Source organism: Panthera pardus, unplaced genomic scaffold, assembly GCF_024362965.1.
Source record: "Panthera pardus isolate Hobbes unplaced genomic scaffold, ASM2436296v1 HiC_scaffold_8, whole genome shotgun sequence".
Taxonomy (NCBI): domain Eukaryota; kingdom Metazoa; phylum Chordata; class Mammalia; order Carnivora; family Felidae; genus Panthera; species Panthera pardus.
In genome coordinates this window covers 9035112-9536032 of record NW_026527013.1, presented here as the reverse complement: position 1 = coordinate 9536032, position 500921 = coordinate 9035112, and the positions used below count along the sequence as shown (strand labels likewise).

Here is a 500921-nt window from a genome sequence, read left to right as displayed (position 1 = left end):
GATGATGACCTGAGCCGAAGTCGATGGCTCAACTGACTGGGTCACCCAGACACGCCTAAAGATTTTGTTTTATTTTCAATGTTTATTTTGAGAGCGCGCGCGCCCTCACATGCACAAGTGTGGGAGGGGCAGAGAGAGAATCCCAAGCAGGCTCCCAGCTGTCCAGAGCAGAGCCCGACTTGGAGCTCGATCCCACGTACCCCGAGATCGTGACCTGAGCCAAAGCCAAGAGTCGACTGAGCACCGACCCCCCCCCCCCCCCCCCCCCAGGCCACCTGGATTAATGCCCTTATGAAAGAGCCCCGGGAGAGCTCTCGCCCCTTCCAGCATGGGGGGAAAAGCGAGGAGATGGTGTCTCTGAGCTAAGAGGCAAGCAGGCCCCACCAGACGCCGCATCTGCTGGTGCCTCCAGAACCGTGAACAATAACTCTCCGTGGCTTACAAGCCCCCGGTCCGTGGTCTTCTGTCGTGGCAGCCCAAACGGACGAAGATGGCCTGAACCGGGCGCGAGCAGACAGGGGCTGCTGGCCGGAGTAGTCTTCAGAGGGGCTGGGCACGGAGCCGCTCTCGTTCCACCCCCTGCCCTGGATCTGCCATGACAGCCCCATCTGCTGAACGTGACACCCACGCTCCATCTGGCCTCCCGTCCCTGCCCGGAATAGCAGCCCGAGCCCCTCTGCGCTCCACCCAACGTGCCCACCACATCGGGCCCTGCGAGCTTTCCAGAGCTCTACCCACCACCCCCCCCCCAGCCTCCCACGCGGTCTGCGCAGACCCAGCCCTCCCCCCCTCCGCTGCCCTGCTCCAGCCCTTAAACGTAAAGAAGGCCTCGCCCTGCCCAGCTTATTCTCCGAGACTGCATTTCTCCTGTAAAAAAAAAAAAAAAAAAAAAAAAAAAAAAAAAAAAAAAAAAGAAGATCTGGGGGATACGCAGCCCGCTGCGGACAGTGGTTCCTTCCAGCGGGGGCTGGGAAGGCACGCCACAGAGGGCTGTGTAGACTTTGGTATTTTACTGAATTCTCCAAAATTCATGACTGCTTCTGCCATGTGGAAACAGTTTTTAAAGGCATCCAGATGACTTCTTCTCAAAAAAAAAAAAAAAAAAAAAAAAAGCTTCCGGAGCCCCACATGTCCCCGTGGGATCAAAGACTATATTATAATAATCGATCAACTGGACAACCAAATGAGACTCAGAGCCCCCCCCCCCCAAAAAAAAAAAAAACAAAGTCTGGGCCTTGTTAAGGTCCGCATCTCCAATCTCCAGCCCCAGCTCCTGGCCCCCAAGAAGGCCCAGGGGAGCCTTTGGTCGAGCTGAGGTTGCGCGGGCGGGACGCGGGCAGGTACACCAGATAGGCAGCGCCACCTAGAGGCCCGGTCGGCGAACGGCCAGGGCGTGGCGGGGTAGACCCCTCAGGGAATCTGCGGGGAGAGGCACTGAGCTGGGGGTGCAGCCAGGAGTAGAGGCACTGGGGTGGGAGTGAGGGGCACAACAGTACCCCTACTCCCGGCTCCGGAGACAGAAGCTGGACCAGCAGGGACAATACGGATGTAAATGCCCGGCCGCTCTATGGAAAAGACTTTCTACTTGGAACAGAGAGGTAGATGGCTCAGGAAAGACCTATAGCGTTTGGGGGCCGGAGAGGCTGCTGGCGCTGGAGGCCCTGTGAGCCTCCTCCTTCTCAGGAAGAGCCCTGGGGAGGCGGGAGGGCTGCAGAGGAGCTCAGGGAGCACCGTGCGGGGAGGGGCTGGCTAAGAGGAGGAGACGGGGAAGGTATTTGCAGGTCAGAAAACTAAGGGTCAGAAAGGTTCAATCCCTTGTCCAAGATCTCGCCCGAAGTCACATGGGGGGCGGGGGGAGGGGAACCTTAAAAGTGCACCCAGCTGGTTTCCCTCCAGTCAGCCCTGTGGCCTCCCAGAGGGTGAGGACACGCCCTTCCTGGCTGGCACTTGTCGTGCCCCCTTTCCCAGTACGCTTGTCCCCTCTCATCCTAAACCTCTCCCAAGTGCTGCCTCCCTGCGGCCAGGACCACTGGGGGTGCAAACCACTAAGCCACCAACCCGGAACAACAGTCTCCAGGTCTTTGAAGTTCAGGTGGCCAAAAGCCCAAGGTGGGTCAAGGTATTGCACCAGTCTCTATCTGCCACACCTCCCCCACCGGCAGGGACAGCGCGGTCCCTGCCACCTCGGGAACACAAGACAATCAAAAGTCCCCCGGTGGATGGACAGTTTCTTCTCCCTACCTCAGCCCCCCCCCCCCCCCCCCCCCCCCCACTACAGCTCCTCCCTGCCCTGCTCTGGGTCAGCAGGGTCCTGGGGTTTTTCACCTGCTGAGCAGAGGATGCAGATGTGACCGGATTTCCCTGAAGGCACAGTGGTCTAGGCCGGGCCATCCAGCAGCAGTCTGAAAACAGCCACATTGCAATTTTCTAGTTGCCACATTGAAAAAAGTAAAAAAGAACAGGTGATTTTTTTTTTCAGGTTTTTCAAGTTGAGGTGAAACTCACATAACTGAAAATTAACCATTTAAAGGGTTCAATTCTGGGGCGCCTGGGTGGCTCAGTCCGGTTGTGTGCGACTTTGGCTTAGGTCCTGATCCCATGGTCCGTGAGTTCGAGCCCCACATCAGGCTCGCTGCTGTCACTGCAGAGGCTGCTTCGGATCCTCTGTCCCCCTCTCTCTCTGCCCTGCCCCCCCCTCAAAAATAAATAAACATTTATTATTTTTTTAATTTTTTTTAACGTTTATTTATTTTTGAGACAGAGAGAGACAGAGCATGAACAGGGGAGGGGCAGAGAGAGAGGGAGACACAGAATCTGAAACGGGCTCCAGGCTCCGAGCTGTCAGCACAGAGCCCGACGCGGGGCTCGAACTCACAGACCGTGAGATCGTGACCTGAGCCGAAGTCGGACGCTTAACCCACCGAGCCACCCAGGCGCCCCAATAAATAAACATTTAAATGCAAAAAATAAATAGCTAAAAATAAAGTATTCAGGGGCGCCTGGGTGGCTCAGAAGGTTGGGCTGCTGACTTCGGCTCAGGTCACGATCTCGCGGTCAGTGAGTTTGAGCCCTGCGTCGGGCTCTGTGCTGACCGCTCAGAGCCTGGAGCCTGCTTCCGATTCTGTGTCTCCCTCTCTCTCTGACCCTCCCCCGTTCATGCTCTGTCTCTCTCTGTCTCAAAAATAAATAAACGTTAAAAAAAAATAAAAAAAATAAAGTGTTCAATTCCATGGCACCTAGTACACCCCAGTCTTATGCAGCTATCACCTCTGATTTCAGAATAAACCCCGTCCCCATGAGCAGTCACTGCCCATTTCTCCCTCTCTCAGCGTCTCGCAACCCCTAATCTGCTTTCTTTGTTATTTTTATAACATTTTTTATTTATTTTTGAGAGACAGAGCACGAGCGGGGAAGAGGTAGAGAGAGAGGGGGAAACACAGAATCCGAAGCAGGCTCCAGGCTCCGAGCTGCCCGCACAGAGCCCGACGCGGGGCTCGAACCCACGAACCTCGAGGTCATGACCTGAGCCCATGTCGGACGCTTCACCGACTGAGCCACCCAGGCGCCCCTCCTGGGGTCATTCTTGAGCTCTGTTGTGCCACCACTGTCCAGGAGGGTCCGGGGCAGGATGCCGGATGCCCCCGCCTGTGGGCTCGGCGCTGGGGTAAGCAGGTGATGCCCGCACAGCTAGGGTGGGACAGGCTGTCCTCCAATCCCTGTTCTGTCACCTCTGGCTACCTGTTCCACTGCTCTGCCTCACCCACACAGGCACGTGTCCTGCTGTGAATGTCCTATGTTGCTGTAACCCGCACTCATATGTTGATGCCCTAACCCCCAAGGTGATGGTATGATGAGAGGGCCTCTGGGAGGTGTTTAGGCCACAAAGGAGAGCCCTCCTGAACGGGAACCGTGCTGTTGCGAAGGAGACCCCGGGAGCCCTCCCTCGGCCCTTCCGCCAGGTCGGGTACGATGAGCAGTTGCCGTCTGTGAACCGGGGAGAGCCCTCTCACCGTCTGCTCCACCTGCTGGTGCCTTGATCTTGGACTCCCAGCCCCCAGAACCGTGAGAAACAAATGTCTCTCGCCCTTCCGTCCCTCGGACGGTTGTTAGAGCGGCCGGCGCTGACTGAGATATGTCCCCACCCGGGACCTCAGCCTTCCAATCAATAACATAGGAGCGAAATAGGAAGGATGTGTGTGCGTGAAGGTCGATGATGCTGTAGAGCAAGGGGGCGCAGGGGGCTTGGGCATCCGGCAGGAGACGCCGGCCGCAGAGGCCAGTGCTTAAGACCCGGGAGCCATTGCTGGCCTGTGGGTTCCCCTGAGTCGGCGGGTCATGCACTGGGCTTGTCCCCTGGTGCAGAGCCCGGGCAGGGCTGGGAGAAAGAAGGCAGCCGGGGCGAGGGAGACCTCGGGTCAACAGGGACCCAGCCGGGGGCTGTTACAGGGTTGCTTCTTGGGGCGGTGTTCCCAGCTTTCTCGGGGCAGACCCGCCGGGCCTGGGGGGGCCACGCCAGGCCTTCCTCTGACTCATCCATCCTGGTGAGGACCCCGCAGTGGAGGCGGAGAAAGCAGCCTTTAAATATAGCTCAGCACCATCTGATGCTCCGGGACTGATGGAAGGAAGCCAGTGGCCGCCCCTGACCCAGCCAGCCTCCCTCCGCGCTAGGTTCAGACCTCCTCCCCGCCCCGCCCCTCCCCCAGACCCCCACCCCCGCCTCCCTGCCTCCCCGCCCCTTCCCTCAAGGGCTCAGACGTTTAGGCTTTCTGTAAATGTGAGATATAAAAAGAACCGGGGGGTGGGGGGGTGGGGGGGTGGGAGGGCGGGCGCAGGGGTGGGGAATGGCCACTGGCTGGCGGAGAGATACCGCCCCCATAGGGCCCTGAGCAGTGACACGGCGACAAGCTGGCATTTAGCGTCAGGCAGAAGGAGGCCAGCCAGCTGGGGGAAAGCCAAGTCTGACTTTATCCAGGCCCCTCTCCTTGGCCCACACCGGGCCCTGGAAATGGCAAATTGTGGGGCGCCTGGGTGGCTCAGGCGGTTGAGCGTCCCGCTTGGGCTCCGGTCATGATCTCACAGTTCCGTGAGTTCAAGCCCCACTTGGCGCTTGCTGCTGTCAGGGCAAAGCCTGCTTTGGATCCTCTCTCTCTCTCTCTCTCTCTCTCTCTCTCTGCCCCTCCCAGGTTCGTGCTCTCTCTCTCTCTCTTGCTCTCTCAAAAATAAAAAAAATTTAAATCTTGTTATAAAAAGAAAGAAAGAAGTTGCAAATGGTGCGGATGCCCTGAGCCAAGGCGAGTCAAACCTGCCCCAGGAACTTACCTCACTGAGGACACAAGGACATCCTGCTCCTGGCTGCGGGTCCCACAGGGCTCCAGCCCCGGACTGGCCCCCACGCATGGGGTGGCCCGGGATACAACAGCACCAGCCACCTCCCCCCTCAGTCCGCCCCCGCTCCCCCCCCCCCCCGACGGCTGACCACTCCCTGCTTTCTGCCAGCCCTTCTCCTATATGTTGAACACCAGCTGTGTGTCGGGCACAGGTCCAGGAGCAGTGAGGGCATGCCCAGTAGTAAGACGGGCACTGTCCATATCTCATGGGCTCACGGTCAGATGGAGGAGGCACAAAGCACATCAAGAGAAAAACACCAACAAACCCAAAGAGAAAGCATGGAGATAACGACTGTTGGGAGGAAGCCGGCCTTCCTCAGAAAGGGAAGGGGAAGTGTCCATGAGACGGAGAAGGAGCACACTGAGAGGACCAGGATGCAACGTGCATCCTCCTCGGGACTATTGGGTCTTTATCCTGAGGGCAGTAGGGAGCCACTGAAGGCTCAGGAGGACTGGCATGCTCGGACTTCCACTGACTTACGGACAGAGAGTGGATCGGGTGATTACCAGAGGGTGGGGAGGGAGTGGGGGACTCGCGTTTAACGGGGACAGAGTTTCAGTTTGGGAAGATGAAAAGGTGCTGGGGATGGATGGTGGGGAGGGCTGCGTGACAAGGTGAATATACGCAAAGCCACTGAACTTTCACTTGAGAATGGTTCAAATGGTAAATCTCACGTGTCTTTTATGACAATTTTAAAAAGTCGGGGCGCCTGGGTGGCTGAGTCGGTGAAGCGTCCGACTTCGGCTCAGGTCATGATCTCACAGTTCGTGGGTTCGAGCCCCGCGTCGGGCCCCGGGCTGACAGCTCGGAGCCTGGAGCCTGCTTCGGATTCCGTGTCTCCCTCTCGCTCTGCCCCTCCCCTGCTCGCGCTCTGTCTCTCTGTCTCTCAAAAATAAATAAACATTAAAAATAAATAAACTTTTAAAAAAAGAACATTTTTTCCCTCTGAATTTATTATCCAGTTTGTCTTTTTTTTAAAAAAAAAAACAGGCAAAAAGGTTTAGTTTTATTTTAGTTTAGCTTTTTTAGGCACAAAGTTTTGCTACATCATACAACGTGGATGAATCTCAAAACCACGCTAACTGAAAGAAGCCAGGCACAAAACGTGGTGGTGAACGTACTAAATGCCAGGCAATCATCCACTTTAAAATGGCTAATTTAGGGGCGCCTGGGTGGCTCAGTCGGTTGAGCAGCCGACTTCGGCTCAGGTCATGATCTCACAGTCCGTGAGTTCGAGCCCCGCCTCGGGCTCTGTGCTGACAGCTCGGAGCCTGGAGCCTGTTTCCGATTCTGTGCCTCCTTCTCTCTCTGACCCTCCCCTGTTCATGCTCTGTCTCTGTCTCAAAAATAAATAAACATTAAAAAAATAAAATAAAATGGCTAATTTAGGGGCGCCTGGCTAACTCAGGCTGTGACAGCGTGAGACTCTTGATCTCAGGGTCGCGAGTTCAAGCCTCATGTTGGGTGCAGAGCTCACATACAAACATACAGACACACAGGTTGATTTAATGTTACATGTGTTTTGCCAAAAGAAAGAAAAAGAAAGGAAAGAAGGAAGGAAAGGAAAGAAGTGGAAGGGAAGGGAGGGAGGGAGGGAGGGAGTGGGGAGGGCAGGCAAACCCACTGACCGCGACGGACGTGTCTCTAGACCCAAGGCAGTGACAGCGAATAGCACCCAGCGAGGGAGGTGACAGCAGGTGACGGCAGGGAAAGGCTGTGGAAAAGGGAAAACACTGGGACAGCAGAGGGGACGTGGCGGCTGGTTAGATGGGCCGTGGCTCTTGGGGTGGTTCTGTTGGGGCTGGAACCCTCACCGCGTGTCCCGGCTGTGCCCGCCCCCCGCCTGCCCCGTCCCCTTGTTCAATCCCACTCCACTTTGAAGGCCCAGATGTCCCCCCACCGCCTGAGGACCGTCCTAGCCTCCCCTTCCCGGCATGATTATCGGTCCCTGTGTGTCCCCGAGCCACCCACGCAAACGCCACCCACCTGTGCACTGAGGCAACATCCCCAGAAGCCCTGAGTCAGAGGCGGGTTGACGCTCGGTTCTCAGGCCCTGTAGAGCAGGGGTCTGCAAACTTCTCGGGGGGCAGGGGGAAGGCCAGACAGGAAGTATTTTTTCTTTTCGGCTTCAAGGGGCTAGGCAGTCAGTCTCCGTTGCAATGATTCAACTCTGCCACTTCGAATAAAGGCCGCCACAGCCGACAGGGAAATGAGCGGGCGCAGCTGTGTGTCGATAAAACTTTATCTGCGGACACGGAGTTAGTCCACGGAAATACATTTGCCGGGGGACACCGTGTGGATTCGAGGAGTCCGAAGTGTGAATCTGACGCATTTAGCTGTTGGAATACGATTGCCATCGGAACGATAACTAGCACCTGTATTGCATCGTGGAATTATCATCTCCTGGTCGGAGTTGCACGATCAAGAGTTCTGGTCTCTCAGCAAATCTGATGGTTATGATATTGTGTATATCCACTCTACCCTGCGTTAGCTCTTCAGGACTTCTTTTCTACTCGTTGCCAGGTTGTACCCTTAAACAACATCTGTCCTATCCCTCCAACCCCCTTGGATACTGAAATCTGAACTGCATATAATTTTCACATCGTGGTGGGTTGTCTTTTTTTTTTTTTTCCCCCAACCATTTAAAAACGAAAAGGCCATTCTCGACTCGCAGGCTGTGCAGAAACAGGCAGCAGGCTGCATTTAGCAAATGAGGGCTGCGGATGGTTCCAACGCCACCTCTTGCCCCACATCTGCTCCTTCTAATACCATAGCAGGGAGTCTGGAAGGATGATCCGGGGCTTTAAAAAGATAGCATCATGAAGATAATAGAGGGGCGCCTGGGGTGGCTCAGTCGGCGAAGCATCCGACTTCCGCTCAGGTCATGATCTCGTGGTTCGTGAGTTCGAGCCCCGCGATGGGCTCTGTGCTGACAGCTCAGAGCCTGGAGCCTGCTTCAGATGCTGTGTCTCCCTCTCTCTCTGTTCCTCCCCCACTCGCACTCCGGCGCGCGCTCTCTCTCTCTCAAAAATAAATGAAGATTAAAAATTTTTTAAAAGATAACATAGACTCACATTGCTATAAGCAAAAGGTCCCGTGGTACAGAGTCCTTCTGTCTCCCATCCTGCACCCATAGCTTCATGGGGGTTCCTTAGGATCAGAGAACATTCAGGCTCCGGCTACAGATGGTTCGGCACGAGGCGCGGGCAGCCGCTGGAAGCAGGGAGCGGCAGTACCTCTGTCCCTTCCCAGGACACCCTGGAAGGACAGTTGCAAAGGGCAATCCTGCCAGCCTCCCGGCGGGCAGAGCTTCAAACAGGGCACCTGGCTGTTCATTTCCGTTGGAGGGAGAAATAGCCGATGTGCAATCATATGCCGGTTCGTGGGCTGCAGCCAGAAGGTCAATGACTTGAAAGGAAAATGACTGGAAAACTGGTGACGGGGTCGCCTGGGAAGGTGTGTGGACCCACCTCTCTGAGTGGACAAGGGAGAGTGAAGGTACTTGCGCCCCCTGATGGTCTAAATAAGTATATCCCCGCCCCCAGACTCACACCTGGAAATCCTAACCCCCAAAGTAATGATATTAGAATGGGGGTTGGGGGGCCCATGGGTGGCACGCTAAGCATCTGGCTTCAGCTCAGGTTGTGATTTCGTGGGGTTTTTTTTGTTGTTGTTTTTTGAATTTTTTTTTTGTTACATTTATTTATTTTTGAGAGACAGAGACAGAGCATGAGCGGGGGAGGGGCAGAGAGAGAGGGAGACACAGAATCTGAGGCAGGCTCCAGGCTCTGAGCCATCAGCACAGAGCCTGATGCAGGGCTTGAACTCACCAACTGTGAGATGGTGACCTGAGCCAAAGTCGGATGCTCCACGGGCTGAACCACCCAGGTGCCCCAACACTACTTTTTTTTTAATTAATTAATTAATTTATTTATTATTTATGTTACATTTTTTTAAATGTTTACTTTTGAGAGAGAGAGAGAGAGAGTGCGAACAGGGGAGGGGCAGAGAGAGACACAGAATCCGAAGCAGGCTCCAGGCTCTGAGCCATCAGCACAGAGCCCGATGCGGGACTCGAACTCACAAGCCGTGAGATCATGACCTGAGCCGAAGTCGGACGCTTCACCGACTGAGCCACCCGGGCACCCCATCCGCAGGGGAGGATTTTAATAAGCAAGTGAATAGGAGGACCCATTCTGTGGACACCAACAGGCCTCTTTCTCCAGACACCCCTGTCATCATTCCAGGCCCCCCTGCCCCCACCCTGCCCCATCTCCCCTCCCGCCTGGGTGACCCGTTAGCCACATGCTCTATGCTGTGGCTCCGCTCTCCCCACCATCCACCTACCTCGGTTTCTGAGGACCTCCAAGGGGGCCGGCACCCGCGATACACCCCCCCCACACACACACACAGGCCGAAGGCCAGGCCACCTCCACTTGTGCAGACAGGTCTGGGAGGAGGGAAGCCTCAGGCTCCTGCAGGAGCAGGGCCTAGCACGGGGCAGGCTCCTTCCCCTTACTCCTGCGCAGCACTGCCTCCCACCACACACCCCTGTAAATCCTTTCATTTGAAGCCAGAGCAGAAGCGTGAAACACTTCCAGCTTGCTGACTTCCTTCTGTTTTTTTAATTGTGATAAAATTCAGAGAACATGAAATTAACCCTTAGCCACTGCAAAGCGTATGATTCAGCGGCACGTGGGACTTTCACAATGTTGTGCAACCATTGCCACTATCTAGTTCTAGAATATGCCCACCGCCCCGCCTCTGAGCCCCCTGCCTCGCCAAGGAATAATCTGGACCCCTTAAGCAGTCACTCCCCGGGGTGCCTGGGTGAGTCAGCCCACTGAGCACTGACTCTTGGTTTCTGCTCAGGTCCTGATCTCAGGGTTCTTGAGTTCGAGCCCCGTGTCCAGTTCTGCGCTGATAGCTCGGGGCCTACTTGGGATTCTCCCTCTCCCTCCCTCTCTCTCTGCCCTCCCCCACTGGCGTGCGTGCTCTCTCTCAAAATAAACAAAAAACTTAAAAAAAAAAAAAAGGCAGTCACTCCCCATTTCCCCCTCCCGGGCCCCTGGCAACCACTAATCCACTTTCTGTCTCTATTTGCCTGTATTGAATATTTCATGTAAATGACGTCACAATAGTGGCCTCTTGTGGTTGGCTTTGAACATAATGTGTTTGAACATAATGTGTTTGAACATAAAGGTTCATCCACGTGGGAGTATGTATCAGAACTTCATTCCTTTTTATGGCCAAATAATAGTCCATAGTATGGAGGGACCACATTTGTTTATTCATTCTTTTTTTTTTTTTTTTAAAGATTTTATTTTAGGGCCACCTGGGTGGTTCAGTAGGTTAAGTGTCTGACTCTTGATTCCAGCTCAGGTCATGATCTCAAGGTTTGTTAGTTCGAGCCCCACATCCCACTCGCTGCTGTCACCGCAGAGCCCTCTTCGGATCCTCTGTCCCCCTCCCTCTGCCCCTCCCCTGCTTGCGCGCTCAAAAATAAATAAACATTAAAAACACAACAGTACAGCAAGGACATGACAACGGAGAGCTAGCTCAGCAAATGTGGGTGGAATAAATGAATGAATCAACGTTTTGAGGAACCTTTCCTCCGCAGCACTGCCGTTTTGGGTGACTGAGAAGCTGTCTGGCTAAGGTGAGAGCCTCAAATGCCCTAGCTGGGGGGGTAGGGGGATGCAAAGGCAGAGGAGCCCCGCGAAACAGAGGGAGGGGTATAGACTCCTTCCTGAACTCCTAGTGGTTTTCTGGAAAGGTCCCAGAGGTAATGCCCAGCTCTAAGGGACAGAGGAAGAGGCTGCCAGGGTTCTCCAAGACAACCCAGGAGGTGAGGTCAGCCTGTAGACCGGAGGCAGCACCCCCAGCAAGGATGGGCCCGCTGTCCCACAGGGCTCACCGCCCCCCTGGCCACCTGCTCCCAGCCCGCCGACAAGTGCCAGGGAGGGGAGGGCGGAGGAAGGAGAGACACAGGAAACAGACAGGATCGGACAAGCCCCTCGACAAGACAAGCTCTTGGAAAGGATCAAGGAACCATGTACAGGCGCCCAGCCTGGCCCTGCATCTGCCAGCTCAGTGTGGCGGTGAGGAGGATGGCAGGTCACCTCAGTCTCTGTCACCGGCCGGGGACGGCCTCTCTCTTGTCTTCCTCCCCTGTCCCGGCCCCCCACATCTGTCACCTTCCAAATCCCCAGGGCAAACTGCCCAGAGACGCCGTCCCGAACCCTCAGACACGTCACTCGGTCACGGCCACAGTCGGAAGCCACACACGCCACCACCCTCCTGAGCAGCAGCCACTGAGGGCCGGGCCTCCACCGGTGGAGACACACGGGAGTCCCTGAAGGCCCCTGTAGACTCCCAGGAACCCCCGCTGCCCGGGAGAAACAGGCTGCAAGAGACCAGATGAGGGCCGTTTACTGCAACAAACAGAGACCTCTCCCTTCCTGGCGGGGGGTGGGGAGCAGAACATTCTAGTGTGCCCCTGACACAGGCTCTCCCTGACCGCCTTCCCAAATCAGCCACCACTCTCCCCAGTCCCCTACAACTCTCTCCCTCTCTCACAACCCTATTGTATTTCTTCGGAGTGTTTATCTCTATCTGACTTCACAGTGTCTGTGGCCACTCAACCCCGCTTGGCCCCCACCCCGATAGGAAACAAGGTCTCCACAAACCATAAGAGACTCTTTAAATTAAAAAAAAATTTAGTGTTTATTATTTATTTTTGAGAAAGAGAGAGAGAGAGAGAGGGACAAGGCATGAGTGGGAGAGGGGCAGAGAGAGAGAGGGAGAATCCAAAGCAGGCTTCAGGCTCCGAGCTGTCAGCACAGAGCCCGACGCGGGGCTCGAACTCACAGACTCTGAGATCATGACCTGAGCCAAAGTCGGATGCTCAACCGACTGAGCCACCCAGGCGCCCCGGGATTGGCAAACTTCTGCAAAGAGCCAGATAGGAAACGTGCTCGGCTTTGCGGGTCTCTGTGGCAACAACCGTGCTCTGCCCTCCCACCCACGGTGGTGGCCACCATCAAAAAACCCCAAACGGGCGTCGGTGGGGAATGTGGAGAAATCGGAGCCCCTGCACACTGTTGCCACCAACATAAAACGGTGTGGGTACCCTGGAAAACAGCATGCTGGTTCCCCCCAAAATTAAAAATAGAATCACCATATGACCCGGCAATGGCACTTCTGGGTCGACGCCCCCAAAGAATTGAAAGCAGGGTCTTCAAGAGATATTTGTAGGGGCGCCTGGTGGCTCAGTCAGTTAAGCATCCGACTACGGCTCGGGTTCCTGAGTTCGAGCCCCGCGTCGGGCTCTGTGCTGACAGCTCGGAGCCCGGAGCCTGCTTCGGATTCTGTGTCTCTCTGTGTCTCCCTCCATCTCTCCCCGTCCCCGGCTCATGCTCTGTCTCTCTCTCTCTCTCTCTCTCAAAAATAAAAAGATTTTAAAAAAAGAAGAAGAAGAAAAACAATCGCAGACAATATGGACGTGACTGCCGAAACTGTAATTTCCTATGATTCTGTGTCTCATGGAATACTCATTTTCTCTTGCTTTCATCTGTTTAATCATGTAAAAACCATTCTGAACCAGAAGGCCGTGAGGAGGACGGGCGGATGTGGCCCGCGGGCTGTGGTTTCGAGACCCCGGTCCAGTCTGCCGGCCCTGCGTGTTGTGCCTCTGGACTGGCAGGGGCTGGGGTCGTGCACTTGCTGCACGAATGCACGAATAATGGCACAGCTGGCCAGCAAGCAAACCCCAGAACCTTCGCTTCTGTCCTGAGCACCTTCGGGAAAGCCAATTAACCTCTCTGGGCCTTGGGTTTTCAGCTGTAAACGATCTAGGCTGGCACCCGCGCTGGGTGTGCCTCCACTCACCGGGCCTCCTCTGGTTCCTCCCACTCCTTCTCCAGCTCCGGGGCAGGGGTGGGGGAGGGCGGTTGGGAAACCAGGAAGCTCTAAGAGAGAAGATAGGAGCCTCCCACCCTGGCTCAGAGCCGGGACCTCACTCCTTGTGTGTGTGCACCCCTCCCCAGCCCAGGCCGACGCTGAGGTCTGCTGGGTACCACACACACAGTCTCTCGTCCAGGCCTAAATATATTCCAACCTCAGGGACATTCCACACCCCATGCTCATTTCCGCCTTTCTGCCCAGCACGGTGTCAAGAACCAAAATCCAAGTGGAAGGTTGGGGGCCATGGAGGAAGAGGAGGAGGGAGGGAGCCAGTGTGATCAGTCTGAGATGTGGCTTCAAGGGTCCTGGTGGTGATGGGGATGCTGGGAAAGCTGAGAATGAGGGGGCCTCCGCCCCTCCCTTCCAGCCTGCACAGTGCTTCCCTCCTCTGCTCGCAGCTTCGTGAGTCACCATTCCGGCATTCGCTGGCACAGAGCCAGGGCTGGGTGGGATGTCAGGGCGGCAGGCGGGCGGGCGGGGAGACCTACTTTAGCCTTGGTTTCTCCCCCACGCCCACAAGGGCCTTGGGTCTCAGAGCACACACCCCACACCTACTCAGTACATCCAGAGGCCAGGTTGGGGCTTCCCACGTCTGCTGCCCTGGGAACCAGGAAGGAAGGGCTGCCTGTCGCCACCCACCTGGGGCACTGCCCAAGTCCAGCCACCAGGGGCTGGGGAGGCCAGCACCCCTGTCTCCAGGTGGAGCGGAGGTGGCCTAGAAAGGGCGCCCTGCTGGCCCCTCCCCAAGATGCCAGAACCTGCCAATCACCTCCGTGCCCAGGACTCCAGCCAAGGCCCCAAGTTTGACTCCACATCTGTATTTGGGAAAAGACACACACACACACACACACACACACACACACAGTGGGGAGAGGCAGGGCAGTGGAAGGCAGGCGGCGAGCCTACGCCTCACCCACTCCACCCCAACATTCAGCCACGCTGGGGGACGTTTTTTCGGCTGCCACAACTACAGGAAGAGGCACTTGTGGCACCTAGTGGGTGGAGGCCACCGCTGATGCTCGACACCCTCCGATGCACGAGGCAGCCCCACCGCAGAGAGCCATCCGGCCGCAAAAAGTCCAGAAACGCCAGCCATGTGCCCAGGTTCGAATCCAGGCTACAGCACTTTTCAGCTGTAAAGACCATATGCAAGAGGAAGGCTATCTAACCCCGTGGTGCCTCAGTTTCCTCCACGGGAAACAAGGAGAACGTCATAAGTCAGGCAGTGAGGACTCTGGGAGTGGAGCACTTTAAGTACTAAGCAGTAGCTTCTATGGTTGTTGTCATTCTCCTTTTTTTTCTTTTTTTCCTTTAAAAGTAATCTCTAGGGGCGCCTGGGTGGCTCAGTCGGTTGAGCGTCCGACTTCGGCTCAGGTCACGATCTCGCGGTCCGCGGGTTTGAGCCCCGCGTCGGGCTCTGGGCTGATGGCTCAGAGCCTGGAGCCTGCTTCCGATTCTGTGTTTCCCTCTCTCTCTGCCCCTTCCCCGTTCATGCTGTGTCTCTCTCTGTCTCAAGAATAAATAAACGTTAAAAAAAAAAAAAAAATTTTAAAGTAATCTCTATCCCCGGCGCGGCGCTCGAACTCACGGCCCCGAGATCAAGAATCCTATGCCGTACTGACTGAGCCAGCCAGGCAATCCCGCTGTCATTCTTAAGACGTCAGGCTTCGGGGCGCCTGGGTGGCTCAGTCGGTTAAGCGGCCGACTTCGGCTCAGGTCATGATCTCGCGGTCCGTGAGTTCGAGCCCCGCGTCAGGCTCTGTGCTGACGGCTCGGAGCCTGGAGCCTGTTTCAGATTCTGTGTCTCCCTCTCTCTGACCCTCCCCCATTCATGCTCTGTCTCTCTCTGTCTCAAAAATAAATAAACGTTAAAAAAAAAAAAAAAAAAGACCTCAGGCTTCAAGTCCCACAGACTTGAATTCGAATTTGACATTTGTCGTGGGGCACCTGGCTGGCTCAGTGGGGAGAGCATGAGCCTCTTGATCTCGGGGTCGTGAGTTCAAGTCCCATGTTGGGCACAGAGCTTACTAAAAAACAGGTAAACAAACCACACACACACACACACACACAGACACTAAAACAAAAAAACCCTGACACCTCTCAGCTGGATTTGGATAAGTGCTGTCACTGCCTGTCTCCGGAGTCACTAGGGGCAACAGATGAGCTACTGGGCACACAGCCTTAATGTGCGTTGGGGACACAGGGGTGCTGAGTAAACTCTTGCTGAGCTCAGGAGGGCCTGAGCCTGGAAGGGGCAGGAGGGGACATAAGACCATCTGGCTTCTGGGTTCCACGGATGCCATGGCAACGGGACAGGATGGGCTCAGGTGCAAGAGAGTTGGAGGCGAAGGTTTCAGGGAGGATTCACGCTGGCCACAAGCGCCAAGCGGGAAGCATATGGCCCCGTGCGTGCGTGAGGCCAGGCCAACCTGGAGTGTGGCTGCCAGGAGCCTTCTAGCTGAGGAACTTTCCCCAGCTTTCTAGAACATACAGGCCAGCTGCAAGGAGGGGAAGTCACTGAGAGCAGGGAACAGGCACACTAGGGTAATCTAGGACAATCGGGGACAGAGAATTTCTCCGGAGCCGCGTGTGTGTGCGTGAGCGAGCGTGTGGGTAACCCACTGGGCCTAGACTCAGCGCACGGTGTCGAGGGGACTGAGCCCGCTCTCCCCGGCCGACCAGAAACCCGGGTCCAAGCTCGGGACATGGCCCTGGGGGAGGCTCCTCGCTCTGGCCTTCCCAGCCTTCAGGGATAGGGCTGGCTTGAGTCACAGCGGAACTGCTGGGAGACTGTGCATGTGTGTGCCCACACCCCCCCCATGGTGAACAGACAGTCGTGAGAGAGAGGGGCAAGCCTAAGGAGAGAGGAGGGAGGCACAGGGAAATACGATGATGCCCGGAAGCAGCCATTGATGCATAGCGTCCCCAAGGGCCCTGCACATGGCAGCCGGGGCTCCACAGAGGCCAGGGACGCAAAGCAAAGCAGGAGAGGGGAAGACATCCCCCCCCACCCCGCACCCCCTATCCCGGCTGAAAGGAAAGCTTCGGTGGTCCCAGTGCGGGCCCCGTTCCCACGGCCCGCTTCTCTGTTTTCTTCAGAACCGGCCTCACACCCACCCCTCTCAGAAGGGAATGCCTTGTCCCAAGCCACATGTGGCCCCTTTGAAAATTCCCGTGACTGTTTATAAGGCAGTGTCCGTGGGGATTTGGAGGGTAGCTGGGGAATACATGGAACTCAGTGCGGCAGGCTCCAGCCGCCGCTCCGATTCAGAGCCTGAGCGGGAAAGGGTCTCGAGACTACCCCCCCCCCACCACCCCGCCTCTACCCCCCCCTACCCCTGAGGAGTCTGAAAGTTGCCGCCTGCAGGGACTCGGCAGTGGGTTAACTGCAGGCCTGCTTTGCCTTCCCCGGTGGGGTGGCGGTGGCTAGAAGCCAGGACAAGGTTCATTCCGGAAGGGCGGGCCACAGAAGGGAGGGGAGGAGAGGGGAAGGGGGCCTCAGGTGGATGCTGGCTGGCGGTAGGCTGGCCTGGGCCCGAACCCCAGCTGCTGGGCCTCTAACAGCACCCCCCCCCCCCCCCCCCCCCCCCGCCTGCCCTCCGGTCTGAAAGGCAAAGCAGTGAGCCACTTCCTGTCCCAGACACCAGCAAGGGGGCCTGCCAGCAGCCTTTGCAGTCTAGAAGTTTGGTTTTGCTCAGTAAATAATGATTACAAAAAAAAAAAAAAAAAAAAAGAACAAAACAAAACAAAACACCCCAACCCCCAAACCAACTTGATCCTCCTCAAGCCCTTGGGTTGAACGTGCACACATTGGCCCTTGGGGAGGTTTTTGCTGTCAGAAAGGGGAGGAAAAAATGATACAGTCACCCAGCAAGTGGGTGTGAAAAAGCTGAAGAGGGCATTTGGTGGGCCAACCTGGGGGGCGGCGGGCCAAGGATGCAAGGAGAGAGAGAAAAGGCCGCCCAGTGGTGGCAGGGAGACCTGGGGCCCCGTGGCCCTCGCCCCGCCCCACCCCACCCCACCCCAGCTCTCTTTCCTTATCAGTGAATGGAAGATAAGCCACTGGGTATATACAAGCAAAAGTCCACTGGGGTGGACAAGGGCCTCTACGTGACCCCTGCCCCCCACCCCATCCCCCCCAATCCAGGAGAGAAAGAGAAACAATGCACTTTGTTTTACCAGACACACGTTTGCTCTAGGCCTTAATTCCCTCATCTGTAAAATGAGGCCAGTGAAAGTGTCTACTTTAATTTTTTTTGTTTCTTTTGAGAGAGAGCGAGCGAGACAGCAGAGAGCCCTGCTAGCGCACAAGTGGGGGAGGGGCAGGGAGCAGGAGAGAGAGGATCCCAAGCAGGCTCCACACCATCAGTGCAGAGACTGACATGAGGCTCGAACCCACGAACTGCGAGATCATGACCTGAGCGGAGATCAAGCGTCGGATGCTTCCCAGACGGACTGGGCCGCCCGGGTGCCCCAGGCCTACTTGAGCTCTGATTTAGGCTTGCAGTGATGGGTAACTGAGAATGTGGGAGGGCCAGGCACAGCACCTGGCTGGGTGGGAGGCATCACTGTGTGCAGTCTCTTCTTAGAACAGGGCATGTTATCTGGCCTGTAACTACCCAAAAGCCTCCGGGGCCGGATGCTGGGGCTCCAGGGACCCTCAGAAGCTCCTGGAGCCTCACAGACTCTCCTGAGGGTGAATCTCTCTGGCTAGCTCTGTAAACAGAAGAGACTTCGCATGAATTCTCAAGGAACACAACAGCTAATTCCCCAGCGAATCTTCCCGGAGCTCCAAGAGACAGCAAAAGGTTTCCCAGACCCCCAGCTCAGGTCGCTCGGGCCCATTAGGATCACGCTGTGCTCCTCTCAGGCCCTTGGAAGAACTTCCCAAGCAGGGAAACTGAGGCCCGGACCAGGGAGCCAACTGGCTGGGGGGTCGTGACCTCCGGCTCATCTGGCAGGGCAGCAAGACCTTGGATTCACCTGGGTCCCTCGGCCGGGCCAAGCCCATCCCCCAGAGATCCTGGGATGTCTCAGCCCTCAGCACAGCGGATTCTCCCAGGCTAGCTATGCCCCGTCCCCCACCCCCGGGGGGGGGGGGGGGCACAACCCTCAGCTCACCAGAGAGCAGAGAACCAGGCTCTATCACTCCACTGAGGACCGCAAGGGGTGCATTCGCCTTGCCCTTTCTGATCATTTGTGAAAACAAGACCTGGGACGGGAGAGAAAGAGCTGCACGTTCCCTAGGTCCGTGGACAAACCCCCTCCAGCTCCCTTTCCACAGGCCAGGCCCCTGAGATGCTCCCCCAAGCTGCACCCCGAGGGAAGGGTTAACAGGAAGCGCCTGGCCGTCCAGCAGCTACAGAAGCCCATTGTTCTGTCAGTCCCCTCCCCCTCGTCCAGGATGACCCTCTGGGGAGCCCCTTCAAAAGGGCCGGACTGGTGTCTCCAGGCTGCTGGCCAGCCAGTCGGGAGAGTGAGCACAGGAAAAGGAAACCCGCCGGGCGCGGGCTGGGGCACAGCTGTCACCGCCACATCCCCCGGGGGCTTTCCGAGGAAGGGGCGGGGGTGCTCAGCCTTGCCTGCCCCCGAGTGGGCAGCCCTCCCTGCGGTCCCCATCTGGAAGCCAGAAAGCTTTGATCTCGAGCCTTTAGGTACAACTGAAGCTCCTGCCTCCCTCCACCCCGCTTCCCCCTCCCGCCCCCGCTCCTCCCCCCCCCCCCCATCTCTGGTTCAGAAAGTTTCACACCCCGCCCCTCCTCCATCGGATTTCAGATCTTCTCTTCTCCAGGTCCCGTCAGCTTTTTCTGATTAGCAGCCTCGGGTGGGGGGGTGGAGGAAGCGGGTGCTTTGGTAGGGCGTCCTGGGTTTGAGGGGCGCTAGGAGGAGGAGGGCTGTTAGCAATTCCCTGGGAGACCCTGGGGGCGGGCAGGGCGAGGACGAGCAGCTGGCCACCAGATGTGGGTGGACAGACGGAGGAGGAAATTAATTGGTGCCAGTCGGTGGCGGGCGAGGAAAGGCAGGTCCCCAGGGGGCCAGGGGAGCCGCCCAGGTGCGGGAGGGAGCTGAAGGAGTGAGGGGGGCAGTGAATGTTTAGGTTATTATTATTTTTAATGTTTATTTAATTTTGAGAGCGAGAGGAACAGAGCACAAGCGGGAAGGGGCAGAGAGAGGGAGACACAGAATCCGAAGCAGGCTCCAGGCTCCGAGTTGTCAGCTCAGAGCCCGACGCGGGGCTCGAGCCCACGAACAGTGGGATCATGACCCGAGCCGAAGTGGGACGCTTGACCGACCGAGCCGCCCGGGCGCCCCTGTTGAGGTTATTTCTTCACTGAGAGCCAACAACGTGCTGGGGGAGAGGGGGTCGATCTTGGACGGATTGGGTATGTAGGTGGAGGGCCTTAGGCCTTGGGCTCAGCTCTCCTGGACACCAATTTCGAGGTGGGCGGAATACACCTCCAGGCTGAGCCTGGGGGAACAGAACAGGTGCCCTAGTGAGACCCATTGTGGACACAGGTGGGAAGGTGTGTGGACCCCCCCTGAGCACACGTGTGTGGATCCGAGCGCCACGAGACACTGCTGCGGGGGCTCTGGTTCCCCGTGGACACCGGTGTGGGGTTCTGGGCTCCTCTGGGCACGTGGGGAGCTTCAGCAGCCTGCACGACAGCGGTGGGTAGCATGAACCCCAAGCTCTGGCAGCCCCCTTTCCCTCCCGCTCCTTCCGCGATTTACCTGATTCGATCAGGCCCCCAGCCCCACACGCCCCGGCGCGGCCTCCGCCTTCCGGCCCGGCCCCTAAGTCCCACTCCCGCATCCGCGGGGCGTGCTTTGGGGGGGGGGGGGGCGCCCCGCGCGGAGAGCCTGGGCGGAATCCGGTCCGGAAGAGACCGGTTTGGGGGGCGAGGGGCGTGGCCCAAGTCACTGACTACGCTGGGAGTTCTTGGAAGTCGCTCGGTGCGGCGCGCAGGGGCGGGACCCGGGGGAAGAGCGCGAGACGAGGTGAACTCGTCTATCCCGCCCCCGTCTGTGATTGACACCCGATCGCTCCGCCCCGCGTTGTGGTAGTTACTGACCTCGACCTCCCCGCCTAGGACTCACATTTCCTGGCGGAGCTCGAGGCCCCGCCCCGCCTGGCCTAGGCCTGCGCCTGCCCGGCTCGGACGCGCGGACCTCGCCCCAGGTTCCTGGAACCGGGCAAACCGGTCCGGGTGCTGTTTCTGTGGCTCAGCCCTTTCCCGGGTTTGCGGAGGCTTTAGCGGGGCGCCTGTCCCTTAGGTCCTGCCGAGAGGAGAGTGGAGGGGATCTTGGATGGCCGACACGACTAGAGCCGTCCCTTACTTGCTCTCCTGCAGGGCGATCCTCTCTGGCGTCAGTTTCCCATCCGTAAAAGGTGGAGTTAAAAGGACCAGTCTCAAAGGAGAGGGTGCAAATGAATCATTCATTCACAAAAACCACTTAGTAAGCACCTGCTAGACTCGTCTCTGGCCTCGAAAGGAGGCCCCAGGCCAGAAGAGGAGACAAACCCAGAAACGAATATAAAATTGCTTTGTGATGTTACAGGGAAAAAAAAAAAAAAAAAAAAAAAAAAAAGCTCCTAATCTGAGCGTCCGTAAACAAAGGTCGTGGACCAAAATGGGGGGCATTTGTAGCTTTGTCTGTCTTCCAGAGGCAGAATTTTCCTAACTCTGGAACGGTGGCCAAACTGATTCAATGCTATTTAAATAAGAGGACGAATCCCTTTGTTTCTCTCTTTTCAGCTTTTAGACTTTCCCTAGTCTTCTGACTGAAGATAGGCCCTTTCCTGTCTCCTGTGGTAATAACATGTGTCGTTAACCGTGGCTAATCTCTGTGCCTAAGAAAGCTGTCTGGACCCTCATACTGGCTACTGTTTCAGCAGAATCTTATGACATTGTTTTGTTTTCACTGTAGCTTGTATTAAAGGTTACCTTCTAAGTGTGGTCCGTGATTAACAAGTGACTTACGTTCAGAAAAATTTTTAGATAAATAATAGTACAGTTGTTTTGCAGATATGACAAAAATCCTGGCCATCAACGGTCTGAAATTTGGTAAATTCTATGCTAAGAGTCATGGGCAGCCACTGATGAAATGCGACAATAACTACTAAGCACTTAGCACTTGCCTCCCCCAGACAACCTCATCGACTCTTCCAGGCCTGGGTTGGGCATTCCCGGAAGGGACATTTGAACACAGATGCGAACTAGAACATTAATTTACCCTTTCAGACAGTGAGTAGTGTTTGAAGGAAGGCTGAGAAGAGGGGTAAAGGGGCTGGGAGGCAGAGTGGGGAGCGACTTTAGATCAGATGGCCAAAGAAGGCCTCTCCCAGGAGGTGACAGTCCAGCAGAGATCTGAACGAAGTGAGAATGGATGTCTGGGAGAGGAGCATTGCAAACGGAAGCAACAGCAAGTGCAAAGGCCCCGGACTGGGACATGCCTGGCCTGTTCTCCAAGCAGAAAAGAGGCCACGGTGGATGAAGCAGAGGAGAAGCTGGAGAGTGACATTATCCAACTTGCATTTTTAGAAGATCTGTGTGGCTGCGGGGTAGGATAGATTGTGGGGGCGAGAGCAGGGGGGAAGCCACTGCCCCTGATCCAGGTGAGAGGTAACAGCAGCCCACACCAACATCGGAGCCAGGAGGTGGAGAAAGTGGAGTGGGATGAGAGGTCAAGTTGACAGCACCTGTGACTGGGTACCATGGGCGGGAAGGAGAAAAAGGGATCCAAGGAGGATTCCTCCGTTGGGAGGCCAGGGAGACATGGGGAGGGGCCTTGGACAGAAAGCCTGGGGGTGGGGGAGGGGGTCCAGGATGGAGAGCAAAATTTGGGAGCCGGCATAGATGAGCCGGCATAGATGAGCCGGCATGGATGAGACCACCTACAAAGGGGTGAGTGTAGACAGCAAGAGGCCCAGGGCCTGAGGTGGGAGGAAACCAGAAGTGTGGAGGCCTGGGAGGAGGCAAGAGTCAACCCGGTCAAATCCCTAGGATGGAACCAAACTCTGGAGCTGAGCGGGGACGCTGACCCTCATGCACACGGAGCTGTGGGAGGCAGGAACTATGTCTCCAGCTCTCTGGGATGAGCACGGCATCCGCACACACATTCCCACACCAAATGCCTGTGTTGCTGTATGCGCCTTTAAATGGACGGCACTGTTACCATTCTGAGTTCTACCAATAATAAAATAACACCGCTTCCGGTGTGCCAGGCGTCCCACCAGGCCCTTTATATGTATTATCTCACCTAATCTTCGCAACGGACCCCCAGAGGTAGGGGCTATTGTTGCCCACAGTGTACAGCCAGGGAAACGGAGGCCCAGAGAGGTGAAGTGACTCGCTCGAAGCTGCACAGCAAGCAAGTAAGACCCGGTGGTCTGGCTCCAGGATCTGTGTTCCCACCCCCACAAGGTCTGCCGCCGGCCCTTGTCACTCAGCGGCATGGTTCTGAGCCATTGGTGTCGCCAGAGAGTGTAGATCTGTCCCCACTCAGGCCATTTATTCTCCGGGGAGGCATGGATAGTCCGAATTCTACCAGACCGGTTAGATGGGATGGGCAGGTAGGTTGTTTCCAATTTGTACAGTGGACGACACTGTAATGAACAGCCTTCTGGAGCCTCCTGCTGCAGGCCTGAGGTTCCCCGGGGGGACCCTACTGGTCAAGGGACTTGTGACACTTTTAGTTTTCACAACTATTGTCCCATGAATTACTCCCCCAGAGGGCCTAGCCCAATGATCCAATGCCATGTAACGGCGTGAAAACCCAGGTTATTGTGACGAATATTCAATGTTGCCTTTTCGGAAGGGTGGAATGGGGTCTTGGGAAGGGGGATATATTAAAGGGATGGGGGGGGGGGCTTCTCCTGTCTCCCACTTCATCATCTCCAGCCCCCGGCCCGGAAACCCCCAGGAGGTGGGGCGGAGATCAGCCTGACCGCTTCCCGGAGAGGAAGGAAGGGCCAGGAGGTTCCTGCGACAGGATGCGCACTGAGGGCCCCCTCCCCAGCCGCCGGGGACTTCCCGGGGCAGGCCAGGTTCTCAGGGGAGCTGCTCCCACGCGAACGCACTGAACTGCCGCTGGGGTGTGGGGCTCCAGTCTCCCCCCCCCCCCGCCCCCCACGTCCCACTGGGGAGTTACGGGTCAGGACCCCGAGTGGGTGGCGCTTAAGTCTCCCGTGTTTCCCCAGGAAAGAATCAGGTGGCCGCGGAGGCGAGCTGGGCTAGATTCCCCTGGGGGAACCCAGAGGGAGGCGGGGAGCGGGGTGGGTGGACGAGGCTGGAGGGGAGCCGGAGGCGGGAGTTCTGGGGCGGGTCCACCCTCCATCTCACCCTCCTCCTTCCACCCTACGGCCTCGGGGTCAGGTCCCCCGGGGTCGCGGGAAGCTGGCAGGGCCGGAGCCAGCCGTCTGGAGGCGGGGCGGCTGCTTTCCCGGCGCCTCCCGCCGCCCTCACTGCCCGCACCTGCGGCTCCTTTGTCCTCCTAACAGCCACCCCGCCACCCGCCCTGGGGCGACGCCTCGCAGCCCCTCTCCTAAATCAGCACTGGATACATTATGAGCGTTTTCTCCTCTGGGGTGACTAAAATGGAGCTGGGATGGAGCCAGAGCAAATAACTAGGGCTCTCAGGGGGGTGTTTCTACATCTACAGCCACCTTTCGGGGAAGCTGTTTAGAGGCCCACTTCACAGATGGGGAGACTGAGGCTGGGAAGCTCCCCTCCCAGCCTGAGTCACAAAATGGTACCGCCAGAGATAAGAAGGGTATAAAGGGCGCCCCAAAGCGCACTTCAGCTCCCCCGCAAGCTGAGGGACCCCCGCCAAAGCTGATTCAGTTGGTCAAGTGGGGTGGGGGGAGCCTCCGAAGGAGGCGTGGCCTTCCCAATTCTGTTTGGGGCGCTGGACCCATCGGTAATCCCCCTCAAAGGTCTGAACTCGTCAAGCCCTCTCCGCGCCCCCCCCCCGCCCCCGCCTGCCCCGAGTTGCAGGATTTCGACGGAACCACCGAATGTGGGGGAGCTGAAGGAGTCAGAGGACCAGAGCACCCAGCACGGAAACGCTCTGGCAAAGAAAAGGGGGCCCAGCCCCATCCCGCCCACTCTACCCACGTGATAGCCGGTCAGACCGGTTTCTGGGGCCCCAGCAAGCCGCCGCCAGCTCCTGACCCCTTAACCCTGCCCCTCCCCCATCAGGGAAGAAAACCAGACGGGCAGCACAGACTTTATTCAAATGGTCTTTATTTTCCTATCTGGCGTTTCTAGCAAAAAGCCAGATAGATGAAATTAAACAGAATCCACCACAGTAAAGGTAAACAGACCTCAGCACGCCCTGGCAAGAATCTTCCCCTTCCCAAACTGGCCCAGTCTCACCAGCAACTAGTCCCAGCGCAGCCTTACAAGCGCTCTAAACACCCCCACCCGATTTTGTGATTCAGACCAGGATCGTCTGGGTTGTGTCTGTGTGTCTGAGGGACGGTCACGCCGGAGACTGGGAACGTATTACCACCTCTAACGCACCAGATGAGGAAAATTTTAACCTGAAATTGAATCGGGCCCCCACCTTGCCCCCGCTATACAGCCGAAGGCGCAGGGGCGCGGGGCACAAACCCGCAGCGCGCGGGGCGAGGTGACTCAGGACGCCCTCCTCCCATTCCCCAGGGCGGTCCACACCCCAGACCCTCCTCCCAGGCCCCACACCCACGCAAGGCAACAGGAAGCTCCCCACGTCTGCCCCATGACGCAACGATGACCGCTTGCACAAGTATGTCACTGGTGGGGGAAGGGAGCGCCTGCCTGGAATTCTGAGGTTGGAAATGCAAACACCAACTATTGAAAAACCTTGAAAGGGCAGTACAGCTCCCAATAAAAAATAAAGTCCGACCCTGAGGAGTTTTAAAGAACCTAGCCTCCCTGCTCCCAGTCCCAGAAGGAGAGGGAAAGGTCCACGTCCCAGTCCGTTAAGACAGCACCTGTGGGCGCAGCAGGTCTCGGCGGAAGGCGCTCGCGCTCCCCGCTCAGGCTCCTCGGCGCCGCCGCTGCGCGCAGGCGGCGACGGCTCCCCGGGGGCAGAGTCCCTCTTCAGGCCTCTCAGCAGCCCGGGCGGCAGCTCCTCTCCACGGTTTCAGCGGGCGCTCCCCCGGGGGCGGGCCTCGCCTCGGGTGTGCGCACTCCGGCCGACGGTTCGGCCCGCGCTCTGGGCTCCCGTAGCGCCGCTCGGGGACCCTCAGAAGGCCACCACGGCCCGCACGAGCACGTTCAGCATGCTGTCCGCAGGGCGGCAGGCAGGCTTCGCCTCGCACGCCGGCGGCGCCGTCGGGGGGGCGGCGGGGCTGCAGTTCAGGAGGCCAGAGAAGCGCCTCTGTAGGACGCGCGCCAGGTTGGGGAAGGCGCCCTCCGCTTGAGCGGGAGGTGGCTGCAGGCGATCAGGGACCTCCGAAGAGGCCCCTGCCTCCTCCTCTTCTTCTTCTAGACGGGCTTTCTTGCTTGGGACCAGTCCGACGTCCCCGCCGTCACTCAGGCTGCTGCTCCGCCGCTTGCGGCTGACTTTAGTGGGGCGCGGGGCACAGGGAGCTGGGGTCTCCGCGGCTCCCGGCGCCTCCCGCGTGTCCATGGGCTCCGGGGAAGGCTGCTCACCGTCGGGGGGCGCTGCCTCGGCTACAGCTTCCGCTTCCCGCAACTGGTGCAGGCGAGGATCGGAGGAGCGGACGGGCGGCAAGGGCACCTCGGGCTCGTGGGCTTCCACCTTGGCCGAGAGGTAGAGCTCTCGCGCGCTGCGCATGACCAGCGACAGCTGCAGACTCCGGTGCAGCCGCAGGCCACCGCGCTGCATGCGCGAATGGTACATCTTCCACACCGACAGGGTCATGATGCGTTGAGCCTCCTTCTGCACCTCCATGGCGGCTAGACGGCGGGGGCGAGGACGGCGGGGGCTCCCTGACTGGGCAGGACAGGTAGCAGGTGCACTCCGGGCTACGCGCTCGTTCACGCTTCTCCCCTCGCGCCAACCCACGCCGGGACACTGCTAGGACGCTCTGCCCCGGCGCCCGCCACCCGGACCCTTTTGTACCCGGGGTGAAGTCACGGAGACGCCCCGCCCAATCCGAGAGCCGCATCCGGGCTTCCCAACGCACCACGGCGAGAGACTCCTTAAAGCGACAGGGTAGAATTTACCGAGGCGGGAGAAGGGAAGGAGTCGGGGCGTGGGGGAGCATTCCCCAGTCCACGCAGAGCTCTCGGGGTGGTCTCCTTTCCCAGGGCCCTCAATGAGCAGACGCGCGGGCCCAGAAGAGCAGGGCGGCGGATGGGGGATCAGAGTCCACCCACGTGCTTGCGTTTGAAGCCCCAGTGGCTTGTAGGCAGCGAGTTTCCCTTCGCACCGGGGAAGACCGGGGTTCGAACCGGTATATCCCCCGTGGGCACAGTTCCTAGCAGCTACTAGGTGTCTAGTTAATATTTTTTGAATCAGTAACCGATTCGTATTTCTTGAATCAGTAACCGTGCTAACACTTACGAAAGCACTTACTACCCGTCAGGCGCTGTTAAGGGTTTTCCTTTACTAAATGCCTCACCTCCACTCCGCGGAGGGTACCGCTGTACCTGATTTCTTCCGCTGGGGAAATCGAGACAGAGTGACTCGTCCAATATTTGCTAAACGAATAAACGGCCACTGCAGTGAAAGGGGACACTGGGGCCTCCAGCTCTTGCGTCTTTCTAGCGTAAGCCAGCCCTCCTCACTCCTCTGTAGGCAGTAAGCAGGCGGGCAGCGGGGGCTGGCTCCTAGGCATAGCTGCCCACTCCACGGGCATTGGATGTCTGCAGACACGAACGCAGCCCTGGGTGTCATTCCTGCGCTCCACACCGAACACCCCCCGCCCCTTTCCTCTACTCGAGCTCCACGGGTGGGCTGGGTGCTCGCAGGACGCAGGACCCGGGCAACAGGACAGTCCGGGTGAACACGTGGCTGCGCCCCTTAGACAACACGGCCCTGCTCCGCCCCTGCGCCCCAGGAAGCGTGCTTGGGGTAGGAGCTGTAAACTGAGCAAGGCAGAGATAGAGCGGATAGATAGAAAACATCGGCCCCACCCTCCGCTACGCCCTATTGCTCCAGTTCCTCCAAAACAAGATGCAAAATTGTTCCTATAGCTCCATTCATTCGTGGCAAGGGCCCTTTAAGGGAAGGCTCGTCTCCCTCCCCCCTTGCCGCGCCGAAGGGAGAGCGGAGTCTTCCGGCCACTGGAAGCGCCAGACTTCCACGACTAAATTTGGGTATAATGACGTAGGGCAGGCGCGCGAGCCGCTTCCGGCTGCCCATATAAGGACAGGGGCCGGGATCTCCGCTCTGAGCTGAGGCAGCCTCCTTCCGGGCGGGCGGGGGCGGTGCCTGGCCTCCGAACACGCCCCCTTCCCTTCCCTCCCCCGCTCCCAGCCGCTAAGGATGGCTGTAGTCCCGGGCTTCCGGACCAGAGTTTAGCGGGGCGGGCGGGAAAGGAGGGGAAGGCTTCGCTTCCTTCCCTCCGGCGGCCGAGAAGGCGTGACGCCTCTCCGGGAAGCCCCCCGCCGGCAGGTAGGGGCGATCTCTGGACTTCCACTGACGCCATCTCCCAGAGACCCTCCCCAGAGACCTTGCTAACACGAGGGGCGATTCGCTGAGGACCCATTCGTCCCTGTTCCCCCATAGAGACCCACACAATTATTTCTCCCTACAAGGTTCTCTCCCAGGTGTTCCTTCTCCCCCCCACCCCCCAAATCATGCACCCTTGGAGAACCCCACGCCCCGCCTTCCCACCCCCTGCACCTAAGGACTCAACAATTTTATCTTCTTGACCCCTCCAAAAACTGTCCCTAGTCATCGATCCTGCCACACACTAGGGCGACCCGCTGAGGACGCCCCCATCTCCCCCAGGACCCCCACGGCGAATCCACAATGATATTCCCAGCCCAGGCTCTGTCTGAGAGACTCCGAAACACTGGGGCACACAGGCTCTCCAAGAACTTCAGACATCCTGCCCAGACTTCCCCAGAGACAGACTAGGACCCCACTCTGGTGATGGCTCCCCCCGCCCCTCCAAAAAAGAGTGCTTTTCCGGAGACCTTGTCACACAGATCGCCTCTGTCACACAGGGATCCACTCTATGAGTCTCCAGACATTCCTGGCCCCTCCCCAGACGGAGACCCCACACACCGAGAACTTTCTTGTATACAGAAGCCACCACCACGCCCCCTTTTCCCGACTCCTAGCCTCGCACGCAGAAAGATCCCACACCCCAGAAGCATCTCTGGGGCTCCCACTCACAACCACCCCGCCCCAGGGCGATCTTGGGGCGCCCTCCTCCGTAGAACAAAAGAGGAGGGGCAGTCCAGCAAGACTCTCCACCGGAGAATGCCCGCACCTCACTCCACCTCCTGCGGTAAAGTGGGGAGGACTACCTCTCCCCCCACCCCTTCCCAACTCTGGGCTGGGACGATCTCCGAGTACAGGATCAAGGTGTAGGCTCAGGAAGTCTGTTAAGAGCGTCTTCAAATTGGGGGCGCCTGGGTGGCTCAGTCGGTTAAACATAAGACTTCTGCTGGGGTCACGACCTGGGGTTCGTGGGCTCGAGACCCGCGTTGAGCTGTCTGCTGTCAGCGTGGAGCCCGCTTGGGATCCTCTGTCCCCGCTATCTCTCTCTGCTCCTCCCCGGCGCTTGCTCTCTGTCTCAAGAATAAACAAACATTAAAAAAAAAAAAAAAAAAGAGAGAGAGAGAGAGAGAGGTTCTACCAATCGAATGATCCCCTTCCCTAGTCATAATCTCTGATTTGAAGAAGGTTATTATTATTCACATTGCCCAAAAGGGAAACTGAGGTTGCTGCGGCAACAATGCGAAGGGCTAGCCCTCCAACCGAGAGATTAGGAGCTCCGACCCCCAACCCAGCCAGACTTAACTGGGACTCTGCTGGGGGCGGGCGCGGCGAGCTACGGGGACGCGAAGCTGTTTCTGCCCACAATAAAGATGGCCACGAGGAGGGCGGAAGCGCGGGCCTCCGAGGCCTCTCTTTCTACCCTGGCGTCCCGGTTCTCGATGGTGATGCGGCTCACGTGACGGGGGCGGGGGAGGCGGCGCTTTCCCTTCTTGCTGGGAGGGAACCCGCTACCGAAGCCGAGAGGGGAGGGGGGTTTGGCCTCGGGCGGGGTTTGTGTGACATGTCTCTCGAGGACCCATTTTTTGTTGTCCGAGGGTGAGTGACAGCAATGGGGGAGAGAAGAGGGTGCTCGGTCCCCCCGCCAACTAATGCCCGCGTGTCCGGCAGAGCGTGCTAGGCAGTTTGGGCACGGCCGTCGGGGTGCGCGGGTCAGGGAAGACCCGTGGCCGAGTGGGATGGGTGCGCAGGGGGTTATCAGGATATCCTGGGCCCTGACTCGTTTGGGGGCGCAGTGGCCGGCGGGAGGACCGCCTGCCCCCAGCCGTGACCGCTGTGTGTGCCCCTGCCCGGCAGCGAGGTGCAGAAGGCGGTGAACACGGCCCGCGGGCTGTACCAGCGCTGGTGCGAGCTCCTGCAAGAGGACGCGGCGGTCGGACGCGAGGAGCTGGACTGGACGACCAATGAACTGCGGAATGGCCTGCGCAGCATCGAGTGGGACCTCGAGGACCTGGAGGAGACCATCGATATCCTGGGGGGTTGCAAGGCGTCCTGGGAGAGCCCACTGTTGTGGCAGGGGGCAACTGGACACCTGGGTGGAGTGGAGGGCTTGAGGCAGAGGAGGGGGGTCATGTCTGGCTTTGGCCTTGACCCTTGACTCGCGACTTACGCATAGTGGAAGCCAACCCGGGAAAGTTCAAGCTCCCAGCCGGAGACCTGCAGGAGAGAAAGGTGTTCGTGGAGCGGATGCGGGAGGCAGTCCAGGTGAGGAGAGTGTTCGGTGGCGCGAGTGTGGGGAGGTTGGAGTATCTTTACTCTCTGATGGCGTCCTCACCCCCCAGGATATGAAGGACCATATGGTCAGCCCGGCAGCCATAGCCTTTATGGAGAGGAATAAGAGAGAGGTAAGGCATCCGGACCCAGCACCCTCACCCACCCGAGCCCAAGCCTGACCCCTCTGTGTGTGTTCACTTGTCTCCCTTGCACGTACAGTCTGTCTCTTCTGTGCCAGTGCCCATCTCCTCTGAGCAGTTGGTTCCTGGCTGTCTACCTGCCCGCTCTTTCTGGGTGTAGAATCCTTTCTGCCTCCTAGTGCGGGTCTGTATCCCACCCCCTCTCTTTTTTTTTCTTTTTGCTTGTTGCGTCACTGTTTCCAGGATGTATGCCTGCCTTTTTTTCTGTGTCTGTACCTGGCCCTTCTGAGCCTGTGAACTTGGCCTCTGAGTAGATCCCCATCTGCAGTCGGCTTGCATACCATTTCCCTTCGTGGGTGTGCCTGCCCTGTGTGTGCCTGCGGATGCCTTTTGTGCGCACTCCCCCGGCTGCCTCTGTTGGTACTTTTTTTCTTCTGTGTGTCCATCCAGCCTGTCTCCAACCCGTCATGGGATGCCCATGTGGGATCGGGGAGGGTGTAGGGCCGAGACCTGCACGAGCTTGGGGTCGTATAGCAGTGCCCACGGGCTTTCCAGGTGTGCTGCCTTGAGGGTCAAAGTCCAAATTCTTAAATACATCTCTTTATATGATGAGTCCATCATGGATTCGGGCAATCCGCATTCCAGCCCCAGGAACTCCCCGTTTTACAGAGGAGGAAACTGAGGCACAGGGAGGTCAATTGATAGGACCTTGGGGTCACCTTGTTAGCAAGCGGTGGGCTTGGGGAACCCAGGCTATCCCATTCCTAAGACTACCTTCCTGAGCAACAGCCATCTAGATTTGCCACCGGTCTGTGTCTGGCTTTGCTGTGAGTGGCCCTCTCTCCCTGAACCTGTGGTCTGTGCCCCCATAGATGCTGACAGGCAAGCCAGCCGCCCCACAGTCATCCAGCGACCTGCTGGACGCCAGCATGGCCGCAGCCACCTCTCGTTACATTGAGGAGCAGCAGGCCACACAGCAGGTCCGTGCGGGTAGTCGGGGATCCTGGGCCGGAGGGGCCTCCGGGCAGCTCAGGGCCCCCCGCTGACGGCAGTTCCCACTCCTCCAATCTGCAGCTGATCATGGACCAACAGAATCAACAGCTGGAAATGGTGTCCGGGAGCATCCGGGTTCTGAAGCACATGTCTGGCCGTGTTGGGGAGGAGCTGGATGAGCAGGGCGTGTGAGGCCAGGATCCTGGGGGTGGGCCGGGTGCCCTCAGCTGGCCGCGCTGGTGTGCCCAGAACTTTTGGAGGCTAACGCCATCTCGGTATCAACAGCATGCTGGATGCCTTTGCTCACGAGATGGACCACACCCAGTCCCGGATGGATGGGGTCCTCAGGAAGATGGCCAAAGTATCCCACATGACGAACGGTAAGCCCCCTTGGGGAGGCAGCTCAGGGGTGGTGGGTGGGGGGCGGAGGTGGTACCTGGTCCCCCCACCCCCCCGTGACCTCTGACCCTTTTGCCCCCAGATCGCCGGCAGTGGTGTGCCATCGTCGTGCTGCTGGGGGTGCTTCTTCTGGTTCTCATCCTGCTCTTCTCCCTCTGACGCCGGCCCTCCCCAGGGCGCCGGTCCCTCTAGCTGTGGGAGCTGGCAGGGTCCTGCCCCCTGGGAGAAGGGGCTCCTTCCTGGAGAGCTGTCTCGAGGTTCTCATCCGGAGCCAGTGGGACCCTCGGGGCCCTGGGCCAGAGCCCCTGCCACTGGTCCTGTTTCAAGTGTGCTTAGGAGGTGGCAGAGGTAGGGGAACCTCAGACCCGCCCCTCCCCATTTCTACTCTGGTGCCCCAAAGCCGTTTGCTCCTGTGCCTTCCGCGCGTGCCAACTTGGAAATAAAAATCCCAGCCTTTTTTTTTTTTTTTTTAAATACACGTCTATGCCTTACTGTGTGTTGTGGCTCGTTAACTCGTGCCCGTCCCCTAAATGGGACTCCCATTGCGAGCCCCTTGCTTGCACATGCTGGGGCCCGGGTGTGTACCTACGTGCACAGGCACGCGCCTAGTAGGGGTACCAGTGGTCAGGATTTGGTGCAGAAGAGACTAGTCCAGTTTATTTCTTGGTTTCACGGCGGATGAGGCTGAAAAACCCCAAGCCTGATTCTTCCTTGAGCGTTTGAAGTTTAGTCTAAACGTCTTCTGCTCGTCCTCGGCCCACCGGAGGCAACCGCCTCAGCAGTGGAGCTGAGCAAGCCACTTCTGAGGCGCCCGAGTACCGCCGGGCTCCAATGTACACCTGGTCACTGACAAGGCCGTGTTTGTAAATTCCAGGGCTTTGCCAGAGCTTGCCCGAGTGATTCCTGTGAGCCAGGAAAACTCCTAAGTGCCGCGAACCTTAGATTGCCATCTCAGATGTTTCCATTCCGCGCGGGACGCAGTCCCGCATCAGAACCTCACGTCTTAGTGGCTCATTTACACATCGCAAAGTGCTGCCTGTTACAAGGGTGTTGTTCCGTTAGGCCGATTTGTCAAAGCTTGAAAAGAACCCGTGTTCAATGTGCCGATTCCCTTCTTCATGCAAACCCACTAGAGGTTTGGGTTCTCTTGATCGCTCTGTTCCAAGTCTTCCTGAGGTTAAAAGGTGCACTTCTGGGAGGGGGTGGTGTTCGCACGTACCTGGGTTTGCCCACATGTTAAGGCAGACGAGACTTCCTGTTACCCAAGGTGACTGGATCAGTCACCTCTGGATTTTTGGTGGTGGTGTTGCTGGCTGTCAGAACCCTACTTTCTGGCAGCCGAGGCTGGGGCTGGTCTTCCTCAAGTACGACCGAGCCTCCCTGGGAACTGAGATCCCACCCGATCACCTCTCCAGGACGTCTGTCTGGATGCTCTTGCTAGTTACAAGGGCGGCCAGACCTGTCCCGGGCAGGGATGAAACTTCCTTTTCCACCCCAAGGCGAACACTTTCTGATTTGATGGGCTCCCTAACCTCAGCGAATAACCTTCCTACACTACTAGAGACATTTCTGAATCGGGGAGACCTTAGCACACATCTGCGTCTTTCCCATCTGGTTCGAGAGAACATCTTGGCTTCATAGCCTCAGAACCTGTGGCTCTTCAAGGTATCTTAAAGGATGCCCACCGAACGGGACTTACCGTCTCAACTTCTGTGTTCCTTCTGATGCGTGCGTGGGCCCAACGGCTCAGATGCCGTGAAGGGTGTGGGTGTGTTCAGGATGTGTATCTGGGGCTGGGGGTGGCAAACAGACCACAGAAGGGGAGGGAGCCAGCGGCTCTGTCATGCAGCCAACTCAACAGAGGCCCTTCTTGGAGGCGATCCTGTAGGACACTGATGTAGGACCTACAGCTCATGCGTGTGTAGGAACAGCCCTGCCCTAGGGGGGATGTATATATATCCCAGTGTCTATATACTAGGGTAGCCAGAAGGGGGTTTTAAGCGGAAGCTACTTAAGTATGCTCCATACCCACTGTGGGGCTTGAACTCAGGACCTTGAGATCCAGAGTCCCACGCTCTACCGACTGAGCCAGGCCAGGCACCCCGCCGTAAGTGGAACCTATTGGCCGCTTGGCTTGGAGCCTGTTTCCCAGTGGCAGGGGCTCTGGCCCAGGGCCCCCCTCGGGACCCCCCCTCACAGTGGCATTCTGAGGTGTGATGTTTGGACTGGCTGTCCTGAGCACACGGTGCCCTAGTGTGCAGCGACCGTCCCTTCCTGGGCCCGGCGCCCCCAGAGAGCAGCATGCGGCAGGGCTGTTACAAAGGCGTTTAGTTTATTTTCCTCAGTGTCACTGATATTCTCATGGTTCACATTTCCCAGTGCGGCTCCTCTCCTTACAGTAGTTAATGTGCAATCTCACTTACGGGCCCGGGGAGTGGGGGGTCGGCCCAGGGCGGGGAGGGCGTTGGCACTTCACACGGACAGGGCGGGCGGTCTGTCCTGCGTGAAAGAGGCGGGTGAGTGGGCGGCCGGGGGAGGCGGAGGGGGGGGCCCACAGTCTTTTTTTTTTTTTTTTTTGCGTTGGTTGGTGATTCTCCATTCGTGCTCCTCCCTGGGCTGCCCGGGGTGGGGGGGACCATGCAGCTCAGAGCAGGGCAGGGCAGGGGAGGGAGAGAAGGAAAAGCAGCAGGCCGCCCAGGAGGTGGGGAGGGCAGGGCGGGAGGGGCGCAGGGGTGGCTCCTGGGGTAAGGCACAACCCTGTCTTTGGCTCTCCTGGTGAGGAGTTTCCTCCCCGGCACCCCTGCCCAGCCCCCCCCCCCCCCAACACGGTCCCGGGAGCCAGGGGCACCTCCTGGGGTCCCTGAAACGAGGGGCTCTGCCACCCAACCCAGTGCTGCAGGGGCTTGGAGGAGGGACAGGGGCAAGCCCCACCCGAGGACAAGGCAGGGAGGGGCTGGGCAGGGGCCTGTCCAGGACAAAGGGGTGGGGAGGGAGAAGACCCCAGTCCCAGAGAGCTGGCCCCCGCTAAGGCCTGGAAGGAGGGGAGCGCCTGGGGACTCCTTCCTTGTGGGGTCTGGCTGGAGCCCCAGCCCGCCCCTTGGCCTCGGCCGGCCCGGCAGCTTGCCAAGTGACCAGGATATTGTGCTTTGGGATAGATGCTGGGGTGGGATGTCAAAGCCAGGACAAGGGCGTGGGGGAGGTGCGACTAAGGTGCTTGTGCTTTAGCTGGGGCGTCGACTCCCCCCATACACTGGGCCGGCTGAGGGCTAAGGTGCAGGGGCCAGGCCAGGCAAGTGGGATGCCAGGACCCCAGCCAGACCAGACGCCCCCCCACCCCCACAAAAAGATGTCAGGAGGGGACCCCTTCACAGACTGGTGGGGGCTGCTGGAGGGGGTGGGGGAGACCTCTGAGTCAGATTCCAAGGGTTGGGGCTGACCCCCACCCCACCTCCCACAATCCCCCTGCCTCTGGAGAGGCTGCCGGAAGCAGTGGGCTGGTCAGATTGGGGAGAATGCGGCGAGAGGCAGTGGGGACAGGGCTAGAGGGAAAGGTGAAATTGTAAAGGACACCCAGTGTGGGGGGACAGGGAGTAAAAAAAAGAACCCTCCACAGAGTTCACATGTAAAACTCAAAAAAACACAACCCCCTCGCACTGGGCGAGGACAGAAAGAGGAATGGTTAGAGAAAATTCTGCAAACTGCTAACAATGGAAGTGGGCCCTGCCTTGTCCCCAGAAGCTGGGCTCAGCCAAGAGGCCAAGGCCAGGCCCCCCCCCCCCCCCCTTCAAATGGAGCCCCGCTGGGGAACAGAGGAGCAAGGGGGGAGCTGGTCAGACCCACAGGAGCCTGAGCAGAGGCCTGGCCGGGTCCCCACCTCAGAAATGCGCACCCACACTCCACACTCACGCACGCACGCATTCAGCCTGCCCCCATCCCCCACCCCGTCCTGCCTGCCGCATCCCCCGGGGACTGAAGGGGACATCAGACAGTCCCGTTGGTTTGAAAAATAAAAGGAATCTTATACTTCAATATTTCATTAGCTAAAAAAATGCTTTAAAAAGTATGTACAGGGGGTGGGGGCAGCGTGGGATGTGGGGGGGGGGGGAGGGCAGCAGCCCCCCAGCCTGCTCCCCTGGCTGCTAGCCCTGGCCCTACTGCCTCGCATATCCATTTGTTTAAAAGCAAAACTTCTACACACACACACACACACACACACACACACACACACACACACTTCTGTGAGCCCAGGAAACCTCTCGTTCTATTCGCAGAGACCCTCAGTCTTTCCCCAAGAGCCTCCCACTCGGGACCTGCCCCACTCAGGCCCCAGGGGAAAAGTGGGGGCAACAGAGGTGGGCACAGGGTGGGGAGAGAGAGGGGCGCCGGGCCCGCCACTGCCCACCACCTTAGATCAGTTGTGAAGTTTCTCTGAGCCTCAGTTTCCTCAGCTGTGAAACGGGCAGTCCCCTCAGCCTCGCCTACCCCAGCCCCCAGGCGCAGGGACAGACGAGGGAGACAGGAAGGCGCTTTTGGAAACATGGAAGCACTGGGAGGTGGTGGCAGGAGGGGTCCTGAGAACCCTGGGGCCCCTGCAAGTCCCAAGAGGTTGCAGCAAGGAGCCCAGGGCCTGGGGAGGGAGCCTTCCTGAGCCCCCCAGGCCGGCCCCTCCCCGCCTGGCCTGGTGAGTGGGGAGACCACTGCTAGGGGTTAGGAGAGGGGGAGCAGGAGCCCCCCTGACGGCGCCCGAGTGTGCTAGGGAAGGCAGTGCAGAGCTCGCACCGGCCGCTGCCCTCTCCCAGCCCGCTCGGATTGGGGTCAGAGAGTGGGACGGGGAGGCAGAGGGGCTGGGAGCATGCAGCGCCCCCCGCGGGTCCTGGGGAGGGACAGACAGTAGCTCGTGACCAAGATGGTAGGTGGGTGTGATGGGGGGGAGGGGGGCGGGGGGGGGGGGGGAGGGAGTGTGACGGCCCCGCGGGGAGGGTCCGGTGGTAGTTACTGGAGGGCCTCGGCCGAGGGGCCGGCCTCGCCGTCGTGGCTGGCCGTCTCGAAGCTGTGCTCCACGCCCATCATGTCCGGCTCGATCTTGCCCGTGTCGCTGATGAAGGTGGTGTAGGCATCGCCCTCCGCCATGAGCACCTTGAGCTTGGGAATCCAGCTTTTCCGCACGACGCGGCGGGCGTTGGTGCACATGTCGGCTGCGATGGCGTTCATCTCACTCTCCTTGAAGTTGGGAGCAAAGTTCTGGCAGTAGTCTGCGAGGGCACAGACAGAGCGGGGCTCAGGCAGAGTGCGGCCCCGGCCGCTCACACCGCCAGCAGCCACGCGGCCACGCTGCTCCTTGCTTCCCAAACACACGCCCAGGGCAGCCCCGAACCCCCCCCAGAGGCGGCGGAACGGAGGAACTCGCGAGCCACGACGTCAGTCGACCCCATGCCTGACTGGGCTCGGCCGTGTGTGGGGTTTGAGAGGACGGCCCGGGGCCCTTGAAAAGTCTGGGTCATTTGCCAGAATTTAGGAACTGCGAGATTCCACACGAAGACCCGGACTTCTCTCCCGACAGCTGGCTGGGGCCTGGCTGCTGCACCGCTCCCAGGACTCCCCGAGGACCCCTCCCCCCGCACTCCCACCCCCACAGCGGACACAGGCTGACCTTCAGTGCCCCCCGCCCCTCACTACGGGGAAATCTCTATCCAGTCACAGCCTTCTTCCCCACAGGCCTAGATCGAGCCTCAGAATCTTGACCCCGACCCCCACCCATCCGTCAGGGCCAACGCGGAAGAGGACCATCCGCCTGCCCCGGGCCCCGCCCCTCCAGAGACTCACACTTGACAGCGTGAAGGACGCGACTGTCCAGCGGTTTGCGGCTGGGGTTGTTGGAGGAAGAGCGGATGCCGGTGCCACAGCTGTTGGCCAGCGTGTTCCTGGGGTGGAGGGCACGGAGGAGGGGAGTCAGGCCGCCCGTGGCAGGGGGTATGGGGCGGCCCCCCTCCCCTCCAGCCGGGCTCTGCGAGGGCCTCACCGGTCAAAGAAGGAGGCCAGGAGGCGCCGCAGCAGGACCTTGTGCCGCGTGCCCGCGCTGACGTGGCAGTTCATGAGCTGTGCCCTCGTGATGTACACATTGGTGCCTGGAGTGGGGAGCAGGAGGGTGGCCGGGGGGCCCCAAACTGCCACGTTCCCCACTTGGCCGGGCCCCGGCCTGGGCCCGGCCAAGACGCTCCCTGACAACTCGCCCCGGCGTGGCCTCGTCAGCGGTCAGGCGAGGACAGATGGTGGTGCCGCTGTGCGCGGGGCACCTAGAACATGCCGGGCCCTGCTTGCACACGGGGGGCTTTTGCCCACACAACCACCTGGGCATCAAAAAGAACAGGCAGTGGAAGCTCACGCCAAGGCACCCTGCCTCCAAGAGCCGAGATGCTTGGCCACCGTATCAGGTAACCCCCAAACCACCCTAAGAAGCCGCTCATCCACCCGCGTGGCCAACAGTGCCGACCCACGATTATACCAGCCTCTGGGGCAGAAGCCTGGAGGCCGGCCTTTGGGACGAATCAACACCAAGGGGTGTCAGCTGCCCCAAGACACGGCCAGCGGTGGCGGCGGGGCTGGAGTCAGATCCCAAGTGTGGCTCCTAAACAGCGGGCCAGGGGCGCTGGCTCAGAGGGCGGATGTGGGCGAGGAAAGGGGGGTTCTGGGGAGGAAGTGACGCTGGCCCACCTGTCACCAGCTCCAGCTTCTCGGAGGGGTCCCCCTCGTCGTAGAGCTTGGGGTGGCAGCGGTTGCCGATCTGGTTGATGAGCTCGGCCGGGAGAGACGCCAGGTCTTGCCGCACCCGGATGCGATTCCGAGACTCGGGGGCCACCTGCTCAGGGAGGGCCTCCACCTTCTCGGCTTCGGGGGGGGGGCAGAGAGCAGCACGTGTCGGGCACGGGGTGGGGGCGGGACTGGGGGCGGGGACTGGGGCGGGAGGGCAGGGCAGGCACCTCACCTGTCTGGCCGACGTTCATCATGCTGTACATGGTGTACATGTTGCAGATCTGCCGGTACTGCTCGTCCGTGCCCTCCTCGCCCGCATCCTCCTCCTCATCCTCCTCGTTGTGGTAGGAGCCGGGGCTGTCGCTGGTATAGGCACTCGAGGTGCCTGGGCTGGTCCGCTCTGACGTGCTGGGCCCGCTCACCACGCCCCCTGCCGCCGCCGCCGCCGCCGCCGCGGCTGCCGCCCCCCCAGCCGGTTGCCCGGTGCCGGCCCCCGCCGCCGCCGCCGCCGCCACGGCCACCCCGGCGGGCTGTGCCGCCGCCACCACCGGGGCCTGCTGGGGCGGCCGGTTGGCAGCCAGGTCTGGCGTGGAGAACTTGGCCATCTTGCGGCTGCCGTTGCCACCGCCACTGCCGCCGCTGTCCCACAGCCGCTTGGCCACGGGCGTGCACTGCACGGAGTCCGACTCCTGCTGCTCCGTCTTGACGCGGGACACGAGGGGCAGCGGGGTGCCACAGGCCGGCCAGCTCGACGTCTGGGCCACGGGGCTCTGGGGCTCGGACGATGGGGCCTCCTCGGCGTGCAGGCCCTGGGAGTCGCAGCTGGGGGAGCTCACCTTGAGGAAGAACTCGGTGCCCTTCTCCATGATCTCCTGGATCTGCAGGAAGCCGGCCGTGTACATGAGCAGGAACTGGTCCCCCACGTTCATGCTCAGCCGGCCTGTGTAGCAGAAGCTGAGGATCCGCTGGAAGGACTGGGGCTGCACGGCAGCCGGCAGCTCCACCACCGCGCTCCGGCTGCTGTTGAACAGGTCCCGGAAGTAGGAGCTGCTGGCGGCCAGCACGGCCCGGTGGGCCTTAAAGGCGTGGCCCTTGACCACCACGGACACGTCACAGTACAGGCCCTGCAGCCGCTGCTCGTTCAGACACTCCAGAATGCTGTTGCCGAAGTTCGGGATCTCCATCTGCAGGGTCTGGGCCATGGCGGCAGCTGTGCGGGGGCGGGGGGAGGGGGGGGGGGACAGGGAGAGACAGACGGAGGGACGGGGTCAGGCAGCAGACTCAGCCCCCCTCTCGTGAGCCTCACCTGCTGCAGGGAGGCACGTGGGAGCAGCATCCACAGGGTGGACTCGGCCGCGGTTGTGAGAATCACCGGGAGCCACCCACGCCTTCAGTCCCGGCACAGACTTGCCTCCATGACAGACTTTCAGCCACAGGCCCGGGGTGGGGGGGTGGGGGGGCGTGCTGGCCGTCCCTTGCAGACAGGAGGGCAAACGCACACTTACACGTATGTGCCTGAATTTGAAATGAGCGAACACGGTGAGCGTCTGTGAGCCTTAAGCATCACCAGCACGACACGCACAGACAGGGCAACCCCTAGCGAAGGGCACTGGCGTCAAAACACCAAGAGGCCAGGGCTGTCTGATTTTTCACACTGCGTCCACGGGGCTGAGCACGTGACCCCCAATCACCGTTTGATGAATGAATGAATAACCTACTCAAGAAACCCCGAAAGCGCGCGAGAACATCACTAGTCGTCAGGGTAACTACGCGAGCCCAAACCACAGTGAAACACCATTTCATACCAACGGGGCTGGATGGGATAAAAAAGACAGACAAGTGTTGGCAAGGATGAGATCGGAATCCTCCTACGCTGCTGGTGGGGATGCAAAATGGTGCAGTTGCTATGGAAAAAGTCTGGCAGCTCCTCAAATGATTAAACACGGAGTTACCATATGACCCAGCAATTCCATTCCTTAGAATTATACCCAAGAGAAACAAACACCTAGATCCACAGAAAGTCCTGTGCACCGTTCACAATCGCCAAAGAGGTGGAAACCCAAATGTCCGTCAACTGATGAGTGGATACATAAAACATGGTCCAGTCATACAACGGAATATTATTCAGCCATATAAAGGAACAAACATGGATACAGGCTATGATGTGGGTGAACCTCGAAAACATTACGCTGAATGCAAGAAGGCAGACAAAAGACCTGTGTATTATATGATTTTATGTATGGATGGGTTCTTTCATTTACTTATTTAGCTAAAAGATCAGAAGTAATCTCTACACCCAACGTGGGGCTCGAATCCACAAAACTGAGATCAAGAGTCACGGGCTCTGCTGACTGAGCCAGCCAGGCACTCTTACGTGATCCCATGTATACAGAATCTCCAAAACAGGCAAATTCAGAGCTGGCAAGGTGGGGGGGTTGGTGAGCAGAAGAATGCAGTGTTTCTTCTTGCCGTAATGTAAAACGGTCTAAAATTGTGGTGATGTGTGCACAACTCTGAATAAGCAATTGTGATCTTTGAATAACATAGGTCTGAACTGTGTGGGTCCACTTATACACAGAATTTCTTCAACACGGCTCAGTACCATAAATGTTATTTTCCCTGCCTTATGATTTTATTTTCTTTTAAGTAATCACTACGCCCAAGTAGTGGGGCTCAGACTCATGACCCAGAGATCAAGAGTCGCATGCTCCTCTGACAGAGCCAGCCAGGTGCCCCTTCCTGATGATTTTCTTACTTAACATTTTTTTTTTCTCTAGCTTACTTTATCGTAAGAACACAGTAGGGGCGCCTAGGTGGCTTAGCCAGTTAAGCGTCCAACTTCAGCTCAGGTCATGATCTCCCGTTCATGGGTTTGAGCCCCCGCATCTGGTTCTGTGCTGACAGCTCAGAGCCTGGAGCTTGCTTTGGATTCTGTGTCTCCCTCTCTGCACCTCCCAGACTCACTCTCACTGTCTCTCTCTCAAAAATAAAATAAACGCTAAAAAAAAAAAAAAAAAAAAAGAACATAGTATAGAATACTTATACAAAGTATGTGTTAATGGACTGTTTTCATTATCGGTAAGGCTTCCGGCCAAGAGTAGGCTGTTAAGTTTTTGGGGAGTCAAAGATTATGCATGGGCTTTCGACTCTGCACGCTCCCCCCCCCCCCCGCATCTCAACTCGTTGTTCAAGGGTCACCTGTAGTGAAAACCATGGAGTTGTACACTTTAAATGAACTTCATGGTATGGGTATCTCAATAAAGCTCAAATAAAGAAATAAGAATCCACAGGACCGGTTTCTTCTGGGCAGAAGACATGAGAAACTTGCCACGAACACTCCTGAGTCTTGAATTTTGAACCTGGTGATCGTATTACACCTACTTACAAAAATAGGTAATATTTTAAAAGACGTAAAATGTGTGAAATCGTATCATACACGTCTAACTTGTGAAAATTAACCCCAAAGTGCTAGAGGGGGATAGAAATGCCAATTTAAGAAACTGTGGCCCTTCTCAGGGAGGCCCAGGCACCTCTCAAATGGGAACTTCTGCATCACAGCCGATTCCATCAGTGCACATTCCAGCACATTCCAACCCAGAACTGGTGGGGTGGGATGGGTATGTCCAGTACTCTAAGGGCACTCATAAAAGGGCACTGAAGGACAAGGCGGCTTTATAACTGTACCCATGGTAAAAGTGAGTCCCCTGCAATTCTATGGAATATAGAAGGGAGTGGTCCTGAATGGGCTGGGTGAGTATGAGAAGAGTCCAGCTGGTGAGAAGGAAGAAAGTCGGTGTGCAAAGGCCCTGGGGCAGGTACCAACTAGAGCCCCCAGCTGTTTCCCCTCATTCTCAGATTAGCTCGCCTGCTTCTTTCACATTTTTCATTCACTAGCGAGTCCATTCTGAGCTGCTTCCACGGGCTGAACCCTGGGATACAGTGGAACTGTGGTAACACCAGGTACCAAAAGGACAACAGAAGCAGCCATGCGCCCATGGGTAAGTCCTGGCTCTAGGACCAACTTGTTCCTGAAGGCAGGAACTCCAAATCTCTGCTTCTCCATTTGGAAACAGATGTTGGTTAAGGCCAACCCGATTGTGCAAGCTGCTACCTGTGGTGGACCCTGAGGGAGACACTGGCAGGCCCTGCCCCCCCCACCCCCGGCACCCGGGCCACCAAAGAGCTGACAGTTGGTGACCTACAGGAGTTCTCTGAATCCTCTTAGCAAACCCACGGGGCTGATTTCATACTCCCAATTTTCAGACGGGAAAACTGAGGCCACGGGGGGATGTTACAAACAGTCTCAAGGTCATTGCTGAGTAAACAGTAGGGACAAGATTCAAATCAGGGTCTCTGTGGGCACTGACACTTGTGATTTCCCCTAGCTATGCCCTCTGCTTCCTTGTCCTCATCAAAATCACTGTCACCCCCAGGAAAAACAATTTAAGGCAATCCCGGGGGGAGACAGGGACAGGGACTCCACCGTCAGAAGGCAGCACCTTCCTTCAGGAGTTCAAACTCAATACCACATGGGCTAGGAGCTGGCCCTCTGTGTGTAGATAAGAGAAACTGAGGCACCAAGTGGAGGCAAAGGACGCAGCCCGGAGAGCCCGCTCCAGGGGCCTGGCACCCCCAACCCAATTCCCAAGGCTGCCAAAACGAAGCTACCCCAGGTACTGGGGCCCGAGTGACCAGAGCCAAGGGGGCCAAGGGTGAGGCTAGCTCCCTCAACAGGATCACTAGACCCCCAGTTGGGAAGGCTCTGACGGTAAGGGGAAGGACCAAGGCAGGAGAGGCCTGCGGTGGAGTCCAACCCCAGACCTGGGTTCCATTGCCAGGCCCTCCCCTCTGTGCCTTGGTTTGTTCATCTGCAAAATGGAGACTCACTCATCCAACCCACCCTGACAAACTGCAAGGCGCGAGGGACACAGCCCTAAAGGAGACTGGCTATTTCCACGTGCAGTTGTCTAGCGGGAAGACACCGGGAGGGGCACATTTACCGCTGGGGTGAGTGTGTCAGAGGGGCTGGGCTGACTCTGGGGGTGAGGTGAAGACAGGGGGACAGAGGGGACCAAGTCTCGGGCAGGAAGGAGGTGCAGTCAGAAGACCCCCAGGAGGCCAGCGGCGGCTTGAGGCGGGTGCAGGGGCAACAGGGCTGCTGGGAAAGGGGTGGGACGGGGGGCCCTGGTCTGGTGAGGGCAAGTGTTTCCGCGGGAGCAGTGGGAAGCTTGGAGCACAGGCCCAACAAAAACAGGGAGACGCTGAGGGCTGGGCCAGTGGTGGGGCAGGGGGCAGTGGGGCAGCCACAGACAGGATGGTCAGACTCAGGAGTGAGCAGCTAGGAGGGCGGAGCACCAAGGCGAGAATAAATGGCTCCAGTCTGGGACGTGGCAGCTGCCGGGGGAGGTGCTGCAGGAGAAGTTCTGGGGGGTTCTCCTACTGTGCTGGTGTGCCAGTTGCTGCTAAGGGCACAAGGACCGCCCGCTTCATAGGTGAGGACTGAAGCGCGGCCCTGCCCCTCCCGAGGCGGCTGCACCTGAGGGCCTGACCCCTCACCGGGAACCGGCACCGGATGGCAGCTCAGCTCGGGGGAAAGCTCAGCAACGAGAGTGCTGAGGTCCCTGGGGTGACAGCGGGAACACACACAGGGAGGCGCTCCCAAAGGCGAGAACCAACCTGACACTCAGGCTGGGGTCCCCCAGGCCTTGTGAACCCCAGCCTCACAGCCCAGCACCCAGGGCTTTGACGCCTTAACCATTTGGCGGGGGGAGGCAATTAGTGCCAACGGCTCAACCAGTCAATGCCAGGAACCCCCTCCACGGTGCAGGGGAGGGGGGTGGCAGGGCTTGAGATGCAGAGACCCCGGGTGGCCTTGCTGTCCCTGCAAGGGCAGCGAAAGGCGAGGGCTTGGCTGGTTTTAGAAGCATAGGACAGGTCACCCCCAGGCTCCCCTCCTTCCCTCCCTGGGCAAATGCCCCAATCCAGTCCTCTGGACTCAGAAAGAACGGCTGTCCTGGCTCTCCCTGAAGCCCCTCAGCCACACTAGCCCTGTGAGGGGAGGGACCGTGGAGCACGACGGGCTCCCAGAAAACAGGTCTATAGTACCTGCTGCCTAGGCAGTGGTGATGGAGTCAAGAGTCGGGGGTTTCTAAACCATCCAGCAGTCCTGTCCCCGCCAAGCACACTGCATGGCTCTCCCACCCGCCCCAGGCGTCTGTCCCAGCTGTGCACCCTGCCAGGAGAACCCTTTTCCTCCCACTGCCCACATCTTCCTCTCCCACTGTTACCCCCTGGCTCTGAGAATTCTCCAGACTGGAGAAGATGCCCTTCTTCTGCACACTCTCCCCGGCTCCCACACGCAGCGCCCTAACGCTTACCTCTGAGAAAACTAAATCCCACTCGACTAGAGACTCCTTAAGGGCAGAAGACCTCACAATGTGGCATATTAGCCTGCCCATCTTCTGGGGTCCCCAGACTCCCCTCGAAGGAAGGGGCGGCTCCCAGCCCTATGCAGGGCCAAAGGGACCCTCCCAGCATCGCTAGTGTCGTGGCCCCAAACACGAGCAGGTCTCCCAGTGAGATGCAAGGGCCCAGCACTCCGTTTCCATGACCTCCCAAGTCACTCAACAAATATTTGCCAAGCGCCTGCCTGGGGCGTGAAGTGCCTGGGAGCCCGGGGCAGGCCATGAGCGAGACAAGGCCTGCCTCCAGGGCTCATGGTCCAACAGGGAACGTGGTCTTACATCCAGAGTTCCACAGATCAACGTGCCGCATGTGTGGGCCTCTAACATTACAGCTGACATACTGGAGCGGGGACGGGGGGGGGGGGGGGGCAGATATGACGAGGCGGTGGTGGAATGGGAGCATAGCCCTCAACGTACAGGGAGACCATGCAGAGTCCTGAGAGAGAAGCAGGCACAGTCTTCCAGAAAGTGAAGGTAAATGAAGGCTGGTGCTGGGGCCCAATCCTTGGTTAGTTTCTCTCTTCCCAGGGATTGAACCCAGACCGAGGGCTCTGCTCTGGACCCAACTGTGCCTCCTCGCCCAATTCATGGGTTGAACTCTTGCCCCCCAACACGTCTGTATTTGGAGATACAGTCTTTAGGAGGTAATTAAGATTCAACAAGGGCCTGAGAGTGGGGGCCCTGATCTGCTAGGACCGGTGAGTCTTGGAGAAGGGAGAGATTTCTCTCTCTGTAAGGACACACACCAAGGCCGTGTGGGCACATCTGGTCTTGAACTTCCAGGCTCCAGAAGTGGGAGCCATGTCTGTTGTTTCAGCCACCCCGTCTCCGGCGTGTTGTTAGGGCAAGCTGGCTCAAGACAGGCTTGAGGTAGCGCCCTCTCGCCTACAACTCCCCCGTGGAGCCCCTGTCCTGGGCTTCCTATGGGTGCCAGACGTGTATATGTCCCAAATACCAACTCGACGTGCCTGCGGCCAAACCCCTCCCCACACCCCCAAGTCCGCCGGCCAAAGCTCTCACCAGCTCCAGCCTTCCTTGCTCAGGCCAACACCCTGATCTGACCCCCAAACTCTTTCAAAACCTGTTCTCACCACCTGCTCTTGGGACTTCCTAGAATGCTGTCCCGAGATGGCCACAGCTCGTCACACCTGCCCAGTCACTTATCTCAAACTCCCAAAGACAGAACCTCTCCCAACCCCAATTCCTTCGCTTCTCCTGCTTGATTTTTCCTCCTTGGTGCTTCCTACCATCTAGCTAGCTAGATGCGGCCTTGGCTTTGTGTCAGTTCCACCAGGGCAAGGTGCCTGCCTATCCGGTTTATACTGCAGTGCTCGCTGCCCCCTAGGACCAGACAGGTACACAGTGGGTGCTTAATAGTTGTTTGTGGAATGAAAAATTATTTCCGTTACTTCCAACCTAACTCCCCTTTTTGTTCCACACGAATGTGACCCAAACAGGGTGGGAGCCCCCAGGGCCAGTGTGGAGGGTGCCGCGCAGACCGGTGCCCCCCCTCGGGCAGCCGCACCAGGCGGGTGGCCTGCAGTCAGGGTCCCGCTCTGAGCTCAGTGTCACCGCATTTCGGATTCCCACCAACTGTTCACGCTACTGCTGATCATGCCGGGGTGCGGCAGGCTTGAACTGCAAGCGCTTGGGGGGCAGGGCGATTCCTGGGAGTGGAAACTGGCAGGGATTTGGAAAGGGAAGCTAGGGGTACAGATGTGCGCCATCACCAGGGACGGACCGTCCGTCTTTCCGGCTGACTTTCCAGGGAAGCTGTGAGCTGCCCGATGTAGTGCAAGCCAGTTCAGGGAAACCACCAACCCCAAGTGAAAGGACCAGAGGCCCTTGGAAAGCCCCACAGGACTTCAAGCAGCTCAGCAGGAGGTCAGAGTAAGGTGGGGGGAGGGGATATACCCCCAGGCTGCCAGAGCAGCCTTCCTGGCCCAGAGCCATTCTGACCCTCAGTAGGCGCCAACTGCAAAGCAGCTGAGGCAAACATTTGCTAATGAAGAACAAAGTGTTACCTGACTGTACAGATCTCTACTGCTGGCATTAAAAAAAAAAAAAAAAAAAAAAAAAAAAGGACTTTATTATTATTTTTTTAGTAATCCCTACACCCAACACGGGGCTTGAACTCACAACCCCAAGATGAAGAGTCGCAGGCTTTTCCGACTGAGCCAGCGAGGCACCCCCCCTACTGTTGGCATTTTTAAAGTAGGTGCACATCCCCCCCCCCAAAAAAAGTGGCCATGATATCCACAGTGGGTGACAGGATTGTGACAGGGCATTAGCTGGCAAGTAGCATTTACATTGCCCCTACTGTGCACCTGCACAGGGCAAGGGCTCTGTTACACTTCTCTGGTTTCTGAGGAAGAAACAACTCTTCCCGCCATTTTCCGGGCGTAGAGAGCAAGGCCCAGAATTGCGCCCAGGCCCTCTGGCTCCTGTCCCAGAATCGGAGGTAACAGTGGCTGAGGCTTCCTCACCACGGCTGGCCCATGCCAAGCTCGTCCCCCACGTGGTCCCATCGCTCCCGGAGGCACGCAGGCCACCGTGACTAGACCCATCCCATGGATGGGAAAACTGGGGCTCAGAGAGGCCAGAGCTGGGGCTCTTTATCTTCACTGGGTATGTCTTCTCCACAAATGGGATCTCGGGTGCCCTCTGAGGGCCAGGCTGCGTGCGGTTCCTGCCTCCCCTACGAGAGGCCCTCTCCTTTGCCCAGCCTCCCCCAGCTACTCCCTCCCCTTCCCCGCTGCCACCTCTGGAAAATGAGCAGTCCAGTCCCACGCTGGCCCCAGGGTCTCCCTCTCTCCTCCCACTCTCCCTTCCTCCGCCCGCAGCAGCAGCCCTACCCCCCACCCCAAGCCCACCTTTTGGAGTTACACCCTAATCCCTGTGTGCCTTCAAACTTGAAGGAGGTGGTGGCAGGCACACAAAGGGTCGTGGAGGGAGTGTCACATGCTAAGGCCCTGAGGTGACGCTGGTGTGGCTAAGGCAGGAGGCCTGGAGGGCTGGAGGGCAGGTGGTTCCTGGGAAGGGGCTTGTCGAAAGAAATGGGCTTGGAAGGCGACGCAGGACCTTGGCAGGGCTTACGAATACGAATCTTGTTATTTTACACAAAGCGCAAAGCTTCCTGCTTAGAATTGTGCTTCCTTTCCTCTACACCGCCAGAAAACATCTCCCTGTAGCGGCGCTGACAGCCTGACATCAGTCTGCCCAACTCGAAAAGGGGCTAACAGCAGCAGCCACCTCCCGCGGCCATTTCAAGGACTGAACCAGCAAGCAATGCAGGCAGACTGCTGCTTACCCTGAGTCCGGGACCCGGTAACACCAGCTGTTATTAGCCACGTCCCCTCTGTTCCTCCCCCTAAGCCCCTCGCAGGGCTGTAAGGTCTCTGACAGCAGCGGCCACATCCTACACCCCCAGAACCTTATGCCATTTCACGATTAATCGAGCAGTACTTGCTGAGGGCTCCCTCCCTGCCCCAGTGCCTTCCCAGCATCATCAAACACCCCAGACACCAATCTCTGTGCTCCTCATGGTAACAACACAGCGAGGATGCCCCGACCTTGTGGCCACTGGGACCAGATCACTCTTTGGAGGGGGGGACGGACGCACCACCCCGGACCTCTACGCTCACCAGTGGCCAGTACCAGCCCCAGCTGTGACCACCAAACCTGTCTCCAGACATTTCCCAAACACCCCTTAAGAGGAGGCGGAATCATTCCTCATTGAGAACCACTGCCGCACAGGCATGCCTGCTTGTCCCCACTCATCAGAGGGGGACACAGGAGGTGCCCGAGGTCGCAACCTTCGCCCAGGGTCTCGTGGCTGAGGAGGATGGCGCTGAGGGAACCCGACTCTCCACGAGACCGTGGTTGCTCACCTTCAGCCACCCTCCGCCTAATTCAGAAAAGAGCCACAGTCCTCACAGGGGGCCCTTGGGTCTCGAAGGATGCTGAGACCTTCACCAAAGGAGGCAGCACAGGAGAGATGGGACGACGACCACAGGCAGGCACTGGGCACAGCCTCTAACAGCCAGCCACCAGACCGGATTCGCTTCACTGCAGCTGCAAAGCCGCAGCTCAGAGGGCTCTCCGGGGGGGGACCCAGAGAGCAGAGGCAGGGAGACGGGCCTCCCCCGCACACCCCTGCTAGGCACAACGGGCGCCGAGGGCCTGGGGAAGGAGGAGAGGGATCGGGGTGATGAGGAGCCGGGAGGACCCCAAGAGGGAGCACAGGCTGTTCAAGCAGCGCCGCCTCGTCTTCAAGCCCAGGGGGGCTCGTCATCGCCTCAAACACAGGCTCCCTTCTCCACCAACCTGCTCTGGCGCAGACACTGATGAACTCCGAGTCGACCTGGCCGGACCCACCCCCAACCCTCTTCAAACCCGCGCCTGCAGGCTGACCCCAACGACAGATCCTGCAAGACTGACAAAAACTCAGCTGTCCTCACAGCCTTGCTCGCTGGGGCTCCCCACTGGCTGGCCAGACTTTAAAAGGCCTGGAGGCAGGCCAAGGGGTCTGGACTTTCATCTGGGGGCAGCGGGGAGATCCAGGAGACCCTGCGACCCGGGTGCCTTTCTGTAAATGGCACTAAGGGTCTTCATTTCCACACTGGGGTCACCCCCCTCACTCCTTCCCTCACGAGGACAAGATATTTAGAGTACTTAGCAGGAGGCTGGCACATGCTCAATAAAGGCTTTCAATGTGCTGTCCCCTCTGCCCAGAACATTCGCTCCTCCCCTGCCCCAGCTTCCCTCACCAGGCCGATTTCTTCTTATTCAGGGCTCAGCTCTCCCACAAGCCGTGCCTGACCACCCAATTTGAAATTCTCCACTGTCCCCCCACCCCCCCCCCCCACCGGATCTGTTATTCAAGGCTGTTCCCCCACCCCCACCCCTAGCAGGCAGTCGACACCCTAGTGAAATAAAACTGTCCCAAGGGTCCCCTTACTTGCTGTACTTGCTATTTTGGCCTCCTCTGGCACCCCAGGTCTGTGTGCCCCGAAGTCCGCACAGCAAAGCAGCCTTTGAGCACCTTCTCCTCTAACTCCAGAGGCAGCTCAGAGCCACTGCCCTCCTCTGCCATCCACACACCACGGCCAGCCCCCACCAGTGGCTGGCCCCATTCCAGCCATGTGACCAGAGGTAGCCACCCCCGGCCTCAGTACCCAGCCCTGAGCCCCAGTCTGTGCCACAGCAGCCAGCCACGGCCCAACCAGACAGGGAAAAGGCACCTTTAAGTGGGGCTGCTGGCCCAGTTCCTCCCGCTCCCAGAACCAGGAGGCTAGCCAGGGAGAGGAGGGCAGGGCCCAGGTGGGATGGGTTCGAGGAACTACAGGCCGACTGGGGGAAGGCAGGGAAGGAGGGTGACAGCCCATCATTAAGCCCAGGCCCAGCTGATAACCACTCGACCCAGCAGTTTGTGGCTCTTGCCTCAGGTGTGGAAGATCCCAGAACACACTGGTAACAATTAGCCCAGAGAGAGCAACGAACGCTGTGGACGTCTGACCGGGAACCAAAGAGGGGGAAAAAGACAAACCAGGCAAGCAGAGCACGATGCAGCTCTGGAGCCAGGCTTGTCCTCGAAACCGCCTCCCCGAGCCAGCCCACAGTTCCGTGACCTCTGGGCTCCCAGAAGGGAGTCGGGGGATGAGGTGTGACCAGGCCCCTGAGAAAGACGCTTCCACTGTTCCCGCCCCTGGAACGCCAGGAAAACTCTGTCCGCAAGGGCACGGATCCATTCCTTGGGAGGGCCAAGAGGAAACGCCCGGGCACAGAAGCCCCGCCAGGGAATCCCAACAGCGGAGCTCCTCCAGCCATGCCCCTCAAAAGCCAGCTGGGGAGACTGTGGGTTTGAGCCGAGGGCCCGTCAGTCCCAATCTGCCACTGTCTAGCTGTGCGGCCTGGAGCAAGCCACCCGAAGCCTGAGCTTCCTCCCATCATGGAGAAGGCGGAAGCGGCCGGCAACCAACGAGCTCATCCCAGGGCCTGGCCCCAGAGGGCACCTCACAGGCCAAGAGGCCCAAAGGCCCGGGCCAGGGTGTAGACACCAGACTTGGTGTCATCACGAGCCTCCAAGACACGATGAACAGAGCTGTATACGCTCCCCTCCCGGTCCTTCACCCCTGGGGAGCTGGTGCCTGGGAGGCCATGGTATAAGATGGTGGGTGGCCGCGAGGTCCCATCGCCTGGGCTGGAGCCCCGAGGCTAAGCTCACAAAAAGTGGGGAAAGAATCTAGCACCCCAGGATACTCAGGTAAGGGCAGCTGGGCGGCCTCCCGGCAGATAAACATGCCCAGCTAGGTGTTGCGGACTTTCTCAAGCTCTCCACGCAAACACCCAGCCGGTGGGCCAGCGCTTTGGAAGAGCCAGCAGAGGCTTGCTCCAAGGGTAGGTCGGGGACCCAGAGCCCGAGAGGGACGAGGAAAAGAGGACACAGCCCAGGTCTGGCCCGGAGCGAACACCTGGTGGGGGAAGGGGTGGCATGTGCCTTTGGATCGCACTAGTTTCTCGGGACGCCCCGTGTCTCCACTAGCCGAGCCCAAAGGCGCTGTTCCCCGCCCCCCCCCTTCTCCCGATCTTCTCCCGATCTCCTACAGTAGTTCCTCAACCTACCTGATGGCCCCCGGATCTGGCCTTCCCCCCGCCCCGCGCATCTCTCCAAGCCCTAACCTCATATGACCCCTGCAAACATCTCTGGGATCTCCTATCCGCCCCCACCCGAACTAACTCCGCCCACACCCACCCTGCCCCACTTCCTGGGCTTCTCCTCAGCCGCCCCCAGGCCTGTAACCTGACCCACCCACCTCCTCCGGCGCCCGGACACTACCTGCAGGTCGGCCCCTCCCCGCCCCCCCCCCCCTCCGGGCCCTTTCCCTCCGGCCGCGCCGCTCTCCCTCCTCCCCCCACTCGGCCGGCCCAAAGCCCGACTCCTCCCCCCTCTCCCCCCCCCCCCCCCCCCCGCCCCGGCCTCCCCGGACGCCTCCTCACTTTTCTTCCTCCGGCCTTCCAACTTCCCGGGCCTCCGGCACCTGCCCGGGCCCAGCTCCGAGCCCCCAGTCGCCGAGAGTGAAGCGGGGGGGGATTGGTCTGGGCCCGATCCCGCCACCCCCAAGCCCCACGGCCCGGCCCGGGACTGGACACTCAAGGCCGCTCGTGAGGGCCGGGCCTCTCCGCACTCGCCGGCCCGGGCAGAGTGCAGGCTGCGGACCCGGTTCCTTTTCTGTCGGAGGAGGCCCCCCCGGCCCTCCCCGCTCAGCCCTCAGCCGGCCCTCGGATGCCCTCGGGCCGCCCCGGAGAGAGGAGGCCGGAACCGGGCCTGGGGCGGGCCGCCTCACCTGCGCCGTGGCCGCGCTCCGGGGGCTCCCAGCGGGCTCCGCAGCGGCGGCTGGGGCCGGGCCTGGGCCCGGGGCGCGCCCCCCTGCGCCGGGGCCTCGGCCTCCGCCTCCGCGGCCTCCGCGGCCTCCGCCTCAGCAGCAGCGGCAGCCGCGGCGGCCATTCATTGTGGGCCAGGCCGCCCCAGCCGAGCGCCGAGCGAGCGCAAGCCGCGCCGCCGCCGCAACCCGGCCGGGGAGGAGCGGCCGCGGCCCCGCCCCCTGCCCGCCTCCGGCCCCGCCCCCGAGACGAGGCCAGCTGAGCGCCGAGCGCGCCCCTTCTCACCTCGGTTTTCTCCCTTCGCCCCTCAGGGTCCCCCGCCTGTTCCTTGATCTGCCGGAGAATTCGACTCCCGACCCTGCCACTTCCTAGTTCCGCGACCTTGGACAAGTCTCTTCGCCTTTTCGATCATTCGTTTCCTGTAAAACGAAAACAACAATGACTTCTATTTATTGTGCCTGGCACTGTTTTAGGCACTTAATGGGCATTATCTCGTTTAAACGCCACAGTAACATTTTTAAGTAGAAATGACTACACACTTATACACCCTTCATAGAAAGAGAGGCACACAGAAATGAAAAATACCTGCTGAAGATTACCAGCAAGTACGTGATGGAGGGTGCCAGGATTCAAACCCAGAATCAAGAATCGACGATGAAATTAATGCTTTCATGGTTATGCCACACCTGATTCTGTTCTAAGCATTTAACCTGCACTAAGTCGTTTAAAACTCACCACAACACAATAACGAACGTTAAAAAGTTATGTCCATTTTGCAAATGGGCAAACTTAAGCATAGATGGGGACAAGAACAAGTAGCAAGGCTAGCTGGGACTGGAATCCAGGCAGTGCAGGCCACTATGCTCCCCTCCCGTCCTACACAGTTAGAACCTCCTGAGAACTTACTACGTAAGAGGGGATGCTTTGCACACTTTCCAGGCATTCTGTCCCTTAATTTTTGCTCTATATTGGAAGTTAGCATTCCTATTTAACAAGTAAGGAAAGTGAAGCCCAGAGAGTTTAAGTAACTTGCCAAGACCATGTGATAGGACTGGGATTCAAACTCAGTAAATCTGATTTCAGAGCCTTAATCATTCCTGCAGAGTGCCCTGAAATAATGTGCTTACAGCACTCAGTGCACAGAAGCCGATCAGTAGATGTTGAATTTCTCCGCTTACCGCCCCTTTTCTGAGCCTCACCTTCCTCATCCGTGAAATGGGGCGAGTGATGCGTCCCTTCCCAGGGGAGCCGACGTGATTAAGGCTATCCACACTACACTTTCCGAGCTTTCCGCCGTACATTTTGATCCCGGCCACCCACTGTAGGTAGCATCACTGACTGGCTAAATTCTATCATGTGACCTGCCCTCCCACTGTGCCAACATGGCGACGCCCAGGTCCTAATCCGGGAAACGTGCATCCAGGCTAATACTGTCCTGGGCGCGGGGCGCGAAGGTGAGAAGGACGCGGGCGACGCGGGGAGGGATCCGGGCCAGTGTCGGGCCCGCTAGAGGGCTTCTGGCCTCTGGCTTCTCAGGGGCCGGTACTCCGAAGATGGGGTGTAGTGTCAGCTTACCGAGGCCGCAGGGTCTTAATCTTTACTGATGTATACGTCACCTGGCCCGGGGACGCAGCTCCCTGATGCTCTTCCTGTGCCCTCCCCCGCCCCCCCAAACCAGGCTTGGCAGGGAGAGGCTCCCGCGGATGCCCCGTGCGAGAATCGGTCTGTGGCTGAGTCTAACTCTCCGCTCCACGCGCAGTCTCTGTAGAGCCGGGTTTATGGAGGGGCAGCCGCAAGGGCCGCCGAATCCAGCCGGCATGGAGAACGGCACCGAGCCCTGCGGAGAAGAGCGAGCATCCGAGGCTCAGGAGACGACGGTCACCGAGGGGGCCGCCAAGATAGCCTTCCCCAGCGCCAACGAAGTCTTCTACAACCCGGTGCAAGAGTTCAACCGGGACCTGACGTGAGCAGGGGTGTGGGGTCAGCTTGGCAGAGGGCAGTGCATCTGCAAGGTTGAGGGAGTGTGAGCTAACCAACCCCCCGTCTCTCCCGCAGATGTGCCGTGATCACCGAGTTTGCTCGCATTCAGCTTGGGGCCAAAGGAATCCAGAGTGAGTTGAGGTCCAGTCTCCCTGTGGGCCGGGGTCACGCAGAGCTCTCTCCCTGCCCTGCCCCGCCCCCTTTCCCTTAAAGTTCTAAAAGGCTCCAGGCACCTTGCAGGCCCTGGGTTCATTTCCTTCAGGCTTTCCCCACGGGGTTTGAGGAAGATTTTTCTCCCATGAATCTTCTGTATACGGAGGAATAGGGGGAGGTCTCTCAGAGGGAGCTTTGAGACCCCTGACTTGTGCTTCTGGGTGGCTGCAGTCAAGGTGCCAGGTGAGAAGGACGTGCAAAAGGTGGTCGTGGACTTGTCAGAGCAAGAGGAGGAAAAGGCTGAACTGAAAAAGGGTGCAAACCTGGCCCCGGGAGACCAACCTCGAACGGCCGCCGTTGGGGAGATCTGCGAGGTGGGGCCTGGACAGAGGAGGTGGCGGCCCCGGAGTCCTCCAGTAATGGAGGAAGGAAGGCTCCTGAGGCCGGAGAGCTATAGGAAGTGGGTGGTGGGGGCTCCTCGGGGCCCAGCAGAGGACAGGTATCCACGTGAGTGGGGCTCCCCGATTACTCCAACAGGAAGGCCTTCGAGTGCTAGAGGGTCTGGCAGCCTCGGGCCTACGTTCCATTCGCTTTGCACGAGAGGTGCCTGGACTCCAGTCTGTAGTTGCCAACGATGCCTCTGCCCGAGCCGTGGATCTCATGTGCCGTAATGTGCAGCTCAACGCTGTGGCCCACCTGGTACATCCCAGGCAGGCCGATGCCAGGTAGGTTTGGGGCAGCCGAGCCTGATGGCTGGAACGTGCATGCCAGAGCAAGGCTGCCTGGGCTCAAGTCCTAAGTCCGTCGTATTCTTGCTCTTTGGCCTTGGGAGAGTGCCTTAGCCTCTCTGAGCCCCCGTTTTCTTGTCTATAAAATGAGAATGTTAGTATTACAGGAGTTGCTCTGTTGATTAAGTGAGAGATGATGCTTAGCCAGAAATAAGTCCCATTATGGTTTCCATTTTATTTTCATTTATTTCTTTTCTTATTCTAGAAACAGTGCATGAGCAGGGGAGAGGGACAGAGGGAAGGAGAGAGAGAATCTCAAACAGGCTCCATGCTAAGGGTGGAGTAGGGCTCCATCCCATGACCTCCAGGACCGTGGCCCAAGCTGGTCACAGGTCACTGAGTGGTCCACCAGCTGAGCCACCCAGATTCCCCTATGGTTTCCATTTTACTTTTATTTTTTTTAATTAATCAATTTTTTAATTCACATCCAAGTTAGTTAGCATATAGTGCAATAATGTTTGCAGGAATAGATTTTGTGATTTATCCCGTGTGTATAACACCCAGTGCTCATCCCAACAAGTGTCCTCCTTAATGTCCCTTACCCATTTAGCCCACCCCCCCCACAACCCCTCCAGCCACCCTCAGTTCCTCGTATTTAAGAGTCTCTTGTGTTTTGTCCCCCCTCCTTGTTTTTATATCATCTTTGCTTCCTTTCCCCTCTGTTCATCTGTTTTATATCTTAAAGTCCTCATATGAGTGAAGTCATAGATTTGTCTTTCTCTGGCTGACCGATTTCGCTTAGCATAATACCCTCTACTTCCAACCATGTAGTCGCAAATGGTAAGATTTCATTCTTGATTGCCGAGTAATACACTATTTTGTGTGTGTGTGTGTGTGTGTGTGTGTGTGTATGTATATATGTGTATATATATATATATATATACACATATATACATATACATATATATGTATATGTATTTGTATATGTATATGTATATGCCACATCTTCTTTATCCATTCACCCATCCACGGACATTTGGGCTCTTTCCATACTTTGGCTATTGTCAGTAGCACTGCTATAAACATTGGGGTGCATGTGCCCCTTTGAAACAGCACACCTGTATCCCGTGGATAAATGCCTAGTAGTGCAATTGCTGGGTCGTAGGATAGTTCTATTTTTAATTTTTTGAGGAACCTCCATACTGTTTTCCAGAGTGGCTGCACCAGTTTGCATTCCGTCCAGCAGGGCAAAAGAGATCCTCTTTCTCTGCATCCTCCTCAACATCTGTTGTTGCCGGAGTTGTTAATGTGAGCCGTTCTGACAGATGTGAGGTGGTATCTCATTGGGGTTTCGATTTGTATTTCCCTGATGGTGAGTGATGTTGAGCATTTCTTCATGTGTCTGTTAGCCAGGATGTCTTCTTTGGAAAAGTGTCTGTTCATGTGTTTTGCCCATTTCTTCACTGGATTATTTGTTTTTTGGGTGTTGAGTTTGATAAGTTCTTTCTAGATTTTGGATACTAACCCTTTGTCTGATACGTCGTTTGCAAATGTCCTCTCCCATTCTGTTGGGTGCCTTTTAGTTTTGCTGATTCCTTCGCTGTGCAGAGGCTTTTAATTTTGATGAGGTCCCAATGGTTCATTTTTGCTTTTGTTTCCCTGCCTCCGGAGACCTGTTGAGTAAGAAGTTGCTGTGGCCGAGGTCAGAGAGGTTTTTGCCTGCTTTCTCCTCGAGGATTTTGATGGCTTCCTGACTTACATTTAGGTGTTTCATCCATTTTGAGTTTCTTTTTGTGTATAGTGTAGGAAAGTGGTCCAGGTTCATTTTTCTGCCTGTTGCTGTCCAGTTTTCCCAGCACTATTCACTGAAGAGACTGTCTTTATTCCTTTGGATATTCTTTGCTGCTTTGTCGAAGATTAGTTGGCCATATGTTTGTGGGTCCATTTCTGGGTTCTCTATTCTGTCCCGTTGATCTGAGTGTCTGTTTTTGAGCCAGTGCCATACTGTCTTGATGATTACAGCTTTGTAATACAGCTTGAAGTCCGGGATTGTGATGCCTCCTGCTTTGGTTTTCTTTTTCAGGATTGCTTTGGCTATTCAGGGTCTTTTCTGGTTCCATACAGATTTTAGGGTTTTTTGTTCTAGCTCTGTGAAGAATGCTGGCGTTATTTTGATAGGCATTGCATTGAATATGTAGATTCCTTTGGGGAGTATCGACATTTTAACATTTGTTCTTCCAACCCAGGAGCAAGGAATCTTTTTCCATTTTTTTGTGTCTTCAGTTTCTTTCATAAGTTTTCTTTAGCTTTCAGCATATAGATTTTTCACCTCTTTGGTTAGGTTCATTCCTAGATACTCTGTGGTTTTTGGTGCAGTTGTAAATGGGATCAATTCTTGATTTCTCTCTCTGTTGCTTCACTATTGGTGTATAGAAATGCAACTGATTTCTGTGCATTGATTTTATATCCTGCGACTTTGCTGAATTCATGGATCAGTCCAGTAGCTTTTTTGTGGAATCTTTTGCGTGTTCCATATAGAGTATCATGTCATCCTGCAAAGAATGAAAGTTTGACTTCTCCTTGCCGATTTGGATGCATTTTATTCCTTTGTGTTGTCTGATTGCTGAGGCTAAGACCTCCAATACTACGTTAAATAGCAGTGGCGAGAGTGGACATCCCTGTCGTGGTCCTGACCTTAGGGGGAAAGCTCTCAGTTTTTCCCCACTGAGGATGATACTAGCTGTGGGTCTTTCATACATGGCTTTTATGATCTCGACGTATGATCCTTCTATCCCTACTTTCTTGAGGGTTTTTATCAAGAAAGGGTCCTGTATTTTGTCAAATGCTTTCTCTGCATCTATTGAGAGGATCACGTGGTTCTTGTCCTTTCTTTTATTGATGTGATGAATCACATTGATTGTTTTGCTATGGTTTCCATTGTAGACTTAACTTCTCAACTTCTGGTACTTTTATTCATTCAAATGAGCCAGCACAAAGCCAGTATCCACAATGTGCCAGGCATCAGTAAACAAAATAGGCAAGATCCCTGACCTTGGGGCATTCACATTCTAATGCTGGGGTCCAGCAAACAGCAGCCTGGGAGGCCCCCTGGGAGGCCAGAGCCTGGGTTGTTGTTTTTTTTGGCCCACCAGCTAAGAATGTTTTTTGCATTTTCTGTTCTTTTCTTGAGAGAGCGCTCGCACTTGCTGGAGAGTGGGGAGAGGGGCAGAGGGAGAGAGAGAATCCCAAACAGGCTGCCTGCTCAGCACAGAGCCCAGTGTGGGGGTTCCATCCCACGACCTTGGGATCATTACCTGAGCCGAAATCAAGAGTTGGACCCTCAACCGGCTGAGGCAGGCATCCCATGTTTTTTGCATTTTTAAAGGGTTTAAAAAAAAAAAAAAAAAGGGCACCATTTGTGGCCCACAAAGCCTAAAATATTTACTGACTTTTTACAGAGCACAAATAAAGAAAAAGTATTTGTTTTCTGGACTGTATTAGAATCTGATAGGAAACAAAGACAGTGACAGCCAGATCAATGAGCAAACTATAGTAAAAGTGGTGAAAAAGTAAAAAGAAAAGTAAAAGAAAAGTAAAAGGTGAAAAGTGCTCTGGGAAAAAACTGGAGGTTGGAGGGGATGGAGGAAGGTGGTGGATGGGTTGTAATTTTATTTATTTTATTTTATTTTATTTCATTTCATTTCATTTCATTTTTTATTAAAAGTGTTTTTCAATGTTTATTTTTGAGAGAGAGACTGAGACAGAGCATGAGCGGGGGAGGGGCAGAGAGAGACAGGGAGAGAGAGAATCCCAAGCAGAGCCCGATTCGGGGCTCGAACTCATGGACTGTGAGATCGAGACCTGAGCCAAAATCAAGAGTCGGATGGTCAACCCACTGAGCCACCCAGGCGCCCCAGGTTGCCATTTTAAATAACAGTTAGGGTTGGCAACTTGGAGAAGACAGCATTTGCATTTCCTCACCTACAAAGGAAATGATAATGATTCCAAATCCGTAGATTTGCCTGGAAGGTTATTTGATTAAATGAGTTAATCTATAAACGGCTTGAAACAGTTGTCAGGCATATGTATGTCACATCACCATTGGCTGTTTATTATTCCTGTTGTTAGACACGAGTACACAGAGGCCCAAGGAAGAAAAGTCACGTGGTTGGTTAGCACATGGCCAGGCCAGGGTCCCAACCTAGCCAGCTGGCCTCCAAATGCAGGCCGAAACCATCACACCCAATGAGAGGACACGTGTAGGGGACAGAGCAGGTCCCTAATGCAGGGGGCTGAGGACCGGGGCCTTCTCGCTCCCAGGATGCTGATGTACCAGCACCAGAGGGCATCGGAGCGGTTTGACGTCATCGACCTGGACCCGTATGGCAGCCCCGCCCCCTTCTTGGACGCAGCCGTGCAGGCCGTGAGTGAAGGAGGTGAGGCCACACTGACCTGGGCACAGAGCAGGGCTCGGGGTTTCCGGAGGATCCTCACTGCTCAGGCCTTCCTTGCAGGTCTGCTGTGCGTCACCTGCACCGACATGGCAGTGCTGGCGGGGAACAGCGGGGAGACCTGTTACAGCAAGTACGGGGCCATGGCCCTCAAGAGCCGGGCCTGCCATGAGATGGTGAGCCGCCCTCCCCCCACCCCTTCCCACCCCGCAGACTTGCTTCGCTTCCTCCAGGCAGCAGGGGCCAGATCCGTCCCAAGATGTCAAAGACAAGCAGGTCTGTAGCCAGAATAGTTCTAGAGCCCGCACTTCCAGTTCTGGTCACTCGGACGGCTGCGGTTTTGCCCAGGGCGGGAGCCAGTGGCCGCATTATTTTTCCTAGTACCCTCGGTTTTAACAACTCGTTCAAAATTGTTATTTAAGACGGTTTCCAGGAGTGGGTTTGGCTTTGGGTTCAAATCCTAGCTTTGCTGGCGCCTTTGGGTGATTCATTTCACCCTTCTGGGCCTCGCGCACGACGGTGAATTGCCGTGGGGATTCGAGAGGGCGGGAGCCGGAAAGGAGGATGGCCTGGCTTCGTTCCGTAAGGGCCCTGTCACCAGGTCAGTCTGGAAAACCGGAACACAGGTCCTTGGAGCCCATCGCATAGCGCGGGGCACGCGGATGGTGCTGCCCTGGATGGCGGGCCTGTGCGCTCCGTAACCACGTAGCACCTCCAGGAGGCCCATAAAGAGACATAGGCTGTTGTGATTCCGTCGATGGGGGAACTGAGGCATTCACTTGGCAGGGGTCACACGGCCAGGACGCTTGGGCCTGGGCTTGCAACACCGGGGAGCCGCCCCTGAGCCTGTGCTTATGAGCACCTGGTGTGGCCCCAGGGTAGCTGGGAGGCGTCCGTGGAGGCAGGGCTGCTGGCTGATGCCCGCCTCCCACCCTCAGGCCCTGAGGATCGTCCTGCACAGCCTGGACCTCCGAGCCAACTGCTACCAGCGCTTTGTGGTGCCACTGCTCAGCGTCAGCGCTGACTTCTACGTGAGAGTTTTTGTCCGCGTCTTCACCGGCCAGGCCAAAGTCAAGGCCTCAGCCAGGTTAGTCTGGGGCAAGCAAGGGAGGCAACGAACAGAGGGGGGCAACAGGGCCTTTTGGGGCACGGGAGGAAACGGGACTCCTAACGGGGAGGAGCTGGGGTGCGGCGGTCAGGCTGGGGAGCTTATGAGCCTTGCCTCCCACCCTCCCCCGCAGCAAGCAGGCACTGGTGTTCCAGTGTGTGGGCTGCGGGACCTTTCACCTCCAGCGCCTTGGCAAAGCGTCCGGAGCCTCTGGCGGCCGGTGAGCACGGGTGAGCCGGGGGAGGAAGGTGAAGGAGGCGGCCTAGGGTCGCCGCCTCCTAACCACCCCTCTCTCCGCAGGGTCAAGTTCTCTGCGGCCTGTGGTCCCCCGATCGGCCCTGAGTGTGAGCACTGTGGGCAGCGACACCAGGTGAGGCAGGGCCGGGGAAACCAGGGGGACGCTGGGGTTCCGGCTCTCTTGACACCTGGCCCTTCGCACCCCCCACCCCCCCCCCCCCCCCCCCCCCGCCACGTGTCTGTAGCTTGGCGGTCCCCTGTGGGCGGAGCCCATCCACGACCTGGACTTCGTGGGGCGCGTGCTGCAGGCTGTGAGCACCAATCCCGGCCGCTTCCACACCTCGGAGCGAATCCAGGGGGTCCTGAGCGTCATCACCGAGGTGGGGGCCCGGGGTGACGGGGAGGGGGCCCCGCCTGTGCCCAGCCATCCTTCCCCCACCCACCCCGCGCCCGTCCCGTCCCCACCGGCAGGAGCTCCCGGACGTGCCTCTCTACTACACGCTGGACCAGCTGAGCAGCACCATCCGCTGCAGCACGCCCAGCCTCCTGCAGCTGCGGTGAGTGCCCAGTCCCGGGCGGGAGGGAGTCTGCGCCCTTCGCCCGCCCTCCGGGGGCCCTCCGGGGGCCCTGGGGCAAGGCCGGCCCCCCTCAAGGCCAGAGTCTTGGGTAAAACAGCTTCCCAACAGGCCTACGCGCAGGTGCTTAGAAGGGAGCGCGGAGGCCTTGAGCCTTGGGGAGGGAGATGGTCTCCCCATCGCGATCACTGGCATTCCCCGGGCCGCGTAGTCACCGTGAGACGTTCAGCTGCGTCATACCCGCACGGATCAGCGCTGGCTTTGGGGTCCCGCCCCCCACCCCCCACCCACGGCCCCTCTTGGTCCCCAGGTCAGCCCTCCTCCATGCCGGCTTCCGGGTCTCACTCTCCCACGCCTGTAAGAATGCCGTGAAGACGGACGCCCCGTCCTCAGCCCTCTGGGACATCATGCGCTGCTGGGTGAGGGCTGGCCTGACCAGATGGGGGTGCGAGGGCGGGACATGGTCAGGCCCAGCGTCCCCTGACCTTTGAACTTTACCTCCCAGGAAAAGGAGTGTCCGGTGAAGCGGGAAAGGCTGTCAGAGGCCAGCCCTGCGTTCCGTATTCTCAGCGTGGAGCCCAGGTACGGGCACTGGTGTGGCTGCCCGCGGGCGTGGGGGGTTCACGTGTGGGCAGGGGACAACGCAGATCCTTCGCTCCACAGACACATGCTCATTCAAGTGAGATCCAGAATCTTCCCGCTTCCCCTCCCCTTCTGCCCCTGCCCTGGTCTGGCCCCATCACTGCCCAGCTGGACCACTGCTGTTGGCTCCCCCCGCCCCGCCTCCGGCCCCCAGCCTCTCCCCACAGCAGCCACAGTACATCGGTGAGGACCGGAGTCAGACCTGTCCACCCTCTGTTTAGAACCCTCTGTGGCTCCCACCTCACTCACTAGAAACCCAAGTTCTGCCTGCAAGCTGTGCGCCATCTCCCTGTCCCCTCCCTCCCCCTTCATCCCCACTCTCCCTACCTCCCTCCCTACTGGGCCTCCGCACTCACACTCCCCAGACCGCAGTGCCCCCTTACGGCCTTTATAAGGGCTGTTCTCTGTGCCTGGAGTGCCCATCCTGGGTCCCCTGAAGGCTCTTCCCTCCCTCCTGCAGGTGTCTCTGACCGCTCTGTCCTGCGCCCCTTCCCCCGCCTCCCCATTCCCTTTGTCCTGCTCTTTTTCTCAAAACTCTCATCCGTGCCCTAACACGATATACTTCACTCACCTCTGATCTGTCCCATCGTCTCCCGCACTGGAACGTCGGCCTTACCAATGGCAGATCTTAGGCTCGCGGTAGGCACTGGATACACGTTCATTAACTGGATGAGAATCCCGACCCGGGCGGACACGGCCTTCCCAAGGCACGTGGAGCTGCACGGGGCTTGGCAGGTGGTCCGTGCGCACCTGCAGGGCACCTGCCCCTCAGCCCCCACTCCCACGTCCCCAGGCTGCAGGCCAGCTTCGCCGTCCGGGATGACGCCAACCCCAGCTCCCGCCAGCGAGGACTCAAGCGTTTCCAGGCTAATCCTGAGGCCAACTGGGGCCCCCGGCCCCGTGCCCGGCCAGGGTGAGTGAGAGCGCGGGTGGCGGTGGGGCCTGTCCGGGGCAGGATGGGGTCCCAGCTACTCCTCTGCCTGCACAGGGGCAAGGCCGCAGGTGAAGCTATGGAGGAGAGACGCAGGCTGCACCAGAATAAGAGAAAGGAGCCAGCTGAGGACCCGGTCCAGCGGGCTGCCCGGCTCAAGACCTTTCCCTGTAAAAGATTCAAGGAGGTGAGGCACCCCCACCACCCCCACACAGCAGCACCCAGGGATCGCCCTCCCTGCAGCAGGGCTGGGAGAACCGGGGCGGGCAGGGCGTGCGAGCGAGCTCCCCGTCTAGGAAAGGGACCCAGCAGAGGCTGCTGAGCACTGAGCCAGGGTTCACACCCACCGTTCTCCCACCAGGGCACCTGTCAACGCGGGGACCAGTGCTGCTACTCCCACAGCCCCCCAGCACCCGAGGACACCGCTGCAGCCGCCTCCCCTGACCATCCCAAGACCTCTTACCAGAACCTGCCTGGGTCTGGCGTTGCCGCTGGTCCGGGTGTAGACTGAGCCAATAAAGATATGTCACCTTTCCGACTGCCATTCGTCTGGGTCGGGAGGCTGCCTGCGGGTCTGTCTGTCCGTCTGCCTTAGGGGCTCTGTCCGTCTCTCCAGCTGCGTGTCTGGAGCCTGCGTTCCTCTGTGCATCTTTTTTTGTTTCACTCCCTGGGGAAGCGCTACGCATCTGGAGGTTTGTTTGTCCCTGCCCGACCGAAGTGCTGTCAGTATTGCCATCTGGAGTGTTCTGTCTGTATGGGGGTGTGGGAGCTGACCGTTGGCCAGCGGGATGGTCTGTCTCGCAGCACGAGGCGCTCAGCCCCCCGCCCCTTTGCTGGCGCCTGCAGTTCCCGAGCCGGCCACGGGGCGGCAGCCGTGCGCTCGTGTTCGTGGGGCCTCCGCCCCCCTGTTGGCGCGCACCCAGACACAGGCGGGCCCTCCAGTCACCCAGCCCCTACCCTGCCTCGCGTCGCCGCCCGGTTTCTCTGGCCGAGCTCCCCACAGGGCCGCGGTGGCGGAAGCCGGACCGGAACCAGGCGCCTTGTGCATCCGCTCCAGGCCAGGTGCTTCCTGCTCCGCGGCCCCTCGGGCGAGCACACTGAGGCACTAGCCGGCCTGCCGCTTCCCCTCCCCTCCGGGACGGAGGGTTAGCAACGTTAACGGAGAGGCTTAGGGCAGAATCCCCACCCCCACGTGGTAGCCGTGGGGCCCCCCCGCAAACACCTTTCCCTTGGCTTCCTCCCCGCCTGTAAAAGGAACCTAGTTTGTTGGGGTGATCCGTTAACTTGGGGGCTCAGAGCTGACCTCGCGCTTCCCTGGGGCAGTGGGATGGTTGGAGGCCGGCTGGCTCGGGGCTTCACCAGACTCCTGGGAGGGTGGTGGTAGTATCCGTGCTGGGCGGCTCCTGCAGGCCCCCAGATACACTGGAGGCAAAGTGTGATGGACGCGGGTGAGGGGGCCCTGGAGAAAAGTATTGTCCCTGCTCCCTAGCTATTCCCAGGGCCCTGCCTTTCGCCTTTCTAGCAGGCTCCAGCCGGGTGCTGAGCACCCCCACCACTGCAAGATGCTTGCCCAACGCCTCTTTATCACCGTCCTCAAAGCGGCCTGTGATGTGGGAGGAGGGCCAGAGACCATCAAGTTGGGGCTGTGTGACCCGGTGGCCTAGAGGATCCACGTGGCCACAGGGCGGGCTGGGGGCACCTATTGTAACGTTCTGCCAGCCCCGGCTCCCTAGGAAGTCCCTCCCAGCCATGGTGCTTCCTCTCACCCTCCTGGGCCTGAAAAGGTGGTGTGGAGAGCAGGCCTGGGGGCCCAGGACACTTGGGCCAGGCAGGACACGCGAGGGCAGACTGTCAGAACTGCCTTCCCTCCAGTGCCCCAGTCCGGGGTGGGGGTGGCGCGAAGCCCGGCAGGCGGTCTGTAAAAAGAGGAACAAAGCAGGGTGAGGAGAGGAGGAGCAGGAGGGGGCCCTGGGTCACGAGGCCGCAGACTGCCGGAAAGGGCTCTCCTCCACCCCCATCAGCGCGGACACTTGAGCAGGGGGTGTTCAAAGCCGGAGGTGAAACCCAAGCGCGATACTGGAGGCTGCTGCTTCCCTGCCTCAGTTTCCCCCTCTGCGTGCATCCGGGTACCTCACTCCCAGCGGCGCGCTGGGTCGGGGTCCTCAGAGACCCTGGGCCACTCCAGTGCCTGGGAGGACGTAAGGTGAGGCCCTGAGGGGTGACGGCCCTGTCCGTCGCCGGCCGGGGGCGGGGCCGTGAGGCCCCGGCTCGGAGCTCCCCGCCCGCCGGTTTCCTCCGGGGTCAGCCCGGCTCCTTATCAGGCGCGGCCAGTCGGCCAGGGCCTTATCTGTGCCGGCCCGGCATCCTCCGGCGCGGCCCGGGGGTGAGAGGGAGGAAACTGGGCCGCCGGGGGCGGGGAGAGGGCGGGCCGGCCAGGAGCAGCTCACTTTCCCTCGAGGGATCCACGCCGCCGTCGCCGGGGCCCTAGCGAGCCCGGGAAGAGGCGCGGCCCGACGTCGCTGCCGGGAGGGGGCGGCAAGCTCCCAGCGGCCCAGAGCGCAGAGGCCGGACCGGATCAGAGCCACGGAGCCTGGCCTGCAGCCGAACCCGCATCCTGGCCCTGCGGGACAGAGCCGGGGCTCTCACCAGGCAGCAGGACCAGCGCCGGGGTAAGAGCGGAGTCCGCCTGAAGGTGGGGTATCCCGGGACCGCCTGTATTCATTCATTCCATCCATCCTTCATTCATTCATTCAACGGGGGGGGGGGGGGGGCGGATGCTCACTAAGTGAGAGCCCAGGGCCTAGGTAGGGAAGACAGGACAGAGGGGCCAGGAGTCCCAGAAGTTGCTGGGACACTCCAAGCCGTGGGGCCAAGAGTGAACAGGGACGGCTGCGCAGGTTGCAGAGGAGTGGATGCTGATGGGGTGGGGAGGGTGGGGGAGGCTGCTGATAGGGCCAGAGAAGGATTGGGACATGACCCTGTCTACTGGGCAGTGGAGTCTGTGTTTGGGATCCTGGGTCAGCATTTTTTATCATCATGTCAGCAGTGGGGTTACAGGGTTAGTAAGGGGGACATTTTCAGTGGGGGCGGGCGTCAACGGAGCGATTAGAGAGGACTTTCAGGGTGTAACAGGGAGGCGTTGGGAAGAGCCTCTCGGGGTCATAGCTGAGGGCCACATGGTCAGCTGGGGGAGGGGTGGGGGGAATCGGCGAAGGGCCAGAGTCAATTACAGAGGGATTCTAAGGTCACACGCTACCGGTGAGGGGTCTTGGGATCAGATCTGAAGGTTACGGGGTCATCCTGGGGGCCGCAGGATCCGTCATGGGTTCCTGGCCTCGCCCCTCGCTCCCGCCTCCAGGTGAGGAGGGATTCTGGAATAAGGGAAATTTGCTCAGGAGCTGGGCAGCTGAGGCCCTCGTGGGTCACAAACAGCTCAGAGAGAGCACTGCCCAGCTCAGCGCTGCCCAGGGGGTCACTGGGTACCTCCTGCCCTCGCATCAGGTCCCCTCCTGTGTCCTGGTGGTATCGGAGCCCGCCTGCTTTTGCCCACCGAACCCCCACCCCCACCCCCACCTTTTCCCTCTCATTTGAGGGCTCTGCTGGGCTGAGGGATGTGCGTGGCATCTGATTCTTCCCTCCCCACTGGCTTCCTTGTCTCCCGCAGGTGAGCACCCCTTCGGGGTCCATGTGCCCTCCCCAGGCCCAGACAGAGGTGGGCCCCACCATGACTGAGAAGGCGGAAGTGGTGTGTGCCCCCAGCCCAGCGCCCGCTCCGCCCCCCAAGCCTGCCTCACCTGGGCCCCCAAAGGTGAAGGAGGTTGGCCACCGAGGCTCCTCACCCCCCAGGCTGCCCCCTGGCGTGCCAGTGATCAGCCTGGGCCACACCAGGCCTCCCGGGGCAACCATGGCCACCACGGAGCTGAGCACCCTGCGGCCCCCCCTGCTGCAACTCTCTACCCTGGGAACTGTCCCGCCCCCCCTGGCCCTGCATTACCACCCTCACCCCTTTCTCAACAGGTCAGTGGCGGGGCGGGGGGGGGGGCTGGGACCTGGGGGGAATTCGGGGCCAGGGTCCTTGCCCACAAAGCGTTAGTGACCCACGACCCCTTACAGCCTCTACATTGGGCCGGCAGGACCTTTTGGCATCTTTCCCAGCAGCCGGCTGAAGCGGAGACCTAGCCACTGCGAGCTGGAGCTGGCCGAGGGTGAGTGCGGGTTCGTGTGTGTGTCGCCATCTCTGCGGGGGCTCGCGTCTTCCACGGGGAGAGCTGTTGCAGGCGCGCCCAGGCACACACAGGATAGCCCACACGGGGGCTCAGTGCTCAGGTTACATTCCTGTGCAAAAACCACAGGCCCGGGGCCAGTCCCACACGACCACAGCCACCCAACAAGCCACGGAGAGTCATGGCAAAACGTACCGCGTGGCATGGGGGCCGCGAAATGACAGCTCCAGGCGAATGCACGGCCACGCAGGGAACAGCCACAGGACGACCACCACAGCAGAGACAGCCACACAACCACAGCCACTCAGGACCATGGCCCCACAAGAGTCAGCCACAGAACCACAGCCACACGACCACAAGCACCCGGCAACGATCATAGGCAACCACAGCCATTTAGATATCCCAGGAATTCAGCCAGCCACCCGAGTCGCGCAGGCCCACGTTCACACCCAGAGAACCTCTCAGACCCGTGTGCACATCCAGCCACGTGCAGGGCCACACTCAGAATGGGGACCGCAAGGACAGCTCTCCAGACTGACAGCCACAGGAAACATTTCCCTAGGGAGTCTCGGCCACTGACATAGAAGTGTGGACAGTCGGGTTCGGAAGGCTTCGGCTGCCTGCAACCTGGGCCGGTGACGGTCCTTGTCTAGGCCGCTGGGGTGAGTAGGGTGGGAGAGGGGCGGCTACCCAGCAGGGGAGCGACCCATGGATCCTACTTGTGGAGCCCTTGCGTGGAAAAAGCCCCAGCCCGCCGCCTGTGTGGAAGTCCCCTCGGAGATTCTGGGCGCTGAAGTGAGGGCCCCAGGGGGCGCCCCCTGGGCCTCCGCGCCAAACCTGCCCCTCGTGTTCCCCAGGGCACCAGCCCCAGAAGGTGGCCCGGCGTGTGTTCACCAACAGCCGGGAGCGCTGGCGGCAGCAGAACGTGAACGGCGCCTTCGCGGAGCTCAGGAAGCTGCTGCCAACGCACCCGCCCGACCGGAAGCTGAGCAAGAACGAGGTGCTCCGCCTGGCCATGAAATACATCGGCTTCCTGGTGCGGCTGCTGCGCGACCAGGCGGCCGCTCTGGCCGCAGGCCCCGCCCCGCCCGGGCCCCGCAGACGGCCAGCGCACCGAGGCCCGAACGACAGCGCCCGCCGCGGGCCGTGTCGCAGGGCCGAATCAGTGATGCGCTCGCAGCCCGCGCCCCCGGCCGGCCCCGACGGCAGCCCCGACGGGGCGGCCCGGCCCATCAAGACGGAACGAGCGGCCGTGAGCCCTGAGGTGCGGTGACCTCCGCGGGCGTGGCCTCGGAGCCGAGGGGCACCGGGAACTCAGCCTGGGGCGGTCGAGAAAGGGGCGGCCGATGCTCTGCGCCTGCTCGGGAGCGAACTCCCCGGAAGAGGGACCAGTGAGGACGTTCCCAACGGGGGAATAGGGCCCGGGGATCTGGAGGGGCGACTGTCGCCCGCGGGGGGCCCTGTAGGCCTTTTTACCACCCACCGCCCGCTGGAAATGACCTTTCCCGCGTCTTCCTCCGGGGGACGAGGTCCGGGAACCAACATGGCAGACAGGTCATCGGACTAAAGTGGTGCCTTTTTTTCCGGGGCTGGGGTCACCGAGAGAGGTGGGGAGGGACAGGGTAGGGGGCTGGGCTTTGCCCTTCTCGCCGGCGCCCCCTCCTGGAGACTCACGGATACGCGCTCCTGGACCGCGTCTGCGGCGCGCCAGGTGCGCCGAGGGAGGCGCAGAATGGACGCCGGGACCCACCCCCCACCGATCCCGAACCGGTCCCGCACGACGGCGTTAGCAAAGGCTCGGGCGCTCTTACTTTTGTTTTTCTTTATTTCTTTATTTCACATACACATTAGCCATTCAATGGAGAAGCCGGAGAGAGTCAGGCAAAGATGGTGTAACAGAAGCGCAGTGACGGGGGCGGGGCGGGGCGGGGCGGGGCGGGGCAGAGAGGGAACAGACGGGCTGGCTGCCTACTTGCATTCCGCTAGGACACTGAAAACCCAGAAAACAAAACAGACAGTAAACTACCCTTGTTTCTTATGTATCTCAGTGCAGAGACGGGGGTGGAGGGCAGAGAGAGGGGGAGACCAGGCTGAAGGAAGAGGAGCGGAGGGACGGGGGACGCTAAGGGGGAAGCACACCAAATCCATTAGTACTATATATAGAGATACTCGTATATACTGCGTTTCTTAGCCTAAGAAGAAACTTGTTTGACGGGACGGGCGGCCTTTGCGGTCCGCGATGCTGGTGCTGGTCGGGCGCACGGATCTCCCGGGAGGGGCCGAAGCGGGGCTGGCCCAGGCTGGCTTGGGGGGGAGGGGGGCGCCCCGAGGGTGGGGGGGTGGGGGGGAGCAGAGGCGGGGCTGGGGTGCCCCTCGGGCTCTCGATTGGGGGACGAAATTTCTCGTGACTTTATTGCTCCTTTATTTTCTCTCATGTGGGGGGGGGGGGGGTCCGTTCAGCACGGTCGGGGTGAGGAAATGGTGGGTCGTCTGAGCCACCCGGCCCCTCTGGGACCCAGAGCGCGGCGTCCGCTCCGCCAGCACGGGGGTGAGAACAAGGCACTAGGTCGGCCGGCCAGCGCGGGGGCGGGTGTGTAAGGCAGTCGACGGGGCTGGTTGCAGGGTGGGGTGGGGCTGTGTGCGGGGCCGTGTGCGTGCGTGCGTGCGGGCGCGGGCCTGGGCGAATCGACCTGTCAGCTTGGCTGGTCCTGTCCTGGAGCTTCGAGCCTTCCTCGTGCTCCCCGGTGGGTGACGGGGCTAGGGGTAGGGGTGGGAGGAATGATGTTGAGTTGGGGGCGCCGGGGAAAAGGGAGGGTAACTACCAACTTGCTGAGCGCGCTCCTGATAATGCTGGTGAGGGTCAAGTTGGCGTCTGGCTCAAAGAAGGGCGCTCGGGGCGGAGAGGGAGAGGGAGAGGGAGAGGGAGGGAGGGGACGTTTGTTCGTTGGCATTGACCTCTGCGGGGGAGGGGCTGGGGACCCCCCCGCCGCGCCCCCGTGCCCGGACGGGGATGGGGCGAGGAGGGGGGCGCTGGGCCCTGGGGAGGGGGCGCCCGGGGAGACCCGCGACCAGAGCAGCCCAGCCGCCGGGCGTATGCCGCTGTCCCGTTCCGTTAAACTCAACAAAGAAGGGATATGCGTGTTCCTAACAAGTGCAGGATATTTAATTGATTCATAAACTTATGTATAATAGTTTGTGGGTTTTTTTTTTAAAACGTACTTTATAATGTAAGAAGCACCAGGGTTTTTATGTTGAATTATCTTAAAAATAATTTTCTCTCGTCCTTTTCCTTTTTGATCTTGTTTTTTTTTTTTTTTTTTTAGTGTCGAGGTGTTTTTTTTTTTTAACTCTAAAATGTGAACGTTTCCTTCAGCCCTCCCACCGAAACCGAGAACGAACGACGAAACAAATAAAAACCCCAGATCATCCTCGTCAACGCAGGAAAACGACTTAAAAAAAAAAAAAAAAAAAAAAAAACTTAAAACGAACAAAAAAAAAAAAAAAAAGGAAAAAACACTCAGCTTTCGTTATCCCCGCGCAGGGCGGGGCGGGCCCAGTTCTTTTAGCGTCCCCAGAGCCGCGAGGACATTACAACAAAAATAGAATTTTTCTTAACAATCTCTTAACATACAAAGATAGGAAAACTCTCTGATGCATTGCACTTGGTTCAATGAAAAAAAAAAAAAGTTCATTTCCCCCATATATATTTTTTGTGGGTTTTTTTCTCTTCTAACACGTCCCCACATCTCCTGTCGCCCTCGTAGCCCCTCGCCTGCCCCTCACAACGACACTTGGGAAAGGAGCGGCCCCCCACCCCCACCCCACCCCTGCCCGCCCGGGCAGCCCCGCCGGGCGCGCTCCCGCCCCGGCCCAGCTGGCCTGCAGCTTCCGACCTCGCCCGGGCGGGCGCCCCGCCGACCCCGGCTCCCGCGGGCCCACCGCGCCCGCGGCCCCGATTGTCTTCGAGGGAAGGGGCGCGTGCGGCCGGGCAGGGGGTCCCTTCCGCTCCCCTCTCAGCTCTGACCCTGTTTAGCCAACCAAACTGAAAAATCATTGCACTTTGACCGCGCGTCACGCCCGGCCCACCCGGCCCCCCCACCCCCCCGCCCTACTCCCCACGCCCCCCACCCCAGGCTCCCGTGGGATCCCCTGTCCCCTGCTTCTCAGTCCCGGTCTTCCCCGAGGGCTGCACGCGGATGGGGGGAGGGCCTTCGCTCAACTTCCAACAAAAGCCACTCCTGGGGCCAGCCGCCTTGTGGCTTCCAGTCGAGGACCGCACCGCACGGCGCGCTGGCCCCTTCTGCCCCAGGTAAGGGCCCTCCTTGCCTCCCCAGCCAGCTCCCTCCCCTCCTTCCCTCCCTCCCTGCTGGGGCCACAGCCTCGCAAACTAGATTCACAATAAATAAAGCCCACAACCCGCCCCTGCGGTGCAATGTTGGGTTGACTGACTTTCAGAGGATCCTGACCTGTGCTTTGTGTTTTCATACAGTTAAGAAAGAGAGAGAGGCACGAGGACTCGAGAAGGGGGCCTAGGAAGGGAGATGCAGGGAGGAGGGAGTAAGGCACAGAAAGACAAGCCAGAGGGGCCAAGTCACACCCTGGAGGGGGGGGGCTGGGCATGCTCTTGCTTCCCTCCCTCCCAGGGGGCTTCTGAAGACCCTCTGGACAGGCCCCCATCCATCCCTTGGGAGGAGGAAGGGGCTGCAGGGAGGGGGAGAGGAGAGCTACTTCCTGTCGTGTGTTACCAAATTGTTCCCAAGTTGCTCAAATGGAGGAGTTCCCAATTGCAACAGCAAAAAACCCAAACGATGAATGCCCCACCCCTAAATAAAGAGTAAAGACATTACAGCTGAAATCCAGAGAGAAGTGGCCAGGAGGCCCATGTGGTGGAGAAAGTGGGGCTGGGGGGGGGGGCGGACAGAGAAAGCTCCAAAACACTTTTGAAAAAGGACAACACCCAACACCCTCCAAAGGAACTGAAAGTCGGCGAGCAGGACGCCTACCTAGCGCAGGTGGCGGCTTAGCCAATGGCAGTGGCGGCTGCCTCGTCCTCCTCGCTCGGCTCCGGGGTCCCCTTTCTGCTCCACTCTCCGGCCCCGGCCACAGCAGGGCTGTCTGTGTGAGGGGCAGGGGCAGGGACCGGTGGGGCGGAGCGAGGGCACCTGCATGCGGGGCTGGGGTGTGGGGGCGACCTAGGGCCCGCCTCCCCTCACTTGTGGCGTGGCAAGAGAGTGATTTTCCTGGCCTGCAGAGAGGAGGGAAGAGGGGGCCTGTCCCAGGCTGGGACAGGCTGTTGTAGCATTCCGACTTTTTCCTGTGGACTGTACAGAGAAGTCTGGGGCCCTGAAACTACCCCCGAAGCTCAGGGTGGAGTGGCAGAACGCCCTCCATTCCAGGAGCAAGAAGCTAGCTCCAGAGGACGCTTCCTGGCCGCCCCGGCGGGAGGGGGGGCCTTCTAGCCCAAAGGTAGGGCAGGGAAACCTGGAAGCCACCGTGCCTCACCTAGTCCAAAGCAGCTGGGGGTGGGGGGGCGGGGAGAAGCCAGAGGCCAAGGCAGTGGGGGTGGGGAGGGGGTTGGGAGAGAGGGAGACAGGCAGGGAGGAGGCAGAGTCTGGAGGGAGAACCCTCTGGATCTGCACCCCGTCATTTGTACAAGCTTGTCCTCTGAGCTCCCTAGTGAAGCTCCCGGACTGAGTTGGGGGTGGGGTTCCCCTAGGAAGGGTGACGGTGGAGGAGAGGCCCTTTCAAACCGTGCTGGTTGCTTTGTTGGGTTGATTTTGTTCCTTCCCCGGAAGGTTGGGGCGGGGTAGGGAGGGGAGAAAGGCAGTTCTGCCGCATCCTTTCTTTCTTTCTGTCCTCTACTTAACAGAGTCCGTTTTGCATGTTTCTTTCTGCTTGGCTGCTGGTGCACAGCTCCACCGAGACCTCTTCTGAGGGCTCTCCGAGAACTGGGCTGCTTCTGGGGGCCTGCAGGGGTCCCCGGGCTGGAGGAGAGAAGGGCTGAGTGGCTGACGACGTCTAATTTTTGCTTTTTCGGTGGGGCTGGGCTGGGGGATTTTTCCACGTCTCAAAATTTCTTCTCCCCCCGTTTGAGGAACCTCTTCTTTACATTTTGTCATTTCTTCTGTCGATCTTATCAGAGGAACCAGGACTGAAACGGGACAAAAAAAAAAAAAAAAAAGAGGCGACATTGAAAAGAGCGGGGGGGGCACCGCTCTTCTTGCCCCCACCTGGCCAGCTGACTGGCAGCCAGTGTCCAAGGTCCCTGGAGGGCCCGGTCCCAGCAGAGCCAAGGACACCGGCACCCCACGAAGAGGTACCTCCCCATTCTGTCGAGACCTCCGATGGGAATCCTGCCGCCCCCAAGAGACCCTGCCCCCGGTGCCAGAGTCCAGCTGGCCTTCCCGTGGGCACTGTGCCCAGCGGGTGGGACCCCCGTGGCTGAAGCTGGCACAGGCACAGACCTGGGATCTGGCCATGTTTCCAATTGTTTAGGTTTTTGTGTGGGTCCTGGAGGGTGGGGAGGATGCCAGGCTGGAGCTTTTGTCCCCAGAGGGGTTTTGGGAGTGGGGTGGGGGGTGGCACAGCTTCTTGCTGAGTTTTCTTTCTGTCTCTTTGGATTAAAAGCAGAAATTCCCGTCTGTACTCCCCAGCCAAGGTCCCACAGGCTGAAAGGCTGGGGAGGGGGCGGGGGATGCCACATGGCTTTAGTCCCTAGCGGGACCAGGCCTGGGGGAGGGGCTCTGGAGCCCACTGTGCCTGATCCTCTATCCTCAGGACACCTGGTGCTGGGGAAGGACCGCAGTCTCCCTGGGGCAGGAGTGGCTTCCCTAAGGGTGCCAGCAGGGGGAGCCACCTTCCCACAAACGAGCCTTGGTGGCTCCTGCTCACAAAACACACCTGACCCGGAGGCCGGGCCGCCCGGCAATGCCCTCCACCAAAGGCTCTGGCCCCACCTTGTGGCCAAGGGCCAGTGGGGGAGGGCTGGAAGGGGGACGTGTTCTCTCTGGCCTACAGTACCTGGGTAATACCCTTGGGGCCAAAAAGGGGTCCCTGAAAATGTATTTCAGGGCCCCTCTGGGGCTCCGGGCCACAGACTCAGATCGGCAGGGGCCAAGCCGGGCTAACAGAGCCTGCACTGGGTGGTGACCCATTCTCCCCTTGCTCCAAGAGAGGGTGGCTGATCTGCCTGAGGCTACACCGCCCACCCGCGTGGCCTAGCCAGGACTCAAATGCGGGGAACGGTTCAGAGTCGATGCTCCTAACTGCTTCATGTGGCATGCTCCCAGGGAGCCCAGGGCCAAGGCTGCCACATTGGAGTGAGGGCTTGGGGGTGGGGGGGTGGGGGTGGGGGCCCGATCGGCCAACTCTTCAAAAGAAGCCAAAAGGCCAGACGGATTTTCATGCGAAAGTTGTCAATGTTTAACAACACTTGTTTCAGACACACGGATCATGCCTGCAGGCCGGGCCTGCCCCGCAGGCTCTGGTTGGGGACCGCAGGTTGTCATCTACTGTGAGATAAACACATGGAGTTTTAGTGTTAGAAGGGGCCTGGAAGACCACCGAGAACCTTCTGTGACGGAAACATCCCCTGTTTGCTCTGTCCAATCTGGTAGCCAGTAGCCACGCGGTGGCTTCTAAGCAACTGACATGGGGCTCGTGTGGCTGAGGGACTGAAAGTTTTCTCTAGTTAGTTATTTCATTTAAACTTCAACCGCCACACGTGGCCAGCGGCTGCCCGGGTAGATGGTGCAGAGGGAAGGCATTTGGAAGCATGGGGCTCTGGGGGTGCCCCAATGACTGGGGTGCTGCTGGCATTTACCGCACGGGCAGAGATGCTCACTGCCTGCGCTGTGCTGGACGGCACGCACGGAGGAGACCGGCCGTCCTGCGGCGGGGCTCCCAGGGGACCTGCCCGAAGTCCAGCCCCATCCGCTGACTGAAGGCGAAAGGGAGGCTCGTGGGACACGTGGCCCTGCGTGGGGGAAACCCAGGCACAAGGCACCCCCTGAGCTGTTGGCGGGGCCTGAGTCGGCAGCTGGCCCCTGGGCTTCCAGTCCCGGCCTGAGAAGGTAGGGGAGCTGTCTGCAGTGAGCCCCTGTCACTGCGGTCTCAGGCCTCGGTGTTCTTTGGAGCCCCCTTCCCAAGGGGAGACCACACCGGAACCCTCACGCCACGGCTGTGCGAGCCGGGTCCTCACCCTTCCTGTGACGGAGGGGGCGGGGGACAACCGGGACACGGAGGGCCTGCTTGGCCCCCGTCTTTGTCGGACCAGGCCCAGACCCCAGGCTGGTCCCCTTGGGGTCCCCTGAGCTGCACAGCAGGGGGACAACCACCAGTGCTCGGACGGGGCGGGGGGGGGGGAGCCCCCCTCCCTCAGAGGAAGACGACTCCAGTTCAAGGCCTGGAGTTAGGGACAAAGGTGTTTCCAGGAAAGCTCCCCAGTGCCTCCTCACGGATCCCAGGAAAGGGGGGGGGGGGTGCATCGGCTGCCAAGCACAAAGTGGTTTTTTCTGCTCACCCTCTCTGCTTCCTGAGCCAGGTCCAAAATTGATTAAAACTAAGTAAAAAGCGCTGCCCAGGGAATGACAAAATTGCTAAAATTCTCTTTTCTTCCCTCATTCTATTGTTCTCTCTCCATCTGGTGCTCCAGAGATCAGCTAAAGTCACTGGTTACTGTGGAAACCGCCCCCCACCGTACCCCCTGCGCCCGCTGCAGTCGCCTGCCTGCCCCCAGGCCCAAGGGCTCTCTCAGCGGCTGGGCCCTGTCCGGCTCCAGTCTCCCCCAGAGCCTCCCCCACCGGCACCCCCAGACACACCTGCCTGCTGGGGCCCGGGGCCCAGGCCCCTTGCAAAACAAGAGGGAGGAAGACCGTTTCCCAGACTTGCCTCAAACTCTGACTTGGCCCCAAAGTCTAAGCAAAGTGCGCAGAGAAAGTGAAGAAGGGAAAGCACACGGAGGCGGAAACAGGGTGAGTGGGGGAGGCCGGGGCCGTGGTCCCCAAGAGTGAGTAAGTAACACAGAGCTATAGGCGGCTGGGGCGGAGGGAGGGAGGGAGGGAGGGAGGGAGGGAGGGAGGGCGAGAGTGCGACGCAGCCCTGCTGCCTGGTGCCGGCCCACAGCCAGGAGGGGAGGCCCGCCTGCTGTCCCTTCCTCTGGCACCCCCTCCCGCCCTCTGCCAGCAGGGCTCTCTCTGCCTCCCTGGCACAGAGCAGCGGAGGGGGCTGGCTCCAGCCCCTGCTCGGAGCCATTGTTTTTCTTCTCAACACCCCCAAGTTCAAGTTCATCTGGGTGTTACATCATGTCTGGTTGCTCCTGGAAACCAGACGGGTCAGACGTGACTCTGGGGAAAGGGGGTGGGAAGCTGGAGGGGGTTGAAGTTCCCCTCCCCTCCCCTCCTTGCCACTAGGGAGCTCTGAAGTTTGAAGTTTGACAAAGTTTTTTGGCTTTTTTTTTTTTTTTTTTTTTGAGGGAGGGAAAGGAAAAGGGAAAAAAAAAAAACAAACAAAACCTCAAACCACACACACAAAACTTCCATCCACCAACTTTCTCTGGACTCAGGCCTCAGAGCAGTAAAGGAGCCTGGGCTGAGGTGGATTTCCTGGGGCTGAGAAAGCCTCCAAGGCCTTGGGCTCACAGGGTGATGTTTTTGTAAACCGTGAAAAAGAGAAAGATATTTGCATGTTCTTTTCCGAGAAGCCCCCGCGCTGTAAAAGCTGCCTCTGCCCGGCTCCTGAGGTGGGTCCTCCCTGCACCCCGGGGCCCTGGGCTCCGTGGGCTATTCCCAGCCTCTTGGGGACAGGCACAGGGAGGAGGGGGCCCACATGCGTGTGTGTGCACAGATGCCTGTACAAAGCCGGATCCAGGAGATTCCAGCAGGAGGGCTGGAGGTTTCCTTGTGAGGACTGGGGACAGACGGAGAGCTGGACTGGAGGCTCCGGCAGCCCAGCCTCCCCTCTAACGGGATTCATGGGGACTTGAGGGAGGGGCCTCCAGGGTGGCAACAGGCCCTGCCCTACCCTGGGTGCCAGAGTCTCTGGGCACGCAGCCCACCGGGACGGCTCTGTCCCTCCTCCACCCCTCGCCCAGCCCACCCAAAGCCAAGGAAGAAAGGAGGGCTGGGGGCCAGGGCTTCCAGCTGGAGCGGGAGGAGAGCAACAGGCAGACGCTGTCCTCTTCCTGACGGGGCCTCGGGCTCCCACCAGGCCTGGCCCAGAGCGCCTCTAGCCTCAGGTCTTTGGCCGCCTTCCCCAGGGCCGGGGCTGTCAGAGCTAATTATCCAATTAGCTGATTAGCCAGAGGACCTGGGGGCTGCCTGGGGAGGCAGGCTCAGCTGGGCGCGCAGAAGCCCGGGCCCTCCAGCCCTGCCCCGGCCCTTTCTCCCGGATTGGCCTCAAGGAACCGGCCTCTTCCCCAGATGCCCCCGCCGCTGCCTGTGCGGCGGTCCCCCCTCCCCTGCCCCTTGCCCACATCCACAGCGTGGGTGGGGCCTCCTACCTGAGACTGCTGTGGGATGTTCAGAAAGTTGCCGTCCCGGGGTCCGATGCTGACAAACCGGTTGGCAGAGGAGGCGCCTGTCGTTGCGAATGCTGTGGGGAGCAGGGAAGAGAGGGAGAGACCCCGTGAGGCCTTGGGGCCTGCCCGGGCACTGCCCTTCGGGGCTGCTGAGAGAGGGAGAGACGGGATTAGACCATGCTGCCAGGGCTTAGGCTGGCAGTGGGAAGGACAGGCCGGAGGGGTCCCATCATCCTCTCACTGACCAGGAGCACACTCCGTCCCCCACCCCTAGCACCCCGCCTCAGCCAGGCGTCCTCTTTCCTGGCCCAGGGCGAGGGAGGGGCCCTGGAGGCTTCAGCCGAGGTCCCACAGACCCTGTTCTGTTCCCTAGCCAGGCACTGAGCAGGACTGAGGACAGCCTTCACTGAAGCAAGGCACCCTTGCTTTCCCACTGACCCTCCCGGGTCCGGAAAGAGGGAGCCTGGGAGGGCGGGAGGGTGGGAGCTCTGGCGGGCCGGCCCCACCCTGCTCAGGGAAGGGCGGCTCAGCCAGGCCACCTCTCCAACCAGGTCAGCTAGGTGGGTGCTGCACCGCTCAACCCCACTGGGCAGTCCCAAGGATGGGGCCGATGGCTCAGGGAATTTGAAGGGGCCCAACAGAGGGCTGCGCGGGGTGGGACAGGGTCAGAGAGAGGAGCCGGCTGCCAGCTCGGGCCCAAAGGTGGCAAGGCTCAGGCCCAGCAGGCGCTCTCGTCCTCTGATGGATGAGCCAGGTCCTGTGGTTCCCAGGGCCTGAGGTGGGCCAAGGCACCAGAGGAGGAGGACGCTGGAGGGCCTGGCAGAACGCTCGGGCTTCGGTGCCCAGGGTTGGTTGTTCTGGAGCCTGAGGGGGCAAATGGGCAGCCAAACGGCCCCGAGCTCTTCTCAGGTTTTCTGGCTGGAGCCCCATGGGAGGGAATGGGTCCTGCACCCCCGGTAGAGAAGATGTCCCCAGAAGGGACAAGGAGTGTCACAGGCTGCCGGGGATCCCCCCCCCCGCCCCCACACACCCTCCCCACCAGACACACTCCAGGGACTGCGTGCTCACCAGATTCTGTCCAGGGTGCCCCCCGCCCCCCTGCAGCCGGGCGCCTCCTCCCCCCACCCTGCCCACCTCCAATGACCATGACCATGACTTCGTGTCTTATGGCGGATGTAGATGGGAAGATGGCATGAAGAGGACGGAAAGGGGAAAAGAACTCAAACCATGAGAAAGAAGGCAACAGAGAGCGCGAGACGGAGAAAAGTGAGATGGGCCGCCCCTCCCACTGCTGACCAGGAAGTCCTGCCAGCCCCCAGGGCGCCCAAAGTGCTGCCCACCCCGCTGCCCGAAGACGGCACGCTGCCCACCCTCCACCTCTCCTGTCCTTCACGCGTCGGGTCTACCTTGGGCCTCTCAACTCAGATTTTCTTTTCCCTTTGACAAAATTTGTCGTTGGTTAAAAGAGAGAGACAGAGAGAGAGAGATGAAGGAAGCCAAGGCCCAGAGCCCGCCCTTGTCCTTGGAACATTCAACCTGGGGAAGGGACAGGGGTGGGAAGGGGGGGAAGGAACAAAAAGAGGAACAACGAGAAACCAAACGTGAGATTGAAGGGGAGGAGGTCAGGGGCTGGCCTGCTGCACCGTCAGAGGCCCACGGGCCCCGAATGGAGGTGAGGGAGCAAGGCCAAAAGGGGATGGTGGTGGCGTCGCCTTGTGGTCACAATTTTTTTTTTTTTTTTTTTTTTTTTTTTGGTGTAGCGGGGCACAACGAAACAACAAAAATCAAAAAACAAAAAAAAAAAACGAAAAATGAAAAAAAAACAGCAATCAGGCATGAAGATGGGATGGCTGCGCCTCCCACCCCCCTCCCACCCTGGCCAGCACCCCTGGCCTGCGTGCCCCACTGTGCTTCCCCTCCCGCCCCCGGGAGGGGCCTGGGCCGGGGGCGGGGGGGGGGGCGCCCCGGCTGGGAGCCGCGGGTGGGCAGGGGGGGGCTTGTGGGGTGCTGGCTGGTGCAACTGAGGCCCAGGAGGCCATGACTGGGGGGGCTCAGCTCTGCTCTTGTCCGGGTGGGAGGCTCCATGGCGCTCTGGGTTGGGGTGCTTTGGCGGTGGGCGGGGCAGGGGTTTTTCTTTTTGCAGTGGAGACTGTTTGGATGGGCCAGGGATGCTGGGCGTTGTGGTTTCGGTTTCATCGTCCACTTACAAGGTGATGGAGGAGTCAAGGCGGCGCCGTCTGGGGCAGTGCTGGTGGATTTGGAATCAGGCATAGGAAGGGGCACAGGTCTGGCCACTGGAGGCGGCGGCGGTAGCAAAAATGACCCCGGGACTTTGCCCTGGCCGCTACCGTTGGGCTGCGAACAACATAAATAGAGTGACGCATGAAGGCACATCACACACAGACACACGCTCCCCTGCGCGGCCACGCCAGCTCGCTCCTGAGAGCGGGCGCTCCCGGTAGAAGATGCAGGATGGGGTCCTCTCCTCCGGGGCACAGGGTGGGTGAGGGTGTGAGGCTTCTATTTGGTCTCTCAGGTGTTTCTCTCTTTTTTTTTTTTTTTTTTTTTGTGTGGTCCTCTTTTGAAGTTGAGGGAGGGACGAAAGGGGGCGTCCGACGAGTGGTCTGTTATTTCTCAGGGAACATGTTTTAGGTACTAAAACATGTCTCCTAGCCATATAAGCAGCTGCGCCTAGAACGCTCACGCTCTTGAAGACCTTCTCCCTCAGCAGGTAAGATGCGCCAGCTCGCCCCCACCCCACACACACTGTCCCCGGAAAACACACGCATGCCTCCCTCTGTGGGCCCCCGGGGTGGGGCCGGCTGACCCAGCCAAGAACTACAGGCCCTCCAGCGTCCATCCCACATCGCGGCCTGGGGAGATGCTGGGCGCTGGGGGGCTCGCCCGTGGCTCTGGCAGCCTGAGGATCCCGGGGTGCCGGCCTCTTCTCTACAGAACGGCCCGAGAGGAAAATCCATCGCTGCTCCGGTTCCCACGAGGCTCTTTGAGAGGACTTCCGTGTCCAGTGCCCTCGGAAGCCTGGGCTGCCCGGTCACCAGGTCCGCTCCTTGTCTTTCTTCCCTCTCTGGTGCCTCAGATTCAAGTTTCCTCCCCAGACCCGGACGTGGCCTTGGGTGCGTCAGCCTCGGGGATTCAGGGGGCGAAGGCACCACAGGGAGGGGCGGAGCACAGCTTCCCTGGAGAGGCCTCCCCGGAGCTCCGGGCGGCGCTCTCAACCACCTCCTACTGCCTGGGCCGGGCCAGACCTCTGGGTCCTGAACGGGCCCCTCTCCCGAGGGGCGATGTTCTGCCACCCAGCCACCCAGGTGTGAGACCTTGGGAGCTTCCTGCGCTCCTTCTTCTGCTGGTGGGCGGGCCCTGTGGAGTCCACTCCCTTGATGTCTCCAGCCAGCCCAACTTCTATCCTCCCTGGTTTCACCCGGACTAGGACAATGAGACTCCCAAGGGGTCTCCCCTATGCCAGCGGTGTACTCGTTAGCCCGGGTCTCGGCCTAGCTCTGTACCAGGCACTTGACTCACGTTCCGTCCAGTCCTCAGACCCAGTAAGGCAGCACTGTTTGCTTGGGGCAGGGACGGTGCGGTGGATTCTGCCCCGGCAGGGGACACTGGCAAGGTCTGGAGACATTCTGGGTAGCAAAGCTTGGGGAGGGGGGTGCTGCTGGCATCTGGGGGCCGGGGCTGCTCCTACACACCCTGCAGCCCACGAGATGGCCCCCAGGATAAAGGCACAACAATCCAATCGTTAATAGTGTCACGGGTGGGAATCCCTGATGCAAGGGGAGCTCCATTCTCCCCCCTTTCACAACCGGGGAAACTGAGGCTCTGTGCAGCTAAGCGGTTTCTCCAAAGTCACCCGGCTGTAACTGGTGAGGCCTGAAACTCACAACCGTGTCTGTCTGATTCTGGGGATCCTATAGATTCTTTCCAGCAGGCTCATCCCAACCCTCTTCTCCAAACCCAAAGGTTCTCGGGTTTCGCCCCTTGCTTTCCACAGCTCTGACTGCGTGTAACACAAAATACAAGCTCCCCAGTTGGGCATTCAAGGCCCATGTGGTGGAGCCCAAATGGGGGGTCTCCACCATTCATGCCCCTACACTCCCTTCCCGCCAAGTACATCCCACTGCTGACCACCTGGGCTTTCCGGAACACAGCCTGAGCAGGAGTTGCACACGTGCTCCCTGCAGAACATCCTGTCTACAACACCCCTTCCCACGCCCTTCAAGGCCTGCCCAGAAAACACCGTCCCCGACGTGGGGCCAGCCAGATACCCTAAGCCACCATCCATCTCTCTCTGCCCCTGTTTTCTTTTTTTTTTTTTAATTTTTTTAATGTTTATTTATTTTTGAGACAGAGAGAGACAGAGCATGAGCGGGGGAGGGGCAGAGAGAGAGGGAGACACAGAATCGGAAGCAGGCTCCAGGCCCTGAGCCATCAGCCCAGAGCCCGACGCGGGGCTCGAACTCACGGACCGCGAGATCGTGACCTGAGCTGAAGTCGGCCGCTTAACCGACTGAGCCACCCTGCCCCTGTTTTCTAAGATGCTCTTGACCTCCACTGGAGCCTTTCAAGTAGGCTGCCTCCCAGGCTCCCCAACAAGCCTGCGGACTACCACCTCTGGCCCATGCGGCACCTGTCAAGTCCCACTGACTGAGTTGAATCCACTCGTCCATCCGGCCGCACTTTAAACCATCAAGCCCCATGGCTGACTCGTGCAGGCCATACCCTTCTGAACTCTGGCTGTTCTACCCACTACCCTTCACCTCTGATGACCGACACCAAGGTCTAACACCATCCCTCCATATGGTTCCCTTGACTTCATCTTTCCTGCGCACTCAGAGGCCCCTGACCAAAGCAAGCCGGGGCTGCTGGTCCCTGTTTGTGTCCTGGGCTGGAGACCCTTTGTGCCAGGTGTCATTTCAGAAACAGGCAAAAGCACAGGCCAGAGGGCAGGGGTCTCCAGCCCTACAGGGGTGAGGCTGAAATGCACACGGCACCTGCCTTTCCCCATTTCTACAGCCTATCTTGTGCCTATCCTCCATCAGGGCAGGAAACAGACAATCCCAACAGATCACAGCCTCACTCCTTCAGGCCAGGCCATCCTGAGCTTGGGCCCCCAAGGAGCTGGGACACGTGGCCTTCCAGGCAGCCCTTGCTCCCATAGGGTGGCCCGTGCCTCCTCCTAGTCCTCAGACCCTGTCTCCCCTCAGGAGGATCTAAATCGTTAATCGCACTCGATAAAGCCAATCCCAGCCCCATATGGCCGGACGTTGAAAACCGCTGATGTACGACGTTTAGTTTCTGGAAGCTACTTCCAAGCAGGCTAGGATGTCTCAGCTCTGATTGGGGTACAAGTTGAGGTTTTAAAATCTCAAGGTCTTGTGATTTTGTGGTGCCTGAAAACCTCAGGAGTTAAAAGCTAGAAGGAACCCGGAGGCTGGGATAGCTCTTCATTCTCCTCTGACAGGTGAAGACGCAGGCCTGGCTGCTCGGGCGCTGCTGGATGAGGCCGAGCTACGACCAGTCTTCCCGCCTCCCAGACTCACGCCATCCCATCAGGCCCTGTGACCTCTCCATCGCGTTTGCTTCGTCGTCTCTTCTCTGCCAGAAAATACAGCGAACCAGGCATCCTCCTTGTGCCCTTTGCGTCTCCTCCGAGCGGTGTCGCCACTTGGCCTTGGCCGTCAGTGATTTGGTGCTTCTCAATTAGGGGCTCGCGCTGTGGTCCGAGGATGAACACAGGGGTGCCTGGAACCCTTCTGCAAACGGTTAACATTTCTGGGTGCGTGTATTTTTCTGCAAAGATGGTCTGTGACTCCCGGTTCTCAAAGAGGTGAGGAACTTACTCCTTCAGGCTTTCGATCAGTGAGTCTCAAAGTGGGGTCACCCGACCAGAAGCAGCATCACTGGGCAACTTGGGGAGAAGTGCGGATTCTCGGCCCCGCCCTGGACCTGCTGAATCAGGATCGGGCGAGGCCCAGGCAGCTGTGTGTTAGTGGGCCCTGGAGGGGACTCTGGAGGTAGCCACGGAACAAGTGCAGCCTGCTACTGCCACTCCCTGTCACCAGGTCAGCTGCAGAGTCTGGGGCCTCCGGCTCTGTCCTCCTCCATGGCCTGGTGACGTCTCTAGCCTCCTCTCAGAAGCTGAGCCCCATGGAGCAGGCTCACTGAAGACAACCCTCCTCCCTACCGCCCCCCCCCCCACCCCGGCTCTTGGCACAACGGGCCACAGGAGGAAATCCAGAGAGACTCCCCAGCCGGGCTAGCCTCTCTGTTTAACCAGGGTGACTGTTGGCCCTCCTGACTGCAGTGTTTTATCCACGGAGCAAGCATCTGCCTTGAGAAGAAAACTTCTGGACCCAGTGAGCCCTTAATCTTGAATGGTCAAGTCAAGGGAGAGGCTCAGGACCCAGCCAGCATCAGGATGCTTAAAGATGGACTGACCCATATTCTTGAAGGTCCTGTGGGTTTAGGCTTGACTCTCCGGGCTAAAATGGTCCTTCGGGTCAGTCTCATTTTGACTCCAAACCCCAGCTGCCTCTGTGGGCGAGAAGGCAGGCGAGGCGGAGCTTCTGGCCTCTCTGATCCATAATCCAGACCCCAGGCCTCTTGGACACCGGGACAGAGGCTGGCGGCTCCCGCAGACTCGGCTGGCATCTCTGAAGGAGGTGTCGTAGCTGTCGGGGGTCATGGCCACTTCTCCCTCCATGCCCCTGAAAGTGGACAGAGCTTGTCCAGAGAGGTGGGTAAGGCTCCGAATGTGCTAAGGAGCTACAGAGCCAGCAAGAGAAGACCTCACAGGGAAAAGGGGAAAAGGGAACAAGGAAAGCAGAAGGAGGGAGAACAGGAGACGGAAGAGGACTGGCTTCCGTTCTGGACAGCGAGAGCGAGGAGGCCGAGCCGTAGCCCTGCCCCAAATCAATACACCAGCACTTAGAAAATGCCCACTCTGCACAGGGCGCCCCGAGGCAGTACCGGGCTGAGTCGCCAAGAGCCTCCCACGGCTCTCCCCGGGCTGCCTCTGGCACGGGCTTCCGAACGCCTTTCCCCACCACGGCCCTTTGAGCATCCCCCCCCTACCCCACCCCACCTGACCTCTCACAGCAGGTTTCCAGCCTGGACCAGTGGCAGGGAGAGGAACTGGGCCTTCTCACAGCGCAGTGTGCTGCTGGGGCTCTAGAACCTTCCCAGAGGTCTAGAGACCACCCGTGTCCCAACCCAGAGTGGTCTCCCAGGGACTAAGGCAGAACCACTGTCCCATTGAAGGGTCACCTGTGGCCCAGCACTGTCTGGAATAAGCCCTTTGCTGAGTGGCCTTTGTTTCTGCTGGTCAGTGACTGGGCCCTAGGGCTTGCCGACGGACAAGGGCAGTGGGGCGGCAGAGCTCCATGGGGGAACCAGTGTCTCTTCCAGGCTGAGGAGCGCAAGGGCTTTGCTCCAGAACAGTGACTGGCCTGGGAAACTCTTGTTAAGAGTTCTGCCAACAGGAGACTCCGAACAGCTCCCGTGGCGGGGGGCCTTTCCTCTACTCAGGCCTTCTCACCAGGAAACAATGATGCCCCTGGGGCCCACTGAAGTCTGGAGACATCCTGGTCATCGGGGCTGGGAGGGGGTGATGCTGCTGGCATTGAGTGGGTAGGGGCCACAGAGGACACAGCTCCACAGAACAGAGAATGAACAGCCCCAAATGCTAACAGTGCCAAGGCTGGGAAGCGTTGGTCTAGAACCTACCAAATCCCTGTAGCCCTGAGGTTTTGAGAGGGGTGTTAGGAGGCAAGGAGCCCAGGTCGGGTCGGATAGATCACGGATGCACTCCTACCCAGGGGAACAGAGACCAAGGGCGGGGCAAGGAGCCCGAGCAAGGTGGGCCCAGCCACTGCCCCGCCCTTCTCTAGACCGTGACCGACAGACCCCGGCATCATACACAGACCCCTACCCCCAGATCCAGGAGATCGAGGCGTCTGGCGTTACTGGCTGTCTGCTGCTCCAGCCCCAGGAGGGCTCCTGGCTTCTGGACCCTCTCCCTGTGAGCCCCGAGACAGACGGACAGATGCAGAGATGAGCTGTGGCGGGGCTCCTGGGGCCCTCGGGACTCACCTGTCCGGTAGCCTGGCCCGAGCCGTCCGAGCACACAAACTGCACAAACTCCTTCAGCGAGTCCTGCCCGTGGTGGTGGTGGTAGCGGATGGTCGGGTGCGTGAAATACGGGCTCGACTGCTGGATGATGGACGTGGAGGGGAAGTGCAGCGCTGATGCTGTGGCCCGAGGGCTCCCTGCGTGTACATGAGCGGGAAGAAAAGGGCATCAGGGCCTAGGAGGCGGGTGGGGGGCCACGGTGGGCGACAGTGGGGGCGGGGGCCGCTGGTCAGACAGAGAGCACTGAGGAGCCAGAGGAAAGGGGAGACTGGGGTGGGAGCAGGGCCAGGACCAGGGCGAGGAGACTGAGAGACTTAAGGCGGCGCCTACTAACTCAGCAACCGGGGTGAGGAACATTTTTTTCAACGTTCTCCGTCTTCTTTATTTACGTAATCTCTGTACCCAACGTGGGGCTTGAACCCATGACCCCAGGATCGAGAGTCGCAGCTCTACTGACTGAGCCAGCCAGGTGCCCCGAGGTAAGTAACGTTTCCTTTTTAACTTGAGAGAGAGCGTGCCTGCTTGTGCAAACACGACTGAGGGAGGTGCAGAGGGAGAGAGAGAATCCTAAGCAGGCCCCAGGCTCAGCGCAGAGCCCGACGCGGGGCTCGATCCCACGACCCTGCGATCACGACCTGAGCGGGAATCACGAGTCGGGAGGCTCAACCGACCGGGCCACCCAGGCGCCCATGAGGTAACTAACATTTCAATGCAATATTTTTTAAAAAGTCAAATTGGCAAACCAGGGCTAGTCAGCCAGCTGCCTGTCTTCGTAAATATTGATTAGAACCAGGGCTGGAGTTAGAGCGACACGAACAAAGCAGGACCGTGCAAGTACAAGGCCAGCCCCGTCTTTTGTTGAGAACGTTGATATCTGTCCGTCGCGTGTGTTTCTCACTGGTTCTAATTTTTAAAAACACGACACTACATTTCATGTGTCTCGATGGCTGGGGTTTCGGCTCCTCGTGACGTCCTGCATCCTGGTGAATGCCGCACTGGCTTCACCCCGGCCCAGGGCCCAGGTGGGAGCCTGGATGAGGGACAGAGGAGGCCAACAGCTCCTGGTCTCTGGGTAGAGACAGGGCCCCTTGCCCGTGTAGGATGAGCCCTGGACACGCATACCCCCCCCACCCCCCCCCCCCCCCCCCCCGCTCCTGCATACAAATGACCGTGCATCTGGCCGAGGCGCCCAGGCCACGTTCTGGAGCGCTCAGCCCCAACCGTCCTCGCACACGCATACATACAACTCCCACCCCAGCGCAGGCCCCGGCTCTTCCCTGAGCCGAGTCCTCCCCCTCCAGTCTGTTTCCAATCAGCTCGCTCTTGCTCTCGGTTTCATTAGGGGGCTGAGGAAACTTGGCTTCTCTCTGGAGTTCATAAAAGCGGAGCCGAGCTGGGCCTGCCGCCCTCCCGCTGCCTGTACAGAGGGCCTGGGGTCCCCGCCCCCACCTTGCGGCCACCACACCCTGCCCCAGTGCAGGCTGCCTCTGGGCTCTCAGCCAGGAGGCCCTGAGGAGGAAGCCGGGAGGGTAAACCTCACTCTTCTCTGCGTCCTACAAAAGGGGCCACAAGACGGCGGGCGGGCGGGCGGACACGGGGCAGGGTCCTCTTTCTGCCAGAAGGTTACCAAGGGGGTGGGGGGCAAATGAGGGAGTGGCTAGGATGAGGACTCAGCTCCCACGACTCCCTGCCTGATTCCATCCCCTCGGGAACTCTGAGGTGTTCCCCCCACCCCCACCGAGCCCCCTCTCCCAAGACTGAAGCGAGACAGCCCCCCACAGCAGTGGGCCTGTTCCTCTCCCTGGAAGACAACCCAGGAGCCAGCCCAGCCCTTCGCTTTCGGAAAAGGGCAGGGAGGGCCTCAGAAGGGAGCCTGGCTTCCCGCAAGTGCTCCTGTCAATCTGTGCCCCCACACCGCCCTGGGCTGGTGCCGGGGACACCGGACCCCGACCCCAGGCTCAGCCAGCGGCCCGGAGAGAAGAGGCAAAAGGGGGACCGAGGGAGGAGTCTGTGCTTCCCCAGCCGCCGCTGGCAGGAGGAAAGAACTGGGCAGGCGCAGGCCCGAGGCCTGGCGAGTCACGCGACAAGTCGCAGAGGGCCTCAGGACGGGCCCGTGCGGCACAGCACACACGTGCGCACACACCCAGGCACACACGCAAGCACACACGCGTGTGAGAAGCTTGGGAACAAGGTGAGGAGGTGCCGCCTGGGACGCAGGGCCCGTTCCTGTGCCCTCTGCCTACTCAGAGGGCCTGGGGCTGTCACTCGGGGTGGCCCTAGCTCCCTCACCTGGCCAGCTGGCCCACCGCCTCCCCCGCTGCCCCCCCTCGGGGCCCGCAGTTCTCACCTGGTCTGACTCCAGCAAGCACAGGCAGCGGGTGGTGAGTGAAAGCCATGCGCGGGGAGCTGCCCTGAGAGGAGAGGGCACTGCAGAAGTCCAGCTTTCCTGACTTCTTTAGAGAAGCCGGGCCTGGGGGGAGGAATCGGCAACACAGGGCAGGTTTAGCTGGGCTGGGGTGAGAGCAAGGGAGGGCGGGAAGCCAGCAGCTAGCTCCTTCTCTTCTCAGGCCCCCTCCCGGCTGCCCCTGCCCCACCACACCCCTTCCTGCCTCCTTTGCCCAATTCCAGCTCCGACTGGCCAGCTACTTCTGAAGGGAGAGGAAAAGGAGAGCCCTTGGGTGTGCTGGGGAGGGGACAAACCCAAGGGCCCATCTTGCTCTCTGCCGAGCGGATAAGTTCAGAGGGCACAGAATGAAGGGTGGGATGTGGCGGGGTGGCGGGGTGGCGGGGGGGGGGAGAAAGGTGTGCAGGAGGAGCCCTAGAGAGCTAGGTTCAGGGTGAAGGAGACCTCAAGGAAGCACGTGCCGGGGTCTACTCTGTGGGGCCCTGCAAGGGGGGAGGCTCTGGTAGGAAGAAGCCACCAGTCCTCAGGAGGGACCGAGGGGGTGATACCACACCCGACAAGAGAGTGGGGAAGGGGCTGGAGGGCCTGGGTGGGCCCTGGGGACAGAGCTGGACAGGAAAGGACTCCCCTGCCAGGGGATCCAGAGGCTGGGCGGCCACAGGGAGGGGACATTCCAAGGCTTTGCTCTGCTCCCGCTGCCAGAGATGGGATGGCATTCAGCGGGAACCAGGGCACAGAGCACACCCCATCAGAGCTCCGCCTGTAGGATCCTGATGATGCCAACCAAGTTCATCTCTGAGCCCAGGGGGGGCACGATGTCCAAATGGTGCTATGACACAGCAGGGCCCCTGGGCCAGGTCCTCCAGGGGAGTCTGTCTCTGGTCCTGGGCTGAGCCTTGAGGCCGTGCCCAGGGCTGGGGGTGAGGGGGTGGGGTGGGGGGGGGGCGGGTAAGATGGTGTGGAGACCTCCAGAGCTGCCACCTTTGAGGCAGAGAATCCGTTTGCATGGGGGGTGAGGGGGCTGCAGTCTTCACTGCAGGAAGGGTGGGGGGAAGGGCGAACTCCCAGCCGCCAGCAGAGGCGTTATCTGGCAGCAGCTGTGTGCCACCTGATAGCTGGCACAGTGAGGGGGTGGGGAGCACCCCCACCAGCTGTGCACAGCTGTCCCCGTGGCCGCACAGCGCCTCCCCAGCTGTTCCCTGTCCTGCAGCTGGGCTGCTTAATTGGCGATTTGTCGCAGCACGGGGAAACAACACAGCGGGGGGAGGGGGGGGGGCGGGCATGGAGGAAAAGAGGGGAAAGCGAGGAGCCAGGGGTGCTGCAGGAGGATGTTGGGGGCCGTGCGCGGCAGGACAGCTAGAAGGAGCAGAAACGGCAGGCACCAGAGCAGACAGCTGAGAAAAGAGAGCAGGAGCCAGGGAGGGGACATCTCCTCGGGAACCAGGTCTGGGCAGAGGGACTTGGGGGCTGAACCCCAGGAAACAGCTGTGGATGTGGCTCTCGAGGCACTTGAGTCCTTGAGGGGGCAGTCCCTTAACTGAGGCCCTGGCTGGGGAGTCTCCAGGGCCTTTTCAACCCCTTCTCTCTTCCCCCGGGGAAGTATCTGGGCTGTGTTGGCCCGGGCACCTGCTTGCCACGAGGGAACCCTGGGGGAGGCACCCAAAGGCCTGCCAGGGAGCTGTCCCACAGGGATGAGCTTCGCAGTGGTTACAGCCCGTACCCTCAGACCCTCCTCCCCTCCTCCCAGGGAGCTGAGAGCGGGAGCCTGTGTCTGGGCAGCGGGAAAGCAGGAGCGCCTCCCCGCCCTTCTGCCTCGCTTTCCCCCAGTTCCTACCCCTGCCCATCCACGTGGCCCATCTCTGTAGATGCACTTCTGGAAAACGCCAGGCAAAGGGACATCGGGTCAGACCCTTCTCTTCCGGCTTCGAGAGCAAAGCCCCAGGCCTGACCACAGCAGACGTGCCCCACGTACAACGCCCACACATGGGTCTCACTCTCTGGCCCCGAGAAACCCACACCTCGAGGACACACACAGGTTGTACCACCCGTGCGTCAGGCAGAAATAGCCTGCAGCCAGTCTCCTCATACATTTATATGTGATGCGCACACACACACACACACACACACACACATACACACACACACACACGGGAATACACATGCACACACTCTCCCTCCTTTCCATCTGGGCTCTCTGGGTCTGCTTATGCCTCCCGTCAAGACTGGAGGTGAAGGTGGGTGGGTTCACCAAGAAAGGGGTGGTTGGAGGCTATTGGGAGGACTGAGCTAGCTTCCTTTAGACCTCTGCCCTTCCCTACCTTTCCTGCTTGATTGGAAAATGATTCTGGTCATTCTTTCCTAGGCTCTGCTCCTCTCTGTGATGCTGGGCCCGTCAGACCAGTGGTTCTCAACTCAGGATGATTCTGGTCTCCTCTCCCCCTATGCCAGAGGATGTTCAGCAATGTCCAGACGTTTCTGGTCATTATACTTTGGGGAGGACGGGGGAGTTGCTACTGGCTGGCGGCTGGAGGCCAGAGCTCTGCTCCGTGCCCTGCAGTGCATGGGATGGCCCCACCACGGAGAATGACGTGGCCCCAAATGTCAACAGTGCCCGGACTGAGAAACTGCTTTAAACCATGAGGACCGCGGGAGCTAGGGCAACCCCTCCAGAGAAACGGCAGGAGATGGAGACCGAGGAGGCTCGAAGTCTGGGGCCTCTGCCTTCCTTCCACCACACCTGTGGGCTCTGCGGCCGAGTTAGCCGCAGCCCAGCTCCTCACCTCCACTCCCTCCTTTGGCCCGGTCTGCCCTCCTCCGGAAGATCAGGAGGTAGCGCCTCCCACGGCAGGGGAAGCAGAGGGAGGCTCGCCAGGTACACCGAGAGGGAAAAAGAGGCGCCAGCCGCCCCGCTCCGGGTTGGCCCTGCAGCACCCATACCTGCATCCACATCGTTGGGCCACCCACTGGACTGGCTGCTGCCAGCTGCTGGGGAGCGGCCTGTGCCAGGATAGAAGACATCATCGACGGGGCTCTCCATCTCGCTGTCATCGATGGACTTGGGGCGCTTGGTGGTGCTGGGGAAGAGGATCAGGCGGGACAAGGCAAGATTGACGTACCGGCACCCGAACTGCTCCCCGGTTCGCGCCCGGTGACCCGCCGGGTGGGGAGCAGGCGCCCTGATGACAGCAGCATTTCCAAGCGCTCGCTACGTGCCTTCCCCTGAGACCAGACGGGCCCTAGAGTCCCTCGGGACCCCGCAGGTCTGCTCCTCCTCCTCGAACCCCTTCTCAGCCCGTGATACCTTCATCCGCAAAACCCCCCTCAACTGCTTCTGTGGTCCCACCTTCTATTTCCCATCAGCCCCCAGGGCCAGGGCAAGTCGAGAGGCACTCGCCAGGGACAAAAATGCCAAGGGGTGCTACGGAATTCAGACATCAGGATACTGTGTTCTTTTATGTTAAGATATCACTAATACGAAAACATTATAACATCGTAGTGCGATACTTTAACAAATAAAAATAAATTCCCAAAACCTCACGATGAACCAAACGTTCAAGCTTTTTAAAAAAGCACAGGGTCCCTTCCTGCCCCCCAACAACTGGCCCTGACAAGGGCCGGATGTGCCCACCTCCCCAAAACCTCTCAGCTCCGTCCTGTCCTCTCATGCCACTTCCCCCGCCCAACTGAGGCCCTCCCCTACTCCAGCCCGCTGGGAGGGCCTCTAACTGGCTGTCAGCCCCGCCCACACGTGCTGCAGCTAGGGGTACTTTCTAGAACACAAATCGCCAGCATCTCCTGCTTGAAACCTAAAACCCTTCAGTGGGTTTTACGTCTAAACACCTTCCGCTGGCCTCCAAAGCCCTCTTTGGGGGTCCCACCCGGACGTCCACCCTTGCCTGGGACAGAGGCTGCTCTACCTGGAGCACCCACCCCGTGCCTGTACCAGCCCCCGTATGTCTGGGCTCATGTCACTTGCCCAAGAGAGAGGCCTTCTCAGATCCCCACGGGGAGTGCCTTGTAGGCAGAGCTGTGCCCCGTTGGGGCTTCTGTCCCCAGCACCAAATGCCCAGCGACAGCACAAAGCAGGAAGCTCAGGGGGCTGGCGGCACGCTGGGCCCGGGGCTGCTCTGGAGTCAACACCCTCAACAAGGGGTGATAGCTGCCTGCAGCCCCCGAGACGGCCTGGGGATCGGAGGGGAGGGCCAGGGTCCTGGGCTCACCTGGTGGAAGGAGGGGAGGTGATGGACCGCCGCCCCAGGGTCACCTGGTTTATGTTGTAGTAGCTGGGACTCTCCAGGTCCGCCAGTGAGAAGTTGGGCCCTGATGCTGTGGCAACAGGAGCTGGGAAAAGGCGAGAAGGGGATGAGGTTTGGACGGTGTGGAAGGCTCAGTGGGGCCTGTTTTGTTGTCATGAGCAGCTCCCCAGAAGCCTCCTCCTGGCTGGGGGGGGGGAGGGGTCTTTGGGGAAGAGCCCTTGGTTATGATTTTGTTTTCCTCCAAAACAGTGGAGATTAGAGATACGGCTCTCTGGGCACCTCTGCTCCACCTAGCCCAGTACCAATGGGCAGAGGGTCCCAGGAAATCCCGTCTGCCCCCTACTAGGACCCCACCAGCTGGGGGGGAGGGGACACATGGGGTCCGAATCCCCCCTCCTTACACCCCCGGTCTGCTGAGCTCAGCCACGGCTGGAAGAAAGAACTCACTTACTCTGTGATACTCTCACCAGCTCCGTCACATTCCAGACCCCGGAAGTCACAAAACAGTCCTGGAAACTTAAGTGCCCTGAAGAGTGGAAAGGACAAGTGAGTGAGCCAGGCAAGGCTCGGAGGGGCTACCTGCCTGTCTCCCCAAAGCTCTCCCCACTCTTGCTGCGACTCGCTTCCTCCCAAGCCTCGTGTTCCAGACACAGGCTGGCCCTCAGGCCCTCACGTCCACACGGGGGACCGAGCATGCTTCAGGGGAGCCCCCACCCCCTTGGACATCAGCTGAAGTTCAGCCGAGGAACAGCTGAGTCGAGGGGAAGAAATGGGGGCAGACAGGAGGCCAGGCTGGCCAGGGTGTAGGAGGGCAGAGGAGGGCGAGGGGGGCAGGGCAGGCCCAAGAGGCCAGGCGTGGGCCAGCGGCAGTTGTGGAGGGGCACTGACCGTTGGGCAGTGGTTTGATGTCCGCATCTCCTTGCTGGTTTGAACTATCTGATTGTCCGGATTCTGCGGGAGACACAAAGGGGAGAGGAGGTCAGGATCGAGGCGCCCCGCCAACGCCAGCCAAGGAGCTGCGCCTTCAGCCCTGCAAACACCTTCACAGCACCCTCTCCTCGGAGGGGCGCAGCCTGGGGAGACCTGGAGAGAGGAGGAAGAAAGCGCTACCGACAGTGGAGCCAGACCATTCTCGGCGGCGGGGCATCCTGGGCACCGCAGGGTGTGTCTGGCAGGAGCCCTGGCCTCCACATTCTAGATTCGAGTAGCCCAGTGTGCCAACCAGAACTGCCCCCGTGCACACTGCCCCGTGCGCCCCGGGGGGGCGAAGTCGCCCTCAAGTGGGCAGCGGTGGCTGAGAACCAGGGCAAGGAGGGTGCCCGTGAAAGAAGCCAGTGACCGCCTCTCTGCACAGCTGGGATGAACCCCAGGGTCCCCCATCCTCCGCTCAGCCCAAGCCCCCAGAGGAGCAGCCCCGTCCTTCTCTCACTTCATTAATTACAGCCATTCCTGTCAGCCTGAACCACCCCCACCTCACCTTTATGCTTACAGGCGGTGCCTGGCAACACAGAGGGGGGAGGCTTGCCCTAACGCTGTCGCCCGCTCTGTGCCAGCCTGTCTGGGCTGTCTCATGCCCCGGTGCCACAGCTGCTCAGAGGGAGCCCCGAGACAAGGGCCCATTGTGCGGTGGGAGCTCACAGAGGGCTGGGGCAGGGTGGAGTGTGTGTGTGAATATTTTGCTGAGCTTGGGAAAGCCCCCCCCACCCCCGCCCCCCCCCACCCCCGCCCCCCCCCCAGGTCCTCAAAGCTTTGTGTGCCAGGGGCACAATGGGGACCTCCAGAATGCCTGCCCAGGCACGACAGCTGGCGAGAGGGTGGCAGAGGGGGGCCAGGGCAGGTTGTGGGGCAGGAGGAAGGCAGGCGTGGGGGTGGCATCAGAAAACCGTGCCCTGGTATTGGCCGGGGCTTTGCCCAGCTCTGGCCCTGCCTCCTGGGTCTCAACCACCGCCCCGAGGTCAGCCTGCTGGCCGGAGAGTCCACCCCTCACTGGCCTCACAGCCAAGCTGTTCACACTGGGGAGTGACCAGCGAGGAAGTTCCCAAAGGGCAAGGTGTGGGCCCAAGAGATTGCAGCAGGGGGCCCTGCGGCCACTCGGGAGGGATAGAGAGTGATGGCCACAGGGGCTGGTAAGAACAGCATCCCTATGGGAGCGAAGGCCCAGCCTTGGCTCAGGCCAAGTTCTCGGCCACCTGCCTCAAGGTGACCAGTGGGAAAGGACAGGCTGCCTATAGGACAGGTTTAGGCCCCACTCCCCCCGATTCTTTACCTGTTCAATTTTTTTTTTTTTCTCTAATTCCAAAAAAGAACAGTAAATCTTGTCACAAATCAAACACCCAGAGAGGTTCACAAGGGAAGTGCTAATGGCGGTCCTTCGCCCCACCCCCCTCCAGTTTGGGGTGCAGCCTTCCACGGTTCCCTTTGTGCTCACCCCTGTGGTGTGCGGAGGGGTGGCGAATCCTATCCCAGGCCGCCTCTTTGCCCGTGGTGCTCTCCGCTCTGGAGAGAATCCACAGGACCTCCCCCCACGCTCCCAGGAGGGCAACCTCTCTGTGCCACGGTGCCTTGTGGGTATGAATTTCGTCCTTCTCTCACCTTGGCCTCTTCCCGGCTACCTAGGTCTGATTCCACCCCCAGCTTGTCCAGGAAGGAGCAGCTGAGGGGCTAAAGTCGTGGACACCCCACGCTAGGCCCTCCCTGGACCCTGAGCCTGCTTCCTCTCTCCTCCATTCAAAACTCAGGAAGGGCACAGCCAGGGGACCAGCATGTGGAGCCCACTGAGGGGCACATACTCTGCTGCCCTGGGGTGCACGCTACCGACCCCACCCATCCTGGGACCAACTCGTTCCCCACCGGCCTTCCGGGGCCGGGTCGGTGGAGCTGCGGGAGACAGGGGAGTCCCCCCAGGGGTGCGGTCCCGGGCCCCCTGAAAATGGCCACGTGGAGACAGAAAGCTGCGCGCATGCGCACACCCAGCCCAAGGACAGAAAGGCTAGAGAGAACCCGACAAAGAGATGGAGATGGGCCAGCGACTAAGGCAGAGACAAATGGGGCTCCAGGAGAGCGCGATAGGCAGGAAATCCTTCTGAACCAGGACACTGCCCCGAAACGTTATTGCTGTTATTACTATTAGCTTGATGTAAAGGAGCAAGCGGGAGCGAGGATCCAGCGCGGGCGAGGCCCGCTGCCACGCGCCTCCAGGCGCTGCTGGCAGCCATTTTAGCCCTTGGCAGCCATCTTACGGCTGGCGGCCCAGCCAGCGTCCCCACAATGCCACCCCCGCCGGCCCCCGGCATGCTCAGCTCGGCTCCAGGACAAAAGGCAGAAACACTGGAAATCTGGACCCAGGCTCGGAGGCTCAGGAGGCAGCCCTGCAGCAGGGGCAGCTTCAGCCAGGGCCCCACCGTCCTGCTCCAGCGGCACCCCCTTCACCCTCGGGGCCAGCACCCAGCAGAAGGAGAAGGGAGGGTTGAGGCAGGGGCCCTGGGGACGCCACGTGCTACTCAAAGGCAGCCGGAGCCCCCATGGGCCATCCCCGGGCCCAGGGGCTCAACTAGGACCCCTGCCCTGGCAGGACAGTAAGGGACACGAGGGGGGCAGGCCCTCGTCCACCCAGTGGGCTTAGGGGTGCGCCCTGGACGGACGGGGGCAGGGGACTGGCAGGAACCCATACAGCAGCCGTGGGGCCCAAACCGGCCACCGGGCCCTGGTGGACAGGCTTCTAGGGAGGGTAAGGAGAACCACCCCCCCCCCCCCCCCCCCCCGCCCCAGGAGTGGGAGCCAGCTGGGCCGGCCTTTGTGGGCTCTTTGGGGAGCCTGGAGGTCGGGGCTTGCTCTAGACAACCCTCTGGGATCAGCCTAGCCCACCGGGGAGCACACCAACCCAGCATCGTGACTCCCTTCCCTGTTGGGCTCCCTGGGGGAGGGGATAACCCCAGGCCTCAGGACAGACAGGAGGAAGGTCCCTTTATGACACCCCTCCCCACGCCCCGCCTCATGGCTGCTCAGCTTTTATCTGGCAGAATGGGGCTTATCAGAGCCACCAGCTGAACAAACATACAAATCCACGGTTAGTGAGAAAAAACCCTCTGCCTGAACTCTTTATCTCCTGTTCACAGGCCCCACGCACTGCCCCCTGCCAACAGCACAGGAGGAGACCTGACTGCTGCGCGGCGGGGGCTCCTGTCTCCGCTGCCCCCCCCCCTTCTCCCCTCGCCCCCGACCCAGAACAGGGTGGCTCTCCCCTGGCAGTCCCTGCCGGGCGGGTTTGCATGGGAGCCCCCCTCCAGTGTCTGCTTTCTCGCCAGGGATAATGGGCCAGCTGGTGGCCTGTGGGCCAGTGGAGGGGCAGGGACAGTGTTGGCTAGCACAAGGCAGACAGGTGCCCAGCTCCATCTTTTATCCTCCCTCCCCCAACCACCCGGCCCACGCCCCCACCCCCCCCCCCCCCCGCCCGCCCCCAGAGGCTGTTACTCTGGTTCCCCGGGCTTCCCGGGCCACATCTCCTGGAAGCCTCTGTGGCCTCGGCTCTCCCCAGCCTGGCTGCCAGAGCAGTGGGGACCCTAGGTACACACCCCCAGTTCAGGGCCACCCTGACCAAGGTCAGCAAAGCAACCCTAACCCCGCTGCCTACCCCTCTCTTCAGAGACAACTGCTGCCTTCACATCCTAGACACCGGAGAGGGGACGCAGCAGCCGGGGGGGGGGGGGGGGGGGGTGGCACCACTACCCGCACTTGGCCTTGACACAGCTCAACCTTCCCCTCTTTCCTGGCGCTGGGACCAAAGAGCACCTTCCCTGGTTTGAAGCTTTCTCACATGAGGCCTATCAAATATAGCCTCCTAGGAACAGTCCAGCCACTGTGTCTGATGCCCTGGGATGCACGCCCTGGGCAGGCAGGCATCAGGGTCCCTGAGCCCGGGGCCAGGTTTGGGGACGGAGAGAATCTCAGAGCCCACAGCTTATTCTTCATGCTGCCGAGGGTCACGCCAGCTCATGTCACCCACAGGAGCATGCTCTGCTGACTGCCCTCTACTTGGGACCTGGGCTTCTCATGTGATCCACACCTTTGAGGGAGAGGCCACCTGCCAGTAGTGCCTTAGGGCTCTGGCCGCTGTGGAGGCTTCCAGAAGGGAGGATTATGCAGAGGCAGGTGACAGATCTGGACTCTTGTCTCAGCATGGCTCCTGGGTCTGGGGCTACTCCCCATTCGTCTGCACACCTGTCATCGGTCACCCCCCTGCATCAATGGCTTGTGGCCTCCTGCAAATACCCGGACCTGGGCCAAGCTCGGCCAACAGTTGGCAGGCAGTGTGGACCCCTCTCTTCCTTAGGTCCCTTCACATCCCCTGGAACAGCCACGAAGCTCCCCCTCCAGCACTGCCTCTCTCAACCCTCCACCAGCCCTTCTCAGCCCTTGAAGCCCCACTACTTTCTTTATGGAGCTCTTCACCTTTCCCTTTGGAATCCCATTTCTGATCTCCTTTTTCTCTGTCTTGGCTCCGACCTCCTCTCTGTCCTTCCTTCTCCTTCATTTTCCCTCTCTCCTGCTCTCTTTCCTCTCCTGACCTTGCCGGTTCTGTGTGTGTGTGTGTGTGTGTGTGTGTGTGTGTGTGTGTGTGTGTGTGTGTGTATCCAAAAGGGACACTTCACTGGAGCTCTGGAGGGGAAGCTCCAGCAGCCAGGAAGAGCCCAGTGTTGCATCCGAACCCCAGTTGACAGCATGTTATATATATATATGTATAGATATTTCCACTCACAGACGGGGAGATATTTACGGCTCCCGCTAGGTGAAGGACGAATTCCTGCTCGCTGCAGGGAACGCTCTGCCTCAGCTCCCACCCGAAACAAACTCTCTCCGCGAAAGGGGCCACATGCAACTTGCTGGCCGGCTGCCTCCACGCACATCACTGACAGAGTGAGTTCTTAGGTGGCCAAGAGGGGCGGAAAGACCCAGCTCAACCACACCCACAACGTGCGTATACTGAGGCAAGCGCAGTCAAACGCGCACGCGCTTGGACACGCAGCCAGCGATTTCCTGCTGCCCCGAAGGGGTAGGAGCAGACGATGCACGCAGAGCCCTGGTCCCACCGGGCACAGCATGTTCAGTGCTAAGCACTGGGCCAGACAGGAAGCCACCTCTAGCTCGGCCGGACCTCTGACCTTTGGGGGCTAGCGAGGACAAACCCCGGAGTGTGCGGTTTGCTTGCCCCTCCCCGGGCTTTCTCCAGGTCTGGGGTTCGGGAAGCAGGCGGGAGCGTGCGCTGTTCTGGGGGTCCTCTGAAGGGCCGATGCAATTCAGGAGCTGATCCTGGCCCTCCCCAGTGTGACACTCCCCTCCCCCTCCCTGGCTCCCCCTCTTCTGCGATTCCGGAGCATCCAGGGCACTGGAAACCCAATCTCAAGGGGAGCCAGAGGCCTGGCCTGCGGCAATCAGAGCCGGAGAATGTAACTATTGTGCCTCTTGAAACCTAAGTCTGAGAATCTGAGACACCCTGAGGAGGGGAGCAGTGGACGGATGGGGGGCTAGGGAGACGGGTCACAGAGGGGTTCTCCCCATCTCTGCAAACAGGAGACCCAGGGACGGAGGAAGTCCTTGAGAGGGCAGGGCAGCCAGAGGGCAAAGAGGGGAGGGGCTCGGCCTGGGCCCGGCCCAGGGGGCTTCTAGGATCTTTCCTTCCTTCTTTCCACTCTGTGCTCCACCCCCAGCTTCATGCCTACACACGGGCCCTGGAGCCATCCTGAGGTTTATCCCTCTTCTGTCACCCCTAGAGCCCCACGTGGCGGGGACAGGGGCATGACCAGGAAGCACAGCCCCGAAGATCTGGGCAGGGGTGTGGCCAGGGGCAGGATAGGCACACACGTCACCCCCTCATTACCTTCCTCTCTCCTTTCCTCACTCCCCCTCTACTCATGGATCTGAAGGGGCTTGAGCCTTTGACCTGAGTCACCTGTGCAGGGGAGGGAGGTGGCGTGCCAGTCACACCTGCGTAGGCTAGACCTGCTCTGGCTGCCCCTGAGGCCTGAGCTCAAGGCCATGAAGGGAGGATGGGGCAGGGACAACAGATCAGGCCGCAGGGAACATCTGGATGGGACACTGCAGTCGCAGGCCCTGGCCCTGGAGGCAAGCACGACCGTTCCCACCTCCACCCACCCTGCCTCCGCCAGTGCCGTCTGTGGTCCTCCCCTGGCGTGAGCTGCTCAGCGTCTCTGCCCCACACCCGACGGGAGAACCTTCCTTGGCATTGCCCCCAGCCCAGGGAGAACTAGAGACGCGACCCGGTCACTGAAGCCCAAGGGAACTGGGTGCCCGACTGCTTATTCCCATGAGAGGACAGACAGCGGCCCATAAAGGAGACAGGAGGAAGGATACACCTTGGTGCAGAGCACAACACCCAGCAGGTGGATGGAGGGGCAGAGGCCAGGTCCATCCGCGAGTTGGGGGCCTCTCCACGCCCAGCCCGGCAGGCAGCCCTGGGGGATGCGGGCGGACCCACGGGCTCCTCCCGGGTCCCCCCTTTGCAGGGGACTCAGCACCGACCTGCAAGACCTCAGACGTCAGTGCTCCATGGCTCTCTCTGAACAAGCCGACCCCGTGCCTTGCAGTAACACCATCTGGGGTGTTCCAGAGGTGCCCAGGGGCCAGCAAATCCCATCAGATCAGAATTCCTGTCAGACAGGGATTGGGGGTGAAGTGGCCACTACTGAAGAAGCCAAAGGAAGGGGTCTTTGGGGAGGGGGGAGGAGGGAGGAGGGAGGAGGGAGGAGGTAGGAGGGAGGAGGGAGGAGGGAGGCGGGAGCACCCCCACCCCGGGCCCTGGCCCACCTTTGCCCAGAGCTTGCCCTTGGCCTATCCAGGGGAGATGTCCTTGGTCTGGACCCCATGTCTGCTCTAAGTGGGGGGGGGGGGGGCCTCACCCCAGCGCAGGGAGGGCAGAGGGGGACAGAGGTGGATAACCAGCGACAGTGGAAACTCCTCTCGAGTTCACATCCATGCTCTAGAATCTACCAGCGCAGTGACCTTGGCCAAGTTCTGAGCTGTTTCTTCCTCTGTTAAATGCAGGTGCTACCCACCACCCAGGGTTCCTGGGCGAGGAAAATGAGAAAACAGGTAAAAGGTGCTTCACCTCCATGAGCTGAAACTGCTCCTCCTTCTCCCACTCTGCTCACAGGCTGCTTCGTGGGGGGGTGTGGCTGGCCCTCAGCTCCCTGCCCTCAGGCGTGCATACTCTTTATGACACCCTGAGCATGCCCTAGATTACTATTTTTCGGTGTCTTGCCCCAGAGAACACAGCCAGTAAGCTGAGGGGCTCCCTCAGGGCCTGGCCCATGACGATCTGCAAAGAGGGGCAGAGAGGTTTGTCTGGAAATGAAAGAGCGGGATGCCTTCTACAGGCGTGTCCCTCCCCAAAGTCAGTGGTCACGGTAAATGGTCTCTGGACGGCCACCACACTGGAAATCCCCTTATCCGGGGGATGCGTAAGGGCAACAGGGAAGGGGGAGAAAATGCTTGTGCCCCGGATTCTGAGGACGCTGGGCCCTAGGCCCTGCCTATGCTAGCCCAGCGGTAAGGGTATAGAGAGCTGAGGACACCAGAAGCATAGGTGCTGCCCCAACGGGTGCCCAGCTGCCTCTCCTGGGAGCGCCGGCTGGTGCCACGGCTCAACCAGCAGCTCGAGCCAACATTTCCAAGAGGGCCTGGGGCCAGGAGTCATGTAATAGTGGGGTCCAGAAGAGTGGCCCCCAGCCCCTAAAGCTTCTGTCCCCTCCTCAGCCTGACAGACAGAAACTGACAGTGGGCCCAGCACACCAAGAAAAGATGGGCCCTGTGGAGGGTGTCCCCCCATCCAGGCTAGGGGCACGCGGAGCTGCTCCCCCACCCCCACCCGCTCTATTTCCAGCGTTGCCCTTTCTGGCCCTGTAAACTGCCCAGGCCTGGCCAGACAACTGCCCCCACCTCCAGCTGCTCTTAGGACTATTAATAGTGTCCCCACCTCCCAGGGTCAGGCATCACCCTCCCCCCATCCCCCAAATACACTTGTCCTTGGTCTAATTATTTGTTAAGGCACAGAGTCCTCTGGGCGCTAATGCCAACCAGGGATGAGAAGTGGGGGGGGGGGGGGCGCAGAAGCTCTGGAGGGACACACCTGGCACAAGTGGGAGTTTGGGGAAAGGAGGGAAGGAATCACTGAGCCCCCGAGCAAGAGAATGACAAGAAGACAACATGAAAACTAAAAGAGAAAGAGGCCAAGACAGCACATCAGAACCAAAGCAAAGTGGTTCAAAACAAGGCTGCCATAGAAAGAAATCAGAGAAGGAGAAGGTTCCAAGAGGGAGGAAAGAGGGAAGAAAGCAGAGAGAGAAAGAGAAAGGAAAGGAGGAAATGACTCCTTTAAAAAAAACAAAACAAAAAAACAGAAGGGGAGAAAACTTTCCTGAAAATACTCAGGAGTGGCTTCCTAAGCACAGTTGTGCTGCAGCCAGCCGTTGGCTGCCGAGGGCACTCATCAGGGTGAGGGCCTGGAGAGCCCCCAGGCCAAGGAGCCTCTCTACCCACACACCCTTGCAACGTGCTGGGGAAGGGAGGGGAAGCAAAGAATGAGAAGAAGGGGCAGAAAGGGAGCAACTGACCAGGAAAAGAAGGTGGCAGAAGTGAGTCCCCACAGAGAGGAAAGACACCCTCAGCCCTGGGCAGGGGAAGCCTCCCACACGTGGAGCTTCCTTACCTATGGAAAGACGGACAGACTGGCCAGGAGACGGCAAGGATGGGGCAACATGAGGGCTCCCTGGCCTCCTTGGGCTCCATGCTACCACTCCCCTCGTGGCCATGAGCACGGTCTTACCCCACCTGCCCCCCCCCTTCCCTAAGGAGAATCCCGGGGGCCTGGGAAGGAGAACCCACCTAAGCGACAGCCGGCCGAGGCCACCTGCCTCCTACCCTCAGGCACTCTAATTTCCTCAGCCCCCTAAGGGGCAGCACCTGACATTCAGGCTAAAGGAGCCTCTTTACCAAGGACTTGCCTTCTGCGGGAAGACAGACTTGGGTTCACGGAAGGGCAACAAACACAAACCTGTGCCACAATCAAAGGTCTAAGTGGAGGACTGCTGCCTGGAGGCTGGAGGCCAAGTAGCCCTTCCTTCAAATCCCATCGACACTGGGAGCCTCTGGCTGGGCCAGGGCTGGAAGAGTGGAAAACTCTGGCTTTGGAGGGCTCAAGAGCCCTAAGGACTTGGCCACCAGGCCTCCCAGGTCCAAGGGTTCCTGCCTGGGAGCACCCCACCAGACCATCATCCCCTTGGGGTCAAGGCCTATCAGTGTTTTGTTCACGACTATATCCACCACACCTGGACGTGCAGTTGGGAGCGGTTGACAAGACTCTAAACAGATCCTTCTAGATCCTTCTTCCAACTGTGGCTACACTGACCACCCGGGGGACAGAAGCACCAGGTGTTTGGCACCTTCCGCGTCCCGACAACATTTTTTCCTGCAGGTCCGTCCTTGACGCTCAATACCCGAGGAATTGACGTGGAAACCCCAGTAGCACTAATTCTCCTGCAAAGCCCAGTTGGGCCCGGAGTGCAGGCCTGGCCACACAGACCCCCGCGCCCGAGGGCTGCACTAACCAGAGGAAGGATGCAGTGTCTCCCTGTGGAGGGCAGGGCAGGGAGACGCTCTCGCCAGCTCGCTCTGCTCCCCACGCCCCAGCCCCAGACCCAGACGCCTTCAGGCAGCCACCATCCAGAGCTGTCCAGATAAGACGTGAAGAATCTGGGCCTCTGACTCAAAATCTCCAGCTTACAGCACTGAAAGCCCAGGCTGGGTTGAATAAGTGGGTAGGCAGGTGGCCTCCTGAGGGGGTGAGACGGCTCTGGGTGCCAGAACGAGCCCCGGGCCTGGAATCCAAATCCTAGACCTGCTGTTATGAGGCACCCGGTGGTCTCCCAGGCCTCCTTTCCCTCCCGGTCCAACCCATGCCAGGCTTGCCTTGGACGGCACAGTGAGCTGTGAGTAGGGATTTTTACAGAGAAGACCCGATGGTTTTATACTCTATAAAGCGTGAGGCACACATAAAGACAGCATAGATGGGGCAAGGAGGTCAGCTTCCAGGGCCCTGTGTCTCAGCTTTGCTGTGATCCTCAACAGCAGCTTGAGGGGCATCTCCCAGAAGCTTGGACCTGCACACAGTACCGAGGCTGGCCACCTGTCAAAGGGCAGCTACGCAGAGTCACAGGGCTGGGATGGTCCGGGCTGCTAGATATCGACCCTCCAGGTTGGCAGGTGCCGAGTTCTCCACTGACAATGCCCTGAAGGGCCGGATGGGGCTTTCCGGAGAGCGGGGCAGCTGGGCCCAGGGGCCGCACCCCGGGGGAGCGGCGCGCTGCATTCCCGGACGCCGTAGCTAGGTGGCGCAGCGAGTTAACACTAGCTGCCCTCCGCCGGCAGCGCCAGGGACCCGGCCGGGGGCGGGGGCGGGGGCGGCGAACCCGCGCGCCGCCCGCGGGAGGCTTCAGGGGCCCGGGTTCCCTCTGCAACACCCACGAGGCCTGAGCAGGAAGGAGGACCCGGCCAGACCTAGGCCGCTCGAACCCAGGGCTGTGCTGCCCGAGGCAGCGGCTCCCGTTGCCGCCGTTGCCGCTGCCAAGCACATCCCGTGATGTAATGTGAGGGCCGAGCTTCCCGTTCTCATTGATTAGGAACAGCTTGCGGTGCGGGGGCCGGATGGAAGGGGGCCGGGGAATGGGCGAGCGAGGAGGAGCGGGAAGGGGGGAGCTGCCAGGTGCATGGCTGTGGGGGTAAACCAGCGAGCCCGGGCCCACCCTGCACGGCGCCAGCGCGCCGCTCGGTCCCTACCTGCCTTCCCCCGGAGCGGGGCTGCTCTGGATGTGGGCGAGTCTGCGGCCGCGTGACCCCAGGACTGTTCCCAACACTCCCACGACGCCCCCACCTTTGGGCAGCACAGACCTGCCCCTGTACTTGATACACGCTTGTACTTGATAAACGCTTGAAGAGGAAGATTTCTGCCTCCCCCCACCCCCGCCCCCGCCTCTCAAAAAGTTAAAAATGGAGACTAAAAGTCAGAGATCAGGCACCAAAAAGAGGGAGAGAAATGGAGAAAAGTCAAGAAGAAGAAGAAGAAGAGGAAGAAAAAAACAACAGCGCTCTCTGCAGTGGCGGCAGCCGTCGGTCAGGCACACCCTCCCAGGCGGGTGTGGAGAAAGGCCCCTTTGTTCGGCAGGGAGGTTAGCCGAGGTGAGGCCCGCTCCCCCCACCCCCCTGACCCTGGGCAGTGCAGATCGCTGCTCAGGGCTCCGGACTGGGTCTGGCCGCTTCCCTGACCCCCCAATCCTTCTCCCACTCCTCCTGTCAGCCAGTGGAGCAGCCTAGCAGTGGGGGGTAGTGGGGGGAGCCCTGCTCCGTACCCCCTGCCTTGTCCAAGTACCTAGGGTCACACGTGTGGGGCTGGGCTGGGCTGGATCCTCCAATGGGCCTTCTGGACGCCTGCACTACCGGCCATTAGCAGTTTGCCCAGGCTGCTCTTAAGCTGTGGGGTTTTGGGGGGAGGGCAGATCTGCATGCAGCAGGCCCCCCCACAAAAGCATGGCCAGGGAGGGTGGCACATGCTAGAAGATGGAGCCCCAGGAGGCACAGGCTGGCTGACTACACCCCTCCCGCCCACAGTGAGGCCCAGGGCGTCCCCTGTACCTACTCTACACATGGGACCTTTCTAATACCCTTGGGCTCTGGGCTCCTGCAGGGCTTCCTCAAAGTGAGGGCTGGGTTCTGGTGCTGGAGTCATCCTCAGATGACAGACAGGGACTGAGGTCACTCCTTGTTTCCCAAGAAGGGGCCAGAGTGGGGTTGTAAAGGGAGGCTGAGAACAGGCCCACCTCCACAGCCTGCCAAAGCACAGGCTTACAGAGGGAGCCTGGCAGCAGTGGGAGGGAAGAGACGTAGAAAAGCATCCCCTTCGCCTTGCACACCCTATGCCCTACCCCACCCCATGGGCTCAGGTTGGGGAAAGGACCTGAGGCACGGTAGTCCTCCCACCCCAGCACTGTGTGCCCTCTGCTGGCAATCCCGCTCTGCCCATTAGGGAGGCCGGGCGTGCGGGCTCCCCGGAGCCCTCAGGCCTGGCAGACAGAGCTGGATGGCTATACAACGGGCCAAGAAGTGCGTCCCATTTCCAACCAGTGACACCCTGTAGCTCCGGACCCTGGCATGGGGCAGCAGGAGACCTGGAACGAGGGACTGGCCTGGACGGGTCTGCTCCAGTCCCCTGGCCTCATGCTAGGGGGTACCTGCTTTTCAGGAGGCCCGACCCCCTGCCAGCAGTATCTGAACGCAAGGCAGGGAGCGGAGAGAAGAGGAGTAAGTAGGGTGTCGCTGACCTGGCCCCTCCCAGGCCCCTGGCTTGAAAAGTGGGGGAAGGAGAGGGGAGAGGAACAGCAGCAGCTGGAATCGCAGGGAGCCTGGACCATCCTGTCCGGAGCTGAAACGGCTGCGAGAAGCTGCAGCTCAGATACACGATGTCCTGCCAAACCCCAGTCCTTTAATTCAATTAAGCGCGGGACAGACTTCCCAGATTTTTCTGTGTGTGTGTGAGTGCCTGTGAAAGTCCTGATGTGTGTGAATCCGGGAGCTGGGAGCATGTGGATGTGTGAATCCTGATGGGGGCAGAGGAAGACAAAAAGGATGCAAATGTCGGGGGAGGAGAGGGGTGGGTGGGGCAGGATGGCTCCAGGAGAGGGTGGGTATCTAAATCTTGCCGGAGGGCCAAACTCCAGGGTTCTCAAAAACCCCACCCCATGGCCCATTCCCTGTGGTGGGGCAAGATTTGAGCATCTCTGGCCTCCACCCACTAGATGCCAGTAGCATCACACCCCCTCAAGGAGTGACAACCAGAAGTGTCCCCGCCATTGGCGAATGTCGCCTCGGGGAAGAATCAGCCTGGTGGGACCCGCCACTCTGGGGCACAAGATGAAAACTGAGACTCTCGTATTTACTACCAGGGCCTTGCCCTACCTCTCCCCCTTTGGGCTTACATCCCAGTGGCTTGACTTCCCAAGTGTCTCAGGTCTGGCTCTTTTTTTTCTGAAATATTCTCCCCACCTTACCCATCTGGCCAGAGGAGTCTGAGGGCAACTCCAGCTCAGCAATGGTCTGATAAGCAGCACGGAGCTAGGAAGTGACTTGCCCCCACCTCCACAGAGGAAGGGAGAGCTGTCATGGTCAAAGTCAGAAGCCAAAGTCATGCCCTGAACCAGACCTGAAGCCTGACCTCTGTATCGCTGGAGTGGGGGGGGGGGGGGCAGCAGAGTCCACAGGAGAGGTGGGGACTTGCCTGGGGACAGACCCCTGGAAAGATACGCTACCCTGCTCAGTCCCTGGAGGTAGGTGGAAGGAAATCAATGCACCACCCTCTCAGCATCCTACCACCCCTCCTGCTTGGGGGCTCCAGAAATGCTGGAGCTGGGTGTCCCCAGCTCAGCCGTAGCAGAGGCCAACTCGCCTCCCCTGTTCCCAGGGTCACCTGTGGCTGTCCTGGCAGGGATGGGGGGAGGGGAGACTTAGTTCCAGCAGCCCTTCTCCCCGGGCCCAGGGAGCTCGCTCGCTTCTCTCCCTAAGCCCTCCTGGAGCCTCGAACAGCCCCCTTCTGGGAGCAGAGCCAAAAAGATGGGAGAAGGATGTTTATAAGCTGCTAAAAGGGAAAAGGAAAAAAGTGGGAGGTGGGGCAGAGAGGCCCAAGCCTCCAGGTAGTGAAGACTGGAGACTCAGGTAGGGAGAGAAGGAGGGAGGCCACCTTCCCCAGTGAGCCAACATCTGGCTAAACTGACAGGTGGTGCCCCCCCCCCGCCCTGCCCTGCTGGACCACAACCAGGCCTAACCATGTACACACGCAGGGGTCTCTCACCCCACGCTGACCTGCCAAGCGACTCTTATCCCACCCCAGAGGATGCTGAGACACTTCTGGTTTTAGCTTGTTTCCTCCGCTCAGCCTGAGAAGGACAGAACCAGGGAAGGGTGCAGGGCCCTGGGGAGCCCAGGCTGGGGGTGTTGTGACAGGAGCCAGGCTCGGCGGGGAGCGAAAGCCGAGTCCCCAGCTCTGGGGCTCGGCACACAGCTAATGGGAGGCTGGCAGCGCAAATTGTTGTTTACTTTTAATTAAGTAAACAATGTCGGCTTTCCGCCTCCTCCCCTGCCATCCCAGCCAGTAATTTGGGGGATGACAATGGGGTTGTTTCCTTCCTCCTGCCTCCTTCCCTCCCTCGAGCACTCCTGCTCACTCCCTGCTCTGCTCAGCCTTCACAACTTGCCAGTGCTGGGTGAGGCCCCACCCAGGGGGTTGGGGGGACAGGAAGGTCCAGGCTGACGGGCAGGCTCTCTGGGGAGCAATCTCACGGTCAGGTTCACCTCAGGTGCCAAGGGCGGCTAAGCACTTGGATGCGGCCCATTCTCTTTCTGCCCCCTCCTCCCCCCCCAATAACCCTCGTCCCTAACCACCAGCTCGAAAATCTAAAAAACAGGTGATCCAGAGTCTGAGCAAAGCAGCGGAGACCAGAGCCCCAGGTGAGGAAAGTATTTTCCCAGGAGTGGGATAGGTCTTCCCCGCAGGTAACCAGAAGGTGGACCTTCTGGTTCACTGGGGCAGGGCAAGGGCACGCCAGAGGCTGGTTCATCTGTGGGGCTGGAGTTCACGGAGCCAACTGGCAGCTGAATTGTAGGTACCAGCTTTCCTCAGAAGCAGGGCTGGCTTCGGGGCCTTGGTTTCTGCTCTTCCTGTAGGTGGTTCTCCTGAAAGGCTGGAGCAGCCGAAGAAAAGCAAGCTGAGCTGGCTTTTCACTGAGTGGGTCCCCTAGCCTGGTGGGGAGGGGGGGGGCGCAGACACAGGGCTCCCCCCCGAGTGCAGGGGCAGCAGGCAGGAGGGGCTGAACCCTAAGTCTTTGGGAGAGGCCGAATTTCAAATTACTCCTGGCGGGATCGATTTGCACCCAGGATCTCTGTGGAGACAAAGCGCTCTTCGCACCCTTTCTCAGTAAACCTGTAAACGGGTCCACCTCTCTGAGGACCTCCGCCCGCAGTGGGGGCTCTGCGAACGTGGTGGAAGGGAGAGGAGGAGAATCTCTCCGTCCCCTCTCCCGCCTCTGCCTCCCAGGGATCAAGCTGTAGGGTCCTGAGCCAAGCCTGGCCCTGGAGCTCACTTGAGTCCCCTCCTCCCCCGAGAGGCCGGAAGACTCTCTCCAAGGTGTTGGGGGGGGGGGGTCTGAGTCTTGTGCAAGCCCCGCTCCTCCCCCTGCGCAGGGCTGCTCCCCCACCTCCTTCCGAAGGGCGGGACTGCGGCAGCAGAGTTGGCTCGGGCTGGATGCAATTTCAGCCGCAGAGCAGGGCTCCCTGGCTGGAAGCAATTTTCTCATTAGGACCCCAGGCCTGCCTGCCCGTTGGTTCTCAGCCCTCACTCCCCTTCTGCGAAACCGCACCCCACAGGCCTCCCCACAGACCACTCACACGCACAGGGAGCCACACGTGTACAAGTCAGAGGGGGCGATCACGGGGTCACCACAGTGGAGCCGGGCGCGGGAGAGAGGTGCTGGCACAAAGCCGTGGCTGGGGAGGCCCTAAGCGGAGGTCGGAGCTCCCCCTCCACCTCCTAGGCGCCCACTTCGGGCTCCCAGACCCAGACAGCTGGCTCCTCCCTGCTGCCCCAGGGAGAGAGGATCGCGGACCCCAGAACCGGCAAGGGAGGCCGGCGGACCTCGAGCCCCGCGGAGCCTCAGGGCCGGCCTCCTCGCCCAGCACTCCCGGGAGCCCCGAGCACTCAGCCGCCTCCGCGGCCCTCCTCGCCCAGCTGGGCCGGCGGCAAGCAGATGGGCTCTCGGGAGGCAGACCCCCTCCCCCAGCCCCGAGGCTGCTCCGAGTGGAGGGTGGTCTCCGGCGAGGGAGGGGAGCCGAGGCCCTGCGAGGGGCGGCTCCTTGCTCCGCAGACACATGTGGTTGGACTTAAAAAGCTATTAGGGAGCGAGGCGCTGGCGGGGAGTGCGGCCGGCCCTCGCACCAGAGAGGGGGAGGGCAGATGCCGAGGCGGTGAGCTCAGCACCTCTCGCCTCCTCCCCGGAGGGGCCCCAGGACTCCTGGAGGACTCGGGGGACCCTCACTCAGCAGGGGAGTGGGGCAAGCCCTGGGGGAGGGCGGGCACGGCTGGGGCCCGGGGCCGATTCTGGGAAGGGCTGCTCTCTGAGGACTCTAGGCCCGGGTCAGAGATCTCTGGGGGCGAGGGAGGTGGTGCTGGGGCTTGGCTGGGGCCCAAGGTCGGGGGGGGGGCCACAGACAGGTCCCCAGCCTTCCTTCAGCTTTCTGGGGGTGACAGCCGGCTATAGGTCGCCTAAAGCGTGTGTGTGTGTTTAGTGGGGCTGGGGGAGGGGGATTATTAGGAGAGCTCGAGAGAAGGAAGGGAAAAGTGGGCCCCACCCATCACGAGGCCAGAAAGAACCCGACGGAAAGTTCCCTAGAGCCGCCAGCTTGTAAAAAGCTTCTTTTCTTTCCAAATTATGAACATTTTTTTTAACAAGGGGGGGGGACCCCAGAGCAGCAATCTAGGACTTCATTAGGACCGTGTGTGACCATGAGTAACTGGTGACTGAAGGTGACAGGGGGTGTATCTGCCGACTTTCCAAAGTGCTCTATTGCTAAAAGCACAGCCGTCTCTCCATTGGGCTCCCTGCCTTCACCCTTCCCAGGTCCCCTTATTCCGAGATCTAGCCCCTGCCCTGGCCCACGTCTAACCCAAAGAGGGCTGCCCAACTCTGTTACAGATTGAGGTAGGTGCCAGGAAGGGCAGGGGGCACAGGGAACAGGACCATGCCTGGTATTGGTGGGCCACTGTTAAGGACCTAGCTCTATCCCACAGGAGGGCAAGGGCTCCCCTAGCGTAAGCCTTGGGTTCTGGGTCTCCCATGGGACTGTAGGAAGTGTCCCACTCAAGGCTCTGGAGACCCTCTGAGCTCCTTAGCCATCCACCGAAGTTACCACCGGCTCCCCAAGCGCCCGGGGTGCAGTGCCGATGCGGGGAGCTTGAGTTACTTGGTACAGCCGCTGTGTGGCAGGCAGGAGCTGGGTGTTTGGGAGACATTTGACCGGTCTGATAGTTCCACGGGGTAGTTATTTCTCCCCATTCGCACAGAAGGGAACATTAAGGCTCAGCCGAACGGACTGAGATCAGTCAGAGCCAGGATGGCTGGAATCTCCGCTTGCCCCTGATAGCTCTGTGGGCCCAGAGGCTGAGCTCCTAGGGCTCTCCCTTCTCGACCCACATCTGTTGACAGGAGGGATGGGAGCTGTGGGAGGACCCTGGGCAGGGCAGCAGAGAGGGGACTGCTCTGAGCCCAGAGGAGTTGGGCCAATGGGGGAGGAGCTGACCACTGAGCTGGGATCTGTGCTCAGGAAACACGCAAAGAATGTGGCTGGCAGCGGGCCAGTGGGCCAGGACCACAAAGAGGCCTTTGTTTTAGGAGGTGTCCAGGGAGTGGATGGACAGAACGGCAGAGGTGGGGGCAGCGCCCCTTATGGGTGCGACCAGGGGAGGACAGTGGTGCCTGCACGGTCCCCCCACACCACCCCCTCATGTCTGTCCCCCCACCCTTCGTTCCAGCAGTGGTGGGTTCTCTTATCAGGCCCCAGAATATGGGGGAGGGAGCCCTTGGGGGCCAGGTTACCTCTCTTCTCAGCTCCTGACCTCACTCACTCAGCTTGGGGGGTTGGTGCTCTGTCCCAAATTCAATCCTACTGAACCCCAGAAGTCACTTCCTTTGCAATGTGATACTGCAGTCCCTAGGAGCCCTGTGGACATTATCCTCTGCTTCTGCCTCCCCACACTGGCGGGGGGGGGGGGGGTTAAGTGAGGCTGGGCACATGTTGGGGATGGCAAAGTGGCCTCTGACCTCCAGGTGGGCTGTCTCAGGTTCCAGAGTCACCCTGTTCCCCTAGTTTCCCTCCTTTCCACCGAGCGGGGGGGAGGCCTTGGAACATGTTCCCCACCCCACCCACCCACACCCCCGCAGTTGCAGGGTTTCTCTGGCCTCTTCTTGGCATCTGGAAAAGTTTGGGAAACTAAAAAAATTTTTTTGAAGAGTTTGTCTATTTCTCCCCAGCCTTGCCAGGGAGCCACAGCCAAGAGGAAGAAGGGAAGGAGGGGTCTGGGGGAGTGGGGGGACAGAATAGAAAGTCACAAGAGAGTAAGAACACCCAGGGAAGGCGGGGAGCACCCAGGGGTGCCCCACTGGCCAGCCTGACCCCCAGCTGGGATTCCCTGGGCCCACCGGCACATCCACAGGCAGTAAGAAAGACCCCTGCAAAATGTCAAGCCCACCCAAGCACACAAGGCCTGTGGTGGCCTCTCCCTGCTGGAGCCCCACCAGCGCTCTGTTCGGCACGTTCCCAGGGGCCATCGCCGGCCGACAAGTGTGTATCTAGTCGAGACGCGTGGGGCAGCCTTGTGCTCTGCCCCCCACAGAAGGAGAGAATGTGTTACGATGGGCGAGCGGGGGCAGTAACAGAAGCTCAAAATGGGGGCAAAGAAGGCAGGCGGACTCCCGGCCTGTGGGGTCTCTTCCACCTGGGTGTCCTTCTTGCTGTGAGCAGGACGAGGCCAAGGTGGGAATACAGACTCTGGGTGTCAGGGGCCATACGGAACAATGCCAGAGGTCAACGTCCGTGTGCCAGCATTCTCCCTCCCCTGGGGTGTGTGGGTGTGTTACACGCACGTGGGGGGTGTGGGAGGCCCCCTGCAGCACGCAGCAGCTGATGCTATGCGGAGATGGCCTACGGTTCCATCAATGGGTAGAGTTAAGGGCACATTCCAAGAAAGGGGACACCGGTGGGGGCACCTGGGTGGCTTAGTCGGTTAAGTGTCCAACTCTTGATTTCAGCTCGGGTCATGATCTCACAGTTCGTGGGATGGAGCCCCGCATCAGGCTCCGCGCTGACAGTGCAGGCCCGCTTGGGATATTCTCTCTCTCTCTCTCTCTCTCTCTCTCTCTCTCTCAAAATAAATAAGCTTAAGAAGAAAGAAAGGGGACACATGTGACACACAACTCTTGAGAGGACCCAGATTGTCTTGTCTAAGTCAGGAGGGGTGGCCCCTCATGCTGACATGGCCCCGAGCAGAGTCAGGGCCAGGGGGTTCTCCCTTGCATGACTCCCAACAAGGGTCCCACCCAGAAGACCCTGCGTTATCTTTTTCTTTCTTTCCTTTCCTTTCCTTTTTTCTTTTCTTGTAAACTCTACCCCTAACGTGGGGCTCAAAGTCATGACCCCAAGATCAAGAGTCTTGTGCGGTGCTGACCGAGCCAGCCGGACGCCTCAACCCCTGCATTATCACCCTTCAGGTGACCCACTCCTGTGCTCTGGGAATACAGTGATTGCTGGAGGGGAGGGTCCGTGCCCCACAGGGATGACTCCCGTCTGAGCTTCCGCACCAAGGTGGCCAGCAGTTTGCCTCCTCAGCCTCCCAAGTGTGGCCTCACCCCTGGGGACAAAGGTGCAGACGGGGGTGGGGGAGTGGGCAGCTGGCAGAGGCTGGGGTGGGGAGGGGGCAGCCCGGAGGGCCAGCAGCACCTGGCAACTAGTTGGAAATGCAGATGCCCCTCAGGGCAGGCCCAGGGATCGGTGTCTAACAAGCCCCCCAGGGGATGCTGATGTAGACTCCTGTGTGTGAGAACTGCAGGCAAAGTGGGAGGATCCTGACCAGGATTGAAAATGAGAGGAGGAGGAGGGAGAGGAGGAGGAGGAGGAGGAGGAGGAGGAGGAGGAGGAGGAGAGGAGGAGGAGGAAGAGGAGGAGGAGGAGGAGGAGGAAGAGGAGGAGGAAGAGGAGGAGGAAGAGGAGGAGGAGGAGGAGGAGGAGGAAGAGGAGGAGAGGAGGAGGAGGAGGAAGAGGAGGAGGAGGAGGAGGAGGAGGAAGAGGAGTAGGAGGAAGAGGAAGAGGAGGAGGAGGAGGAGGAGGAGGAGGAGGAGGAAGAGGAGGAGGAGGAGGAAGAGGAGGAGGAGGAGGAGGAGGAGGAAGAGGAGGAGGAGGAGGAGGGAAGAGGAGGAGGAGGAGGAAGAGGAGGAGGAGGAGGAAGAGGAGGAGGAGGAGGAAGAGGAGGAGGAGGAGGAGGAGGAGGAGGAGGAGGAGGAGGAGGAGGTGGAGGAGGAGAGGAAGAGCCAGAGGGAGAGGGAGAGGAGAGAAGGAGTGCAGATGGGGGAACAGCACAAGGGCAGCACGACCTGGACACGAGGGGGCATTTGGTCCCGATTTCTACAAGGCAGAGTGGAGAGCAAAGGAAAGACCGGAGGAAGTGGTTGGCAGAGAGGAGGGGACCGTGGGCTGGAGGGGGTCTGCAGAGTAAAAGAGAATCCCAGAGAGCAGGAAAGGGGGGAGCAGGAGGGCGGGGTGAAGTGGGGAGGGGGCGGTGCTAAGGAAGCTCCTTTCTGCCAGCCGCACTCCCAGGAGCCACCCTGCCCCCTCCAGGCACCTGCTAAGGAGGCAGCTCAGCGGTTGTGTTTCTTTAACCCCCTGGGGCCTGTTGACACAGATTAGTATCGCTGGTCAGGGGTCAATAGGGAAGGCTCTTGAGGTCAAGACCTGAACAACTGGAGTTGTAATGAGCCACGTGGGGAAGAGGCCCAGGGAGAGGAGAGGGCTGCTGAGGGAGGCGGAGGAGGAGGAGGGCCAGGCAGCGCCTAGGAAGGGCGGCGAGTTGCCAGGAGCGGGGCCGCTGGGCCTCCAGCTTGTCTGGGGAACCTGCCTGTGTGTGGCTGGCTGACTACAGCCTAGACCCCCAGCTAGGAAAGGACAGGGTAGGATTCGGTGGCAGTGGGGGGGTGGGTAGGCCATAGGGAGAAGAGGGTGGCCTCCCCTGCCTGCTGATTGGTGCAGACCCCCTCAGGTGCAGACTGCATTTCCCCTTCTCTTTCCATCCCCCCTACCCTGAGTGAGCGCACCCCTGCTTCTCCGTGGGCCCGCAGTGGGGTGGCCGGCATGGTGCTGTGCCCCCTTGAGCCACCCACCCACCCGGGCCACCTGGCAGAGCCTGAGTGGGGTTGGTGTGGGGGGGCAAGCAGGGTCCTTTACACCTTGTGGGACAGCCTCAGCCCTACCCTCTGTGACGGGGTCTGGGATCCAGGCACAGCATCCATCCAAGCCTGGGGCAGCTGCCTCCTGGCTCCTCTGCTCGCCCCCCTGCCCTGGCCTCGGGAAGGTCCCCAGGGTGCACAGGGCCCTTCAGGCGAGCCCGTGCTCATAGCCAACAACACTGGGCCACGGAGGCCACTCTGGGCCACCTCCAGACCGGCTGGGTCTGGATGGGAGGAAAGAACAACCCTTCTGTGCTTAGAGGAGGAGCGAAGAACAAGCGAGAAAACGGGTCACAGGTGACCTGCTGTTCACCTATTTGGGTTAAAGGGGACTGGGTTCCGTCAGAATCACCTCTGGGGCTCCTGGAATCCCGTCCCATACGCCTCCTTTCATTGCTCCCATGGGGCCATGGAGAAGCGAATGCGAGGACGCTAACACCCTGGGGCCCAGAAGGTGATGGGAGGCATACTGCATGAGTATATTCAATTTGTGCGTCTGCAGGGGCACCCAGGTGGGTTCACCCAGAGGCCTGCCACTTGCCAAGGAAGGCACATACGATGCCTTAACGTTAATCCAACAGGTTTGTTAAGCACCTATTACCTGCCAGATGCCCCTGAATACAGGACCAGAGAAGCTGCCCTGGGAAAATCCCCCCACAGTTTCAAAGCTGGGGGGCATAATGGCTAAAATGCAGGGCCTCCCAAAGGAGGGCTAGGCTCTGGGGGCAAGGAGTGAGGTGGGAGAAGTCTGCACCAAGGGTAGGTGACAGCTGGGCTGGGGCGTAAAAGATAGAGGTGTTTGGACAAAGGGGTAAAGAGGAAGGTAGATGGAGAGAACCGTGAGCAGAAGCCGAGAGGGGAGGATGAGCACAGCATCCTTGAAGCCTGCAGGGAGCTCTGTTTGCAGGAACACAGTGCCAGGGACAGTGAGGGGAGATGATGCTGGAACCACCAGCAGAGGCTAGACTGTGAGAGATCCTGGGTTCCCACCTAAGAAGACGGCAGCTGGTACGACCAGAATGGTATGGCCACCTGCCCAGTCGAAGGTGGTCACAAAACTCTAGAGGAGAGAGCAATTCCCCCCCTCGGTATATACTCGAGAGAATTTAAAAATATATATATGTCCACGTAAATTACTCGTAACACACATGCTCACAGCGGCACTGTCCACAATCGCCCCCAAGTGGAAACACCCCAAATGATCATCAACGGGAGAATGGATTTAAAAGACGTGGGACACCCACAGCGGAATATTATTCGGCCAGAAAAAGGAAGGCAGTCCGGGATTCCACGCTGCCGCGTGGATGAATGACAACAGGGTGTTCAGTGAAAGAAGCCAGGCAGGAAAGGCCACAAAGCGATATGATTCCATGGATGTGAACGGGCACATGCATAGAGACAGTGGCTGTGCCTGCACCATACTGTGAATGCACTAAATGCCACTGAATCATACACATTATTTCTCTTTTTCAAAGGTTTTGTTTTTAAGTAAGCTCTACACTCAGAGGCTCACACAACCCCGAGAGCAAGAGTCGCATGGCCTTCCAACTGAGCCAGCCAGGCCTCCCTAAATCACATACTTCAAAGAGTAGCATGTGGGGGCGCCTGGGTGGCTCGGTCGGCTGAGCGTCCGACTTCAGCTCAGGTCATGGTCTCGTGGTCTGTGGGTTCGAGCCCCGCGTCGGGCTCTGTGCTGACAACTCGGAGCCTGGAGCCTGCTTCGAATTCTGTGTCTCCCTCTCTCTCTCTGCCTGCCCTCCCCTGCTCGTGCTCTGTCTCTCTCTCAATCTCTCTCTCTCAAAAACAAATAAACATTGGGAAAAAAAATAAACCCAATGGACTCCTCTTAAAAAAAAAAAAATAGTGGCATGTGGGGCGCCTGGGTGGCTCAGTCGGTTAAGCGTCCGACTCTTGGTTTCGACTCAGGTCATGATCTCACGGTTCCGTGATTTGAAGCCCTGCGTCGGGCTCTGTGCTGGCAGTGCAGAGCCTACTTGGGATTCTCTCTCTCTCTCTCTCTCTCTCTCTCTCTTCTCCTTCCCGACTCACGTTTTCTCTATGTCTCTCAAAGTAAATAAATAAAACTTAAAAGAAATAATAAAATAGTGGCCTGTTTCCCAATAAAAAACAAATCTGGAAGAGGGAAGCTGAATTTGGAAAACGACGGTGATGGTGAAGAGGCAGGGATGCTTCAGAGCCACCATAGGGGCCACATTAATTTGGTTGCAAGGGCTCACAAGCTTGGGTAGTTGGTGACAACCCAAAGGAGACAGGCATGGAATGGATAAAAAGCGAGGAGCAGGGAGTGTTGTGAGGTCACTATGGATACTGTTTCAACTGGCTGTTGGCCGTGGTTGGGGGAGCTCGAAAGAAGAGTTTGGAGAAATCAGTCCTGAGATGAGCCAGGGAGATCAGAGGTTGGGGGCAGATGTGCATGGAGGGGACAGGCCCCCAGGCTGATGCTCCCTAATGCACGGCCTCCAGCAAGGTTCTTCTGTCCACAGGGTTTCCAGGCATAACTCGGGGTAATCCTTACAACAGTGGGAGGGGACTGTCGTGGGGCTTAGGTGAGATGGGGCTCGGTGACACTGACAGGATCATCAATTACAGGAAGAGGAGAGGAGAGTGGGAGGACCCTGGGGAAATCAACCTTTAGAAGGCAGACAGAGCAAGAGAACCTGGGCGAGGTACCTGGAAAGAAAGGAGCCTGGATGCCGCAGGGCAGGTGGGGGATGGTGTGTGTGTGTGTGTGTGGTGTGTGTGTGTGTGTGTGTGTGTCTGTGTGTGTGTGTGTGTGTGTGTGTGTGTGTGTGTGTGTGTCTGTCTGTCTGTCAACCGGGGTCAAGGGACTAACGGGACCACAGGCAATCGCAGATGGAAAGCCAGACCTGGGAGAACAGGCCAAGCGGCAAGTTCTCGGATCCTTGACCAAGGCACGTGGAAATGGGCAGCAAGCAAGGCTCTCGTCCCCAGAGCCTCCGGAGGCCGAGCTTCCACCCTCCTCGCCCGGAGCAACGCCCTGCCCGTGGTGCTGGGCCCCGGAGCTCAACACGGGGCACCACTCAATGGTTTCTGGCACCGGAGAGGAATTTATTTCCTTGACGAAGCAGCCAAAATCGTTCTGCACCTTTGTTGGCAAGACGGTGTGGTTGGAGCCGACATTTTCTAACAGGGCCGGGGAAGAGCAGCGCAAAATGGATTCAGGGAGGGGTGTCAGCTGAGGAGCAGCTGAAAGGGAGGGTATTCCGCGGTCTGGAAGGCTGATGGCGGGGAACACGGATGTGGCTGAGCTAGCAAAGTCAAGTGCACCGGGGTTTTCAGTGAGTTTACTATGAGCCCAAATCCTGGGATAGGTAAGCCACCTGAAGCTTAAACAGGGGGCCAATCTAAGGCAACAAGAAGCCTTACTCTCTTTATTTTTTTTTATTTTCGAGTAGGCTCCGAGCCCCAACGTGGGACTTGAACTCAGCCCTGAGATCACGAGTTGCGGGCATTACCGACTGAGCCAGCCAGGCGCCCCAAGAAGTCTTACTTTAAAACAAAACCAAACAAGGGGTGCCTGACTGACTCAGTCGGCAGAGCATGCGACGCTTGGTCTTGGGGTCATGAGTTCGAGCCTCACGCTAGGGGTAGAGGTTACTTTTTAAAAGAAAACAATCAATTAATTTCAGAACATTAAAAGCACAGGGAGTGGCTTTGTATTGCCTAGGAGACAGCCTCGTGTCCAGTGAAAAACGGGCCCCCGCCCATGGGTAGAAGACCAACACTGCTCCGAGAATCTGAGGTGACCAGCTGATGCTGGGCGGGAGGAATAGTTCCCTCCATGACCCATCTCTCAGGGGCCTCCGAATCCTAGATACCCAGAGTCACAGGCCCACCGTCCCATTCCAACCTTCCGAACAGCCAGCCCAGAAACACCATAGCACACAACGGCTTCTTTCCTGACAGTCTCCTTGGCCCTCGAAGGGTTTGGGCCTTGGGCCCTCTCCTGATCAGGGCCTGTGATTTAGGCCAAGACAATGTCCCAGAAGGAAGGGAACCAGGACCCTCAGCCGCGATCCCTCTCCTCTCTCCTCCTCCTCTTCTCTTTCTCTCTGCTCCTGACTTTCACAGGCACGGAGACGTGCACAGACACAAAAAGACGCTCTAGTGCACAGGGATCCGTGTAGAATTAATGCCTCACAGCCTATTTACAGACACTTTACCAAACAAAACATCAACTCCCAATGTTTGACAGGAAGCCCCTCCCCTCTTGTCAGGAGCGATTCCTCCTAAAGGGGGTTCCCAGAGACGAGCAGCAAAAACCCCAGGAAGGGGAGAGGGAAGGAAAGGAGCAACCGCGAGACGGGAGAACGTAAAATTATAAGGTTGGAGCTGTCAAGGCAGAAAAAGGGGGGGGGGGGCAGGCAAAGTGACTCCACTATTAAGGACTCGGTGTGAAACACAGAATTCACAACAGCTGAAAAGCTCAGCGCTTTGTCTGCGGAATAACAGAGACTCGGCTGCCTGAGGGCGGAGAGGGCACCAGAAGCCGCTCCGCGCACAGGCCGCTCGCAAGGAGTGCACACACCCTAAGAGGGAGGACCGAGGAGTGCCCACATCCACCTTGCCCAGCACCACGGTCCACTTCCTCGTGTGCCTCCTATTCGACCACCCTGTCATCTCTCCCAAGGAGCACCTTGCGGCGGCGGGGAGGGTGGGGGGGGGGCAAAGTTGGGAGCAAAAAGTGGAAACAGGAGTGGAAAGGGGGCAGCAGCGTCTCTTGTGGACAACAACGAACAGTGAAAGAAGGCTTCCCGCGCCCATCCAGAGAAGGGCAAACTTGGGTTCACTGGTGAGGCCGCTGCCCTGCTCTGCTCCATGCCTCAGAGCAGAAGCCGGGCCAGATGTGCATTCCGGAGAAGCTAGGGTGTGGCTGGTGTCCTCGCAGGATGGCAGCAGGAGGGCGAAAGCCCTTCCCATCCCTGTACACCCTCCTCCCAGCCCTTCCCACCCGGAGGGGCCTGGGAGGCTCCAACCGAGGGAGAATATCTGAGCCCCTCCCTTCCAGATGCCTCAGTGGGCGATGAGGACGTGGGCCGGGGGCAGTGAGAAAGGGCGAGAACCCCAATCTGGGTCTAGCTCTTGCTGCCAGAAAAGGGAGGGAAATGGCTAGGAACGCCCATAGCCTGTGGTCCCCCGACATGGGGTCAGGACACTGGGTGGCTGGCCTGGGCTGCCACCAGGGACAGACTTGCTCAGGTCTCCAGGAAGTCCTCAGGGCCTTCCTCTAGTCTGACTTGCCCGCTGCCATTCCTTTCCTCTGCTGTGTTGAGGGTTCCCCACCGTGACACCTATGACATTGGGGAAGGATCATTCTCTGCTGTGGGGGGCTATACTGTCCACTATAGGACAGTTGGTAGCATCCCTGGCCTCAGCCCACTGTCACCAGTAGTGACAACCAAAAATGCCGAAGTCCCCTGGGGATAGAATCTCTCCCTCTCTTTCTCTCTCTCTTTTTCTCACACACACACACACACACACACAGACACACACACACACACACACACACACGCTGAGAACCTCTATGTAATATGATCACCCGGGTCCTTTTCTAGGAGCATGTCACACACAACTCTGGGCTGGCACACACCAGGTGCTCCTGCGTGTCCACACAAACCAGTGGGGGGCTGGTGGCTGCGGAGCCCCTTCAGAAAGAGCCACTGTCCCATCCTGACAAGTGCCACCATGTCTCCTCCATTCTCGGCCTGCAAAGGCTTGTTCCTTCAGCATGGGGCCCGTGAGGTCAGAGTGGCCGGGGGCCCTCGTCCTGCCCTCCCCGTCCTTAGCCCCGTTGACCTCCTGTGTCACGCCAGAGCCCACAGTGGGAACCCAGCCCCCCCCCCCCCGAGCCCCCCTCCCCCCCCCCGCCCCGGGAAGAGCTGTTGTCCCTGTGCCATATCAAAACATGGGGCTTTTAATAGCAGCTTCCTGTGGGGCTGGACTCCCCCCACCCCTCGCCTCTCACTCAGCCCTGCTCCTGACGGTGGAGCCATAGCGCCCTGTAATTATGGCAATTGTAATCTCTTTTACTAACAGGTAGATTAATAGCAAGGCAGGTTCACAAAGAGCCCCAGAAAGGAGCTGCTCAGGCGCCGAGCAGGCAGGGCAGGCCTGACACTTTGTGGCAAGTGCACACGCTCCCTCCGTGGACGCTCGCTCCAGGCCAAAGGGGCTCAGGGCCTGGAGTCCTCCGGCTGTGCCCCTGGGTGACCTGGGTGCCACTCGCTGGGTGGCGGGGGTGGGAGGGGCAGGTAACCGCACTCTCCTTGGGCTTCTGCGTCCTCATGGGAGCAAAAGCACAGGGCGAACCTGGTGACCCTCCAAGTTGCCTCTTACGTCCCCAGGGTGTGCTTCGCGCTGACATTTACGCACACCCTCCAACCCACACTCACACACAGACGCCCACCTTCTGACACTCAGACACACAAGCACCGCACAGGCACTCACAGGGTAACACTTGCCGAACCCTCGCGGAGGAAAAGAACGGACTAAGTTTCATAAACACGCGTGCCACCCACGGCGGCGTGGCCACGGGCCCTGGAGGCAGGGATGCCACACCACAGCTGCTGCGGCGAGGAGGGAAGAAAGGCCTCCCTGTCCGCGGCTCCCTCCGCCGCCGCTGCACCTCACAGGCCTCCCGCTGGGCCGCAGGGGTCAAGAGGAGGCTCCGACCTTGACCTTGCCGTGCCTGGGGACGGTCCAGTTCCGGGCGAGACGGCGCACCGAGCAGAAGGGTGGGGGACGAGAGTCGCCAGGGGTCTGAGACCCCGCAGCCTCAACGGGCCAGAGAGGGAGAGAGTGACGACACAAGGCCCGGGTTCAAGGCAAACGAACACCCGCGCGTGCACACGCAGAGGCAGGGGCACGGGACAGGTGCCGGTGGGGACGGAGCCTGAGGAGAGCAGCTCACGCACGCGTGCCTAGACACCTGGGGGAGGAGACAATCCTGGCTCCGGGGTAGGGCACGGGGGCTGTGTGGCCCTGGGGGATGCCATCTCTGGGGCATAGGATGCATGTCCGTGTGTGTGTGTGTGTGTGTGTGTGTGTGTGTGTGTGTGTGTTAGTGAAGACAGCGTCCACGGCCCAGAGTGAGGGATTCGCCCTCCCTTAGCCTCCCCTCCAGGCACAGGAGGAATGGACCTCCCCAGGCAGGCCCAGGGTGCTGGCGGCAGACGGCCGGGCTGGCCTCGGGGGTCAGCAGCAGCCGCTTCCTCGGGAGCTCTCGGGGCGCTTGCCGGTGGCCACCGTGGGCCCGCGCCTCCGCCGTGGCGCTGGGGGGCTGCTGCCTTTCAGATGCTGTGTCCAGCACCTGCTCACTGCCAGGCGGTCCCGGGGCTCCCCTGCCAGCTCCCGGCCCGAGGGAAGAGACACTGCCATGCCAGGACCCCGAGGACCTCTCCCCTGCCAGCAGTGCTAGCCCAGAGGTGTCCTGGGGTGATGTCCAAGATTAGCTCTTACAGCGGATGACAGCGCCATGTCTCCTGGGGACACGTGAGCTGACGCAACAGACAGACGTCTATGACAGGGACGGGAGGGTGGGCTCATACAAAGCGCATCCTGGGGGCACCCGGACACGGTAGAGGACACGACTCTTGATCTTGGGGTTGTGACTTCGAGCCCCACACTATGGGGGTGGATTGTATCAATTAAAAAAAAAAAAAGACATCCTCATGTAACATATACAGGATGGGCGTGTAATGTGTGTAAATGATGGTGGTGTCTTTCTGGGGCTCTGGGTGGCATGAACAAAGTCCTCATGTGTCGTCTGTGGGAACCCAACTGCCAGATAGCAATGTAACAATCCACATGAAGAAGAGTCTGTACCCCTCGCCTGGTAATTCAACCGCTAGGAGGTCTTGTCTGAAGTTCATACACAGAGCTGCAAAGTTCGGTGCACCAGGATGTCCACCCCAGCAGGATGTACCCCGTAAAGGCTTCCATCGATGAGGGATTACATCAACTCTGGCCCGCTCAAGTCTCACGCAGCAGTTTAAAAAGCATGTTTGTATTTTTTTAAGTTATCTGTACACCCCACGCGGGGCTTGAACCCACGACCCCGACATCAAAAGTCACATGCTCTTCTGACTGAGCCAACCAGGCACCCCTGTATTTTTTTTTTTAAACAAGCACCAATAATAGGGCACCTGGGTGGCTCAGTCGGTTAAGCATCTGGTTCTTTTTTTAAAAAAAAATTATGTTTTTATTATTTTTTTAAAATTTTTTTAACATTTATTTATTTTTGAGACAGAGAGAGACAGAGCATGAACGGGGGAGGGGCAGAGAGAGAGGGAGACACAGAATCGGAAGCAGGCTCCAGGCTCTGAGCCGTCAGCCCAGAGCCCGACGCGGGGCTCGAACCCACGGACCGCGAGATCGTGACCTGAGCTGAAGTCGGACGCTTAACTGACTGAGCCACCCAGGCGCCCCTGTTTTTATTTATTTTTGAGAGGAGGGGGCAGGCAGAGCATGAGCAGGGGAGGGGCAGAGAGAGAGAGGGAGACAAAAGCTGAAGCAGGCTCCAGGCTGTGAGCACAGAGCCTGATGCAGGGCCCGAACTCATGAACCGTGAGATCATGACCTGAGCCGAAGTCGGACGCTTAGCTGACTGAGCCACCCAGGCACCCCAGCATCCAACTCTTGATCTTGGCTCAGGTCATGATTCCACAGTTCATGAATTCGAGCCCCACATCGGGCTCTGCACTGACAGCGCAGAGCCTGCTTAGAATTCTGTCTCTCCCTTTCTCTGCCCCTCCCCTGCACACACCTGCTCTCTCTCTCTCTCTGTCTCTCTCAAAATAATTCTTAAAAACCCAAGCACCTCTTACATTAATAATAAAAGGTAATTTCTCATTTCCAAAATGAAAAGAGGATAGAATTCATTAGAAATGTTGAAAATGAGGGGAAATGCAGCTAAGAAAAAATGCTAAACCACCAAAAATTAGTTTTTGAAAAATTGTGATACGGTCGAATACACAGAGGTGTTAAAATTTTTAAAGTAGCACCCAAAAGTGTTAGTATCATAAACTCGAGAATTTTTTAAAAATAAAACATGTGCACAAATAGGTACAAAAAATACAACAAAAGCTTAATAGTGGCTATTTAAGCGGCAGAATGTTGATAAAAACGATTAAAAAAATTAAAATTATTTTATTTTTTGAGAGACAGAGACAGACAGAGTGCTAGTTGGGGAGGGGCAGAGAGGGAGGGAGACACAAAATCGGAAGCAGGCTCCAGGCTCCGAGCCGTCACCACAGAGCCCGACGCGGGGCTCGGACCCACGAACCGCGAGATCATGACCTGAGCCGAAGGCGGACGCTTGACCGACCGAGCCACCCAGGCGCCCCAGAATGTTGATAATTGTTGACCCCTCTAGACTTTGTGCTTATGTGGTGTTTTTATGATGAATGTGCACGAGTCTTAGAATCGGGAAAATATCTTTTTTTTAAACCAGCGGATGGATGAGAGACTGTATGTAGGTGACCGCCCCCCGCATCGTAGAAGAACATAACGAGGCAATGGGAAACCACAGCGCTGCGGGTCCGTCGGTGTTCACATGAAACTTGCATGCTCACGTGGACACTAGGCCAAACGACACAGAGCAAGGAGGAGCGTGACACCCCCAAACCACTGCCACACCGCAGCACGCCATACTCCCACCTGCCCCACCCCCGAGATCGGGCAGGGGGCCACTCCTCTAACTAGACAAGGGGGACTCTGGAGGGGAAAGGGGCCTCCTAGAATGTATCGGGCAGGCGCGTGGGGCCTGAGGAAAGAGGCTCAGGGAAAGGAGGAAGCAGCTGGCTGGAGAGTCTTCAGGCGGAGAGGGAAGAGCTGGGAATCACCTCGAAAACGAATGGGACCCACTCTGAGGTCTGAGGCCAGCAAAGGGGCAGCAGTGGCGGAAGAGACGTTGGGATTGGCCCAGAAAGGTGACTGTGCGTGTGCCACTGTGCGAGAGACTGTTCACATTCCTTTAATAATTTATTGTTAAGAACCAAAGCCAGCCACCAGAGCCGGGAGCACAGGTACCAGCTGGGGGACGGCGGTCATCTTCGGCCGGGGAGGCCAAGGCCAGAGGGGTCTTCCCGAAGACAGGGCTAGAACAGCAGCCACGAGTCTGCCTCCACACGAGGGGCCTGGAGGCCAGGGCTTCTGAAGCAAGAGGAGGGGGGCGAGGGGGAGAGCCAAAGGCAAACACTCCGGATGCCTGAGCTCCACGCCAGCGGGAGCGGATGCTCCGGGCCCGCAGCCTCCCAGCCTACGCTGCAGGGCATCTACGAGGTTAGCAGGGGGGGAGAGGATCTGACACGGGAGGAGATCCTGTCACGGGTGAGCTCGGCAGCCCCGCAGGCTGCCTCTGCAGAGGCCACGGGCTCAGGGGACCATGTGCTTGCCGCAAGGCCAGGAGGGGGGGGTCACCCCTTCTGGTCCCGCAGGGCCAGCCAGAGAGACAGAGGGAAGGCCAGAGAGCGCGGGCCGGCCGAACCAGGGTCGGTGGCCCACCCAGAGGGGCCCTCTAACAAAAGGCCAGGGGAAGGAGGGGGCCAGGAAGAGAGCTGCTCTTTCCCTATCTTCTTGATATGTCAATGGCCATAAAGCAAAAAATCATATACATTTTTTGAGAAACCGAACCCCTTTCAACCCACTAACCCACAGCTTCTCACTTGCCTGCCGCTGTCCTTCCAGAAGCTTCTACCACTCCTCATCTGTCAGAATTCTCCCCTCGTGATGGCTACTTAGCACACCGGCCAGTCTCCCCTGCCTTCAGTCCCTTCCTTCATCGGCCCCTTCTCTGATTTGTATGCCATTCGGTGCCTTTGTGTCATCTCAAGGATAGGCAGTCGGCTACTTCCCATCTGAAGGTAATTCAATATTCAAAATGGGTTTGGGGGTTGTACAAAGCTACACACTGGGCAAGAGACCGATGCAAAGGCAGATACAACACAGTCCTAGTTCCAAGATCCTAGCCTAGCGAGAAAAACCTACAAAATGAGCGCAAAGTGTCCCAGGGGAGCAAAATTACCCGGCCACCCGCCGAGCCCGGGTCAAACTTGCATTCAAATGGGGCCTCGCCCAGCTGACTGTTCACTTCTGCCGCAGACTCTCCAGAGGTGCCGGTCTCCTAATGAGACACATCAAGGCAGGACTTGCCACCATGGGATCGCCCAGCCTCTCCCAGAGAGGGTGTGCCAAGGAGGCCAACACATGCCTCTGCCCACAGTCCGCAAACCAGTGAGTGGGGCTCTGGCACACCAGGGGCATCCCTGCGGGCAGAGCGCTTTGTCGGAGAGGAACACAATTCAAGAGACCTTGCCAAGCCAGGCTGGCATCTGAGTAATTATATTAATGAATCTCTGAGTTACAAAATCTAATATTAAATGGTGGCTTCAGAATCATCATCCTCAGTTACTGACCCACGTGGCCGAATACTCCTGGGCAGCAGCACGGCTTGAACAGACCGGGTGTGTGTGTGCGTGCGTGCGTGTGCGTGTGTGTGTGTATGTGTGTGTGTGTGTGTGAGAGAGAGAGAGAGACAGAGACAGAGACAGAGACAGAGAGACAGAGAGACTGCATGTGTTGTTTAATTTAAAAGAAATGTTTGTATTTGAAACTGTGCCCAGAGATCCGTGTGCCGGGCCCGCTTCATAAACCACAATACCATAAATAAGTGAGAGAAATCTGGCCCATCCTCGGGGCAGGGGCCTCTCATTTGGCCATATTCTCGGGCTGGCAATACCCTGAAGATTACTACTCCGTGGAGCAGCGGCCTTTGTGCTCGAAGCCAACGCTGCTCCCCGCAGAGTTCCCCGTGGCGCAGCAGGCAGGGCCTTGCCTACAGACTTGTGGGCCCTGCCTCCCCAGCCCGTGCTCATTAGCTATCTCGATCCCAAGTCCAAACTCAAAAGTTGAGCTCAACACACATAAGGGGCAGCCTGCAGCCCAGCTGATCCTCCTGCTCTGGCCAGCTACCCGGTGCAGACGAGACCACGGAACCACCATATTGGCCATCGTCTGTGGGCCCCCTCCCGGCAGAAACAATGACCTAATTGGCCACACTATGCATGTGATCAGGGCCAGAGGGCGCCAGGCAGGCCACAGCCGGGCAGTAAACGAAACAGGCACGAAACACAGGTGAGAGAGAAAGTGCTATATACTCCCGTGATTACATTTCACGCATGAAGGCAAAATGTTGCCTGCCACCAATGACATCAGGTAAACCAGATTTCTGTGAACCCCACGTGCCAGAACAGGATTCAGAGCTTCCTCATCTGTCCCATTTGCAAAGTGTTCCATTTGAGTGGCAGAGTCCTGCCCTCGTTGCCGGGTCTGGGAGTGGGCTTTTGTGAAAACAAGCTCTTGCCCTGGGACTGGTGCACTCAGGGGACCCCTAGGGCCGGCAGCCACGGTGGCCTGCTCAGGCCTACACGGGAAGAGCTTGCCTGAAAGGCGAGGGAAGCAGGCAGGTTTTGCCTCTCGGGAACTCTTTGGTAGGCAACCAGGGATGGCTACTTAATGGCTTTTCCATTTTTATTATTTTTTAGTAACAAGCAAAAGATCCACACCAGGGCCATGCTGCCTAGCAGGCCTCATGCTCAGCACGGTCTTAGCTGCAAAAGCCTCTGAGCTTCGAGAGGGGGAAGGACCCTCTCAGAAGCCCCAGGATTCCCTAGAAAAAAAGTCTCCGGGCCCCAGAACCCTACACATCACCAATCAAAGCACAAAAAAATAGAGCCGCAAGAAATGCAGAGAGGAGGCGGGGTAAGTAAGGGGCTCTCTGCTAGGCAAGGGAGGTCTTGAGGAGACCCGGAAGCTCTGCTTACCACACCCCCCGCAACACAGGGCTTCTCCGTCTCACCACTAATGACATTTGGAGCCAGACGATTCCTTGTTGAGGGACTATCGACTACCCTGTGCCCTGGCCTCGACTCACTAGATGCCAACATCATCCTCCCCTGGCTGTGACAACCAAAAGTGCCCACGGACATTGCCAAAGGATCCCCGGTTCAACCCCTGGTTGAAAACCATTGTTCTAGGATGACCAGCCGTCCTGGTTTGCAAGGGACAAAAGGATTTCCTGGGACAAGGGACCTTTAGTGCTGAAATCAGAAAACTACCGGTCATACTGTGACAAGTTGGTCACTCATCCTTCCTTCCTCCCAGCCAACCTCAATCCCACCACCTGCCAGCAAACGGATCTCTTCCTCTACCCTCAGGAACTCGAAGAGTAGCTCTTCGCCACCCAGTACGAAACCACTACGTCTCAGACACATAAATAGATTGCATCCCACCCCCTAGCTTCTTCTGGGGCCAAACACTTTCCGTGTCTCCTCTTTCTTCCCGGGCGCCATCTCCCAGTGCCATGACTTCCACAAGGCTCGCTGAGATGAGCTCCAAATTGTTCACATATTTCTTATATTACTAAGGCCAAAATTGGCCTAAAACCTCTGGTAGGGGAAGCGGTCCCGCCCCGTGGAGGATATGACTGGGGTGCAGAGCCCTGGTTTGCCCCTGTTCAACTCCCCTTCAGCGAGTGGCCCCAGAGCCACGAAGAGGTCACCTGGGAGAGGGAAGGATGGAGAGACCATGTGGCTCCCCCGGCTCTCTCGCTAACAGGCAGCAGAGTCAGCACCACCTGCCACACAAGGAGGCGCCCTGAAACCCTCTGAAGAAGAGACGAAAGAAAATGGAGTTTCCTGCCCCGGCGTTTCCTACACCTGCGGGGAGATGGCCTGTCTTACGCCTGCAGCCCTCTGCCCAGGGGATCCCACCCTGGTCAGCCCCAGGCAAAGCACCCCCACCCAGCTTCCTATCCATTTGCCTCCTCCCTTTAAAGGCCTCTCTTTGCTTGGTCCCCCAGGGAGCGTTCTTATTACTATGGAAACAATGATGTCATGTGGCCGGGTGGGGCTGAAAGTCCCTCCCACCACCTCCTAACTGCCTACGTCACCACTCAGAAATTTATAGCCCACTGCTGGGTATTTATAAGGTGCCTCTGGTGTGACCACAGATTCAGTGCAGGGCTGGCAGCTATTTATAGCCAGAGAATATACACTTATTACACACACACACACACACACACACACACACACACCCCGTATTCTGGGCCACGTGTTATATAACTGCCATTATGCAATAACACCCATTATATAATAATTATGCGCTAATGGGGATATAATAAGGACACACTCCTCAAAGGCTGCACTCAGTCAGCCTCCTGCAGGCCACCTCCGGGGATCTCCTGATCTCTCTGCACACTCTGCCCAGTCCAGAAGAGTCACCAGGTGTCACCCTACTCCCAGCTGTCATCTGCAGCTTCCCCTAGACCGGCTGACCCAGCCGCAAAGCTCTCTCCAGATTCCTTCCAGTCTTGTCCCTGCCCCTGGCCTGGAGAGGACACTCTCCTCTCTGCCATACCTTTAAGCCCAACATAAAGAATTATGATGGGATAAATCCTGGAAGGCTGAGGGACATTTCACCCCCTTTCCTTTAAGAAAGGAAAAAGGCAGCAGCCACCACCAACCCTGGAAGGAGACTGGAGGGTCTAGAAAAGCCTCTAGGATGCCAGGCTACTTGAAGAGTCTATCCCACACAGAGGATCACTCTGGCCCTCTAGGAAGGAGCTGGGAAGCTGGCTCCAGAGAGGAGAGGCTGGGGCCAAGCGGGGCACAGCCAAGCAGGCCACTTCTCACCCGCCCCTCCTTCCCTCAGTGCCCCTGCCACACCCCAACCCCCATGGTGGCTGAGCCTTTGGCGGGGGGGGGGGGGGGGTGCTCAGCAGGGGCTGGGCCTCAGGCCCTGACTTCCACCATCGGTGTCATACTGCCAGCAGAAATGCCCACGGCAGGATCCTGGCTGCTCAGATACCAACGTACATCCTGCTGGTCATCATGCTCCCGGAAGGATAAGCAGAAACTGTCACCTGGCGGGGGAGGGGTCAAAGAGAACAGATACCGGCTCTGCACCTGGGGTGATGGGGGACACATTGCTGGAACGGGCAGGGAATGGGAAAAGTTAAGACCACAGTGGCACTCCCTGGACCCGGTTCAATTAGCCCAAACATACCATCTGCTCTTAAAATAGATATCTCCATATTTAAAAGTTATTTGATACGGGAATTAATGAAAAGAAATGAGAAGAACTTACACAGACCTGAGAAGTGAGTTTCCCTCTGGCTCAGGAGGGTTATTTGGGGAGCTTGTCTGTCTCTCTCATTTCTCTATTGTTTGAATTTTTTAGAAAGAGCGTGTTTTACTACTGTAATAAAAAAAAATCAAATACATCATTTCAAAAGAGTAGTGCTGAGGCTCAGGCGACACTTCTGGTCTCTGCATCCCACGCTGCAGAAACAAATGTCTGCTGCTCTCTGGGGTCTGGGATGGGCCTGACGGAGCCGCTGGCTCGCCACATAGGCCTGGGTCAGCTGGAGAGCAGACCCCCTCTTCTAGTCCCCAGATCAGTGGCCTCAGCACATGGAGAGACCATGATGCGAGATATGAGGAGGGATATTCGGTAGGAGACTCTCAGATGGGCTCATGATTCCCAGGAGGGAGAGGAGCCCCCAGATGGCTTCAGCCCAGGGTCCTGCTGCCCAGAAAGGGAAAATGGCATAGGACATATAGGGGAGCAGCCAGGGCTCAGAGGTTCTGTTGCCATGCGACTGAGGGGAGAGGCCAGAGGTGAAGGCGGGCAATGTTCTGCCTGAATCCCTCCGTTTCTTCTACGCCAGAGGCTCTCAGCTGGGGCAATTCTCTCCCCGTGGAAATGTCCTGAGGTATCTCAGTTGTCACACCCGGGGTGGAGCGGTCGCAACTGACATCTAGCAGGTCGAGGCCAGAGATGTTGTTAACCACCCCGCAATGCACAGGACGGTCTCCCCGACACAGAATGATCTGGCCCCAGTGCCGAGAGAGCTGTGGTTGGAAAACTCTGCTCTACAGGAGCTGTTATCAGTGGTTAAGGTTATGTCCCTATCTTACCAGCCACGGAAACAGGAAAATCTCTAGCATGGGCTAGCCGCTCCTATAACCCGACCCCTCCACGTGCTGGGAGAGTTTTTATGTACGCAGATCCAAAGTTTTCAAACTTTAAGAGAGGGGTAAGCGTGAGAGTGTACGTGAAGGAGCATAAAAGACAATGCAGAGCAGATTACTGCAAAACTTCCAGCCATCATCTGGTTAATTGCGACAACTGCATTCATTTTTCTTATTTCAAACTTCAGTTCCAAGCAGACTCCCAGGAAAAGGGCGTGACACAGCAAGGATCAGGGATCCCAAGATCCAGCCGAGCGGCCTGGCCCCAGGCCTGGACTTCCTGCCCGCTCTACCTGCCCTTCCCCACACTCCAGGGAGAGGTGCCAAGAAGCCGGGCTGGCCACAGCAGGGTGGAGGCATCCAGTGGGCCCAACCCGTATCATGCTGCCTCTTGGGTCAGAGGCAGGGGGCCAGCTGGTGGGGAGGCCAGTGTCAAGGACAGGCCAGGTGCCCGATCACTGTCTCCACCCCACGTGCTCAGCAGCTGGGGGAGCCCTTGAGCTGAGCCACAGGCTAGGCTCCAGCCTCACCGTCTCAGCTCCTAGAGAGCAACGGAGACCATGGGGACCCGCACAGCTTTCTCCTCTGAGACTCTGCCAAGGCCAGCCATCCCCATGAAGTTCCAGGAGCAGCAAGGCCCACAGGTGGCAGCTTTGGGGTCCTTCTGCTGGAAACTCATCGTGTGACCTCAGTGCCGTGACATCTCTGTACTTGGGTTCCCTTCTCTGTACAGTGGGGATAATAATACCTGCCCTGCCTATATCACTCCACCATTGTGAGAAAGGGGATCAGCTTCGGGCGGCTGAAAAGGCTCAGCCAGCTGACGAAAACGAGCTAATTCCTCACTGTCCTTTCAAGATGGGGTTCAAACAGGTTATCTTCCGGGAAGACTCCCAGGCCCCCGGGTCTGATTCACTGATCCCCCACCGCACCGATCCCCCCGCTGTGTGTCATCTGAGCACAAACACACACATGCAGCCAGGAGCACAGATTCAAACTCGGAATCGGTGTGAGAATTGGGGTGGTTAACACACAGACAGGACTCGGCACGATGCCTTGGCCACACGGGGCCTTCGGTGGAAAAAATGGAATTAAAGAAGGGGATGGAGAGCAGGGGTGTGCCCCCCCCCCCCGGCATCGACGGGGAACAAGAAGTTGTTGGGAGCCTGAACAAATGGGTAACCCTTCAGTTAGCAACCCCAAAATATTTTTGTACTTCCCAGAGGACCAGAAAATCAGTTATGAGATAGCCATCCGGACACAGGCAAAAACACAGGCACCCAGGGAAGGGGGGGGCGAGGCAGAGTCCAGCCAGACCTCCCCGCCGCAGCCCCTCCGCCTGCTGGGACCCTCTTCTAACGCCAGCCACCCCTCGGCTCAAACATGCTTAAAATGGCGACGGCGGCCTGTGGGGCCGGCGTTTGTCGTGCTGTTTTCCACGGTGCCCTTGGTGCCAAGAAAAACCTATCATCAGAAATGCCATCAGCTATATTTATCTATCTCTCAGCCCCCCAGCCTCCTCCTCCCGTCTGCCAACCAGGCCCTGCGGAGCCCCCTCACCCAGTGGGCACGCTTCCCTGTTGCTGACGCCCGTGACCACCTGCCCAACACTCACTCTCCGGCGCTCCCTTCTGAGCCGCGGCAGTCGGGCCTCCACACAGGCATGACAACCCATGGGCTGCCCCTCTTCTTACTGTATGTTGGGACGCACCCACGTGTGCTTGAAGTAGGCACCCCGACAGGCATCGGTCTGGGTGCCTCTGGTCCCAGACTGCTGGCGAGGGAGGCCGTCCGGCTCCCTTCGGCCTCAGCCCCCTGTCCGTCCGGCTCCCTTCGGCCTCAGCCCCCTGTCCTCAAAGTCCTCCTCGAGCCATGGGCCTTGTGCTCTGGGAGGGGCACCCGCGCTGCAGCGGTCTCACAAACCATCACGGAGAGAGGCAAGAGGTAAGGGGAGGGCCGGGGCGGGGGGGGGGGGGGGGGCGGGGAGGTGAGAGAGCAAGCCTGCGAAGACAGGGGCTTGTCCCAGGCCCCGCCCCACAGGACACCAGGCTGCTGGGTAGACCGGTCACCCCTCTACTTCACGCCCTGACAGACAGTGGGGAGGCCAGTCTGTATGTAAAGGATTTTCAAGGAGTCCGCATGCTAGAAGGGCCCCCGCTCCCTTCCCATCCAACCGAGAGGGAAACAGCAGAATCTGGGACGATAAAGGGAAAACGGCAAAGTCAAGGTTCAGGACCACTCCAATCCTACAGCTGTGACAAAGGCCTCTACAGGGGACGTGGCTACCAGGGGAATGTACTTCGGTCCCCGGCACGTCGGACCTTTCCCTACCCAAGCAGTAGGTTCTAACCTGCCCCTTCCGGCCCTCTGGCCTAGCACAGGCCCGAGGTGAACCGACGACTACATCCTGAGCCCCCCACGCTTCCCCCTCTTGCTTGGTGGGGGCAGCCCCCACTTCCTGCGTCAGCCCAGAAGACCGCCCATCGCCTCGAGCCCCCAACTCAGAAAGGAGTTCCAGGGACCCGACCCCTCTGAGAATGAAGCAACCCAAATAAAAATTTTAAAACCCAGAAGCTCTTTCTCTCCAGCCCCCTCCCCCTCCACTGGCAAATGAAAACAAACAAGAAATCAAAGAGGCCTTTTGTGCGAGCACCGCGCTGACACGGCTGGGGCCTTTGAAAGGACTTCTGAATCGGACACTGAAGGATAAAATAACTGAAGCGTGGCAGCTCCTGAGACAGGGGTGGGGGGTGGGACTGATGGGGCAAAGAGAAAAAGGGGTGGGGAGGGAGCCACCCTCTCCCTTGGGCAGAAAAGGGGATGCTCAGCTGTGTCCTCTCCACACAGCTGCTGCAGACACCAGAACAGAGGGGGACCATGGCACGGCCCTCTGGCCAACCCTTCCTTGGCACCCCAGGTCTCTGCAGCACTAGAAAGCGGCAGAGGTGGGCCCTGCCTCCCTCTTCACGGCCCCTGGTGAAGTCCCAACGGGTCTTCCCTCCCTCCCAGCACGGATCACTGCACACTCAACGCCCACGGGACCGCATCTTCTAGAAGTCACTATGAGGCCCTCACCCAAACCCCGCCAGCCGAATGCGGGAGTCTCTCATTCTTAGAACCGCCTCGCTCACAGTAGGTTCACCAAGCGCGTGTTTCATGAATAAAGGAAATTCGACCACCCTCCAGCAATGCCGAGAAGTAAAGGGAATCCTCAGGAAGTCCTTCCGCGTGTCTGGACCCCGGCCCTCCTGCTGCAGAGCGGCCCCGTTTCCTCTGGGTGGGTGGTGGAGCACAGCTGGTCCCCATGCTCAGGGCGTCCAGGTCCCCTCTGGCTTGTTCACAGCCCACAGCGCTGGTTCAAGCTCAGACGAGGGTGATTCTTTTTTTCCCTTGAGCTATAGCTTCCAACTCAGCCAGCAGAGTGAGCACTCCACCGAGAACCCCTGTGCACCGCAACCAGCGTGGACCCGACTGGTTGAGCAGACAGGCTATGGACAAAGGTGACACGAGCAGATGGTCAGGGGAGTCCTAGAAGGAGACCAAGCCAAAGGACTGTCCCAGGCCTGTAGGCAACAGCTCGCCTGACTGGGCATTTCCCATCGCCTCTTTGGGGTCACATCCCCTTCTTGAGGCTAGCCTGAGCCCCGTCACCCTTCCACCCCACCAAGCAAGGCATCCCGTGTCACATTAACAGAGCACAGGCGGCCCGGGCCGGCTTCACGGGTATGCAACCTGGACAGTCACACGCACCCCGTGCTCGGTCTTAACGCTCTCACTGTCGTCCCGTCGCAATCCCTAATCATTCTGAACTAGGAGCCCGCACTTTTCGTTTCGCACGGGGCCCCACACATTACGTAGCTGGAAGGCCCTGCAAATCCCACAGCGACCACGGGACCTGATCGCGCCTGGAGTTTCTGTGTTCCATACCAAACGCTCCAGTTTAAGAGGGCCTCCAGGAAGTGGTGACCACAATGGCAAGGGCTCGAGGAGCTGCATCCAGTGCGGGAGGCGTGAGGGACAGGCAACGTTTGGCCTGGAGAAAGGACAGCTTCCTGGGGAGAAGGGTGGAAAGGAACCATGAGAGCAGGCTTCAGCATCCGAGAGGCTGCCGTGTCACAGAAAACTCAGCGCTCACCTGAGTTGTCCCCTGACAGAAATGAGACTGACAGGTAAAGGCGACAGGGAGGCAGCCTTGGGCTCATGAGATCCTAACAACAGCAAGGACAGCCAGCAGCGGCGATCCGCGACCTGCCTGCTATGTGCTGGTATCGTCACAGGCTAGCTGCAACCTTCTAACCATTCTCTGGGTTGGACGAACGGAAGAATTTTACAGTGGCCAAAGCTGACCTTTGAACAACAGTGACACCTCCTCCAGGATGTTCTGAAGGGGACCCTGCGTTGGGTTAAAAGATGATCCACACCTCTCGCGAGCCTTACGAATCTGGTTCCTGGGCCCTGCAGTCTACACCAGCCCTGGCACCAGATGGTGCTCCCTCAACGACGCAGACCAGTGGCATTTCTGGGCCTTGAAAAAAGAGGCAGTGGGTGAGGTGGCCCAGAGGCCGCGCTAGGGGCCAGTCCCCCAGGAAGGCGGCCGGCGCTCCTGTGGTCTCTCCCACGCACTGCCACCAGAGCCACCAGATGGGCCGAGGATCCAGCAAAGGCTTAGGGGCATCGCTGGCATCATCTGTATCTTGGCAGGGCTACCATGGCCGAACGATGCCCTGTACCACCATGGAAGGGCCCCGAGGAAGAGTCCTCCCCGGGACCTGAAAACCAGCACTCACTGCAAAGCCCCGAGCTCTGAAGCAGAGAGCAAAACCAGGGAACTCTTACACCGGAGAAGGGTGACTGTGCACTTGAAAAAGTTCACTTAGACAAATCCTTAGGTGCTAATCCATTTCCTGCGACAGGTAAGGTCCGGCCGTCCCAGGACCCGGAGGCGAGGAGGGAGGCAGAATCTCCTTTCAGAGTGTTGCACACACAACCCAGGGGAGCACAGTCTGCAGAGCCCAGATGGAGAAACCCTACAGGACAAATGACCCACTTCCTTCAACAGCAACAACCCAAAAACTGCCAGAAAAGAAACCAAGATGGAGGAGGACCGCCTAGAGGTCGTGAGTCTGAAAGACGTAGCGACCCATCGCAATGCGTGCACCTGATTTTCTTCCTTCCTTTCTTTCTTTTTTTTTTTCTTTTAAGTAAGCTCTACGCCCAGCGTGGGGCTTGAACTCACGACCTGGAGATCAAGAGTCCCACGCTCCACCAACGGAGCCAGCAAGGCGCCCCTGTGTGCACCTGATTCTGGTTTTGATTCCGATCCTGACCCAGACAAACGACACTGGGAGATAATTAGGGAAATGTGAACACTGACTAGCCCGACCATGCTGAAGAAACGGTTGATTATTTTTAGGTATAGTGATAGTGTGGTTGCGTTCTTCAAGACTCCTCATCTTTAGAGACATGCACAGATATATTTACAGATGAAAAGCTACAATGCCTGGGTTTTCTTCTAAACAACCCAGCGTGGGTGGGCAGTGGGGGGTATGGATGAGTGAGTGGAGCCTGACCGTAAGTAAGTCAGCAGCTACCGGCACTGGTGATGGGGGCTCCTTCTACATGTGAATTTCTCCATCGTGAACAAGCCGAGATAAAGAAAAGAAGCACCACCCGAGTATCTGGACTTCACGGGCTTCCACTGGGGCCTGTCAGAGGAATCCGACAGGGAGAAGCTGACATGTCCATTCGGTGAAGCTTTTTATTACTTTCAGACTCTTTTTTCACTTTTAAGCAATCTCTACACTCGTTGTGGGCTCAAATTCACAACCCCAAGATCAAGAGTCACATGCTCTACAGGCTGAGTCAGACGGGCGCCCCAGATTTTTCCATTTTCTAGGACCGAAGCCTAGGTTAGGGCAGGTCCGAAGATACCAGATCACCTTCAGAGCCCTGCAGAAGCAGCTTTGGAGATAGCCCAGCAGCACTTCTGGACCAGCTTGCCACCCTAGCCCCTACTCCTGGTTTATACTAGGAGGAAGGAGCAAGGGGCACCCTGCTGAGTATGTCCAGGGGTGGGGTGGGGGGGGGCAGGGGCAGGAGAAGGCTGTGCTGTCAGATCCATGCTGTTTGGGGGCTCGGCCAGAAGAAGACATTTTCTAGCCAACTGGGGTGGCTTGGGGAGAAGGCTGTGGCTGCACCTCACTATCTTGAGACCATCTACCCAAGGCCCATGCTGCACCGATTCACATGTGAATTAAAGCAATTCCAGCAAGAAATCCTACCTTCGCCGAAACTATCTGGAGTCCAGGGAGCTAGAGTATAGACGAATTCTTTTGAAATATCCCCAGTTCTCCACTCAGCTTTTATCAAGGAACTGGACCTCAGCCGGGACAGAAATGGCCGCGGCCGCATTCGATGGGGCAGGAATTCACTCATATTCCTGGGCAAATGATCTCATTATAGCTGGGGGGCGGGCGGGGATGCCTCCTTTCTCACGACAGACACCTGCCTGGTTAGTCCAGGAGCCAGGAGGCTGGCCAGAAACGGTCTCCTTCCTCACGCACACTTCATCCTACCTTAGCCTCATGCTGGCAGCCGTCAAGAATTTGGCCTAAAATAGGGGCGCCTGGGTGGCTCAGTCGGTTAAGCGGCCGACTTCGGCTCAGGTCATGCTCTCGCGGTCCGTGGGTTCGAGCCCCACGTCGGGCTCTGGGCTGACAGCTCGGAGCCTGGAGCCTGTTTCAGATTCTGCGTCTCCCTCTTTCTCTGACCCTCCCCTGTTCGTGCTCTCTCTCTCTCTCTGTCTCAAAAATAAATAAATGTTAGAAAAAAATTTTAAAAAAGAATTTGGCCTAAAATAAAAGAGTCCAGGGAAACAGCTCGGCTACAGGGATCTAGCTAGAGAGCAGGGTAGGAGGAAGCCAGAGAGAGGTGAGTATTGATTTCCATCTCAGCGGCCCTAGTTCTAACATCAGAAGGTACAGAATCCCCTTGCAGAGGATCTATCTGACAGACACAAACTCAAGGCTCCAAGCCTCCCCCAAGCTCCCTTCAGCACTACCAGGCACACACCCTCCCCACTCCGACTTGCTGTAGAGACAGAGAATGAGAGGATAACTTTAAATTTTGTTTCTTCAGTCTCATTTCCAGAAAGAAAAAGGACGAACAGAGGAGAGGACTGGCAGTTGGTCATTCTTCATGAGGGGTCACGATAGTCACACCGGGCCAAGTGCAAGCCTAGAATGATCCACGGAGGGAGGAATGGCTGTGGGGGCGGTGGGAGGGGGATGTCCACTGCCTCCAACAAACTATCAAAGCCACCTCTCAGAATGAGAGAGAGTGTGAGTAAGGAGAGAGGCCTCAAATACCACCTTTTCATCCCCAGAGTTCGCCAACATAGAAACCCTCAGTGCTAATCCTAGTGGAAGTTACTTTCCCGACGCAATGCTAAAAGTTCCCCAAAATTTCATTTCTGGATTAAGTCATACGACTCCTCCCAACTTCCCAAACAGGCAAGGGAGTGACCACAGCAGAAAAGTGAGTTGCTTTTCTTTTTTATGAATGAACAGGAAGGAAGACACACACACACACACACACACACACACATACACACACACACAAACACACACTTGCGGGAAAGAACACTCACTAGAGTTGAAGTTAAGCCACATTCTGTTACATTTGCATAAAGACAGAAAGAAGGGAAACAAGGGAGAAAAAATACCGGAATAGTGGAAAGGGAAAACACACACACACACACACACACACACACACACACACACACACACACACACAGAAAAAGGTTTGGTAGCCCTCTCATTACAAGTTGGTTGGGCATAATGTAAACACACTTCTGCCTTGCTTAATCACAGAGTGCCGCCCGTTTAGGTTTCAAAGGCGGCAGTAAATTGGGCGTAGCTGAGTGGAGGCTAAAAATTAACCAGCCATCTCTGTTTCAATTTGTAAGAAAACAAAAGCGGAAAGAAATTATAAAAAGGGAAAGGGTGGGGGGAAGGAACGGAGGAAGAGAACTGAACCACCCCGACCCAAAATGCTGGGCAAAACTGGAAAAGCAAAGCGGAGAACTGGAACTGCTTGGAACACAAAAGGAAAAGGGAAATTTACAGAGTTTTTGGATTGTTTGTTCCTTTCAGACCACTGCTGCAACTACGCCACTCCCCGACATGCCTGTGCTGGGGACTGCCTCTCCGCTTCCCAGCAGAGGGGTGGGGGCCGTGGGCATCCATCCTGGGGTCTCCCCACTTCAGCCGGCACACACCTCGGAGGGGAGAGCGGAAGGAATCTCATGCGCCTTTTCACTCTCTGTGAAGTCAAATGACTTTCCTACTCTCCGACAGTCAAATCCCAATCCCAGCCCAAACGGCTCCGGCTCCGGCTCCGGACTGGGCATCTGGGCCCCAGAATCTGCCCACCTCTGCCTTCTCTCCTCTTTTCTATTCATTCTGGCTCATAACCCGGGCTTTTACACGCCCCTCTCTCCACCGAACCGCTGCCCACCCGGCTTGTGCCAAATCCCGCTTTTCCCCAGGACTTGCAGGGAAGCCGCAGGCAAGCCAGCACCTGGCTCCCGGTGCCTCTTCTGACTCATTTTAAATCTGAGCAACGAGTGATTTCTGCATGTGTGCAGTAGTGTTCATCACCAACTCTCACCCTGGTGGATAATTCTGGGGCAGCCTGGCCCCGGTCCTGAGACCTGCAGCGCCTTTGGGGTAAGATGGGTCCTCCAAAGATGGAGACGGACGACAACCCCGCAGGTAACGTGGCAAGGGAGCAAAAGAGGGAGCATAGAGAGCGTGGAGGGAAACGGAAGAAGGGAACAGGGAACATCAGACCCGCTGCAGCCCTGGGCAGGACGGGCGCACTCGTGAGGCCTACTGCCTGCATCCCTCGGAAAGAAGAGGAACCGTACACGAAACAAATGCCAGCGAGTAAAATAAAATGGGGGGGGGGGGCGGAGGGGGGTTGGAAGTGACCTACCTGGAGTGTGGACAAAGTAAGCCAGATAAAGATCTAGTTCTTTGATTGTGACTCCAATGTGATGTGGCTGGACGCAGAGGCCGGGGTTCGAGCACTGGGGCGACTTGTAGAGCCGCTCCCCATCAGTACTTTCCAGGGGGATCCCCTTAAACAAAATCACCATGACCAGGTCCAGCCGCCACACCTTGTCGGCCTGGCGCAGGCAGTCAATCCGCCGGATCTTGCCCTTCTGGTCGGGGTTGGAGAGCACGCAGCAGGGGGGCTTCTTGCCCGTGATGGTCAGCACAAAGTCCTCTCGGAACTCGGGCCGGATGTCTTTGCGCAGCTTGGCCAGCAGCCGGGATGCCCACTTCTGCTTGATCTCGGGCTTCTCGCCCAGCAGCTCGTCCTTCACCGCGCGCTCCTCGTCCTTCGACATCCGCTTCTCGTGCTTCTTGAAGTACTTGCGCTTCCGGGCCTGCAGGTTGAACCAGGTGTAGGAGAAGGCGCGGACGTGAGGCAGCAGCGCCTCGATGAACGGGTGGAACTCATCCTGCAGGCGGCAAGCCGGGAGCATGCGGGGCGAGGGAGGACGGGAGGAGGGGAAGACGGGGTGAGGGGGAAAGAGAAAAGGAGAAAAGAAGCGTTAGAAGGGGGGCACAAGAAAAAATCGCCGCCTCCTCCTCCTCCTCCTCCCCCCCTCCCACGGCAATTTTCGCTCGTGATTGTTCTACGAAAGTGTGGTCTGGAGCCACCGCCAGCCGAGCCAGCCGCTCGCTCCCATCTCAGCCTCAGCAGCCAGACAGAGGCACCCAGAGCCTGAGCACACACCTATTCTCTCTCTCTCTCTCTCTCTCTCTCTCTCCCTCACTCACTCACACACACGCGCGCACAGACAACGTTGCCGTCCACACACACACGCTGCTGGTATCCCCGCCAGGCTCTGTCGCGCCCATGACATCTCCATGGTCTATCGCAGCCGCAAACTCCCGGCAGCTCGCCCCGGTGGCGCGGCGTCCGGGTCTGCGCGGACTCCCGTGGACGCACAGACGAGGCGCGCGGGGGCCGCCTCGTGTCCCGACACCGGTCGATTTTTGGCCACCCCCAAAAAGAGAGAACATGACATCCAGGAGCCAGCGAGGAACCGGATTTGGCTGTCCCCTCCCCACGCTGTTTTCATTCCCTTTTCTCCTGCTCCAATTGGAACATCCACCCCAGCATTTTTTTTTTTTTAATCAGATCTAAATCCTAAATATGTGATTTCAGCTTTGTTACCGACACCGATACTAATGTTAATCACGGTAATAAGGAACAAAACACTTCTTGTTAGCACAAATAAGGTGGTTGCCTCGGCCACATTAGGGTTAAAAGCCTCGTGGGGCGTCCTGCAGCCCCTTCCCCACTGACCCCTTCACCCTCTTTCCCACTCAGGTGACAGAGGGCTGGGCTCTCGCTTTTTGGTTTTTTTTTTTTTTTTTTGGTTTTTTTTTTTTTTGCTTGTTTGCTTGTTTGAAGTTTAAATAATAATTGATTTCTGTTTACAAAAATAAAACTGGAAAAAATTAAATAATTACCATTGATCTGAAGCACCCGGCAAAGCCCAACGCCCGATTCTGAGCTTCTGGACTCAACAGAGTTGTGAGTTGGGGGCGGGTGGGGGGAGGGGGGAGGGGGAGGAGCAGGGGAGGAAGGTAAATGTTTTAAAGGGGGTTATTATTGGTGTTCTGGGGAATAGGGGCCGGGCTTGGGTGGATTCTCAAACCCTTCCCCCTCCTCCCCCCTCCACGCTCCATTGCACAGAAGGGGGAAATTAATATTTTTTTTGAAAAGGAGCAAAAAGAAAGAAAGGTCAGGGATAGCAAGCAGAGAGAGGGAGCGAGCCGGTTGCCACACACGCCAGGTAAACAAAAGCCAACAAAAAAAAATGTTCAATTTCGCCTCCTGTGCATCCTCTTTCAGTTTAAGAAAAAAGAGAGAGAAGGAAAATATGCAAAATTTCAAAATCAAAACCTACCTCCCAATCACCACCCCCAACACACAGCACACCCTACCCCACCCCCCACCCCACTCCACCCCCCCCCCCACCCCGTGCAAAACAAAACAAAAACAAAAACCAGGAGGGGGAAGGCGGCAGCTGAAGAAAAAGGCTTTCGGCTTTGGCAGCGGCACAGGGATGTAAACTTCTGCCGCCTCCCTCCGCCTCTGAGCCTGATCACAGGCAAAGGGGGAGCTCGCAGATTCCCGGGGAAGAGGACGAGTTCGGACCGGCTGCAGACCGTCGCTGGCAGACGCGTGCAAAAGAGAGAGAGGGAGTAAGGGAGGGAGGGAGGAAAGAAGAGAAAGAGGGAGAGAGCGAGGGAGGACGTGGATGGGATGGTGCTGTGTGTGTAAGTGTGTGCGAGTGGTGTGTGTGTGTGTGTGTGTGTGTGTGTGTGTGCGTGCGCGTGTGTGTGTGCTGGTTGGATTTTGGATATATATATATATATATATATTTTTTTTTTTTTGCTTTTCTCTCTCAAACTCCCTCTCTCTCCCTTTCATGCTCAATCCCCATCCATTTGCCTGTGCCAAAGCCAGTAAAAAGGGGGGGAAGGAAGAGAGAGAGAGAGAGAGAGAGGGAGAGAGAGAGAGGGAGAGAGAAGGATCCACCTATTTGGCAATGAGACATCCTCGAGCAGCCAATGGCTGTGTCCAAGGGGAGGAGGGAACCAGGCGAGCCGGGAGGGTGGGGAGAGCCCCCGGCAGTTGGAGACCAAAAACAATTTGCCCAATCGACAAGTTCACGTCTAATGAACAAGCAAAGTCCAGCAGTTATGAATTTTTCATTCCAGGCTCCCACTCGGGTCCATTTGGCAGCAGCCAGCCAGCAAATTCGGAGTGGGGGGGGGGTAGGGCTGGGGGGACTAGGATTGAGGAAGACACGGATTTTTTTTTTCTTTTTTTAAGCCAGAAAAAGAAATAAATAAAGGCCTGGCTCGGGCGGGCGCCCCAGAAGGCCTTGGGGAGAGCAGCTGCGCCTTCTCTGTGTTTTGGTTTCAGTCTCTTTCTCTCAGGCCCTCACACTCTCTTTCTGGTTCTATTTCTTTTTTTATTTATGGAGCGCACAGGGGCGAGTGGAAGTTTTCCTCCCTGGCCAGACCCGCGAGCCTGCGGTGCTATGAATAGAAAGAGAAGAAGAAAGAGAGCTCGGAAAGTGTCCATGCCAGCCGCACTTCCAGGGCAGGGACCTGGCGCCCAGGGTGCGGCCACCCCTTCCTCCCCGGGGCCTGGCTGCCGCCGGCAGGAGCACTCCCAGACGAGGTGCACCCCCACCGCCAGGCCCCCAGCGAGCTCGACCGCCTCCCTCAGCCCACACCCAGCCACGCACGCTCCATTAGCGGTGACGAGGGATGCCAACGCAATGCAGCTCGGCTCGGGGGAAACTGCAACAGTTTATTAAAATAGCCTCCTGTCACAGCACTCCGCTGACAAGCACTACATGCAGCCACAAACACAACAGCCAATCCCAGGGAGAAGTGACAAAGGCAGGAAGATGGACACTGCTTCCGAACAGTCACTGAGTCTTACGATGGTGCCTCCCCCCAACCCCCAGGAGCTTCATTCTTTGCCGTCTCTAGCTCTGCCCCATCCGTCCGTCCACTTGATCCGTGTTTGGGGTTTCTTGGCTGGAGCAGGGACGGCACTCCCCTAGCCCCCAGTTCAGTTCAGGCTAAGGGGCCCGAACCGTACGGAGCAAGGTGCAGGAGCATACAGAAAGAAACCGATGTGAGAGGGGAAAAGCTAAGAGAGGAAACAACAGAGAGGAAAGGGCTCTAGCAGGAAAAGCAGGGCAACTTTGGGGCAACCGAATCACAGAGAAGAGCCCTCCCCGCCCCTCCCACCCCCCCCCCACCCCCCCCCACCCCCGCCCTTCCAAGCCAGGCAGGACCAGGCAGGAAGGTGGGCATGAGAGAGGGAGGCCAGGAGAGCCATCTCCACAGGCCTGTCTCTACTAGGGGCTACTGAGCGGCCTGCCGTAGGCCTTGGAGAAGCTGTAAGGAGGAAACAGTTATGAGAGGACGAGCAGAGGAGTACACAAACAGACATGGAGAGACTGATCCCGCTCAGAACTGTCCCTACAGCTCCCCTCTCCCCAGGCGAGGCTCAGCCCTCAGCTGGCAGCAGAAAAAAGGTCACTGCTCACTCGTGCCCCTTTCTTCCCCATCTGAAACCCTGTGCTCAATGGCCTTTATGCTGGCAGAAAGGTTCCCGGAAGAGCGCCTGGGGTGTGCCAAAACCAAACATACAGCCCTGGGCTGGCGCTGAACCCTGACAATGAGAAAGGTGCTGGCCAGCACCTGGGACCCCAGTCCAGGTCCCCGAACGGCCTGAAGTGAGCCCACAGCTGACCCCAAGAGAAACAGAGGTGAACAAGCAGGAGGCAGGTGTCGTTGCGGACAGGCCTCTTAGTGTAGGGTTCAATAATTAACATCACGTTAATAACCAGCTTCAGTCCAATTAGCCAAAGATGTTACATAAGATACCAAACGCTGCCTTTCCACCTGGAGAGAAGCAATCTTTCTAAAGTCAAGATGGGATGGTAAAAATTACAAGTGAATTTATATTTGGCATACGGGTCTTTTCCTGGTATTTTGATTTATACTGAATATTGGACACCGCACAGAATATGACCAACAGGAGCCTCCTGGAGAATTCTGGCATATCCCGTCTCAGAGACCGCAGGGTTGAGTGGAAGAGATGTGCCGAACACGGCTTGATTCCGAATCCGAATCCGCTGGTACAGCTGGGTGGGTGAGGGGGAGATGGCAGGGGGAAGGATCCACGTGGAAGTTAAGGACATAGGACAAGATCCGTGATTCACTCCTGGATGGATGGAGGGGTCAAAGGTCGATGGCGTGGCAGAGAGACTGGACATAGAAGAGGCCCAGGAGGGCCAGTGGAGCATCTCAGTAGAGCCTCAGGGATCCACACAGGGCCCACTGCGCCCCCTCAATGATCCCTTAACAGAAGCAACAGGCCCTTCCCAGGGGAGTTACACGGAAGGAGAACAATCGCCAATTGTCCTTCTCCTGCCAGTTGCTGTAACCTTGAAGGTGGGCAGAGTGGATCCCCAGGGTGTGCTCTCCCCTCACCCTGTTCCCACAGGAGCCGCTGTCTGCGGTGTGAGGGAGAGTTTATTGGAAGAGTGGCCAGGGGCCAGGGTATTCCTAACTCTTGGAGAGGGAGGGGAGAAGGTCTCTCTCTCTCTCTCTCTCTCTCTCTCTCTCTCTCTCTCTCCTGTGGGCACACACAGAGAAGAATCACTCGGGTTCCATTAGAAACACTTGGTGTGCCCCTACCCCTGCAGCCTCCTCCTCCTGCCTGCCACTGGTGGTGGCTCCAGGCCCTGGCCACGCCCCTCAGGAGCCCCAGACAAAAGGGGACTGTCCCCCTTTTGTTACGAGAGTGGAGGCTCTGTTGGAAGATTACCTGTCCCAGACTCAGCCTCCTTCCCTTCTCCCCTCCCGCCGGGGCTGAGAGCTCAGAGACTGTGCACCCTGCACACGGACAAGAGCCAAGACAAAAAACCCCCAGACAATTCAAGGCTTCTCAGGGCTGAGTCACCCACAAGTACAAGGGTTAAGGGGATGGAGGGAGCAAGGGGACGGGCAGGCCTCTGAGCCACAGAGGGGAGGGGGGAAGAGAATGACAGAAAAAAACAGGGAGGGGGAGAGGAAGCCAGCGGTGCTGGGAAGAGAAGTGAGCAAAAAAAGAAAACTAAAGACAAGAGGGAGGCATAAAGGAAAAGCAGGCAATTTGGGGGGAAAGGTATTTTCTTCACGTAAAAGAAAAATTGAGAAGCCAGAGATAAGACTTTTAAAAATCAACATAAGGGATTTTTCTGCCTTTGCAAGAGGAGGGCCTCTCTTATTCTGGTCAAGTATATAGAATTTGATTTTTTTAAAGCAACAGTTTTCACTGGAACATTTCTGAAATACCCAAGCCAGTTTCAGCCATCACTAGGAAAAATGTGCCTCCAAAAGAAAAAGACTGATTAGACCACAGAAAAAGAGGAAAAGAAAGAGGGAGAAAGAGAGAGAGAGAGAGAGAGAGAGAGAAGAAAGCCAAACCTGGAGAGAGAAAGCCAAGCTGGGCCCAAAACTGCAAAGAGAGAAAGAAAGACAAAGATGGAGGGAGAGAGGACAGGGCTGAAAAGAAAAAAGAAGAAAGAAAAAAAGAAAAAAGAAAAGAAAAAACAGGAGCAAGGACAAAAGACAAGGGCTCTGGGTCAGGGGCCAAAAAGAAAATCCAGCTAAGGAAAATGACCGCTTCCATCGTAAGAAAGTAAAATGTGTGCTTTTCCAGAACGCCACCAAATAAATGAAGCCTTGTGTATTATTTAAGGGAAAATAGGAAAATTCATATAGAACTTCACGCAGTCTTCAAAAGTCTTCAAGGAAACAAAATAATTTTCCTAGCCCAAGACAGGTTTCAAAAGCGGCCTATACCTGCCAATAATGAAACACTGAGAAGGGTAAGAAGTTAGATCTTTAAGGGCAGGGCTGCTGTTTGAACGTTTCTTTATCGTTAAAAATAATCCTATTTGTTCACATCCTGCTTGCTTTAAGACCCAAATTTATTCTCTCAGACCCTGGACACATGCTAACTATGTGTGTGTGTATATATATATATGTATATATATATATACACACACACATATATACACACACACACACACACACACATACTCCATGCTAATTTCGATAACTATACACAGTGAGCGCAAATAACTGACAAAATCCAAGGCCTACATAGGAATAACCAGATATTTCAGTATCCATTTTACTACTATATTATCTGCAGCCTGGGTGAAAAAGGAAGCAGGAAATTTTAAAAAGCCACGAATAGAGCCCTGATTAATCTGCCCAATTCCTGGGATTTTCTAATTCATCCTTGGGCCGAAGCCAAAGAGGCCAACTTCGTATCCCCAACATCTCCCAGCCTGCCCCACAGAAGGAGGGACACAAGAAGGTGCAGGAGAAGGCAGTGTCCCGACTCTGGGGCAGCGATGGAAAAAAAAAAAAAACAAAAAACAAAACAAAACTGTAGGAAGCAGAGGGAAGGGGCCAGGCTGCTTATCCTGGAGGTAGGTGGGGCCTCCCCTCTCCGGGGGGTGGGGGAAGGCGGGAAGGGGCTCTGCAGCCAGAGTAAAATCATCCAAGAATCTGGAAATGCCAAGCATGGAAACCAGAAAATGCACATTGCGAGGAGGCTCAGAGAATTTGGACAAAGCGGGTTTTTGGCTGACTTGGGCCTGTTTTCCTCTGCTCAGGAAAGGCAGGCCCACACGGTTTTTCTAGCGTCCTCACGCTTGCTGAATGGAATCGCCCCACACCCCCATGCTGGGTCTAGGACAGGGCCTGCATCAGAACCAGGCCACTCATTCCTCTCCTATAAAACCGCCTCCCTTTCCCTTCTTTTTCTCCTCCTGTCTACAAACCGGGAACGGTGGCCTGGGACCGGGCCAACAGGCAGCTTCGGTCTGGCTCCCAACGCTACCCTGTTCCAGGCACATCTCCCCTCACCCTCCTGGCACCAAATAAAATAGGGTAGGAAGAGAGGTATTGGGGAGACCGTCTATTCTCTCTAGTGCCTCTGTAAATTCACTTTCATCCTCTGCAGAGAATAGAAAAACAAAAACTCTAGGCTTTAATTCACTATTTAGCTTCAAACTTCCTTGTGTCACTGAACAGAAGTAAAAGCCAGGGAGGCCAGAGCCCAGACCTCCGCCCCGAGCACACAGGGCAGATGACAGACAGGCACCGGCCTCGAGGGGCAAGAGCGGTGCAGAGCCTGAGTCTCACCCACTGAGTACCACTGGAAAGGGTCACCCCATGTGGCCAAGGCGCGCCCCCCCCCCAGGAAGGAAGAACCCCCACAAGCCAGCTTCATAACTTTCTCTGAGAACTGAAAAACTGCCGAAAGGCAAGGGGAAGAAGAGAAACCAGCACGTCAAGATGAGGTCCCTGCGGGGCCACTGTAAAAATACCCAGAGGCCAAGAGAGAAGGCCGGAGCAAAAGGCAAAATGTTGAAAATTCGCCGGAGGCCAACTGTAACTCCCGATCCCAGAAAAGGCTTGCGGAGCGGATCCTCCCGAGGGGATGTCCCCCTCCCTCCCCAAACCAGTCATCCCCGCACCTCCAAGACCCCTCTCGCAGCCTCCCCAGGCCCTCTTCAAGAGCTCCGTGGGCATCCCTTGTGACACCCCTTTGCTTTACCTGGTCTGCTCTCCCTGCCACAGGACAGAAGGGCCAAGGGCAAGAGGAGAGTTTCTCCAAACCCCCGGTGCCCTCGGCCGGTCTGCACTCCTCACACCCTTGGCCCACAGAGAGAGCCTATTTCTTGCAGTTGCTTGCGGCAACAGGCAGTGCCCAGAGCCGGGGGCAGAGAGCAGGGTGGCCAGGATAGGAACGGCCTGGGATTTTGCACTGCTTGAGGGCTCAGGGTAGCTGGGCCGGCCCTGTCTGGGCAAGCGGCTTTCCCGAAATGTACAATTTTAGGAGTTGGAAGGAAGACATTTTTTCAATCCCTCAAAATGTATTGCTCCCCCCCCCCCCCCCCGCCAACTATTTTATTATCGGGATCATTGCCAAGAAAACCCGAGAATCCTCATTCCCCCTGGTGTCTAGGCCCCGCAGGGGCTGGCACGGGGCGGGGGGGGGGGGGGGGGTGCCGGGAGCTCAGGACCTGACCACCCCTCGGCCACAATCCATCCCTCTCCAGCTCCCTTTCTTTCTCCCCCTCTCTCCCCCTCTGTGTCCTCCAGCTCCAACACAAACTGTTTGCACGGGAAGTCTCCCTCTATGACCCGATTCAGCACACACAAGAGAAAACTGTGGGCGACAGACCCAACGTCCTAACGAACTTGAGTTAATTAATGCTAAGGAAGAAAAGAGGCGCCCTCGCTCTGTTGAATCACGGTTCACTAGCCCTTTCAGTTTGCTGTGGGTGGAGGAAAAAAAAAAGAGGCTTTTTGGTTCAAATATTTTTGGGGGGCGAAGGGAAAACAAAAACACCGCAGAAGGGCCGTGGAGGGTGAAGCCGGTAGTACCTGCCCAGAGGAGCAGAGGCGAAGGCAGCCCAGAAAGTCCTCCCTGGAAGCTTCGGGCCTAAACAGTCCCGAGAAGGCCGAGAAGGGGAAAGAAAAGGGAAGGGATGATCAATTGATTGCCAGCCTGCTCAAATAAACTGCTCAAAAAATTATACTGTCAGACTAGAAGATACATGTGTATGTATTTAAAGCCCAAGCCCAAAAACAACTCGATTTGAACAGAGCCGTGAGGATGTTTTAGCAGAGCAGAAAACCGAAATATGGATGGCACGCGTACAAAAATTTAAGTGTACAGAAAAAAGGAGAGGTGGTAATCGGGGGGCAGGGAGAACAGCTGCAATTTTGCTTTCCAGATGTTGACAGCAAAATGTAATTGGCAAGTAACTTCTTCCTTAACCACTTTTCATCCTTGGGTCCTGAGATGTGAAAATCCTACGGCTAAACCTGAGTCTGCAGGCAGTTTCCTGGCACTCGGCACACACGTGGATGGGTCTGGAAGCCTCGTGGGCCACACGCCCGTGAGCTTTTTTATCAGCCCACTAATTTTTACAAGCCCTCCCACCGCTCCTTAGCGGGAGACCTGAGCAAAGCAGGCTGGAGGACGTTCTTATTTAAATCATCATTTATTACAATAATAATAACTATTGTTATTATTATTATTTTGTGAGGTGACGCCTTTTCTTTGGAGGCTGGGTCTTCCTTGCTTTCTTAAAACTAAACTTTTTAATTGAAGTGTGCGGAAAGAGCAGCAGGTCGCACGCTTGCAAGGCTGGTGCGCGATACACGTTCACGAAGTGAACTCACCTGTGTGACACCACCCAGATTAAGAAATCGAACATATTCGGCACGGCGGAACAGGCCTTTAGCGTTTAAGCTATGAAGTTCTCATAGTTTATGTGCCTTAGAAGGAGCTCCTGCCCCACCAGTCGTGTCAAATGTGAGCACCTCTGCACACACGTGTGTTAACAGAGCGGTCTGTACTCCTCCTAGGACCACAAAAAAATGCGTGGTGAAAAGAAGCCCCTCGAATCCTCACTGCTCCAAAGGGGTTTCGCCTCTCTGTCCCTCTTTCTCTCTCTGTGCCTGCCCAGCTCTGATCCCATCAACAGGGCAACCAACTGTGCAGCGGGGTTAGCAGACCAGCAGGGCATGTGTATGGTGGACAAACAGGGCCCACCGAGCTGAAAACCAAACAGCCATGGTGACCAAGGGGGGAGTAAGAGACCCTCCGTTCACCCTGCCTGCAGGCGGGCAGAGACTGGGGGGGAGGCTCGGGTGTGTGTGGGTAAGGGCGGGGGGGGGGGGGGGGGGTAGCTCCGTGGAGTCAGAGATTCCTGAGGGGTAAATGAGCACCTATCCAGGCAGGCTGCCCTCATTCCCTGTCCCCAAGAGTCTAGCAGGGAGAGGAGTGAGGGGGTCCTGGGGCAGAGCTGGCTCGGGAAGGGAGGCCCAAACCTCCTACATCTGCCTCCCCCTTCCCTGGCTCCAGCCCCAGCTGGCTCCCCCCCTCACTTTCACTCGCACTAAATTTACTTTATAATTTTAAAATTAAATTTTAAAAAAAGCAGGAAAGAGAAAGCACTGAAGGCAAAGTACCTCCCACAATATCTCTCCGAGGGGTGGGGGGGTTTTGCTTATGTAAAAAGACAAATGCAAGGGATCGCTGAAAAGTCTAAGCACCAAATAACAAGGAAAATCAAAAGAGAAACACATTTAATGAAAAACACCTGAAGCAAATAAAGAACTCCTTTGCAACGCGAAGGCACTGCCTGTGGTGCCTGTGGGCACAAGTCTCTACCCCCGTTTCTTGTCCACTTTTCCCTTTCCTTTCTCACAGGGAGCTGTGACTTCCCCAAGCACTACGGAAACCCCTCTTCCTTTTGAGCCCATCCACCCCACAACTAAGGGGAAGACCAAGGGCAGCCACTTAGCACCCCACCAGCCTGAAGCAGACCTCTGCAGCCCTAGTGAAGAGCTCTTCCCTCTATTCCCACATCTCCCCCAGGCCGTGCCCGCCACTGGCCCTGTACCCTGTTCCCCTGCCTCAAACCTAGGCCCCGTGGGCGGTAGCACTGTCCTGGGGCTGGACGCCAGGCCCAGCCCAAGTGGGCAGCTCGCTCCCCTACCACGGCTCCTCCGGGCTGCCAAGGCAGGCTCAAGGACCGAATTTTCACTTCCTATTGCATATGGGGCCGAGAAGAAAGAACTGTTCAGCTTAATTTAAAATATGACAAGGGATCTGAGCTCTCTAATCCTGCGATCTTTAGAAATACTTGATTCTTTTGCGGGGGGGGGGGCGCTGGTGGTGGTGGAGCGCAGGGTAGGCATCAAGACTCTGCCTCTGAGACCCCACACCCCCCACCCGGTTTGACTTTCCCACCAGCCCGCCGCCTGGGAAACGCGCCCTCGGCTGGCACAGGGGTACCAGAGCCCGGCTCCTTTCTTCCTTTCTTTCTTTTTTAAATCGCTCTAGCGCAAACCAGGCAGTGGGTCAGGGCCCAGAGGCGGGGGAGGGAAGAGGAGAGGGTTGTCTCTGAAAGAGGGGAAAAAAGGAAAGCGAGGCTCCCAACTCCGGGAGAAGAACGGCCTGCCGCAAGTTTCCCGGCTGGTGCCAGTTTGGGGATTTGCGAATCAGACCGGAGCGGAGGGAAAGGCAGGCGAGAAAAAAAAAAAAAAAAGCCCGCATTAAAACTAACCAGCTCTGCCTAAAAGCACGCTTTTCACCCTTAAATAAGACAATGACGAGGGGAGAGAAGAGACGAGTTATTTCTCACTCTTTAATTATTCCAATGCTTAGCATTATTTAAAAAAAAAAAAAACCACACACATTAGCCAATGATACATTCTAACCCTCAACAAAGCTGGTATTTTTCTCTGATTACAGACTTTGCCGCGGCAAACCCGGGCTCCGACGACAGAGGCAGCGCAGAAGCGCGCTCCTAAATGAGACACAATTTTATTAAAATCATAATAATTCCTTGCATTTCTATAGCGCCTTTTCAGCAGCGGAGATCCCAGGTGCCCCCATGCCCGGTTCTACAAGGGAACTGGCGACCAAAAAGCTCAGTCGTGAGGCAGGCGAGGCTCGCCAGCTCCAGAGTGCCACCGGCATGTATCTTTCTTTCTTTTTTTAACAGCCCGTTTCCATCAGCCTCTGTCTCACGCTTAAAAAAAAAAAAAAAAAGTAATAAAACTCCTTTAAATTAAAAAAATATATTTAAAAAAAAAGGGGAGAGAGAAATATAAAGTGGAGGGGGGCGGGGGGGGGGAGAGCCAAGTGTGGTCTGGGAGCCTGGGGCCCTAGGGTGCTGCTGGGATGGGCCGCCTCTGGGTTCAGGGTGCAGGGTCAGCCGCTGCCCGGGTCACCTCCCCAGGCGCAGCTGGAGTAGGCTGAGTCATCTGCACATGGAAAAGTTAAAGGACCTAACACCACCAAAGCGCATTTAAGTAATTTGGGCGATAAGAAGTCGGGTTAATGACTGGTTTCCGCGGGCCGGCTGGGAGGCCCCCGGGGGCAATTTCTCCGAATGCCAGGGTGCTGCTCGGAGCTCCGGAGGAGCGGCTGGGTGGCTTTATCCGGACACCAGCCTCCTCCAACAGGTTAAGTCGGGCCCACTCGGCGCACACGTTCTTTTCCCACTTTTCCATCCTTTTCCCCCCAGGGCCTGCCCAGGTAGTGCTGCAAAATGGCTGGCAACGGTGGGGGGAAGGGGGCTTAGCACCCCCAATTCAAGAAGTCAGCCAGGAGAGAGAAGGCAGTGTGGCTCAGAGGGGATCTGGAGGAAATTTTTTTAAAGGTTCTTGGAGACTGCGCAACTCCCGCGGCCTGAAGGCAGAGGAGAGGGGAAGGGAAAGCACATTTTCTGCCACTTAGTCACATTTCTTCCCCGTGCTTGCTGGAGGCCAAACGCCCCCAAACCCAGCCAACCCTCGAAACAAACAAAAATCTCCCCTGGTAAATTTCTCCTCCCTCGTTCCCCCCTCCCCCCCAAAAAAAGCGGCCTGGGGAGAAGCGGGGAGGCTCTTCGGAGGCCTGGGGTCCGGAGACAGCGCTGCGCGCACAATGCGGCGCAGAGAAGGGACCCTCTCCAGATTGAGGACCCAAAGTTGCCGTCGGATTCTGGGGGCATTTAGCCCCCAAGGTCCTCCGCGCAACCAAAGAATAACAGGAATTATCAACATCGCATTCATTCCAAAGCCCTCGCGCGCATTATCCCCTGTCGCGTATCCGGACGGGCACGAAAGAGGGAAACTTAGGCAAAGGCGGCCCACAGCCCCACCCGGGGCGTCTGGGGACCCAACCAGCTTACAGGCCAAAACGCCGCCATTTGAGCCCCTTCTGGCGGCGGCCTTTGCCGCTGCAAATGGCAAGGGCCTCCGAACGCGAACCCGGCCGGCCCTCGACGCGGGGCCACTTTTGGGTTGTCGCCACGAGGGGTTAGGCCGCGCCCGGGCGGGAGGGAGCCCGGGCGGCTTGGTGCTGCTGGGGCGGGGAGGGAGCAAGGACACCGAAGGTTCCGGACCTCAGGGCCGCATCGTTCAAAGCCTCGCCTTGTGCCTCCGCTCCTTCACACCTGTTCCCGGTTTCCCCTCACCTGCCCTCGGGGGCAGTGGTCCTCACTCCTCTCTCAACGCCCGGCGCGGCTCCGCCCAAGCGACCCAACCGTCGTGTGCACAGGCGCCTGTTGCACGACGGCTTCCCGCCTTTTCGCCTCCGCGCACGCGCACACCCGACTTTGCTCAAGGCCCGCTCAGGGCCAACGGCCCTCTTGGTGTCCTAGGGCCTGGGCCATTCGCCCCGTCGAGGGGTATGTTGTCCTTTCCCACCCCGTGGTGTGTGGCGCAAGTGACCGTGACTGTCAGCACCCGTGTTCTGCCCGGTGGAAAGAACACTGCCCTCCTCTTGCCCGAGCCGGTGAGGGGGGTGCTCCCCATGACCTCCACCCACCTGTGCCCCACCCCCCTACCCCTTGGGGCGTGAGCTAATTGCAGCGGGTCCGGAATGCCACGCAGAAAAAGAACACCTTGGAGGCGACAATGAAAGGAGCTCGTAGGCGGTGGGCACCTGGCAAGGGGCATAGGCTGGGGCTAGTACGTGGCACGGGTGGCACATTTCTGCCGGGGGTTTGCAAAGGCACACGATTGTGATGCATGGCGCACTGGTGGGGAGGAGGGATATCTTCCAGGCGACGTGGGAGACGGCCTGGTTGGGGCATCAAAGCGCCACAGTGGGGCAGTGGGGCCATCTACGGAGTCCTGAGGCAACCCCACCACCACCTCTACTCAGCAGTGTGCTTCTATTTTAAGATTATCTCCCACTCCTCCGAAATCCACCCACCCTCGCTCCTGAGGTCCGTGGTGCGCACCAGGGAAACTCCCTCGGCCCCAGGCACACCTGAGGGGAAGGCCAGGAGGGCAGCGCAGGGTCTGAGTCGCCCAGCTGGACTCAGGGGGGCAAAGGGAAGTTTCGGCGGAGGAGGGGGCATTAAATGGCCTCTTTGTGGAGAGGAATTGTGGGCCGTCACTCAGGATTAATTTAAGCAGCAACAGCAAACACACACCAAAAAGCAACGTCTGGCCGCCAGCACCCACCCCCCGCGATTGTGTTTCGGGTGGGGGGGGGGAGCGCGGCAGGATTCATTGGTGTGGCCCGGCCTTTAAGAACGTGGGGCGTCCACAGTGGGAAGGGGGAAGGCTGCTGCCGCCTGGCCCCACGTCCCTGCTTGGCGAAGTGGGTTTGCAGGTTTGGGACGAAGCCGAGTGGGGGGGTGGCAAAATCCAAGTAGAAACGTGGAGCAGAAATGGGGGGGGGAGGTTCTATATAAATTATATTTAAAGGTACAAATTTCCAATATAAATATATCACATGCAGGGGCGCCACTGGGTAGCAGTTCTGGGCGCTCACCTTCGCCCCAGGGACATTTGGGGAGGCGGGTGTTCTAAGAGAAATCCGGCTGGCGGCTGGCGGTGGGAATCAGGCCTCCGCTTCCCGGTCTCCTCCCCCAACAACCTGAATGCTGCTTTGGAGCCAGGTGCCCTGGGCGGCCTGGCAGGTGTGCGGCTCACGTGAAACACACGCGTGTGCAGCCTGGGGAGGTGAGTACCTGCGTGGGCCTGGAGCCGCGTGTGTGGGCACCAGCAGCTCCCCTAGGCTCACTGGCCCACCTTGGCCCAGCACACCCATGGGGGCACAGGGCAGTGCCTGTGCTCGCTCGGAGCCAGGTCCGGGCACAAGCAGGAGAATGCATGTGGGGTGTGTGTGTGTGTGTGTGTGTGTGTGTGTGTGTTGGGGGGACCCCATCTGATGTCGGGCAAGGGCATGTTTATGGCCATGTGTGCTCCTGGCAATCTCACTGGGGTGCCAGGCCTGCGTGTGCATATTAACTGGTGGTGCCTGGGATCCCCATGGGGGGAGTGCCAGGCAAGGGTGTGCTCGAGACCCATCTGAGCCTCTGTGCAGGACTGTGCTTAGGTGTGCACACGAGAGCCCGCCTGAGTGCCCTGCTGGGTGGTCAGACGTGGGTATGCGGGTGCCAGGGTGCACCGTCGGGATGCTGTGCAAGGGCGTGCACATGTGCTTTCAAGCCCCCTAGGAGTGGCCACGTGTGCTGGGGCCACCGTTGAGGCCAGCAGAGCCTGAGCAGGCCAGGGGGCAGGGCCAGCTGCCCGGCCAGCCTCGGCGGGAAGTCATTGGAGGCGTGTTGGTTTTGGCCAGGGCAGCTCTAATGGGGGAAGCCCCGGGGAGCGGCAGGGGTGGAACAAAGAAGGGGAAAGTGAGGGAAGGCGGGCAGCAGAGGGGGAGGAGGAATCGCCCTGGAATGCGGAGGGCCTTGGGGAGTCTCTGGGCCCTGGCTAGGGCTGAGGGACTTCACTGGTGCCTACAGCTGCCAGTTCCCCGCTCCCCCGCCCCCACCCCGTGGACAGAGACCCTGGCCCCAGTCAAAGGCTCCTACACACGGAATCCTGCCACCACGGGCCCACAAGGAGCCAAATAGCATTTGGGGTGGAGAGCATGGCTCAAATTTCCTCAGCAGAGGGCAGACAGTTTGAGGCCCCTTCCCCTGTTTCTTGGCTGGACTGCTCAGAACCTCAGTTCTGCCCATCCAGGGAATGGGAAGGGAATTCCCACGGTGGGGGCCAGGAAGGTGAGTACTGGCTGAATAGGAGTGAGTTGAAAGGCAGGGTGACCTGTTTAAGCCTTGCTTGCCCCTGAGGGCCTGACTAATTCCTCCCCCACCCCCATTTCTAGCGCCATGACCTTGGCACTTGACCTTGTGGCCTCTGTTTCCTCATCTGTAAAACAGGTTACTCATAGCCGCCTCAGGTTGAGAGGGTTACAGGAGGTCACGTGCATACACGCGCTCGCTCGCACGCGCTCGCACACACACACATACACACACACACACACACACACACACACACTCCGCCTGCTGCCCAGGCATAATTGCTCTGGAGTTGGTAGCTGTTATTTTTATTGTGAGGAGTCTATGGCTGTGACAAGCTGTGACGCTTGGTGTGATGGCGGGAGGCTGGCTGTGCGTGCGACTGTGCCGCTGTGTGTGTGTGCGTGTGTGTGACAGGTTGTGTGTGAGACTGTGCGTGGACGACAGATTGTGCCGGTGTGCGGCAGTGCCTGTGACAGGCTGTCACTGCGCGACAGACTGCGGGTGGCGGGGTGTTGCGGGTACCGACTGTGAGTGGAGATGAGGCAGTGTGTAGGGCTGGGACTGGGGGACTCCCGAAAACCTACCTCAGTGAGGGTCTGGCTGACAGTGAGAGAGGGAGGCTCTCAGGGACCACAGAGAGTCAGTCCAGTGTCTTCTCGGGCCTTGGCTTTTCTGTTGTGTCCAGTGGACTCCACTTTGCTTGTGAGCCTCGGTAGGTGACGGGTCAGGGGGACCCTACGATAAAGCCTCCCCTTTACCCGCTGTGGTCAACTCGGGTGCCCACCGCTCCCGCCCCCCCCCCAGCTTCTTGCTTGGGTTCAGAGGATCCCGGGAGGGCCATCGGGGATCTCAGGGTGCGCAGGACCCCCCGGTCAGGCTGGCTTCAGTGAGGGACACAGACCCCAAGCCTGTTTCCCACCCTTTCCCTGAGCTCCAGGCCTGGGCAGGGCTGGTGGAGACCAAGAGAAGGAGGGATTTGGGGAAAGCTCAAGAAAAACCAGGGGAGAAATGGAGGGGAGAAATGGAGGGAGAAGGTGAGAAGACCAGACACTTCTTCCCTGGGACCTGGAGAACCCGGGGCTGCTTGAGGTTGGGGCCTCCAGTCGCGGTGGGCACGTATCAGGTTTTGGGGGGTGGTCGGGGCTGCCAAAAATGCCCGCTAACACTTAAAAACGTTGCTTGTACTCTAGGCTCGTATCAGACCCTGATTTTAGGGACTCGCTCCTTATATCAACCCTGCCGGAGGGACGAGAACACACACCACCCCGGCCCACCTCTTCCCTCTACAGCTGGGGAAACTGAGGCCGAGAGAGGGGAAGGGACTTGTCTGAGCACCAGCTCATGCCCAGGAGACCTGAGAATACAGGACTTCAGGTTTCGAGAAACCTCACCGGCTGGAAAACTCCCAGGCCCTGTGGGCTGGGGGCAGCACCCTGTGAACCCCGCCCCCCTCTCGGTGTGTCAGGACGTGTATGTTTTGTGTGCTATATGGGCTGTGGTCCACGGCTGTTGTGCGTGTCGTGTGCAAGACACCGCATGATGGATGCGTCCCTCGGTCGGTGCGGGCCTCTGTGCGTCTGTGTGTCCATTCAGGGCCAGCCCCTGCCACAGAGGGGGGAGAGACATCGAAGCACCCCCCCCCCCCCGAAAGCGTGTCTTTGATACTTGTAGCCTCGGCAGCGAAAAACAAGTTTCCACAGGGCCGCCTTGGGCTGAGGCCAGGCCGTCCTCAAATAACATTTGAAGTTACTTAGCAAACTTTGTTTAGTGCCGAGAGAGGCAGAGAGGCCCGGGCAGCGAGCTTGGGGGGGGGGGGGGGTAGTAAACCGGTTCCTCCAAAGTCCCTTGCCCCTCTGGGGGCATGAGTGCCCAACATGGGGCTGAGTTCCCCTCCCCAAAGTTCCAGGAGGAGGAGCAGGAATCTTGAAGCCCTGGGGGGACCTGGAGGCGGGGGAGGAAGGATCTGGGCACCCCACAGATAAAGCCTTGCCTCTGCCAGTCCAGGCCCTGGACATTGGCAAGAAGGCCCACCCTGATCTCCTGGTGGCCCAGAGGCTGACTCTGGGTCCCTGGGTCTGGTTAGAAATGGGAGGGTCTACGCTTTCTGTGCTGCCCCCTTTCTGCAGCCCAGCTCTGCCAGCCTTGAGGCAGGTTGTACGCGCTGGCTCGGAGCACGTGTCCCCCTCCAGACAGACAGACAGACACACACACACACACACACACACACACACACACACACACATATGCACCCAGAAAGCCCCTGGTGCCCACGCGCCTGGCCCTCCCAAACTCTCATTTCCAGGGTCCCAGCCCCAGGCAGCAGAGAAGGCCTGAGAGCCAGCGATGGCGGGTGTGGAAGTGAGGTTGGTGCCTAGGGGAGGGGGAGGGGGAGGAGATGCCAAAAATGGTGAGCCATTACAGGCAAGCAGGCGAGCAAGGGAGGAAGCGAGCAGGGATGATGGAAGCCAGCCGGGCATCCTCGCCGAGCTCTGGGCTGCAAAGGGGCGGCGAGAAAGGCAGCCCGGGGCCTTCCAGGCAGCAGGCATGGGGGCACAAGCCCCAGGTGGCACGGGACAGGCAGGGGGCCGGGAGGCGCCCAACGCTCCCCCACCCCCACCCCAAGCTTTGAAATGGAGACTGGCAGCAGCAGCCGCTGGGCTCTGCCCGGGCGTGGGGTGGGGGGTGGCGGGCAGGCAGGGCGCCAAACCGAACGCCACCAGGCTGGGCACGGTGGTTGCCGGCCGGCGGCGCTGACCCCACCGGCCCCGGCCCAGGACCCCTCACATCTAGAGCTTTGGGGATGGAGGAAGGCGGCGGCCCAGCGGGGATCAGAGGTCCGGCAGACAAAGCCGGGTCCCCTCGAGCCGTGGGCAGGTCCCCAAGACCCTACAGAGATGGCGCGGCCTGGCATGGCCAAGGTGACGGGCTGGGGTAAAAATAAACTGGGCCCGCCCCGGGGGAGCTAAATCGAGGGGCCCAGGTGGAAGTGCCACTCCGGGCCACCAGCTGCCCCCGCCCCACCCCCAGCTCGGAGCAGCAGGGTCGAGAACACCGGGTGCCCGTCGACGCCCAGTTTCTACGCAGGGGAAACCCCGGCCATCTTGTCTCCTGGTCTTGGGGGGGCAGCCTACGGTGTAGCCACAAGCACGGGGAACGGGTGATCTCAGGCCGCACCGACGACAGGCCGCGCGTTTGGGGCAGACGGCGGGGGCATCCGTGCTAAGCCACATATCCTTGACCTCCAGGCTGTCCCCCCTGAGAGGGAAAAGGGCCTGGGAGGCCACACTTGAGCTGTGGCAGAGCTGCGTGGGGTTGAAGGTCAGCACCGTGCCGCGAGGCCTCCCGGATCACCTCTGCTAAAACCACGGCTGCCCGGAGCTTCCGTGGGCCCTACCTGTGCTTTCCCTCTTAGCACCTGTCACTGTCTCAAGTACCGGGCACTCCCTTGTTTATCAGGTTCACTGTCTGCCCTCCCACTGGGGCCGGCGCCTCTGCTGATTTTGCTCCCTGCTGAGCCCCCGGGGTCTAGAACAGGGCCTGGCACCCAGAGGTACTTGGTAAATATTTGTTGAAGGAATGCAGAGGCCCCCAGCTGCACCCCCAGCACTCAGGCTCCAGCAGGGTGCCCAGCGAGGTGTGGGAGAAGGCATCGTGCCCATTGTCAGGGTACCGAAGGCGAGCCTGGCCAGTGGTGGTGCAGGGGGGTGAGGCAACCAGCCGCTGTCACTCAGAGCCCCGAATGGAGGAAGATCTGAGGGTCAGAGTGGTAAGGAGGCTTCAAGGGCTGATAGCTGGGGCAAGCTTCCAATGGGAGTGTGGGGGTGTACCGGCCCACTCTGAAATTTTGGTAAAGGCCAGAGAATAAGCTGCCGAACGATTCTGTTCCATCAGTGGGACTTAGAGTGGCGGCCACCAGAGAAGAGGCGCAGGCTCTGCCACCTCCTAGCCCTTGACCCTGACGCTGGATAGGTCTCTCGGCTTCTCATCTATAAAATCAAGCGCTTATTTCGCATCAAGCACTATGTGAAAGCACGTTCTACAAGTCAACTCCTCTGATCCTTACCATAACCTGGGAGAGGAAACTAGAGGCCCAGAGAGGTTGAGCGACTCGTCCAAGGTCACACAGCTAGTGAAGAGCAGAGCCGGGATTCAAACCCAGGAAACTGGCTCCGAGTCCCCACTCCCCTGATGATGACTAAATGTCCCAAATGCCTGCCTTATTAGCACCCACATGGGCACAGCTAACCCCTGCCACCCCTGCCTCACGTGGAAGGATTCCACGGGGACAAGCTGGGAAGACACTCAGCACAGGGCGCAACATAATAAGCACACACACGGCACACTTTAGCCAATCACTATGGCTTTTAGGACATGTCATTACAATCCTAGAAAATGCTCTCTCCCTGCACAATTCTGCCAGCCATCTTTCTGGTCTCTTTCTGCGGAGTCAGAAATGAAGAGTCCGTGGCCAGAGGAGTAACGAGACAGCCCCACGGAGGACAAGAGTTTCAGAAATTAGCCTCGCCTCCATCCTGGACTGTCTCGATGGCTTCCAGAAGCGGGACGGTCAGAGCAGGGCCGTGAGGCCGGAGGGCTGGGGGTGCCCCGGGGGCAGGGTAGGCATATGGCTCCCCAAGCTTCTTCCCCAGGCTGCGACAAACCGGCCCAAGGGATTCAGAGTCCCAAATTCCACCAGGAGAGGTCAGGGTGGTTGAATCTGCCGCTCAAAGACAGCCAGAGGGCAGGCAGGCAGAGGGGAGGTCCGAGGAGGCCAGGTGTCATCTCTCAGACACCATTTCCAAGCAGGGCCAGGTGTAAGCCAGGTGTGAATGTCTGTGTGGGCGTGACGCTCAGCCACATGGACCTGGCAATTCGGGACTGTGTACGGCCAGACCGTTTGTGCCCGGGCTTATGTATAGGGGGTGTTGCATCTGCGACAACCTCTGGGTCCTGATGAGCAAGACTGTGTGTGCGGCTGCTGGCAGCAGCCTCCTGTGCGTGTGTGTGCGCGTGTGTGTCGTGGGTGTGAGTTGTGTCCACGTGTGTGTTACTGCGTGCGTCTGACAATACGAGGGCTGGGTGTCTCCATTTCGGCGCTGGTGACATCGGGGCCGGATGGGTGCTTGTGGTGGGGGCGTCCTGGGCGCTGCGGGGTGTTGGGCGGCATCCCTGGCCTCCCCCCACCGGCAGCGGACGCCCCTCCGAGTGCGATGACCAAATGTATTCCCAGACGTTGCCAAGTGTGTGCGTGTGCGTCACGGCATGTCTGAGGGTGTGTTGCTGTGTGCAACACACTGTGTGCACGTGCACGCTGAGCGCATGTGCTCCTGTGTGTCTGGGGGGTGGGGTGGGTGCGGGGATCAGGGCTCTCGCGTGCGTTTCTGGGTGCCTGGCACGTGCACGTGCCTCTCGCCGAGTGTCTGTGGGTCCGTGAGACGCTCCACACCCCTGTGTGTTTGCCAACAAGCAGCGCGTGTGTCTGCGCCGTGTGCCGCGTGGCGCGTCTCCGTGTGACCGTGCGCGGCCGCGGGTCTGCGCCCAAGCGCACGTCCCTGCGTGCGACGCCCACGCCAACGTGTTCGGGTGTGGTGGGCGTCTCTAGGCGTTGGCGTGCTGAAGGCAAGTCCCTTTGTGTGGGGACGCCGGTGTCTGTGCGCTCCCGATTCAGGGAAGGTGTGCTGTGCCTGTGTGTGACGGCGTGATCCTTTGTGCCCGCGTGTGCCGGTGACGGGGTGCGACTTTGTGTGAGATGGGCCCAGGATAAGCCGCCCGAGACGATTTTACGGGAGCCAATATTTCGATGGGATCTCCCGGATGATCTGCCCCCCCACCCCCACCCCCAGGTCCCGACTGCCCCCCGGGGCTGAAAGCCACCTCCTCAGGTCAAGGGGGTAGGGTGGGCCTCTGAGCTGCCCCTTCCTCCGGCTGGGCTCCCGCAGATTCAGGTGGGGACAGACCCCCGCCCTTGCCCGAACGGTGCCAGGAAGGCCGGCACCGAGCTTTCGGCCAAGGGGGCAGGGTCCTCAGCAGCGGTGGTGGCACGGCCCCCTGCCCGCTGCTGGCCACCACCCCCCAGCTTCCCCTCAGGGTGGGGCCCCAGTAGGGGGAAAGCTCCCCAGAGCAACCCTGGCTTCCGATTGGCTACGGATCGCCGCAGTGCCCGCCACCCGCCTCCCCCTCCCCGGCTGGCGCAGCCACATCGGTAGTGGTGGCAAACGCAGCTCAGAGTTCTGGGCACAGCTGCGCCTCACAGAGGCCTGCCAGCCCCACCAGAAGCCAGACACCCCAGCTCCATGCCCCCGACCCCTCCCCACCTGCCCGCCCGGCCAGCCAGGCAGCACGGTCACCCTGGCGGCCGCCCCCCTCAGGCTGCCAGGCCCTGTCCACCCAGCCCCCTCACCCATCAGGCCTGTGCCCCCTTGGCCCAGCCCACTTGGGGGGCCCAGGCCGCTACACACGGCCACTCCCGCTCTCAGAGGGGCTCCTCAGGAGGGGGGAGGCAGCGAGGAGGGGGGGGTAGGGAAGGGGGGAGCTAGCCCTTCTTTTAGTGAACGCGCCCAGAGCTGGAGCCAAAAATCGAGGAGGAGAGATATTCAGACAGAGCCAAGACGCGTTTGGCAGGAGGAGAGAGAGAGGGAGAGAGGGAGCGGGAGGAGGGGAGGAGAGAGGGAGGAAAGACAGAGAGAGAGAGAGAGAGAGAGAGAAAGAAGGGGGGGCCCTCAGTTTCCAAATCTGAGCTCTCAGAGCCTCTGAGGGACAGCGGGAGGCACAGGAGGTGTGGGACTCAGGGCAGGCTTGACTGTGGGGGCAGTGGGGGCGGAGGGCTCAGCCCACAGAGACAGCCGGACACCCCAGCTGGCCAGGCCAGGACGGACACAGGCAGAAGCCAAGATCAATGCGCACCCGGCAGACAGAGGGAGGCCTGTGGGCGGCCCAAACACACACCCGCACCTCGCCACACAACGGGCTTCTGTCCATGCCGGGCCAGGGGCACGGGCGGGGCCCACAGCAGGGCCACCACGGCTGCCCGACCTCATGGGAAGCCGTGGAGAGGCCGGCCCGCTCCCAGCCGCTAGCCTGGCCGCCATAGTGGGCATTTCGCACGCTGCCAAAAAGCCAAGGGAGGCCAGGGAGAGGGGCCCTTGTGGTGAGATGCACATTGGTGGTCAGAGGGACGAGCCCAGCACGCAAAATGCCACGGGGGAGGTGACACCTGGAGACGCAGGCGCGGACACGGTTGCTGACACAGGTCGACACGCAGAGTAAGGCGCACGGATACGACCTTTGCCACACATCCAGAGGATACATTGGGTTGCACAGGGACATGCCATGCCACCGCAGCACCGCGACACAAAGACGACATCAGACACCCAACGGGCACACACCCTCAACCTCACTGCTGCCAGAATACACAGAGATAGAACTTCGGATGACCCCCGGAGACACAGGCAGGCAGCACCCAACGATGGACACCTGGAGACTCGGGGACACTTGCAAAGGGACCCGTGCAGACATTCGCGGCCACATGGCCGTCTGCAGCAAAATGGTGGCTCTGAAGCCCAACACGCCAGCGACCACATGTGGATCAGGGAGAACCCAGTTGGCCATTCACAGCCCTCCCCCTGGCTCCTGCGCCTCCATATCTGGGGCTTTGTGGACGGGAAAATGAGCACACACCCTTCTTTCCCCCACCCCAGCTTGGGGGGACGGGAGCCCCGTCCTCAGCACTTTGTTGGAGGAAAACGCAGGTGTCTGTGCCTCCTCTACCTCTCTTGGCCCAGCTGGAGGAAAGTGAGGGGCCCCAAATCTGTGCTTCGAGAGCAGAAAAACAAGGACCAAGCCGACGGAAAAGACCAGGCTCCCAGCAGGTTGAACATGGAAGGCAGCAGTCAGACATTCACTACCAGGGGAATTTCACCAGCAGGCACAGCTGTGTGCCCACCCCCCGCACACACCCGCAATGACTGCCTGACCCTGCCAAGTGCCCACATAGGACCCCCCCCATTTGCATCCTATCCCCGTGGTGGGCCCAGGTGACGCCATTCGGGTGCAAACGCAGAAACGGCTCTGGAGCCACGCAGACATCCCTAAGCCATCATCGGGACCCACCCCCAACCCCAGGCTCTTCGCCCCACTCACATTTGGACACTCATGTACACACACATTCCTGCACACTCCAGAACAAGACTTCAGAGCCCAGCCCCAAAGTGAGCCTGGTTGAGGTCAAGGTCAAGATCAGGGAAAGGGTCAAGGCAGCCAGTGGTCCCCAAAAAGGTATCTGGTCCCCACAGGGCAGTCAGCGCGTGGCTTGTCTCTCCCCTGCCACCCCCTGCCCACGCCCCATCGTCTCTGCTGCCCTCTGCCTGGCTGATAGGACCCCACCCAAGGGAAAGGAGCTGGGCCATGAGCCGGCTTCCCTCCTCCCAAACTCTTCTCTTGCTTCCTCCTCCAGGCAGTCCACTTGGACTCCTATGGTTGGGAGGCACTCACTCCACTCTGCCTTCCACCCGCCTCAAGCGGTTTTCCCTCAGTCAGGAAGGCCTACGGGTGATTTAACGATGATAACCAAAATGACAAGTCATTCCATTTCTTGTACGTACCAGGCACTGTGCTAAGCCGAACCACAGCCTGAGAGATACCCATTTTGCAGACCAGGAAGATCGTGTGGTTCAAGTCACAGGATTAGAAGATGCAGAGGCAGAGCTCAAACCCTGTGCTGTCTTATAAAAAAAAAAAAAAGAGCCCAATTCTTGATCTCTGCACCCACAGCCTCCATCTGGGAGCCCTTGAGGCCACACAAGACATTCCTGGCTCGGCCAGGACCCCTGGCTCCAGCAGCCGGCAAGAAGGGAGCATCCAGCCCCCCAGATTAACCCAGCATGCCCCTCGGCTCCAAGCTTGGCCTGGTCCAGCCTCAAAACATCTAAGGGAGCCTAACGGAGCCCCCAGCATGGCCCGCCCCATGCCGGCTCCGGCCTGCGCACACCTCCTGTCCCAGAAGTGGGCATGAAGCAGGCAGGGCCGGAGACAGGAAGAAAATGTGCCATACAAGGGGGGCGCTGCACTGTGCCAGGGGAGCAACGGCATCATGGGGACAGCAGGGCGGCCACAGTGACCCAAGGAGACAGCTGAGGCAGGGGCTTCAGGGACACCCCAGCCATTCCCCCTTCCCTGGAAGGAGCGTGTGCGTAGCTGCACAGAAACAGGGGTCTGTGAACATTCTACTGCCCACGTGGCTGTGTGGCAGGAAATGTCAGCAAGCATGCAGGTCTATATATGCACCAAGGTGAGCCAACAGCATTGCGTCTTCCATAAAGGTGTGTGTCTGTCCATCCCTCGGATCCTTGAGTCTATCTGTCCTCGAGTCTATATGAGCGAGAGTGGGGTGCGGGGGGGGGGACACACACTTGAGTCAGCCTCTCGCGGACTGTCTCTTGGATATGTCTTCATGAGCCTACATCGATGTACATGTCCCATCACAAGGCGGGGTGTGTGTGTGTGTGTGTGTGTGTGTGTGTGTGTGCGCGCGCGCACAGCGCTGTGGGTGGGAGCGAACACAGGTCCACCATTTCCTGTGTCTGTAAGTGTGTCAATGTCCATGTGTCTGTCTGGATGATCAGCACGAGCAGGTCATTTATGTCCGCATTTTCGGGGCGACGGTGACGTATGTGTATGTCCACGTTCTGGAGCGTGTCTATTTGCCGGGGAAGGGGGTCCCATCCGTCCATCCCCTCCTGTCTGCCGAGGACTCAGGCCTACGGCTGCAGTGGGCTCATGCAGCGCCAGCAAGCGCCCCGCCCAGCCGCCCTGGATTTCGATGCTTTTTCCAGAAGGAGATTTCCCCCCCCCCCCACCGCCCTTCCCCCTCGCCCACAGTGCCTTTCCCCGCCAGGGCCCCGCTGCTCCAAGCTCGTTCCTGCTCAATCATTTATTGACTTTAAAATCGAAGCCAATTCTGGGTTGAAAAAAAGAAAAGGGGGAGAGGGAGAGAGAGAGAGAGAGAGAGAGAGAGGCCACAGAGACAGAGAGAGTCCGAGACTCACGGGGAGGGGAGAAGCAGAGATGGGGCCAGAACCAAAGTCAGAGACAGAGACAAGGAGAGACAGGGACAGTCAAAGATCTAGAAGGACAGAGGCAGAGAGAGAGAGAGACAGAAAAGGGGCAGAGCAAGCCAGATATAGAGACAGAGACAGAGAAAAAGGCAGAGACTGGCAGGGCAAATTATGGAAGCAGAAAGATTTGTAAAAACAGAGACTCTGGATCCAAGAGATGTGACTGTCGGGAGGGGCAGACCAGACCCTGTTGACCAGCTGACAGCAGCCGCCGGCATAGAGCTGAGGGATGCAGCCCAGAGACACCATGCCCGCTCTCCTCCCCATCCACCCTGGCACACTCAGGCCTGTGACAGAGCTGAGCCCTTGCTCCCTTCTGGGGTATCATAGAGTCAAGCCCTGGCCATGGCCCACGGCCATGGTGTGCCCCAGCCCTTTCCTAGTCTTATCACCGGGGGATCGGCTGGCATTTTCTTTCCCAGGGGCCCAAGCCCTAGCCAGGTCTCAGGGGGCAGGCCAGGGTGCCGGCGGTGTAGCCGGTGGGCGAGGAGACACTCGAGCATGGGGTCTTGATTCCACTAGGCCCCGAACACCAGCACGCAGTCCAGCCAAACACAGCCCCAAAGGCAGCCACAGCTCAGACCCCGCTGGGTGGACGGGGTTGTCATGCGGCCCAAGACAGGGCGACTGGCCAGTCAGAGGCACAGATGCGGGGGCCGGGGGTGGGGGGTGGGGTCCCTCATACTGACACAGTGGCCAGAGTGCCTGCCCACACCTGCATGCACACTGTGATACATACACGTGCGCGTGCACCTCACCAACACTCACGACACCCAGTTGCGAAACAGGAAAACCCGCTTTCTGGGGCACACACATGTCCATACCACGCAGGCCTGCCCACCGCCACCCAGAGGAGCCACAGGCAGACCCCAAGACTGACACACACATACACACTCGCATCTGTGGATACAGGAGTATGGTGTGGCCACAGCTGACACGCAGCCCCTGACATGCTCTCTTGCCCCCTCGCCGCACATCACCACCTGGTAGCAGCCATATTCACTTGGACTCCCACTCCCATCTGTGGGCACGCTTGGCAGAAGGCTGGCAAGGCTCAGGCTGGGCAGAGGAGACAATTAGGACCCCGGGCCCGGCCTAAAGATTCCCCTCACACACGCAGGCCTTGCTGGCAGGCAGGGCTAGGCAGCCCCCAGGTGTCCCCTCTTCCGAGTCTGTGTTGCCAGCAGCGGCCTGGCCCGGCAGGCAGCGCTACCAGGGCCACTGCGGGACTCTGGACAGTTCTAGTGCCCTCTCGGAGCCTGGGGCCACCGCCCAGGGAAGGCGGAGCGGCAGGGCAGGCATCCCCCGCGCTTTTGCCTCCGCGGAGCGCTGCGCAGGGAACTTCGCTGGAGGCGGGACGCGCTCTGCTCTCGCAGCGCGCCAAGGTCGGCTCTGTAGTGCCCGCGGCTGACCCGACGGCGTGGCCGCAGCACCGTCGGCCGCATCCACGGTTGCCTCCCGCCCCTCCCGCCTGTGGGCGGCAGGACAGGATTCCCCCACCCCGGCCCGCCTGGTCCACCGCGCCGCAGCCGGGGTAGCTGGGGCCGGAAAGTTTGCGCCGAGGAAAGTTTGGGGCGGCGGGGGGGCCGCGGCTGCGACGTCCAGGGTCGGCCGAGAGGCGCGGCCCCGGCTGGCAGCGCGCCCGTCCCTCCCTCCCCTCCCCTAACCCTCCGAAATTTGGGAGCCCCGCCATTTTCTTAGCCCCGCTCCCATGTGAGGCCTGAACAAAGACTTTGGGGCGACGCCCGGGCCGCTCGGCCGGCCCCGGGCACCCCGGCTGCACGCAGGGGCCGCCGCCACGCATGCCGGCCGCTGCCACCCTCGGGAAAAGCTGCGCCCGCCCCAGAGAGCGCCGCGGGACCCAGTCCCCGCTCTGCGCCCTCGGGACCACCCCCCTGCCACTCTGTCACCCCCGCAACCACTGCCAGTGGCCACGCTGCCCGGGTGCACAGCACAGTCGCCCACAGGTCGGCGGGAGTCCACCGCACCCCAGTCGAGCGCGCGCGCGCACACACACACACACACACACACACACGCACTCCCGCTCCGCGCTCCAGGGGCAGCGCCACGCACGCAGCCGGCCACCCCCAGAGCCCCCAACAGGAGTCCGCCCGGTGGCCAGGGTCGCACGCGCACCGTGACGCCCGCAGGCGTGCCGGGACTGCCCACAGCACGGCTTGCACCCCTCGGCCGCCCGCAGGCTCACTCCCCCCCCCCCCCCCCCCCCGCCACCCCGGCCGCCGCGCGCCCCCTCCGGCCGCCCGCCCGCCCGCCCGCCGGCCTCCTGCGCCCGCTCCCCTCCCCGGTCGCCCAGGGGCGGCGGCCGGTACCTGGGTGAGGCAGTACGGGGAGTACATAGCTGGGCGCCCGGGCGGGAGCGCGGCGGCCGGCCGCGGCGAGGGGAGGCCCGGCAGGCGGCGGCCGCGCTCGGGCTCCGGCTCCGGCTCGGCTCCTCCGGCCTCCGCCGCGCTGCGCCCGCCCGGCCCGCGGCCCCGCGCTCGCCGCTCGCAGGCTCGGCCCCGCCGGCTCCGGGGCCGCCGCCGCCGCCGCCGCCGCCGCCGCCGCCGCGCTCGCCGCTGCCTCTCGCGTCCGCTGCTGCCGCCGCCGCTGCGCGTCTACTCCATGCCGCCGCCGCTCGGCCGGTCACCCTCGCCCGCCGCCGCCGCCAACGCCGCCGCCGCCGCCGCGCTGTGAAAGTGAAAGTTTAGACAAAGTTTGGAAGCGGCGCACTCCGGGGAGAGGGAGCGGGCGGGCGGCGCGGGCGGGAGGAGGGGCGCGGGGAGGGGCGGGCAGGGCGGGGGAGCGGCGGCCGGCGCGCACACACACATACACACACACACTCTCACACGCACACACGCACACATGCACACACACGCGCGCGCGGGGGCGCACACCGACACAGCCACCCCGACACGTGCTGGCTCGCGTTCCATCGCAGACACATGCTGACACACAGCAGGGTTCGGACCCCGCCACACATGTCACGTACAGAACGCATTGCCACACGTTCCACGTTCCAACAACCGAGCACACACAGACCCCTACACACACACACACACACACACACACACACACACACACGGCATGGACACACGCCCCCGCACACCAGCCCACGACCCACACGCTGACGGGCACCCAGGCCCACCATCACATGATGATAACCTGCACACCGGCGTTCCAGTTACGAACCACGTTTAGACGTGCCAGCAAGGGCCTCACATGGACACACACCGATCCACACGAAGACACACACACCAGCGCATGCTGGCACATACGTATTCACACTGACACACTGACAGGCATCATCACACAACCACACTCTGACGCACTCCAGACACACAGCTCCTATACATAGACACCCAAAGGCACACACAAAGCCACACCAAAACATCTTGGCAGCTGTGGCATTGCAGAGGACACAGCCGGGCACGCAGAACGACACTACTTAAGGGGAAATGTGGTAACACGCTCTCGTGCAAACCTACGCCATCAGATACCTGGACACACATGCCTAATGACCCAGGGAAGGAGCACACTGACCCTGATACAAAGACATACGAGGTGTCACTGACACAGACACTGGCAGTCACAACCACACAGGGACATACATAGCACACACCTGGTGCCCAGATGTCCCCTTGGGCCTTGGGCACACTGACCAGTCGTCCTTCAGAGGATCACCCAGCCACGAACACGGGTATGACATACATACAACCAGGCCCCTCCCACACCCCACCCTTATGACACTACACAAACACACACACACACACACACGTACTTGGATCTGATCATGGACATACACAGATCTAGCAAGTGCCATAGAGCCCAACCCGCAGGGACAGAAATGGGCATAGACATGTGTCACACCCCCCCCCACCATGAGACCAGTCTCTCATGCAGGCCGCTGACCCCTCCTTTCCAGAGCAGAAAGGAATGGAGGCAGAAGTTGGTGCTGAGGACCCGAGTGTGGGGGCAGGGGGAGCCCTTAGGTGACCCCCAAGGTGGGCGGGGAGGCGGTGCCTGCAGCCCCTGGGCAGCTCCTGCTGAGACAAAGCTCTCTCCTGCTGCCAGGTGCAGCCAACACCTTCTTGCCCTCCCGGGCCAAGAAGCTGTGGCAATTCTAAGCCATGCATTGTCTGCTGGAGGGGCGTTGGTGCCCAGGTGTGTGTCTGTGTGTGTCTGTGTATGTTTGTGCAGGGCTGGCTGTGTGGGGGCTACCATGGCTGCGCCCATTGGGTCCCAGAAAGCAGGCACAAGAGTGTGCATGTGAGAGAGAGAGAGAGAGCGAGCGAGCACACCTGAGGGGGGTGTACTTCTGGTCGCATTACATCACTGAGGCAGGGTGACTAGACTTGTGTCCTCAGGTCTGGGTGTTCTCTGGGGGAAAAGAGACACAGGTCAGTGAACGTCCAGGAGTCTCTCTGCGTGGCCCTGTGTTACGTAGTGGTAGGTCTCTCGGTGGCGGGGGTGGGGGGGGGAGGCTGGGGGGTGTCTGCGAGCCAGAGAGGGTGCGCGTCTGCCAAACCCTGTGCCAAGCGCTGGGGACATCATGGGGAACAGGACAAAAGAGCCTGCCCTCAGAGGGCTGACATTCCAGGGGGAGTTAGGTGTAGACGGGGTCTGGGTTGGACAGAAAGTACTGGGTGAACAGACACGTGTGTTTCAAGCTGCCCGCGCTGTGTATGCCAGCTCTGGGGATCTTTCCGTCAGAAAGTGTCAGTGTGTGGGATGAACTTGTGTGTAACGTGGCAGGGATGTGAGTCTGTGTGTCCCAGAGTATGTGCCACCAAGCGGGCAGGTGGGCGAGGGTCCCAGCGAATCTGTCTGTGATCAGGGTCCGTGTGGCGGAAAGTGTTAACGGGCGTTATTAGGCGTGTGCTTCTGTGGGGTGGTCTCTGTGGGTCTGGGGCGGTGATGAGGATCTGCGGGAGTGTGTGTGTGATGTGTCACGGAGGGGGGCTCTGTGCGCCCGAGGGTGCGTCTGGTACGTGTGGCAGTCATTCGGCGCTGTGGGGGCTCCGTCCCTAGAATCCTGCGGGTCCCACATGGCCTCGCCCGCTGTGCCGCAGCCACTGGCGGCGCGAGGCCGTGGCAGAGGGAATCGATACGTCCTTAAAAATTCAAGGGCTTCTCGTAAACAGAAACTTTTAACACCGTTTAAAGTTTCAGGGCCATTGCTGCCTGCTCCTCACCGCTGCAGGAGGAATGCAGGGGCGGGGGGGGGGGGGTCATGAGCAATGGTTTGGAGAGAAGGGGCCGGCTGCATGATGCATGGGGGACCGGGGTGGGGGTGGGGGCTGTGAGGGGCTGAAAGAAGAGACCGGAAAGGGATTTAGAGATCAAGGGGGCCTGGGGCCTTAACGGCTCAGGGAAGAAATTGAGAGGGTTGGGGTGTCTGGGACTTTTAATATAGCTGGAGGCTTGGGGCATCCTGAGAGCCAGGCAGACCCTCCTTGCCCCTCTGCAAATGGCCACAAAGGGCCACGCCCCTCAGAAGCCTACCCCCCCATCCATCCAGACGCACACAAACATACACAATATCCATACACACACACACATACACACACACACACACACACACACATACACAGGACATCCATCCTTCCATTTACACACACACACAGACAGACACACAAATCCAACATCCAGATACACACACAACACCCCTCTCGCCATTCATAAACACACAATACCCATTCTCCCGTTTACACACACTCTCGCACCACCGTGGGCACCTCCCCGCACCCGCTTCCTTCTGCAGTCACAAACTACATCCAGTCGTGTTCACACAAATACTCGCCCCCGTGTTCGTGCACGTCCGCCCTCAGAATTCTCCCCACGCTGAGACCACCTCCCCACCTCCCGCGACACCCCCCACCCTGTACCCACACCCACCCACACATATGCACGCACACATCCGCTCTGCTCCCCGCTCCACAGCTGCCAGCTGGGAGGATTTTTGTGAGGCAAAGGAGGGGGGGGGGGGCTCTACAGGGCACCCGTGCCCCCCACCCCCTCCCCCACAGAGCCCGGGTCTCAGGGCACACCTGGCCTTCGAGAATTCTCGGGGGAGGAGGGCACTGCCAGGGGGCTGGGCACAGCTGGGATGCCGCAGCTGGAATCCCCCGCATTCCTCCCTGCCGGGACTGCCCACCTGGCTGCAGCTGGCAGCAGGTGTGTTCTTACAATGCAGGTGTGTGGAGTAACGAGGAGGAGGGAGGATCGGGAACCAGGCCGACGGCATTACCTGGCCAGGGCGCTGGGGGTTGGTGGAGGGGAGGGCACTGAAACATCTGGGCTCTGGCGGCCATGCCCCGGGCCACTGAAGGCGGGGCCGGGCACCGCTGGGCTCCGAGACAGCTGGGCAGGCCTCCTGGGGGAGGCGGGAAGACATCTGGCCCACAGGATAAGTGAAAAGCCAGTCTATAGGTGTGGCCAGGGTCAGGGAGAGGGGTGCTCTAGGCCTTCCCGACAGCACTAGGGATCCCCACTCTCCAAGAGGGCCTGACGTCTCCCCTGCCCAGCCTGGCAGGCATGGTCCGCGCCCCAAACCCGGGGTTCTGGCATTGTGCTCGCTGCCCTCACCCCGGGCTGGGAGCCCCTGATGGGTGGGGTCTGAGCCTGAGGTATTACGGGCCTGGCTCCCAAGGCACTCACACCTGGCCAGGCACCCGGGACCACGGCTCTCACGTGAGAGAATCCCAGAGACACACGGGCATACTCAGACGCACAGAGATGCGGACCCTCCCCCTCTGGGGGAGGACATCCAAAACGCCGTGATCACACACAGACCCACAAACGCACACAGAGCCACACAGAGAATCCCACCAGACCTTCCCAGATCCATCCACAGAAAAACACCAGGAACGCTCTCACCATCACAGAGACCCCCACAGAGACCGAAACCCACACAACTTGCCAAGACACAAAGACACACTCAGACATAGGCAGCCAGAGCTGTACAGACTCCCAGAGTCAGTCACCCTGAGCCCAGTTACACAAAGTCACGTAGGGCCCCCAAATCCCGTACGGGACAAGCCCATGCGGTCATCCACGCCGATCCTCTCAAAATCATCCACGGAGGTGGCACGCGCAAAGTCACACAAAGGTACAGAGATCACATACATACAGACGCATGGACACCCAGAGACACAAGATCGCCTGTGATCACAAATGGTCACACACACAGATAGCTGGTCGCGCCAACACCCAAACACGCACACGCACACACGCACACACTCCTAAGTCACAAATGGGAACATACAGGCCAGCCCACAGCTGCACGCAAGGCCCACAGGCGCATATTCCCACGCGCCCCTGGTGGCACAGCCTGGCCGGGGCCGAGGAAGGGTGGGCAGCAAGGCCTCCTGTGGCCAGCACTCATCTACTCATCTGCAGGCAAAGGGAAGGAATTGGGGAAACGTTTCATTTGCAGCCGGCAGGAGACCCACCCCGCCCGCCCTGGAAACCGAGCCCGGGCTCCTGAATGGGGCCTCTGTATGCTGCCACCGCCCAGCTGACCCAGGGAGTCGGTATGGGGGGGGGGGGGTGAGGCTGGCTGCACCGTGTCCCTAGCCAAGCCTCAGGGGCCACCCAGCCACACACCAGGACCCAGGCTGGAGTCCCCCAGACCGGAGGAGCCCTCCCCGCACCCGTCCCCACTGCCTCTGCGGGCCGCTCCCCAAACCCAGCCTGCACGCAGAAGACGGATGAGCGAGTGGTTGTATCTCCAGGTGTCCCTGCCTCAGGCCCACGTGCGTCCCCAGCCTGGGCGGCTGCCCGTCTCCCGCCATGAGGCCCCTTGGTCCAGCGCGAAGGTATGACAGCAAGGCTGTCTGTGACAGCGTGGCTGAGGATGTGACCGTGTAGTCGTGGGTGACAGTGTAGCCGGGCTCCCTGTCGCAGCCTGGGGATGGGGGTGGGGCAGTCACAGCCCCTTGGCTCGTGTCATCACACACACTTGTCACACACACAGCGTCACTGTCACACCTTCGATCGCACAGCCACACACACAGCCACGCTATCTCATCCTCAGTCACACTGTCACACACAACCACACTGTCACACATGCTGTCACACATAGTTATGCTGTCACACCTTCAACCAGCGACACTGTCTGTCACACCCTCAGCCACGCTGCTACACGCAGAGACACCATCACGCCCTCAAACAATTCTGGTCACACGCGCCGTTAGCCACGTGGTCTCGTGCGTCCTCACGGCTAGCCTGGCATGCTGACCCTCACCCTGCACCAGTGTCACGCTGACCAGCAGAGGCGCACTGACATACTCGGCCGGGTCCCCCCTGCAGCTGCGGTAGCCACGTGGCCACGCGGAGTCACCGCCCCCGCCCCCCCCCCCCACGCGGAAGGGAAGCAGAACGATCACTTCGTCCCCAGGGTGTGGCGCACAGCTGTCCCTCAATCAGCGCTTGAAGCAAACCAGTCCCTCTGACAACACGACAACATACCCCCCCCGTCACAGTGTCACAGAGCAGACGGCCAGCAGGTAGGGGCCCCTGCAGAGCTGCTCAAAGACCCTCCGGAGACATACACTCAAGGCCTCGCTATTGCAGGTGACGGGCACACATCTCACGTCGCCGCACAACACCCAGAGTCCCCGGACAGAGCTACAAAGAAACGGTGGGTGACAGCCGCCACCACTGTTACAAGAACATCCTGTCATCCAACAGTCTCTCTCCCCGGTGCCTGTCACAACATTGAGACAGCCCCTTAGCTGTCCCACCCGGCAGCCAAGCGTTCTGACATGGCCCCCACGATAGTCACCAGGATACACCCCCCAGCTTCCCAAGTCGTGGAGACAGGCACAGGCCCACCCTGGCACCCCCCCCCCCCCGACTCTGCTGCAGCCAGTGTGTGGAAAGCCAGGGGCCTAATGGACTCTCAGCTGTAGGCAGTGGGTGTCAGCCCCCCCCCCCAGTTCATGAATATTCATCAGCTGGGGCAGTCCTGAACCCGTGGGGAGTCGGAGGTCCCAAGCAGCTGGGCACCCCCTTCTGTGCCAGGAGGCCCCCAGGTGACGGGGGGGGGGGGGGGGGCTCAGCCAAGCCCCGGCAGTCCTCAGAGCTCAGCCCCGGTTCTACACACACACACACACACACACACAAACCTGTGAACCAGACCCCCAGACACACAAGCAACAATCCCACAAACTCAAAACCACACCCAACAACACAGCCGTCCAACACACACACACACACGCGCGTCATGCAAACACAGGGGTACGCATTCACACAACCACAAACACACAGAGACACCATCACCCCCACACTGCATAGACACTATCACACACAGGTGTTTATCACACATATAAAACACACACACACACACACACATGCAATCACCTCCAAACCGCAAGCTCCTTCCCACAAAAACACGCACATAAGCGTGCAAACATGGACCCACACGTTCATACATGTATAGTCCCGCTGACTTTCAAATGCAAACTCGCAGACACACAACCATCCCCAAACGGCAACTTCATGGGCCATCTCGCTCTTTCTCTCTCTCTCTCTCACTTTCTCTCCCTCTCGCTCTCTCTCTCTCACACACACACACACACACACGCACGCACCCACTGCAATCTCACTCTGCGCACCACTGCCGTTTTAAAGAAGGGGAAACTGAGGCACTGAGTTCCTGAAGGCCCCGTGGAGGACGGCCCCTCCTGACTCCCGTCAGAGGCTGCGGCAGGGCGCCCCCTGCTGGTCTGGTCCCTTCAAGAGCGCGCGGGGCGGAGGCGCGCGGGACGGGCACGCGCCTGACGTAACCATGGCATCCTCTTGGCACGCGCGGCCCGCGCGCGGGGAGGGCGGGGCGGGCGCGTTGCCATGGCGCCGACGGGCCGCGTGAATGGGGCATTGTTCGTCGCGGCGCCCGGGCCGGGCTGTCCAGGACCCACCCGGACCCACCCGGTCCGGCAGAGACCGGGAGACAGGGCGGGGAAAGACAGAGATGGAGAGACAGGGAGAGACAAGAGGTAGGGAGAGACAGACAGAGCCGTAGAGGGGAAAAGAAAGACACTTAGAAGAGACGAGGGAGAGACATATGCGGAGAGACAGAGAGATGATCTGGAGAGACCTGCGAGATGGAAAGACGTGCACAACCGAGGAAGGACGGACAGAGGAAGAGGGCCACGGAGAGGCAGAGGAGGGGATCGAGATGGAAGACGAAGGCTGGGTGGGAAACAGAGGCCCACTGTGCCCGGCGCCTTGCCTGGCAACGGGAGGAGGCAGAGGACCAAGACCCCCCAGGCAAAGTCGGAGATGCCGAATGGGGGAGCCAGCCAGACGGAGGGTCAGAGAGACCCAGGAAGGAAATAAAGGGGAACCCTCCGAGGGTCTCTGGTCCCACCCACCTCAGTCCCTTCTCCACTCCCTTTATTATTTTTTTTTTTTTCCATTCCCTTCTAGAGGACTCGCCTTCCCCTGCCTGACGCTCTCAGAAGGCAAACCTGTGTTCTGCACATCTATACACACCCGCTACAAGACACCATCAACACAAAGATCCAGTCCTTGGGGACGCCGCCCCAGACACCGTCACAGACACAGTGACACCTACGAACATGCCCACAGTCACCCAGAGACACTCACAGTCATGGTTACGGCCAGACACACCCATGACAGGAATCCTGCCCGCCATCAGTGCGACAGTGACACATATAGTTCCATAGATGCACCATCGTGCAAGGACCCTACCAGACATGTGGTCCTAAGCCACACATCACCCCACAGGCTCACACTCCAGGAAACGCTGTCATATGTGCCTACCCTAGAGACAGAGTGCTCCTTCACACCTACACATGTCTCCCTACATTCATTGACACCTTCACAGACACACATGTGCCTTCCCCCTGGTCTGACTCACTGACTGGCTCCCTGTCCCCTAGTCCAGATTGGGGGTCTGTGGGGCTGCTGGGTCCAGTTCTCCATGTTTGACATACAGACATCTGTCATCAGTGGAGGTTGGGAAGGAAAGGGACGGAAGCAAAGCCCCACCCCACTCTGCCTCAAAGGGCTGGGTCAAGCCAGGCCAGGGTGTTCCCCTACTCCGGGCTAGCTGGGTCAACTTGGCCCAAACCTGGACCAAGGGTGGCCCCTGGTGGCCATGTGTGGTCTCTGCACCCATCACGTGGGGAGACGGTGGGCGGCCCGATGGCCCAGGCTGAATAGAAGGGCAGAGAGGACAGGCCCAGGCTCAGCCCAGAGCCTGGAGAGCACATCAGGGTCCAGAAGCGGGAACCCAGAACGAGAATTCAGAGCTTGAAATCCAGATCACGGTCTCAGAATCCAAAATCCAAAGCTGGATTCCCAGCTACCAGATCCAAGAACTCAGTTCCCAGAATTTAAAATCCAGGTCCGAATGCCCAGAATCTAGAATCCAAAAATCCTATCTTCCAGAATCTAAAGCCAAGGACCCGGAATCCAGATCCAAGAACCCAGAGCCCAGAATCCTCCTGAGAGCCGACTCCTGCCTTCCCCAAGCCCCCCACACTAGACCCTGGGCCACAGAGGTTGTCGAGGGCGAGGACGCTCTGAAGGCACAGGAGACGGGCCCTGCGGTGACCCCGCAGAGCCCCTCCCAGCTGCTGTCCCCGTGTGTTGACACACACACACTTCAACAGGATCTTACAGACCCCGCGCCCCAAAACACACAGCCCGTGACCATCACAGGCACAACACCACACACAGCGTGACACAACCTAAAGAAAAGAACCGCCATAGGCTCCTCTCCCCAGCGCGTGGACGCATGGGGGCCCTCGCACCCATACAGCCTCAGCGCCACCCCCAGCCCCCACCCATCCCACCAGGCTCAGACACACAGCCACCATACCCAGAGATCCACAAAAACCCAGGACCCCCAGGGTGTTGTGCTCCGCGTCCAGACACGCTCACAGAATTGTGGAGGCTGTCCACACACGCGCACACACACACACACACGCGCTCCCCCAAGCATGGAGAAGCCCCGTGCCTTGGCAGCCATGCAGCCCCTGGGAACGGGACCCCCGGGACAGGGCTTGTCGTGCACCCCCGTGCCCACCCCAGCCCTCCCCTGCCCGGCCGGCTGGCGGGCTTTAATACAGATGCCAAACTCATAATTGTAACTGAGGGTGACAGGGTCACCTTGAGCCCCAGATGCTCGCGCGGTGACAGATGGCGCTGGCAAACCTGATTAGCGGCCCCCGTGCCAGCGCCTGTGGCACCTGCATCCCTCGCCCCTCCCCCGCTCCCCCAGCACTCATTACCCACCCATTACTGGGCCTGGGGGGGCGGGGGCCGGCTGGCACTGCCCAGGAGGGGGCAGGGACTCCGGGGGCCCCCTGGCACCAAGGCTCCCAGCTGGCTCCCCGGCTGGCAGGAGGTGGGCACAGCTGAAGGGGGGGAATCAGGCGCCTCGTGCCTGCCAGAGCGAGGGGTGCCCGCGGTGCCAGGGCTGAGCTGCCCGCTCGGACTCTGCCTGGGGTTTGGCACAGAAGCCTGGAGGGAGGGGGGGAGAGTGCGCCCCCTGTGGGCCCCTGGTGACCCTGCCCCCCACCCGGGGCCCTTGAAGCAGGGCCTTGGGAGCTGGCCGCCTGGCCCGTTCCCACCCCTCTGTGCAGGCCTGTAGGGTCAGAGGTCGCAGGCTCCCACGCCCTGCTGGCCCATCTGTTTCCTCGGGTCCCCTCCTTCTGCTCCCCTCACCTGGGGCCTTCCTTCCTGAGGCAGGAAGAGGGCTGAGAGGGGCCTGGCCGCCCCCCCCCCACCCCGCCCCACGCTCCGGGGGGCATTTGGAGTCAGCCCTGACAGCGCCACATGTCCCCACGTCTGTGCCAGACGAGCCCATCTGCCAGGGCCCCGGTTCCAGCCGCCCGAGCCAGGCTGCCCTCATGCGCTGCAGACCCTGTGCCCAGCTAAGGAGGGAGCACCCCTGACGCCCACACCCCAACACAGGGCCACCCGTTCCCAGGGAGCCCCAGTTGGAGGAACACACACACACACACACACATGCACACACGCACACACGCACAACTGGGTTTGGCCAACCTTTATGGTTCCTGTTCAATACCACACTGTGCGTGGGGCTGTGTGGAAACTTAAGGGAGCGGGGCAGGAGGGGCGCTGGGATCACAGGGGTCCTGCCTCTGACTTGGGGGGGGCCCAAGTCTCCCCCAGCAGCTATGTCTGCCTCCCTGTCTTGGTTTCTTGGGGGGGGGTCCCTAGGACGGGGTCATCCCTGTGTCTCCTGGTCCGTGTGGGACCATCTGTCCTCCCTGTAGCTGGGAGCGTGTCTTTCATTCTAGGAGAGGATGTCCAGCCTAGGGGTCAACGTTGGGTGCCACACTGTCCAGGATTCGAATGCCGGACCTGCCACTTACTGCTGTGGGACGTGAGCGAGTGGCTTTGCCTCTTAGAACCTCAGTTTCCTTCTCTGTAAAATAGGGCGATACTAACCCCCATCTCATTGGGCTGCTCCGGGGATGACGTAAGTCAGCGTGTGTCAAACGCTTAGCGCAGGGCCTGGTAAACTGAGTGCTATGATTATGAGCGGCCCAGCCCCACAGCTGGGGACGTGCCTGGTGTCCCTGGGAGCAGGGCAGGGATGCTGGAGACCTGTCAGGCTGTCCCTGTGTCCCTAGTCTCTTGACCCAGCGTACATGATCCAGGTTGGCATCTTTCTGGGCGCGTCTGCCCCCGTCTCCCCAAGATGTGCACATTTGCGTGTCCCTCCGTCATGCTCAGATCACGCCTTCGGGCTGCACTGACACCCTTCAACCAGCACAGCAGACGTCTTCATCCGTCGACGGGAGCCGGGGCCGCTCGCCCGACACCACAGGACCACGGGTGTCCAGCGTTTTCGAGTGGGCACACAGCTGTTGCAAAGGACGAGCGGGGTGGGGTCCAAGCCGGGGACGTAGAGGGACGAGCAGTGGCCAAAGCAGAGGTGGTTTCGGAGGTGAACTGCCGTGCAGCCGGGCTGGGAGATCACCTGGGACAGGGAGATCAGTGGAGTGTGGGGCCAGGATGGTGAGAATGATCTCCCATCCACTCCCTCCCCACCTCGAGAGGCCAGGTTCAAATCCTGACTGCCATCGGCTGGCTGTGTGAATTGGGGCAAGCTACCCAGCCTCTCTGGTCCTGTTTCTTTACCTGTGAAATTATGGAAGTTCAACCAGGAAAAAGAGAAATCAACCTACCCTTTTTGTTGTTGTTGTTGTTGTTGTTGTTGTTGTTGTTAATGTTTGTTTATTTTTGAGAGACAGAGCGTGAGCGGGGGAGAGGCAGAAAGAGAGGGGAGACACAGAATCTGAAGCACGCTCCGGGCTCTGAGCTGTCAGCACAGGAGCCGGATGTGGGGCTCGAACCCTCGAGCCTCGTTTGGTGCCCCAATCTACCCTTTCAACAGAAAGGATTAATACAGGGAAGGGCCGCTCCTCCTGAGCAGGAGATGATGATGAAGGAGGCACCTCTCGGGATAAGGGATTGCAGAAAGGGCTAGCATTACAGGAAACTGGTGGGGATTAGACAGAAAGCCCTAGCCTCTTGCCTAGCACACAGTAAGCGTTCAGTAAAAGTCCCCCCCTATGGGGGCCCCTGGGTGGCTCAGTCGTTAAGCATCTGCCTTCAGCTCAGGTCATGATCTCGAGGTTTGTGAGTTCGAGTCCCGCGTCGGGTGAGCTCGAGCCCTGGTTCAGGTGAGCCCCGCTTCTCTCTCTCCCTCTCTCTCTCTCTCTGCCCCTCGCTCACTTGCACTCTTTCTTTCTCTCAAAAAAAAAAAAATTCCTCCTCTGGTCCCCTCCAAGTAAGTGGCTCTATCAACTCGCCCCAACTTCTCTGCTTAAACCCTGTGTTCCTGCCGCCCTGCGAGCCCCGTCCTCCTCAGTCATCCTGCCCCAGCCACCCCGGCCTCTTCCCTGTTCCGACACAGCACCATGCCCACCTCTGGTCCACTGGTCCATTGCCCTTGCTGTGCCCTCCACCTGAGTTCATCCCAACGCATCTTTTCTCAGAGGCGTCCCCAAGGGAAATGTCACCCCCCTGGTGGTCTTTTTCCTGGGGCTCGTAGTAATTTATAGTTGTGTCTCTTCTTTTAATGTTCCTCTCCTAGAATACAAGCTGCCTGGGGACTGGGACTTTCTCTCCCTTGTTTATGGCTGTAACCCCAGCAGGTGCATCATAGCAAAAGCTAACACTTACTGACTGAACACTAACACCATGCCGGGACCCATGCTACTCACCTTAGGTGAACTCTCTCCTCCCACAATGCTACAAGCTGGGGCCATTATTGTCCTCATTTACTGATGAGGGAACCCGAGGCTCGGAGTAGTCCCTCACCTAAGTCCACACAGCTGCCAAAGGGGCTGCTGGCCCCGAGAACACCTCTGTGCCACCCCGGGGCAGTTGCCGCTCTGGGAGAGGGTACACAGCTGGATCCCAGGCCAGGGGTCCCCTCTGCTGGGCACAGCGTGCGTGGCTGTGCGGGGCAACTGGGGCACAATTCAGGGCAAGGTAACTGGCCCCAGGCCATGCAATCACCACCGTATCACCTTCGGCGAAAGTTTGCTGAATGAATAATGAGCCAAGGGGGCTTGGGAACTGACACCCTGCGGGGCATCGTTCCAAACACCTTGCGTGCATTCACATCTGTCATTAAGTCTGTTTTGCCAAGATAGGAAACGAGGCTCAGAGAAGGGAAGCCACTTCCCCTGGGTCACACAGAAGTCATCAGTTAACTTGAAGCCAGGTACACGGAGCACCAAAGCCCGGGTTATAAACACATGGCGTGAATTCCCACAGCTCTTAAAGAGCACTGACTGAATGCCCATAACCATATCTGTCTCGTTCTGATGCCCAATAGCCCTTAGGAGGCAGGCACTATTATTCATTTAATCACTCATTCATTCAACAAACACTGAGTGCCCACCGCGTGCCTGGCTCTGTTCACAGGCCTGGCGATGGGGATACAGAAGTGAACAAGGCATAATAATAATCCGTGCTCTGCTGGAGAAGACATCCTAGTGAGGGAGACATGATAAATGCAACCACAAAATCAGTTTTACATGTTAGGCGATGAGGTGTACTACAGTGAGAAATAAAGCAGGAAAGAAGGAACAGGTGAAAGGTGTTGCATCTTTAAATTGTGTCTGAGAAAAAACCTGAAGGAGGGAAGAGAAGGAGCCACAGAATATCTGGGGGTGGGGGAGTGGAATGGCAGAGGCAAAGGGAGCAGCCAGTGCAAAGGCCCTGAGGTAGATGTAGCATTGGTGTGTCCGGAGAAAAGCAAGGTGGCTGGTGTGGCAGGAGTGTAGTAGGTGAGGAGAAGAGCAGGAGGAGGCGAGGTCGGGGAGGTGACAGGGCCTTGTGGGCCCCGGGAGGGACATGGCTTTGCTCTGACTGGAGTGGGAGCCGTGGAGGGCTCTAAGCGGAAGAAGGAGGAAATCTGACTCAGGTATTCACAGGTGCCCTCTGGCCACCAAATGGAAAAATAGGCCTGGGGGAGAAGGCAGCCATAGAAGGGCGGGAGACCAGGATGGAAGTAACTGCATGGTTGGGTAGGAAAGGCTTAGGCCTCATCTTCTAAGGGAGGAAACAGGATAAGAGATGTTTAGGTGGAGGGTGCGAGGCCGGACCCAGATCTGTGCAGGACCACAGTCTGTGCTGTCCGCCAGTGCTGAAGCTCGGCCCTCCTCTCCCCCTGCCACCCTCACCTGGGTGAACGGCACAGCCTTGCACCTCTCCCGGGTCACTTCGTGCGGGTCCAGGGGCAGAGACATGGTGGGGGCCGCTTCCTGCCCCTGCTGCAGACTACCTCTGCCAGTTTTCTGCAGGCCCAAGAAGGCCTTCCAGCTGCTGAGGGCAGAGGATTGTACCTGGGAGGCTGGGACCCCTCGGCCCAGAGCCCGGGTGTCATTGGTGGCAGCCCAGAGCCGAGATGGGGGCCCCTGGGGTCCGGGCCTCCCAAAGCCTGTGGGCAAGTGGGCCCCACTGAGCAGGCTCAGGAGAGCAATCAGCTGGCGGAGGAACATCTGTCCGTCTGTCAATCTGGGACTGGGCTCAGGGTCCTGGGCAGTCGACCCTGCTGTCTGGTGGGTGGAACCGAGGCCCTTCGGACCTGCTTTAAACGGCTTTCCCCCAACCTCTGCAAACCCACAGTGGGGAGGAAAATAAACTGAGGCCTGCTGGGTTCCCACCCCTCCCCCCACCAGCCTGGCGGGGGGGGGGGGGGGGGGGGGGGAGGGGCTGGGTCTGTGGATGTGTGGGCCGTGGGGACTGGGAAAGGCAAGTCTGGAAACAGGGACTCAGGGGCACGATGCCTGGAGGCTCTGAGGGGGCTCCTTTCTAGGTCTGGGGCACATCCATCCCTCCGTTTAGCAAAATCAGACAATTCCAGCCAGGCCTCTCCGGTTTCAGCCTGAGCATTGCAACTTTTTTTTTTTTTTTTTAATTTTTTTAAATGTTTTTATTTGTTTTTGAGAGAGAGAGAGAGAGACAGAGACAGAGACAGAGCATGGGTGCGGTAGGGGCAGAGAGAGAGAGAGAGACACACGCACGCAGAATCCGAAGCAGGCTCCAGGCTCCCAGCTGCCAGCACAGAGCCCGACGCGGGGCTCAGACTCGTGAACCGTTGAGATCATGACCTGAGGCGCCCCAGCATTGCAACTTTCTGGCTGTGCAACCTCTGTGAAGTCCCTTCACCCCTCTGGGGGCTCAGCGTCCTCTTTGGTTCCGAGGATGAATATAATATGTTATTAACTCTCCCTACCTGGTGGGGCTATTCTGAGGACTCAAAGGAGATAATTTCCGCAAGCAGCTTACAATAGAGGCTGATACACAGTAGAACCATGAGTAAACTATGATTAACTTCATTATAGCTGTTTTTCCTTTAGCACCTATTAGAGGCCAGGCGTGATTCCCAGCCCTGGGGACTCGGGTTGGGGGGGGGGGGGGGAGGGCAAGACAGAAATGGGTTCTCGCTGTGGATGTAACACTGCAGTGCAGAAAACAGGCAGTACAAGATACGATGATGTCAGGGTCTGAAGTGTTAGGTTATTTAAATAGCATGTGCCTTACAGGAGTCAGGGCGGGGACTTCTGCCCCCCAGGGTGGTCAGAGAAGGCCTCCCCGAGGAGGTGACATTTTTGCAGAGCCCCGAGGTGGTGCTGGAGGCGATGGGAACAGCCCGGTGGGGGGTGGAGGCTGGAGGGCTGGAAGCACATGAAGAGGGTGGGAGCCGTGTCCCAGGCTTTGGAGCCCCGGGGACGCCTGGGTGGGGGGCCGGGCCGGGCCCTGGCACCCCCGTAGCCCCCATTTCGCACCCAGGCGAGGAGCTGCCGGCGCAGGGGCCGTGAGAAGCCGCACGGCCGGTCCTTCCCGCGCCCCGCGGGGCTGCGAAGTGCGATGGGGCGCGCTCGCCCTCTGGCGGCGGCTCTCGGGACTGCGCGGCAGCCGCGCCCAGGGCATCTGCCTCCTGGACGCCCCACCTGGAAGGTGCGAGGGTGCTTCCCCCACACCCCGCTGCATCCGAGCTCCTGGGCGTCCCCCAGCCCGCCCCCTCGAAGTCCTCTAGACCCAGCTGATGCCCAGTGCTAACGCCCCAAACTTTGGAGCACCGTTGACCTCCTCGCTTTCTCTGACTGCACCCGCCTCCCCCCATCTGCTATGACGGCAAATCCCGTCTGCTCCAGAATCTACCTACGATCCGTCCACTTCTCACTCCTCTCTCGCCCCCCGCCCAGACACGGCCCCTGTTATTTCCCCGCTTGAACCAGTACGGCCCCTCCACCCTGGGTTGGTGCTCGAGCTCCCAGCACCTCTCCGCAAAGTCTGTTCCCCCCACAGCAGCCAGGAGGCGCCGGTGAGCACTTGGGTCCGGGCACTTCTCTTTGCTCAGAACCTTCCAGGGCTCGCACCTCGCTCGGGTGACAGCCAAAGTCCTCACTGCAGCCCACAGGTGTCGCCCGTCTGCTCCTATCACCACCACCCCTTCCTCCTCTTTCCCACCCTCTCCCCCTTTCTCACTCCCTCCAGCCCCTCCAACTGCCCCCGCCCCGGCCTCCTTCGCTCTTCTCCAGACTCACCAGGCATAATCCCATAATACTACACAGTGGTACAGGGCTAAGGAACCTCTTTTTTTTTTTTTTACACGGAAGGATATCCAAGAAAATTAAGTTTACAGGTTTTTTTAAATGTTTATTGATTTTGAGAGACAGCGTGCAGAAGCTGGAGAGGTGCAGAGAGAGACACAGAGAATCCCAAGCAGGCTCCCCACTGTCAGCACGGAGCCCCACACAGGGCTCAAACTCAGGAACTGTGAGATCACGACCTGAGCCGAAATCATGAGTGGGTTGCTTAATGGAGTGAACCACCCAGGCGCCCCCAAGAAAATTGAATTTAAAGAAATATTCGGATGTCTATTACATGCTGACCTTTTGGAGGAGGAGAGTAAGAATTTACAAGCTGGGGGTGGGGGTGGCTTAGTTGGCTAAGCGACAAACTCTTGATTTCAGCTTAGGTCATGATCTCATGGTTCGTGAGATCAAGTTCTGCCTGGAGCTCTGTGCTGACAGCACAGAGCCTGCTTGGGCTTCTGTCTCTCTCTCTCTCTCTCTCTCTCTCTACCCCGCTCATGCACTCACACACTCTCTCAAAATAAATAAATGAACTTTAAAAAAAATTTTTTTTAAAGAATTTACAAGCTATGGTTTACTTGTACTTGCATTAAAATTTTTTTTAATGCATGTTAATTTTTGAAAGAGCATGAGAAGGGCAGAGAGAAGGAGATATAGAATCGGAAGCAGGCTCCAGGCTCTGAGCTGGCAGCACAGAGCCCAAAGCAGGGATCGAACCCACCAACTGAGAGATCATGACCTGAGCTGAGGTCCCTGCCTAACTGATTGAGCCACCCAGGTACCCCTGCTTGTATTTGCATTTAGAGTTTACTTGTATTTCCATGTTGAAAAGAGCAGCAAGGTTTTCCTTTTAGGGAGGGGTTTCACTTTAGAGTTTAAAAACCCTTTTAAGCATACAAAACCGAAACATAAGAAAAGAAAAAAGCACAAATGAAAGCATTGTCCTGCCCTTTGCTTTTTAGGCGAACTATTTCAGGCATTCAAATAAGTATAGGTAAAAAAAAAAAATATGACACCCCTAAAACATTTTTAAAAAATTAAAAAAGGGAAACAAAAGGGTGCCTGGGTGGCTCAGTCAGTTAAGCGCCCTGCTCTTAATTTCAGCTCAGGTCATGATCTCATGGTTCATGGGCTCAAGCCCCACATTGGGCTCTGTGCTGACAATGCAGAGCCTGCTTAGGATTCTCTCCCTCTCTCTCTCTCTCTCTCTCTCTCTGCCTCTCTGCCCCCCACATCATGCACACTCACCTGCTCTCTCGCTCTCTCTCTCTCAAATGAACTTAAAAATTTTTTTAATGTTTATTTATTTTTGAGAGACACAAAGCATGAGCAGGGGACGGGCAGAGAGAGAGAGAGAGAGAGAGAGAGAGAGAGAGATAGACAGAATCTGAAGCAGGTTCCAGGCTCTGAGCTGCCAACACAGAGCCCGACATAGGACTCGAACTCACGAGCTGTGAGATCATGACCTGAGCCGAAGTCAGATGCTCAACCGACTGAGCCACCCAGGGGCCTTAATGACCTCATTTTAATTACTTTCTTAGAGATCTGACTTCTAAATATGGTCACATTCTGAGGTACTGGCAGGTGGCACTTTGACATGTGAATCTCGGGGGGACATGACTCAGTCCAACAAGGACTGATACATGTTACAATATGGATGTGCCTCAAAAACCTGCAAATGACACAAATTGTCACAAACGGCTCCATTTATATGAAATGTCCAGAATTAGGCAAATCCAGAGAGACAGAAGGGAGTTTACTGGTTGCCAGGAACTGATGGGAGGGGGGACTGGGGAGTGACTGTTCATGGGTATGGAGTTTCCTTCTGGGGCGATGGGAATGCTCTAGAACTAGATAGTGGTACTGGTTGCTCGATATTGTGAATGTACTAAATGCCACTGGGTTGTTCACTGCACATGATTGATTGTATGCTGTGTACATTTTAATTTAAATGTAAATTAAAATTTCCACTTAAGACCTGCCCTCAGGGGGCGCCTGGGTGGCTCAGTCGGTTGAGCCTCCGACTTCGGCTCAGGGCATGATCACGTGGTTCGTGCGTTCGAGCCCCGCGTCGGGCTCCGTGCTGACAGCTCGGAGCCTGGAGTGTGTTTCGGATCCTGTGTCTGTCTGTCTCTCTCTGTCTCTCAAAAATAAGTAAAGCTTAAATTTTTTTTTTTAATTTAAGACCTACCCTCAGAAGCCTTACCCCTTCTTTCCCCCTTGCTCCTTCCCCCCCATCCCACCCTCCCTCCGGCCTGTGCCATCTGGCCGCTGCTGTGTGCAAAGCCCTGGCCAGCAGTGGGGGTGGGGAAGCTAGTTTGTCATCAAAGTGCCTGCTCTTAACTTCTAAGCTGATGTTTCCCAGAGTGGATCCGAAACCTCCTGACCTGGTAGGAAGCTGCTGTTCAGAAATCCTGCACCATTGTGGGGACTTCCTTCCTCTTTCACCATTGTAGTTATTTGTGCGTCTCACCCACAAGACTGTGAGCTTGTCTTTGACTTTGAGGTCAAAGACCAGTTATACTTCATTACCTGTCTCTTCAAAGGTTCAGGAAGTAGAGAAGGTGACCACTGAGTTAAACCTGCACGACAAGAAAGAGCCTACCATATAAAGATCTTGGGAGACAGTTCTAGGCATAGAAACAACAGAGGTGATGCAAAGGCCCTGAGGCCAGTGCGGGTCTGGGACCACGTGGCCCCTCCTGCCACCTAATGGGTCTTTCTGCTTCTCCATGTTGCTCCACTCAATGTCTTTTCTTCTCAGCAGCCAGAGGAGAACTATAAATCATATCCATCTCTTCTCTGCTCAAAGACTCCCCATGGCTCCCCATTGCCCTTGGAATAAACCATATTCCTCACCATGGCCTATAATGCCCGCAGGGCTGGCCCTTGCCTATCACTCTTCACTGCACCTCCTTCCCCAACCCCCTTCGTTCACTGGACCTCAACCACAGTAGCCATATGTCCCTTGGCAAATCCTGGGGAAAGACTTGGATTTCTTGGGCACTTCAGGGAAACCTCCTCTCGTGGGCACAGGGGAACACAGATAGGGAGGCTCACTGCAGGATTATTTCTGCAGTGGAGAAAAATTGGAAACAAACGTCCATCAAAAGAGCCTGCTGTAATAATTATAGTTTATTCCTACCATGAACGATATGGAGCACAGATTTTTTTTTAACTTTTTTTTTTTTTAACCACTACGCTCAGTAAGAAATATACTTCAAGGCGCCTGGGTGGCTCAGTCAGTTAAGCGCCTGACTGTCGATTTTGGCTCAGGTCATGATCTCACAGTTTGTGAGCTTGAGCCCCCTGTCGGGCTATTCACTGACAGCACAAAGCCTGCTTGGGATTCTCTCTCTCTCTCTCTCTCTCTGCCTCTCCCTGACTCACGCACACTCTCTCAAAATAAGTAAACATTAAAAAAAAAAAAAAAATTGGGGCACCTGGGTGGGTCAGTCGGTTAAGCGTCAGACTTCGGCTCAGGTCATGATCTCACAGTCCGTGAGTTCAAGCCCCGTGTCGGGCTCTGTGCTGACAGCTTGGAGCCTGAAGCCTGCTTCAGATTCTGTCTCCCTCTCTCTGAGCCTCCCCCATTCATGCTCTGTCTTTCTCTGTCTTAAAAATAAAAATAAACATTAAAAAAAATTTTTTTTTTTAAATAAGACACATACTTTATACTGTGAACCAGAAGCAGATTATATTTTCCAAAGAGACCTCGACGATATGCCCCATTCTCTGGGCTCTACATACAATCTTTTGTACGTGACCTTGAAAATCCTTTGATTGCATGACAAAGTCTTTGATCCCTCCCCTTGAACCTAGACTTTGTGACTGGCTCCACCAATAGAATCAAACAGAAATGATGTCATGTGACTTCTTTTTTTTTTAATTTTTTTAACATTTATTTTTGAGACAGAGAGAGAGACAGAGCCTGAGTGGGGGAGGGACAGAGAGAGAGACGGAGACACAGAATCCGAAGTAGGCTCCGGGCTCCGAGCCGTCAGCCCAGAGCCTGACGCGGGGCTCGAACTCACGAACCGAGAGATCATGACCTGCGCCAAAGTTGGATGCCTAACTGAGCCACCCAGGCGCCCCATGTCATGTGATTTCTGAAACTCAGTCCTAAAAATGCCACGCACTTCGGCCTGGTTCACTTGGGACCCAGCTACCATGTGGTGAAGCAGCCCAAATTGGTTCACACGGAGAAACCGCTCTGCAGACGATACTCCACCCAACAGCCCAGCTGAGTCTTCAGCTGGCGTCAATGATGAGACGTGAAGGAAGGAAGATGCCTGCCGAAGATTCTGGAGGCTAGGCGTCAGGTCATTCAACTTCAAATTCTCCCCAGCGAGGGCCGCAGAAAGCATGGAACAGAGACAAGCCCTCCCCACTGGGCTCCGCCCAAATTCCTGATCAATAACACTCTTTGAGCATAATCAAAACGGTGGTTTGGGGCCAGGTTTTCTTAGCAGCGATCACGACTGGAACATTAGCATATCCACATACGTATATGTGGCAGAAAGTTTTCTTTTACCAGAGGATACTTACCCTTACTACATGTGATACAATCTGGTATTTTTATTCTACTCTTTTTTTTTTTTCCTATTAAAAATAACCACTCTACATTCATGTTCATGGAACATTATTCACAGCAGTCATAAGGTGGAAGCAGCCCAAGGGTACGTCGGTGGGCGAATGAACAGACCAAACGTGGTAAACACATACACCGGGATATTATTCAGTCTTAAAAAGGAAGGAAATTCTAACACATGCTACAATGGGGATGTTATTGAGGACATCAGGCTCCGTAAAATAAACCAGCCACAAAAGGACAAATATTACACGTTTCTACTTCTATGAAATCCCTGGAGTTGTCAGGTTCATAAGAGACAGAAATAGAATGGTGGCTGGGGCGCCTGGGTGGCTCAGTCGGTTAAGCGGCCGACTTCAGCTCAGGTCACGATCTCGTGGTCCGTGAGTTCGAGCCCCGCGTCAGGCTCTGGGCTGATGGCTCAGAGCCTGGAGCCTGCTTCCGATTCTGTGTCTCCCTCTCTCTCTGCCCCTCCCAAGGTTCATGCTCTGTCTCTCTCTGTCTCAAAAATAAATAAAACGTTAAAAAAAAATTAAAAAAAAAAAAAAAGAAATAGAATGGTGGGTGCTGGGCTGGGGGAGGGAGGAATGAGGAGTTAGTATTTAACAGGGACAGTTTCTGTTTTGCAAGATGACCGATTCCAGGGATGGATGGCGATAAGGGTTGCACAACCACGTGAATATGCTTGAAGACACTGAATAGTACACTTTGTTACTTTTTTAAAGTAATCTCTGCACCCAACATGGAGCTCGAACTCACAACCCGGAGATGAAGAGTTGCATGCTCCACCAACTGAGCTAGCCAGGCCCCCCTAAATAGGACACTTTTTGATGGGGCGCCTGGGTGGCTCAGTCGGTTAAGCATCTGACTTTGGCTCAGGTCATGATCTCACGGTTCGTGGGTTCGAACCCTGAGGTGAATTCTGTGCTGACAGCTCAGAGCCTGGAGCCTCCTTCAGATTCTGCGTCTCTGTCTCTCCTCCCCCCCCGCCCCGCGCTCTGTCTCTCTCTCTCAAAAAAAAAAACCCGAATAAACATTTTTTAAAAATTAAAAAAATAAAGTGATGATGATGGGTGCGTGGGTGGCTCAGTCGGTTGGGTCCCTGACTTTGGCTCAGGTCACGATCTCATGGTTCGTGAGATCAAGCCCTACCTCGGGCTCTTGGCCGACTGCACAGAGCTGTCAGCAATCCCGGTTGCTTGGGATCCTCTCTCTCCCGCTCTCTCTGCCCCTCCCTTGCGCACGTTCTCTAAATAAATAAATAAAAATTTAAATAAGTAAGTAAATAAAAGATCTGAAGCAATCCAGTCAAATGTTAATATCTGTTAAGTCTGGGTGATGACGCATGTGACTGTACTCATCTGTCCCTGTGAAATAATTCGTTAACACTATAAGTGACAATGCATAAAGCGAGGCTCTAGGATACATCAGAAACTGACACAAGTTGGAGAAGCAGCTCAGTCAGGGGAGCGGAGGATGGGAGACAGGTGGGCGTAAGACTGCTCACTGCAATCCTTTTTGTTGCTTGTATTTTTGTTTTTTTTTCACTTGCAAAATATAATAAATCTACAGGAAAGTATGCAAGCCACACATACACAGCTTAAAAAATACTTATAACTCAGGCGTCACTGTAGCCAAGAAAGAACCCTGAATACAGTCTATCTGGAGAAAAGCAAACAGAACAGGACTGCCCAGACCAATGACCTGTCACGAAGTGGCCCCCTCCCCTTCCCACCCTGCCACGTGACCCACCAGATGCCTACTCGTCCCCGCCAGAGGTATCCCACCTGGACTTCCAGAATGATCGCTGCTGCCTTGCTTTCATCGGTCACCCCTCAAGGTGCGCATCCCTAATGACACCACTGGCTCTCCACTTTCTTTCTTTCTTTTTTTTTTTTTAACGTTTATTTATTTTTGAGACAGAGGGAGACTGAGCATGAATGGGGGAGGGTCAGAGAGAGGGAGACACAGAATCTGAAACAGGCTCCAGGCTCCGAGCTGTCAGCACAGAGCCCCCGACGCGGGGCTCGAACTCACGGACCGAGAGATCATGACCTGAGCCGAAGTCGGACGCCTAACCGACTGAGCCACCCAGGCGCCCCTCTCCGCTTTCCACAAAAAGGATGACTTGTGAAAACTTCGCACAACGAAAAACACCCCCTTGTGAAAAGGAATCACGTGGGTCCTGCTTGTTACAAATGATGTCCCTGGGAATCACTCGCGTTGCTGTGGGCGGCTGTAGTCTCTGCGCTTGCATTCCTGTGTAGTATTCTGTGGGTTGAAACATCAAAACCTAGGTCTCCGTTCTGCTGTGAATGGACTCGGGCACCCGCTGTTTCCAGTTTGGGATTGATACATACACGGCGCTGTGACGAGCTAGGGTTCTTCTCCAGGCTTCCTAGTTCACTGCGCAAACTGCGATTCATGTGTGTGATAAAATACATGTAACGTAAAATATACCATTTTAATCATTTTCAAGCGTCGTGTGCAGTGCTATTAAGCGCATTGACATGGTTGTGCAACCACTGCCACTCTCCAGCTCCAGAATTTTTTCGTCTTCTCAAACAGAAACTCCGTCCCCCTTAAACAGTAACTAACGCCCATTCTTTGTCCTGCCAACCACCATCTACTTTCCGTCTCTACGGATTTGGTTCCCCCAAAGGACCTCATATAAGTGGAATCACACAATGTATGTTCTTTTGTGACTGGCTTATTTCACTCAGTATAATGTCTTCCAGATTTACCCATGTTCTTCATCCCATTTCCTTCCTTTTGAAGACTGAAATCCTGTTTTTAAAAAGTAGTGTTGGGGCACCTAGGTGGTTCAGTCGGTGGAGCATCCGACTTCGGCTCAGGTCATGCTGTTGCACTTAACGAGTTCAAGCCCCGCGTCAGGCTCTGTGCTGACAGCTCGGAGCCTGGAGCCTGCTTTGGATTCTGTGTCTCCTGCTTTTTCTGCCCCTCCCCTGCTTGCGCTCTGTCTCTCTCTCTCAAAACTCAAAAACATTAAAAAAAATTTTGTGTAAGTAGTATTTAATTTCTGCACCTTGATCAACCAATTTAAACATTTTTTAAGTATGAAAAATTAAATTAAAAGGCATAAAGTAACAAAATTTTTACAATAAAATTTAAGATCGAATTTCTACATAAATGTCTTAAATAATCATAGAACTTTAAATAAGTGTTTTAAATAGAAATGTAAACATTTTAAACAATTGTCTAGGTAAGGTTTTACATAATTCTTTAAAATAAAAATCTTGAGGGCACCTGGGTGGCTCAGTCAGTTAAGCATCAGACTTCGGCTCAGGTCACAACCTCACAGTTATCGCGTTTGAGCCCTGCACTGGGCTCTGTGCTGACAGCTCAGGGCCTGGAGCCTGCTTTGGATTCTGTGTTTCCCCCTCTCTCTGCCCCTCCCCTGTTCACCTTCCCCGCTCACACTCTCTCTCTCTCTCTCTCTCTCTCTCTCTCTCTCAAAAATAAATAATCATTAAAAAATAAATAAAAATCCTGAAATAGTCAAAATCAAATTTAAAGCATAAAAGGAAGCATAACAAATATTTAATGTTATGAACAATAAGTATTTAAGATGAAATTTAAACATTTTAACGAATACCTTAGATTCTAAATATTTAAAATATAAAGTAATATGTAGTTTAAACTTCACATGGAAGTCATATTTTTTTAAACATTTCATATTTACATTGTAAAATGAAAAATCAAATGCTACTTTAAGAATATAAAATGAAAATATAATGCGATTTTAATAAATAACTGGTAAAAAAAAAAAATTCTAAACTATACTTGAAGACGGATAAAAAACTTTCTACCCCCTCCTCTCCCCAGCCGGGAGCTGGGGCCACGGGGACTCCCCCTCGCCCCGCCCAGCCCGTCTCCGGACCTCGCGCGCAGGCAGTGTTGTGGCCAGCCCGGCCGGCCCGCGAGGACCCCGCACAGCCAAGATGGCGGCGTCCGTGCGGCGGGCGCGCAGCCTGCTAGGGCTGGCGACGTCCCTGGGCCGGGGCTCCCGGGACTACCGGGCGCCGCCGCCCCCACGCCGCTCGCCAGGGCCCTGGTGGCCGGACCCGGACGACCCACTGACCCCACGCTGGCAGCTAGGGCCGCGCTACGCGGCCAAGCAGTTCGCGCGGCACGGCGCCGCCTCCGGGGTGGCCGCCGGTTCGCTGTGGCCCTCGCGGGAGCAGCTCCGCGAGCTGGAGGCCGAGGAGCGCGAATGGTGCCCGAGCCTGGCGGCCATGCAGGAGTCGCTGCGGGTGCAGCGGCTGGCGGAGGAGCAGAAGCGTCAGGCCAGGTGTGTGCGGTGGGGTGGGCGCGGGGCTGCGGGCTGTGCCCTCTGCGGCCGGGCGGATGAACTGTTGTGCACGGTGCTTAACTCTATCCAGCGTCCATCGCAGGGGGGTTTGCGTGCTGCATGTAGATTTACCTGTATGCTCACCTAGCTACAAGACAGATTTTTGAGTAACAATTCGTTTAGCCACTCACCAAATCTTTACTGAGGGCCTCCTGTGTAAGGCCTTGTCCCAGGTGCCGGGCACAGAGCAGAGAACAAAACAAGATAAGTTCAGGTGGGGGCAGAGAACCATGAGGAAGAGAGATAAAATTGAGTTAAAAGTGTGCCTTGGAGAGCGACTTTGGTTTGCAAGACCTCGAACCTCGGTCTCTGAGGACTTGATACTTAGAGACTTGAATGGCCAGACATAGCCGTGGGGAGATCGTCGGGAGAGTGTTACTGGTACTGGGAACAGCTGGTGCAAAGGCCCTGAGGTAGGAATATGCTTTAAGAACTGCCAGGAGGTCAGTGTGACTGGGGAAGAGTGGGAGATGATGGGGCCTGCAGTCAAGGGCAGAGGTCAGACTTGGAGACAACTCTGAAGAAGACTTGAAGGATGCAAGACCAGGGGCGTCAGGACGGTACCACTTCCCAGAGGGAGTGGGCAGGCAAGTTGGAGGCGCAGGCCAGGCACGTTCCTGGTTTTCATTGTTCATGTCCTCACAATAGCTCTAAGAGGAAGAGGGGATCACCTTCATTTTAGAGATGAGAAACCAAAGCTTGGAAATTTGGAATCACTTGTCCAGTCACCCACGCATTGAACAGTGGATCTAGAATGTGAATCCCAGGCTCTACCCCATCCCAGCGGGATAACCCTGCCATCAGGCTTCAGATCTTTCACCCTCATGTCTCTAATCTTTAAAATGGGGCTGTGCCGCTTAACCAGCTGAGCCACCAGGCGCCCATGTCATTATTTTTCATCTCTGATAATATTCTTGATATTGAAATCTACTTAATCTGGTATTAATATAGCCACCTTGGGTTTCTTAAAAAACAAACAAATGAAATAAAATGGGGCCGTGCCTCACAACTACTCATAGGACCGGAGGGAAAGGTCCAATCCATTTCTTGCCTTTACAACTGGGCCTGGCATACAGCAGGTGCTCAAGTGATGTCTGTAGGATGAAAGCGCTGTGGGAATGGCCACACGGTGTGTGGCTCTGGGACGGCTCAGTAGACAGCTCAGTGAAATGCTGAGTTGACTCTGGGTCTCCTCCTGGGGGTTCTGGGGATCTGGCTCTCCTGTGCTCAAGATCACACGCAAGTTAGTTCCTCTCTCCTGCCCGTTACTTCAGTTGTCAGGGATTTTTCCCAACAGTTTTAACGAGCACCGTGTCTTCCCAGTTTTTCATCTCCGCGGGGAAGTCAATGTGGGCAGACTAGGGGGTGGGCTGTGGGCAGACGGGCGCTCCTTTTCTGGCTGGGCGTCGCTGTTCTCACCGCCCCGCCCTCCGCCGCAGGGAGCAGCTCGTTGCCGAGTGCATGGCCAAGATGCCACAGATGATTGAGAGCTGGCGGCGGCAGCAGCAGGAGCGCAGGGAGAAGGAGCAGGCGGACAAGGAGCGGCGGGCCCAACTGCAGGCTGAGGCTCAGGAGCGCCTGGGCTACCACGTGGACCCGAGGAGCGCCCGCTTCCAGGAGCTGCTGCAGGACCTGGAGAAGCAGCAGCGCAAACGCCTCAAGGAGGAGAAACAGAGACAGAAGAAGGAGGCACGAGCTGCTGCGCTGGCCGCTGCCACAGCCGAAGACCCGGCAACCTCCGTGGCCCCTGGTTCCTGACTGGTCTTCTCCCAATAAAACCTGCCGCCTGATGGCCCCACCCCTGATTTTGTCCTCCTCTCTCATCAGGCCCCCTCCTGGGCCCCCTGGTTCCTTCCCAACACCTGGGGCCAGGGAATCCCCCACCTTTCCTGGCTCTGCTCACTCGGGGACTCTGGGCCCTGCTAGCTCAGGCTTCAGGGGGAGAAAGAGAGACGCAGTGGGGAAATAATGGAGGAGCAGATGGCAGAGGAGAAGAAGGCTTCTGTTTACCAACATTAATCTCCAGTAATTAGCCAATTACTAAGGGGGGAAGTGTAGCCAAAACAGACTGTGGTGCTGATGGGGGGGGGGGGGGGCGGTGGGCAGGGAGAAGCAGCCCTTCCAAGGCTAAATTGGGGCTGGGGCCCACTGCCTGGGAACGAGCTGGCCTCAAAGGAGGGTGTGGAGACGGGGAGCCCCAGTCTGCAGAGGCTGACAGACCACTGCCCCTTCTTGGCACCGCTGTATCACCTGTGCCCAACCGGCCCCCAGACCCAGAGGAGCCAGAGTAGGAAGCCCCAGTAGGCACACACCACAGGACGAGCGTTTAAAACTTTATTCGCTTCAAAACCTTTATCAGAGACACGTTCTGTCCTGGGGTGGGGGTGGCCTCGACCTCCGAAGCAGCTCTGATGTTACCCCCTCCCCAGGCAGGACAAGCCAGGCCTCCTCCTCCCCAGCAAAGGGATGCAGGCCAGAGGCCAAGGCCAGACTAGAGAAGGGATCCTTAGGCCTCCCGAGGTGCTCACCCGAGATGGAAAGGTTGGGCCACTCCAATGGAGGATCAAAGTTTGGGGCTCCAGCTTCCCCTCACCCTGGAAGAAGGCGGGCGGGGGGGGGAGGTCTCAGGGGCTCTTTGGGGGAGGGGGAAGCAGGCAGCCGCCTCTCCATCTGGCCGCAGGGAGCTGGGACAGAGGCCAAGAGGGGCCCATCTGTCGCCTCCAGTCCTGCCAGTTTCTTGGAGCAGGCAGGGCTGGGGCGGGGGATCAGGGACAGCTGTCTGGCCTGGGTCTTCTCAGGCCAAGATGGGAATAGGAGCCACTTTGGGAGGGTGGGAAGTTGGTTTTTTTTTTTTTTTTTAAGGTTTTTGATTTTTTTTCCACTTCTTAAATAAACATGAATATATATATATTTTTTTCTTTTATAAAACTTTTTGGAGCTGGGGGGGTGGGGAGGTGGGGGGGGGGGCCTGGCCTCCCTGCATCACTCGTCCTCAAAGTTCTGACTCAGGAGGAAGTTGGCTGCCAAGTTCTCGTTCTTTTCACAAGCGAAGTAGGCCTGGATCACCAGGCTCTCTGGGAAGCCCAGGGCCTTCAACTGTGGGAAGATGGGCAGGTGTGAGCAGGGGGTGAGGGCCCGGCCCACCAGGGAAGTCACCCCTCAGCCAGGCCTCTCACCCTCTCTATAGCTTCCTTCTCCTGTGGCGTCACCTGGATGTAGTTCATCTGCGGAGCCTCCTCACCTATGGCGCCCACCTCACCCTCCACGTCCGAGATGTCTGCCAGCTCCCCGGGGGGCTCGTTCAGCATCTGGATGAACTGCTCCTGGTGCCGACTGATTTGCTGTGTGAGACGGAGAAAACGAGACTGTGACTCCTAGCCCTTGATGCCTTCCTCCCCAGGTCCTTAGTCCTTTTTCATTCATTCAGCAAATATTTAAAGGGTGCCTGTTCTGGCCAAACAGCAACATAATGGTGGATACAGGACCCATCCTGGTGGAGCTGATGTTCCAGGGTAGGAAGATAGACCGTGAACAAGCAAACGAGTGGATAACGATTTACAATGTAAATAGTGGCCCCAGCATTCAGTAGGGTAAACGCTGGGCTAGAAAAAAAACACTGCCTGCCAGGAAAGGGAGGTCTGTGATCTGTAGGAGGGGAAGGGAAATTTCCTCCAGATAGAACAATTAAGTGCAAAGGCCTGGAGGTAGAAATGTACTTGGCAAATCCCAGAAACAGAAGACCCGTGTGGCATGAACAGAGTAAAAGAACAAAAAGGGGACAAAACAAAAGATGAGATTGGAGAGGAAGGTGCAGGGACCAGACCTGTGTTCTTTCTAGTATGAGGGAACACCACAGTGATGGTTAAACAGCAAAAGATGTGATCCGTATACTTTTTAAAAACATTAACTCACCCAGGTGTTCTACAACTCTATTTACATGTGACTTTATTTATTTATTTATTTATTTATTTCTGGGAGACAGACACAGAACGTGAGCGGGGGAGGGGCAGAACGAGAGGCAGACAATCTGAAGCAGGCTCCAGGCTGTGAGCTGTCAGCAGAGCGTGAGGTGGGGCTCGAACCCACAAACCGTGAGATCATGACCTGAGCTGAAGGCGGACGCTTAACCAGCTGAGCCACCCAGGCACCCCTATGTGTGACAGTTTTTAATTTCAAGGCAAAGAGTGCTCTTTTAGGAATCTGGCTCCTGGTGCAGCATGGACCATGGGGCGGTGCAGAAGCCAAGGCCTGGGTGGTGGCTGCCAGGAAACCAGGTGGGAGATGAGGTGGCAGCCACAGAGGTTGGGAGAAGGGCTGGGCTGAGTGAGATGTTCTGGCAAGACAGGTGATGGGTGACCCCAGCAAGCCCCCAGGGCCTGAGGCTCAAGCAACCCCAGGCTGGTCCTTGCAGGGAAGGGGAGGCATGAGAAGAGGGTCTGCTCTGAAGTCTTAGACCTCTAGAAAGCACTTTTAGGAGTACCTGGATTGCTCTCAGTCAGTTAAGCATCTGACTTCCACTCAGGTCATGATCTCGTGGTTTGTGAGTTCGAGCGCCGTGCTGGGCTCTGTGTGGACAGCTCGGAGCCTGGAGCCTGCTTCCGATTCTGTGTCTTCCTCTCCCCCCCCCCCCCCCCCGCCCCAAAATAAACACTAAAGAAAATTTTAGGGGCGCCTGGGTGGCGCAGTCGGTTAAGCGTCCGACTTCAGCCAGGTCACGATCTCGCGGTCTGTGAGTTCGAGCCCCGCGTCAGGCTCTGGGCTGATGGCTCGGAGCCTGGAGCCTGTTTCAGATTCTGTGTCTCCCTCTCTCTCTGCCCCTCCCCCGTTCATGCTCTGTCTCTCTCTGTCCCAAAAATAAATAAAAAACGTTGGAAAAAAAAAAAAATTTAAAAAAAAAAAAAAGAAAATTTTAGAAGGATCGTAACATTTGGAGGTCCAGATTGGTCACGTCGATTTGGGGGACATCACTGCCCAAGACGATATGCAGGGAGGACTAAATAAAGACAACAGAGGTGTGCAGCCTGTGCCCTACAACATCTGGGGAAAGTAAAAAGGAGGAGCCAGGACAAGAGACGGAGTGAGAAGTAGAGAAGCAGCAGACGACAGGTCTTAAACCAAGAGAGGGAGACCTTCACAGAGGATCCAGAAAACCCTGTCACACCCAGGGGCCACTGCCCGTGTGCACAGGAACCTTCGACGGCCGGGTAGAGCCTCGTTGAGCACAGTGGTCCCAGAGCCAACTGGGACACGGTGGTTCTGGGCAGTGCCACGCAACCCGGTGGGCGCTTATGATGCACCAAGTGTATGGAAGCCAGACACAAAGGACCCAGAGGCTGGAGGCAGACACACACCACACCAGCTGCCAGACTACCCCAAACTTCTGGCATCTGCCTCCATTAGAGAGGAGGACAACAGCACTTACACCTCACAGGATGTTTGGGAAAATTACATGAAACCAAGCAGAGCATCACACTGCCTGGAGCATCAGGGGGCATCAGACCTGCTTTCCAAACAGAGACTCCCACATACCAGGCCAGGCCAGGCTAGCTTTCTGGGGCCGTGACACCCGCACGGGGAGTGGAGGTGGTGCCTGCCCTGGCTCCCTCCACCCCCAGGGCCGCACCTGCAAAAGCTGAGGATTCTCCTGGCCCAGCTGCTGGAGCAGGGCGGGCAGTAGTGCTGGGTTCTGCTGAATCACCTGCCGCATGTTCTGGAACTGGGGCTGGTCCCGCAGGAACTCCAGGGGGTTCTCTCCTGCCGGCAGGAGGAAGGTGTGGAGTCAGACGCCATGCTGGACTCCCAGAAGCTCGCGAGCGGGGGAGTCAGATGCCTTGACAGACACCCCACATGCACATCTCCCAACCCGCTCACCTCCTTCCGTGGCTGGCTGCTCCGACACCTGGCTCTCCTGGACAGAACCATGTTCTGGCTCGGGGCTCCCAGGAATTCCCTGTCAGGGGTCCTATTTAGTTCTAATGCGCAGATTGCCCGCTGCCCCCCTCCTGCACGCACGGCCCTGCCCTCCCCAGGCCCACCCCACCCGCTCATGTCCAAGCTCCTGCAGGAAGCCTTTCCTGGCTGGAACCACAACCCCAAAGCTTCTGAGGGCAGGTTTTGCCTCTCTCACCACCCGTTAAGGTATTTAAGCCCGAGTACTCCCTTGAGGCCTCCCCAGGAGGCAGCAGCCCCACCTCACCGTGAGTAGATACTCCACGGCTCGGTGGGGGTTGTTGTAGCTGGCTCTCAGGGCGGCCACGACCCGCTCCCGCTCATAGCCCATGGACATGATCTCTGTCAGCATCGTCTCATACTCAGAGCCAGTCACTGTGGAAGGAGCAGCAAGGCCTGGGTCACCAAGGAAAGGAAAGGGCAGCTCCCAGGCCCTCCCACACCCACACAAGGCCCAGCTGCTGGCTGGGGCACCCAACTGCTTCTGCCCTGGGGACCACCCACCCACCTAGCGTGGATGCCGCGTCTTCCTCTCGCCCGCTGCTACCTGAAGAGGGAACAGAGCTGCAAATTCAAGAGAGAGAAATCGGACCCTGACTTCCGGTGCTTGCCCTCCCCCAGATATGTGGGAACATGTATGAGGGCGTTGGAATGTACTGGGAGGACAGGGCCCAAGTTGGGGCTGCTGCTCCCTTGCCTTACCCTGACACAGACTCCGGAGATGTCGTGGGGACTGATTCCTCTGACGGGCTCTTGTCCTCTCTGGCAGTAGGTGAGGGCTGGGACATGCCTGAGGCAGGGGCCGGAGGGAAGGATGTGGAGGACTCCGGGGCAGCAGTGGGTGAGGCCTCTGGGGGTACTGAAGTGCCTGGGCTAGTTTTGGCCTGTGACACCCAGAAAAAGGAGCAGGCATCAATATCCCTATCTAGCCCCAACATCCCATCCTGTCTCTGCCCCGCCCTATTCATAGCTAATCTCTCTGGGGCACACAGGCTCTTTACCAACTCCCCAGCTAATTCACCCACCCCCCACCCCCAACCAGCACACTTCACCCACCTTGGTCACCATGACGACTACGAAGTTCTTCTCGTCGATGCGATAGTCCCTGATGGGGACGTCATCACTCAGGATTTTGCCAGCATAGATGAGCTTCTGTCCGGCCACGGGGAAAGCATCACGACCCTTCTCAGCTTCTATCTTCTCCTTTAGAACCTTCACCTGGAAGGAAGGGCACACTCATTGCAAACCTCAAGATTCTTTCTTCTGGGGGCAGAGGGAAGCGGAGGGAAAGACACCACAAGCTTCGATGGCACAGAGGCTAAGCTTCATGGTCAAGAACACCAGATTCAAATTTATTTGCTCATCCCACCATGCAACGGAGCATTTCCTCAACACTTATGACATGCCGGGCGCTGTTCTAGGTACTGAGCACAGAGCAAGGAACAAAACTCATCCGAAGTCCCTGCTTTCGTGGAGATAACACTAATGTGAGAAGAGGGAAACAAAACAAACGTAACTTCAAAAGATGTAAAGTATGCTAAACATAGAAGGAAAAAGAAGTAAGATTCTTCACTGCACGCTGATGACAGCGCTGTTTTTCCAAAAACGCCTTACGTACATACTATGTATACACATCACTTATAAAACCTCATTGCTGCATAAAACAGGTATCGTTAGCCTTATTCTATACTTGAGGAAACACAGACACAGAGAAAAAATTAAGTAGCTTGCCCAAAATCAAACCGTTGGGCTAGTCAAAAAATGAGTGCTTCTTCCTCTTCTACAAAAAGTGTACTTCGATGTCTCCTTCATGAGCTAGTTGTGCAAAAAGTACCAAACAGAGTTTAGACACTCAATATATTTCTTAGGTCCTAAGTCTCTTTTCAACTAAAAACGCAGCATAATGTTTACGCCACGGGCTCTCACCTGAGGCAAAACCAAATTTCAATCTCTATCCTGCTATTACTTGCTTTTCTAATGGTGACAAAGTTTTCTCATTCCTAAATTTCCACATCTGTAAAACGTGGTGGATAAGTCAAGAGTGCTCAAATGACAAGCCTGTTTTGCAGATTTAGTTCGATTAACACTAAAACGCTCAGCGGCTGGTAAAGAACAAACCACCAACCAACAAACATGGATCACTGAAAGTCAAATGGTTTATCATTTTCATCGTCACTGCCGTCACTACTTGGAATCTCCTGGTCACTACTCCCAAATTCGGCCACCAACGTCCCAAGGAGACGCCTGCAAAGCTACGAACTCGGAGCTCCCGTCCGGAAGAGCGTGGCCTGTCCGGGAATCGGAGCCAGCGGCTCCAGCGACCCGCGAGGGCACTGACATTGGAGACGGGGCCTGATGGGTGCCCCGGGGGGTGGGGCCTCGTCCAGAGACCGGCCCACAAACGCCATCAGCACGAGTCGCTGGGGGCTGGGCCGAGAACCAGAGGGAGGCTCGGGAGCCAGGCGAGTAGGGAGGGGTGGGCAGGGCCCTGCCCGCGCCGTCCACCCCGCCCCTCCAGTCGGGAGCCCGTCCTCCCCGCCCCCACCCACCCCCGGCCCCCATCGTTCCCGCCCCCAGGCTCCGGTCCGGCTCCCACCGTCTCGTCAGGCTCCATGCGGATTTTGAAGGTCTGCTGCTGCAGCGTTTTGAGTGTGATGGTGACGGCCATGGCAGGGCCCGAGCGACGCGGCGGCCCCGGGATCCTCACACAACATGCAACTCACGCCGCCGCCATCTTAGCGCCCAGCCGCGCCGCGAGCCGACCGCTTCCGGGGCAGGCGGTGCGCGCGCCGACCACCAGAGCACGTGACCTGCGCGCGCCCCCTTAGCCTTGGTAGGCATGCGCAAGAGAGAGCCCTTTGGCCAGGCATGCGCAGACTACAGTCTGCGCCCGGGGTCGGAGCGAGCCGCTTCTCAATCAGCGCGCATAACGTCACGTGGTTTCCTGCGAGTGACGCCATGCCCGTTAGCGGTGACGTCATACAGCCACAAAATGGCTCCGACGACCCCACTTTCGTGCTCCTATGAGTTTGTTGATTACATTGAACAGTTTTTCATGTACTTATGGATATTTATATCTCTTCCATAAAAACTTCATTTTTGTCTTCCAAATGAGTTTTATTCTGGTCTGGCCACCCTCACAGGAACCCTTACTCAGGGCTGGAAAAAATACTCCAAAGGTCACCAACAATTAAATAAAAATTCGAGAAACCACATTTGGCTGCGGAAACAGGAACGACTGGCATTTTGTGGCCTCATTCGTTACTGAGGGAGAGTTGGATTTTGGGAATGAACCTACAGTACTAGTTCCTGGGTGCCCCATCTCTCTCTTGCTCCTTCCCTGACCACTTTGTTCACCCCAGTATCCCCAGTCTGACCCAATTATTTAAGTAAACTTTCACTTTTCAAGGCCTCCCTACACTGAATACAGAATCTCTCCACCAACTTTTCCTGGATACATCAATTCTAGAGGCCTCCCAGAGGGGTGGGGCTGGACCACAGAACACAGTAGGGTAAGCATGGTGAACCATCCAATGAATATGGACTTGAAGGATTGCTTAGCCTAAGCTGAATATGCTGTTTCGTGGGACTGGTTGGAAGCAAGGTTGGGCTTATCTCCCAGTTACTAGGTGGCCTTCCCATCCTGAATCACTTCCTGCCTCCAAACCTGCTCTTTAGTTTCCAAGCACTCAACCCAAGCGCAGCACCAGGCAGTTACCAGATACCTCAGGCATTGCTCAACTGTAACAAGGTCCTGCTGTTCTTCTCCTCTACAGCACACCAAGCCTAGATGTTTCCACCAGAGGGCAAGCCGTTGAGGACTTCTTGCCTCTCCCCTGCAACAAGGGACATGAGCTCCAGCCTACTTACAGGACTTCAGTGACAGCCTTGTGGTCCCCAACAAGAGATGGGCCTAGGAGAGCCTCAGAGGCCTAGACTTCCTTGACCGGTCATCTCTGTACCATCCCCCCCATGGGACCATCTCTTTCCCTCCAAGAATTTAAAGACCACCAGCCAAGTATTTACCACCTTTGAACCTATATTCACGATTATAAAAGGAATGGCTTTTAACACCAGCTGAGACTTTTACAATGTGGTTAAGGGGCTCCTGGGTGGCTCAGTTGATGATGCACCCGACGGCTCAGGTCACCATCTTGCAGTTTAGGAGTTCGAGCCCTGCGCAGGGCTCTGTGCTGACGGCTGAGCCTGGAACCTGTTTTGGATTCTTTGTCTCCCTCTCTCTCTGTGCTGCCCCACCCCCCTCACTCATGCTCACTCTCTCAAAAATAAACGTTAAGAAAAAGTCTTTTTTTTTTTTTTAAATAAGTATATATGGATGAGTGTCCAATGGATGGCATGAAATGGTGCTAAGGTGTGGGTTCATAGCCCTGCTCTATCTCTTACTGAATTCTGGCACACAGCCTCAAACCGAACTGGTATTAGAAACAAACACCAATTCAGTGCAGAGACTCAACGAGTTCTCATGTGGAGTATCTGTAATGGCACTTAACAATTGCTCTCCTCCGACTGGTTTGGGGTTGTGGGGGTAAACAACAACTCCTATCACCTTATGAGACATTTAATCAACACTTCAGCTGCTGAAAAATGAGCCTTACTCGAGTCCCATCCCCCAGAAGGAGACACAGAAGGAAGACACAAAACTTAATTTAATAGAAATTTTGTTTGTAGTTCTTACATTCTCAGTGTGACCCGAGCTGGAACCCACTGCCCCACCCAGAAGTGGCCCAGTCCTGGGAGCAGGGGAGGAAGGGAGGTGGTGGGTAGGGGTCAGAGCTCAGGCCCTAGGAGCCCTGTTCTTCCTCAGTGCTGGGGGGGGCTGGGGATGCCACCCTCTTCTCCTGCCCCCCTCTGGGATCCAGGAAGGAGAGCAGATGGAGTCTCGGGCCTGGGGCTTCTCCTCCACATTCCCCTGCCCCCTCAGGTTGGAGGGGAACTAAGGGATCTGGGGAGAGAAGGGGACAGAAGAAGGCAAAGATGTCAATCAAGAAAGAGGAGGATCAGGAATAAGGACTAAGGAGAATCAAAGACAAAACACCAGTTTAAAAAAAAAAAAAGGGGGGGGGGGACAAAACCAAAATCCACCCCAAATCACAACCCGCCTGGAAAAAATGAAAGTTCTCCAGTCTCATAGAGACATTATTTGGCGCAGCCGGCTCTGCGGCGGGAGCGCTCAGGCCTCAGTCCAGCCCTGGAGGCGGTGGTGTGGCCCCTACAGCTCGTCCTTGGCCTGGCCAGTGGCAGCATCTTCCTCCTCCTCTTCCTCCTTCTCATCCTCGTCCTCGTCCTCCTCATCCTTGTCTTCCTCGTCTTCCTTGTCTGCCTCCTCCTCTTCCTTACGCTTCTTATCCTCCTCTTCCTCCTTTAGTCTCTGTTCCTCATCTTGCTTGTCCTTCATCTGCTTTTCCGCCGCCTGTACACACACCACACCCGTACTTCAGGGCCGGGCCCCCACCCACCAGACCTGCCCACCCCCTAGCCCAGGATCAGACCCTGGTCCCACCTTCGTGACACCCCAGGTCTCGTTTCCAAACTCCTCTGCATACGCCTCGTCGTTGGTGATGAGGAAGTTGTCAAAAATGGTGCCAGACTTGACCTGGGGGCAGGAAGATGGGTGGACGGGTGGTCAGAGGGGACAACGCTCCCACCCCCTCTGTTCCCAGGACCACTACACAAGGCCCTTCACTTTCTTCATCTGTAAAATGGGGTCTCGGTCCCTTGTTCAAATATCTTTCCAGTACCTTCTACCACCCAGGCACCATTCTAGGCACAGAATATTTGTCAGTGAATAAAACGTCAACCTGGTCTCTCTAAAATTAATCTTCTTCCTTTGATTTTTTTCTAAAAGTCACATTTATTTATCCGTTTATTTATATTCTTTCAGCAAGCTCTACTCCTGACATGGAGCTTGAACTCACGCCCCCAAGTATCAAGAGTCGCATGCTCCACCAACCGAGCCAACCAAGCGTCGGTGAAACTAATTTTCTAATGGGGTAATCCAATTAACTTCTAGTTGTTGAGGACAGTTGAACAAGCTCCTTTGCATAAAAGGACTGAAAATGGTAGCTGGCACATAAATAAGCAAAACCTCAAAGAGAGTGCTATGAGCGCTCCATAAGACAGACCACGAAATTCTTCAGAAAAAGCACTACTTTTGGATCAGACCAGCTCGGGGTTGAATGCTACCGTCCCTTTCCTCCTGGGTGACCCTGAACCTGTGAAGTGCTCCAGGTATCCCCTCGGTCTCACCTGCCAGAGATCTAAGCCCAGGACAGCAAAGTTTTCATAGGCATAGATGTTGCTATCAGGAGAGTACTCGGGGTTGTCGATCTCTGGGTGGATCCAAGTGCCCTTGTAATCTGGGTTGTCGATCTGCCGGGGCTTCCACTCGCCCTGCAGAAGGGGAAGGTAACCAGTGGGTGAGTGGGGGTCAGCATACTCCCCACTGTGCGTCCCCCCAACCCCGCTCAGAGCCCCACCTTGTACTCAGGGTTCTGAATCACTGGTGGTTCCCACTCTCCGTCCATCTCTTCATCCCAGTCCTCTGGCTTTTTAGCATCAGGGTCAGGAATGTGCTCGGGTTTGTCCCAGTCCTGAAGGTACACAGAGAGGTCAGTCAACCCAGCTGTCCTCTACACCCTCCATGTAGGGAGAACCTGCCCAAACACCAACCTCAGGCTTGGAGTCTGTGGGGTCATCAATCTTGGCCCGCTCGTCCCAGTCTTCAGGCTTCGCAGCATCAGGATCCTTTATCTTCTTGGGAGGCAAGAAGTCCCAATCATCCTCCAAGGAGCCCGACTCCACCTGGCTGTTGTCGATCTTCACCTCATAGGTGTTATCCGGCCGCACAATCAGCGTATACAGGTGTGTGAATTCATCATCCTGAAGAGAGTGGGAGATGAGCGGCCCCGCCCACCAGGCTGGCCTCTGACACTCCCCTATCCGCCTTTTGTCACCACCCCCAGTCACACCTTGCAACGAATGTCCTTGTTGATCAGCACGTTCTTGCCCTTGTAGTTAAAGATGACATGAACCTTCTTGGTGCCAGGGCCACAGATATCCGGGCCTACGTGAAGAGTTGGTCCAGTTAGAACAAGAGGATGCCCACCGTAGCAAAGCTCCCCGCCCCCCCCCCCCCCCCTTTACAAAGCAAGACTTGGTTCTTAAATACAGATCTGCAAAGGGTCACAACACAGGAATCAGCCTCTGACGGGCTCTAAGGGGCCGTAGGTGGAAACTTTCAAAAAGGAAATAACCAACCAACCAACCAGAGCTCTAGAATCTGATACAGCTAATATCAGGAAATAACTACATAAAACACCACAAATTAACAGTTTCACACCAACAAATAACAATGCAATCCTCTCGTTTCCCCTCCCAAGGCCAGCCTCAACTACATAAATACAGTCCATATCCTCAAAACTACCTGTCACCAGCTTTAAGGGTCCTTGACATTTAAGTCTCCCTGTAACTAATCAGAGGTCAGCACCAGGGCGGGGCCCCTCACCAAACATGATGTTGTATTCAGAGTCTCCGTGCATGTCCGTCTGGTCCAAGCCCTCTGGAAATAGCTTCACGTAGCCGCCCCCACAGTCGATGTTCTGCTCGTGTTTTACTGTGAACTGCACCACCAGCGTCTGGCCCTTGTTGCTAAAGGGCTCAAATCTGGCCGACAAGGCATAAAAGCGGGCATCCTGGCTTGTCTGCAGCCCTAGCAAGAGACCAGAGTGAGGTCATGGCTCAGCCCCAACCTCCATAGACCCTAAGTATTGGCTGTACAAACCACTGCCCCTTCCTCCCCCCTGCCCTGCTCATGGGGATCCCAGGCTGTGTCTGTCGTGTGCAAGAGCTTCCTCCAGGAAGTCCCCCTGAATCCGATCACCGCCCCCCCCCCCCCAACTCCGCCAGGCTCTTACCTTTATCCTTTTCCTGGTCACCGTAGAACTTGCCGGAACTCAGAACAAATTTACCAAAATCTGACTTGTGTTTGGATTCAATCCAGCGGTCGGTCCACCCCTCTAGAGGATCAAAGGGGCAGGCTCAGTGCGGCCGTACTGACCCACTCCACCCCCACCGAATATCTGCCAGTAGCCTCAAACTGCTGCGGATTGGAAAAGGGATAACCCCCGACTGCCCCCGCCCCAACCTCTAGTTTGACACTTCGGATGGCTTAAAGGATCCTCCGCCAAACCCTAACTCACGCCGCGAGAGTCCGCTGCACCCTCGACGCTCCCCAAGGGACACACAACGGAGGATCGCCTGCGGCTTTAGTCCCCGGAGGCCACCGTATTGGCCCTCTAAGCAGTAATTACAAGCGACAACGCAGATCTAGGCTGGGGGACCGCTTTCGTCGTCGCGGCGGCCTCGAGGCGGGACCAGGCCTTACCTCCGTCCAGAAACTGCTCCTTGAAGTAGACGGTGGGCTCGGCGGCGGCCAGGCCGAGGAGGCCGAGCAGCAGCGGCACGGGTAGCAGCATGGCGGGCCGAGGGGGCGGCGGCGCGCGGGCCCTTTAAACCTCTCCTCCGGCGGCGACTCTGCAGTAGGGACGGACGCTGCCGCCGGCCGCGCGTTTTTATACCCTACTGTCTCTCAAACCAACCTGGCCCGGCCTCTTGTCCCGCCCTCCGCACCTTATGATTGGTCAGTGGTCACGGCCCTGACTTTCCATTGGGTCCTTGTCGTCTGAGCAGGTTAGTATGTGCCTCGGAACGCAGGGTTCCCAGATGGCCGATTTCTATTGGCCATACAACTGGCCAATGAAGGACGACCACGCGTTGTGGGGGCCGCCCACCGATGTGGTGGGGGCCTCGAGCCCCTCTGGCCAGGTCATGTGACCAGACCTCGACCCAACCCCGCCCTAGCCCGCGCGCTTAGCTCCCGATCTGGGAGTTTAAAGAACGCGCGCGAGTGCCGCTGTCACTGCTCAGGACCAGGGTCCTGCCCCAGCTCGCCTTCTCTCGTCCCCTCTGCGGGTAAGGGTGGGCAAGGTTTTCCCAGCCACTTTCTACCCTGCAGTTGGGGAGCCCCTACTGACGCGTTCGCTCTCGCTCGCCCCCGCCCCGGGCCACGGTGGGGCAGAGGGCGCCTGAGCTCAGAGGCCGAGTCCTTGGGTCTTCACTTCGTCCCGGTGCCACAGCCTTGCAGGCCAGAGAGTAAAATGTTAGCTCTCTCCCCTCTGGCCCCTAGTGCCCTGGCCGCCTGTCAGACTGCTGCTGTGTGACCGGGGCAAGTCACTTAGCATCTGAAGACACAGGAGCCCCTAAGAGGCTAGGAGGAGAAACTTTGGCTAGGTGCCGCCCTACAAAACCGCTTTCAGTGCTGTTAGGGTTGTCCTGGGACAGAGGGAAGGAAGCCCAGAAGGCTCCAAGATGTGACTATAGGCTGTGGTTCCCAGAGTGGGGTAGGGTTGTTCCTCTAATTGCGGCCTCTCCTTTACCCCTCCCTCAGCCAGTAAAGGGGTCGCTGCCTGTGGTCTCCCACAAACGGCCTGGCTTTTGCAATTAAACGGCTAAAGAAGAGAGGATGGGGGTTCCGTTGGGGAGGAAAAAAAGAGACAGATGGTGGGGAAGATAAAGTCCAAGGGAGATGGGCAGGACCCCTGAGTCTAGAGTCTTCTGAAGCCAAAGGCACGTGACTGACAGTGACAGACACCATCTCCCTGCCCCCAAGCTGCAGGAAGCAGGAAGGAAGGCTGGGGGTTTCCCAAACCCTGAGCAAACAGGCTCTGGACCTGGGAACGTGGGCTTGGAATGGGGAATCCTGGCAAAAGCTGGGGGGGGGGGTGCTTTGGGGATAGTGGTGGGGACTCAACCTGACCCCCCCCACCAATCCCTGGTCATGAGAAGCCCCAATCTGGGGTGGCCACTGCAGGCCTGCCACTGACCCTCCAGCCTTCCCTCCCTCCCGCCATATGTCATGCACACATGAGCTTGGTGCTTCCTGCTCGATTGTAGACACTCAGACGGTCTTATTCACTTTACCATCCCCCAATGTCTCTTGCAGCACCTGGCACCCGGCAGGCTTAAAACCTACTCGCTATGTGACAGAAAGAAGGAAAGGCTCTTGGAGGACTTCAATAAACAAAACAGGAAGAAAGTGCTTTGAAGCTAAGAAGGGACTTTGAGGGACACACATCCTGAATTTTTATCAGGAGCTTATCGTAGGGTCAGGATTGGGTGATGTGCGTAAACCCATTTTCCAGGCTCCAATAGTAATCGTGATGGTTAAATGAGTACAGGTGTTCTGCTTAGAATCGCACTTGTCACGTGCTCCACACAGTTGACTCTTAGCAAGTACGTGTACGTGCGTGGGTAGTATTTTCACTTAAATAACCTGCGTTTATAGCATCTCTATCCAGGCAAGGAAACAGGCACGGAAAGATTAAGCGATTTGGGTGAGTGGCATAAATGTGATTAGAATCTACTTACACTGCCTACTATAATCTCCACTGGCCACACGTGACGGTGGACCATTTGAAATGTAGCTTGTCCCAACCGAGATGTGCCATAACCGTAAAAGCACTCATCAGATTCTGGAGACTTAGTATGGAAAAAGAATGTGAAGTATTTCATTAGTAATTTTATAGTAAGTATGGAAATAATCATTTGGACCTGGCAAGTGTGGTAAATTCTTCCAATTAATTTCACCCACTCTGTTTTTGACACTGCTACTAGAAAGCTTAAAATCAGATTTGTGTCCCGCATTCTATCTCTATGGGCCAGAAGTGGTTTCGAGTATGCATTATTGCCCTGACATTGATCTTCTCCGGGCATTCGGGGATGGGGGGTGGGATCGGAGGTGTTTATAGTTTCTGGCACTATCTCTAGCAACTGTTTGTTGCTAGAACATACCACCCTCTGGAGCCTCCATTTTCACGTTTGTGAAATGGCGATGATGTCAATATCTGTATCAAAGTTTTTGGGAAAATGAAAAAACACACCTGAAGCACTTAGCACTGGGCAGAGCACACAGGGATGTCCACGTAGGTTAGCTGCTACCTTGACTGTAACTATTTTTAGTTGACTCCCTCTCCCCTTTGTATATAAGGATAGTCCCTACCTAGTCTCCCTTTAAAAACTTAAAAGGGCGCCTGAGTGTCTTAGGTAAGTGTCTGACTCTTGCTATTGGCTCAGGTCATGATCTCACAGCTTGTGGGAACGAGCCCAGCCAGGCTCTGCGCTGACAGTGTGGAGCCTGCTTGGGATTCTCTCTCCCTCTCTCCCTCTCTCCCCCCCCCCCCCCCCCCACTGTTTGTTTTCTCTCTCTTAAAAATAAACACTAAAAATTAAGGGGGGGGGGGACCTTAAAAGTAGTTGACCAGGGAATGACTGTCCCTGAAGCCCACCACCTACAGCCCTCCCACAGGCCAATGCAGAAAGGCAGGGGGCTCCTGGGCACAGAGAGACAGAAGTCCAAGGTCACACCGCCTGCTGGAGGTGGGGCTGGGTGACACTTAAAACAACTCTGTGATTCTGTCCTTGAGGTTTGCAATTTGGCCTCTCTAGTCCACCAATCACCACTATTCCAGCTAGGGTGGAGGTGGGCACGGTGTCCCTCCCACTCCCTAAGTTTCCAGCGCCACACTGAAGATGGCGGCATTCTGAGCCCGGCACAAGGTCCGCCACGCTCAAGATGGCGACACACACTCCCGGCGCCGGTTCCGGTTCCGGTTGTTCAGGCTCCGGCGGGATACGCCGAGCACGCTGGGCACAGCCATGGCGGACGGCCCGGTGGCGGAGGTGCTGCTGAGGCAGCTGGCGGCGGCCGATGGCGGCCTGGACAGCGCGGAGCTGGCGGCTAAGCTGGGCGTGGAGCACCAGGCAGTGGTGGGCGCCGTGAAGAGCCTGCAGGCGCTGGGAGAGGTAAGTCGGGCCCGTGATGCCTGGCCTTCTCGCTTTTGTACCTGCAGTCCTCTTGCCTGGAAGGCACTGCTTCTTGAGGAGTCCTTCAGGAGTCCATCCTGGGGTGCGCGGGCAGGGAGTCGGAACCAAGTGAGAGCCCGGGAGCGCTGACGTTCCGTTCGCAGTAAATGTCCATTGAGAGAGAGTTGGCGGGGGCGAGGGGCACGATGGTGGACCAGGAAGAGGCGGTCCCTGCCCTCGCGGAGATTGCGATCTAATGAGGGAGACCCTCAGGTGACCTGCAGAGTGATGGAGGGAGCACAGGCAACCCAGAGGTGACAGCTGGCCCAGCCTGGGGAGTCAAAGAGGACGTCCTGGAGGAGGTGGCAGCCGAGTCGGGCCTCTGCACTGAGGAGGAAAGCTTCAGGATCAATGGTGGGAACGGGAAACAGGCGTAGAAAGGCATTAGTAGAGCCAAAACTTACAAGGCCTCGTAGGTCTTTATCTCATGGGGGTACTGGGGGAGCTGGAACCAGTCAGATGTATGTGCTGTCTGCATCACTTTGGGGAAGGATTGGCAGGGGCAGGACTGGTGGTGAGGGGAGGAAGGCAGAGGCTGGCACATCCCCAGGGTAGAGGGCATGGTGTCTGGCTGTAGGGAGGCGGGTGGAAGGGAGAGGGGATTCCTGGCAAGGCAGGGGGAGCGTGGATGAAGCCCAGCCTTTTTGACTTGGACAAGTGAAAGGTGATAGAGCCATAAGAGGAGATTCCGAGAGGCCTGTAGGCCCCCCAGGAGGTTGGATCCTCAAGGCTAGGAATCAGAAAATATAACTGGGGTATGTATTCATTGAGCTCATATTCTGTGCCCCGCTTTGGTCTCAACTTCATTTATCATCTAGTCCTTGCCATAACCAGAGCATGATAGCACTGTTACGCCCGCTTTGCAGATGTGACAGTTTCTGAGCACTGGTCGGTAACTTGATCAGCGTCATGAGAAGGGACAGGCAAACCTGGACTTGAAATTAAGCATTCAGGGGAGCCTGGGTGGCTCAGTCGAACATCTGACTTCGGCACAGGTCATAATCTCCTGGTTCACGAGTTTGAGCTCCACACCTGGCTCTGTGCTTACAGCTCAGGGCTTGGACCCTGCTTCGGATTCCGTGTCTCCCTCTCTCTCTCTGCCCCTCCCCAGCTCGTGCTATGTCTCTCTCTCAACAATGAATAAACATTAGCAAGATTTTTAAAAGACAAAGAAATTGAGTATTCAGGCTGCAGATCCTGAGGTTATCAGTGCAGGAAAGGTATCTTGGGTGGGGTGACAGTACCTTGTTTGATGTGGAATTGACTTGTGCTGGGCACAGAAGGCTAAATAGTGGCTATTTAATGTGGTTCAGTCTAACAGCAGAGATGGTAATAACAACGATAGGAACAGTGGTTAGGATTTATGCAGCATTTGCTGCTTACTGAATGCGTTACTTGTCAAGAAAACTTCCTGTGGTAGAGCCCATCACACCCTTCTCTTGTGGATAAGAAAACTTGCTCAGGGAAGTTTAACAACTTTCCCAAGTTCACACAGGGAGTGAGGAGCAGAGCTGGGAATTAGAATGAAAAGGGAGCTAAGCCCTATGGGCCCCAGCCGGCCTTGCCCCTCTTTACATGACCTGGACCCATCCTTACCACGGAGCTTTGGGTCCCTGTGTGTAATGTGGACACGGGGGCCCTTCTCTGACACTCCGGGCGCTGAGATGTGAACACGTCAAATGTGGAGACAAGTCAATTCACCTGGGACCTTAAAAATCTTTCTTGGATTCGAAAGCAGTCGGGTTTATTTTTTGGCTAGGTAGCATTCTTAGCACTTTACCTCGCTCTGGGAGGTGTGAGCCATCTCTCATTATCTGCATGTTACAGAAGGGAAACTGAGGCTCAGCAAGGGGCAGTCACTCAGCTGGGAAGTGGTGCAGCTCGGATGTGAGGCAGGCTTCGGGCACTCTGCAAGCCCAGTGCTGCGGTGAGGGCGTGCCTGGCTCTGAACCCTGTCTCTGTGCGTGCCCCCTCCCCCATTTCCCTGCAGATCATTGAGGCTGAGCTGCGTTCCACCAAGCGCTGGGAGCTTACCGCTGAGGGCGAGGAGATAGCCCGGGAGGGCAGCCATGAGGCCCGGGTGTTTCGCAGCATCCCCCCGGAGGGCCTGGCCCAGAGCGAGCTTATGGTAAGGGCCTAGGGACAAGGCCCAGGGAGGTGACGGGGTCAGGTGGCCCCATGCTCCACTTACTGTGGCCTCACTCCCCCAGCGACTGCCCAGCGGCAAGGTGGGCTTCAGCAAGGCCATGTCCAACAAGTGGATCCGCGTGGATAAGAGTGCAGCTGATGGGCCCCGTGTGTTCCGAGTGGTGAGTCCCCGCGTACAGGCGGGCAGGTGTGCACATGGGCACCTGGCCCTCACGGTGCCTCACCCCTGTCGTCATCACGGCAGGTGGACAGCGTGGAGGACGAGGTGCAGCGGCGGCTCCAACTGGTCCAGGGTGGGCAGGCTGAGAAGCTGGGTGAGAAGGAAAGGAGTGAGCTCAGGAAGAGGAAACTGCTGACCGAAGTGTGAGTGGGTGCCCCCTTCCCACCAGCCATCACCTGTGTGGCCCCGGAGGAATGGGGGGAGGGCGCCGTCCTGCCCACACTGGGGCAGTGCCGTCAGTGTCCTCCAAGCTGTGTTTTACCCTATGGTTGTCAAGCACTCATGCCAGGTTCGTGCCGCCTCAGGGCCTTTGCTCATGCCACGAGTTCTGCCGAGAACTGTCTTCTCTTAAGCCAAGCTTGCGCATCACACCTGTGCCTGTGTGTCACCTTAAAGAGGCCATCCTGACACCGATCTCTCCCTTTGAGTTCCGTAAAAGCTGCTCGCTTATACTTTCCATTCTGGGTGCCACGTTTATTTCCTTTACGGCTCTGATTTCAGTGTCTGAAATTGATTGAATGCTGGGACCTGCACAGGCTGGGGGCTCTGCTCTCACAGGGCTGATGTACCCTTTGAGCAGGTACCAAGTGGCATAGTGGTGATGAGAACACAGACTGGAGGAGGGCTGCCCAATCCAGGTCCGGGCTCCTGGCACTCACTGGTTGGGTGACCTTTGCCAAGGCATTCGATCTTTCTGGGCCTCAGGTTCCCCATCTGTAAAATGACCTCTTTTCACAAAGTAGTGGGATGATTGCAGTGGAAGAGAAAAGAGCCTGGCACGGGATAAACCCTTGAGACTTGACCTATTATTCTTACTCAGCTGGGTGCTTAAGTACCTTGAACAGGTCCTGGCACATAGTAGATTCTCGTTAAGTGCTTGTTGAACGAATAAGTGAATGGGCACAGCAATGTAGGTGTGGGCCAAATAAGAGAATTTCCGGTGACGATAAATGTTGGGAAGAAAATAAAGTGGAGCGACTGAGTGGGGAGTATTGGGGTCAGCCTCAGATAGGAGTTCACGGGAGGCCTCTGGAAAGAGGTGACAGTGGGCAACCCCTCCTCTCCTCTGGCCTCAGGACCCTGAAGACCTACTGGGTGAGCAAAGGCAGTGCCTTCAGTACCAGCATCTCCAAACAGGAGACGGAGCTGAGCCCAGAGATGATCTCCAGGTAGGGAGTGGCCCCAGGGACTGGGGTAGGTCGGGGAGGGAGGGCAGCCCTCACCAGGCCCCTGTGCCCTGCATCCTCTGACAGCGGCTCCTGGCGGGACCGGCCCTTCAAGCCGTACAATTTCTTGGCCCATGGCGTCCTCCCAGATAGCGGCCACCTGCACCCTCTGCTCAAGGTCCGCACGCAGTTCCGGCAGATCTTCCTGGAGATGGGGTGAGCACAGGGCCGGGGGTGGGGCCGGCCCAGCCACAGGGCGCAGGCCAGACGGTCAGGCTTCATCTCCCTCCAGGTTCACGGAGATGCCGACCGACAACTTCATCGAGAGCTCCTTCTGGAACTTTGATGCACTTTTCCAGCCCCAGCAGCACCCAGCACGTGACCAACACGACACCTTCTTCCTTCGAGGTAGGTGGGGTGGGCGCCACCATCAGAGGCGCCAGGCCCGGGCAGAACTTTTTGGAGTGGCGTACTTACTTTACGGAATAAACTCCATCCTCGCTGTGGCCCGCTGGGCCCGTTGACCTCTGTGACTTCCTCCCACGTCCTGTCCTGCCCACTTCGTGGCCCTGGCCCGTGCTGCCAGGCAGCTCTCGGCCAAGGACCATCTTCTCCCAGGTCTTCGAGGTGGGCTGCAGCATCAGAGCTCTGCTAATGTGTCACCTCATAGAGGCCACCTTGACATGCCTTTGTCCCCCCAAGTTCAAAACATCCCTTGTCCCTAGTTTCTAAGCTTGGTTCCCATTTTTTTCTTTTTTTCGCAGTGCTTAGTACTGTCTGAAATTGAATGACTTTCCACAGTGATTGTCATCGTCCCGCGCAGGAAGGCAGGGGAGGCCACTGAGTTGGGTGCCTGTTACCCGGCCAGGAGCAACAGTGGCATTGCTGTCATAGTTACCATGGCCCCCAAAACTTAAGTACTCACCATACGCCAGCCGCTGTTCTAATTCTCCTGCCAATTGTAGGAAGTACCGCTGTTAGGTCTCTTTTATAAACGAGGAAAGCGGGGTTCAGAGAAGGAACATCGCCTGCCAGGGTCACACGGCTTATGAGCAGTGAAGCTGGGATTTGATGTCAGGCTTTTCAGGTGCACCAAAATGATGTTTCTGGAAAGGGATCTTAAGAATTCGCATATTCACACAACAAGTGATTGTTCGGCCTCTCCTGTGTGCCAGGATCTTTATTAAACACCTGGGTTACCGCAGGGCACCTGGGTGGCTCAGTCGGTTGAGCGTCCGACTTCGGCTCAGGTCACGATCTCGAGCTCCGTGGGCTCGGGCCCCACATCGGGCTCTGTGCTGACAGCTCGGAGCCTGGAGCCCGTTTCAGATTCTGTGTCTCCCTCTCTCTCTGACCCTCCCCTGTTCGTGCTCTGTCTCTCTCCGTCTCAAAAATAAATAAAATGTTAAAAAAAAATTTTAATAAACACCTGGGTTACAGCTTTGAATGAAACCAGTTCTTGCCCTGGTGAGACTTGCATCCTGGTAGGACAGATGTATGTCAAATCCCGAGTCCTATGTAAATGCAGTCATGCAAGGTGGCAGTAAACACAGTGGAACCTGGCATGGAGGGGAAGGAGCTGTCCATTTAAAATCAGCCCTTTGTTTAAGTAAAGGCCAAAGGACAGAAGGGAGAGAACCATATCTGGGAAGGAAAGTTCCAGGAGAGAATGGCCAGTGCAAAGGCCCTGAGGCTGGAATGTGCCTGGTATGCTGACGTATCAGCTGGGAGGCCCTGTGACTGGAGGGAGTGATCAGTTAGGAAGGAATGGGAGGTGACAGGACCGCATCACCAGAGAGCGAGCTTTGTCATCTCCCCCCATCCCACCCCCACCCCCACCCCCAGGGAGACGGAGGGCTCTGGGCAGAGGAGGGATGTGACTGGGATGTTCGCCAGCACCCTCTGGCTGCCGTGGGTGGCGAGGGTGGGAGCTGCACGTGTTGCTGTCTGTCCTCTGTGCAGTGGCTGTTTGAGAAATGCTCCTTGACTGACCAGGTGATGCTCTGTCCTGCCCAGATCCAGCTGAGGCCCTGCAGCTTCCAATGGACTACGTCCATCGGGTCAAGCGGACCCACTCTCAGGGTGGCTACGGCTCACAGGGGTGAGGCAGGCCCAGGGCTTCGGGGTGTCGGGATGGGGGAAGAAGGTCGGGGACCTGAAGGCCACAACGTGGCCTTGCCATTTGTCCTCCTGAAGGTACAAGTACAACTGGAAGCTGGAAGAGGCCCGGAAAAACCTGCTGCGCACGCACACCACGTCGGCCAGTGCCCGCGCCCTCTACCGCCTGGCCCAGAAGGTGCAGCTCAGCCTGGGCAGTGGGGGAGGCTGGGGGCTGTCCTACCGACCTTCTGACCTACTCCCGGGCCTGGCCTGCCTGTCGCCCCCAGAAGCCCTTCACACCGGCCAAGTACTTCTCCATCGATCGTGTGTTCCGAAACGAGACCCTAGATGCCACACACCTGGCCGAGTTCCACCAGATCGAGGGTGTGGTGGCTGACCACGGCCTCACCTTAGGCCACCTCATGGGCGTCCTGCGGGAGTTCTTCACGAAGCTGGGTAGGCAGGCAGGGCCACGGTGGGCGGTGTTAGTGGGGCCGAGGAGGCCATGGCCGCCAGGCTCATCTTCCACTCCTCTGTTCCCCTGCTTCCCCTGCCCAGGTATTACCCAGCTGCGCTTCAAGCCGGCCTACAACCCCTACACGGAGCCCAGCATGGAGGTGTTCAGCTACCACCAAGGTCAGGGTGGAACCTGGTCCTGGGAGGGGGAGGGATGTCTCAGGCTGCCTACGCTCAGCCCGGGTCCCTTTCACTGCCAAGCCCACTCCCAAGCTCACTGCCAGACCCAGCATCATCCACACGATCTGTCCTGTCCTTCTCCTGCTTCTACAGGCCTGAGGAAGTGGGTGGAAGTCGGGAATTCTGGGATCTTCCGCCCCGAGATGCTGCTGCCCATGGGACTCCCCGAAAACGTGTCAGTCATTGCTTGGGGCCTCTCCCTGGAGCGGTGAGTGCCCAAACCACTCAGGGTGTCTGACTTGACGGGCCCGGGGGCCTGCAGACCTCCAGCACCATCCATCTATTCACTCAATAAGCCTTTAGTGAGCATCTGCTGTATGCTTGGTCCTGTGCGATGAGGATGACAGCACACATCCCTGCCTCTGTAAAGTTAAGGTCGTAGTGCAGTGAAAAGGATGATAATTAGTAAGATACATAAGTAAATCGAACAGGTAAAGTCTGGAGTGTGTCTGAGGCCAGTAAGTGCTGTAGAGAAAATGCAGCAGGGAGGACTAAGGAGACATGGTTGTCAGGGAAGGCTTCAAGGAAGAGGCGGTATCTGAGCAAAGACTGGAGGTGAATGGAGTAAGCCAGGGGAATATTGGGAAGGGTGTTCAGTCAGCAGGAACAGGCAGTGCAAAGGCCCTGAGGCAGGAATGTGCGTGCTGTGTTTGGAGAACACTGAGAAGGTCGAGGTGGCAGGAGGGAGTGAGTCAGTAGAGTGAGATGAGATGAGGGTGGGAAAGGGGCAGGACACAGGACACGCCAGGGCCTCGTGAGCCCTGGCAGCAACTCGAGCTTTTAGTCGAAGGAGATGGGAGCCATCGGAGAGGGTGTGATCAGAGGAGAGCGTGACCTGACGTGGCGTTAAAACCGTTTCCTCCCCTCCCCGCCCAAAGCCCAACGATGATCAAATACGGCATCAACAACATCCGGGAGCTGGTGGGCCACAAGGTGAACCTGCAGATGGTGTACGACAGCCCCCTGTGCCGCCTAGACGCTGAGCCGGGGCCCCCACGGACACAGGGCACCGCATGACGTGGACCGCCCTGGGATAGCCCGCCTTCCCTGAGCCCCTGCCGTCCAGCCCCTTTGCATCCCTGCCAGTGACCCTCTCGTATTTATGAGGCCTCTGTGAGGCCATCCCCCCGTCCCTGGTAGCTCCTCTTTCCCCATCTGCCCCACGGTCCCGGGGGTGGGGGTGGGGGGGGCAGGTCGCAGGTATGATCTATGAAGGTGGGCCCTAGGGAGCCCTGCAGGCCAGCTGCTGGCTAATAAAGTGGGCATTTGTCCTCATATGGTGCCTTTCCTTAGGGATGGAGGAGTGTGAGGAGCCCTTGGTGTGAGGGGTGCTGGGTTGGGGATCCTGGAACCTCAGGAGCCCCTGGCTTGCCTGAGCCTGCTCCATCCCCCTGGGGAGGACTGGCTCCATCAAGCATTTACCCATCGCCTGGTGGTGCCAGGCTGTCCTCTAGGTGAATGGAACAGAAGCCCCCCCCCCCCGCCCCGGGCGAGGGGCATTTGGGAGGGGAAGGGCAGGGCAGGTGCCGAGATTCCCCCTGGGAGCCCAGCATGGTGGGGTGACAGGGGCAACTTTAAAACACCGCCCCCTCCCCTCCTCTTTTTTTTAAAGAGCAGTTTCTGGCGCACGGCAAAATTGCGCAGAAAGCACGGCAATTTCCCCGTATACCTTCTGCCCCCGCGCGTGCACAGCCTCCCTTCTGTCAACATCTTCGCCGCCAGAGGGGTGCATTTGTTACAATGAATGAACTACACAGTCACCCGCGGTTGGTTCATGGTTTACATTGTGGTTCATGCTCGGTGTTGTACGTTGTCTGGGTTTGGACAACGTAAGATGATGTGTTTCCATCGCTACGGTATCGTGCAGAGTATTTTCACTGCCCTAAAAGTCTTGTGCTCCGCCTGTTCATCCCTCCATCCTCCCCCTAAAAAGCTGCTCTTTTTATGTTAGGAAAAAAATTCTCATAAGGGGTACCTGGGTGGCTCAGTGGGTTAAGCGTCTGGCTTCAGCTCAGGTCATGATCTCACGGTTCGTGAGTTCGAGCCCCATGTCGGGCTCTGCTGACAGCTCAGAGCCTGGAGCCTGCTTTGGATTCCGTTGTCTCTCTCTCTCTCTCTGCCCCTCCCCTGTTCGAGGTGTCTCTCTCTCAAAAATAAGTGAACATTAAAAAAATTCTCGTAAGGATTTCACGGGGGCTCAGAATAGGGAGATGAGTAGGACAGAGCTTCATGAGCCCACATTGAACGGTGAGTGGGATCTCTGTTTCTGTGCAGATATTTTAAAGCAAATCTCAGCCTCCACGTTGCTCACCCCACATCTTCAGGGTCAGTGCACTTTGGAAATGTGAACAGTTGTATAACCATGAAGCCGTCGTTAAACCCAAACAGTTGGCAGCTGAGGCCGTGGGCTTCTCCAGTCCCAGGGCCTGTGGGCACCAATCTCCCAAGGGCTACTTGGTCGATTTTTTTTCCTTTATTTCAAATTAATTCACTCATACGGAAAAATACTCATTCATGCAACAAATGTGCACCTCCTGAGTCCCAGCAACGTCCTGAGCTGAAGACCGCAAAGCTGACTCAGGTCCCTGCCCTTGAGAGCTGGCGTGGGGGGGGGAGGGAACACAGGACGCATAAACAGATAAATGCAGAAATGGAGGGAGAGGTGAGGCCACAGAAAAATGAAGGTGGGTGGGGAAGGTGAAGCATATATAATGTTAAAATTAAGCCTAACGGGCACCTGGGTGGCTCAGACAGTTGAGCATCCGACTTCGGCTCAGGTCATGATCTCGCGGTCGGTGAGTTCGAGCCCTGCATCAGGCTCTGTGCTGACAGCTCAGAGCCTGGAGCCTGCTTCGGAATCTGTGTCCCCCTCTCTCTCCGCCCCACCCCTGCTTGTGCTCTCTCTTTTTCAAAAATGAATAAACATTAAAAAAAAAAAAAAAAAAAAGCCTAACACCATCTGCCCAGGTTGGATCAAATGGGCACATTGTATTTGTTTTGGGTCTTTCACATTTTAGATCCATGTGCCTAATGGTTTGAAGAGCCTGTGGGCTTGTCCTATCTCCTTTAGCCAGCACCTTGCTGAGATTGCTCCCTCCTAAATTTGGTGTTTCTCATTCTCCTGTGTTTTTAAGCTTTTGCTATTTTCACATAACATGGTTATGTGAAATATATTATTATTTTCACAAAACATGGTTGGACTTTGCTTGTCTTCAGAAGTTACACAGACGCTGCACCATTAAAAAAAAATTCCAGCAAATTGCGTGTTGCTTTTGTTCCCGGTCAGTGTGTACGTGTTTGTGTGTGCATGCTTAACAGTAAATCTTTGAGATTTTTCTCAGATAATCCTCAAATCTTCAAATCTGGTGCTGCAGGAAGCTACATTTTGCTTACATTGTGGCTTTGCCACAAGATACTAGTGTTAGCTGCTTTGTATTAAACTATTGTGTTCCATAGGTTTTTCTCTGAATCCCTTACAGTAGTCTGACGTTTTAGATTTTATTGCCTCAGTTACAGGCAAAGATGGATTTTGAGATTGAGTGGCAGTTTTATGCCGCCCCCTCCAGCCCCTCTTGCTGGTAAGAGAGCCCAGATTCAAGCCACGTTCTCCAGAATGTAGGTGTCAAGATGTGTGCCCGTCCTTGTGTAGCAGGAGACAGAGCCCTGCGCAGGATCCCTGCTGCCTCTCCTACCTGGACACTATGCCAGGTGTTTCAGAGAGCAGGTCCACCTTACCAGTGAACTGGAGCAAAATCCTAACCCCTTGCTTCGGCTCCCAGCCCAAACCTGCCCAACATTGATCCCTCACCCACAACCCCTGTTTCTCCCTCCCCACTAGGCCTAGCTGCTCAAGCACACTTGAGTTTGCTCCCCTCAGGACCTTTGCACTGCAAACGCCTATTCAAATCCTTTGCCCATTTTTAAGGGGGGGGGGGGTTGTCTTATTATCCAGTTGTAAGAATTCTTTGTAGATGCTGGCTGTGAGTTATGGATACATGTTTTGCAAATATTTTCTCCCCATCTTTGGCGCCTCAAGTGTCCAATATTACTGTTATTACTACCACTGTTCGTAAGAGATATGGGTCCGAGTCTGTAGAGGCCAGACCCTACCAAGCTTTTAAGAAGCTGACAGTTTTACAGTGCACAAGTAACTCTGACTCAAGGTGGCACTGCATAAACTTTTTCACTTAAGGCAATAGGTCACAATCAAAGAACAGCAACCGTGAGGCCTTTTTCTTGCAAAGATTTCACGGGACAGCGCGGGTGAAGAGAAACCTAAGCGCTAACGCCGAGACAGCTAGATGCCCCCCACCCACAGAGCGCCCAGGATCCTCCCTTCTGGGCACACGCACGCCCAGAGACCGCCCCCTCCTCCCTCCAGGCGGCGCCCGCTGCGCGCGCAGCCCCTGGGACGGCCCAACCGCGGATTAACGGCCGACTCCGCCCCGCTGCGCGCGCTAGTTCCCAGAAAGAGGCGGAACCAGGCGCGCGTGATGCAGCACGTGCCCGGGGGGCGCGCGAGCCGGGGGGCGGGGCCGGCGCGTGCGCAGAGAGAGGGAAGGAGAAGGCGGGAAAAGACAGGATGGAGCGGCAGGGAGTACGCGGCGTTTGTTGCCTTCGCGTGGGCGGCGGGCGGACAGACTGGGAACGGCCGAGATCTCGGGCTTCCCTGGCGGACCAGAACCCTGCCGCTTGCCTCCTACCGTCGAGGCCACGCCTCGCCCGGCCGGGCCCCGATTTCTTGACTGACTGACCGGGCCCTGACTGACGGACGGGGGGGGGGGGGGGGGGGGCGTGTGACTGACACGGGCCGGAAGGACAGACTTCCACGCATGGCGCGTGGCAGGAGCAGGGTAGAGAAAGTCTCAGACACCCAGGCGCCGCACCCTTTTCTTTTCTACTTTTTCCCCTGCCTCTTCTCCTTCCTCGAAGGACTCGAGCCAGCACACACACCCCCAGTTAGGAGCCCGGGGCCCCTAGCGCCCCTCCCGGAGCCCCTGCCCTCACCCCAGCCCGCCCCGGTCTCCCCGCCTCCGTCCTCCGGCGCTCCGAGCGCAGGGCCGTCCCAGCGCACGTCCCCGACCTCGTGGTGCCCGTCCCAGCCCCGCGCGTCTCTCCTGGGGGGGGGGGGGGTCCCCGGCCTTGCGCAGCGGCACACGGAGGTGCCCGGGGTCGAAGGGACGGGAAAGGGGAGGGGGGGGGTCTGACCCCTTCTCGCCTTCCCTCCTCTGGCCTCTCAAGCGCTGGCTGTGCTCACAGGTCGACCTGCCCCACGTAGAGTGCAAGGACCCGGAGCCACAGCCGCTGGGGGACAGCAAGGAGCGGCAGCAGGACGAGGAGAGCCGCGAAGAGGAAGCCGGTCGGGGGCCAGCCAGGTGAGGAAGCCCCCCCCCACCCCGGCCCGACGGGGTCCACACCCTTCTCGTTCCCCCCCCACCCCCACCCCCACCCACCCCGGTTCTTCCGCGAGCCCCTGCCGGTGTCTGCTTTGGGTGCCTTTGCCCCGCGGAGAGGTCGCGCACCTGCTACGTGCCCGGCATGGTGCAAAGCGCTGGGACACAGCCGGGAGCTGACACTCGAGTGGAGGAGACAGACTGGCGGGGCGGGGGGGGGGGGGGGGGGGGAGCGGCGGGAGCGGGAGGGGATAGGGAGAGAGTGCCGGTTCAGATCAGAGAATCGCGGAAGTCTTCGTGGAGGAGGTGACGAGTGCACCCTGAGGGTAGGCAGAACTGTGCGGGAGGAGCCCAAGAGGAAGCTGGTAAGAGAGACAGACAGGTTAATGGGACTTCGGGTGTTCGTTGCCCGTGAAAAGGTTTGAAATCGGGGGACACGAGGAGATGACAAGCCGGGCAAGGACTGTTGTTAATAAAGCTTTATTGGCACATAGGCACGCTCGTCTGTGGCTGCTTCTGCCCAGTCGAGTTTTTGCGGCTGAGACCACAGGGCCCCCAAAGCTGAAAAGGTTTACTACCCGGACCTTTGTAGAGGTTTGCAGTCCTCTGGGCGAAGGCATTAAAAGTGTCCCTCTGGCTGCCGTATGTAGAGAATAGATCGGCGAGGGCAGGAGTGGAATCTGGGAGACCAGTGAGGAGGGAGTCGGAATCATCCAGGTGCCAGGTGATTCCAACGTGGCCTGGGGTGATCTGCTGAGATGATGAGAAGTCGGATTCTGGATATATTTAAGAAGGTTGGGGGGGGGCGCCTGGGTGGCTCGGTCGGTTGAGCGTCCGACTTCGGCTCAGGTCATGATCTCACGGTCCGTGAGTTCGAGCCCCGCGTCGGGCTCTGTGCTGACAGCTCAGACCCTGGAGCCTGTTTCAGATTCTGTGTCTCCCTCTCTGACCCTCCCCCGCTCATGCTCTATCTCTCTCTGTCTCAAAAATAAATAAACGTTAAAAAAAAAATTAAAAAAAAAAAAAGAAGGTGGGACGGACAGAAACAGCTAAGGGACTAGCTGCTGGAGCCAAAGAAAGAGCGGCATATCAGGGATGACCCAGACAGCTTTTCTCTCGCACATTTCTTTATTCACTACGTAAGTTTCTTTATTGAGGGTCGTCTTTGGCCGGACGCTGATGCCGAGCATGCAGCAGTGAACAAATCGGAATTTCTGCCGTCCTGGAGCTTTCTTTCACTGAGCAGTATGCACTTAAAGTTCCTCTGTGTCTTCTCATGGCTCGATAGCCCATTTCTTCCCAGTGCTGAATAACACTCCATGGTCTGGATGGACCGCAGTTTGCGCATCCGTTCACCTGCTGAAGGACGTCTCGGTTGCTTCCACGTTTGGGCAATTCTGAACAGACCTGCTGTAAACATTCATGTACAGGTTTTTGAGTGGACCTGAGTTTTCACTTCCTTTGGGAAAATACCGAGGAGCACAAGTGCTAGATCAGACGATAAGAGTATATTTAGTTTTGCCATGGGGCGCCTGGGTGGCTCAGTCGGTTAAGCGGCTGACTTCAGCTCAGGCCATGATCTCACGGTTCATGACTTCAAGCCCCGCGTCAGGCTCTGTGCTGACAGCTCAGAGCCTGCAGCCTGTTTCGGATTCTGTGTCTCCCTCTCTCTGACCCTCCCCTGTTCATGCTCTGTCTCTCTCTGTCTCAAAAATAAATAAACGTTAAAAAAAATTTAAAAAAAAAAGAGTATATTTAGTTTTGTCAGAAACTTTCAAACTCCTTCCAAAGGGGCTGTGCCAGCTTATAGCCCCGTCATGAATGAGAGAGTGTTCCTGTGGCTTGGCATCCTCGCTAGCATTTGGTGTTGTCGGTATTTTGGATTTTTCACCATTTTAATAAGTGTGAAGTAGTATCTCCTTGTGTTGACTTAGAGTTTCCTGAGGAGATACGAAGTCAAACAGCTTCTCATTTGCATGTTTGTCATCCATATGTCTTTTCTGGTGAGCTGTCCAGATCTTTTGCTCATTCTTTAATCTGGTTGTTTATTTCCTTATTGGTTGTTTTTTTGTTTTTTTGAGAGAGAGAGAGAGAGAGAAAGTGCAAGCAGGGGAGACGCAGAGGGAGAGAGGGAATCACAAGCAGGCTACACACTCCGCATGAGCCCAGCGTGGGGCTCGATCTCATGATCGTGAGATCATGACCTGAACCAAAATCAAGAGTCGGACACTCAACCGACTGAGCCACCCAGGTGCCCCTGTTTCCTTACTGTTTCGAAGAGTTCGTTGTATATTTTAGACCAGTCCTTTCTCAGGCATGTATTTCACAACGATTTTCTCCCAGTTTGTGGCCTGTCCTTTCATTCAGTTTGTTCATTGTGTCTTTTGCAGAGCAGAAGTTTTTCATTTTAATGAAGTCCAACTTACCAATTTTTTTCTGTTGATATTATATCTAAGAAGGTCCTCTAGATTCTTTCCTTTGATCTCTTCCGGAAGTTTTATAGTCTTGTGTTTGACATTCAGGTCTGTGATCTAGTTTTTGTGAAAGTGTGAGATCTGTGTCTAGTTTTTTTTCCCCCCTACCGCTCTCCAGTTATTTCAACACCATTTGTTGTAAAGACTCCTTTCCCGTTGAATTTTCTTTGCTCCTTTGTCAAAGATTAGTTGACTGTATATGTGTGGGTCTATTTCTGGGCTCTCCACTCTGTTCTCTTGATCTGTCGTCTGTTTGTTCACCAATAGCACACTATCTGGATCACTGCAGCTTTATAGTAAGTTGAGGTCAAGTAGCATCAGTCCTCCGCCTTTGTTCTTCTACTTCAGTATTGTATTGGCTATTCTAGGTCTATTGCTGAGCTGATTTTCTAAAAGACAAGTTAATAATAATGTCATTTCAATTGGTGGCAAGCGCTGTGAAGAAGCAAAATAGGGTAAGGACCAACTAGAGCGATAGGGAGTTTGGAGTAGTCGGGGAAGTTCTCTAAGGAGGTCTCGGGAGAAGAAACAGCCGCGAGGCCTCGGGGGCCCATATATGCCAGGCCGAGGATGAGGTCTCTGAGGTAGGAATAAGCTTGGTGTGTTCACAAAACAGTGATAAGCCCAGCATATCAGGCATTGTGATTGGCAGCAGGGATCCCCTGAGTCCACCGGGCAGATGTGTTCATACCCTCCCGGTGCTTCCATCTGACCGAGAGGCAGATGCCGAACAAGCACTGACAAAGAAGAGATTGGGGCGCTGGGAAAACATTTCCCCCGGGGGCAGCCAGCCCTGAATAGGGAGCCAGAGACGGCGCCCTTGAAGAAGCAGCACTGAATACAAAGGTAAGGGAGAGTGGATGTTGGGTGGCCATGGGGGTCGGGAGGAGGAGTTTAGAAGAGTTCATGCAAAGCCCCTGTGCGGTTCAGGGAGCGGAAGGCAGGTCAGTGTGGCTGGGTGTGGGTGTGGGTGTGGGTGTGGGTGGGAGTGCAACAGGAACACCGGAGAGCTTGGCAGACGCCAGGTCACAAGGCGTTGTGTCAGCTATGGACTTACTCTGAGGACTTTTTTGGTAATAACTTTATTGAGATATAATTCACGTGCTTTACAATTCACAAACTTACGATGTACAATTCAGTTATTTTTAGTATATTCACAGAGCTGTGCAACCATCACCACAGTCAGCTATAACCTTTTCTTCGCCCCAAAAAGAAACCTTGCACCCCTTAACCATCATCCCCTCGTCTCTGCATCTTCCCCAGCCCCCTGGTAACCACTACTTTCTGTTTCCATGAATTTGCTTCTGCTGGACATTTCATATAAATGGAATCCTACACTTATGTGGTCCTTTGTGACTGGTTTCTGTCACTGAGCCCAGTGTCTTCAGGGTTTATCCATGTATCAGAACTTCATTTCTCTATGCGGCTGAATAATATTCTATATTATGGGATCCACCACATTTTATTTATCCATTCATTGGTTGGTGGACATTTGAGTTGTTTCTGCTTTTTGGTCCTTGTGAGTAATGCTGCTGTGAAGATCCATGTACAAATTTTAGTGTGGACATATATTTTTTCATTTCTCTGGGATAGATACCTAGGAGGGGAATTGCTGTGGCAGAGACGTGCCATGTTCTGGTTCCTGTATTCCAAAGACACTGGCTGCGTTGTGGAGAATGGGTGGGAGGGGACGTGAGTGGACACGGGGAGACCTCCCCTGGAGGTAGCATCTAGCAGGGCAGATGGAGAGGAACTCTTGAGAGGGTGGCAGGATCATTGAGTGAGGCATGAGGAAGGGGAAGAACCAAGGATGCCTCCCGGCTAGTGTGCTACGAAACAGTGAAAATGCCCGTGTGTCAGGCATTGTGATTGGCACCAGGGACCCTCCAGCTGTGGTGTGCTGGAGCCAGCGCCTCCCAGCTCGAAAGAGCTGGTTCTACACATCTCTTCCCAACATAGCACATAGTGACTTTTTGTTGGTAGCTCGCGATTGGCTATAGTGGGAGTCTGCACCATGGAAATTGGCAAGCATTACCGATCAGACCTTTTTTTCTCCCCCACAGAGAGCCACTTGCTAAGTGTTTACTAGCACACCGCTTTAGACTGGTTTCCAGCAGGTAGTGGTTTCGGTGGCAGAGGCAAGAACACGGGTTCCATTTTACCCTTATTGAGCTTGAGGTGACTGGGGACATGCATGCGAACGCATCCAGAATACAGCCCGACTTGCTGACCTGGAACTCAGGGTGGGACAAGGGACTTCAGGTGGACTGTGGGTGTCACTGTTTCAGAGACAGGGGCAGGGTGAGTGAGCTCACCTGGGGAAGGAGTGAGACAAGGCCAGGCTCGGGACAGGACTCTGAGGACTCTGGGTATAAAGCCAGCTTCTCCCCACCTCCCAGATTCCTCAGTTGTAAAGCAGGCTACAAGGTGGGGTGGTTTCTAGATGTGTATGATCAATTCAGGACCAGAAAAAAAGAAGGAAATGACTGAAGTCATTTGCTTGATAACATCTTCCTGCAAATAGCATGTTTAGACCTGGATTTAAGTGACAGACACAGACAATAGCATATCAAAGACTTCATAAGTTCCACAGGAGCTTTGGGCCGAAAAAACAGATGGATTAGAACTGGTGCAAGGGCCAATTAATAGATCAGCAGCAGACACTCCGTGACATGATTAAAATGTGAACACATTTTGGGAGAGAAAAGCAGAATGTGAAGAATGGGTTCAGTAGCTTTGAGTCAAACCTTCCCCCTTCCTGGCTGTACTTCAGCAAAACCTCATTTTGCCCAAGCAGCGGAGATTCTGTTGTGTTCCTCCTTGAATGTTTGATTAGCTTGCCTCCCCTCCTGGGCCTGCCGCCTGCGGTGGTCAGAAGTGGCTGGCGGATTGTTTACTTGTATATCTGTTAGAGGCCACGGAGGGAGGGCCCCGCCAGCGGGCGGCTCTGGCTCAGACGCCTGCCAATCACAGCTTTACCTGGAGCGAACAGATGGTCTCTTTACTTAGACCCATTTCCTCACCGTTCCCGGGCCCCCTGCCAGCGCGGGCCCTACTCGGGAACTGTGTCCTAATCCTCACAACCGAATTTGGGACTCCTTAGGAGGACAGATCGTAAAAGATGAGCGTGGTAAAGTGTTCACAGCCCCCACCCCGAGTCTCCACCACTCGACCCCTCTGCGGGCCATGCCCACCCAGCCTGCTTTGTTGGGCCTACTTCCATTCTCTGGCATCCATCCAGAGTTGGGCAGCAGAAGCAGGCCTGGGAATGGGGGAAGCCAATGAAGAGGACACTGTGCATTTTGTTTATTAAAGTTAATTGGTGAACGCAGGCCCAGGGAAGCCTATGATTCATTAGCATCCCGATTAATATGCAGCTGCTGAGTATTAAGAAAAATGAAATGGAAAAAAGGAAATCCCCAAAGGAGAGGTTGGAAAAAATCAGGAAGCTCTCTGCAGACATCTGATGCAGGCCTTTGTCCCACCACGAAATTTGAATGAGATGAATTCAAGTGATTTTTCACCATTTGCATAGCTGCCATGAAGCCCGCTCCAGCCCCATCCCTCGAGCCTGAGAAAGGAGCGACTTTGAACTGTCAGCAGCTCCAGCAGCTTGTGAGCAATTACATAAAAAGAAGCACCTGTTTTTATCGTTGATTTTAATTTCAGGATCCTTACACTGTCGGGACAAGGCAACTATGGGTACAAGGAAGTTTGTGAGCAGGAATGTTTCACCTGGCTCTGGAAGAAGTTCCTTCCTTTAAGCATTCATTGAATATCTGTGCCGCCTTGGGGATGTGCAGAATGCACCCCCCATCCTGACCGTGCACAGTGTGCTGGAAGGATTGAATGTGTATAAACCACGGGAGTGTTGTGATCAGTAAGTGGAGGTGCTGTGGGTGCAGTAGCAGAACTCCGAATGGTGAAGCTGTATGAAGGGAAAGTCATTTCAGGCAAAAGCTGATGGGTTTGGTGAAGTTGTTGAAGGTTCCAAATTGCTCAGAGTGGAGGGTAGAAAGGGAAGGTGGCAGCTAGGGCCCTCCCTGGAAGGCCCTGTGTGCCGTGCTAGGGAATGTACTTGATACTGTGGCAGGTGAGAACTCTCATAAGCTGTCAGGCAGGAGTAGGACATCAAATTGCAGTTCAGAAGGTCCCTAGGGACCGGGTGAGACATGATAGGTGAATTGCACATGATGGAGACGAAATGACAGATTTGGGAGAGATTAAGGAGTTAGAAAGGAGGGCTTTCTCACAGGATGTGGAGGATCAGAGAGAAGCTGGACTGTAGACTCACTGCTGAGTTTCTGGCATGGGAACTAGGTGGCTTTTGGTGTCATAGGAGGATGTTGATACCAGCATGCACATTCGAAGGAGTTTCAGATGCTTCTGGGACAGCTAAGTAGAGAAGGTCTGGAGGTAGTCAGATATGTTGTTGGGAGCTCAGGAGACAGACATGGACCAAGAATAAGCTTGAAGGTTGTGGTAGCTTGAAGATGGATGGTAATGAAAGCCCTTGCTGGCCATTCATTTATTCCATGCCCCTTTACTACTGCTATCATGAAACGTAGGTGAGTGACACATAGCCCAGTCCCCCCAGAGACTATGGGGGAGAGGCTAAGGTGCAGTCGGTGACACGGTAGGTGCTGTGTGCACGTAACTCAGCTAGAAGAGAGTTTCTAGAAGAGGCAGGATGTAGGTAGGGAAAAGGACTGCCAGGGCATTCCAGCTACAAGCGTGCCTTTGGGGAATGACAGGTTGTGCATTGTGAGGTGGTGGGTTAGCAGGAAAGGCCAACAGGGAGGAGGTTTGAGGGTTCTGGCTTCAGAGCAAGGATGTGAACGATGGTGTAAAGGGAAGAGAGCAGGGCCAGCAACAGAGCCTGGGGATGCCACGTGATGGGAATGGCAGGGAAGGGTGGAGTCAGAAGGTCAAGGGACTTATGGTCTGAGGTATCTTCCAGGTGCCACTGGGGACCTTGGCAGGAGACTCTTCATTTGAGAACTGGGGCAGGAACAAGTGGGCTGAGAAGAGAGTGAGAGGTGAGACATGTGCTCAGAAAGTGTCAGCAGCTCTTTCTAGAAGAGCTACGTGGCCGTGAAGGGGAGGAAAGAGGAAGGTGGCTGGCCGAGGGATAGCTGGTGTCTGAGGGGAGGGGTATGGGTATGTGTGTTGTTTTAATACGTAAAACTGGAGATGCCATGCCTTGGAAAGGGCCAACCCAGAAGAGAGATCAAAGGTACAAGAAGAGGGCAAGGTGCAAAGGGGATTGGGATCAGGAGCCTGGCAGAGGCATGGAACCCTTCACTGACTGCCAAGCTGGGAGTTTGGAAAGAGGAGGGGTAGTTGTGGATGCATTTATGGGGGGTGCAGTGGAGGGAGTTATTGGCCTGCACTGTTTCTGTGTCTGCTCAGCCTGAGGGGAAGCAAGTGTGGGATCAGGGACAGGAGAATTATGAAAGTTTGGAATGACTTGAGAGGAATGAGAAGGAGGAGACCAGAGCACAGGCAGGATTCCCAGTCCTAAGGACTCCCAGAGGCTCGAGAGCAAGACTCTGCAGTAACCCTGTTCACGGGATCATGATTTCGTCCAATGTCATTCAAGTTCCTGAGTTTGAGAAAAATACAGCACTTGGTTACGAGAGTCAGGGTGGAGTTTTGGTGTGGGTGTGACACAGGGTTGAAGGGAAGAGCAACTGAGGCCCCCAGCTGGAGACTGAAGTAATAGAGCCCCTGGTTTAGGCTGAACAGGAGGGCAGTCAGTGCTTGAGGTCTCAGGGAAATCAAACGCCAGGTTTTCTTGAACCTGTGTCCCCAACTTCATTACCATCATGCAAAGCATGCCTGTCTTTTTAGGAGCCATCCATTTTGTGTTTTTCACATGCATCCAAATGTTACAAAAGTCTGAATGTGAAAATACCAGTGTGGGGGTGCCTCACAGTCTCAGGGTTGTGAGTTTGAGCCCCATGTTGGGTGTAGAGATTACTTAAGAATAAAATCTTAAGGGGCACCTTAAGTCAGTCAGTTAAGCATCTGACTTTGACACAGGTCATGATCTCATGGTTTGTGCGCTCGAGCCCTGCTTCTCTCTCTCTCTGCCCCTCGTGGGATTCTCTCTCTCTCTCTGCCCCTCACTCACTTGAGTCCTTTCCTCTCCCCCCCAAAAAATAATAAATTTTCTAAAAATCTTAAAAAATAAGAAAAAAGTGACAGTGTCCAAGGTCTGAATTAATCTTCTTTTGCCTCACTTCCCTGAAGGAAAGGAGTAATCGCAAGCTAAGGGGGTCATAAACTCCTTTGGTAAACCTTTGTCCTACAGTAAAATGACTTTTTATGAGAATGCTCAGGAAGCCTTTAGTTGCTCTGTTGTTTTCTAGTTGACATAAGTCTTCGCTATAGATCATCTGCCTCAGGGACACACTTTCCCATCTTGATAAATGCACGCGTGTCCTGCCTTGGAGGCTGGTGAACTTGTATGTTTTGTACAAAGCCAGAGGAGGAAAGAATAGATCAGATGGAAGGTGTCCTTAATTCATTCGACAAACAATGGAAGATTTACTATGTGGTGAGTGCTGGGAATTCAGAGATAAATAGGACACAGCCCTCTGGCGGGGGGGTGGGGGGGTGGGGAAGGGATGTGAGTTGTGACAAGCACATGCAGTGATAGAGACAGGCACAGGGTCCTGGACACGTTCTCAAAGGAGCATTGGCCTGGGCTAGGCCTCATAGGTCAAGTCAGAGAGTCAGCACAAGCCAATGAGGCAAGAAATGATCTGGCAAAAGGAATACTCAAGGGCCAGGACACAACTGAAGTCTTGGGCCTGGGAACTTTCATGCAGATGAGAGCTCTGGACACCCAGGCTCTTGTGCTTAGGGATTTTACTGTGCTTGTATCCTGAGCCAAATGAAGAGCTTAGCCAGTCAGGAAACCACCAAGAAAAATAGTTTTATGGGGGAAGCATCCAAAACTCAAGATGTAATTTTCTAAGGAATCGGTGCCTGGCTTGTGGTCTTGGCTGACCTTATGGTTGCTCATCACCTGGTGTGTTTAGGAGCTGCTCTCTTGGCACCTCTGAGTCTCAGCCATTAAGACCTGGGAGGACCTCAGAGGGTGAAGAAACTGAGGACCCCAGGGGCAGCAGGACGTGGGCTGCGAGTCAGGCCACCTGGGTGCCATACCCAGCTCTGCCACACACTGGCAGAGAAAGTGACATAACCACGCTGAGCCTGTGTCCTCAGCTGTGAGGTAGGTAAAGATGATGAGTGGACCAACCCCAAAGCATGGTCAAGAGGATGCAGCACAGGCGTTGAGCTTAGCACAGTGCCTGACAGATGGAAGGTGCTTACAGATCAGATAAACCAGAGGTGAAGGACAAAAAGAAATGGGGCCCAGAAACAATGATGCAAGTCCCCCTAATCCTGTTTAAAGAAGAGAGAGATTTGGGGCACCTGGGTGGCTCAGTTGGTTAAGCATCCAACTTTAGCTTGGGTCATGATCTCACCGCTCATGAGTTTGAGCCCCATGTTGGGCTCTGTGCTGACAGCTCAGAGCCTGGAGCCTGCTTCGGATTCTGTGTCTCCTTCTCTTTCTACCCCTTCCCCAGTCCTACTCTGTCTCTCAAAAATAAATAAACGTTACAAAATTAAAAAAAACAAACTCTTGCAGGTCTTGAGAAAGCAATCTATATGCAGACTCCTTTTAAAAAAATTTTTTAAATGTTTATTTTGAGAGAACACACACAAGAGCAGGGGAGGGGCAGGGAGAGAGAGAATCTCAAAGCAAGCTTCGTGGTATCGGTGCAGAGCCCAACATGGGGCTTGATCTCTCGAACCATGAGATCATGACCTGAGCCGAAATCAAGAGTCAGACACTCAACTGAATAAGCCACCCAGGCACCCAATATATGCAGAATCCTTCTAGATTTTTACAGTCTCTGCCCGGATCTATAGTTGTTTATATACTATAAATAGTTTAACTGATGCTTATTTCAAAGCAGCAAGTGGTGTGATGAAATGACTGTGGGTTTTGGACTCAGGCAAATCCCCCTGTTCTGGAACCTTAGGTGGATTTTGTTTGCACCTCTGGGTCTGTTTCCTCAATTATAAAATGAGGATACTGCCCCTGCCTCTCAGGGCAGTGTGTGAATGAAATAAACAAGTGTCGCCCACAGGAGACACACAACACTGGTTCCCCTCCCACCACAGAGCTAATTCAGATCAGCAGCACTCTCAGGAGAGCTTGGTGTTGACCTCAGTTTCCTGTACTTTCAGAAGTCAGGTTTCTAGCCCCTCTATCGCCACCTCCAGTGCCAACCGCCAGCCGATGATGCTAGAAGGGAAGTCAGGACCCTACTTTTCCTCTCTGGACTCGAGCATCGACATCCTGAAGAAGAGGGCCCAGGACCTGATTGAAAACATCAACGAGAGCAGGCAGAAGGACCATGCACTCATGACCAACTTCAGGGACAGCCTCAAGATCAAGGTGACAGATTCTCCCACACACTGCAAAGCCCCGGTCTGCAGGGAGAGGGAGTCCTATGTAAAGGGTGAAAGGGGAGGGAACGAGCTGCTGCTGCTAAGCGAACTGCATATAGTACCACATGACAGGGCCAGGATGAGGAATGAAGGTCCCTCTTGCACCCACAGCCCAGCCGGCCCTCTTATTTCATGCCAGTGCTAATGGCCAGGGGAGTAGGGACTGAGACAGAGCCTTCATTGTCACACCCATTTGTCCTCCAAAAGTTGAATGGTTTGTGGGGTGTCTGACTGGCTCAGTCAGTATAGTCTGCAACTTTTTTTTTTTAATGTTTGTTTCTTTTTTTTGAGAGAGAGAGAGACAGAGTGTGAGCAGGGGAGGGGCAGAGAGAGAGGGAGACATAGAATCCAAAGCAGGCTCCAGGCTCTGAGCCATCAGCACAGAGCCTGACGTGGAGCTCGAACCCAAAAGCTGTGAGATCATGACCTGAGCTGAAGTCAGACGCTCAACTGATGAGCCACCCAGGCGCCCCTATAGCCTGCAACTCTTGATCTTGAGGTTTTAAGTTCAACCCCACATGGGGTGTAGAGATTAGCTAAAATTCTGGGGCACCTGGGTGGCTCAGTTGGTTATAAGTGTCTGACTTTGGCTCAGGTCATGATCTCACTGTTCGTGGGTTTGAGTCCTGCATTGCACTCTGCTGTCAGCGCAGAGTGAATTCTGTCTCCCTCTCTCTCCGCCCCTCCTGCATGCATTCTCTCTCCCTCTCGCTCAAAAATAAAAATAAACATTAAAAAAAACTTCTATGATCCCACTACCCAGAGGCTACTTTGTCACATTTTCTTTTTGAGAGACAGAGACAGAGCATGGCGGGGGCGGGGCGCAGAGAGTGAGAGGGAGACACAGAATCCGAAGCAGGCTCCAGGCTCTGAGCCGTCAGCACAGAGCCCGATGTGGGGCTCGAACCCACGAACTGTGAGATCATGACCTGAGTGGAAGTCGGACGCTTAACTGATTGAGCCACTCAGGCACCCCTGTTACATATTTTCTCACTAACTTGTTTGAGTCTGTTCAATATATATATACATACATATATTTGGGTGACTCAGTCAGTTGAGCATCTGACTCTTGATTTTGGCTCAGGTCATGATCTCACTGTTTGTGGAATCGAACCCTGCATCAGGCTCAACAGCACGGAGCCTGCTTGGGATTCTCTCTCTCCCTTCCTCTCTCTCTCTCTCTCTCTGCCTCTCCCCTGCTGTGCTTTTTCTCTCTCTCAAAATAAATAAACATTAAAAAAAATTCAAAATACAGGCAATTTCACCTCCAGTCACTGGAATTTTTTTACCATTTTTATAAGATATATTGCAGAAATCTTAGCCATTTAAAACAAATGTCTTGTGATGCCCCTTCCTTGATTTTCTAAAAATATGCCTTATTCTTTAAAAGGTTTCAGACCTGACAGAGAAGCTAGAAGAGAGGATGTATCAGATTTACAATCACCACAACAAGATCATTCAGGAAAAGCTCCAAGAGTTCACCCAGAAAATGGCAAAGATCAGCCATTTGGAGACGGAGCTCAAACAAGTGTGCCACACCGTGGAGACAGTGTACAAAGATCTGTGCATCCAGCCTGAGGTACGAGATATAAACTCCTGCATGGGGCCACCTCCTGAGGAAGGAGAGTTGTGGAGGCTAAGACGAAAGCAAATGTCAACACAAACCAAGTCTGTCAGCACCGTGCCCAGCCCTAGACCCCACAGGGGCCACTGTTACTGCAAAACTCCTTCAGATGCTCTTGCCGTCTCACTGGTGGCCCCAGGTTCCCCTCTGCGGTGGTGTGTCTGAGCTGAGAAGCTGGACCGCTGTTATTTCCCACCACTGTGTGGTCAGCTGTGTGGTGACAGAAAGGACAAAGGCCTCTCTGTCTACAGCCCTCCGCCCTGGTCAGCACCTAACCAGGGTTATTACAGCAGAGCCCAAGACTCAAGACACAGGCCAGACCACTTGAGGGGGGGGATCCCCACCACACGGCCCCACGTTTTTCCTGTGACCGAAATGACTTCTTGGGTGCTTACGAGTGGGAAGTGAGAGACACTGATTAAACATGGCCCAACACTGTGGGGTCAGACACGCAGACTCTTTATTATTCTCTCTTTCGCTTTCATTCTGCTCCAACCTCCAGCATAAGGCACTTACCCCCAGGATGGGAGGATCAGAGGGCACACGGTGAACTCTTGCTGTGGCAGGCAGGGGGCGGGGGGGCACGGGGAGGCGGGATTTGCTCAGTCAGACACCAGATCAGTGTCACAGAGACTGCTTCCATGTCACTCTCCTTCCCTCTCCCTGCTCCCCTGTCAAGAGAAGCTTCTGTTCCAAGATAAGTGGAATCCATTCCCATCCACAGTTAAAAGTGGGTTGAGAAACTTGGTACAGAGAGTCCCATCTTCTTTTTAAGGAACACATTTGAATGACTTCAAAGGGAAAATTTTGATAATTAAGAATCAGTGTCTCTCACTTCCCACTATAAAAATTGGCTCCATCTGCCACCTCCCTGAGTAAGCTCAGAGCGTAGCATTTCCCTGGGAAGGAGCCGGAGGCCATCTGGGCTCCCGGGTGAAGTGTGCTCACTTGCTGGCCGTGAACGCTTGGATCCCCGTGATTGCCCTTCCAAGGATCAGAGCGTGAATGTCGTGAGTGCCTGGACAAGACAAATACAGAGTTGGTTTGGAGTCTGAACAGCTCATGACTTCCCTTTAAAGTCAATCTTCATGTCTCTCCTCCCCCTAGGCTATTACTGCGGAAGAAGAACAAACCCACAGAGATGGTGAGAGCTGACAGCTTCTGGGAGAGTCCCCTCTTAGGCTCAGAGGCCACCATTCAGGCCATGCTGAGAAAATTGTTTTTCACAGTTCTGTAAGGCATCTTGGCAAAAAATGAAATAAAATAAAATAATCCAAAAGTCCTTGTGCCAGACCCAAAACTTCAGCAAGCCCAGCTCTGGCCATGGGCCCGGCTTTGGCACTCCCTGCGCTTGGCAAATTCACCCCCTCCCCTGCACAGGTGGTTAAATGTTTGATTTTCAACCCATTCATGCTCCTTTCCCAGAGGCTGAGATTGCTGCAGAGCTCTGTGGGGACAGGTCAGGCCCTTCTTAGCTACAGATGGGATGGGAAAGCAAGTATCAGACAGATTGCTTGTCCCAGCTGATCTCCCCTGTCCTAAAGCCACTATCCCCGTGTCCCACATCCTCTGCTCTTAACTCTGGGTAACATTTTACAGCCCTCAGTGCTCTTATATGCTTTTCCTCAGCTTAAAGGGGTAGAAGGCAGGGATTACTGCCTCCTTCTTATGGAGCAAAATAAGTGTGTTTATTTCCTAAAGTGTATATCTGATCTGGTCCCTCCCCTGCATAAAACACCCTGAAGGCCCTCCTCTGCTTGTCCTCAGGGTCATTCCCACACCTCAACCCTCCCTCTTGCTTTTTCTGGAATGTCCCATCCAGAATAGCATACAGAAGCTATTTCAAAAAAAAGAAAGAATAAGAAAAAGCTATTTCACTGCCTCTGCCCAGGGAGCTATACCTCTCTTAAGGCCTAACATGCTCCCACTTTCTTCCCAAGATAAGCACCCGCCTCTTACAACTCCCCCTTTTTCTGCCTGGCTCATACTAGACTGTACTTTTTTTAATGATTTTTCTTCCATGTCTGTCTTCCCCAGGGGTTCTGGGCCCAGTGTTAGTCACAACCAGTTCCCAGGTGCAGACACCACAGCCTGGTCATGATTTATCTTTTTTTTTTTTTCTCTTAACATAAAAGGGAGTGGTGATTCCCGTGTGTAGCTGCACTCTTGCTCCCTGGCATCCACCAGCTCACTCTAGGCATCGTGCCCCACTCTGGGGATGCCCAAGGAGGTTGGAAGCAGTCTGGGGAGCACCCCTCCTCCCGAGCACCATGGGGGAAAGGGCTGAGAGCATTTCACTTCCACAGTCCCAGTGTGAGCTACCCCTAATAAGAATACAGAGGGGGACTTGCCCCAGGTCACACTGCTAGTGATGACAACTGGGAGCAGGGCTCAGGCCTGCTGTCCCCACCCCCCTTCTCTAGACAGTGAGGCCGCTGTAACACTCCTCCCCACAGAGCCCCAGCCCTACCTTCATAGGTGTTCACAGACTCCAGGTTCATGACATGCCGGATCACGTGATACTCATCAGAAATCCCATTCCCCCCTAGCATGTCTCGGGCCTGGCGGGCGATATCCAGGGCCTTCCCACAGTTATTCCTCTTCAGCAGGGAGACCATTTCCGGAGTGGCCCTGGGAGTGGCACAGACATGGAACAAGTAAGGGGTCACAAAAACCTGACCCCAGGCATCCCTAAGCCCTGGGCAAACCCCCCTGGGCAAAGCCAGGGGAAAAGATTCCCCAAGTCACAGACACAGCAGCAGACACTGAACTCCCAGTTAGGGATAAGCGGGCAGTCTTGTCCCATCAAGGCCAAGAGGGCAAGAAGAGATAGGTCCCCAGGAACCACCAGGCAGGAAGGACATTTCTCCCCAGGGCCAGCCACCACCATGTCCAGGAGGGGCACGGCGTCCCTTCCTTGCTGCCTCCACCCTGCTTCCCCGATATGCGGCCCCTACTTGTCTTGGTCCTTTAAGCGGCCAAGCTGCAGGCAGGCGTGAAGGCCCAGCGTGATCTCAGTGAGCATGTCTGCCAGCTTCTTCTGAATCAGCTGGTTCCTGGCCAGGGGGGCCCCGAACTGGATCCTAGGCGGGCAAGTTCAGGGTAAGTATGAGCAAGTTCACGCCCCAGCCTAGGAAGCCTTCCCAGGCTGCCTCAGCCCTCGCTAAGTTCACCCTGGCCGTGTCATTGACTCAGCCCCTCACTGCTCAAAAGGACTTCCCAGGCTGTTACACCGAGTGAGAAACTTACGTCCGGTGGGCGGGGAATGGGGAGACACCAGTTGGGTAAGGGATGGAGCCCCTGCCCCCCCATCCCCAAGAGCCCTCCTGGCAACCCCACAAACCTATCCAGGGTGTACTGCCGGGCTGTGTGCAAACAGAATTCGGCAGCTCCGAGCACGCCCCAGGTGATGCCAAACCGGGCATTGTTTAGGCAGCCAAAGGGCCCCTGTAGGGTTGAGAGAGGGGCCTCAGCCCCACCGGGAGCTGAAAGGCCCTGTTCTCAAGTAGGGGGAAGCCCCCTCTCCAGACACGCAGTCAGTATAAACAGAGGGACTCAGGGCAGCCATTTGGATCCCACACGGTCCTGGCACCAGAGCTCATGCACAGCAAGTCTTGCTCGGCGCCTGCTCACCCTTGGTTTGCACGCAGTTTTACCCAGCCCAGGGTCTGGGTTGGATGCTCAGGTCTAGGAGGTGACATAAGGAGACAAAAAGATGCACACGCATCAAAGGGTTAAACTGGTTCCGGACTGTATGTGGCCAGGGCAGAGCCGGTATGAGCAAGATGGTCACCAAAGGGGCAACTTCCACACATCGGAGAGCCAAGCAGAACCTCTCAGAATCACTAGTGTGTGGGCTCCACAAGCACAGGGACTGTGTCTGTTCCCCAGCTGGGTCCCCGGCCTGGCGCCTGCCCAAGAAAGCTGAGCCAGCAGGTGACCTGATACCAGTTCCCAAGGTGGCCATTGCTCACCGACAGACCAGATACATCAGGCAGCACGTTCTCCTCCGGCACCTCCACACCGTCCATGACGATCATGCCTGTGGACGACGCCCGCAGGGAGAACTTGCCCTCAATCTTGGGGGCTGAGAGGCCCCGCATCCCCTTCTCCAGCAGGAAGCCCCGAATGCGGCCATCTTCACATCGAGCCCACACTACAAACAGGTCGGCCACAGGTGAATTGGTGATCCTGGGGGAGGGACAGGCAGTGAGGATCTGGCCACCTCCCCCCTGCCCCTGCCCACCTGCCTGAGACACCCAGACCCCTCACCAGGTCTTGGTCCCGTTGAGGGTGTAGCTCTTGTTAGATGGGTTGTGACGGGCTCTGGTCTCCATGCTGCCAGGGTCACTCCCATGGTTGGGCTCTGTGAGCCCGAAGCAGCCCAGGAGCTCCCCCTTGGCTGCAGGCACAAGACAGGGTCACAAATCTGCCTGTCCCCCACTCATCCCCTCAACTGAAAATTGTCAGTCTCTCGATCAAGCCAGGCCAAAGGCAGACCCAACCCTGCTCTCGTGGCACTCCCGGGGGGTATGGGGACAGCCTCAGCCCCCCAGGCCACAGTAACAATGCCACGATGGGGAGAGGCCGCCACAGGAGTCAGGAAGGAGTCAGATAATCTGTCTTAAAGTCAGTGAAAAGGAGTTAAGCAGGAGGAGGAAGGACGGAGAAGAGTGGTCCCAGCAGGGGGTACAGAGGTGCCAAGGCCCAGTAGTACATTCGGAGAATCCCAAGAAGCCGAGTCTGGCTGAGGAGAAGCAGTCAAGAGAGTGGCCAAAGGTGAGCTGGAATGGTCAGCAGAGGCCTACTCATGCGCGGCCTTGTGGACTCAGTCAGAAAGTCAAGACTTTAAACTCTGGGCTGGGGATGGGGGAGCAAATTAGGAGGGAGATGATGGTGGTGAGAGAGGGGCAGAGTCGAGAGAGACCCAGGAGGGGACAGTCCGGATCAGACGGAGCAGCGGGGCCCCGGGATCTGCAGGGAATCTCGGTGGCCACTGGGGCTATCTTGGAAGTAGGGGAAGAAGGCAGGCTCTGGGGACAGTCCCACTCCCAAGTTCCAGACCACTGGGACGGTCTGGTTTCCGGCAGGCTCCACAGGCAGCTGCTCACCCAGCCGGGGCAGGTACTTCTGCTGCTGGGCCTTGCTGCCATAGGCGTAGATGGGGTGCATGACGAGGGAAGACTGGACGCTCATTGCTGACCTATAGCCGCTATCCACCCGCTCCAGCTCTCGGGCTAGGAGCCCATAGGCCACAGACGAGACTCCAGCACAGCCATACCCTGAGGGGAGGGGAGGGAAGACAGGGCAACGGGAGACAAAGCCCAGTGTGACTCCTGGGGTCCAAGAGACGGAGCTCCATAAGGGAGCCCAAGGAGGGGGCACCAAGCTGGCCCTAGCTTGAGGGTTTATTCATTTTCCCTCGCAGCCACTTTCAGAAGGAGGCGTAACCGCCTCGCTTTGCAGATTGGGAAACTCAGGATCAGGGATAGGAAGGGGCTTTCCAGGACACAGTGGGGGCGGCGGCGTGTGGAGATAAATCTGTCCCTACCTTTGATGGTGGGGCCCAGCACACCAAGCTCCCCCATCTCTGAGATGATCTCCCGGTGAAAAACTGCAAAGAGACAGATGCCCAAATTCAGGCCCAGCCCCAGCCCACTGGAGCCCCCATCCCAGCGGCACAGGAGTCCAGGGGCCCAGCTAAAGCAGGCAGAGCAGGTGCGCACGGTAGGGAGTGCCCACCCACCCCCGCCTGCCTGGGCACCTTCGTTGCGATTGGCCAGCAGGATTCGGGGCATGAGGCGCTCCTGGCAGTAGGTGCGGAAGGTGTCCCTGATGAGGATCTCATCCGCGGTCAGCTGCTCCTCCAGCAGCAGCGGGTCCCTCCAGTCAAATTCAGGACGTGAGGCTGGGACAGGGAGCAGAGAGTGGGGCCGGGCTTGACTCAGCCCAGCCCACCACCGCACCCTCCTCTCCTGGAATCCTCAGCCCCACTCCTCCACTCCCATCTGGCTCCTGGTGGATGTGGGTTGCAGAGAAGACTGACAAGATGGCATTTCTCCGGGAAACTCACTGCCTCTGGCCCTGGCCACGCCCTGCCTCCCCGCCCCGGCAGTCGTCGATTCTGGGACAGAACCCACCCGGGGCAGACAGACAGCTGGACAAGGGCCGCAGGCGCCCGGCGCAAGGAGGGGTCCTTACACTTGGCCGCTCGGTTCTGTGTCTTCCCGCCCTTTTCTGCAAACACAGGACGGGAAAGTCACCCCGGGAATGTTCCCGAGCCTCCAGTTCCACCCTCCCCGCCCTGCCCCCGACCCGGCACTGACCAGTTTGCGTCGCCGCCGAGCCCCACCCGCGCAGGAGGCTCAGGCCTGGTCCACGGCTCAGCAGCCGCCCGGAAACGCCTCTCAGGGCCATTTGAGCAGCGGACGGGCAAGCGGAGCAACCACGGCCAACCTGGAGGAGCAGGGGCGTCAGAGCGGCGTGGCTCCCACCGGCAGGCCTGGCCCCCGGCACCAATCGCCCCTCTCGCCGGTGCTTACCTGAGGCCTCCGCGCTCACCGTAAGGTCCACAGTACAACAGGCAAAAGCTTCTGACCTCTGGAGGGGTGGGAGGGGCGGATGCCGAATGGGGCCTCTCATTGGTGTGTGCTCGGACTCGGCTCCTCCACAGCTCTGCCTTTTAAAAGGGCCACGGTAGCCTTGCCGGTGGAGCCAGCTTGGCCCAGGCCAAGCTTTATTAGCTGCTTTAAGAAGCAGAACAGGGAGGGGGCGGAAGGTGAGTGCTGGGAGCCAATTGGCCAGCTGGATTCCTGTTCTGATTGGCCCTAGGAGGGGGCTCGGCCTACACCTGATTGGTCAGTTGCAGGGGGCGTGTGCGGAGGGATTCTGGCGTTTAAGTGAGGCAACTGAGGCCCGAGAAAAAAAGAGTCCTGGAACCCAGACCTCGATGTCTCCTCTAATGGGTGCTGTGGGGGTGTGGGGTGGGCTCCAGCGGGCGATCTCAGTCCAACCTGCCAGTCTGTTCCAGGAAGTATGGGTAGCCACGTGTGACTGCGTGCGTGACTTGGAGTGATGCCATGCGCTGTGCTTCAAACGTCTACGTGTGTGATTGTGGCTCTGCATCTGTATGTGGGTGCGTGTGCGACGTTGTGGGGCGGTTGACTGTGGGGCGGTTGTGTGCCACTGTAACTGGGGCTGTGGCTGTGTGCCTGAATGTCTGTGCATTTGTAAGCTGGTGTGACGGTGTTCTGTGTGATCGTGCGTCTGTATGTGTGACTCTACGTTGTGATGGTTTTCTCTCTAGGTGTGTCTATTATTTATGTGACAACACGGCTGGATATTTGTGTGTGTGTCTGTGTGGTTGCGTACCTACATGTGTCAGTGTGATTTGGCCTATGTGCACTTGTGTGTGATTGTGAGCGTGATACGAGTGTCCGCCTGAGTGAATGGCTAGGCTCACCCAGGTCACGTTTACCAGCATTTGTGCGATGTACATTTCAATCTGGGTGCACTGTGTTTAACCATCTCTGTATCTAAGAGGCACGTATCTACCATGACATGGCCTTTTCCCAGGTGGGGAAAGTAAAGCCCAGAAAGCAGAATGATCTTACTCAAGGTTACAGTGGGCCAAGTGCAGAGCAGGGACCAGCCCTGGGATCCAGGCCTCCTGGGAACCAGGAGGCAGGGGGTGGGCCCCTCCCTGCCCACCCAGGAACACATCTTCCCACATAGACACTCTGGGTAATTGTATGTGTGTATCGTGCCCTACCTCATGTATCGGCTCTAAATGACTTATGGGATTGCGTCCGATCACTGGCCTGCATGTCCCCAAGTGCCTGGGGCCTGGGTGTCCCTGGACCCTCCCACTTTCTGGGCCCTTCTTGCCTTTATTTTTATTTTTTTTTTAACATTTATTTATTTTTGAGACAGAGAGAGACAGAGCATGAACGGGGGAGGGTCAGAGAGAGAGGGAGACACAGAATCCGAAACAGGCTCCAGGCTCTGAGCTCTCAGCACAGAGCCCGATGCGGGGCTTGAACTCACGGACCGCGAGATCATGACCTGAGCTGAAGTCGGACGCTTAACCGACTGAGCCACCCAGGCGCCCCTTGCCTTTAATATCCAACTAAAACAGTTTGAACCCTCCTGTTCACGGTGGAAGGTTCTCTCATTCTTCTAGTCACCTCCCTCCTCCTGCAGCCAGTGGCCTCTTCCTTCCCCAAAGCTCCCTGCCCTGGAGCTCGTGTGAGTGTTGGAGTTCTCTGATGCTCCGTGGTGTCAGAGGGTGACGTCAGTATACACAGCAGGAAACCCAAACTGAGGTTCAGGCCTTGCCACCTTGGGAAGTCCATCATTCCTCTTGGCCACATGCTCCTAGGGGACAAATGCTTTCAGCCAAATGCTCCCCTCTCTCTGGACCTTTACCTTCTTGCCTTGCGTTTTAGAGCCAGACATGCCTGTTTAGTGCCTCATCCAAGGAGATTTCTCTCCAAGAGACACTCTGCTTTCCAGGAAACCACTGTAATTCCAGCCATGTTGTTTACCGAAGTGAAATTCGCATGACATAAACGAACCATTTCAAAGTGTACAATTCAGCGACACCTAGCACATTCACCGTGTTGTGCAACCACCACCTCTATCTAGTTCCAGAACATTTCCATCGCCCCAAGGAGACCTTGGACCCATTAGCGGTCCTCCCCATTCCTCCCCCCTCTGCTCCTGGTAACCACTAATGTTTCTGTCTATATGGATTTGCCTGGATATTGCAGGGACTCTTTCGTGACTGGCTTCTTTCACTTAGGTTCATGCACATGAATATGCATTAGAACTTCATTCCTTTCATGGCTGAATAATATTTCATTGTATGGATGGACCACATTTTGTTTATCCATTCATGTGTTAATGGACATTTGGGTTGTTTCTACCTCTTAACTATTGTTAACTGATGCCGCCCGTGAACTCAGTGTACCAGTATTTGTTTGAATACCTGTTTTCAATTCTTTTGGGTCTATACCTAGGCGTGGAATTGCTGGCTCACATGGTAACGCTTGTTCAACTTTTTAAAAACTGTGTATTTATTTTTGAGAGAGAGAGACTGAGACAGAGAACAGGTGGGGGAGGGGCAAAGAGAGAGGGAGACACAGAATCCGAAGCAGGCTCCAGTCTCTGAGCTGTCAGCACAGAGCCCGACGCGGGGCGCGAACTCACAGACAGCGAGATCATGACCTGAGCCCAAGTCAGACACTTAACCGACTGAGCCACCCAGGCGCCCCTCAACTTTTTGATTGTTTAACTTTTTGAAGAATCGTCAAACTTTTCCACAGTAGCTGCGCCATTTTGCATTCCCACCAGCAGCTTACGGGGTCCCAATTTCTATAAATATGGCCATCCTACTGGGTGCATTGAGCTGGCTTTCATATTACTTGCTTCCCCCTCCCCTTGTGATACATGATCATTTTTTGCCTCTTGTGCAATGCGTTCATGATGCAGAAACTCTGATCGTGCGTCTGTGGCGATGTGTCTATGTCTGGCCCGGGTTGTGTGCTTTTCACTATCAGCATGTTCGACTTCATGTTGGTGCGGTTGTGTGTCTTTGACTGGGTGTGCCTGCGGGAGGCATTGGTAGCTGGGCAATTGTGTGACTCACTACAAACTGGGGCAGTGACAGGTGGCGTGAATACGTAAGGTTGCAGATTTTATATGATGCTGGGCATGATTGTGTCTGTGTCTGATGTTTAGCTGTGTGCGTTGCCACATCATTGTGTGTTTGTGAATGATTATGTGCCGGAGGGGGGGGTGTTTTATGCTTTTGTGTCTGGAGGTGGGGGTCGTGTAACTGAATCTTCTGTAGCTCTGTGAGAACGTATCCAAGGATATCTGTGTGTCCGTTCGGTTGTGGCAAAATCACGTCAATGCGATTGTGTGTTGTCGCGGTGTGTGAGTGCGTCAGCACCCGTCCGCGTGATTACGAATTCTGTGTCTAAGAGATTGTGTGACTACAACGTTGTGTAGCCAGTGTGGTGTATAGCTGTGGTTTGTGCCTGGGAATTGTGTGTCCGTGCGACGCACACACACACACACACACACTTACACATGCCACGGGACTAGACGGTCCGTGTGACGGAGGAACCAGGAATTTGTGTCACTATGGAATTGCACATTGTGTGTGCATATGATTGCCAGCTGCGTGTCTGTGACGCGTGTCTGTATCATCCACCCAGCCTCCCAGGACGCAACACCGGAGGTCCCTGGCGCACAACCTTGGATTCCTCCCCCATGTGGGGCAGGAACCAAACGTCAGCCAGGCCCAGAGCAGGGGGGTGGCTGTGAGGGCCTCCTGTAGTTCAGGTACTTGAGTGTCCCGTTTCACGCAGGAGGGGAGGTCATCTCCCCTGCCCCATCGCATCAGAGCAACGGTGGCTGCGGTGGCCCCGGCCTTCACACACCCTACGCCGTGCAGCACCACGGTGGGGGCGGGGGAGGGCACGGTAGACAGCGGCAGCTGTTTGTCAGGGGGTCCTCCTGGCACCGGGCTCGACCCTGGAAACTCACAATCCAGGCAATTTCAAACCAACCTAACCTGAAGCCCCAGCCCCCAACCCTCCTGCCCGTCGGGAACAGAGTTTGGCTCTTCTGGGCCCCCACCTGATAACAGCGTCCAACATCTGGGCCGTCTGATAATGCTCCGCTTGGCAAGGACTTCGTGCCAAATCCCGCCATCAGCAAGGTTACTGCTGTTTAGTGGGGAGGGGGAGAGCTACAAGGCCGTGGTCAGGGGGAAGGGGGTCTTGAAGCCCCTTCCCAGGATCCCCATTCTGTCTGTTATCCCCTCCTACAGGAAGGTAACTAAAAACAGACGCCCAAGTCTCTCTTTTTGTGGGGACTCGGTGCCTCACTTTACCCGACACCTGAACCCTCAACCTCAGAACCCCCAGCCCCTGAACACCTGACTTGGCTTTGGATACAGGGTCAGTCCTTAAGGCCCAGCCCCTAAGAAGGCTGAGATGAGGTCTGTTCCCCAGAAACGGTGACCCCCCGCCTTGCCTGCCTCTTATCAGGGACTGTAGCCAATCAGCTGAGGGCAGAGAAGAGCCCTCCAAGGGGCCATTGGTGTCTCAGAGCCCACGAGGCCACGGAGGGAGAGGAGGCCTGAGGCCCAGGGTGGGCACCAGCCGGCCATGGCCGCCGCTGAGACCGCCTTGCCCTCCATCAGCACGCTGACCACCCTGGGCCCCTTCCCGGACACACAGGAAGACTTTCTCAAGGTGGGGCCAGGCGGGGTGTAGGTGGGCTGGCTGGGGTCCTGGGCTGTGGCTAGAGCTTGTGGGGGGGGGTGGGTCTAGTCTGCATCTTGCTCTGAACCTTACCCAAGGCTGGGGGGTCCTCAGTCCAGGCCAAGGGTCTGAACCTTGTCTAAGAACCTATGTCCGTCATATAAAACTGAGGCTTGTAGGGGCACCTGAATGGTTCAGTCCGTAGAGCATGCAACTCTTGATCTCAGGTGGGTTCAAGCCCCACATTGGGTGTAGAGCTTACTTAAGGCACAAAAAACCTGAGGCTTGGAGCTGAAAACTGCAGGGGTCCACAGTGAGCCCACCCCAGATATCGGGGGGGGGGCAGCAAATGCATATAGGGAACATCCAAGTATTAATCTTGGGAATTAATTCTTCGGGGGGGGGGGACAGGGAAGGAGAGGGAGAGTGGGGAGGGTGGAACCGAGGCAAGGCCCCCCCTCCACCCCCAGCCTTCCATTCTTGTCTCTTCCACCCCTTCCCCCAAGCCTGAGTGTGGCTCCAGATAATGTCGGTCTTATCTTGGGTCTCCAGCCCCATCGACCTCTGTCCCTGGACTTGGGGGGCGGGGGGGGGGGGGCGCTAGAGCGAGTCTGCCCTGTAAGGGAGGGGGACAGACTGACATGACAGACAAGCAAACGAGACCCCTTTCCAGAGCCTCTGGCCAGTCTACCCCCACTAGGGCGTCGGGCCCCGTCCATCTCTGGGCAGGGTACCCTGATGTCCACCGAGCCTCACGCTACCGGCTCCCCTCCCCAGTGGTGGCGCTCTGAGGAGGTGCAGGACTTGGGTCCGGGTCCCCCTGATCCCACCGGGCTGCCCCTCCACGTGAGGCCGGAGTCGCAGGACGCGCCCAGGGAGGACGAAGACGACGAGAGGGACTCGGCTACCTCCTGGGATCTGGATCTCCTTCTCACCAATTTCCCGTGCCCGGAGCCGGGCGGCGCGCCCCAAACCTGCGCTTTGGCGCCGGGCGAGTGCCCCGCGGCGCAATTCCCGCTGCCGCCCCCGCAGCTGCCGCCGCAGCCGCAGCCGCCGCCACCCGAGACTCTTGGCTCGTATGTGGGCGGCTCGGGGCTGGTGGCTGGGTTCTTGGGTCCCGAGGAGCACCCGGGCTGGGCACGCCCGGCCCCCAGAGCCCCGGGCCCCGACGCCTTCGTGGGCTCCTCCCTGGGCCCGGTTCCCGAGCCCAAGGCACTGTCGCTGCAGCCGGTGTACCCGGGGCCAGGCGCGAGCTCCTCCGGCAGCTACTTCTCGAGGACCGGGCTTTCGGTGCCCACGGCGCCAGGCGCCCCCTACGGGCTGCTGTCCGGGTACCCAGCGCTGTACCCGGTCCCGCAGTACCAAGGGCACTTCCAGCTCTTCCGCGGGCTCCCAGCGCCTGCTCCCGGCCCCACCGCACCCCCCTCTTTCCTGAGTTGTCTGGGACCCGGGACGGCGGGTGCGGGACTCCGGGGGACCGCAGGAGACCCAGGGGGGATCGCGGAGGCCGCGCCATCCAAACGCAGCCGGCGATCGTGGGCGCGCAAGAGGCAGGCGGCGCACACATGCACTCACCCGGGCTGTGGCAAGAGTTACACCAAGAGCTCACACCTGAAGGCTCATCTGCGCACGCACACAGGTGAGGGAGCGGGCGCGGGGCTGGAGGATGAGCCTCGGGAGCAGAGAATGGCTTGGGGAGCTAGAAAACCCGAGCAAGTGGCGAGGCTAAAAGCGGAGCAAGGGGCAGGGCAGAGCAAGCTGGGAGCCGGCCTGGGACCTCAGGAGCCGGACAGGCAGCGGTGCGGGAGGCGGGCGGGGGCACAGAGACAACCAGGAAAACCTGAGGACCGTTTCAAGGAACTGATGACAGGTAAGACCTGGGCAGAGGACCGGCTAAGACGCAGAAAACCTGCCTAGAGGAGGGACTGCGGGGAGGTGACAAGCTTGGAATGCCAGCGGCGAGGTCAAAGACATCGGGTTCAGGTCTGGGGCAAGCGAAGAACGGAGTTAGGAGCCGGGACTATGAAAGGCCGGTTGCTCGGTACGAAGGCGGAGCCAGACCGTGGGGGCGTGGCTGGCACTCAGGGGCCGAGGCAGGGCCAGAGTCAGCTTCCGGTGCCTAGATGCAGAGGCCGACCCAGGAGGATAGAGACAATAGCTGGGAAAGAGGAGGGTGGGCACAGGAGGAGAAGCCAGGTCCAAGGATCCTAAAACGGGGGCAGGCCTGTGGAACAGAGGCTGCGGGGAGGAGAAAGGGAGTGGCCTCGGTTTAAGAGTCCGCGCAGAGGGTAGGGCCAACTGTACATTCCTGGGCGGGGACTCAGAGAGAGGAGCCAGGAGGAGCCTAGGGAGAGAATAACCCTCCTGCACAGGGCCTGGATTTCAAGACTCAAGGGCCAAGGCCAGGGGTAGAACTGGGCCAACAGCTGGAAGGTCCCCTGGCACAAGGTGGGGCTGGAACATAGGGAGCAGGGCCAAAGGACGAAGGCGAGGATGGCTTTAGGACTCAGGGGCATGGTAACATGACGCAGGAAACGAGGCCAGAGAGGTAGGGGACACGACTTGGGTCCAGGAAGCGAAAATGGGTTTGGCGCCAACTGCAGGTACAGAGGAAGGGTCGGGGTCACAGAGGCTGGACCTGGGTGCAGAATCAGGGCCGTCCCCTGGGAGTGAGAAGGGCCCTCCCCTGAGAGGGAGAGCCTCCTTACATCTTGCGCCCTAAGGCGCCTCACTTGCCTCACCCTAGTACCGGGCCAAGGCTGAGCAAAGGAGTGGGGCCAAATGCAGAGGCAGACCCGGGGGCGGGGGCGGGGGGGCAGTAGTGCTCACGGCTTCCTCGCCCCAACCCCCCAGGAGAGAAGCCCTACGCCTGCACGTGGGACGGCTGTGGCTGGAGGTTCGCGCGCTCAGACGAACTGACCCGCCACTACCGGAAGCACACCGGACAGCGCCCCTTCCGGTGCCAGCTCTGCCCGCGCGCTTTTTCGCGCTCCGACCACCTGGCCTTGCACATGAAGCGTCATCTTTGAGCCCTGCCCCAACACTTGGACCTTCCTGGGGATTGGGGATGGAACAAGAGCAGATCCACGCAGGGTGGTTTTCCCTCGGATGGACCCTCTCCCGGATTCGCAGTCCCACAGATCCACCCAAAGATCAAGGACTGGCCCATAGACAGACCCGTGGGAGCCTCCAGCCAAAACTCCCACACGTCCTCCGCCACAGGGAGCCACACAGAGACATCCAGTGGTCACACAAACACAACGAGACAACCCTCCAAATAAATGGTCTCGGTTGGACACTCAGACACTTCGGACAGAGAGACAGACCCTCAGAGAGCTGGACCCTCAGACCAGTTTACAAGACGCCCTGGGCAGTGGGAGTTAGGGGTTGTGGGGTGAGGCTTCCCAGAGACCCTGGGCCTAGCAGGGGACTTCACATCGTGACTAATGAAGCTCTGCATAGTGCCTGGATCTGCTGTGAATGGTTATGGGTCCTGTACCAATGCCCTTCCCAGATAAAGGTTCAGCGTTGGCCTGACTTTGTGGGTTTTGGGTGCTGGAAGACGGGAGGAAGCTGTATCCTCAGGGGTGACATTGGGGGCCGTACACACCTTCACACCCTCATCTCCTAAACTTCAGCGATCCTTCTTGGCACTGTAGGCTTTGCCGCCCCTCACCACCACACCCCAAGATCAGGCTACATCGCCTTTATCTCCTCCCTTGAGCCCCAGTTATATTCACTGGGACCGTCTCCCGCTGTTTAAGAGCCCCTCGGCCCGGTCCCGGAGTCTCAGCACCCTTCACCCAGACAGGATCCAATGTAATTCTTTGACTAGCTCAGGGGACCCCGGGAGAACATGTGGAATGAAAAGAGAGAGGATCAGGAGCACAAGCGCCCCTTAAAAGAGCAAAGGTCACAAGAGTTGGACCTCAGATTGTAAAGCAAGAGAGGAAAAAATCCAAATTTGCGGCTAACCCAGGAGCCGGGGAAGGAATGGGGTCCTGGCGGAAGAGTGTGGTTTGAGACTAGCCCGAGGAGAAAGAGACGGAGGCGGGGCCTAGCGGAGGGATGTGAGCCATGATTGGCCAGGAGAAGAGTCGGAGGCGGGACTCGGGAAACCACCTGGCCACCGGGGGCGTGGCCTGAGCCGAGGCAGCAGGGGTAGCGTATCTCGGGTTGAGTGCGCCGGAAGCGGGAAGCGGCCAGGGGCGCCTGAGGGGAGTGACCTTCAGAAAGGAAGCACCGCCCCCGGAGCGCCCCTAATTGACTTTCAAATCTCTGCTTCTCATTTGGTGGGCGGAGTCTCCATCCTCCTGAGGTCCTGGCTGGAGTTCCCAGGCTGTTTGGGGAAGTGAAATTTGCCTAGGGACCGGCCCGGCCCAGCTCGTGACCTGGTGCCCCGTGGTCCCAACGCAGATTCCTCGACCCAAGCAATCGCCATGACCACGCTGACCTCGCTGCTTCTGGCCGCGCTGCTGTGGGTCCCTGTAAGGACCCTGACCTGCTACGGGGACTCGGGGCAGCCTGTGGACTGGTACGAGTGCGCAGGCGCCGACCCTCTCCCGGGGTTGGCCTGGGGGTTGCTGCACACCTGGGTGAATGAAGCCTGGAGTTTCCTCTTTTCCTCCCTCCATTACTGTCCATTCCTCAACTTCAAGGTTCGTCGTCTACAAGCTGCCGGCCGAGAGCGGGCCCGGGGATGCGGCGCAGAGCGGTCTGCGATACAAGTACATGGATAAGGACTCCGGGGGCTGGCGCGATGGCGCGGGGCCCATCAACAGTTCGGCGGGGGCCGTGGGCCGCAGCCTCCTGCCGCTGTACCGGAACACCAGCCAGGTGAAGGGGCTCCTGGGCTGGACCTGGGATGGGACTCCAGGGCCCGAACTGGGGGAGAAACTTCACGTTGCCCCGTCCATCTCCCCCAGCTCGCCTTCTTGCTATACAACGACCAGCCACCTAACTCCAGTAGGGCTCAGGACTTTTCCAGTCGGGGACACACAAAGGGTGAGGCCCGGATTGGGGCTGGGGAAGAGCTCTGGTTTTCCCATGCATTTTCCCCAACCCCTAACCTAACCCCTAACCTCTGATCTAACCAGAGGGGGGGCGGGGGGCGGTGCTCTGTCAGACTCTGGACCTTTGCTTCCTCATTTTATATTAACATGGTCTTTCTTTTTGACTATGAGAATTGACAGCTGCGGAAAGTGAGCTAGCTCAGCAGTGATCTCCACACTGCCCACACCTTCTCCAGGCCCCCCCCCCCCAAAAAAAAAAAAAAAAAAAAACTGAGGCTGCTCCTGGTGGTACATGTGTTTGTTGGGATGCCTTAAACAGTCCTCCTGAACCCTATCTTCTGGTTTAGGTGTGCTGCTCCTGGACCAAGAAGGGGGCTTCTGGCTGGTCCACAGCGTTCCTCGCTTCCCTCCACCTGCCTTCTCTGCTGCATACAGCTGGCCTCCCAACGCCCAACTCTATGGGCAGACCCTGCTTTGTGTGTCTTTTCCCCTCACCGAATTCTCGAAGATTGGTGAGTGTGGACAGGGAGGCAAAGTGAATCCCTGATTCCCAGGCCAGAATGTGGAATAGTCCCTCATTTTCTCCACCTTTGCCCTCCAGGCAGACAGCTGACCTACACCTACCCCCTAGTGTACGACCACAAGCTAGATGAGGCCTTCGCTCAGCAAGTCCCCAGCCTGGAGAAGGTGGTCAATGGCCAGCATGTTCTCCGAGGCCCCTGGAACAGCAGTGCAACACTCACATCCAAGGCAGGGGACACCTTCCAGAGCTTTGCCAAATTTGGAAAATTTGGAGATGGTGAGTCCGGAGATGGAGGGTTGCCAAACTCTTTTTCTGCAGAGGGGCTGTCTAGCGTGTCCATGGCTGAGGGCAAGTCAGGAATAGGGACTAGGACTCTTTGGGAGCCACAATCAAATGTTGGTAGACAACCAACAGACCTGGTTCACATATTGGTGTCTGGCTATGTGGTGTGTGATTTAACCAGAGCCTCAGTTTAACCCATATGAGAAATGGGGATACTGATAAAGGATTGTTACAAATGAAGCAATGCACATAAAGCATTTGGTAAGGGCTATAACTTTTAATGTTATAATTCCCTGGGTTTCCAGGAATCGACAACTGAGGAAACTGAGCTCAGAGAGGGGAGATTGGCCCTAGCAATGACCCTGACCCTGTCCATGCCCTTTTTCCGTCCTCCACAGACCTGTACTCTGGCTGGTTGGCAGAAGCCCTTGGCAGTAACCTGCAGGTCCAATTCTGGCAAAACTCTCATGGCATCCTACCCTCCAACTGCTCCAGGGCCCAGCATGTGCTGGATGTGACTCAGATAGCTTTCCCTGGGCCAGCTGGGCCAACCTTCAGTGCCACAGAAGACCACTCCAAGTGGTGTGTAACCCCAGAGGGGCCCTGGGCCTGTGTGGGTGACATGAATCGGAACATCAGAGAGGAGCACCGGGGTGGGGGCACGCTGTGTGCCCGGCTGCCGGCCCTCTGGAAGGCCTTCCAGCCTCTGGTGAAGGCCTGGAAGCCCTGCAGAGAGAACAGAACCTTCTTTCCGGGAAGCCCAGTAGAGCATGTAAGAGCTAAGGCTCAGGAGCCAGTTGGGACCTGAGTCTGAACCCCAGTTCAATGCCTTCCTAACTGTGTGACCTTAATTATGTGCCTTAACCTTTGACTCAGTCTACTCATCTGCAAACTGAGAGTCACAATACCTGACTCAGGACTGTCGAGAAATAAAAAGAAATTGGCGGATGGGGCTGTTAACTTTTTTTTGTCTTCCAGTGGACGCTGGGACTCCAAACCACCCTGCAGCCCTTCTCTCCCTGAAGGTCGGGGGGCAGCTGGCACATAAGTGAGACCCGAAGTGGGACCACAAGGACGGGTCCACCCAAGACTCGCCTCTCCTCTTTTTGGTAACCAGGCCTGGAATTCCGTCCCTCAAGACGCACACAGGCAAGGGGGCTAAAACCCAATGTCTTGCCCCGCCAGGGGAGGTGGGGTGAGCCCCAGAAAGCTCACACAGCACAGACACACTTTATTTATATGTGTACATATGTATACAGGTGGCTGTACAGAGCAGAGCCAGCGGCCCCCTGGGCTACGGGCCCGGAGGCGTGGGGCAGGGCGCACCTTTTTTGGTCAGGCCTGCTGGGGGTATAGCGTCAGCAGGGCACCGGGAGGTCAGCCCCGCCTCAGGCTTGGTGGCTGGGGCTGAGAGGGAAGCAGGTGGAGCTGGGGGCCCTGCACCGCTGGACCCATTCTTTGTGGAGGCTAGGGAGGGGGCCTGGGGATCTGGGGAGAGTTTGGGGGAGGTGGGCTTGGAGCGAGGCCCGCTCAGCGTGGTCCGCTCCTCCACCACCTCCAGCACCCAGCACTCCCGACCCCGGGGGACCTCAGGTGCCGGAGGTGCCAGGGACGTGGATTCCTGCAACCCCTTGGAGTCTGCACCGGGAGGCTGGGGCGTCCCGGCCTTGGCCCCGGGACGCACAGGCTCTACGACAATTGGCACCGGGGGTGTGCCCGCCTCACCCGAACTGCTGCGCCTGCCGGTCTCATGTTCCTGCACCGGGCTCAGCGCGGCCTTTGCCACAGCCCTGGCCACCCCACCCGCTCCATCCTCTGTCTGCACGCTCTGGTGCCGTGTGCCGCTGGCATCCCGCTCCAGGGTCCGGCCCCCGGGAGTTGTCGCGCGGGGTGGGGTGCAGGCCTCGGCACCCCCGGGGGACTCCTTCTCCTTACTGGACGCCGGCGGCCTCGGGGCGCCCTCGGGCAGCAGCGGGTCCGCGCCCAAGCTCAGGGGCGACTCTTGGCGGCCCAGGCGACGAACGGCGACCTGCCGGGGTGCGCCAGGACCCTCGACGGGGGGCGTCTCGCCGTCAGATTCAGCGAGGCTATGTAGCGCCAGCTCGCCGTGAAAGTCCTTGCGGAAATCCGGGTGGCCGACCTCTAGGCTGTGTTTGCGCAGTGCGCCCTTCTTGTCCGCGCCCAGCGAGGCTCCCAGCTTCTCCGCCGACTGCACGCGTTTGAGGAGAGGCGAGCGCGGGGGCTCTGCACTCTTGGGGCGCGGGCGCACCACCGGCGGCGACGAGTGCAGCTTCGCAGGGAAGCTCTGCGTCGTGTGCGAGCTGCCCACCGTGTGGCCTGGCAGCGGCGGCGGCGACGCCTGTGTCGGGGACGGCGTGTGCGCCAGCGGCGACAGCGGGATGTTGCCGGCCGACTTGCAGCGCGCAGAGCGGTACTGGCGGTGCAGTTTCGGCGACAGGCCGTGCAGCGTGCTGGGTCGGATGTGGTGCGACGCCGACGACGCCGGCGAGTTGGGCGTGCTCGAGGCCGGCGAGCTGCTCTGGGAGGAGGCGCCTGCGGACGGGCGAGAGGGGCTGGAGCGCGCGGAGGGCACCGCCAGGGCACAGCCCCGCCACCCTTCGCCGCCTGGCCCGCCGCGCGCAGGCGCAGAGCGTACCTAGGTAGGCGGAGTCGGGCGTGGAGCGGTAGCTGTGGGTAGGCGAGCGTGCAGGCAGCCCGTGCGTGGGCGAGCCCGGGAGGCTGTCGCTGGACGAGAGCGACCGATTCAGCGACGACAGCGAGCGGCTAGTGTGCAGCAGGTTTGACTGCTTTGTGATCTTGCGGAAGAGGGAGCTGCGCTTCTTGCTGGGGGACAAAGAGGGGGCCACCTACCCTTCACCAAATTCCGGGACTCCCGGCTTCTCCCGGCTTCTCCCACTTCTGGGCCGCACGACCGCCCACCCTTCCTGGCCCCTCCCTTCCCTGCTGCAACCCACCTATCAGAACCAAAAGAACTTTCCTGGCCGCTGGTCCCATTAGGCTCCTCCCGCCTCAGGCTCCACCCATTCCTTCCTGGACGCCCCCACCCCAAGCTAGGAAAACACTCCTCAAGACCAACTTTAAAAAAAACAACAAACAAAAAAACCCCAACTTTTTTCTGGCCCGCCCACCTCTCTAGCTCCTCTGTCTCCAGCTACAGTCTACCTGACAGGGGCTGGGAGAAATTCTCCTGACCCAATTTTGTTTAGCTCCTCACTCGAACCCCCCTCAACGACGCATCCAGGACAAACTCACTGATCGAAACACATTCTCCCGGCCCCGCCCACCTCTCCTAGCTCCTCCTACCTAGAAAGGAAGAAATTACCTCCATTGGCCCAGTCTTGCCTAGCGTCCTCATTTCACCTAGAAATCCCTTCTCCCAGCCCTCCCAGCCGTCTAAATACATCCAACAGGTCAGGACCGTCCCCTAGATGGTCTCCTCTTTAGTTGACAAGTGCTGGCGCTGCCCACCTTCCAAGGTTTTCTTCCCAACCTAGAAACCTGGCACAGCTTCCTTCCCTGGCTTCTGCCACTTGCCCAGCTCTTCTTTCTCTGTCCTCTTGTTTTTGCTGCATGGCCTCGACCGGCCACTTTTCCTGGCCACTTCCCTCCTCAGGTCCCCACCACCTCCCACCTTAGCCCCGCCCACTGCACACACACACACACACACGCACACGCGCGCGCACACGCACGCGCGCGCCGCGGGTTTCCTCAGCCCGCTGTTTAGAGCCCTGCCCAAGGCATTTGGCCCCACTCACCTCTCCTGGCCCTCCTTGGCAGAGGGCCGCTTGTTCCTCCTAGCCATTTTGGCTTTGTAGCTGCTGCGCCGGGCAGGGCCAATGCGAATGGAGGTATTTTCGAAGGGTGTTGTAGTCACTGCTACCTTATTGCCACTCTGGGGGTTAGAAAGGGGGAAGTGCTCTGCTGGAGGCTGCTCCAGAAGCTCCAGTTCCCCAAGATCTCTTCACCCTTCCCCCACCCTCCGGGCAGGGTGCTCCCTCCCTTGCACTCACCTTAAGGATCAGCTCGACGACCTCAGGATGCACCATGCCGTGCACAGGCTCTCCGTTCACGTGGGTGATGAGGTCACCAGCACAAAGCCCTGCTTCCTGGGCTGGGCCCCCCTCTTCCACGTGCTGGGGACAGGACACCCCGTAGGGGTAGGGTCACAGGATTGGTAACAAAGAAAGCTCCCTGAGCTTCTTGCACCAGGCACCTAGCTCTGCGTGCGCAACAATCCTCGTCACACCTTGTAAAATAGTAATTATCCTCCCCGATTTACAAATGAAGAAACTGAGGCTCAGAAAGGGGAGGGAGAGTACTGGTCACAGAGGAGTCTTACCAGGCTACCCATTTCTACAGTTTGAGCAGTCTCTCATCCCCCGGGGGGGGGGGGGACTTCTCTCCACCCACCCACCCCTCATCTTGGGACATAGACTCCAAGCACGAGCGCTCACCCAGACAATGTGATGAACACTGTAGACATCTGAGTCACCCATGTAGACGCGAATGGCACGCAGCGTGAAGCCGTACTTCTTGCCAGAGCGTTGGATGGTGATGGGGGAGCGGAGCCCACTGACAGCCGGTGAGTAGTCCCGGCTGGGTGAGGAGTCCCGTGAGGATGGGTTGGAGGAGAGAGATCGTGGGGACATGGGGCTGGCCAGGGGTGAGCTTCCATGGGGGTCCACTGCAGACACAGAGCCAAGGTCAGAGATTGGGGCCGACTCAAGACACATCTCTCCCTGTATCTGCTCCTCCTTCCTCCCAAGTCAAAGTCCCGGGGTTCTCATTGGTCCATCCCAGAGCCAATCATTGTGGACAGGGAAAATACAGTGTTTCCATCGGCCTCTCCTGGCACAAATGGAGACAGCCCCTCCCCTGCTATGTGGAACCCAAGGTCACCTGCAGGAATCATGACGGACAAAGCAGTGGCCGAAGCTGACTTGATGACTTTGCCCCCAGTTCGAGAAGGCCTCTTCTCCACTGCGGGGTCTCCTGACAGCTGCTGGTGCCGCGCCCGGCGCAGAACCAGGTCATTGGTGGCCCTAGGGCCTGATGAGTCCCCATCCTTCGAGGGTGGGCAGAGGTCACCTGGGCGTGGGCGGTCAGCTGCAACAGAACAAGTGGGTTAGGGGCCAGTCCGAGGCCACGGACTTCTGCGAGCTGTTCCCTCTGCCTGGAATGCTCTTCCCCTTCTCTCTCTTACTTGTGAGTTTCATGAAAGCAGGTGACATACCCATTTAGCACAGCTCCTGATACACAGAAGCGCTCAAATACATTTGTGGACTGAGAATGGAACACGAGGTGTTCCCCATGTTGATGAGAATCCCAGGCTGGAGTGTGAAGAGTGGGTGAGATCTTGTATAAACAGCACCACGCTCACTGAATGCTCAGTATACGGTCACTGGGGAACTGGGGAAGGCGGCGAAGGGGACACTCACTGGCCTCGGGGTCCCCAGCGCTGGGGGTGCCGTCCCCATGAACCGCCTCTTTGGCGGCTCGCGCATCCAGCGAGCCTGGGGGGTCGGAGCTGGGCCGGGGAGGCCTGCGCATCCGGGCCTCATCCTCGTCCTCTTGAGGGGCGCTGAAGCGGCTGGGCTCTAACAATGCAGAGAAACGGCGGCGCGCGCCCAGCGGGGGACTGGCCTCCCCTTCTAGGAAGCTGGCCTCAGAAGCCGAGAAACGCTTGCTGCTGGAAGGGGTGGGGGTGGGGGGGTGTCAGAGGAGACACGCCCCTTTGGGCCCCGTCCCCAAACCCATTCCGGTCCCTGCTCACATCTCCGGGGAGCCCCCTCTCCAGGTCTTCTCGCGCAGGGTCAGGCCTCCCAGGCCCTCCCGCTTGCCGGCCGCCTTGTCCTCTGGGCCCTTAGCGCTGGGCTCCCGCTTGCCGGGCCCCGCTGCCGCCACGGGGGTCTTGGGCTCGTGCTGCGACAGTTGCTCCATACTGCTATACACCTGCAAGGGCAGACGCTGGGTGGTGGGAGGCAGGTCCGGCCCGGCCCCAGGTCCCGCCTTCGCTCTCGGGCCAATGCGCTTCCCGCTGCCGGACGCCCAAACTACGCTGCACCTGCCCACGGCCGGGCTCCGCCCAGTTCTGGGAAGTACCCCGGCCACCTACAACTCAATTCAGGCCCCGCTCCACGGTTAGGCCCTGACCCGCCCGTGCCCTCAAGAATCTGTTCTTGCCCCCACCTTCCTAGGCTTCCCACAATTATGTCTAGTCTCGTCCAGGCGAGGCCTGCACCCCCTTCCGCTCTTTCCCCAGGCGAGATCTTGCCCAGCCTTGCCCCCGCCCCCCACTGCGCATCCTCCCAGGCCCCAGGTCCTGACCCCGCCCCATTCAGAACTAGCCCAGCCCCACCGCGGGCTTCCTTTCTACAACTGTCCGGGTTCCCGTTAGATTCCACTGGAGGCCACGGGGGCAGTCCCAAGACCCCCATGCTGCCGCCCCCGAAAGCCTTATCGCTCCCGGATCTCTTACCCCCTCAGTGGCTTCCCCGGCTCGAGACCTGGGTCCCCACCACCATTGGCCCCGGCCCCCCGGGGTCTCACCCACCCCTAGCCCAGCCTCGGCCCACCTTGCTGAAGCGCGGCGAGCAAGAGGAGAACTGGCGTATTTCCACGGGCTCCTCTTCTGTGGTGTCGTCCTCATCATAGGAATTCACGTGATGATACCTGTCTGAGCGGGCTGAGGATTGGGAGGTGGGCCATAACCGCAGGCAAGGGTCCACTCCTCAGATCAGACACAACCCCCACACCCCGCCGGAACAGGCCTGCAGGCCTCTGCCCCACTCCCCGGTCGGACTCGGGCCCCTCCCCCAAGCTGGGGCCCAGCCCCACTCGCAGAGGCTCCAGAGAAGCCACACCTCCAGATCCCACCTTCAACCCCGGGCCCTACCTCATTCTGGGTCCTAGCACCGCCCACTGGACCGGGCCCAGGAGCAGGCCCAACTTGAGAACTCCTCCCACTCCAGGACCCATCCCTACCCCGGCCTCTTTTCTTACCCTCTTCTCAGGCTGAGCCCCACCTCTACGCCGGGCCAAGCCTCCCAGCAATGCACACCCCCACCACAACCTCAGCCCTCTCGTCTGGGAGGTCCTCCAGCCGGCTGGGGTCCCCGCCCGGGCTCTCTCACCTCACCGGATCCCGCCCCCTGTCCCTGCTCACTGTCGAAGTAGCTGGTGTCATCCTCGGACTCCAGGTGCGGGATGAACTCGGCCTTCTGCCTCAGCAGTCCTGTCCAGTCCAGGTCTCGAAAGAAACTGTGCTGCTTCACCTCAAAGGCACCACCTGGGGAGGGAGCAGGTGGAGTGGGGAGGGGAGGCGGTCCCGGAGGGGCTGAAGGCCAGCCCAGCAGACAGCCCCAGACCGCGGCCCTGGGAGTCCTGCTCTCTGACAGCGGCCCCCCGCCCTCAGTTTCTCTGAAAAGCAGACCCCTCACCTGCCCCAAGCCGGACCAAGGGGTTGGTCTGCAGGAGACTGGATATCAGGAGCTGGGCATCCGAGGGCAGGGCCTCGTCCCCCTCTGGCCACAGGATGTCATCTGCAGAAAAGGCGGGCCTGGGGGTCACTTTTTGGAGTCTGCGAGGCCTTGGGGTGGCCCATGACCCCGCGCCCCCACCTGCCCACCACGGAGGCACGCACCGCTGATGACCTGTCCGAAGAGTTCTTCGGGCGTGTCTCCAAAGAAGGGTACGCAGCCCACCAGGAACTCATAGAGAATGATGCCCATGGCCCACCAGTCCACCGGCTTGCCGTAGCCCTGGCGCAGGATGACCTCGGGTGCGATGTACTCTGGGGTCCCACACACCTGGGGGCAGGCCATCAGCCTGCGCCCTGGCCGCAGGAGGGGCCTCGAGGGAGAGCCGAGCCCCCCACCAGGCCCTGGGCCCCGCGGTTCTGCCGGGTCACTCCACCCACGGTGACCCCCATGCCCGCACACACACCTGTTTGTCCAGGAACTCCCGGGCGTCCTTCTCAATGTGGCCTTCATACAGGTTGGTGGTGAGGCTCATAAGCCCCATCTTGGAGAGGCCAAAATCCGTGAGCTTGATGTGCCCCATAGAGGTGATGAGTAGGCTGCAATGGGTGGGGGGAGGGGAGGGTCTCAGAAGTGAGGCCCAGGTCCACTCCTGGCCCTCCCATGCCGCGGCTTCCCCATCAGCAGGGAGGCAGTGATGGGAAGGGCCAAGGCTCACTTGTCAGGCTTGAGGTCGCGGTGAACGATGCCGTAGTTGTGCAAATACTCCAGAGCCAGCACCGTCTCGGCAAAGTACATGCGCGCCATCTCCACAGGCAGCGCCCCGATGTTCTTCAGCAGGGTGGCGCAGTCCCCCCCTGTGGGGGAAGGAGTTGGCCCGTGTGAAGAGCGAGGCACCCTCAGCCTAGAGCTGAGCCCTCAACACGCACCGTAACATCGAGTCCTCACCTCACATGGCTCCCATTTCACAGCTAAGGAAGACTGAGGCTCAGAGAGGGGCCTCCCTCTCCCCGGATCACATGGGGAGTGCCCTCTACCAGGCTTCTCTCCTCCTCTTAGCCATCCTCCAAAGTTAATATGATCAGCTGATTTCACAGGGGAGGGGACTGAAACTCAGAGAGAGGTTGGGTCGCGCAAGGAGTCGATGCTGGAGGATAGATCTGGCCAGTACAAAAGCCTGACTTGTTTTTTCCCCTAAGATTTTAAGTAATTTCCACACCCAACATGGATGGGGCTCGAACTCATGACTCCAAGATCAAAGGTCACATACTCTTCCAACTGAGCCAGCCAGGCACCCCAAGCCTGCCTGCTTATTGACTGAATCTGGAAGCATATGGCTCTTGATCTCCTGGAGTCTGAATCTTGATGGTCTGGGGCCTTAAAATGTAGATTCCTGGCCCCCACCAGATTGACTGTAAGCAGCATTCGTGTTTTGGTCTCCTAAGATCCGTTCCTCCTTCCTGTTACAAAGGCTGGGGTTTCTTCCAGGCGCAGCAGCCAGACCAGCATGTAACCCAAGTTGCCTCAGTGACTCAGTCCCCGACTGACTTTCCCTTCTATTTTCACAAAGATTGCTGATCTCATAGAATGTAAACTGGGATCGGCTGGATAGCAACTCTGCTACATCAGAGCCTGTCTAGAGGGAAGTCTACACATGGAAGGACAGGGTCAAGAGACGAAGAGATGCCTGATGACATAGTTTGAGCACCCAGATACAGCCATTCCTGAAGGTGGCATGATTTTTTTTTAATCACAAGTCAACAACTTCCTTCCTTCCTTCCTTCCTTCCTTCCTTCCTTCCTTCCTTCCTTCCTTCCTTCCAGCTTGAGCCAGGTTTAGCTGGGTGTCAGAAACTGACAAATCAGACTCCCTGAGGGTGGGGCCCAGGAATCTGCATTTGGCCACAACCTCAGGGAATCCTGACACACACTGATGCTGAGAACCAAGTGGAATGACTTCCAGATGAGACTTCGGGGCCGGGCCACACTCAGGGGGCGCAGGACCTTAAACTTGTGCGGTCACCTCCATCTTGGTCTCCTTGCCTCTGCCCTCACTGCAGCAGCTGAATGGATATTTTAAAACATAAATTCAGATCACATCCACTCTGTTTAAGACCTCACGGCCAATGTCTGCTGCACCTGGAATGAAATCCAATGCCATTCGGGGCTCTGCAAGGCCCTGCATGCCCAGCCCAGTCACCTGCCGATCTCCCCCGCCCCGCCCCGCCCCGCCCGTCTCCCCGTGGCTTTGCTCACTTGGCTCCAGCTTCCCTGGCCTCCTCACCGCTCCTCCAAATCCAGACACCTTCTCACTTAAGAGCCTTTGTGCTCGGGTTTCCTCTTCCAGGCCCCTGCCTCTTTGAGCCTCATGGTCCCTGATGGCATCCTCGCTATATGAAATCACCTGGCCTCCTCTGTCTTGTTTTGCTTGTTTATTGCCTGTCTGCACAGACCAGAATGTAACCTCCATGGGGGGAGAGGTGCCTGTCTGGGTCCCAACTGCCACCAGCGCCTAGTGCGGCCTGTGGCATGAGGAAAACGAAGAGGGGACATCTGTTGGGTGAACGGATGGTTGACTGAGGCTTGGGGGCAGCATAGAGACCCTGCGTGTCCCAATAGCCACAGGATGTGTGTTTCGGGCACTGGATGAATTAATATTTGGGTGAATATAAGCATGGATGGGTGGATAAGCAGGTGAAAAAATACACTGGTGGCTGGCTGGACAGAGAGTAAACAGATGGGTGGATACATGGATGGATAAATTGTGGAAGAACAGAAGGAGAGAGCCAGGTAGGATAAGGGGGCTGCTAGAATGCAGTTGTGGATGGATCGATAAAAATATGGACAGCAAATGGGTGGATGGACGATGAAATAGGTGCATAAATATTGATGGATAAATGAGTGTCGGATAATGGTGGGTGAATAAGTGGATGGGTGAATGAATGGCTCGATGTATAAAAAGACGGATGCATGAAAATAGATGTGCAAGGCAAAGAGGGAACCCCAGTATAAACTGGGGACTTCAGTTAATAATCACGTATCCACGTTGGTTCAATTGTAACAAATGCGCCACAGGAAGACAACGGGTAAATCGTAGAGGAAACTGGGAGGAAAGGGGGTTATCTGGGAACTCGATGTACTTTCCAGTCAGTTTTTCTGTAAACCTAATATTCTCTAAAACATGAGCTCTGATAATTTTTTAAAATAGATGTAATGGATAACAGATGTATGGATGGGCAAACGGAGGGATAATCAAATGGGTGTATGAATGGGATGGACAGATGGATGGACGGATGGATGGATGGATGGATGGACGGATGGATGGACGGATGGATGGATGGATGGATGGACGGATGGATGGACGGATGGATGGACGGATGGATGGACGGATGGATGGACGGATGGATGGATGGATAGACAGATGGATGGACGGATGGATGGACGGATGGACGGACGGATGGACGGACGGATGGACGGATGGATGGACGGATGGATGGACGGATGGATGGATGGATAGACAGATGGATGGACAGATGGATGGATGGACGGATGGATGGACGGATGGATGGACAGATGGATGGATGGATGGATGGACGGATGGATGGATGGATGGACGGATGGATGGATGGATGGATGGACGGATGGATGGATGGATGGATGGACGGATGGATGGATGGATAGACAGATGGATGACGGATGGGTGGGTGGTGGATGGGCAATTGGATGGATGTACTTATACTGAATGAAACCAAAGCAGATAGATAGACAAACCAATATGCGGCTAGATACAAATAAACAGATGAGATGGATAATCAATGGCTGGATAGATAAATAGGTGGATAAACATACAAGTGGAGAGTCAATTAGGTAACTGAGGCTCAGACAGGCCACCGAGCAACCGTGACCAGCGTGCATCCCCCCATCTTCCCTGCAGTCCCACGGGCAGCCACACCTTCCACGTATTCCATGACCATGCAGAGGTGGCGCCGGGTCTCAAAGGAGCAGAACATGCCGACCACAAAGGGGTTCTCGGCGAAGGTGAGTATATCCCGCTCCACAAAGGCCTGCTGGATCTGGTTGCGCAAGATCAGGTTCTGTTTGTTTATCTTCTTCATCGCGAAGCGCTGCCTCGTCTCTCGGTGCCGCACCAGGTAGACAGCGCTGCAGGGGGAGAGAGCGAGGACCGGCCATCACCTCCGAGACACCCGGCCTCCGCCACCCTCCCCCCGCCAGAGCCCCGGGTGGCTCACCCGTAGGCACCGTTGCTTATGAGCTTGATGGTCTCGAAGTCATTCTCTCCGGGTGGTTTCTTAGCCTTGGTGGTGGCGCTGCGGCCCTGCAGGGGAAAAAGGGAGACCACCACCACCATCATCACAAGACTAGAACTCTTATCCCATTTTACACATGAGGAATCTGCGGCACAGAGAGGGGGTGGATGGATCCTTCGTCAAGTGCCACAGTGAAGGAGTAACAAAGTCAGGCCTGGAACCTGATACTGACTCTGAAGCTATATTCCTAACTTTTTTCCACTAGGAAAGAAGCCTACGAAATAATCACCTTCCTATACAAAAAGCTACCAGAAATCAATAACAAAAAGCCCACCAATGGAAGAGAAAATACAGACAAGATATGTGAACTACAATTAGAGCTTGTAACCATATGAAAAGATGCTGAACCTCACATAGAGTGGCTGAAGAGCAAATCAAAACTACCCCAAGATACAGTTTTTCACCTGGCAGACTGGCCAAAAGGATCCAAAAAGCTGACACACTCTGGGTGAAGCTGTGTTGGAACAGGTACTTTTATACCTTCCTATCGGGTGTGTAAAATGGTACAACCTCCATGCAAGGTACTCTGGCATATAAAAAGAAGTGCGTGTTCCCTTTGATCCAGTAATTTCATTTTCGAGTTATTGCTACAGATATGCATGTGAAAAATTACATATGCATCACCTCGCTCATTGCAAGATTGGAAGCGACCCATATGTTCATCTTTAGGAAACTGGTTAAACACATGAGAGGCATCTGCGTAAAGGAATACTGTGCCACTGTTAAACAGCAAGGAATCGCTCAGTACACTGATCCAGTATTTTATTAAGTGGGGGAAAAAAGCAAGGAGCAAAATGTGCTGTAAGTTTTTTGGCAAAATGGAGCTATCTAATCGTATTTAGGGGGTGCTCAGTAGCACATATACTAATATTTGGGGGGGATATAGGTCAATGGGGGGACAAGAGTGGGTGTAAGATATTTCTCTGTACACGTTTTGTGAAAATTATGCTTATTTTTCTTTGGGACAAAGAGATTTATCCCATAAGTATTTCACAAAAATGTGTGATATGAAAATGTTAGATTTGTATGCTCCTAAGAACGTAGTCTAAAAACATCTGACCCAAAACTTGACAGAATTACAGGAAAAGAAATTGCTCAAAACAAGGATTTCACACATATTTCTCAGAAACGATTAGATTAACCAGGCAAAAAAAAAAAAAAAAAAGAAGAAGAAGAAGAAAGAATAGGGACGTGGAAGATTTGAATCACTCAATTGACAAGTTTGATTGAATGAAATAGGTAGAATCCTACAAACAACAATTAAAGATAAATACCTTTTTAGAGTTTTAGAGTTTTGAGTGATGTCATTCCATTACCTATTCAAAAAATTAAACAAATGGCACGCATAGTGAGATTCTGTTCAATATATAGATAAAGGAAAGATGTGCATGTGTGATGTGTGTGAATTCATAGACACAACTTGAAACAAAGGTTACGAATTCAAATGCCTTAAGGGGCCAGGCAGGGGGGGGGGCGGGCGGTGGGGGGCACCATGCATGACTGGGGGGCCAAGTGCCCCATGTCCTAGGGGCAAGCGCCCCCACTTAGAGCCAGCTGGCTCCACCACGGTGTTATCAGAACTTCCAATTTTTCAAAAGAAGGCCCAAACCCAGATTGTGAGTCAAGATCTTCTCATCTCTAGATTTTGCTGCAATTTGAAAAAACAAAAACAAACAAACAAAGAAACAAAGCACTGCAGAGTTCAGAGAAAGCACATGTGCGGCCACCAGAGCTGGCAGTCTCACAGAAGGAACATCTGTCAAAGCGTGGCTGGCTTAGAGGTGGGACCACGGCCGTTTTCACTATGTTAAGTGGCTAATGCAGAGACGTCCAACCGACCCAAAACCCCACGCGGGGTTCCTCACGATCCACATGACCAGCAATTCTGCTCCTGGCTGTGCACCCAAAAGGACCGAAAGGTTATACACACATGTCCGTGGCAGCACTTTCACTTTCAGGCAGCAGCCAAAAGACGGGAACAACCCCAACGTCCATCAAGAGACAAAGGATAAACAAATGCAGAAGACCCATCCAATGGAATACGATTCAGCCATAAAAAGGAACCAAGCGCTGAGTGAAAGTAAACCTATATGGAATATCCAGAAATATATATGAAATACACATTGAGGCCAACTATGAAATTTACACGAAATATCCAGAATGGGCAAATCTGTAGTGTCCCAATTCAGAGGTTGCCAGGAGGGTCGGGGGGGAGGGGTGGGCAGGGAGAGTGGGAAGTAACTGCTAGAAGTGAGGGTTAGGGTTATACCTTATTGTGAATATACTAAAACCCACTGAATTGTTCATTTTAAAATGAATGCTTAAGGGGCGCCTGGGTGGCTCAGTCGGTTAAGCATCCGACTTCAGCTCGGGTCATGATCTCGCGATCCGTGAGTTCAAGCCCCGCGTCGGGCTCTGGGCTGATGGCTCAGAGCCTGGAGCCTGCTTCCGATTCTGTGTCTCCCTCTCTCTCTGCCCCTCCCCCATTCATGCTCTGTCTCTGTCTCAAAAATAAATAAACATTAAAAAAAATTAAAAAAAATAAATAAATAAAATAAAATGAATGCTTAAAATGGTACGTTTTAAGTACCATGGGTACGTGGTTGGATTATGTGTATTTTACCATGAAAAGAGAAAAGGCCCACGGAGGAATGGCGATGGTTAACCCAGTTCACAGATGGGGAAACTGAGGCTCGGACCAGGGACCAAGAGATCCACCCAGCCTGAGGACACAGGGCCAGGAGGTGAGCCCTGGCCTGTCCTGCTGAAACCAGAGTGCTGACCGCTGGCCCTCTTGGCCTTACCTCAGAGAGGTCGTCCTGCTCCGGTGTATTGGAACCACCGCTGTCCTGTTCCTCCAGGTGTACCACGTCTAGGAAGGGGCTGAGTGTGAGCGGAGGCTGGGGTCCGGGTGGGTTCACCCCAGCCCCCTGCACCCACCAGCCAGCACCTGGAAAGGGGTCACGGGTGAGGCCCAGCTGGCGGATGATGTAGCGGGGGATGTCAGTCTTGACAAGGTGGCCTTCCTTGGCGTGGCCCTCCGCCGCCTCCAGCAAATGGTAGAACTCCTCGGGGTTGAATTCCTGGGGCAGGGCAGCAGCAGGCTCAGGGTGGGCTCCAACCCTCCCCCAACCCCTACCCGCTCCCCCCCCCCCCCCACCACGTCCAGTCCCCTCACCAGGCACTCCAGCAGCCTCGCGGGGCGCGAGATGATGATGAGGAGCTTCTTGACCAGCTGGGTGACGAAGGCAACCTCCATGCTCTCTGAGCGTTCATAGGCCTGGGGCGGCGGGCACAGTGGGGGTAGCTTTCACGGGTGCCCCGGCTTCAGCCAGGCCCCTCTCCCCACCCCACTGGGTACACACTGTTGCTGTTGTCCCATTTTACAGGTGAGAAAACTGAGGCTCGGGCCACACGGTAAAAAGAATGACAATGATGGTAGGCAATGTTGTCCTAAAACCTTCTCTCATTCATCTTCAAAACAGCCTATGCTCCAGGCCAAGTTAGAATCCCTCCACCCCGGGCATGCTTTCCCCTCCGGTCCCTGTGTGGCTACCTGATCCGCGTCTAAAGTCGCACCCCACCTCCTGGCTGTGCCCTCAATCCTCATTAATGACCGTACTCTGCTTTTCCTGTTTTCTATCCCATGAATCCCCTTCTACCAGGCCACATGTCAATTTCTCTATTGTGTCTATCAAGGCCAAGACTAGGGTGAGGCAATGAGGCATCTCACCCTGAAGCCAAAAATCTCAGTCTTCAAGGTAACTAAGATTTTAATGCAGGATGTGAAAAAAGCATGCAAAAAAAAAAAAATCCATGATAAGCAAAATAACAAAATTTAAGGGAGGATAGGATCTGTTAGGGTTGTCCTGAGCCACACTGGAGCTTGAAGCAAAAGGGAGGAAGTGTGTGGGAATCTGTACATGTTTTCTCAGTGATTAACAGCTTTAATAAAAATATTGTTGGGGCGCCTGGGTGGCTCAGTCGGTTAAGCGTCCGACTTCGGCTCAGGTCATGATCTCGCGGTCCGCGAGTTCGAGCCCCGCGTCGGGCTCTGTGCTGACAGCTCAGAGCCTGGAGCCTGTTTCGGATTCTGTGTCTCCCTCTCTCTCTGACCCTCCCCCATTCATGCTCTGTCTCTCTCTGTCTCAAAAATAAATAAAACGTTAAAAAAAATTTAAAAAAATATTGTTGATGATTAAAACCAGAAAAGTAAAATTCTGACAAATTCTGGTTTGATTATAAATAAAATACTCGAAATAATGTTAAGTTTTAACATACCCACTTTTCAATTTTTCCTATAATTACTTTAATATCCTGAGGGGGGGGAGATTAAATACTTGTCTCATCCCAGTCCCAGCCCTGATGCTTTTTATTTATCTTCTGACTCTCCTTAATAGAATGTCAGCTTCCTGAGGGTAGGGACTTTTGTTTGTTTTATTTCCAGGGAATTCTCCAGCTTCTAGGCCAGTGGGAGGCCTGGAACAGGTGCTTAATAAATATTTGTGGAATTAATGAATGAGCAAATTCCCTTTTTATAGCAGAAGGACTGAGGCACAGAGAGGTTAAGTGACTTGGCAAAGGCTCCACAGTAAGTGATGAGCTGGATGTGAATCTGGGCCGTTTGGTCTGTGCTCTCAATTCCTACGAATCTAGTGGCAGAATCCAGACTCAAACCAGATCTGATGATGAATCCCATAAGTCAACATACTGCCCTTTAGGTCGGAGTGGGCGCCTAGAGCCCAAAGCCCCGTATTCTGGTCTTTGTGCCCTTATCCAACGTCATTCCCTGAAGACAGTACAGTCACTTGGCTTCTGTGCTCCTAGAATTTCCCAGATTGCCTTCTCACCTCAGGGCCTTTGCATGTGCCGTTCACCCTGCTCGGCACACATTCCCCCCAGCACTTCTCATAACTGTCACTTCCTCATTATTCTTGTCCCAACTTCAATGTCACCTCCTCTGGGGAGGCCTTCTGGACCTAACAAGGGAGTCCTTGACACTCCATCTGATTGCCCTGTTCCATTTGCTTCATAGCCCTAAGCATCAGGTGAAATCACCAAATACCTTGATCTGTTTCCATGTTTCCTATCCACCTTCCACATTAGAATATCAGCCCCAAGAGGGCAGGGATATTTCTCTAGTTTGTTCACTGTTGGGTTCCCACTGCCCCAGCACACAGTAGTTGCTTAATAAATGCTACCCACTGTCATTGAGTTAAGTGGGGGTATCATCTTGTTTACTTTCATTCATTCATCCATGGAACCAAAATTTATTAATCACCTACTGTGTGCAGGACACCGTGCCAGGCATCAGGGCCGCAGCAATGAACAGACAACCTCATCATCCACCCGTGGGACTGACATTTGAGCAAGTGAGACAAGAAAGAAGATAAAGAAAAATACACAGGAGGACGGAAGGGGCTAAGTGCTAAGGAGAAAACTAAAGAGACAAGAGACGGTGGGTCGTGGGTTTGACATTTTAAATAAGGGGGTCTAGACGCCACCTGAGATGCTGATATTTGAGTAAAGACCTGAAGGAGGTGAGGGAGGTTAAGTCCCTGCCTCCCCCATCACTCCGGACGAGCACCACGTCCTTCCACTGGGGACCACGTCTTTCTCTCCCACCCCTGAAGTCCCACGGCGGCGCCCGGCACGTGGTAGGCGCCCTCTGAACGGAAGTGGGGTGAAAGAAGGAGTCGGGCCTGACCGAGCCAGCGCCCCCCGAAACACACACACTCACATCCTGCAGCAGCTTCTCCAGGTTCTCCTGCAACTCGTAGAAGTACACGGTGGTGATGAGGCCGTCGCGGGACTTGGTCAGGCAGTCCCGGGCCAGCTCGATGATCTGGTGGTGGATGAAGCTGAGCACGCCGTCGGCCAGCGGCAGCACGCTGTCAGGTTCGTAGGCACGGGCGAAGTCGCGCAGCTTCTCCTCCATCTGCGCGGTGGCCTGCGAGGGGGACAGAGGGCCGGGGTGCCGGCGCGGGGCTGCGCCCGGAGGCTGTGGCCGCCGGGAGCCTGCGCTGCGCTGCGCGCGCCGGCCACCAGGGGGCGCGCGGAGCTAAGGCGAGCGAGGGCTCCCGCCGCCCGGGCCTCCCCGCGGCCGCCCCCCGCCCCGCCTCACCTTCGGGAACCTCTCCTTGTAGACATGGTTCATCATCACGATCTCGTTGTCGTAGGAAGAGGGGGAGCGCCCGGGGCTGCGGGGAGAAAAGCGCATCCTGTGCAGCCCCCAGCCTCCGGAAGCAGCCAGGTGTTAGATCCCACCCCCGCTCCCCCGTAAAACTTCACCCGTCGTGCTGTCACCCGTTTAATCGCGCGGGCAGAGGTCTCACGGGACACGACCACCAACTTGGGGTGGAGGGAGGTTATCTACCCACCTGAGGCTCCGCGAGCGGGGCCGCACTGCAGGAGAGCGGCGGCCACCATCTTCGTCTGTGATGCTCTCGGTGCTGCCGAAGTGTTTGGAAAGGAAGTGGAGCTCATCCACGGTGGGCTGGTAGGGCAGCTGGTGCAGGCGCTCCTGGGAGGAGCAGGAAGACTGGGGGGAGGAGCGGGGCCGGGGTCAGAGCCACCGCAGTCCCCCCACAGCTCGCGACCCTGGGCTGGGACTCCTGGGGGCTGATGGGCCCCTGGGCAGGGTCGGGATCAGGACCTGGTTTATGATCCTTGGATCCCAGGGTCCAGGTTGGGACTCCTGGAGACAGACAGGGGGGACAGGGACAGACACGGATGCGAACTGTGACACACACAGATGTGGCCAGTGGGAGCCTGTTAAAGCCTGAATCAAGTAATATCCCTCCTCTGTTCAGAACCCGCCGTGGCTCCCACCTTACTCAGTATGGACCCTGAAGTCCTCCTCAAGACCCACAACGTCCTGCAAGATCTGGTCCTGTCTCCCTGCCATCACCTCCGCCCACTCTCCCCATCAGTTACTCGGTCCAGCTGCACAGGCCTCCCGGATGGTCCTTGAACCAGCCAGGCACACTCCTGCCTCAGGGCCTTTGCATTGAGGGGCCTATGCTCCCTCTGTCAGGAGCATATCACTACAGATCGCTCCTCCTTTACATCTTTGCTTAAATGTCACCCCTGTGGGTGACATTCACCCCTCTGAACACACATCCCTCACCCCCTATCCCTGCCTTGTTTCTTTTTGCTGTATTTATCTCCTGACTTACTATATCTTTATTATTAATTTTTATTGCTGCCTGCTCCTTGAGGGCAGAGACTTGGCTCTCCTTGGTCCCGAGTCAGGGTCTAGCACGCAGTCGGGCCAACACAGACCCGCAGATATCAGTGGAGAAACAAAGATCTCCACTTGATTCTGCAGGCAGAAGGGTCTTTTGAAACGTTTACGTCACTCACTCCCCATCCCACCAGTATCTATTAAAATAATTTTTTTCAATGCACATAACGTATGATCTACAGAACCACAATGTCAAATAGCTCAGGCTGAAATTTTAGTAAAATTTAATATAAAGCAAAAAAAAAAAAAAAAAAGCCTTTGTATGGCTTCCCATCACATTTAGAATAAGATCCGCCGCCCTGCCCTGGCTAAGAAGCCCCAGCATGACCAGGGTCACTGCCTACCTCACCCTCGTTCCTCCACTTCCACCCCAAAGCTCCAGCCACTTGAGGTTATTTTCAACTTTCAAATGCAACAAGTTCTCTGTCGCCTTTGGGAGTCTGCGCATGCTGTTCCCTGGCCCTCTTCGTGAAACACCCCTCCTTTCCTTCCTCCACCTGCCAAACTCCTACGGATCCTTTGTCTTGGCTTCAATTCCACCTCTTCCAGGAAGCCTTCCTTGACCCTCCCCCCCCCCAGCTGAGTCAGGTGCTCCCTCCTGTTATCACCTTACCTGGTGCCACTCCCAAAACAGCTCCAACACCCTGTATTGTAAATATCTTCTTACCGGTCTGTCTCCCCTCATGAGGGCTGCATGAATCCTTGGATCCTGGCCCACCTTATAGAGCCCACCCACCATATGACAGCCAGTCGCGTGATAAATGTCTGCTGAACATCATACCAATGGAGGGATGAGTGGACCAGAGACACAGGCAGAAAAGGGGGCAGGTGGAGGGAGACTTTGGGTATTGCGGTGGTTGAGCAAATGCACTCTGGGGGAAGAGTGTGCTGGCCCCGGCCAGCGGAGACCCTTGGCAGTGGTTCGACCCGTGAGCCTTAATACCATTATCTGTAAAATAAGTCGGCGATAGGCAGGACCCCCAAGAAGATATGTTGAGGGTGGAGAACAGGGCTTTCAGGGGGACCTGTAACTTGCCAATAGATGGACGGGTGGATACCTTGGAAAACTAGAGAAACCCAAAACCCTCATTAAGGCCAGCGCAACTGCTGGCCTGGGTGAGGGCTCCCGCCCACTCGCCCACCTGCCGACTCACCGAGACGGTGGAACTGGGTGTGTTGGTGCCATAGCCGGACGAAGGAAGTGAAGCCAGAGACCAACGGCGTCCGTCCGCCCTGGAACCCAGCCAAGACGCTCAGAGGCTGCTAGGCCCCACTGGTTCCCCCCCTCCCCGTCCTCAGGGTGTGAGGGAAGCCACTGGCCACCACTAGGGTAGGGGCTGGGGGTATATCTGTGCTCTACGATTCCGAAAGGCCCTCAGAGCCACAGAGGTAAGGAGGAAGTCTTCCAGCCGGGCACCAGGGACCTGGAGCAAAGATCAGGAATCCCCAAAGCTGCCCCCATGATAAAGTGCTCAGACTGAGGCCACTTGAGCCTTCTCGGAGAAGAAGGGCCCCTCTTTTTCAAATACACACGCTGCCACATCCTCCCACACCTGCTCACTCACACACAGATACGGTCACTCCCACAGCCACACCCACTAGTGTTAGTGTGAGTCGTGTGGTTGAGATCACACACTGACAATCATACACCTTCACGCGTGACTCCTCAACACGGACACACACACAACCCCTGACCCGTACACGGGCCCAAATCGCACGCTTCCCTACACGAACACACCATCACGCATGCAAACACACACGTACACACACACACACACACACACACGAACACGTACACGTAGAGATGGAGTACTCACACTCTGAAACAAAGACGCACACTCCCTCACACACGTTCTACTCTGCCACGTTCACACAGACACATTCGAGAACGCTCACGCACTCAGTCACACATTCAAACTCCCACGCAGCCACACATTCATTCACACTCCCACCAGATTGCACACTCACATGGAAACGTACTTGGAAGGGCATGCTCTCTCACGCATTCACACACATTTACAAATGCACAGGGATACCTTCACACACGCTCACACTTGCACGCCGATGCACGCCCCCGTGGGCATATGTGTGGGCAGGGCCGCCTCACACGACCACAGTCTCACAAGCCTACAATCACACATCCACATCAGCACAAAGATTGCATATCACAGGGACACACACTCCCAGGCATTAGCCTCCCTCCGGGGGGCGGGGCCCTCCTAGCCCACCCACCATGCAAGCGACCAGATCAGGTTCCAATCTTAGAGCCCTTTTCTGGCTCCCTAATGCCTTCAGCCGAATTCCGCAGCCAAGGGGATCTCTCCGCAGCCACCCCAGGGAGGCATCCTCTGTCCCCACAGTCCTGCGTGACACCAGTCTTTGCAGTGATCTGCGCTCTCTGGCCCGCCACCCCAACTCCACCCCGAGGACAAAGACTGTCATTCACCCCTTATGCTCAGCTCCCAGCTCGCACCACGTGTTCAGACAACGTTTTTAGAATGAATCAAGTTCAAAGAAAAAGAATCCCGCCCAAACATCCTGGTGACTCCCAGAAGTTTCTCCAAAACGCATCGGAGGAATCTCTCTGCCTCCCCCAATTTCGCCAAAGGCCCCAAGAAAATTCATTCGCGACATTCTAGAAACCCTCAAAGATCCCCGTAGGGAAACCTATGATTGCTCCTCTCGGGCCCTGGAGAAATAACTCTAGGTGCCCTTTCTCACGTTGGAGACCAAAGTCCCTCAATGGGCATCTTGCAGTCTGCGCTTGCGCACTTCATCTCCGTTCCCTGTCCTGTTGCTATGGAAACGCCCGGCCTGGAGCTAGAGGCTGGGGAGACTGAGACCCTGGGCTCAGAGCGCACGCGCTTTCGCTCCGCGGCAAAGGAAGTCCCACTCCCCCTTTGATTCCGAACAGGCGGTTGGCCCCGCCTTCTCATAGGCCCCGCCCCTAAGGCCTGGCGCTTATTCCCGCTGGGACGCTGGGGCACTCTGCGGGTCCCTCAGGCCCCGTCTCAGGTGCAATTAGGAGGGGAACAGATGGAGGCCCAGACGGTGGTTGGGGAGGGTCCGGCCAGGGTTCTAGGGCCCTGGGGAGAGGGACTCACCTTCGGGAGGAGGCAAACGAGAAGTGGGCGGGGGTGTTGGGGGAGAAGTTGCGGGGGCTGTCCAGGGGACTGCTACCTGTAGCGGAAAGAGGGGGATCTTAAAGCTTGGTATGGGAGGCAATCCCACCAGGCCGCTCCATCCCCAAAGCGGGTTGCCAACAGCAGCCCTTCCCCTGTTTAGTCTCGTCCCACCCCCGTATGAGTGGACCACGCCCCCTTAGCTGTAGCCCCGCCTCTCTAGACTGTTTTGGTTATGGAGTCAGCCCAGCCCCCCTTCAGGCCGATTCCGTCTACATCTGAGATGGCCCCGCCCTTCAGGTATGGTACCTCCCCTCAACCCCAGCCTCTTCACCGTCTTGCTCCGCCTGGGCCTCCGCCCACAAAGGCCCCTTCAGCCGATTGACCACTGCCACACAAGATGGCCCCGCCCTTTGCCCAATCTGGGTCCTCCTCTGTTCAGTCTCCGCCCAATCCTGCGGCACGGACACGCCCCTGCCCCGTAGCCACGCCTCCTCTAGTCCGGTCCGCACCCACCACCTGTCTCACCCAGGTGTCCAGGCAGTGGGGAGTGGGGTCGCGGCAGCGTGGGCGAAGTGCTGGTCAGGATGAGGCTTTTCCGGTTACTGGTGCGGCAGCTGCGGGGAAGGCGAGGCAAGGGGACCGGGCCGGGCCGCAGCCCAGTGAGTTTGTGAACCCAACCAGCCAGCCACCTTCCCATCTCAGATCCCCGCCTGTCTCCCATCTGTGTGTGCTTGGAGGTGGCCCCAGAGGATTGCTCAGAGGAGGAGGTGATGGAGGCCTAGGCAGGGCTGCGTATGGGAAGGGATGTGCGTGTGGCACGTGTGTGCAAAATTACCTGTGTGGATCATGTGAGGCCGTGACCATGGGAGGCACGGCGTCAGTCATGGAATGATAGGAGCGTATATTGTCTTTGGGGCTGTGCGTGACATCCTCCGTGTGTATCCACGTTGGCGCCCAGTGTGTGAGTTCAGCACTGGGTTGGGTTTACCTTATGTGATAGGACCTGTACCTTTTGTGTCTGTGTGAAACAGTGTGCCATGCCACTTGCCCATGACTAGATGTGCCATTGTGCGTTAGAGCGCGTGCGTGCATGATTTTTGCTACATGTGTCTATGTCTTTGTGAGGCATTCTAAGTCTGTGTGATACCCTGCCCTTGTGTATGTGTGTGACATTCCCCGTGTGTGTCCACGGGAGGCATCTACTGTGTGTGAGTTTCATACCCTGTGAGCCTGCCACCATGTGTGACATTCCCTAGGTGAGTCTTCTCTATGATGCGGTATGATACTGTATATCTCTCCGTCTCGGCGGGATTCCCTGTGTCATTTATTCTGGCATCTGTGTGACACCGCATGTGATAAGCTTAGGTGATATCATGTGCTGTGACATTCTTGGGTACATAGATGTCATTGCCATACATGTGTCTGTGTGCGTCCTGGATGCCATAATCGTGTGTGTGTATCGTCATGCATGTGACATCGTCCTAGATGTACACAACACTGTACCTGTTGGGCTGTTCATCTGTGTGTGACGCTGGGGGTGCCCCCCTGAGTCTGGGTGGGCATGACTCTGACCCACGGCCACTGTATGCGTGATGGCTCCAGGGTGTATCTGGGCCACTAGGGCTGTAATGTGTGCATGTGTGTGACATCATGTCCTACGTGACGCTCTGTGTCACTATTTTCCGGCTGAGGCTGTGTTCTTGGTGGGGGGGTAGTTTGTGCTATGATAAAGCCCCCCCCTTTCCTTCTGCCCCTCGGGATCCCAGATTGTGAAGAGGGAGCCCCCAGCCCCTCCATTCCCCTCACCCCCTGCCACAGTGACTGAGCACATTAGCGAGGCCAAGAACACGCGGCATGGGGGCGGGGGGAGGCCAGGCTGCGGCTATTGTTCCGAGGGTGCCAAGTCCCCCACCCTCCCCTTCTTCCCCTACCCCCACTGGGTTGCCGGAGCCCGCAGCGCCAGCAGACAAAGGCGCCGCAACACCCCCCCCCCCCCCCCCAACAACAACCGGCGCAGCCTCCTCCCCCCTGCAGCGGTCCTCGCCGGCGCACAGTGCCCCCAGTCTCGGCCCACACTGTCCCCCAATTCAGCCCCATCCCCTGCAGAAGGCGCCGCACGGGCACCTCTGGCGCAGCTGGACGGGGTGCAGCATCCCGGGCCCCGCCCTGCGGCAGCGGCCGGAGGGGCGGCTTTAGTGGGGAGGGCCGGGTCAGGGTCTGAGGGATGGGGTTCTACCTCTTGGTGCGACGGAACATACTGCCGCCAGGGAAGGAGGGCATCGAGAAATTGGAAAGCGCTGTCCAGAGGGAGTCAGACATGACCCGGCGGCGGCGACATGGTGGCAGGTGCGGCAGTGGCGGCGGCGGCGCGGGGAGCGAGCGCGCGGGGCGGAGGCTGGAGCCGCAGCGGGCAGGGGAGGGCGGGGGAAGGGAGGGCCGTGCCGCTGCCGCCCGCCAGGAGGGGGCGCTGCTGCTCACCAGCGCTCCAGGCCCCGCCCGCGCGCGCGCGCCTGGCGCCCCCACCCGGACTCGAAAAGGGGCGGCCGGCCCTGCGCATCTCTCCCCAAGGCTCACCTGCTGCTTTTCCGGGGCAGAGGCAAATCCTTCTAGAAGGCAAGGGGGCAAAAGGATAGAGGTCAGAGTGGACCAGCAGCTGCTGTCTGCAAGCCCGGTCACCCCAGGGAGCGGCAAAAGTTGGGTGGGACAAGCTACTCATCAGCATCCTCACCCACACCTACGTTATGCACGGAGGGCGGGGCTCTTCGGGGGAGAGGGTACCAGAGTGATTTCTCTCCCGACCCCAGACACCAGCAGAGCCCAATATAGGACTCCTGAGTTGGCACCTCCATGTGTGTGTGTGCAAATCAAACGGGAGCCTATGTGGAAAATATTTCTTGAGCACCTGCTGTATGCCAGGCCCTGTGCTAGGCACTGGGGACACAGCAGCAAATGAGGAAAAACCTCCTGCCCTTTTGGGACTAGCATATAAAGAAGGGAAGCAGACAATAAACAAATTAACACAGAAGTAAACACGATAATTTTAAACAGTAATAAGTGTCATTAATAAAATTAAGGTGATATGATGCAAAATGGCCAGGAGGAGGACACAATAGTCAGAGAGGGCTGCTCTGGGGAAGTGACTTTTAAGATAGTTATTGAAAAAATAAGAGCCAGCCATGGAAGAATCTATGGAGAGAGCATTCCAGGTAGAAGGAACTGCCAAGGCCCAGAGACAGGAATGAACTTGGTATGTTCAAGCATGAAAGTTGAATGAATGAATGACTCCACACCCCAAGGGTTCTACCCCACTCCCAGACAGATTCAGTGTTGGGGGTGGGATAGTTAGGGTCGCTCAAAACTGAAATTTGCAATGGGAACCAGACAATGGCCAAGTGGTCTTTTCTGATAATGGTAATGATAACAATTGCTAACTATTAACTTTATGTGTCCAGACCAGAAGAAGGTTGTGTTCTGTTTGTCAAGCACTCGGGAAGCCACTATAGGGATTAAAAGTTATGGAAGTCTGTGCCCTCTTCCCAGGAAACCATCGGGCAGAAGGAGTGCCACCTTCCAGCCAGTTCAGTGTCCACAGGCCAAAGTGAATAAAGGAGGCTGGGTAGGGCTGCAGATGGAAGATTCTGGTGAGAGTTTCAAAAGCCTTTTGGTATGGACTCTAACCAGGGGAAAATGAGTTATGTTCTAGATCCTTTCTAGGAATTCTGAAAGCAGAAAGCCCTGGGTTCAAAGCTCAGATTTGCCTCTTATAACCTTGGTAAATGACCTTCCAACACTCCAATGACCTTATAACCTTGGCAAATGACCTTCCAAATAAGGTCCAGCAGACCTGCCAACAGATGACTCTGTGAGATGATTCAGGTGCCTGGCACCTTAGCATGAGGCCTAGCACATAGTAAGCACTCAATAAATATTAAGTCATAGGAGCAGGAGTCATTATGAATGGACATGCTGCTTGACAGAGGATGGGCCAAAGGTACCTCCCACTCCCATGGACAGAGGACAGACATATGGTTGGGGTCAAAGAGAACACTGTCCAGATCTCCAGCCATGCTCCCCTGAGCCACGGGTGACCAGAAATCCATTCCAGGTTTTCCCTCTGTTTTTGCAGGATCAGTTTGAATGAGGAGCAGCTGGGACCAGCCGGCTGGGTGGGACGACCGCAATGGCCCAAGCGAAATCTAGACCTGGATTTTTCGGCCACGGAGGCCAGGATTCCAGATCCGGGTACACTCGGCCTTCGAGGGTGAGCCCCTGGGGACCTTGAAACACCTCCCAAGTAGTCCTCGAACCTAGCCCCATTTGCTAGCGCTCCTAAATATTCTAGAATAGAAGTAAAGGGCAAACTGGAGAGGTAGGGGATTTGGATCCTTGCGTCAGAGTAAACAGACGCCACCTCCATCACTAGCTGCAGAGACGCTCTGCCAAGCAGATTCTGCTTCTCCCAGTGGTTGATGGACGGCGCTGGGGATGGGCTTTCGAACTCAGGATGCTGTTCGTATATACGATCCCAGCTGCACACAATTGGAGGCCCTCGGGAGCTCCGCAGTTGTGGGACAGCTCCTAGGGGGTTGCATCAGTGGGTGGGGGTGTATCCAAGGCAGCGAAGTGGTTAATCCCGCCGGAAAGGAAGAGGTAGGGACAGGACTCCGGCGGGATAGCACAGACTAGGGGTTGCCTCAGGAAGGAACGGTGGGTGAGTGGGAGGATCCCAGGCTGGGGGCGGGGTCTTGAGCGTTGGAAGGCCCGCGTGGCGATGAGCCAATGGGAGTCGGCGCTGGCCCGGAGGGCGGGAACACACCCTCTTGTAGGCTCCGCCCCTTACCGCCCTTTTCCTGGGGACCCGACGGCGCGGACCCAGTCTGGCTGCTTCAGCACCTGCTCTGGCTTTGCCGCCCCTTCCTCCCTTTTCCCACAACCCCTTTTCCCACCCCAGCACTAAAACGGGTGGGAATCCAGGGAAGTTCTCAAGAGCCCAAGGCTCTTAGATGGAGCCATTTGGGCTCTGTTCGAAAGCAAATTAGCTTTCCAACCCAGTTCTGTCTCCAGCATCCTCCAGACACCTGGGAAGTCCCTCCTATCATCTAACTCCGACTTTTCCTGCTGCAGTGACGGATCGGCTTATCTTGGTCTCCAACCTCAGGGATGGTAGGTTAGAGGAGTCCAGAAGTAGACCCTGGATGAGGGTTTGAATCCTCCCCTTTTTTGTCCAAGCTCCAGGCTAGGAAGTAGCCTGAGTCTGGAGCCACCTAGGCTTTATCTAAACTCCTCCAGATTATGTAGCGTGGGTCTGGGCTCCAAGGAGGATCAGAAGGACCAGACCCCAGGCAGGCCTTGAGATGAAGCTTTGATCAGTTTCCTCGCTGGGGTCAGTTTAGGGACAACATCGAACCCTCGTATTAACCCTTAGAAACGCAGTAAGAAGATAGTAGAAAAGAACTCTTCTCAGCTTCAGAATCCCCACCCATCTTGAAGGTGGGAGTTCCTGACGCCTGGATTTCCCCACACTCCACCATCCTCAGTGTCCCACTCTGTGCAGTGGACTCACTCCCGCGCCTGCGCAGCCTGGAGACCAGTATCTTCTAAGGCTGCAAGGAGCTAAAAATCGCTCCCGCCCACCCACAAGCTGGGCTGGACTTGAGGATCTCGCGGGGGGGGGGGGGGGTAGTGAAGGGAGGAGGAATGAAGAGTGAGGAGGAAGGCTGTCTAGGGTGTCTGTCCAATTAGGGCAGTAGGAAGAATCCTGGTGGCTGGGCAGATGCATGGAGGTCGCAGGGGTTCCCCATGCCTCAGAAAGGGGTTCCTGGGGTGCTGAGGGGCGAGGCTGCAGTATAAACATGTTTACTGCCTCTGCGGCGCCGGTTGCCCCGAGGGGAGCGAGCCCTGGGGCACTAACTTTGCTTTGCGCCCCCTCACCCCCAGATTGGCGTTGAGCCAGGGCGATGACTTCGGTCCCAGCCCCCTCCCCCTCTGGCGGGCCAGGTGCCCCTCAGGCTATCCTCGAGGGGGAGCGCTAGGCTGCACCCCCTCCGTCAGCTCCCTGGAGCCCCGGGCGGCGCCTGAGGGGCGGGGTCGCCAGCGCGGCGGGACGCGCGGCTACCGAGTTCCCCTCTGGTAGCGTCCCGAGGCCGTGGGAGGGGGCTCCCTGGCCGGCCCGGGCGCAAGTTCTCCCGCCCCCTGCCGGGCCCCGCCTCGGGGCTCCGACCCCTTCACCGCCACCCGGGACCGGGGCTGCCGCGTACCTGCAGCCTCCGGCGGCGAATCAGGCCCGAATCGTCCATGGCGGCGGCGGCTTCGGCCCCGGGGAGGGAGGAGGGAGGTGGCGGTAGCGGCGGCGGCGGGAGGAGGGAAGAGGGAGGGAGTGAGAAGCCGCGGGGACCGCGGCGGCGGCGGCGGCGGCGGCGGCGGCGGGTGGGGGGGGGGGGTGGCGGGGGCGGAGCAAAGTGGGGCGGACCCGGCGCCGTCACTGCGTCTGGGCGCCCGAGCCCGGCCTCGGCCAAGGCTGCCCGCGCTAGGGGGGGCGGGGGGGGGAGGGTAGGGGCGGGAGGGGGGTAAGCTAGGGAGAAGCTTCCATATGCCCCCAAGGGAGCCAAGCTACGAAGAGACACCTATGAGGAGAGACACTCCAGGAGAGAAACATGCCCATGGAGAGACTTTCAACCCAAGAAACACCCAAGGGAGACAGACATTCTCACTAAGATATATTCCTTATGCGGAACCCTCCCCCCTCCTCGCAGCGACCCCCTCAGGGAGACACATTCCCATGGATTGATAGTCTCCACGGGGACGCCCTCTCCAATCAGGAACTCTCCCCTCACCCTGAAAATCATTCCTAAGACAGATGGTCTCTGAGAGGTGACGCTGCCTCTCAGAAGCCCCCTGCTGCCCCCAAGAAGAGACATTTCCGCAGAGAAAAATCCCCACGGGTGAACGTGGGGAGCCTAGTGAAGACACCCCCAACGAAAGACCTCCTAAAAGCCATATTCTTTGTGGGAAATTGCCCCCACCCACGAGACCTCCATATCCCGAGAAGGTACATTCTTACAGAGTGACATTTACATTGAGGACACCCATCCTCGCGGGAGATGCTCCCAAAGAAAAACATTTTGCATGCCTATAAGCCCCCCTTCCCAACCAGAGCCTCTTTAGGGAGTCCTGCAGCCCCTCTAACGACCCCCTCCCTCACCGTCAGGATTAAGTAGCCAGGCCAGGCTGCGCTATATTTATAGGGGCGATTAGCTGGTAGTTGGGGAGGGGGGCAGCTGAAGCGATTTTCACACACACACACACACACACACACCCGCAGTGTTCCTACACCCGCATAGTTCCAAGCCGACTATGCTTCCCAGAGTTGGTGCGGAAAGCGTCGGTGACCTCCCCACTCCAAGTCTAGGCTTTGGGGGGGGGGGGGGTAGGGTGGGAAAGGGGCTTCCCAAGGGTCCTGGCCCATAATTGGCCAGGAAGGCCCTGGAGGGCGCGGTCACTGAAGGAAGCGACCCCTGCCGGCCAATGAGGGGGAAGGCAAGGCAAGGTCTAGGTCCAGGTGTTCCCCAGACGCTTGTTTCCTCATCTCTGTGCCTTTGCCCGAGTTATTTCAACGTTTTTCTGTTTGTCGGCATGTTTGTTTGCCATGTCGCTGAGTCTGTTTCTCAAAACTTCTCTGTCAAAGGCCCAGACTCCGCTTTTGTCACCCCTTCTAAAGCTGGCTTCGTGGGAGCTCTCCGTGGTGCTGATCTCATGCGCTCCTGTCCACGGTGCTGAATTCCGAGGGCAGCGTTGGGGGCTGAGGTCAGGGGAGAGAAAGGATTGGCGAAAGGCATAGCCCAAAGCCTGGACATATCTGACACACGAGCACCCTGGCCTACCCAAAAATGGACAAGAGGAAGGTGAGATCCACTATATCTTGATTTCTGAAGCCTATAGGACATTAGTGGGTGCCCATTAGGGGCCAGGAGACAGCACCTCCTAAATGGCTCATTTACTCAACACGTACTGAGCACGCACTATGTGCACAGTAGTGTTTTGAGATCTGAGCGTCCCATAGTGAAAGAGACAGACAAAAACTCTGCATTAGCCTGATAAGACAGGGAGATTTGTGGTAGTGGTCATTGCTCACAAAAACACATGTGCACACTACAAGCACAGGCACACACACCCGCTACACATATATACACGAACACGAACATACCAACACATGCTCAGGAAACAGACTCACATACACATAGGTACACACTCTGCAAATATGTACTTGTCAAAAATACACACACATACAAACATATTATCCGCAAACACAGACTCACACACAAACACATACACATTGCAAATATCCACTTAGCAAACACAGACACACTGAATCCTTTACCAACACACTAACACAGAATGCAAACACAAAATCAGCAAATAGAGACACACACAAACACATACACATATCAACTCACACTCTGCAAAGACACACATATGCAAACACAGTAGTGTTAGAAAACACAGATATACACACACGCAGCGAATACAGACATACAGACAACATGTACAAACACTCAACAAACACAAGCACACACACATCATACCAAAACCAATCTCAGCTCAGCTACACACAAACTCTCCTCCAGCACACAGACACAGTATCCTTCCGACACGACACATGAACACACACACATACTCACATACCCACTGCAGGACTGCTCCTCTCACCGACTCTCCCACTATAATGTCAGCTCTGTGAGGCTGAGATATTCATTTCTTGGTCACTACTTCATCCCCAGAACCTGGCACACAACAGCTGCTCAACAAACACTTGTTGAATGGATGGGTGAATTGAGGGAATGTTTGTAAGAAACTTGCATTCACAGAAACTGCAGAGAAACACACATATACGTTTCAGATGCAGACACATACTCTCTCCACACATATAAACACCCCTTTGTGTTCACTAATGGTCAACATTCATGGCCAAAAACCTTTATCCACTGACTTATCCACAACATTGTCACAGGACAGCCATCCTAATCCTGCTTCCCCGTCCTTCACATTTATTATATCTGACTCAGTTGGACACACTTGGCTTGAGATACATACAGGCCTCCTTAGCCAGATTTTGCACACACACACACACACACACACACACACACAAAACCACTCAACCAAGAGTCACACATACCATACCCTCACCCAACAAACACACATGCTTTACACACACACAGCCATACAAACACACTCTCATCCAACACATATACACACAGATTGAGTTTAAGCCACAATCTCAACATAATGCTCAGTGCAAGGATATATACACAGCAGTCCCAGGGCCACCGGCCTTTGGTCAGCTGGGGCAGGGGGTGGGGCCATGGGAAACTCCTCCTCTGCGTCAGACCACACCCCCTCTGGCTGTCACTCTTTCTTGCACTTGACCCTGAGGTGTCTCAGCAGCGCCCTAGACCTCAGTTCACTTAACAGGTGAGGGGTAGCCCAAGAGGGCAGGGGAGGGGAGGGAATTGTCTTGTCCCTACAGACCCTCAGCTTCCCCTACCCTGGGGCTTTTGGATTCCAGCAGCAAAACTCGAGTCCTGCCACAGCCAAGCTTGGCTCCAAAGGGCCAGCCATAGTGGAAGCCCCTAAGCCGATTGTGGGCCGAGAGAAGGTGACCATGAAAGGGGCCAGCAGGGATCAAGAGGGAGGGAGGAGACTGGGCAAAAGAACAGGAGGAACCGCTGGACAGAGGAGGGAGATTGAAAGAGCTGGGGTGTCCCTTTAGTTCTGAAGACAGCGGGAGTCACCTGAGGGTTGACAGGGTGGGAGATCCTGCTGGGTGTGAGGGGGAGGGGAACTGTGGTCAAACCAGAGGGTGGGACGCATTGGGCCTAAAGGGATGGAGGGGACATGAGTCTGGTGGGGGAGAAGGGGCTCCTGGGTCAGAGGCATGACTTGGTGGCCCCCTGGGATTTGGAGGTCCTTGGTCATTGCCTCCTCATCAACTGCTCATTCTCTGTTCTGCCTTGCACTGTCTCCTGAGTAGGCATCAGGAGAGTGCCACCCTGAGCTTCCAGAAAGGGACAACCAAACCTTACCCTATACCCCAGCTTACTCTTATCTCAGGTGGACATGGCCTGCAGGGGCCACACTCGACCCAGGGGCCTGCCCTGGGCCCTAAGACTGACCCTGGTGTGGATCCTGCTGGGGTTCTGTGGAGGGAGCCGCCCACTCCCAGCTCTGTCCCGGAGACACCATAGGCTGGCGACCGATTTCGGCACAGTCCAGCTGCACCTTGCGGGTGAGCACTCCAGACCCTCCCTAACTTCCAACGCCCAGGAAATCCCACATCACCACAGCAATACCAGACTTTCCTTCTGAGAGGGGCTTAGGATGAAGCACGGGCTGGGGGAGGTGGGCAGTCGGGGCTAGTGCCGAAGAATAGTAGTTAAAGTGCACTGATTCTGGAATCAGACTGCCTGGGTTCAAATCCCAGCTCTCCCACCTCATAATTGTGTGACTCTGAGCAAGTCACTTAATCTCTCTGGGCTTCATGTAGACCATGAAAAAGGGAGAGAAATAATAGACCTACGTCATAGTGTTGTGAAGGTGTGTATGTAAGCATATGAAAACGTGTACCACTATCAGGGACATAATGAACGATAAGCTGATTATAATAAGCCATCATTTTTATTATTACTAGAAATTGCATTTGGATCCCAAGAGAAGTGTCTTTATTTTTTATGTTTGAGGGGCCCTGACATAACTGGGGTCTCCCCTGTTCAAGGGGCCCCCAGGCCTTAGTTCCCCAATCCTACCTGAGGATCTAAGACCCCACCTCACAGGAGTACCCTTCTCCATGGTCCTGTTGTCCCTCAGAGATGGACACGCCAGAGGCATCGGACCCTGGGGCGGTCCCAGAACGCTGTGGGGAGCCGAGCCCTGGGTGAGTACAGTACCCGCCAGCGTTTCGTTGTGTGTTTTGCTTCAGTTGGCCCTGCCACATCCTGACCCAAACGAGCCTGTCTTTCCCGATGTTCAGGTGCGAATCCTTCCTGGGACATCTCCAAGCTGCCCTCCAGAGTCGCTTCCGCCTGCTGTTATTGGGGATACGCCAGGCGCAGCCGCTCTGTTCTGAGCTCTGCGATGTCTGGTAGGGGAGGTGGGGCACGAGGGGCGTGTCCTATGGTTTGGGCGGGACCAAAGGAGGGATCTGCAGCTTGTGTTTGAAGGGGTGTGGCCTGCCTCCAATAAGGCCAAGGTCTAAAAACGAGTTTAGAGGCCAGGTAAAAAGGGACGGGGCCTGTAGAGGACCCGGCTTTTAAGATTGGCAGGACGGAGGCGTGGCCTTCCACGGACCTGGGGTTTTTTAAGGGGCGGGACCTCTTGCTAGAAAAGAGAGCTGAAAACATTGGGGAACGTAAGAGGCTGGCCTGAAATAGATGGTATGAAGTCTGCAGGGATGAGGTCAATTGTGACAGAGCCCCGGGTATGTGTGGAGAATATAGGGTAGGGTGAAATCTGGAGGACAGCGTCTGTTGGGACGTGGTCCTAAGAGGCGGGGCCTGGGTCTGGGGGCGGGACATACACTGAGTGAAGCCTTGGAGGGCAGGATCCCAACAGAACGCGACTGCCCACCTTCTCTCCACACACCATCCGTAGGTTTGCCACCTGCGAAAGTGATATTACCTGCGGCCCAACTTGGCTTCCATTCCCAGAAAAGAGGGGCTGTGAGCCTGGCTGCGCTACCTATGAGCAGGTGAGCTTGAGACAGAGAGTGCGGGTAAGAGACTGGGACCTCCCCTTACTATGTCCTGTCTTAACCCGCCTAGGGCCCGGAGTCCGGACTGGCACTCCCAAGGCTCCTGTTCCCACTCTTCCCCCTTCCGCAGCACAATCTCCATAGTGGGATACGTCCGTATGCTCCCTAGGGCCCCTTGAGTCTAGATTTGGCCTCCCCAAGGGACCGTCTCTGCTCTAGGCCCATCCACAGTTCCCCCTGGAAGACTCAGAAGCCCGAACTACCTTCTCTAAAGCCCCAATCTTAATTTGACCCTCCCCCACCCCAGCCCTGGGGCCCAGGAAGGATAACTCGCCCTCCCCTGTACTCCGCTCCTGCCATGGCCCTGCTCCCACACTCCCGGGAGGACCCAAAGCGGGTAACTGCCCGCACCTAGGCCGCGCCTCTGCCCTGGCCCCTACTTGCAAAGAAACTCGGGGACTCTAGGTTTCCAAGGCCACGCCCCTGAATTGCCTGGACTCCGCCCACTCGGGCCCTAACCCCACCCCTTTTCCCAGACCTTTGCCGATGGGGCAGACCTTTGCCGCTCAGTCCTGGGCTACGTGCTGCCGGTAGCAGCTCCTGGCGCGGATCACTGCCTCAACATTTCCATCTCGGTACTGCCGGGTCGCAGACACGAACGGAGGGCCCGGGAAATCAGTTTCCCGCGGTCCCGCCGCTCCCGCACCTGGATCCTGAATGCTGCGGGCAGCGGGAGTGGTAGTGGAAGCGGCAGCGGCCCCTAGGGGGCGCTGGGCCTTGGATGGAAGATGCGTCCCTTCCCCCCACCCGGCCCAAGACACCCAGAGCGCCACCCCTCTCCCTCTCTGCTTTCTAGTTTCCAGAGTCCTGTCCTTCCTTCTGGAGTCCCAGAGACTAGCCCTTCTCCAGGTTATTAGAGAAATAGCCCAACTCTAGCTCATTTTCCCCTCTTCCCCCACTGAATAAAGTCGCCAGCTCGAAAGCACTGTGATGTGGCTGCTTCTTGGGGAAACAGGCGGGAAGGATAGCTGCCAGAAATGTCACTTCAGAGGCCTCAGGTCCGAGAATTAATAAGTGATTCACACTAACATGTAAATGACAGCCTATATTGTGAGCAATTTCATAACTTGGAATATCCGGGTGTCAGAAACAGAAAGGGGTCCAGAAGAGGGGCTGACAAGGGCAAGAGGTATGCCACCCAAGTGTGTGCCACGAGGCCCAAGAAGCTCCTTGACTTGTACAGACCTCAAGACAAGCTTCATGGCCCTCCCTTCTAAGCAGACCCAACAGTGGCTGGCATAACACCCCCTTCCTTCTTCCTCCCTTTCTTCCAAATCCCAGTCCTCGACCTCAAACGACTTGACTCATTTAAAATCTGGGATGTAAGCATTACTCCTAATCCTCCTCCTCCTATACACAGGCCCTATGACAGCCTCAGTTTCCTCACCAGTAAAGCAGGGGCAGTGTGCCTTTTAGTTCTGTTCAATAGGACACCATTGACGGATGCCTCCTGTTCTGAGTTAGGTAGATCAGGCCCATTCTCTGCCCTCCAGGAAGATGGGACAGAAGAGAAATGCCTCACTGGGAGAGTAGCAGGCCTCTTTCAGAAGCAAGAGAAACTCAGTTCAAAGTATCTTTAGCCAACAGGGATAAGCTTCAGGATTGGCTGTATCTAGGTCCTTAAATGTTAGGAATCTATCTGTATCTTTTTCTTGGCTATACTTTTGGACAGGATCTCCTCACAGTAGCTAAGATGGACCAGTAACTACATGATTCCAGTGGGTCTATTTCTTTCTTTCTTTTTTGTAATTTTTAAAAATGTTTATTCATTTTCTTTCTTTTTTTTTTTAATTTTTTTTTAACGTTTATTTTATTTTTGAGACAGAGAGAGACAGAGCATGAACGGGGGAGGGGCAGAGAGAGAGGGAGACACAGAATCGGAAGCAGGCTCCAGGCTCTGAGCCGTCAGCCCAGAGCCCGACACGGGGCTCGAACTCACGGACTGTGAGATCGTGACCTGGCTGAAGTCGGACGCTTAACCGACTGAGCCACCCAGGCGCCCCTGTTTATTCATTTTCAAGAGAGAGAGAGAGACAGAGTACAAGCAGGAAAGGGGCAGAGAGAGACGGAGACACAGAACCTGAAACAGGCTCCAGGCTCTGAGCTGTCAGCACAGAGCCCGACAGGGGGCTCAAACCCACAAGCTGTGAGATCATGACCCGAGCTGAAGTCAGATGCTTAACCAACGGAGCCATCCAGGCACCCTTCCAGTGGGTCTCTTTCTATTTCTCTGTAAAACCAGCAAAGTTTCCAGTGCTGGCACTCCGTGATCCAGTTTCATTATGAGCCCATCACCAAACCAATCGTGGTGCCCAAAGGTGGCCTGATAATCTGAACCGTATGGACCGAGGATGGGGGAGGAGTAGTCCCAAAGGAAAATCAGGTGCTGGAACCGGAAGGGAAAGGAGTGCCGGGCAGGGAATCAAGATATATTGGCCACAGAGACTGAGGGCTATGACCCTGACTCTGTAGTACGTCTACCAGGGGTCACATCCCAGTTCTACCACTTACTCATGCTGTAACTCTGGGAACGTTGCCCAGCCATTCCCTCTCCTTGGGTTGTTGGAAGGACTAAATCAGTTAATGCAAGTTGTTCTGGTTATACAGTGCTGTGTAACAACTCCAAACTTAGCGGTAAAAGGCAACAACAACTGTTATTCTTTCACGGTTCTGGGGCTGGTTCTTGTTCAAGGTATCTAATGCAATTGCAGAAACTGGCTGGGGCTGGGCTCACCTGAAAGGCTTCCTCACTCACATCTGGTGGCTGGCACTGGCTTCTGCCTCGAATCTCTGCTGGGGCTGCCAACCGGCGTCACGACACGTGTCCTCTCCCTGTGGCGGGTCCTCTCCCTGCGGTTTGGGCTTCCTCACGGTATGGCAGCTGGGTTCCAAGGACAAATATTCCAAGGTCAGAGCTGTCTCATCTCTACCAGTGTCACCTCCGCTTTCTATCCACTGAAGTTGTGTTGCCAGGGCCAGCTCATATTCAACAGGAAGCATCTAAACTCCACTTTCTAATGGGAGGGGTATCAAGTATAATACTTAGAAAGTGCCTGGGACGTAATTAACGCTCCGCTCCGTAAATGTAGGCATCGTCCGTTATCAGTTGTTATGCACTGTATTGTGACAAGAATAGGCAGGCATTCAATTCAAGGAAGAAAGTAGATAAGCCTTTGGAGGATCTCCAGGCAGGTGGCCAAGACATAGGGAAGGGCATTTCAAGTAGGGGGCCTGGGGATTTCAGGTTCTGGGAACTCCCAGCTGCTCAGCAAGCCTGGAGCAGAGCATGGGAGGTGGGGTCAGATTACAGAACGCCTTCAACACCAGACAAAGGCCCTTGGACCCAATCATAAGGGATGTGAGAGCCATGGAGGTTTACACAGAGCAAGATCCATCAGACTGACACTCTTGCCTGCCCTTGCAAGCAGGATAGGGAGGAGGTGAGACTGGAGGTAAGGGACACCAGTGAGGACCTTGGGACAGGAACCAGAAGGTGGGCAGAGATGGGTGAAGGAGAATCAGAGGAGTCACCCACATGGCTGACCTAAGGAGGGCAGAATTGTTTGCAACCTTCCAGAAAGGGGTTGTTAACCTCATTTTATTATTTTTGAAAGTTGACTTGGGGGGGAGACAGAGTGTGAGCAGAGGAGGGGCAGAGAGAGAAAGAGAGAGAGAATCCCAAGCAGTCTCCCCACTGCCAAGACAGAGCCCAATTTGGGGCTCGACCTCGTGAACCCTGAGATCATGACCTGAGCCAAAGTCGGAGGCTCAACCGACCGAGCCACCCAGGTGCTCCTAGCACATTACATCTTTAGAGCGCCCACTAGCTTCTGCTTATTGCCAGCGGTGAAGAAAGGGGGATAGTTTCCTTACCCTGTCCAGGCAAATTCCATCAGCAGTCAGATGGACCTACAACTTCAAGATGAACTGTAATTCTAATCATTCTGAGGGGGGAAAAAAAGTAGATCGAAAATTTACAGCATACATTTACGTATTTACGTAGAAAAGGACAGGGCAGAATTATAAATGGAATCAGCATGGGTAATGTTTTGCAACTATGATGCTAACCAGAGGCTGAGGCTTGAATAGAGGGCACCCCTAGGGTGGGGAAATGGGGGGGGGGGGGGAGGGCACAGCTCCTCCCCAAGGTCAGCCTTCACTATCCCTGCCCTCCCGCCTTCTCAAAGCAGGGCCTCTCGTTTCCAGGATCTGTACTCACAGTTCCCACTGCCCGGGGCCCTCTTCACCCTCCTGTTCTGTTCCACCCCTCACCCTTCAGATCTCAGCCAGTCAGCTCCTCAGGCTCTTTGAGCCCCAGAGCAGAGCTGGCGTCCCCCACTGTCTACTCTGAGGTCCCCTAGACCTCCCTGGGCACTCAGACACCTTTTGTAGCTGGGTCAACGCTGCCTTCCTGGTGCCCAGCACGGGACCTACACAGAGTGGATAGTCTGTTATGGGCTGACTTGTATCCCTTCCCCCCAAATGCATATGTTGAAGTCCCAACTCCAGGACCTTAGAATGTGACTATATTTGGAGATAGGGTCTTTAAAGAGGTAATTAAGGTAAACTAAGGTCCTATGGATGGGCCATAATCCAATGACTGGAGTCCTTAAAAAAAGATTAGGACACAGATACGCACAGAGGGAAGGTCCGGAGACACAGGGAGAAGACAGCCATCAACAAACCAAGGAGAGCAGCCTCAGAAGAAATCGACCCTGCCAACAGCACCTTCCTCTTGGACTTCTAACCTCCAGAACCGTGAGACAATGTTTCTGTTGTTTCAGGCACCAAGTCTGTGGTACTTTGCTAGGTAGCCCTAGGCGTCTACATGCTCCGTACATAGTACTCCCACAATGCCCTGGGCTCCTGCTATCAGAACATTTATTACAAGGTGAAGAGCCATCCCTTTTCTTCTTTCCATTAAATTGCTACTGCTCAAGTCAAGGAGGGGTCACGGGGAAGGGAATGGGGGAGGGGGGGGGACACCAGGTCTCTCCCTACCCCCAGGAATCAGCTTTTGTTGCTTTCCCCAGATATTCCATTTCCCCTGGTACTCCCCCTGCTTTGGGCATAGACGTGTCCCACTTGCAGCCAGGAAGTGACAGGGCAGCTGCTTGGGGAGACCTTTGGAAGTTGGGATGTGATGTCTGGAACTGTGGCAGCCATGGTGGGAGGCAAAAAAACCACCAAAGATGCAAAACAGAAGATGGATTTAAAAAATGGTGTCCTGGGTGTCATTGAGCCACCCGACTTCCAAACTTCTCCTGGGGTGAGACAAACTTGTCCTGCTGCTGCTGAGGCTGTGGAGGAAACAAGTGGGGGGTGGGGGGGCGGGGAGTGCTACCGAGTACAAGCCTTCACAGAGAGAAGTTTGGAAATCTCTCTCCAAGTTACAAACGGCATAGATCCTCTAACCCACACAGCAAGCCCACCTCTGGGAATCTGTCCTACAGACAAACTGCATTAAAATGATGGCACATCCTGGTCATCCTCTGCCATACATGCTGAACGGCAAGCTGGGTGACAACTGATCTCTTAAAAGCATTAAATAGGGGCGCCTGGGTGGCTCAGTCTGCTCTGGTCATGAACTCGCGTTTTGTGAGTTCGAGCCCCGCGTCGGGCTCTGTGCCGACAGCTCGGAGCCTGGAGCCTGCTTCGGATTCTGTGTCTCTCTCTCTCTCTGCCCCTCCCCTGCTCGCGCTCCGTCTCTCTCTCTCTCTCTCAAAAATAAAGATTAAAAAAAAAAAAGCGTTAAATAAACTACAGGACAGTCACACTGAGGACTCTTAGCTGTAAAGGGAATGAGGAAGGTCTTTAGACACTCACTTTGGAATTACCTCCAAGATGTAGCGAAGAATGGTGAATATGTAGGGTATAGTTTCCATTTGTAAAAACAAAACCTCAAGAAAGTATCTGCACATATATTTGTAACATGCCAGGCTAACTTCAGAAGGACCTAAAAGGTAGCCGCTAGGATCTAAATGTCTATGTGTACACCACCCCCCCCCCCCACCTCCACCCGAAACTCATGTTGGTATCCTAATTCCCACAGATAATGGTATTAAGAGGTGGGGCTTTGAGGAGGTGATTAGGTCAAGAATGGGATTAGTGCGCTTATAAAAGGGACCCCACAGGTTCCTTGACCCTTGCACCACGTGAGGACACAGAAGTTGGCGGTCTACCCCCGGGGAAAGAGTCCCCCCGAGGACCTGACCATGCAGGCCCCGTGATCTTGGACTTCCAGCCTCTAGAACCATAATTAACGCCTGTTATTTATAAACTGCCTAGTCTGTGGTGTTTTGTTACAGTGGCCCCAAAAGACTAGGACAACTTGGTAAGCCCACCAGTGAGCTGGCTGCAGGTATGAGCGAGGCTTCTCAATGTGCTTTTTTTAAAAAAGTTTATTTGAGGGGCGCCTGGGTGGCTCAGTCGGTTGAGCGGCCGACTTCGGCTCAGGTCATGATCTCGCGGTCCGTGAGTTCGAGCCCCGCGTCGGGCTCTGTGCTGACCGCTCAGAGCCTGGAGCCTGTTTCCGATTCTGTGTCTCCCTCTCTCTGACCCTCCCCTGTTCATGCTCTGTCTCTCCCTGTCTCAAAAATAAATAAAACGTTAAAAAAAAATAAAATAAAATAAAAAAAAGTTTATTTGAGAGACCATGTGCGAGCAGGGGAGGGGCAGAGAGAGAGAGAGAGAGAGGGAGGGAGAAACCTCAAGCAGGCTCTGTGCTGTCAGGGCAGAGTCCCATGCGCCCCTCAACGTGCTCCTTCCTAATTCTGCATCCTACACGTACGTCACGCATTTGAAAACTCAAATCAAACGGGGGCACCTGGGTGGCTCAGTTGGTTGAACATCCCACTCTTGATTCCGGCTCAGGTCATGATCTCAGTCGTGAGATTGAGCCCCGTGGTGGAGCATGGGGCCTGCTTGGGAATCTCTCTCTCTGCTCCTTCCCGCGTGCGGGCTCTTGCTATCTCTCAAAATAAATAAATAAATAAACTTAAAAAAGAAATTAAAACAACAACAAAAAAATCAAATCAATCAGGGTCCATCCTGTTTAGGTTCCCGACGTCTGTAGTGGGGCCCAGCGGCACGGCACGCTTCCAACCTGCTTCGACCCCGAAGTTCAACTCCGTGCTTGGCTTTCTTTAAAGAACTTTAATCACAGGGGCGCCTGGGTGGCTCAGTTTGTTAAGTGTCGGACGTCGGCTCAGGTCATGATCTCACAGTTCGTGAGTTCGAGCCCCGCGTCGCGGTCTGTGCTGACAGCTCGGAGCCTGGAGCCTGCTTCGGATTCTGTGTCTGCCCCTCCTCTGCCCCTCCCCTGCTCACGCTCTGTCTCTCTCAAATAAATAAATGTTGAAAAAAATAATTAAAAAAGAAATACAAATACATTAAAAAAAAAAAAGAAAACTCTAGAAAATTATAAGATGCTTAAAATTTAACATACTTTAAAAGACCTAATGGTCAAGGGGCGCCTGGGTGGCTCAGTCCGTTAAGCGCCCGACTTGGGCTCAGGCCATGATCTTGCAGTCGGTGAGTTCGAGCCCCCGTCGGGGTCTGTGCTGACAGCTCTGAGCCTGGAGCCTCCTTCGGATTCTGTATCTCCCTCTTCCCTCTGCCCCTCCCCCGCCTTGTGCTCTGTTTCTTTCTCTCAAAAATAAATAAACATTAGGGGCACCTAGGTGGCTCAGTTGGTTAAGCGTCTGACTCTTGACCTTGGCTTGGGTCATGATCTCACAGTTTTGAGCCCCACGTCAGGTTCTGTACTAGCAGAGCAGAGCCTGCTTGGGATCCTCTCTCTCTCGGCCGCTCACTCTTGTGCTCTCTCAAAAAATAAATTAAAAAAAAATTAATTAACTAAAAAACAAAACCAAAACAAAACATAAAAATAACTTTAATCACAAAGCAGGGGTGGGGGGTGGCGAAGGCACAGAAACGAGAACAGGCCGGCGCCTAGAGAGTGGTGGCTGACTCCAGACCCCGCTCCTGGAAGTACCGGTGGGGCAGGCGGGGGCGGACTCGGGCGCCTTCGCTGAAGTAGGACGTGATCCTCCCAGGTCCCTCCTGATCCCCTGTCAGTGAGTCCTCCCTGTGGGAGAGGCAACACTGACCACTCTGGGGTGATGGGGGGAGCCCTGGCCTCCCTCCCTCCTTCCTCACAGCACCTCCAGGGCACCCACCACATAACGCCTTCTGCCTCCTTCTCCAGGATGCTCTGGGCCGTGCGCCAGCTGAACCGGACAAACTGGGGGAAGCCGAACACGGGCTCCACATGCTTCCTCAGCCAGGCTTTGGTCTTGGGATCTGAAAGACAGGAAGGGGTGGGGCTGGCAGTGCTGATGGGCCCCGACCCCTGACACGGTGCCCGAGTTCCTCAGGCTGGCATCTCAGGCCTCCCGAGTACCCGAGGCACCTCCGCTGTTTGAGGCCGTTCCTGCCTCGGAACCTTTGCACAGGCAGCACCCAGACTCATCACCTGCCGACAGGTGCTCAAGGCACAAGTTTAGGGAGACTGCCTCTGAGACATGTCTTCGCCCACTCAAGGACAAGAGTCATTAAACCAGCATCTGCAGACCAGGGGGGTCAATGCTCATCATCCCCAAGTAACTATGAGCTCCGGGGGGACAGAGAGGTCTTTCTTTGTCTTGTTCATGGCTATATCCCCAGGGCCCAGACCTGCATGGCGCATACAGGGAGGACTCAGTAAGCACCCATCTGCCCATGCTTCCCCGGGCCTCAGAAGGACAAGAGGGTTCCCTGAACCCAGTCACTCGCTCTTTAAATCTACTCACGGCGGGGGGTGGGCACACATTCATCTACCACACAGACAACGCCTCATAACTGGGGGAAAGAGTAGGTTTACACGGGGGCTATTGGACATCAGCTGACCTCCCTCCCCCCTGCCCCCTTTCCCCTTAACAAACAGAGACGCCCGCCAAGGGTGTGAGGCCCTCACTGGGGCTCCAGAGAGAAAGTAGGGATGGAGGGAGAAGGGAGGAGAACGCCTGCCCACGAGACTCCGGCTCTGCCTCACGCTGGCCATAAGCAAGCGGCCCTCCTGTCTGAGAAGGCCGAAGTGTGCTCCAGCCTGCCTCGTTGGGGCTGTCGCCAATGTCGCCACCTCGAGGCGGCTCCAGGCTGCTCACCGTTGGGGTAACCGGACCCATAATCGGCGTCCAGGTCCTGCAGTTTTTCCACAAAGTGCCAATTCTTCACAGCCTGGTCACGGGCCACCTGTGGGGAAGACAAAACACCAGGCTCTCCCTCCCCCGGAGCAGGCACACCTGCCCCCTGGCCCCAGGAGATGCCAGAGGCTGGCTACGGCCAGCAGGCGCCTGACCTTGGCACAGATACTGGCGGCGCTGACCACAGGGTACAGGGCGTCCGCTTTGGCCTTGACTGTCACCTCGATGCCGGGAAAGCGCTGCTGCAGCCGCTCTTGGTAGGTGTCTGGCAGCCCCACGGTGTCCACAAACACCTGCCACGGTGACAGAGATGTATTCGTTCAACAGACATCCGGGGAAACAACCGAGCCTGCCTCGCAGCGTGTGCACTGGATGCTCCCGCTGCCTAGAATACTCCTCTCAGCTCATCCCCAGGCTGTAGCTTTCCCTGAGGCATCTCAGCTCTAAGTCCCCTCCCGGGGCACCTGGCTAGCTCAGTTGGTACAGCAGGCGCCTCTCGATCTCGAGGTCATGAGTTCGAGCCCCACGTTGGGCGCAGAGAGTATTAAATAAGCAAATAATTAACAAGTCCCCTCCGAAAGAGGCTGTCCCTGTCCAGGCTGCATCCATTCTACATTTACTGAGCACCTACTATATGCCACGGTTGCACTAGATGCCAAGAACATGGCAGGAAAACACACCAGACAAAAATCCCTTTCTTCGTGGATGCCCTGGAGAGGTCCACAGACAAGAAACAGGACAAACAGGGGCACCTGGGTAGCTCAGGATTTCAGCTTGGGTCATGATTTTGCAGTTCGTGAGTTCGAGCCCCACAATGGGCTCTCAGTTGACAATGCAGAGCCTACTTGGGATTCTCTCTCTCCCTCTCTCTCTGCCCTTCCCCCCTGCTCACATTCGTTCATTTACTCTCTCTCTCTCAAAATACATAAATAAAGTGGAAAAAAAACAAACAAACAGGAGGGGTGCCTGATTGGCTCAGTCACTAAATGAACATTCGACTTCAGCTCAGATCATGATCTTGAGGTTCGTGGGTTTGAGCCCCATGTCAGCCTCTGTAATGACATCACGGAGCCCGGAGCCTGCTTGTGATTCTATGTCTCCGTGTCTCTCTGCCCCTCCCCCACTCACACTGTCTCTTTCAAAACTGGATAAACATTAAAAAAAAATTTTTTTTTTAACGTTTATTTATTTTTGAGACAGAGAGAGACAGAGCATGAACGGGGGAGGGGCAGAGAGAGAGGGAGACACAGAATGGGAAGCAGGCTCCAGGCTCTGGGCCGTCAGCCCAGAGCCCGACATGGGGCTCGAACTCACAGACCACGAGATCGTGACCTGAGCTGAAGTCGGACGCTTAACCGACTGAGCCACCCAGGCGCCCCGGAAAAAAAAAAATTTTTTTTTTTAAAACAGGATAAATAATAAAGGATAGAAGAGAGTTGGGAGGGATTTTCATTTTATTTTTTATTATTTTTTTAAACGTTTATTCATTTTTGAGAGACAGAGCGTGAGCAGGGGAGGGGCAGAGAGGGAGACACAGAATCCCAAGCAGGCTCCAGGCCCTCAGCTGTCAGCACAGAGCTCGATGAGGGGCTGGAACTCAAGAACCGTGAGATCATGACGTGAGCCAGAGTTGGACGCTTAACCGGCTGAGCCACCCAGGTGCCCCTGTTATTGTCTTTTTTTTTTCAAGTAAGCTCTATGTCCAAAGCGGGGCTTCAATTCACAACCCAGAGATCAAGAGTCACGTGCTCTACTGACTGAGCTAGCCAGGAGCCTGGGAACGGGTTATCATTTTAAACAGTGGTAGAAGAGATTTGGGGAAGGTCACTCTGAGGCGGTGACATTTAAATAAAGGCCTGAAGGAGATAAGGGAATGACCAGGTGGAGATTCCAGAAAGAGGATTCTAGGCAGAAGGAACAGCTGGTGCAAAGGCCCTGAGGTGGGACCACGCTGAGTATGCTAGACAGCAGCAGGGAGGCCTCATGGCTGGAGTGGAGAGATGGGGTCAGTGATCTCCAGAGCTGCTATTCTCAGAAATCACCTTTATCATTTGCTTACCAGCTGACCATCTGTGTCCCCTGACTTGGCCATGAACCGCGGAATGCAGGGCCCTTGTCTATCTGTTCCAGTACTGCACTGTCAGCTCCTCATGCCAGCCCTGGACCTCAGCCACCTCTGCAGCAAGGTCTCCCTTGTCACATTCCCTATCTCAAGTGTATTTGCCCTTGTTATTATCTCAAAACAGCCTGTTTTTGTTTTGTTTTTTTGCCTCAGAGTATTGGATACAACGCCAACTTAGATTTCCCTCTGGTAACTTAATCTCATTCTCTTCCTCTTGACACTGAGCTTCCCAGGTTTAATTTCTACCGGGATCAAAAAATTAAATGTTGAGATTTACATTTCAAAAGAGGACTATTTGCTGCACTAGGAGCAGATTGTAAAGGATAGGCCTCAAAGTGGGAGGAGGGCGGGGCAGGAATCCAGGAGAGGAGGGGCCCTGGGCTAGGACTGAGGCTGTAGGCAGGTGGACAGATACAGATTTGCTCTGGACTCCCAGCCTTCAGAATAAAGAGATAAATTAAATGGGGGTGGGGCTGGGGGCTCCTCCATGGTCCTGGGTGAGGACACTCGTAGGGTAGGAAAAGTAGTAGGAAGTCAAAGGCAGCAACAAATAGTCCTGAGGTCATCCAGATATGTCTGACCCTGAATCATCCACTACACTTGTATACCCCCATTTTATCCTGAGGTATTCAAATGTGGGCAACCCAACAGCTCACCTGGGCAACTTTCACACCCTGGTCCAATGCAAACTGTACCAGCCCAGTGGCTGTATCATGGGAGAGGGAATTCAGGTTGTACTTGACCCTGCAGTGGGAGACAGAGCCCAGTCAACCTCAACCTCAATCCAGCTACCAATCCCTTCCAGCCCACCCTGGCCCCTCCCGGATGCCCCTCACCGCCCAAGCATGCTGGTAGAGATGAGGTTTGGAGACAGCACGTCCAATGCCCAGCCCACAAAGTCCCCGTCCTCCTGCATTTTCACAAAGAGCCTGTCTCGCTCGCTCTCCGATAGGGTCTTTGAGTCTGGGAGGAGGATTGGGAGAGAAGGGAAGTGACTGGTTCCCCCAGTTCCTGCTCTCTCCTCCAGTTTGCACCCGCCCCTCCACATGCCCATGAACCCCCTCCCCAGACTCACACCTCGGGCTCACCTGCCACTTTCAGGGCTTCCAGATCTGCCAGACGAGACAGGGGGCAATAACAGATGGCGTAGACCATGGGGCCTGGGGAAACGGGTGTCCAACCAGTGAGCCGTGAAAACCGTTATCCCTATTCCATCATCACCGCTTTTCCCGGTGCCATCACCACTATTACCCGCCTCCCTGGGTAGGGTCCAATCCCGGCTCCCGTTTCATTGCAACTAGCATTCCCCTTATCACACCCCTCCCCCTGCCCGGCCCTGGGGGCGCACCCAGCACCGGGCCCCGTCCCGCTTCATCGACACCCAGGATGCAGGGCTCCTTGCGGCACACCGCAGGCACAGGCGAGTTCAGGCGACAGCGGCCCGTACTGTCTCTGTCCAGCTCGCTGAGATCCATGCTGCCTCTGCCGCCGCTACAAGCCTCAACAATGAAATCTGCGGGCCCAGGTCTCGGCGCGCGATTTCCGCGGGTCCGGAAGCGGCTCTCGCTCCCGACCAATCGGTGCGCAGGACACGCCCCCGGTGCGCCTGCCGCCGTTAACGTTTGCGCAGGGGCCGCCGAAGCTCCTGCCGTGTGGCCTCTTGGGAATTGTAGTTCCCAAGGCCGACCGCCGAACTCTTCGTTTGGGGAACGGGGTGGGCGGGGTCGCTTTCCAAGCTCCGCCCCTGAATCTCTGAAGCCCCGCCCGTCGGGGCTGGTAGTTGGATGGAGAAATAAAGGGGAAATTGATGCGGGTCTCGGAGGATTCCACCCAGTCAGGACCTAGAAGGTCAAATACCACTATACAGCCAGAATAAAACAGTGTCCACATCACTGGGTCCCTGTCTTGCACAGTCTAAGCCTTTTGGACTAGGTATTCCCACTTACACTGAGCTCAGGCCTCCAGATTTGAGGTCCCCCAACTCCCTCTCTCTCTCCATACTTCACCCCGACCCTCTCCGCCCACCCCCTGCTTCCTACCCTCTAATTGGGGCTAAGCCCCCCCTCCCCCCCAACTGTGATCCCAGATCTCAACAGACTTCTGCTCAGAGTCTGTGCCTACCAGGCAAGGCCATTCCCCCCAAATCAAGGTTCATGTCCCCCAATTCTCTAATCTCAGCGGGGCTCATGTTCTCGGCCTGGAGGTCCCTGACCTGCAACAGGCTCATACCCCTTCCTCAGGGTCACAGTTCCTCCATCTCCGATTCCCCCTCCCTGCCCCTCACCATCTATCTTTCCTTCTTTCTTTCTCCCCGGCTATCAGTGGGGCCCAGGGTTCCTGACTCAGCTCTTCCCTCTCCCGCCATCCTCAATTCTCAGCCCTAGGGCCCCCCCCCCCCTCATTCCCACCCCACCACCCCGCCCTTCCTCTCTCCCCGCCCACCCTGGGAACTCTCAATCCCGGACCAGACAGCCCGTCCTGACCCCGCCTCCTCTGCGCCAGTCTCTCACCCGGGTTCAGGGCCTCCAGTCGCAATCGGTCGGTTTGCAGGACATACAGTCACGTTGTCTGCAGGGCCGCACTTGCACCAGATTTTCGCGGTCCATGAACACCGGGCCCGGCGCTGTGCCCACCACCTCGCGGCTGCGCTCTTGCTTGCCCAGGTCACAGAAACAGCGCCACTTTCCCCACGGGCCAAGGATTGAGTCCAACACTTCTAGGGATGGAGGGCCAGGTAGGGGGGAACCTACCCCCCTCGCCTTCCTCTAGGAAGGGAGGAGGATAAAGACACTAACAAATGACATCTTCTGTTTGCTGGGCTCTGCCTCTGTGCCAGGCACCCCACCATAGACTATTTCAGTTTCTCTTCCCCCATTGTTCCCGGGTGGGTAAACTGAGACCTTTAGAAAGCAAGTCACTCTTTGAGCTCATACACCTGGTCACCTAGCCCCGAGGGACTGCAAACTGACACTTCCCGCTTATGCCAGCCTGCCCAGCTGGGAGTGTGATACACCATTGGTGCCCACCATCTGAAGCTGACTCCCTCTGGTCTTCACGGAGGTGATACTGGGCCTGTTCAGCAAGCCCTGACCAGGAGGCCTGCCAGGTGGTAAATCAAATGACATAATTGGCATAATGAAGGTACTGACAGCCTGCGGCAATGTGCTAGCTTGTACTACAAAAACCATTATTATGACCACTTTTAAAGCTGCTCCAACCTTCTTTGTGCTTATCGGAGGCTCTTTTACAAGGTCCTTTTACTGACTCCTCCCTGTGCCCCTAGGTAACAGGTCTTATCCCAACTCAGCACCTCACAGACACTCCTAACACTTCATCCCCCCCCCCCCCCCCCCCCCCCCCCCCCGTCCAGCCTCTTGGTCTTGGCACCTGCTGTTCCCACTCCCTGGCACACTCTTCCCCCTAAATCGTTGCATGTTTTGGCTTTTGCTGGATTCCTGATGCATTGGCTATCTATCTTCTTCGGTGAGGCCTTCTCTGACTTCAGAAGTTTACCGGTTCCCTTCTTTCCCTATCTCCACTCTTCCCAGCATTTATCCGTGAGTTTATGGATGTGTCTGCTTCGGTATTTATTGCCTACTCACGTCCCCTCTCCCTCTATAAGCTGCTTTTAAGTCACTCTCTATTTCAGTCTACAGATACGAAAAACTGAGCCTCAGAGAAAAGTAACCTGCCCAAGAGGGCCGCGCCAGTGCGCAGCTGGGGAGAGATTTGAAGTCCCTGGAGGGGGATCTGTTTGCAGCCAGCTGGCCAAGTGGGACAAAGGGGCTTCTGCGGTTACCTTTCTCCTGATGCTGCTGCCGCAGCTGCTCCCAGGTGTCGCCTTCGTCCTGCTCGCCGAAATAATGGTACTCGGGGGAGAACTGGGCAGGGGTCGCCAGCAGCAGGAGCATCAGAGGCGGCAGCAGTAAGTCCGCCGGGCTCCCGGCCATGCCGGACTCCAACCGACCCGGGCGCGCTCCAAGGAGGAGCTCCTCGCGGGCTGTTTGGTGCCCGCACTCCCCCCGCCGGCGGTGGCAGTGGTCGGGGCCGGAGGCTCTGAGACTCGTCCCGCTGCCTGCAGGCGCGTGGACCCGGCCGTCTTCTCTCCCCCTCCCCTGCGGTTGCAGTGGACCCGACCGCTGCACTCGTCCGCCCACCACTCCCCCGCCCTGTGCGTCATGGTTCGGGCCGCGCATAAAAGGCACAGAGGCCGAGTGCACTAGGTACTGAGAACGCGTGTTCGCGCGTCTGCGGTCCGTGCGTCCCGCTCGTACCCACGCAGGTATGGACCCCTGGAGGGCACGGGGCTCTGGGGAGCCCCCTTGGAGCAGCTCCGGCCGGGCCCAGGCCTCAGCTCTGCAGCCTTTGTTTTCCGCCCGCCGTAGTGCCTGCCTTTGTCCTTGCAGGGGAAACCGAGGCCTCGGCCTTGCAGTACAGGCCGCGTCGCCGAGCTCCCCGCCACCTTCTCGCGGGTCTCCTCCTGGAGCGGTGGGCTCGCGCTAGGGCGCTCAGGGCCGACACGCTAATGGAGGGGGCCCGGCGGCTGCGGCCCGGCCGCTAGTGCTGGTCAGGGGGGCGGGTCTCCCGCAGTCTCAAGGCCGCGCAGACCCGGCACCGGGGAGGGTGTGGGGGCAGTGCTGCGGCCTCTGCCTCTCGGACTCAGTAACTGGGCCCAGCGCGCAGCGTGACCTTGGGAAGGGAGGACAAAGGGTCTCCCCGGGCGCACTGACCGGACTGGGGGGGGGGGGGGGTCTCAGCTTTCAGTCATGACCTCTGGCAAAGCGCACGTCGGAAAGCCCGCCCCGGACTTCCACGCCACCGCCGTGGTGGATGGCGCCTTCAAGGAGGTGAAGCTTTCCGATTACACAGGTGAGGGCGGCCGAGAGTGGGCCCAGGTCGGGGTGGGGCCCAGACCTTAGAGGCCTAATGCCTTGGCTATCTCCTCTCCCTCCCCCAGGGAAGTACTTGGTCCTCTTTTTCTACCCGCTGGACTTCACCTTTGTCTGCCCCACGGAGATCATCGCTTTCAGCGAGCGTGCTGAGGACTTCCGCAAGCTGGGCTGTGAGGTGCTGGGGGTCTCTGTCGACTCTCAGTTCACCCACCTGGCTTGGTATGAGCGGGCACCAGCAGGGAGGGAGGATGCATCTAAGTCTCCATCCTCCACAGGATCCCAGCTGTGTGTTCTAGTGGCTGTTACTCAACACCTGTCCCTCCCTTTCCCCACCTTGAAAATAATAGAACTGATGACGCCCAAGTCCTTAATGACGGTGGCAGTAATTAGCATTTGAAACCTAGTTGCTTGGCCCAGAGAGGTGGAGATGCTTTATCTCAATTAGGACAATACAGCCTCCCTTCCAGTAGTTATTTCAAACAGGTGGAAACTCCAGTTCTAGAGAGGGAAGGGCTGCGGCCCAGCACGGAGAGCTAGAGCGAGGATGGGGACTCTAAGGCAGGCCTTCTGCCCCAAGATGGGGGGGGGGGGGGGGATCATCCGCACATGTGAACACATTTTGCTGGAGCCTTGGCTTAGTCTTCCCAGATGTGGGAGCCAGCCCCTGCCTCCTCTTGAGGGTGGGGTGGGTGGGGATCCTAGAGCCTTGCTCTAAAGCCCCTTATCGCTCGGCTTCCAGCACCGCCTCTCCAGCCTTTATCACACTCAGACACACAGGGGGACGACCCTGCTGTGCCAGGCCATCTTGAGGTGCCAGCCCTGTCTCCTCTACCCCTAGGATCAACACTCCCAGGAAGGAAGGGGGCTTGGGTCCCCTGAACATCCCCCTGCTGGCTGATGTAACCAGAAGTTTGTCTGAAGATTATGGCGTCCTGAAGGAAGATGAGGGCATTGCCTACAGGTAGTGTTTGGCCCTCAGGGAGGGAGCCCCAGTCCTCAGGGTGAGGGGACTGCCCCCAGCTCTGTGGCCAGGAAGGAGCTGATAGTCCCTCCCCGGCCCCGGCAATGGGAGCTTCCAGCTCTTCACCATGAACCCTGGTATCTTCAGGGGCCTCTTTATCATCGATGGCAAGGGTGTCCTTCGCCAGATCACTGTCAATGATTTGCCTGTGGGGCGCTCGGTGGACGAAGCTCTGAGGCTGGTCCAGGCCTTCCAGTACACGGATGAGCATGGCGAAGGTGAGCAGACACACACATCCACCTGGGTTCAGACGTGGGTCCGTACTCAGCCCTCATGCAGGCATTTACTGCCTGCTCTGTCACTTGTGTGGGACGGACGTGAGGGCCCCAGAGTCAGCTCAGGGTCTGTCGGCCGGAAGTTCGTAGTCTGGAGCGGGAGATACCCCAATAGGAAGGCGAGGGGTTGGGAAGCAACCGATCTACAGAAGGTATTTGAAAAGATGTGTGTGCCAAGGCGGAGTTTAAAGAATAGTTGGGCCAGAGTATCTTCTCACGTGGAGGACATGGCCTGATCACAGGCCCTCAAAATCCAGTGGGTCTACAGCTGAGGGAGAAAGCAGCATTAAAGGGTCAAAAAGAAATAAAAATATCAGCCCGAACATCCTGTAGCTGGACTTGGAGGCCTTGTCTCGACATGCTCTTGGGCCTGTACCACTTAGCTCTGGGCTTTTTCTTTTGCCACTCAGGCTCTTGCTTTGCCTCTGTTCATCCCCTCATACTGCCCCTATCTTAAAGGTATGGCTCTAGTCTCACATGTGCCTCCCTGTGTCTTCCCACAGTCTGTCCCGCTGGCTGGAAGCCAGGCAGCGACACGATTAAACCCAACGTGGACGACAGCAAGGAATACTTCTCCAAACACAACTAGACTGGCAGAGAGGTGGAAAGCTTGAGTTGTTGGCCCCCACCTACGCCCCTACCTGGATACCCATGTTGACCCAGGAAAGGCCAGACCTGCCCCTTTAAACTTCGTAGTCCCTGAGCCTGGAGGGCTTGGCCAAGGCCTTCTCATTCTCCCAGCTGGGAGCTGGTGAATGGTGAGTCCCTTCCTGGAGCCCATCTAGCGGGGCACAGGCCTAGAAGTGACCAATAAACTATTAGGACAGACATTAGTCTGCATCGGTGTGGTCTGTCTTGGTGTCCTTGCTCCCTACCTCCTCCCCTTCTCCCTGACCTGGGAAATTGACGCTGTAGTTACTGATCTCCACCACAAGGTGGGAGCCTTACATCATGCTCACTGCTTCCTCTTTCTCCATGGCCTGAGGGTGGTTTTCAAGGGGGAGCAGTGGGTAGGGAGTGGGGTAGGGGGTTGGGTGGGCTGCTTGTCTCTTGCAGGGAGCAAGTCCCAGGATGCCCTACCTCCTGAAGCCTGGCCGAGCAGGGTAGCACCCACACTTTGCCATCTGCCAGCCGGGGTTCAAATGCCATTGAAGAGCTGTGATATTTTTTCCCTGGGGGCCTCTTCAACAGTGAGATGAGAATAAAGACAACGAAGGCACATCACTGTGCACATTACAAGGGATACAGTTTGTGAAGCTCGGGGCCCAGTTAATGGTTCTTCGGACAGGTCCTTGGGACTGGAAGAAGGTGGGGACCCAGTCCTAAGAGCAGAACCGAGAGTGGAAGCTTGAGCTACATGCACAGTCTCTGCTGCAAGGTCTGCCCCACTCTGGGTTGGAAGGGCCGCCGACCTGCCCCTGAGGTGGGTGAGGCTGAGGCTAGGAGGCAGGTGTTAGGAGCAGTGTTCCCAGGGAGTGCAGTTTGATGCTGTGCATGTTCAGGCAAGTGGTTGTGCAGGCTCATTTAATCCACAGACTTATGATTAATAGTACTATTCAGCCTAATAATCCTCCAAGGTCGTTCATCTGGGTCTTGTAATTTATCTACACTCCCTCCCCAAGGCCCTCCGTGGTCTTCCCCAACCTCATCTCCCTATTTCTGGTTCACTCCAATCCAGGCACACTGGCTTCTTGCTGCTTTTTTTTTTGTTTGTTTGTTTGTTTGTTTTTAGTAAGCTGATCTTGTTCTGGCCACAGGAATTTTGCATGTGCTTTTCCCTCTTGCCCAGGATGCTGTTTTCGCCGAGCCTGGATGCAGATCTGAAAAGCTGCATCATTCAAGGTCCATGTTTCCAATCCATTCTTCAAAGCAGCTCACCTCCCCTGCCCCGTCACTACCTCTTTGACCTGTTTTTTTTTTTTTTTTTTTTTTTTTTTTGTCTCTTGCTAGCACTTACCATCTCCGAATCATATTTGCTTGTTTACTGTCTGTCTGCCATGATCCAGGCGGTGTCTCCAGGGCTACGTTGTTCAGTATTTTATAAGTGAATTAATGAATTATCTGTTCTGCCTACCTCACCCCTGCGGTTTCTCAGCCTGTTTTTCTCTGCCGCTCTGGGGGCTTCCGGGTCCGAAGCCGGCTAGACCCTCCTGCTCTCGGCGCACCAGCCACCTTCCCATCCGTCCCAACTGCGGGGGAGGGCGTCCCGCGGGCGGCGCCCGGCGGCCCAAGCAGCCGCCCCGGCAGGACCAGACCTGGCAGTCGCCCCGCTCCCAGCCTGGCACCCGGGAGGGGAAATTGGCAGGCGGGTGCCGCCCTTCCTGGCGGGGGTGGGGGGGGGGGGGTGGGTACCGCGGCGGCAACAACGCGAAGACTGCAACAACCCCCCGCCCGGGTCAGTTCAGATGGAGCGGGCGTGGGCGCGGCGAGGCCCGGACGCCAACCCCAGGGGGCGGGCTCTGGGTTGGCTCCGGGACCAGGAGCGTGGCCCTCCCACCGCGGACGCTCTGGACCCAGGCCTGGGGCTTTCCGGGCCCGAACAGCCGCCTGCCTGGGAAAATCCCGGCCCCCTTCCCGGCGCCGCAGCCCTGCCCGGCAGAGCGGGGGAGGGGATTCCCGGAATCTGCCCGGAGACCGCTGTCGCGTCACTGTACAGAATCGGCCCATGTAGGGGCAGCGCTTCCGCTGCGTCAGCGGGGAAAGCCCCAGCGCGCGCAGCTGGGCGGGGCTGCGCCCGCGCACTGCGCGTCTCGCCCCAGGCCTCCTGCCCCCAGGTGATGGGCGGCTGGACAGCGTCCCCGCCCTGGACCTTCCAACCCCAGAGATCAGGCGACAAGAGAAGGGTTGGACGCCCGGAATAGGGATACAAGATGCTCGGGTAGAGCTGGCGAGGACACAGATACAGGAGGCACAAACAGGAGTGGGGTGGGGGCAGCCCAGTATTCTCCTCCCTCCGCCCGCCCAGCTTGGAAAAAAAAGACAACAGAAATTAATAAAGAACCATTTTTTTTTTTTACTTAAATAGATTCAATAAAAAGTCTGAACAACAAACACACACACACACAAACACGTCTTAAAATAAACTCTTTAGCGACCAAGTGCGTGTTTCTTATCCACAGTACAGTGCAGAGGGGGGAGGACAGGGGGCGGGGGTCCCTTCCCCAGTGTCCCCGCGGGCTTGAGTACCGGGCGGCGGGGCCAGCTCCGCCGCGATCGCCCCCTCCTCCCCTCCCTGTTAAATACACAAATATATTATATTCAATATGAATCGAGTCTGTTTCCAGCAGAAAAAAAAAAAAAAAAAAAAAAACATACAAAAAAAGGTGGAAGGGGGCTTGTAAACGTCGAGGTGGAAGGACTGGGCGCAGAGCGGGCGGGCAGGAGTCCAGTGTGGTTTGCGGTGCCCCGGGGGCCGATGCCCACCGCCTGCCCCCTCGCCCCGTGGGAGGCGTGCGCCCAGTCGTCCAGACTGGGGGGATGTCCGTACGGGGGGGGGGCGCTCAGAAGGCGTGTCCCTTGACCCCGAGCAGCAGCTGGCAGCCGTTGCTGACATGGGTCATGACCTTCTGTTTAAGCTGGGCCACTTGTTCCCGAAGGAGCCCAGCAGTGCTCGACAGCCCCGCGTTCTCGGCCTTGAGTGTCTTCACCTTGTCCTCCAGGCGCGCGATGCGCTCCAGCTTCCGCTTCCGGCACTTGGTGGCCGCCAGCCGGTTCCGCAGCCGCTTGCGCTCCACTTTGATGCGCTCCTGGTCTTCCATATTGATGGGGGACACCGGTGGCGTGGCGTCACGGCTGCGCGCCTCAGGCACGGTCTGCGGTTCCTCCTTGAAGGTGGAAGCGCCGCGGCCCAGACCCAGTTGCGCCGGGTGGCCGCCAGCGAAGGGCGGTGCGTGTGGGAGGTAGCTGATGGTGGCCGTCGGGTACGAGCTCCCAGTCCCGACGGCGGCCCCGGCGCCTCCAGAGGGCGCAGAGGCTGGGGAATAGCTGCTGAGGTTGGTGTAGACGGGAGGAGGCTCCGGGCCGGCGTAGACGCCCCCGGGCCCAGCCGGGGGCCCCGAGCTGGCGCCCAGGGACACGTTGGGGGGCGTCACGTGGTTCATCTTGTGCAGGTCGTCCAGGGCTTTGACAAAGCCGTCAGCGAAGCCCTCCTGCTCCTCGGTGACACCGCCCCCGGCGCCCCCCGCACCTCCGCCGCTGCCTCCCCCGCGGGGGTAAAAGTACTGTCCCGGGGGCGTGGGCGTCGTCGTGATCACACCGTTGCTGTTGGGGACGATCAGGCGCTCCAGCTCTGATGAGGCAAGCTTGAGCGATGCGCCTGTGTCCGAACCTTGGCCGGAAAAGTAGCTGCTGCCACCGCTGCCCTCTGGTCCTGGGCCCCGCGCCCCGGGCGCTTTGAGACTTCGGTAAGGGTCGGCCAGGTTGAGCGCCAGGCTGGGTTTCAGGAGTTTGTAGTCGTGTAGAGAAAGGCCGCCCGGAGCCCGGCCGTATCCCGCTGCTGCGTATGAGTCGTCGTGGTAGAAGGGCTGTTCCATTTTAGTGCACATCCGGGCGGCCCAGGCGGTCTGGGGGGGTCCCTGCGGGGCCGCCCCGGGCCTCGCTGCAGCGAACGGCGCTCTGTCCGCGACGGTGGCTGGACTGGGTATCTGGATGCGCGTTCCCAGGAGCTGGCACCGGCCGGGAGAAGCCAGCCGGCGGCTGTGCGCGGAAGCTCTGCGCGGCTTCTCGAGCCCCTCTGCCCCTGTCTGGCGCGCTCGCTTTCCTGGTGTCGCTTCCCCCTGCTCCCCGCTCCCTGCTGACTCCGACGCTAGCCTGGCGGCGCTCAAGGTCCCGGCAGCTCAGCCTGAGCCACACGCCTTTATACCTCGATTGTCAGCCACGGAAGTGCGCTCCGATTGGCCGTCGCGCGAGCCGGGCCCCCGCGCCCCCCTCCTCCAGCGTGGGGAAGGGGAGGAGGCGGCTCGCGTCACTGTCAGGAAGCGCGTGTCCTTGTAAACAGCGGCCACGGGCTGGGTGGCTCGCCGCGGCTGCAGGGGGGAGGGGCTCAAGGGACCCCGGAGTGCGTGAAGAAAGGGGTGCTGGTCCGAGGCACACAGGGAGGGACTCCAGGGAAGGCGATGATTCCCCTGGATACCAGGAACTGATACAGAGCAAGTGTGTGTATGGGCGGGGGGGGGGGGGGGGGGGGGGGAGAGAAGGGGGGAGGGCTCCAGGGCACACATGAAAAAAGGCCCGAGGGACTCGCAGTATCCGAGGGGGGGGGGGGGTTGGAAGGCTGATAATACACCTGGGAGACCCCACAAAGGTGAGATGGGAGGGTTAGCAGGGTAAATGAGGGAAAGGTAAGGAAATGCCTGATTCAGGAATTGTGTGGGGGTCTTGAGTACAGAGGGTTTGAAGGATTTGACGTTCTACTGGAAGGACTGAACCCAGGAAAAGTGGGGGTGGGGAATCAAAAGGGTAATGGGAGGGGCTAGAGGTTCCATTATGTAAGAAACTAGTAGGGGTCCTGAAGTCCATGGGAGATACTGAGGGCCTCCATAAGGGGAAGAAATTGGGGATGGGAGGGGGCATCTAGATATGTAGAAGGTGAGGTTTCCGGGGTACGCTGAGTCAGGGAAAATACGGGGGTGAGAAGATGGGGACACTATCAGGGGCTGGGGGTCATTGGGGTCATCTGCAAAGCCTTTATGAAGAAGAGTTAAAAGGTTAGGGACACACCTTCAGAGCTGAGATGACAATGACACAGGGTCTCCCGTTGAGACACGAGAGGAGGGGTTTTTGAGGGTTCTGAGGATTTGGATTACTGGATCTTCCATGATTGGCACCCCTTCTTGTGGGTGACTTCTAGGCGCCTGTATACTTTGTTCCCGTCTCAAAGCCCTCCCCCAGTGACCCTGGGCTCGACCGACCCTGCGTCGGCTCCTAGTGCCTGAACCTACCCCGACGGCCGGGGCGCGGTCGCCCAACCCCACTCCTTCCTTAGAAACAGGCTGGGGAAAGAGCGCCGCGGCAGGAAGTGTGGCAACAGCCCCCGGGGGAAGGAGCCCGGCCCTGCCTCCGTCACTCGATTCCTACAGGACCGTGAGCCCCGCCCAGGGTCCGGTCGGGTTCTGCGCCTCCGAAGAGGAACCTGGACGTGCGACCCCGGCCGAGGCCAGGGTGCGCAGAACTCGCCCAGCCCGCCTTGGCCTCCAGTCACTGTACCCCTCTCCCGGCAATGGTTCAGCCCGCGGTGCCCGCAGACGATCACGGAGGCAGGCAGTCCGGGGACGATTCCATTAGCCCGATGGAGGGGGACACACCGGGGCGCGGGGCCTGGTCGCCATGGCAACAGGCCGGAGTCCGCGGGCAGGACTGGGGGCGGGACGGCCCAGGAGTCTCTCCCCGACGCCCCATATAAGGACACAGGAAGGGGTGGGACCAGCGCTGGCCCGGGGCCCCGAGCCAGGACCCGGGAGCCCGGGTATCTGCCAGGTCCCAGGGCGCGCCCGGGCCCCCGGACGGCTAGTCCCGACCAGCCCCGCCGCCGCCCCCGAGGCCCCCACGGCCGCCTCGCTGGGCCCCACCCAGCCGCTCTGGGGCTGCGTCCTGCCGGGCCCGGCCCGGCCCAGCCCGGCAGGTCCCCGCCTGCCCGCGGGCCTGGGTCGGACTTCGCCCCCGGCCCGACAGGGCGCGGAGGGGCGGGCCAATGTCTCGAGGCGCCCCCGGCGCCTGGGCGGGCTGGCACGACTGCCTCCTTCCTCGGGTGGGGTACCCTTCCTTTCCGCCGAGAGGCCCAAGCCCCTCCCCCCACATCCCTAGGGGCCGGGATGCCTCTTCCCTCCAGTGGGCTAGGCGCCCTACTCCTGTGTTAGTCTGGGGGTCCGTCAACCATTCGGAATACCTGAAGTTGGGGTTGTCCCTTCCCTCCCCAGGGTGTCTCCTTCATCTCCATCCAGTCCGAGGAGACCAGAAAATCCAAAGGGAGGGGATCTGCGGGAACCCAGTGCCCCTTCCCCGGTACTGTATGGGAGGTTTAGATGGTGAGGCTCCTAGTTAGACTTAAGGTGGGACTTCCGAGCAGTTAGAATGTGTGCCAATAGGAACAACAGGTGAGAAACTCAGTCTCTCTCTCCCTCTCTGAGAGAGAGAGGCCTCTATGTTCTGGAAAGATAGAAGCTTCGTTAGGGTAGAGACAGGCTGAGGGACGGGGGCTAGCCTGCCTTTGTAAGGCAGGCAGACAGCACGCCAACTATGAGGGAGAGAAGGAAAATGAAAGAGGCAAAAAAGAAACTGAGCTATGTGGGGGCAGGGGGAAGTCCAGCACAGCAGTGGAGTTAGAAAGGAAGGTCCCATGAGAAGCTAGGGGTATCCCCATCTTTGGAGGGTCCTTGTGACCCCTGAGTGCCCCCTCCCCTCCTCCTCTTGCTCGAACTGCTCCCCTAACCCCACCCCGGGCTCAAGGGAGATTCCAGCGGCTGGCCGCTGAGTCTGGCGGGCTTGCTGCCAGGCCTGTGTCTCCCGCCCATGCTAATAACTGCAGCTGACATCTGGCCGGGCCCTGCGGGGGCGCAGCAGGCAGCGTTGGGGGGCTGGGCAGGTCTGGCCTGAGGGCAGCATCTTGGGAAGCCAGCCTGCAGGTCCCAGAGGCCAGGAGGCCAGAGTGAATCAGCGCTGGCCAGTGCTGAGGTTGCCCATGCCAGGGGAGTCCTGGAGAGAGGTGAGGCTGGCCCAGAGAGGGTCGAGACCAGACGGAGGACAAAGATTGGAGCAAGGACAAGTGGATGTGGGGGGGGGGGTGGTGGTCAGGGCAGGGAGAGATGACCAGAGAGACAAACCGGGGGCAGGGTTAGCGTCATGCAGACTAACAGTGAGACTCAGAGACACTTAAGATAGGCAGACAGACTGTGGAATAATAATTATTATTTTAATAGCTGACACTTAACATGGGCCAGGCACTCATTGCCCGCTTCCAGCAACCCAGCAAAGCGCATGCTGTTTGTGTTCCCATTTAACAGACAAGAAAACTGAGACAGGGAGGTAAGGAACTTGCCTGATAGCCCCATAGCTACAAGGGCTGGAGTCAGAATAGAACCTGAGCTGTCCGGCTCCACAGTATTAGCCACTATCCTGCGGATTTTCACAACCAGAGAGGTGTTTATGCTGTGCCAACTGTGTGTCCGGCTCTGCAGGCCATTTCATGAAGGGTCTCCTTTAATCTGGGGAGAAATGGGAGTTGGGCACAGGGCTGAGGGGTGGGGGTGGGGACAGGCTAGCATGGAGTGGGGTCGGGTTCCTCCATGTACTCGGCATGGGTGTTTGAGCAGGGGGTGGGGATTGGGCCAGCAAAGGAGGGCGGGGGCCCAGCCGAGCTGGTACAGCCGGTTCCAGGCCCCTGCCAGTCTCACCCTTGTGGCCTGGGCACCACCCCCTCACGCCGCCCCACTGGCGCCAAGGCCGGCTGTGAGGAGGGTGTAAGGATAGCCCCCTCCCCCACCCAGCCTGGGTGCCCAAACTGGCAGCTGGGTCCTGCCCAGCCCCTGGGCTTCAGATCAGCATCTGGCTGAGGAGTCTGTGCCCAGACTTCTCCAACGCCCTGGGGCCTGGGGCCTGGGGAGCGGAATAAGGAGGAAGTTCACCCACCCCCACCCACAGGTCTCTCTGGGGCTTTTGGCCTTGAGGGACTTCTCCTTCTTATAAATAGCCTGGTGACCCCCTTGCCCCAGCCCCACTGACCAGCCGGAGCCCTCACCAGGAAACTGGGCCGGGGGCTGCCCGTGAGTCAGCCAGTGGGCAGGCCAGGGCGAGAACCCACAAGTCATAGCACCCAGCCTCCCGCGTCCCTGCCCCTGGGTGTGGACAGACAGCTGGGCAGGAAGAGGCTGAGGATCACGGAGGCCCTCCTCCAGGAACCCCTGGCCTGCCAGCCACCTCCCTCCCCCACCTCTGCGGTTTGGGGGTCCCTCACCCCCTCTCCTGGAGAGGAAGCTTCTGGGTTTTCTTGGAAGCAGGAAGGAGAGTCTGGCTCCTCAGGCTGACTCAGCTGGGCATGAGGGGAGTTTCCCACAAAGCTACTTCTGTCCCCCCAACTGCTGGAAAGGTCTTGGGGGGCCTGAACACGGCAGACATCCTGGGTGCCCCCCTCTACAGGGGATGTGGTGAAAATATAGGCCCACACCCCACCAAGGACTGGGCCTGATGAGCTGGGCCTCCTAGGGGAAGTGACAAACAGCAGGGAGGGAGGGAAGTGGGGGGGGGGGCGATGTTTGGAGAGAGGAAGCACCAGGATGCGGAGGGGGGGGGGGCGCGGCGCAGAAACAGGCTGGAAAGCACAGAGACCCACCCACAGCACCTCAGCACGGTCCGGGAGCTTGTGTGTTTCTGTTTGGCCGTGGGTCTGCACGTCGCTGGCCTGTCAGGGCGTGTGAGAGTGCGTGTGAGGCCTGCCTCCTCAGTGCATGCGTCTGTGTGTTGGCCCAGCCCTGCAGGGGTGTGTAGGGACTGTCCGATTTAGGGGACGGGGAGGTGGGTGAGTGTGCATGCATGAAACAGGTTGCGTGTGGCCGACCCATGTTGTTGTTTTGGAGTTCACAGGGCCGACCTGTTCACATCTGGTGTGTGTGTGTGTGTGTGTGTGTGCACGCGCGCGCTAGCCAACAGGTCCTGTCAGGGTGTCCCTGTGCCAGTGTGTTTACGAATGTCCGACTGTGGCTTGTCCGTGCCTCTCTGTGTTGGGCGTGACTGTCTGGCCAGACCATGTCTGTAAATATGTCCGTTTGTCTGCTTGCCTCTGTCTAGTCTGTAGGTGGGTCGGACTTGTGTGTGTTACTGCTGAGGTACTGGGAATCTGCAAGGCTGTGTCTTAGTGTCCTTTGGAGCCTTGGAGGGTGTGGGCAGTGTGTGTGGGTGGCTGGGGCTCTGGGTGATGGCGTATCTGTGTCCTCTCCATAGGCTGAGGTTTGTGTCTCTTGCCTCGGAGTCCCTTTCTGAGCTGGCAGTCTTGGTCGTGTGCGTGTGTGCGCGTGTCTCTTTTTCTTGTGTCAGGATCCGACGGTGGCGTGTGTGTGTGTGTGTGTGTGTGTGTCTAAACATCTCCTGTGCGGCAGTAGAGGTACCTGTGCTGAAAGCGACTGTGTCTTCTTTCTGAGTCTATGGAGATGCGTGTTGCCTGCCTGCGTCCGACACCCAGTTCTTCTAGGTCTCTCTCCTGTCTCGCTGGCCTATCGTGTCAGTCTCGGGGTGAATGTGAGCGTGGCACTCTGTCTACCGGGGTGTGTGCTTCTCGCTGGGAAAGTCAGTGTCTTTCTGTGCGTGTCGTGGTCAGTGTGTCCATCTTGCCTGTGTGCCCACTTGATTTATCCGTCACGCGGGCCCTGCCTGCGGGCTTCTGACCTGCCAGTGTCTTCGCGGGTTGGGCAGCATTTCGGTCTTGCTCCTGAGTCCGCACTGTCACTGCCCTGGGCGTGATAGCTGTCACTGGGTCGGCTTGCCCAGATGTGCGTCTGACCCTGTCAGCGTGTCCCTGCGTGGCAGTCTCTCTGTGGCCAAGGTGACAAGGGTTTGTGTGTCTGGACTGGTCTCTTTCGGGGTGACTGTGTGTGTGTAGTCCCTGTGCCACCCCCTCCCCCAAGTCTGGCCTCCCTGGGCCATGTTTACTCTGCCCCCAGCCGATGATTTCTGCCCTGCCCGGGGAGGGGCTGACCCTCCAGTCTGTCCAGCCAGCAGTCCACAGGATGTTCCCCAGACGCTGTCTCCGCCGACATCCCCTCCCTCTGGCCACCCTTGGGTCAGGACCCAGGCGTCCAGGGCAGCGGGGGTGGGGCTGCAGCGTGGGGTGGGGGGTGGCCTGTCAGGGCCCCGGAATGAGGGTGGGAGGTGGGGAGGCAACGGGCCCAACAGGTTCCGCCTCATTCCTGCCCCGCCTCTCACTTCCTGGGTGCCCGCCTGGGGCAGGGGGTGGACGGGATGAACCCCGTGGCCTCAGCGCGCCTGGGTGGGGCACAGCCCGCCCCGCAAGGACTGGCTTCTGCTGGGCACCTTGACATCCAGGCCTGAGAGACAGGAGGAACCTGGGCCCTCCTCTGCCTGCCAGGCCTCCTCCTACTCCTTTGCCCAGCTCAGGATGCAAAGCGTCCCCTCTGTTATTCACCTAATTCCCACAACAACACAATGGGCCAGGTATAATTATCCCCCATTTTCAGATGGGGAAACTGAGACCGAGGCAGTAATGACCACAGAGGCAGCATTTGAACCCAGTTCTGAATGCTACTCAAGACCCCCCCCCCCGCCCCCCTCAGCCAGCTCATCAACCGCCTTCCTTCCCTTCTCTAAAAATGGTACATGTAGGGTGGAGTGTAAACCCAGGGCCCGTGAGGCCTGGCTCAAGGGGGCGCCCGGCTAGCTCTGAGTCAAAAGGGGCCCCTGTTTGAAATGAATAAGAAAACGGCTTTAACCGTTTCGTCGCCACGATGGGCTCTGCCAAAACTTCCTGTGGGCTGGGGGGGGGGGGGGGGGGGGGGGGAGGGGTGGGAGCTGGGTTCCCGGAGGCTTGGGGGGTGGGGGGAGGCACCTCTAGCGACCTTGGCGAGGTCTGGCTAAGAAAACACCATCTGCCCCCACCCCCCGCCGCCCAGCCCAGGGCCCCCTAGAACTTGGTTCTCAGCCCCCACGGCCTGGAGGGGGTCTCAGAGCCCGGAGCCCCCTCCCCAGGGGCCTGACTCACACTCGGGGAAAGCCGCGAAGGGTGAGTCACGTGGGCGGGGATGGGGGAGCAAGGTCGGTTGCGGCCAAGGGACCCCGCGCTGGCCTGAGTCACGCATGCTCCAGCCTCGCTGACCCCAGCCCCCTTCCCCAGAGACCAGGGGCGGGAAGCGCATTGCCGAAGGACTACGGAGCTGCAGAAAGAGCAGGAGGTGGGGGGGAGGCTGGGGGGCGGGGGGAGGAAGCGAGCGCCAGGCCGCGCGGGAAGCTCCGGTTCCCATGGTAACTGGGGGGTGGTCCTCCCAGCTCCAATGGGGGGAGTTCCTCTCTCGGCAGGGACGGCCCCGGTGCGCCGGGGAAGCCCCCGCGCGCTCTGTCGAGGGGCCACCAGTTTCAGGTCCGCCAGGAAGGGGTTAACGGCGGCCCCCTCCCGGGTTTCACCCGCGCCCAAAGCCCCAGGGGGGGCGGGGCTATGCCCCGCGTGGCCAGCCCCCGTGGCCGCCCACGCACACGCGCACGCAGCTAGCCCATCCCCCCGCCCCGCGCTCGCACGCACGACCGCGTCGGGCTCCACGCATGCAGCGATCCCCGTCGTGTCTCACGTCACGCACGACGCACGCGCCCCCGCAGTGCCGGGAGGGGCCCTTCCAGGCATAGAGCAGTGGGAAGTGGGGCGTCAGATGCCCACTGCGCACATCTCCGCCTCCGCTGGACGTGGTGTCCCGTGTGACTTTGACACCCCCCCCCCCCCACACACACAAGGTCACAAACTCTCTGATGACCCACAGTGTCACACGGACACAGGATACACCTGCCCTACAATGGCACAAGCGTTCAGTACTATAGCCAAACCCCGCAGCAGACGCGGACAGGGTCACCTGTCATTCTTTGTTTACGGAGACAGACAAGGCCATCTCCATACAGAGGTGGCATATATAGGTATACTCATAAGGTCATACCATCACCATCAAGACAAAGTAAGCCACAGATACAAAGTCTTGGACATCAGGACTCCAGTTGCAACACGGCTATGCCTTATCACAGAGATTGTAGGGGCACAGAGACACACGGTGGGGACAGAAACAACAGCCATGCTGTCTCACGGTCATCACAAATAGGGCACACAAGTCAGAGTCAGACAAACCCACAAGGCCACACACAGGGACACTCAGATTGTCAGGGGGGTGTGGAAAAATCAAGGATATACATGCCAGGGTCATGCTGTCACAGAAAGCCACGTGATGGAGAGAAAGGACATGGTCACACAGAAACACAATCTAAAGCCACACTGAAGGACTGATTGTCACACATTCACTTCTCATACAAAAAAAAAAAAAAATGACACAGGAATATAGACACAAAGCAAGGTCGCATATAGAGAAGCGTTGTGCCCCAGTCCCCATCAGCTTCCCCACTCCCATCAAATCCTAGGTAGTCTGTTGCATAAATTCCTAGAGACACACACACACACACACACACACACACACACACACACACAAAGGAGGAGGACAGGATGGGAGTTCCCGGCCAAATGTCAGTCTTTAGTGCAAAAGGCCTGCCAGAGTCCCTCCTCGTATGGAGCATGGTGTCCCCCCAGCAGCTGTGGTCGGCCCTGGGGAAAGGGCATCATTCTCCCAATTGTGTGCACCCAGGGTCCCCGTCCTAGCCCTCATGACTGTGGGTCTCTGCCCAGATGTGAAAGCTGGAGGGGACGGGCCGGGGTCCAGCTGTGGCCGCAGGGAGGGGCTGAGTCACCGGCTTCCCAGCAGTACAACCCAGGCTGGGCCCAGCTGTTCCTGGAAACAGGCAGGAGGGGGTGGGGTCTCCAAGACAGCTGGGGGCTGCCGGCCCCCACCCACACTCTCCGTCCCTACTAATGGAGGCCTCTGGACCATCCCCCAAATTTGGGGGCTCCCTCCACCAAAAATGGAGGCTCGCATCTTTCCGCCAAAATAGGTTTCCTGTCCCGAAACGAGGGCTCGTGACCCCTTTCATTGAATTGAAGGTACCCGGATCCCCCCAACAGTGGGATTCCTTACATCCCGTAATAGAGATTGCTGCTCTTCCCTGCCAACATGGGAGCTTCCTTTCCCCACAAACGTAAGAATCCCTTCCGCCCCAAATGGAGAGTTAATGGATCCTCTCCCAAATTGAGGCACCCAGACCTTTCCTAAAATCTGGGGACTCAGGTCATTGAACATCTAGAAAGCCCATAATCACATTAGGACAATTCCAGTCCATGCCCCAAATATCTGGTTTCCCACATTTTTCTTACACATCAAGATCCCTGCGGCTTTTGCAAATACTGGGTACCCCACACCAAATATCTGGCGGTCACAGCATGTCTCCCAACGTTGGGCAACCGGGCCCTCCCACAAATATTCCTAGCACCCCATCCTTGTAATAGACGTAGTTCCGGCCATCGTCCACTTTTACCTGGGAGCAGCGTGGCCCCATTTCCCCCTACTGGCAGCACCCTTTCCTCCGGTGGGTGCGGGAAGGGGGGAGCCAGCGGCAGTTGTTCCCACGCCCGCCGGAAGGCAGCCCAGTCCGGAAGCCGGCACTGCCGGCCCTTGTCCCCTTCCCTCCTCCCTCTCACCCCGCTCCCAGGGGTTGGAGGCCGAAAACAACGCGGGAAGGAGATATGGGGGTGTAGACGGGCCCGGGAGGCCCTCGCGTGCGTGCGGCCGCGCTTCTGAGTGGGCTGTAACTGGGTATCTGATGGTACAGTGACTGGGCTGCTGTGACGCGGCGTGGCGGCTCCTGTCATCCTGATCAACCCGCTCCAGGACAGGGTCGCGGGTGCCAAACTCTGGGCTGGAGAGAGCAGCGCCCCTCCCCTCAGACCTAGACCCACCCCCAAAGCAGAGCCCGCCCCTCCCTCCAGGTACAGCTAATAACCTCTAATTACTGGTTATTACCTTGCCCGCCTCGTGGGAGAGGAGCTGCCGGGGGTACTCTGGCGCCAAAGGCTGCGGGCCAGGACTACCCCCCCCCCCCCAAGCCACTTAGAACCTCTGTTAACTCCTGCGACCAGGAATTGAAACAGCTCTTGCCACCTAGAGTCGTGGGGAGATTTCAGCCGCCTATATATTTAAATCGCTTAGCGCAGAGTCTGCACACTGTAGACACTCAATAAATGGTGACTGCGATTTTATTAAATACTATTGTTATCGCTTTCCTTTGAGCCCCCTCCACCGCCAAGGCGGGGTCTCAGAAAAGGCACGTTGCTTCCCCGCAGGCTGCGTTCCTGCAGTCTGCGCGCCCCCTGGTGGGCCTGGGGCACTAGGGAGGCCAGGTCCTGCGATCTGAAGCCGGAGGACCTAAGGGGGTTCGGGGCTGGGGAGGGTGGTGCAGGAGAAGCTCTGTGGAAATGGATCCAGACTGGGCAAGGGTGTCTGTACCTCACCCAAGACCTGAGTCCAGCTGATTCATCCTGCCCTCGACCTAGGACCACGCTCGTGTCCCGTTTACCCCTGAGGCAAGACTCCCAAGTGGTGACTTGGGAAGACCCCTTTAGGAGCTCTCCTCGAAATTCGTAGAATGTGTTACGGCCTGCCCCTTCCCCGCGCAAATAAAGGCTCCGGTCATAAGGTGGTTAGGGGCCAGAATTTCTTCCAGCTGAAGAGAGAGGACGTGAAAAAGCCCGTATAGCAGGGTGGGATAGCTCCGCCTCACGAGATGAGGAATTATCCTGAGGTCTCCCGCTACCCTCCCCCCGCCAAAAAGAGCCAAGGAGGAGGGGTAGCGGGTCTGCGCTAGGGATGTGCAAGCTTGGCCCAGACTGACCCCTAGCGGCAGGGCGGGCGCCCAAGTGCTGCCCGGATCCAAGATGGCGGAACTGGAGGTATGATCGGGCGCCGGGTGGAGACCACGTGTCTAGGGCGGGGCCTGCGCCTAGGGGGCGGGGCGGGGCGGCGCTCTAGGCCGAGCGGGAGGTCGGGGCTGCGGGTGCTCGCTGGTGGCGGATCAGAAGGCGGCTGCGGTGGCGGGGCTCCGCGGCCGAGGTCGAATCCGATCGGGAGCCATGAGCGTGGACAAGGCCGAGCTATGCGGGTCTCTGCTCACCTGGGTAGGTCGGGGGCGGGGCCAGGGCCAGGTATGCGCCCGCTCTTCTCGCCTGGGAGCCCTGGCCTTGGTTCGTTCTACCCTTCTGTTCTGGGGCTGGGAGGAGGAAAGGGCCTTCGGCCTGCAGGGCGGTTGGACTCTAGCCTGAGCACCCGCCCCTGTCACGTGGCAGGTCTGCAAGGAAAGAACAGGTGAGGCCCCGCCCCTTCGCGGCTGGGTCACGTGGGTGAGGGCACAGGTGAGCTGGCCTGGTCACGTGGGGCGTGTGGGGACCAGGTGACTCGTGGTTCTGCCCTGGCCCGGTGGCGCGGGGTTTGTTGACCACAAGTGAAGTGAGGCCACGCCCCCTCCAGTCCCAGGTGAGCTGTGGCCACTCCTCCGCGGAGCTGGTTTGCCAAAGCCACAGAGCAGTCCCCGACAACCGTGTGAGGTTCCCGCTGACCGGGAAAGTCAGCGAAAGAGGAGTGGTTCGATTTTTCCCAGGCCCTAACTGCCCATTGCCCTTTCCTCTTCCTCCCCAGTTGCAGACGTTCCATGTCCCGTCCCCCTGTACCAGCCCCCAGGACCTGAGCAGTGGCCTCGCCATAGCCTATGTGCTGAACCAGATGTGAGTGGGGCTGAGGGGGAGGGTCCCGAAAGGGTCCCCCAGCAGCTCATCCCACCTTCTCGCCCCCAGAGATCCTTCCTGGTTCAACGAGACGTGGCTCCAGGGCATCTCAGAGGACCCGGGTCCCAACTGGAGGCTGAAGGTGACAGGTGGACTCATGACTGGGGGACAGACTGGTGAAGAGATCATCAGGGAAGGCTGAGCTAGACATGTCCTGGGTGATGGGTCAGCCAGACACACGTCCTGGGTGATGCACAGACAACTTGGCCAGGAAGAGAGACAGATGTCTGGTGACCAGCCAACTCTCTTCTTTCATGCTCCTAAGGAGCAGGCCTGGGTGTGCCGCAAGGAATGACACAGACAAAAACCTGCACACACGAACATAAACTTCCAGTGGCAATAAGTTCTATGAAGACAATAAAAGCTGGGCCGTGAGAGAGGGCAACTGGGTGGGTGGTTGTCCCCGATGGGCTGATCTCCATGTGAAATTTGGAGGAACAGGGTTCCAGGCACTGGGAACAGCCAGTGCAAGGTTGGGAAGAAGCCTGGTGTATCGAGGAAAGGCAGGGAGGTCAGAATAGAAAACAAGGGGGCAGAAATGGTGGATGAGGTCATCAGGAGCGGGGCAGGCTGGGGCAGGGAGATGGATTCTATTTTAAGTGCTACGCAAAGTCAAGGAAGGATTTTAGCAGAGAGGAAAGACAACCTGGCTTGGGATTTAACAAAGCTCCCCCTGGCTGCTTGGAGAGGAATGCAGAGTAGGCAGCGAGAGTGGAAATGGAGACCCGGTTGGTGCAATAATCCAAGTGAGAGATGAAAATGGCTAGGGCCAGAAGGTGGCAGGGCAGGTGGTGAGACGTGACTGGATTCTGGGGACATGTGAACAAGAAAGGCAGGCAACTAGACAGGTCGCCCCTAGGAGGGAGGACAGAGGACGGTACCAAACAGGGATGAAATGACCAGGAATTGGGAAGTGAGGCAGAGAAAAAAAGGCTGGGGCAGACAGATTCAGAGTGGGGGCTGCTCGGCTCCTTCTGGGGGGCTCTGGGACCCTGGACACAACTCCTTGCACCTCCCTAGGTTAGCAATCTGAAGACAATCTTACAGAGCCTATTGGAGTACTCCCAGGATGTGAGTAACCATAAACAGAATTTAGGAGCTGGGGTTGGGTTGGGAGGAGATGGGTGTCGGTGAGTCCCAATGCCCCCTATTCGCACCCCTACCTCCCTGTCCTCAGGTCCTGGGGCATCCTGTTTTGGAGCAGCACCTTCCAGACGTGAGCCTCATTGGCGAGTTCTCTGACCCAGAAGAGCTTGGCAAGCTGCTTCAGCTGGTGCTTGGCTGTGCCATCAGCTGCGAGAAAAAGCAGGGTATGGGGCGGGGGGGGGGGGGTGGTTAGAGGATCCCCAGGGGAAAACCTGAGAAAATCCTCCTCATCCCGTACCCCCACGTTTCAGTCTTCCCCACCTTGATCCCCAGAGCACATCCAGAGAATCATGACGCTAGAGGAATCAGTTCAGCATGTGGTGATGGAAGCCATCCAGGAGGTAAGTGGGGGTGCCCAATGTGGCAAGGAGCTTCAGGGGAGGAGACATCAGGGCAGAGGCGACTGGGCATGGGCTCTGCCCTGGTAAGTTCTGGGCTCTTCCTGGAACTCAGTTGGCCAGATGCCCCTGTCTCAGGTGTCTGCCAGCTCGAAGTCACCATTTAGCACCCTCAAAGGACCCAGCCTCCCTGCTGGATACACTGCGGGAGGGCAGCCTCTAGATTGGGGTTATTGGGGAGAACTGGCTTTGGGCGCAGGAGGATTGAGAGGTCCGTAGGCTGGATTGTAGAAGCTTTCAAGGCCACACTCAGAGGGCCCAGCTCATCTCACTGTCCTCCCACCTTGCTCCAGCTGATGACCAAAGACACCCCCGACTCCCTGTCACCAGAAACATATGGGAATTTTGATAACCAGGTAAGAGGCGGGGGACCTTGTTAAAGGCCCAAATCCATCACTGATTCTCAGGGCTGCCTAAGGAGGAGGAACCTGTCCTTACGTGTGTAAACCACCTCAATCCCTCAGGGTCCTAGCCTGTTCCCTCGCCAGGTCACCAGTGTCCCCACATCACCTTTCCTTGAGTCCCCTGGGGTCCGAGCCCTCCCTTGGATCTTGAGAGTTTCTTGACTCCTTTCTGCCACTAGAGACGCCAGCCTCCCTTCCCCCAGTCTCCTCCCGTGGACTCCTGACTTCCTTGCCCCTCCCCGCTCCCCCCCCCCCCAATCCCTCCCCAGTCCCGAAGGTACTACTTCCTGAGTGAGGAGGCCGATGAGGGGGATGAGCTGCGGCAGCACTGTCTGGACCTGGAGCGGCAGGTGAGGTTGAGGTTGGCGGAGAGGGAGCGCGGGTTGCTTGCCTCCTTCCCTTCCAGACTCCAGCTCATCTGCGCCTCCTGCTGGCAGCTGGTGCTCCTGTCCGAGGAGAAGCAGAGCCTGGCACAGGAGAACGCGGTGCTTCGGGAACGGGCGGGCCGGCCAGAGGGTGAGGGTGCCACTGGCCTCACTGCTAAGAAGCTGTTGCTGCTGCAGTCCCAGCTGGAGCAGCTGCAGGAGGAGAACTTCAGGTGCGGCGAGCCGGGGTTTGGGCCCCAGGCCAGGGGATGGGCGTGGGCCCAGCCGCCTCGAGTGCCCCCTCCTTCCCTACCCCTCCAGGCTGGAGAACGGCAGGGAAGATGAGCGTCTGCACTGTGCCGAGCTGGAGCGGGAGGTCTCTGAGCTGCAGCAGCGGAACCAGGCACTGACCAGTCTGGCCCAGGAGGCGCAGGCCCTCAAGGATGAGATGGACGAGCTGCGGTGAGTGGTGGGTCCCTGGGTCCCCACCGCCTACTGTCGTTGCCGCAGCGTCCCTCTGATGCCATAGTACCTCAAAACCCCCCAAATGCCCGGTGAACCCTCCCAGTGTCCCCTGGACTCCACAGTGATGGTGCAGTGGGTGGAGTTTTGAGCTGGGCCTGGGGGTGGGGGGGTGGGGGGGGGGTGGGGGGAAACCAGGCAAGGGCAAGGCCGCAGGAGCAGGTTAGAACATTCATAAAGGATGAACTCCCCCACCCCAGTTCTTGCCCTTTCTGCATCTTGCTTTCCCGCAGTCTTGCTTTTAGGAATGTTCTAACCTGTAGCCCCGCCCTTGCCTGGCTCCACCCCCAGGCCCAGCTCTCGAACCCCACTGCACCATCCTGGATTCCACCACGTCCTCTGGGTGCCACCAGGATCCCTGCTTCTATGGTGCCCCCCAGGACCTCATAGTGTGCCCTTTTGAGCCCGCGTTATATTCCCCAGACATTGTAGCATCCCCACGACCCCAGCTACCAGCCCCCCGCCCCCGCTCCAGTGCTGGCCAGGGGCCATCACGCCCCAGGATCCCGTTGTGCCCTCCAGGACCCCCAATGCGATAACTTTGCCACCCCCTTCTTCACCCATCTGTGCCCCTCATGAGAGGACATTTCCTTCTCGTGACTCCACAGCACGCCTGCAATCCCAAAGCACTTGGTGGGTCCCCCCAACACCCACTCCCTCGACTTCACTGTGTCTTCTGTAGCCTCTAAAGGCTCTCCTGTGACCCCCAGCACCCCTGTAATGTTAGAGTGCCTAGAGAATCCCTGCTGCATCTTAAAGGACCACACAGTGCTCTGCCCCGAAGGACCTCACCGTGCCTTCATTTGATCCCATAGCCACCTCGTAACCTCAAAGTGTCCTTGAGGGCTCCTCAGAGCCTCTGGGCCCCATCATTCCCCCTGTAACGCCTCAGTCATTCTATTCACTCCCGCCCCCGAGGAACCCTGATTATGACCCTGGGCTAACAATTGATACTTAGGGCTCCCTCTGTGCCCCCTAAAGACCCCTCCCCCCCCCCCAAAAAAAACCCACCAGGCCCTGGCTGGCTCCTGACCCTCATGGTCCACCACCTTGAACCCCCACATCCCCAGGTGACATGACACCTTCCCCTACCTGGGGGGGTGGGGGTGGGGGGGGGGGTCCTCAGATCCAAGCTGAACCCTGACCGCAGACCCAGGCCTCCTCTCCCGACTTGCCTCCTCCCCCAGGCAGTCCTCTGAGCGTGCCGGGCAGCTGGAGGCCACGCTGAGCAGCTGCCGGCGCCGCCTGGGTGAGCTGCGGGAGCTGAGGCGGCAGGTGCGGCAGCTGGAGGAGCGGAACGCGGGCCATGCCGAGCGCACACGGCAGCTGGAGGACGAGCTACGCCGGGCCGGCTCACTGCGTGCCCAGCTCGAGGCACAGCGACGACAGGTGCGGCAGGGATCAGGGCAGAGCCCGGAGGGCGTGGTGCTCTAGGCCGCTGGACCCCTCGCCCCTTTCGCTTTGGCGGGTCCTCAGCGTGCTGCCGAGCCCCTAGCCTCCCGCCTCGTTTATATGTAGGTACCCGCCCTTCGGGCAGGCCAGCTCCTCCCTAGGCTTGTAAGCCCCGCCCCTCCAAGTTCTCTGGGTCCGGTCCCGCGGGGCCCGATGCCTTCACCTTGTATTCAGTCCCTGCCCCTCCTCCAAACCCCGCTTTCTCACCCCTCCTCGGTGTTCAGGTTCAGGAACTTCAGGGCCAGCGACAGGAGGAGGCCATGAAGGCCGAGAAGTGGCTATTCGAGTGTCGAAACCTGGAGGAAAAGTATGAGTTGGTGACAAAGGAGAAGGAGGTGAGGCCGAAGTCCCGCGTCCAAGCCCCACCCTGTCCATCTTAGCATAGCCCAATCCCCAGGAAGCCAACCCTGCCTCAAGTGGCGTCTTGCACCCCGTCCCTCCAGCGGCTGCTGGCAGAGCGGGACTCCCTGCGGGAGGCCAATGAGGAACTGCGCTGCGCCCAGCTGCAGCCTCGGGGGCTGACCCAGGCCGGTGAGTTGGAGGCCTGTCATCCTAAGGGCCTGGGGCACGGGTAGCCTAAGGTGCCGTTAGGGCAGACAGAAAAGGCGTCCCAGGCCTTGTCCAGGCCGGGGACAGATCTAGGCCACCTCGGAGACAGGCTAGAACGGAAAGAAATGGCAGGGGCCGTCCCCGGGGATCAGGGCAAACTCGGGGCGAGCATCACTGCCCGCTGTCAGGTTGGGGGGTGAGGCTTATGTTAACCCAGTCTTTTGGTTGAACTTGAGTCCTCAAAGATGACTCTTGGAAAGTGAACCCTAGGGATGGGGGCAGGAGCTGTGCAGCAACCTGAAGACATTTCCCACACTCTCCAGACCCTTCGCTGGATCCCACCTCACCAGCTGTGGAAAACTTGGCAGCAGAGATCCTACCTGCGGAGCTGAGGTATCCTGGGGTCGCTCCGAGGTCTAGCTGCACCCAGAGCTCACCCTCAGCTCCGCCCCCAGTGCAGGCACCTACTACTAGCCTGGCCTGCTGTGTTGGGTTCCCAAGTCCTCCCCTGGCTCCTGGGCCCACTCACTCCTAATTCTGCCCTTATTTGGCCGGAGCTCTAGCCCTATTGCCTAGAGGCAAGCCCTCCAGCCCCAGCTTGCCTCTCGGGGATCCATCCTCAGTGCGCAAATTAGGTCCAACCCATCTGGCTCCACCCACCGAACAAAAAATCCTACCCTCAGCCCTGCTCACCGTCGGACTCTGCCCCCAGGGCATAGCCCTGTCCTCAGTGTAGACCCTGTTAGGTGCAGTGCCCTCTGTCCTGCCCCGATGAACTCCCCCACCCCAGTTTCTTCCCCTTTCTGCGTCTTGCTTTCCCGCAGTCTTGCTTTTAGGAAGGTTCTAACCTGCTCCTGTAGCCCCGCCCTCGCCTGGCTCCACCCCCAGGCCCAGCTCAAAACCCCTCCCATTTTGGTTCCCCAGCGCTCTGCCCACCCACGCCTAGGCCGGGCCCCCAGTACTCTGACCCTTCCCTAGGATCTAACGGGGCTCTTCCCCGGGGCTCTGTCCCTCTGCTAGCCCTGTCCGCCCAGTCTCCCCGCCAGAGCCCCGGCGGGCCTGCGGGCTGACCTGTCTCCAGCCCTGCTCACTCCCCGGTCGGCAGGGAGACGCTCCTGCGGCTTCAGCTGGAGAACAAGCAGCTGTGCCAGCAGGAGGCGGCCTACCGGGAGCGGCAGGAGGAGCTGCAGCGCCACCTGGAGGAGGCCAACCGCGCGCGCCACGGGCTGGAGACGCAGCTGCGGTGAGGACCCGTGGGGGGGGGGGTGGTGGTCCGCGTGGAGGGGGCGTGGGGTGCGGGGCGGAGGGCGGGCGCAGGCACTGAGCGGCCCCGCACTCCTGCAGGCTGAACCAGCAGCAGCTGTTGGAGCTGCGGGCCCAGGTGGAGGACTTACAGAAGGCCTTGCAAGAGCAGGGGGGCAAGACGGAGGATGTGAGTGCCCACCTCCTCCCTGCCTGGCCCTCCCTCGTGCCCCCCAGTAACCCTCCTCTCTCTCCTCCCTGCTGCTCGATGCCCCCTGCAGTCCATCGTAAGTACCGTGGGCCCAGGGTGGCACCCTCTACCCTCACCCCAAGATGGAGTTGGGACGTCTGGACCCCCCATTCACCCAGTGCCTGTTCTCTCCCCCCAGTCCACCCTACTGAAGAGGAAGCTGGAGGAGCATCTGTGAGTCCCAGCGGGAGGGCACTCGGGTGGAAGGAGAGTCTGGGGCACAGGTGCGGGGGACACTGGGTGTCTTATGAGGAGAAGCAGGAAGCCGAAACATAGAAGGTTCAGATCAAGAAGGGTCTCATGAGCCAAAGGAAGGAGTAAGAACTGTTTTGGGGGAACAATGGGGAGCCATGGAGGGAATTTCAGTAAGGTAGCATGACCAAATGACAGTTGCCTTTTACTTTTTCATTTCATTTTATTTTAATGTTTGTTTATTTTGAGAGGGAGAGAGACAGAGAATGAGCAGGGGAGGGGCAGAGAGAGAGGGAGACACAGAATCCGAAGCAGGCTCCAGGCTCTGAGCTGTCAGCACAGAGCCCGACATGGGGCTCGAACTCACGAACCGTGAGATCATGACCTGAGCGAAGTTGGGCACTCAACCGACTGAGTCACCCAGGTGCCCCCTTTTTTCATAAAAAAAAAAAAGAAAAAAAAAAAAAAGAAACTAAACTGGGGGCTCCTGACTGGCTCAGTTGGTAGAGCATGTGACTCCTGATCTCAGGGTCATGGGTTCGAGCCCTACATTGAGTGCAGAGATTAGTAAAAATTAAAGTAAACTTACAAACTGTTTGGGGGTAGGGCGCCTGGGTGGCTCATTGGATTAGACATGCAACTTAACTTAGGCTCAGGTCATCATCTCACAGTTCATGAGTTTGAGCCCCATGTCCGGCTCTATGCTGACAGCTCAGAGACAGGAGCCTGCTTCAGGTTCTGTGTCTCTGTGTCTCCCTCTCTCTCTGCTCCTCCCCTGCTCATGCTCTGTCTCAAAATCAAATAAACATTAAAAAAAAATTTAATAAAAAAATATTTTGGGGTGCCTGGGTGGCCCAGTTGGTTAAGCACCCAACTCGGTTTTGGCTCAGGTCATGATCTCACAATGATGAGATGAAGCCCCACATTGGGCTCTCCACTGACAACACAGAGCCTGCTTGGGATTTTCTCTCTCCCTCTCTCTCTGCATCTCTCTCTGTCTCAAAATAAATAAATAAACTTGGAAAAATTAAAAAAAAAACTACCTTAAGTAGCTATTACATTCATACCTTAAAAACCAAAATATAGGGTGCCTGGGTGGCTCAATTGGTTAAAGCATCTGACTTCGGCTCAGGCCACGACCTCATAGTTCATGAGTTCGAGCCCCACATCAAGCTTTGCACTGACAGTGCAGAGCCTGCTTGGGATTCTCTCTCCCTCTCTCTCTGCCCCTATCCTGCTTGCTCGCTCTCTCTCTGTCTCTCAAAACAAATTTTATTAAAAATAGATATATAGAGATCTATATACTGAGCAATATAGAGAGAAGGGGTATACCTCTTAGTCCCCCCCATTGACTCAGTTTCCACCCCACCCCCATTCATATTAGTTTATTACAACAATCCTTACAAAGTTTTTTAAGCACATGCAAGTGAATATGAATATACATTTTTATTCTGATTCCTTAGTTACGTGAAAGGTAACGGGCTATCTGCTAGTCTGCACTTGGCTTCTCCTCCTTAAGAAGACGGCTGGGGAACGTCGCCCTATGAATTGGTTTTTGTTGCCTTTGTCAACTGGGGGTCCGTGGGGAAATCGGGCCTTCCAGAAAATGACTTGTGTGACCCATCTCAGTTCCACCAAAGATGGAGTGTAGCCTGCGCCCACCGGGAGCACGGAAAAAGTTATTTCCTTACAGAGGATGGCTATATGGAAACATTAGGGCTTGATTCACCTGTAAAATTCCAATCCAGAAGGGCTGGCCTGTAGCCTTTTTTTTGCGAAGGGCCTCACGTGTTTAAGTCATCCTAGGTATCTGCGGTTGCCAACAGTGCAGCAGAGTAAAACCTTGCACACGCCTCATTTCGCTTGTGTGCGAATTTATCACGAAAGTGGAATTGGTGGCTCAGAGGGCACGTGCCTTGGTAACCTGAGACATAGCCCAGGTTTCTCTATTAGGTCTTTCTACTATGTTCCATATCCAGTGCACGATAATAATAATAATCATCATCATCATCATCATCATCATCATCTCACTGGCAGGGGGCGTTATCAGATCCTTCGGCTTTTGCGGCAGGCAGCAGAACTGTAGCTTTTTACCTGGCGTTTCTTTTGGTCGGAAGACATTTGCCTGCTAGAAAGATCCCTGGCTGCTGGGTGGAGAAAGGAATTGAGATTGAGTGTAGAAGAGGCCGGCAAGGGGTGATGGTGCCCGTGCCAGTAGGCGGGCCGGGGCGCGGAGAGGAGTGGACACACGGGGGGGGGGCTGGCCCAGGGGCCACCGGACTAGGGGGTGTGGAAGGTTGTGACTCCAGCGGCTGAGCAGATGGTGGGACCAGGGCACGCGGCTTCTGTGCTCGGGGCGTGGGGCACACAGAGGGATCTCTGCAGCCGGGCAGGCGCGTGTTGGCCGGCCGGTTAGGCTGTGGCCACCGGTGGGAGGAAGGGAAGGGGGCCCGGAGGTCAGCCTGCGGCTCGCCTTCCTCCGTCCGCAGGCAGAAGCTGCATGAGGCAGATCTGGAGCTGCAGCGGAAGCGAGAGTATATCGAGGAGCTGGAGCCCCCCGCTGACAGCAGCAGTGAGTGGGCCTCAGCGGCTGCGTGGGTTTTGGGGGGGGGGGGCGCCAAGCTTGGCCGGGAGCTGAGGGGTCACCTTGCCCCCCCCCCCAGCAGCCCGGCGTATCGAGGAGCTGCAGCACAGCCTGCAGAAGAAGGACGCGGACCTGCGGGCCATGGAAGAGCGGTACCGCCGCTACGTGGACAAAGCGCGCACGGTGAGGACACCGGGTGCTCCGTGGGCCTCCTGCCGAGGCTGCCGCGTCCCACTGAGTCGCGCCTCCCGCCAGCGTGCACCCCTGTGCCCTCCACTTCCGCCCTTGCCGCACCCCATGGTATCACAGACTCCTGCACCACCGCCGTGAGCCGTCACCCTGAACACGGCCCAACACATCCAGGGGCCTGAAAGGCCAAGGTCACCCTGGCTGTGTCTTCCCCGACCCCTAGGTCATACAGACCCTGGAACCCAAACAGCGGCCACCCGGAGGGGCACCCCCAGAACTTCACACCCTGAGGACGCAGCTCCGGGAGCGGGACGTCCGCATCCGACACCTGGAGGTAGGCGTCCTCATCCCTTCTCGCTGTCGCTGCCCACCCTGCCCGCCCCCCCCCCTCAACCTCCTGCCCCAGCATATCCGGGCCCTTGACTCTTGCCTCTTTGGCAGATGGACTTTGAGAAGAGTCGAAGCCAGCGGGAGCAGGAAGAAAAGCTGCTCATCAGTGCCTGGTACAATATGGTGAGTGCTCGTCCCCACGGCCGGAGTACTAGGGTGTGCCGTGGGCTCACTCGACCCCAACCGTGCCCCCTTCCTCCCTCCAGGGCATGGCTCTGCAGCAGCGAGCTGGGGAGGAGCGGGCACCTGCCCATGCCCAGTCATTTCTGGCACAGCAGCGGCTGGCCACCAACACTCGCCGTGGCCCGCTGGGACGTCTAGCATCCCTGAACATGCGTTCCACTGACAAACACTGACGGACCTCAGGATCCTGCCCCTGCCCAGCCAGTCAGGGCTCAGCGCCCCCTGGATCCCCTCACCTCACATGAGGCCCAGCATCGGGAAGGCCTCAGTCAGCTGCTTGAGAGTCTGGAGGTCATGACTTCTGCCCTTTGTTCCCTCAGCTGGGGCAAGAGTGCAGGATAGGGCAGGAGGCAGGGATAGGCCTGTTCTTTTTAGCAATGTGATTCTTATCCTTGATTTTCAACCTGGGGTTAATGAGATGCCAGGGGAGAGAGTGATTTTATATTTGAGAAGACAAATAATAAACATTTTCAATCTGCCCTGGCCGGACTCTGGGCACTGAGGGGAGGGAGAGAAGATGGGCCAGGGACTCAAATCATTGCTTTTAGAAAGGCCTGGCTTGTGTTCTTACTAAAGCACGCGTGACGGATAGTACACACGGGGAGGTGAGAGTCATGTTTGTGTCTGTGTAACTGCAGGTGTGGTAGTTTTTCAGGAGGCTTCGGACAAAAGTCCCTGCCTTATGAAGCTGTCATTTCTAATGAAGGGAGACAGACAATAAACAAAATAGATGAAGGGAAAGTTTGATGGGAGGAGTGCCGCAGAGAAAAATAAAGCAGACAGAAGTGATGGGGATGGAGATGTGGATTTGGGAGGTGGTGGTTTTAAGTAGAAGTCCCACAGAAGAGGCCTTACCAAGGAAGTGAGATAATTTAAGTAGAGACCTAAAGGAGGTGAGAGAGGGGCCATGTAGGTATCTGGGAAAGAATGACCCAGCTAGAGGGAACAGCACATGCATGAGGCTGTGAGATGAGGCCTTGCTTGGTGAGAAGGCCAGTGTGGAGTGAATGAGGGAAAGGGAAAAGATGTGAGGGCAGGGAGGACTTTAGCTTTTATTCTAAGGGGGATGGGAGCCATGGAGGAGTCTAAGGGAAGGAGGGATATTACGTGACTCAGGTGTTCACAGGCTCTCAGGCTGCTGTGGAAGAGACAGACTGGGGGGTGGGGGTTAGGGCCAGAGCTGGGAGACCAGGGCAGAGAGATCAGTGGTCCAGGTGGGTAGGTGGGTGACACTGGGGGCTCTGGCTAAGGAGGGGGTCCTAGAAGAATGGGAAATGGTTGGATTGTGGATACAGTTGGAAGGCGGAGCTGATAGGATTTGCTGCTGGGTTGACGGGTGGGGGGAGTAAGAGAAAGAGTTGAAGAGGGCTCTTTTTTAATGTTTATTTTTGAAAGAGAGAGCATGAGTGGGGAAGGGGCAGAGAGAGAGAGAGGGGAACACAGGATCAGAAGTGGGTTCCACACTGACGGCACAGAGCCCAATACCGGGCTCAAACTCCCGAACCATCAGATCCTGGCCTAAGCCGAAGCTGGACACTCAACCGATTGAGCCACCCAGGTGCCCCATGACTGGAGTTCTAAATTCAGGGGTCATCAGCATAGGATTGAATTAAGACCTGGGCTCTGAAGGGATATCTGAGAATGCAGGGACTTGGGGCAGAGGTGGCCTGGGGAATCATAAAACAGGAGTGGCAAGGAGAAGGCTGTGGTCTTAGGACTGCCTGGCACATTAATGAATGAGTAAAGGCATGGACATTGATGGGAGCATTTCAGAGGGCAGGGGGTAATCAAAGAATCTGGAAGAATTCTCAACTCTTATTTAGCCTAATACCTGGCAGGAAAAGTCAGGCTAATAATGTTTGGTCAAAACCACTAACATTTTATTGAGCACCTATTACGCACCAACACTTTAAAGCCATCATTTCATGTCATCCCCATAACTCAATGAGGTAGGCACTCACATCTCCGTTTTAAGGAAAGAATAAAGGCAGGGCACGCTGATCGAGGCCTCTCAGGCAGGGGAGGGAGGGAAGCAGAACTGGGGGGGAAGGATGAACTGTTCAAATAAGCTGGCCCAGTGCCTGGCCCACACGAGGCATTCCAAAACCTAGGGTCAGAGGTGAAGTCTGGCGCGCAGGAAGCGGGAACCCGTCAAAATCGGATAGGTGGAGTCCACATGTGGCTTACGTAGACCCAGACTGCTGCCTGCGTGCCCTGTCGGGGTTTGTGTCCCTGTCCTTGGGGATCCAGTGCCTGCGGATCTCAGGCTAGACTCTCCTCCTCCTCGCCAATGGGGCTGGGCAGCCAGGGTGGAGCCGGTCCCCGGGGCGCCGGCATAGGCACAGTGGTGAAGGGCTCGGCGGGCCCGGGGATGGGCAGTTCCGGGCCAGGGGGGAACTCCGACTCCGGCTCCCGCAAGCCGGTGTCGAGCAGCGGGTCCCCGCAACCGCATTCCGGGGCCGCGCCGTCGGGGGCGCCTGCGCACGCGCAGCTGGCGGCCGTGGACGTTTCCGACACGCCGCTGTTCTTGCGGCGCAGCAAGGACAGGCGCCGGCCCAGCAGGCCTCCTGCGGCCATGCCCGCACCTACCGGCAGGAGGCGCTGCAAAAAGTCACCATGTGCCTCGCCCAGCGGTGCGTCCACGCCGTCCAGCCTTTGGAACTGCATGTCCTCTTTGGCCAGCCTGTCGAACAGTGGATCAGCGTTGCCACCTCGCTCCTCTCCTGCACTGACAAAGCTGAGACGCGGGCACGCTGCTCTTCCTGCCTCCACCCACCCCTTCGTCGCACTTATCCCCAAAAGACCTCGGCCCTGTACCAGAGCGCCTGGTTTTAGCCTCTGGCTTTGGCTAAGGTCGAATTGAGGTCTTAAAGCCTCAGTTGTGACTGCCGCGTCTCTGGCCCAGCCTCTGGCCGCCAGTCCAGTCCTCATAGACCTTAGCCCTTAGCTCGGCCCCCAATTAGTGGCGGGGTCCCAGACCTTGACCCAATTCCCTGCCTCCTGCCCCCATCCTAGTCCTCACAGACTTTAGGTCTTAGCCCCGAATCTCCAAGCTTAGCCTTTCGCCCTGTCCTGGCATCCCAGACAGAGCCCCTTCGATCAGACCTTCCCCGCAGAGCCATAAGCCCCGCCTCCAAGAGGCCCCCCACCCGTCCAGCTGGCTCACGTGATATCAAAGGTGGAGCCCTGGAAGGAGGGCTGTTGCAGTAGGAACGCGGTGGCTGCAGTATAGGGGGCGCGAGCCTCGGCTGCGTCCCAGTACAAATCCTTCTCCAGCATGGCCAGGTCGTCGTACATCTCGTCCACGGCCAGCATCGACACCTGTGGGCGCCGACATGCGGGGGCAAAGCGCGGGCACCTCCGGGTGGACCCCTCTCCCCCGCCCCCAGGATGCGTTAGGACTGTGGTGACCAAAGAAAGAAGGCCGGTTCAGGGTCCGGGCCGGGGTAAATCTTGGCGAGGGTGGGGCCAGGGTTCCTCTGGGAACTCGGGATGGACGCAACCGAGTCTTACCTGGAAGTTGCGGTCGATCAGAAAGTTGGTCTCAAAGTCATCGTCGTCCTCGCCGAAAGGATTGATGAGCTGCTCGGCTACCTGAAGGGGGAGGGGGTAGCTAGGCAGGGTCCTGAGAACCCTGCCTGTCCCACCCTGGGAGTCCCTCCCTCAGGGCCACCCCACCCCACCCCACCTTGAGCCAGCCGGCATAGAAGAAGAACTGTAGCAGGGTGAAGATGGGGACGCACAGGTCGAGGTTGTGACCCTGGTAGCCCTGAGCCGGGTCCAGGAACTGGCGACCGATGAGGCAGGCCAGGAAGTAGCTGTACACAGCGATGGTCACCACCTGGGGGCGGGGCGGGTTACCAGGTCAGGGTTCTCCCAGTCTCAGGAGGGCTTGGAGAGACCAGGACTAGGGTGGGACATTACTGACACGGGGTCTTAGCTGGTCCTGTTTCACCGTGAGACCAGTGGGTCAGGGCCTCTGGAGGCACGGTGGGGTTACCTGGGTATAGACAAGGGGTACGCTGATCCAGTCGTAGTGAAAGAGCATCCCACACTTGCCCCGAAACACAGTCAGCTCCTGGGTGCAGATACAATCATGAGAGGGCCTGAATTGTGAGCTCACACTTGGGGATCAGGTGTGGGTGCTCGGGATGGAGGTGAGTGATTACCTGGTGGCATGTGGGTGGGGGCTTCAGGTCTCCAGGGGGAACATTTAAATTTTTAGCGTTTTTGTGAGGCTTTTTTTCTTTCTTGAAGTTTATTTATTTTGAGAGACCGAGAGTGCAAGCAGGGGAGGGGCGGGGGGAGAGAGAGAATGCCAAGCAGGCTCCACGCTCTCAGCACAGGGCGGGACGTGGGGCTCAGACTCACAAACTGTGAGATCGTGACCTGAGCGGAAATCACGAGTCCACGATTAACCCACTGTGCCACCCAGGCGTCCCTCCAGGGACAGACATTTAGTGGTGAGGGTACATCTGGGGTAGGGGGCACTATGTGCCTAGGATTCGGCCCCCCAGAGATAAGTGTGCACCTGGGGGCTGCTTGGTAAGGGTGTTGGGAATCTGCCTCACGGGTGGTGCGTGGCAGGTCGGCATCTGACACAATTCCAGGGAGGTACAATTTCCCTGGAAGTTTCTGTGAGTGACCCCCCGGCGGGCCCACCTCCAGCAGCAGTTTAAGGGCGCTGTTGTCGCGGATGCGGCCCTCGCGCCGGGCCTGCGCAGCCAGGTTGGAGAACCAGACGCAGGGCACCCAGTACTTGTTGTAGGACGAGTTCAAGTTCTCGAACTTCTTGCGCTCCTCGCGGGTCATAAACCCTGGAGCGGGGGCGGGGAAGTCCGGGGTTACTCGCCCCGCCTCCCGTCCTGGCCCCGCCCCCGGCCCGCCCCGCCCCCGCTTCAGGCAGGAGCCTCACCCGCCTCCACCACGTGGTCTATGGTGGGGAAGCGCTTGAAGACCGCGGTGCTGACCGAGCGCAGGATAAGCACGGCCGAGAGCCCGGCGTAGCGCATGAGCGTGCGCCGGTAGAGGCGGCCTCGCTCGTCGCGGCCGTGCACTGTGCCTGCCACCACGCACATGAGCGCGTCGGGCAGCGGCATGCATAGGTACTGGTTCCACCAGCGGTGCACCACCAGCGTCACATAGAAACCTGCGGGACAGCCGGGAATGGGGGGCTCAGTGGGGATACTCGAGCCGGGTCGTGGGAAGAGGGATGAGAGGGGGTCTGCATCAGAGACACCAGGAAGGCTCATCACCCAGACCTTGAGGGGCCACCTGGGTTGGGAACTCGGGGGTCTAGCCCTGAGTTTAGAGGGTCTGGAGCAGGCTGGGTCCTCCCGGCCACTTGATTGTCACCTGGGACATGGGATTGGGATCTCAGTATGGAGGTGGGGACACATGCCTCTGTCAGGGGCACATAGGTCGTCACTCTGGCCACAGGGAGCCACTTGGTTGGGAGCCTGGGGACCTGAAAATGGGAGGCTGGGGTCACGTTAAGTTACTGACTTGTCAGAGGAATGTCCTCCAGGCTGGACTTGAGAGGATGGAGTCATATGGGGTCACTGTGGGGGGGGGGGGGGTGTCCCTAGGGCCCAGGACATGTAGGGAGCCACTAGTAGTCCCATGCAGACACAGGTGGGAGACCCTGAGATGACCAGGGATAAGCCTATGGGTGACACGGAACTCTAATGGCTTACTGTGACCAGGTGACATCCAAGGTCTCTGGAATTGGGGCCACACCTGGCATGAAAGATGCAGAAATGGGGAGGTTTGAAGGGTTAGAGGGGGGCCCCAGAGGACTAGGAAGGGGGGGGAGTCTCCCAAAGGCCTGGGAATGGGTTTCTCAGTATTAGGGGAATGGGGAACTCAGGAGCGAACGCACCCAACACGAAGGAGACGGGGATGAGACTGGCATACTGGTCACAGTAAATGACGAGCTTCTCGAAGTAGCGCTTCTGCTCTTCAGTCAGCACGAAGCTGCGAGGGCGGGGGGTGGGGGGCACGGGGTCACAGGCGAGCCTCCCTCCGGGGACCACCCAAGGACCCTCCCTAGTCCCCTCCGGCTGGCACCCACCCCCACCCCCACCCCAGGACCACCTCACCGATAGGCGGCACTCAGCGCCATGTAGAGCCCGAGGAAACAGAGCAGCTCGCGCCACAGAAGTTTGTAGATGCTCCCTCGCCACAGCAGCAACAACTTCGAGAAGCCGCCGAAGCGCGCGTTCGCCACGCGGGCTGTGTACGTGACGGTCATTGCGGCGCCAGGCCGGTCGCGCGGGAGGAGAGGGGGGGCCGGACCGGACCCCAGGCTGTGGGCGGAGGAACGGGGCCCCAGGAGGGGCCCGGGGGGCTGCGGGCAGGGGCAGAGAGGTGCCGGCTGGCTCAGTTTGGCGTCCCCTCTTACAGGCACCCCAGCCTCCTCCTCCTCCCTCTAGGGTTGCGTCCCTTGCCCAGGTTTCTGGGCTCTTCCCAGGCCTGCTCAGACCTGCCCTAGCCCTCAGTCATCCCCAAGCCCCTTCTCGCAGACTCTCTTCCCGGGACCACGGGTCCCAGAGCCTTGCGTCTACTCCTCGGGGGCCCTCTCCCTCCATCCTCCACCCCCAAGACCCTTGGGTCCACCGCGCAGCCTCAGCAACCCTCTGTGCGATCCCGTATCCCTTACCTGAGCTCCGTCTACAGCCTTCCCCACTCCGAGCCTCCGGCACCTCGGTTTCTAGAGTCTTAGGACTCCAGCTCTTCGGCAGCCTGGACCTCCTCCCTCAGGTCCCACCTCTGCCGCCTCTCCACGCTTCTACAGCCCCCGGTCTCAGCCCATCTTCCACACTCGCACTCACTTTTGAAGACCTTGGAAGCCCCAGCCTCCAGCCTCCGGCAGGCCCCCAGGTCCTGTCTCCCTGGGCCCTCTGCCTCAGGCTGGTCTCTCCCCTGCACAGCTCCCCCAGCCTATCCACTCCCCACTTAATTGCCCTGGCTCTGCCCCTTCACCCCTCTTCTGGACCCACCTTGACCTTTCATCTGTCCATGCCCCTCCAGCCTTCCGAGCCCTCAACTCCCCACCCCGAGGAGGCCAATGGAGACCCATCTGTCCTCAGGGTCCTCTGCTCCCCCAGGCCTCCGCCCTTCTCACCTGGTGGTGGGTGCAGGGACAAACGGGGCCAGGGACAGACTGGGCGGAAGGCTTCAGCGTTAGGTGGGGCTGAGGCCAGACCCTGGGGAGAGGGGGCTGGGGAGTGGGCGTGGGCAGCCCCTCCCTGGCCCGCCCCCCCTTGGCTGCAGCCTCAGAACTTTTGTTTGGAGAAGCGGAGCCAGTTTGTGACCTGGGGCAGGGGGGAGCAATCCGCCCTGTCCTCCCTTGCTCCTCCCTGTCTCTCTCCCAGTCAGTCACTGGCAGGTCCAAGGGATCTTGGACCTAAGCTGGGGGAGGGGGCAGGGCCTGTCTCCTTCCCAGTTCCAGAGAGAGACACACACTCACTGCTCAGTGAGGCTGTGTCATCCCACAGTCACTTGTAATCACACACCGTCACAAAGATGCATATAGAAACACACACCACAGACTCAGACCCAAGTTTAGTTTAACACAGCCTCCCACGACCACGGTAAGCCAGAGGGCTGTCAGTACACATTGTCACACAGACTTACAAAGTCACGCAAGACACTTAGCTCCACCCGTGCCCCAACACTCAAATATAGGCAGATGGGCCCTAACCCAGCAGGCTGTCAGCTCTCGGGTACCCACATGGTACTCCAAACAGCCACACAGGAGCACATGGGCGGGGACCTGGGACCCTGCATTCCCTCCTGATTCCCGCCCCCCCCCCCCCCCCCCCGCCATGTAACGAAGACACATGCCAGGTCACACAACCGCTAAGCAAACACCCCACAATGCCTTCACAAACACACAATCACACACACACAGGAGGTAGCACACATTTATTCCCGGTCTCTCCTGCGCCAAGACAGACCCGTGTTCACAGGCCAGATACAGGAACACCTGCCCTCAACATAGTGGGACATAGTCCTGGGTCAGAACAGGGTCCTAAACACACTCATACAACAGAGACCCCTCCCCAACAGTCCCACAGACCCTTCTATCCCGCTGGGGTCAGGCCCATAACCCCCTCCTCCCCTCCCCCCCCCTCCCCTGCCGTGAAAATCATCTGCATTTGCACATCAATGCATAGGACACTCTCTCCCCAGTGCTCCCTCGCTGTATTGTGTAAGCATCCACACCCATACACACCCCCCAGGTCTGATACTCTCAGTATTGCCGTGAACACACAAGCTTAGGGATGCAAAACCTTGTTCCCGAATGTTGCACAGACGCAGACAGATGTCCCGCCTTCACAGACGTCTACAAAGGGGGTACTCCCAGCCTGACACAAATAGCCCTTATCCCCAACATCAAACTCGTAGCCCAGTGTGGAAGGGTTCCTACCCCGAGGGGCACCCTTGAAGGCCCTCAAATTCACCATGTGCCCTAGGAGTGCGGATGGCCCGTTGCAGCCCCGCCCTGAAGCCTTGCCAGCCGGGACACTGTGTTCCCAGACTGGCAGATGTCTGCCCTGCCCCAGGTAATTAGGAACTGGCCCGGGCTGGTCACCCTCAGACCCAAATCTCCGCCATCCAGCTGCCGGACAGCCTGTAAAAGGGGGCGAGGGGGTGGTGTTGCCAGCTTCAGGGGCCTGGGGAGGGTATGGGCTTCAAGTTGACGGTTGGTTCCTGACCAGAGGCCCCCACTTCCTAGGATGCAGCCTCACCCACACTACAGCTAGCCCCCAACCTGTGCTCATCCCCCCACCCCCAACTCACACGTGTCTCCACACACTTCTGACTGCTGGACCCCCGCTGGATCCGGGGCAGGTTGCCCAGGCTAGCTCACATGCTTAATACTTGTAACAGCAAAGAATAACAAACACTCCCTGGCGGCTACGTGCCTGGTGCTGTTGCAAAGACGTTACCTACTTCGTCTCATGGAGTCCTTACAAACAGGAATAGGAAATTGGTGCTTTTGGTATTTCTACATCCGGATGGGGAAACTGAGGCTCAGAGGACACATGCTCGTTCGTGGCATGGCTGGTATTTGAACTCAGGCAGTTTGACTTGGAGCCCGGGGTCTCTGTCACAGGCTGCACCACCGTGTTTGTTGACAAAGGCCACCAGAACCTGTCCACACCTGCCTGCACACACCCAGTGGAATAGTGTAGGGGGGACACGTCTAGGCTTGTGACTGGGTTTCCCTTACACAAACACCCTGGCTCACCCATGGTCTGGGTGTGCACAGTCTAAACACCACTTCCTGACTCATGCATGTCCTCAAGCACCCCCTCTCTGTCCCCTCTAACCAGCTCTGGCTTGGAACTTGCAAATAAATGGTCAGCATCACAACCAGTCTTGGGTCTGTCAACTGGGGAGGACATCGGCTGCCCAGGCAGTGGCAGAGGGAGCATGAAAGGATGCAAGGGACCCCGCTAACTGCCTTCCAAGCTGTTGTTGAGAACCCTCCCAGGGTCTGGTGAATTCTGCCGTGACCCTGAACGGCCACCCTTTATGTCTCCGTTTTAGGGATAAGGAGCTCAAACTGCAGGAAGCATGTTACCTATAACTCAGCGAGGCTGCTCTCGAGACACACGGGACTTCAGGGGCTCACCTGGCCTGAGTCCTCTGCCATCCCGCCTCCTAATTAGCTCCCCTGTTGCATCCTGTGCAGCCTCGGTGGCAGAGGGAGCAGCAGTTGGGGGGTGGAGACTGTTAATCCTCAGTCTGGCAGGCCTAGCCTCTGCCCAGGGCGCCCACTAATTCCCAAACCAAACAGCAGGCAGTGCTGGGCCCGTGCCGGCCTAATCCGCTCCCCACCAGCCTGGGGCTGGCGAAGGGGCCTCCCCGTTCCCACGCTCTGAACCTCAAAGGAAGTAGGCAGATGCTCCTCTTCTATTACAGGTTTTAGAGTCCCAGCAGGGACACCGCTATCCATAGCGTTAGAAGAGGACACCCCCTTGCCGAAGATACCCTCCTTCCAAAATGGCCATCATAAACATACATCTCTATTAGATCTCTGTTGTGACGGGGTTCCTCGAGGTGCCATTTTTGTGCAGTGTACAACCTGCGCAACTGTACGTAAAGCTGTCGACCCCCAACCCCTCTACATCAACATCCACAGTGATTTAAGATCATTTTATTGAGGGGCGAGAGGCAGGGAGAGGTGGGGGGCAGCAACAGCCCCCCCAGCCCCACCAGGGGGAACACACCTCCTCCCCGCCTCCCACCCCCCAAATGACTCCCCCTGCACTATGGGGGACTTTGTGCAAATTCTGCCCCGGGGGCGGGGGTGGGTGGAGGGTGGGTGTGAAATGGCAGCGACTGGGGCTGGCAGCAGTGCTACTGGGCACTGGGGGGCTTGTAGGGCTCCAAGAGGAGGGCAGAGAAGGTGTTGACCTTGTCCGCCCCCCGCACCTCGTGGGGCAGCAGCGGCAGCTTCACAATGTGGAAGTCTTCATACAGATCCTCCATCTGTGGCCAAGGCATAGGGCAGATGGCAGCAGTCAGAGGGCCGTGGGGCAGGGACAGAATGTGGGTCAGTGGGAGGGGTCGGACTGGGGACCGCCCAGGATTGGGGGAGAATGTGGGGCAGGGGCTTCACAGGGTGATAGGTGGGAGTGAGCCCAGTGAGGTCAGAGATCACTGGGCTGGACCTCCCCCTCCCCGGGGTCAGAGGTCCCCAGGTCAGGCCAGCTACAGTCCTTGAGAGCCAGAATTAGGGTGCAGAGCAGGAGGCTGGGGCAGAGGGTCAGAAGACGGGATGGAGCAAAAGGTCAGGGGACGCAGTAGAAGATGGGTGGTGCCTTGCTTGGGCTGGGCCAGGCCCCAACTTCCAGGGTCAAAGGTGTGAGGGCTGGGCAGGCAGTTGGGCATGCACACCTGGTCCAGGTACTTGGCCTGAATCTTATGGCGGGCCTCACACATCTTGCAGGGCTTCTCGGGGTCAGGGAAGACGAGCTGGTTGACGATGATGTTGTGGGTGTCAATCTTGCATTTGGCCAGCTCCTGAATCAGTCGCTCCGTCTCGTACAGGGACAGGAACTCGGCAATGCACACGCAGATGAAGGTCGTCTGCTCCTGCGGGGCGTGAGAGTGGACAGTGAGGGGCAGGTTCGGGCCCTGTCCCCATCCCAAGCCTCTCACCGCCAGCCCGGACCGGGACTCACAGGGTCCTTGAACTGCTCGCTGACGGAGCGGATGACGGGCAGCGTCTCCTCCAGCTTGGAGGCCAGCTGGTCCGCGTTCATGTCCCCTAGGCCCAGCATGTTGCACATCTGTGGGGAAGACGTGGGAGGCTCACGGCTTACCTGGGGCACATTCCGGCACCTGAGCTGGGGACTCAGAAACCACCAGGGGGACAACAATTTCTGACACCTCTCAGCATTAAGGGGCCTTGAGCAGACCACGGCGGGGGGGGGGGGGGGGTGTCAACCCAGCTCTGCTGTTTCTGGGGGACCGTGGCCAGGACAAGGAAGGTGAGGCCCAGAGAAGCGAACTGACTTGCTTGAGGTCACACAGCTGTGTCGCATCAGAGTGTAGAGCATTTGAGCCTGGGCCGCCGGGCTCTGGAATACGTGTTTTCAAACTCTGTCTGGAGCACTCAGTGGGTGGGGCAAGACGTGACTCCTATGGGGCAGGGGGACAGGCCGCCCACCCCACTGCGAAGGTCCATCCCTTCCGCTGGGAAATGCGGACCGAGAGGCCGTGGGTGGGAAAGGCCTCTGTTACGGCTCCCGTGCACGCTCTGACACAGGGGGTGCCCGGACGCCCCGGGGCCCTGCCTGCCTGTGAGATGAAGGGGCTGATCTGGTTCTTGATCTGCATGAGGCGGCCCAGGCCCCGCTCCACGATGGTGGGGAAGTTGAGCAGCCTAAGCGTGTGGCCTGTGGGAGCCGTGTCGAACACCACAACCGAGAAGTTCATGCCCTTCACCAGCCTGCGGGGAGATGAGGGTCAGGCCCGTTTGCCCTCTTCTACCCCAGCTCCCCCTCCCCCTGCCTCGCCCCTGCTGGCAGGGCCTGACCTCATGACCTCTGCGTAGCTCATGGCCTCGTCAATGCCGGGGAAGGCGCTCATGGCCTCCTGCATCATCTTCTTGCCCATGCTTAGCATGTTGTCCTCCTCGAAGAACTCGTCGGGCAGTTCAGCGACGCCAAGGCTGGGGTCGATCTCCTGAAGGCCGAGGGGTCAAGACTCAGGCTGCCGCCGCCACCGCCGCCAGGCCTTTGACCCAGGCGCCGGGCCAGAGAGAGCCCACGGAGGCCCTGGATACATCCCTTCATCAGGTCACGGCTGGGGACACGCCTGAGGTGCCATGGCCCTCCCCCAGGCACTGCAGGGCTTGTGAGGTCACACAATGGGCAAACTATTTCACCAACATATGGAAAACTGCAAACTGTGATTGGCCCCCCAGAGGGAAGTCAAAGCCCACGGCTGGGCCCTTGGGCTGGCTGGTCCCCAACTAGGGCCCCGACCTCCTCCAGATCGTTCCTCGAACACGAGCCCTCCCTGACCATCCCATCCAATAATGAGGCCTCAGCTCCCCCTGTCCTGCCTTCATTTCTCCTCCACACCCAGCCCTTCCGGACGTGGCTTACTCGTCACGTTTACCACCTGTCTCCCCAACCAGAACGTCAGCACCGCGAAGACAGGGAGTTTTCTGTCTTGTTTACTGCCATGTCCCAGCACCTTCTGGAAGTGTCTGGCACACAGTAGGGCCTCAACACGTATGTGGGATCCACGAAGGGACGACTGTCCCTGGGGTCTCCGGTCTGCCCTGGATTCGGTGCCCCCCTCTCCACCCTCCTCCCATGTCACCACTTCGTGACTTCACAGGGCCCACGGTGAAGCCCCCAACTCGCTGGCCTCAGAGGTCATTTCCATGCAGGGAGCTTGTCCACCCATCACCTGCTACAGACACACCATTACCGAGCGACTGCTAGTAAATGGCCACCTCTAAGCTCCCGCGCCTGACTCTCTGACCTGGGCCTCCTCGCCTCCTACCTCAGTTACTTAAACCTCTTTAGGCCACCTTGTCCCCACACCACTGCCTGCTTGTTCACTGTCAGTGTCCCTCACGGCTAGCATTCTTTTTTTTATTTACTTAAAAAAAGTTTTTTGCTTTTTGTTTTTAACATTTATTCATTATCGAGAGACAGAGAGAGATAGAGCACGAGCATGGGAGGGGCAGAGAGAGAGGGAGACACAGAATCCGAAGCAGGCTCCGGGCTCCGAGCTGTCAGCATGGAGACCGACGTGGGGCTCGAACCCATGAACTGTGAGATATGACCTGAGCCGGAGTCGAACGCCCAACCGACTGAGCCACCCAGCCCGACTCCACAGAGTGTCTCTGCAAACATTCCCTTCTCCCTCTGTCGCTGGCAACATCCCCACTCTGGTCATTCCCAGCTCTCTGATATGGCTGCACGGAGGTGAACATTGCGGAAACACACTTGACGAATGACTCCCACCTTGCTCCCCATTCCTGAGCACGAATCTCCAAAAGGCACTCAAGCCAGACAAACCCTCAGGAGTTTCTTTCTCCTCAACCCTCGTCCGTCCCATTCACCCCTGGCTCTCTGCCGAGACCAGTGCTCTGCCTGATTAGAAAAAAGAAGCCACTGGAGCATCTGGGTGGCTCAGTCGGTTAAGCTTCCGACTTCGGCTCAGGTCATGATCTCGTGGTTTGTGAGTTCAAGCCCCACATTGGGCTCTGTGCTGACAGCTCGGAGCCTGGAGCCTGCTTCGGATTCTGTATCTCCCTCTCTCTCTGCTCCTCCCCTGCTCGCACTCTGTCTCTTTCTCAAAAAATGAGAAAAATGGGGAAAAAAAAAAAAACAAAAAAAAAAACAAAAGAAAAAGAAGCCACTGGCTGCCAGCACCCTCCTCTCTCCCCAGGCTCCCCACGCCTTGCCTCTATGTCCTGGGTCTGTGAGCTGAATGGGGCTCACAGCCGCCCACCTGCCTGAGGACCATCCTTGGCCAGCATCCTTGCTCCCTCCCTGTTAGAGCATTTGCATCAGCCAACAAACTTGCTCTAGCACTCCCTCAAAAAAAAAAAAGAAAAAAAAAAAGCCTCCTTAACACCCCTCACCCTGTCTCCCTCCGGCAATGGCCCCCTTTCTCAGCCCCCATCATGGCTGATCGTTGTCCCCACCTCCTCAGCTCAGCCACTCTGGGCAGGCTCTCGCCCTCACTCCCAGACTGGTCTCTCTAAAGCTTAATATGCCTGCTAGAGCCCACAACTCCTTCCTGCCTCGAGTCCCTTTGTCCTCCTGGATTCAGGAGCTCACAATCCCTGGCTTTCCTCCCACTTCCTCCATGGCTCCTTCCTGGCCTCCCTCACTGTTCCCCCCGCTGGACCCTAAATGCTGACATGACCTCAATTTGTTTCCGGGCTTCTGGGCAGTTTGTTTTCTCATTCTCCTCTACTCACACTGCTTTGAATCCCATCCTTGGGACATCTCCACTTGGATGTCCCGGATGCCTTGGATTCACTGTAGCCAAAATGGGATTCCTGACTTGTCCCTTCAAAACCTGTTTCTCTCCTGGCCGCCACCATCCCAGCTGCCCAGGCAGCCACTAAAAGATGTACTTAATTCACTTCTTTCCCCATCTATTAGAACCAAGGACTTGCAGCGCTTTACTCCCAAAACACATTTCAAAGGTGACCACTTCACCCAATATTCTGCCCCTGAGTCTAGGCTGCCATCATCTCTAGCCTGATCACTGGCCCGCTCTCCTTGTTAGTTTCCTTGCTTCCATCCTTAACTTACGATCCATTCTCGGCACGGCAGCCACAGGAAGCTTTTCGAAGAATGAATCTGGAGGGGCGCCTGGGTGGCTCGGTCAGTTAAGCAACCGACTTCGGTTCAGGTCATGATCTCACAGTTGGTGGGTTCAGGTCCGGCGTCTGGCTCTGTGCTTACAGCTCAGAGTCTGGAGTCTGCTTCGGATTCTGTGTGTGTGTGTGTGTGTGTGTGTGTGTGTGTCTCTCTCTCTCTCTCAGCCCCTCCCCCATTCGTGCTCTGTTTCTCTCTCTCAAAAATGAATAAACATTAAAAAAAAAAAAAAAAACTTATAAAAAAAAGAAAAAGAAAAATGAATTTGGCCATGACATTGCCCTGCTTAAAACAAATAGCTTCCCATTTAAACTTGGAATCAAACATAACTGCTCCCAGTGGCTGGTAAGATCCTATGCCACGTGTCTGTGATTGACCTATCTGACATTTCTTCCCCTCCCCTTGTTCACTAAACTCTGGTCACTCCGGCCTCCTTTCTGCTCTGCAAACATTCCTCACTCATTCTCCTGTGGGTATGTTAATGGGTGAAATTGGAGACATGATGCAGAATGGGCAGGACAAGGTAGCCGATGGTGGGTGTTCACAGAGAGGGGCTGAAGGGCCTTTGCCAGAGTGGGGAGCTGAGCCCAGCTTCACTCACCATGGCGAAGAGGTTGTCATAGCCTTTGACCTTGGTAGGCACCTTGGAGAACTTCTGGTCAAATGCATCGGAGATGTTGTGGGCTGGGTCGGTGGAGATGATCAGGACACTCTCCCTCCCCTTGGATAGCTGGACCGCTAAGCTGCAGCTGGCCGAGGGAAAGGTCAAAAGGCAGGGAGTGAGGGGTCAGCCTCTGCTCCCTAGGTCTGCAAAGGGTTATATAGGCCCCAGGGGCAGGGGACCCTGATCAGTAGGGACCTTGAGAGAGGAATATGGGTAGCTGCAGAATCAAGCCTTAATTCCTGTGGAGGGACCCTCTCAAACTTCACCCACTGACCCTTCTGGGTGGCTACAGTAGTGAGGTTCAGCTGTCTGAGTCGGTCTGGCCTGATGCCTGCTTCTTCTTTGTTGGTATGGAGTGGCACGGTCCAGCTAGCCTAAATTGACCCCGTGCCCCCTCCCTAAACACTAAGCTAAGGGGTCCCTTGCATTACCCGCTAAACTCAGGATGGTTCAGTCCACTTCTTCACGATAATTTGCCCCAGGGACCCTCCCCCTCCTCCCAGCAGACGGGGATAGTCTAATCACGTGACCCCTCCCGCCTACCACCTCTACCCCCACGTGGCCTTGGAATGGCAAGGTTCACCCTACTAGGATAGTCCGCCCCGATGCCCCTCCCCCTACTTTGAGTTCACTCTGGTACATTCCAGCTGATTAAGACACCTAAGTAGTCTCCTGGCTCCCGTGCGCTGAGTTCAATGCAGTTCTGCCCTTGAACCCCAACGGGGAGGGTCCAACTCAGGGGGTTCCAGGCCTGCATTCGGCAGTATCTTCAATTTGCCCCAGGTAACTTCTGGAGTTTGACAATCGGGAACACGACGGCCCAGCCCCCTTGCCCGCTTGGGGTGGAAGAGCCAGTCCCGAGCCTCCCCTTCGCCCAGTGGTACATCCCACCCGTCTTCTCTACCCCCCGCCGGAGTTTCCTTACCTGCAGGTGGTCTTGCCAACGCCACCCTTGCCCCCGACGAAGATCCACTTAAGGCTGCGCTGTTCGATGATGTTGCTAAGCGTGGGCTCCAGCGGCTCCACATCAGGCGCATCCTCGAACTCCTCTGCCTCAACCCCCCACCCGGCCACCCCTGCCGCCATCTTGGAACGGGCTCACGTGATCAAGCGGAGCGCACCATGAAAAGCACCTACAGGGGAAATTTCCTAGCACATACCCATCAAGTCGAGGAGCCTGGATTAATTTCCTCATGGCCTGACTTTTAGAAGATAATAGAAGCTATATTTCTATTGTCTTCCGCTGCTAGGGTTCACTTTGTCGCCCTTTTGTCTATGTTTCTTCAAAGACTCCCCCTGCCGAGTTGACATATTGGTACTTTTCAGACTACTCCCCTTCACTGATTGGACCTCAGGTCTCCTAGCTCTCCTTTCATTGGCTACAGTTTTTTTCTCACTTTCACCAATCATTTTCTCGTCTCGGTAGCCGCCAACCTCTCCTTAGCAACCAGCCAAACACCCAGTCCAGGCCCTCTCCAAGAAGTTAGAGCTGAGGTCCGCCCTGGCCTGACTCCATAGGTTCAACTCCCTGTCGATCATTTTCCCTATTTTCCAAATTGGTTCCCGATATCTCCTCAGGTTCGTCTCCTCTGTTATCCAATTGGCTGTGAGCCACCTGGCTCTTGACGCAAACCAATCACAGACGAACCGATTAGTTGGCTGAAGACAGGTTCCTGGACTGCAAATAGGTTAGAGGGACAACTCCAGTTGTGGGCAGGGTCCGCAGATCTTTGTCCAGTGCGCCGTGCTGGGCAGTCCAGGGCAGGGACCACACCTGCAACTGCACTCTTTGTCGCAGAAAGGACCCTATTCCCGAAAACCTTCTTGCACTGTTTCCTGTTGGGAGGGGAGACTCCTTCGAATTCCCTGTTTGAACCTCTGTCCTGGGCAGAAATACAGCAGGGTCCCAGGCCCTTGGTGAACACTCTTAACCTTAGATAGACTACAGCCTAGAAATATCCGCGGCTTCACTTGAGTACTCCAGCCCCCCAAATACACCCTTGTTGTCAGACGGGGACCCCAGCTCCACGGAGCCAGCTGTGTTCCCATTCCCAAAGGAGAGCTCCATCTCAGAGGCAGATACACAACCCAAAAAAATCCCCATTTCTAGTCGGGGGCGGGGGTCAGGCTAGATATGTCCTCTAGACCGAGATAGGGACCTCGGTTCCGAGGTGTCAGTTGGGTACACAGTCTCTGATGGGGTCCCTTCCCTCAGAGAGATTATCCCTGGTGCCAGAAGGGGATCTTAGCCCCGGAAAGCTAATGTGCCCCCAGTTTCAAGCGGGAACTTCACTCCGGAGAGCCAGCTACAGCCCCAGTCTCAGACAATGGCTCCATTCCCCGGGAGACTATGCGTAATGCCTGCCCAAACCTAGCTGGATTATGAGAACCCGCGTGGCTGGGCGGGCTCGTCGCTTCTGGTTTTACCCCTTATTCGCCCCGCCCCACATACTCCGCCCCCACTGCGGACGCTTGAGGGCCAGACCGCTCTTCCCGGCATGCATTGCCTGGGACGGGGCAAGTCGGGCGCCAAGCGCCTGGCCGGAGCCGCCTTCCCGGAGTCCTTTGCGCGGCACCTGGCGACAAAATGGCTGCCCGAGGGAGACGGGCGGAGCCTCCGGGCCGGGAGGCGCCGGGCCCCGCGGGCGGCGGCGGCGTCGGGAGCCGATGGGCTGAGTCTGGGCCCGGGACGTCGCCCGAGAGCGGGGACGAGGAAGCGTCGGGCGCGGGTTCTAGCCCGGTGTCGGGCGGTGTGAACTTGTTCGCCAACGACGGCAGCTTCCTGGAGCTGTTCAAGCGGAAGATGGAGGAGGAGCAGCGGCAGCGGCAGGAGGAGCCGCCCCCGGGCCCGCCGCGACCCGACCAGCCTGCCGCCGCCGCCGCCGCGGGCCCTGGGGATCTGAAGAGGAAGGGCGGCCCGGGCCCCACGCTCAGCTTCGTAAGGAGCCGCGGGGGTGGGGGCGGGCGCCAGGGCCTGCCTTGGCAGAGGGATTCGGGGCCCGAGAAAGGGGATCGGGATCGGGGTCCACCCTCCAGCCCAGATGAGGGGGCTGTTCGGGTCGCCCGCTAAGGATCCGGAAACTGGATTCTCGACGAGAGGTTTGGGGGGCGGGGGTGGGGACCCCCGGAGCCCGCCCGCGGGGGCCGGGAACCAGGGAATTGCATTCGAAACAGCGCTCCGTGGAGAGGGAAATCAGGATCCCGGGATTCCTATTTGAGTGGTACTTGAACTTGGATAATGGGACCATCTTCCACTATGGGGAAGGGGGGGCAAATTCAAATCTGGAATCTGAGCTGTGTGGATTAGAGACTCTCAGAACGCTTACTGTGTGACCTTAGGAAATTTGCTCTATTTCCCTGAGTTTCATTCGCCCACTGTCCATTTATTGAGCACCTTACCTTATGCTGAGCATTGTGCTGGGTGCTGGATATGCCGTGTTGAACATGACAAGATCGTTGCTTTCCTGGAGTATCTGGGCTGGCCTATCCTTAAATTTCCTATTTACAAAAACGGGTATCGTTGCATTTTCTGACGTGGTGGGGGTTCCGTGAGGCCATCCGGGAGGTTAGTGCCGGGTTTGTCTTATAGGAAGGGTTAAACCACCAGTGATTCTCAATTGGGAATGAACACCCCACCCCACCCTACCCTCCACCCCCACAATTTGGCAGTCTGGAGAAATTTTGGGTTGTCAGAACTGGGGGAGGGGTGCTGTTGACATCTGTGAGTAGGGGCTAGAGCTGCTGCTCAAATCCTACAGTGCACAGGATAGCCCCCTGACCCCAAGCAAAAATGATCCCAGCTCAAAATGTCACCAGTGTGAGGTTGAGAAACTCTAGGCTAAATATATGGCAGCTATATTGATGGTCATCTCTGAGCTTGCTTTGTTTCTGATATTAAGATCCAGTCCCTGGGGGCTCCTCTCTGGCTCAGTTGGTAGGCCACGCGACTCTTGATCTCAGGGTCTAGAGTTCAAGCCCGACCTTGGGCATGGAGCCTGTTTAAAAAAAAAAAAAAAAAAAAAATCTGACAAGTTTCTTTAATAACAACAACAACGAAAAGAAGAATGAAAAACAAGCAGCTAATCCACAGCCTGGGTATTCATTTGTTCAGAGATGAGGTCTGTGTGGTGTGGAGAAAAAAAATGTTGGCTTGAGAGTAACAGACTGGAGGTCAAGTTTTGGATCTAACAGTGCCGTTTGGGGCAGGTGATCTAACCTCTCCGAGCCTCAGTTTGTTCGTTTGTGAAAAGTGCATGGGACTAGTCCCAGCAGCACAGGTCACTTGATGCCTGGTTGAGGGGTGGAGAGGGGATGATGTGTGTGAAACCCGTTTGCCGCCCGAGGGCACAGGAAGTGCCGTCAGTGGGAGCAGGTGGAGGGCCAGGATGAGCTCTAGAGGGAGACTTCTGTTGGAGGGGAAGTGTTGAGAGCTAGGTTCCTAGGGTCGGTGGAGGCTGAGTACCCCTTTGTTAAGTGACAGGAACAGTGGTTGTCACTGCCTTTTGCCTTTATTCGCGGAGGGGCGCTCTTAAAGGGGCCAGCTGAGGTGCGGGGGAGACGCTGTCGCTCGGCGGTGAAGGATGTTGCTCTGTGACTTGGACCCATCTCACCCCGAATCCGGTGCCGTTGTTTGCTGCCAGCAGGACCTAGGGTAGGGCCCTCTCCTTAAAGACGTTTCCTTATCTGTGAAATGGGGATGGTTGTGACCTTCGCCTTAGGGCCGCTGTGAAAGTGAAGGATGACACATCCCAAGTACTTGGCACAGAGCTTAGCATACAGTGAGTGCTCAGTAAAGGGAGCTGTTGCTGACTGTGTGGTCCCTGCTAGGGGAGGGGGAAGCTTCCGGAGGGAGAGTGAGGACAGCCTGTCCCCACTGATGTGGGGCTTCTTCTCGCTTTCAGGGAGGGCAGCCCAGGGGCCCAGGACTGCCAGGGCATCACGGGCCCAGGGCAGGCGCTAAGAGTCGCGTGTGCTCCTCTCTGATTGCTGCGCAGGTCGGCCGGCTGGCGGAGCTGGGCGCGGCGTCGGGACGGGCCACCGGGCCGGGCTAGGAAGGTGTAGTGGGCCTCAGCGCCGCCAAGGGCGGGCCCGACTCCTGTAACCGTTGCAGTCTTCTGTCCCTTCACCCAGGTGGGCAAGCGCAGAGGCGGGAACAAACTAGCCCTCAAGACGGGAATAGTAGCCAAGAAGCAGAAGACGGAGGATGAGGTGAGCAGGCTGGGGGCGGGGGGGGGGAGCGGGGTGGGGGGCACCACTCACCGTGCCTTTCCCTTCCAGCCTCTGTGCCTGGCTGCTGAGCCCTTTCCCTCTCTGTCTAGCACCTGGGGGCCTTGGGTGGGTGTGCTGGGTGCGGGTGCGAGGAGGAGGGCTTTCAACAGGATCCCCAGATAACTTGAGTCTGCATATCTTTACCTCAAACCCAGGACCTTGAGGGTGACTTGGGGGAAGGTGGGTGTCAGCTGTCTCAGGACAGTCCTGACCCCCTGTCCCTGGCCTCCTCGGTATCCCCTTGCAACCCCTGTGTGCCCCCCACCCGCAGGTATTAACAAGTAAAGGTGATGCGTGGGCCAAGTACATGGCAGAGGTGAAAAAGTACAAAGCCCATCAGTGCGGCGATGATGATAAGACTCGGCCCCTGGTGAAATGACCCCCTTCCCCCGCCTGCCTACGGCCTGGGACTCTCTGCGATGTACATAACTATTTAATGCAGCGGCAGCGGCGGCAGCCTTTCCCCTCCCCAAGGACTTCTACACAGAAGGAAATCGAGATGCTTCCCGCAGCCGCGGACGATTCTCCAGGACTCTTTTTTACCTTGAGCACTTGCCTCCTGAGACTTCATAGAACAGTGGTTTACTGTCCCCTCTCCTCCTACCTCCTCGCTCTCTCTGGCTTTTTCTGTCTTCCTCCCCATCCCACCCCACCCCACCCCACCCCCCCCTTAGCCATCACTTCTGGGAAGTAAAGAACTTGACTTAGTGCCGGAGCTGTGTGCTTGGTCTGCCTTCTTTGTTCTTTCCACCCTAAGCCTCCCCTCCCCGCCACGGCCTAGTCCTGCACCAGGTCCTGGGTCTGGCTTGGTGAGGGGACTGTTGGGGAGCACGGGGAAGACAGGAGGGCATCCTCTCCTGTTGGCCTGGACTCTCCTCAGGACCCGTTTCCCCCTACCCCTGACAGAGCCCCCACTGTTGCTCCTCATGTTCAGGATCATATCCTAGCCCTATCTGGCTGGGCCACAGCTGTCAGTTTGTTCATTCAGCAGACACTTAATGAGTGCCTACTGTGTGCCCCAGGGTTTTCTGGGACCTGGGGCCACAGCAGTGAATGGAACAGACCATGTACACTTCCGGCCCTTCTGGAAGGAAACACACACAGACCAAAAGGGGGAAGCCATTTTGGGAGGTGACTGGGAAGAAGTACAGGGTGGAGGCTAGGGGGAGGGTGTCCGTTTCCCTTGACATCTGATCTGAGTCCTGAGGGAAGTGAGGAAGCAGGTGGAGGGAATAGCCAGTGTGAAAACAGGTGGGAGAACATGGGGCCTTTGTGGGGAGCTTCAAGGTGGCCCGTATGACTGAGCCTAAAGTGAGGAGGGTGTGTGGATTATATACAGAGCCTTGTGTGCTAGGGTCAGGATTTGGGACTTCATGCTTAGAAGAAGCCTTGGGGGAGGGGGGGGCACTATGAGCCTGGGAGCCACAGGTTATATTTAATAGGCCCCTTTTTTTTTAAGTTTTTTTTTTTTTTTTTTTAACGTTTATTTGTTTTTAAGACAGAGACAGAGCATGAACGGGGGAGGGTCAGAGAGAGGGAGACAGAATCTGAAACAGGCTCCAGGCTCTGAGAGCCCGACGCGGGGCTCGAACTCACGGACTGCGAGATCATGACCTGAGCCGAAGTCGGCCGCTCAACTGACTGAGCCACCCAGGCGCCCCGGCCCCTTTTGGCTTCTGTGTGGAGAACAGACTGAAGAGGGCCCTGGGGCAGAACCCAGAGATGAGGCTGGGCCGGGACCCGGGGAGGGGAAGAGGTGGACGGTTGGGGGTTGAGGAAGTGAGCAGGGCTAGGATCTGGACTCTGGCGGGGCTGCTCTGTCCTGCCAGCTCCCTGCAGCCCTCCCAGGGAGGCTGGGTCGACCCCACCCTTACGTATATGTGATCAGCAGCACAGATGCCACCTTGCAGAACATGACTGTTGACATGTCAGGGGATGGAGTGTCCTAAAGGAAGCCTGACTCCCCTCGTGTCCTTTTAGTGCTCCTTGTACTTCTGTGCCCTCCTGGAAGCTGCCTGGCTGCCTGTTCTCCAGTGAACCCACAAACGCTTTAAGACGCCCGTGCCTCCTGATGATCCCTTCTGGAGTCTCCTAGACCTGGAGTGACATCTGGGTCCCCCCCAGCCTTGGGCCCACCTCCCAGGCCTTCCCGTGCAGGAATGCCGAGCAGCTGGCACTCCTCCCCATCCCAGATTCAGGCTCCCATCCCCCTTCCGTCAGGAGGACCACGACTTGGAAGGTGATGGCAGATCGTGAGGGCCACCTGGTGCCTGGGACCTGTGTAGGCAGAGGGACGAAGGCTGAGGTGGTATCCACCTGGCCTCAGACTGACAGATCCAGCCTGTGGGGGATGGGGTGGGCCTTCCAGACAGGGAGCACCCAGACAGGCAAGACTCCTTGTTTTAGTGGAGCTAACATTCTAGATGAGGAAACAAGAAACAAAATAGAATACAGAACACATCACACATCGGAAGGTTATACGTTCTATGGGGGTGGGGGGGTGTATGAAAGGGGGGCAGAGATGAGCGTGGGAGAGATGGCAAGTTTCAGTTGGTCAGGGATGGCCCCGAGAAGGTTAACATTTGCCCCAAATTCTGAGAGCAGTGAAGATCCTCGGAAGTGTTCAAGGCCAAAGGAACAGTAGGTGCAAAGACACCCAGCTGAGAGCACCCCTGGCTCCTCAAAGAGAAGAGCAGTAGCGGGCTTCGGACAAGGAGACCTGCCCCTCTCGCTTCCTGCTAACTTCCTGCTGCAAGGCTTGTCCGGTTTATCTTCCACATTGGCTCAAAGGTCTCTCCCTCCTGTTTTTTGGGATGGTGAGCTGGCCCAGGTGTAACTTCGGCCTCTGGGATGTAGTGTTGGGGGAGGGGACATAGAAGGCCGATGGCGCCACCCTTACCTCCTCCCTCAAAGGCACCAGCAGCCGCTGGATCTTTAAAAAGAAACACAAGTGGGAGAAGTAGGTCGCCCCTGCAGCAGCTCAGCCTCTTTTCTGGAGTGTCAGGAGGCAGGAGGAGCTGATGGGAGTCCCAGCATCCCCCTTCACTGCATTCACCAGTCGTGACCTGGGGAAAGCCTGAAGGGGAAGGAGAATCAAATTCAGGGTTTGGTGAGTCACACGGTCGTGGCTTCAAACTATTCTGATGCCTGTTGGTTGTGTGATCTTGGGTAAGTCACTTAGCCTTTCTGTGGTTCAAGTTTTTCATCTATAAAATAGGGGTAAAATACAGAAGCATCGGCAGTGTCAAGGTCTTTTTTCTTTTTTTCAGTTTATTTATTTGGAGAGAGAGAGAGCGTGGGCGCGAGCACAAGCAGGGGAGGGGCAGAGAGGAGAGACAGAATCCCAAGCAGGCTTTGCACCATCAGCCCAGAACCCGGTACTCACCAACTGTGAGATCATGACCTGAGCTGAGATCAAGAATCTGTCGCTTAACAGACCGCACCACCCAGGCGCCCCAGAGTCAAATTCTAAAGCAAGGGCAATATTGATGAAGTCAACATTAACCCTGACATTGTTTGAAACAGCTGTCATTATTCTCTGGGTGAAGCAGTTGGCTTGGGTTGGGGGACGTATGGTGACCTTTAAACGTGGGAGCAGCGCGAAGAGATGCTCAAGCAGAGACACTGTTGTAAACGGAGAGGCCTTTGTCTCCCATTTCAGATTAACAGTGGAGCACCAGCTCCTTGAGTTTCTTTTTTGCACTGTTTCTAGCTGAAGTAAATTTCTAGTTGAAGTAAGTTTGCTGTGTACAGGGCTGTTGTGAGAATTACATTAGGAAATTGCCTGACAGGCAGTAGGGTAGGTCTTAAGAAATAGTGAAATGAGGGCACCTGACTGGCTCATTCAGTAGTGTGTGACTCTTGATCTTAGGGTTGTGAGTTTAAGCCCCACTTTGGGCATGGAGCCTCCCTTAAAAAAGGAGGGAAAAAGTCTGGATTCAGTACTCAAATCCACTAGATGGGGAGAGGAAGAAAGACTTCCATGATCACACAGGGGCCGATACCTTGGACCACAAAAGCAGGGTGGGTCACTTTATTCTGCCCAACTCTCCTCTCCCCCAAGGCTTGGCGCGGGACCAATGGGAACTTGACTTATTATTTTCTTTTTGAAATTTGACATATTAAAAGAAGGTGAGCATTAAATTTTCTCGCCCATCTCCAACTCTCTCCCCACCTGACCCTTATCTGGAGCAATCCCCAACCCTGAACAGAAAACTCCCACACCCGTTCCCGAAACTTCCCGTCCCAGCCCCTCAATGTCACTCTTCCTTCTGCTCAATGCCCACCTCCGGGGGGGGTGGGGGGGGTGGGTTCCAGACCCCCGGGTCTTGAGTCACAGCCAGAGTCCGTAAGCGCGGCAACGCGGGCGCGCGGTGAGACGGGATTTGTAGTTCTGGGGCCTCGGGGCAAGCGAGGGAAGGCCATTGCGCATGCGTAGGCGGCGGGTTTCCGCACGTGTCTCTCCAGCCGGGTTTCGGTACAGCAAAGGTGGGAAACTGGCTTGCTCCTGTAGGGAGTCTTCCCCGACTGAGTGGCGTTCGGCGCCATCAGATCCTTCTGAAACCTGGGAGGCCCCAGTGGAGAGGTCTTCGGCACCTGTTTTTCATGAATAAACGGAGGGGGGCTGACTTTGCTAATGGAAAGTGGGCTGAGAAACGTGCCTCCTTCCTCCAGGTTGGGGCAAAAACTGACCTGCCTGCCCTGAAACCAAAAAGTTCTTGAGGCAGTGCTGGCTTGCCCTTTGGGATTAGAGGCCTAGTTGATTAAGTCAATTCAGTAAATATTGGTTTAGGGTGTGGCTGAATACAGTGAAAGGACGGCCTTGAGGTCTGGGGGGGTGGGGGGGGGCGGGTAAAAGCCACGTTTTTAAAGACAGTTTACGGCAGGCCTGGTAATGCTTAACGTGATGATCTCCAACCCAGCAAACTGTTCTTATACCCATTTGACAAGTGGGGAAACCAAGGCTCAAAGCGGCAGGAGGTTGCCCACGTTGTTATTGGCCTGGCTAGGAAGAGGGAAACAGGCGCTCCAGGGTCTCCAGCTCCTCCCTACTATCCTGCTCTGCTCTTAAAAGGGGTGCCCTACTTTGTCCTCAGGTGGCGAAAGGATTACGAAGATGCCTTTCATCATGACCCTGACCTTGCCTAAATTTACTGGGCTCTTTCACCCTATTCAACTTAGGCCTTTTGCTTCAGCGTTTATTAATTTCATTTAGAATTTCATATTCATGTGGGTTTTTCTCAGATCCGCATAAAAAGTATGAAACGGTACTGGAAAGCAAATAACACAAAATGTGGCAGAGGCTTCTTCAGGAACGCAAAGGTGCTCCGCTCCCTTTGTCCGGCTTTCCTTCCTTTGTCTCTGGGGTCTAAAATCCACCCTAGGCTAAGTCTTCTCTGGTCTTTCCACGAGGGCGCTTACTGTGCTCCTCCCAGGAGCATCCTCTGGATGCGAGGAGAAAGACACAGTTCGATTCCCGGAGGAGTGGGGGGACAGGCGCAACTAGCTGTGGCCGAGAGGTTACCGGGTCCACCAAACACCTGAAGTCCCCACGCGCCACCAGACTCCGCTCCCAGCAAAGAGCCGCTGTCAGGCGGGCGTGAGACACGCTGAGAAAACGAGACGCTGGGAAGACCTAACGGCCAGAGAGGCCAGGAGAGCCGCCTACTCTCCTGTCACGTGATCTGGTCTCGGCGGGGACCGGTTCTCCCCGGAGCCAGGCCACGTGTTATGACTGCCTCTCCCCATTGGTTCAGCTGGGCCAGTTTGAACGGTGTACGGAAGCCGCCGCGGCCCATCCGCGGCCGCGTTTTTTTTTTTCTTTTTCTTTTTTTTTTTTTTTTTTTTTTTTTTTTTATTCCCTCTCTTTGGCTCCCTCCTTCCGCGCGAGTCTCAGGAGAAGCCGCAGCGCAAGGCGCCGCTGCTGCCACCCGGGGCCCGGTAAGTGGGCCTTACCCGAAGCTTGACGGGCTCGGCCCGGGCTTGCGTTGACCCCCGCCGGGGTCCGGGTCTGCGCCGCGCGCGGCCCGGCCGTCGGGACCGCGCCTGACTGGGAAAGGCCGAGAACCTGGTTTGGGCCCCATTCTCGAGGCAGCGAGAACGGGCCGGGGCGGGGGAGGGGGAAACCGAGCCGGGCTTAGGGGGTGGGGCCTCGGAGCCCGGCCAGACTCTGGTGCCTCGAGAATCGGGCCAGTGGGGCGGCTGGGGTCGGGCTGGAGGGGATCTGGGGGAAGCGTCTGGGGACTGCTTAGGGCCTGATTGGGGAACATCGCGAGGATCGGGTGTGTGTGTGGGGGCTATTTTGGTGGAGCTTTGGCTGGGTCTGGTTGCGGGAGGCCTCGGTGAAAAGTTGGGGGGTCTTCTTGGACCGTGACAGGGAGGGGCGTCAGACTTCGTTCTAGAGGGCTTTGCTGGGTCTGACTTCGAGGCGTCGCTAGGATCCGTTGGGGGGAAGGCTCCGGGCGGTGTTGGCGGCCTGGCCTAACTGGGGGAAGCTGCAGAGATCGGACGAAGTGGGTTTCCGGCTCGAGGTGGTGGGGGGCTTGGCCGAACTTGATTGGGGGAAACAGCAGAGATCCGTCAGCAGGAGTTAATGCTGACTGGGGCAGGGGGCGGGAGGGGGGAAAGTCTTGGCCAGACCTGATTGGGGAAAGCGACGGGGACCCGTCCAGGGGTCATCTTTCGTGGGGTGGGCGGGCTTGGCTGGCTGTCTTTCCGAGAGGGAACTCGGACCTGTCTGGGGATTGCTTCGGGCCCGATGAAGGGGAATCTATGGATGGAGTCTGGCTAGGCCAAAAAGAGGAGAGTCTGGCATCCGGCTCAGTTTGGAGGGACAGATTAGAGGGGGTGGCAGGGATCGGGACGATTGGAGCACCTTGAGGCCGTGCATCTGGGGAGGCTCAGGGACCAGACCAAGGCGGAAGAGGCGGCTGGGATCTGGCGGAGCGTGAGGGCTGGATTTCGGAAGAAGAGGGTTCTTTGGGGACCGTGCCTGGACCAGGGAGACCGCAGGGGCCGGGGCGCTGTCGCGGTCTGGGGCAGGGCCGCTGGATGGAGAGGTGGCTGGGGCCTTGCCTAACGGCCGTGAGGCTGGCGGAAGCCGTAGGGCCCGCAGCCGGCGGAGGCAGCATGGGCTGCCCTGGGCCGAAGGCGCCGCGCTGGGCCTGATGAGGCCCCGCCGGGGCCCCGCCACCGCCTCCCGTGGCCCGCTTCCATATCCCCTCGCCTGCGCTCCCTAGCCCGAGACTGCGCGGACGTGGATGGCGCAGCTGGCGGGACCCCGCACTTGGGCTGGTGTGGATCGGGCGACCCCCGCCTGTCCGCCGAGGGCGCTCCCGTCGTGCTGCCGCTGCGGCCACCTCCACGGCGGCTCAGCCCGGGGCTCACACGGGGCCCCTGGGACCCAGCGCTGACCGTGGCCCCTACCCCCGCAGCTCACCTCGCGCCATGGACTGGCAGCCAGATGAGCAGGGCCTGCAGCAGGTCCTGCAGCTGCTCAAAGACTCGCAGTCGCCAAACACAGCCACGCAGCGCATCGTGCAGGATGTATCCTTCCTTCCTTCCTTCCGGGCCCAGGGGGAACTGGGCAGACATCTGCAGCCCCTGAAGGCCAGAGGAAGGGGCCCGCTCCCTAATCCCCAGACTCTTGTTCTGTCAGGAGCTACAATTGGCAGAGAGGCAGGGATCCGACCCCTTGGGTCCCACGTGCAGAGAAAATGTGGCCCTGTGGGGGAGGGGGAGGAGGAACACCTTTCACTGGCACTGGGCCGTTTGGTTAGTTTCACCGTCAGGATTAATTTTTTTCAATCGAGGTTTGAAATACTCTGACTTAAAGGTTAAGATGCTTAAACCAGCAGCAAGTTTCACTTGAAAATATGACTTCCCTTCTTTTTTTAACAAAGCAGGCGACGTGGGACTGGTGGCGAGCAGGACTGAGTAGCAGCCGCCTCCTTCAGACAGAGGGGCTCAGCCATGCTCCCCCACCACCTGGATGAGTTTCAGGTGCCCGAAGTGCTGTGTTATTCTGGCATGGAGCTTGACAGGTGGGGTCCCAGGAGCTAGCCACCTCATCCCAGTGGGCAGAGGGACTTTCAGCCACAGGACAGTGAGGGGACCCACCAGGGGAAGGCCCTTGTCTCCCAAGTCCCTTAACAGCCTGGCAGAAACTCAAACAACTGAACCAGTTTCCCGACTTCAACAACTACCTGATCTTTGTCCTGACCAGACTCAAGTCGGAAGGTATGTCCTCAGCGCCCCTCCACTCCAGCCGGACCCCGCTTCTTCCCCTGTGGTCCCCTGACCCTCGGCCCTCTTTCCCCAGACGAGCCGACTCGGTCCCTCAGCGGTCTCATCCTCAAGAACAACGTGAAGGCACATTACCAGAGCTTTCCGCCACCCGTGGCCGACTTCATCAAACAGGAGTGTCTCAACAACATTGGCGATGCCTCCTCACTCATCCGAGCCACCATAGGTGAGAGCGGGTAGTGGGAATCGGCCAGTGAGGACCCCTGAGTTCTCGCTCTCAGCTAAGGAGCTTTTTAGCCTGTTAAGAGTATCAATTCACTGAAGGCTCCAGTACCGTGGTTGGTAGTTCCGTTACGATTGCCATCTTACAGATGAGAAAACTGAGGCACAGAGATGTTAAGGGACTTACCCGGTAAGTGGCAGAGCTCAGAAGTGGCCAGTGCAGGTCTGTGCTCTGAACCACTCCCCCCGAAATAGCCATTCTTTCTTTTGAGGCCATCACTCAGTGTTTAGGCCCTGAGGGTGTAGCACGTTAGAACCCGAGGCCTCCCTGTCCTGAGGAGTTGGGCGTCTCCGGCTATTTCTCCCCAGTAATGAGATGACACGGGAGTTAGTTTTGTGTTGGAGCCTTCCTGGCTCTCGGAGGGCTGCCTGAACAAGTTAAGGGAAGGACGACGGAGAATTCTCTAGCTGTTTTACCCCAAGCTTTTTCACTACTGATAAACACCAACTCAACACTTTGTTACCGGCTTGCTTTTTTTTTTTCCCCACCTTTACTGAGCTGTACTTGACCCCCAATGGATTTATGTTGGTATTCTTTAAATTGTCAGCTTTTTAACGTTGCTTTTAGAAGAAAGTTGTATCTAGCTTTTTTTTTAAGTTTACTTGTTTAGTTTGAGAGAGAGAGAGAGAGAGAGAGAGAGAGAGAGAGAATGATCAGGGGAGGGGCAGAGAGAGAGAGGGACAGAGGATCCCAAGGGGGCTCGGTGCTGATAGCACAAAGCCCGAATTCAGGGCTCGAACTTGTGCACCGTGAGATCATGACCTGAGCCAAAGTCGGATGCTTAGCTGACTAAGACACCCAGGCCCCCCCTAAAGTTGTAGATAGCTTTTAAATGAAAAGATGTTTGTTTGCCATAAAGAGCAGGTAACCTTAAAAACATGCAACAAAGACACAAAAATAGTATTAAGTTGGAATAGATACTGGGCCTGCCAGAAGTGCTGATCTTGGGGCCTGCGTCCTCTGTTAAGTGACGCTCAGCCCCGACGATACCCACTGTGAGACCAGTAGAAGGATCTGGACTTCCCGAGTTCACTAGATAGCCAGGTTCTGCTCTAAGTGTTTGAATTAAGGCATTGAAGCTTCCAACATCCCTAGGGACCCATAGTGGGTTTTTTTCCCCCCTTTTGAGTCACAGAGGGGTTAGGACACGTGGCCAAGTTCGCACAGACAGGGACAGAGCTGGAACTGCTCTCCCGAGTCCTCAGAGCCTACCCACCGCAGGTCACCCCTTTTCCAGCAGAAGCAGGAGCCAGAGTCATCTAGAGTGATGGCAGTGACAGCTTCACCCTGCTGGGGAAACACTGCCACCTCCTGGCTTTAAATCCTATGTCTACGTCACCCTCACCTGTGTTCCCTTCGGCCGTATTCGGCTCAGCCACCAGACCGTCTCACGGCCCTGCCCTGCACTTCACACTTGGGTTTCGAATCAGCAGTACGAGGCCTCCCCAAGGCTACGTGGTCCTGCACAACCTGCCTCTGTCACCTCTCAGCCCTCGCCTCCACCTGCTCCCCACCCTCACCACCCCCTGCTCAGCCCCTCTGGCTCCTCACCTGTCTCTGAGCACACCCAGCCTGCCTTTGCACCTGCCCGGGATGCCCTTTCCCCAGGGAGTTGGACAGCATCCCCTCATCTCCTTCAGGTCTTTGCTCAGAGAGCTAAGCGTCACCTGGGCAAGGCCTGCTCTGGCCACCCGTTTTTAAATTGCTGTTCTTGGGGCTCCTGGCTGGGTCCGTCAGAAGAGCATGCGACTCTTGACCTCGGAGTCGTAAGTTCCAGCCCCACCTTGGGTGTAGAGTTACTCAAAAACTAAATAAACTTTATAAAAATTAAAAAAAGATTTTTTTTTTAATGTTTATTTATTTTTGAGACACAGAGAGACAGAGCATGAACGGGGGAGGGGCAGAGAGAGAGGGAGACACAGAATCGGAAACAGGCTCCAGGCTCCGAGCGGTCAGCACAGAGCCCGACGCGGGGCTCGAACTCACGGACCGCGAGATCACGACCTGAGCCGAAGTCGGACGCTTAACCGACTGAGCCACCCAGGCGCCCCTATAAAAATTTAAAAAAAAAAACGTTAAAAAGATTGCTGCCCTCACTCTCAGCCCTTGCCGGCCATCTTCTCTGCTTTTTTTCCCCCCCTTAGCTTTTGGCATCTAGCCTCCCAGTTCTTTTGCTGATTTATTTTTACCTCGGAGCCTCTCTCACTAGGCAGTCTGCTCCCAAGGGCAGGGCTTTTGTATGTAGCTCTGTGCTGCTTCCCTGGGCCTGCAACAGCTGGCTTACGGTAGGGCCCCGAGGATCTCGAAAGGAGCGTGTAGGGCTTCTGGGGGACCGCGCGCGGACAGCCTGTGAGCCAGCGGAGCGAGTGCGCGGCAGGCCCGCACCCAGCCTGAGGCGGCGTCCTTTCCCGGCTGCCCCAGGCATTCTCATCACCACCATCGCTTCCAAGGGCGAGCTGCAGATGTGGCCCGAGCTGCTGCCCCAGCTGTGCAACCTGCTCAACTCGGAGGATTACAACACTTGTGAGGTAGGTGAGCGGCTGTGGCCCGCCTGGCCGGGAGCCGGGGAGCCGGGCTGGGGTTCACATCCGTCTGCCCGCTCCTCTCCACCCAGGGGGCCTTCGGAGCCCTGCAGAAGATCTGCGAAGACTCATCCGAGCTCCTGGACAGCGATGCCCTCAACCGGCCCCTCAACATCATGATCCCCAAGTTCTTACAGTTCTTCAAGCACTGCAGCCCGAAGATCCGGTGGGTGTGGCTTCCCAGGGTGGGGGCGGGGGTGTGCGGAGGGGCTGGGCGGGGGCGGAGTCAGGGCCGACCCACGTGCCCCCCTCCCTGCCAGATCCCATGCCATAGCCTGTGTGAACCAGTTCATCATGGACCGGGCCCAGGCGCTGATGGACAACATCGACACCTTCATCGAGGTGGGCTGCCGGGCTGAGGGTGAGCAGGGCGAGGGCCGAGGGCCCGGCTGCAGCTGATCCCACCCTCCCTGCAGCACCTGTTCGCCCTGGCCGTGGACGACGACCCCGAGGTGCGGAAGAACGTGTGCCGTGCCCTGGTGATGCTGCTGGAAGTGCGGATCGACAGGCTCATCCCCCACATGCACAGCATCATCCAGGTGTGCATGGCTAGCCCGGGCGTGCTGTGGGGTGGGCGGCCGGTGGGGAGTCGCCCCGGGCTGGGCCAGGCCTTAGCCTTTTTCCCACCCTGCCCTAGTACATGCTGCAGAGGACCCAGGACCACGATGAGAACGTGGCCCTGGAGGCCTGTGAGTTCTGGCTGACGCTGGCCGAGCAGCCCATCTGCAAGGAAGTCCTGGCCTCCCACCTGGTCCAGTGAGTGCCACCGCTGCCCTCTGTCCCACCTCGGCCCCCACCCCTCGCTGTACTCTGCCTTCCCTCTGGTTGTCTCCTGTGTTAGTCTCGGTCTGTGTTCTCTGCCTCCGCTTACTTTCGATCCCTGTGCGTTTCTGGTTGGCAGGCGATAAGAAGATAATTTCTAATGACTTAAACACGTGGGGGCTCCTGGGTGGCTCAGTGGGTTAAGCGTCCGACTTCAGCTCAGGTCATGATCTCACGCTCTGTGAGTTTGAGCCCCGCGTCGGGCTCTGTGCTGTCGGTTCAGAGCCTGGAGCCTGCTTCGGATTCTGTGTCTCCCTCTCTCTCTGCCCCTCCCCGACTCATGCTCTGTCTCTCTCTGTCTCTCAAAAATGAATGTTAAAAAAAAAAAATTTTTTTTAAATGCGGTAAATTATAGGTGAAAGAAATGAAAAATCAGCAGAGGCTGCAGGCATAGCTGGATCCAGGTGCTCAAAGGATGTCAAAGATGTTTGTGTAGTCTCAGACCTACTCCTGTGTTGGCTTTGTCCTCAGGCACGACCTTCCCTCATGGTAGTGCTGTGGTCTTCTGCTTACCTTCAAGCTTAGGAACCTCAGAATAAAGAAATTCTCTCTCAACCAGTATCTCCAGCAAAAGTCCTAGGGCTCACCTTCCTTGGCCAACTTGGATCACTCGCCTATCCCCGAGTCATGAATCATTTTCTCCTGAGGTGCGTGGGCACCAGCTGAGGGCGCCTGGCTGCCCTGCCTGTTTCTTCTCTAATCTGGCCTGTCCCAGGGAAGGGCCTCATGTCCTTGCCTTACAGCATGCTAGGGTTCGGCCACCGTTTGAAGCTCTCTGGCGTTTTCAGGGGTCTGGACTTCATTGAGTGGCCAGGTCTGGGTCAAGAGCCCTCGTGGGGAGCCAGGAGTCATGTCAGCTCTGTCCCAGTGACCATGGTTGACTAGGTTGGGATAATAGCCCTAAGTTCCATACACTGCCCCTTGGCTCCTTGTTGCTTCCGTTTTGCCCAGGCTGTGAGCCCTCCTGGGGACCCCTGCGTCCCATCCCAGTGAACAGCCTCTCTCCCCACAGGTTGATCCCCATCCTGGTAAACGGGATGAAGTACTCAGAAATCGACATCATTCTGCTCAAGGTCAGTCTGGGCCGACCGCCGGGCGTGAACAGGCAGGTGAGGGCTGGGGCGTTGGGGCTGCGGGCCCTGGTGGTGCTTAGTGATCTGTCCGGCCTTCCACAGGGGGACGTGGAAGAGGACGAGGCGGTCCCCGACAGCGAGCAGGACATCAAGCCACGTTTCCATAAGTCGCGCACAGTGACGCTCCCCCATGAGGCCGAGCGGCCTGATGGCTCGGAGGACGCAGAGGACGATGACGACGACGATGCTTTGTCCGACTGGAATCTGAGTGCGTGGCCTGGCCTGTGGGGCCTGGGGGGTCGGGGGCAGGAAGCCCAGGGGCTGCCTCTCGGGAGGTGATGAGGGGCCTCCTCAGAACAGATCGTGACGACTCTAATCACGATCTCTGATCCTGGGGATACGGTCCAGGAGGCTGGCAGCCGCCCAAAGAGCCTCCCTGCTTCTGCCCCCCTCCCCTACCCCTCTCGTCCCAGGGAAGTGCTCGGCAGCTGCACTGGACGTCCTGGCCAACGTCTTCCGGGAGGAGCTGCTACCCCACCTTCTCCCCCTGCTCAAGGGGCTCCTTTTCCACCCTGAGTGGGTGGTCAAAGAGTCTGGCATCCTGGTGCTGGGCGCCATCGCGGAGGGTGAGTGCCCCGCCGGCTTGGTAGGGGCCTGGCCCCTGAGCCCCTCACTGGTGCGGGACGGTACGGGGCGGCCCAGGCAGGGCTGTGTCCGGGGTGTGGCCGCACAGCACGGGCGACGCCACCCCCAGATTCTCTCTGAGGCCTGCCCTGCGCCCTCCAGACAGCTCTGGGATGTGAGTCTTCCCCACGGCCCGTGGGCCTGAATGGAGCCCCCAAACCCCACAGTGCACGCCCCCCCCCTTGAATTCTCACAGACAGCGGTTCTGCGAGGCTGTCGGCACGGTTACGGTCGGAAAAGCGACAGGCAGCCTGCAACGCTTGCCCCACGGCTGGCAGCCCGGTCCCCCGGGCTCAGCGCAAGCCCGATGAGGTGGGGCGCATAGATGAAGAAACTGGGGTGCGGGGAGATTTACGCCGTTTCCCCGGTCACCCAGGGCGCGGCTGGGCTTTAGCCTGCCGCCAGCTCCCAGGCTGGCCTGTGAATCGGAAGAGTCCACCGGTGGTGTTTACGCAGACCTCTGTCCTTTTCGCGCCTTTTGCGCTCCTTCGTCCCGGTGGGACGTACAGCTTGAGTTACAGGTGTCACCAGTGCCCGCCTCAGCCTCCAGGCCTCTCATAAAAAGTTCAGACGCGACAACGGGAGCCGTGTGTTTAAAGTTTATCTAAAGAAAGATTTCCTCACATAACCGGCCCAACGTACGTTACGTTAGCACGGGAACGTGAATTAACGGGTTATGTCAGGCGTCCTAGCTTTTAGCGGAAAAGGATCTCGAGGGATTGACCCATAACTGGTTAAAATAGTTCTTGGGTCTTGGATCATTAGATGGTGTGCTGTTATCTGTGTTCTCCGAACAAGAGATTCATGTGTGGCTTTTTTTCTTTTTAAGAAAATGTGAAAAATAGAAAAAGCACAAATACCCCAGAAATGTTTCAAAAGAAAAGTACTTGGGGTGCCTGGCTGGCTTATTCAGTGGAGCGTGTAGCTCTTGATTTTGGGCTCGTGAGTTCGAGCCCCACGTTGGGCGTAGAGTGCAGGTTGAAAAAGGAAAATTACTTCCCGACCATTTTGGTCACCGTGCTGCCCGGCCATCTGTGAATTAATGAGTGACTGTCACGGGGTAGAGCCAGTGGAGGGGAAAGGCTTGTCCTGACGCTGCTTCCCATCGCGGCTTTGCCTTTCACCGTTTCTGTGACTGGAGCCATCGTGTCTGTGATTCAACCTCCCAGCCTCAGTGTCCCCCTCCCCCATGGCAGGTGCCACTGAGCTCTGTGCAGAGGGTGAGGTGTGGCCAGGCCCAGCTGGGCTCAGGCTTGCCCTTGTGCTGCTGCTTGCAGGCTGCATGCAGGGCATGGTGCCCTACCTGCCCGAGCTGATCCCGCACCTCATCCAGTGCCTGTCGGACAAGAAGGCCCTGGTCCGCTCCATTGCCTGCTGGACGCTGAGCCGCTATGCCCACTGGGTGGTCAGTCAGCCACCTGACATGCACCTCAAGCCTCTGATGACAGAGCTGCTCAAGCGCATCCTGGATGGCAACAAGAGGGTGCAGGAGGCGGCCTGCAGGTGACCCTCAAGCCCTGGCCCCACGGCCCCCACCCCTGCCCCAATGGCTGCCTCCTGGGAAGTGATGATACTCCTGACCCTTGACGTCACGCTGATCTCTCACGTATTCGTACTGGCTGATCCCGGGTGCATGCCCTCCCCACAACCCCACCCAGGGCCCAGCCCCGCCTGCGGCCGCCCCCCTAAACCCCTTCCCCACTCCAGTGCCTTCGCCACCCTGGAGGAGGAGGCCTGCACAGAGCTGGTGCCCTACCTCAGCTACATCCTCGACACCCTCGTCTTCGCCTTCGGCAAGTACCAGCACAAGAACCTGCTCATCCTCTACGACGCCATCGGCACCCTGGCTGACTCTGTGGGCCACCACCTCAACCAGCCGGTGAGGCCCCATGGCATCTCCCTCTCTTGATCCTCACGCCCCTTTGCATCCAGTGACCTGGCGGCAACCTCGTGTCGCATGCTGGGGACATGGCCGTGACCTCGAGTGTCAGACGGACCCTGCCCCCGCCCTCGCCCTGCTCCCAGTCTAGCGGGGGAAACGGTTATGCGACAGCGTGGCAAGTGCTGTGCTGGGGAAACTCAGGGGCCTGCGGGAACCAGGAGGCGCCGACCTGGGCTCCGAGGGGGGCGGAGAGGGGAGGCCGGGGCTAGGGACGAGAAGGGCCTGGGGGTCTGGCTGGATGGCAAGGCCCTGTAGGGCCCCATGAGCCACAGCAAGGAGCCCAGACCTCATCACTCAGGCGATAGGTGCCTCTGAGTCACGAAGAGCCCTGCGGGTTCCAGGCTGCCACCCCCGTGCGGGGGGCCCCAACTTCACGCTTCCTTTTCAGGAATACATCCAGAAGCTGATGCCTCCGCTGATCCAGAAGTGGAACGAGCTCAAGGACGAAGACAAGGACCTCTTCCCTCTGCTAGAGGTGGGTGGGCTCCAGGCCCTCTCCCAAAGCCCTGCCTCATCCTTCCTGAGTTCACCTCTCCTGCCTTCCGCCCGACCAGTGCCTGTCATCGGTGGCCACCGCCTTGCAGAGCGGCTTCCTGCCCTACTGCGAGCCAGTCTACCAGCGCTGCGTCACCCTGGTGCAGAAGACCCTGGCCCAGGCCATGGTGAGCATCGCACCACCCCTGCCCCGCCCTGCGGCTGCCCCAGCCTGGGCCCGCTCCCCTTACCCGCCTGCCCCATCTGTGCCCAGATGTACACCCAGCACCCTGAGCAGTATGAGGCCCCCGACAAGGACTTCATGATCGTGGCACTGGACCTGCTCAGCGGCCTGGCCGAGGGCCTGGGCGGCCACGTGGAACAGCTGGTGGCCCGCAGCAACATCATGACGCTGCTCTTCCAGTGCATGCAGGTGGGTGGGCCCCTCGCAAGCCTGACTTGCGGCCCGGGGTGTGCCCCGCGGACAACAGGAGAAAGGGACCCATAGGGAAAAAAAAGCTTGTGCTTATTTTAAAAAGTGATTCAAAGAAGACATGAGTAAAATCTCGTTGAAAAACAAGGAGCTCCCGGCTGGCTCAGTCCGGGGAGCATGTGACTCTTGATCTCGGGGTCGTGAGTTCCAGCCCCATGTTGGGCATAGAGATTCCTAACAAAAACAAAGGTAGAAAGAGGAAATAGGAAAGCATAAGCCCCTCCCACTTGACGTATGTGCACACCCCCAGGGTCTCCGGACGGGCAGCAGTTAACCCCTGCCCCTTCCTATAGCGGTACCGTGAGCAAAGCCCTGCAGTTCACGGGCCCCGAGTGCCCGTGATGGGGCCTTGAGCTTCCACGATGGGAAGTGGCAGGGTCAGGCTGTTCTCCCAGGGCTGCTCCCCTAGCTGGCCTGCTGGGAGGGATTAGTTTGGGACCCCTGCTGGTTGGGGGGAGGGGCATCTTGCCACGCCAGCCCTGCTCTGACCCCCCAGGACTCCATGCCTGAGGTCCGGCAGAGTTCCTTCGCCCTCCTGGGAGATCTCACCAAAGCCTGCTTCATCCACGTCAAGCCCTGTATCGGTATGATGCCCATCTCGTCACCCCCGTGACCCCCAGCCCTGGCCTCGAGTGATGGAGAAACGACCCTGGGAGGACAATGACCAAATCGGGATGTATTCGTACTGTCTGATGGGGTCTGCCCGGGCCAGGCCCGGGAGCTCACCCTGGCTGGCCCCCCTGCCCAGCACTCTTCTTTCTCCCCACCAGCCGAGTTCATGCCCATCCTGGGCACCAACCTGAACCCTGAGTTCATCTCTGTCTGCAACAATGCCACCTGGGCCATCGGCGAGATCTGCATGCAGATGGGTGAGTGTGCTGCAAGTTGACGGGCCCCGCGCTGTCACCCACATCGGTCTGTTCCCTGTTGAGGGCAGACCCCTGGCCGTGCCTGCCAGGCGCCTGGGGAGAGAGCCCCGGTGCTCCTTGAGGATTGCCGCAGTGGGTCTGGCAAGAAGACCTCTCTGAGTGGTTTCCGCCGGGAGACTCCCAAATGGCTGAAAGGCCGTCTGTGACTGGTCTTCCCAAAGAGGCGGGACAGGCGGCCTGTTCTGACTGGACTTTTGGCGACCTCCCGGCCCCACGCAGTCGGCCCACTGGGATTGGTTGGGAGACTTTGGTGGCTTTCTCCCTCCCCACCTACCCCCACAGGGAATCTGGGTAATGCGGTCTCGCCCCGGTGTTGGAGCTGTGACTCCAAGGAAGCTTCTGGCATTTGGAAGGCTTGGGTCTGCCCCTGGTTGGCCACGGGTCCTGAGCCGGGGACCAGCTGGAGAATGTTCTCCGTTCCCTCAGCGGTTGCAGGGGGTCAGTGTGTAGATGCAGCTGAGGTCAGCATGGGTGGTCTGGGCTGTGCGGGGCTCTGACTGACCGGTCCCCCAGGGGCAGAGATGCAGCCCTACGTGCAGATGGTCCTCAACAACCTGGTGGAGATCATCAACCGGCCCAACACCCCCAAGACGCTGCTGGAAAACACAGGTGGGCACCAGGCCCGAGCTGTTGCCGTCCCCTTACCTGGATGGGGTTCCCAGCCGGGAGGGCAGTGCCGAAGAGACCTTGGGAAAGAAGCAGGGAAGGTTTCTGGGAAGACGTGGAAGGGGGTTCTGAGGAGAGCCCCGAGAGAGATGTGGGCCTCGGGGGAGACCCCGGTTGGGCCTGTTCCCTTGGGGCCCATGGGGCGGGGCTGGTGCCTCGTGCCAGAGGCCCCGCCACGTACCGTCCCGGGGCCGCTCGGGGTTGCAGGTCGCCTGACGAGTCCCTCTGCCATTCCAGCCATCACCATCGGCCGCCTGGGCTACGTGTGCCCACAGGAGGTGGCACCCATGCTGCAGCAGTTCATCCGGCCTTGGTGTGTGCCCCCCTGCGTGGGGCCTGCGTACGGTGGGCCGGGCGGCAGGGCGGGGGGGGGTGGCAGGCCCGCCCCTAAGTGCACGCGTCCCGGCCCATCGCCCGCCAAACCCTCGCTCCCGCCACCCGCTGACCTGCCGCTCCCCACTGACCCCCCCCCGCCCCCCTGCCCCCCCCCCACCACAGATGCCCATCCTGCCCCAGCCCTGCCAGCTCACTGCCTGCTGCTCACCTCCCCCACAGGTGCACGTCCCTCAGGAACATCAGGGACAACGAGGAGAAGGACTCGGCCTTCCGAGGCATCTGCATGATGATAGGCGTCAACCCCGGGGGCGTCGTGCAGGTTGGGGCAGCTGGGCCTGGAGGGAAGGCGCGGGGGCCGGGCCCGGCGGCCCCTCACACGGGACCTGTCGTGTTTCAGGACTTTATTTTCTTCTGCGACGCCGTGGCTTCCTGGGTGAGCCCGAAGGATGACCTTCGGGACATGTTTTATAAGGTGAGCTCCCACGTGGCCCTGCTGGATCCCTGGGAGTCGGCAGGCGGGAGGGCCTCGGGGGGAGGGAGGCTGAGCTCCTCTCGCTCTGGCCTGGGGCACCCCTCACCCCCCTGTCCCCCGGCCTCCCCGCAGATTCTCCACGGCTTCAAAGACCAAGTCGGGGAGGAGAACTGGCAGCAGTTTTCTGAGCAGTTCCCGCCTCTGCTCAAGGAGAGGCTGGCCGCCTTCTATGGGGTCTAGATGAGCCTCGCGACCGCCAGGTGAGGAGGCTGCCCGTGGGGGCGCTGTGGCTGTTGTAGGGGGGCGGAGGGGTGCAGGCCCTGACCCCCGCCTCTCCCCACAGGTTTCTGTCTGCGTCGTTGGAGGGGTTGCTGGGGAGCACGCTGCGTCCGGAAGTCGCCGTGCCCTGGTCAAGGGGGGTTAGGGAGGAGTGAGCGGGACCCAAATCCAGACGCCTTCCCCGTCCACCTACCTGCCACGGGTGTGTGTGGCCTGCCGGCCAGCGGGCGAGTGGGTGGGGTCTCCACACTCATCCTACAAACAGGGGAGGGGGGTGGGACTTCTTGGCAGCAAGGGCCCTTTGCTCAATCGGGGTCACCTCGGGCAGCCCACCTGGGCCAGCCTCGTGGGAGGGAAGATTCAACACGGCCGACCGAATCCGGCTTAGGATGAGGCGAGGGGAAAGCAGGCGGGGAGGGGGGTCCTTGTAGAGACACGTACACTCACATGTACACACGTGGCCACACGCATGTGCGGCGCTGCAGCCAGCCGGGCTGGGCCAGCCGCCCCACCATTTCCCCGACTGCATGGAGACAGTAGAATTAGTGAACCCCTGAGTTAACCCGTAAGGCCTTCCGTGTAACCTGCATCTAGAGTTTAAGAAGCTTCTGCTGTTTTGCCGGAATTGGTGACTGGGGAGGGCTGGGTGGGTTGGGGGGCCTCCGCCGGGACCCTGGGGCGGGGGAAGAGGACGGCTGTCTTCAGGCCGCCCGAGTCAGCTCGCGCACGCTTCGGACCTGCTCCGCACACTTCCTGCCGGCTCTGTGGCATCCACAGCCCGTGCGTCCCCCTCCTTGTTGTGTCCCAGCTGGAAGAGTGGGGACTGCCGGAGTGGCCGAGGCTGGCCAGAGGTTGCCCTTTCTCCCCCCACTGTGCTCCAGTGACTTTTGAAGACGCTGGGCCAGGACCTTTTTCCTGAAGAGGGCCGGGGGCAGCCAGAGCTGCTGACCTCTACTCCCTGCGTCTCTCCATAAGCAAGTGCGTTTCAAGGGCAGTCTGTTTCTCTGTGCTTCTTAAGAGCCCTCCTCTCAGGTTCCAGCCTGAGTTTTAACACGAGGGCTGGGGCCAGGGCATTTAATTGGTGGGGACAGAGGATGAACGTTCAGGCTTTGCCAGCAAGAAGCAAATGAAGGGCTTTGGAGGAGGAGAAGGTGGTACACCCGCGACCCCACTCTCTCTGTCCCTGGGGCTTCCTGTCTTCATGGCTCCCAGCGGGCTACAGGACCCCACCAGATGGGGGCAGTGATTCTAGGGAACCTTCTGGGAATGGTTGGAGATGCAGTCACAGTGTGGGCGGCACTCCTAGAGGGGCGAGGGGGGGTGTGGTCACTTCTCACTTGGCCTCAGAACTGAACCGGGCCCTGCAGCCCCCTTAATGTTTTCCTTTTTCTCCTCCCTTACTTTTTGCTTTTCTGGGGGTCGTTTTGTGGGGCTTTGACTGGATTCCTACATCCTGGGACTTGTTCCATTCATCCCCGCAGGGCCCTGGACCCGGCCCCGTTACAGCCTTGTGTCTTCTCCCAGACAGGGTCGGGCCCTGCCTCGATTCCAAGGGGTACATGGTGCACATTCCATAAACTCAGCTGGCTTCCTTACCCTGTCAGACTCCCAACAGGTCTCTGGAAGCCATTTGTTTAAAAAAAAAAAAAAAAAAAAAGGAAAAAAAAATTAGGTACCATTGAATTTTCTGGTAATCCAGTTTTTTGGGGCATCCTCTACTGGGCCTTGGGGGTTGTGGGTGGAGCGGCTGGCTGCTGGGATTGGTAACCCCTTCTCCACCCAGGATGGGGGGCTCCAGCCATTCAGGAAAGGGAGCCTGGTTCTAGTTTTCTTCTTCTTCTTCTTCTTCTTTTTTTTTTTTTTTAAGAAAACTATTTAATTTTTTAATTTATTTTTGGTTGATTTTTGCACAACGAAGTTTCAGCTTCTCAACCTTCTTCCCTGCCCAGGGCTGCAGACCCTGACTGGCCTCGATCTGCAGTTCCTCTGTTTTCCACATCCCTCCTTCCCCCTCCCCCTCCTCCTCCTACGGGCTCCAGGGTCTGTCCATTTGTTACTGTGCCGTGCTGGGGATTGGCGCCGAGGTGGCGTGAGATTCCACTTGTGTAGAACTTTGTTGAGTAAAGATCAGTTTCTTGTGAAACACTTGGTCTCCGTCCAGCCTCCTGTATCCTCGGCTTTGGCAGTAAAGACGTGGAGGGGCTTGCCTGGGACGCTTTAGAAGTAGGGATGCACAGGACTCAGGAAATCATTGGCGGAGTAGGGAAGTAGGTAAGCATTAACAGCGTACGTTTCTTGGTACCTGGAGCCTCTCCCCTTTCTTCCCAGTGAAATGGAAAGGTGAAAGGGAATGACTAAGATTAAATGTCCTAACACACACGTGTAGTGTGTTCTCCAGAATGTAATTACAGGTCTCTTGAATTCAGTAAAAGGGAGCCTTTAGTGTTGCAGATCCCCATCCGCCTTAGACCAAACTAAGGGGCAAAGCCTTGCAGCACTCCTCTCCGCCTAACCCCACCACTCCGGGTCATGGGGCAGGTTAGATGTTTTTATAAAAAGCTCGGCACCGGGCCTCTTGGAGGTGTAATAAGTAAGTATGAGTGACCGTTACTGAGGCAAATGAAAAACTGCTAAGCTCTTGGGGACACACAGCCTCAGAATACAATCTTGTTGCAACCTCAATAGGGCCCAAAGTCACGTGCATCATCTTGGGGGAGAAAAGCGGACACGGACATGCATCCGGCATCCATTCAACATACATTTTTAGCGAGGGCACAGGAGATAAGCAGTGCAACAGTCATCTGTCCCATAGAGAAAAAGAGGGGAGGGGAAAGAACATTGGGAAAATGGTCAGTGTTACCGTAGGGTACTGTGGGGAGGCCTCACTGTGAAGGTGGTAACCGGTTAAGCATCCGACTTCTGCTCAGGTCATGATCTCGAGGCTCCTGATTTCAAGCCCCGCATGGAGCTCTGTGCTGACAGCCCAGAGGCTGCATCCGATTCTGCGTCTCCCTCTCTGCCCTTCCCCCGCTTGCACTCTCTCTTTCTCCCTCTGTCTCAAAGATAAATGAACATTTAAAAAAGAGTGAGGCAGAGAAAAACAGCAAGTGTTCTGGGATATTTATGTGGCTCGGTTAACACCGCCTGGCTCAAGAGAGGCTTTCAGTAAGTAAGAGAGAAATAACGATTATAGGGAATTCAGAGGTTTGTTTCACCGGGGACTCTGCAGTACAACTGCACCTTTCTGGCTCCGGAAGGAGAGACAGGAGTTGAAGTCCCTATAAAAGCCCCAGACTTTGAACTCAGAAGAGAGACTGCATTTCTAAGCCCGGTGTCTCCTGTGAGCGATGCCTTTGGCCGAGCCGCGTCAAACCGGAGTCGGCTGGCCGTCTGTATCAGGACCGCCACAGATGCCTGTTTAACAAACGCTGGTTGCAGGAACCTACATTTTCCAGCCCAGGGCCCACGGAGCTGCACCGTGGGAGCCCTCAAAACAGTGGGGTCCTACGGTCCGGCCGGTTTCCGCGCGCGCCACTCGCTTCCGGTCGGCGCTGCAACATCATTAAGCGGCGCCGGAAGTGCCTTCGCGCTGCCTAGGAGACGGGACGCGGGGCCGTCGGCTGACAGGGCCGGGCTGGCCGCGCCCACTCGGTCGCCATGGAGCTTCCCCCAGGGCCTCGCGACGATCCCCGCGCCTGGGACGATGACTCGGACCCGGAGCCGGAGCCCGACCCCGACGCGCAGGCCGAGGCTTACGTGGCCCGCGTGCTCAGTCCGCCGAAAGTCGGGCAGGCGCTCCCGCGCGCGCCTTTGCTGTCGGCTCCGGTCGCGTCCCCTGGCGCCCTGGAGCCGCGGGCGGCGTCCAAGGGTCCGCCCGTGGGCGTCCCGGGCCTGCTGAGCCTTCCTCCGGAGCTGCTGCTCGAGATCTGCGCCTACCTAGACGCGCGTCTGGTGCTCCACGTCCTGCCGCGCGTGTGCCACACGCTGCGCGACCTCGTGCGTGACCATGTCACCTGGAGACTACGCGCGCAGCGCCGCGTACGCGCGCCCTACCCAGTGGTGGAAGGTGCGCGCGCCTGGGGGGCCGGGGTCAGCTGCCCAGATTGGGTTTGGGGCGGGGGATTAGATACCTGGGGTGCTGTGAGCAGAGCCCTGCAGCAGGCTTCCTGGTTGTTCCGGCTTGGGTGGAGGCTGACTGAGGTAGTTACCGATGGTGCCAAAGCCCCTGACCTTCCGGGTGGACCGTGAACCAGATGCTTGGGGTTCCGGGGCTGTGGAGATTTATCCTGGGGGGTTGGGGTCCCTGAACTCAGGACCCAAGGATCCTCAGGCTTGGGGTCCGGTGGTTGACACAGGGACTTGAAGTCTCAGCTTCTGGACTCTCTTGGGGGCTCAGGGTAAGCCAAAGACTCCTCTGAGTATAGAGGCTGAGCTAGCAACTGGTGATCCAAAGCCCCTCACTCTTAGAGTCTTGACCTAGGTAGGAGTGAGGAATGGTCTAAAGGTCCAGAGCTGCAACCCTTGAACCCAATCTAGAGTTTAGAGGTTAGGATACCCACAATCACAGATCCCCAAGCCCAGGGTCTAGCCTGATCTTAGGCAAGGGCTGGTGGTAATTCGTCCTGTCCCTGAGGTCATTGGTCCCTGGGGGATAAGACAGCTTTGGTGACCTTGAATTGATGGGACTTTTCTGAACAGCTTGATAAACATTGTTGCTGGAGCCCCATTATACCACTGACTCTCTGCACCTGGGGCTTGAGTTCTACATCTTGACCGAGCTCCCAAGTTTACAGATAACTAATTTGACAACACTTCATTGGGTCTGGTTAAGATCATTGAGGCAAAAAGTCCTAGTTCCGAGGCTTAGCCTGAGGGTTGAGGCAGGACCTTCACGTCCTGAGGCTACTATCCTCAGGGTTGGGGGGGGGGGGGGCTGCTGAGGCCTGGGAAAGCGGCACTGAGTCTCCAGTTACCCAATTTTTGGAAACTGGGGTGAGTTGTTCTAGACCCGCTTGGAAGGCTGGTGGGCTGGTGGTCCCAAAGCTAGATCCCGGGCCTCCTTGGGTGGGGTGAGGGCTCCCGGGGCGGGGACGGGGGGAGGGGGGTGCGGTTTCCAAGTCTGGTGAAGGTCGGGCTTCCCGGAAGCCAGAGGTGGGCTTGGAGCTGGTGTGGATGTCGGGATTCCTGCCCACTGGGGACTGTGCTCACGGTGCCCCACAGAGGAGGACTTTGACTGGCCGACGGCCTGCATTGAGCTGGAGCAACACCTGTCGCGCTGGGCCGAGGACGGGCGCTGGGCCGAGTACTTCTGCCTGGCCGACGGACACTTTGCTTCCATCGACTCCGTGCTGCTGCTCCAGGTGAAGCAGGGGCGGTGGGGGGCAGGCAGGGGTGGGCTAGGGTGACCCCGACAACACCGCCTCACTCTCTTCCAGGGCGGGACGCTTTGTCTGTCAGGCTCCCGAGATCGCAACGTCAACCTGTGGGACCTGCGGCAGCTCGGGGTGGAGCCCAGCCGAGTTCTAGTCAAGGCCCTGGGCACCCAGAAGAACAGCACCCACAAGGTGAGGGGCTGGGAGGCCATAAATAAATATTTTTAAAAGGGGGGGAGGTTGCCTGGGGGGGGCTCAGTCGGTTGAGCGTCCGATTCTGGATTCCGGCTCCAGTCATGATCTCACGGTTCCTGAGTTTGAGCTTCACTGGGCTCTGCACTGGCAGCGCAGAGCCTGCTTGGGAGTCTCTGCCCCTCCTTGAGCTCTTTCTCTCTCTCCCTCTCAGGTAGAGAGAGAGAGAAATAGATAGATATTAAAAAATAAAAAAGGAGGCCAGACAGGGGTAGGAGGGGAGAAGCCTGGGTAGGGCGCCGTGGCTAAGGGCGTGAGTTTTCTTTGGCACTGGACCTCAGAGATTTAAATCTTGCTCTGCTACTGTTAGTGTGACATTAGATGAGACGTAGGGCTTCTCTGGGCCTCCGTTTCTACTTTGTGTGGGGTCCGGATGAGAATGAATGGGATGAACGCACACGAAGAGCTTCGCTTAGGCTGGGACACACCGCAGGCGCTCGGTGGTCGTCAGTCAGACCTTGAGAGGCACAGGGCACGGCAGGTGGCAGTTACGAGGCTGCCGGCGGGGATCACGAAGCTCTGAGCATGGCTGGCATCTCGTGAGAAATGGCTGGGGAGGGCACCTCCACCAGTCATTGAGGTGGTCTAGGCAGGTGGCCAGGAGCTTGGTCTCAGAGCCAGGCTACTGGGTTCAAATCCCCACTCTGCTACTTTCTGGCTGTGTGACCTTAGGGATGGGATGCAACCTCTCTGTGCTCCAGTCTCATTTGTAGAATGGGACACAATTACAGTACTGTCCTCAGAGAGTCTGGCGGGGGGGTGGGGGGGAGTTAGTCACCAGCCAGTGCTTTGTGCATGTTAGCTCCTGAGACAGGGGCTGTTTTTTGTGCCCATCTTCTCAATGAAGAAACTGAAGGAGGGTACTTCATTTGCCCAGGCCACGGAGTGAAGGCCCCATTTTTTTTTTTTTTTAATTAAAAAAATTTTTTTTTTAACATTTGCTTGTTTTTCAGAGACAGAGACAGCAGGAGCGGGGGAGGGTCAGAGAGCGAGGGAGGGAGACACAGAATCCGAAGCAGGCTCCAGGCTCTGAGCTGTTGGCACGCAGCCCGATGTAGGGCTCCAATCCACAAACCACGAGATCATGACCTGAGCTGAGGTCGGCCACTTAACCGCCTGAGCCACCCAGGCGCCCCTAGTGGAGGCCCCGTTCTTAATCGCATTGTTAGGTGGCCTCAAACCACCACTTCTGCTGAGTCTCACAGGGATTTAGGAATATTCTGTGTGGGTGTGTTCCCCCCGGGCTCTGGAGTCAGACCCACGGACCTAAGTCCTAACCTCTACTTGGAGCTGACTTGTTCTGGGTCTCTGGGTCAGTTGTCTCCGTCCTCTGACCCTAAATTTTATTACCTCTGAGAGGGGGATGATCGCAGGTCTGGTCCGCAGGGCTGGGTGTGGTCGCTGGCAGCGCTGGACCACCGCGTGTGCTCCGGTTCCTGGGACAGCACGGTGAAGCTCTGGGACATGGCAGCAGACGGGCAGCAGTTCGGCGAGATAAAGTGTGTGGGGTCCTGGGCAGCGGGGGCAGGGCAGGGCCGGGTGCCGCGCAGTCGCAGCCCCGACCTTGCGGTCCGTGTGTTCCCAGGGGCAAGGCGGCCGTGCTGTGTTTGTCCTACCGGCCTGACATCCTGGTGACTGGCACCTATGACAAGAAGGTGACCGTCTACGACCCCAGAGGTGGGCTAGGGGCCCTGGGGCCTAGGTGGGGAGAGCAGGGCCGCCTGGGGTCTCCAGGGTCATGCCGGGGAAGGAGACACTTGAACCTCACAGCCTGGCTGGGACGATAGTCACAACCAGAGGCTGACCACTCAAGAGTGGCCTGGGCTGTGCTGGGGGCAACCAAGGCAACTGGTGGGGGGGCCGGGTGTTGGGGCAGAAGCCCCCTTCCGCCTGCGGCGAAGGATGGGAAGGCTCCGGAGGAGGGGCCTCTGAGCCTCGATGCTGTGGGAGGTGGAACAGCCCCCGAGAATCCTGGGTCCGCCACTTCCTCGCTCTCAAGCTCGAACCGCAGTCTCCCCATCTGTAAAATGTGGATAATGACTCCAGCCCCCTAGGGTTAATTGGAGGAGAGGACAGTAAGAGCCTTGGTGGAGTAAATGTTCACATAAAAAGCCTAGGATAAACACTGCCCAGCATATGAGCCTCTTCTGTTGTCTATTTATTCTTCTTTTACTTGAAGGGCTGGGGCTCTTGGCCCAGGCACAGCCAGAGCAGGGTGATGGGTGATGGTGGGACTCGTCTCCAATCAGTCGGCAGGAGGAAGCGTTTTATGCTGGGACTTGCAGAGGTCTGCTCTGCACTGCGAGCAGATGGGGTTGCGATGGGAGATGGGAGGGCAGAGACTTGGGGGTCCTGGATGGCCCAGATCCAGACGGGACAGGAGAAGAGAAAGACGGGACCACTTGCAGGATGCGGGTGGGCGGGGCAGACCAAGGATTCAGCCGAGTGGGGAGGGGCCTGGGGCCCCCTCCGAGGGGCGCTGACGTCTCCCTCCTCCCTGCATCACTCGCGAAGCGGGCCCGGCGCTGCTGAAGAGCAGGCGGCTGCACTCCAGCGCGGTGCTGGCGCTGCTGGCGGACGACCGTCACATCATCTCGGGCAGCGAGGACCACACACTCGTGGTGTTCGACCGCCGGGCCAACAGCGTCCTGCAGCGACTGCAGGTGCGCCCTCCCCTGCGGCCTGGAGGGACGGGGGCTGCGGCATGGCCTGGCCTGGCCTGAGCTGCCGTGTCCCGCGTCCCTCCCACAGCTGGATTCCTACCTGCTCTGCATGTCCTACCGGGAGCCCCAGCTCTGGGCTGGTGACAACCAGGGCCTGCTGCACGTCTTCGCCAACCACAGTGGCTGCTTCCAACTCGTCCGGGTCTGCCGGGGCTCTTGCCCCTTGCCCAACCGTCCCTGGGCCTCCTCCCTACCTCTCGACCCCTGGGTGGTTGTCGGGCTGGCGTTGGGAGAGCCCTTACCTGAGTGTCACCTGTCCCTCTTTTCCGCAGTCCTTTGACGTGGGCCACAGGTCTCAGATCACAGGCATCAAACACTCACTGGGGGCCTTGTACACCACGTCCACCGACAAGACCATCCGGGTGAGGCCCCAAGACAGGCCCCCACCCTTCCCTGCCCCCCCTCCACCCTCCCCCCCCCCCCCCACCGCCGGTCAGAGGTGCACTTCCTGACCTTTGCCCATCGCCCCTCACCAGGTGCACGTGCCCACGGATCCACCGAGGACCATCTGCACCCGAAGCCACAACAATGTGCTAAACGGGGTAAGGCCCTGCCCTGTGCACCCTCCCCAGCTGCCCAGAACGGCCCTGACTACTTCTGTCCCCGCCCTCCCAGATTTGTGCCGAGGGCAACCTGGTGGTAGCTGCCTCTGGGGGTCTATCGCTGGAGGTCTGGCGGCTGCAGGCCTGAGCAGGCGGACGTGGATGTGGATGTGGGTCTGCCGGCCCGCAGGCTGGGCCAGGGCTTCTGTTCTCGGGGGACCTTCCCCCACGCCGGTGCCGCCTCCGCCCTGTCCCAAAGGCCTGGGGCCCGAGGAGTCCGGGCCACGGTTAGGCAGTGTCCCCGGGCTGCGCCCCGCGCCAGGGAAGGTGAGGCTGCCGTTCAGGCCCACCCAGGGGACTGCTTGCTCCCCTCCCTTGGGCCCAGTTTTTGTTACGGTTTGGACACCTGCTCTCCCTGGAGAGCAAAGGAGAAATAAACTTGATGTACTGGTGTCACCCGAGGGCTCTGCCTGTGCTTGCTCGGGGCGGGGGGGGGGCAGGGGGGGGTCTGCGAGACGGCCGTGAAAGCCTTGGCAGCCACTACTTACGTCTGCGGGCGCCTGTGCCCGCTCGAGTGCATTTCTGTGATCACGTGTGTCCGGGTGTCACTAGGGAGGTGACCCTGTCTGCGCACATCTGTGTGCTGGCGGATGTGGGTGTGTGTGAGGGAGGAGGCCCTTGAGGACGTGCGCACATCTGTACGACGGCACCTGTGGGCGCGTGTGACGTGAAGGCGTGCGTGATGTGTGTCGGCATGTAGAGCGGGACCCCGACCCTAGGTGTGTATGTGCAGCGGGAGGGGGAATCTGCTAGTGCTGCCCCAGAGGTGCAGGGTGGGGGTGGTGCACGCCCTTCCATCCGGGAGTCCAGGTGTGTGTGTGCTGTTGTGGCCGTGACCCTGGGGTGGGTGGGGGAGGGAGGCTGGGCCGGGTGTGCGGGGGGTGGGGGGGGGGGTGCGAGTCTGTGGTCCCTCTCTGTCCCCGTGAAGCCTGGCCAAGCCACGTCCCGAGGATCATTCACTTCCTTTTTATTGAGGCCTCCTGGGCGGTCGGGGCCGTGAGTTACAAGATGGCACAGGGCTTCTTCTCCTTGAAGGGGTTGGTGGCAGCCGGGATGCCCACAAGGAAGGGGTCGCTCTTGGCCTGCTCCGCGCAGAACTGCAGCAGGTGCCGGCCGCCTTGGACACCTGCGGGCCAGCCTGTCAGCTGGCCCCGGGCTGTCCGCCCGCCCCCTCTCCCGGACACGCCCATGCCGCCCTGGTCCTCACCTTCATGCGGTCGATGCCCGCCTCCACCCGCAGCTGCTCCACGGCCCGGCGGGCCTGCCCGATGTCGCTGCCAATGGCCACCTTGCTGGACATCTGCACGAAAGTGAGCAGGGTCGTAGGGAGTGGGCTCGATTCCAGACCTTGAGCCCTAGGGGCTACCTGAGAGTCTCCCAAACACCTCTTGCGTCCTCTGGGGACTGTGGGAAGGGGGTGGCGGTTCCCCAAGCCCCGCCAGGACCACATACTTCAGCTGAGGACTCCGGCGGATTCCCGGCGGCTCAATCCTCCAGCGGCCCGGTTCTGGCTCCCTCCCTTGCCAGCCCGGCCTCTCAGCCCCCTCCTCTCCTCCCCCACCCCTGCAGAGACTTTGAAGCCTGGACACTCGTGGAGTGAAATGTCAGCGGCAGCAGCTGCCTCAGCTGAGGGGGGTCCCTGCCCCAGGGGGCCCAGTGGCTGCGCTGGTGTCACATGTCACCTTGGCTAAGGGGAAGGCGGGGTTCCCGGCCTCTGCTCCCCACCGTGTATAGAGTGTACCCTGGCTCAGGTGCGGGCCCGCCTCTCCCCCCCATCTACACTCACCCCCGGGATCTTACCCACAGATTATGCTGATGGCTCCACCTGTCCCCATCCCAGCCCCGTCCCTGATTTCAGACCTGCCCAAAGAGCTTCCTGCTCTTCAGTCGGTCACACTGATGTCTCGGGGGTCTCTCATCTAACTCGGCCAAAGCTGGGGTCCAGATTATCCTCTCCCCCCCGCCCCAGATCTTCTGCCCCCAAGTTCACCACCATCCACCTAACTGCCCTGGCCCAAATCTTGAACCCCTTTAATCCTCCCTTTCTGGTGTCCCCACATCTGATCCTTTCCCAGGAACCCTCAGATCAACTTCAAATTAGGTTCTCAGTCTGGTCACTTCTCTCCACACCTGTTGGCATCTCCCAGGTCCTGCGCCCACCTCTGCCGGCTCGGACCTGTGCAGTTACCTCTGCTCTGGTCTCCCCTGCTCTTCCCTTCCCCACTGCCCCCGCTCCCCACCGCCCTTCTCAAGGCATCCAGCGGGATCTGGTAAAAAATGACATTACAACACGGATGCACCTTGAGAACATTATGTTAAGTGAAATGAGCCAGTCACAAAATGACCGATAACGTACGATCCCGTCTATGTGAGGTCCCTAGAGGAGTCAAATCCATAGAGACAGGAAGCAGATGGTGGGAACCAGGGGCCGGGGGAAGGGTGAGGAGTTAGTGTTTCCTGGGGCAGAGTTTCAGTTTGGAAAGATGAGAAGGGTCTGGAAATGTATGGTGATGATGTTTGTACAACAGTGTGAATGTGCTTAATGCCATGGAACCGTACGCTTTACAGTGATTATGATAATAGGGGCGCCTGGGCGTCCTACTTCAGCTAGGTCTCTCTGCTGTCTGTGCGGAGCCTGCTTGGGATCCTCTGTCCCCTCTCTCTCTGCCCGTCTCCTGCTCTGTCTCTCAAAAATAAACATTTAAAAATGATTATGATAATAGATTTTGTTATATACATTTTACCACGGTGGGGGCGCCTGGCTACCTCAGTCAGTGGAGTGTTTGACTCTTGATTTCGGTTCAGGTCACGGTCCCAGGGTCGCGGGACGAAGCCCTGCATCGAGCTCCGTGCTGGGCGTGGAGCCTGTTTGGGATTCGATCTCTCGCTCTCTCCTGCTGCCCCTCTCCCCCCGCTCTCGCGCTGTCGCTCTCTAAACAATAACAACATTTAAAAAGGAATGATGTGTCTGGCTTCTGTTTAATGAGCTCTCTGGCCACAGCTGGAAGATGAATCAGAGGGACGGTAGCCCAGCGTGGAGGCTGAGAATGAGAAGCACCTGGATACAAAGACCCATTGAGTTGCACACCTGAAACTAATATAATGTGCTATGTCAATTCTATTTAAAAAAAAAAAAAAAACACCTGGATTTGGGACCTCCTTTGTGGGTAGCCCTTGGTGGCTGTGCTGAGGGATGGATGTGGGTGTGAGAGAAGGGGAGACATCAAGTTCAATTCCCCGGTTTTGAACGTACCAGGTGTGTGGAGCGCTCATTTGCTGAGTTGAGGGCTCTTTGTTGAGGTGTGGAAGACTTCAGGGAGATCAGAGTTAGGAGGAGAGGGACTGAGGTGGTGAGTTTGAGATCCAAGTGGAGACTGTCAAAGATGGTCTCTTCTTCCAATTAAGTAGGCTAATCTCTGGCCTCAGGACCTTTGCACTGGCAAAGGTTTCTTTACCAACGGGGGACGATGGGGGAACGGCCTCCCCAAATCTTCACATATGGGGACTTTCTTGGCCTTCTGGCCTTGGCTCAAATGTCACCTCCTCGGTGTCCTTCCCTAACTACCTGTCCCTGCAAATAAGGCCACCGGTTACCCCTCCATCCATCCCTAATTCAAAGACACATCATTTCTGAATCCTCAATAACACTTACCGCTATCGTTGTTACCTTTCTAGCTCCCCGAACTGTGGACTCCAGTAGGGCAGGGACTGCATCTCATTCACTGATAAAGCTGCCGCGCCACACACAGGGCTCAACGTATAGTACAGACTTCATAAATTGTAGAGTGACTTGTTAAAAGAATCCCCCTGGGGGACCAGACCCAGTCCAGGACTCTGAGGACCCGTTAAGATACAGACCCCGCCTTCGAAGGTCTCACAGCCTTGCTGGAGGGAGACGTCAGCCTTGGATCCCAGAGGAGGTCCCTTACTTTGAGGAAGGTCAGGGAAGGCTTCCCGGAAGAAGCGACAGCCGCTGCTGCCAGGGGAAGATCAGAGAGTTAGGTAGCTTGTGGAGTCTCTGGAGACCTGTGAGGCACGAACAGGGATCACTAAACCGTTTGATGAGAGACGCCCAGAGGCAGAAACTATCTGACATCTCCTGATGACTCGAATCCTGTCCAAGGGCGACGTCTAAGAAGCCATCCTTTTCCCCCGACGGGACAGAAACGAACGGGAGAGCGCCGCGCAACGCGGTGGGTGTCCAGCAGGCGGCAGTAAAAGTAGGACTCTTCATCTCGGGCTGACAAGGGGCGAAAGGGATCACCGGCTCCTCGCGGCTTCCGTATTACGGAACGCACGCGCAAAGATGGACGCGTCCTGGATTACGGAAGTCACAGAGAGTCATGTGACCAAGCAACTTCCCGTCCCCTTCGGCAGGTTCTCCGAAGCCCTACTTCCTGCGCTGTCTTACAGAAGAGCGTGCCGGGGCTTAGCGCGTTTCGAGGCCGCTGGAGGCCTGGCCTGGGGTGGCTGTGATCTGAGAGTGCGGCCGCAGGAGCATGGAGGGTCCTCCGGAGGGGGAGGCACCTGCAGCGGCGCTGGCCGCTGTGCTGAAGCACAGCTCGGCGCTGCCGTCCGAGAGCGCCCAAGTCCGAGGCTACGACTTCAACCGCGGCGTAGACTACCGTGCGCTACTGGAGGCCTTCGGCACCACTGGCTTCCAGGCCACCAACTTCGGGCGCGCAGTGCAGCAAGTCAACGCCATGGTGATGCCTGGGGCGGGACTTCCTGGATGGAGGGGGCGTGGTCACCAGTAGCAGCAATGCAGCACTTGAAGGGGGCGGGGGCTCCCTGGAGAAGGAGGAGTGTCCTTTGTTGGGCGGTCCGATAGGTGGAGAGAGGCAGGGCCCGTTCCGGGCGGGAGTTTCTGCGCTGGGAAGAGGACGTCGTTCCTGCACCCTCATCGCGTCCTACTTTCCGAATGATTCTAGATAGGGGGCAGGTTATAGGTGACCAATGAGAGTTCTGGACGGTGCAGTTGAGGAGGAGCCTGAGTCAGGACGGGGTCTGAGCTCGGATTTGCTTTTTCCGATAGGGAAGGAGGCCGGGCCTGCAAAGGTCATGCTCTCCAATTCCTTGAAAGAGGGGTAAAACCTGAGCGTGTGCCCTGAGATTTGGGCTGTGAATGGGGAGGAGCCTGCACAGGGGGCGTTCGTTCCCTGGTTCCAGGTATTCCAGGTAGAAGTGGTCCCCCATCCCTGAGTGGGCAGAACCTGGGGGCGAGTCCTCTGGCTAGTTTGGGGTCAGCGGGTGAGGGTGACTTGACCCCTCCTTTACATCTAGATAGAGAAGAAACTAGAGCCGCTGTCGCAGGATGAAGACCATCATGCAGACTTGACCCAGAGCCGCCGCCCACTTACTGGCTGCACCATTTTTCTGGGCTACACATCCAATCTCATCAGTTCAGGCCTCCGTGAGACCATCCGTTACCTCGTGCAGCACAACATGGTGGGGACCTGGTGGGATTGTGGCCTTGGTCTTAGGGGCAAGATTATCGATCATTTAAGTGACATAGGGAGACAGGGTCATTTTTTTTTTTTTTTTAAGTTTATGTATTTTGAGAGAGAGAGTGAGCTGGGGAAGGGCAGAGAGGAGAGAGAATCCCAAGCAGGTTCACCACTGTCAGCATGGAGACCAATGCGAGGCTTGAACCCATGAACTGTGAGATCATGACCTGCTCTGAAATCAAGAGTCAGACGCTTAACTGACTGAGCCGCCCAGGTGCCCCCCACTGAGTCAGTTTTAAGCAGAGGGACACGATCTAATTTTGTTTTGTAGTAGAGCTTCCCCCAAGGGTCACTGGATGAGAGTTGGGAATTACGAGCCATGCCTGGGATGAGGACAGGGCCCTTCCCCGGGCCAACCTCACTGACTTGCTGCAGGTGGACGTCTTAGTGACCACAGCTGGCGGTGTGGAGGAAGATTTCATCAAGTGCTTGGCACCCACGTACCTGGGCGATTTCAGTCTCAGGGGGAAGGAGCTACGCGAGAACGGGATCAACAGGTGGAGACCCTGAGTGGTGCTGGGCAAGGGAGCTGGGCTGAGGGTCCTGGGACCCGATGCCCACATGCCTCATGTTCGCAGGATTGGAAACCTACTGGTGCCCAATGACAATTACTGCAAATTTGAGGACTGGTTGATGCCCATTCTGGACCAGATGGTGCTGGAGCAGAACACAGAGGTGGGGCAGGAGTGACCTGGGGGCAGGCATGGTAGGAGGCAGGGGAGGCACTGCTGCTTGAAGCCAAGGTCTCCTCCTAGGGTGTGAAGTGGACGCCTTCCAAGATGATCGCCCGGCTGGGCAAGGAGATCAACAACCCAGAATCCGTGTATTACTGGGCCCAGAAGGTGAGGGCCTGGGTGGGGCAGATACCAGGCCTGGGCACGTGTTAGCTGGTTGCATCTTCATAGCCACCTGGGGAGCCAGAATGGTTTTCGTCATCTCCACTTTTAGGTGAAGAACCTGATGCAGAGGTTAGGTGGTTTGTCTGAGGTTGCACAGCCAGAGTGTGGTCTTGGTATCCTGGCTCTATTCCTAGACCACCTGGGATCAGTTGGGGTCGTGCCTCGAAACCCTCATGGGGCAGGGCACATGGTCCCACGCTCCTCAGAGGCTGAGCTCCAGCAGCCAGAATAACGAGAGCTCCCAGTCTTTGTCAGACACGATCCTTAGCGTTTGCCTGGGGTTTCATCCCGTATGCCTCTTCATCTGTGAGGGAGGTGCCGCCTCAGCACTTTAGTTGAGGAAACAGAGGCCCAGGGAACTTAAGCACTCTGCCCAGAATCAGGCAGAGAGGAGGGGATCCCACTGGGATGGGGACCAGCCTGCCCACCCTGGGCTCTGAGCCCCAGCTGCTCTCCTGTCTTCCTGTTTCCCAGAACCACATCCCCGTGTTGAGCCCAGCGCTCACAGATGGCTCCCTGGGCGACATGATCTTCTTCCATTCCTACAAGAAGCCAGGCCTGGTCCTGGACATCGTTGAGGGTGAGGTGCTGGGGCCACGGAGGAGTGGGGGAGGAGGGCTGGCTGGGCCCATAGCCTGACCACGGCGCTCTCCTCCCAGACCTGAGGCTCATCAACACACAGGCCATCTTTGCCAAGCGCACCGGCATGATCATCCTGGGCGGGGGTGTGGTCAAGCACCACATCGCCAACGCCAACCTCATGGTGAGTGGGGTTAGAGTACCTGGTCCCTAGCGAGGGTGGCACTTGGGCTTGCCATGCAGACATGCCTGTGCCATGTGCCAGGGAGACAACCGTGGACTAGACAGGCCATAATCTCTGCCCTCTCGGACTGAGGTTCTAGACAGGGCGAAGGGCAGCACACCAGGGCCATGCACGTCAGGTGGCAGTAACTGCTATGGGAAAAAAAGAGGGATGACAATCGGCAAGAGAAAGGAGTGCTCTTCAGAAAAGGTAAGCTCTGGGAAATCCAACCTGTGAGCAGAGAAAACAGCCAGTGCAAAGGCTTTGAGGTGCCTGATTTAAGTCAAGGAACACTTAGGAGGCCGGCGAAGGGGAACGGGAAGTAAATAACCAGTCAGGCCTCCAGGGCCACCACTTGGGTCCTCACAGGCGCCCTCTGGCTTCTGTGGGGGGAACAAACGGCGGGTTCTGGGTAAGCAGTGATGGGACCCGGACCAGGGCGGGAGTCTTCTGTATATTTGGTGGCAGTCCCTGCTGAACAGATGCAGGAGAGTAGTTGCTAGATAGCAGGTGGGTTGGGGGCAGCTCTGGCCACGCATTGACATGGGCCTTTCCTTTGAAGCAAGGGGCCACTAAGGGCTTCCTTCATGCAGGACACATCCCTCAGCCTCTAGCTAGTCCCCTGCGTCCGTGTCTTTCTGCCTGCCTGTCTCCAGTGACTGCCTGACCAGCTCACCTTGCCCCTCCCCACAGCGGAACGGGGCCGACTATGCTGTCTACATCAACACGGCCCAGGAATTCGACGGCTCGGATTCTGGTGCCAGGCCAGACGAAGCAGTCTCCTGGGGCAAGATCCGGGTGGACGCACAGCCTGTCAAGGTGAGGGTGGTCAGCTGGGGGGCGGGGCGCAGTCTCCCAGAATGCGGTCACAGGCCCCGCGGTTCACCCAGATCCCCTCTGCAGGTCTATGCCGATGCCTCCCTGGTCTTCCCCCTGCTTGTGGCCGAAACCTTCGCCCAGAAGTCGGACGCCTTCACGCCCGAGAAGAATGAGGACTGAATGGCTACCGCACCAGCGAAGCCTCCCCTCTATTTATTAGCGTGCAGTTCTCCCCTCACTCCTTGGTCAGCAGCAGGTCTCCAATAAATGGTCTCTGTGAGCCTGGAGTCTGTGCCCTTGGTGGTGGCGGGTCCCCCGACTTCAGCCCGTGCCACCCTCCGCCTCATAAGCCTCTTCCCGCCAGCAGTGGACGCTGCCCCCCACGGCAGTCAGCAGGCAGGGCTCCTGGGGGTGGTAGGACAGTGACTGCACCACACCAGGACCCACGGGCAGGGCCAGTGCCAGGGCACCCTGTGGAGGGAAGGATGGGGGGCAGTTACCGGTGCAGGTCTCTCCCCTGACCTCCAGCCACCTGCCTCGGATCGCTTCCCCGGCACCGCAAACCTCACCTGCCCCAAAATGAACCCGTCTGGCGTTCCATCCCTCCAGGTGCTGGGCCAGAGACCTTGGGAGTCTCTCTCTCTCACACCTCCCACCCCTTTATCACTAAGTGCTCCTGGCTCTGCCTTTAGACCACGTCCAGACCGCGGATGCCCTCCACATTCACAGCCACCACCTTGCTCCAATCTTGTGTCTCTTCCCAGCTTCTCTCCCCACGCTGCCACCGTCCAGACTCTACTGGCCCACTGGGCAGCCTCCGTGCTCACTTCCTTCATCACCTTACAGTCCTCGCTCAACACATACGGTCCCTCGAGCAGGCTCCAGATTTCTCTTCCCACTTCAAACATGTCCCTGCGTGTGCCCTTCCCTTCAGGGTGACTTCCTGTCTACCAGACTCTTGAGAAGTAGGCAGAACACTGGTGTGTTCTTAGTTCCCAGGCGCCACCCCCTCCCCCCCGCCGCCCCCCCCCCCCCCCCCCGCCCTCCGTTTCCTCCATCCTCTTAGGGGGCTTACTTTCCCTGGCCAAGCCTCAGCCCTGACCCCATGAGGCCAGAACTGTCTGTTCCCAGCCTGACATCCCCACCAGACACATCAGGACAGGGCTCACAGGGTTGGGGACTGGGAACGGCAGGGATGCTCAGAGATAGCTCAGGTTTCCTGAACCACAGCCCCATCTCAGCTTGGCTTCTGTGGCCTTGGTTAACCTGGCTTCTGTGACCTTGGCTAACCTGGCCCTGCAGCTGCTGCCACGACCCCACAGTACTTGTATCTCCTGACCAACATGGGCCACACCTCCAAGCCTAAGCACACAGTTCCCTTTGCCGGGAATGTCTTTCCTGCTTCATCCTGCCACTCACTCCTCCCAGCTCCCAGCTCTAACAGCATTGCCTTTTCCCGGTGTGGGAGTGATGGAGGCACCCTGGTACAGAGCTGGGGTGAGAAAGCTCACCTCTACCAGGTCCCAGAAGTACACCTTCCCGTCCTCGGAGCAGCTGACCACGTGTGTGTCACGCTCACTCAGGCAGCAGTCCAGCTTGTACTCCTGGTTCTTATGGCCCGTGTACCTAGGGGTCAGTGGGATCAGAAGGGGCTGGGGCTGGGGGCTGGGCGGGGCTGGGGGACACATCCTTGAGGACTCACTCGCCCAGCAGTTCCCCGGTGTCCTTGTCTAGAAGCCGCAACGTGGAGTCCAGGCTGGACACCAGGGTGCACTGCCCGTCCCGGCTGAAGCAGGTACAAGTGATGGGGCCTGGGGGGGGTGGGGAGGGGTGCGGGTGAGTGAGACCAGGGCCCCATTTGCTGCCCCCGCCTTCCCTGCCTGCCCCACAGCCCGGCCACACTCACTGCCCACATAGTCTGAGAAGAGCTGCCCCATCCTCAGGTCGTAGCGCCTCACCCGGCCGTCCACGGAGCTGCAGGAGGATGGATGCAGCTGAAGCATCACCCGGGGCCAGTAGGTCCATGGCTCCAGTCCCAGTACCCTCCTTGACCCTGCCAGGACCCTGGGGGCAAGGCTGGGCTTGCCCTTCCTGTGTACCCTTCACTGTCATGCTCACACTCAAGGCCAGCCGTGGAAACTATGCACTAAAGTGAACTCACGAGTGTAATTCCGAGACGCTGGCTTTGAGACTTACACACCCAGGGCCAATCGGGACCCACTCCACCTGTTTCTGATACCGACTGAGCATGCTCTCTGGGCTAGTCCTTGGGACACAGCTGCCACCCAGCCAGGGGCACTTTCTGCCATCGTAAAGCCCCACTGACTGAGAGTAATCTAGGAAGACCTCTCCGAGGAGGTGACATCTAAACTAGGACTTGAAGGATAAGGAGACAAACGTCTGTGGTCCAGGAGACGTGTGGGAACAGGCCAGCAATAGGCTGGGAAGCCCCAACTGCCCCCACAGGGGGGAATGGCACTCCTCTGGTTTTTGGCAACACTTGGGCACCCGGGCTTGGGCTTGGGAATTTTAATTGTTCGCCTCCCGCAACTAGAATACCAACCCAATGTGGGTGGAGATTTTTCCCGATTTCATTCACTGCTGTGTGTGCACTGACTAAATCATATGCAGGTGATGCTCAAAAAACACTAGGAGTAATTAGAAAGGGAGTCCAGGTAGAGGAAGAGCAAAGGCAAAGGTCCTGGGGTGAGAGCGTCCTTAGCACATGAAGAGAAATGAGACCAAGAATGAATAAAAGCTGAAAAACCAGCAGAGACCAGACTGTATAGGGCCCTGTAAGCTGAGGGGAGAAGAGGAGATTTACAATCTAAGCAGAGAGGCAGCGGTGATCCCCCGTGGCACCCGGGAGGGGTGAGGAGGTCCGGGCTCCACTCACCCTGCCAGGATCTCATGGTCCGACACCTTCACACTGGATATGCCATCCCTGGCTTCGTCCAGCGTCTGCACTGGCTCAGGCCTTCGAGATCGGCAGTCCCAGCAGCGTATGCTAGAGTCGATAGAGCCTGTGAGGCCAGCATGACGGTGAGGTCAGGTTTGGGCTGCAGGGGCAGCACCCTGCCTAGGCCCCAGACTCACCAGACAGGATGACCGTGGCCTCTTCATTAAACTGGACCGTGTTCACCTTCTGAGAAACAGGAATTGCCACTCAGAGGAGGCTGGACTTTGGAGGACTGGGATAAAGGCAGGGTTCCGGGTTCCAATGCACGTTAAGGCAAGGGCAAAGGCTAGAGACAGGGGAGGTGAAAGGTTCTGGGGAAACTGCATGCTGGGCCATGGGGAAAGGATGCTTGCTCTGTAGTGGGTAGGGGTGGAAAGGTTCCCTGTCACCAGCTACACAATAATGCGGGTCCTCTCCGTCATCCACGCCTTAATGAGGCCCCTCCTTGCTCGTACTCACCCCCGCGTGGCCCCGGAATTTGCGAACGACCTGCCCTGATGCCACATCCCACAGCACCACCGCCTTGTCCCCGCCGCCGGAGCAGAGACTGCTGTTGTCAAAGGAGCTAGACGGCATAGGAGGGAAGGTGAGTGTTGACGTCGGATCCCGACCTCGGCACCCGTATCGCGGCCTGGCCCCCAGCTCACCCGGCCGCGTCCAGCACCTCGTAGCCGTGGCCACTGTAGGTCCGCAGCAGCGTCCCCCGCAGCGGGTTCCACAGTTTCAGGGTCTTGTCGCTGCCGCACGTCAGACAGTAATTGCCATCCACTGGGGAACACCAGGAGGGGATTATAGGGCCGCGGGCCTCAGGAGGCAGGAGGACACGGAATGAAGAGGGAGCTCACCATTAAATCGTACAGCTCGCACTGCCCCCTGCCCGCAGTCCAGCGTCTTCACTCGTTTTTGCGGCAGCTCCGGGCCCCGCGGTTTGGGCTCAGGGAAAGCCATTTGTGTCAGGACCCTTCCCCACCGCCCTAAATCGGTTGGCACCGAAGATTTCGAGCCCTCGGAACCCACGCTTGGGTGTAACCTTGTGGTCTTCCGCGGTCTACTTCCTGTCTCTCACTTCCGGTTCAGATGTTTGGCTTCTTGAAGATAGTTTTGGGAATACTGGAGCCTGATTCCAGCTTCCAGGTTTCTTTCCCCACTTCTTGTTTTCAAGGAACATTTTTGGTCTCTTCTAATTGTCTGTCCCCTGCCTGGGAGGAGTCCTGGCCCCCGCCGCCGGGAACGGAAGCTCGAAGTCTGTGGGTGCTACTCTAAAAGCCATCCTCCGTTTCCGCGCCGGAAACTGCAACTCCCGCAGCGGAAGAGGCTCGACCTCCGACCCGCCATGTCCACTAACAGTATGTCGGACCCACGGAGGCCGAACAAAGTGCTGAGGTGAGGACCCCCACGTCATGGGAACGGGGCTCGGGTTGTGGGGCGAGGCCCAGGGAAGCGCTTGTCCATCTCGGGGGTGGGACTTGAGTGCCTCTGACCCTTGACCCTGCCGCAGGTACAAGCCCCCGCCGAGCGAGTGTAACCCGGCCTTGGACGACCCGACGCCAGACTACATGAACCTGCTCGGCATGATCTTCAGCATGTGCGGCCTCATGCTCAAGGTGGGCGGCGCCGAGTTTCCTTCGGCGTAGCTCCGCCCGACAGCGAAGCCTGTCGGGGCAGCGGATTCGGAAAGCAGCGGGGCTGCCGCTGAGGGGGCGGGGCCTGGCCGGGGGGGCGGGGCTGAGCCAGGCGAGGATGTGAGGGAAGCGAGGGGTCTGGGTGGGTACGTGGGAGGTCTGTCTAAGGTTGGGGGCCAGGTTTTAAAGCGGTTTGGAGGGGACTCGGAAGGATGGGGTTCTTAGCATCATGAGGTGTGTTAGAGGCCAGTCTTCTTGGGCCTGAGAGTATGTGGAGGGGTCAGAGACGCACGCCGAGAGAGTAGGACCAAACACTGGGTGCCTGGAGTAGGCTAGGAGGAATGGGACTGAGGGACTCTTGGGGGCAAGGTCCAAGCTGCTTCAGATGGAATCAGTCGGTTGGAACCAGTGCCTGGTAATGCCCCGCGGGTGGGGGTGGGGGGTCATTGGTGTGCCTTTCATTGACCAAATCCCACCCACCCACCTACCTTTCCCTAGCTGAAGTGGTGCGCTTGGGTCGCCGTCTACTGTTCCTTCATCAGCTTTGCCAACTCCCGGAGCTCTGAGGACACTAAACAGATGATGAGTAGCTTCATGTGAGTCTGGGCCTAGAGAAGGAGGACTGCTGAGTTAACGGGGAGTGGGGGACCCAAGCCTACCCCTCCTGGACTGACACCTGTCTCCTGTCCCAGGCTGTCCATCTCTGCCGTGGTGATGTCATATCTGCAGAACCCTCAGCCCATGACGCCCCCCTGGTGATGTCAGCCTAGGACCACTCTGTCTGCCTTCCCCCAGGCCTGGCCCCTGGCTGCCCAGCCTCCTGCCCTCAGCTGCTGTCCTGGGCTTCCATGAATGCGGTAGTCTCAGGGCCCGCAGCTGGCTGGAGGGAACCTGACCCTTTCCCTGGGATTCCACTTCTGCTGGGCAGAGGGGAATACCCTGGGCCTACCCCTCCTGCCTGCCTTCCCCAACCTGCCTGCTGCGGTGGGAGATGCTGTCCATGTTTCTAGGTGTATCCATTCGTTTTGTTGTTATTGTTGTTGAAACCAGTTAAATAAAGTTTTGCATTCTGGCTGTTCTTTGTGACCTCCTTTTCTGTGCATTGTGGGTGATCTTCCTCGTTGGGGGGGGGGGGGTGGGTGGGCTCCAGCTCTTCCACTCAATCAGGCCTTTGGTGGGGCTCTAGCCTGGAGCCTTCTGGTGGTTCACTTGCTTATTTCACAAGCCTTGTGACTTAAGTCAGCTGCTAGAGACAGGGAAGTGACCCCTGTTCTCTGGCAATTTAGCACATGGGCTCTGCTGACCTGAGGAATGTGGGCTTTGATTTTCTTATCAGGCGAATTGGGTAATATCAGCCAACTGGATGGACTGACAGGGACTGGGAAAAGCATGAAAGGCTGAGACCTCCCCCACTGGTCACTCCCCACCTGAGTACCGTGGGTATTTCTTTAACAACTAGGCTGGATACCTCCCAATCTCAGCACTCTCAGGGCAGTTCCCGTATCCGTAATCCTCGTAGGACAGAACAGGACCGCCATCAACCCCTGCTCCTAGCCAAGCTAGGTCCCTCCAAGACCCCAGCCTTAAAGGTCAATGGGACACCCTAGGATCCTGGGCACACACTCCCACCTCCTAGCCGAAATTACACCCATGGGAAAATCTGAGACCGATGCATCCACGGGGACAAAGGGGCACTCCGAGGCCACTTGGAGGCAGGGAGACACTAAAGGCTCTTCTGGCAAAACCAGCACCCTGGGGGGGGGGGGGGCACGCCCAACGCCTCCCTACACTCCTAGCTCCTCAAGGGTAGCCAGAAGTACAGCCTCAGCCCAGGGAGGCGCCAGGCCCCGGCCGCACTTTAGCTCCGCCCCCGCCAGCAACCATTGGCCAGGTCGGGTCCTGGGGGCGGGGCGTTTGCCCCTCCTTTGCCGGGCCCGGGAACCCCCCCCGGAGGCGGCCGCGGTGGCGGTGGAGGCAGCGGCGGCTGCGGAGCCATGGGGGCCGACGCGCGGCCTTTGGGGGTCCGCGCTGGCGGTGGCGGCCGGGGCGCGGCGAGGCCCGGGACGAGGTCCCGCGCGCTCCCGCCACCGCTCCCGCCTCTCTCCTTCCTCTTGTTACTGCTGGCGGCGCCTGGCGCTCGGGCCGCGGGATATGAGGTGAGCGCCGCCCGCGGGCGGAAATGTACAGAAGCTCGAGTGAAGCCCGAGTAGGATCGGGAGGTGTGGGTGGGTTTGTTCTGTGGGTGCCTAGTGAATGATTTGCTAATACGACAGTGTGGTCTCAGGGCATGCTTTCCGTCATTGAAAGGTCTGGCTGTGTAGTCTGAGACTAGGGCTCTCTGTACCTGCCTCCCTGCTTCTGTGGGTTGGCTCGCCTGGACTTTGCACGCACCCAACTGTGTGATTGAACATATGTGTGTATGTGGGGGGGGGCGGGGCGGGGAGGGTGTTGCTTGGGAGCTGGGACGCTGGAGTCAGCCTGTCCCGAGTTGCAGTCTGGCTCCCTGACTTCCTGGCTCGTGACTTGGGGCAAGTCACTTAACCACTCTGATCCTCAGTGGTCTCATCTGAAAATGAGATAATATCGCCCCCACCCCCCAGGGTGGCTGCTCGGTATTTGCAGATGCTTGATAGACATTAGCTACTGCTATTACCATTTCCCCACCGTGTGAATGAGAGCTTCCCTGAGGGACTGTGTCCAGTGGGAGCTTCTCTGAGTGTGTCCTCCCTGGAAGGGCCGAGCCCCATTTCTCTGAAGCACTCACCTCTAGATCGAGACTTATCTTGCGCCCCCACCCCAAACCCCTACCCCAGCTTGCCTCTTAACCTTGGGTAATTGACAGGGTGTGTGTATTTGGGGTCCCTGTGCAGACATGCCCTATGGTACATCCGGACATGCTCAATGTGCACCTGGTGGCCCACACACATGATGATGTGGGCTGGCTCAAGACGGTGGACCAGTACTTTTATGGCAGTGAGTAGAGCGTGGGGGACTTCCCCCTGGGACTCCCGTGGCCCCTTTGAGCCCTCCCAATCCTTTCTGGGTCCTGGACATTAGGGTGGGGACAATGCCCAGCTTGGGCTCCTGTGTTGAAGAATATCCCCCACTTGGCTCGTTTGTCCCTGACTGCCTGACCCCTGTGTCCACAGTCCATAATGACGTCCAGCACGCAGGTGTGCAGTACATCCTAGACTCGGTCATCTCTTCTCTGCTGGTGGAGCCCACCCGCCGATTCATCTATGTGGAGATTGCCTTCTTCTCCCGTTGGTGGCACCAGCAGACAAATGCAACACAGGAAGTTGTGCGGGACCTGGTGCGCCAGGGTGAGCCTGCCCCAAGGAAGTGAAAAGAGGAAGCCCAGCTCAGCTTCTGTTTCTGACACACCGAAGCTTCTGAGATTTTATCATGCCGTGTGCAGCCTGTCTGTGCATGTGGCTCCGCCTACCTGGGATGTCCCTTACTTGTAGAACTCCTATGCATCCCGCAAGGCCCCACCTCCAAGGGATCCTCAGGGGAGCCTGCCGGGCAGAATGCCCTCTCTTCCATATCTGGCTTCATTGGCCTGGGAGTGACCCCTCTTCTCCCTCCAGGCCTGGGTTCACAGGCAGGTCTTCCTATCCCCTGCGTTGCCAACCCTGGCCCCATTCATGGCCCTGCCAACTGTCTTTGTCTTTCCGGGCACAGGGCGCCTGGAGTTTGCCAACGGTGGCTGGGTGATGAATGATGAGGCAGCCACGCACTATGGAGCCATTATAGACCAGATGACACTGGGACTGCGCTTCCTGGAAGACACCTTTGGCAAAGATGGGCGCCCCCGTGTGGCCTGGCACATTGATCCCTTCGGTCACTCTCGGGAGCAGGCCTCGCTGTTCGCACAGGTGATTTCCTGACCTCTCACGAACTGCCCATTCACCAGCTCTGACTTCTCCCTTGGCCACTCAAGCCCCACCCTTCCCTGCAAGCTCACAGGGACCGGGCCCTGTTCCCTGGCCCTTTGGCCCCTTGAGATCCTACCTCTTGGGTGAGTTGTGAATCCCATTACTGCTACACGCCCACCCCCCCCCCCAAAAAAAAAAAACCCCGCTTCTCTGCTCTGCCTCGGCCCAGGCCGACTCCACTCCGGGCCCCACACCTACCCCTCACTGGAGCCCCCACCCCCGTTTGCTATGATCCCAGCTCCTCCCCAGTCCAGGTGACAGGTGGAGGCCTGCCCCTCTTTTCCACCAGTTTCATAATCTTTGCCTTGACCCGGCTCCCTTTCCATGCTCTGATTCCTTCAGGCTGCATAAGGGGGAAAGCCTTGAGCCAGGCCTCTTTCCAAGCTGGGGAAGGTGGAGGTCTGTTCTAGCGTTAGACCTACCCCTCCAAGCTCTCCCGCGGTGTGATCTGGTCCTTCCCCAAGCTTCGAAATGGGCTGGAGACCCATTTGGGTCTGGTTTCAGACCTGCTTTTCCTCCCTGTGCTCCGACCCGCCCCTCCCATGTGGAGGGGTCCGGCGGTGGGTGATGAGAGGGCTGGGCATCTACTCCTCCTACCCTCTGATCCCGCTCATCCCTCCCCACCTCCAGATGGGCTTTGATGGCTTCTTCTTCGGGCGTCTGGATTATCAAGATAAGAGAGTGCGGGAAGAGAAGTTAGAGATGGAGCAGGTTTGGCGGGCTAGCGCCAGCCTGAAGCCCCCAGTGGCCGACCTCTTTACCAGTAAGGAGTTGGGGTGGGGGCAGGGCTGGCCCCAGGGGCCTGGGACCTGGGACCGTGCTCAGAGGGCCCTGGGTGTGTTTTTATACTCTGTTGTCATTGTCCTGAAACTCTTAATAATTTACGAACAAGGACCCAGCATTTGCACTTGGCACGGGGCCCTGCAAATTCTGAAGCCCCTCCTGGGTGGGGCGTGGCAGGCTTTGACCCCAGGGCAGGTCTGGGGCGCAGGGCCTCCTCCTGAGCCTGGTGTGGCATGCAGGTGTGCTCCCCAATATTTACAACCCACCTGAGAAACTGTGCTGGGACACGCTGTGTGCCGACAAGCCGATCGTGGAGGACCGGCGCAGCCCTGAGTACAACGCCAAGGAGCTGGTCAATTACTTCCTGCAGTTGGCCACTGCCCAGGTAACCCTACTGTGCAGGACCCATGAGGCTGGTGTTCATAATGCACCGGGCACTTTCCACAGCCTGGGCGTTCCCTAACACCTCCTTGGAACCCTCGGAGGGAGGGAACACTTCCTTCCCTATCACCACGTTCCCCTTTCAGATTTGTATGCATTTCCTTTTTTTTTTTTTTTAAGTTTGTTTACTTATTTTGAGAGAGAGAGAGAGAGGGAGTGTGCACGAGCAGGGGTGGGAGGCAGAGAGAGAGAGAGAGAGAGAGAGAGAGAGAGAGAATCCCAAGCAGGCTCTGAGCCGTCAGCATGGAGCCGGATATGGGGCTCGATCTCACTGACCATGGGATCATGACCTGAACCGAAATCAAGAGGCAGATGCTCAACCGACTGAGCCACCCAGGCTCCCCTGTGTGCATTTCTGATTAGAAGACTGACAAGGGGCGCCTGGGTGGCTCAGTTGGTGAAGCGTCCGGCTTCCGTGCAGGTCATGATTTCACGGTTCAGGAGTTCCAGCCCCTCGTCGGGCTCTGTGCTGACAGCTCAGAGCCTGGAGCCTGCTTCAGATTCTGTGTGTCCCTCTCTCTCTGCCCCTAACCCACTCGCATTCTGTCTGTCTCTCTCAAAAATAAATAAACATTAAAAAAATAAAAAAAAAGACTGCTGATGACCTTTGCCACCCCAAATGCTCACCGGGGCCATGAGACGGCATGACACTGTGCCTCAGTGCCCTCATTTGTGTGCTGGGCCCAAGAGACTTACTCAACAGCTTGTGGCTGTTTTCACATGTGTCCCTGTACTCCCACACGACCCACTTCCTTCCCTCCTCTGTGTGCACCCACACTCTTGACCACATGTATACCAAGAGACAGCTGAACACAGGGGTGGTTTAGGACCCTCCGGCCTGAGACTTCTCCATTCCATCCACAGGGCCAGCACTTCCGCACCAACCACACCATAATGACCATGGGCTCAGACTTCCAATATGAGAATGCCAACATGTGGTTCAGGAACCTCGACAGGCTCATCCAGCTGGTCAACGCCCAGGTAATTGTGCCCATCTCGTGCGCCCGAGTGTGCTTGTGTCCCTGGCCTTTGGGTCATATGCATAGCAATGGGTCCTATCTTAGTTTTCTACTGCTATTATAACAAATTACCAACAAACGCAGTGGCTGAAAAACAGCAGAAATATATTACCTTCCGCTTTTGTAGCTCAGAAAGTCTGACACAATTCTCACTGGGTTAAGATCAAGATGTCAGCAGGGCTGGGTGCCTTCTGGAAGCTCTGGGGGAACGTTTCCTTGCCTTGTCCAGCTTCCAGAGGCCAGCCCCATTCCTTGGATCACGGCCTCCCCATCCTGCAAGCCGGCCGCACAGCATCATCACTTCTCTTTCTTACTCTCACTCCCGCCTCCCTCTTCCATTTTTAAAGACCCATGATTACATCGAGGCCTGGCAGATCTTCCAGGATAAGCTATTTTAAGGTCCGCTGATCAGCAACCTTAACTCCACTCGCAATCTTAATTTCCTTTGGCTGTGTAACCTAACAGGTTCTGGGAATCAGGGCTCAGACACCTTTGGGCCTTTCCCATCTGAAATGTCCCCTCCTGAGGCACCTGGGTGGCTCAGTCACTTAAGCGTCTGACTCTTGATTTCATGGTTCGTGAACGATCTCGCGGTTCGTGAGTTGGAGCCCCGAGTCAGGCTCTGTGCTGATGGCGCGGAGCCTGCTTGGGATTCTCTCTCTCTGCCCCTCCCCTGCTCGCTCTCTCTCTCTCTCAAAATAAATAAAATTAACGTTTACAAAAAAAGAAAGAAATGTCCCTTCCTATCAGTTCCATCCCCAGGGTTGTCTGCTGGCAGTCTCCACGTCCTCACCTTCTGCTCACTGCCTGCGCTGCTGTTTCACCAAAACCGCTCAGGAACATCACCAGGGGCCTTCCAACAGACGTTTCTCGGTCCTCCCCATGACCCTGCGGAGACCTGAACACCTTGATCACTTTCTCCTATAAATATCATGTTCCTGGGCTGTCACTGGTTTTTCTCCTGCCACTCACTGCTTCTCTGCCCACTCCATACTCTGTTGGAAAGAGTCCCTTAGTTCCTATCTTTAGCCTGCTGCTTCTTGGTTCAGGGACCTTGAGAAAGGTTCTAAGCACTCTGCCTTAGTTTTCTTCTCTAGAAAGTGGGCACAATGGTGGCTCCCACCTGAGAAGGCTGTTAGGGTTTAATGAGTTTATTTAATGTCTTTTGTTTTGTTTTGAGAGAGCACAAGCAGGGGAGGGGCAGGCAAACATTGAGGAACAGAGGATCTGAAGCGGGCTCTGCGCTGACAGCAACGAGCCCAACGCGGGGCTCGAACTCACAAACCGTGAGATCATGACCTGCGCTGAAGTCGACACTCAACCGACTCAGCCACCCGAGGGCCCCTTTAAGGAGTTCATTTACACAGATTAGTAGAACAGCGTCGGGTAAATAATATTATGGTTGTTTATTATTATTATTATTATCATTATTATTATTAGGGGTAGAAATAAAACCTTCCGCTTCTCCTTTAATACACAAGCTGCGAAATCTCCTCCTCCAGGAAGGCTTCACCAAACTCCAGGTGGAGCTCTTGTCCTTTCCGCTGTGTACACGCAGTTCCCATAAATACCTGTGATGCCACATCCAGGCTGATCATAACCAACTGTGTTCACAATGCCTCTCCTCTACGTGGCTGCGAATTCCATGAGAATGGGGCTGGCCTCTGCTTCTTAGACTGTGTCTGAAATCCTGAGCATATTGAAGAATCAAGCGATTGTTTGCTGAGCGAATACTGTGTGTGTGTGTGTGTGTGTGTGTGTGTGTGCGCGCGCGCGCGCGCGCACGGGCGCAGGTGTAGACATGTGCACGCACATAAAGGCATGTGGTGCCACTCACTTCCTTTCATTCACTCAAGTGTTTAGTGAGCACCTGCTGTATACCAGGCACTGGGTTCACAGCACAAGCAGACCAGACATCTTTGTTTTCACGGAGGCCACCTTCTCGTGCCTCCCTCCACCTCCCTCAGCGGAAAGTGTGCCTCCTTTAATTATAACAGCGGTGTCATTTAGCAATAACCTGACAGTGCTGAGGGATTATTCCCGCCCTATAATGTCACACTTAGTTTTTCCGCAAACATTTTTAATAATAAAATTGGAGGGGCGCCTGGGTGGCTCCGATTTCGGCTCCCGTCATGACCTCACTGTCCGTGAGTTCGAGCCCCGCGTCGGGCTCTGTGCTGACAGCTCAGAGCCTGGAGCCTGCTTCGGATTCTGTGTCTCCCTCTCTTTCTGCCCCTCCCCTGCTCAAGCTCATGCACGCACTCTCGCTCTTTCTCAAAAATAAATAAACATTAAAAAAAATAATAATACAATTGGAATTTTTAAAACAAGCTTAGTAAAAATTTCAGGTTTATTCTTGCATCCGTGAAATTCTTTCCGTGCTGGTAATATTTAGCTTCTGGCAGAATTCAGTTTCACACTTGGCCACTGTTTTGCGCTCAAAATGTGTGTTAAGAGAATCTGAACCCCCCCGCACGCATGAATGCGTGCACACGTGTGTGAGGATGTCGGTGCACACCTGTGGGCCCCCTGGGAAGGTGCGGACTCCCCAGGGCTCACACACGGACACCTCCCCCCAGCAGCAGGCCAACGGGAGCCGCGTCAATGTTCTCTACTCCACTCCCGCCTGTTACCTCTGGGAGCTGAACAAGGCCAACCTCACCTGGTATTTGGGGGGCGGGGGGGGGGGAAGGGGAGCTTGCGGGGTGGGGGGGGGGGTTGGCATGGCCTTTGGGTCCTGACCCTGCCCTCAACACCTCTGCCGCTGCAGGTCTGTGAAACAGGATGACTTCTTTCCCTACGCCGACGGCCCTCACCAGTTTTGGACTGGCTACTTTTCCAGCCGGCCGGCCCTCAAACGCTACGAGCGCCTCAGCTACAACTTTCTGCAGGTGGGTGGGTGCTGAGCCCAAGCGGGCGCCCAGCGCTCCCGACAGGTCCAGGGCCACGACACGCCCTCTCTGCCCCCCAGGTGTGCAACCAGCTGGAGGCGCTGGCGGGTCCGGCGGCCAACGTGGGACCCTACGGCTCGGGAGACAGCGCACCCCTCAGTAGGTGTCGGGGCTGGCGAGGGGACGGGAGCATGTCCGAAGCTGGACGCCAGACCCTCGCCACCCCCCTCGATTCCCTTCATAAAGCTCCTAAGGACGCGGCCCTCACACACGTGACCTGTCCCGTGTCCTTGGGGTCGGGACTGAGAGCCCTGCAGAGACCCCACCCGCTTCACAATCTGCTTGCAGATGAGGCGATGGCCGTGCTCCAGCACCACGACGCGGTCAGCGGAACGTCCAAGCAGCACGTGGCCGACGACTACGCGCGACAGCTGGCTGCCGGCTGGGACCCCTGCGAGGTGCGCGGGGTGGGGCCTGGGAAGGGGCGGGGACAGGGAAAGGCCGGTACCGAACGGAAGGGCGGAGACTGTAAGAGGTGGGCAAAGTGGGGGGGCGGGGCTAGAAGGGCTCGTAGGGGCGGGGCTTGGGACAAGAGAGGCGGGGGCAGGAATGGGGCGGGGCCTGGCAGCACTCCTGGGCGGGGCCTAGGGCGGGGTGGGCGGGGCCCGGGAGGGGATGGGGAGGAGACCTGGGTGGGCATCTAGAGCCGACCCACACCCTCACGCTCCCTCCCACAGGTTCTTCTGAGCAACGCGCTGGCGCGGCTCAGCGGCTCCAAGGAGGACTTCACGTACTGCCGAAACCTCAACGTCAGCGTCTGTCCGCTCAGCCAGACAGCGAAGAACGTGAGCGGGGCTCCGGGCCGGAGGGGCGGGGCCGGGAGCCAGGTCTGGCGGGTGGAAAGAGCAGGAACCTGAGGACAGCGGGGCGGGGCCCGGAGGAGGTGGGGCTCAGACGGAGGGTCTCTGGAGGCACCCGCGGGCTGCGAAGTTGTTTTGTTGGAGGGGCGACCTGTGATCACGTGGGGCGCAGTGAAACTGGGGTGGGACGGAGACCAAAGTACCCCGTGGGGGCTTGGATCACCCGAGGGAGTTGCCGCCTGTGGTGGGTGGGTTTCCAGAAGGCCTGCTGTAACCCTTGCCCGTTCTGACCCTCCCACACCAGTTCCAAGTGACTATTTATAACCCCTTGGGACGGAAAATAGATTGGATGGTGCGGCTGCCAGTCAGCAAACACGGTTTCGTCGTGAGGGACCCGAATGGCACAGTTGTGCCCAGCGATGTGAGCCCATTCAATGAATATTCGTCCTATGAGTACCACCCCCGCCCCCCCATGGTTACCTCCTGCCTTGGACACCTCCCCCTGAGCATTTCTACCCGCCCCCCTCCCCCCCCTCCCCCCATTATCTGCCTTCATGGATACCTCCTCCCATGGACACCTCCCTCTCTTGGGTAACTCGTTCTCGTGAATATCTTCCCCTCCATCAATACCTTGTGCCTGGTACTTTCTCTTTCTGTGAATATCTGCCCCCTCTGCCCCTTAACATCATTCCCCTTGGCCACATCTGTCTCCCTACCCATCCCCCTGCCCTGCCTCCTGAGCAGTCTTCCCCATTTTTAATGTCTCCTCATGACTTTTTTTTTTTTAAAGATTTTATTTACATTTTTTTTCAAATTGTATTTAAATTTTAGTTAACATAAAAGGATTTTTTAAGTAGGTTCCATGCCCCAGTGTGGAGCCCAACGGGTGACTTGAACTCATGACCCTGAGATCAAGACCTGAGCTGAGATCACGAGTTGGATGCTTAGTTGACTGAGCTACCCAAGGCACCCTGGGATTTTATTTTTTGAAGTAATCTACATCCAACGTGGGGCTCGAATTTACAACCCTGAGACTGAGTCGCAAGCTCTACGGACTGAGCTAGTCAGGGGCCCCAAATTTTATTTTTTTAGGTTTTTTTTGAACGCTTATTCTCTCCATCCTGGAACGCCTCTTCCTATGAATCTCTTCCTCCCCCAAGAATCTGCCTTTCCCTCCTTCCCTTGCTTCAAGGATCTCTTTCTCCACTTCCTCCCTCACTTCTCCTTCTCCCACAGTCTCTACACCCTCCAAGCAATGCTTTCTCCCCACTTTATGAATCTTCTCTGCAATCTCTAACTCAGAATTTCTGACACCCCATCCTCCCTGGCCAATGCTTTAATTTCTTCCTCCCATTTGGGGCTCCTTCTCCTGATGGAGTTTGACCCGGCCTATGTACAGCTCAATAGGTTACTCACAGTCTCTTGACTCTGTTTCCCTCTTCCCTTACTTGAGGTGGTGATGCTTCCTAGCTCAGACGGTCAGGAACTGCTTTTCCCAGCCTCGGTGCCTGCCCTGGGCTTCAGCATCTACTCAGTAAGCCAGGTGCCTGGCCAGCGCCCCCACGCCCACAAACCCCAGCCCAGATCCCAGCGGCCCTGGTCCCGTGTCTTGGCCATCCAAAATGAGGTGAGACTGTCGGGATGCCCTTCCCTGTCGCTGTGACAAATTTGAGGTATCATGGCGAGCCTCATGGAGTGGATCAGTGGGTGAACTACATCAGTTCGTGGTGTGGTTACCAGTCTCCCGTTATGTGTCCTCCAGTGAGTGACCACTTCCCTTGGAACCTCAGTGTCCTTTCCTGGGACTGTTGTGCGGACCCAGTGTAATCACGTGTGACACTTGACAGATACGAAAGAGCTGACGGTGGTAGGGGTTTGCAAATTAAATGAGGCAAGTCAGAGCCTTGAGGGAGGGAGCCACGTGGCCACTGGGAGTGGAGGGGCGGGGGGTGGCACGGAGAAGGACCCAGGCAGGCAGGGAGCAGCGGAAGCAAAAGCCCTCAGCCAGGAGGGTGGCGAGTGTTCAAGGAACCCTCTGTGGCTGGAGGGGCGGGTGTTGGGTCAGACTGTGCAGGACTTGAGGGCCCAGGGGAAGACTTGGGCTTTTACTTCCAAGGAGCCACGTGAGGGACAGGGCTTCACTAAGACTGTCATGGGTCCCCAGCACTTTTGCCTTTGTGGGTCCCTTTTTCCATTAAAAAAAAAAGTTAAAAATTATATTTCAGGACCAGGTGGGTATAAAAGGTGAATATTATTAACCAGTCTTCGTTATAACATACTCCTTATTATTACATTTAAGTTTTCTTCTGATTCCAAGAGAAATTAAAATTTACACATTTCCGTTGGCCCCTAAAAGTCTCTTGGGTGGTGGCACTGTGGTTACTCCGTCAAACGCCCAAGTCAGCCCTGGGTCCCAGCGGACCCGGGCTTAGGGTGGTACTTAGGGTGTCACTGGCGCCCTCTGGCGGCCGCAGGGCGAACTGACGGGGAGGTGAGCCCGGAAGGGGTCAGCGGCATTAGTTCCAGAAGGCCACGGAAATGGTTAAGAAGTGATCAGCTTAAGGAGAAGGTAGAAGGTAGATCTGTTAGGATTTGTTAATAGGGCCAGGTGAGGAGATAGAGGGAGGGAGGGTACCTCCTGAGCCCCAGGAAGGATGAAGCTGCCCTTGGCTGAGATGATGGTCATTAACATCTGTCTGCCTTTTCTCTGCAGCACATCCGGGCTAGATTTGACCCTGACACAGGGCTCTTGGTGGAGATGGAGAACCTGGACCAGAACCTCCTGCTACCTGTTCGCCAAGCCTTCTACTGGTGAGGCGGGGGGGGGGGGGGGGTACCCCTAGTCCAGGGAGGGGGTGTAAGTAAAGCTGGGGTCACCTACCTTGACTCTCACCTGCCCCGGTCCAGGTACAACGCCAGTGTAGGCAACAACCTAAGCACCCAGGTCTCAGGTGCCTACATCTTCAGACCCAACCAAGAGAAACCGTTGATGGTGAGCCGCTGGGCTCAAACGCGCCTGGTGAAGGTCGGTGCCCAGGGATGATGAGTGGGTGTGTGGGGAGGGGAGGGGGGTGGAGTCTGGGCGGGTGTGGGGGGCGGGTGTAGGATTTACACCTCCATCATATCCAAAGACAGCTAAGACCTGAGGGGAATACTTGAGGATCTCCCCACTGGGCGGGTATTCATAGCTGGTTGAGTAACAGCCCTGTCTTAGAAGCAAGAACAAAGGCTTTCACATCTGCTGTGGGTGTCGGGATTATACTTGGCCTTGGAAGCTGGAGGTGGGGTGTATTCAGTTGGCCCGGGAATGGGGAGGGCCCGGTGGAATTGCTTGAAGGCTTCACTGAGGATTATATCTGAGGTGGGGATTTGAGAGTTCACACTTGGATAGGGCTTGGCTGAGCCTCCCTTGGGGTGGATGTCTGAGGGTGCATCTGGCCGGGACAGGGCCCACCCTTGTGGGACCTCTCGTTGATGTTTCCTCGTAGGGCAGGGATGCCGCAGGTAATGGCAAGGTTCACATTTGCCCTGCTTCCCCTTGAGGTGAACGTTCCGCATACCTGGGTCGCTGTGTTAGGATATAGTTTCGCCTGTAGTAACAGTTGCCAAAATTCATCGTGCCTAAAACAGGATTGGCTTTCTTTCCATCTAACAGAAAGTCTGGCTGGGCCATCCAGGGCAGGTGGGGTGATTTCACAGTCATCCAGACCTCTTCTTCTTCTTTTTTTTTTTAAATATTTTTTTAATGTTTATTTTTGAGAAAGAGACAGGGTGTGAGCGGGGGAGGGTCAGAGAGAGAGAGAGAGAGGGAGACACAGAATCCGAAGCAGGCTCCGGGCTCTGAGCTGTCAGCGCAGAGCCCGATACGGGGCTTGAACCCACAGACTGCGAGATCGTGATCTGAGCCGAAGTCGGACGCTCAACCAACTGAGCCACCCAGGCGCCCCCATCCAGACCTCTTCTGTCTCATTGCTCTACTTTCCTCAACATTCAGCTTCTACCTCCTGGCCCAAGATGGCTACTCAAGCTCCAGCCATCGTACTTGCATTTGAGCCAGTGGGAGAGGGAAAGAGGCAAGGAACGTTGTTTACGCCAGGTTGATGGTTTTCCATGGAGCAAGCCATGGTCACACAGCTACCGATAGCCTCAGGGAAGACTGGACAATGTAAAGACAATGTCTTTAGTCCGGGTAGCCACTTGCCAAACTAGAATCCCGTTCTAAGGAGGGAAGATGGGGCAATGGTGGGCAACAATCCTATTGCCACACTCAAGAATGACGCGGTCACATCTGACGGAGGAAGTGTGGGCATCACACCTAGGCAGGTGGGAGAGGTGGGGGAGGTTCCCATGCTATCGGTGGGGTTGACCCGGGTGTAGGCCTCTGTGAGGTTTATAGCAGGGGTGGATATTTGCAGGGCTCACCCGTGCTCAGGTGTATGCTTAGACCTGCCCTCCACCCCTACGTGCCTGCAGACACCCTTGGTTCAGGAGGTTCACCAGAACTTCTCAGCCTGGTGTTCCCAAGTGGTTCGCTTGTACCGAGGACAGCGGCACCTGGAGCTCGAGTGGACGGTGGGACCAATCCCTGTGGGGTGAGTGGCACCCGCTGGGACTGGGGGCCTGGGCGCAAGGGCAGAGTGGCGCCGGTGGAGCTCACAATCTCGCCATCCCCTCGGGTATAGTGACGGCTGGGGGAAGGAGATCATCAGTCGCTTTGACACGGTGCTGGAGACGAAAGGACTCTTTTACACAGACAGCAATGGCCGAGAGATCCTGGAGAGGAGGTCGGGGTGACCGGGGGCAGCCACGGGTGGCCTGCGGTGTGTGGAGGGCCCTGGGATCGTGGGAGCATCTGCTGATCCTCTGAGTGGGGGAGGGAGGGGATGACGGGGGAGTGAGGAATGGATGAACCGGGGAAGGGGAGCTGGAGCCCAGGCCTGACCGAACCCCTCCACCTCCCCAGGCGGGATTATCGACCCACCTGGAAGCTGAACCAGACTGAGACAGTGGCGGGAAACTACTATCCAGTCAACAGCCGCATTTACATCAGGGTATCCCCCCCCCCATCCTGCTCCCCACTTCTCAGCACCCCTCCACAGAGTGGGGGTCACCCCTCAAGCTGAGCGTCTCCCAGCTGTCCTCGGTGGTCTCCCCCATCCCCTGTGGGGCCTGCCTGGGGGCCGTGGCTGCCTGGCTGTGGGGCCCCTCACTCTCCTCCCCCCCCCCTCCCCGCCCCCCACCAGGATGGCAACATGCAGCTGACAGTGCTGACTGACCGCTCCCAGGGGGGCAGCAGCCTGAGGGATGGCTCTCTGGAGCTCATGGTGAGTGGCCAGAGCCCTGAGCCAGTTCCCACTCTGGTGCCTACTGGACCTTGAAGCCTGTGTCCGTCCCCGTTCTCTGCTACGTGTAGCCCCCCCCCCCCCCCGTAGCTCCCACTAAGCTGAAACCTCTGTTCCTACGTGACAAGTTTACTCCTCCCTTTTGTCCCCTCCCTACCCAGCCCCCCACCTCCTCCAGGCCCTGACTTGCCTGCCCTGTCCCGTTAGATCCCTACCTCCCTCTGTCCCAGGCCCTTGCTAGGTTGACTCCCCACTTCCGTGGCGACCCTCTACCGGACCTTTCTCTGCGTCCATGCTTCCCACTCTTCGGTTTCTCTTGAAATTTCCACGAGCCCTGGGACAGCAATTGGCCAGAGGGACCCCTCACCCTGTCCTGTGGACTCCCTGCAGGTGCACCGAAGGCTCCTGAAGGATGACGGACGTGGCGTAGGGGAGGCGTTACTGGAGGACGGGTTGGGGCGGTGGGTGCGAGGGCGCCACCTCGTGCTGCTGGACAAGGTCCGGACCGCGGCCACCGGGCACCGGTTGCAGGCAGAGAAGGAGGTCCTGGCCCCACAGGTGGTGCTGGCCCCGGGTGGCGGCGCCCCCTACCATCTGAAAGTCGCCCCGCGCAAGCAGGTGAGGGGCCCTGGGCCGCCTGGTAGGGGACCCCAGTGAGCCGCGGTGGGTTTTCCCGGCCTTATGTGGGTCCCACTCCGCCTGCTCCTAACTCGTCCCGGGGAGGCCATAAGCTAGTCCCACCCCTCAGCTCTGCCCCGTTGCCCCGCAGGCCCCGCCCAGTGCCAGCCTGTTCAGTCCCCTCTGCCGGGACTGGGTCCAGGCACAGCCTCCGCCCTCTCCCCTTCCACCTCCCACCCTCCTCCCCCTACGTTTGGTCCAGCCCTGCCTTCAGCCCCGCCCCCCATCCCAGTGGGTCTCCGGCCAGATCAGTTAGGCCCTTTCAGCGGCTCGGTCCCGCCCCCCGCTCGGCACCGCCCTGTTCCTGGGTCTCTTTATAAGGGGTCATCGCCCCTCCCCGACTAAACCCCGCCCCTTGCGTCAGAGCCCCGCCTCCTAGCCTCACTGCCTCAGCCCCACCCCGCTTTCCGCAGTTCTCGGGGCTGCGCCGGGAGCTGCCTCCCTCCGTACACCTGCTCACGCTGGCCCGCTGGGACCAGAAAACGCTGCTGTTGCGCTTGGAGCACCAGTTCGCTGTAGGGGAGGACTCTGGCAACCTGAGCTCCCCCGTGACCTTGGATTTGACGGTGAGGCGGGCGGAGGTGGGAAGGAGACAGGACCCAGGCAGGGAAAGGAGGGAGAGGCGAAACCCCGCGCTGTCCCTACTCAGCCCTGCCCGTATCCACTGCCTGCAGGACCTCTTCTCCGCCTTCACCATCACCTACCTGCAGGAGACCACGCTGGTGGCCAACCAGCTCCGGGCCAGCGCCTCCAGGCTCAAGTGGACACCAAACACGGGTGCGGGCCTGCCCGGGGGGGGGGGGGCTGGGAGCTGGGAGCCGTGTGGGGAGGTGTGGGAATGTTGGCCAGGACCCAGGTGTAGAGAGCTCTAGTGTTCCGATCCTGGTTAGCAGTTTAAGGGTCTTAAGTGGGTCCGAGCAAACTAGCAGCGGGTCTTGAGGGTTTGAGATGGAATCCCATGGGTATCTAGTTCATGGGGAAATCCCATGGGTATCTAGTTCTAGAAAGGGAAAGGTGTGTCTGTCACCCGTGGGGTTGGCATGATGGTCTTTAGAATAGGGCTGGAGGGTGTGATGGAGATGGCCAGGCACTGGAGACAGATTTGGGGATCTGGGGATGGTATTCAGGGCCGGGGGGGGGGGGGGGCAGTTGAAAAACAGGTCTGGGAATAACGCCCCAGGGACAGATTTGAGAGTGTATGGCCATGTGTAGGCCCAGGGAAGGAGCAGGGGGAGGGGGTGAGACAGAGGAAATCTGTGGCCCTTACTCCTCCCTTGCTCCTCCCCAGGCCCCACACCCCTGCCCTCTCCCTCTCGGCTGGACCCCGCCAGCATCACGCTGCAGCCCATGGAAATCAGAACCTTCCTGGCTTCGGTCCAGTGGGAGGAGCATGGCTAGACACGCTGGGAGCAGGCGGACCCTCCCCCTCCTCCTCCTGCTGCTTCTGCCACCAACAAAAGCCACTAAAATGCCACTACCAGGCCTTGGGTCAAGGTGTGATTGAGTGGGGGTTTTTTGTTGCTGTTTTTTGGAGGGGATTTAATTTGTGACCTAGAAAAGTCAGCAAACATTATGTGACTCTTGACCTGAGGCCTTGCAGGAAAGTCACTTACCGGCCTGAACCCTGCCTCCAGACTACATCATTCACACCCCACCTCATCCACCACTCTGTCTTCCACTCCTCCTTCCCTCCTTTGTCCACTCAGGCTGTGGCACAGCTGTCCCTAGGAGCCACTGTGGGGGGGGGGGGCTGCATTGGATATGGGCCCAGAGAACCGAACATACCTGGCGGGTGGAGGTGGGGGGGGCTTCCAGACCTGGCTTTGGGGGAGCCAGGCCCTGAGGGCAAGGAATCTAGGAGGTCCTGGTGAGGGGGGTGGAACTGGAGCCAGGCCCCAAAGAGGGACCTGGGGCAGGGGGACTAGAGCTGCAGGGCTCCCAGGAGCAGGCGGAGAGCCCGGCGTACCCTGGTGTGCTCTGGGGTGTGTTACCGAGGAAGGAGGCTTCGGGAGGAAACTGGGGGTTGAGACTTGAAGGTGAGGGACTTTCCCTCCAGTAAGGACAGCCTTGCGCAGGTCCCTTAAAGGCGCATGGAGGCCAGGAGGGCATCCCAGACCAACCTGCAGTCGGATGCACCTCCAGAAAATGTTTTTAAGTCCCTCTTGGGTGGCAGGCATGAGCCTGGGTAGCTAGGAACCCCCAGGGAGGGCACTGTGGGCCTGGATGAGGTCCCAGATGGGGCCTGGGTGCTGGATGGGCCTCGAAATTTTCTCTAAGTCTCCCCATAAAGAGATGGACGAGAGAGGCCCAAGGAAGTGGCCATCCTGTCTGGGGTCCGGTCACTTGATGCACCTCTTTTTAAACTTTTTAAAGTTTCCCTCCAGAAGGGAAAGGCATCAGAGCCAGCCAGGGTAGTCTGGGGATTGTGCCCCAGGGCCATCTGCTGTCCTATGTAGGGTCCCATCTTAGCAGGTACCCACCAAATTTGCTTGTGAGTATTCCTCTGGTGGCAGGAAAAAGGCTGGCCAGGAAGTGCATCCTACGGATGACATCCTCGGCCTGGTGGGCCATGGGATCTCCTGAAAATGTATCCAAATCCCCCTCCAATGGCAGGCGCTGTCCTGGCTGGCCAAGGAGATCCGTGGAGGTTGCCCTGGGTCCTCCCTCAGTCCCACATGGTGCCCGATTGCTGGCTATACCGCTGTAAACCTCTCCAGCTCTTCTCTGGTGACAGGGACAAGCACAGAGAGACCGGCCAGAGAGACTCGGGGTGGGTGCCCAGGGCCAGGCTGTGGTTCTGCACAGGGCCTGGTATTGGACCCGCCTGGCGGTATCTCCTGAAAACGTATCCACATCCCCATTTAGAGGGAAGACCGTGGGGACACGTGGGTGGCTCAGTCTGTTGAGGGTGCAACTCTGGATTTCGGCTCAGGTCACAATCCTGGGGTCGTGGGATCAAGCCCTGCCGTGGGCTCTGCACAGAGTGTGGAGTCTGCTGAAGATTCTGGCTCCCTTCGCCCCTTCCCTACTCTCGCTCTCTTTCAGGACAAAAAACCCAAAAATAACAAAGGGAAGATCCCAACTGGCCTGGCTGGACAGGTAGACTCCTGGAGGATGCCTTGGGCTCAGGTGGTGTCACTCTTGCCTCCCGGTCATTGGGAACGCCTCCTGAAAACTTTCTATGCCCTTCTGTGGAGGTCAGGACTGCACTCCGGTTGCTGGATGCCCTCCTCCTTCCCCTCATTGTTCTCGGTCTCCCTCTCGGGGAGGCAAGCAGCCCTAGCCATCCAGGGAGGCCCAGCCATGGTCACACGTGGGCCCTATTCACATATGCCACTGGAAAATGTTTCCACCTCCCCCTCCAAAGGCAGCAGCCAGCTGGGCTAGGGACCAGCGGGGAGGGTGTCCCGGGCCTACCAGGTACTCCCGCCTGCTATGGGCCAAGCTAGGCAATTTGGGTGGAACCCACACAAAGCGGCACCCGGGGAGGTGGGAGTGGGGGTGGGGGGCGGGTTCCAAGTTCATCCCCGTCGCGCTGGTTGACCCGCGCCACCTAGCGGCTGCTTTTATATCGTCCCCGGAGCTCAGCGGTGTGGGCCTGGGATGGGATCCGGCCATCAAACCCACGGCGGAGTTCCAGGAGGCGGACAGCAGTGTCATCCCGGCTGCATGGGTCCCCCTGAGATTGTCACATAGAGGAGAGCGGCATCTAGAAACTGCATGGATGCGCTGGCTGGCACACGGTGGTCCCCTCTGCACGTGGGACTCCTTCTGGGACATTGCCGGTGACAGTCGTTTGTCCTGGGCTGGGCCGTATTCTCACCTGGTGCCTGATTGTTGGGCGTGTCTCCTGAGAATTCTTCTAGGTTCTCCCTCCTGAGACCGGGATCGTGGCCAGGAAGCCCTTGGGAGCGTTCCCCTCCCCTGGCTGCCAGCCAACCTGCGTGGACCCCGCGTGGAGCAGGGTCGCTGGCTGTGCATCCTGAAACTTTGCCTTCGGAAGAGGAGACGCTCGGGCCCAACTGCAGTCCCGGTGGGGCCTGTTCTGAGACACTTCCCTCAAATCTCTAGAGGTCTCCTTGCAGTGGCAGGGTCCATCCCGGGCCGGAGGGATGCAGGGGTGGGCTCACTGGATCTGGTGGCCGTCCCCAGCGGGCACTTGGTAATCTGAAGCACTTGCCTGAACCGGTTCCAATTCTGCCCCGGGCTGGGGTGGGGCACTGGCTCCGGCAAGTGGAAAAGGTGTGAGTAGGGATGCCCTGGGGGTGTGGGCCTTCCAAAAAGCATTCTAAGTCTCCTTCAGAAGGCTGAATCCTTTGGAGGCTTCAAGGGGGGCTCGAGGAGGTTGCTACTGGTAGGTAGCTGTCCTCCGTGGGATTCCAGTCATTACCTGTCCCTTTTGAAAATGTTGCCTGAGGGGAGGAAGGCCACCGTCAACTCCCTACCCCAGGGAAGAGCAGTCACGTGTGGGGTCCTTGGATGCACCTCCTGAACACTTTTTTTGTTTCTCTCCATGGTAACGAGCCAGCCAGACAGGGAGGCCCTCCCACCCAGGGAGGGGGGCCCAGGTCCGGTCCCCAGCCCAGATTGGGCCCAGTAGTTGGTGGAAACATTTTCAGGGTGCTTAGGTGTCCATCCTGCACGGGGGATAAGAGATCCCTTCTACACCAATGGTGGAGAATCAGCTTGTCTCGTGTCAGCGGTGACTGGGGGAGGCATCCGGGTCTGGCCACGGTGATGCCATAGGTCCTGGCTGTCACGTGCACTTCCTGCAGGCGTTTCTAGCTCCCCTTCCTGGAGGGGAGGCACGGTGTTGGGGCCAGTTAGGGATGCACTATGAGGGTTCCCTGGAGAAGAATGTGGATCTTTGAAGGGCCTGGTTGTCGGAGGTGCCCCCTTAATGTTTTAAGTCCCCATCAGTGGAGGCATTGGCCCGTGTCGCCAGGTCCCATGTTAGCCCTGGTGATCTGATTCAGCTCATGGAGACATTTGCAATTCCTGGTCAGCCTGGCAGGCTTGCAGAGGGCATCCAAAGCTAGGCCTCAGACCACCCTGGGTTATGGTCACAGAGAATGCCTCCCCAAAGTTTTCTTAGTCCCTCTTTGGAGGCTGGGAATGGCTTGGGCTGGATGGAGAGGGCTAGGAGGAGGACCCCAACCAGCCACAGTCCCACATGGGGCCCATTTTAGTATGTTCCAAATTTTCTAAATCTCCAGCGTGAGTGAACATGCTAAGGACACCCTAGGAGAGTTCACTGGGCACAGCCCCCATCTTTCATGAGGCATGGCTGTCGGACGGGCTTTCTGGAAATTTCTCTGAATCTCCGTTGTGTCCTGGGCTTGGGCCACGTCTAGCCAGGGAAGCCTGAGAAGGTGCTCTGGGCGTAACTGTGGTCCCACACGGCTTCTACACATTTGGAGCACCTCTCGAAATGTTATTCTAAGTACCCTACGGAGCTCATCCAGAGCTAGGGTGCAACCCAGGGTGGCTTCTCTATTAATTTGCTAGGGCTGCCATAACAAAGTACCACTCCAAACTGGGCCCCTTAAACAAATGTATCTCACAGTTTAGGAGGGTAGAAGGTGGAGCTCAAGGTGTGGGCAGGGTGGTTTCGTTCTGAGGTCTGTGAGGGAGATTGTGTCCCCTGCCTCTCCCCCTGGCTTCTGGGGGTTTGCTGGCCATCTTAGGTGTTTCCTGGTTTGTAGATGCACTCATCTTCTCATGACCTTCTCCTTGTGGGAGCCTGTGCCCAAGTGTCCCCTTTTTATAAGGTCACTAGTCGTAAAGAATTACCCCGAAGACCCCATTCATCTTAATCACACGTGCAATGACCCTATTCCCAAATAAGATCAGGTTCTCAGGTACTTGGGGTTAGGACTTCAATATTTGAACTTTAGGTGACATAATTCAACCCATAATGGGTTCCAAACATTGGAAGCGCTCCCTGTAATTTTCTTAATCCCCTCCCAGAAGTTGGGCCTGGCTTAGGGCAGATAGGCTGGTGAAAATCCCTTTGGCCACCCCCCCATCTTGGGGTCCCACTATATATATATATATATATATATATATATATATATATATATACACATATATATATGTATATATATATATGTATATATATATATGTATATATATATATGTATATACACATATATATATTTATATTTTATATTTTAAAGAGACAGAGTGTAAGTAGGGGAGAAGCAGAGAGAGGGAGACACAGAATCTGAAGCAGGCTCCAGGCTCCAAGCTGTCAGCCCAGAACCCGACATGGGGCTCGAACTCATGAGCCATGAGATCATGACCTGAGCTAAAGCCGGACGCTTAACCAACTGGTTAAGGTGCCCCTTCCCCGGATATTTTTAGTTCCTCTATGAGAAGGAAGACAGTCCAGGCAGAGCAGGAGGCCCAGGGAGAGCACCCCAGGACCACACGTGGTACTGACTGGTGGTTGGCTGTAGAAGGCTGCCTGCACAAATGTTTCTAACTCTCCCTCTGGTGTTCTTGGGGTGCATCCAGGCCCTACATGAGACCATGGCTGAGCTCAGCATCTTCCCCCAAATTCTCTGGTTGCTGGATATGCCCGCAGAATGTTTTTCTATTATTATTATTATTATTATTATTATTAGCGAGAGAGCAATGCACATGAGCAGGGGAGGGGGAGACAGAGAGAGAGAAAGAGAGAGACTCCCAAGCGGGCTCTATGCCTACCATGTGAGATGGTGACCAGAGCCAAAATCAACAGTCACAGTCACTCAACCGACTGAACTGTCCAGGTGCCCCTGCCTGCAGAAGATTTTTCGAAGTCCCCCTCTATATATCTGTCCTTTTGCCAGTGCCTTAATGTATTGACTACTGGAGCTTTACATTTTAAAATCAGGGAGTGTGACACCCCCAACTTTTTTCTTTTTAAAGATTGTTTTGTCTATTTGGGGTACCTAGAGATTCCATGTGAATTCTATCTTATTTATTTTTTAAAAATAGGCTTCATGCCCAGTGTGGAGCCCAGTGCAGGACTTGAACTCATGACCCTGAGATCAAGATCTGAACTGAGATCAAGAGTCTGACACTTAACCAACTGAACCACCCAGGCGCCCCTCCATGTGAATTTTAGAATGGATGTTTTTTTTTTTTTTTTTTTTTTTTTTCCCATTTCGGCAAAAAACACTGCTGGGATTGCACTCAGTCTGTAGATTAACTTGGGGGGTGTCAACACCTTAACTCTCCCAATCCATGAACACAGGATGTCTTTCCATTTATTGTGATCTTTTTCACTTTCTTTCGGCAACATTGGTAGTTTTTAGTGTATGAATCTTGTCTCCTTGATTAAGTTTATTCCTAAGTACGATAAAATCTTGGATGGCGAGTAACTTGTTCGACGAGTGTTCTGCAAGACGAGCAGACGTTTCTCATATATTTTAACTTGATACACGAGCGGTGTCTTGCAACACGAGTAACACATGATGCCGAAAGTCACAGGATCACAAGTGAGCCAATAGTTCTTGAAATTCGCTTTGATGTACAAGTGCTTTGGATTACAAGCGTGTTTCCAGAACGAATTGTGCTCAAACCAATGTTTTACTGTATTTTATTCTTTTTCATGCTTGTAAATGAAATTGTTTTCTTAAACTTTCCTTTTTGAATCGTTCGTCGTTAGTGTACAGAAACACAACTGAGTTTTGCTTGCTTTGGATCCTGCAAATTTGCTGGATTATTTTTTTGTATCTGGAATCTTTAGGGTTTCTCACATGTAAGATCGTGCCCTTTTTTTTTTTTTTTAAATCATGTTAACTGTCTTTGCTGCATTGAGATGCTCATGTTTTTTCCCCTTCATTCTGCTAATGTGGTATATTACACCGATTCTCTGATGTTGAGCCATCCTTGCATTCACGTTTAAGTGCACTCATGACCCACTTGGTCATGGTGTATAATACTTTTAATGTGCCGAATTTGGTTTGCTAATTTTTCTTTAGTATTTTTGCACCAACATTCATCAGGGATATTGGCCTGTAGTTTTCTTTTCTTGTCTTTGCCTGGCTTTGAATTCACCAGTGAAGCCATCTGGTCCTGGCCCTTTCTTTGTTGGAAGGTTTTTGACTAACGGTTCAGTTTCAGTACTAGTTATTAAGTCTATTTAGATTTTCCATTTTTTCATGATTCAGTTTGGGTATATTGTGTGCTTCTAGGAACTTGTCCATTTCATCTAGGTTATCCGGTTTGTGTACAACTATTCACAATTTTCTCTAATAATCCTTTTTATCTGTAAACTTGGTGGTGATGTCACTTTTTATTTATTGTAGTAATTTGCACCTTCTTTTTCTCTTAGCCAACTGAGCGAAATGCTATTTTTTTTTTATTTTTTCAAAGAACCACCTTTTGTGTCATTGATTTCTATTCTTTATTTCTCTATGGCCTATTGCTTTTCTGTTCTTTATTTTTTAAAAATCTTCGGGATGCCTGGGTGGCTCAGTCGGTTGGGTCAGACCTCGGGTCATGATCTCACTGTTGGTGGGTTCGAGTCCCACATCGGGCTCTGTGCTGGCAGCTTAGAGCCTGGACCCTGCTTCAGGTTCTGTGTCTTCCTCTCTCTCTCTCTCTGCCCCTCCCCTGCTCTTTCTCTCTCTCTCAAAAATAAATAAACATTAAAAAAAATTTTTTTTAAATCTCTTTGGGGCCCTTGGGTGGCTCAGTTGGTTGAGTTTGGGACGGAGCTCTGCGTCGGGCTCTGTGCTGAGTGTGAAGCCTGCTTAAGATTCTCTCTCTCCCCCTTTGCCCCTCCCCTGCTCACGCTCCCTCTCTCTCAAAAAAAAATCTCCTTGTCTAGTTAAGTCTGACATTTGTTCCTCCAGGGACAGTTTCTGTCAATTTCTCTGAGTGGGCCGTGTTCCTCTGGTTTTTTGTATGCCCTATGAATTTTTGTTAAATGTTGGGAATTTGAGCACCTTCATAGGGGAACTATGGAAATCAGAGTCTTTCCCTTCTCTAGAGTTCGCAGGGTTTTTTTCTTTTAATTGTAAAAAGATGTAGTAGTTTTGAGACTCTTCTAAACTGTTTTGGCAAACCCTATTCCTTGTGCGATCACTGAAGTCTCTGTTCCTTTAGCTTGTGTCTAGCATGCTCATATATACATATAATTTTTATTTATTAAGCAATCTCTCCCCACAACGTGGGGCTTGAACCCACAACCCCAAGATCAAGAGTTGCACGCTTTACCGACTGAGCCAGCTGGGTGCCCCTAGCTTATGTTGTGACAAAGATTCTTTTTTTTTTTTTTTTTAAGTTTTATTTATTAATTTGAGAGAGAGAGAGAGAGCATGAGCAGGGGAGGGGCAGAGAGAGAGAGAGAGAGAGAGAGAGAATCCCAGGCACTGACAGCCTGGAGCCTGACATGAGGCTCAAACTCAGGAACCGCAAGATCACGACCCAAGCTCAAATCAAGAGTCAGAGGCTCAACTGACTGAGCCAGCCAGGTGCCCCGGACAGAGATCCTTGAATATCAGGAGTCCCTCCAAGTCTGCAGACCGGCTCTGCTCTGTCACTCTTTCAACACTTGGCTAGACTTGTCCTAAACCTGAGGTAAAAGCTTAATGTCTTCTTAGCCTTTTTTTCTGAGTATGTACCTCACCTGGGCATGAACGTGGCTTTCAAACTCCCCTGTACAGAGCTGCTTTTCAATGTCCTAACTTCCCAAAGAGTTTGACCCCATCTTCTCCTCGGACCTCAGATGGTACATTCTCTTGCACCAGGCATCTGCGGGTCTGTCTGTATTCACCTTGTAGCTTTTATAAGCCATCGGTTCACTTGTTCCACCTGAGTTTCTAGTTAGGTGAAAAAGACAAGTACTGGGGTGCCTGGGTGGCTCAGTCGGTTAAGCGTCTGACTTTAGCTCGGGTCACCATCTCGCGGTTTGTGAGTTTGAGCCCCGCGTCGGGCTCTGTGCTGACAGCTCAGAGCCCGGAGCCTTCTTCAGGTTCTGTGTCTCCCTCTCTCTCTGCCCCTCCCCTGTTCGCACTCTCTCTCTCTCAAGAATAAATAAACATAAAGAAAGAAAAGAAAGAAAGAAAGAAAAGAAAGAGGAAGGAAGGAAGGAAGAAAGGAAGGAAGGAAGGAAGGAAGGAAGGAAGGAAGGAAGGAAAGAAGGAAGGAAGGAAGGAAGGAAGGAAGGAAGGAAGAAAGAAAAGAAAGAGAGAGAGAGAGAAAGAAACAAAGAGACAAGTACCTTGTGTCAATCCTTCAAGATCCTCCAGAAAGGTTAGAACAGACCCACAATAATTTGCAAATAAGGTCTTCTCTGCTCCCTTGGGTTCAACGGAGGAGCTGGGAACCAAGCTGCCACGGCTTCAAGACCAAGGCCACCGATGTGCTGGGGAGAGAGTCAGGAAGGGGTAAGTGAAAAGGCACAACACTTTCCCCCCATTTGAACGTGGCTTTTTCTTGAGTAGGTATTCATTTGGTTGCTGTAAACCTCGACTTTCCAGAGCTCTGCTGGAACTCTGGTTCACTTCCTGCTTCCTCCCTGCCAATGTTTCTGTGGGGGAGCAAGAACTTGGAGCTTCCCAGCCACCATGTTGCTGACACTGCTCGAATAGTTTGCTGCTCCCTCTTTGTCCCGGGTCTGACTCACAGAGAAACACAATGCACCGAGCAATTACATCTCTTGTAAATCAAGTTTAACTGTGTGTTTACATAATAGTCATGGGCTGCTTGAGTGGAACAATGGCAGAACCGAGGAGCTTCGACAGGGATCAGAGACTGCCCAGATGAACGGGTCTGGGACCTGGCCCTTTGGCAGAAAGTTTACCTGATTTACAACGCCCGGCACAGGAGAGATGCTTCAAAATTAGAACTGCGTTGAGACCACAATCTCTGAGCCAACTGGCAAGGGTCTGAAGTCAGTCTTTTATCTTTTACTAGCTTTTGTGACCACTGGAAGCTTGCTAAAATGTACCGCAACCCCTTGCTTTTTTAAAAGACAGGAAACAGAATTACTTTACAGAATTTGCTCAAGTTTTACGGTATTAATCTGTGGGTGCTCGTTTCCACAAAACGATGGAAATGGTGCCTGAGAGGCCTTGGTGTTGCTAGTTGCTGGCCTGTTGTGACAAGGCTATACTGTTCTGCTGTTGAGCATAAACTATCTTACAACCCAAATCCCACAGGTTCACTCTCTGTGATGGAACAAGACCAACACGAGGCCGCTGTCATGTCTGTAACTGAATTACACAAGAAAACTGCCCCAGCCACAACAATGACCACATGTATCACTGTTCTGACACAGACGATTGACTATTGTTGTTTTTTTTTTTTTAATTTTAACGTTTATTTTATGTTTGAGAGAGAGAAGAGACAGAGTGCGAAGAGGGGAGGGGCAGAGAGAGAGGGAGACGCAGAATCGAAGGAGGCTCCGGGCTCTGAGCTGTCAGCACAGAGCCCCACGCGGGGCTCGAACCCACAAGCCGTGGGATCATGACCTGAGCCAAAGTCGGACACCCAACCAACTGAGCCACCCAGGCGCCCTGACCTATTGCTTCTTTTAACCCCATTCCATTTGTTCTTTCTACATCTACTGATTAAGATACCCAATCACAGAATTACATTGACTTTTTTTTTTTAACGTTTATTTATTTTTGAGACAGAGAGAGACACAGCATGAACAGGGGAGGGGCAGAGAGAGAGGGAGACACAGAATCGGAAGCATGCTCCAGGCTCTGAGCCATCAGCCCAGAGCCCGATGCGGGGCTCGAACTCACGGACCGCGAGATCGTGACCTGAGTTGAAGTCGGACGCTTAACCGACTGAGCCACCCAGGCGCCCCTTACACTGACCTTCTGATATCATTAATCAAAGTTCCAATTCTTGGAATTCCCTCCCCCTCCGCCAACCAACTAATGTAAGCCCAAATCAGAGATAGTAAGTCCATCCATCCTACCAGCCTCTACTGAGATGCATCACGGTTCCTCGTGTATGGTCTCCACCATTACAACGTATCAGCAACTCAACTATGTTCTACTGTAACTGTGTTCCTGGTAATCTTTGGCTGCATGGCATTGATGAGAGCAGGACATAAGTTCCTACTAAACTAATGTCATTTTCATGGGAAAAGATGTTAACTATATGGAAATGAAAGAATTTAACCTTAAAAAATTGCTTTGGGGGTGCCTGGGTGGCTCAGTTGTTGTGTGCGACTTCAGCTCAGGTCATGATCCCACGGTTCATGGGTTCAAGCCCCACATCGGGCTCGGTGCTGACAGCTCAGAGACTGGAGCCTTCTTCAGATTCTCTGTCTCCCTCTCTCTCTGCCCCTCCCCTGCTTGTGCTCTCCCTCTCTCAAAAATAAATAAACATAAAAAAATTCTTTAAAAAAAATTGCTTTGGATCCTAGAAGAAATCAAATAGTTCAAACCACAAAAAAGGAATTAATCAATGATGTAATAAAAATACTGAAAAAAGCATCTTGAAGTAAGTGATTATGAAAATAGAATATCAAAATTTATGGAACGCACACAAAAACTTTAGGGTCAAATTCATACTTTTAAATACATTAGAAAGGAAGGAAGACCTAAAATCAACAATCTAAATTTCAACTTCACTAAACCTTAAGGAAAAGAGTATCAAAAGTAATACTGAAAATAACAGAAATCAATGAAGTAGAGAAAACCAATAAAAAAAAATCCACAAAACCAAAATTTATTCTCTGACAGGATAAAGAAAATTGTAAAAATCAAAGCAGCACTAACCAAGAAATAAAGAAGACACAAATTACAAAAATAGAAAACCAAGGAAACAAATATACATGCTCCAAAAAAACAAAAACAAAAAACCCCCAAACTCCGCCCCTCACCCACCCAAATCTACAAACATACCTGAGATTTTTTTTTTTTTTTTTTTTTTTTTTTTTTTTTTTTAAGCTATAAAGGAATCCGGGCACCTGGGTGGCTCAGCTGGTTGAGTGTCCGACTTCGGCTCAGGTCATGATCTCACGGTCCGTGAGTTCGAGCCCCGCGTCGGGCTCTGTGCTGACAGCTCAGAGCCTGGAGCCTGTTTCAGATTCTGCGTCTCCCTCTCTCTCTGCCCTCCCCCACTCACGCTCTATCAAAAAATGAATAAACGTTAAAAAAAAAATTTAAAGCTATAAAGGAATCATGTAAACCTCTTTACGACAACAGATTGGATAATTTATTTGAAATGGACAATTCCTAGCAACATTCACACCTACTAAATCAACTCAAGAAGAAACACTGAAAATCTGAACAGGACTCTATTAAGCTAAGAAGTTCAACTAGTAGTTAAAACATCTTCACACAAAGAAGAGCTGTGGTCCAGATAGCTTTACAGCTGGAATTCTAACATACTTTTTTTTCTTAAATTTTTAAACGTGTATTTATTTTTGAGAGAGAGAGATCACACGCACAAGCGGGGGAGGGGCAGAGGGAGACAGAATCGGAAACAGGCTCCAGGCTCTGAGCTGTCAGCACAGAGCCCGACGCGGGGCTCGAACTCACAAACTGTGAGATCACGACCTGAGCCGGGAGGTTTAACCCACTGAGCCACCCAGGCGTCCAGTTCGAACATACTTTAAAGAAGAAATAATACCAGTACCAAACTGATGAAACAGGAGGAACTACATTAGAAATAATTTTATCAAATCTAGACAAAGATATCACAAGAAAAAAAACGGCAGGAACTCTTTCACACTGTATACTTGTGTCAAATCACCATGAATATTAATTAATTAGTTAATTTAGAGAGCGCATGAGCACAAGTCGGGGAGAGGAACAGGCAGAGAGAGAGAGAGAGAGAGAGAGAGAGAGACTCTTAAGCCGGCTGCACATTTCAACATGGAGCCCAACACGGGCTCGATTCTATGACCCCTGAGATCATGATCTGAAATCAAGTTGGATGCTCGACTAGCTGAGCCACCCATCACCACGATGTATGTTTTAAATATCTTATAATTTTATTTGTCACTTATACCGCAGTAAAGGCTGGAGGGGGAAAACACTGATACACAAGCAGGTTTGGGTAGACTGAAAAAAAGGGAGGGGGGTGGGAAACAATTAGATTAATGACCTTCGCAAACATAAAATCTCTTAACATACTGAGAAATGAAATGTGGCAATACATATAAAGGTTTATACAGTATAGCTAAGTGAAGCTTTTCCAAGAAGGCAAGTGTGGATTTAACATCTGAAAACCAACGTAAGATATTAAAAGACTAAAGTATATAATAATCCCCAGAGGAAAAGAAAATGAGAAAAATCCAACATGCATTCACTCTACAGCTTCTCATCAAATGATATCTAGAAGAAAATTTCAGGGGCACCTGGGTGGCTCAGTTGGTTAGGTGTCTGACTTTGGGTCCGGTCAGGATCTCGCGGTTTGTGAGTTCGAGCCCCGTGTGGGGCTCTGTGCTGACAGCCCAGAGCCTGGAGCCTGCCTGGGATTTTGTGTCTCCCTCTCTCTCTGCCCCTCCCCTGCTCGCTCTCTTTCTCTCTCAAAAAACAAAACAAAACAGAACGTTAGAAGGAAACGTCAATCTGACGAAACATGAAAAACCTACAGGTAGCATCGTACTTAGGGGTGTAAGACTGAATGCATTCCTCCTCCGACTGGAAACAAAACAAGTACTCTCTCCCACGACTTCTATTCAAAACTGTCCTGGAACACCAAGCTAATGCAAGGCAAGGAGGGAACTTAAAGGAACAAAGGTTAGAAAGAAGCAAAACTCTTTATTTGCAGATGACACAATCTTGTCTGTAAAAATAACCATCGAAACAGGGCACCTGGGTGGCTCAGTCGGTTGAGCGTCCGACTTCGGCTCAGGTCACGATCTCGCGGTCCGTGAGTTCGAGCCCCACGTCGGGCTCTGGGCTGATGGCTCAGAGCCTGGAGCCTGCTTCCGATTCTGTGTCTCCCTCTCTCTCTGTCCTTCCCCCATTCATGCTCTGTCTCTCTCTGTCTCAAAAATAAATAAACGTTAAAATGTATTGCTAACTACTAGTAATGAAAAATCCAGAACTAAGAATGTTCCAGTCACCACAGCATCCAAAGAAAAAAATACTGTTCTGCAATGACAGCATATTCTGCAATGACTAAGCTCTGTGGGATCCTCTCCCCAGCAAAACAAATATAAATGATGAGCCGCTTTAAAAACCCAATCCTTTTAAGGCTCTGGGAAAGTGTCATGAGGGTGTATAACAAAGAAACATTTATTCAATAAAACCTCAGAGTGAGCACGGCTTGGCTCCTGGAGCCTGCTTCAGATTCTGGGTCTCCCTCTCCCTCTGCCCTGTCTCTCCCTCCACTCTGTCTCTCTCTCTTTCAGAAATAAACATTAGGGGCATCTTGGTGGCTCAGCTAGTTAAATGTCTGACTTTGGCTCGGGTCATGATCTCACGGTTCGTGAGTTCGAGCCCCGTGTTGGGCTCTGTGCTGACAGCTCAGAGCCTGGAGCCTGCTTCGGATTCTGTGTCTCCCTCTCTCTAAGATAAACATTAAAAAAATTTAAAAAACGTTAAAAATCTATACATATATATGAAACAAGTAGGCCAGCTAGTTTACCAGAGAACCAGGGGAAGAGCGAGATAGGAAAGCCCTCTTAGGATTAGAGCAAACCTCAAACCCTGGCCTCGAAAACTACCTCTACAAGGGGGCAGGAGTGAAATTGGATCAGACTCTGGAGCAATTCATGTCTCAGTGTCAAAAACAATAAAGCAGCCAGCCTGCCGTAACGTGTGATCAGGGAAAGACTCAGTGAGATCCCTGCCCAAACCAGCCATCCCATTGTGACTGGAAGCAACAAGCTCTTGTGACAAGAGGAACGTCAGAGGCTCGTATGTGGAAAAAAACAGATGTCACCAAAATGTCAGCTAATCACCGACCACATAAACACGCAAACAACAAGCAGCCCCGAAAAGTCTATAATCTAGAATGTCCAATTTTTTTTTAAATGTTTATTTATTTTTGAGACAGAGACAGAGCATGAACGGGGGAGGGTCAGAGGGAGAGGGAGACACAGAATCGGAAGCAGGCTCCAGGCTCTGAGCTGTCAGCACAGAGCCCGACGCGGGGCTCGAACTCACGGACTGTGAGATCATGACCTGAGCCGAAGTCGGACGCTTAACCGACTGAGCCACCCGGGCGCCCCTAGAATGTCCAATTTTCAACTGAAAACGTAGAATACGTGCAAAAAACCGGAAAGGATGGACTTACAGACAGAAAAAAAGGCGGACAGCAGAAACTGCCTGTGAGAGGGTCTAGACAGATGATAGATTTAACAAAGACTTCGGGGCACCCATTATAAATATGCTCAAAGATCTAAGGGAAACCATATTTAAAGGAGTAAGGGAGGGTATGATGATGACATCACATTAAAGAATATCAACAGTGAGAAGTTACAGATGAATAAAGATTATGCAATCTAAAGAGCAGAGGAGAATGAAGAAAACTGAATAGAGCCGCGGGAAAATGTGGAATACTGAGTGCACAAATATGCATAATGGGACCACCAGACAGAGAAAGGAGGATATTCCACTATTATTGCTGCAAACAAATTCTCTGACCCTTTCTCTTCTCCCACTCTTTTCTGGGACTCCCATATCGTGCATACTGGTTGGTTTAATGGTATCCCTTAAGTTCCTTGGCTTAGTTTACTTTCCTTTATTCTTTTTTTCTTTGCTCCCCAGACTCGAATTTCAAACGACCTGTTTTCAACTTTGCAGATTGTTTCTGCTGCTTGTTCAAGTTTGCTTTTGACCCCTCTGGTGAATTCTTTCAACTCAGTTCTTGTAGATTTCAGCTCCAGAATTTTATTTTTTCTTAAAGGTTTATTTATTTTTTAATGTTTACTTTTAAGAGACAGAGTACAAGCAGGGGAGAGGCAGAGGTGGGGGGGGGCGGGCGGGGGGTCAGAGGATCTGAAGCAGGCTCTGGGAGCTGTGCTGATAGCAGCGAGCCCGAGGTGGGGCTCGAACTCACAAACTGTGAGATCGTGACCTGAGCTGAAGTCTGATGCTTAAATGACTGAGCCACCCAAGCGCCCCAAGGCTTATTTTTGAGAGAGCGTGAGCAGGGGACAAAGAGAGGGGGGACAGAGCATCCGAAGCAAGCTGCGTGCTGACAGCAGTGAGCCCGATGCGGGACTCTAACTGGGGTGAAGTTGGATGCTCAACCGACGGAGTCCCCCAGGTGCCCTGGGCTCCAGATTTTCAAAAATGATTTCTCTTTGATAGTCTCAATTTCTTCATCCATTGTTCTTTGGACTTTATTTTCCTTTTAAGCTCTTTAGGCGTATTATTTTAAATTCTTTGTCTACTAAAGTCTGAGGCCTGTGTTTGGTTAGGCTTGGTTTCTGGAGATTGAGGGTTTGATTTTAGTGGGCCAGGTTTCCAAGTTTCTTTGTATGCCTCATCGTCCTTTGTGGAAACTTGGGCATTTGATAAAACACCCACATCACCTCTGTGCAGACTGGCTCCATGCAAAGAAAAGACTGCCTCTTCAGCCCAGCATAAAGGCCTTTTCTGGGCAAGGGCCTTCCCTCGGTCTGTGGGTGTGCTTTGTTCTCAATTCCCCTGTAAAAATATCTGCTTTTAATTGTATTAATTTCTGTAAGAGTTTCACAAGTCCAAATCCTAGACCATTTGAGCACCTCCGCATTGATTGACTCCACCGTTTTTTTTTAGAAGATTTTATTTTTTTTAAAGTAATCTCTACACCTAACGTGAGGCTCGAGCTCACAACCCCGAGACCAAGAGTCGCGCGCTCCGCTGACTGAGCCAGCCAGGTGCCCCAACATAATCCCGTTGTCGTATGTGGTTTGTGGTCACCTTTATCACTGCAATTCATTCCACCTCTCTCTCTTTGACCACAGATGTCACCCTGGCAGTCTTTGGCAAGAAGGCACTGACAAAACCATGATGCGAATTTTTGGCATCAATAACAGAGGATGAGAAATTTAATTACAAAAATTATGACTACAGAATAAAAAACAAGATTGGAGGAAAAAATATCTGAACTCGTCTGCACACGATGACCCTCGGAATGCATAATGCTGACAAAATTACAGGTTGGCTCGAAAAGCCACGATTGCAATGGGACGTTTTAATATATCCTATCAGGAAATGGAGAAGATAACATTTGCTAATATCCAACAGTTAATAAAGAATTTTAAGGACCACGGACAGAAACAGTGGTTTGAGCTTTAGAGAATGTTTTAAATCACATAAAAACATAATTGAAAATACACCGAAGACTTATGTTCAGATGTGAGTAATCAGAAACACCCACAATCTGCCTGGTAAGGAGAAGGTGCTTATTTTCACACGAAAAGGCTTATTTTCACAGAAGTCACTGTACAATGCGGTAGAGGAATAAGTTGCCATGGGGTTCCTCTTGGCTGCATGTTGTAGCTGTACCGGTATAATCAGAAACACACAGTAATTAGGAGTATTAACACAACAAGGGGCTTACTACACAAATTAGACCCTATGCAAATACAATCCAGAGAAGAGGGAAGTCAGCGCTTTAAAGAACATTCTCCACCATGACGGTCTGGTGGACACCTGATGGCTTGCGGGAAGATCCAAGTGGCATCAACCTTTGCCAGGTTGTAGGCCTCCTGGCGGCATCTGTGGAAAGCTACAGCTCTGAGAAAAGGGAAGTCAAGTAGCTGGCGGTGGTACTGAAGATACTCTTGACGGGCAGGGCAAAGAATCAGCAAAATGGGCTGGAAGCTGTAGGCAAAATTCCCATGGTATCGATCACTGTCTGTACCGTGATTCCAAAAACTAAGGCCTTCTTCCTTTTTGCCTTCCGACTCTCATGCAAGTGAGGCTACCGGTGAATTCTAACATGAAACTATAAAGAGAGCAGCTTCTAGAAAATTAGGTCGCAACATTACCCATGTTGACCTAACGCATTCCAGGAGTGCTATCTCCAATGCTACATTTTTTTTCTTTTTTTTTTTTTTGGTCTCTTAAAGTATAATTTCCAAATCACAGTCGGAAGAAATGACAGAGTCAAGGGAAAAGATGTAAACAGCAATTCCAATGAGATTATACCCTATGATAAACTCTGCATACTTACAAATTGATGCCTACAATTTATTAACCAGGAAAGAAAAGACTCTTTGGATTCAAAAAAAACAAAACAGAAACCATTTCACATATGAAAGGAGGAATATTTATAATAGACAAGGAATATCCAGTACCTGTGACAGGAGGTCAATAAGAAAATCCCAACAAATACCCAAATGTCATTATACCATGGCCCCTTCACGTTCAGAACAGTTAAAAAATTATATAAAAATTAATACTTACATATTACAAATACACCGTAACTCACCCATAGATCCAATAGACTTGAAAAGGGAAAGACAAAACTTTTACAAACTGATTTAAGGAAAAAGACTACCTACTAAGCTTCCGTACTATTGCTTAAACAATGCTCACAGAATTGTCTCAACTCAACGTTCAGCTGAAAAGCAACAACCAGAAGCTACAGTCCAGAGACTGAGTTTCAGAACAAAATTCATTATCTTCAACTTCTGAAGCATGTCTTTCATGTTGTGAATTCTCTGGAGGTACTGTATTTGGATTTGCATCAGACTTTCCCACATTTCTTACATTTACGTCATTTTTCTCCAGTGGTGTTTTTACGTGACTCTGTGTTTGTTAAGACTGAACGCTTTCCTGTACTTTTCAGTTACAATTTACCTATCTTGTGTGCATTCTCATCACATGCTTATGTAAGGATGTGGGCCAATTGAAGGCTTTCCCACAGTGCTTACATTCAAGAAGTTTCTCTCCAGTGTGAATTCTTTCATGGCTTCTAAACGAACTGGGTCGACTGAAGGCTTTCCCACATTCTTTACATTTATAAGGTTTCTCTCCAGTGTGCACTCTCATGTGTCCTCGAAAGGTCGTACGATAAATGAAGGCTTTCCCGCATTCCTTACATTCATAGGGTTTCTCTCCCGTGTGAGTTCTTTCATGTACCTGAACATAACTTGAACAACTGAAGGCTTTACCGCATATTTTACATTCATAGGGTTTCTCTCCCGTGTGAGTTCTTTCGTGTATCCGGAAGGAGCTGGGGCAGTTGAAGGCTTTCCCACATTCCTTACATTTATAAGGTCCGTCTCCAGTGTGTGTCATCATATGTCTGCGAAAACTGGTGAGGGAAACGAAGGCCTTCCCACATTCCTCACATTTATAGGGTTTCTCGCCAGTGTGAGTTCTCCCGTGTATTTGCAAACCTAGAGGAGAGCTGAAGGTCTTCCCACACTGTTTACACTCGTAGGGCTTCTCCGCGGTGTGAGTCCTTTCGTGTCTTCGGAAGGACGTGGGACAACTGAGGGCTTTCCCGCACAGCTTACATATATAGGGCTTCTCTCCAGTGTGAGTTCTCACGTGCACTTGAAACGTGGTGAGCCAATGGAAGGCTTTTCCGCATTCTTTGCACTGATAGGGTTTCTCTCCAGTGTGAGTTCTTTCGTGTGTTCGGAAGGAACTGGAACAACTAAAGGCTCTACCACACTGCTTACATTCGTAGGGTTTCTCTCCGGTGTGAGATCTTTCATGTATCCGATACGAGCTGGGACAGCTGAATGCCTTCCCGCACTCCTTACATTTATAAGGTCCGACTCCAGTGTGTGTGATCATGTGTCTTTGAAAGCTCCCGAGAGAAATGAAGGCTTTCCCGCACTCCTTACAGTCATAGGGTTTCTCTCCGGTGTGAGTTCTCTCATGTTTTCGAAGAGAGCTGGGACAACTGAAGGCTTTACTACACTTTTTACATTCGTAAGGTTTCTCTCCCGTGTGAGTCCTCTCGTGACTTCGAAAGGAGCTGGGACAGCTGAGGGCCTTCCCGCACTGCTTGCACTGATAGGGCTGCTCCCCCGTGTGCGTCCTTTCATGTGTCTGAAAGGTCTGATGATATCGAAAGGCCTTTCCACACTGTTTACACTGATAGGGTTTCTCTCCGGTGTGAGTCCTTTCGTGTTTTCGAACAGACTGGCGATATCGAAAGGATTTCCCACATTCCTTACATTTGTAAGATTTCTCCACGCTGTGGTTTCTTTCATGTTTTTGAAAAGGCTGGAGATAACTGAAAGCTTTTCCGCACTCTTTACATTTATAAGGCTTTCTTCCATACTCCTGATACTTGTATGGCTTTGGCGAAGTGTGAGATCTCTTATGCCTATTAAGGGACGAATGGCGCATAAAGACTTTTCCACACGCGCTGCACTCCCACGGTTTTACCTCGGGAGAAGTTTTCTTGTTCAGATTAAGATGCGGAATAAGGCTGAAGTTTCCTCCGCACGGACCACCTTCTTTACTCTGATGGAGCCTCTCTACCATAGGACTCCTGAAAAAAAAAAAAATCCAGAAGTGTATTATTGATTTGTGACTTCCTACCTATTAGTAAGTACTAGGATTACATTGTTACAATTCATAGGAAAAGGGTAGGTTTTTCTGTCTTGTCTGAACTGTTTGAAATATTCTGCTCGACCAAAACTCTTACATGAAAGTAGTGAGAGTCATATATGGAGTTTCTGAATACTATTTACAAACGAACTCTTTTGCAAACACTGAACAGCTGTCACATTTAAGAAAACACTTTGGTGAAAATTTTCTAGGAAAACCTACATCTGAAGCTGGGCTGTCTTGTGTCTGCTTGCTTTTAAGTTGTTTTTTTTTTTTTAACGTTTATTTTTGAGAGAGACAGAGAGAGAGTGCGAGCAGGGGAGGCACAGAAAGAGAGGCAGACACAGAATCAAGAGCAGGCTCCAGGCTCTAGGCTAATAGCACAGAGCCTGACGTGGGGCTCAAACCCACGAACCACGAGATCATGACCTGAGCTGAAGTCGGATGCTTAACCAACTGAGCCACCCAGGCGCCCCATGTCTGCTTGCTTTTCAATTCTTGCAACATACAAAGATTCCTCTGGATGCTCCTTTCCACCGTGAGTGCAAGTTACCTTAGATTTCTTCCCTGGTTTCTGTACTGATCATCAATGTTATGGTCTTTCCATTTTTTCCCTACAATGCAAACCCAGAAAAAAAACCCAATAAATTACAGAAGAATTATCACAAGTCCATGATGAGCTCTGCCCATGCCTGATTTGCCAAAGTACTCCTTTGCCCCGTTCCAAACCAAAGAGCACTGATGGGCAAGAAACACGCGTCCTCTAACTGACGAGGGGAAAGTGAGCGGTCATCCTTACCTACTGAGGCCAGGTTCCTCAAGGTTTCCCGCATCACATCTCTGTAGAGTTTCTTCTGTGAAGGATCCAACAGAGCCCATTCCTCCAGGGTGAAGTTTACAGCCACATCCTCAAAGGCCACTGCGTCCTAAAACATCCCACATACGTGTGGAGGAGGATGGATGAGACAGCACTAGGAATCTATAGTCAATTCATAAGAAGTTCACATGATTCTGTGATCTCAAAACACTCTATGACTTGGTCATCAGAATTCCCACTCTCTCTACACAATCATCTCCTCATAAATTTGGTAGTGTCATGAATACGTGGAAATTAGCTCTACTTTGGGGGCGCCTGGGTGGCTCAGTCGGTGAAGCGTCGACTCTTGATTTCGGCTCAGGTCAGGATCTCGCGGTTCCTGAGATCGAGCACCGCGTCAGCGCACAGCCTCCTTGCTCCCTTGCTCGTGGGCTCATGCTCCTCTCTCAAAATAAATAGATACAACTTTTTTCAAAAGAATTATTCCTACTTTTACTACGTTTACTACGTTCACTTCCAGTCTCATTGCTTTCTAATGGTGGAGTCCCAAGCACGTTGGGAAAGGAAATACTATGCAAATGAAAGAAACATTTCCATTGTAAGGCCACCAATTCCTTGTGAGAAAAAAGCTCGCCTCCTTCTTTATTACCCACCATGTCACACAGCACTCCATGAAGCAGAGGGGCACAGCCACGTCAAGTTTGAATGAATAAAAACACAGTGAAACATTGAGAGCTTTGGCTTCTTTAAAAAAATTTTTTTAAATATTTTTGAGAGAGAGAGAGAGAGAGAGAGAGAGAGAACACGTGCGGGGGAGAGGCAGAGACACAGAGGGAGACACAGAATCCGAAGCAGGCTCCAGGCTCCAAGCTGTCAGCACAGAGCCCGATGCGGGGCTTGAACCCCCGAACCGTGAGATCATGACCTGAGCCGACATCGGATGCTTAACCGACTGAGCCGCTCAGGCGCCCTGAGAGCTTTTGCTTCTATTTCCACTGCCAACCATGAAAGGCCAGAAGGCCTGTGGGAATCCAATTGGTAACTAGGACACCAGCTAGCCATATTGTCCCCAAGTACTCCAGGCCATCAGGAATAGTCTGACGCAGCTGGCTGAACGAAAATATTCTGGCAGAGAAGTGTTCGTCTTCATTTGTCTATAAAAATATCTGTCAGAGATTCACTCATTCCCTCCAATCCGTCCCATTTCATGGGGCGAGGATGTCATTCAGATAGTACAGCTTATGTATGAAAAAGAAGGCATCACAACTCCGAACCCCACAAAACCTCTCTACGCAAGGGCCTCGGAGCCGCTTCTCGCCAACTTTTAAGCACGTGTATGCACACACGCTGAGATGACAGGATGCTCGGCAGAACCCTAACAGCGTACTTCAGGCCCTGCTGAGCTTGAGGAACTGGATAAACAATGCAATCTGCGAGAAAGTTCACTTGAAAGCCACAGTGGTTTGACGGTCAATGCACTCATCATTATGAAACACACAAAAGGTTCAGCAGTGTTTTTTTTTAAATAAATTTATTTACATTGAGAGAGAGCATGAGCAGGGAAGGGGCAGAGAGAGACAGGGAGAGACAGAATTTCAAGTAGGCTCCACGCGGTCAGTGCAGAGTCTGATGCGGGGCTCAAACTCACGAACCATGAATGAGATCATGACTTGAGCCGAAACCAAGAGTCAGACGCTTACCCAACTGAGCCACCCAGGAGCCCCAGCAGTGTCTTCTCCCAAAAGAACACAGAGGTTCCCTTCTCTGATTTCAGGAGGCAGTGATATTCAACCAGCTGCCCTAGAGGCTGCCCTTCCATTTCCTGTACTTCTGACCCCTCGTGTGGGGCCCAGGGGCATGCCAGCCTAGCCTCTGGGCACAGACATCCCTCAGCTACACGATTCCCCTAAATGCTGGTCTCTGAACAAGATCATTAACTCACTGAGGTCTACGTGCAGGTGATAGAGAAATGGCTCCCATATGGTAATTTGGACGGTAGATTTCACCCATCTGGTTAAGAGAACAGGAAATCCACACTTCCTTGCGAGATCCACGGAGTAAAAGGAACTACTTGGATTGGCTCAATTACTTGGATTGGCTCCAATTACTCTGCAGCGCTGGCTCATGAAAGTGTCCTAGTACCTCGCATGGGGAAGAGCGTTAACGTTATTAGCAGGTCTGACACGGCGGATCCTTACAAATGCCTGCTCGCGGTGTCTGTCCTTCCTTCGTTGGTATCTGGGAGCCAAGATATAGGAGGGACCTCCGAGAGTGACTCAGTGTGCCCAAACTGTTTAGGCAAAAGATTATGACGTATCCCAAACTCTTGTGTTCGTTCTGAGAGTCCAAACTTTTGTTATGCGCAGTAGAGGGTGCCTGTGTGATCTAGGCACGGAGTCCCGAATGAGCTTCCCTGGAAGACAGTATTTTACGTGTGTTGTTACAACTTGTTGCTTGGGGAAGTGAGCCCATCCTATGGGTTACAGTAGGAGATAACATCTCCTTGAAGCTTGCATGTGGTTTCCTCCAAAACAAATTTATTTATATTTTTTAAGGTGTGTGTGTGTGTGTGTGTGTGTGTGTGTGTGTGTGTATTTTTAAGCCATCTCTACACCCAACAGGGGGCTCCAACTCATGACCCAGAGATCAAGAGTCACAGGCACCAGGGGTGCCTGGGTGGCTCAGTCGGTTGGGTGTCCGACTTTGGCTCAGGTCATGATCTCACAGCTTGTGGGTTCGAGCCCTGCGTGGGGCTCTGTGCTGACAGCTCAGAGCCTGGAGCCTGCTTTGGATTCTGTGTCTCCCTGTCTGTCCCTCCCCTGCTCACACTTTCTCTCTTTCTCTCTCTCAAAAATAAATAAACATTAAAAATAAATTAAAAAAAAAAGCATCACAGGCTCTACTGACTGAGCCAGTGGGGCATCCCCCTCCAGGACAGATTTAACTGAACACTAAACAAGACTAATGAATGATATTTAATAGTCCTAATGGAAAAAGATGTACATTTTTCTCGAACAAAGAAGAATGAAAAAAAGTGAAAATATGGTACATGTTCTTAGAAATAACTCCACTTCTTAAGATGTTTCCTCTCCCAAAATGTATCTTTATTAAATTCCAACAATCCCCAAAACAGACTTTTTATCAGACCTCCAGACCTAAAAGGAAAAACAAATGTCCAAAAATGGTCAAGGTCTTGCAAAGAACAAAGTGGCGGCTTGCCGAATATACATCAAAGATTTTCAAATCACAGTATTCCAGACAACATAGCATTGGCAGAGAGAAAAACAGACCGAGGGAAAGGAAAAGTGTCTTCCGTGGACCAGCATTAAATATCGAAAGCTGGTCAAGGGCGGATCAGGCACTGTGGAGCACTGGCAGACGTGTGAAGCCCTTTAATACATGGGGCAAAGACCAACTGTCACCTAACTGGAAAAGCACATTATATTCCCTCCTATCCCGTGGAAAATAGCCAATTCACTGTAGACTTAAATGTGAAAGATAAAACCAAGGCACTTGTAGAAGCCATAGATAAATACTTTATTGATCCAAAAATAGGGAGAATTTTCTCAGATAAGGGAAAGAGTAACCTCTAAAACGAGACGGGGGCGCCTGGGTGGCTCATTCGGCTGAGTGTCTGACTTCGGCTCAAGTCATGATCTCACGGTCCGTGAGTTCGAGCCCCGCCTCGGGCTCTGTGCTGACAGCTCGGAGCCTGGAGCCTGCTTCAGATTCTGTGGCTCCCTCTGTCTCTGCCCCTCCCCTGCTTGTGCTCTCTCCCTCTCTCTCAAAAATAAATAAACATTAAAAAAAATTTAAAAAGGTCTAAACGAGAGACTGAACAACTAATATATAAACTAAGGAAATCAAAAAAAACCCAAGATATAAGAAAATATCTGTAATACATGCAACATTAGAGTTTAGTGTGCAGAGTAAGACGCAACATATAGTTTAAAAAATGAGAAAATAATCAAAACGTATTTAACAGAAGATGAAAGACCATATGAGAAAAAATGTCTCTCTCAAAAATAAATACTAAAAATATTTTTTAGGGGCGCCTGGGTGGCTCAGGTCATGATCTCGCGGTCCGTGAGTTCAAGCCCCGCGTCGGGCTCTGTGCTGACAGCCCAGAGCCTGGAGCCTGTTTCAGATTCTGTGTCTCCCTCTCTCTGACCCTCCCCCATTCATGCTCTGTCTCTCTCTGTCTCAAAAATAAAATAAATGTTAAAAAAATATATATATATTTTTTAAAGTTAAAACTAAAAGAACACTGTTTAGTGGGGGCGGGGGGGGGGGGGGAACAGATGGTAAAGGTTTTGAAGAATAAAGAATCCAGACAGAGGTCACGTGGTGTCGGATGGAGAGGAGTCAGGTCAAGAACATTGGGAGGCTGACAACTGTTCAATGGCCACTTATAAATCTTAATGATCACAAACATGTTTATACTGTTATTACCACAAAGTCTTCTGATAAGGCATCAGGCACATTATTTTCTGAATATATTTAATGATAAAAATTTAAAGAATTAAGTTTGGAGAAGTATGTTTTTTCTTTTCTTTTTTTTTTTCTTTCTTACCCTGTAAGGTGGAAATCTGAGTACTAGTTCACAGATTTTTGGCAGCAAAAACTGGTAACAAGGGTCTATTTTGAAAGAATTGGTGGGGCGCCTGGCTCAGTGGGTTAAGCGTCCGACATCAGCTCAGGTCGTGATCTCACGGTTCATGGGTTCGAGCCCCGCGTCGGGCTCTATTGCTGACAGCCGGGAGCCTCCTTCGGATTCTGTGTCTCCTTCTCTGGGCTCCTCCCCAGCGCAGGCTCTGTGCCCCTCTCTCAAAAATGAATAAACACTAAAAACAATTTTAAAAAAGAGAAAGAATTGGTTATATACTTACCTTTTACTTATTTTAATGTTTATTTTTTGAGAGAGAGACACAGCATGAGTGGGGCAGGGGCAGAGAGAGGAGGAGACAGAATGTGAAGCAGGTTCTAGGTTCTGAGCTGTCAGCACAGAGCCCCATGTGGGGCGTGAACCCACAAACCGTGAGATCATGACCTGAGCCGAAGTTGGACATTTAACAGACTGAGCCACCCAGGTGCCCCACATAGTCACCGTTTAAAAGCAAAGGGTGACGTGTACTGGTATGGAAAGATGTGAAGGATTTATCAATAGAATAATTAAGCAAAATGTATTCCAATAGATACACCAGTGTACCTTTTTTTTTTAATTTTTAAATTTTTTAATGTTTATTGAGAGATAGCATGAGCAAGTGGGAGAGGGGCAGAGAGAGAGAGGGAGACACAGAATCCGAAGCAGGCTCCAGGCTCCAAGCCGGCAGGCCAGAACCCGACATGGGGCTCGAACCCACGAGCCATGAGATCATGACCCGCGCTGAAGTCGGACGCTTAACCCACTGAGCCACCCAGGGGCACCGCCCCCTTTAAGGCTTCCGACAGAAGTTTCATTACGTAGGCCCAAGTGATGAACTCAAAGCCTTTGGTGATGAACTCAATCTCCAGCCCCTCTTCCCTCTCCAGAGCCTGGGAAGTGGAGCTGAACATTCTAAGCCTCCAATCAAGGCCTCGTGTTTCTGGTGTCCAATCCCCATCCGGAAGCCATCTGAGGCATTTCTGGGCGGGCTCCTAGAACAGAAGACTGCCCCATCGCCCTTATCACTCAGGAAATTCCAAAGGCTCGAGAGATCTTGGCTAGGAACCACGGACAAAGACCAAGTATCTTCCCCGTATCTATGAGGAAGAAGAGGACAGCCCGGGGGCCCATGCTCGCGAAAGACTGAGACTAAACCCTATGACTGCAGAATGCTCTCCCCTCCGCCCACACTTACCTCGGCAGCAACCGGGCTCCTGTTTACTAGTACGCGGAAAAGAGCTGCACATTTCAGCCCTCACTTGAGAAGCTTCTGGAGAACCCCACAGATGACGTGGGGGTGACAAAAGAAAGGACGCCCGAGAAGTTTTAGTTTTCTGCCACGGGTACAACAAATCATAATAGAGACTAACCCTGTGAGAAGTAAGGGAGAGGATCCACCTTCAGAAATGCCAAAATAAAAGCTGTCTCGTTAACATGTTTACAACCTACTGGAAATATATATGACCCCCCCCCCCCCATAATGGAGTCCCGAATCCTTGGACACCTCACTTCCTGGTTTTTCTTCCCTGCTCTATTTTGCAGGCTCATTCTGGTGGGCTCTGAAATGAGCATGAGCCAAAGAACAAAGCGGGGACTGAAAGTCTCGGCATCACCTCAGGAAATGTACATTTGTTCCAATTAGACTACTTTAAAAATTTTTTTTTTGTTTTTTAATGTTTATTCATTTTTGAGAGAGAGTGGGGGTAGGGGCAGAGAGAGAGGGAGACACAGGATCTGAAGCAGGCTCCAGGCGGTCAGCACTTAGCCCGACACGGGGCTTGAACCCACAGACCGTGAGATCATGACCTGAGCTGGAGTCAGCTGCCCAACCGCCTGAGCCATCCAGGCGCCCCAGACCACTTTTTTTTTTAAATCTTTATTTTGAGAGAGAGAGAGAGAGCGTGTGCACGAAAGAGAAAGTGGGGGAGGGCCAGAGAGAGAGAGAGAGAGAGAGAGAGAGAGAGAGAGAATCCCCAGCAGGCTCCACGCTGCCAGCGCACAGCCCGACGTGGGGGCCGATCCCACGAACCAGGAGATCATGACCCGAACTGAAATCAAGAGTCGGACGCTCAGCCGACTGAGTCACCCGGCTGTCCCCCAATCAGACTACTTTCTACCTCACATGGGCACAGGCGACGTCCGGGTAAGGCTCTCGCTTCAGCCAGTGAAGAATCAGGGGAGGGACACGCACCCTGGAGACAAACTGTCTGCTGTAACTGCCCCGAGCTTGCCTGTCCACCAAGACACCCGCTGCTGTAAGAAGGTCGAAGAAAACCTCGATCCGCTGTGCCGAGTCTCCACGTCCCTCCTCTGATTGGGTCGGTGGCCTTATTTCTCACAAACCCTTAGCCAGATAACCTGAAAACATCACACTAAAGGCCTCCTTTTATTTTTATTTTTTTGAAAGGCCTATTTGCCTCAGTTCCTTCTCCGCCCATGAGGTCTGCCTTCAAACAAATAAAACAAAAAATCCCATAGCATACTAAGACATTTCATCTTGAAAGAAACCAGAGGGAAAAACACACCTCAGATATAGAGAAACAAAGAATTAATTTATACTCATCCCCCCCCCCCAAAAAAAAAAACCACGCAAGCAAGAAGAGAGTGGAATGAGATATTTTAAAGGGTTGACAGAGAAAAACGACGTGCCCAGAATTCTGTCGAGCAGAATTATTCTTCAAGGGTGAGGGAGAAATAAAGACTTTCTGAGACAAACAGAAATGGAGGGAATTTTCCACCAGTATACCTGCTTTGCAAAAAAAAATGTGAAAGAAACTTCCTTCAAAAAGCAGGAAAATGATGAAGAAAGGGAGGGCATTTCAGAAGGAGTAAATTTTAAAAATTCTTCACCTGAAAAAAAAAAAAAAGAACTTCATCTGATAGATAACTATGGTATATATTAATTCAAGGATATCAATAGTCACTTTATTTTTTTAAGTGTGTGTGTGGGGGGCAAGTGCGCATGGGGGAGGGACAGAGAGAGAGAGAGAGAGAGAGAGAGGGAGAAAGAGAGAATCCCGAGCAGGCTCCAAACCATCAGCATGGAGCCCGACGAGGGGCTCAAACTCACAAACCGTGAGATCATGAACTGAGCCAAAATGAAGAGTCAGACGCTTAACCGACTGAGGCACCCAGGCACCCCCCTATCAATAATCACTTTAATTTTTTTTTCTTAAAGAGTTTAAAAAAAAATTTTTTTTAATGTTTATTTTTGAGAGAGAGAGACACACACACTGAGTGCGAGCAGGGGAGGGACCGAGAGAGCGGGAGACACAGAATCTGAAGCAGGCTCCAGGCTCTTGAGCTGTCAGCACAGAGCCCGACGCGGGGCCCGAACCCGGGAGATCATGACCTGAGCTAAGGTCCGATGCTTAACTGACTGTGTCACCCAGGTAACCCTCTCTCTCAAAATAAATAAACATTAAAAAAAATAAAACTATCTTTGTCACATATGACAGGACTAATGTCAGATGACAGGAGCAAATGTCAAAAGAATCTACAATAACAAAGCCCTTTGAACTAATAAGAGAGTAGAGCTGAAGGATAAATGGCTAATATACAAAAGCAAAAGTTGGGCGGCCTGGGCGGCCCAGTCAGTTGAGTGCCTGACTCTGGATTTCAGCTCAGGTCACGATCCCAGGGTGTGGACTCTGGCCCTGTGTTAGGCTCCGCTTAAGATTCTCTCTCCCTCTCCGTGCCTCTCCCTCACTTGTGCTCTCTCTCTCTAAATAAAATGAAAAAACAAAAAAGTTAATGCTTTCCTATAGATTCAAGGAAGTACAGTCAACTGATCCTTGACAAAAGACAAAGGCAATTCAATAGAGAAAACACAGTTTTTTTGGTTTTTTTGTTTTTTTTTTTTTGAGAGAGAGACAGAGTGTGAGCTCAGGGTGAGGGGCAGAGAGAGGGAGACACAGAATCTGAAGGAGAATCTCCACGCTGTCAGCATGGAGCCTGAGGCGGGGCTCAAACCCACAAACTGTGAGATCATGACCTGAGCGAAGTTGGACGCTTAACCAACTGAGCCACCCAGGAGCCCCATAAAACACAGTCATTCCAACAAAAAGTGCCAGGAAAAGTAGAATCCACGTGAAAAAATCTAGACACAGAGCTTGCACCTTTCACAAAAATTAACTCAAAATGGATTCATAGATCTTATAGAAAACCAAGACTAAAAAATTCCCAGGAGATAGCATAGGAGAAAATTTAGGAGACCTAGGGTTTGGTAATTATTATTTTTAGATACAACACCAAATCAGGATCCACGAAAGTAAAAGATACTAAGTTTGGCTTTATTAAAATGAAAACCCACTCTGTGAAAGACAGTTAAAGAGATGGAAACAGAAACCACAGACTGAGAGAAAATCTTTACAAAACACTTCTCTGCTAAAGGGCTGGTATCTGAAATGTCCAAAGAACTCTTAAAATTCAGTAAGACAAGCAACTCAATTAAAAATGGGCAAAAGAGGGGGCGCCTGGGTGGCTCAGTCGGTTGGGCGGCCGACTTCGGCTCGGGTCATGATCTCACGGTCCGTGAGTTCGAGCCCCGCGTTGGGCTCTGTGCTGACAGCTCAGAGCCTGGAGCCTGTTTCAGATTCTGTGTCTCCGTCTCTCTGACCCTCCCCCATTCACGCTCTGTCTCTCTCTGTCTCAAAAATAAATAAACGTTAAAAAAAAATTTAAAAAAAAATGGGCAAAAGATCTGAACACACACTTCACCAAAGAAAATACATAAATGCTAATTAAGTATATAAAAAGATGCTCAACACCATGTCAGAAGAAACTGAGAAGGGGCGCCAGGGGGGCTCATTCTGCTGAGTGTCTGACTTCAGGTCGTGATCTCATGGTTCGTGAGTTTGAGCCCTGCATCGGACTCTGTGCTAACAGTTCAGAGCCTGGAACCTGCCTCAGATTCTGTGTGTCTCTCTCTCTGCCCCTCCCCTGATTGTGGTCTCTCTCTGTCAAAAATAAATAAAAATTAAAAAAAAAAAAAGAGATTGCAAATAAAAGAATGAGATATAGGGGAGCCTTGGTGGCTCAATAGGTTAAGCATTTGATTTCAGCTCAGGTCATGATCTCATGGTTTGTGGGTTCAAGTCCTGCATCAGGCTCTCTGCTGTCAGCACAGAGCCCACTTCCGACCCTCTGTCCCCCCTGCCCCCGCTCTGTCCCTCCCCTGCTCATGCTTCCTCACTCAAAAATAAATAAACATTAGGGGCGCCTGGGTGGCTCAGTCAGTTAAGCATCCAACTTCGGCTCAGGTCATGATCTCGTGGTTCGTGGGTTCGAGCCCCGCATCAGGCTCTGTGCTGACAGCTCAGAACCTGGAACCTGCTTCAGCTTCTGTGTCTCCCTCTCTCTCTGCCTCTCCCCCATTTGCGTGCTCTCTCTCAAGAATAAGTAAACATTAAAAAAGGAAAAAATAATAAACATCAAAAAAATGAGATACCGCCAGATACTTATTACAATAACTAAAATTCAAGACCTTGAAAAAAAAAAAACAAACAACAGTAAAGATGTGAGAGAAAATCATTCATTCATTCCACCCTCATTCATTGCTGATGGGAGTGGAAAATGTATCCCTATTCTGGAAGACAGGCAGTTTCTCAAAAAATAAACCTATTTTTTTTTTTTTTTTTTTTAGCATACTATCCAGCAATCACCATCCTTCCCATTACCCCAAATGAGTTGAAAACTCATTCATAAAAAAAACGTGCACATGAGGGGCGCCTGGGTGGCTCGGTAGGTTAAACATCCAACTCTTGATTTTGGCTCAGGTCACGATTCACGGTTCATGGGATCGAGTCCTGCACTGGGCTCTGCGCTGACAGGGCAGAGCCTGCTTGGGATTCTCTCCCCCACTCTCTCTGCCCTTCCCCTGCTCTTACATGCCCTCTTTCTCTCTCTCTCTCTCTCAAAAATAAGCAAATATTAAAAAAAAAACTTTAGGGGCGCCTCGGTGGCTCAGTGGGTTGAGCGTCTGACTTCAGCCCAGGTCAGGATCCCACACTTCGTGGGTTCGAGCCCCACATCGGGCTCTGTGCTGACAGGCTCAGAGCCTGGAGCCTGCTTTGGATTCTTTGTCTCCTCTCTCTGCCACTCCCCCACTCTATCTCCCGAAAATAAACACTGGAAAAAAAAACTTAAAAAGAAAAACCCAGCACCTGAATATTTGTAAGAGCTTTATTCACAGTTGCCAAGACTTACAGGTAACCAAGATATCCTCCAACAGATGAATGGAAAATTAATCAATGGAACATCCATATGATGAAATATTCAGGGATAACCGGAAATGAGATATCCAGCCAAAAGACACGGAATAACCTCAAAGTCACATTGCCAGGGGAAAGCAGAGAATACGGTAAGGCTACAGACTGTAGGATTCCAAGCACAGTTCTGGACAGCAAAGTTCTGGAAGGAACAAAAGCGGGAGGCGGTGGACGAGCTACGGTTGCCAGGGATTTACGGGTGGGAAGAAGGAATGAATAAACAGATGGACGACAAAGGACGTTTAGGGCACTGAAAATACACTACATGATACAGAAACGATCGGCACACGTCATCTCACATTGCCAAAGCCCTAAGACTGTGTAACGCAAAGAGTCTAGTTATTGCAATGTTTGTTTATTTTTGAAAGAGAGCGCGAGCAGGGGAAGGGCAGAGAGAGGGGGAGACAGAACCCCAAGCAGGCTCCGTGCCGTCAGCACGGAGCCCGATGGGGGGCTTGAACCCACGAACCGTGAAATCATGACCTGAGCCGAAACCAAGAGTCGGATGCTTAACCAACTGAGCCACCCAGGCGCCCCAAAGCGTCCAGCTATTGTAAAGCGAGGACTTCGATGCATTAATACTGGCTCATCGAATGTAACAAATGTACCACACTGATGTAAAATATAAAAAAAACAGGGCAAGCTGTATGAAGGCAGGGGGGTTATGTGGGAACTCTGTACATCCTGGTGAAGTTTTCCGTAAACCTAAAATTGCTGTAAAAAAAAAAAAAAAAGTCTACCGGGGGGGAAGAAAAAAGAGGAAGACAGATGCGCTATTCACCCCCGATGACTGAAAGAAGCCACTGTTCACTCAACTCCTTTGAATTTATTCCAATAACCTACGATAGCACTCTATGAGGCCTAAACCCCGAGACGCGCGCGACCAGAAATTTCCACCCAGTGTCTTCGTGAGAGCTCGCCACTGTATGCTCTGAGCAGGGAAACGAGTGCCTTCGTCACCAGCAGGAGCGTCTGGAACTCTGATGTGGATAAGGAGCCGATGTGGACAGGCGAGGACCTACACAGACGCCTTAGCAGACGCGGAGACATATTACCTTGACTTATACGTTGTGGGTATCTGTGAGGCGAGAGAGTCCCAGAATTCTTTGACCACAGAGGGGCATCTCTTGGACAATCACCCAAGAGTCTGTAAACACAGGGGACGCCACTGCTGCTCAGTGCCAAGACTGATGGTATGCAGTTTGGGGCCTAAGGCCATCTCGCGCATCAAAAACCTAGGGCCAGCTTGAGGCCGTCGCAGGGAACTCCAGGAGGCACGAGAGGAAGTCACTGAAGCCTCTGCTGTGAAACCGCTAACAGGTGTGCCTGCTGCACAGCAATCTGACCGGCGTCCAGAATCTTCCTGTTTTGTTGTAAGCGGTGCCTATTCAGGATGGGCCATTTTACAAGTAACAGCAAAAACGGGCTCAAGTAAAATTTTAAACAAGGAATATGTTGCCTCCACAACACCAAAAGAATCTGAACAATAGTTACCTCTTTACCAAGAATTTTTTTTTAAGAACTTAGACAAGGTGCGAAAGTCTCACATCGTATATACGGTGATGGCACGTCCCCTTTTCATGAGCTCTTCTCGTCAAAATTTTTGAAGTCCCAAATGACTTCAGAGGAGGATGTCGTTGGTATTACACTACTTGACGGCCAACCGCACCTGGCAGACTGTTGAAACAGGCACCGAACAAAACAGACGTGGCCAAACCTGTGACTGCACGACACCGATCTGTCGCTGAAGGGAGTCAGTCATTTCCGTAACGGTGGGGACTGGGAACACAGCCTCGAGTTTGCACTAATTCATTCTGAGGGGGCATTCATTGCTTGCAGATTTAAGAATAGGTCAAATAAGGCTGTTAAAAGGAGAACCAGAGGGAATAATTACTTTTTCATTAAATTAAGTGGTTTCTAACCAATGGTTTCCAATCCTTCAAGGCCCTTTTTAGTTTACAATGGGTCAGATTAAGTAATTTAACGGGGTGGGGAGGGGTGCAGTAAGATCTGTGGGGTCCCATAAGTGCCAAACACAATATTTAAACTTAATTTAGGAGACACTGGGTTCAGACCTGCTCTGCTCAGTGCGGGATATTTAAGAACAACGGGAGCTAAGACCATGGGAAATCAGGGAAGACCATGGTTCTCATGGTTAAGGGGAGACATGCTTAGCTGTCCTCTCTATCATAGTCAGCAACTCCCTTAAAATGATCAGGGGTACCCTGCTTAAGTTTAGTGGGGTCCCCGGGTGTAACTGCAAGGTAAGCCCTAGTACCGATCATGTGCCTGAGGTTCCTAAGTTAGCGCGTTAGGGTAGCCGGCAAAATGCGTTCGGAACCTGTGCTGTGGAGGCCGGAAGCAGCAAGGAGGGTACTTTTATCTTTTTTTGTTGTGTAAATTCTTTTCGCAGATGTTGAATTTCCAACTGGTAAAACTGCAGACCTGGGTTTTGAGACAGGGCAACTGAAGGGACCCCATGGGAAAAAGCCTGTTTTCTTCTTCTTCTCTCTGCTCCTTTTCCTGCTTCTATTCTTGCTAGGGCCTGCATCCCTGCCTTACACATACCTTAACGTATGCTCTCTTTGTTGTTCTTTTTGATAATTTTTGTAATGTTTACTTATTTGAGAGAGGAAAGAGGGGGGAGAGAGAGAGGGAGGGACAGAAAGAGAGGGGAGACACAGAATCTGAGGGAGGCTCCAGGCTCCGAGCTGTCAGCACAGAGCCCGACGCGGGGCTCGAACCCACGCACCGCGAGATCATGACCTGAGCCGAAGCTGGACGCCTAACCGATTGAGCCACCCAGGTGCCCAAAACGTGTGCTCTCTTTGTAAAGGTCAAGGAATTAATGATATCTTTGGCGTTTTCCAGCAAAATACGTAACTTCTAAGGAGTCAGCAGGGGGTGTCATCATATACGTTTTCCAGGAACACTGACTCCAGATGATGCTGAGACCCCTGGCTCCAGGGCGTAAGTGACTTACGGAGGACACAGGAGCACTCGCCCTCGTTGGACGAGTTCCCCGACACCCGAGAGGACACGTACACCAGACCACCGTCCTCAACAGAAACCCCAGGCCCTAAACAAAGATGAGACTCCTTCTCCTTCTCCTTCCTGAGCCTCCTAAGTTCTCCATCTGAATCTGCTCTATCTTCAATAAACTCTCTCTCACTTCCTGCTGGCTGGCATTTGATTTCTATCCTGCGCACAGCCAGGGAGCCTCTCGGCTGGTCCAGCGGAAACCCCTCTGGGTTCTCAGTCCCCGGCTGCCTGCATCAGCTTCAACACTTTTTTCTTTTGCTTCCCTCCTGTCTTGTTTTTTCCCATCACAGGCTATACTTCGAGGGAGGGGGCAGCCTCTCTGTCCTGGTATTTACACACCGTTTCCTCCAGAGAGCCTGAGAACAGTGCCATCAGGGTTAGGAGCCTCTCCCGTGACCACTGGCTGCCATACAGGGTTTAAGGGCCCTGGACTTAAATCAAGTGGAACGAATCCCTTTGCTGTGCCACAGGGGCACCTGAGTGTCGTGCCCTCTACCTGGAGGCTCAGGATCTTGGCTGCAGTAGAGGCAGGGGCAGAAGCAGCAGAGGTGCTTAAAGGTCCTGGTGAGTCCTCTGGGGTTAAGGAGTGTGGACTCAGGCCCCCATCTACTGGCTGCCTTTCATCCTTTCTTCTCTTTCTCTAATTAACTGTTATTTCAGGACTGACCATGCAATGGGCCCTCCTTTTGCACAGGGTATAGTGCACCCCACCCAGGCATGTGAGGCCAACCCAGCCTCTGTCACAGCTTTCCCCCAACACAGATCCAAACCAGCAAATACGTGGAACAGGACCACTTCAAGGAGGGCCTCAATCCTACACCCCTGCTCCCAAACACCTAGGGATCCTGTGAACGGCCACCTCTGGTGGGCTGAACACAGAGTTGAGGCTGGGGAGGGTCACCAACACACCACAGGGCAGCACGGGTCACAGCGCGAGCTCCCCGGCACCCAGCGCCCACAGCACACGCCGCCTTCAGGCAGCAGAGCTGGTGAGCAAGTCAGAGCAACAGAAGCAGGCCCGCAGCATGGGGGTCACGTCTGGACATGGCTCACGGTGACAAAACTTACGGTCGCCTGCAGAGATGTGGTTCCCGTGTACACGCATACATGCATCAAGATGGGAGGAAAAGGCTTACAAATCACATAACCAAGGCTCTGGGGACGGCAGGGCTGGCCCCTCAAGCAGCTCTGAAACGGCTTCAGAAACCAATGAAAAGAATCTGGTTTGGTGTTCCCCGGAGCTGGGAGGTGGGGCCGCGGCAAGAATTCTCGCACAGGGGTGGGGGCCTCCGTGATTGGCATCTCTTGCCATCTCTAGAGACACCCCCCAGACTTTCCCATCAGCTTGACCAAGTTGGGGGCATAAGAGAAAGAGGGAAGGAGGAGGCTTAAACCGTGAGCAGCCAAACACCCAAAGATGTGAAATCTTACTGCTCATTACAAGGAGGAAAATGTGGGGAAGAAAAACGTGAATGTGCGAGTGCTTGTTTTCATATAAAGAAACACGGACAGGATGCTCCAGAAATGATCACCGCTTATTTCTGGGGGTGGCTGAAGCCAGAGCTCTGGAGTGGACCAGATTTTTACGAACCCATGCATCCATTAGCTAAAGGTTTTTTTTTTTTTTTTAATGTTTATTTTTGAGAGAGAGAGAGAGACAGGGAGACAGAGAATCTGAAGCAGGCTCTACACGGCTAGCAGAGAGCCTGATGTGGGGCTCGAACTCATGAACTGAACCATGAGATCATGACCTGAGCTGAAGTCAGTCACTCAACCAACTGAGCCACCCAGGCGCCCCCCATGCATACATTATCTGAAGTAAATAGTCACTGGGACGCCTGGGTGGCTCAGTTGGGTAAGTGTCTGACTCTTGGTTTTGGCTCAGGTCATGATCTCAAGGTTCGTGGGTTCAGGCCCCACTTCGGGCTCTGCACACTGTCAGTGCAGAGCCTGGTTGGGATTTTCTCTCTCTCCCTAGCTCCCCGCCCCTCCCCCACTAATGCACTCTCTCTCTCAAAAATGAAAACTAAAAACTAAAATGAAATAAAATAGTCATATATATAAACCACATTTTTTTACTGTTATTTTATTTTTAAGATTTTAAGTAATTTCTACACCCAACATGGGGCTCTAACTCATAACCCCGAGATCAAGAATCATGTGATGCATCAACAGAGCCAGCCAGGTGCCCCATATCTTTCTAATAGCCTTTATTTTGAATGAACTTGTTTTGCTCTTTAAAATTAAAAAAAAAATTTTTTTGGGGGGGTGGGCGGGATGCCTGGGTGGCTCAGTCAGTTAAGTGTCTGACTCTTAAATTCAGCTCAGGTCATGATCTCACGGTTTGTGAGTTCGCGTCCTGAATTGGGCTCAGAGGCTGCTTGCGATTCTCTTTCACTCTCTAATTCTCTCTCTCACTCTCTAATTCTCTCTCCCCCCTCCCCCGCCCCTCCCATTTGTGTGTTTGCGTTCTCAAAATAAATAAACTTAAAAAGTATTTTTAAGATTAAGTAGCGTATTATAATATACTAGGGATTTAATCCTCACCCATTAAATGTATTAGGATTATCAAAGATTGATGCAACTTTTGAGTAGTTTTCCTCATATCAATTAAAATAGGAATTCATTTACCTTAAACTTTAACAATATTACAGAATTCAAATTTCCAAAGCTCTCTGGGGGCATACAAATAAAAAGCTGACCTAAAACATAAAATCTACCTGAGAACCTCAAATACACCCATCTCACATCTTGAGACTCTTTTGCCTACAAAGGAACAGATTCTCTGTTTGGTTTCATAATTCCTTGCCTTACTCCCATTGTATCTTTATTTATTTATTTTTTAAATGTTTATTTATTTTTTTGAGAGAGACAGTGTGAATGGGGGAGGGGCAGAGAGAGAGACAGAAGGAGACATGGAATCCGAAACAGGCTCCAGGCTCTGAGCTGTCAGCACAGAGCCCAACGTGGGGCTCGAACTCACGGACCGTGAGATCATGACCTGAGCCGAAGTTGAACGCTCAACCGACTGAGCCACCCAGGCGCCCCCTCCCATTGGATCTTTAAATCAACCTACATTTTCAAAGTCCAAGAACTAAAAATTTATTGCTCTCGCAAACAAAACAGGATCACTAATGGCTAAAGGAAACTACATGGAGTTAAAGGCTGCGATATGCAATATATAAACTTATATGAGAAAAGAAACGCAGGGGCACCTGGGTGGCTCAGTCGGTTAAGCATCCGACTTTGGCTCAGGTCATGATCTTGCGGTTCGTGGGTTCGAGCCCCTCTGCTGACGGTGCAGAGCCTGGAACCTGCTTTGGATTCTGTGTCTCCCTCTCTCTATGCCCCCACTCCCCTGCTCATGTTCTGTCTCTCTCAAAAATAAACATTTAAAAAAAGATCTAAATATATACATATGTATATATATGTAAAAACTCCATATATTCATATATCTCACGGTTAGTGGGTTCAAGCCCCACGTCGGGCTCTGTGCTGACAGCTCAGAGCCTGGAGCCTGCTTCGGATTCTGTGTCTGTCTCTCTGCCCCTCCCCTGCTCTTGCTCTGTCTCACTCTCAAAAATAAATAAACGTTAAAAAAAAATGCAAATATTTGAATCAGGTGAGATAAGCAGCCTGCTTCCCCACGAAAACTCCCATTCCCAGTCTGTGGTCCAGACCGCACCTGTTGGGATACAGCCCCCGGGCCCAGTTCCTGGTGACGGGGGTGTGGGGGTGGGGGCAACACCCGAGCAGCCACAGGAATGAAGTGACAGGAATGAAGGGGGGGAGCTACATATACACCTCTCTCAGGGCATAATGGAAACATTCGTCTCTCAGGGTTTAATTCTTGCAAGTCAGGAAACCACTGGCCAGATGTGACTTAAGGATCTGACTCAAAAGAACTTCCAAATTCACAAACTCTTTGTCCAGAAGGCAGATCTCCTGACCTTCCTGGACTTTGTCAATGTACACAAATTACTGCCAGTGCACCTACACTGCAGACGCAGAGCTCAAGCCTGTGTCTAGAAACAGGCCCAGGAGGGGGGCGCCCGGGTGGCTCAGTAGGTTAAGCGTCCAACTCTTGGTTTTGGCTCACGCCATGATCTCATGGTTCGTGGGTTCGAGCCCCATGTCAGGCTGTGTGCTGACGGTGTGGAGCCTGCTTGGGATTCCTTCTCTCTCGCCCTCCCCCACTTGCACCGTCTATAGGAAGGGAGGAAGGGAGGAAGGGAGGAAGGGAGGAAGGGAGGAAGGAAGGAAGGAAAAGAAGTCCAAGGAAACCACGATTACAACCTCAGAAGGAGAAACACTGCCCTGTTCCCTAACCCCATCCCCCATGTACACAAGCACCCCCAGCTTTCCTTGGTTCTGCAGATTCTCTCAGCTCCTTCTGGGGTGTCTGAACAGGTAGGGCACCTGCTGGGGGAGGCTCTCCAGGAAGAACCAACTGGGCCTTCAAGTATTTCCCTTTCTAGGCTCAAGGTGGGGGGCCTTGCCATAATTTTTTTTTTAATGTTTATTTTTGAGAAAGACAGACAGACAGGCAGAGTGAGCAGAGGAAGGGCAGAGAGAGAGGGAGACACAGAATCCAAAGCAGGCTCCAGGCTCCGGGCTGTCAGCACAGAGCCCGACGAGGGGCTCGAACCCACAAACCGCGAGATCGTGACCTGAGCCGAAGTCGGACGCTTAACCGACTGAGCCACCCAGGTGCCCCAAGGGGGGAGCCTTACCTTAGAAACACTGACCTCAGGCTTCTGCTTTCTACCAACTTGCTCTGAACCACCAGTAACATTTTAAAAGTGATAAGCCTACTGTGAAAAAAAATCGCTCATATCCAGCGTTTATGTATGTGTTAAGGGAGGGAAGAAAATTGTAAGGCATTTTTTTAGTTCAACAACACACACACACACACACACACACACACACACAAATATCTACTCTTTTCAAAAACCATAAATATGTCAGTTAATTATTATTTCCATGGCAAGAAACTGTTTGGAAACAATAATTATTGAACACCTTTCGAGGTGGTACAAGTCTAAGTCCTGATATTGCATTTGAAATCACCCAAAAGGACAACTCTCTGAGCGTTACTACACCTGCTCATGGGAAGAAAAAAAGGAAACAAAAATTTTAATAGACGAAACAAGGAAATGTTCCCCCCCCCCCAAAATTTACCCCTTTCTTGCCTCTTTGTAGAATTTTATACTTTCAAGATCTATGCATTAAATACATCTTATTAGAAAACGCAGGCTTAAAGAAGTTGAATACAGTCACAAACTCAGGTGAGGCAATCCTGACAGGACACAGCACCCAGGGAAGTTTCCAAAGAGGAACCGCCACCCAAAGGACTTCCCACAGGATGTCTGTGCTCAGGAAAGATACTGGGAGGAGAGGCAAAGGAATTTCATGCTATGTATTCCAGGTGGTTACTCTCGGCTTTCCTCTTACGTAAAATATTCACAGGCAAAAAAAAAAAAAAAAAAAATCTTTAAAAAGAGCCATTCGCGGCTCTGTGGATAAACGATAAAATACTGCGTAATTTGAAATGCATCACGGAGAACAAACAGTTAATAAAGATGCTGTGAACTGGAGAGGGAAGATGGCGTTTCGGAATGCAGGGAAGGATCTGGAAATTAAAGCATTTATTTCCAGTCTTACGAAGAGCTAGCCTGGGGGCACAGGGTCGTGCTTTGAGACCCCACTCCCCGGACATCTGGAAAAGTGAGGGGAAAACGGGTACCCCCCCTTCCTCCCGGGAGAGACGGACTGGGGACCCCGCAGACCACAGCTCCTCCCGCGCCCGGACCCCGGAGACCGAGGCGTGACCGTCCCCCGATGACCCTCCGGTGGTCATCGCCCAGTCTACGGGAGGCGCGGCCGCGCACAGCGACGGGACAGGACGCCCGGGTCCCCGGCTGCCGCCCGGCCCCCGCGCTGCGTGCCGCGCCGGCAGCGGACTCGGGTCCGCACACTCCGGGCGGGGGTCACGGCCGCGAGCCCAGGTCCCGCCGCCCCCGGTTCCCGACTCCCGGCCCCGCACACTCACCATCGCTCGGTTTCCGGGGTGCCGGGTCGCCCACCATCCGGCTGCCGCGGCCAGCGCAGGTCGCGGCGACCCAGGACGCGGCGGAACCTCCCGAAGCCCTCAAGGACGGCGCCAGCGGGTGCGAGGCTCGGCCGCACAGCAGCCACCGCACACGGCCCTCGCCGTCCACGGCGTCCACGGCGTCCACGGCGCGTCGCCCGCACGTACGGCTCCGGCGGCTCCCCTGATTGGACGGCTCGCACGGCCCCGCCCCCTCCCGCCTGAGCGACAGCGGGCCGGAGGTCACGCCTTTGAGCCGACCTTGCTTGGGCGGGGGGCTGCCGCCTGTTGTCTCCAAGGCCATGGCTGGGAAGCGCGAGGCCGCCGGGCCGCTCGCGGAACCGTGACCCTTCCTCACAAGCGCACACGCAAGTGACCTCGCCATTCGTAAGCATGAGTCCGGTTCCATGTTGGTCTTTGATCATTTTCCAGCAGGGAGTCGTCTGCCCACCGCGCCCCCAACCCCCACGCCTTTGGTCTTCAAAGACTCTCGAAGCCTCGGGGCCACTGAGCTTGGTGGGAGGTTTGAGCCCCACAGTCCCAGACCAGGCCCGAAGCCTCAGGTGCTCGCATGTGAGAAAACCTTCCAGTGTAATTCCGTGGATACTTCTCTGTCCAAAGACGGAAGAAGGAAAACCGAAAGAACACTGCTTGATGGCAAAGAATAGACGGTGAAGGTCTAAAGGATGAACAAAGCGTCGGGACGGGGTCACCTAGGGGGCAGGACAGTGGTGAGCCCGGGAGGGAACCAACATGAGACTCTCACTGCGGCCCACAGTTAGGAATCTTCGTGATGCTTCCAAGGATGTATTACTAGCAAATCCTACCACAAAACATTTTGTACACTCTTTTCTCAGTATGTTGGATGATCAAAGACTTTAAGAAGTTATTAAGGTCGAAAAAGAACAATTTGTAAGTTTGTTTCTTCTGTAACGGGGCAGTGTGAGTTTTCATTCTCGGGTGTGGCAGAAAAAAATTGGTAACAAGCCAACTGTCTATTTAGAAAGAATGAGTTACATAAACTCATCATACGTACTTTAAAAATCAAAGGGGGATGGGGCGCCTGGGTGGCGCAGTCGGTTAAGTGTCCGACTTCAGCCAGGTCACGATCTCGCGGTCCGTGAGTTCGAGCCCCGCGTCAGGCTCTGGGCTGATGGCTCGGAGCCTGGAGCCTGTTTCCGATTCTGTGTCTCCCTCTCTCTCTGCCCCTCCCCCGTTCATGCTCTGTCTCTCTCTGTCCCAAAAATAAATTAAAAACGTTGAAAAAAAAAAAAATCAAAGGGGGAGGCACCTGGCTGGCGCCAGGTCTTGATTTGGGCTCAGGTCATGATCTTACCACTTCTGGGTTCGAGCCCCACACTGCCAGTGAGGAGCCTGCTTGGGATTCTCTCTCTCTCTCTACCCCTCCCCTGCTTGCGCACATGTGAGCTGCTCACTCGTGAGCTGCTCACTCGGGCGCTCTCTCTCATAAATAAGTAGATAAACTTTAAAAAAAACCTGCTTTGAGAGGCGCCTGGGTGGCTCAGCTGATTGAGCGTCTGCCTTCGGCTCAGGTCAGGATCTCACCGTTTGTGAGTTCGAGCTCTCTGTCGGGCTCTGTGCTGACAGCTCAGAGCCTGGAGCCTGCTTCCAATTCTGTGACTCCCTCTCTCGATGCCCCTCCCCTGCCCATGCTCTGTCTCTGCCTCTCTCTCAAATAAATAAACATTAAAAAAATTTTTAATGAAAAAACACCTGCTTAAAACAAAACAAAGGTATGATATGAAAAGATCAACGAGTATGCATTAATAGAACAAATATACTAACCATATATATATATATATATACACACACACACACACACACACACACACACACACATACACGTACACACCAGGTCACCTCTTGTATAACCTGTAGAGACAGGAGGATCCCCACCACCCTCCCATCCCCCTCACCAAGGTTTGCTTGAGTAGCAGAGACTAAAACGCACCTACCAGAAACGTGTGAAAAGGTTTATCAACTTTCATAATGGAAGTTTCTGGGGAGGGCAAAGCAGGCCTTCTCAAGCAGGCGAGAAATGCCTTGAGAAAGCAAGGGAAGGAGACTGGCCTGGTTTTTATTCAGGTTGGTTGGAGGGTGGCTAGGGTGAGAGTTTGTGCTCATGGGCAGGGACTTATGTGATTGACTCTCTTGCCAGGGCCAAAGCTGAGCACCCAGGCTTTCTTATCACCTTATACAGATGTGGAGCCCAAAGGGTAGAGGGAGGGATATAAAATGTTAAGAGTCATCTGTCAGATAATGGGAAATATCTCTGCCCCAGGTGACTGGCACTTGTAAATTCCTAGGGATAAGAGCACTAAAAGCCAGTCTTGGCCTAATATGTGGCCTTTAATTCTGTCCCTGACACAGGGCTCTTGAAACTATGTAAATTTCTTTAAAAAAATTTTTTTTGGATGTTTATGTTTTGAGAGAGAGAGACAGACAGACAGACAGACAGGGACAGGGTGTGAGCAGGGGAGGGGCAGAGAAGGAGACACAGAATCTGAAGCAGACTCCAGGCTCTGAGCTGTCAGCACAGAGCCTGATGCGGGGCTCGAACTCATGGAACACGAGATCATGACCTGAGCCGAAGTCGGATGCCCAACCGACTGAGCCACCCGGGTGCCCCGAAACTATGTAAATTTCTAAGTGATACCAGCACTGGGAAAAACTTTTGTTCTAATGAGGCGACTCTGGGTGGGCTCCTGGGTGGGGGCTGGTCGCCAGGAAGTCCAAGCCATGATTAGGAGCTTGGAATTTTTAGCCCAGCCCCCATCCCCCAGAGAGGGGGGAGAAGCTGGAAATGGAGTTAATAATTGATCATGCCTACATCAGTAAGGCTCCATAAAATCCCAGTAATATGGGGTTTGGAGACTTTGGGGGTGGGGGACCCAACCATGTACTGGGAGGGTGACATACCCCAACTCCGTAGGGGCCAAGTACTCTCCCTACCTATCTCTTCACCTGGCCTTTCATTTGCATCTCTTATCATATCCTTTAATAAACTGGTTAAGTGTAAGTAAGTTTTCCCTGACTTCTGGAAGGTGCCCTAACAAATTAATTGAACCCAAGCAGGAGATTGTGAGAACCTCTGATTTGTAGCAGGACAGAAGTTGTGAGTAACCTTGTTGGGACTTACTACATGTGACCGGCATCAGAACTGGGATGGGAGAGGTCCTGTGGGACTGAGCACTTAACCTGTGGGATCTACACTACCTACAGATGGATAGTGTCAAGACTGAGTTAAATTACAGGACCCCCAGCTGGTATCACACTTGTGTGTGTGTGGGGGGGGGGGGGGGGGGGGGGGAACCCTCACACACGTTTGGTGACCAGAACTGTTGGAAGTAAAGTGTTCTCAGGAAATATAAAGGAGACACATAGGGGAAAAGAAGTGGGTTTTCTCTACTCCAGAATAATACTGGATTTTCCCAATGTATATCAGCAGTCAAATATTTAAAAGTGGAGTCAGAGACTTCTGGTTTCTTCTCTGGCACGTAAGAAGTTTAGAAGGTGACATTTCTATATTTGCCAGGTAAAAGCAAGTAAGCTTAAAAAAAAAAAAATCAATGATCTATCAAAGAATTGAGGTCACAATACAAACTGCCTTCTCCAAAAATAATAGCCATTTTGATACATTCCTACAATGGTCTGTTCTTAACAAGACCTGTCCTCCAAAGACTGTTTTTTCAAGAATCACATGGGGGGCAGGGAGGGAAATAACTAACTCCATTTCTCCCCAGCCTTTCTGCCTGACCTAAGGTGAGGGTGTAGGGAACCGAGATAGACTTGTGAGGTTCACAGGTCATTTTTCACCGCTCACAGCCAACGCGTGGTGCGTTTTCCAAAACTATTTCCCCAACTCTCCCAACACCAGCTGGGTGGCCTACAGTTCAATGCAGTTCGAACGCTAACCAGAGTCCGTATCAGACTCTACGGTTTAAGGGCACAGCCCACAAAAGGGCCGCCGCATCAGCCGCCAGCTGCAAAGGGGAGGCCCCGACCCGGGAGGTTCTCTAGGTGCACTCCCATGCTTGTTAATTCAGCAGAAACACTACCGGAACTCACAAAAGCTCTTTATTTTTTATTCCTGATTTATTATAAAAGCTACAAGTCAGGAACAGCCCAATGGAAGGGGTGTGCAGGACGAAGTAGGTGGGGGAAGGGAGGGAACTCCCGTGCCTGCTCCGGATACAACACCCTCCCAGCACACTGATGTCTTCACCAGCTTAGCATCTCTCTGAATCCTGAGGTTTAAGGGTTTGGGTGAAGTTTCCGTGCGTAGATAGGCACGACTGATGAAATCATTGGTGGTTGGGGAATCACTCAAACTGTAGCTCCTCCCCACTCCCTGCAGGTTGGGGGCTGGGCTGAACGTTCTAAGATCCGAGCTGAGATCAAGATCTTCACTAACTGAGCCACCCCAGGTGCCCCAGACATTTTTCTTATTATACCAAAGGTCACAGCCCAGAGACATGTGATCATTAAAATAGTGACATCAAGACTATAGAACACTTCTCTCCACCCAAGACATTCCATCAGAAAACTCCCGTTTAACAACCGTGGAATAAACAAAGAACTGTACATTTCAGAACTTAAAGAAGTCTCTATAGTACCCCCAAAGATCACATGGGTGACAAAAGGGCACCTGAGAGCATTTTAGCCTTTGGCAGCTACACCAGAGAGTAAACACAACCTAAACCCTACTCAGATAAACACAAACCCTTACACCAAAGGCCTATTTACCTCAGTTTCTTTTTCACGGTACATCGTGCCTGGCATTCAACAACAACAGCAACAACATTATCAAAATACACAGTTTGAGGAGGTTATACAAGTAAAAGAACTCGACTCAGATGTAGCAGATATGTTACAATTATTAGACCAGAGACATAAAGCAACCATGATTAATATGCTAAGCACTTTTGGGGTGACTGGGTGGTTCGATCAGTTCAGTGTCCGACTCTTGGTTTTGGCTCAGGTCATGATTTCATGGTTCGCGAGTTCGAGCCCTGCATCGGGCCCTGTGCTGACAGGGTAGAGCCTACTTGGGATTCTCTCTCCCCCCCCCCCCCCGCCCCTCCCCTGCTAGCTCTGTCTCTCAAAAAATAAATGAAGGGGCGCCTGGGTGGCTCCGTTGGTTAAGCATCTGGCTTTGGCTCAAGTCATGATCTCACAGCTCATGAGTTTGAGCCCTGCATCAGGTTCTGTGCTGACAGTTCAGAGCCTGGAGCCTGCTTCGGATGTGGTGTCTCCCTCTCTCTCTGCCTCTCCCCCACTCATGCTCTGTCTCTCTCTCTCTCAAAAATAAACATTAAAAATTTAAATTAAAAAATTAATTAATTAATTAGAAAAATCAGGGGTGCCTGGGTGGCTCAGTAGGTTAAGTGTCTGACTTCGGCCCAGATCATGAACTCATGGTTCATGAGTTCGAGCCCTGCATCAGGCTCTGTGCTGACAGCTCAGAGCCTGGAGCCTGCTTCAGATCCTGTGACTCCTTCTCTCCCTGCCTCTCCCCAGCTCACGCTCTGTCTCTTAAAAATGAATAAATGTTAAAAATTTTCTAAAAAAGTTAACAAAAAATATGCTAAGTGTTTTAATAAGAAACAGTGGATAACATGCAAGAACAGATAAGTAGATAATCTTTTTTTTTATTCTTAAAAAATTTTAAAGACTTTTTTTTAACGTTTATTATTGAGAGACAGAGCATGAGCAGGGGAGGGGCAGAGAGAGAGGTAGACACAGAATTCGAAGCAGGCTGCAGGCTCCAAGCTGTCAGCACAGAGCCTGATGGGCGCCCAAACTCACAAACCACAAGATCATGACCTGAGCCGAAGTCGGACACTCAACTGAATGAACCACCCAGGCACCCCATAGATACTCTACTCAGAGATGAAAACTAAGAAAAAACCAAAAGAAATATGCATGAAATGAAAAACAACAACAACAACAACAACCAAAACAATAGATGAAAAATGAAGAATTCCTTTGGGGGCCTTTTAAATATTTTTTTTTTAATTTTTTTTAACATTCATTTATTTTTGAGACAGAGAGAGACAGAGCATGAACAGGGGAGGGGCAGAGAGAGAGGGAGAAACAGAATCCGAAACAGGCTCCAGGCTCTGAGCTGTCAGCACAGAGCCCGACGTGGGGCTCGAACTCACGGACCATGAGATCATGACCTGAGCCGAAGTCGGACGCTTAACCGACCGAGCCACCCAGGCGCCCCAGGGGGCCTTTTGAATACAGTGGAGGTATGTGAGGAAGGATTCAGTGGGCTTGAAGAAATGTCAATAGAATTTCCAAAACTGAAATGCAAAGAGAATAAACGAAAAACACAAAACAAATCTAAGAAATGTGGGACAATTATACAAGGTGTAACATAAACATAATTGGAATACATGAAGGAGAAGAAAACCAGAAAGGAACAGGAGCCAGAAGTCAAACAATAGTACCCAATTAATGTTAGACACCAAACTACAGATCCAGGAAGCCCAGGGATCACCAAAGAGGATAAAAACCTAGAAATGCACACCTAGAAATGTCATATTCAAAGTTGAGGGGAAAAGGCAAAGAGAAAAACTTGAAAGAAACTAGGGGGAGAAAACCTTAATTATATAGAAAGAAAGAAAAGAATTAAATCTGACTTCTTTTCAGAAACCATGTTGGGGCGCCTGGGTGGCTCTGTCGGTTGAGCGTCCGACTTCGGCTCAGGTCCTGGTCTCACGGTCCGTGGGTTCGAGCCCCACATCGGGTTCTGCGCTGACCGCTCAGAGCCTGCAGTCTGCTTTGGATTTTGTGTCTCCCTTTCTCTCTGCCCCTCCCCTGCTTGCACGCTTTCTCAAAAATAAATAAACATTAAAAAAATTAAGAAAAAAGAAACTCATCGGGAAGAAGGTAATAATAAAGAAAGGGAGAATGTTAGAGAAGGAATCAGTAAAGGTAAAATACAAGGACGTGCTTTTGCTATTTGTATTTAATCTGACAAATAACACTTTGTTCAAAGCCATAATAGCGATGTTTTCAGTGCATAGACCTTATAAACAAAAATGAATGACAGCAATGTCACAAGGGAGAGGGAGGGAAGAATTGGAAATACTCTGTTATGAGGTACTTCCTCATCCAGAGAGTGGTATAGTGTTGCTTCAGACAGGGCTTGGGTTAGCTGTAAATACATATCAAAACTCGAGCCTAACAACTAAAGAAGGTATAATGATATGCTGGGAGAGCGGAAGAAATGAAATGTGGTAAAATGTTCAATAAAAGGCAGAGAAGGAAGAAGAAAGTAGAAAACAAAGAAAGAACAAAGGCAGCAAACGGGAAACAATAAAATATATAGGTTTTTTTAATGCTTATTTATTTTTGAGAGACAAAGAGAGCACAGGTGAGGGAGGGGCAGAGACAGAAGGAGACACAGAATCCGAAGCAGGCTCCAGGCTCCGAGCTGTCCGCGCAGAGCCCGACGCGGGGCTTGAACTCGTGAACCGCGAGATCATAACCTGAGCCAAAGTCGGATGCTCCATCAACTGAGTCATCCCAGTGCCCCTAGATTTTAATCAAACAATCTTCTTAAACATTAGCGGTCTAAATACAAGGGAAAGACAAAAACTGTCTCAGTGGATAACAAAATAACAATTACATGTTGTCTACAAGGGTCACGCTTTACATACAAAGATTCACGTAGATTAAAAGTAAGAGATGGGAAAAGATATACCATGGCATGCCAACACTGAACACAAGAAAGCTGGTATAGGTATGTTACCTTTGGAGCATCACATGATGATAAAGGGGTCAAGTCTCCAAGAAGACACAGCACTCCTTCAAGGGTATGTGTGTAACAGTGGGGCAAAACACATGAGGCAAAAACTGAAAGAACTCTAAGAAGAAATAATTGAACCCGTTACTACACCAGCCCCCATCAGTAATTAGCAGGTCCAACAGGCAGAGATAATGAAGGACACTGTTATCACCATCAGACAAGTGGCTTTCATTGACACCTATGCAACACCTCATCCAAACACAGCACAATGAATATTCTTCTGAGGTTCATGTGGACCTCATTCTGGGCCACAACCAGACCACATTCTGGGCCATAAAACACACCCTAACAAACTCAGAGAGAAAAGGAAGAAAGGAAGAAAGGAAGGAAGGAAGGAAGGAAGGAAGGAAGGAAGGAAGGAAGGAAGGAAGAAAGAGAAAAGAAAGAAAAAAGAAAAGAAAGAAAGAAAGAAAGAGCGAGCAAATTATGCTTGTAAACCAAAATTATATTAACTTGGAAATCAGTAATAGAACAATGGTTGGGAAATCTCCACACACCCAAATATCATATGGGTCAATAAGAGCACCGATTTTGCTCTTATCCCCATATGTCATATCCCCACCAGGCACCGATTTTGAAAGCCACCCAATGATGAGAGTACCTCTGTGGAAATTTCCAGTGGTCCAGTTCACGCACCCCAAAGGAGCAAAAACTCTGAGAATAGACCCCATGAGGGGGTAAGAAGAGTGGTTTTATTTTACCTGTGCCACCTTCTCCCCAAAGGCAGCACAGCTCCTTCCCAAGAGAGACGGTGTTGGCCCATAATTCCCCCCATGGGGAAAGTGAAACGTTGTAAGAGAGCACTTTGGTTCCCCCGGTGGTGTGGGATGCTGTTCAGAAGGCTCGCCACTTTCCTGTCTCACCGAAAATACTGAGGATATCAACACAGCTGAGTGGCTGGAAGGCTGGGAGCAGGGAAGGACTTGGAAAGACCTAAGGCAACCAGAGCTTGGAACTCAACAGATGGCTGCGGATCCTACTAAGTGCTTGCATATTCGACCTGGATGCTTGCATTTCAGCCACTTCGGAGGCAATGCCCGTGGACACTCCCAAATGGCCCATGGGCACGCTCAATACTCCATACGCCTCACTCCCACCCATACGATCCGCTCCCTTGTAGCCCAGACAGTGAGTACAAGCCTCTTAATGTCTTGTAAGCACATGCATTCAGAGGGCTCAACTCAGTGGGATTAGAAAAAGGTGCACAGGAGCACCTGGCTGGCTCAGTTGGTAGAGCATGCAGTTCTTGATCTCAGGATTGCGAGTTCGAGCCCCACATTGGGTACAGAGATCGTTTAAATTAAAAAAAAAAAAAAAAACTTTGAAAAAAAGAGAAAAGAATGCACAAACTTGAGCATTTCAGGGTACCACCCCAGGGGAAACAAAAAGGAAGCTCTCAGCACCTGGCCTGGCTTTGAGGGATCAAAAGAAGGTGTATAATCTTCAGAATTACCCCTAATGAGGGGGCTGGAGGTATGAAGCAGGTACATCAGTAGAAAAGATCTGAGAGAGCCTCAGAATCCCTAGCTGGGCTGACTGGTGACGGTGTTTCTCTCCCAAAGTGAGTTAGTAAAGACTGGAGAAAGTGGCTACTTCCTCACATGCAGAGACACCAACGTGAGACTTCAAGGAATTCAAGGAACCACACACACACACACACACACACATACACACACACAAACACACACCCCAAGGAAAAATGATGCCAACAAAGGAACACAACAATTTTCTACTAACCTATCCAATAGAAATAGAGATCTGCAAGTTTCCTGATATAATTGTTCCAAGAAAGCTCAGACAGCTTCACAAGAGCCCAGATAGACCATGTGGGGTCTCTCTCGATCAGATGGGGACCCCCAAGCGTGGGGTGACAATCGGGTGGAAGCCAGTGGTGTGGACAGTTGAAAGGATTCACCCGAGGCAGAATGAAGAAGTTTATCGAATACACTGCAAGGGAGCAGCAGGCAGGACAGCAAAGGAGGCTGTGAACGGGGGGCTGTTGTTAGAGAGGGAAGGTAAGGGGGTATAGTGACATATGGAATTTTCCCTTCTTTGGTAACTGTGCCTAGAGCTAAGTAGCCCATTGGTCAGTTAGGGCCTATGGATATTTTGAGACAGGTGGCCTGACGGGCCCGTCTGCATTCAGCCAGGGGGGTTGGGGTCACTTTGGGCTCTTCTGCCTTGATCATGGTTCCATTGCACGAGCCTGTTGTCCAAAAGCGGCCTCTACAGACAACTCCATGAAATCAAGAAAACAATACATGAACAAAGCAAGAAGTATGGCAGATAGGAGAAATCATAAAGAACCCAAATAGAAATTCCAGCACTGAAGGAAAAGTGAAATGAAAAAAAAAAGAAATGCAAACAGAGAGGCTCAAGAGCTGACTCGATGAATACGATGAAAGAATCTGTGAACTTGAAGACCAGTCATTAGAAATCATACAGATGAAGGAGAAGAAAAGAAAAATGAACAAAAAGGAGTGAAGAAAGGTTAGGAGACTTAGGGGACACCTGTAAAATAAACAATGCGCACATAACGGAAATTCCAGAAGAAGAGAGAATGGCAGAACGCTTAAAGAAATAATGGCTGGAGAGGCACCTGGGTGGCTCAGTCAGTTGAGCGTCCGACTTCGGCTCAGGTCGTGATCTGGCGGTTGGAGAGTTTGAGCCCCACGTCGGGCTCTGTGTTGACAGCTCAGAGCCTGGAGCCTGCTTCAGAGTCTGTGTCTCCTTCTCTCCCTGTCCCTCCCTTACAAATGCTCTGTCTCTCTCTCTCTCTCAAAAAAAAAGTTAAAAATTCATACTAACTCTTCTCAAACTCTTGCAACAAATTAGAAAGGAGGAAATACTTCCAAAATCATTTTATGAGGCCAGCATTATATTTAAGTTTTTTTTAAATATATTTTTTAAAATTTATTTTTGACAAAGAGCAAGACAGAGTGTGAGCAGGAGAGGGGCAGAGAGAGAGAGACAGAAACACAGAATCTGAAGCAGGCTCCAGGGTCTGAGCTGTCAGCACAGAGCCCAATGTGGGGCTCAAACTCGTGAAGTGCGAGATCATGACCTGAGCTGAAGTCGGATGCTTAACCGACTGAGCCACCCAGGTGCCCGTTATTAAAGTTTTTTTTTTTTAATTTTTTTAATGTTTATTTATTTTGGAGAGAAAGGGTAGACAGAGCATGAGTGGCGGAGAGGCAGAGAGAGAGGGAGACATAGAATCCTAAGCAGGCTCCAGGCTCCCAGCTGTCAGCACAGAGCCTGATGCGGGGCTCGAACTCACGAACTGTGAGATCATAACCTGAGCCTAAGTCGGACACTTAACCGACAGAGCCACCCAGGCTCCCCTAATAAAGTTTTTAAAAGTGTATTTATTTTGAGACAGACAGCGATAGTGTGAGAGGGGGAGGGGCAGAGACAGAGGGAAAGAGAGAATCACAAGCAGGCTCTGTACCATCAATGCTTAACCGACTGAGCCACCCAGGTGTCTGAGGCCAGCATTACATAGATAACAAAGTCAGACGAGGACACTCCAAGGAAAGAAAATTAAGGGGCGCCTGGGTGGCTCAGCTAGTTGGGTGACTGACTTCGGCTCAGGTCATGATCTTGCAGTTTGTGAGTTTGAGCCCCGCGTCAGGCTCTGTGCTGACAGCTCAGAGCCTGGAGCCTGCTTCAGATTCTGTGTCTCCCCCTCTCTCTGTCCCTCCCCTGCTCACACTCTGTGTCTTTCTATCTCTCAAAAATAAAATGTTAAAAAAAATTTTTTTCAAAGAAAATGACAAGCCAATATCCCTGGGAAACATAGGTGCAAAATTCCTCTATAAGGGGCTTCTGGACGGCTCAGTTGGTTAAGCATCTGACTCTGACTTAGGTCATGATCTCATGGTTTGTGAGTTCAAGCCCCATGTAGGGCTCTGTGCTGATGGCTCAGAGCCTGGAGCCTGCTTTGGATTCTCTGTCTCCCTCTCTCTCTGCCACTCCCCTGCTTGTGCTCTGTCTCTCTCTCTCTCTCTCAAAAATAAATAAACATTAAAAAAATTTTAAAAATCCTTTACAAAATACTAGTACATTAAATTCAACAGCACACTAAAAGGCTTACACAACTTGATCAAGTGGATTTATCCCTGGTATGCAAGGATGGTTCAACAGATGCAAATCAATACATGTGCTGTACCCAATTAACAAGATGAAAGATAAAAGTCATGTGATCATCTCAGAAGGTGCAGGAGAGGCATTTGACAACATCCAACATCCTTTAATGATGCAATGAAACAAATTAGGTAGAGAAAGAATGTACCTCGGGGCACCTAGGTGGCTCAGTGGGATCTCAGGGTCGTGAGATCAGGTCCTGCATGGGCCTGCTTGGGATTCTCTCTCTCCCTCTCTGTCTCTCTGCCCCTACCCCACTTGGACATCTCTATCTCAAAATAAATAAAGAAACTTAAAAAAAAAAAAAAAGAATGTACCTCAATAGCGTAAAAGCCATAGATGACAAATGCACAGCTAACATCATACTGAAGGTAGAAACGTCGCCTCTTCCAGAACTATGTACCTGGCAAGAAACTGAGGAAAGGGTTAAGGTGAGATATATCTATTTGCCCCCTATTTTATACTCAGGAACTCCCCTACATTATCAGGGGTAACTTGCTTAAATTTTCTGGGATAGAATTTGAGCCTTAGTATCATTTGCATGAAGGTTTTGGACTTAATGCATTGAAGCAGTTGGCAAAATTAATTCGGAATCTGTGTTGTAGAGGCCCCCAAACCCTGTGTCTTTTAAAAGGTTTATATAGTGCCCTGCAATCTTTTTGGTTGTGTAAATTCTTCCTTTAGCATATTTTGGATTTCCAATTTGGTAAAATTGTGGACCTTTTAGTATTTTTCTCTTTTGTTCCTTCCCACCTGTCCTTCCCGATTTTGCTTTTTGGGGTTTTTTTGGTCACTGGATGAACTTTAGGGAAAGGAGGGTGCTCTCTACCCTGATATTTATTTTTTAGTTTTTATTTAATTAAAAAAATTTTTAAATGTTTTGTATTTTTAAAAAAATTTTTTTTTTAACGTTTATTTATTTTTGAGACAGAGAGAGACAGAGCATGAACGGGGGAGGGTCACAGAGAGAGGGAGACACAGAATCTGAAACAGGCTCCAGGCTCTGAGCTGTCAGCACAGAGCCCGACGCGGGGCTCGAACCCACGGACTGTGAGATCATGACCTGAGCCGAAGTCGGACGCTTAACTGACCGAGCCACCCAGGTGCCCCAAAATGTTTTGTATTTTTGAGTGCGAGTGGGGGAAGGGCAGAGAAAGAGACTACCCTGATGTTTGTATATTTTTTCCTCCAGAGAGCCTCAAATCAGTGCCATCAGGAAACTCCCCTGTGACGACTTGTTGCTGTATAGGTTTTAAAGATCCCGGACCTAAGTCAGTTTCAACTGATACCTTTGCTGTGCCGCAGTGAGGCCGGGGGTATTGTCCTCTAGAACCTTGTGGGCCACAGTCATTGCCGCAATACGGACAGGGAGGCAGCAGCAGAGGCGTTTAAGATCCTGGTGAGTCCTCTGGCATGTGGGGTCAGGACTTACCCCACATTCTACTGACTCCCTTTCTCCTCTCTTCTCCTCTTTTTCTTTTTAAAGTTTATTGAGAGAGTGCAAGAACGAACAGAGAGACAGACAGACAGAAAGAGAATCCAAAGCAGGCTCCACGTTCAGAGATCGACTCGGGGCTCAACCCCACAACTGTGAAATCATGACCTGAGCTGAAATCAAGAGTCGGACCACTGAACCGACTGAGCCACCCAGGCACCCACCTCTTCCTCTTTTTAAATGGGAGCTGTTTCAGGAGTGACCCCTTGATATGGCCTCCTCTTGCATAGTCCTCTCCCCCCCCCCCCCCCCCCCGGGGATATCTCAGGGCCAACTCTGCCTCTATCGCAGCTTCCTTCTGATGCACAGATAAATCTCTGCAAACACATTAACCCAGGACCACTGTAAGGAGGGCCCCAATTTTGCTCTGAAAGGCCTAGGAATCCTAGAACTCTGGTCGGTTGAATCGAGAACTTCGGGTTGGTAGGCTTGCCCCAAGACAGGGCAGCACAGCATACAACATGAGCTCCCCAGGACCTAGCAGCCTACAGGACATGCCACTGTCATGGAGCAGAGCAGGTGAGCAAGTCAGAGTAAGAGAACACAGACCCACGGGCAGTGGTTTTGTCTGGACATGCTGCTCATGGCCACCTGTTCTGGTCACATGCAGATATGCGGTTCCTGTATTAAGACTGAGGCCCGCCCCCATACACCAGGAGGGTAGGACAAGGCTTAGGTCTCACATGACTCACATAATTGAGATCCAGGGGAGGGGAGGACAGGGTCAGTCTCTCAAGCAGCTCTGAACTGGCTTCAGAAAGCCAGGAAAGGAGCCTGGAATGGGGTTTCATTGTGGCTGGGGGGTTAGTGAAAAAACATTCAGCGGCACTCGTCAAAGATGGGAGAGCAGATGGGTTTAAGACGGTTTCATTCAGAACCATCGTGACGGGTGTAGAGACACCTGTGATGGGATTTTCACAGGGGATGAGAAACGAGATGGGGTTCAACTCTGGACACAGCATGGGCAGGTGGGAGTTCATGGCCAGAGAACAGGGTGGAGGTCAGTGGATGGAAAAGGACTCAGAAAAATCAGGGGTAAGAGGGTTCTGGCTAAAACGACCTAACAGGATTCTTCCTGAAGACAGGCCAGGGTGATCACTTTCAACTGGGGGATAAGGGGGGGGGGAGGGGGAGGAACTTGATCAGCTATCAAGGGTGGTCAGACATGGAGGGGGTGGGGAGGATTCTGGTTCAGCTGACCTAGCAGGGTTCTTGCTAAAACTGAATTTTACAGGGAGCTACCCAGATAGACCTACGAGAAGGTTTAGGAGCCTGACACAAGTTTGGTCAAGCAAAGAATATTTGTCGGGGGTGGGGCCAGGGCAAGAGTTTTGCACACAGGGACTTGTGTGCTTGGAATCTGAGGCCAGTGCCATATAAGGGAGCCTCTGGACTTTTTTTTTTTTTTATGTGTATTTATTTTTGAGAGTGAGAGAGAAAGAGAGACAGAGCATGAGCAGGGGAGGGACAAAGACAGAGGGAGACCAGAATCCGAAACAGGCTCCAGGCTCCGAGCTGTCAGCGCAGAGCCTGACGCGGGGCTCGAACCCACGAGCCGTGAGGTCATGACCTGAGCTGAAGTCCGACGCCCAACTGACCGCGCCACCGAGGCACCCTGAGCCTCTGGACTTTCTTGTCACTTTGTCCAAGTGGTGGAGATAAGGGAAAGGGTGGGGGGGTGGTGAGGAGTAAGCGGTCAGCAAACATGAAAAGATGTGGAGTCTGGCTGATTATAAGGACACACATGGGTAAGAAGAATATTTCTACTTATTTCTATATAAAAATGGCTTATTTCTATATAAAAAACTAACACCAACAGGAAGTTCATGAAATGATCGACAGTGTGTATTTGGAGATGGCTGGAGTCACAGCACTGGAAGGGAGCAGGATGTTTGGACAGTGAGTTTTCTTATGTTAAACTTTCTATCTCACGGATATACTTAAAATAGAAGTTGGTAGACACTGTGTTTTACTAGTTAGCAGTCTTTATTCAATTTTAACTTTTGTACATAGGAAACCATTCTAAGATTTAATTCCCTTTTTTTTTTAAAGGTTTTATTTTTAAGTAATCTCTATACCCAACATAGGGCTCGAACCCACAACCTTGAGATCGAGAGTCCCACGCTCCACCAGCTGAGCCAGCCAGGTGCCCCAGATTGAATTCCTTTAAACACAGTTACAAAAGTGAAACCATAAAAAAATGAATATTTTCAAATCTTTTTCTTTTTAATTCTTTTAAGTGTTTATTTTGAGAGGGAGGGAGGGAGGGAGAGAGAGGGAGAGAGAGGGAGGGGGAGGGGGAGAGGGAGGGAGGGAGGGAGGGAGAGAGAGAGAGAGAGAGGGAGGGAGGGAGAGAGAGAGAGAGAGAGAGAGAGGGAGGGAGGGAGGGAGAGAGGGAGGGAGAATCTCAAGCAGGCTCCTCGCTGTCAGCACAGAGCCTGATTCAGGGCTCAAACTCACGAACCGGAGATCATGACCTGAGTCAAAATCGAGAGTGGGACGCTTAACCATCTGAGCCACCCAGGCGCCCCTAAATCTCTAAGTAGAAGGACATGTGGCATCATAGTTTGTCCTTCCCTTAGTTCAACACTGGGGTTATTTCCAGGAATAAGTAGCATTTTCTAATGCGATAGGGGTTGGAATTTAGGTCCTTAAATGCACTGGATTTTCAAAGACTTACATAAGCTATAAGTAGCTTTCCTCACATCAATTAAAATAAGAATTCACTTTCTTTACCCTTTTATTTATTTATTTGGAGACCGAGAGGGGGACAGAGACAGACAGACAGCGCATGCAAGCGGGAAGAGGGGCAGAGAGAGAGAGAGAGAGATGATCCCAAGCAGGCTCTGTGCTGTCAGGGCAGAGCCCAATGACCTAGGGCTCGATCCCATGAACTGTGAGATCATGACCTGAGCCGAACAAGAGTCTGAGCCACCCAGGCATCCCCTTTACCCTTTTAAATGCCACTGTCCCCTAAGGCCATGTGTAAACACTGATGTAAAAACGAAAAATTGTACCGGGAAGCTCAAGCACATTCATCTCAAACCTTTGCCTAAAAGGAACAAAAAGTTCTATTTAGTTCTGCAGTTTTCCCGTCTTACTGCCATCATCTCTCTCAATCAACTTACATTTTCAAGCCCAAGAAACTAACAAAAAAAAAAATGTTATTTCTCCCACAGGGAGCAAAATTAAAGCGCTAAGGGAGACCAGAAGCAAAGGACTGCAATACTCAATCCATTAACGGAATCCGGAGAAAAGAAACATAAATATTGAGCTCAGCACAGACGAGCAGCCAGCTCCTCACAGGACAGAAGGAAAGTCACAGTCAGAGAGTTTCTTTAAAAAAAAATTTTTTTTTAACGTTTATTTATTTTTGGGACAGAGAGAGACAGAGCATGAACGGGGGAGGGGCAGAGAGAGAGGGAGACACAGAATCAGAAGCAGGCTCCAAGCTCCGAGCCATCAGCCCAGAGCCTGACGCGGGGCTCGAACTCACGGACCGCGAGATCCTGACCTGAGCCGAAGTCGGACGCTCAACCGACTGAGCCACCCAGGCGCCCCGAGAGAGTTTCAAACACACTCCAGACACTTCCAGTGGAGATAGAATCCCTGGAGGTGGAAGATCCCCGCTAAGGTAGGGAGTGGGACGGGGGGAGGAAGGATACCTGAGCAGCCACAGGAATGAACCCTGGGACCCCTGAACCCCCTCCCTCCCCCGGGGCCTAGTGGAACCCCTGTCTCCCTAAGGCTGCTGTTCTCCAAGTGAGGAAACTCTCAGCAGGATTCACTTGCAGGTTGTTACCCAAATGAACTCCCAAATTCACGAGCCCTAGCCCGGACACAGACCTCCTGACTTTCACAGGCTTTCTCAATACAAACAAATGACACTCCGTGCACGTACATGTGGATGCAAAACTCCAACCTGGGTCTAGACCCAGGACCAAGGGATCCACACTTACCTAGAAAGGGCATCTCCTCCCCACCCCTTTGTGCACAAGCATCCCCAGCTTTCCAGGCTCTGTAGCTTCTCTCCATATAAAGGCTCCTTCTAGGGGCACCTGGGTGGCTCAGTACGTTGAGCGTCTGACTTCAGCTCAGGTCATGATCTCACGGTCCGTGAGTTCGAGCCCCGCGTCGGGCTCTGTGCTGACGGCTGGGAGCCTGGAGCCTGTTTCAGATTCTGTGTCTCCCTCTCTCTCTGACCCTCCCCCGTCCATGCTCTGTCTCTGTCTCAAAAATAAATAAACATTTAAAAAAAATTAAATAAAAGAAAACCCATAAGTATTTATTACTTTCATAAAATAAGGATAGTAAACATTACTTCCATGGCAAGAAATTGTCCTATAAACAATTAATCTGACTTGAATGCTCAAAGTGCTGGAATTATAGTTGAAATTGCTCTCCTTCCCCCTCACCAAAAAAACAAAACAACAACAACAACAACAAAAAAAAACAACAGCGGGGCACCTGGGTGGCTCAGCAGGTTAAGCAACCCGGACTTCGGCTCAGGCCATGATCTCACGGTTTGCGAGTTCGAGCCCCGCGTCGGGCTCTGAGCTGACAGCTCAGAGCCTGGAGCCTGCTTCCGATTCTGTGTCTCCCTCTCTCTCTGCCCCTCCCCCACTGATGCTCTGTCTCAGAAATAAACATTTAAAAAAAAATTTTAAAAACGGCAACAAAACAGACCTCAGAATATTACTGCAACGTCTCGGGAAGAAAAACGAGAAACAAGAAATGTCAACACATGCGATGTGATACTAAAATTGTATATATATATATATATATATATATATATACACACACACACACATATATACGTGTATATATATGTATATACGTATGTATATACAGCTGAAATTCACCTTTGTCTTCCCTCTTTGGAAATATTTAATATGGTCTTTCTCAATCTAGCACTTAAATACATTTTACACTTAATTGAAACTGGAAACCAAAAAAAAGTGCCTGAGTGTTATCAAGGTGACAAACCTAGGGATGGGCAGTGCCCACAGGGCAGATCACCCAGGAAAGTCTCAGAGAAGAACGCCCACCCAAAGGAGTTCGCGCAACCTGCCTGTGCCCAGGAAAGGTCCTGGGGGGAGGGGCACAGGAGTTCCTAAAACGTAGCTCCAGGTGCTTACTGTCTGCTTCCCTCTCGTGTAAAACATCCAGACAAAAATCACAAGCGTTTCAAATGGCCCATCCATATAATGTGTACGCTGCGTCAGTTTGAAATGCCCCCCCGGAGGACACATAGTTGATCCTGAGGCTGTGAACTGGAGAGGGGAAGTTGGCGTCTGGGGAGGCGGAGTAGGATCTGGAAAGTCAGGGATTTATTGCTGGCCTTAGGAAGAGCTAGGCTGGGGCACAGGGTCGTGGATTTGAGACTCTGTTTCCCCAACATCTGGAACGCTCCGGAGAAAACGGGTGCCCCTGGGGAGACAGGAAGGGCTGGGGACCCCACAGACCACAGCACCTCCCGCGTACGAATCCCGGAGACGGAGTCACGACTGTCCCCTGACGACTCCCCCCCCTCCCCCCGTGGCCACCGCACGGATCGGGAGAGACGCGGCCGCGCGCAGTGACGGGACAGGACGCCGCGGGGTCCCGGCTGCCCGCACAGCCCGCAGGCCGCGCGTGGAGGGGGACTGAGGTCGGAGCGGCGCCCCCGGGGACTCGGGGGACTCGGGGACTCCGCCCCGTCCTGGCACACCCGGCCCCGCACACTCACCATCTCCCGGCTTCTCGGGTCGCCCGGCGTCGCGCCCGCTGCTCCCGCGGCAGGTGCAGGTCACTGCGCGAGTAACGCTGCAGCAGAGCCACCTGGGACCTTTTAAGCGCAGGTGAGAAGCGAACCGGAGCCAGGCCTCGAGCTTCCAGGGGGCTGCGGGGCGTCGCCACACCCACCTGCCCCTGCCGCGGCCCTGATTGGACCGCTCGCAAGGACCCGCCCCTCCGCTCCTGAGTGACAACAGGGCAGAAGGTCGGATTGCTTGCGAAAACCAGTCTCTTAGGTGGTCGCGAACCTGTCCCCTCCTGGGACGTTTGCTTTGAAACAAAACTTGGTCCTGGCCCTAGGGGGACCGTGGCGTCTTCCTGCAGCTCCTTGTAAACGTGGGGACACAGGCGTCCAGAGTCCGTTCCGGTGGAGCGACTCCCTTGTTCAGAGGAAGAGGGGCCAGGCCAGGCGGGGTTTACACACAGGGTCCGAGGTCCTCCCTGGGTCGGGGGCATTGACATGAGGCTGCGAAACCACTCATGGACCTGTGACCCTTGTTTACAAAAACACTTTAAAAATGACCTCACGGGGGAAAAAATCAAATAAAATAAAATAATAAAAATGACCTCACGGGGCGCCTTAGTGGCTCAGTCGGTTAAGCATCAGACTCTTGATCTTGGCTCAGGTCATGATCTCGAGGTTCCTGAGTTTGAGATCGGTGTCAGCTCTGTGACACTGCACTGACAGTGTGGATTTTGGGATTTTCTCTTTCTCCCCCCCCTCTCTCCCCCTCCCACTAGCTCTCTCTCAAAATAAATAAATACATTTTAAAAAAATGACCTCACCGTATGCAATACAGACTGGTTCCATGTTGATCTTTAACGGTTGACAGCATTGAGGCTTCTATCCATCCCTTCTCCACCTGCGTGTATGTGGTACTTCAGCTAGAGAACTCCATGCCTTCTCAAGCGTTTGAGTTTTTTTGCTTTAAAATTTATACTTTTAGGGGCGCCTGGGTGGCCCAGTCGGTTAAGCGACCAACTTCGGCTCAAGTCATGATCTCACCGCTCATGAGGTCAAGACCCACGTGAGGCTCTGTGCCGACGAGCCTGCTTCGGATTCTGTGTCTCCCTCGCTCTCTGCTCCTCCCCCGCTCTTGCTCTCTCTCTCTCTCTCTCAAAAATAAATAAACATTAAAAATTTTTTTTTTTAATTTATACTTTTAATTGTGGTAGCATACACATTCTATAAAATTTCTATTTTAGGCATATAGCTCAGTAGTGAGAATTACCGTGACATTGGGAAGTCAATCTCAGAACTGGAATAAATGCCTAAATTTTGAGATCACTCCTGCGTTACCAAATGCCATCTTCCTCTCTCCGATTCACATTATTTTCAACTATTTGTCCTCCACGGTGTATTTCAAACAGACTCAAAGTTTGAATTGCACAGAAAAACAACCTGGAATATCCTGTATAAAACCCACGTGCCTCTCCGCTAAGTATATTTCCTGGGCACAAACGTCCTATGTGAAGGCTTTTAGTAGAGTTTTCCCTTTGAAAATTTCTGGGTGATCTGTCCTGTTGGCACTGACCCGTGCTGGGTTTGGGCACCTTAAAACGATGTACTCGCTCATTTCTCTTTTTCCAATAGGGTAAAATTTATTTAATTAGTAGAGCTTGAAAGAAAGCACCAAATATTTCCAAGGAGGTAAGAAAGTGGTAAGTTTCAGAAAAAATAAGATATTCCAGTATTACATCCCATTTGTTAATAATTTTGATTTCACTTTTTCTTCCCCTGGGAGTGCGTTGTAAGTTTCTGAGGCCTGCTCTTTAATTTTGGGTGATTTCAAATCTGCTTAGACTGGCAGAGAGGAAGTATCCAAGCAAGACTGATTATTTGCAAAACAATGTCTTGCCTTGAAAACAATAATTAGTTGACATCTTTCTTTCCCCCCAAAGGAATAGATATTTGGGATTTTCTGGTCGAACTAGTAAATATGCATTACAGTTTCTTCCCTCCTTACCACATAAACACGGAGTTTGAGTGATTTTGTGCAAACATTGAGTTTCAGTGATGTTGGTTTGTGTCGTATAGCATATAATGGTGGTCCTGGGACGCCTGGGTGGCTCAGTCGTTAAGCGTCCGACTTTAGCTCAGGTCATGATCTCACAGTCCATGGGTTTGAGCCCCATGTCAGGCTCTGTGCTGACAGCTCAGAGCCTGGAGCCTGCCTTGGATTCTGTGTCTCCCTCCCTCTCTCCCCCTCCCCCACTCATGCTCTGTCTCACTCTCAAAAATAAATAAACATTAAAAAAAATTCAACAACAACAACAACATATAATGGTGGTCCCAAGCAACTCCAGGGGGCATAGAGGCATGTGACTCAGGTCAAGGACCTGAGTAAGACTGTTTGAATCGCTGCTTTGAATTCTCCTTCAATTCCCAAAATAGAATTGGTAGATCAGAGGATAATTCATTTTGTAGTTTTTTGAGGAACTGTCATGTTGTTTTATATACCATCAACACGATTTTATATTCTCAGCAATAGTACAACAAGGGTTTCAAAGAGTATTTTCATTTTCCTGATAGTGTCAGTTAAGGACAAAAGTCCCTAATTTGATGAAGTCCAAATTTGATGAAGTCTATTGTTTTTTTTCCATTCTTGCCCTCGGTGTCTTATCTACAAATTCTTTGCCAAATACAAGTCTAGAATGGTTTCCTATGTTTATGTAAGCGTGTTATTGTTGTCATTTAGGTCTTTATCCTTTCTGGTAAAGTATTGTATGTGACGTCCTGTAAGAATAAAACCTCTTTCTTTTGCTTACGGCTATCCAGTTGGCTTAGCACAAATTTATGAGAAGAATATTCTTGCCCTATTCTTGGCTTCCACCACCCCACCCCACCCCCACACACAAGAAATCAGTTGACTATAGATGTATAGGTTTATTTCTCAAATCTAAATCTATTCCACAGATCTATAGGTCTACCCTTATGTCAGTATCACACTCTCTTGATTACTACTGCATTTCTCAAAGTTGTGACCTTAAGAAATGTTAGCCCTACCATTTTGCTTTTCTTTTTCGAGACTGCTTTGGTTATTCTGGTTCCCTTGCAACTCCATATAATTTTAAAAACCAGGTTGCCAATTTATATAAAGGAATGAAGTGGGATCATGACAGGTATGGTGTTGAGTCTCTAGACCATTTTGGGGGCGAGTGCCATTTCAAAATGTTAAGTATTCTGATCCACTTTCCCATTTATTTACACGTTTATTAATGTCTTTCCCCCACGTTTTATAGCTTTTTGAGTATTCACTATGTACTTCTTGTGCTAAACTATCCCTAAATATTTTATTCCTTTTGATTTCATTGTAAATGCCTTTCCTCATTTCATTATCAGATTGTTCCTTACAAGTGTATAACACTACAATTGATTTTTACATATTGATCTTGTATCCAAGCAATTTGCTGAACTCAGTGATCAGTTTTAGGAGGTTTTTTTTTAATGTTTTTTTTTTTTGTTTTGTTTTGTTTTTTTTTTTTTTTTTTAGACTTTTCTAAAGATAAGGTATCTCAGTGGGAGGTAGAAATGCCATTACATCTTCCTAACCAATCTTAATGCGTTTCGTCTTTTTATGGATAACAGCTTTGGCTAATATGGCCAGTACACCCCCAGATATAAGTGGCAAGAACAGATATCCTTGTTTTGTTCCTTACTTCAGGGGAAAGCATCCAGTCTTTCACCACTACAAATAATTTTAGTTTGGGGTTTTCACAGATGTTCATAACGAGGCTAGGTAATTTCCTTCTATTCCTGGTATGCTGAGTGCTTTAATCATAAAAGCATATTTCATTTTGCCACTTATTTTCTCTGAGGCTAATGAGATCTTGCCATTTTGCATTTTACTCTATTGATATCATTCATTATTACACTAATGGATTTTGAGATATTAACCCAAGCTTTCATCCCTGGAATATATCCTACTTGGTCATGGTACAGAATTTTACATATTGCTGGATCAGGTTTGTGAGTTCACAAAATGAGCGTGAAGTGTTCTCTTCATTTTCTTTTTTTTTTAATGTTTAGTTTTGAGAGAGAGAGAGGGGGAGAGAGAGAGAGAGAAAACAAGAAAGTGAGGGAGGGGCAGAGAGAGAGGGAGACACAGAAACTGAAGCAGACTCTAGGCTCCGAGCCTTCAGCAAAGAGCCCTATGTGGGGCTCAAACTTGTGACCCAGGAGATCACAACCTGAGCTGAAGTCCAACGCTTAACCAACTGAACCACCCATGCACCCCGTCTACTTATGCACTTCTGGTAGGAATATAAATGCATGCCGCCATTGTGGAAAACAGTATGGTAGTTTTAAAAAAATTACAGAGTGTTATTGTATGATCCAACAATTCCACTTTGAGTGGATAACCAAAAGAATTCAAAATATGGACTCAAACAGATATTTGTTCATCTGTGTTCACAGGGGCATGATTTACAGTGGCCTTAAGGTGGAAGAAACCCAAGCGTCCATCAACAGACGAATGGATCAACAAAATTTGGTATACACATACAAGCAGAATATTATTCAGCTTTAAAAAGAAATGGGGGCGCCTGGGTGGCTCGGTCGGTTAAGCATCTGACTTTGGCTCAGGTCACGATCTTGCAGTCTGTGAGTTCAAGCCCTGCGACGATGGCTCAGAGCTGTGCTGACAGCTCAGAGCCTGGAAGCCGCTTCGGGTTCTGTGTCTCTTCTTTCTCTGCCCCTCCCCCACGCCTGCTCTGTCTCTCAAAAATGAATAAATGTTAAAAAAAATTTTTTTTAAAGAAATGAAATTCTGACACATGCTACAGCATGGGTGAACCTTGAGGACATTATGCTAGGCGAAACATGCCAGGCAAAAAAAAAAGACAGAAAAACTGTATTATTCCACTTAGATGAAGTGCCTAATCAAATTCATAGAGACGGAGCAAATTATGGTAGCTGTCAGGGGTTTGGGGCACAGGACAATGGGGATTTGTTGTTTAATATGTATACAGTTTCAGTTTTGCAAGATGATTTGCAATTTCTGGAGATTGGTTTCACAGGGTAGTTCACACTAGTAAACTACTTAAAAATGGATACAAAAAATGGGGTGCCTGGGTGGCTCGGGAGGTTAAGCATCTGACTTCCACTCAGGTCATGCACAGTTTGTGAGTTTGAGCCCCACATGGGGCTCTGTGCTGACAGCTCAGAGCCCGGAGCCTGCTTTAGATTCTGTGTCTCCTCTCTTTCTGCCCTTCCTCTGTTCACACTCTGTCTGTCTCTCTCTCAAAAACTAAATAAACGTTAAAAAAAAAATTTGTAATGGATAAAATGTAACTAAACACAGAATCCACAGAAAGAAATTTTTGCAAATAATATAACTGAAAAGTACTCGTATTAAGAATATATCGGGGTGCCTTGGTGGCTCAGTCGGTTAAGTGTCCAACTGTTGTTGGTTTCGGCTCAGATCATGATCTTGAGGTTCATGGGATCTAGCCCTGAGTAGGGCTCTATGCTGATGGCACAAAGCTTGCTTGGGATTCTCTCTCTCTCCTCTCTCTCTGCCTCTTCCCCCTACTCACGCACGCTCTCTCTCTCTCTCTCAAAATAAAAAATAAACATTAAAAAATAAAATTGCAGTAAAATCTACATTAAAAATATTTGAGAGAGAACACAAGCAGAAGAGGGGTGGAGAGAGAGAATCTGAAGCAGGCTTCAACCCAGTGCAGGACCCGAGATGGGGCTTAATCTCATGACTGTGAGGTTATGACCTGAGCTGAAATCAAGAGTTGCACGCTTAACCGACTGAGCCACCCGGGCACCCCCGTAAATAAAATGTTGAAAGTAAAAAAGAATACATAAAGAAATCCTACAATTCAAATAATCTACATTTAAAAAGTCAAGGGATGTAGGAACACCTGGCTGGCTCAATCGGTACAGCATGCAACTCTTGATCTCAGGGTCATGAATTTGAGCCCCATGTTGGGTGTAGAGATTACATAGAAATAAATTCTGGGGAGCCTGGGTGGCTCAGTCTTGATCTCATGATTTCTTGGGCTTGAGCCCTGCATCAGGCTCTGTGCTGACAATGGGGAGCCTGCTTGGGATTCTCTCTCTCCCTCTCTCTTTGTCCCTCCCCCACTTAAGCGGTCTCTGTCTCTCTCAAAATAAATAAATAAACTTAAACACATTTAAAAAAAAAAAAGAATGAAAATCTCTAAAAAATTTTAAAAATGAAAAGTCAAGGGACGTGCATAGATATTTTCCAAGAAAGATTTACAAATGGCCAAGAGCACACAGAATGGGGAAAGGTGGTCAAAAGGTACTAACTTCCTGTTATAAAATAAATAAGTCATGGGGGTGTAATGTACAGCATGGTGACTATAATATAGTTCATAGTACTGTATTATATATTTAAAATTTGGTGAGAGAGTAGATCTTAAATGTTCTCATTGCAGGACAATAATTGTAACTACACACGTGATGATGAATGTTAACTATACTTTTTGGTAGTGGTCATTTCTCAATATACACAAATATTAAATCACTGTGTTGTATGCCTGGCACTAATATAATAAGTCAATTGTATCTCAATTAAAAAAATTTTTTTTGATGTTTATTTATGTTTGAGAGAGAGAGGGACAGAGTGTGAGCAGGGAAGGGGCAGAGGGAGAAGGAGACACAGAATCCGAAACAGGCTCCAGGCTCTGAGCTGTCAGCACAGAGCCCGACGTGGGGCTCAAACTCATAGACCGCGAGATCATGACCTGAGCTGAAGTTGGACGCTTAACTGACTGAGCCACCCAGGCACCCCAATTGTATCTCAACTTTTAAAAAGAATGAAGTATTGATACATTCTGCAACACGGCATTCCCTGAGAAAATTATATCAAGTGATTGAAGTCAAACACAATGATGACATATTATATAATCCCATTCCTATGAAAGTCAACAAATATGGAATTTTACATAGACAGGAAATAAGTTAATGGTTGTCTAGGGTTGGCACTTGAAGGAGCTAAGTAGGAAGATAGGACAGTGATAAGTAAAGGGTATAGAGTTTTTTTTTTAAGAGATAAATACGTCTTGAAATGAACTGTGGTGATGATTGCATGCATCTATGTAGGTACTGGAAACTGGTGAGTTGTAAAAATTAAAGGGGTCTATGGTTACAGTATGTGAATTGGATCTAAATAAAGTTGTTCAACTCTTCAACAAATGTTGGGACAGTGTTGGGAAAACTGGACAGCCACATGCAAAAGAATGAAACTGGACCACTTCCTTTCACCACACACAAAAACAAGCTCAAAATGTATTAAAGACCTAAATGTGAGACCCGAAACCAAAAACATCCTTGAAGAGAGCATAAGCAGTAATCTCTCTGACATCAGCCATAGCAACATATTTCTAGTTTTGTCTCCTGAGGCAAGGGAAATAAAAGCAAAAATAAGCTATTGGGACTACAACAAAATAAAATTTCTGCACAGCAAAAGAAACAACAGAATTAAAAGGCAGCCTACTGAGTAGAAGGGATTTGTAAACGACATATCTGGTAAAGTTTTAGTATGCAGAATACATAAAGAACTGCCACAGCTCAATACCCCCCAAATAATGCAATTAAAAATGAGCAAAAGACATGAACAGGCATTTCTCCTAAGAAGACATTCAGGTGGCCAACAGACACATGAAAAGATGCTCAACATCGTTCATCATCAGGGAAATGCAAATCAAAACTACAATGAGATATCACCTCACACCTGTCAGAATGGCTAAAATCAAAGACACAAGAAAGAGCAAGTGTTGGGAAGAATTTGGAGAAAAAGGAACCCTCTTGAGCGGTTGGTAGGAATGCAAACTGGTGCAGCGACTGGGGAAAGCAGTATGGAGGTTCCTCAAAAAATTAAAAATAGAACTACCCTATGACCCGGGAATCACACTATTGGGTATTCACCCCCCCAAAATACAGAAACACTAATTCAAATGAGTAAAAGCACCCCTATCTTTAGGCAGCATTATTCAAATAGCAAAACTATGGAACTAGCCCAAGCAGCCATTGATAGATGAATGGGTAAACAAAAAGTGATATCTATCTATATCTATAATGGAGTATTACTCAGCCATTAAAAAAGAATGAAACATTGCCATTTGCAACAACATGGGTGGAGCTCGAGAGTATAATGCTAAGTGAAATAAGTCAGCCAGAGAAAGACGAATACCATATGATTTCATTCATATGTGGAATTTAACAGACAAAACAAGCAGAGGGGAAAGAGAGAGAGAGAGAGAGAGAAGCAAACCAAGAAACAGACTCTTAAGTATAAAGAATTAATTGATAATTATCAGAGGTGAGATGGGTGAAGGAATGGGGTAAATAAGGGATAGGGATAAAAGAGTACATTTATCATGATAAAAAATAACATAAAATGATTTTTTTTAATTTTTTTCATTCTCACATCCAATTTTATTGTCTGGACAATGACAAACATGCACATTTTAAATATTCGGTGTATGTAAAAATAAAATGATTCTAAAAAAAGAAATGCCCACCCTAAGGTTGTTCAAATAAGTAGATATATGCATTAAGAGTTTTGCTTTCTAGGGGCGCCTGGGTGGCTCAGTCGGTTAAGCTTCCCACTTCAGCTCAGGTCATGGTCTGGCGGTTAGTGAGTGCGAGCCCCGAGCCCCACGTCTGGCTCTGTGCTGACAGCTCAGAGCCTGAAGCCTGTTTGCGATTCTGTGTCTCTTTCTCTCTCCGCCCCTCCCCTGCTCACACTCTCTCTCTCTCTCAAAAATAAATAAACATTAAAAAAATTAAAATAAGCACTTTTTAAGTTAAAAAAAGAGTTTTGCAATCCAATCTCTTAAGCATATTAATACTTTCCAAGAACGTCCCATGTTTACATAACTTTTTCTTGTTTCTTGTTATATCAATTAAAACAGTAACCGAATTACCTTATAGGGGTATTCTAGCCTTTTATACATCAAGGTTCTCTAAGTATACATTCAAACGATGACCTAAAAATAAATTTTCTTTCAGTGTAAAACGTACACCTGAGAATTTAGTCAATGCCTCTTACAACTGTGGTTGGTCTTTCAAAGAGTCCCTGCCCCCAGCTGAGACTGGGGCTCCGATTTTCCATCCCAGCCAACAGGCTTGCAAGGCAACAGGCTTTTTAAACTATGAAATAAGGATGGGGAAGCATCGGGTGGAAGACCCAACTCTGTCAATGGTCAACGATCAAAATGGAGCCAGGTGACTTTTAAGGGTCTGTACTTGCAAAGAAGGGTCACAGTTCCAGCAGCTGGCGTTCCACGGACCCCTTACCTCTGGCCTGCTGTCACTCCGGAGGGAGTGGGTGGGCCTTGCAACCTGTCCAATCAGGGGAGACGTCAGGGCAAGGGGGTGGGGCGACGCTCCGCAGGCGCGCCGCGGGAGGCTTCTGGCTCCCGCCATTGTTTGGATGGCGGGTCGCCTGCGCTGGAGTCTTCCACGTCGCTGTGCCTCGGGTTCTGTCTTGCTGAGCCCTGGACCTTCCTCGGAAATCGTAGGTAGGACGCCGGGAGACACAGGAAAGCTAGAAATGGTGAGTGGGCAGGCCCGGGCTTCCGGAGAGGGGGCGGAGTGCTGGGTGGAACTGGCCGGAGCTGGCCGTGGCGTGAACTGGCCTCCTCGCGGACGACTCTGAAGTGTGAGCACCCATAGGTGGCGCCGCTCGGACCTCAGTCCCGTCCGCGCGTGGCCAGGGGGCTGGGCCGGCCGCCGGCACCCCGACGACCTGTGCGGTCCCTGTGCGCGGCAGCTTCGGCCTTCGAGCCTCCGGACAGCTCCGCGCCCGCAGCTCCGCGTCTCTCCGGATGGAGCGGTGACCGTGGTGACGGGGGGCAATCGTGACCGGCTCTCTGGTGTCCGTGCGCGGGAGATGCTAAGTATGGCCTTTGGGGTCTCCATTCCCTCCTTTCTCTTCAGAGGGGACCGGCTTTCTCCTGAGTTTTCCAAAATTTGGGGAAACCGTGAAATCCACGAGCCTGTCGCGGCACCGTCGCCCCCCCCCCCCACCCGCCGCGTCCAGCCCTCCCTGGGACTGGCATTCGTTGCCTAAATTAACTTCCAAATCCCTCCTGGCCCGCCTCCCTCCTCCAGTTCACAGCGTCTTTATGAACTATTCGTTCTCTATGGCGCCTTTTAAACAGACCCGATACTTCATTTGTTGATCATTTTCCCGCTGTCAGTGGATGGCTCTCTTAAAAGGGTTTAGTTTTTGTTCCTGGATATTTTACGGAATAGAAAAGTAGCGAATAACTGCCCGGTACAACGTGGTATGAAATCCTCGCGCCTCTCCCCCCAGGATCTTTCCTGGGCACAGACATCCTATGGGAAGTCCTTTGGGTGGCGGTTCCTCTTTGAAACTTTACTGGGTGATGTGCCCGACAGCACAGCCCCTCCCTGCCTTGGTTTGTCACATTTGAAACATTTCTTCAATTAATTTTAGTCTCAAGTTTTTCAGTGAATAAAAACGTATTTAAATTTTTTTTTTTAATTTTTTTTTAACGTTTATTTATTTTTGAGATGGAGAGAGACAGAGCATGAACAGGGGAGGGGCAGAGAGAGAGGGAGACACAGAATCTGAAACAGGCTCCAGGCTCTGAGCTGTCAGCACAGAGCCCGATGCGGGGCTCGAACCCACGGAGTGTGAGATCATGACCTGAGCTGAAGTCAGACGCCTAACCGACCAAGCCACCCAGGCGCCCCTAAATTTTTTTTTTAACGTTTATTTTATTTTTGAGACAGAGAGAGACAGAGCATGAACGGGAGAGGGTCAGAGAGAGAGGGAGACACAGAATCTGAAACGGACTCCAGGCTCTGAGCTGTCAGCACAGAGCCCGACGCGGGGCTCGAACTCACAGACCGTGAGATCATGACCCGAGCCGAAGTCGGCCGCTTAACCGACTGAGCCACCCAGGCGCCCCTATAAAAACGTATTTAATCCATACAACGCGAAAAGCAGTTGTGAAGTATTTCCAAAGAGTCAAGAAAGGAATGAATTTCAGGGGAAAAAAAAAAAACAAAACAAAACATTTCTGGGATTACACCTCAGGTATTATTATTATAATTTTTTTTTTTTTTTTTTTTTTTTTTTTTTTTTACTTTTTCCCTCCCTTGAGTGTGTTACTAATATTCTGAGGTCTGTTCTTTGATTTGGACGAGTTGGGATGAATTTCCAAGGCTTAGACTTGCAGACCTGTGGTGTTCAGCTATGATTCATAGCTTGTAAAACAGTTTGTTCTCATGGAAATAATTAACGTCTTATTATTTTTTTAGTTTTTGTGAATGCGGTTCATACTTGGGAGGTTTCTTGTTGAGCCAGTTTATTAAGGGCCTTACAGTTGTTGTTGTTGTTTTTTTTTCCCTCTCCTTTCCACATAAACACTGGGTTTGAGTGATTTGCTGGATTGTTCAAACACTGGGTTGATGTCATTTAAAATATCTCTGGTGGTGCGAATAAATAAAAAATAAAATAAAATAAAATAATACAATATCTCTGATCTCTGGTGGTGCAGAGCAATGCCAGTGGCAGGCAGAGGCTTCCGGATGGTCTGTCCAAGCGTTGGCCCCCCCTTGAGGCTGCAAAAGGAAGTTCACGGTGCCCAGTTTTTCCTCCTGGAGCAGTACCTCCCCTGCCAGTGTGTGGGGCTTCCGGAGTTCATTCCCGTGGCTGCTCAGGTGTCCTTTCCTCAGACTGACCCACCTCGGGACTTCTGTCTCCACCAGGGGAGTCTACAATGGAAACTTTTTTTTGTTTTTTTTTTTAAGTAAGTGGGGCTTGAACTCATGAGGCCAAGCTCAAGAGACACCTGCCGTACCCACTGAGCCAAACAGGGGCCCCTAGAATGTGAAACCTCCCGAATGTGGCTTTCCTTCTATCCTATGGGAAGCAGGCTGCTCCTAAGAGCTGATTCTGATCTTTCTTTCCTTTGGGTTCCTTTGCTGCTTGAACAGTACAGCCCTCTGGCTCTGGTTTCCTTTGGCACTTGGGCTCAGAAACTCTTAAGTTGATTGAGAGGTAACATGTGAGGAAAGCAAGAAAATTGTGGAACTAAGTAGAATCTGTACTCTGTTTAGGCAAGAGAACCTCAACATGTGAGAGGCATTCAGTTAAGTTTTCTTAAGGTCATTTAAACATTTTTTTAATGTTTATTTTTGAGGGATAGAAGAAGCACGCACGGGAGGGGCAGAGGATCTGAAGCGGGCTCTGCACTGACAGCAAAGAGCCTGACGCAGGGCTGGAACTCCCGAACCGTGAGATCATGACCTGAGCTAAAGTTGGACGCTTCACTGACTGAGCCACCCAGATGTTCCTGAAGGTCATCTTTCATTTTTGGATCAGTTAGTGAATGCACTTTTCCCTAAAGAACATTGGCATTTAACAGGCTAAAGCAAATGAATTTCTATTTCAATTGATGTGAGGAAAACTACCCAAAGTTTATGTAAATATTTGAAAATCCAGTGCATTGAAGGAGCTAAGCTCAACTTCCTAAAATATTGTAATATGCTACTCGCTCCTGGAAAATGCCCGGAGTGTGATACAGGGGGGAAGGGCAGACTGATACTCTGTGTCCTTCCAGCTAGGCATTTGAAAGTTTTCATTTTGTATGGTTTACACTTTTGTAAACTTTAGTGTTTAGTTATATTGTCAAATGGTTTCCTGTGTATAAAAGTTAAAATGAAATCAAGACTGTTAGTGTAATATATGTAAATTTCTCTATATTTTTTAAGTAAATTTGTAAGATAGCGAAGTGTGACTTAAGAAAATCACTGTGAACAAATCCTAGTTCCTTCCAGCACTGTGAAGCCCAGCCACCCCCAAATACACAGTTTTAATCGTTTCTTGAGCCTCGTGTTAGGGTTTCTTTATATTCAACAAGCAATTGCGAATGCATATTTTTCTTAACCTATGTTTGTCCTTGTAATGAGCAGTCAGACTTTGCAATTTTGGATATTTTAGTGCTGACAGCTTAAGCCTCTCCCTGCCCTCTCCACTCCCACCTCCCTTGCTCCTTGTGCTCCCCGTTGGATGAGCTGATGAGAAAGCCTGGGTGGTCCCTCCTCTAGAACAGGTAGGAGATTCCAACCAGAAAAGCCCCCGCCTGTGTGCAGAACTCTTGCCCCCGCCCGCTCCCCAACCCCAATGGACTCCTTACCCAGCCAGGCTCATTTCTGTTCTCCTGAAGCCATTTCAGAGCTGCCTTCACAGGCAGCCTTGCCCTGAGACCTCTGTTATGTGAGTCCTAAGCCTTTTCCGACTGTCTGGGTGTCTGTGTACAATGTTGTTGGGGCTACATCGCCATTCCCCTCAATTTCTGAACCACTTCTCAGCAGGGAGCCATAACAGTTGGCACCGTGAGCAGCGTGTCCACATGTGACCTCCATTCCATGGGTCTGTCTTCTCTTGCTGTAAGTTGCTCCCTGATGGTGGCATGTACTGCCGGGGGCTGGTGAGCTCGTGCTGTGACCTGTGCTGTCCTGTGTTGCGTCGGTGACCCAGCAAGCCTCAGTTCTAGACTGAGCCAACCAGAGTTGGCACTTGTGAGAATTTCTAGGCTTTTGGGAGCAGGACTGTCGGATTGGGGCCCTCCTTAAAGTGGTCCTGGGTCCATGTCTTTGCTGGTTTCTCTCCCTGTGTTAGAGTGAAGCTGTGACAGAGGCTGGGTTGGCCCCTGTATGCCCTGTGGAAAGAGGTGGCCTCATTCAGCGTTTACTCCTGGGAGAGCAGACATTTGGAAAGAGAAAGAAGAAAGGGTGAAAGGCAGCCAGTAAGTGGTGGGCTGAGTCCACACTCCGAGTACCAGACGGTTGAATGGGACCTTTGAGTACCTCTGCTGCTCCTGCCCCTGCCTCTTCTGCAAGAAATATCCTGACTCTGCGGATTTGAGAGGACAGCATCCACGGCACCCTTTGACACAGCATTGGAATTGGTTCAAAGCTGACGTAAGCTCCTTGTCCTTAAACCCACGAAAGCAACCAGTTATCATGGGGAAGGCTCCTATCCCTGATGGCACGGATTTGAGACTCTCAGGAGGAAACCTTTTATAAACACCAGGGTAGAAAGGCACCCCCTCTGCTAAAGTATATCCAGGGACAAAGAAAACAAAAGAGGGATGCTTGAGGAAGGGACTAATAGATAAAGTACTGAAACAAAGGACCACAATTTGACTGAATTGGAAATCCAAAATGTACAAAAAGAATTTATACAACAGAACAGGTAAGAATTCACTGCTTGGCTTTTCAGCCTCTATAACATAAGTTCTGGATCAATTTTGCTATCTAATGTAATGTACTAACTCAAGAACCTTTAAGCAGTCAGTCAATACTAGGTCTCAAATTATACCTATACCTAGGATCCCACTCCTGTTTAAACAGGGTACCCCTGATGGTCTCATGGCAGTCACTGAATAGGATATAGGGGAAAAACAGCACAGCTGTTTCTTCTTGACCGTCAGAACTATGGTCTTGTCGAAATCCTCCATGGACATAGCCCTGGTTGTTCTAAAAGAACCCAGAGTGATCTAGGAAGCTCTGAACCAATGATTCATAAATTAAAATTAAATAAAGCCATTGGCACTTATAAATTATCTTGACAAAATGGGACCTCACGGACTTGCCCTCTAAATTGAGTAGTTAATATGGCTCAACATAAATTGCTCAGGCCCTTGAAGGAATGAAACCACATATAAAACCTATTTAGCGAGGGGCTGATTATTCCCAGTGCTTCTCCTTTGAACAGCTGAATTTGGCCTATTCTTACCTGGAATAAATGAATGACACCTCACAGTGGATTGCTGTAACCTTGTAAATGTGGTCATGCCCAACAGAGGTCTATATCCAGTCTCCAACTTTATGGAAATTACTGACTCAACCAATCAACAACTGGGTAAATCTGCTGTCACAGATTTGGCTGGGTCTGTTCTGTTCAGTGTTTATCTAAAGAGCAGTTGCCTTCACTTTGCAGGGACATAGTATACCTTTACTGGGTTATCCTCATGGATCTTCAACAGCTTTGCCTTCCCACACAATTGTAGGCAAGATCTGAACTGCATCCTTGTTTCTACAAGAACACAGGTGTCACGTTATATTAATGAACTCCTCCTCCTCCTCTGAGAACATACTAGAGAGACAAATATTGAGAAAAGGAGCTAGCAAAATTTGGATGGGACATTGTCATGCATAAAATGTGAGGCCTGGTCAACCATGTTATTGTACCGGAAATTGTTTGATCATCTGACACCTGCTCCTTCTCTAACATCATGAGGAAATAGCTGTTCTCCCTAGCAATACCCCAACCTCAACGACGTTCTTTTGTTGTTCCGGAAGTAACATATTCCTTGTTTACAAATTTTACTTGAACCCGTTTATGCTGTTATTTACAAATGGGCACCTGTACCTCAAAAGGCTGGAGGTTTTTCAAATTGCCATTGAACTGGCACTCCTGGTCGTGCCCACAGAGACTTCTTCACTGTAGATGATTCATTGGCCTCCTTTCACGCCTCCTGGAATTACCCATGATGGCCTTGGAAAAGGCCTGCTCTGTTACCAGCTTGAGACATTATGGGGCAAACCTTGGACCTATGAGATAGCCGCCTGCGGGAGGGGGTGACCTATTCTCTGCTCCATCTCTTGCAAGATGTCTTAGTACTGAAATAAGCCCCTCCCTTTCCCAGGCCCCTGGCCTCCCCGAGGAGCTCCATAGGAGTACCTGAGTGAAAAGCAATGGTAGTCCGTAGACTTTAGGTATGACATCACCACATTTGTACATGGTGGAGCATAGGCAGAATTGCTCATTTTTTTTTTTAATTAATTAATTTAGAGAGAGAGCGAGGGCGAGAGCGAGAGCAAGAGAGAGAGAGAGAGAGAGAGAGAGAGAGAGAGAGAGAGAGAGAATCCCAAGTAGGCTCCGCACTGTCAGCATAGAGTCCAACACGGGGCTTGAACTCACCAACCGTGAGATCATGACCTGGGCCGAAGCTGGACACTCAACCAACTGAGCCACCCAGGCGCCCCAGAGTTGTTGCTTTTTATGTCTTAATTGGGATGTCTCACTAATAACTGGACCCAGTGGTCATTACTACTGACCACACATCCAGTAGTCATTTTAGCACCAGGCAACAAGACATTATCTTCATCTGTTTACTAGTCTTGAGTGATTCTCTGAGTTGCCCCTTTGAGGTGAAAAGATTCTAGGAATCTTATGCCTCCACCATCCCCAGTGTAAATCAAAGCAACACTTGTCCCTACATATACTAAGGCCAGAATACAAGACCTTGCCAGGACACTTATCTAGGTCTGAGTCAAGATGCTACTGACAGTAACAAAGACAGACATTTCATTTCTCAAAGTATACTGTGCTGGGTGCTCTAACAAGGCATTCAGTGGAAGTTGTTTCTCCTCCCTTCCAAGTCTCGGTGCAGGCTTCATAGAGCACCGTAATGGCTTACTGAAATCAGTTGAAATTATTGAATGAAAGATGGTCTATGCTTCTCATGGATCAGTTATCAGGTGTGAATATGAATGTGTCTGTCTTTTTCTTTTCCTAGTAGACTTTTTTAACTTTAAGAGAATTTTAACAGAAAATTTAATCAGAAAATACAGAGGCTTCCCACGTAATCCCTCTGCCTTGACAAGGTTTTTCCTATATTTTATATCTTGTATTGTTGTAATACCCTTGTTCCATTTGTTGAACCAACTTTGATGCATGAAAGTCCTTGTTTTACAATTAAGGTTGACGCTGTGTCATATAGTCTCGGGTCTTTAGCTAATGTGAAATGATGTGTCTCCATCATTTCTGTATCATATAGAATACTTTCACTCTTTGGAAAAATCTCCTATTCCCTACCTCGTCATTCATCCCTCCCTCCCACCCCATATCCTGGTAACCAGAGATCTTTTAATGACTTTTAATTTTCTCTTTTCTGAAATGTCATTCCCTTGGAATCATTCAGTGTGTAGCCTTATCATATGGTTTTCCTGCACTTAGAAATATGACTTAAGGGGCACCTGGGTGGCTCAGTTGGTTAAGCGTCCAGCTTCAGCCCAGGTTATGATCTCACAGTTCGTGGGTTTGAGCCTCACATCGGGCTCTGTGCTAACAGAACAGAGCCTGGAGCCTGCTTCAGAGTCTATGTCTCCCTCTCTGTCTGCCCCTCCCCTGCTCACGCTCTGTCTCTGTCTCTCAAAACTGAATAAACTTAAAAAAAAAAAAGGAAATATGATTTAAAATTTTCTTCATGTCTTTTGGCTTGATGAGCTCATTTCTTTCATCACTGAAGAATATTTCATCCTGTGGATGCACCAGTGATATTTTCTATCAGTTCACCTATTGAAATTATCTTGGTTCCATGTAAGTCATGACAAGTATGCATAAAGCTCCTATAAACATTTACATGTAGGATTTTTATGAACCTAAGTTTTCAGTTCCTTTATGTATATTTGAAATGTATAATTGCTACATAGTCTGGTAAATGTGGCCTTAGTGTTAAGAAATTGCCTTTCTTCCAAAGTAGGTATATCATTTTCTGTTTCCACCAGCAATGAATGAGGTCACCTGTTGCTTTCCATTTTTCCAATTGTTTGGTGTTCTAAGTGTTGTTTTTTTTAATGTTTATTTATTTTTGAGACAGAGAGAGACAGAGCATGAATGGGGGAGGGTCAGAGAGAGAGGGAGACAGAATCCGAAGCAGGCTCTGGGCTCTGAGCCGTCAGCACAGAGCCCGACACGGGGCTTCTTGAACTCACGGAACGTGAGATCATGACCTGAGCCGAAGTTGGACGCTCAACCGACTGAGCCACCCAGGCGTCCCAGTTCTAAGTGTTTTTAATGTTAGTGTTTGATGCCAGCCCCTTATCAGATAAGTGACTTCCAAAGATTTTCTGCCAGCTTATTGCTTGTGTTTTCATTCTGTTAACTTGTTTCACTAAGTAGCTTTTCATTGTAATGAAGTCCAAGGTATTTTCTTCTTTCTTAAATCTTGCTTTTTTTTCTTTTTTAAATAATCTCTACACCCAACATGAGGCTCAAACTCACTACCCTGAAATCAAGAGTTGCATACTCCATCGACTAAGCCAGCCAGGTGCCTCTGCTCTTGTTTTCTTAAAAATTAATCACCAAATACTACATCACCAGGATTTTCTATCTTAATCTTTTAGGAGTGTTAAAATTCTACAATATACCCTAAGATCTGTGATCAAATTTGAGTTAATTTTTGTGAAAGGTGTACAGTTTGTAGATTTGGTTTTTTTGTATGCACATGTCCAGTTTTTTTGACATTATTTGTTGAAAAGACTGTTTCCCATGGAGTTAACTTTGGTTCTTTGTCAAAGGTGAGTTCACTGTATTTGTGTAGATCTACAGAAAAGCAGTTGCCTTTTCTATACTAACTTTTTATCTTTTAGTTTTTCTCTTCTCAGTTCATGGGGTTTTCTTTGTTATTTGGAATTTTTTGACATTTTCTCAATTGACAATCTTGTCATATGACACAAAGACAGTTTTATTTCTTGCTTCTCCAAATGTATGCCTATTATTTTTTGTTATTTACCTTTTATTCCCCTTGTCTGAATGCATGAGCTAGGAATCCCGGTACAAGATTGTCTAAGTGTAGTGAGAGAGGACATTCTTGCCTTTGTTCTGAGGTTACCGGAAAGCATGTAGTTCTTTTAAGGTGGTACACTTATATATGGTTTTTTTTTAATTTTTTTTTTTAATGTTTATTTTTGAGACAGAGAGAGACAGAGCATGAATGGGGGAGGGTCAGAGAGAGAGGGAGACACAGAATCCGAAACAGGCTCCGGGCTCTGAGCTGTCAGCACAGAGCCCGATGCGGGGCTCGAACTCACGGACCGTGAGATCATGACCTGAGCCGAAGTCGGACGCTCAACCGACTGAGCCACCCAGGCGCCCCGGTGGTACACTTATATTAAACAAGATCCCAGTTGATGTAGAGGCACATGGGGTCAGTGGGGAAACATTCTCTTACCTCAGGGATTTGCTCTCAGTCTTTCAGGGAGCCTTTGTCCCTGGGCTTGACCTACTGTGATACAATGAGAAAGATGTGTTGTAAGTGTCCTCAGTTCCTAGCAAAAGCTCTTGAAGCCCTTGAGATTACTTGAGTGTTAATGGTGAAAGAATGTGTGTGTTTTTAAAAATTTTTTTCTAATGTTTATTTTTGAGAGAGAGAGAGAGAGACAGACAGACAGACAGACAGTGTGTGAGCCACGAAGGGGCACAGAGAGAGAGGGAAACACAGAATCCAGCTCAGGCTCCAGGCTCTGAGCTGTCAGCACAGAGCCCGACGCGGGGCTCGAACCCACCAAGTGGGAGGTCATGACCTGAGCCGAAGTCTGGCACTCAACTGACTGAGCCACCCAGGCGCCCCAGAATGTGTTTTGTTTAGTGAGGTTTTATGGTGGGGTTTTGGACACCTGAAATAGCCAACTTTGATTAAAACTTTAGAAAGTTGGGCTGCAGGTCCCAGCTTCTGGGTATAGGATAGGGGCTAGAGGCTGAGTTAATTACCAGTGTCCAGTGATTTAATAAATTGAATCCATGTAATGAAACCTCCATCAAAATTCTTAGAAACAGGATTCTGACGGTTTCTGTGTTGGTGAATCAATCCAGGTGCTGGAAGGTTGGCATGTCCATAGTGGGGGTGGGAGCTTTGGATGCCCCACCCCCCATCTCCGTTCCCCTTACCATTGCCTTAACTTGTCCTATGTATTGCACCTTTTGCCTGTTCCTTATTTGTATGATTTATAGTAAACTGGTAATGGTAAATAAAGCATTTTGCTAAGCTCCTCAAAATCATTTCAGTAAATTACCAAACAGGTCAGAGTGTGGAGGGAATCTGTGAATTTGTAGTTGCCTGTAGAAATAGTAAACTGGGCTCCCCATTTATAGCTTGTATCTCAAATAGGGACAGTGTGTGGGACTGCCTTTTTAAACTATGAGTCTGACTTAAACTCTGGGTAATTTGTGTTAGAATTGGACACCTTTTTAGTGACATAGAATTGGAGAAGTGGCTTTGGAACAGGTACCACATATTTGGTTTCAGGAGTGAGAGAACCCTATCATCTGCTCCACCTTTGGAGCAGAAAGGAAAGAAATACCTTTGTCCCCCCCGGTCCCTTAGGCTCTGGGAGTCATATGGAACTTCTTATAAATTGAGTATAGGTCTTCAGGGGTCTGTCTCATCCATCCTATGTACATATATGGGATTATTTAGGACTCGGTGGCCTTTGAGGATGTGACTGTGAAGTTCACCATGGAGGAGTGGGCCCTCCTGGATCCATCCCAGAAGAAACTCTACAGAGATGTGATGCAGGAAACCTTCAGGAACCTGGCCTCAATAGGTAGGGACGACGACATTTCTTGCTTACTAAGTCAATTAGAGATCCAGTGTAACTTGCTCCTCAGTGCTATTTTAAGGGAAAAAATGGAAAGGGAATGTTTTTGTTAATAAACCTGCCATGGTAATAACTTATCATGGACCTAGAATCTAGCAATTCTATAAATTTTTATAATTTATAATGCTTTTTCCTAGTATGTATTTCAGAAGAAAAATGGGAAGTCTATGACAGCGAAGATCGGGATGAGAATCATGGGACACATCTAATGTGAGTAGCATTCACGTGGGAAAACAAGAGAATCTAGAGATGTGATGAAATTTTATTTTTAAGTTTTATTTATTTACGTGATCGCTGCACCCAGTGTGGGGCTCGAACTCGTGACCCCGAGATCAAGAGTCAGATGCTCTACCAACTAAGCCAGCCAGGTGCCCCCGTAAAATTTTAAAACCAAACAAATAAATCAGCCTGGATTTATTTAAATCCATTGATCCATAGGCTATTTTCATCAGTGGTTTTTTCCCACATGTGGCCGAGATGTACAGGTTTTGAAATATGGTACGCCTGGAAACAGCATATAGAAATACCATTTATGAGTATTACTGTTTTGATAACAGCTAAGGTGGAGCCCTATTGCAGAGCTTTTGGTATGTTCACTTTCAAACAATCAAAACCTGCAGAAAACCTACATTTTCCTTGATGGTAACAAGTCACTGTCATAGTTATTCGTAAACATAAGCTCATTAATAACCAAGCTATTAGTAATATGCTTCTCGTTTTTTACAGCAGTCAAATGGTAGGAAGACTCTGTAAATGTAAAGAATGTAGCCAGTATGAAGGACTCTTCGGCCAGATTCCAAATCGGAATCCGAAGAAGAGAACTCCTACTGGAATAAAACTAGGTAAATGCCCTTTGTGTGGACAGGCGTTCATGCATCATTCATCTTTTAACAAGCACCTGAGATCTCACGCTGGACACAAACTATATGAGTATCAAGAAGGTGAAGAGAAGCCTTATAAATGTAAGCGTTGTGGGAAATCCTTCAAGCATCGCCAATCTATTCGAATGCACGAAAGGTCGCACAGTGGACAGAGGCCCTATGAATGTAAGCACTGTGGGAAAGCTTTCATTTGTCGCAATTACTTTCAAATTCATCAAAGGGCACACAGTGGGGAAAAGCCCTACAAATGTACAGAATGTGGTAAAAGCTTTAGTTATTCAAGTAACTTACGTAAACACGAAAGGACTCACGTTGGAGAGGAATCTAGCGAATGTAAGCAATGTGGTAAAGCTTTCAGTTGTGTCAGGTCCTTTCGAATACACGAAAGGATACACAGTGCGAAAAAGCCCAAGGAATGTACAAAATGTGGTAAAACCTTCAGTTACTCAAGTAATTTACATAAGCATGAGAGAAGTCATAATGGGGAGAAACTCTATGAACGTAACGAAGGTGGGAAAGCCTTGCATTCCCTCACCAAATTTCGAAGACCCGCGATCAAGCACAACGGAGACGGACTTTATAAATGTAAGGAGTGTGGGAAAGCCTTCAGGTGTCCCAAAAACTGTCGTAGTCATGAAATGACACACAGCGGAGTAAAGCCGTATGAATGTAAGGAATGTGGTAAAGCTTTCAGCTCTCCCAGGTCCCTTGGAAAACACAGAAGAATTCATACTGCAACGAAGCCTCACGAATGTAAGGAATGTGGTAAGGCTTTTCGTTATCCCAGTTCCCTTCGAAATCATGAAAGAACTCATACGGGGGAGAAACCTTATAAGTGTAAGGAATGTGGGAAAGCTTTTAGTTGTCCCAATTATTTTCGAATTCATGAAAGAACTCACACTGGAGTAAAACCATATGAATGTAAGCAGTGTGGAAGAGCTTTCAGCTGTCCCCAGTCCTTTCGGATACACGAAAAGACGCATAGTGCAGAAAAGCCCTATGAATGTGCAAAATGCGGTAAAGTCTTCAGGTACTCCAGTAACTTACGCAAACATGAGAGATCTCATACTGATGATAAACGCTATGAATGTAAACTATGCGGTAAGGCCTTCAGCAGTCACTACTATGTTCAAAAACATGAAAGAACTCACACTGGAGAAAAACCGTATGAATGTAAGGAATGTGGGAAAGGCTTCATTTTTCGCTCAGGTGTTCGATCGCACATGGTAATCCACACTGGAGATGGGCCTTATAAATGTAAGAAATGTAAAAAAGCATTTATTTCTCCCAGTTCGTTACGAACACATGAAAGAACTCACACTGGAGAGAAACCTTATCAATGTAAAACTTGTAGTAAAACCTTCAGTCTTACAAATTCCTTACGAAATCATGAAAGAACTCATACATGAGAGAAATGTATGTGGTAAAGCTTTTTCCTATTTTCCTATGAAAATAAGGAATGTGAGAAAGCAAAAGATTTGTTGCATAATCTTTCATGGACACGTAAGAATGCACACTGGAGAGGAATTGTAGAAATGTACAGAACGCAAGAAAGCCTTCAGTTGTCCTGTTTCCTTCAGAACTTACCAAACAAAAGTCACAGTGGAGAGAATTCTATTGGTAATAAACAATGTGGGAAACCTTCACTTGCCCGCCATCACTAAACATCTCATTCCCCACATTCGTCCTGTATAACTAAAAAATAAAAACTTTGTAATTTTTGCAGATATTTTCAAGGTGGTATGAAAGTTATACGGGAAAGAAATCATACTCAAGTAATATGGGTAAGCTCTTTGAACCTTCATGTATAATACTTCTGAAAATTCACAACATGAAAGAAATGTTATAATCGTTATACATGTATGGTCTTTATCAAGGATTCATTCTCTTGAGAGAGAGCATGCGCCCATGTGGTGGGGGAGGGGCAGAGGGAGAGGGAGAGAATTTTAAGGAGGCTACATGCCCAGCGTGGATGGACGTGGGGGTCGATCTCACAACCATGAGGTCATGACCTGAGTCAAAATCAAGTTGGATGCTTAACTAACTGAGCCACTCCGGCGCCCAAAGGATTCATTTGTAAAGTGATTCTCTGCACTGTGGATTTCTACTTACCTTTGAAAGCAGATATTGAGTGAGATAATTAAGTAGGTACTCTTTAAGCAAGAGTTCCTAAGTTTAGTAAGTAATTTTTTTCCCGAGTAATATTATTGTGTTCTTATTTTGAAGTCTGTTGGATCCATGGGTTATTGAAGTGTATTTCTAATATGCAAGTAGGTTTAATTTTTATATGATTTTTAAGTTCTGGAAGGAGAGGAACGTTGAAAAATAACACTTTCTTCCTTTTCCCTAGAGTCCTCCTGTGGGGCATGTACTCAATATGCTTTAGCCATTATTTCTATATTCTACATTTCTTTATTAACACAGAGTTCCCCTTTCATTGACCTAAAGAGACTCTTTCTGTTTTCCTTACCAACTTTCCTTTCCTTTCCTTTCCTTACCAACTTACCATATAGTTGTCAATATGCAAAGTTCATCATACAGTTTCGTGAATTTGTCATTGCTTGTGGCTGGAATTTGGAGTACAGAGTTACATTAAGAATAAAGGTCTTGGGGCGCCTGGGTGGCTCAGTCAGTTAAGCGTCCGACTTCGGCTCAGGTCATGATCTCGCGGTCCATGGGTTCGAGCCCCGCGTCGGGCTCTGTGCTGACAGCTCAGAGCCTGGAGCCTGTTTCAGATTCTGTGTCTCCCTCTTTCTCTGACCCTCCCCTGTTCATGCTCTCTCTCTCTCTCTCTCTCTCTCTCTGTCTCAAAAATAAATAAATGTTAAAAAAAATTTTTTTTTTAAAGAATAAAGGTCTGTGTGAGGTAGAACAATAATAAATCTAGAGTTGGAGATGACCCTCCTTGATGCTGTTAATGTCAAAGTCAGTAATGTGAAGTATGTTTTCCAGTATCTATTGCATTTATGTATCCGTGTTAGAATTCACTAAAGCCTAACCTACATGAAACTTGGAACACAGAAGTGAAATGGGGTTAGGCACGTTTTTCAGCCACCTGTATAGACGCAGGTAGAAGCATAGGACTTCATGGACACCTGCTTCCAGCCTGTTTTCCTCATTCTTTTTTTCCTTTTTTCCCTGAGAATCAAGAATAATCTCAAAACCACCACCAAGTGCTTGACTTCCATTTGATCCCAGCAGTAGGCTTCTACAGTTGTGTCCAAAGTTCTACATCAGAGACCCGGCAGGGGTTAAAATTTCCAGCAAGCTCTCAGGTATCCACAACTTTAGGCTGTCGTGGTTGAGAATGTTCTCTGAAGTGCCACCCCCTTCTTTCCTAGATTTTACTCATATAAGGTCTAATGTGTATAGTAAACACCCTTTTCTGTTAATACCACGGTTGACTGTGTGTTTGTGTTTCCCCTATGACAGCTGTAGTGGGCCAGTCCGGCAAAACTACATGGCCTTGTGCAGTGACTGCTGAGGGCCAGTCCTTCCGTGTGAGAATCAGCACCTTCCTCCTATCAGGCAGATTCTTTCTGGGTGTTTCACGTAATTCATAGTTGAGCATAATCCCTCGATATATTGTTAGTTATCTTGGTATGTGATTGAAAGTGTGTGCATTTCTTCCTCTGATGAATTCATTTATAGTTTTTTCTTAGAAATACTTGGTTAATTTTAACAAGCACTTGTATGCTAATATGTGGTATGATGCTGAGAGGATATATTGAAATGTCTTGTTGTTTATTTAAAAAAACTTTGTTTTTTATTTATTTTGAGAGAGAAACAGAGCATGAGTGGGTGAGGGGCAGAGAGAGAGGGAGTCACCGAATCTGAAACAGGCCTCAGCCTCTCGGCTCTCAGCACAGAGCCCCACGCGGGCTCAACCCACGAACCACGAGATCGTGACCTGAGCCGAAGTCAGACGCTTAACTAACTGAGCCACCCAGGCTCAGGCGCCCCTAAAATACTTTGTAATTATGGATTTTCAGATCAACTTTTGTAATTTCCTTCACTTAATCGTTATATATTATAAGTCAATATTATTGAGGCGTCTGGGTGGCTCAGTCGGTTAGGTGTCCGACTTCGGTCCAGGTCATGATCTCACAGTTCGTGAGCTCGAGCCCCGCGTTGGGCTCTGTGCTGACAGCTTGGAGCCTGGAGCCTGCTTCAGATTCTGTGTCTCCCTCTCTCTCTGCCCCTCCCCTGCTCATGCTCGCACTCTGTCTCTGTCAAAAATAAATTAAAAAAAAAAAAAAATTTTAAGTCAATGTTATTGTGTGCATATAAATTTGAGTATTTTTTTCCTTAGGAAAATATTTAAAAATTCTTTTATACTTAGAATTTTTATGATAAAACTAGTTTTTCATTTGTTCATAAAACCACAAACTTACGTCATTTTCAGTTGCATTTTGCCCAAGACCACTAATGTCGCATCTATAGTCAAAGACAAGAGTATATGAAATCTAGAAATAAGTATGACCATAAGCCATAAATAACCGTGCTGTGTAACAACAGTATCAGCACACTTGATTAAAAGGAATTCTCGGGGCGCCTGGGTGGCTCAGTCAGTTAAGCGTCTGACTTCGGCTCAGGTCATGATCTCACAGTCCATGGGTTCGAGCCCCGCGTCAGGCTCTGTGCTGACAGCTCAGAGCCTGGAGCCTGTTTCAGATTCTGTGTCTCCCTCTCTCTCTGACCCTCCCCCATTCATGCTGTCTCTCCCTGTCTCAAAAATAAATAAACATTAAAAAAATTAAAAAAAAAAAAAAAAGGAATTCTCATTGGAATTTGACTTGTGGTAGATTATTTGATTGCTGTTTAAGAAAGGAAGACGTTTTTCTGTATTGGGGCTTTGAGAGAATGAACTTAATTCAATCATAAATAATCATAGTAATTCTTACATAGAAGGCAGAAAGAATGGCTTGATGGTAAACCTAATTTGTAAGAAGCAGAAATCGTATTAGTGAATAGAAGGTCGTTTTGGTTATTTCTTTGGGATCTGTTCTGTATTGTCATGTTAGGGATTTGGTTATAGAATACTTTTATGTTGATCGAAAATGGTTACAAGGTATCTGTGTCTGATGATGGACATATGAGATACTTTTCAACGGTCTAGGCCTTGCATGGAGTACTAGGCCAGCTCTCAGCCATCTGGAACACCTTACCTTTCTTGTTATTTAAATACTGAAATATTCCCTACAGTGTATTGGACACTTCCGTAAACTACCTCACTTAAAGTATATATATTTCAAATCACATATTCTTTAGCAAAATATGTAAGACTTATTATTTCTTTTAGGAGTAATGCTTACAAATTTAGGGAAATTGTCGAAGAGCACAAACTCTGAAAGTGACAGTCAAGATCCCTCTTCCAGTGAAGCCCTTCTTTTTTTTTTTTTTTAATGTTTATTCATTTTTGAGAGACAGAGCATGAGCCGGGAGGTGCAGAGAGAGGGAGGGAGATAGAATCCGAAGCAGGCTCCAGGCGCTGAGCTGTCAGCACAGAGCCCGACGTGGGGCTCGAACCCACGAACCGTGAGATCATGACCTGAGCCGAAGTCAGATGCCTAACCGAGCCACCCAGGCACCCCTCAGTGAAGCCCTTCTTGCTCAGAGACAATGCTCTTGATGTTCATTTTTCAACACCATGTCAGGAAGTGTAGGCTGCAAATACAATTTAGCACAAATATTTAAGCCACTCTAGGCCGTAGATAACATAGGCATGAAAGAAACAAGTTCCTATGTTCTTGGTGCTTATGTTTTTGTGAGACAAGAAGATGGTTAGTTGAGAAAGCTTTGGTTTTTAATTAGAAAATAAATGTTGTGAAGGAAAGGAAATGAAGGTCCATGACAAGGAGGTAGGGAGTGGGTTGTATGTCTTCTCTATGGAGGGTGAGGGCCACAATGAGTGAGAATGTGATCGTTTTACCACCATCTAATACATCCTAACTATGGAGCAGCTGCTGGTGTGTGGATGGAAGTAATGGCCAATACCACCAGAAGTCCCGCACTCCTGGCATGAAGGACAGGGATTCCCCACACAGGAAAGATCTAGACCGGTTTCATCTTTGTTTTGGCCCTGGTTATAAGTTTGTAGGGCATGTGCTATTTGATTATGAGCACACTCCTGGGTGTTGGGACGTGAGACTGACCATTATGTTTATGTATGTTTCTCTTTGACATCAGATGAAAGGAATTGAAACTCCCTTAATGATTTGGCACGTATTTTCTGGCTGATCAGACTGAGTGGCACACTTTGTGCCCCATGCCAAGTTCCAGTCTGAGGAGGTTCTGTCATCTGTGGAGGTATAGCCCATCATGAGTTTTCCCGTGAGTAGAGTGATAGGGGAGCTGTATCATTTCATTGTTTAGTTTTTATTTATTTTTTTAACATTTATGCATTTTTGAGAGACAGAGACCGAGCGTGAATAACGGGGGGGGGGGGGGGGGGGGGGGAGAGACAGAGACAGAGGGAGACACAATCCGAAGCAGGCTCCAGGCTCCGAGCTGTCGGCACAGAGCCCGACGTGGGGCTGGAACCCACGAACTGCGAGATCATGACCTGAGTTGAAGTCGGACACTTAACCCACTGAACCATCTAGGCACCCCTCATTGTTATTTTTTAAAGTTTACTTAAAGTAGTCTCTACACCCAACACGGGGCTCAAACTCACAACCCTGGGATCAAGAGTCGCTTGTCCTTCTGACTCAGCCACCCAAGTGCCTTGAGCTGTATCATTTTAAGTAGCATCCCAAGGTAGTGGCAAAGGAGGTAGATTTGACCTCCTCAAAGTGGGGATTTTCTGTGCCTTTTTATAAAGATAGTATCTTGATGGTTTTTGTTTAAGGGTGTACAAGGCCACTTTCGTTATTGTCACGGATCACTTCTGTCTGTTTACGCTTCCAGGAGATATCATGGAAGACGAGGTAAAAAGCGGCAGCTTTTCTTTCGTAAAACAGCTAAGGAAATCCATATCTGGTTTCTTTCTTCTTCGGTGGCAATTTGTTTTCTTAGTATTGTAGAGATGATGTAATTTTATTAGTAGTCCTACCTCATTTGATCTCTGACCTCATTATTCCTTCCATCACACAAGCAGGGGATCTTACTCCAATTCACATAGCTCATAATAGTGGAATCTCTCCGTTTTGAAGGCATAATACGTGCCCTGGGCAGTGTCAAGTTTTAAATTCGGGAGAGCACGGCAAAGTTTATACGACTGTGCACTTTTACAAATGTGCCCTCAGAAGGTAACATAGCATTCCACACGTTCCGGAAAAAGCAAAAGTGTGGGAACCTAAAACAGATCGGTGGTAAGCGGTCAGTCCAAACAGGCACCACAGATTGTTCTTTGGGGATGATGGAGTAGTCTCCATCTTGCGGGTGTCACAACTATCCATTTATGAAAATACACAACTACTCAAATTGTATGTGTATATACTAAAAGTAATTCACAGAAAACAGTACAAATGTTTTCGCGTGCTAGGAGGATGTTAAAACCCTGAGTTTCATTTCTGTGCGCGATACTTCCTCCACCTTGGGGTCCTTCCTAGGAAGAATTCTGAGGAAGTGAGGAGGGAGGACCTAAGCCACCATAGACTTGGAACCTGGTCTGAAGTTAGACAACACCTTCAGGGCTTCACTTACCCTCCTGTCATTCACATGAAAAATGATAGGGCTCCTGGTGCCACTTTTAACGGCGGGAATCTCAGGTCCTATCCTGGGAATGCTGTCATCCGCAACAAAGATGCCTCTAACAGATCCTGGTGGGAACTGTCTGGGTTTATCCTAATCGAATGCTTGATTATCAGCATCGCGTCTTCTGAGAGCAGGTCTTGAGGCCATTTTCAGATGTGAAGTTTCCCATCTCTTGCCCACACTGTTCCTGCCTGCTGAGGAAGTTTTATTTATTTATTTATTTATTTATTTAATTTATTTTTATTAGTTTAGTTTATATTTTATTTATTTTCATTTTTTATTTTATATTTTATTTTATTTATTATTTTTTATATTTTATTTTATTTATCTTATTTTATTTTATATCACTTCTTTAAAAAGTTTATTTCGAGATAGAGCGCCAGTGGGGGAGGGGCAGAGAGCGAGAGGGAGGAGAATCCCAAACAGGCTCCACAGTCTCCGCCCCGAGCCCTACCCAGCTGGATCCCGTAAACCGTGAGATCATGACACGAGCGGAAGGCAAGAGTTGGAGGTTTAACCGATGGAGCCACCCAGGCGCCCTACAAGTTTAAATGCAATACCTACCCGGGGCACCTGGGTGGCTCAGTCGGTTGGGCGTCCGACTTCGGCTCAGGTCATGATCTCACGGTCCGTGCGTTGGAGCCCCGCGTCGGGCTCTGTGCTGACCGCACAATTTCACAAATCTCAACCCCCCCCCCCCCCCCCCCCCCCCCCCCCAGTGATCTCAGAAAAGCCTGGGGTCAGCTGGGTGGTTCAGCCAGTTAAGCTTCCAACTTCCCCTGGGGTCATGATCTCCCGATTGGTGAGTTCGAGCACCGCATGGGGCCCTGTGCTGACAGCTCGGAGCCTGGAGCCTGCTCCGGATTCTGTTTGCCTCTCCCTCTGCCCGTCCCCAACTCATGCTCGCTCTCTCTCTCTCAAAATATAAACATTACAAAGAAAAAAAAAAAAGCCTGCCTCGTTCTAGCCCAGGCCCAGGGGAATCTCAGGCGCCGGGCTGTTCCCCGAGACGTTCTCCCTCCTGGGGTTCTGTGGCACAGTCCGCCCTGAGGTGTCAGCTGCCCACGCGCTAACTCTGCTCCGTTCCCTCACCTCGGCGAATTTGGAGCCTATCCCTCCAGGCCACAGCCAACCCTTTTCTGGACCAGGAGTCCCCCTGCAGAGTTCCAGTCCTGAGGCCTTTGGGAAACGGAAGTCTCCGGCAGAAACCGCCCACCCCCACAGGCCCGGGACGCCCTCTTCAAAGATGGCCGCCAGACTGCCGCGCGGGCCCCACCCCACAGAGAGCGGCGGGGAGTCCGTCCTGGCCAAAGTGCGCAGGCGTGGGAGGCGATGC

At 55.4% G+C, this 500921-nt stretch overlaps 33 protein-coding genes, 7 long non-coding RNA genes and 3 other non-coding genes across 106 annotated transcripts; 24 read left to right on the top strand and 19 right to left on the bottom strand.

Annotated features, from left to right (window-relative positions):
* Positions 1-19930: 19930 nt before the first annotated feature.
* On the bottom strand, positions 19931-20418 carry LOC109254013 (uncharacterized). Its single transcript, XR_008420431.1, has 2 exons — positions 20086-20418; positions 19931-20009 (listed from the first exon to the last, which is right to left on the bottom strand). It is a non-coding gene; the product is annotated as an uncharacterized LOC109254013 (long non-coding RNA).
* A 4163-nt stretch (positions 20419-24581) lies between these two features.
* On the bottom strand, positions 24582-27411 carry IER2 (immediate early response 2). The gene has a single exon (XM_019427527.2). It carries the CDS (start codon positions 26254-26256, stop codon positions 25585-25587), a length of 672 nt encoding a protein of 223 aa, XP_019283072.1. The 5' UTR covers positions 26257-27411; the 3' UTR covers positions 24582-25584.
* A 2054-nt stretch (positions 27412-29465) lies between these two features.
* Positions 29466-32275, top strand: STX10 (syntaxin 10). Of its 2 annotated transcripts, XM_019427534.2 has the most exons (8): positions 29466-29577; positions 29836-30005; positions 30149-30243; positions 30321-30383; positions 31265-31372; positions 31467-31573; positions 31671-31765; positions 31867-32275. In XM_019427534.2, the coding sequence occupies exons 1-8, from the start codon at positions 29543-29545 to the stop codon at positions 31941-31943; spliced, it is 750 nt and encodes a 249-aa protein (XP_019283079.1). In that variant the 5' UTR covers positions 29466-29542; the 3' UTR covers positions 31944-32275. The 2 variants fall into 2 exon arrangements, with proteins under 2 accessions (XP_019283079.1, XP_019283080.1); XM_019427535.2 differs by lacking the exon at positions 31867-32275 and having other exon boundaries at positions 31467-31569; positions 31671-31759.
* A 1820-nt stretch (positions 32276-34095) lies between these two features.
* NACC1 (nucleus accumbens associated 1) lies at positions 34096-53710 on the bottom strand. 3 transcript variants are annotated; one of them, XM_053897415.1, is made up of 8 exons: positions 53581-53710; positions 52667-52800; positions 38767-39744; positions 38496-38669; positions 37804-37909; positions 37608-37705; positions 36781-37036; positions 34096-34283 (listed from the first exon to the last, which is right to left on the bottom strand). In XM_053897415.1, exons 3-8 carry the CDS (start codon positions 39734-39736, stop codon positions 34187-34189), a joined length of 1701 nt encoding a protein of 566 aa, XP_053753390.1. In that variant the 5' UTR covers positions 39737-39744; positions 52667-52800; positions 53581-53710; the 3' UTR covers positions 34096-34186. The 3 variants fall into 3 exon arrangements, with proteins under 3 accessions (XP_053753390.1, XP_019283074.2, XP_053753391.1); XM_019427529.2 differs by lacking the exons at positions 52667-52800; positions 53581-53710 and adding an exon at positions 52345-52548; XM_053897416.1 differs by lacking the exons at positions 52667-52800; positions 53581-53710 and adding an exon at positions 52345-52545 and having other exon boundaries at positions 34096-37036.
* A 3-nt stretch (positions 53711-53713) lies between these two features.
* Positions 53714-63721, top strand: TRMT1 (tRNA methyltransferase 1). Of its 6 annotated transcripts, XM_053897411.1 has the most exons (17): positions 53728-53835; positions 54060-54344; positions 54437-54492; positions 54746-54888; positions 55052-55239; positions 59563-59678; positions 59757-59869; positions 60632-60780; positions 60935-61021; positions 61102-61171; positions 61284-61418; positions 61510-61595; positions 61924-62032; positions 62119-62195; positions 63049-63168; positions 63244-63373; positions 63548-63721. In XM_053897411.1, exons 2-17 carry the CDS (start codon positions 54085-54087, stop codon positions 63695-63697), a joined length of 1989 nt encoding a protein of 662 aa, XP_053753386.1. In that variant the 5' UTR covers positions 53728-53835; positions 54060-54084; the 3' UTR covers positions 63698-63721. The 6 variants fall into 6 exon arrangements, with proteins under 6 accessions (XP_053753385.1, XP_053753387.1, XP_053753386.1 ...); XM_053897410.1 differs by having other exon boundaries at positions 53714-53835; positions 54141-54344; positions 59563-59869; XM_053897409.1 differs by having other exon boundaries at positions 59563-59869.
* A 115-nt stretch (positions 63722-63836) lies between these two features.
* On the bottom strand, positions 63837-65760 carry LOC109254022 (uncharacterized). The gene is made up of 3 exons (XR_002074621.2): positions 65317-65760; positions 64953-65102; positions 63837-64645 (listed from the first exon to the last, which is right to left on the bottom strand). It is a non-coding gene; the product is annotated as an uncharacterized LOC109254022 (long non-coding RNA).
* LYL1 (LYL1 basic helix-loop-helix family member) lies at positions 65749-71111 on the top strand. 3 transcript variants are annotated; one of them, XM_053897422.1, is made up of 5 exons: positions 65749-65855; positions 66851-67203; positions 67300-67391; positions 68267-68673; positions 70733-71111. In XM_053897422.1, exons 2-5 carry the CDS (start codon positions 66872-66874, stop codon positions 70754-70756), a joined length of 855 nt encoding a protein of 284 aa, XP_053753397.1. In that variant the 5' UTR covers positions 65749-65855; positions 66851-66871; the 3' UTR covers positions 70757-71111. The 3 variants fall into 3 exon arrangements, with proteins under 3 accessions (XP_053753397.1, XP_053753399.1, XP_053753398.1); XM_053897423.1 differs by having other exon boundaries at positions 65777-65878; XM_053897424.1 differs by lacking the exon at positions 70733-71111 and having other exon boundaries at positions 68267-70692.
* On the bottom strand, positions 70694-168942 carry NFIX (nuclear factor I X). 5 transcript variants are annotated; one of them, XM_053897418.1, is made up of 11 exons: positions 168592-168942; positions 139913-140444; positions 93628-93690; positions 93191-93265; positions 92704-92824; positions 91421-91557; positions 88427-88549; positions 86041-86216; positions 80133-80280; positions 77908-77999; positions 70694-73560 (listed from the first exon to the last, which is right to left on the bottom strand). In XM_053897418.1, the coding sequence occupies exons 1-11, from the start codon at positions 168616-168618 to the stop codon at positions 73546-73548; spliced, it is 1509 nt and encodes a 502-aa protein (XP_053753393.1). In that variant the 5' UTR covers positions 168619-168942; the 3' UTR covers positions 70694-73545. The 5 variants fall into 5 exon arrangements, with proteins under 5 accessions (XP_053753393.1, XP_053753394.1, XP_053753392.1 ...); XM_053897419.1 differs by lacking the exon at positions 168592-168942 and adding an exon at positions 141466-141926; XM_053897417.1 differs by lacking the exon at positions 168592-168942 and adding an exon at positions 140808-140925.
* Positions 76205-79491, top strand: LOC128775556 (uncharacterized). Its single transcript, XR_008420340.1, has 2 exons — positions 76205-76381; positions 79105-79491. It is a non-coding gene; the product is annotated as an uncharacterized LOC128775556 (long non-coding RNA).
* LOC128775555 (uncharacterized) lies at positions 88041-92020 on the top strand. Of its 3 annotated transcripts, none has more exons than XR_008420339.1 (4): positions 88041-88270; positions 88708-88814; positions 90235-90518; positions 90846-92020. It is a non-coding gene; the product is annotated as an uncharacterized LOC128775555 (long non-coding RNA). The 3 variants fall into 3 exon arrangements; XR_008420337.1 differs by having other exon boundaries at positions 88647-88814; XR_008420338.1 differs by lacking the exon at positions 88041-88270 and having other exon boundaries at positions 88559-88814.
* Positions 168943-179999: 11057 nt separating the features above from the next.
* Positions 180000-183282, bottom strand: DAND5 (DAN domain BMP antagonist family member 5). The gene is made up of 2 exons (XM_019427417.2): positions 182965-183282; positions 180000-180245 (listed from the first exon to the last, which is right to left on the bottom strand). The coding sequence occupies exons 1-2, from the start codon at positions 183280-183282 to the stop codon at positions 180000-180002; spliced, it is 564 nt and encodes a 187-aa protein (XP_019282962.1).
* Positions 183283-193909: 10627 nt separating this feature from the next.
* Positions 193910-196153, top strand: GADD45GIP1 (GADD45G interacting protein 1). The gene is made up of 2 exons (XM_019427537.2): positions 193910-194288; positions 195788-196153. Exons 1-2 carry the CDS (start codon positions 193939-193941, stop codon positions 196104-196106), a joined length of 669 nt encoding a protein of 222 aa, XP_019283082.1. The 5' UTR covers positions 193910-193938; the 3' UTR covers positions 196107-196153.
* A 516-nt stretch (positions 196154-196669) lies between these two features.
* RAD23A (RAD23 homolog A, nucleotide excision repair protein) lies at positions 196670-203081 on the bottom strand. Its single transcript, XM_019427540.2, has 9 exons — positions 202894-203081; positions 201354-201515; positions 201000-201181; positions 200806-200861; positions 200545-200672; positions 200220-200298; positions 199972-200102; positions 197525-197689; positions 196670-197444 (listed from the first exon to the last, which is right to left on the bottom strand). The coding sequence occupies exons 1-9, from the start codon at positions 202963-202965 to the stop codon at positions 197331-197333; spliced, it is 1089 nt and encodes a 362-aa protein (XP_019283085.1). The 5' UTR covers positions 202966-203081; the 3' UTR covers positions 196670-197330.
* A 1865-nt stretch (positions 203082-204946) lies between these two features.
* CALR (calreticulin) lies at positions 204947-208868 on the bottom strand. The gene is made up of 9 exons (XM_019427543.2): positions 208702-208868; positions 208232-208333; positions 207823-208026; positions 207287-207381; positions 206988-207197; positions 206795-206908; positions 206565-206708; positions 205819-205911; positions 204947-205728 (listed from the first exon to the last, which is right to left on the bottom strand). Exons 1-9 carry the CDS (start codon positions 208790-208792, stop codon positions 205528-205530), a joined length of 1254 nt encoding a protein of 417 aa, XP_019283088.2. The 5' UTR covers positions 208793-208868; the 3' UTR covers positions 204947-205527.
* Positions 208869-211386: 2518 nt separating this feature from the next.
* On the top strand, positions 211387-219842 carry FARSA (phenylalanyl-tRNA synthetase subunit alpha). 2 transcript variants are annotated; one of them, XM_053896631.1, is made up of 13 exons: positions 211387-212177; positions 214228-214365; positions 214448-214546; positions 214630-214748; positions 215682-215774; positions 215859-215987; positions 216064-216179; positions 217767-217872; positions 217968-218067; positions 218159-218327; positions 218430-218507; positions 218661-218775; positions 219446-219842. In XM_053896631.1, exons 1-13 carry the CDS (start codon positions 212031-212033, stop codon positions 219582-219584), a joined length of 1548 nt encoding a protein of 515 aa, XP_053752606.1. In that variant the 5' UTR covers positions 211387-212030; the 3' UTR covers positions 219585-219842. The 2 variants fall into 2 exon arrangements, with proteins under 2 accessions (XP_053752606.1, XP_053752607.1); XM_053896632.1 differs by having other exon boundaries at positions 211388-212177; positions 217788-217872.
* Positions 219843-223054: 3212 nt separating this feature from the next.
* SYCE2 (synaptonemal complex central element protein 2) lies at positions 223055-237872 on the top strand. 2 transcript variants are annotated; one of them, XM_053897161.1, is made up of 5 exons: positions 223055-223164; positions 223827-223942; positions 234739-234913; positions 236357-236545; positions 237698-237872. In XM_053897161.1, exons 1-5 carry the CDS (start codon positions 223150-223152, stop codon positions 237743-237745), a joined length of 543 nt encoding a protein of 180 aa, XP_053753136.1. In that variant the 5' UTR covers positions 223055-223149; the 3' UTR covers positions 237746-237872. The 2 variants fall into 2 exon arrangements, with proteins under 2 accessions (XP_053753136.1, XP_053753135.1); XM_053897160.1 differs by having other exon boundaries at positions 234703-234913.
* On the bottom strand, positions 237034-243255 carry GCDH (glutaryl-CoA dehydrogenase). The gene is made up of 12 exons (XM_019427544.2): positions 243133-243255; positions 242917-243046; positions 242792-242827; positions 242355-242498; positions 242142-242204; positions 241702-241872; positions 240863-240992; positions 240565-240781; positions 239934-240037; positions 239548-239673; positions 239061-239221; positions 237034-237608 (listed from the first exon to the last, which is right to left on the bottom strand). Exons 2-12 carry the CDS (start codon positions 243005-243007, stop codon positions 237535-237537), a joined length of 1317 nt encoding a protein of 438 aa, XP_019283089.1. The 5' UTR covers positions 243008-243046; positions 243133-243255; the 3' UTR covers positions 237034-237534.
* Positions 243256-247726: 4471 nt separating this feature from the next.
* KLF1 (KLF transcription factor 1) lies at positions 247727-251403 on the top strand. Its single transcript, XM_019427545.2, has 3 exons — positions 247727-247857; positions 248644-249505; positions 250720-251403. The coding sequence occupies exons 1-3, from the start codon at positions 247771-247773 to the stop codon at positions 250893-250895; spliced, it is 1125 nt and encodes a 374-aa protein (XP_019283090.2). The 5' UTR covers positions 247727-247770; the 3' UTR covers positions 250896-251403.
* A 626-nt stretch (positions 251404-252029) lies between these two features.
* Positions 252030-254631, top strand: DNASE2 (deoxyribonuclease 2, lysosomal). Its single transcript, XM_019427547.2, is given in 7 exon segments — positions 252030-252400; positions 252525-252702; positions 252792-252870; positions 253226-253390; positions 253480-253677; positions 254082-254422; positions 254425-254631. Coding segments are annotated over 7 exon segments (1098 nt in total). The 5' UTR covers positions 252030-252305; the 3' UTR covers positions 254467-254631.
* A 263-nt stretch (positions 254632-254894) lies between these two features.
* On the bottom strand, positions 254895-282285 carry MAST1 (microtubule associated serine/threonine kinase 1). Of its 5 annotated transcripts, none has more exons than XM_053896685.1 (27): positions 282138-282285; positions 278455-278483; positions 276406-276494; positions 275860-275935; positions 273910-273988; positions 271890-272050; positions 271634-271709; positions 271250-271459; positions 268688-268789; positions 268460-268592; positions 268314-268381; positions 265432-265517; positions 265134-265342; positions 261901-262039; positions 261649-261781; positions 261347-261512; positions 261144-261245; positions 260870-260992; positions 260280-260389; positions 259478-259656; positions 259143-259393; positions 258604-258810; positions 258159-258388; positions 257715-257837; positions 257460-257596; positions 256340-256527; positions 254895-256236 (listed from the first exon to the last, which is right to left on the bottom strand). In XM_053896685.1, exons 1-27 carry the CDS (start codon positions 282174-282176, stop codon positions 254978-254980), a joined length of 4704 nt encoding a protein of 1567 aa, XP_053752660.1. In that variant the 5' UTR covers positions 282177-282285; the 3' UTR covers positions 254895-254977. The 5 variants fall into 5 exon arrangements, with proteins under 5 accessions (XP_053752660.1, XP_053752659.1, XP_053752661.1 ...); XM_053896684.1 differs by having other exon boundaries at positions 278455-278486; positions 282138-282284; XM_053896686.1 differs by lacking the exon at positions 282138-282285 and adding an exon at positions 280292-280312 and having other exon boundaries at positions 278455-278486.
* A 1309-nt stretch (positions 282286-283594) lies between these two features.
* Positions 283595-288608, top strand: RTBDN (retbindin). Of its 4 annotated transcripts, none has more exons than XM_019427549.2 (6): positions 283595-283781; positions 285988-286162; positions 286741-286807; positions 286904-287014; positions 287524-287620; positions 288160-288608. In XM_019427549.2, the coding sequence occupies exons 1-6, from the start codon at positions 283767-283769 to the stop codon at positions 288385-288387; spliced, it is 693 nt and encodes a 230-aa protein (XP_019283094.2). In that variant the 5' UTR covers positions 283595-283766; the 3' UTR covers positions 288388-288608. The 4 variants fall into 4 exon arrangements, with proteins under 4 accessions (XP_019283094.2, XP_019283093.2, XP_019283095.2 ...); XM_019427548.2 differs by lacking the exon at positions 283595-283781 and adding an exon at positions 285245-285348 and having other exon boundaries at positions 285972-286162; XM_019427550.2 differs by lacking the exon at positions 283595-283781 and adding an exon at positions 285250-285348.
* A 6964-nt stretch (positions 288609-295572) lies between these two features.
* Positions 295573-303186, bottom strand: LOC109254033 (ribonuclease H2 subunit A). Of its 5 annotated transcripts, none has more exons than XM_019427562.2 (10): positions 302790-303033; positions 301501-301755; positions 300339-300849; positions 300079-300150; positions 299827-299953; positions 299647-299734; positions 297024-297161; positions 296830-296917; positions 295864-295987; positions 295573-295772 (listed from the first exon to the last, which is right to left on the bottom strand). In XM_019427562.2, the coding sequence occupies exons 3-10, from the start codon at positions 300463-300465 to the stop codon at positions 295637-295639; spliced, it is 900 nt and encodes a 299-aa protein (XP_019283107.1). In that variant the 5' UTR covers positions 300466-300849; positions 301501-301755; positions 302790-303033; the 3' UTR covers positions 295573-295636. The 5 variants fall into 5 exon arrangements, with proteins under 5 accessions (XP_019283107.1, XP_019283105.1, XP_019283106.1 ...); XM_019427560.2 differs by having other exon boundaries at positions 300339-300831; XM_019427561.2 differs by having other exon boundaries at positions 300339-300831; positions 301501-301706.
* Positions 303187-303756: 570 nt separating this feature from the next.
* PRDX2 (peroxiredoxin 2) lies at positions 303757-306008 on the top strand. Its single transcript, XM_019427563.2, has 5 exons — positions 303757-303859; positions 303948-304101; positions 304721-304843; positions 304991-305121; positions 305682-306008. Exons 1-5 carry the CDS (start codon positions 303757-303759, stop codon positions 305765-305767), a joined length of 597 nt encoding a protein of 198 aa, XP_019283108.1. The 3' UTR covers positions 305768-306008.
* A 2159-nt stretch (positions 306009-308167) lies between these two features.
* On the bottom strand, positions 308168-310024 carry JUNB (JunB proto-oncogene, AP-1 transcription factor subunit). Its single transcript, XM_019427564.2, has one exon. The coding sequence runs from the start codon at positions 309720-309722 to the stop codon at positions 308679-308681; it is 1044 nt and encodes a 347-aa protein (XP_019283109.1). The 5' UTR covers positions 309723-310024; the 3' UTR covers positions 308168-308678.
* A 10741-nt stretch (positions 310025-320765) lies between these two features.
* Positions 320766-331937, top strand: HOOK2 (hook microtubule tethering protein 2). 14 transcript variants are annotated; one of them, XM_019427575.2, is made up of 22 exons: positions 320766-320929; positions 321447-321532; positions 321602-321674; positions 322613-322663; positions 322770-322902; positions 323012-323079; positions 323430-323492; positions 323810-323890; positions 323978-324138; positions 324227-324367; positions 325615-325816; positions 326104-326214; positions 326323-326410; positions 326752-326821; positions 327534-327671; positions 327773-327860; positions 328060-328094; positions 330602-330684; positions 330776-330879; positions 331109-331219; positions 331327-331398; positions 331482-331937. In XM_019427575.2, exons 1-22 carry the CDS (start codon positions 320885-320887, stop codon positions 331629-331631), a joined length of 2154 nt encoding a protein of 717 aa, XP_019283120.2. In that variant the 5' UTR covers positions 320766-320884; the 3' UTR covers positions 331632-331937. The 14 variants fall into 14 exon arrangements, 10 of the variants coding, with proteins under 10 accessions (XP_019283120.2, XP_053753150.1, XP_019283119.2 ...); XM_053897175.1 differs by having other exon boundaries at positions 327510-327671; positions 330779-330879; XM_019427574.2 differs by having other exon boundaries at positions 327510-327671.
* A 1148-nt stretch (positions 331938-333085) lies between these two features.
* BEST2 (bestrophin 2) lies at positions 333086-338752 on the bottom strand. Of its 5 annotated transcripts, none has more exons than XM_053897186.1 (10): positions 337560-337651; positions 337340-337434; positions 337155-337197; positions 336374-336607; positions 336121-336275; positions 335459-335536; positions 335147-335299; positions 334972-335052; positions 334625-334779; positions 333087-334141 (listed from the first exon to the last, which is right to left on the bottom strand). In XM_053897186.1, the coding sequence occupies exons 2-10, from the start codon at positions 337370-337372 to the stop codon at positions 333721-333723; spliced, it is 1353 nt and encodes a 450-aa protein (XP_053753161.1). In that variant the 5' UTR covers positions 337373-337434; positions 337560-337651; the 3' UTR covers positions 333087-333720. The 5 variants fall into 5 exon arrangements, with proteins under 5 accessions (XP_019283127.2, XP_053753161.1, XP_019283126.2 ...); XM_019427581.2 differs by lacking the exon at positions 337155-337197 and adding an exon at positions 338585-338750 and having other exon boundaries at positions 333089-334141; positions 337560-337807; XM_053897185.1 differs by lacking the exon at positions 337155-337197 and adding an exon at positions 338460-338576 and having other exon boundaries at positions 333089-334141; positions 337560-337807.
* Positions 338753-341613: 2861 nt separating this feature from the next.
* On the bottom strand, positions 341614-348110 carry GET3 (guided entry of tail-anchored proteins factor 3, ATPase). Its single transcript, XM_053897239.1, has 7 exons — positions 347924-348110; positions 346936-347083; positions 343517-343665; positions 343279-343429; positions 342660-342767; positions 342373-342570; positions 341614-341964 (listed from the first exon to the last, which is right to left on the bottom strand). Exons 1-7 carry the CDS (start codon positions 348082-348084, stop codon positions 341833-341835), a joined length of 1047 nt encoding a protein of 348 aa, XP_053753214.1. The 5' UTR covers positions 348085-348110; the 3' UTR covers positions 341614-341832.
* A 1393-nt stretch (positions 348111-349503) lies between these two features.
* Positions 349504-352981, top strand: TRIR (telomerase RNA component interacting RNase). Of its 2 annotated transcripts, XM_019427600.2 has the most exons (3): positions 349524-349936; positions 352129-352206; positions 352538-352981. In XM_019427600.2, exons 1-3 carry the CDS (start codon positions 349586-349588, stop codon positions 352643-352645), a joined length of 537 nt encoding a protein of 178 aa, XP_019283145.1. In that variant the 5' UTR covers positions 349524-349585; the 3' UTR covers positions 352646-352981. The 2 variants fall into 2 exon arrangements, with proteins under 2 accessions (XP_019283146.1, XP_019283145.1); XM_019427601.2 differs by lacking the exon at positions 352538-352981 and having other exon boundaries at positions 349504-349913; positions 352129-352205.
* A 2429-nt stretch (positions 352982-355410) lies between these two features.
* Positions 355411-373688, top strand: TNPO2 (transportin 2). 6 transcript variants are annotated; one of them, XM_053898280.1, is made up of 25 exons: positions 355411-355434; positions 359700-359811; positions 360429-360504; positions 360587-360736; positions 363215-363321; positions 363408-363541; positions 363636-363717; positions 363792-363914; positions 364013-364131; positions 365210-365270; positions 365373-365538; positions 365744-365896; positions 367232-367457; positions 367662-367833; positions 368285-368371; positions 368451-368558; positions 368645-368803; positions 369360-369447; positions 369634-369732; positions 370306-370401; positions 370666-370771; positions 371014-371113; positions 371192-371266; positions 371399-371526; positions 371610-373688. In XM_053898280.1, the coding sequence occupies exons 2-24, from the start codon at positions 359713-359715 to the stop codon at positions 371504-371506; spliced, it is 2694 nt and encodes an 897-aa protein (XP_053754255.1). In that variant the 5' UTR covers positions 355411-355434; positions 359700-359712; the 3' UTR covers positions 371507-371526; positions 371610-373688. The 6 variants fall into 6 exon arrangements, with proteins under 6 accessions (XP_053754255.1, XP_053754258.1, XP_019283155.2 ...); XM_053898283.1 differs by lacking the exon at positions 355411-355434 and adding an exon at positions 358094-358206 and having other exon boundaries at positions 370696-370771; XM_019427610.2 differs by lacking the exon at positions 355411-355434 and adding an exon at positions 358094-358206.
* On the top strand, positions 367513-367582 carry LOC128775798 (small nucleolar RNA SNORD41). Its single transcript, XR_008420770.1, has one exon. It is a non-coding gene; the product is annotated as a small nucleolar RNA SNORD41 (small nucleolar RNA).
* LOC128775810 (small nucleolar RNA ZL2) lies at positions 369488-369563 on the top strand. Its single transcript, XR_008420782.1, has one exon. It is a non-coding gene; the product is annotated as a small nucleolar RNA ZL2 (small nucleolar RNA).
* On the bottom strand, positions 369514-370469 carry LOC128775686 (uncharacterized). Its single transcript, XR_008420615.1, has 2 exons — positions 370063-370469; positions 369514-369943 (listed from the first exon to the last, which is right to left on the bottom strand). It is a non-coding gene; the product is annotated as an uncharacterized LOC128775686 (long non-coding RNA).
* A 115-nt stretch (positions 373689-373803) lies between the features above and the next one.
* FBXW9 (F-box and WD repeat domain containing 9) lies at positions 373804-380890 on the top strand. Of its 2 annotated transcripts, none has more exons than XM_019427593.2 (10): positions 373804-375611; positions 376766-376905; positions 376981-377109; positions 378556-378668; positions 378755-378846; positions 379684-379832; positions 379921-380034; positions 380165-380254; positions 380369-380434; positions 380508-380890. In XM_019427593.2, the coding sequence occupies exons 1-10, from the start codon at positions 375203-375205 to the stop codon at positions 380580-380582; spliced, it is 1377 nt and encodes a 458-aa protein (XP_019283138.1). In that variant the 5' UTR covers positions 373804-375202; the 3' UTR covers positions 380583-380890. The 2 variants fall into 2 exon arrangements, with proteins under 2 accessions (XP_019283138.1, XP_053754260.1); XM_053898285.1 differs by having other exon boundaries at positions 378529-378668.
* A 554-nt stretch (positions 380891-381444) lies between these two features.
* On the bottom strand, positions 381445-384332 carry GNG14 (G protein subunit gamma 14). The gene is given in 5 exon segments (XM_053898287.1): positions 381445-381602; positions 381605-381620; positions 381702-381794; positions 383261-383426; positions 383748-384332. Coding segments are annotated over 4 exon segments (291 nt in total). The 5' UTR covers positions 383336-383426; positions 383748-384332; the 3' UTR covers positions 381445-381495.
* Positions 384333-384993: 661 nt separating this feature from the next.
* On the top strand, positions 384994-388801 carry DHPS (deoxyhypusine synthase). 2 transcript variants are annotated; one of them, XM_019427595.2, is made up of 9 exons: positions 384994-385200; positions 385778-385942; positions 386377-386498; positions 386580-386676; positions 386757-386843; positions 387375-387480; positions 387560-387663; positions 388396-388521; positions 388606-388801. In XM_019427595.2, exons 1-9 carry the CDS (start codon positions 384994-384996, stop codon positions 388699-388701), a joined length of 1110 nt encoding a protein of 369 aa, XP_019283140.1. In that variant the 3' UTR covers positions 388702-388801. The 2 variants fall into 2 exon arrangements, with proteins under 2 accessions (XP_019283140.1, XP_019283139.1); XM_019427594.2 differs by having other exon boundaries at positions 388593-388801.
* Positions 388707-392610, bottom strand: WDR83 (WD repeat domain 83). The gene is made up of 9 exons (XM_053898286.1): positions 392326-392610; positions 392128-392248; positions 391940-392045; positions 391618-391666; positions 391418-391544; positions 390428-390495; positions 390224-390332; positions 390033-390147; positions 388707-388992 (listed from the first exon to the last, which is right to left on the bottom strand). Exons 1-9 carry the CDS (start codon positions 392426-392428, stop codon positions 388843-388845), a joined length of 948 nt encoding a protein of 315 aa, XP_053754261.1. The 5' UTR covers positions 392429-392610; the 3' UTR covers positions 388707-388842.
* A 122-nt stretch (positions 392611-392732) lies between these two features.
* Positions 392733-394180, top strand: WDR83OS (WD repeat domain 83 opposite strand). Its single transcript, XM_019427602.2, has 4 exons — positions 392733-392863; positions 392979-393084; positions 393601-393698; positions 393795-394180. The coding sequence occupies exons 1-4, from the start codon at positions 392814-392816 to the stop codon at positions 393859-393861; spliced, it is 321 nt and encodes a 106-aa protein (XP_019283147.1). The 5' UTR covers positions 392733-392813; the 3' UTR covers positions 393862-394180.
* An 850-nt stretch (positions 394181-395030) lies between these two features.
* On the top strand, positions 395031-410547 carry MAN2B1 (mannosidase alpha class 2B member 1). Of its 2 annotated transcripts, none has more exons than XM_053897155.1 (24): positions 395031-395258; positions 395973-396075; positions 396252-396425; positions 396787-396980; positions 397671-397803; positions 398063-398208; positions 399129-399245; positions 401866-401948; positions 402054-402174; positions 402255-402333; positions 402523-402632; positions 402912-403019; positions 403339-403455; positions 404488-404661; positions 405748-405845; positions 405942-406059; positions 407508-407626; positions 407717-407818; positions 407998-408085; positions 408278-408358; positions 408767-408994; positions 409468-409620; positions 409729-409831; positions 410343-410547. In XM_053897155.1, the coding sequence occupies exons 1-24, from the start codon at positions 395097-395099 to the stop codon at positions 410450-410452; spliced, it is 3021 nt and encodes a 1006-aa protein (XP_053753130.1). In that variant the 5' UTR covers positions 395031-395096; the 3' UTR covers positions 410453-410547. The 2 variants fall into 2 exon arrangements, with proteins under 2 accessions (XP_053753130.1, XP_053753128.1); XM_053897153.1 differs by having other exon boundaries at positions 401863-401948.
* Positions 410548-419248: 8701 nt separating this feature from the next.
* Positions 419249-428207, top strand: LOC109254048 (uncharacterized). Its single transcript, XR_002074625.2, has 2 exons — positions 419249-419439; positions 426924-428207. It is a non-coding gene; the product is annotated as an uncharacterized LOC109254048 (long non-coding RNA).
* A 3-nt stretch (positions 428208-428210) lies between these two features.
* Positions 428211-470769, bottom strand: LOC109254038 (zinc finger protein 791-like). 7 transcript variants are annotated; one of them, XM_019427587.2, is made up of 4 exons: positions 470553-470727; positions 431279-431405; positions 431033-431093; positions 428211-430420 (listed from the first exon to the last, which is right to left on the bottom strand). In XM_019427587.2, exons 1-4 carry the CDS (start codon positions 470553-470555, stop codon positions 428767-428769), a joined length of 1845 nt encoding a protein of 614 aa, XP_019283132.1. In that variant the 5' UTR covers positions 470556-470727; the 3' UTR covers positions 428211-428766. The 7 variants fall into 7 exon arrangements, with proteins under 7 accessions (XP_019283132.1, XP_019283134.1, XP_019283130.1 ...); XM_019427589.2 differs by having other exon boundaries at positions 431279-431458; positions 470553-470726; XM_019427585.2 differs by lacking the exon at positions 470553-470727 and adding an exon at positions 451305-451415.
* TRNAE-CUC (transfer RNA glutamic acid (anticodon CUC)) lies at positions 466900-466972 on the bottom strand. The gene has a single exon. It is a non-coding gene; the product is annotated as a tRNA-Glu (tRNA).
* A 9201-nt stretch (positions 470770-479970) lies between the features above and the next one.
* Positions 479971-493742, top strand: LOC109254049 (zinc finger protein 709-like). 3 transcript variants are annotated; one of them, XM_053896993.1, is made up of 5 exons: positions 480030-480138; positions 484240-484815; positions 490826-490952; positions 491144-491216; positions 491733-493742. In XM_053896993.1, exons 3-5 carry the CDS (start codon positions 490865-490867, stop codon positions 493294-493296), a joined length of 1725 nt encoding a protein of 574 aa, XP_053752968.1. In that variant the 5' UTR covers positions 480030-480138; positions 484240-484815; positions 490826-490864; the 3' UTR covers positions 493297-493742. The 3 variants fall into 3 exon arrangements, with proteins under 3 accessions (XP_053752967.1, XP_019283156.1, XP_053752968.1); XM_053896992.1 differs by lacking the exon at positions 484240-484815 and having other exon boundaries at positions 479971-480138; positions 491736-493742; XM_019427611.2 differs by lacking the exon at positions 484240-484815 and having other exon boundaries at positions 479971-480138.
* Positions 493743-497341: 3599 nt separating this feature from the next.
* Positions 497342-498862, top strand: LOC128775498 (uncharacterized). Its single transcript, XR_008420202.1, has 2 exons — positions 497342-498220; positions 498738-498862. It is a non-coding gene; the product is annotated as an uncharacterized LOC128775498 (long non-coding RNA).
* Positions 498863-500921: the final 2059 nt, after the last annotated feature.

Bases quoted from the DNA above. Each gene is read 5' to 3' on its own strand.
- NFIX (XM_053897417.1), bottom strand. From the start codon at position 140,858: ATGGAGATGTCATGGGCGCGACAGAGCCTGGCGGGGATACCAGCAGCG. The intron at 93,266-93,627 runs GTCAGTGCCCCT...TCCACTCTTCAG, and splicing joins CATCAAACCACTGCCCAACG to GGCACTTAAGTTTCCAGGAC. The intron at 92,825-93,190 runs GTAAGTGAGTTC...GCCTTTTCCCAG, and splicing joins GCTGGTGAGAGTATCACAGA to CTCCTGTTGCCACAGCATCA.
- PRDX2 (XM_019427563.2), top strand. From the start codon at position 303,757: ATGACCTCTGGCAAAGCGCACGTCGGAAAGCCCGCCCCGGACTTCCAC. The intron at 303,860-303,947 runs GTGAGGGCGGCC...TCCCTCCCCCAG, and splicing joins GAAGCTTTCCGATTACACAG to GGAAGTACTTGGTCCTCTTT. The intron at 304,102-304,720 runs GTATGAGCGGGC...CTCTACCCCTAG, and splicing joins CAGTTCACCCACCTGGCTTG to GATCAACACTCCCAGGAAGG.
- BEST2 (XM_019427581.2), bottom strand. From the start codon at position 337,711: ATGACCGTCACGTACACAGCCCGCGTGGCGAACGCGCGCTTCGGCGGC. The intron at 335,300-335,458 runs GTAACCCCACCG...CCCCGCCCCCAG, and splicing joins TACCCCTTGTCTATACCCAG to GTGGTGACCATCGCTGTGTA. The intron at 334,142-334,624 runs GTGAGCCAGCTG...ACTGTTCGACAG, and splicing joins GGCTCCACCTTTGATATCAC to GCTGGCCAAAGAGGACATGC.
- GADD45GIP1 (XM_019427537.2), top strand. From the start codon at position 193,939: ATGGCGGCGTCCGTGCGGCGGGCGCGCAGCCTGCTAGGGCTGGCGACG. The intron at 194,289-195,787 runs GTGTGTGCGGTG...CCTCCGCCGCAG, and splicing joins GAGCAGAAGCGTCAGGCCAG to GGAGCAGCTCGTTGCCGAGT.
- GET3 (XM_053897239.1), bottom strand. From the start codon at position 348,084: ATGGCGGCAGGGGTGGCCGGGTGGGGGGTTGAGGCAGAGGAGTTCGAG. The intron at 347,084-347,923 runs GTAAGGAAACTC...TCCCTCGGCCAG, and splicing joins GTTGGCAAGACCACCTGCAG to CTGCAGCTTAGCGGTCCAGC. The intron at 341,965-342,372 runs GTGTGCATGCCC...CCTTGGCCACAG, and splicing joins AGGCCAAGTACCTGGACCAG to ATGGAGGATCTGTATGAAGA.
- MAN2B1 (XM_053897153.1), top strand. From the start codon at position 395,097: ATGGGGGCCGACGCGCGGCCTTTGGGGGTCCGCGCTGGCGGTGGCGGC. The intron at 408,086-408,277 runs GTATCCCCCCCC...GCCCCCCACCAG, and splicing joins ACAGCCGCATTTACATCAGG to GATGGCAACATGCAGCTGAC. The intron at 409,832-410,342 runs GTGCGGGCCTGC...GCTCCTCCCCAG, and splicing joins CAAGTGGACACCAAACACGG to GCCCCACACCCCTGCCCTCT.
- STX10 (XM_019427534.2), top strand. From the start codon at position 29,543: ATGTCTCTCGAGGACCCATTTTTTGTTGTCCGAGG. The intron at 30,244-30,320 runs GTGAGGAGAGTG...CTCACCCCCCAG, and splicing joins GGATGCGGGAGGCAGTCCAG to GATATGAAGGACCATATGGT. The intron at 31,373-31,466 runs GTCCGTGCGGGT...TCCAATCTGCAG, and splicing joins AGCAGCAGGCCACACAGCAG to CTGATCATGGACCAACAGAA.
- TRIR (XM_019427600.2), top strand. From the start codon at position 349,586: ATGGCTGCCCGAGGGAGACGGGCGGAGCCTCCGGGCCGGGAGGCGCCG. The intron at 349,937-352,128 runs GTAAGGAGCCGC...CCCTTCACCCAG, and splicing joins CGGGCCCCACGCTCAGCTTC to GTGGGCAAGCGCAGAGGCGG. The intron at 352,207-352,537 runs GTGAGCAGGCTG...CCCCACCCGCAG, and splicing joins AGCAGAAGACGGAGGATGAG to GTATTAACAAGTAAAGGTGA.
- LOC109254049 (XM_019427611.2), top strand. From the start codon at position 480,016: ATGGCGGGTCGCCTGCGCTGGAGTCTTCCACGTCGCTGTGCCTCGGGT. The intron at 480,139-490,825 runs GTGAGTGGGCAG...GGGATTATTTAG, and splicing joins ACACAGGAAAGCTAGAAATG to GACTCGGTGGCCTTTGAGGA. The intron at 491,217-491,732 runs GTGAGTAGCATT...CGTTTTTTACAG, and splicing joins AATCATGGGACACATCTAAT to CAGTCAAATGGTAGGAAGAC.
- LOC109254033 (XM_019427562.2), bottom strand. From the start codon at position 300,465: ATGGATCTCAGCGAGCTGGACAGAGACAGTACGGGCCGCTGTCGCCTG. The intron at 299,954-300,078 runs GTGAGCCCGAGG...TCCTCCTCCCAG, and splicing joins GGAAGCCCTGAAAGTGGCAG to ACTCAAAGACCCTATCGGAG. The intron at 296,918-297,023 runs GTCAGGCGCCTG...TCTTCCCCACAG, and splicing joins CCGCCAGTATCTGTGCCAAG to GTGGCCCGTGACCAGGCTGT.
- DAND5 (XM_019427417.2), bottom strand. From the start codon at position 183,282: ATGTTCCTCCGCCAGCTGATTGCTCTCCTGAGCCTGCTCAGTGGGGCC. The intron at 180,246-182,964 runs GTGAGGGTGGCA...TCCCTGTCCCAG, and splicing joins AGGCTGTGCCGTTCACCCAG to GTGATCTCCCAGCCCGGCTG.
- GCDH (XM_019427544.2), bottom strand. From the start codon at position 243,007: ATGGCCCTGAGAGGCGTTTCCGGGCGGCTGCTGAGCCGTGGACCAGGC. The intron at 242,499-242,791 runs GTAAGGACCCCT...TCCCTGTCCCAG, and splicing joins ACAGAACCGAGCGGCCAAGT to CCTCACGTCCTGAATTTGAC. The intron at 241,873-242,141 runs GTAGGGACAGAT...CCCTCCCCTCAG, and splicing joins GCTGGGCCCCACCATCAAAG to GGTATGGCTGTGCTGGAGTC.
- CALR (XM_019427543.2), bottom strand. From the start codon at position 208,792: ATGCTGCTACCCGTGCCGCTGCTGCTCGGCCTCCTCGGCCTGGCCGCC. The intron at 207,198-207,286 runs GTGTGACTGGGG...CACTCTCTTCAG, and splicing joins ACAAGGACATTCGTTGCAAG to GATGATGAATTCACACACCT. The intron at 206,909-206,987 runs GTTGGTGTTTGG...GTGTACCTTCAG, and splicing joins CCACAGACTCCAAGCCTGAG to GACTGGGACAAACCCGAGCA.
- LYL1 (XM_053897422.1), top strand. From the start codon at position 66,872: ATGTGCCCTCCCCAGGCCCAGACAGAGGTGGGCCCCACCATGACTGAG. The intron at 67,392-68,266 runs GTGAGTGCGGGT...CGTGTTCCCCAG, and splicing joins CGAGCTGGAGCTGGCCGAGG to GGCACCAGCCCCAGAAGGTG. The intron at 68,674-70,732 runs GTGCGGTGACCT...TTTTTTTTTTAG, and splicing joins GAGCGGCCGTGAGCCCTGAG to TGTCGAGGTGTTTTTTTTTT.
- HOOK2 (XM_019427574.2), top strand. From the start codon at position 320,885: ATGAGCGTGGACAAGGCCGAGCTATGCGGGTCTCTGCTCACCTGG. The intron at 322,903-323,011 runs GTATGGGGCGGG...CTTGATCCCCAG, and splicing joins CAGCTGCGAGAAAAAGCAGG to AGCACATCCAGAGAATCATG. The intron at 331,220-331,326 runs GTAGGCGTCCTC...CCTCTTTGGCAG, and splicing joins TCCGCATCCGACACCTGGAG to ATGGACTTTGAGAAGAGTCG.
- NACC1 (XM_053897415.1), bottom strand. From the start codon at position 39,736: ATGGCCCAGACCCTGCAGATGGAGATCCCGAACTTCGGCAACAGCATT. The intron at 37,037-37,607 runs GTGAGTCTCTGG...GTGCCCTCGCAG, and splicing joins CGTCCTTCACGCTGTCAAGT to ACTACTGCCAGAACTTTGCT. The intron at 34,284-36,780 runs GTAACTACCACC...TCTTTCACGCAG, and splicing joins CCCTCGGCCGAGGCCCTCCA to GACAGACCGCCCGCCCTGTC.
- WDR83OS (XM_019427602.2), top strand. From the start codon at position 392,814: ATGTCCACTAACAGTATGTCGGACCCACGGAGGCCGAACAAAGTGCTG. The intron at 392,864-392,978 runs GTGAGGACCCCC...ACCCTGCCGCAG, and splicing joins AGGCCGAACAAAGTGCTGAG to GTACAAGCCCCCGCCGAGCG. The intron at 393,085-393,600 runs GTGGGCGGCGCC...ACCTTTCCCTAG, and splicing joins TGTGCGGCCTCATGCTCAAG to CTGAAGTGGTGCGCTTGGGT.
- SYCE2 (XM_053897160.1), top strand. The intron at 234,914-236,356 runs GTGACAGATTCT...ATTCTTTAAAAG, and splicing joins GGGACAGCCTCAAGATCAAG to GTTTCAGACCTGACAGAGAA. The intron at 236,546-237,697 runs GTACGAGATATA...TCCTCCCCCTAG, and splicing joins ATCTGTGCATCCAGCCTGAG to GCTATTACTGCGGAAGAAGA.
- IER2 (XM_019427527.2), bottom strand. From the start codon at position 26,256: ATGGAGGTGCAGAAGGAGGCTCAACGCATCATGACCCTGTCGGTGTGG.
- TNPO2 (XM_053898284.1), top strand. From the start codon at position 359,713: ATGGACTGGCAGCCAGATGAGCAGGGCCTGCAGCAGGTCCTGCAGCTG. The intron at 367,834-368,284 runs GTGAGGCCCCAT...CTTCCTTTTCAG, and splicing joins GCCACCACCTCAACCAGCCG to GAATACATCCAGAAGCTGAT. The intron at 371,267-371,398 runs GTGAGCTCCCAC...GCCTCCCCGCAG, and splicing joins TTCGGGACATGTTTTATAAG to ATTCTCCACGGCTTCAAAGA.
- FBXW9 (XM_053898285.1), top strand. From the start codon at position 375,203: ATGGAGCTTCCCCCAGGGCCTCGCGACGATCCCCGCGCCTGGGACGAT. The intron at 377,110-378,528 runs GTGAGGGGCTGG...TACCTCTGAGAG, and splicing joins AGAAGAACAGCACCCACAAG to GGGGATGATCGCAGGTCTGG. The intron at 378,847-379,683 runs GTGGGCTAGGGG...TCACTCGCGAAG, and splicing joins GACCGTCTACGACCCCAGAG to CGGGCCCGGCGCTGCTGAAG.
- RAD23A (XM_019427540.2), bottom strand. From the start codon at position 202,965: ATGGCCGTCACCATCACACTCAAAACGCTGCAGCAGCAGACCTTCAAA. The intron at 200,673-200,805 runs GTGGGTGGGTGG...CTCCTTCCACAG, and splicing joins AGACGCGGCATCCACGCTAG to TGACTGGCTCTGAGTATGAG. The intron at 197,445-197,524 runs GTGAGAGGCCTG...ATCTTCCCACAG, and splicing joins AGAAGGAAGCTATAGAGAGG to TTGAAGGCCCTGGGCTTCCC.
- LOC109254038 (XM_019427584.2), bottom strand. From the start codon at position 451,768: ATGATCAAAGACCAACATGGAACCGGACTCATGCTTACGAATGGCGAG. The intron at 430,421-451,304 runs GTGAGTGTGCGG...TTTTTTTTTCAG, and splicing joins ACCCCGGAAACCGAGCGATG to GAGTCCTATGGTAGAGAGGC.
- JUNB (XM_019427564.2), bottom strand. From the start codon at position 309,722: ATGTGCACTAAAATGGAACAGCCCTTCTACCACGACGACTCATACGCA.
- WDR83 (XM_053898286.1), bottom strand. From the start codon at position 392,428: ATGGCTTTCCCTGAGCCCAAACCGCGGGGCCCGGAGCTGCCGCAAAAA. The intron at 392,046-392,127 runs GTGAGCTGGGGG...TATGCCGTCTAG, and splicing joins GAGGTGCTGGACGCGGCCGG to CTCCTTTGACAACAGCAGTC. The intron at 391,667-391,939 runs GTGAGTACGAGC...CCTGTTTCTCAG, and splicing joins AATTCCGGGGCCACGCGGGG to AAGGTGAACACGGTCCAGTT.
- KLF1 (XM_019427545.2), top strand. From the start codon at position 247,771: ATGGCCGCCGCTGAGACCGCCTTGCCCTCCATCAGCACGCTGACCACC. The intron at 247,858-248,643 runs GTGGGGCCAGGC...TCCCCTCCCCAG, and splicing joins CACAGGAAGACTTTCTCAAG to TGGTGGCGCTCTGAGGAGGT. The intron at 249,506-250,719 runs GTGAGGGAGCGG...CCAACCCCCCAG, and splicing joins TCATCTGCGCACGCACACAG to GAGAGAAGCCCTACGCCTGC.
- MAST1 (XM_053896682.1), bottom strand. From the start codon at position 278,199: ATGTCTGACTCCCTCTGGACAGCGCTTTCCAATTTCTCGATGCCCTCC. The intron at 273,989-275,859 runs GTGAGTCCCTCT...GCTGGGTTCCAG, and splicing joins TCGTTTGCCTCCTCCCGAAG to GGCGGACGGACGCCGTTGGT. The intron at 268,382-268,459 runs GTGCTGGCTGGT...GCCCCTTCCTAG, and splicing joins CACCCGTGACCCCTTTCCAG to ACGTGGTACACCTGGAGGAA.
- RTBDN (XM_019427549.2), top strand. The intron at 287,015-287,523 runs GTAGGGGAGGTG...CACCATCCGTAG, and splicing joins TCTGAGCTCTGCGATGTCTG to GTTTGCCACCTGCGAAAGTG. The intron at 287,621-288,159 runs GTGAGCTTGAGA...CCCTTTTCCCAG, and splicing joins GCTGCGCTACCTATGAGCAG to ACCTTTGCCGATGGGGCAGA.
- DHPS (XM_019427594.2), top strand. From the start codon at position 384,994: ATGGAGGGTCCTCCGGAGGGGGAGGCACCTGCAGCGGCGCTGGCCGCT. The intron at 385,943-386,376 runs GTGGGGACCTGG...GACTTGCTGCAG, and splicing joins ACCTCGTGCAGCACAACATG to GTGGACGTCTTAGTGACCAC. The intron at 388,522-388,592 runs GTGAGGGTGGTC...CGGTTCACCCAG, and splicing joins TGGACGCACAGCCTGTCAAG to ATCCCCTCTGCAGGTCTATG.
- FARSA (XM_053896631.1), top strand. From the start codon at position 212,031: ATGGCGGACGGCCCGGTGGCGGAGGTGCTGCTGAGGCAGCTGGCGGCG. The intron at 212,178-214,227 runs GTAAGTCGGGCC...ATTTCCCTGCAG, and splicing joins GCCTGCAGGCGCTGGGAGAG to ATCATTGAGGCTGAGCTGCG. The intron at 218,508-218,660 runs GTCAGGGTGGAA...CTGCTTCTACAG, and splicing joins GGTGTTCAGCTACCACCAAG to GCCTGAGGAAGTGGGTGGAA.
- TRMT1 (XM_053897409.1), top strand. From the start codon at position 54,085: ATGCCCCGTGCGAGAATCGGTCTGTGGCTGAGTCTAACTCTCCGCTCC. The intron at 54,889-55,051 runs GTGGGGCCTGGA...TTACTCCAACAG, and splicing joins CCGTTGGGGAGATCTGCGAG to GAAGGCCTTCGAGTGCTAGA. The intron at 62,196-63,048 runs GTACGGGCACTG...CCACGTCCCCAG, and splicing joins ATTCTCAGCGTGGAGCCCAG to GCTGCAGGCCAGCTTCGCCG.